This window comes from Rhamphochromis longiceps, linkage group LG1, assembly GCF_057381845.1.
Source record: "Rhamphochromis longiceps isolate RC_006_pf linkage group LG1, R_longiceps_female_GT1.1, whole genome shotgun sequence".
Taxonomy (NCBI): domain Eukaryota; kingdom Metazoa; phylum Chordata; class Actinopteri; order Cichliformes; family Cichlidae; genus Rhamphochromis; species Rhamphochromis longiceps.
Genome location: NC_140557.1, coordinates 30,993,494 through 31,450,306, shown reverse-complemented (window position 1 = coordinate 31,450,306; position 456,813 = coordinate 30,993,494). Strand labels below are relative to the sequence as shown.

The 456,813-nt window shown below is 40.4% G+C and overlaps 7 protein-coding genes and 5 long non-coding RNA genes across 26 annotated transcripts; 3 read left to right on the top strand and 9 right to left on the bottom strand.

Moving 5' to 3' along the window:
• Positions 1–36,003: 36,003 nt before the first annotated feature.
• On the bottom strand, positions 36,004–39,619 carry LOC146679009 (uncharacterized). Its single transcript, XR_014911723.1, has 4 exons — positions 38,182–39,619; positions 37,834–38,026; positions 36,468–36,560; positions 36,004–36,077 (listed from the first exon to the last, which is right to left on the bottom strand). It is a non-coding gene; the product is annotated as an uncharacterized LOC146679009 (long non-coding RNA).
• Positions 39,620–44,122: 4,503 nt separating this feature from the next.
• Positions 44,123–45,162, bottom strand: LOC146679008 (uncharacterized). The gene is made up of 2 exons (XR_014911720.1): positions 44,986–45,162; positions 44,123–44,517 (listed from the first exon to the last, which is right to left on the bottom strand). It is a non-coding gene; the product is annotated as an uncharacterized LOC146679008 (long non-coding RNA).
• A 23-nt stretch (positions 45,163–45,185) lies between these two features.
• On the top strand, positions 45,186–52,969 carry LOC146679007 (uncharacterized). The gene is made up of 2 exons (XR_014911722.1): positions 45,186–51,900; positions 52,767–52,969. It is a non-coding gene; the product is annotated as an uncharacterized LOC146679007 (long non-coding RNA).
• Positions 52,819–53,889, bottom strand: LOC146679006 (uncharacterized). Its single transcript, XR_014911721.1, has 2 exons — positions 53,682–53,889; positions 52,819–53,213 (listed from the first exon to the last, which is right to left on the bottom strand). It is a non-coding gene; the product is annotated as an uncharacterized LOC146679006 (long non-coding RNA).
• A 22,505-nt stretch (positions 53,890–76,394) lies between these two features.
• Positions 76,395–90,035, bottom strand: bbs4 (Bardet-Biedl syndrome 4). Of its 2 annotated transcripts, none has more exons than XM_085406164.1 (16): positions 89,938–90,035; positions 87,753–87,795; positions 84,738–84,817; positions 84,266–84,329; positions 83,891–84,002; positions 82,718–82,790; positions 82,297–82,350; positions 82,078–82,205; positions 81,113–81,167; positions 80,938–81,006; positions 80,600–80,752; positions 79,717–79,888; positions 79,373–79,442; positions 79,119–79,263; positions 78,830–79,034; positions 76,395–77,864 (listed from the first exon to the last, which is right to left on the bottom strand). In XM_085406164.1, exons 1-16 carry the CDS (start codon positions 89,995–89,997, stop codon positions 77,710–77,712), a joined length of 1,638 nt encoding a protein of 545 aa, XP_085262290.1. In that variant the 5' UTR covers positions 89,998–90,035; the 3' UTR covers positions 76,395–77,709. The 2 variants fall into 2 exon arrangements, with proteins under 2 accessions (XP_085262290.1, XP_085262286.1); XM_085406160.1 differs by having other exon boundaries at positions 84,738–84,842; positions 89,938–89,996.
• Positions 90,036–91,163: 1,128 nt separating this feature from the next.
• On the bottom strand, positions 91,164–100,206 carry scamp2l (secretory carrier membrane protein 2, like). The gene is made up of 9 exons (XM_085406148.1): positions 100,051–100,206; positions 99,203–99,280; positions 98,990–99,076; positions 97,918–98,050; positions 97,701–97,829; positions 97,116–97,275; positions 96,825–96,926; positions 96,242–96,359; positions 91,164–92,787 (listed from the first exon to the last, which is right to left on the bottom strand). Exons 1-9 carry the CDS (start codon positions 100,105–100,107, stop codon positions 92,635–92,637), a joined length of 1,017 nt encoding a protein of 338 aa, XP_085262274.1. The 5' UTR covers positions 100,108–100,206; the 3' UTR covers positions 91,164–92,634.
• Positions 100,207–103,726: 3,520 nt separating this feature from the next.
• On the bottom strand, positions 103,727–200,567 carry myo9aa (myosin IXAa). 7 transcript variants are annotated; one of them, XM_085406065.1, is made up of 44 exons: positions 200,210–200,567; positions 178,054–179,016; positions 148,279–148,373; positions 148,114–148,176; positions 146,556–146,655; positions 144,067–144,120; positions 141,373–141,470; positions 140,973–141,099; positions 140,379–140,468; positions 137,715–137,831; positions 137,459–137,593; positions 133,057–133,178; positions 131,458–131,599; positions 131,069–131,267; positions 129,878–129,997; positions 129,092–129,136; positions 127,839–127,914; positions 122,873–123,013; positions 122,425–122,464; positions 121,832–121,954; positions 120,713–120,793; positions 120,375–120,485; positions 117,761–117,883; positions 117,092–117,241; positions 116,347–116,657; positions 114,271–115,932; positions 113,879–113,978; positions 113,454–113,669; positions 112,471–112,568; positions 112,073–112,209; positions 111,642–111,865; positions 111,382–111,498; positions 111,082–111,270; positions 110,859–110,909; positions 110,600–110,711; positions 109,336–109,397; positions 108,901–109,093; positions 108,657–108,785; positions 108,400–108,505; positions 108,187–108,318; positions 107,079–107,202; positions 105,455–105,663; positions 105,189–105,331; positions 103,727–105,084 (listed from the first exon to the last, which is right to left on the bottom strand). In XM_085406065.1, the coding sequence occupies exons 2-44, from the start codon at positions 178,927–178,929 to the stop codon at positions 104,597–104,599; spliced, it is 8,031 nt and encodes a 2,676-aa protein (XP_085262191.1). In that variant the 5' UTR covers positions 178,930–179,016; positions 200,210–200,567; the 3' UTR covers positions 103,727–104,596. The 7 variants fall into 7 exon arrangements, with proteins under 7 accessions (XP_085262191.1, XP_085262208.1, XP_085262202.1 ...); XM_085406082.1 differs by having other exon boundaries at positions 111,642–111,862; XM_085406076.1 differs by having other exon boundaries at positions 200,388–200,567.
• A 345-nt stretch (positions 200,568–200,912) lies between these two features.
• senp8 (SUMO peptidase family member, NEDD8 specific) lies at positions 200,913–203,462 on the top strand. Of its 2 annotated transcripts, none has more exons than XM_085406137.1 (2): positions 200,913–201,024; positions 201,861–203,462. In XM_085406137.1, the coding sequence occupies exon 2, from the start codon at positions 201,888–201,890 to the stop codon at positions 202,551–202,553; it is 666 nt and encodes a 221-aa protein (XP_085262263.1). In that variant the 5' UTR covers positions 200,913–201,024; positions 201,861–201,887; the 3' UTR covers positions 202,554–203,462. The 2 variants fall into 2 exon arrangements, with proteins under 2 accessions (XP_085262263.1, XP_085262254.1); XM_085406128.1 differs by lacking the exon at positions 200,913–201,024 and adding an exon at positions 201,185–201,323.
• Positions 203,463–212,966: 9,504 nt separating this feature from the next.
• Positions 212,967–223,242, top strand: LOC146679001 (uncharacterized). Its single transcript, XR_014911712.1, has 3 exons — positions 212,967–213,112; positions 222,483–222,565; positions 222,656–223,242. It is a non-coding gene; the product is annotated as an uncharacterized LOC146679001 (long non-coding RNA).
• Positions 219,893–247,286, bottom strand: gramd2aa (GRAM domain containing 2Aa). Of its 4 annotated transcripts, none has more exons than XM_085406013.1 (12): positions 247,025–247,286; positions 237,910–238,014; positions 231,356–231,413; positions 229,936–230,236; positions 229,076–229,179; positions 228,441–228,539; positions 226,617–226,688; positions 226,439–226,495; positions 225,612–225,789; positions 223,542–223,635; positions 222,645–222,749; positions 219,893–222,200 (listed from the first exon to the last, which is right to left on the bottom strand). In XM_085406013.1, the coding sequence occupies exons 1-12, from the start codon at positions 247,162–247,164 to the stop codon at positions 222,197–222,199; spliced, it is 1,317 nt and encodes a 438-aa protein (XP_085262139.1). In that variant the 5' UTR covers positions 247,165–247,286; the 3' UTR covers positions 219,893–222,196. The 4 variants fall into 4 exon arrangements, with proteins under 4 accessions (XP_085262139.1, XP_085262161.1, XP_085262150.1 ...); XM_085406035.1 differs by having other exon boundaries at positions 219,895–222,200; positions 229,936–230,008; positions 247,025–247,285; XM_085406024.1 differs by lacking the exon at positions 219,893–222,200 and having other exon boundaries at positions 222,641–222,749.
• A 1,733-nt stretch (positions 247,287–249,019) lies between these two features.
• Positions 249,020–339,216, bottom strand: znf609b (zinc finger protein 609b). 4 transcript variants are annotated; one of them, XM_085406001.1, is made up of 8 exons: positions 338,776–339,216; positions 313,389–314,260; positions 282,653–282,878; positions 259,583–259,670; positions 255,446–257,735; positions 254,958–255,312; positions 253,294–253,647; positions 249,020–251,987 (listed from the first exon to the last, which is right to left on the bottom strand). In XM_085406001.1, exons 2-8 carry the CDS (start codon positions 314,130–314,132, stop codon positions 251,944–251,946), a joined length of 4,101 nt encoding a protein of 1,366 aa, XP_085262127.1. In that variant the 5' UTR covers positions 314,133–314,260; positions 338,776–339,216; the 3' UTR covers positions 249,020–251,943. The 4 variants fall into 4 exon arrangements, with proteins under 4 accessions (XP_085262127.1, XP_085262109.1, XP_085262101.1 ...); XM_085405983.1 differs by having other exon boundaries at positions 313,374–314,260; positions 338,772–339,215; XM_085405975.1 differs by having other exon boundaries at positions 313,374–314,260; positions 338,776–339,215.
• A 10,917-nt stretch (positions 339,217–350,133) lies between these two features.
• On the bottom strand, positions 350,134–437,173 carry trip4 (thyroid hormone receptor interactor 4). Its single transcript, XM_085405960.1, has 13 exons — positions 436,975–437,173; positions 435,939–436,120; positions 435,696–435,826; positions 434,698–434,916; positions 434,530–434,608; positions 434,330–434,435; positions 433,957–434,172; positions 433,722–433,851; positions 433,341–433,534; positions 433,103–433,227; positions 432,426–432,517; positions 400,457–400,559; positions 350,134–350,453 (listed from the first exon to the last, which is right to left on the bottom strand). The coding sequence occupies exons 1-13, from the start codon at positions 437,052–437,054 to the stop codon at positions 350,389–350,391; spliced, it is 1,722 nt and encodes a 573-aa protein (XP_085262086.1). The 5' UTR covers positions 437,055–437,173; the 3' UTR covers positions 350,134–350,388.
• Positions 437,174–456,813: the final 19,640 nt, after the last annotated feature.

The following is a 456,813-nucleotide window of genomic DNA, read 5'->3' as shown; positions in this document are numbered from 1 at the left end:
TTACATTGTGTGTTTTTCTACCCATGCATGCTTTTGCTGTATTGGCAGTGTGTTTGGGATCATTTGCTCACTGAAAAATTAAGATGATTAGAAGATGACACTTTGTGGACGGTACTACATGCCAGAGCAAAAACTGATGGGATTTTTTTGTGTTCATATTTCCATCATCTCCTTGTTTTTCTTCCTTATTAATAGCCACACTTATACTGAGAACATATCTGATAAATTGACAGGTCAGCTGAAGGACCATAAGCATCTCTCAGGTTCTGTGTCAGGTCTTTACTGGATTTTTTCTATTTTTTAAGGACATGACTTTTAGATACTGTTTGTCTTAATTAGTTTTTTTTTAAGTTGTCATTTCTTCCTTTGCCCTCCATTTGTCCAACTTTTTTTGAGGGCTCACAGTATGTCATGGTAGTGTAATCTACAGCAAGTTTTTAGCTCTTAGTGAATCACCTTGTTGGTCCAAAAATACTATTTATGCCCGTCAAACTGTGTTATTCTTTTCATTTTTGTAACTTAAGCTAAAGGAATTGGAACAAATTATATGTTTTTGTAAGAAAGTGAGAAAACAAATAAAAACCTAATTTTGTGAAATTAAAAAAATATGGTCAGGTACATTGACTGGACTGAAAGTAAATTTAAAAAAAAAAGACAGCCAATGTTCAACAAAAGCCTCAAAGTGGTTCAAGGCCTTAACATTACAAGAAAGTCTGACTCCTTGAAAACAACCAGTGTTGGCTCAAGACTTTTGCACAGTAGTGTACTTTTGCACTCATGACGAAAAAGCCATTTTTACTACTGAATACTGAGTATATATGTTGCTAAACTTTTCATACTGTTACTTAACTAGGATTATGAGTTTTGCTTTTCTAAACAGTTTTTAATGCAGAAAGGAGATCTTGTGCAGTCCCACCTTTTAGGTAATACCATCTATATGAAGGCAGGTTTGCACATGAGCCTGAAATATTTGTCCCAAGTGTTTTCCAACCTTTATTTCTGATCCAATATTATGACTTACTGTGGACTCACTGATTTTCACTTGGTCCTCTTAGACACACTCCACAGAAAACTAAACTAAACTAACTAAAATGCTAGCAATGCCCCTGTTTTTGGGGTGTAACAGATAAGAATTAAGTTCATAATGATGTCAAAGAGCTTTAGTTTGTTGGTATACTTAAAAAGATCATCAAACTAGCTCAGAGAGGCAATGAAATCTTATCAGCAACATTGCAATGCAAATTTGCCTTTACATCACTCAGACTTAACATTATAATTTATCAAACAAATGTTGTGGACCCTGTTTAAATTGAGTCGACTGATTGATTTTTGACTGACCAAAAAGTAAATAATTAACAAACCCTCAGTGTCTGGTGGCCTTGTGCTTAAATAGCGCAGCCCCAGAGTTTTACAGCCCTGTTTTGGTTTGATGTGCCTGCATCTCCATGAGCAGCAGCCCCTCCACAAAACATACATGTGAACTGAAAAGCAAGTACGGCACGCTGAGATCAATTTAAGACGAGATTTACATAAGGTCTCATCACGGCTGCATATTAACGTAGCTTTACGGGTCCCGTTTGTCCCTGCACTGAAACAAAGCAAACACATAAAAAACAGCTGTTTCATACAGAATAAGAATAATTGCATTTTTGTATCAGGGGATCTTTTTGTTGTTAGGAAGTTTACAGGACGGCACAGATTTCACTTACTGTTCAGCATAAGCTGCATACATATGTGATATTCAGATCATGGCACCTTTAAAACATGTTTTTCCTCTGCAGGAATTTTAGGTATCCCAAAATTTATTTGTACTGCGAGAAACCCCTCCAGAGCTTTTTTACAGTGTGCTGTGTTCTTTATAATGAAGCAGTATATTCAGCAGCAGACACAGCTGTTAAATTCAGTTCACATCCACAGACCAATTATAAAATACACACACACACAGACAGCTTGTTGCTCCTTATTCTGGGAACATAATTTTTCTAGATTTAAGAACAAGGCCATACCAAATCTCATATCTCCAACATTAAAGGGATATTCTCTTCATAAATCAAATAATGGCAACCATGCATTCGGGGAAATGGCCATTAGATTACTGCACGGAGGGGATGGTGGATTAACTTGCACTTGAAGCAGCTGTTAAGTGTAATATTTTAAACCCTTCTAAATGTTTGGAAGTCATTTAAAGTAGCAGCCATATGCACAGTGACACATATTCGGGCGTCATTAAGTGAAGAAGTGATCCATACAACTTGTATTGGAACACACACACTCAATCAATGATTTTTTTCTAGATCGAGTGACGTTTTTTTAATGCCATTTTATCTAATCTTAAAAAAATCTCCCTGGTTAAATTACCACTCCTAAAATAATACCCTAATCAGCTATCTGTTCAAATGATTCGTGTGGATTATCAATGCTAGGATTTGATCCCAGCATGATCCTAATCTTATTTAGAAGCAGATTAAGGGGCACGAGGCTCATCTCATCGGAGAGCCAGCCAGATGTCTTCAACATGATCCAGATCCAAAAGTCTTTAGCGTGGCATCTGGGGCATCCTGAGGATTATTTACACTCTTAATGATGTGTCACCTCATCCGCTGACCGCTGACTGCAAAAGAGCAGTTGCAGTGTAAGCTTCAAGTTTAGTTGACTATTAATTAAATAGGACACTTGCAGTCAACTTAGTGGTTGAAGCTGTGGTCGCTTAATGTGTGTCTGAGCACTGCTGTGTAAGTGGGTGTGTAAAATTCAAATTTACCCCCCCCCCCCCCCCCCCAATAGATGGCATTTCATTGATATTTCTCCCAATCGTTCACATTTGATTTACATGCACAGGGCTATATTTGTATATATATGTGTGCAAGCTAGTTGCCCACAGATGCAAATATCTGCTGTGTACCTGGCCCAAACCTGGGGCTACAGATGGCAGAAGGCCTCATGTAGACTATACCCACCTGCTACTGCACAGCGCAAGAGGCAGCCGGTGTGCACTCAGAAAGCCTCATCATACATGTGCTTGCCTGGGCACATTTTCAGAGCCTGGCACAGCTCACCCCACACATGTCAGCACTTTCTTTCTCTGTCTTCACTCTTTTGCTGGATGCTGGTAATCATTGTTCTAATTACCTCTCAGTGTGCAGCTGAAATATCGCTGAAAGCGGTAGCTTGATTGACGTCAGCAGTTATAAAGAGGACGAATACAGAGCAGGCAGGCAATCATGGCTGCGCTCACAGTGACCAGATAATCTAGGATCTATGCCAGTCAGAAATTCTATTAGTTCAGCTAATTCAGGTAATAATAACATAAAAAAAACCACAGTGGTGACCACTGTTTAAAAATTGAATTGTAATGTACATCCTAATTTTGTGTAATCCATCAGAGGTTGAGCACTGGGACATAACGAGTGATAACAGGAACGAGAGAGAAAAACCCAAATTCATTTACAGTCAGATGGTTTTAATCAGTGGGATGACAGTCACATGTGAATGGACATCCATGAAGTTGTTGATGCTCATCAGACTGGAAAAAATAAAATTAGATAAAAACAGTATGGGCTCTATCAATCCACTGACAGACAGACTGTGTAAAAATGGAGAAAATTCAACGCCACTCTTGGACTCCCCAGGAGCGTCCAAACAACACAGATCACGCCACGAGCGAGGCATGTAATCCTCTAGGAGCTCACAAAGAAACCCTGGGGGACTTCAAAACAATTAAAGGCTTCTCTTACATCAGCCAATATTAATGTTCTTGAATCGACCATGAGGAGAGTGCTGCACAACACAAAATGCATCGTTCTCCAAAAGGTACACAGCTGCTCATCTGCAGTTTGCTAAAGATCATGTGGACACGTCAAAAGGCTGTTTGAACAGTGTTTTTGGATGAGTTTAAATGAGAAGCATTATTTTCCAAGAAAAGAACGCATCACTTTCATGAAACATGGTGGTGGTAGTGTCATGGTTTGGGCCTGGGTGAAAATGTTTTTTTTTTTAATCTTTGGTGAATATGTGAAGACACGTGTCAGGCAACTTAATACACAAAAGTGAGTCATACTGTAAGACAACAGCTCTTATGTTGCTTTCCATTTCCCCTCGGATGACAGAGCTCTTTAGTTCAGCAAATTCCAGTAGAAAAGTTGGAAAAGCAAGGAAAAACAGGATTTATCTTGCTCCTCAACAAGGAAGAGCCACTCATAGATGACTAGCAATACAGTGCAATGCTTGTTCTTTTGTCTTCTTGAAGACACCTTGATCCAACAGAAATCTTGTGGGAGGGTATGGAGTGAGCAGGTCATGTGAGGACTCTCACCAATAATATCCTATGGTTGTTGGTGAGAGTCAGGCCTGCAGAATTTCTCTAAGATAGTGTGCAGGTCTGATGAACAGTTTCCACCAGTGTTTACTTGCACTCATTACTGCACAAAGGCACCAACACCATATACACCACTATACTAACATATATAATATACAATACCTCCCACAGATGTAAAGTTTAATAATTTTTCTCAAAAAAACAAACAAACAAAAACAACAAAAATCTAATCTAATTGTCTTATTTGCTTTATCTGCTTTTTGAAATGAAAATCTGATGATACTTTGGGCCAGATGTACATAACTAAATAGCATATTCTCTCCACACCCCAGGCGACAACTTGCTTCTCCAGCAGGATGGTCAAGATGATGGGTGGTCAGAAAAAGAGGAAAAGGTAAAGGACAGAGGGACAAAACATAGAACCAACTTTGTATTTTGCTGTCTTTTAAAAAATTGCAGGCTAATTGTTTTGTGTGTCTAAAGCTATTTTCACAGATGAACTGACACACAAAGTTTTCCTGACACAGAAAATGTCAGGACAACCAGGCCGCATTGTCTGAACCTGCTGTTCCTCACATGTAGCACACAGCAGGTGATAGAGCAGATAGAAAGAGGGACACAAGAAGTTCTCTCCCTCTCTGTAAATTCACTGGACCATTACCTGCCCGATTCTCATCAGCTCAGTCAGACATCATATGAACTTTGTAGGGAGCTGCCAGGTTAAAACTTATTTATTGATTATAGTGCATCAGACATGGTGTCCAGGAAAGTTCATGACTGCTGCGAATGTGTGAGAACAGCTTGGGCTTGTATCTGAGTATGTGCAGCTGCACCCATAACCATAGCACACCATAAACTCAGTATCCAGATTGTTCTCTTGGCTTATTGACCACTCTGACATGTTTGTAATTAATCATCTGAACAGTTTTCCTCAGTTTTTATTCAAATGCAATGCGTTAAAATGCGCCGTTTTTGACATGTGCTCACTGTATGAGAGAAAAATAGAGGAAAGTATTGTAACGTTCACAAGAACCAGACGGTTGGGGTCTCAGTTTGTCCGTTTATTCGGCACATAAGCCAGCGGGTTGTTAACTCAGGGGGAAGCGCTCTCGAACTACACCTCTCTTCAGCCTGGCACACACACAGAACAACCAGGTCCCCCCACCCCTTCCTGTACACCACCCTCACTACTTCCTGCAGCCCAACCAAACATGAATCTTAAAGGAACAACAACAGTGTGCAGAGAAAACCAACATGTCACTGTCCAGTAACACTTAACCATCGTTACACTGCCCCCCCAGCAATAAGTTCCTCGTCCCCGAGGGAACGACACAGTCTCTGAGGCGGGGCGGTAGCCTACGTTCCCTCCTTGACCTCCTGAGCCCCTGAGGAGGACGCGGAGCTTCGGGGCTTTGGGGTGAAGAGTCCGAGGGGGGGGAACGCAGCCCCGGTCGGGGGCCCCTCTGAGCAGGGTCCCCTCCTTTCAGGAGGGGAGGGACTGTCCTCTGTAGGGGGCCATCCGGTCTCTGTGCAGCGCTACTATCCTCCCCCTAGGAGGCAACTGCACCCTGTAAACAACCTCCCCCACTCGCTCTAGGACGCTGCAAGGCCCCACCCAGCTGCTATCCAGTTTAGGACACCGTCCCTTCTTCCTCTTTGGGCTGTAGACCCACACCAGCTCCCCAGCACGGAAGTGCCTCCCTTTAGTGGTGATGTCGTAATTCCTCTTTTGGCGCAGGCCTGCCTTCGCCAGCTGCTCTCGGGCGTAGGAATGTGCAGAATCCAGCCGGTCCTGCAGCTTCCTTGCGTAGTCCCGGCCCGGTGGTGCCTCTGGCGCGTCCGGGGGTTTCCCAAAAGCCAACTCTGCAGGAGTTCTCAGCTCTCTCCCTAACATGAGCAGGGCAGGCGTACATTGGGTGGAGTCCTGCACTGCCGACCTGTAGGCCATGAGGGTAAGGGGAAGATGGTAATCCCAGTCCCGTTGGTGTTCTGAGGTAAGGATGGCTAGCTGCTGGGCCAGCGTCCTGTTAAACCTTTCCACCAGCCCATCGCTTTGGGGGTGAAGTGGGGTGGTGCGGGTTTTCTTAGTCCCAAGGCGTTCACACATGGCAGCAAATACCTTGGACTCAAAGTTACGCCCCTGGTCACTGTGGAGGGTCTCTGCTGTTCCAAAGCGGCTGAACATCCCCTCCACTAATACATCAGCGACCGTCTCAGCCTCCTGATCTGGGATGGCGTATGCTTCCGGCCACTTGGTAAAATAGTCCATGGCCACAAGAACATAGCGGTTTCCTCTGTCTGTGCAAGGAAATGGGCCCATGACGTCCACAGCTACTCGCTCCATTGGGGCTCCTGCTGGTTGCTGCTGAAGCTGAGCCCGGGACTGGTCTTGTGGCCCTTTGTGTGAGGAACATGCATCACAGCTGCGGCAAAAGTCCTCCACATCCCTCCGCTGTTGACCCCAGTAATAGCCCTGGCGGAGGCCGCGAAGAGTCTTGGAGACCCCAAAGTGGCCAGAGCCAGTGCTCCCATGGCAGGCTCCCAGCACAGCTGACCTCAGCGACCTTGGCACCACAACCTGCCACCTCTCCTCCCCCGTGGCAGGATCCTTCCAGGCACGCTCCAACACCCCCTCCTTCAGCCTGAGAGCTGCAAACTTGGCCCACAGCCCCCTGGTACAGATGGAAAACCCAGTGACCTCATCCCAAAGGGGTTGCTCCCCCTTCTCCAGCCACTGCAGGACCGGCAGCAGGTCTGTGTCTTGTTCCTGCCGTGCCCTCCACTCCGCTGCATCCACCACCAGAAGAACCCTGCAGGCGAGCTGTGCTGCTCCGTCTATTGTCGTGAGTTCCCGCTCTATTTCCTCTCGCTTCTCACAGTAACGGCAGCCAGCTGCAGCACATGGGCGGCGAGAGAGGGCGTCTGCGTTAGAATGGTGCGTCCCTGCTCTGTGCTCCACAGTGAAATTGAAGGCTTGGAGCTCCTCCAGCCAGCGAGCCACCTGTCCCTCTGGCTCCCTGAAAGACATCAGCCACTGAAGGGCAGCATGATCAGTTCTGACAACAAATGCTGTGCCGCACAGGTAGTATTTAAAGTGTCTCACCCCCGCCACCACAGCCAACAGCTCTCGTCGTGTGACACAGTAGCGCCGCTCGCTCCTGTTCAGGACCCGGCTGAAGTACGCCACCACCTTCTCCCCTTCCGGTCCAACCTGCGACAACACCGCTCCCAGCCCCACATTACTTGCGTCAGTGTCCAGGACAAAAGGCAGGGCGGGGTCAGGGGGGGCAAGGACTGGGGACTCTGTCAGCGATCTGCGGAGGGTGTCGAACGCCTGCTGACAGTCCTGGGTCCAGATGAAGTCACGGTCCTTCTGCAGCAGGTGGAAGAGTGGTGCAGCTATGGAGGAAAAGCCCTTCACAAACCTCCTGTAATAAGACGCCAGTCCTAGGAAGCTTTTGAGCTGTTTCTGGTCTGCTGGTGTGGGCCACTCGGTAATGGTGTGAATTTTTTCCTCCAAAGTGCTGATGCCCTCACGACCCAGCTTGTGGCCCAGAAACTCCACCTCCCTCCTCATGAAGTGGCACTTGTCGGGATGCAGCTTCAGGCCTGCAGCCGCCACCCTCTCCAACACTTGTCTCAGGGCATCCAGGGCAGCATCAAAGGAGCTCCCGTGCACTAGAAGATCATCCAGGTAAACCAGACACCGTTGCCGTGGGACGCCAGCCAGCACACTGTCCATGAGCCTCTCGAAGGTCGCAGGAGCGTTGCAAAGGCCAAAACTCAGGACTTTGAACTGCCATAGTCCCCTGTTAGTGCAGAAGGCTGTCTTCGGTCTGGATTCCGTGGACAGTGGCACCTGCCAGTAGCCACTCCGCAGGTCCAGGGTGGAAAACCAGGAGGACCCGGCTACTAAGTCGAGGGACTCATCAATCCTGGGAAGGGGGTAAGAGTCTTTCTTCGTCACTTTGTTGAGTGGTCTGTAGTCCACACAGAAACGCATCCTAGGACTTTTTTTCTTAGGCACCATCACCACCGCGGAGGCCCACGGGCTATCAGATGGTTCTATGATGCCCGCCTTCATCATTTCACACAGCTCCCTGTCTGCAGCCTCCTGATGAGCCAGGGGCAGGCGGCGGGGGCGCACTTTAATAGGCTGGGCATCCCCGGTCTCAATGACGTGCTCTACCAAGTGTGTCAAGCCAACATCACTTTCTTTCAGGGCAAAAATGTCACTAAACTCTTTTAGTACCTGCCATAGACTCTCTTGCTGCTGTGGAGTCAGCCCCTCACAGTTCTTTGACCAGATACTCCTCACTGCTGAGAGCCTCTCCTCCTCCTCCTCCTCCGCTCGCTGTTCTGCTGGCGGGTCTGCAGGGGTCTCTGCGGTGGAGGTGGACGCCGCGGCAGATGCTGTGCAGACCGGGGGAGGAATAAGCGGCACCTTCTTCCCATCAGGGAGTACGAGGAGGCCTTTGCCTAAGTCCAGTACACCACCAATGGCTCGTAAAAAATCCAGCCCAAGGATGCAGGCGTCCTGCACGTCAGCCACCCAGGCAGCATAAGACACACCGAGGTCCCCCACCTTGAACTGGAACACTCCCTTCCCTCTCATTGGGGCCAGATCACCGGTCACAGTCTTAAGTTGCACGTTAGTCGGTTGTACAGCAGCTCCGGTTGGGACAATATCGGGTCGGACCAGCGTTGCATTGGATCCCGTGTCCAGCAGGGCCGTACAGGACACCCCCGCAATCGTCACTGGAACATGGCAAAAGCCGCCAACCTGGGTCCAGCCCACAGTGATGGCCGCACCGGGTGGAGGTGGCGGTGGTGTGGGGATGTCGTTCTCCCAGGCCCGTGGGCGTTTCCCTGAACCGCTGCAAGCTTGGGGCACTGCCTGATGAGGTGTCCGACTTGTCCACATCCCCAGCAGCTCTGAGGTCGGCGGTGTGGGCCAGCCCGAGGGGAAGGCGACTGCAGCGAAGCTGTCTGCACCAAACTGCACAGGCCCGCTGGCGTCTCCATCTGTTCCACAGGTGCTGACACAGCCCTCACCACGTGTGCGTCGTCAGCGCCCCCAGAGGATCCTGCAAGCATCTCCCTCTCCAACGCTAGCTCCAGGGCTGCACTGAGTGTGGCCGGCCGAGCAAGCTGAGTTTGCATGCGGAGCTCTTTAGGGCTCAGGGCCTGCAGGAACTGGTCCCGAGCTAACTCCGCCTGCACTGATGGTGGCATGCTGTCATACGCCCTCCGGCAAAGGCACTCGACTTCATGGGCCAAAATGCGGAGGGGCTCACCTGGCAATCTGCGTCTGTTGTGGAACTCCGACCTCAGCAGCACTGGTTGGTTATACTGCCCGAAGCGCCTCTGAAGTGCTCCGACCAGAGCATTATAATCTCCCCTCTGCTCCTCGGTCAGCAGCAGCAGGCATGCAGCTGCATCCTCACACAGGCACAAAGCCAATTGGAGAGCTTTATGTTCCTCAGACCAGCCAGCTGCAACAGCTAACAGCTCGAACTGTGCGATAAACACTTCCCATGGCGTCTTGCCGCTGAACTTAGGCGTTTTTATATTCGCTGCAGCTTGCTGGGCGCCGCCATGTTTGTTTACATCACGTGACGGCGCGCCAAGCGAGGTCGACTCCTTCCCGCCGGAATCGCGGCCGCTGTGCGAACAGTCCCCGAGCCTAGTCAAACCTGGAGAAAATCCAGCCTCTGCAGACAGCCGCAGCGCCGTTTCCCTCACTCCATGGGCGGGCGAGCGCGGACGAACCTCCCTCTCCTCCGTCTCCTTCTTAATCCTGCCCGGCAACATCCTCGTCTCGTAACGGCAAGCGTCGCCGGCAACAGGGTCTCGGGCGTTCTGGGGTTCTTTTTTCTTTCTTCACTTCTGACACCAATGTAACGTTCACAAGAACCAGACGGTTGGGGTCTCAGTTTGTCCGTTTATTCGGCACATAAGCCAGCGGGTTGTTAACTCAGGGGGAAGCGCTCTCGAACTACACCTCTCTTCAGCCTGGCACACACACAGAACAACCAGGTCCCCCCACCCCTTCCTGTACACCACCCTCACTACTTCCTGCAGCCCAACCAAACATGAATCTTAAAGAAACAACAACAGTGTGCAGAGAAAACCAACATGTCACTGTCCAGTAACACTTAACCATCGTTACAGTATGTAAACACTTAAGTAATTCAGTCGCAGTGCAGCGAAGGTGGGGAGATCTTAAAACAGCTCTGGTAATTATCACTGTGATATATGTGTGTTTAAAAAGCAACATGAGCTCCAGAGAGACTACATTCTACACCTGTGGAAAGAAATGCCAAATCATTGCACCCGTAAAGGGGATCAGTCAACTTGGACAAGAGCCTGTGCGAGCACAAACTTAGAACTCACCTTCTAAGTTTGTGCACGCATAGGCGGAGATGGGTCTGTGAAGGCTTCAATTTATTTTCAAGGGAACAGCATAAGAAATGCCGTCGACAGAGGCTGAACAGAGACAAAGAGGAGAGGAGAGCAGCCAAATCATGAGCTGGAAGTACTGCTACCACCCATCTCTCTTCTGGGAGTATAAGAGGTACAGGATTGTTCAGAAAAAGGATAAGGCTGTCATGCTGCATAGCTACAACTGATAAAATGTTGATGAGGCTTTGAAGCATCCAACATACCTGGAAAGACGCTTTTCTAGTGGCATATCAAACGCCACGAATAAACTTTTTATGTCGAGTTGTGCCGACACTGAATCGAGTTTTCCTCCAGAATATGAAAAGGATGATTTGAAAAGCTTCTTTCCCCCCTTTTTCTAAAAAGAAAATTTATTCATTAGTACGTTTTGTTCATTTCTTTTTAACATAACAACTACAAAGCAGAATACAAAGAAAAAAAAAGTAACTTTTCCTTTTTCTCTGGGGCCTTTGTCTCTTCAGGAATACCTCATAACTCTTCTTTTTAAAGGTTAGTCTGTGACAATAGCTCATAGGTGTGCATGAAATGTCAGTGGATTCTAATGAAACAAGTAGAAATTCAAATCAAAGGCATTAAGCCTAACAGTTCTTTGATGCCTAAATCTGCACGCCCTGCTGCCGTTCGCAGTCACAATTCAGTGTTCGTGCCTATTTCACAGGCAGGCGTGAGTGATTCTGTCCCTGGGCCATTTGACAAATATGGACTGCACTCAAAAAGCCATGCATGTACATTTTAAGCACAATACTTGAAAGTGGGAAGACATTTACAGGGGGATATTAGTGGCAAGGAAGGTTGTAATTTGTCAAAAGTGGCATTTCAAATGAATTCGACAGTGGAAGATAATGCAGTCTCGAGAGTCAGCTGCCCATTTTCCCTTTCTTCTCCGTTAGACTCCCATCTTGTGAAGGCAGATACTTCCTTAGCATCCCAGCATGAGCCTCCTGCCTGGAGACTGCAGGCTAACAAACTGAATAGAGTAAACACACACTTCAAAACGAATACTCGATGCTGTGAGGATTTTGCCATGGTACCCTGCTTTGAGTTATAGCCATTGAAATATGCTTAAATAGGCCAACTGTGGAGGCTCTTGAATGTATTTATTTATTTTTTCTGTTTCATGAGTAAGCATTTAGGGGTCTGGTAAGAAACTTGCTAGCTGATACTTGAAATTTCAACATATGCGCCGGTAATTGTGACAACAACAAATGGAATTCACAACCCTCGAAAATGTACAGCACTGTCCAGAACCCAATCAATTCAGCTAGCCGGCGTTGACAGCACCTTGTCCTCTCTGCCGATGGGGGTTGGTTTGTTATATACTGCTTTCTTGAACAGATGATTTTCTATTGCTAGTAATGAGCACCACTGAGATGAGGTGAAGTCACTTAAGGAGCTGTCTGGGCAACACATGCAGCCTTCCCAAGATGTACGACCGCAAGCTGCCTTCCCCCAGTCCAACTCCCACCCACCCCTCCAGCCCCAGTTCTTGTGGTTAAGGGCCTTTTTCCTGCCAGAGGAGGTCGGCTGTTGTTGTTGGAATTGCCACAGCCACTTAAAGGGGCTCGCTCAATCAACAGGGGCTACGAGTCCTAAAACAGGGCTCAGGGATGCATTCCAGAATAAAAACAAATAACAAAAACAAGAAGCAACACCCAATCTTGTGTGCACCACGCTTTCCCAGTTTTGCAAAATGCATTCAATTTAGACTTACAAATAGGGCAAAGATTTCTGTAAGTGTTTCATTTTGATAGTAGGTGGCCAGTTTTACAAGCATATTTGCTGCGCTTATCACCCAGTTGCCATGCTAAGCAGGAACTTATGGTGCAGTGTAATGTTTTATCACATACCTTTACCAGAGGGGACCAGGGGGCCGGGCACCAATGTAACAGGTCTACGGTAACGCAGCACGGCACAGACTGACAATGAAATGGAGAGTGCCATATTGCAATAATGGGGAAAAAAAGAGGAGAGGGAGACGTAAAATAAAAGAGGGAGGGAGGAGAAATACACAGCTTTCCAACAGGGAAGCAAAACACTGCAATCTGTTCTGGCACAACAGACTGAAACGATTACAGTGAGGGGAATATTCAGTTTGGAGATTTTTTTTCCCACCTCATCTGTCATGAGGAGCATGGATGCTCTGACCAGAGTGAGGAAGAGATGGGATGCAGCAGTCGCTGCCAAACCACACCTTGAAGTTTGTAGCATCTTGAATCATTTTTGGTTGCATGAATTGCATCTGTGGGGGAGGCAAAGGTGGAAACTGAAATTGTTGCTTGGTATTGAGTTTTTCTGACGACATCCTGTGAACTAAGAATGGAATTCTAATCACGTGATTGTGGACCATCGCCCTGAAATCTGAGCAACCTTATACACTAAGGAAGGCCATGAGATGTGCTCAGTGCACGATATCCTGAATTAAGCAAACGGGGTAATTGTAGGTTTCAGCTGTTTCTGGTTCCTGCTGAGAATCAAAGCGCAATCTGACTTCAAGTAAAGCGTCAACAAAGGTAAAGGCACTTTTAGGGCTTACCTCATAGTTGTTGCCAACAACATTATAGGTTTATGAAAAAGAGAAAAAAAAGAAATCAAACGGCCACCAACTGTGCTGCAGTTTGTTGGAATGAGAGTAATCCCCTGCTGTTGCTGAATTTGGTGTATTAGAAGCTCTTCAGTGTTTCATTTCTAAAATTGTACATGACAATTAGATGCCACATTTGTCATGTGAGTTTTTTATGCGCTTTTAAGTGTTTGTCATTGTACCCGTCCTTTGTTTATGCATTATTATTGTGACACAAATTTCTAATAATAGACATCAGCATATGAATAATGCAGAATCGCAAGCAAGGCGAATTATGTTTGGTACTGGATCCTGATTTCTGTAGGTTTAATGAACACTCTGAGCCGGTTTTAGTAAAAACCCTTCTGGTTAAAAGTCCAATTAAAGTGCAGAATAACATCAGATTTTCTCTGACAGCTATTTAGTGTCTTTTTAGTTCATGGTCTGAGAAGTGAAGCCAGTGTTGAAGTGCTCCTGAGAGCTTTAAAAGCTTTCAACTTCTTTTGGTTTGTGATGATTATTCACCGCTCATCTAAGAGGCTTCTTCACTTCTAATAAACAAGCTGTTGAGGGTTCCAGTGGGAGTTGTCCCTTTTGGAGGTTGTTCTGCAGATCGTTGACTCATTAACTGAGTCATCACATGAACCCAGGTGTGAAAAAAGGGCGGGTCATTACCATCAGTGGGAGTCAGTTTGAAAGCCCTGTGAGACCTTTGCCCCACCCGACCATCATGTGAGCTATTAAGGTCACCTGAGGTAAGGTGTGAGAGGTGGTTAAAATGCCTGGAAAAGGATCTCAAGAGTACGTTGTAGGTGGCTGACAGCTGATGCCATAAACCGCCCCCTTCTGTTCAACGATGGTCACAGAGGACACGGATGGCCTCATTTACTCCTCTCTCAAATAATTCAATATGTGAAAACTGGCAACCTTGGAAGGATGATGTCCTTTAAATTCTTGGACAGTTGAGTCTTGTCCTGTTGAGGTGGTTCTCCTATGTTGTATCATGCACTTGTGGAGTGGCTCTCAGATGTAGAGGTCCAAGCACTCCTTGCTGCACAGCACAACTTACCGTGTTGCTTACCTTGTTTTGGGGAGTTTTGTCCACTTGGTTTGCCCTTACAAACCTGAAGAAGTCCAGGTGCCTTTTTTTTTTTCAAACTCTCAAGACTATAGTGACCTGGATGTCTCATTTTGGGTCATATTGAATAAAAATTTGGTTCATTTTGTAAATCCTGGTCATACTGTTGTTCAGAAAGAAGCATTATACAAAGTACTCCGCCTATTTTTCATCACAAACCATCGAGATGGCCATGACAAAAATATTAATGCTGAGGTTTTATAACCGGACCCCACAAAACAATCTTTGAATTCACGGTAGTTGCATCCATCTTTTGTATTGTCTGTGCCCTTGCCCCTCAGACTCTAAATCAGCAGACAAGCTGATGGATTCACATTGTTAGAATGCTAGACCGATAAAAAGTCCAGTTATAAATTGTTTTGTCATTTTCATTTTAGGTTTATATTCAGGATGTAACTTCTCTTTTGTGATAATCACAGAAAGGTCCAAAATGATAATGGTGTTCTATATTTTAAGCCAGGGTAATTATACTGGTGCCGAGTTTAGTAATTGAGAGTAAGCAACAACTACAAATCCTTAACTAGATGCAGAAAGGCATCTTTTGGAAGCTGCGAAGAGCAGAAGTAGAGGAGGCTGTGTGAAGTTTGGGGTTACACCAACAAAAGAAACTCCTAAAATACAGTGGACAGGGAAACACAGCGATCATGTGACGTGCCTGGGATGTACCCGTCTCTTATGACATGCTTCCCTGCTTTTTACCCTCCCCCCAAAATGCATAAAAGTGAAAATATTTTCAACAGTTCTAGAGCTTATCAATGTGACACTTGGGCCAGACAGCCCCAGGCGCAACCAGCCATTTAATTCTGCCATGGTATTTTTGAAGTAGATACATCTGTGGCGAGGAATCTCTGTGTGATCCCCACCTAAGGGTGTTCAAGGGCATATTTTTCTTCAAAGTTAAGATTATCCTGTCATTCAGTCATGTATTCTTTAAGAGTAATGTTACATTTTAAACTTAGGAAGTCCCCTGTTTTGTATCCTTATTGAGAAATCCAGAAATTTGCATCTACTTTCACGTGGCTGAAATGACTCTTGGCAGTGTATTCACGGCACATTTAGGGTATATAGATGCTTTTGGCAATATTTAAAAAATTAAATTATGGCAGAAGTGACTGCAAAACTGTCTGCCTATCTCACAGAAGCATGCCGCTGCAGTTAAGCATCTGTATGATTACAGCACCTCAATGTGAACTGAACATGCCACAGCAACATGTCAGGCAGAAAAATGACGCATTAATTCCCCATGGCCCATTACAATGCATTACACTAGCGTGCCTGTCTCCTCTCCAATGGTTATTTATTCCTGCCCTGTAATTAGACCTGCCTGCAAAAAAACTGTCGATTTGTTTACCCCGATGTTTCTTTCTCATTATGTCTGAAATACATCCTCCAGAGAATTACTCTGCATGTAGCCCACGGAGCACAGGGGCAGCGGGGGTTGTTTTCAGCACTGATGGATAGTTCTTGCTTTGTTCTCTTAAGGAAATAATGTTCTTTTGTTCATCAGTCATGCAACTAAGGCTTGGTTATTTGCATGTACTCTAGTTGCTTTACCTGTAGCCTGAACAGTAGAAAAAGGTTCAATTTACATAACGGAGGTAAATTACTTTTAGACTTTGTGTAGTCTGATTTTGTAATAGTATTACCATGGTACCCCGACCTGTTCTCTACAGGCCATAATTTTTAACCAGGGATCATATTTGTAAGCAACGTGGGAATTAGGGTCCTGTATGGGGCTTTATAGGGCAAACGATTCCTTCACAAGGAAGTTTTGGCACTTAACAGGCATTGTGGTAATGCTTCCCAGCAGATCTTTGGGCAGGTTTTTTTGGAAGCCCTTATCTAACTAAACAGGAAATGACTTAACCTTAATATCTATAGTCACCTGGACAAATTGCATGCATAGAATCACAGGTGTTGCTAGCTACCAGGATAGGTAGGCAACTGCTTGGGGCCAGTTGGGAGGCCTCTGGAGTGGTGACAAACTTAAAACAATAGCAGTTCTAATGTGCAACGTTTGCAGTGACAATAGGAGAGATCTGGCCTCCCAAAGCCTGCCCTGCCATGCCCACTTCAGCTTAACTCCTGCTGCAAGTTGTGTGCATGATTCGTGTGTGAACAAACCTGAAAGCCACTCTGCAAATATGATGAGGACTTTTTTTATTCTGAAAGAAAGAGGAGAAAAACTCATCACTGGTGGTGAATGGAGCAGATAAGAACGATTAAATATAATGCCAAGTAACGCAGTGCTTCTAGTTTAGCCTTACTTTGATGTTTACAATTAATTAATTAAGCTAGCAGAGCAGGCGAATGCGTCCAGTCATGCTGGCCAAGCAGCGACAGAATCAAGCACACATGGTCTGGAGTCCGACTTGGAGGTGTCCCCTGTGAATTCTTTCCAGGGGGCCTCAAGAGACTCTAAAACCGCCTCTGCATGGAACAAATGCCTAAATAGATTTGCAGACTTTGCCCAGATTCAAGTTTAAAAAGCCTTTTCTCCCTCAAGTTATGCTTGCAAAATCAAACCCCAACATAATCAGTGTCTCATCCGACGAGAGCTCTGAATAAATGCTGTCATGTTTCACATTATGAATACATTAAGGAACGAAAACATAAAGCCTTAACAGAATCTTTAATGCATCTTTACTATGATAACAAGTTGCTATGCCTGCCACCACACAAATGAAACCTCTGCTGTGTGCATTCATCAGTTCAACAATATGTTTAATGTCTTTTCTGGCTCTTTGATGGCAGGGCAAGCGTGTCTTTGTGTTACGTACAGCCTAATGTCTTTGGTTACATACAGGTTGAAGATGATGACAATAAAAGGGTCAAACCATACGTAGAATGATGATCAATAAAAAACACATGGCTTTCTCCTGCAATGACCGCATTAAGATGCGAGTAAAACGTGAAAATCTGTTATTATTTTCACACAAACACACACAAAAAAAAAGCCCAAATATAATCAGACGATTTGTCAATCCACTGGCTAAAAAAGTGAAAACAAAAAGAACATCCCCATTGCATTTTTCTCAGCTAAACACTCTATTTTCCTATTGTGTTATCTTCAGTACCAATAAAGAAGAAAGTGGTAGGCAGATCACCAAGTGTCTAACATAGACAGGCCTTGCATGAAATCACACATCTCCGAGCGGTGTTACTCGCAGCTTGTCTCAGCAGGCTCCTTGTTAACAGGATAGCGCCTCCAAATCTGCTCCTGTAACACCTCCCAACACGGGTCAATACAGCAGCAATCGTTGCCGACGCCCAATCAGATCATAACACAAAAGCGTTTCCTCCAATCAACCCGTGATGAACAGCGGGACGCGTACTCACGTATGGGCACCGAACGGGCATAAAAACAATAGCCTTAAATAACACCCAGAAGGGCTGAGAGGGAGGTGGTGGTGTGGCGAGAAGGCAAGCATCATTATCACATGGGCTGCAGATGAATAGATCTGGTGTGATACTATGAACGCACCCCAATCCATGTGTGACTGTGCAATTACAGCACATTTACTGCACCAGCTGCTGCATAAATCGAGGAGCTTGTGCACCGCGGTGTGACAAACGCTCCCAGGAGATGGAGCGGTTGCTGGCTTTGAAGGTGAAATATGACAGGAATATATTCACACTTGAAGCTGTGTTAAGAGAATATTAAGTCACTATGTATGTTTGGATGTCACAGGAATACTACATGAAGTAATATCAGCCTTCTAAATACAGATGGATAATGTGTACTAAGTGACTCCAGGGTAGGATCTAGTGAGGGCATGCATTATCAGATATGGGGGAAAAAGTTGGACTTTACACAGGAAATGAAAACTAAAGAAAAAGAACAGCTGGTTGTCTTTTTTGTGTGTGTGTTTTACTGTGATTTTATAATGCGCAGTCAAACCAAAGCCATTCAGCAACAATAAGCTCTGAAAACAGAGGGAGTGGCAGTAAAAATGGAAACATGGGGGAGGAATGTAAGACATTACAACCTTACATGAACTTCGGTCCAGTTTGCAGGTACATCTGTATCATGCAACCCTGCCCTTTGTAATATATTACACAGAGTGCAACAGCACTATTATGCACGCTGAGTCTTAATGAGCTTCTTCCAGGCGTTTTGTGTTCGTTCAACAGTTCAGCAGCAAAGAAGGTTCAACATATCCTTCAACAGGCTAACTGACGAGTCTCAAATTTCCTGAAGTGTAGATGGCAGGGTGAATGGTTGCTGTTTAAGTGTGTCATCCCTGTTGTATCCTGCTCCTTACCGGATATGTTGGAGTAGGTGCTTTCCCCCCGAATTAAGGATAATGTGATAATAGTGACAATAATTTGGTCCAGTTTGTTTCCAAATCCATCTCAGCAGAAAGTGTATCCAGTAGTAATTCCTGGGTTTTCAATAAAAATCATACAGCAGGTGCTTTTGCCCCGTTATCATAGAAGTGAAGATGTTTAAAGTTCCATTTTTTTCTCATTAGTTATAATATAATAATTAATTTTTGCCAGTACATGAAGACTAAATCATATTTCTTTATGTTACTGCTGCTTGTACTCAAGTAAGATCAAAAACCTAATATTCTCCCACCAATGAGCTACTCCATGTTCTTCCTCCAAAAGTAATTATGTGTCTGTGATGACAGGAAATAAACCCAGACTGTTCTCTGCACTCTGAGCGCCTTATAGAAACCCCCTCTTGACATTGTCACCACACTGGGGAGTTTGTTCAGTAGCCTCTCTTTCACTGCTGACATTTCATTTGACACTTGCGGCGTCTCTGCCAATTAAGTCATTCATAACCCCAAGACAGTGAACTCAGCTTATCAAAGCTCAGATGCTGCAGTCAGTCGCTGGAAAAATGCGTTTCTCCGACATATTGAGGTCTTTTAGGAACACTGATATTCCTTCTGTTCTGCATTAGTGCGATCAAAACAAAAGATCCTTTTTCTGACTGAAAAATTCATTCCACAAGCTAAAGCAGAGCTGCTATCAAGACCATATGTATTTTTAAGATTAGTTTTGCTAATTCATACTCTGGAAACGTTCAATTATTAAAGTGACTCTCATTGAGAGTCATAAACATAAGTTGCCAATAGAGAGAAAATCCTTGTTCAGTTCAGACATTACTGTGAAGCACAAAGAGAATATTTCAGCGTGCCGGTCTGCTCTTTTAAAATGTCGTGGACTTCTGTTCCAAAATGTATGACGGTGCTGAATCTGAACTGAAAGCCACTGATGTGCTGTATCATTAAAATGTGGATCGACAGCACAGTTTTTGCTCATTTCATAGTTTCAGACTCACCCAAACTAGCTACGTGACTACATTTGTAATCCTGAGGAAATATAATGTCTTCTTTGAAAATCATTCTGTGCTGAGAAACACTATGTTTCGCTCACTGTGATTTTAAGAAAGCCCATAATTTTAATAAAGCCATAAAATACTAAACAGATTATCACTGGCAAATTGTTACTTGTAAATTTCTTGGAGCTCAGTGTCTGACACTACTGTAGCATGTACGTAATAAGAAGTAATCCTTAGTGGAATAATTGTAATTCTGTAATTATCCCTATAATTATTTAAGTTATCTCAGCATTGTGGTCGAATCTCAGTGTGCAAAGAAGTTAAGCAGGGGTGGCAAATGAGTGTCTGAAGTCAGGGCAGATCATCCTTTGGTCAAGAATCATTCATTTTCACAGTCAGCTTCTGTTGGTAAGGATGTGCTCTTACTTTAGGGTTCACAGCTTATTCACAAATCAGTGTAAAAAAACAGTTTCAGACATGATTACATATACATCAGTCATTTGCAAAATGCTAGGACGCGTTTGAGGAATCCTTTCCACCAACTCAAACAAGAGGCTTAGTTGTAATCATTTTAATCTTTCTAATACGGCTACAGTGGGCAACAGGTTGCCTTTACACCTGGCTGCTGATCACAAGTCTGGCTCTTATGCACATGGATCTTTTTCAAAGCAGATATTTTGACATATTACAGCAGGAACAGCTCAGGTGTAATTGCTAATCTAAGTTATGGCTTTTTTCCATTTAGGTGAGCCAGGTTCGGTTTTGGTATTGTGCACACTGGCCTGTTTTGAGTTTGTTAGGGAAATGACAACAATGTGTTCTATGTGGGTTTGCAGTTTACTTCAAAATCCATTTTTTCCTCATTAAGATGCAAATTCCATCAATGCTCCGTGTGATAAGGGTCCTGTGTATTCTCTAAAAATAATCAGGAGCACTTTATGGGGGAAAAAAAACACTTCTGATGTAATTTAATCACAGTAGCAAGCACTCTAACAAAGGTGAGTCATACTGAGTTTGATACCAACTAAGAGCATTTGTGAGCAGCCATCTTTTGGGACCATGAGCTTTCCAGGTAACACGAGAACGCAAACAGAGCTCAAAAGTGGTAGAATAATCCGTGCCAAAATTACTGGTGAGCTGCTTAAAAACTGCAAGATAGTCAATATTTGAAGGGAATCTAGAAAATCTGGGCTATTCAAGAAAAATCACAAGTGATGGTAAATGAAGGACATATGTACATTTCTACAAAATGTAAACAAACATTAGGAGTTAAAAGATTTAATAGCATTACATCTATTGTGCTTTTTTTTTTTTTCATATAAACAGTACATCACATGCATTAATAACATATATGACCTGCTGTTAATGCATCCTGCTGCTGTTAAACATAAATGTGAGAACAGATGCATCGTAACCTGATTTATATTTTTGAGTTGTAACAAAATGCAAAAGTGCAGTTTCAAAGCTATTTCTGAACTTTTGGCCCTGCACATTCCTGCACAATCACTGAGATCTGCTGAGCAGATGCTCTTGATTGTCCCGAGATCCAGATTAAAGCACGGAAGAGATCAACCATGTGCAGTAGCTTCTAAACAATGGAACAGCCTGCTGCGTCCCATCGGGACATGCAAATATCCTGAGGTCCTGGTGTCAAGGTGATTGTTTTGATATACTTTTGATATGTGCTGCACAGCAGTGAATACCCATTGTTTTTGAAGAGCTTACAGATAAAATGATTAAACGATTACATAAAAAATTAATTTGGGTAGAAAATGTCATCGTACCTAGAGGTTAGAGCCGGGCAGAATGATCCAGAACTGTGTTTTGGCACCCTCGGTTAATGAGTAATTAAATCTGATAGGCAGGTTAATGCGTGTTACTATTGAATGAGTTCATTTGTTTATCTTCCACAGCCTGAAGTTGCTTCCTGTGACAGCATGGAGATACTTGCTCAGTAATAAGGAAATAACAAAAACGTCCTATGCACCATTTTTTCTTCTCATCCTTGTGATGCATTCAGGGTGCAGATGTAGATTTAAATGAAATTGGTTGCAGTACTTCACCAGCACTTCTACCTAGCACCACAGAAGGTAGGTAACATGTTTTTAAGTGACAGGTCATTTCAAATGCATCTTATTGTGCAGCTCAAAATATCATGGAAGAAAAAAAGGGAAGGAGAGGAAGATGAGAGATTATTATCAAAACCAAGCACTGCTCGGCATGTGAAATTTGATAAGTTTGCAGGGACTCACTAGATTAGACTGGTGCAGAGCAGGCCATTCATGGTCAATGTTAGGTTACATCAAGTGTAGCAGACAGATAGAAAGCACTTAGGTGAAGAAAAAATGGTTGCGTGAATGAGGCATGTTGTGTAAAGCGCTTTGAGTGCTCGAGTAGAAAAGCGCTGTATAAGAACCACTCCAGTATATATTTAAGATCATGATTTTGATTCACAAAATGCAGTGAATATTGAACGATAGGCACAGGTCAGCTGATCATAGTCTGCACACAAAGAAAATCTAATGGAGTGTGGTACTCATTTCTAAGTCAGTCTTTTCCCCATGCTGCACCGCTGCATACAATCTTAGTGTTCCCCTACCAACCAAATTGCTCTTTAATCCCTCACTGTACCCATGTGTTTTCTGTGATGCCACAATTGCAGTATGAATAAAGACTTACCTGTCACATTGTGGTGAATGAATGGAGGAAATCTGGGTGACATATGGAGGCCCTTGGAGGCGCACTTTAGGCTCCTTTTGAACAGGTGGGAAAACCGCCCAGCGGGCATCCTAAGATTCAAAGAATGAACAACCACAGTTATCGGAGGAGCCCCAGTTGGCGCGATCCCTTCCCTCAGTCCCACAACCAGAGGATGTGCCAGGGAGCTGGTGTGTCGCCTGCCAAGGCACAGAGCCATACCTCTGACAGCTCTGCCAGGTGGGATCGCGAGGGGAGGCAGCGGCGTGTGTGTCTGCTCTATTACAGACACATACACATGCAGGCAATTTTTACAGACACAATCACACAACAAATGCACAGGCAACTCAAACACAAACCGATCACTGTGCGTGAAAACACACACACAGACAGATAAAGGTAAATAGACTGTAGTGTAGCAAAAATACTCTAAAAATATTTTTTTCCTCTGGTCAACTTTGAGTTAAATGACCATCAGTCACCATAATTAATGGTCTCCTATCTTAGAGATGTAGCATCACGAAGCACTTTGCAGCTAAAAATATGAAACCACACAGACAAGCGTTTTGCCGTGACTGCCATTCATCAATCAGCCATCATTACTGTAGACTCAGCACTCATCGGCATGCCTCGGCAAGATGATTCATTATGAGTATTGAGAGGAAAAAGAAAGGTCATGACCGGAGAAGAATTAAGTGCAGAATCATGGCCGCTGTTCTGACATCTCAGCACCCATCAATCATGCGCCTGAGCCATTTAGCGATCACAAATCTGTCGCCTGTGTCGAACTCAATCATTCTTTTAAGTATGTCTGCAAATCGGTTTATTCAAGATGGAATCATCTCTACTGATGGAGATTTTGTGCCAATTAAAGGTATTGGTGCAGGATAGCAGTATAGCGCCCCCTATTGATATGGGTCTTGACATCTTTGCACCAATTATATTTTTACCTTCGCCAAGGAGCGTTTGCACGTATGTATGCTTCTCATTCTGTCTGCAAATAGATAGTTCAGAGAGTGCAGAATTAGGTCATGTTAACAATCCATTAAAATTTGGCTTACATTCAACAAGGTCTTCAAGGTCAACTCAATGATTTATTGATCAAAAATGGACAAAAATCCTTATAACTTGGAAACTATGATTCCTACAAGAGTGTGTGTGTTGTCAACAGTGTTGGTCAAGTTACTTGAAAAAAGTAATCAGTAACTAATTACTGATTACTTCCCCAAAAAGTAATCCTGTTACTTTACTGATTACTTATTTTCAAAAGTAATTAATTACTTAGTTACTTAGTTACTTTTTAAAAACACGATTTACAACCTGAAGCGATAGATCTTTCAGTCCAATTCTACTTTTTCTGCATAATCCATCATACAAAATGTAATCAAATGGAAAAGTCTCTTTTTTTAACTTGTTTTATCAGTTTTAATCTTTTAACTTTATGCATCAAGCAAAAATTTAATTATATGCAACATTCTCTGACTTGAATAAATTAGTTTAACATTTAAACCTATTTTCTGCACATTCCAGCACATAAAATAAAATATTTTTTGTGTTTACACTCACTCTTTCAAATAGATGCAAGTAAAACACAGCAGAAAATAAATAAAGTCAAAGACTCAGCGGTCCTGTTGCTCTATTTTCACCTGTAAAGCAGGACTGCGGTAGGCGGAGGTTTACCCTGGTGCAGGTGTGCCGCGGTCAGTGGAAGAATCCGCGAGTTTCTCTGTGAATTTCCCATTACGTCGTAGCGCACTCGGTGCTTGCTCGGAAGTTTAGGGGTTTTTTTCGCTGTAAAAAGAAGTTTTCTTCCCACGCACGATGGACGCTAATGTTTTTGTCACTTTTTATGGAATCAAACTCAAAGTAAGGTCAGTACTTCCACGCTTTAAACGCTGCACGCTCATACTCTCTCCCACAATCGATATGTGATCCATTGTTGATCAATAGTAATCCCTTACTTTACTCGTTACTTGAAAAAAGTAATCAGATTACAGTAACGCGTTACAAGTAACGCGTTACTACCCATCTCTGGTTGTCAACATATAGAAAGCACCATTTAAAGATTTAAAATATCATGTCACAATTGACCTCTGACCTCTCTTTCAAGGGCAATAGGTTAATTTAATTTTTAAAAAGTGATAAAAATGCTATATAGAGCTAATCTAAACTATGTCCATTCTTTGTATTGACAACATTTAGTAAGTAATACTAATAATGGGGATCCTAAATATCACATTATAGTTCACATCTACATATCCAGCACATGTGACCTCTGACCTCTCTTTTACATTGCACATCTGTCTTTCTTTCAAGCTGATCCTTATGTAGTGTTATATCTTTTATTATATATCTAGTATTGTCAAGAGAAAGAGAATGAGCTGCTTATATAATAAGCTCAAGGTATTCCTGTCCAAATGATTATGCATCATTCATTACCTACATAAAGCTTGTGTAATCAAGTAAACATTCATCATACTACTAACAAGTACAAAGAAAACCAAATGACTATATACAAAACTCAATATTATTACTTTACAGAGAGTGATCTGGCTCTGAGGAGGTTTGGTGGAGCGTCTTGTCTGTTGTTTATTTGATTGAGAATATTCCCTCCACTTTGCTCAGATTATTACGCCACATGATGTGTTTTGTAGATAATGGTGGAAGTAATAAAAGTAATAATAATGACTTTACTTGGCACTTTTTAAAAACTATAACAACAATCAAATTGCTTTATAAGGAACTAAAATAAAAAAATAAATGGATTTGAGAGAAAACTTAAGATTCTCAAGCACGAGAGTTCTCAAACTGATTTTACATCACGGGTCAGACCAGTTTAAGCACACATGGAATCCTGACCTCCGAGCCATATGTTTGACACCCATTATCTAAACTCTCTTGCTCTGGTGTTGAGATTACCAGATACACATGCTCTGCTTCCATCTGCCATCTGCTTCTAAATAATGTTAGAAAATGTTTGAATGTATGCATGAAATGCGTTCTCAGCTAACTCTTATAAGTGCAGTGAACAGAAACAGGAACCCCTAAATCAACATTTGGTGTGAGCAGCCCTTGGCTTTAAAACAACACCAATTCTCCTTTGTACACTTGCACACGGTTGCTGGTTTGTCGCTTCATGTAATTCCAGACTGACTCACTTATGTTGAGATCAAGGCTCTGTGGGGACCGTACCATCTGTGGGAGGACTCATTAATCATGTTCAGAAGATAGTTCTTAACAACTCTGCTGCATGTTTGGGGTCGTTGTTGCAGTGCAGGGTAAACTTGGGTAGGCGATGCCTCGCGGGACGAACTGCGATGACAATCTAAACATTTAAAAAGCCTTGAAACTTTTTCACATTTTAGGCATTTAACCTTGAGAAGCATCGTTTGTGAATCAGCTACAGCAACGCCAGGCCAACAGTTACCTACAAAATAGGACAGCATTGGCTGCATTCGCTTTTCTTACAATAAACTGTGACTCTAATCATTTGCTCTGTTTCTCTCTCTTTCTTGCTTCTCTTTTCTCTCTTTCTCTCTCTCTCTTTATATATATATTTTTTTCTTTTCTTAAAAAGCCTTTGAAAGTGTGTGTATGCTTTTTCATTAGCATGAAATATGCAGTGCGATGATGATATGGGTGGAAGGAGGCTGACATGCATTACATTCACGTATTTCAAAGGCTGTTGTTGTGGATCAAAAGGTTTACGTATAAAAATAGAAGCACTGTGATACCTCTTTAATCTATGTACCAACAATATACTGGACACCAGTAATTTATCCTGCTGCAGCAAGACATGCACATCAAGCCTAAACCCAACAGCTTGAATCCGGAGAGGCATCACTGGCGTCTTCCAAACAGCACAGAGATGCTGAGAGGACAGAGAGAGATAAAATGAGTGAGAGAGCCAGTGGAGCCGTTCATCTTCCAGACAGAAGTGGAAGAGGAAATGTGTTCCTCTCCACTAAAGACATCCCGTGATGATGAATGAGACTCTGTGAGACCAGTTAAATATCTTGTCATTGTACGTACGGAGGGTGGCACTGGGGCTATCTGGCTGTATGGCAATATGCGCTATTTTCATATGATAGTAGTCAGGAGATGAGTTAATGATTATGGGCTTGGGCTTGAATGATACAGTGTTACAAAATGAAGTCTTATTAGCTCCGCTCTGGGCTTCACCTGTTAAAAACATGCAGATGTTAAGACTATAAACTTGCGTGCTCTTTAAAATAACATTTTAACTTTTGTCCCTTTGATTCAGCCAGCATTCCTCACTCTTACAGCTGCTTAGTTGCATCATGTTCAGACATTGCCTTGCTCTATCGCAGTGTCATACTACATACATTATGCGCCACTGTAATGCTAATTGCCATTACCATAGCCTACAGTTAATCAAAGCGCAAGGACACATCTTCAGTATGTTACTACAGGCAAACCACTATAGCATGTAATATCTTGTGCACCACTATCTCCTTTTTGCACCACAAAAATCAAAGCTTTAAGAAAAGTCCTATAGTTTTCCAGCCACAATCAGCCTGAATATAAAAAATATGTGCACTTATAATTACAACTATTCCCACATGAAACAAATGTAGTTCTCAATGAAGTTGCCCAGAGGTCCATCACACTGCTCTTTCTGGTCCTGTGTTTCTTCCACTTTCATCTTGCTTCTCTTGTCTCCAGGCTACTAAGGTTTTCTTTTAAAAATCTTCCCTCAGAGGTCCACTGTGATTCTACTTAAAGTCAGGAATGTCTTTGATTTTTGTCTCTCTCTCTGTCTCTTTGCTATCCCATCTACTCTTTAAGGTCTCACTCCTTCCTTTCTCCTACCTCCTTTTTTTTGCTACACTTTTATCATCACCATCATCATCATCATCATCATCATCATCACTGTGATCATCTGATTCCCCAGACTCACTGCACCTGCTACATCCTGGAGGCTCTCTTCTGTCTTTCATGGGTCAACAGCTCAGCTATTGTTATTTTAACTCGCTTTGGAGTTAAAGCACCGGACATTGACCGATCCCTGTCGGAAGACATAACATATCAGTTTTTCTGATTCAACTAATATAAAACACTGACAAAATACAAATTAAACACACAAAAAATGTTAAGAAACCTAAAAGGAAAAACAAAAAAACCCTGAAAGACAACCACAAATTATATGAAGAACAAACTATATATACGTGAGTGAATTTTTAATTTCCTACGTCATCTGAACACTGCAAAGTCATCCAAGTAAATGTCCTGGTAAATCACACTAAAAGCAGTACAGACACCAGCAGACACGACCTTATTTTTTCAAAAGTGCTCCCAATTTTTTACATCAACAGAGGGACGTATAATCTGAAAACACCCAATTATTACTGATTTATTATAAAAGGTGGGCCCACATTCATTGGATGTTAAGATGCTGAATGTGAAACACAGTGTAACAAATTCTGATGCAACTTTTGCTCACTCACATCTGCCCTGGCTATTAAAAATGACTTTAAAAGGATTTGGCAAATAGTCAATAAAAGACCCATTTCCGCATTGTTTTTGAGCGAGCCTTGGTCTCCATCACAAAACCTGTGGAAATATTGGAGTCCAACTATGAACAACCCACTTATTATTCCACAGTTATTTATCCCCTTGCTAATTCAATCTATAAATGGATACCAATATTTAAAATTAAAACTAACTGTGACTTATAAACAGCGAAGGGTGTAACACATTGCTGTAAACACTTTACTTAATTCAGGTAATGACATTACAGTTACAATTACATGTTACAAAGTTTCTTCAGTTATCTGTATGATGGGTGGATGAGAATATGGATATCAGAAATAGCTGTTTTTCATGTGTGCTTGCAGTGCAATTAGCTGAATTGTGTGGAAAATGGTAGAGTGGTTTACAGCTGTGGAAAATGTGTGGGGGAAACTTTTGGGGGTGTAGTGAATTTTAAATTCAATCTTTCTCAAGCTCTTTGCATTTCTCAGTTCAAACTGCTCAACGAATAACAGCAAACACACAAAATGTTTGTCTGTAGTTTGTCACACAGTGTGTCTGCTAGCTAAAGATACAGCTGCAGTGCATAATACTATACTATAATAAGACTATAATTCTGCATGTCCTTTACCTTTAAATTTTTCATATTGTGAAACATCCTGCAAAATAAATTTAAGTATACTAGCTTTGCTATGCAAAAGGTTGCAAGAACATACTAGACAGTTTAGTGTAGGTTGCACTGTTTAGTTTGCACAACGTTGGACGGGTGTGGAGCAGCGGTGGTGTTCATGGTCAGTGTTAGGTCGAGTCAAGAGCAGCAGTCTATATTTAAGGCGATAATGTAATGATGCTAATTCACTGATTGAATTCTACCTTCATACTGTGTCAGTGTGGGAAACCATGATAGCTTGTGTATCATCTACTTGTATCTTTTTTAATTTACTTGTATCAATCCACAAAGAGCAGCACATTTCAGCCAAGCACAGCCTGTGAACAACATCTACTGAATTCACAATGGAAATGATTTCTAATTAATTATTTTCCACATGCTACAACTGAGTTGCCACATGTGCCAAATTTGACTTTAACCCCATGACTATACTCATTTTTCTGTTCAGGTGTGGAGGCGGTCACCCATCTACAATGAAGTCAATGTCAAACTTTTTCTTTTCCGAATTCCCTTTGTTTTACTCTGCTTTTGTTCCAGATAACATCATTTAAACCTGACTAAATTCATTAGAGTACAAGTAGAAATTAAATTAATCGTTGCAAAACAAAACAAAAAACCCCAGAAGGAATATTCTGATCCCATCCAAGCAGCCATTACAAGTTTCTATAGCAAACTTGCTCTACTGATCACTATTTCAGTGTTTGGAACTGTAACCTCCGGTTTGTATTGTTAACTGGCAATTATGTGACAAAGGCCATGTTACCAGTTACCCAAAAACTATTATATGTACTGGAAAAAATTACTTTCTCCAGGGAGTAATTAGGTAATGCAGTACATTAGTAATAGTGAGTAATTAACTTCAGCACTCATTATGACATACCTTAGTTCAAATCACATACTCCTGCTAGAACACTCAGATCTGCCACTCAACTACTTCTGACCCAACCCAGATCTCAGCTGAAGTCCCGGGGTGACCGTGCGTTTGCTCTGGCTGCCCCGGTACTGTGAAATACCCTTCCTCTCGACCTCCGCGCATCTGATTCCATTGCACTGTTTAAATCACGACTAAAAACCCACTTATTCAATCTTGCCTTTCCCTCTAGTTAATCTTTCTTTGATGATTTTATATCATGCACTTTTATGCTCATTAAATTTCTTGTTTGCTCTGTACCTGTTGCTTTCCTATGTATCAGTGACAGCTACCTGCTTGCATACTTAGTACTTGCTTTGGTCCAATTTCTATTATCCTCCTCCTATTCTCTATGTTACTTGTTAAGCACCTTGGCATACCCTTGGTTTTTAAGTGTGCTTTATAAATAAAGTTTATTATTATTATTATTAGTTAGAAATGAATTATGTTAAAAATCAGTCTCAGATGCTGTATTTTAAATACTTGTGTTTTTGAGTGCAGTCTCACAAAAAATACTGCTGAAATGCTTTACAATTAATGATGAACTTCTCACACTCTGCAAAAAGAGACAACAAAAGAATAAAAGGGAGAAAAAAAACTGTTTAGTGATACTGGATGTTAAATTGAGGGCTGGCAAAATGGAAATATTGGCAGGAGTTACTGGACAATTGTGGTCAAATGTTGCAATTGTAATTTTCAGTAAGTGCAGCTGCAGTTTCCCATGTTGGATTTAAAAGTCACAGTGTTCACAGTTGATTGTGGAAATGTATAAACAGACAGGATTTGCAAGGTGTGTATAAATAAAAAAGCAGATGCAAAGGTGCAAATTGCTGGAAAACTGCAGGTGATGACCAGGTGACTAAAAAAATCTGTGTCTGCTGAAGATTTATCTTCAAGGAAAATGCATGTGTCACTGTTTCACAAAAGTTAGTCAGCTAAGATGCTTCCTTAGACTGAGGAGTCTCCAAACTCCAATGGGAAATGGATGACAAGCATGTTGCCGCTGTGTAAGGGTGGCCGGAGTGGTTATACTGAACACGGCTTTTTGTGGAACTCTAGCTCTCCCCCTGGTTTTTGGGGTCAAATGTTTGTGGGTTGCAAAATGGTCACATAATCCCCGAACAACACAAGGTAAAAGGAACTTACGGTACATAATCCAAAGGCAACACATCCTCTTACAAGGGAGGGGCAAACAAAGCATAAAACACTCTCACAATTACATTTCTCCAAACAAAAACAGCTTTCTTTGTTAAACTAGATAGATGAGCACATCATTTGTGAGCAGCAAACAGAAAAACCAGTGGGACTTCAAACAAAAAGCATATGGAAACATTCAGGGGATGTTTAGTGATACAACACATGACCAGTGACATGTCAGTGTGCTTTTAATCACTTGGTATGTATGGTCCTGATTACTTTGCAGATGAAACCACTTCTCATGTGGTCCAGAAGGCCATCTGGAGCATGATACAGCAGAGTTTCGATGAAATAAGCCAGAACACATTTCCCTGACCTTGTGCAGTGAACTCACACAATATGGTGAATTTATGAGTATCAGCAGCAGCTGTGTTTTTTCTTTCACTTGTTCTTAAAGGGAAACATATAGGATGTCATGTGAAATGACTTTGGCCATTTTAAAATTGAAGCTGCAACCAGCCAAAAAGCTCAACCAAGCAAGAACTCGTCTCTCAGCGTCTCGTCAGCCATCTGGACGTAACTCAAGACGAGGCACAGAGCCAAATTTAAACAATCCCTCCTCTGGGCTGTTGGGCTGACTGATGAGGTGCTACGCAGCAGCCCTGACCCCGCACAGCTCTCCGCTTTTTCCAGTAACAACATACTCTCACAGTTGCATGTTCATGCTGCCAAAGAGCGTTGCCCCTGATGTAACTGTCTCCATTACACAACGTGTCACTATGGCTGTACGTGAAAGCGCATAAGGCCTTATGGCGCATTCTACAGTGAGGCCCATTAAATGGAAGCCACAGAATCCATAATAAGACCCGGTGGTTGTAAAACATGACACTCAACAGTAGCAAAGTAACCTGAGAGATTTGACTGCGGATCTCTTGAGTGACATAGCTGGAAGTGGTGGCTGTGCTCTAATGAATGCTGGTGTTTATTTTAGCTGTTTAAAGTGGTAAAACAAACGCTTAACCACCGTCCCACGTGGTTACTTTATATCTCAAACAGCTAGTCATAGCGGTGTGCAGTCTTCATTATACTGCACAAAACGGTAAAAGCAATAAACTCGGGGCTGGGAAAGCTTTTAGACTCAACAATCCATGGTGAATTTGTCATAAAGACTTCCTTTCTCAGGCTGTACTGCTGACCTGTACATCCCCTGGCACCTCTATTCATCATGACCTTGGAGACAGCTCACCTAAATCTGGCTTAAATTACCCTGTCTGACTTACTGCAAGCAACAACCCCCATCTTCATCTACTTCCAAATCCCAGTTTCTTAAAAAAAACAACAACAACAACAACCCCAAAACAACAAAAAATAGTATGATGGAAGAGCAGACAGCACCAGCTCAGACAGCCATAAAGTACCTCAGGCTTTCATGCAGTGCTAGGCAGCTATTTTCCTGGCTGAGGAGCTTCCTGTCCTTGCTTCAGTCTGAAGGACTGCCTCTTCCTATAGATCTACAGAGCAATTTCATTCATGGGAAGCAGCCTGGAGCAGGTGCTGCACTGGTCCAACAATCTCCACATCAGATGGATTACCTGCCTGTTAATGATACGATTGACACATCCAGATCAGAAATATAGTTTTAGTAAGCTGTCTCTGCTGATGTGTGCTCTAACCTAAATAAAAGGGTTTCACAGTCAGGCACATTCATGAGTCTCTCTTTCTCTCTCTGGTGACTCAAGGATAAAATATCCTTGAGTCATTCATCTGTTAATCCAGATGAATGGTTTTGGGTGCCGGAGGTTAGATCCTGGTGGATGGACCCTTGACCCTGGACAGGTCACCAGGTCACCAGTTTACTGTTACATTTTACATGCCTGCCTTTGCATTATGGGAGGAAACCAGAGCACAGAATGACCTCGGGGAAGCTTGAACCCTGAACGTTTGAGCAAAAATGCTAACAGTGCTTGGTTAGTTTGAGAATGCAGACCCTTCAACTGACTCTTTAGGACACATTATAACTCTATTCATCAATTACCTTGACACATTAATATCATTTAATTTCTGGAGGCCTTTTTTCCTCTTTGTATCCCTTTTCCTCTCTGCTTTTTCTGCTCTTAGCCTTCCTGCTGCCATAACAACAGCAAACTGTGGTGCTGCGCAAGCTGTAGATACGTTTCTGAGGATTTGTTTGCTGGCTCTCTCAGAGCCCTCTGTGTGATTGGTAGAAATGATTAATGAGGAGTCTAAATGGAGCACAGGAAGGGAAGACATCCAAAAATGTCCACTTTTTCCACTTTCAACAGAAAATAAGAACCGGACAAAAAGGCAGAGGTCCAAGAACAGAGCCTTGAAGGACTCCCCACTGCTGTCCATAACAGCACCGTCGCTCTCTTTGAGTTTGACAGTAACCAGGTGGCTGGTTCTAATAGATGGATGTCTTTCTACAATACCAAAGACTAATGCAAGACACCAGCCAGGCAGCGAGCACTAAGCTGTGTCAGCACCCCTCTGTGACTCTATTAGCTCCATCATCACTCATCAGCCAATTACTTCAGCTATAGACCAGTGCTTCACAGTTTGTATTTATGCTGCTACTTCTGGCATTTGTTTTGTAAAAGATCAGCTGATGATTATGATATCACAGTGTTGTTTTTATGTGTGTGTCTGTGTGTGTGTGTGTGTGTGTGTGTGTGTGTGTGTGTGTGTGTGTGTGTGTGTGTGTGCTGTGTTTAATAAATACATGCTTGTTGTGTATGCTGCAATTAGCAAAGACTTGGCTATAACATTTACTTTTTTCAACTACCATTTATTAACAATGATTAGACAGGTAAAAAAAAAAGACATAAAAGATATGTTCATTCAATATTAAATGCCTCATCTCTTGTTATGACGATTGCTCATCTAAACCATTTGTTGTAGTTGAAAAGTTAAAGGGAACTGATCGTATTAAACACGGTCAAAGTTTCACATAATGAGTTTAGAAATAAGCAGCCTGTCTGATGTGAGAGGGGATCTCTTCAGTTTAGTCATCTCCAGCAGACAGCTCTAGGTGTAACCACAAGCTCCACCCACCTGCTGTTCAAATCTTCTCTTTATGAGGGGCAGCCATTCAGAAGGAAGCTACCTTAAAGGACGAAACAGCTTTTTTCAGACAACAGATGAAGATAAGATTAATAAGGACAATAATGAACTGTGAATTATGAAGTTGAAAATTAGATCAGTACCATTTTAAAGTTAAAAACTAACCCACTTTTTGAAGTTAAAAATCAATTTCCCTTTGACAGGTTAAAAACTAAAAAGTACAAGGTATCAGGTATTACCTGTTCTACACCAGACACTGTGTTAAATCTGTAAAATGTTGCCTGCTCACGACTACACTGTAGCGAGGTTTTATACTGCCTGGGTCTTCATATCTGTCTTTTAAAGTTTCTGTATTTTGTAATGCACACAGGCATTCTCAGCACACCACTACGTCAGCATGTAAGTATAAACTGACCACTTTAGTGCAGCAGCAATTGTAAAACAAAATATGTGCATGATTCCAGCTTTGTTTTCTCTCTGTCTTTGTCTTGATCTCTTATTCCTTTTCCCAGCATTGCTATGCAGCTCACGCGCACACACATGCACACACGCACATCAGTTCCATCAACATACCTGCTGGGCTCAGATTACAAAGTCTTCTCCATGGTAAGGGGAAATGCCCCTCAGGAAAGCTTTATAGGAGGCAGTATTGCTGGCTGTCTCTCCAAACCTTTTCACTCCAGTATATGGGTTATAATGAGCAGCAGAGAGGGCAGCGACAGTTAATAAAAAATGTGAAGCACATGGGAATGGGCATTTTGCTCTGTTCCCATTTCATACTGGTGTCTTGAAACACGTGGGAACTGACATGTTCATACACATTTCTGGTTTCTGGTTTGTATACCTTTCTCTGGCAATTCTGAACACGCTATTAAATTAATTTCTGTTTTCTCTCTTCAAGGTCTGTTGCTTTGTTTTTTAATCTCTTAAGTAGTCATCTGACGAGTCGTGGCTTCTCCTTTCTAGTCTAGAAAATGTTTCCATATCACTGACAAATAATTGCGGGTGCTGTTGCACTGTCTACAAACTGTATTTACTGTCAACAGATGACTTTGTCAGCACGGTTTCTCGCTATGAGAATGGCGCCTAAAGAGTAGCATATAGGTGTAAAATGTGTGTGTGTGTGTGTGCACATTTGAAGAAAGGTGATTAGAGATAAAGAGCCAGAGAGGGAGGAGAGGTATGTAACCCTTGTGGCTTTGACCTGCTTTCATCATACCCACCACACACCATCAATCACTATCTGCTAACCAGCAGTCTGATAGCTAAACAGTGTTTCTCCTCTGATGAAAGGTGCAAAGCAAAAAAGGGGAGGAGGGAGAGCAGCAATGACACTGAGAATATGAAGAGGAAATATGTGTTGTTACTGTGCATAGGCTGATGTTTTCTATCATTGTAAATAGTTTTCTTTAAGAGTGTGGTTATGATAAGATATTAGGTTATCTAAATTGCTTTGGAACAAAGATGAGGTGCAAATATTCCAGAGTGCAGGAGCGCAGCGGTGCAGTGTTACTAAAACTGCCTCTGGGATAAAAACTCGACAAAATAACCAATCACAGTTTGTGGGTTTAGAAATAAACACGTGTGCCTGTAATTTGGCCACCAGAGTCAATCAGCGATCTACTTCCAGATAAACAAGATGAGAGAAGGATTTGGTGATGTGTGACTGGCCAGGCAGATCCAGAAGGTTTTTTGATTTACAACATGATGTTTGCATGCAAAACCCTGCAAACTGATCATTTCATGATCAAAAAAATCCAGGATGTCTTGATGCATGCTCAATCATCCATGTAAGGAAATCTCAAAAAGTAGATTCTGTTTACAGGATATATGATTCTCTAGTGGATAGTTTGGTAATTCATAATCGTGCCATGTCTGGTTCACGCTCACAAAGTAATGCTTATTAGCGAGGAGAATGGGTGTATTTATGGATAAACTGAGATGCTCAAAGACAACCAATCTTTTTACCACTGATTCTCGCTGCCCTGGCAGTGATCTCCAGACTGACTAACTGCACCACCAGTTTTCTTTGCATGACTCCAGACGACATGGCCAGGCAGAACGGGGAAGCACAAGCTCATCAGCGGGGAGGAGGAGATCTGTGCAGCCCCCCTGTGTAGAGCTTCACTGCTTGAGGTTTAATACCTGTTGAGTGGGCAGAGATTTAGTGAGCTCGAGCAACACAATCCCAGCTTAATGTTGTACAGGTGCATCGCTCCTCTTAGGTTAAACTTGCCTCATGTCAGCTGGCAGCTTTAACTGGAAGTGCTTCAGATGGTTTGAGTCTGCAGAGGCATCAGTATGCATCAGAGGTGCTGATGATAGCGCAGTACAAAAGAGAAGTGCAGAATCAGTTGATGCTCTTCTAATTTTGTGGAAATTAACAGGTAATATTTGACATTAGATCAACAATAGGATTGTATACAAAGACCAAAGATAGGTGTATTGTTATCAAACACACACAGTGAAGATCAGCACATCTGAACCATCAAATTAACCACTGAACATGTGACTTCAGTTAACACACGGAGAAGGGATTTTATTGTTAATGACTGCAGTTTGCAAAACAAAAAATGTACATAAAACACACATTTCTACAGCAGCAGTCCACTGATCCCGGACACTGTCCCTATTAAGATCTGTGAACCTTTTTTTATTTGACATGATTAAAAAAAAGACATCCATCTATCCATCTATCCGCTTACCCAGTTCAGCATGTCAGGATCCTTTGATGCTGTCTCATCTGTCAAAAGGTGTGGTACACCCCTGACAAGTCAACAGTCTGTTCCAAAATTACACTACAATAAAAAATAAATAAATAACATTGTTTTCAATTGGGGGATGGAAAAATAACTGTTTCTGCATAATCACAAAACCACAAAAGATGTGCCATTATTGGTTAATCCAGCTTTAAATCTAAAGCTAAAGGCAAAAGTCAGTGGTGTCAAAATCATTTTAGAACATGAGCTAACAAACAAACAAAAGTGTAAATAATCTTAACTATACATTTAGTCCTTGAGATGCTTGATTTCTCAGAGTTTCAAAATTTAAGAAGTGCTGCTGTCGTGAATCAAAGAAACCCGACAGCCTCACACTGTGAGAGAAGTAAAGAAATGAAAGGCTTTATGTTGTAACAGAAATTATCTGTGAATTCGAAGAAAATGTCTCATTCTTTTCTTTGAAAAAGAAAAAAGAGAAAATTCCATAGTTAATAGTGAATAGCGAGGGAATTTATGTTGTTAAACTGAATACCAAGAATAAAATATCAGTTAATAGTGAATAACATAGATTCAATGAAAATACAGCTGACCATTCAAAATTTATACCCTTCACCTTGGAAATTTGTCCACATTTTCCAAAGTCTTCCAATTAGCCAAACTGGATCTTTGGCAGGCTGTATGTTTACATTAATATGTACATTACTTTAACTTGAAATAGAAGTGTGCTGCTGTTTTCAACAAGCAGCACCTGAAAATCCCAAAAAAGTGTTTTTGCTGGGTACTATTTTCTCTTGTGGATTAATACAGACTTGGTGTTCTGATGATTTAAAGCGCTCATGCTAGACAGAGTAAAGATAAACGTAATCTTCAGTTTGTATGTTCATTGTAATGAAGGAACCCAGTCAAGCCTTATCTGAGTTAACTTCTGGTCTTTTCATTGGATTTATTGACTATAACAAAAATATTACCTGACTTATCAGCTAATATTAAATCTTCTGCACTTCTTTTTATTCACACAAAATACGTTTAAACTGTAATGTGCCAAAATCTACTACTACTTAAAGCATAATAAACCTCTGAGAACTAATAAACACCTTATCATCATACCGCCTAATGTTTTATTCTTTCTGAATATAAACAATATATTATTTTATGTATAAACAGAGAAACCCTTACTCCTGTACTGTATATACTAAACAAATCCAGCTATTTTCTCGCAAAGTCTAAATATTTCAAGGACCCATGACCATGACCCAAATTAGTCGCCATAGGCTTGGCCTTATGTTTTATGAAAATAACTTTTCCAACTTCTCCATAATTTATAACTCTCTAAAGGCTCTTTTGGACTTACCTGTGTGCCAGCTTAGCTCTGCTGTGGAGCAGATGTGGAAAAATACGGCTTCTTCTGCAGCGCTGTGTAAGGTAATGGAAACATGGTGATAACTGCCAGCATCATTACAGCAAACAAGCCCAAAAGGTCGTCTGTTTGGGCCCGGAGCTCCAACCCGTGGACTGTGGAAGAGAAATGCTGTTGGTGGCTACATCTGTTTAAGAGAAGACACGTGAGTGTTACAAAGTCAGGCAGCTTATTGATTTTGGTCTTGGCATCAATTTAATAGAAGTTTTTTTGTTTTTTTTTTGGGGGGGGGGGGGGGGGGGGGGTTGTGTTTGATGGGCCTCTGAGCTTTGAGCTTCTTACCTTGGGAAAAACACTAATTGTGTCCACTATGACTGCGATGAAACAAAAGACTTTAGAGCAAGCCGTGACTCTTTCTCTTACTTGACCTCTCTCTTGTCTGTGACCTGAACTATCATTGCCCTCTGCCTTTTAGTTTAGTTTCTTAACTTGTGTTTACACCAATGTCCTGGACTCTAATGAAAGGCAGGCTTCAGGTCCACACTGGTTTTCTTCAGTCAATACAAGGAAAGTTGACCTGAGGCCATTCAAGCGCTTTAAACGCCTCAACCCCCCTGACAATTTGTCTTTTTGAGAAATTCCTTTCTATTTTGTGTCCAGGTTTTGTGTCAGATGTTACATTTAAATATCACTTAATCACTTCTGGATTCACAGCAGAAATAAATCACAAATTCTCTTTGAGAGTTCAAGTGGTCAAAAATGTTCATAATAAAAATCCATGTATTTTAAAATGATCTTAAATTTAAGCAAATTTTTGGCATTGATGATTTCAACTCCTTCGTAAAGAAGCCCAGTTTTTTTCAGCCGTGTTTTCCAATTACAGCATCATTTGTGGCTTTTTTGAGTGAATTCTTTCTCTGTCATCCTCACAAGTTAAATTGTAATGGTAAGCAAAGAGAGGCTTGACTGAAGGTTTTTCAGGGGACAGTGAACGGCACAGCCTACTTATGAAAAGCTTTGCTGAAACTAGACCAGTTGTTACTGTCAGAGAAACCAGCAGTGGCTGCGCCGTCAGAAGATGAAGACATCGAGCTTTGTTCAATAACATAAAGCATCCACCTCTACGCAGAACATCATTTACTAAATCAAGAAGGGAAGACTCCAATCAGCAAAAGTCATGTCAACAGAAGGCTGAATTACTAAACCACTTATTGGGAGGGGAAAAGACCAAAGGTTTGTGCTGGATTAAATTTATAGTGGATGATCCCGAATCAAATCAATTCTGAGCAAGGAGAAGCAGCACTCTTCAGAGACATGCTCCACCTTCTGGGTGGCATCTTTTGTTATGCTGTAGGAGGGTAAAGACTACAGACATCCTTAAAGCAAACTACTTAAGATCCAAGACTAAGGATTTCTGTCTTTTATGAACTTCCCTTCACAGTTACCAGACCTCAGTCACACTGAACATTTACAGAAGCACGTGAAGGGTGAAAAGGTCAAACATGTATGAGATAACCAGAAGCTATTTAGGAGGTCATGCTGAAAAAACATGGATTATTGAGTCTGAACTAACTTTTGGTAGCCATGCACCTTGCTGCTCTAACTGCTCTGGTTAATAATGAAATATTCTGAAAATCAATTTTTAGCTTTAGCGTTTAACTGAAATCAAGCTGATGTCACTGTTTGTAATAACAAATGAGATCAGGGGTGGCTTTGCTTTTTTAATCTTGTTTGTGTAATTACTAATTAGCGAGTAGCTAATAGTTTTCTGCTGCTCAGAGGCCAAATCTGAGTTAATTGGGATAATTTATAATAGAAATGTGAATTTGCAACTCAGCTAATAATTACCTAATCATTCATTAATAGCGTATTCTAATTTGTTTTCCTCTGGTACCTTATTTATCTTCCACAGAGTCCTTGATTTCATGTTATTTAGGAAGTCCCTATCCACAGTTCAACACTCATCAGTTTTTAGTGTTTCTTTTTATACTGTAAACACAACATATGATGATGGATGGATTATTCAACATAGAAGAACCCATGTTTCCCACTAAGGAAAGCTAACTGGCAGCCAGCTGTAGATTCTTCACATTTATAATGCAAACACAACAGCAGTATCAGTTTTCTGTAAGACTGTGTATTTGCCGTGATGTTGAGCTCTTCCCAGGAAAAAGAAAGTCAACAACAAGAGTGATATTTGTCTTTATGAATTATCTACTGCGACGTACGGGTTTTACAAAGTGCTAATCAAATTGTGGGGCATCCATTGTATACCAAGATCAAACGTGAATGTAATTTCCATTTCTCTTTCATAATTGATTTTAAAGCACTCGGAGATATGAAATATCGGATAGGGGTTGTTTTAAAACTGTGCTAAAAAAAATGAGAAGCTAGAAAATGTAATGTAATTTAGCAGTGAATTCACACAGAGATAAAGGCTTTCTGGATGAGCAGCACAGTCAATGAAATGAATTTCTCAATTCAGGATTTATAATCATTCTGTGCTTTTACTTAATGCACTGATAATGTTCCAGTAATCATTATTCATACTCAGTGCCAAGCGAATGACACGCAAGAAATGTATTCCAAGCTACAACAATTGCATTTTACCCTTAAGACGAGACAAATGTGTAATAATGAGGAAGCACTAAGCGTCACCGCATCTTTTTTTTCCCCTTTTTCGTGCAAATGTGTCGCAGGTTGCGTTTTTTTAAGCCTCGGGGTGGGTGGCAACATGCTGGGGTTCACAGAAGTCGCTGTGTGTGTTCTAGCGGACATGATGTATAACAGGTGGGGAGATGTCCCCAGCTGTCCCTGTAGACACCAGTCTACCCTCCCTCCCTCATGTCCCTCAAAGCCCCTAAAAACCTGGCCTAAGGGTGCATATACATTTATGTATATGTGTGTGCAGCAGCCGCTGAGCCTAAGCTTCCTGCAGCCAAGTGTCGCCACCTCTCTACCCGGCTCCCCACAGTCCCTCCCAATGCTCTTCACTAATACTCTGCAGGTAACGGCAGATTTTGGACACATGTGGATTTGGCCATGTGTCCATTTAACAACAAATTGGCACGCTTCATACAGTTCAACCTTCACGCTGATTATTAACGTCTGGCTGAAATTTAGAATATATTTCTCACATTGAACTCCAGCTTCAAAGGGTGGATTAAAAGCACAAAAATCAAAGGAGAAATTATGAAACTATGGGAACACTGTTAGATTTGACTCCTCTAATGCACTTTTCTTTTTAATGATGTCATACAGTAGTATGAGATCTAATTTATAATTTGAATTTCTCTCCGATTCAGATCTAATTGGAATAAGATTCAAATAGATGCAGGCAATGGAAAACATGGAAGTCATATCAATTTAGATGGGCTATGCTATCATCTCCATCCTCAGACACCCTCAGTGGTAACTTTAGATCAAGCCTCAACCAAACAATCATCTGTCCGTTATTCATGTCTCTAAACAAATACTTGTGTGTATTTATCATGAAATGTTCTCATAGCAAATTATAATTATTTTAAGAAGAAGATTTATAATAGCATTTTAAGTTCGTTTGCAGGTCATATGGCCACTTTATTAGTTACACATCACGAGTACCTCTTTGGACCCCCTTTTTAAGTTCAGAACTGCTTTAATTCTTCATGCTCAGATCAGAGATTTTGGTCCACATTGACATGATAGCATCACACAGTTGCTGCACATTTGTTGGCTGCAGGTCCATGATGTAAATCACCCGTTCCACTCCATCCCAAAGGTGCTCTGCTGGATTTAGATCTGGTAGTTGTGGAGGTCATTTGAGTACAGTGAAGTCATTATGTTCAAGACGCCATTTGGATATGCTGTACGTTACAGTAGACTGTGAGACTTTAAAGTAAAAAAAACTGCTGTTGGTACACACAGCTTCATCAGAAAGGATCCACACAGTGTTAGATAGCAAATACACTGTGTTAGAGAAATCATTGGCCTCTTTGTTGTGTTAAGACAAGGGCATCTTCAGCCATTTTAAATGTAGAAAAGGGCCAGTGCAAATCAAAGAAGAGAAAAATACTAAATATGCTAACAAAACCAAGAAGCGCATGAGGGATAAGGTGAAGCTAGAGGATTAGTAATGTTTAATGGTTTTATTTCTCTCCCTGTGTTTACACATAATCCTCTTTACTCTGACATTATTATAATTTGATACTATTATATTTCCAGCATTACAGTTCAGTTTGAAAGATAGGGTCTCATGACAGGCTTTTCTTTCCTTTCATCTTAATATTAGATTTTCTGCATTTATGTCCTTTCAGTGTTGCACCATCAGGCTCCAATTACATGAAACATATGCAACGGTTTCGGCTACAAGTCAGTTTTATTTATTTTTTCTTAAAACCTCATCTAAAATATCCCATCAACAAGGTTCCTCCAAGCCTAATTTCATTTGTGACTTGCCAGGAGAATAATGTGTTTTCTTACCTTAAGGGCACCGTGATGTCTGACAAGCTCCTGACTGACAGCTTAACCAGATAATTATATCCCAAATAGGAACATACTGACAGATTAGTAAAGGGGTTACTCCTTCATGGCAATACAATACTCCCGCAGGTAATCCTAAACTTGGAATGTTGCGAAGACAAAAAAAACCAGGAAAACTTCCTGCTGAACCTCGGCTGACTATCAAAACATGTGACCGTGATTTAGAGGTGACCCGCAACAGGATGTGCAATAGCCACACAATAGACCAGGGCACAAAAATAACAAGCAACCCTACGAAAGGACAGGAAGAGTGGAGACGTTCATCCACCACCTGTATTACAGCCATCTCTCTTATGTCATTAAAATCCCATTTTTAATTTTCAAGAAGACCCACGTGTGTGTGTGTGTGTGTGTGTGTGTGTGTGTGTGTGTGTGTGTGTGTGTTGGATGTGTGAAAAGCATTTACACAAACATTTTTCATACTTATTTGCAAAAGATAAGAAGCTAGTTTCTCCAAGAATGCACACGAGCGGATCAGGAACACTTCCCAAAAATGTGAGAGGAACAAAATGAGAAAAGCTCCAGGGTGTGTAAAAGGTTACTGCGTGACCAGGAAGAGAGAAGCTGCTGAGTACAAAGCAAAAACAAGAACGATAAATCTACTACAAAGAGGTTTAAACATATGTAAGAACAACAAAAAAGTTATTATGTCATGATATCCTAATGATACATGATGACAATATTTGTAATGTTGACAATATCATCTGTTAAGGTGATGTTTAAAGTTATCATGTCACATTTTCTAACGGCTTTCAGTCTGAAATTATCATGTTGAATTTTCAAATATCAAACAACTGAAGCAGGGGTATTGTAAACTGGTTATTAATCATCCAAACAAAATATAGTTCCCATATATACATAATACATAACACAGATTTAAATATGTAGAAAAAAACAACTTTAAGTGCTCTGTAATCTGACACAAAATGCTCGACCTATCTGGCTGCAATCTGTTAAACTCAGGAATGTAATTATGTCTGTCGAGACCAAAATAGTTACGCTGGAAGAGATAATGAAATTGATCACCAGTGTTTCCTGTCGGACACAGTCCTGCATTACAGCCTGTAATCTATCCCATAATGTCCACCGGAGATCACATGGATTCTGTTATTTACACTAATCGAGGTATTTTAGTGCAGAGCCAAAGCTCTTTATGTTGTGCATGTTTTTATTTTGTAGACTTTGCATAAACTGTTATTTATTCACTTATCTCTGCATGCCAGTCTTGCAGTAATATACAGTAGCTAATGTACTCTTTCCAGTGTTAAGTAACTCATTCAGGTAAAAAGAAGTTATCATCTAAGAATGAATGGTCCATTATACAGCCACAAAAAAGAGGATCGAGCATCACTGAGAATTTTTACCTACTTTTCTTTTTTGTCTTGTCTGAAACTGTTTGTTAAAATATATTATATTTTATTACTTTTACTAGGCTCCATTGTCATGATCTGGGTGACCTGGGTATGACCTGGGTATCTGCCCATGGGCAGGGCCGCCACAGCCTCACTGTCCTGGAGCTGATTGAGGCAGTCAGGCTGGGCAGATTTAAGCCCTACGCTGACGTTCCTTCTCCGCCAGTTTATCAAATACTCTATGTTGGTAACCGGTTCTCATGTCTCATGTTCTTTCTCTCAGGTGCTTTGCTTACCTTGTTATTGTAACCAGTATGTAACAAAATATATAAACAATGGGCAAATCAGAAGATTTCAGGAACGACAGGAGCCCAGAGGATGGGTAACCACAATGAAAACACAACTGCAAATGATGAAGCAATAGTTCAACTGTATTTGAAATTTGTGCACTGTATTGCCTTTACAATAACAACCAAAATTGTGTGTGCGCGCACAGATACCCAAAATAAAAAAGAAAAGAATGTTAGACCCGGGTCTTTTAAAGTGTCAATAGGATCCAGATCAGGCCTGTTTGGTGATCTGGTGAGTTATTGGTGTGAGTTCAGTCCACGATCGATGTATGGTTTGCACTGTTTTGTCCTACCACAGTTCAGGCAACCAGACTTCAAGATTCAATTCCAAATGGGCTGTGGCTCGCCATCCATTGCAATGGAAAATTATTCCTCTTCTGCGGATTTCCACAAAGTCTGTAATCCAATGTTCTCCGAGGAGTCTCGGCTCCTTTCTCCAACTCAAAAAACCTGACCTAAGAGTGAGGTCAGAATTACTTCAAATGAACACGGTTCACACTTAACACTTCTGTTTAAAGTATAAATCATGAACAAAATGTGTTTCAATTTCTAATGTTGTACAACTAATCAAATTCTAAACGTTTTCATTACATGGCAATGTAGCTATCACCAATCATTAAAGCAATTCACACTGCTCATTAAAAGCAGCAAACTCAATATACTCTGCTCACGGTCAAGTAACAACAGTGATGAATAAAAGTAACACAATAAAACATTTCAATACAACAGATAGACATACTGTTTTTTCCTTAACCTAACAACAGCTAATAAGTTCTCAACTAACGCTTAACAACGGGAGTGAGCGTTTAGCACACTCGCTAGCTACTTGCATAGTACCGTCACCATTAGCGTTTGTTTTTTGAAGCGAACAACATTAACATTTCAGGATGCCGATCAGCGGCTATAACAGTTTCGTTACTCACCAGTGCAAAGCACTTCGTATTCATAAAACTAGCTTCGGCTATCCAAATCTGGCGGCTAATCAAGCAGACACCAACAGCTTCGCTGTTTCAACAGCTACCACGTTTTCCCCACAGGTACTGCTATGGCGCGTGTGGTCTAAGCAGCCTTAGCAGCGCAACCAAACATGAAAAACAAGGCGGGACAAACAATCCCATTGGTTGGACTGCATTTGTATCCAGGTCAAAAAATAACCTTTGAGAAACAAAATAAATAAATAAATAACACAAATAATGCAATTCCATACAAAATAATTTGGATTTTTTCTTTAGAGTCTCTCTCCAATCATGAGTGCTTTTAACTGAACAAAATAAAACACCTTTAATAATAATTACAATAAACAGTCTCTAATTCCATCTGTTTGCCACTGGGCTACACTCTCCCCTCCTAAATTCATGCAAGTCCCTTTGCATGGGAGATGGCTGTGACCTCACCACTTGAGAGAGTGGCTCCTGGTAAGTTCCAACCTCCTTACTCTCTTGCAAAGCATCAGTAAAAGCTAAGCTCAAGCCTTGGAATAAGGATTGCACAATAGATATCAGTGGATTACCCAACTGGGTGTACTGCAGTCTTTCTGGCGGACCTCTATTCCTCACTGAACGTCGAAGAGTGTCCGTTTTATCACCTTCCACGCTCTGTTGTGAATCTTCTTTGTTAAAGGCCTCAGGCTCACTGTCAGAGTCTTCTCTGCTTAGAAGAACATCTCCCTGAAAGGTGGATGTGTCTGCTAAGTCACTTCCAGGTACATCAGCAGCTGAGCGTTTTTCACTCACGGCATCCAAGGCAGTATCCTCCAAAATGATTTCTGCATTTCCATGAGACAAGTCTTCTCTGACTACCGTATCATTAACAGCTAAGCAGTCTTCAGTTAAATTTATCTGTGCTGCCTCACCATCATCGGTGTCAGGGGATGATTTTGGAATCTCGTACAATGTGGTGAATCGAATGGTTTCTCTGGGACGCCTCTCACGAAACCAAACGGTATCCTCCTCTGTCTCAGAAGGTTCAGTCTCATCATACTGTTTAGCTGATTGCCGTGTTACAGGCTTGCGTGTGGAGTTTGTCATAACAGGCTTCTCCTTAGTGGGTGTGACAAAACCACAAGGGAGTAGGAGATCTCGATGGACAGTTCGCCAAGGAGCGTCTCTGTTCTCAGGTTTTATTGTGTAAACTGGGAGATCTCCCGCCTGCTTTACCACCACATAAACATCTGACTCCCACTTATCAGCAAGCTTATGTTTCCCTCTTAGGCGTACAGCACGCACTAAAACTCCTCCTTCCAATTTAGAAGCGGTTACACGCAAGTCAAATCTGGTCTTATTCTTGTCAGCAATTTTTGCTGCGTTTTGTGCCGCGATCCTGTAACTCTCTTCCAGACGTGACTTCAAACTTTGCACATATTGCGAATGTGACTTGTAGCCGTCGTCTCTGAGGGGAAGACCAAAAGCCAGGTCAATGGGCAATCTGGGTTTACGGCCATACATTAATTCATAAGGTGAGTACCCTGTAACGTCGTTCTTTGTACAATTGTACGCATGAACCAATGGTTTCACAAAGCTATGCCACTGTGATTTGTCCTTGTTTTCCAATGTGCCAAGCATGCTCAACAGCGTCCTATTAAAACGCTCTACAGGGTTTCCCCTAGGATGGTAGGGCGTAGTACGAATCTTGTGAACACCCAGGATGTTGCATAGTTCTTTGATGATGTGTGACTCAAAGTCAGGCCCTTGGTCACTATGCAAACGTTCAGGAATGCCGTAATGGACAATGAAATTATCCCACAGGCACTTGGCAACTGTTTGAGCTTTCTGATTGTGAGTTGGGACGGCAATGGCATACTTAGTAAAGTGGTCTGTAAGTACGAGGACGTCCTTAATATTGCTCCTATCAGGCTCAATGGACAAAAAGTCCATACAAACAAGCTCAAGAGGTCTGGTGGACTTTATGGTGACCAAAGGAGCAGCTTTTTCAGGAAGGGATTTTCTCAGAACACAGCGATCACAGGTTTTAACCTTTTTCTCAACATCTGCAGCCATCCTTGGCCAGTAAAACCTTGTTCTCACCAGGTCGAGAGTGCGTTCAATCCCTAAGTGGCCCATATCATCATGGAGGCTATGGAGGACTGTGTCTCGAAACTGCTCTGGAAGAACAAGTTGCCAGGTTACACAACCTCCATCTTGTCGTGTTCGGTACAGTATTTGATTGTGTAGCTCAAGGCGACTGAATTCCCTGATTAGTAAGGGAATATCGGGCAGTTGCTTTCTAACGGTGGGTGGAACCTTGTCCCCAGTCTCGAGTTGAGCTATAATTTCCCTCAAACACGGGTCAGCTCGTTGTTCTGCCCTTAGCTGCTCTACTGGCATATGGGGAATAACTGGTAACCCACCACACTGATCTTCATTCACAAACTCATCTGGTATAGCAGATACAGACATGGCCAAAGAGTCTACCAGGGTGAAAGCACAATCCATCTCTTTGTTTTCACTTGGGCTACAGCCAATGAGGTGCCTCTCACAGATAGCTGGGACCACGTCTGGGCCAAGAGTGACTCCTTGACCAGACAGATGTGTTTCAGTGAACCGCTGTATACGTTCCTGCTCTTTTTGTGAAACGGTGTCATTGAGCAGTTCTCCATGTGGTCGTCTTGAAAGACCGTCTGCATCAGAATTTAACTTTCCAGCTCTGTACTGAAGCTGGAAGTTAAACGTGGAGAGTGCTGCTAGCCAACGATAGCTCATTGCATCCAACTTGGCTGTAGACAGAACATATGTTAAGGGATTGCTGTCAGTTACAACCATGAATTGGCTACCATAGAGGTAATCAGAAAATTTTTCTGTAACTGCCCACTTTAGAGCTAAAACCTCTAGTTTGTGGGAAGGGTAGCGAGACTCACTCTTGGACAAACCTCGGCTAGCATATGCTATTACTCTCATCTGCCCCTCCTGCTCCTGATACAAAGCAGCACCCAACCCCATAGTGCTGGCATCCGTATGGAGAGTGTAGGGCAACTTGGGGTCAGCAAAACCCAAGATCGGAGCAGTAGTTAGCTTTTCAATGATCGCTCGGAAAGCTTGTTCACACTCTGGAGTCCATCGCTCACCAAAGGGTTTTTTCAGATCATGATACTGAGGAGTGTTAGCTTTGGGCTTGGTACCTTTGCGAAGGGGTGGGTAACCTGAGGTCAGATTGGTGAGGGGCTTCACTAGGTTAGAATAGCTTTTAATGAAGCGTCTGTAATACCCTGCAAAACCAAGAAAAGACCTCAGTTCTTTCAGATCAGTAGGCACTGGCCAAGTTTGCAGAGCCTTCACTTTTTCAGGGTCAGTCTCCACCCCATTACGAGACACAACATGTCCCAAGTACCTCACTGATGTCTGAAAAAATTTACATTTCTCAGGGGATAATTTCAACCCGTACTCTTTCAGACGGTTGAGAACTTTGATCAGTCGGGTCTCATGTTCTTCCAGCGTTTTAGAGAAAACAATGATGTCATCAAGGAAGACAAGAACCTCCTTCAGGTTCATATCCCCCATGCATTTCTCCATGAGACGCTGAAATGTGCTTGGAGCGTTCGTAATGCCCTGCGGCATACGGTTAAACTCCCAAAATCCAATGGGACAAACGAAAGCTGTCTTCGGTTTGTCAGCCTCTTCAACCTCAATCTGGTAGTAACCAGATTTTAAGTCGAGGACAGAAAACCACTGGGAACCAGTCAGCGTGGAGAAAGTCTCCTCCAAGTTTGGGAGTGCATAAGCATCCTTCACTGTTTGCAGATTGAGCTTCCTGTAATCAACACAGAGACGCACATCCCCATTCTTCTTCCTCACCACCACTATGGGAGAAGAGAAGGGTGATGTGGACTCCCTGATCACACCTGCCTGTTGAAGTTCTAGCAAGTGCTTTCGGACAGCTTCCAGATCATTTGGGTGTATGGGGCGTGCCCTGTGCTTAAATGGAGTCTCATCAGATAGCTTGATTTGGTGTTTTACCTGATTAGTTCTCCCAAAGTCAATGTCATTTTGCGCGAAGACCTCCGGCATATTGGCAAGTTTTTGTGTTACTCTCTCTCTCCACTCAGCACTTATGGGTGAGTCCTCGAAGTTGAAGTTGAGGCCTAGCTTCTGCTTGGTGCTAGAATCTGGTGTCACCACACAATGCTCATGTGAGAGAACACGATGAAATGCACTGATTTCCCCAATCACACACTTCTGGGGAATAACAACATCATGATCCAGCTCATTAGTCATTACGACTGGCACTTTATATGGCGCTTTCTGGGGCAAGTCAATGAGGCAAGGTTTAACTAACACCCCACCTGGCAGTGCTGACAAAGAGGGATGTTCTAAGAGGACAGATTTCTCAGTGGTATGACTGTTTACATCAATGAACCCCTCTAACACTACGGTTTGTCCTGCTGGAACTAGCTGGGGGTCTTTTCCGAGCGAGGTGACCAGACCAAGGCGGTTATCCTTGCACTGCCTGTGTCGCAGCCCCAAAATCTTTAGCACTGCTTTGTAACCATATTGTGATGGTTCATACTCTTCAGGACAGGTATCACGATGGAGTTCGTAAAGTAGATCTAGTGTGTTAGTACCTATCAAAACTAGTGGCTGGGGGACTGTACGAACATCTGGAACCACCAATGCTAGTGTGGGGACTTCAACCTCAGCACCTAAAAACTCTTTGGGGAATACAACATTAATCTCAATGTAGCCTAGATAAGGCACAGATTGGCCATTGGCTCCTTCAACCTCCAAAAGCTCAAAGAGAGGCCGGATCTCATGTTGTGACAGGTTCTGATTGTAAAACGACTGGGGAACAGTGGTGACTTGAGAGCCTGTATCCATTAAGCAGCTAACACAATTGCCCTCTATTTGAACCTGTGCTGTAGTTTTCGCCCCTATTAAACCTTTGGGTAATTTGAAATTACCACGCTCAGCATTCAATGTTAACATGGCACCCTTCTTAGTGGTCACTTTAGGCTTCTTATCAGCGGGACGTGTTTGACCCGTTGCAGTCCCCATCTGTCCCACGACAGGGACTGAATTCAGTTTAACGAAGGTGTGTTTCGGTGTTGGCTTTCCCATAACTGCTGACGGATTCTCAGTTCCTTTCTTTTAGCAGCTACCAGGGCAGGATTTGGATCTGACTCACAGGTGGCCACAATATGACCATCCTCCCCACAACGGAAACAGTACCACGGTTTTGGCTTTACAGTTAAAGCGCTGTGTGGAGGGGGCCCTGGTTCAGTCTTTGCATGGTCAGGTTTTTTAGTTTCATCTTTCTGCATGTGTTCTTTCTTAGAAGCAGTGGGTTTTCTTTGTTTCATGAGTGCTGTCAATTGACTCTTCAAGTCAGCAACTTGCTTCTTTAACTTACTTAGGTCACTTGATTCAGATTCAGCTTGTGTTTCGCTTGTTTCCTGAACACTCTGTCTATGGGAGACAACCTTAGGTTTGGTAGTACCAAGGTGCCGTTTCATTCTACTAGTTTTTGTTTCTTGCCTATTTTCTGCAGTACGCAGCAGCAACAAAAGCTCAGCGAGTGATGGGGGTTGTCGATCCTTAAGTTCTAGCTGCAAGACAGCAAGCAAGTCATGATTCCAACAACCCCTGTAAAATTGTTTCAGGAGGTGTTTGTCGACCTCTTGTGGCTGTACACCTCCCCTGCGTACAGTACGGTTCAATGCCACCTGCAGGCGATGCAGGTAAGCTGAGGGTTTTTCTCCAGGATCTTGCAACGTGTTCATGAACCTCACCAACAATTCCTCCCCATCCTCAACTGTGCCAAAGGCAGATTCCAATAATTGCAGGTAGGTAGATGGTGGCGCTTCAGGTCCAAGATGTCGAACTACATCTGAAGCAGGAATGAGGAGGCTCTCGAGAATTTTATGAGTCTTCTCCAAGTCAGAAACAGAAGTGTCCTCCATCATTAAATCAACATGAGAGCGCCAAGTATCATAATCAGCTTCATTATATGGCCGGGGAATCTTCCCAGAAAAAGCTCTCAGTCTCAAGGTGGAATGGGTACGTGACATCTTATCATCACTCTTTACAATGTGTTCAACCACAATTCTCTGTACGTCTGGTGGGTTAAGCTCACCAGGATTTAGAGTCAGGGATCTCTTGGTTCCAGAGCTTAAAGTCGGTGTGCGATATTCATCATCAGCGTGGCCAAGCTTAGGACAGACTGAAATACCAGCTGATTCAATAAAAGTAGCAGGGGTCTGGCTGGGCCTGTCAGTATGATCAACTTCCTCTATTTCAACCTCAGTACTGAGTGCAACACTTTCTTCGGCGACACCCACAGACTTTTCAATTTTTGTCATCACCTCTCTCAGTACCTCTTCAAAATCTTTCCCACTTAGCTTGGCTATTCCTCGCAGTTCACTTAGGTAAGTATCTGTGACACTCCCCCCAACTCTCTGGGAATAAACATCTGTCAAAGCATGTACAGAAAATACTACATCAGGATTGGCAGCTGAGGGGTGGACATAGGGCAACAAGGGTCCTAATGTTTGCACTGCTACTCCTGAGTTATACTCCACTATCTGATCCTTGTTGAATTCAGATACTTGATCATCAATGGTGAGGACCCTACTAATAGAGCCGTACTGCTTTAAGAACTCAAAAATCTCTTCATCCTTTTCTGATCCTGTTACCCCACGCACTATGACAGCATTTGGGACCTTAATACCTAATTTTTCAACAAAATCCATCTTTTGGTGCGACAGACGGTCTTACCAAAAGCTCAATCACACAAAATATGCTTCACTATCGTCACCCATTAATTCAAGGCTCCTGGCTGGTTCGCCACTTTTACACTGTAACCAGTATGTAACAAAATATATAAACAATGGGCAAATCAGAAGATTTCAGGTTCCCATATATACATAATACATAACACAGATTTAAATATGTAGAAAAAAACAACTTTAAGTGCTCTGTAATCTGACACAAAATGCTCGACCTATCTGGCTGCAATCTGTTAAACTCAGGAATGTAATTATGTCTGTCGAGACCAAAATAGTTACGCTGGAAGAGATAATGAAATTGATCACCAGTGTTTCCTGTCGGACACAGTCCTGCATTACAGCCTGTAATCTATCCCATAATGTCCACCGGAGATCACATGGATTCTGTTATTTACACTAATCGAGGTATTTTAGTGCAGAGCCAAAGCTCTTTATGTTGTGCATGTTTTTATTTTGTAGACTTTGCATAAACTGTTATTTATTCACTTATCTCTGCATGCCAGTCTTGCAGTAATATACAGTAGCTAATGTACTCTTTCCAGTGTTAAGTAACTCATTCAGGTAAAAAGAAGTTATCATCTAAGAATGAATGGTCCATTATACAGCCACAAAAAAGAGGATCGAGCATCACTGAGAATTTTTACCTACTTTTCTTTTTTGTCTTGTCTGAAACTGTTTGTTAAAATATATTATATTTTATTACTTTTACTAGGCTCCATTGTCATGATCTGGGTGACCTGGGTATGACCTGGGTATCTGCCCATGGGCAGGGCCGCCACAGCCTCACTGTCCTGGAGCTGATTGAGGCAGTCAGGCTGGGCAGATTTAAGCCCTACGCTGACGTTCCTTCTCCGCCAGTTTATCAAATACTCTATGTTGGTAACCGGTTCTCATGTCTCATGTTCTTTCTCTCAGGTGCTTTGCTTACCTTGTTATTGTAACCAGTATGTAACAAAATATATAAACAATGGGCAAATCAGAAGATTTCAGGAACGACAGGAGCCCAGAGGATGGGTAACCACAATGAAAACACAACTGCAAATGATGAAGCAATAGTTCAACTGTATTTGAAATTTGTGCACTGTATTGCCTTTACAATAACAACCAAAATTGTGTGTGCGCGCACAGATACCCAAAATAAAAAAGAAAAGAATGTTAGACCCGGGTCTTTTAAAGTGTCAATAGGATCCAGATCAGGCCTGTTTGGTGATCTGGTGAGTTATTGGTGTGAGTTCAGTCCACGATCGATGTATGGTTTGCACTGTTTTGTCCTACCACAGTTCAGGCAACCAGACTTCAAGATTCAATTCCAAATGGGCTGTGGCTCGCCATCCATTGCAATGGAAAATTATTCCTCTTCTGCGGATTTCCACAAAGTCTGTAATCCAATGTTCTCCGAGGAGTCTCGGCTCCTTTCTCCAACTCAAAAAACCTGACCTAAGAGTGAGGTCAGAATTACTTCAAATGAACACGGTTCACACTTAACACTTCTGTTTAAAGTATAAATCATGAACAAAATGTGTTTCAATTTCTAATGTTGTACAACTAATCAAATTCTAAACGTTTTCATTACATGGCAATGTAGCTATCACCAATCATTAAAGCAATTCACACTGCTCATTAAAAGCAGCAAACTCAATATACTCTGCTCACGGTCAAGTAACAACAGTGATGAATAAAAGTAACACAATAAAACATTTCAATACAACAGATAGACATACTGTTTTTTCCTTAACCTAACAACAGCTAATAAGTTCTCAACTAACACTTAACAACGGGAGTGAGCGTTTAGCACACTCGCTAGCTACTTGCATAGTACCGTCACCATTAGCGTTTGTTTTTTGAAGCGAACAACATTAACATTTCAGGATGCCGATCAGCGGCTATAACAGTTTCGTTACTCACCAGTGCAAAGCACTTCGTATTCATAAAACTAGCTTCGGCTATCCAAATCTGGCGGCTAATCAAGCAGACACCAACAGCTTCGCTGTTTCAACAGCTACCACGTTTTCCCCACAGGTACTGCTATGGCGCGTGTGGTCTAAGCAGCCTTAGCAGCGCAACCAAACATGAAAAACAAGGCGGGACAAACAATCCCATTGGTTGGACTGCATTTGTATCCAGGTCAAAAAATAACCTTTGAGAAACAAAATAAATAAATAAATAACACAAATAATGCAATTCCATACAAAATAATTTGGATTTTTTCTTTAGAGTCTCTCTCCAATCATGAGTGCTTTTAACTGAACAAAATAAAACACCTTTAATAATAATTACAATAAACAGTCTCTAATTCCATCTGTTTGCCACTGGGCTACATTATCTTGTGCCTTAGTTGCTCCCAGACACTCCACAACTCAAAATATAACTCATCTCTTGGATCCTGGCTTATCTCTGGCATAAATCTCTCTGTGCCTCACCTGCCTGCCCTCCTGCCATTTCCCTTCCTCAGGAACCAGCGGAACTCAGGTCGGCCATCTCACACCATCTAACTCACGCCGCCTCTCCCTCAACGCTTTCTTCAGTCCTCCTGCAAGTACGCTGGAAAAACAGTCATACTCACCTTCTCCAAAGCTCACCGTTGGCTTCCATTCTAATCCCATTCTCCTCTCTCCCCAGTGCGACCATTATGTACCAGTTACGCTCCAGTTGCCTTCCCCGGTCCTGTTTCTCTGTTTTACCCACGCCACGCTCACCAACCCACTGTGTATTTTGTGTGTCTAGTAGCTTAAGTCACTGCCAAGTGTTACTTTGTGATAGTTTAATAAACATTGCTTATTAAATACTATAAATAGGATAATACAAACGAACTACAACAGAAAGTTTAATAACAGCAGTGATCAAACGTTCTTTAGTAATCTAAGACACCCGACACCTCATTTTAAGGTTATTAATAAGTAACCGTGCCATTAAGAAAACATGAGGTTATCGTTTTAACATTAGCTACAACTTGTTCACGCAAAACATGTCAAGATGCCCAACTATCCTGTCTTTAAAGTTTCCAAGCATGAGAGAAAATAAAAGGCCCTGCAGAGAGAGACAAAGGGGTCTCTGACATAAACCATAGGCAGACCTTTCGAGTACATTCAAGGAAGCAATGGACCAAGACTAAACTAAACACTGCACCAAAAAAAGACCATTACTAGAACTGAATGGACATTTTGCAATAGCATTTCCTAAACATACTCTCCTGGATTAGGACTTCATTGGCCATGACTAATACAGTGTTTCAGACACTGATGTGATATGCAGTACAGAAGCTGGGAAAGTGTCAGTTCATTACAGGCCCACCGGGTGTGCTGCATTTTGATGGATTTCCCCAGAACTCTCCACATGATCTCTATGCACATCAGGTAATTGCTGTTAGTCTAAGTGCACTCCCACAAGTCCCCAGACTAAACCCTCATGGACATTGTCCTTTCTCCACTCTGTGCGCTTGTGTGTGTGCATGTGATAAAGGTCCGGGGGAAAAAGGAGGAATGATGGAGATAAAGTGTGTTTGTGTGTGTGCTTGTAGGCCTGTGCATTTTAAAAGCCAAAGTAAGGCTGCCTCTGTGATAATGATGTATGAAACATAAACCCGAGGTGATCTGTTTCAATAAAGCTTCCAGTCTCTCAGCCCCTCTTGCATGCAGATGAACCAATATAAAGGGCCTGCTTGGTTAAACAGGTTACACTCTCATTTCTCTACAATGCAGACCACCACCGACTTGAGGGTTTACAGTTTGTCTGTCATATTGAGGTGATAGCGAGACAAAGAGACAGTAGAGGCTGAGCAGAGAGGAGGAACAAAGGAAATGGAAAAGGAAAAAAAAGGAATAAATCAAGACAGAAAGAACCACAGAGAGACTCCAGGTTTCCAATTAGTGGGAGGTGAAATAGGATGTGGAATATATTGGAAGGACTGTCCGGTGTCACCGAGCGGGGTGGGGAGGTGCGAGTGGGGATGGTGACGGGCAGGGGAGTGGAGGGGGGCGTGAGGTTGGCGGATTAGAAGGAGATGAGACGAGAAGCAGCGCATCGGCCTCTCTTCCCAGACAGCTCATCTCTGCGAGCTGCTGGAGGCTGGCAGAGAGAAAATACACACCGGGGGGTCTGGCTTCAGAAAGCTGCTGCAGCACTTCCACTGAAATATCTGACCAGAGCATTGAGTTCATTTCCTGCTGCCCAGACTTGCTCGTTCTCCTCTTTCTCCTCGTTCATCAATAAAGAAAGCATGCAGCTCTTATATGAATTATTAGACACTTGCAAGACTGTCAGTGTGTATGGCTTTAAAGAGAAGTGACAATTTAAACCTGAATTATTTAATGAAAAAAAAGAAGAAACCAATGATGCAACTGTTACTAACTTCTGAGGAAACTTGTCTCCTGTTATATGGTTTCTGTGGACACATTTTTAGTTCAATTCTGGCAGGATTATGTTCAATGATAATCCATCCATCCATTCTCTTCCACTTAGCCTTTTCAGGGTCACGGGTTGGAGCCTATCCCAGCTATCTTAGGGTGTGAGGCAGGGTACACCCTGGACAGGTCCAGTCTGTTGCAGGATAATCCTTTCATCTATTTATTTTATTCAAGTAAAGCTAGGGTTAAGGTTAGGAAAAAATGTTACCTGAAAGCACCATCAAATTTAATCACTACTGGCTGAAAAACATATTTTAACCAACATTTATTTCCCCTAACTTGACACAATTCTCTTCTGCTTTATGTATTTTATTACTCATGTAAAAGCAGATCTTAAATACCCATTAAAAGCCTGTTTTTAATGGGTATTTAAGCATTGCTATTTTCTTTATGAATAATAAAATTATTCAGTTGTTTTAAAGAATATATAGTTAAATGTTTAATCTTGACGCGACAAAACGATAAAACGCATGATAACGTTGCAGAGATTCTATGATTTCAAAAAGTAAATCATAATTTAAGGAATAATTATTGCTGTCCAGTTTAATTTTGATATTGTATGTACAGAGGGGGGGCTGGGGGCCAGTATTTACTGAGGTCTAATAAGGAGTAAATGAGGTGTGGGGATGAAATAATAGTTTAAAGGATTTTTTGATTCCTTTGATTTTCTCCTGACTAGATAAGCAAATTAAGAAAATTAAGAGTAGTCTTTCAAATAGACCAGTTCTCTTTCATCCATTGATTCCAATCCCCCAGATAAACAGCTAAGGCCGATGAATAAACATCGGACTGTTTTAGTGCTTAGAAACACTCTCCCAGCAAGAGGCCTAATTCGAGTAACATCCCTTCCCGGGGATCGATTCCGTGAAGAAGCATAATGCTATGCTTGGTTGTTCAGCTTGTCTCGAGAAAGCAATTCCAGCACATCCAGCGGCATTTGTTACTGGGTTGTCCAAAAAAAAATCTCGCTGCAAGAAGTTATTGTGCTGCCATGCCATGGTGGAGAGGCATTTAAAACAAAGGAACGGCTGCTGAGGGGGCAATTAAACCCCAGGTCAGGGCTGATTTATAATCCATTTGAATGACATGACAAACTCTGCTACATGTGTATGTTTGCATGCACATGCACACAAAATACAGAGAGATTCTTACTGACGTTTTCACACTCACATTATGTTTGCCAAGGTCATTTTTTATCCAATAGGGGAACTCAATGTAAACACTGAGCGCTGCTGGAGGCATTTACAGGTTCACCTTTTCTTAATTCAGCCAAGCCTGCATGAGGAGTAAAGGAGATTTTATCTTGTTGCTGTCTGTTTTATTGTGGACGGTAGCATTATGTGCACTTTTTATATATATAGTAAACAGTACAAAATAAACCAGCTTGCTCTTAACTGGTCAACTCCAGCAGTCAGCCAGGAAAAGAATTCACAGCAGGCTAACAAGCACTGCTGGCACGAATGCATCTGATAAGTCCTGAAGCCCCTGAGCGGTCTCTTTGGTATTCTTCAATGTACAGTATGGAAAGTGTCTGGGGCAGTAAGAGTGCACAAGAGCTTGTATCAGCAGCCACCAGGTCAAGTCCAATATATGCTACAGGAGGCCCAGAGGAGAAAACATGTCAGTCAGTCACCATGCACACTGCTAAAAGCAAGCTGCACATTGGCACACAACACAGGAGGGAGTTTTTAACATAGTTTAAGGCTGTAAAGCTTCCATTTGATTGTCAGCAGCAGTAAGAGAACCTAAGTGTAGATTTGATATACAACTTCAAAACATTTTTTCCCTGCACTATTAACCTTACATATTAACTTCAGCAGAGACTCTAACAGCAAATGTGGACAGTCCATCGCACCTCCCGTCACTTAAGGTAAATGTATAAAACACAGTTATTACTGCAACACAAAACTGCTTGTGTCTCAACCTGAGCAAACAACAACCTGAATCTTTTACCTGCTTAATATCCACAGAATGTTAACGCTCCTTCGGCAGTCTACATCCCAGATGGACCCCCCGTGTCACATCACCTGAACATACCATCAAGCAGCGTTTGATCCCAGCTGAGCAAACAGCCTGACTCATACCTGGCAGGACATTTTCAATTATTCACTGGCTCGCGCCCTTGGCCCGAGGCTGTTCCAACTCTTTTACTGCTGCTCTCTCCATACCTTAGCACTAACTGTATTCATGAATCAAAAAAAAAAAAAAAAACATGGTGAAATTCTTCACATGAGCCACAGCCAGAGGTGCACAAGGCAGCAGTCGTCAGGGGGCTATCACTCTTATTCCTGTTCGATGTAGAGGAGTTCAGATTTATGGGCTGCATCTGGTCTAATGCATTTTGTGATGATATTTAACGTAATGGTTGTAATTTCAGATATAAAAAAAAATTCACCAATGTTTTCTTTGTTTCTATTTTAAGAGGAAGTTTGGGATTAATGCCCAAAGCTGGCACCTGCACAGTGATGGAAAGAAGGTAAGACTGAGTCGTGTTTGTTTGATTAAAGCCAAAATTTCAGAATTTCTACCATTAGCACCACCCAGTGGTAATATCAACAATGCGCGGTCTTTTTAGGGATGCGCGTACACTCAACGGTTTTCATTTTGCCAGCATGTCTCCTTGTCTCCTTCACTTGCTTAGCTCCTCCCAGTGAGAAATTGATGGAGAAATGCGAGTAAGACGTGAAACCGTGGCTACATCTTGACATGCAACTTTGTATCAAATTGTCTTAAGCATAAAACTACAAAACAAGAAAAAATAACACGTGTGGAGACCCTGGATAAGCCACACCGCATCCACTTGAGTCTGTTCGCTCTTAATTCCTTCACAGGCCTCCTCTCTTCTTGCTCCCCATCCCTCGGGTTGTAAGGAACTCTAAGCTCCATCAGTGAAAGTGGAAGGGATGGTGGCAGAAAGGAAGCAAGAAGAAAAGCACTCAGTGACTGCACTGGTTTTCACCCCTATTGTCTTATTCTTCGACAAAAACTGCATAATATTTTGAAAGATGTAATATTAACTGTAGCCTCTGGCAGCAGAAGCCAGGGAGCGCTTAGTGAAAGATGCAGCACAGTAAATTAGGAGGTTGAAAAGGTTATGAGGAACTCAGAAGGTTGGTGGTTTAATTTCCTCCAGCCTGCATGTTGAAGTGTCCTTGTGCAAAAACACTGAACCCCTGATCGTTATAAAGACTAGAAAAACATTATATGAATGAAATGAGATTAACTGCCTTTTAATAATAAAGAAATAGCACCAAAGTAAGGCCATCTGCACTCTTCGCATTAACAGTGTCTATATATCTGGACATATGGTGGTAATAATTTTACTAAAACAATGTTTGAAACAAGCGAAACACATTTAAAGATAGCAATGAGTTGCACCTTTTCCAACAGTTATTAATTTATTTTGCCAAACAGCACCAACAGATGCTCGTCTTAGTTTGGAGGACTTGCTGGGAGAATTCAATCATGCAGCCTTCTCACAATGTGGCTGTGAAATAGTTTGAATTGGCTATGATGATAGCCTCTTCATAACAAACCGCTGTCGCTGTTTGTGGTCAATCAAGTAAAGCAGCAGTTGCCAGAAATCAGACAACAGTAGTGTCGAGGTAATGTTTTATTGAACAGGTTACTTTCCCAATTTTAAAAGACCTTTTTTTTTTTGTCATAGCGCTACATATTCCATTCAATATTGTCACAGTACATGCCCAGAAAAGATGTCGGCATACATTTCGGTCTACTTTACGCCCCAGGCTGTTCCAATTAGTGGAAATCTCAATACGGCAGCGTATCATGTAGCTAATTGTGCTCCGCCAACAACTTAAGGAAGTTCTCTTTTAATGTGATTTTAATGTGTCCTTTAAACAAAGGAAAGTCCACTAAGTTTATTAATGCAGAGTCAAGCAGAAGAAATCGAGTGGCCTGTAGAGACCTCGACCCCATTCAGCACCTTTGGGATGAGCTGGCCTGCTGACAGTCAGTCAGACCTTATCACTCAACATCAGTGTGCAACCTCAGTATTGCTCCTGCACCAGAATGGGAACAAATCTCTGCAGCCAGCTGGTAAAATCTTGAGAAAACCATGACACTGCAGCAGATGTAATGTGCAAAGAAGATACTCTAGGTGTTCCAGTACCCATATGCTTTTAGAATACTACATGTTGACATATTGTACCCCAATCACGTGTTGTGATCTCATACGTGTGCTGGAAACCATCATATTCCTCACTTTCAAAGGTTTATGTCTGAATGACTTTACCTGCTCTTTTTTCCTCTCTGCTCAAACAAGGCTGTGCATTGATGAACACACCTAACTGCGCCTCTAGTTATCAGCTTAGCTGATTCTGTGAGCTAATGCAGGTAGGACGCCTTCCTGATGTGTTCAAAAACATTTTAAATGTTGCTCTGCTCCTTCTGTCTATTTAGCTTATTGCGACATGGTCAGGTTTAATGTAATCTGTGCCATTTTGAAGCAACAGAAGCCTGTTTTGATGCTTTTCTCCAAACCAAATGCTAGTTTGCTCTTTGAGATTTTATCTCCTGTGAGAACAAAGCTCTGTGAACAAGCCGTTTTCACATTCACATACACAGCTCCAGCATTTTTGAATATCAGCGTCTAAATGTTTAAAGTGTGAATCAGTCTTTAATTTTAGTTTCACTCTAAGCTCACATCTGAAAGCTCTCTCTATCAAGGACGTACCGACTCTGATCACAGATTCCCATTTCTGAATTTCTAAGGTGATCACTGGTTGGCTTCTGAGCAGCTGGTACTTTGATCCATTCCTGAAACATCATTTAAGCCTAACTAACTTTACAGGATTAACTTTACACTGGATATTACTGTATTTGCATCATATCAGTGTTCTTATCCTTGGATGAGATTGTCATATCCAGGAAAATCCATGTATCGTTGCCATGTATTTTTTAAAGCCTTTTTCACTTTGTAACCATTTGTAGTTTTCAGTTTGATTCGTATTTATGAGCTTACATAAGGATTTTAATACCACTCTCATGTCTGTCCCATCACTATGAAGGTTAGCCACAGACTCCATTCAGCCTTTAAAATATTCACAATACTTTGATCATTCAGTTTCATCATTCAGTTTGTTACTTTGCTTTTTGTTATGTTTAATTTACGAGATTTTCACCTTCAAAATGAAGTGTTTTTCAACTTTTTAAAGAGTATGGAGGAATGGTTGTTTTTTTTCAATATGCACATAACAGGCATTACATTTTTGCCACAAGGATCCTTTTATAATGCCAACATATGCAGTCAGGCCAAAGGGGGGAAAAAATCACTTGCTGGATTTAACTAAGCAAACAGGTAAAATCCTTCCATCACATAATCAGTGCAGTGACTGATATATTTTTGATGGGCTACGGGTTATTTAACCCAAACTGATGCAGTGATTAGCTTTTCATTATAAGAAAAGAATAAGAATGTTGGAAGGCATATTATGTGATCATGGAAAAGATGCTATTTCATTTCAGAAGGGACAAATGAGTGACCTATCAAGCAAAGAAAACAAGGAGAGTCCTAAAACTTGGAAAGATAGTAGTGAATCATTTTTGAGGGGAAAAAAATCACTGAATGAATAATCAAACTCATTAAACTCATGTTTAATAGAGAAATTAAAAGCATTAACACACAAATATGAAGAGAACTCAGGGAATAGATGCTGAACAGCTGTGTAGGATTAAGAAAGCAACTTATCACTGAGGCTAATCAGTGATCCCCTCTGATTCCCACTTCAGGCAAAAGTAATGCTTGGACTCAACTTTCACAACGTTGTTTGTCTCATACGGGTGTTTAAAGTTGGGTTCCTCCCATCTAGACCTGTCAGCACAGCTGTTACACTTTTATTACACTTCTTGTAACCAAGTCGCACCATTTACTACTTTAAACCTGGTGCTTACTTTAGAGGTTACTTTTGATGCAAAGTAATAGTCACTGGTCTTTTTGTACAAACAGACACCCTCCGTCCTCCTGTCTTTTAAACATGCACCAAAGGAGCCAAGAAGGCAGATACCAACCATCCATCCTGATAAGAAAACAAGACTTTTCTTTTTAAAAAAGTTTTTTAACCATCAGAAGATCAACAAAATATTGCGTTTTGATTTATTTAAAATGTGCTTGCAGAGAAGGGGGTTCAGTGGTTGACAGGAAGGCTGACATGCTGGTTCGTGCTGCAGTAGTCCCATCTACCTGCCTGCGTGGACTCTGTGTGGGATGCAATCACACCACAGGGCTTAGATAGCTCCACAGATCCACGCTGCCAGAAGCCAGTGGAATAAATAGTTTTCCTTTCCGGATTACTGCGGTGACGGTATTCTGCTTACATGAGTACAATTCATTTTTCCAGGCTTCTGGGGAGAGGAATGTGAAAACAATAAAGTGGAAGAGCGCAAGATATCGCATCTCATAAAAATCTGGGGAAATTCATGGACAGATACGGGACGGAGGCTGAGAGAGGGATGGACCAGCCGGTGATATATGTTCAATTCCGGTTATATGACTCAGCAAAGCGGCTTCATTCAGTGGAGGGACTATTTTATTCTGTCACCAGCTTGTGAGATGAAGATGTTTCCTTTTTTGACAGTAAATATAATTTGGGTTGTCGCCTTCCTCCAGTGTGCTCATAATTTAAAACCGCTCTTAAATGTCTGCTTTTGCAGTTGGAGTCTGGTTCAGCAAGTCATAAAATGTTTTTATTTTTTTTAAAGTGGAAAAACACAGACTTTACTCACATTTTACATATTTATTAAGGCACACGTCAGAAAAAACTGACACCAAGGTAAATAAATAACTGAAATAGGATTCCAACACCCTCCCACTTTAAATAAATAAATAAATACCTTTACAAAATAAATTTACTTTTATTTTGAGTAGTCATATTTGGCCTGTCTTACCTCAGCATTCTTGAGAAATGGAAATCTGCTGAAGTAGAACTCTACCTTGCCAAGTTCAGGATTACATCTTTGAGTTAGCACACTGACAGTATATCTTAAGATTCTTCAGACAGAGATCTGGAGATACACTACAACATGAATTTTACCTGATAGTTGCAGCTGGCCAGTTGGCAAAGGGCCCGATTTTTTAAGCTGCTGTGCGTTTGCCACCTTGTGCACTTTGCAACCCCCTTAACACCACAGCTCCTTCTTAAATGCTATTTCAGACTTAATATTGCATCTGTTGTCATTCACGCCTGCTGGATCTTGATGCCACTCTCCCCATTTTCTGGCTTTTTAATCAATTTTAGTGGTACAGAGACACACCAGAATTTCTCAGCGGAGCTGATGAGCTATTGAGTTGGCGAGTGGAAAGCTGTCAGGCGGTGGCAGAATGAACGGAGCAAGGCGACGAGGCAGTGCACGCAAGAAGGCAGCGGGCCTGAGGCACAGGAAGGCGAAAAGAGTTCCAAACTAGATGCAAAACTAAAGCTGGCCAGTGAGCTGTGGACGTGCTGGCAGACTGAATGATCTGGCAGGAAATGGAGAGGAGAGTCATTATATTAGCATTACATGATATGCAGAAGGACAGTGGGTCACAGTCGTGCATTTGAGGAAGCAGCAGGAGTGTATTAGAGTGCCACACCCCAACAGAAAGATGATGTTGTATATACAGAATATGACACTGATGATGCTTCCTTTTGGCTTCCAATTATATGACCTGGTTCTCTGCACTCGCCAGCCTTTTGTATAAACTTGCAAAGGTGTAAACGCTCAATAAAGACACACTCCTGAAAATAGTAAAGGGTCAGAGAGCAGCTGGATTCTGTGTTCATTTGTAAAACAAAGATTTGAAGCAATATAATATTAGAGCGATACTGAAGACAGCCGGTTTTGCTGGCCCATGCTCCACGCACTTCTTACTGTCTTGAATATTTTACCCAACAGCAGGAAAGTGTTACAGCGCATGTACGCAGCGTTTTCATCCCTCAAAGTAACCCTTTAAAGAGAGAACTTTGAAAATTATCTCTGCACACAAATCCCCCTAAGCGCTGTCAGCAGAGCATCCACTCTCCTCTCTCTTTATTTGTAATAATTTACATGCATATGGAGGGATGGGAAACGAAACAGTGAACCTTTGTTGTGGGAGCTGGTTTTGATGCTCTAATGAATGGCTCTCTCGTCCCTGAGATGCAGTTTGTGAATGTGACTTGCAGCTTGTGGCTGACACATTGGGGTGACACAATGAGACGAGGCTTGTGGAAAGACAGGCGAGCGAAGAACCCAGATAAAGCTGCTCCACTGAGCTGCCAGCAGGGGGTCTTTGAGCTGTCTCCAGGAAAGGAGCGGGAAGGGTGGGGTGGGGGAATTTTGGGAGGCACAGCTCAGAGTAAACAGTATCTGCCGAAAAACAACAACAACAGCAACAAGAATACTCCCTAATCAAGTGGGTTTATTGAAATGCAAAGCCTCGCTCCTTCAGTTCCTCACGAAAAACTCGCAGTGATTAGAAGTAAGAAACATTATATGTGCCATTACTCTACCTAAATTACATGTTTAAACATCAGCTAAGATTTTAAAACATCATATAATTAGGCGTTATTAGTGTCACCGTGAAATATGGCACTAGACTAGTGAAGCTAGGCAGATTAATTATGTGAAAAGGCACCTCAAAGGCACGCTGGATACGAGGCTTTTCTCTGTCGCTGTTAGTGTTCTGTCTCTGTGTTCTATAATCCATGTATTGCCACCCTAAATCCCAAACAGTAGTTTGTGTTAAGCCAAGCAGAATTATAAAAAGGCAGCCACTGAAGGAAAGTCGAGCTTTGATATTTGCGTCGAAAGGAATCGTACGCATCAATGTGACACCCTCTGTCACATTTTCAAGGATAAAATTAACCTTGAAAATAAAAAGCTTAAAAACCTCCACATCACTTTGGGAACTAGTAAAACTTGATTAAGAAATTAACACTACTGTGATATTTGTAGTCACCAGCAATCCATAGTTTTCAGTCACATAGCTGTCTCTCTACCCTGGTAGGTGGAACATGACTCCATTGTGATGGCTAATAGTGGACAGTCGGTAGTACTGCAGGCCAAAAATGTTACTTCTTTCAAATGTCCCGATTAAAGAATACTGGCATCATAAATCCACGGAGAAAAAACGAAGATATGAAGAGAAACTACACATTTCAGGGACTACATGTATCCATGTATTTTTTCATAGGGGTGGACAGCTAAAGATATTGGGTGGCAGACCAAAAACTGAAGTTTCAGTTTCAATATGCTGTTGTCAAATAAAGGTTACTTAAAAGATGTGGCAAAACAAAAATCCATAATAATCTGTTTTAAGCAGGAATAAATAACAAGTTAATGTTAAGTTAAAAGGGGGGGGGGGGGGGGGGGGGGGGGGACACTGGGGTCCCCCCCGGTAGCGCCCCTGCACATATCTTAGAGTACACCTAGAGCACAGATGGCTACACGTATTTTTTAATCTCAATGGGTAAATAATGTCACTGCATGAAAGGTAAAGAACAAGCAATGTGAAAATTATGGATTATTTTGCTTTATCAGCATATATGTTAGTATATTTCTGTTCAAAAGTAACTAAATTTGCCAACTATGACCACTAAATTCAAGTTCACACTGAGGAAAAAAGTGCTTCCATGTTCCATTCGTCCAATATCATAAATGTGAGTTTTTTGGGGGTTGTTTTTTTTTTCTAATTTCCTGAAAGCTACTGTTTGGTGAGATATACTGCCAACAGTGTAAGTAATGCAGAAAAAAAAAGGTTTTACAAGCTGCTGAACTGAAAATAGTGGCCTTCTGTTATTGATGTTGTTGGGTCCTTTCACCAGGATACAAACATGAATAACTGCAATAAGACTAGAAGAAAGAGAGAGCAGTTGGATTCAGATGCTTATTGTTTCCATTTCTATTTCATAAAATCAAAATACAGCATCAGTATTTTATATTATATAACTTCATGACCAAAGACATAAAGTGGTATTTTCCTACAGTTGAAATGGTTTAAAAATCATGAATCAAAAATGCATCCATTTTATCAACATCTTGAATCAAAAACACGATGAAAAGAATAACAAGATTTCTTTTTAAATTCACTGAAGATTCAAACGTTCAGTTACAGCAAGCATTTATTTACTTATTCTTTTTCTTAGTCTGGAGAACTGCAGTTCTAGCTTCCATGGTTTTCATAAAGTGTACATAAAATGTAGCTTCCCAGTGCAAAAGTGGTATTACTATGGAAATTCTTTAATTCTTCATTGTTTCTAATGACCAGGTAGGGCCACCTCCTATTGATGCAAAAAGAAGTCACTGTATAAATTCTCATGGGCGTATAACTCGGTTCTTCATATGAAGTTTGGCTGCAACAAACATGATTTTGTAAATATGGACAAACAGTAATGTAAAAAAAAAAAAAAAGATTATAAAGAAGTCTATGCTTCTTTCCCCAAGACCACGTGAGGAACTGGAACTTCAGTAAGCTGAAATCCATTCTGCTCAAAATTTATTTGACCTATTTATAAACTTATTGTTGTAACCCTACCACACACGGCCAAGCTTACAAAGACAGAAAATTAATACTGAGCAGAATTGAGTTCACATTATTGGAGCGGCTTCCACAGCAGTCCCTGTTTCTCACGTGGCTCCTGGGGATAAGTAATTGCCCACCCGTGCTTTAAGGAAGCCTACTCTGTGATAGAAAAGTTACCCATGTGGTTAGTGGTCATGTGGTTTCTCACATAAAAGGTACAAAAGACAGTTGTAGCTGCTGTCACACGGTCCACCGGTTCCTGAAGTCATCTTTGAATGTTCAAAGATGAGAATTTCCTTCATTTGGAAGTCTTCTTATTGCTTTAATTATTCCTAAGTCTTGGTAATGGTGTTTCCCAAGCTAACTGGTAATGTCAAAATAGCTATGCCAATCTTTTCTAAGTCCAGCTTCAAACCTATAGTAGAGGCACGCGTGTGGCAGGCTATAAACCTTCTATTCTAGTTCCTATGAAGACTGTCTAAACCTGTTTCCCACAAATCCCACTGACTTCTAAAAACAGGCATGTGAATGTTTTACAAACAAAAAAGGTTTAGCTGACGAGGAATACAACCCCAAAAGTACATAGCACCTAAAAACGATCAGAAAAATCCCACACACAGTTTAGTGCCGTCGATGTGGAGGCTTTGCACTGTTTACACTGTTTTTAACTAAATGGTGATGCAGCATTAGACCTGTTTACCGTTTGGGCTTATGCTTCCCTTTGAAGCCCTTATAACTGTAAAATCAGGTCAGATCTCCAGGCTCCGCTTACTCAAGTCGACCACCACCACAGTATTTTACCAAGACAGAAATATTCTGCCACTTCTGCTACAAAGCATGCACACAATATATTGTCTATGAAGTGTCAGCACTGAGGTCTTATTTTACTCTCTGGCTCAGAATCTTCCTGTTTTGTCTTCTTCTTCTTTACAGCCGGATCAGCACTCCACTGGGAAATCCTTTGTTTGTTGTCCTCAATCACAGACATGTATCCACAGGAGGCTGAGCAATTTATCCCGCACCATAAACATGTCTTATTGGAAGGAATAACAGCCACCTAAATTTGAACACAGAGGAGGAAGTGCTTTTCATGCACTGGAAAAGAAAATTGAGTCATAAACTCAAATATGCCTGATTCAGTGCATTTAATCATCGATTGCTCACAAAATTGCAAAGCTGAACTGGGGTGTAACAAATTAAATCTTGATCTTCTCTGTTTTGCCAATAACTCGTGATTACAGCCTTTTATGTCTGCTTGATGAAACTGATTTACACGTCCTGCTGCTTTCAAGTCTCTGCTCGGGATCCCTTGTTGCTGTGATCTCAAAGTTACTGTGACAGGCACTAATTCATAGAACTACTCAGAAATACTGAGAAGTTTCATATCTGGACCTTGACATGGTCAGCATATGCGCTATATGAAGTTAAGTGTGGACTCTTTGGTCACTTGGTAAAGCTATTACTTGTTTACTGATCCACTTCACACAGACCACTGTTCACCAGCTAGTCGCTCATTTTATTTCTCGGTTGCTGTGGGAGCATACAGTGGGTTTATTGGGTTGATAAGAAGAGTAGCAGTGAACCAAAGCAGTAAAGTCACAGGATATAAAGTAAAACAGTGAGCCAAAAATACATGAAAACACCCCACAGCGCTGTGGGGAACTGCAGACTTGGAGAAAATTCACACTTACTACGCAAGTGGAGCTGTCCTTCATCCTTTCATCATGAATAGTGACACATTGGACATCTTGCGTTTAAACTGCCATGCCTCTTTAATGTCTCACAAGAAAAAAAACATTTTCCCCGCTGCTGGTGAGGGCACTCCACTGATTTGAGGTTCAATTCCTTTTCAAGGACGCCTCAGCTAGAGGTATGGAATATATAGAGCGATGATAAGCGAATACATCTCATCTCTGGTTACTGCTTGCAGTCGCTGCAGAGGTTGTGAATTCTCCTTATATGTTATAACATAAAGGCTCATAAAAAAACAAGAAATTCCATACTGTATATGTAAATGCAAAAGTAAAGCATAATAACTAAAGCCTAATAAAAAACCACGAGTACAAAGTGAGCAAGCAAAAGATTACACGGTTCCTTATTTCAGCCTTCAATCTCACTAATAGATTCGCACAAAAAATAGAGAAAGCTGATAAGATAATGAAAGTCTCTGCAGCTTTTCTGGAGGGATGGAGTTTTGATGACGTCTAATACATGAGTCCAAATCTGTAATGGGTGTTCAGCTGGATCAAAGCATACCTTCTGCTCTGTTGACGAGGGTATTAAAGATAAAGATAATAATGCGCTTTATTTATCCCTAAGTTGGAAAATTCCTTATGTTCGTCAGATTTATTATCCTTAAAAAGACCTTTGCCTTAGGGATGAAAATGCTTTCAGGATAGGATAAAGGTAATCACAATATGATTCATGGGTTCATATTTTTCCTTCCATTTATCACCCTTCAATTCATCCATGTGTCAAAACTTTCTGACTCACCCTCCTGACTCTGTCACAACATCAAGACCATTTAATACAAGTGACGTATTAAAAATAGGCCATGAATATACAGGATATTTGTTTTAATCTGAGTTTAAATACCTGGGATCAGCCATCAAAGGCAACAGACAATGCACATGAAAGGTGAAGCAGAGAGCGCAGGCAGGGTGGAGCAAGTGGAGATCAGTCTCAGGGGGGATTTGTGGAAGAAGGATAGCAGCGAGGGTGAAAGGGAAGGTTTACAGGATGGTCCTGAGACCTGCTATGATGTATTGTTTGGAGACGGCGGCGCTGACTAAGACTTAGAGAAAAAAGAGGCAGAGCTGGACGTGGCAAAGTAGAAGATTTGTGAGCAGGATGGACGGACTAGAAATGAATATATCAGAGGGACAGGTGAGGTTGAGCAGTCTGGAGACCAAGTTAGACAAGCAGGGCTCAGATGGTTTGGACATGTGCAAAGGAGGGAGAGTGGATATACTGAACAAAAGGTGTTGAAGATGGAGCTGCCAGGGAGCAAGAAGAGACGAAGACCTCAGAGAAGAATCATGGATGTAGTGAAGGAGGACATGCAGAGGGTTGGTGTGACCAAGGAGGATGCTAGGGATAGGTTGAGATGGAGGCAGATGATGCACTGTGGCGACCCTTAAAGGAAGCAGCTGGAAGAAGAAGAACAAGAGGAAGACAAATATACGTCAAATAATTTGCCATGGTGTTGTATAACAAACCTTACAGTGACATGGATATATTGTGCTTTTATCAGGAGCTACGTTATGCTTTGGATTAATACACATTTGCTGCTCTATCTAGAACACCACAATCAGCCTGCCCAGTTTAAAAGGCGAGCTTCACTGATGTGTTTTTGGGCTACATGGAAGAGAAGAATAAGATATCAGGCTTTACTTGGTTGACAGACCAATGAAATGGTGGTTTGGAGTGTGTTATTGCTTCATCAGAACTGCTTGCTGGGCATCCCAGTAGCTTCAGAAAGCACCAAATCCCCACACCTTTCTCGTTTCATTCAGGAAAAAGTCACACTGCAGTGAAATGGATCATCTCTAAACCAGATTTCTTGTATTGGGGACAAACCACATTACTTTCATGTGCTGAGCTTTTTTTTTTCCAGGGCTTCAAAATCACACAAGAACCCCCACAGAGAGCTGCGTGCAAGCTGCATAATCACTGGGATACAAAGTGGGCTTAAATTTTAATGCTGTTAGTTTTACTCCTCAAAACAAGTTGAAACTTTAAAGAAAATTGATGGGTTTGTGATTGAACTCTCAGCGTCTGCAACATTTCATCAAAGCAAGTGGCGCTGCATACAAATTTGTAAATTGATCTCTGAGGAATTTCTGATTTATTACAATTCCCAAAGCAGCTTGTATTAGACAGGTGCAAAGCGTGTTTTCTAAACGAGCAGTCTCAGCTTCATTCATAAAACCTCGTAAATCAAGCAAAGTGAAAAATGATCGCAACAATCAAAGGTTCATTAGTAAATCTAATTTTTTTTTAAACAAATGAGAGATCAAGCAATCACACAAGCCTTCGGGATGTAAATTCACTATAATATATTAAAGGCTGAGCACACTTCCTCAGAAACTGATCAATCATCTTACATCCAGTCTAACAGGTCAGCTTATGAGCGACCTTAAAAATGCCAGATACTTACCTTGTTAAAGTAGGAGGAACTGTGTGACCTTCCTAAAAGCATCTTAACTTTCTAAACTGCTGCTGTCCTATTTATCCATATTATATATTCTGTATTTATATATGTGTATATATAGTATATTTCTGCTTATATGCTTACTCTCATTCCTCTTTATTGTATCTGTAACATGCAACTTCTGTCGGTGCTGTGCTACTGAATTTCCCGGAGGAACCCACCCGAGGGATTAATAAAGTTTCATCTAATCTAATCTAATCTGTCTCCAGAAACTGCAGCGATCGTCTTAATCTTCCCAGCATACTCCAACCTCTTGATTCATCGCCTGATCTGTGCATCATGATGTTTTCTTTGTAGAGCAACAACTGGCTCTCACAACCCTGATGCAACTATGTCATTTAAGTTTTTTAAGATTTGAGAAGTGATTTATGTTCAACTCTTATATTTAGTCCTTTGAGTATGATATTATTTCTCAGTGCTTCTGAGTTTGTCTTTGCTTCTAACGTTGATAGGTCGATATTTACCTACTGAGTCCAGTTTGTCCCAGTCTCAGCTCTGCGTTTTGTCCTTACTCTCTTGTCTCTGCGTTTTGCCTTCTGTCTGTGTCAAGCTCATGTGTCTTAGTCTTTGTCAGTATTAACTGTTTCCTGTTTTATTTTGGTGAGCTCTTGTATTCCTTCTACTTTCCCTTCTAATTATCTGTGATTAGTTTGAGCTCTCCTCCCACCTGCTGCCCATTCCCTCATTATCCTGTGTTTGTAGTTATTGTCTCAGTTTCCTTCTGCTCTTTGTTGTGTCATGGTTGTGTCCTCCCTTGCAATTTGTTCTTTCGGGTAATTTGTAGATTTGAGTTCCTTGGGGTTTTTTTTTTTTGAACTGCATTATATTATACTTAGTTTAAGTTCAATACTTCTTTTTTTTCTTTTTTAAACTTTGCAAGTTATTTCTGACCCCTGCCTGCCACACAGCCAGCCAACAACAGGCGTCAATCAGACACAGCATGAAAAGTAGTGAGCTGCGATGGGGGTAGGTTGCAAAGCAGCTTGCAGATATGCAGCATCTATAGGCGGGCTGAAGTGGCTTAAATACCAAAACCTATGTGAGAACTGCCAGTCACATGTGTGAAAGAGTATCAGCAGAGCAATGGAAATGAGCCGTTATCAGTTGATCTGCCAAGATTGAGGGTTAGCATGACTTTCAGTCTTGGTGGGCAAGGAAAAGAAGAGCTATTCACAGACAACAAATGGTTAAAACAAAGAGGAGCATATTGTTTATTTACGGAAATAAACCATTAAGTTTGTTCATAATGCCATTGTAAAGTCAACAGGGGAGTCCCTTGCATCCTTTCTGATAAAATATACCAACTTATTACAATAATAAATAAAGTAAATATTACAGATGGGTTTAAAGTATATAATAATTGTAGTGTTTTCTGATAATAGGACAAAATTTAAAGAAATGAAAGAAATGTGTGTAAGCGATTTAAGTGGGGTGAAAGAAAAAAAAAAAGGTAGACTATTTTTAACCGCACAGAGTAGCTGGTACTAATCTTGATACTTGAGACCTCATGAATATCTGTGAAACTGCTTAAACGTGCCAGAAAGTGGACAGGGGAGGGAGTACACCAGGAGCTGCAAGCAATATTACAATAGCTTTGCAAGGTAACAAGCTGAGGTTACAGAACTGTAGACCTAGAAAGTCATGTGAGAGTTCTGAGATACAGATAGACAGAGTTCTCAAATATCAAGTTTATACAATAAATACTACGGATACAAAGGACATAAACATTTCCCCTTCGTATTAGTCAAAGTCAGCATTGTTCTGTAGTGGAAGAATGAGAGTCCAGCCTCCCAGGTGTGAGCAGACTGACAACAAGCCAGTCAACAGCTGAGTCTGAAAACAGCTGCAGCTACCAGCCACAGTCCAAAACACTGTAAAAGTCACAAAAAAGAAACTCTGCATGCAAATACAAAAAGTGAAAATAAAGCATAATCTACATTTTTACTCCATAGCCACAACATATCATCGGAATTAAAAAAAAAAATCTGCATTTATTTAGGCCAATTATTTTAAGTTACACCCTCAACACTGCACAAGCCGAATAAAACACAATGGCAAAACGTACGATTCCCTGGAGCCAGAGAAGTTTATGTGAAACTTCCACTAGTTACTGAGACACTTCCAGAGGCCATTTGAATTGTAGACAGATGAGAATGGAAAAGCAATCTTCCACAGCTGCTCTGAAATATAACTGGAGCAGGAGCTGTAACTTACAGGCCATCAGCTGGCTTGTAAAAGTTACGACCGCAGGCACTTCAGGCATGCACGGTTTAACAAGCACCTAATGAAAAAACCTACATACAGTCTCTCACAATAATAGCTGCGCATGTAGATGCTATTCTTCCTCGTGAAAGTAAACCAAAGGAACACAAACAGATCAATGGTCACTGCTGTCAGAGTCTTCAGGGTCAAACGCTGATCCGCTTGGATTTCAGGTCGTAGCAGTGACATGTGAGGCCACATAAAGCAAAGCCGGGAGATTTTATCTGTCTTCAACTATTTGCCCTCGAGACGATGGTTATACTGGATAAGATGTCAACCGACTGAACGAAACTGAGATCATGCCAGAGCAATAACAGCACAAAGGCTTAAGACACAGAGGCGACATTTGTACCTTTCAAAATGATTCTGTGTAATAAAACAGACGTTTTTAAAAAAAGAAAATCAAAAACAGAAACTTTAGCTGTATTACTCGCATGATTTTTTTCCACACTTTTATATTACGCTCCATAAATGATTACTCTCTGGCAAAACGGTATTCTGTAAGTCTAATAACGGGCTCAGTTAGGAAGATAAATGGCAACAATAAAAGAATATTAGAATTGTTCACTTCAGTCATCAATGTGCCACATGGGAAATTTGACATGGCAGGAAAAAAAACACACATAAAAAAAATGACTTATTCATGTCTCTTATTCATCAGTTTGACAATTACTACCAAGTTCTTCCATGTTTGAGCTTGAAAACTCAATCACAGGAAGAAAAAATAAAGATCTTGCATCACTTGTCCTCAAACCTTTATCTTGTCAAATCTGAGGAAATGGAGTAAAAATAAAGACACACTATCCACATCTATAGCTATATGGAGAGATAGAGATTCAGATATCTTGTGTAGCTTACTGATCAGCTTCTGAAAGATGGAAGTGCACAGCTGCAGCAGTAAACTCAAGTTCATACAAATAAAGCACATTAGGTGGTAAAAACAGAGCTCAATATTTTGATACCAAACTGGGTCATATACTCCTCCTGTTAAAGTCTGTAAACAGTGGTCCCTTTACTGTGGAAACCAACTTCTGTACACAAATAAAACTCTAATATCTGTGTTTCCACGCGGTGATGCATGTGGTATACTGACTCAAATAACCAGAGCGGCGACTGCCAACACAATCACTTCTCTGCACTCACAGTCTCCAGTCACGGCTGCGCTACGATGAAAAACAACCACAAAGAAGAGAGACAGACAAGCAGCAACCATGTTGACCTGCCACTCGGTTCACAGCAATGTTCCGCTCTGTGCTGAGCCGGAGGAAAAAAATCCATATTTACATCCTGTCCTTGTCATCCAGTCAGACCCAGATGCAAGATCCACGACTGATCAAAAACACAAGAGGAATACGTCTTATTCTAATAATAATAATAATAAAAGAGGCTTGTGTCCCTATATGCAGACCTTCACACGGCTCTCTTTAAATATCATTACGTCCAAACAGCAACAGATTCAAAAACACATTTTTTTTGCAATCATGTTACAATTTAATCTTCTGTGTAACATGTGTGGTTAATTGAAATTTTTGTTGTTTCAAGTATTAAACAAAACAAAACAAATTTCATGTTTTCTGTCCTGAAGCTGGCAGAGACTTGTATTTGCCTGCTAACTGAAAGCGCTGAAGCTAACATGTAATCATCATGTAAACACCTATTTTTAAAGCTCTCAGAGTTTGTTGATGTAACAGAAACTCCATTTAAAGTTTTCCTCCCAAATGACTGTCAGTGACCTTAGCACAGTTCTCCAAAGAGCCTGAAAAATCATCAGCAGTGATGGGTGTGCGTTTGGGATTTTGGAGGCTGGTTGGTGGTTCTAAATGATAAATGCACGAGCGTAATTTATCTGTTTGTTTATTAGTTGGTTATTAATTAAAACAAAACAACAATGGCACATTTAAATACCCATAAATTAATAAAGACAATCCTTTGTGTTCTGTTGTCAGAGGAACATATTTTATAAATAGCTTTGTTTAATACATACAGACTGTCCCATGCATATTATAAACGATACACACTAATATATTTTCAGTTTGTGAGTGACCTTCAGTGAGCTAATTCACGAGGTCTCATCATACACCAGAGGTTTATCCCTTATTCATGAGACCCCATCGTCAGCTTAAGCCAACCTTGAAAAGTTGGTCGATATGAATCGTGAGTAAAAAAAAAAAAAAGTGCCTTTATGAGTACTCCGATTGTCTCACAGCTCATATATCTGGGACACTGGCTGCCAACAATATAACACAACTATATTTAAAAACAAACTACTCACTGTGAAACCTTCTCTGAGAAATAACTATGTTGGTAGTCCAGCCCATGATTCAAAAGCTTGTAGGACCCTCTAACAGCAATAACTCTGTCTCTCACATCACTGTAGAGGAACTTTGTCCCATTCTTCTTTACAACGTTGCTTCATTTCATTGAGGTTTGCTTATGAGATCTGGCTGGGTCATTGCAACACATTGATTCTTTCCTCTTTCAGACATTCTGTTGTAGATTTGCTTCTGTTTGGTTGACTCAATGACTGACCCTATGACAGCTGGGATAGGCTCCAGCGCCCCCCGCGACCCTGAAAAGGATAAGCGGAAGCGAATGGATGGATGGATGGCTTCCTCTGTCCAAAGGACATTATTCAACGAGTATTTTGATTTGTTCAATGCAAATCAGAAAGCAAATCAGAGCCATGCTCCCGTGCTCTTTTTAGAGAAACTAGGCTTTCTGCTGGAAACCTTTCCAAACAGGACGTAGCTGTTCAGTCTTTTAATAATTACAATTTAAAGTTTGTGACGGTGTAACATGCTAACCAAAGCCTGTGGAGTCTGAAATTTAGCTTTGGGGTTTTTCAGTTTCTTTGACGTTTGGGGTGAATTTGCTGGGTCAACCACTCATGGAAAGATTGTGGTATTGTGTTAACACACAGCTGAATGCTCCAGACCAACAATTGCCAAAACTTGTTTTTTTTAATAGAGGCGCATTTGATTAGCAACACTTGTCTGCTAATCAAATGCTGTTAATCAAATATCTTCTAATTCTAATGAAAGCAGTGAGAGTATTTCCTTTTTCACTGGACTGCACAGAGTCCTTGAAAAACTTTTTCTCACTTGACTGTAGAGCGTATGTTTCAAAGCTGTTAAACAATACTGTCCCCTGTTGGTGGTGTCTAACTGAATCACCTTGACACAACAATACAGCACATAATCTGGACTTTACAAAATAAGCGGACAGCTGTTTTATTTAAAATCTTATTTAATATTAAATACATTACTCTATAAACATAACACTTATCCACATATAAAAGCATGTATCACTATTTATACTCAAGTCCTATCAAACAAACTATATCCAGGAACAATTGAAACAGCTCCCATTCTATCCTCACATTGTAGCGGTGATTGTCACAGCATTTCCTTCACACTGACTGGATCATATCAGACAGTGAGTACAAATAAAATCCATCCTTTAACCTTATTGCTAAGCTCATCATAAATGAATACTTGCAACTTCACAGGCCCGTTATCACCATTTTGCTGAATACAGACTTTCTTTCTTGAATTCTTAAATGTACAAATATGTACAGCTAAGTTAAAAAACTGTTGGTTTACATCGGTGAGTTGTGTACTGATATTTCTGAGATGAGAGGCATAACAGTGAACACCGACCACACCCTTTTCACATGGAAATGTCGGAGCAGGACGTGAAACTTCTGTGCTGCTAAATTAAAACCAAGACTGAACTACCATGAGCTAGAAAAAGCACAAATACAGTGGCTTGGCTGCGCTCAAAGGCTACGTTCACACTGCAGGCGAAAGCGCATCAAATCCGATTTTTTTGACCCTATGTGACCCATATACGATCATGTTATGACAGTATTTTCAAATCCGATCTGAGTCACTTTCGTATGTGGTACTGAATCCGAAACATATCCGATGTTTTAGAAAGCGACTGCTGTTTGAATGGTTATGTCGCATTAAATCCATCGTTTACGTCACTGACACAAGACAGACGCCAATTATCAGCGCCAGAGAAGACATCGCGAACGCTTCCTGGCATCCAGTGTAGATGTTAGTGAAACTATTGGGAAGACAACGTGAACATGTTATTTGTACTGTATAATCTGCAGATTTTGACAGAAATCTGCAACTATTCTTTGAAGCACCGCTCCTCTAAAACAGCAATAAGGATCATTATTAGGTTATTTACATTGTTATGTAAATAACAAAATAACTTAAAGCAAAAATTGAGAAACTTAAAGTCCGAAGTCTTTATATTAAGGGCTATCAGTCAAACAATATTGTTTGCTCTGGGTCTAAACAGAGAGCGTTGTGTGTGACGTCTTCTTTTGCGCACGCGGGCCGCTTTGAGCGTTCACACTAGAGAGCGTTTACTGTCAAATTTTATTTGCAGACAAAAAAAATCAGATTTGATCAAAAAATCGGAATTGAGCATCAAGACCTGCAGTGTGAACGTAGCCAAAGAGGCTTAATTGTCCTCCATTACAAATAGGTGACCTCAAAGATGACACAAGTAGTGTAAGACTGTAGCCACCAAGAGAATTCATTCCTGCACCTTCGATTTCATTTTGGAGGTTCTGGGTTTAGGGTTGTCTGACTCTGCGGGCTCTGGGGATCCCGGAGGATCAGAAGGTGGGCTGGGGGCTTCCAGTACATCATCTTCTGGCTCTCCTGCATTGGAAGGTCCTCCGGACACCCCTGGAAAAGACAAACAGAATTCATGCAGGTTTGCTTCGCTACAAGCTTATCAGAAATCTTTTACTTTCTGATGAGACGCGTGGGGTTCATTAATGCTGAGCTCTGCAGCATTAGCTGGGAATAGTGATTGGTCCCAGGCTGTAAATGTCTATATTATGTCACATGCTACGGGACAATTTAATTAATTCTCTGTGCAGATAGTACCAGATGTTTCTAAATCCAGCTGTAAAGTACATACACATTCAGGTTGGTTGGTTGTCAAACAATGGCTGGTAATTGCTGGTTGTTAGGGGCTAAATAGATGCCAGAGCTGTGGAATTATGTAAAATGCCAATGTCACTGAAGATGTATCTATTGTTCTGGTGATATTTGTTAACAGCTACACATGAGTGGGAGAAAACACAGGCCATTGGCTCCAGTGAAGAAAAGCACTATTATCCACTTACCTTTGAGAGCTGTAAGCCTCTGCAATCACTGCACAGTAGCCTTGAATTCATAAGCTTACCCGTGTGTCATTTTTCCACACTATTGATTCTCTTTTGTTCCAAAGAATAGAACACACAGCATACAGGCAATAGGTTGACGTCGTTTTTCCCCCACATATTCCATTTTGCCTTACCCTGTATATTCAATCTGCTACAGCAGTGAAGGCACGAGCCTTTGAATATACAGGGAAGTGATATTTTCAAGTTTTCCTTTTGAATGAAAAAAAGAACTTTGGTTTGATGCAGAGAGGTGGAAGCTGCAAATCACACACTCTGCCGGCGTTACACTGGACTCCTTGGAAGTCATTTTGAGTTTGCGTTCAGAACAAATGTAAGCGAGAGATTCAGTTTGACTTTGATGTTTCAGGTTCTTAACAAACGTCCCCTTCTTCTTTGATCAAAACGGCACAGGAGAGGCTTCACCGTGGAGGCGGATCATGAAATATTGCTTTAAACAAGACCATAACTGGTCGTGTGTACCTGTTGACAGCTGAATGTTTTTGCTGTAGCTTGCGGCTGAAGACATGGCCTGACCCAGGACTTGGTTAGTACCGAGGGGAGCACCGGGGGTTTTGGTGGCTGCTGCAGAATTTGGTTTTGATTTGGAGTCCTTGCCTGGTTTAGTCCACACCAGCGCTTCTGTCACCTGTAGAGCAGTTCCCATTTTCTGAGCCATGTCCATTAGCTGTTAGGGATTAAAATGTGTTGCGTTGGAACAAAGAATGACCACTAACTTCAGAGACATCATTGATATCAGGATCTACAGTACCTCAGGATCAAATTCAAAGTTGCTACTGCTGTCTCGGAGTATGTTGACTTTCCTTTCCATATCCTGGTATTGATCCAGAGCTCCCTTCTTGTCTCCATGATTATAGAGGAAGATTGCAAAGTTCAGGTTAACCAGGGGGTTGGATCTGTGGAAAATTGATCACCAAGAAGAGGAAAAAAAAAAAATCAATGATCTGATACAGTTTTAAATTCAGATCAATGGAAGTTTCAAGGTGTTACTGAGGACAGGCTCACTCATCCAGAGTCACAGCTTGCTCGTAAGATCTGGTGGCGTTCTCATAATCCTCCAAATTGGTCAGAGCAACTAAAGATGTGACAGGAAATTTTTTGTCACATACAAGCCCTTTTCAATTTTCAAATCAAATGTAAATGTGGTCAAGCTGCTGAATAGATTTAATGAAAATACTAATACATTTATAACCCCCCCCCCCCCCCCCCCCCCCCCCCAAAAATCCTTTAAGCAGCGACATTTTCAGTAAAGTGCTATTTAAAAAGCTATCCCTGTTTTTGCCGTCATAGATTTCCTCTTCAGGCAGAATTAAATCATGAAGGATTTGTCTGTCTCACTCGCTCCGTACCTGCCAGCAACATGTAGAGCTCCCCCATTCGTGGATTCAGATTGATAGCTGCACTGAGGAAGTGGAAGGCAGAGGCATACTGCTGCATGGTGAGGTGTACCAGACCAAGGTTGTACAACACTTTCCAGTCAAAAGGAGACAAGTAGTGGGCCCGCTTCAGGCAGCTGATGGCCTGTGGGAGACGTGAAGTTAGGAGAGAGAAATTGTCAGGACCTTTAGGTGAGTATCTTAATAATATATGAAGTAGAACAAACAGGAACATCAGATTCAGGAACATATGTAGAAGTTTCCTGAAGAGGGAATTGTGCCAGATCCTCTGAAGGTTTTAGCCAAAGAAAAACCACCAGAATTGTAATGAAGTTGTGTTTTACAGAGTTTGGGGGGGTTTGATTTCATTTTCTCAAGATTAATGAAGATTACAGAAAATGTAGAGTTTGTATTGTACTCAGTCATCCCCACAACGTGTTGGTTTCTAAACTAGAAAAAAAAAGAATTGAATGAAGTTGCTTTTAAAATTAAGATATGTTTACATTATATATATGTATATGTATAACATATATCTGAACACCTAGCAGATACATACAGTAAAGGCAACGTATGTGCTGCGCCCCTTCGCTGCATGCCTTCCCCCTCCTCTCTCTCTCCCCACTTTCCTGTCTATCTACGCTGTCTCTATCAAATAAAAGATAGGATAAACACTGTACTGTATACACAAAGGGCTCCTTCAGAAACAGCAGAATTAAGTGGCTGGGCTGTGATTAAAGGCACGAGCCATGGCTGGTGTGGAAATAACACCGAGTAGGCTTTTTGTGTGTGTTGCCTTTTGGCAGTTTTCTCATCCAAACTGGATGAAAACAAGCAGGAAAAAAAAAACATTACTCACAGCTACATATTTCTTTTTCCCAAAGAAGCACATGCCAATGTTGTTCCACAGAGGGGGACTCTCCGGCACAGCACATGCTGCCACCCTGTACTTGTTCATAGCCACATCAAAGTCACCATGGGTCTGCATCATGCTGCCTGCAGCCAGGATGGCCTAGGAATAAAAACAATGATTAAAGAGATATTAGAGGAAGATGTAGCCTTGATGAAAGATGAAAGTCAGGCCGTAACATCTGACAGGGAATGAACTGATTTAAAAGGAACCTGGTGCACTGTCCTTAAGGAGGTGAGTAACAAAATAAGCTTCTGCCTAATTGTAATGTGTAAGTACCCACATACCTTATAATTGTTGGGGTCAAAGGTGAGGGCATTCCCAAGATGTTCAAATGCTTTCTGGTATTTCCCGAGCTCAAACAAAGAGAAGATTGCTGTCATTCCTTTTTTGCTGTGCTCATCATTTATGGGCATATCATTTCATCAAATCATTTAAAAAAAGAAAAAGAAATCTGCTTACCTGCAAAAACAGCAGGCCCAGTGTTGTGAGGAGTTCAGTGTTTTCTGGAGAAAATCTGAAAAAGAGATGAGCCAAAAGAATAATGTCAGTTAACCTATGCCAGCAATCATATTCAATGCATGTGCTTGTTCTTGAGCAAACATACAGCAGCTGATATCTAGGGAATCTCGTGATTATTCAATCAGCCTTTGATTCGGTATAATTGTGGAGTATTAATTATGACCTGTGGGGGGACGATGGGGCTCAAAGAAAAACGGTAGAGAAGAGGCAGGTTGGCATTAAAATAAGAATCACAGTGGTAAGTCTCATTAAAAGCGACACCAGTATTGGGGCACTTGATTAATTCATTTACCCCCAACAGGAGGCAGCCATAATGAGCTCTATTATAGACACAAATGTCATTTCCTTATTTACACCATGGCCTAATGTTTAAATATTCAACATGCGAGGAGAAGTGGAAATGAACTGCATTTATACTGAACCCAGAGTTAAAAATGTGGCAAAGCTTTAAGTGTTGAATAAAATGATTTCTGGAGACAGAAAAGCCATAAAAATAAAAACCAAGATGAAACAACTTAAAGTATGCGAGAACCTTCTGAACCAATGTTTGAAGGCGGTATGTTTGAACTTCTCCACAGGAATCTAAAGAAAATTGTTTGACTTTGTTGTCATAAACAATTCCTTAATGAGAACATCATTAATATTTTCAGGCCCAAACCCCCACATTTCTCTTTTTGCTGTCAAGCAATGTTGGTATCGTGCTGTGAGTGCTGGTGTTCTCATTAATATTTTTGGGAGATTTTAGTGGGACAGCCCCCATTAGACTCTTTAAGTTGGGTTTTTGAGAAATGTATCAGCTCTAATGGACTGCTGTACATGTCAAGAATGTTTCAATGTATAGTACATACAGAGTAATGCCTAACAACATCTAGCATGAATGGCTAACATTATATATATGCACTTACTCCACCGCTTTCTTGTACACCTCTATGGCCTTGTCTGTTTCTCCAGCCAGCAGGTGAACCTTCCCGAGCATCATGAAGGTTTTGTCGTGCTTGTTTATCTTGAGAGCTATCTTTAGATGCTCCTCAGCCTGAGAGAGACAGAAGATCAAAATGATCAAATCCCTGTGGAACAACTACAATTTGTCCTGCTATAGTGTTGGTAAACTCAGCTGTACTCACATATTTGAAGTCTTTGATGAAGAAATAGCACAATCCCAGATTATGACTGATCTCCTGGGGTGAGAAAATGTCAGATTTTACATGGATCATTTTTGCATTGCACGGGTTGAGCTGAATTTAATTTCCAAATGTAAAAGTTTTATAGGCCAACAGTTCTGCAGTAGCATTAGAGAAGGAAGTGGGAGTGATTAATGGTAGCACAACTTTGATAGCCCCCTAGTAAAACAGCCCTGGACGAATTTGGATGTGCAACCACAGAGCTGATTGTGATAAATTGTTGCAAGTGTGAGAAGAAAAGGTTCAGTCAAGGTAATTCCCACTCTAAATGTTGGCAGAATTTGTCAGTGCTATAATCTCTGCAAAAAAAAAACAAAAAACCTTAAAGACAAAGTAGGAATTAAGAGTGTTTGCTTTCTACTACCCAGTCGTTCTCGTTGAGCCTTGCAGCTTCATGATAGAATTCAATAGCTGCTTTGTGCTTTCCCAGAAGAAATCTGAAGAAACAATAAACAACAATAATCCATAAGAGACGATAACCCATTTTAATTACTGCTTTCAGAATAACTATTATTACAACATTAAAAAACAAACCATTCAATGAAGCTGTATTCATTTTTCTTTACAAAGGGAGGCATTACGGGTCAAGAGGATAAAACTTTACTATAAGCCCCAAACTTTCCCATTGGATTACTGATAACAGAGACAACATCTTTATAACATAACGTTAATGAAACTGTGTGTTCATATAAACTCACCTGACACTTTATTAGGAATGCCTGTTAAACTAGTCATAAATACAAACATCACATGGCAACAGCTAAATGCATTTCAGCACATAGACATGGTCAAAATGACCTGATTAAATCAAACTGAGCATCAGGATGGGGAAGAAAGGTGATTTAAGTGACTTTGATATTAGAACAATGGAAAACTGTTGCTTGGTTTGCTGAGTCTCAATTTCTGTTGCAACATTCAGTAGGGTCAGAATTGGTATAAACAACATGTAAACATGGGTCTTGCCTTGTATGAATGGTTCAGGCTGCTGGTGGTTTAACAGTGTGTGGGATATTTTCATGATCCCTTTTGGGCTCTTTAGTATAAACTAAGCACCATTTAAATGAGAGCATTGTTGAGTATTGTTGCTGACCATGACCATCCCTTTGTGACCACAGGGTGCTATGTTCTGATGGCTGCTGTCAGCAGACTAACAAACCATACAAACTTCAAATAATGTCAAACTGGTTTGTTAAACATGACTATGCGCTTAAATTGTACTCAGATGGTTTCCACAGTCACCATATTTTAATCCAATAGAGCATCTCTGGGATGTGGTGGTAGATTTCCATCATGAATGTGCCGCAGTCTGCAGTAACCATGTGATGTTATCATGTCAATACGGACCAAAATCTTAAAGCTGACCAATGCATTAAAAAACAGTTTTTTCTCCAGTGTTTCCCCTTAAGCGGTGAAGGTTCTGGCTCTAAGCGGCCTGCAGTGTGACTGTTATCACTGTATATTTCTCCCCTGTGTCTGTCTTGTTAGCTAATGGAGAGGCACTGATGCGCTCATAGAGGCTTCAGTGCAGAAGACTCACAGTGATCGGGCCACTTGCTTAAGATTGTCTGCGCTGTTGGGATTTAAGATGGCACAGCTCTGAAACAGCTCCAGGGACTGCTGGATCTTGCCCTCAAGACGCAAGATTAGTGCTGCACAAAGAAATAAAGACACACACAAAATAAAAGGATCTTCATCTGCTTGAGGAATTAAAAGAAAAAAAAAAAACGCATTAAAAAAAAATCAAAGACACAGCATGAGGTCCAAAGAGCAGTTTTTGGGGAAACGAAATCATGTACTTATGCAGCTCTGGTGTTGACTACCACAGAGGTTTTACTTGATGTAGCTGTTAAAAAAATATCTTACACATTAAAAGCGGAAAAAGGGAATGGCTGCTACAAAAATGATGGCTCACCTTGAACATATATAGCATATTCACACATCCCATTAGTCTCCTGCAGTTGGTCTTTGATGATAACCTAAAAAGGCGCAGAGTGGAAAGACAATTTCGAAATCCATCCAGTACTCAGATGATACAGAGGAATATTACACCCTGTTCTGTACATCTGTAGAACAGAGTAAGCGGAAGGGATGTATGTCATTATCGCCTCACACAAATTAGATATGCAAAGAAAACGCGTGCAGGAGTAGTCCAGTAATATATCTAACAAGTACTATTCAGAGACTTTATTAAGTGTGAAGCAGTTTCAATGCAGTGAATGAATCAGGCCTTAGACAAAGCCGCGTGCATGTCGGGAACTCAATATCTTCATCATGTATATCTTCAGTGAGGTCAGAGTGGGTCTTTCAGTCAATCACACTCAGCACAGTCACAGGTCAATGACAGACTACGCCGCAAACAGAGCTGAGGAATGAAGGCACTTTACCTTACAGGTATCGTAGTCCTTGAGGATATAGTGCTGGTGGATTAACCAGTTCCTTCTCTCCACAATAGGAAGCTCTGGAGCTGGGTGGAGGAACACCATAAAAATCTAAATATTACAAATGAATAAGGATTTTGGGAAAAAAAACAAGAACTTTTGAGCATGTTATTGTGCAGATGATGTCTTATTTGGCTGATAGCTCAATGATTAATCCTTAAAGAGCCCTCCTTTTGCAGTCATTAGTAAGTCTCTGATCTGACAGTTAACACAGATGTAACACTGCAACCTAAATCCACAGGCTAAATTTAAGTCAAGTCACCGAGTAGGCATGCTGCAAATCTTAGCTCGTTAGCAGTTTTTTTTTCTTCTTATGAACAGATGGCTCAGCCTATTAAGAGTAATGTCTATTAGAACTATTTTTAATGTATGCCATCTTTTCTAATTTGACAGCTGAATAAATAATCCTGAAAGCAGCCTCCCCATGCAGTTGCTAGTAAGTCTTTGATGTGACAGTTAACATAGATGTTAACACTTCAACCAGAAACCCCAGGCTAAACTGTAATCAATTCACCAGCCAGTCTGTAAATGTCACCTTGTAAGCAAGTTTTGCGTTACAAACACTGCTTTTTTCCCCCTCCTCTCCCCCCGTGTCTCTCATTTAATGTCTCGACAGGTTGAGATATTCTCCCTGTTGCCAGGGCAACAATGTCTCTCGCAAGCCAGGTGCTTGTGACAGAAGAGCGAGGGTATAGAGACAGAGTCAAAGAGGGAGGCTGAAGGAATGAGCAGAACAATGTAAAGCCAGCTTTAGAAAGGGTTAGGTAACCTCGAGAACCGAACTACAACGCCTCCAAGTCCTCTTCCCAGTGGAGTACAACATTTCATTTTACAAGGAAGCACACATAATGCCAATTCAAGCGAGTCTGATTCTGGTAATCCTGTTATCTTGCACCTACTACCTTCCTCTGAGGCTAAAAATAGGATTGAAGGCATTGTGAAATACAGTGCTAGGCTTTACCATTGACACTGGTGGGGGGGTGGGTATCGTTAACGAACTCCGAGTGTTAAAAAAAAAAAAAATACAGTGTGAATTACACCAAAGCTCCCCTCTGTTTTATCTTTCAGCGCCTCAAGAAGAGCTTCGCTGATCTGCTGCTAGAACTTGAGCCCATTCCAGATACTACACAGAAATCCACTCCATCGCCGACTGTGAAACGGCACGGGCTCCACACGTTTGCCACGTCAAGACTGGGAATGGCCCTATTTGTAGGGACCCTAATCCGCTTTCTCCCTGCTGAGACAGCAATAATATTCTTGTCTCTGGGTTTCAGCTGTGGTCCTGCGGTGCACTATGGTCCACATACATAAAGCAAGGCAGAATTTGGAGAGGAGTGATGGGATACATGGGCAACGTGTATTCCTACAACTACTGTATGAGAGAAGGATAGAAAGAAGCACAGAAGAACAGCCCAGCACGAGGTCTCCTAAATATAGTAATGTGAAAAACTTCATTGCAAAGAGAGAGTTTTCTCATTGTTATATTTGATCTGGATGAAGCTAAGGCAGCTTTGCCCTCAGTGTGTTTCAACCATCTGTTAAAAGGGGATAAGAGCAGAGGAGAGGCATGCTGAGATCAAAAGACACATGGGGAGAACGTAATGAAAAATATGATGAATATTATTTTTGGAAGTTCAATCACACACACAAAAAAACCCTCCAAAAAAGCCTTCATCTTGTCAAGTCATTTAGTCTCACATCGAGATGCTGACACCTTTTTTCCCCCTTTATCGGGAATGTGCCAGAAATGACTGTCAGTATCCTAAAAAAAATAAGGCAGACTGCTACATCCGAGTCAAGAAACTCACACTGGATTTTATTAAAATCTAACATACTGTACTATTTTTTTTTAAATTTACTTTAGATCTTTCCATTGCACAGCACCTGTCAGGTATTAACACTAAGAATGCACAAACAGCAGTGCTCAAAATCTAACATAATATACTCTGCATACTACTCTGCATAGCAAAGGTAAATTTGTGTATGCCTTAAATAACCATAATTACATTTCACATTGGTAAGTGCGGAATGAATGTGACTTATGGACACAATTAAGGTTTATGTCACGTTGCTTGATTATGTCAAATCTTTAAATGTCTACATTGCAAAATGGATGGGTCCTTGCATGTGACTGTTTTCATCCAGTTGTGATCAAGTGCCAAAAATCGGCTGATATACACTTTAACACGCTTTGCATTTGGAAAACTTTTTAAAGAACTATTTTTGCGTATACAGTCTGTATGAGGCATAATGAAGTCACAATTCCCTGTAGATAAAGCTGTGAAGTTCATGCACCCAGCTGCCACTTTATTTTTAACTCAGCAGCGGCTTTAAAACAGTGCATCTCAATTTTAAAGTTCCTCTGCATTCAGGTTGTTATCAAGTCTGCTCCCATTGGTGTATGTGTATTAGCCTCCTAAAATCCAATCTTTACTTTCTTTCTTTCTTTTTTTTAGTTAGAACAGAGGTGTGTCTCATATTAAGTACAATCCAGGAAAGGGTTTGCATGCCAAATAAAAATTATCATTACCACATCATAGCATGTACTCAACTGCTTCCACCGAGGTGCAATTCTCAGTAGCTCTGAATATTATTATTATTATTATTACAAAGCACTATAAAACAAAGAAAAGACAAAATATCTGTGGGCAGAAATATAAACTATTTAATGGCACATTAGGCTTCAATAATGATGACAAAACATCCTCTGATTACCAGACATTTTCTACACAGAGAAATATCTGGAAAATGGCTCAGCAGCATAATGCCTGTTCCTTACAGAGAAAACAAACAGAAGGGTGAGGGTGACCTCTGCAGGCCGTTCACTTCCAAAACCTTTAGTTTCAGTTATCAACACTTAACCAACTTTTAGAAATGAATTTCAAAAAAATGAATGTCACACAACAACATGAAAATAATTCAATTAATTTCAGAACATGACCTGCAGTGCTTTCACTGTACCTTTAGGCGCCCGACGTTTCTTGGGTTCAGTAGCAACAGGGAGCTGAAATATGTGACAAACAAGACAAGCAGAAAAATAAATAACAGCAAACAGGAGTCTGAAAGTCAAGTGAAAAACAAAAGTTTCCTCAGGATTCTATGCAGGCCTTTGAAAACCTACATCATCCTTACTTCTTCTATACGAATTAAGAATGTCAGTAGCCGCCAGCCAATCAGATGTACTTAATTAACTCATCATTGGCAAGTGTGAGCACCTCTATCAAAGATGATGTTTTCTTTTAGTTTGCTGGTTTGGAGTAAACAGGTGTGTTTTAACACAATGCAACAACCTTCCCAAGGCGTCCCTTCAAAATCACCCCAAGGTCAGATGTTTACTGCTCAGAGAAAATGCAGGAAAAAAATTCCAAGCACTACATCTCAGACTCTAAAGGCCTCAGTTAGCATGTTTCAATTTAAAGTTCATGAGAGCACAATTAGAAAAAACAGTTATGGCTTTTCTGGTAGGACTGTCAGGAGAAAGCCTGGCATCACAGCTTAGGTTTGAACCAAACTCCAAGAGTTCTGAAAAATGTCCATTGGACAGATGAGATCAAAGTACAGATCTTTGGTCATGATGCACAGCGCTGTGTATGGTAAAGATCAACACAGCATATCAGCACAAACACCTCATACCAATACCATGGGTGTGTTTTGTAGCCAGAGGGCCTGAGCACCATGTTATTGACTCGATCATGAACTCTCCTGCATAAAAAAGTGCAAGAGAATGGCTGAAAAAGAAAACAATCAAGGTGTTGCAATTGTCCAGTTAAAGTCCACACCAAAACCTGACTGAAATGCTGTTCCAGGACCTTAAGAGAACTGTGCATAAACAAATGCTCACAAACCTTAATGAACTGAAGCAACTTTGTGAAGATAAAGTCATGCAGAAAAGTATTACTAATAATTATTACAAGTTATTGCTTTTACATGGTACATCTACAGGCTATTGAATCATGGGGTGTACTTGGTTTCTCAGAGCACTGCACAGAGTCCTGCAAAAACACATGACTGTTCACATGACTGTGTGGTACACAGTAAAATAATCCTCGGGCAGCCCTCACCAAAATACAGAAAATCCTGTCCACTCAAAAACTGAAAGAAGGCTGTGTGGGAATGTGGGCCAACAAGCTGAATGACATGTGTGTTTACTTAATGAACAGAGAGAGAGAAAACACTCTTTCCCAATCAAACAGCAGAAGCATGCAGATCTGTAGGGTTGGATAGACTTGGTGACCAAACACTGCCTATTTGTCATCAATTCAGTTTATAACTTCTATGGACAGAATTTCTAGGCATAACCAAAACATACTGGAGAGATTATGTCTCTCAACTACTCTCTCTTCTCAGTGTTCCTCCAGAAGAGCTGGAGGAGGTGAATGGGGAGAGGGTTGTTTGGGGGTCTGTGCCAGCATGCTGCCACCACATCCCGAATAACCATCAAATGAAAGGATGAATGGAATGATATATTACATTAATGCATTTTATTCAAATTGTTGAGATGTACCGGTAAAATTTTGCAATGTAACGTGCTCCTGTGTATGTTCTGTTCAGTGACTGCAACAACAGTAACATTTGCTATCTTCACAATGTGCAGGTAGATGCACGCATGCGCAGTTCTTCTCGCATCACATATTTTTCTTCCCATATTTGACCTCACTTGTGGATTGTTTTGGATGTGGTTGCTGATGCTTAGCAGTTTATTGATATTCTCTACATGTCATTACACGCTGAAAGTTATTATGCCACAGCGATAATATAACTGGGATTGGTCGTAAGGCGGTTAATGAAAAGCTGCTTGATAACGTTTTCTACGTTATCGTATATTAAGGGTGGGCTAAAGCTTCCCAAACAGTCCACAGCAATCCTGCCATTCTGCCACAGCTACAGCTGTCAGCGTTAAGGTTTAAATTTGCCCTTGAGTGAGTGAGATTAGTCTCGCAAGTTGCCGTTAGCTGCAGCTTAATCAACTTAGCGCAGACTTAGAATAGGCTAGCCACCTAGCTAACTAACGTTCAAGTAAGCGTTATAGAAAGCGTGTGGTAAAACCTGGCGTCGGGCTTTCTCGCGAAGTGTCACACTTTCATTATATTTCGAGTCAAGTTTGTGTTTATTCAAGAAAAGGAGGAGCAGCTCGCATCGCACTCACCGTTGCGGTTGTTTCCGCGTCCGCCATCTTGGGATGATCAACATTAGAAGCTGTTGCCATGGATACGTCAATGGCGCGCAGACACGTAGCTGGTTGGATTTGTGCTCTCGGATTAAAGAAAAAAAACCCTTTATTTACAAAAAAGGGTTTAAAAACCATTTTTCGTCTTTCATAGTTTTCACTCGATAAGATTCTGTGTATTCTTAATAAATAATTACACCACATGATTCAATAGCTTGTAAAATCACTTTTAGCAGCAAGAACTTAAACTAATAATTTTCTGTATGGCTTTATCAGTCTTTTAAATCATTGCAGAGGAATTTTGGCCCACTCTTCTTTACATCGTTTATTTAGTTCATTGAGGTTTGCAGATATGTGTTTATGCACAGCTCTCTCGAGGGCCCAGAACAGCATTTCAGTCAGGTTGAGGTCTGGACTTTGACCGGGCCATTGCAATCTTTTCTTTTCATAGAATTGATGCTGTGCTTGGGATCTGTGTCCTGTTGTGTATCGTCACTTTTATAGACTATTTCAGTATACACAGGAGTTCATGGTTAACTTAGTGATTGCAAGCTGCCCAGATCCCATAGCTGCAAAACAAGCCCAAATCATCACCCTCAAAACGTCTCCGTTTTTTTTCTCCATAATAAAAGATCAGCTGATGTTAGTAACAGACCCTTTAAATCCTGTAAGTTGGGCTGAAGTTCAGCAGAGGAAAGGGGTCAGCGTGTACACTGACTATACACATGTTCTCACACCTTTCTATCAGAACCACGTTTAAATATTTAGGCAATTTGAGCTATAGTAGCTCGCCTGTTGGATCGGACCACACAGCACAGCCCATAACCCTGTCGCTGGTTCACCCCTGTTCCATCCTTGGACCACTTTTGATAGATAATAATACACTTCTAAGAAGACCACTTCCAAGACTTCAATTCAGAATTTTATAGACAGTACAGTTTATTGAATGTTAAGATTGAGAATCAATTTCCAATGCATACCCCAGCAGTAAATATGTTTAAATAAGTCACCAATATTTACATAATCTTAACACATTTTGATCACAAGAAAACTTCACCAGTTGTTCCACAGGCTACAGATAAAACAGGGCATTAAAAGTCTTGAACGTGAATGGTCACACAAAGATTTGTATGTTACTTCTGTTTAAAGGCACTGAGGTACAAACATCAGATTGGGAGTATACAGTGTTTATATACTTTTTACACACACACACACACACACACACACACACACACACACACACACACACACACACACACACACACACACACACACAGAGAGAGAGAGAGAGGAAACACTCAAACCTAATTACAAGGTGCAGACAGGAAAAACAGTAAAACTACCATGGGCACAAAGTCAAAAATATTGTTCTTTCTACTCATTAATGCACTTTTCATGTAAATACATTCAAATTCTATACTTCCAGTAACTTTACATTAATAAACCAGTACCCCCCCCCCCCCCCTTTCATTTTAATCACAGCAAGTCTCTGTATTATGCCAAGTTTTCTTAACATGAATTAAAAGGTAACATCTTCATTTGCTTCAAGAACAGCTTTAAGCCTCACTTCATTAAAAAGAAATATCAGTAAGCAGATAAAACAGTACAAATGACCTCTTTATCCCATCACCTTCATTAATCAGCAGCTCATCCTATTGTCATATACACATCAAAACATCAAATTTGGAGATCAACGTTCAAACTGCACAGTAATGTAACAGTATGCATTTATTATCACTTATACTTTTACAGGACACTGTGCATAAAGTGTATTATCGGTATTAATGCACTTATAGTCAGGACAGTTATCCTGCAAGGTTCTGTATGCTGCTGTAATGTGAAAAACATTTTGTAGATCCATTGTTCACAGATGGGGGGAAAAAAACAAAACAAAAAAAACAACATTCTCGTGTCAAGTGAGAATCCAACCTTGGACAAAGAGTTTATATTTCAAGCCTCAGTATGTCATTCCTACATTAGCAGGAAAAAATCCTGATACTTTTTACCAGGATCTTTAAGAAATACTGGATTTAAATCAGTGTTTCTTGTATTGCAGATTATCTCACATGTATCTCTTTAGTCTACTCTGTTAAATGCTTTCAATAGCGATGCAGTGATGAAATGTTACAATTTTATTTGTGTGGCGGCCTCACCTTGCTCTCTATCTAAACCCCAGCTTCAGATTTCCTACTGGACATTTCTCTAAAGCATAAATGAATATGACATATGCTGATGAGATCTGTGCAGGTCTTTACAAGTTCCATCCATTTTATTTTTGCATTTTATAATCTTTTTACCTTTTTTTTTTTTTTAAATTAATGTACCATCTCATTATTAGTTCGTCAATCATCTATGAAGCTCTTTGAATTGCACTGTCCTTCATCAAAGGTGCTATACAAATAAAGTTTAACTGAGGGTAGGTTCCTATTCTTGGAAGATGACTATGTCTTTAGCTACACATCTTCCTAAATTACACAATCTTTATTATTATTTAGTTTTTTAGTGGACATGGAGAATGGAGACACCCCACTTGGTATATTACTCATAAGTTACTTGCTTTTTGCCCTTTTCCCTAAAAATTCCTTTACACCAACTGCATAATGTTGGGACGTGGGTAGCCCGGTATGCTGGTCAGAAAAGAGAATAGCCAGAGACACAAAACTTGTAGAAATCACACTAATTTTGGCTCCTGCCAAAGGCTCCCTGGGCAGCGGAGGTAGCAGCGGAGGTAGCAGCATTTTGGACAGTTCGGTTGCTCAGGACACCTTGTGAAAACTCCTGCTGGGCCTTGGTGAAGCTGGCACCTGTGTTTCTGTATTTAGAGTGGACCTAGGATGATAGGAAAAGACAGAATATTTTAAACAATGACAGGAGATCAAATGATGAAACAGTGTTTAACCTGCTGGTTCCTGTAAGGTTCGGTCCATGGTTCTTATGTCTACAAAGGAGCTCATGAGTTCAGTTTCATTGATCTGCAGAGGTGGGACCAAGTCATTGTTTTGCAAGTCTCAAGTAAGTCTCAAGTCTTTATCCTCAAGTCTCAAGTCAAGTCTCAAGTAATGTCAGGCAAGTCAGAGTCGAGTCTCAAGTCACTGGTGTAAAAGTCCGAGTCAAGTCACAAGTCTGAAATTTTGAATTTCAAGTCCTTTCGAGTCATTAAAAAAACCGAAAAAAAGCATGTTGCAGTTATGCTAAATGTAAATATTAGACCATGTAATTTTTAAATCTGTGTTTTTCTCAACACATGACAAAATAGTGAACTTAGAAAATATACACAAATTGTGAAATTGCACCTCTTTAGAATGCAGCTCAATTAAACCTAGCTCCAAAAATAACTTTCACCGACAGTTCTGAGATAAGCTGCATGTTATTCTTGGATGCGGTTGTAGGACCGGCTTTAAAATCGCATGACAAAAATATCATACACATTAAAAAAAAAACCTGCATCACCAACGTAGCCTGGACAACATTTGCTAGTTAGATGAAGTCAGCTATCTCATCGTAGCATATTTATATGCATATTTATAAGCATACGGTTCTTGGAGTGAGTGCATACACTCATGAAGTTTAGTAACTTCAGGTCACTGCAACAAGCCCAGGTACAGTTTACCGCCGGATGGGTGCAGGACCTTGAAATGCACCGTGTAGAACGAAAGACCATCGTACGTATCATAAGTTTACCAGTCTCACAAATAGTCTTCATAAATACACATTCGTTAACCGTTTATTAATAGGACCTTTGAGCTCAACGGTAATTAATTAGTAGTAGAAATAATTTCTGGTACGCGTTACAGAAATGTAGCAGTGACAATAATATTGTATGCTGTAATCGTACTGGACAATTAGTGATACAAAAAACCTGTTTTATCCTGTGAATAAAAGTACCGTATTTCCCGGACTACAAAGCGCACCTGAATATTAGCCGCACAAGCTAAAATCAGGGGAAAATCCTGTTTTGTACATACATTAGCCGCACCTGACTAAAAGCCGCAGGTGTTTCAATGTTGACTTATCATATGTAAGAGAATATGCACAAAGGGAATTGTCAGGAAAGAGATGGCTGTTTGGAGACATCACTTTTATTAATATTTTGAAAAACAAGTTATGGGTACATATTTGCACATGTAGTACATAACAGTAGCCTACAGCACACCAGAAAAATAGATTCGGACTACCTTTTAGGCTCAGGTGCAGTGACACGGCTTTAACAAGAAGAAAAGTCAGTCATTCACCATCTTTCTCTTCTTCCTGCGCACTAAAACCACCAAAGTCCTCTTCTCCAGTGTCGGATACAAATAGGCTCAGGATGGCTTCGTCATCCACTCTTAGCTCCTTTCCTTCGTTGTCACTTTCAAAACCAAAGAAATCCTCGTTGTCAGTGTCAGAGTCGAACACCCTCTGAAGGGCCGTGGCGGTGTCCTCCTCTCCATCATGCAGCAGTCCAGCCCTTCAAAATCCATTGGTGATCGTGGATGCTTTCACACTTTTCCACGCTGTCAGAATCCACCGGTGGAGTTGAGCATAACTTGCTTTTCGCAAGTTTATCGCCGCTCATCATCCACGCCTCCCGCTGAACGCGTAGCGCTACTTTGAAGTTTGTTTTTCGCGCTACTTCGTACGGCACTACGTTGCCTGGCGGACGGACATGTGACTAACATACCACTCTTGAACCCCGATCCTTCCGCCAGGCAACGTAGTGCCGTACAACAGCGGAACACACAAAACAAATCGTCTTACGATATGACAAAAATCATGGACAATCCATAGAAAAGCCGCACCTGACTAAAAGCCGCAGGGTTCAAAGCTTGTGCAAAAAGTAGCGGCTTATAGCCCGACATTTACGGTATATGTTTTTGTCAATGTACCATAATAACAGAAGCGAAACGCAATATTGTGTCAGGACAATTCACTATTTATGCACAATAAATAAAGGAGCATAGCGCGACAATTTCTGTTCAGCGCCAGACTTGCTTGTAACCTATATCACCAATTATGTTAAGAAAAATGACGCATTAACTACAACAGCAGACTGACCTTCGTGTAAATGCTTGGAGCAGACTAACCTGTGAGCTGGAGTGTTCTGGGACGTTATATTTGATCTTTGAATGGCTGCAATCCAGGCCATCCGTCGCCTGTTTGTTACTTCGGAAACATGGCTCGAACAATTTCTCTTAAACGTCGTAATCCGATAACAACCGATTTCTTTACCCGTCGGCTTCCCGTGGCTGTCATGCGACCGGCTATTGCAGTTAATAATACAACAGCTTCTTGACATTTTTGTGTTTCTTTTTATTGCTGTATAACTGATTTCAATTGAAAGCCTGCGTGCGCTAGTACCTCTTGCCACGAGTTCCCAGAATCCTTTGCGGTTCTACCCGTGAATGACGTCACATTTTCAATCTCTATATAATATGCATGTTAAATTTTATATTTGGGGTAAAATATCAAGTCTTTTCAAGTAAACCGGTTCAAGTCCAATTCAAGTCCCAAGTCATTGGTGTAAAAGTCCAAGTCAAGTCACAAGTCTTAGAACATTTTTTCAAGTCAAGTCTAAAGTCATAAAATTAATGACTCGAGTCTGACTCGAGTCCAAGTCATGTGACTCGAGTCCACACCTCTGTTGATCTGTTAGTGAGGAGGATATCTGAAAATACAATAGATATCTAGTGGAGACTAGGAACAGACTTTTTTTTAACGGTTGTTTTTGTTCCCCCCCCCCTTTTTGCATTAAGATGAAATATTGTGTCCACTTTCTAATTAATTATTGTCTTTAAAAACCAAAAGACACTCCTGGAATTTCTACATGGAGGTAAGTCTGTACAGTAAGTGCATTCAGCACACACACTTGGTTTGAAAATTTCCTCTGAAGCTGTTCAAAGTTTTTGTCACCACCTGATGTTTAGTTTGTCTTTGATGTAGCTTCCAGATATAAATGAGAAAAAATAACATTTATATATGTACGCAGTATAAGTCATCGACAACTGTCAGTGCGCCCCAGGGTGGCTGTGGCTACAATGTAGGCTTGCCATCACCAGTGTGTGAATGTGTGTGTGAATGGGTATGTAAAGCTGGATATGTAAAGCGCTTTGGGGTCCTTAGGGACTAGTAACGCGCTATATAAATACAGGCCATTTACCATTTTAAAACATGTTTAAAATACTTGGCTTAGGGTTATTCAGTTCATCAAGATACATTATATTGAATCTGACAGGTTCATAATAAAATAGTAATCAGATTACCTATAAAAATACGATATGTAAACAGAAGTTTTACTTTTGCGTACCATTTTCAGCAGGATGACAGCCAGCACAGAGTTTACAGTGAAAAATCCAGCCACTACCATCATAACCACAGCCACAGCCAGGTTCGTCTTGATGATGGTGATTGATGTTATCCATCCACTGTCAAAACCAGAAACATGCAAGAGGAAAAAAGGTGTAATTTCACATTTTCTCTGTAATTATTATAGTACACTGAAATTCTTTTTTTGTGGATTAAAGAGAAATACACAAACAACCAGATACCAAATGTAAAGCATGAAGTTTGTAAAAATGACACATGGAAACCTGAGGAGCTTTATACATGATAGAAAAGAACTCCTAAAATAAAAGTTACACACACTTACAAAGCAGCAACCCAGATTTATTAGGGCAGCAGGAATCTGTCAAAGAAATGCAATAGAGGAGAGACAGGAGAAGAATTCACACACAAACACGTGTGAATGAAGAAATGTGGTGGTCCATGCACACTGAATGTATCCCAAAGCAGCATGCACATTCATACAATGAAAAACAGAATCTTGGTGCACTTCCACCACACGTTCAGGTAGTGTAGGAAAAAAGAAAAAGAAAATAAATCGCACTGACCTGTTGCCCCAATGGGGAATCCCCACAGTTTGGATAATGTAAACTGCCACTTGGAAGAAGAAGACGAAAAAGAAGAAAAAGAAGCTGAAAGAGCTGTCAGACCTATGGAGGGGAAAAAAGGGGACACATTATTAATGCGAAGGTGCTCACTGGTTTGCTGACATATTGCACAATAGAGATAATAAGTTTCACAATCGCATGAAGTCATAAAAATGAGTCTGGAGGTCATTTACAGTTTGAAGACTTGTATTAAAGTTCATAAGTGTAAACAATACCAGTGACACAGCATACCTAAAGGCCTTGTAGACCGGCCTGTACCAACAGACGAAGGCCACAGGGGTGAACAGAATGAACCAAAGAATAGCCAGACCAAAGTCAACGCCATAGTTACTGTCAATGGTGAAGCAAGCCAGGCAGGCCAGCACGTTGAGGAAGAGAGTGGCACTGTGGACTGGAGAGGTGCAAAAGAAAACCAGTGACGCAGACATACACTTATAATACAACACTGCTTATAAAAAGCGCCGGTGAACCAAACTCTGTGCACTTTTAAACTAATAGGCATGAATGGTGTCTTTATTATTGTTATTATCATCTCCTTCGTAACAAATTAATTTCCCAAATGTGAGGTAAATAAATTATTTCTCGACGTTTTAGTGCAGCAATTGTGACTTTAAACAATCTAGTATCTTGTAATGGATCAAGTTGATTCATCATGATTCATTTGTAAAGAAAAAAGTAAGAACTTCAGCAAAAGTATGAGTGGAAAGTCTTGATACATATTTAAATTTAGCATATTAAAAGCTGAGATCTGATGTACTATACCATCCTTTTAGGTCAGTGATTGGCATATAAAATGCTACAATCAGGGGTACATACACATCCAGAGGTAGTACATTCTCTTGCACATCCTGCGGTAGTCCTCGGGGATTTCCTCCTCAAAATTCTGATAAAAGCAGGGCTTTATAGGGAAGAACCTTGGAAGAGGTGGCCAGTTGTTCTCTTTAGCTGACAGGAAAAGATTTAAAAACCTTATTATCATTTAAGACTTAACACATACTCAACACAACTACATCAAATACCTGCAGCCACTTACCTCCGGGGTTCGATGCGCTGCCTGCCTGCCTCCTGTTCTCTAGCTCCTGTTCCTTCCGCTCCAGCTCTGCTGCTTTCCTCTCCAGCTCCTCCTGCTGTTTGATCAGGTTAGCCTGGGCAGCAGCTGCTTTAGCCTGATGCGTGATAGCAGACCTGCATCTTAATACTGTCTTCAGCATTGTTGAACACAATTTCCTCATACATGTACTGCACTAAAATAACCATACAAAGTGCTGCTTTCTTGCAGTGATAAGCTAGATGGTCCCTGCAGTAAAATGTGATGACTTTTGGGGCGGCTCAGGATGTGCACCAGGTTGTCTACCAGCAGGTCGTTGGCTAGATCCTCCACCAATCAAATCTGTGTGCCAAAGTGTCCTTGAGCAAGACATTGAACCTTAAATGAATTACCTGTGATGCACCAATCAGAGTGCAAGTGTGTGGGTTGTAGAGAAGCATTTCTTAGCATTGTTTATGTATGAACTGGACCAGGACTTGGATACAGACTTTCTACTCATTTGACCACTCAAAGTTCTTTCTACTATACCTCTCATTCATCCAGTCACACACATTTATACATTATTCATGATTAAGTGCTTACACACACACACACACACACACACACACACACGATCCAGTGGATGCATCGGGGGGCACTCAAGGATCAGTATCTTTTCACAGGAATGCAAATGTGGAGTCAGGGATTGGCCCATTGACCTTCCGATTAGCAGGCGACCCACTCTACCACTCAAGCTACAATCGACCAAGTAAAGAAAAAAAAAACAAAACTCATTCTTCTTTGCATGGTAGTGTCCTGACTTGCATATTTATTTATAAGTGACTTATGTATGTATGTATGTATGTATATGTATATATTGTACTATTCTTAGTTAGCGTATTGTCTGTCTTGTCTTAATGTTGGTTTAAAATGGAGCACTGTAACAAAAAATAATTTCCCCCAGGGATCAATAAAGTATTCTGATTCTGATTCTGATTTCTTGAAAACGTAACTTAAATCAGTTAATGTTGTCTGATCTCATTATTTAAACACGCTGAAATGCATTCGTCTCACTCACTTTTGGGTTCTGCTCCACAGATGTCTGTAGTACAGCTGGTTGAGAGGGTGCAGCAGAGATAGGGATTGTCGTCCCAGAGTGCTGTCCCTGTAAAAAAGGTTGAAGCAATATCTCTTTTCAAATATATTTTCATAAAACCAAAGGATTTGGTTCCTGCTGAATATCATATCACACTATGATATGAGCAGTTCCATTAAAGACACAAAGGCTGACCATTTCCGGTGAAGAGAATGGGTTGTAATCCCCGACGTTGTCATTGACTCTGCTGGTGGCTTGTGTGACTGAAGCATCCTGGGAAGAAGAGAAAAAAAAAAGATCAAACACACTGTAAGGTGTGACACTGAGAATCCATGACTGTTCAGCGTTTATGTGGTGCCAACTGTGGAATTATAGGAGTGTCCCATCCAGTGGAGGAGCAGCACCTGAACACTGAATTTTCTCTCACCAGATTATCTGTTAATAACACTCTTTGCCCTGGACCACATTTGTTTCAGTTAAATTACAGTTTGTGTGTGTGTGTGAATAAAGATTAAGCATCCATTTCTTAAGTTAAAATGTCAAAGACGTGTGGATTCATAAGCATTACTTCCTAGGTCTATAAGACCTAAAAAAAACAAACAAAGAAAAAAAAAACACTGGTCTGTAAAACATAAACAAACAACAACAAAAAAATATACAAAGAAACAAAACTATCTATAAAGTTAAAAGCAGCGTCACTGGCTTGCTACTGGGGTTTCTAGTTAATGGTGTCATCTATGAATAGCTTGTAAAAGAGAACTCCCGGTTAATGGCAGGCACCTGTTCTCGGGTCTGCTCACCTGCGCAGGTGAGCTCAGAGCACACTTCCAGCGAATATTCACAGTTTTAACGTAAAAATGTTTATAAGCGCATTGAAACGTGCCACACTTAACAGTGGCGATTCTTAGCCAGGAAATGCTGAGGCCAAACCCAGCAACCAACCAAACAGGTTTTTGTTAGAGCATATCTTTGTATTCACTTTACACCAGAAAACGAAAAGCTTCTGAAACTCGATTCGCGGACAGAAACCAACCAACACTCACCTGGAAGGGATTTACGTCCATTGGGTCAGCGAAAGGGTTACTGTCGAAACCCGACATTGCGAGAAAAGTTTATATTGCGTAAAATAAACAACGACGGCACCCTTCTCCCCGGCGGCTCTCGCTGGTCCTGCTCCTACTGATGGTGCTGTGCGACGCCGGCGGCACTGCGCATGCGTCGCTTGTGTGGGCCGCGTCACCGAAGGTTGGCCGGAGTCAATTAGCCCTCCTTTATTTTTAGCAGTAATGTGAATTGGTTTCAAATGAGCGGTTCTCGTGACAGTCTGTCCACGCCGATTATGTGTGTGTCGAAATGAGAGCCAGTCTGCGGAGGTAAACGCACAAAGTGAGCTCCTTTTTAAAACTTTCCTCAATGTCCTCGAGGGTTTGAAGTTGCCTTTAGGTGCTGTGGAAATAATAGCTTATTTAAACGACTGAGCAAAATCACGAGTTCACCGGGAAAATAAGAATTACCTGATCTGCTACTGAAAGACAGATTTTTAAAATTGTTTGCTGAACATTGTGGCTCCAGTTTAAAAACAGTACCTACAGTCCAGTACTAACAAGCTTGATAGTCAGCGTTTTATATAATCACCTTTTATTCTCCAGCACAGCCTGAAAAGCTTTCATTTCTTAAAATAATCTTCAGGAATAGTTCTCCAGGCTTCTTGAGGGCCATTCAAAGCTTTTGTTCTGTTCTCTGTCAAGATGACCCCACACTGTTTAAATGGTTTTCTATCCAGGAATGCTTTTTGCAGTGTGGATTTTCATGTTGTAATTTTATGCATTTTTTTTGTCTAAACTGTATTGTTGTACATTGACGAGGTGTTACTCATTGTTTTTGTAGGACCGTTGCAAATAAAAAGTAGTCTTCTGGATACATCTGGCATATTCACATTGATATGTTCATTAATATGTGTTGTCCCTTTTTAAAAAAATAAATTTTCAGGGTGTTTGGGGGTGACCGTAATGCTGAAGAATGAAGCGTCACTAGTCAGATGCTTTTGCAAAATACAGCAGTACTTTTCTGTACTGTTGGATTTTGACAAGATCTCCAGCACCAGCCTCCATCTTATTGTACAGATCGCTGTAGACACTGTTGTAGCCGTTTTCAATTAAAGGGCCAGATGTGTCTCTCAGGTTGTATTACTGAATTACCAACCTTACTAAAAAGAAATGGGCCCCCAGCCATACATCTGGATTGGTTTGATAAGAATACATCCATAAACCATATTACCATTACCAAAATCAGCTAATAAAGAATGAAAGAATGCAGGAAACAAAGTATGTAGTACCTGTCCTACTTCAAGAGGAAGACACTTGAATGGGGTCTTATTTCACTTTCCAGGTGAGGACAGACTGCAAAACTACAAACTGATAAGACCTGTAACATGAAACAGTCTCTCTGGATAAATGCTTGTTACAGAATACACTGAACAAATCATCAGATCGATACAAGGATGAGTATAAAGAAAAAATGGTGCCACTTGTCGTCGGTCATTTACAGAAAGTACAGATACAACTTGGTGCTGAATCTCTGGAAGGCCCCTGCAGGGATGGAGCACCATTTTTCTGACAGATATTTCCTCATTTACAGTTTAATGGTGACAGTCCCCCTGTTTGTGTCATACTTGTGTGAACATCATGGTCACCAGATGTTCCCTGTTGATCATCTCAGTCTTCCATCCTATTTACTTATCTCTTTCCCACAGATTTATTGTAGATGACACTTTAGTCATTGCATCCTTCACAAACAGCCAGTTTATATTTAACTCAATCTGCCTTCTTTCAAAGGCTCTCCATTCTTTCTTCTTGATAGAATTTGTTTTTAATTCCACAGAGCAGACTGGCTGTTAATTAGACCATACAGCGTTCCTGTGTGGAAGTATCGGTACTTTCCACTCATTTATACAGCTCTGAAATGTGTCACCCAACTATCACAAAAAAAGCCTGTAAAAAAAAAAAAAAAAAAAAGAAGCCATTTTTGCCTTTTGCTTGCAGTGACAAATGGCAAGTACAATAAACAGACAGAATCATACCCCTTAATCTTTGAAATCAAGCTTTCTGTCCCATTGGCACAGGTGTATAAAACCCAGCACCTAGCCATGCAGCCTGTCTTTACAAACTTGTTGTTCTAAAGAGCTCGCTGAATGTGAGTGTTGAGCTGTAATAGGATTCTAACATGTTTGTTTAATGCCTGCTTAGAGAGGCAAGGTCTTTACAGTATAAAGAATTTTGAGGCAACTGTTGTGATTTGGTGCTTTATAAATACAACTGAATTGACTATCCCATGATCTTCTGTAAGTGATGTCTTTACAAAGTGGAAGTGTTTAGGAGTCACACCAACTCATTAATGAAGTGCAGACCAGGTAAAAATCACAGCTTGATCACTGAATGCTGAAGTGCATGGTGTGTAAATTCGCCAACGCTTTGCTGACTCAGGAGCTCCAGACCTTCTGGCATTAACATCAGCACAGAAACTTTGGGCTGGTAGCTTCGTGGCATGGGTTTCCATGGCCGAGCGGGAGTAATATATGAGTGGCTCACTTTTGTGCAAGTGCATCAAGAAATGGTAAAATGCTGTGCAACAATACAAGCAGAAGAGAATCAGAAATATGATAATAAATTAGTAATATTAGTGGTGGAGGTGGTAGAGAAGGTCAACTAATAATTAGAAGGTTGGTGCTTCGATCCCTGGCTGCTCCAGTCTATATGCCAAAGTGTCCTCGGGCCAGACGTTGAATCTCCAAGTTGCTTCTAATCTAGTCACCAGACAGTGAATGTTACGGTAGATAGTGCTAGTGCTTATATTAGTGTTTGAGTGAATAAGACCTGTATTAAGCCTTTTGTGTGCTTAAGTAGAAAAGCGCTATATATGAACCAGTCCAATTAGCATTTTGTAACAGAATAGTAATATTGCAGACATTATGGATTACAACAGCCAAATACTGTGTGCATTCAAGGATTTTATATTGTTTGTTAGTCTAAACCTGCTAATTGTTCTGGTTTGGATCACATTGTTTTTGCACAGTTAATCCAATCTAACTACCCCTAACTACCTAATGTCAAATTCCCCTACTGGCTCATGCACAACTTGGAATTTCTTTGTCATTTTCATAGAACACAGTTTGACATGCCACACTGAGGGAAAAAGCAGAATAAAATTATAGATGGCTGGATAGCATGAGCTCCTTCAGTTTCAGGGTCATTATATAGCGCGTGGCTGACTCACTATCATGAATAATTAGCAGTGGGACTCTAAAGGTGCCCCTGTTAGCATTATTGTTATTAAAATGAGTAATTCCCTATTTTAAACACAGGCCTAAAGAAAAGAATTGCACTTATGCAGTTGGACATTTTCAACTAAAACATACACACATTAATAATGACAAGACACAATGATTTTATGTTCTTGCATGGTTGCTATTGAGCAAATGCTTAAGAGACAGAAGAGAATGGCTTTGGGAGTGGGTAATAATGGATTTCAAGAATAGAATGGCATTTGTTCTCTATACTGTACATATGACCTGTACTGTACATAACAGTTGTATGGCTGTTAAGCGGTGAATGCAGGAATTTTATCACAGATTCCAACATTCCTAAAGAGCTGGGATCCCCTTGGCTGGAATACACACCAGCTGACTTGGTCCCTTTGATGGCTGTATTTCCCTTGTAAGGGGGAAAAAAAAAAAAAAAAAAAAAAGCAGCACAAACTTAAAACACATTAAGTGGGTTTTTTTCTTTTCTGTCTCACACAAACCTACAGTCACGCATGAGCTCTCGGCACATGTACACAACAGAAGTGTGGGATCCACTGCCCAAACCCAAACATCTCTGTTCAAGAATCTCAATTTTAAAAAACCAAAAAAAAAAAAAAAAACAAGATAAATATTTGACTTCAACTACCCAGCAGAGGCTGGTGTTCCGGCTTTGTACAGTATTTATACCTGTATATTATATGCTATAAAGAATTTCTGTGACATTAAAAATTTTAAATAAGGGAAAAATTATTTTGTAATAACAAAGCATCCGCTGCTTACATTTATTGTAAACTCATAAAGCAGCCTATAGTCGTGAGCTTTAAGTTCACTGTAACATCTGCGACGCCTGATGGTGCCCGATTTGTTTTTCTTCTCAATTTCTGTAGTACACTGCTTCAGCTTTCCAGCTCTGTAATATTCCCTGATGCCGTGTTTTCTTCTGCATATTCCAACATTCCCTTTTCTCTGTCCTCCTGCTCAGTTTGTCTCCTCTTGGCGCCGAGTAAAGAGTTGCCAAGACACTGTGAGAGCACGATTGGCAGTTTCATCCACAGAAGAGCCCATCTACTGATTCTTGTTTCTCTTCCAGACAATTCTCCTCCCCGCCTCAGGAGGGGGAAACACTGTACACAGCACTTGGGGAAATTTCTTTGCAGATTTTAAGAATGAAAGGCTAAGCAAGAGTGGTTTGAGGAGTGGAGATCAGTTGCCAGTTTGTCACCTCCCATTGGGAACATGTATGCCTGGCAGGAAGTTGGATAGGGATCGCTTTGGTGTCTCATTGTCCTTCATACCATGAATTCATTACTTCCATATACTACCACAGGCTGTGGCATGTCTGAAGGGTCCCTGCCATGACCACCACCTTCTCTGGAGGGCGTTGGGGCAGTATGTTTGGCTCCCTTAAGTTTCTGCTTACCCTTATCTGGATTGTAAGTGCCTCGGCTGGTAAACTGGGGCCTTTCATCATAAATCACTTCCTGATCTCCGGTAGAGCTGTTGTCTAAGCTGTAGGATGGGGAGGCTATGGGTGGAGTCAGACTCTCGGCCTGTGATGGACCCGAGCTGACACCAGAAGACTTGGACTGGAAACGAAAGCGCCGGGTGGAAGAAGAAGACGATGAAGGATGGAAATGTGATGAGGAGGAGTACGAGGACCCGGTGAAACACGAGTCTACAGAATCCAGAGACGCAGGTTGGCGGCGGAGAACTCTGCGTCGGGGGCTCTTCCCGTCAGATTTCAGAGTCCAGGGCAATGTCAACAAAGGACCTCTCTCTGGAGAAACCCCCACCCAAAAAATGCAAAGAGGTCAATATTTTTTATATGCACACGAAGAAATGTGAATGATAAGGCAGTTTAGAATGATCAGTATGGCATACCAGAGAAGTCAGAAATGGTCTCTTCAGAGTCCACATTAAGGTTTTCAGAGCTGTCAGCTGTACCGATGGAGGCCTCAGACTCCAGGGTCTCATCATCTGATGCTCGTGGCTCCAGAGACAGCATCTCAAAGGTCAACTCCTCCCTGTAGAGACAAGCATCATCCAGAAAAACAAATGAGCTGCGCACAAGTGATGACACACAGCTGGCATCAATGCAACACACAAGCCAGATAATTCAACATTTAAAGCACAGTGAGAATGTTTACTTCTCTTTCTGAAGGCTTTCAATTTCCTCTGTTAGCACCCTCTCTTCCTGCTGCATGGCTGCCTGCTGATGCTCCGGGATGTCAGGTAACGACTCCGCTCCCTCTTCACCGCCGCTCTCTTCTATGGCAGCGTCAGCCATAGGCTGCAGCCGCGGACTAACAGGAGGTGAAGGTATGTGGTAGCTTGGTCGCTGGGAGCGACCTTTTCCCTGAGGAGCAAATCAAGAGTGGACTTTTAATTTTTTAAAATGTTGGTTATCATAAAATGTAAACGCTGTTATATACATTACAGCTCTTTGAGCTGGCAGCTCTTGACTCACACATGCATTGACCAATCAAACCCAGACACAGTTTATGAACAAACTTTACCTTTTTGGCTGCATCTGGTTGCTTTGAGCAAAAGTAATAAGAATCAAAATATCAGCAGTGCCAGGTTCAAAATGGTCGAGCTTAATGTGCAGAAATAATCTGGTAATTCTAGTGACTGAGTGATAGCTACACTTCAGGAGGACACCATCTTGCACTTCTTTAAAGTTGCAACAATATTACTAATTGCATTATACCAGGGGTGTCAAAGCCTGCAGCCTGTGTGCAGGATCCAGTCCACAGAAAGGTTCAATCTCACCCTGTGCATAGATACTGAGAAGGAGTGGAAGGTTTTTCTTTGGACCTACTGTATTTGGCCCCGGCATTGTGTTGGAAATTGTTAAGAATGAATCACATCATGAGTGGCTATCCAAACTGTGCAAATTCAATCTAAACCAGTATCCTGAATCATCGGTTTTACAGCCTTCAACCTTGGGATCATGAGTTATTTTATTTTCAGTTTCACAAAGAAACTGACCCACAATGTGCTAATTGCTATTTGCTGTATTACACTAAAGCCGGACTGACATTTTATAAATGGAAAAAAAAAATCACATGTGAGTGAGTTCTTTTATTTTAATAGGTTATACAATGGTCAGCATGTGTTCAAATTTCCTGAACATGGTTCATTAACTAAAATGACTCTGACACCCCTGCGTTACACTAAAATGGCACTTCGTTGGGGAATGAAAGTCTTCCAACCCATCGAAGAAGAGAAGCCAGAAGAAAAACACAATGATGACCTATGTCCACAATTTATGTAGACAGTTTCCTAAAAAGCCTTTATGCTGAATGCCCTGAAAACATTCTATTAACATACAGCGATAAAGTAAATCTAATTATGAGATTTAATTGCATCCACATGAGATGGTAATAGAACACAATATGGCAAGAAGAACAACAACAAAACAGACTCAGTGCCATGATGACTCGTGCTTGATGGGTGGATGACAGATGTTTATATCTCAACATATACTGGATACAGTGTTCTGTACACCACAACACTGGATGATTCTTTGGGGATGCAAACCATGGTGTGCGTTTACATACCGTAATGTGTGCTATGCACATAAATCTAACAGCTATTAGTACTGGTCTCTGGGTAAAGGAAAAGACATGTTAGGGAGGAGAGAAGCAGGTTATAAAGGAGGAAATCATGGCAGGTCAAGCAGTGAAGGAGTAAAGGTTAGGTAGATTTACAGTAGTAATGAGTCATTTCTCTGATAACTGTGGGCCTGGTCATGCTGATTGAGCTTACCATTGACCGTCGGATATGCGTCAGTTTGGACTTGGCTTTATTCTCAGCAAACTCCAGAGTGCTGATGTCCTTTAGTCTCACTTTGTACTTATTCATCTGTTCACAGATAATAAGTTCTACGCACCTATGAAGAGGCAGCAAGAGACAAACTTCAGTTACTGGAAATTTCAAACAGTGCTGCAAAACGATAACTTCATATAAAAAGGTATATAACATTCCTCTCCATGCAGTTTTTTTCCCCCATACGGTACAATATATGGCATTTCTCTTCGCTTGGGTTACTGATTTCTATGGTTTTCTGTCAAGAAAGTAAATTAAATCTCTCAAGCCACTAACTCTATCCACCATTAGCGAGGAAATCTGCAGCAAAGCAGGCCAAACGCAATTCAAATCAATCCAACTTTATTTATATATTATTATATATATTTATATAGTATTAAACTATAACTCATTTCCAAATACACATATATCAAAGCAAACATTTGGAGACAGCACTGAGGAAAAACAGACTGTATTGAACTGATATGAAGCAACAATGCTGTTCTGTTACTAAGTAATGACTAAAATCACCACAGCTGACCTCTGTTCTGACTGCTTGTTCCTTTGTAACCTTCCCCACTTTCTTCTCTCATCAGTACTGGAGCCAGACTATTTTTATATATATTATTTATATTCTAAATAAAACTGATTCTTCAGTTTTATCAATCAATCATTCTTATTAAGACCATAAGAAAAAAGGAATCTGGAATGTTTACAAACTTTATTCTTTTCATTAATGCTGTTATTTAAATGGGTGGTTATGCTATTAAAATGTGTGTCAATGGCCAAAACTCCGCTTCTGAGTATGTGTTGATCCCCCTCAGAGGCTTTGTTATTGTTTGTGTGGTACAGCCAGGTGTGGTCTATAATGGAAATGGCCACCCTTGGCCACCCATTGGGTCCACAGCTGCGTCCCAGTCATAGAAAGGGATACCAGTGTGGTTTTTCATGCTTAACTTTACTGTTCCGATATGAAACAGATTAAGTCAACATCAGTTTTCCTTTACCAAGATCTATTACCTTAGACAAAGGCAGTGAATTGTTTGACAGACATTAGACATAGCCTTACGCTGTTGTCTTGTTGATGTCCTGGACGCTCTGCAGTGGGTCAGTGGTGTCAGGACAGCGAAGGATGCAAGGAGCAAAAACTATAGCCAAGGCATTAGGTGACATACGGTTTGTCTCCTCTTCCAAAGCAATCCTAAAAGAATGAATTCTGCGTTTTACTTGTCTATCAAGAAGGAACTAAATCATCTTCACATATTAAGGAAAAAACTGTTACCTGACGAGATGAAATATGAGGCGTTCCAGAGTGTTTAGATGAGTTCTGCTTAGCTGGTCAATAACTGAATACACACCTCTGGTCATTTCCTTTTTATCCTGCAAACCTGTGAATTAATATCCCACACAAGAACTCACTTTTTACTATTGCAGCAAACCAATACACATACATTCTGATGTCTGCAGAATATGTGTGGCCAAATTCTCAAGTGCAATTCAACTGAACCACAGCAATAGTCGGCATATGTGACCACTCACCCATGACACGTATGAATTCGTCATACAGCTCAAATGTCATCAGAGGATTAGGCAGGTCTCTCAGCCACTGCTTGAAAACACTAGCAATAACGTGGATGTTGTAGTCGTCCAGATTCATGTTCTCCACATCTGTGGGACCACAAAGACAATGCAGACACAAAACGCAGACACTGAGTAATTGCAAGCAGCTTTTTAAAACCAGCTAGCACCGTTCACCTGCTCACTGAGTTGCAGCCAAGTTTACCTGTATCAAGTCCCAGCTTGAGCTCCTTAATTTTATTGGTGGAACCAGATTTGCGGTAAATTCCCTCAGTGTAGAGGCCGTGCATCTCAATGTAGTTGATAAGCTTCTCCACTACCAGAGGCACTGTTCTCTCATCGTTAGTCAGGCGAGAAACTTCTACTCCAAACTGTCTGGAGGACAGCTCTGGATCGAACTATTCAGACACAACCATAATATGCTCTTATAAAAACACACATATGACACATGCCTTCACACCATTCAGAGTTCATCCAAAACTAATGTTATAGTTTAAATATCATTAATTCAGCAAACTAAGTACAGTCTTTAACAATTTTCATAAGATCAAAAAGTAGAAATAACACTAACTACTGTACATAAACCCACAATTACTGTCATGGGACATCACTGCGACGGTGCACAATATGGCCGACTCACCTTCTTACTGCATTTGGTGGTCGTCTTCTGGCAGCACTTTCTGTGGCAGGCATACCGGCACACTGGATAGACACAGCCATAGAGATCAAAAACATCATTTCCATTATCCACAGAAAGACAGTGCCTCCTCATTATTCAGCAGAAGTTGTAAGAAAAGGTTAAAAAAACATAAAAAATTCAGCACATGAGAAGCCAAAGCAGTGTTGGCTGGCACGAAGAAAACATCCTGTGTGACTAAAGGGCAAAATTGTGTGGAGAAATCTCTGGAGACACGGAGCCGCAGACCCCATGAGTCCAGTTGAAAACAATCTGATTAGGGCCGAGGAGGGAGAGAAGGGAGGGGCTCTATCTCTGAGGCCAGACTGAGCACAGCTCGGCCAGAGAAGGGGTGTGTGTGTGTGTGTGTGTGTGTGTGTGTGTGTGTGTGTGTGTGTGTGTGTGTGTGTCCGCGCAAAACTTCATGTGAACATCCACGTGAAGCACAGATGTGTGTCTGTGCGCATTTGCGGTCATGAAAAAGTTAATTCTTTTATATCATATTAATTAAATTAGTTGGATTATGTAACTGATACTCTGGCATTCCCATTGCTATCTTGACCTATCTGGTTTGCATAGTCACAGGAACTTGATTACTTTTGGGGGGAAGCAAGCTCACATAAGCAATTAAAGGTTTACGTTTATGTGTAGAATGAAGGTCATGGTTAGGCTGAGGCCAAGTCTCTATGAAACATATAAAAGTGAAAGTCTAATGCCCTCTGCTATGGAACCAACAGTATGTGTGTCCGTGTATGGAGCACACTGACATCAGTGTTAAGGACATTTCAATTATTTGGTCTTTCCACCACTCTGGGAATTTTTAGTCTTTAACTTCACTCAGCAAGAACCTCGGACAACCTCAACAAGCTCGACTTTATCTGCACCGTTTCCATCAGAGGATGTTTTAAAGGAGTAAATCTGGGATTTGCTTCATTATGGTTCAGTTAACTATTAAAAGTGTTATAATTAGTTCATTTTAAAACTACTGATGTTCCTCCATCAGAGGGACTACTCTTCATGTGACAATGCAAATTACAGCATCACATATATTTTAAGGTTGACAGAGCAGCACATCCAGGATTAAAACCTTTTTTTGATTATTAATTTTCTGTCACAAACATTTTTGTGCTAGCACGCTCCACATTCAGTGGCCTTCGAAGCGTCCACTTTTCCTGGCTGTATTACACTCAGGTGTTCTTTAGCTGTGACACTGTGCGTGCATACTCACATTTGCACACACAGGCCCGGTCCATCATCCAGATGAGCGACGAGCAATATTCACAGTATGTGGGGATGCTGTACTGGGTGGACTTGAAGATGTGGCCGTTATGCTCCTCCACCTGCAGGGGGCAGCAGAGCACAGGTTCATTTGGTTTGCTTTCATATATTTTATATTGTTTGAGTGCACTTTTTTCTGATTACATCACTATTTTTTGCAATGATTGTGAGCATGCCCTTAATGTTGACGAGGATAAAGGCAAATTTACATTGTCTGTGTCCTTCTTCCTTCGTTTCTTGCGTTCAGGTTTTGGCAATGGCTGCAGTTAAAAAAAAAGAAAGAAAAAGACAAATGATAATAAGAGATATTTTACTTCTTATTATATTTCATTATCAATAAATAGCACCCAGTAGTTTTTTGTAAATATAAATTATTTGTGTGCCTATCAGAGTTGTGTCTATTCACCTGTACAGTGAGAAGAGTGTCATTACCTTACTGAGTGCACAGTGTGCAGGTTTGTACTCAATCATGAACTCGTCCAGGAAAATCTTAAAGGTGTTCCCCCACACTTTGACAGGAGACTCCCTCCAGTCCCTCTGCTCCTGTCGCATTATCTTCTCCAAGATTTGCTCAAACAGTGCATGAAGGTCTTTGTAGCGGATACTCTTACCGTCATCCATCTAGGGAGGAGTCACAGGAAGAGTGCAGTATTTATCTTTCTAGTCTGGGAACACGTGACTTTTCAGTTTGAATGGTTATATTCAAATATAAAAAGCCTTCAGAGGACTTACTGCGAGTGCTGTGGAGTAGGAGTTGAAGATATTAAGACGAAATTCCTTCAGAGCCTTTTTAAACACGATGTCCACCAAGGTGTCCTTTTTACTGTCCTCTGCATCCAAGTCGTTGATCTAAAACATGACACCAACATAGCATGATCATAAACGACACTGGACTAATACCTGATGTGCAGTTCAAATATAAAGAATCAAAACTCTGATACTCAAGTTCATCTTCGAGCTCTACGTAATGCAGATGGCATATATTGCTGTACCTTCTTCACAAGGAAGTCGTTCATGCTCCTGTAGTCGCCGATGGAGGTCAGTATCTGCAGCGTGTCATTCTGCCGCTGGGCAGACTCCAGAGCCACGCTGCTGATCTTCACACTACGCCTCCGCTTCACCTTGGGAGATGGCTCCCTGTTCTCTTTCGAGTCTCTAAATGACTGATTTAAGGTCAGATCAGGACTGCATGGCGGCGACATGTTTTCCTGACCTGCTACAAGGAAGAGAACTCCAATCAGTGACGCTTCAGAGGCAACAATATTATTTTTATTCAATATATTTGAAGAACTAATTACATTTATTTAGTAAAAAGCTTTTCAGCATCTATTATCTCCTACTCAACAACTTTCAGTTCTTAAAAGACAAAAAAAATAATAACAGTATATCTGAAATGGATACATTTTACTCTTGGAAATCACACCTTCTCCAAGCAGAGGACCAGTGTCTCCAGTGTCTCCATCCAAGGCCTCAGCCCCACAGATCAGCTTTTCTCTGGAAGTCTTCTTATCCCCGTACTTGCTCTTGCCCCAAAAACGCGGCCCAAGAATCTTACGACTCCTAGTCGAAAGGAAACAGAAGTGACAAGCAAATGAAAAAGTCTCAAAAACCCAAATCATACAAAAACAAAAATCGTGTCAATGACAAGACATGGCTGTATGCAGAAGACTCTTTTCTGAAGGTAATAGCACTCTATGTGATACAATCGATGTGTATATATGTTATTTTGCTCATGTTTTTATATGGTTTTATATAGTTATGCTTTTCTTTTGTGTGCATTTTCCTATTTTTTTGCTAGAAATGCAAAGTTGAAGAGCAAACCTTCCATCTTGTGAATTTTTACGTAGAGAGTCCTCTTTGACCAAATCGCCTGATGACATGGTTTTGTGTAGCTTCTTTTTCTCCTCGGAGCTTGCAGGCTGAAACAACATCGGGACAGGTAACATTTTAAGACAAAATGGCAAAATGAGAAGAAGAAAAAAAGAGATTCCATTTCTTCAAGTATGATTATGAGCTGAAGGCAAAAATGAGCCACTAGATGGCAGCACCACATCACCGGTGCTGCACTGGCTGAAATTACATTTTGCCAAACATGATGTAAAAAAGGTATAACACAAATACTAAAGCACAAGGCTTGTAATATAGAGTTGAAAACAAATGATACAGTTCAGTTTTTTTGTAGTTGAGGAGAATAAGAGTTTAAGTGATGGGAAGAAAAAAAAAATCAAGACCAAATTTTTCTTTTATGATTTTCAAGGTTTGGCTAGTGGCTGGTGTTATCTGCTAAGAGAAAGAAGAATCAGGTGACATGCAAATCTTACTACCAAGGAAGGAACTGTGAGAGAAAATGAAGCCAAATTATGTTAGAAAAGCATCTATGTTAAAAAGTTTCATGTTTCAGGAAGAACACGTTTCAAAAGGTCTCCTGCATCGTGATGCATAAATCCAGATTCACACTCACTGCTGATTTCTAGAGCGGTTATCAAATGTAGTAGTAGATTCAAAGTTGTGATGTGCTTAAATTCACGTCTTTAAAAGCTGACATGAATATTACACATTACCCCAAACATAAAATCCAAAATGATCTCAAGGCAGGTATTCCAATATGCCTTTGAAATACCTGCCAGAAAACTTGTTAATTTTTTAAAAAACTTATTATTGAGAAAAGAGAAATTTATTGGAGCTCATATTGATTCAGAGGTGTGATGCAGACCTATGCTCTCTCTGCTGAGTGGGTTAGAAAGAGAAGCCACGCTTATAAGAACTTAGAGAGGGCCACTTGTGGCTTGGATGGCGCCTGTTACCATGTCTGAGTCACTGAAACAGGACTCTCTTAGGCATGTCTCCGTGGAGCTCTGTTTGGAGTGGGGTAGAGTGTAATGACGGGGGCTGTGGAGGCTGTCGCCATCATAGTCCTCCTCGTCTGAATCGCCCCCAACTGAGAGAAAGGGGGTGCGGGTGAGGAAGTCGGAGCGGGTCCGTGCCATTCTGGCTTTCTTTTTTTGGCCCGCTCTGCCAACCTGGAGTTTACCAGAAGTGATAACAGCATGTTTTAATGGAGCCTTTAATAACCTGAGCTTCAGTACATCGTGGTCCTCATGTTGGTGTACTGCGCTATGCTTAGCTGAGCTATCCTGCCAAGATTCATTCGTTCACAATACAAAACTGCACTCCTGAAAATATGCAAACACACGTCAAACAAAATGCTCATTTTAAAAAAATTGCTTACATCCCGCGCTTTTGTTCCCTTAGACGATTTGGGCACAGACGTTGGTTCCTCTTTGGAGATGGCAGCTTGTGTGTCTTTAGTGACAGTATCAGTGGCAAACCTGATGGGAAAAAACATAAGCACAGAAAATTTCATCAATGTAGTGAATCTATTAAGTAATAAGCATGAACAAATGTGTCATGCTTATTGCTTAATAGAGGTAGAGAACTCCAGAGTATGGAAGAAAAATTAAAGACACTCTTCTGTTACTTCGGAGTCATTTGAAACATCCCAAAATGTATGTTTATTTGGAGAAACGAGACAAGCTCTGTGAAAAGTCCCAGCCTCCACCTCAAATCTGCTATTGTAGTACAAAAAATAAAAATGCATAAATAGTTTAATTTGGTACTCACTTTGCAAATGTCACTTTGTCATTTGGAGAGAAGAAGATGCTGCCAGGCTTATCTCTCATACCAACAGCAGTGCCTTGATCGCTTGGTGGCTTCTTGGCAGTTGCTCTCTCTTTAATTCCTCCCCTGTCTCTGGACTCTAGTGTGAGTTTGGGTGCCCAGCCCTCGGGAACTGGCTTATTCTCCATGTGAATTTTTGTAGGAGGAGAAGCAGGTGGTGGAGGCTGCTGGGGTTGAGGAACAGTGGAGTCTGACAGCGTCCTGGTATGAGGAACCTCCCCTGCTGCTCTCTGAACCAGCACCGAAATGGGTCTGAGGGGCTTCCTGGAGGCTGCGGTTCCACTGACATCTTGTCCGCTCTGTCGACTCTGCTCTATCTTGAGCAGAGCCTCGTCTTTTTGTTTCTCAAACATATCTCTTTCATACTGAGCGAAGTAGAGACGCTGCTTCTCCAGCACTTCTTTCTGACGTCTTATCTGCTCCATCATCTCCTTTTCATTCTGCTGCTGCTGATTACGCTGCCTTTCCTCCTTCTCCTCGTTCAGGCGCACCAGCTTCTCTATGACAGCCTGGTCCGCTTGAGGCACTGAGGTGGGAGCAGGGACGGCAGGTCTGTCTGGTTTCTTTGATGCAGGTGTTAAGTCGCCCGTCTGGGCTGTAGAATCTCGAACTTCTACAGAGGGGCGGACAGCGTTACTCAGCTCCTCACTTAGTGGTATTTCTTTCTGCATACTGATGACCACCACCACTGGGCGCCGTGTTGACTCTCTTCTGTTGATGACTGATGTGGCTGTGGAGACGGCTGCATCTTTGCTTTGTTGAGATTCTGCAGCAGAATGGGAGATTACTGCGCTGCCCTCACCAGCAGGGACATAAAAGGTTGGGAGGTAGTCGACTTTGGGCGGATCTACATGGGCGGGGTCCGTTTTGATCGGGCTGCCTTGGTGGGCAACAGTATCAGAAAGCTCTGTCCTGTATGGTTCCGCTGGCTTGGGGCTTGTTGAAACAACATCCACCTTAGGGTCTGAAACTGGAGAAACTGGCGGGAGAGGGGAGAAGGGGTCCTCAATGTCTGTCACCTCTTCTCTGGCCTTTGGTGGCTCCTCATCCATCATGAGAAGCTCAAAGCTGCCTTTGGAGCTCTGGCTGTCAGGTGTGCCTTGGGGTGAAAGCAGAGGTGGGCTTGCAGGAGGCACCAGCTCAAGAGACCAGCGCCGGTCTTCGCACGGGGACGCTGCTCCGCCGCTATTTGCCCGCACTTTGAGAAGCTCCAGGCTGAACTGGGCCTGCTCCAACTCTCTCATCCGCCGGCTCTCTCTCTTGGCCCGGGTGGTTCTCTGGCTAGGTTCATCTGCAGTCCTAGCCCTTTCTCGCACCGTCACAGAGGGTGCTGGTACTGAAGTTGCTGCTTCAGTTTGTGTTTTGGAGGGGCTCTCTTTTGTCGCAGCATCTTCTCCTCCTGCCTCCTTAACCACCTCCTGGAGGCTCTTTTCTCGTTGTTCGTAGGAACGATCCTCCCAAGTGCTGAGGTCCAGTCCCATAATTATTTCTTGTGGCTCCTCCTCCTCGTCTTGCGAGAGGCTCACCTGGCCATTCTGGAGCTGAAGGAGCTGTTCCTGCTGCTCCCTTTTCGCCCTGAGTTTCTGCTCTCTTAGTTTCTTGAAGCTGACAATCAGGAAAGTATTACTGTGTTAACGTAAATTAAACATCTAACATCTTTCATCACTCTTTGTACAAGTAAAGTTACTGATGACAAATTTGATCTAGCTCGAACATTCAGCGGTGTCGGAGTCTCATACACAAATTCTGAGCTCACAGCAGCTCAGCTGTAGAGCTGCTTTGGGACGGATTGCTTGCGTAATTCTATGCTGTTACATGTACCAAGCCTAGCCTGAACAATGCCCAAATACATGGCAGGAGCTGTGTGCAAAGATTAATCTGGTTTTTAACCAGCTTTAGAGGGGGGAGAAAAAAAATAAAAATCACACAGTCATCTACTCTTAGAAGCTATTTTCAGAGTATTGACCCTTTTAAAATGCTTATATACCTGAAGTTTCTATAAACAGGTGCATGGCTTACCTTCGCCTGGTGAGGAAGCCTTTGCAAACTGCCTGTAGTTGTATCACAGCAGCATACAGGCGCAAGTCGGCTTCTCTGGCTCGGTGACAGCGCCAGGCTGCCTGAATGACCAGAGCTGCCGTGCAGCGCCGACGGAGCCAGAACCTCCATGCCCTCTGTAGCACCAGAGCAGCCGCCCTCCACAGCCTGAACCTCTGACGATCTCTGTAACCTCGCCAGTGTTTCTGCAGACACAAAGCTGCCCCCTCCTGGACACTGAGGTCATAGTCGTCATCCTCCTCGTCTATGGACCGGACAGAGCGCCACCATCTCTGTAATGAAAACATCTTTCATGCTCATCGAAGACAACTAATCCAATAATGTACAAGCACCTTCGTTCAAAGTGGACTTCGATTTTTTTTCTTTTTAACTGGGAGTGTCAAATGAAGGAAATTACAATAGTTGGCATAAGGAGGTGGCTGACAATATCATCTGTGAGTGAGGTGTTCTTCCACGTACGTTCATATTCTTTTTGCAAACTTTGCACTGTACTTAACACATTATTACATAGAACAAAGAGGACAATGGGCTGTGATTCATTTTCAGTTACAATACACAGACCCTTTTGCCTGATATAGGCATAAAATTAAACAAAACAAAATTAAAAATCTCACAAATTCTATAGTAAGAACTCAGACATAAGGAAATGACTGATGCAAAGTAGATGGAGATGAAAGGAGTGACGGGGAAGAGCGCTGTACTATACCTGGATGCAGACCGCTGCTTCTCTCATCCGGACAAACTGCTTCCTCTCCAGCTGGGCTCTGAATCGCCGCTGCAGCATGACGATGAGTCTCAGAACTTCCTTGTGGAGGAAGGCCTGCAGCTGCTGACGCTCAGCCTCCCGCAGAAACACCTGAGGGGAGGAGCCGTGATGGAGTCAGTACAGGGCATCCACACTTATTGAGACAAAACTTTAAAAAAAAAAAATCAATTACAAGCAAACACACATGCTTCAGAAAGCCTTGGATGCATATGTGGTCACAAGAATGTCAAGAATGACCCTCTAATTATATAGACACCATCCCAGAAACATGCACTCCTCTATCATGCCCCATTCATACCCTAGACAAAAATACCAAATATGTGACACTCATATTTCTTTTTTTAAATCCTCATTAAAGAGGATTCTTTAATGAGTTTATCCCGACTCCCCATCCATAATGTCCTTGACCAGTCACGGTTTTCCTTGTATTTAACTGTTAAAAAAAACTAAAGAAATCAGTTGAAACAATGTAAAAACCTCACATTTTTTTCAGTGAATGACTCTCATATCATGGATATGTACACAGAAAATGTAACACACATCAGAAATAGCCTCGACAGTTTTTAAGCTGATATAAAAGATCTGGAGAAAAGAAGGGAGAAGGATTACCTTTGTCTTTCCAACTTGATATCCATCTGCTTTTAGGTCTAGCTGGTCCAGGCACTGCTGGATGCCCTCTCTGGTAGCACTGGTGCCCTCTGGAAGCAGCACACTGAAGTGGTGGACAAAGTCCTATCAAAGAAACAAGGACAGATATTAATGAGATGCATCCCACAGCTCTGTTATGTTCTGGATTTTAATTTTTTAAAAGTCACAAGATTCCTGTACAGAGATGTTTCACTTTAGTGGGGATTAATTTAAAATATGTCTCCAGACTGAAACGAGACACCCTTCTTACAGGAACAGCAACATTTTAAAAAATGCTGTCGAGCATCATGTGGTTTCAGGTGAAAATCCATGTCATCCGTAGTTAAGCTCAAACATCATGGTATAAATATGCTGAACTCCCACTCTTCAAACTGAGGCTCATTGTCTGAAGTCAATACAGTCTGCACCCTGGGCTGTAGGGGGTTGACAGGGAAACAGATGCTGTGTTTATACAATTACAAGCACGGGGAGTGTTTCGGAAAGCAGGGGACAAAGTAGAGCCTCTGTTCTGAACAGCAGAGTCCTCCAAAATGATCCCATGCTCAAGATATTTCTAATTACAGCTGACCGCAGCACTCAATATGTTTGGGAGAATTTTTGGTAAATGACCAACTCTGATGCTAAAATTATCAAAGTGAGGTCATCGAAATACCAGCTCACTGGTATTATAAACTAAATGTTAGACTTAAAGCCATAATGATATGAACATATAGAAAGTAAGCTGTTTTTATAGTAGCATTACAAATTTTATTGGAAATTTTATTTCGCATTGATTGAAGAGCTAGTTGGTAGGGTAAAGGTTAAAACTATAACTATATGCATCCAAGAAATAAAAATAAAAGTTGAGCTACTTGATTAGAAATTCATACATCTGTGGGACCTGGGTGGCACTGCATTAAAAACATGGAAATCACTGCATGGACTCAAGAACATGTCCAGAAACCGGTCACAGTGCCATTCACAAAGCTGAGCAAAGCTCTGCCATGGAGAGAAGCCATATGTGAGCATGATCTAGAAAACCTGCTGTCTTCTCTGGGGTAAAGTTCATCTGGGGCAAAGTGGAAAACTGTTCATTTACAGACTGCTGTTAGAAGAAGAGGGGATGCTGCACATTGGTAACCGTGGCGTGTCCAAGCCTTTTTGAGAAAAGTTGCTCCCATCAAATTCAAAATTATTTCATTTTTTTCTTTAAATCGAGCATTTTCTCACTTTAAACATCTGACATTTGGACAAACTTAAAGAGTCACCTATGTTAAAATGCCTCTGAAATTACTATTTAGGAATCCTGGCAGTAAAGATCTTAAATAATAAAACTATACTGGTTACACGCCTCCACAACATGGAAAGCAAATGAAAAAAAAAAACTGAGGTAGGAGTGAGCCACTCCCAAATCTGCATCTAACTTCATCTGCTTTATTAGTCACATTTCTTACAGGGTTGACATCATTCCTATGAGAGCCAGTGTGGTTAAAGATGGCTGCCACATCACATCCCTCATAAGTCCCTCATGACACAACATACAATGAACCCCCAAATGAAGCAACATCACCGACAAGTTTCCTGGAGATGAATTCATGGCTGGCGCCTGCACTTGTGGAAACATGAGTGTTGTTTAAGTTTTGGCTCAGGAGCGCTTCAGCAGCACTCTGGCCTGCGTAGCTATGATCTACTGCTGAACTTTTAGCAACTGGCTCTTTCAGTGCATTCTGGAAATTAAGATCTTTGGCATTTATCGACAAAGATCGCAAAATAACGCAAGAAGGGGAGATTCGGGAAATGAACAGTGTTTAAAGGGGAGCTTCAGTTTTACACAGATTAGTTCACTAATCAGGGTAAATGCTCAGCCTGAGAAAATTTATGAATAGTGTCTTCTGTAGGTCTGCAGGCCTTTGTCAAGACAAATAACTTAATAACGAAAAGTTTTGCTGCAAACCTTTTAGTTTATTATGGAAAGCACATAATCGGGTATCATAGGACAGATTAAAGACAGATCTTCCATCATTCTCTCATAAAGTTTACATGATTTTTATGATGAAAGCAACATGTTGCATCCAAAGAAAAAAAACAAAACAATAAATGACGGTTATAAAGATAGGGTTGTAAATTGAGTTCTTGAGAGTTATTTTACTTTAAAAAAAACCAAAATTATAATTATTAGTGATTGTATAAAATATGTTTACTTCCATTATTCGTTTGTCTAACAAAAAATGATCTATCTTAAAATATATTTTATATTGTACTGTACCTGGTTTAGTCACAAGTAACTTTTTCTGTACTACATTACTATTTTTTTGGTTAATCATTCCTATTAAATGTTGAATTTTAATTAAGGGAAAGTACATTAACAATCCGTAATCACTAATTAAAGGATCCCTAACTGAACAAGAGGTTAGGAAGATGGATGGATAGAGCAGTGAGCCCAACCACTCTGGGTTATAAAATACTTCAGCCAAACCCACAACAGACTTGGGGTTGTTATTGACATTAAAGGACACCTTTTACCCATCTCTAAGTGGTTATTATGAAGCGTAACCAGATGCTTGAAGAGTATACACAGTGTAATTGAGTGTATTACCTTGAAAGTGTACTTGATGTTGTAACCCGACTGCCGGATGTGTACTGTCTCCAGCATACCTGTGTAACGCAACTGCCTCAGCACCAGGTTATCGTTAAACCGTAAGGGCAGCTGAAAGAGAGAAAGAAAGCAAGAGAGGGAGAAAAAAAAAGGAGGCATCGGGGGGTGTTAAAAAAAAAAGGAAGAGCGACAGGCAGCAGAGGTTGCAGAGAGACGACGGGAAAATGATAAACAGCTTTAAAAAAAAAAAGGTCCAAACTTCAAAGGAAATAAGTAATGCTTTGAAAACTACACCGAAACAGTCAAAGTGGCCGCAGGCTGGAGGGAGCACACTGTACCTTCTCAGCATTGGAACGGATGCACTTGACAAAATAAGGCTCAGACTGACCCAGAGTCTCCATTAGCTTATTGAGAGAGGCCTAGAGGACAAGACACAAAAACCAAAATATTAGAATTAACAGAGAAGAAGATAACGAGCTGAGGCTCACTTCACAGCTGTTTGACAGGCAGAAGTCAAAGTCAGGTGACTGTTGTCAGCTATAAGTAACTGGTCCATTTGCAAGCAAAGCTCTTGTGCTGCAAGATTAAAGTATCTGCCTGGGATCATAATTACCAGCAACAAGTCTATGTTAGCATGCAGACTGGAAATAAAAAGGACAAAGACATGTGTGCAACATTTCCATGTGCCGTCATTGTATGTGTGTGTGTGTGTAAACACATGCACATGTGTGTCAGCATGTGTGCGCGATAATTCAGTGGCAGAAGGAATTCAGTCTCCTCCCCCTCCATGGGAGATTAAAGCACTCAGTGCAGCACAGGATGTGGAAAGTGAAGTCATCCACACACAGGGGCCAGGGCTGCCTGCCAGAGGGGCCTCAGCGCTCGTCTCTACCTCCAACAGCCAGAGCACACAGTTCACGTTCAAAGAACTTGGGAAGAAAATAGAAAATTTTGCTCTCTGGAATTTGTTCTCAGCCTTTTGTGTGTTACTAGCTAACAATGCTAGCTCCTATCAGACATTTTGGACCTGAAGAGCACCGAATCATTCTGATACTGATACTGGAAGCTGTGCCTCTTATTTTTCACTAAATCAAATATATTTTATTACCAGACACGATGTCATACAAATATGACTTTTGGGTGTGGGTAACTACATGATAGACACCTCACACACACTGGATCCAGGATTAGACAGTGAGCAGTAAAGGCTGCACTAAAATAAACTAAGCCATCAAATGGACACACCTTGTTTTCCTCCAGCCTGCTCAATCTCACCCTGGTGAGATTTTTATTGTGAGAAGCACTGAGAAGCAAATTATTGAGCTCTGTATGCGACTGCTTTCTGTGTGTGTGTGTGTGTGTGTGTGTGTGTGTGTGTGTGTGTGTGTGTGTGTGAGAGAGTGAGAGAGTGAGTGAGTGAGTGAGTGAGAGAGAGAGAGAGAGAGAGAGAGAGAGACCTGGAACTGTGCGCTGATGCTGGGTGGTTTCTTCTTCTTGTGGAGGTGCAGCAATGACTTGGTGATGCGGTCGTGAAGCGTCAGATTGTTGAGGTACTTCAGTGACTTCACATTGAGTAAATGCTGCAACAATAATAATGTCAGAGTCAGTTAATAATATAAGAAGTACCATCTATTTAATTTGTATTTAGCAAATAAAAGGGTCGCCAAGATTGAAAAATACATACGTATAAAGCTCAGAGTGGTTTCACATACAAACTCAATCTTAGAGAATCACCAACAGATGGGATATTTAGTGCTTTTGATTTTGCATTTAAAAATAGTGCATGTTTTGCTTTGCTGTTTTCAGTATTTGTTTTTTTAATATTTCAACTGCTAAAGAGCCTGGTACTGTTCGGAAGCAGATCACCATATCTTTCTGTATAAAAATTAAATATCCAAACGCTTAAATTCAAGACTGGTGATATATATGTATAGTAAACAGGAGTGGCCCCAGGACAGAGCCCTGGGGAACAAGTCATGGTGACTTTATGCCTGTTGTCTGTATGCACTGTGACCTATAAGGGTAAATTGAAAAATACTGTGCACTGTACCTTTGGAAGAACGGGCTTAGATTTGTAGTTTTTGTTCCTCCTGGAAGAAAAATAAAACAAAAACTGAAAATCTAGTTCAGCAGTTCTTTAAATCAGCAAGTGAGACAGGTGGGTTTGTCTTTTCTTTTTTAAGTCTGGTCAACAAAACAACCTATAATTTCAGATTTTTTCCTAAATATGTCATATTCCTGTCAATAAAGCAGAATTTTATTGATCCCTGAGGGGAAAGAAATTCTCCTTCACTTGCTCTCTGCCATACAGGGGTTTAGAGGTCAGGTTCAACTAGAGATCAGCACTGACTGAGCTTGCAGGAATGTAGTCATTGCTGGAGGAGACTTCATCAGGACAGATGTTTGAACTTTAGGGTTTACTTGTGTCTAGACTGCAGTGCTAACCAAAATAACAAATTACTGTAGAGCAGAAAAGAAAATAGCATCTCGATACTGACATGAGGATGTCGTGGGCTCTCTCCAGGAGTTTGCTGCTGGTAGAGTTGAGAAAGATGCCATCATCTTCTGCAGTAGAGCTGCTGGATGATAAGCGGCTCTGTCTACCCACGCGCCCGTTCCAGCCGAGCCCTGGGGAACCCCTTCAGACCAAACATACAGACCAGTGAATAATTTGAAAATAAAAAAATAAAAGACATCTTTTAAAGCAAATCAAACTTTAAATCTATGTTGATCTCTATATAATAATAATAATTCTATACATCATTAATAGTTTCATACATTTATTAATTAAAAGCAATACAATACAAAACAATTTGAGCAGTTAGTTCTCAATTTTTTTTTCAATTAATCACAGCCATCTATTCCCATAAACTAAGAAATATGTCTTGTTGTAACTTTACTTTTTTAGCCTGCGTAGAATATCTTCTGAAATACATTTATTACTTTTACTTTGTTCACTTGAAGCTGATCAAGAGTACCTGAGGGATGTACTGTGGAAGTCCAATATTTTATATTTACAGTGTGTGCTAAACAAAGAGTACTACAATAGATGTAGACGCACCGTCGGGAGCAGAGGTCTGACTGCCTTCGGAGGATGAATTTTATGTTTGTTGTTCATACCTTGGTTAATTTTTCTCCCCGTTTTCATTAGCATTTTTTAAGCTTGTAGTTCTTGTTGTAGTTTAGTTTTAATGTTTGTTCTCTCAGCAGTTTCTGTCTCATCCTCTTGTGTCAGTTCCTGTAGGTTAAGTTCATTCACATGTCTGTTTCTCCCTGTTTGGCTTCTAACTTCCTGTTTTATTTTGATTGGTTACTTGTCTCTAGTGTATATTTTCATTTTAATCCCATCTTTTTTCATTGTCTTTGGTTTCCTCCTCCATCTTCTTATTCAGTTATGTCCACTTTCTTTAATAACCTTAATGTGTTTACCAACATAGCAAAATTGGTATGGCCAAGATCTGGCCCACACAATGTGCTTAAACATGGCCCACATACCGCAAAGAATGACGGCCCTTTGGTGGCCCAGATCTGGTTTGCCAGATGTGGCCCACACATGGGTCAGCACAAGGCCAGTTGCAGACACAGTGGTGGTCCTGTGTTGGCCCATGTGTGGATTACCTTTGGCAAACCTGATCTGGGCCACCAAAGGGCTGTCATTCTTTGTGGTATGAGGGCCATGTGTAAGTTGTGTGCAGCCACGGGCCAGTTGCAGACACACTGCTGGCCCTGTGCTGGCCCAGAACAGTTTCAGCTCTGGTCCCAGATGTCAGCCTAATGTGTACCTTAATCAAGCCATGTAATAACAACATGTGCTGGAACGTAATAGTGCAAAAGTAACATGTAAAACTGTTTAGACAGTGAATGGGCTGATTCTTATAAAGCGCTTTTCTACTCTCTCGGATTACTCAAAGTGTGCTACACAACATACCAAATTCACCCAGTCACAAACTTTCTCTAAACTGAGTGCCTCCTAACTACATTCATACACATTCACACTCCTGACATGCAGACTGGAGGAGCCAGGGATCGAACCACTGACCTTCTGATTAGAAGGTGACCTGCTCTACCTCCTGAGTTACAGCCACCCGCTGGCTGTGCATGAGTAAACCGTCACTAGGTTTTGGATAAAGTGTACACTCACAAACCTGTCAAACCTGCATTTGAAACGCTGGCTACCATAGCAGTATAGTGTTGCAACATGGCATTTGAGTCTTCTAACTAAAATAGGAAAATAGGAACATAACAAAGTGCCATCATTGCCAGACCTGGCCCACATCTAGTTGACATACACTCTGCCATGACATCAGTCAGTCAGAAGTCCCAGCTTGATGCCAGATCCGGGCCAGACCTGTTTTCAATGGGCCTGGGCCCCATAACCCAAACTACAAACCAGCCAGGTGTGGCAATGCATCACATAGACAGTGCCATCTATGCCAGCCCTGGCCCACATCTGGTTGACATACGTCTTATCATGCTAGAAGTCAGCCAGCAGTGCCGGCTTGCTATGTGGGTATATAGTGTTGTCTTCCCTTAAGTGTTTGTCTCAGTATCTTCCCATTCCCGTGTGTTTTTGAAATGCTCTGGTTTTTGGTTTCCATCTCATGGACTATATAATTCTGGGCTGTGAAATCAGCTGAACTAATAGTGCGCTTTTTGCTTACATCTGTCTGCAGGTGAGTCTGTATTTGAGTCTTCACCTTGCCATTCATGACGCTGTCTATAAAATCAGTTATTTCATCCCTTCTTTGTCAAGCTTGCAGGGTCCATAAAATATATACTAATAATTAAAACTGTCAAAAATAAGAAACACAAATAATAAACCAGGCAGTGTCAGTCACTGATTCTCCAACTTTAATCTAGCTGAATCTAGCTTTTTTCCCCTTACATATTTTATATAACCTAAAGGATTATCGGCAACAACCTGCTCCTTACCGTAAAAAGTTTACTTGATAAGTCATTGAGCTATTGAACATGTCTTAAGATCTATGCCACCACTGTAGTGTTTCTTTATTTTACCACAACAGTTTCCAAACATCTGTTTAGAAATCACTGTTTTCCTTTGCACTTGGTTTGTCAGATGAGACGTTAAACAACGAATACTGAAAGTTTAGAAATCAGCGGCAAACGCATGGTTGTGTGGCTTTGTCCTTTTGGTACTTTTAAATAGTGTGATCTAAGTTAAATAGAGGAAGTAATTTTCATTCCCTTTTCCAGAAGACAGAATGAATCTCTTGTACAGAAATCCCTTACTGAAGCCCCAAAGTCATGGTTAAAACCCATCAGACTGTTTTGGTTTTTATCCCATAGCAAAAATGAAAGCGGGGTAACGAAAGACAAGTAAACAAAGACGATCTCCATCACTACTCAGAACAGAGCACAGCTGTGGCAGTTAAAGGTTATCTCATGCTTCCTCAGATCCACTGAGGTGCGCTGTTTTGTTTCCCGTTCATCATTCATGAGTTTACAAGAATTCCTCCACATGTGTTACAGGCCACACATTATTACACACAGACTACAGCAGCAAGATATGCTCGCTGACTCACAGTATGTTATTACCCGGAGGTTGAATCATTCATAAAGAGAAAACCAGGTGGGACACGTGTGTGTGTGTGTGTGTGTGTGTGTGTGTGTGTGTGTGTGTGTGTAACCAAATTCGGTACAACCACTGAACAGTTAGAAGAGAAGAGTTTCTGCTGCAGGGCTGCCTGCTTGGTTTGAAAGTGACTCTTAACGTCCACTGCTTAAATACTGAGTAAAAAATAACCTGTGTGATTAGCAGATCTGGGCGATATCCAAACTACAACAACCAAACCGCAGCGTCTGCGCTTACTGTGTTATTGTGTTTAGCATCTTTGTTGCACAAGAAGGAACAAATATTCAGCTCTTGGAACCATTTTAGCAAGTTTGGTCCAAAAATGAATTATCTCTGCACGAATTGGATGGATTGCAAGAGAAATTATGTTTTTTCAGGGTCTAAACAGGATGAAAACCTTTGACTTGTTACTCATCCAACAACTTTATCTCATTAGCACAATCTGGTATGTTATGTAAAGCTAAAGACGTTCTCATACAGCCTCATCAGTATCTTTAATTTGTATATTAATAAGCAGATATTAGCATGCTAATATAAACTGATAGTCTGCAGTAGCATGTATGTTTAGATTAAAGCATCACATGGGTGTAACCTAAATTGAGTCAAATTGTTAGAACTTACTCGATCAGTGTAGTTCATTCTGATTTAAAAATAGTGATGATGCACAAAACAGATGACTTAATTTTTTTGCTCAAAAATCCATGTGTTAATTCTGAACTGTATTGGACATCAAGATGAAAATTTGAATCCGGAAGTACCAAAAAAAAGAAGAAAAAAAAAAGAAGAAGAAGACGGGGGGAAAAAAACAAAAAAAAACAGGGGCATTCTTTCCACCACATTTCTTACTGTGGAGGTCACTGATGAGACCCAAAGGATGCTCCTCCACCATCATCAACACAAGGTTATGTCTGCACAGTCCAAGGGGAGAAATGCAGATGATTTGTACAACCAGTCAGCATTACATTACAAGATGATAAATTTCTGTAGAAAAACCACAAACCTCCAGTGTGTAAGTATCAATCAAAATCTTTGCACTCCATCCCTACATGGCCAAAATCAGAAAATATTTTTTTGCGTCACGAAACAAAGTAAAGCATAAATCTTCTGTATGGATCTGGTTCACCATATAAGGGAGATTTTCTCCTCAGTTGATCATCTATCTCTGCAAATGGTGATAGTACAGTATGGCTTCTGTAGTGACTGTTTATCTCCATAGTGTCTCAGAGAGTCTCATAAAACACTGCTCTGTCCAGCTGATATGCACCCTGCAGGGTCCGAACATTTATTACTCCCCAGGCACTTCTCTCTGATGCATAGCTCCAACTTTACATCACCGAGGAAGCAGCTGCAAGGGGTTTAGTGTTCTCCTAGCATGTGGAGGATGAGGGGAGCGTGGAGGAGGAAGAGGAGGCAGGATGATGATGGTGGGGGGGGTTACCAGCTCCATAATGATCTCCTGTGTAACAAAAGCTGACTTGCATGAATCCCTCTGTGCTGCTGCAAATCTCACAGTCCACAGCTAATTACAGAAAGTGTCAGTGAGGGGTACGAGACCAACGCTCAGGGTCACAAGCACGTGCGTCCATTTATTTAAAGGCATCCAATGTCTCTCTCAATGCTGGGAGGCAAATATCCTTACCACTGCATGTAGGACACACAATTAGGACTGTCACAATATCAATGTTTTGCTCATTGTGGCCACAAAATGCCACAATAACAGCATTCAAGTAATTTCTATTAATATTTTGGGGGAAAGACGACTATCACACAGACACATTCACTGATGGATGCGTTAGAGGCACTTTGGGATATAATACCACCAGAGTCAACACACTACTCTGCTGACAACATTTTACAACATGGCCACTTACCGTGGTGATTTTTCATTGATGGTGTTGGTTCCCTGCAGGTCTGAGAGTGGCGTACGTGGACTCTTTCTAGTCACACCTGATCACGAATAAACATGTTGGCATCATGTGAAAGAACACGCACAAACACTACACACAAAACCATTCTAGAGAAAAAACACACTTCTGACACCGTGTGACACTCAAGTGTTACTGCAGTGACTGTTATGTGCCTTTTTTAAAATTGGAAATACTGCAGCTGAAGTAACATTTAACACAGATTTGTGCGGTTAATAGCAAGGTTGTTAGTGCTGAATGATGTGAGATGATACTGAAGCATTATTTAGTTTAGTCTGGCCTGTAGGTTTGTTTAATACCATGATTGGCAATTTAAAATACTTGATTACTTGATTCGGATTACTTTTCCATACTTTATATAAAGGATAGATGTAGCCACTGATGTCGTGTCATGGTTAGAAAAGTCTTGAACTGAACATTTTGTCTCCTGACATCTTTGTGTTTTGAAAATGTGTGATAGATTTGACTGGGGGGGAAAAAAAAAAAAAAAAAAAAAAAGCCAATCAAATTGCTGTCCAAAAACAGAGGACTCAAACATAAGGCCCGGTGGCCAGATTCGGCCTGGCAAAGACTAATCTGGCCCACTGGAAGGCTTAGATAAGGAGGGTATAGAGTCTGAATTAAAGACCTCTCCCACTGCCATTCCTACTACACCAAAGTAGTTAAATAATAGATAAACAATCAAATCACAGAAGATTTCTTGTTTTTTCACTACCATCTACCATAAACATTTCTTGTTTAATAGTGGTTCTATGCTGCTAAAAAGAATTCATCTGTGAATTAATCAAAACACAGTTTTTTAATAAATGCAGCCCTGTGTGGATAATGAGCTACCAGAACTTATTCTGTAATTTTACACATTTGTCATAAGGAATAAACGGGTTTTTACTGTAGCACATGTTTTTCTTATATTAAGACATCCCAAGGATTAAACATTTAGTTCAATGCTACACTGACAGCGTTTCTACATTGGCTTCACTGTTCAGACCCAGAGGCTACATCTATATTTTATATACAAGCTACAGCTGCTTTGTTACATCACTACAGTGCAATGGTGGGCTTTGGTAGTGATAAATTTGTACTAACGTATATCATATTCCAAGATTTGTTTTGAACCTACAGCCAATCAATCACAGTGCTGAAATCCTACAACTCTAAGGTGTGTTAGCCTACTCATAAAGCACTCTTCGACAATGTACCGTTTTCACTTTCATCACTTTGTACATTTTCACTCTCATCTGGAGCTGCAGGGTGGCACAAGACAACAACAAAAAAGACATTTGAGTGTCATGAAATGTTTGTAGAAGAAAAGTGACCCTTGTGAAAAGTGTGTGAGGTCGGCTGTATGTCCAGCACCAAATGTAAAGATGCCTCTGAGCCAGTTAGTGATATGAATGTACACATCTGTGTCCCCAGCTATGCCAGACACACCCCTTGGTCTTTGATCACCATCACCAGCTGATGTGGGGTTAGTGACAGTGGAAAACAGCTGATTTTAGACAATCGTTTGGTGGACAAGCAACTATATCCAGTACCCAACAGACAAAATTGTATATGACAGTGGAGCAATGTGCTATTGCTAAAAAAAAAAAAGTGGTGGAAACCTGGAGGTGTTGCTTCCATCACCAAAGTTCGCTGACAGAGCAAGATTAAAATGCAGTTCTTTGCATGCCTTTTACTAGCACAGTGTAAGAATACAAGTGAAGAGCATGCAAGACAGGAACAAACACATGCAGGTGCATTAAAGAGAAAAAAGGGGAGACAAAGAGAGTAGAGACCAACAAGCATCTAGTCCTAAAGTAAGCATCCTAAATCAAATCACAACGCAGGAATGGTGCCTCTTTATGTTTGTATATTCTTATTGGTATCGTTTGGCTTTACTTGGCCTAGAAAAGTAGTAAACGTTGGTCGGTCCTCTCCCTATAGTTTCCCCTAGTCATGGTATCAGATGAAAGTAGGAGGAGTTATTGTATTGGCAGCCTTACTGTACTTCTCCTCTTTGCATCTCTGCAGGATCTCTAAGCTTCTCTGATGCACAGGGTGATGCAGAAAGCTAAAACTATCCGTACTTTTCAATACTGCACAGGGAGCAGCTTCATCATGCCCTTGGAGAAGCAAAACAAGAGGAAAAAAAAAAAGAGAGAGAAGACAGAAAAATACACAAGAAAAAGAGAGAGAGAGAAATGACAGATTAGACAGCGAAGAAGATGAGATCAAGAAATTCAGTCGTCTACTGGAGAGATACCTGTGCAAGAGAAGATGATTGACATTCAAAACTGACGTTGGCGGCAGCAGTAGAGAGACCTGTCTTTATATAGGTGTTTGCCCCCCAAAGGCATTTCTATACATCGTCTTCTAGTGGTTTATCCAGTGAACATATTCTATTATAAGATAGCAGTAGCATTCAAATTTATAAATTTAAGAACAAAACTGCGTCTGTATAGAGATGGTTTAGAAGACATGTTCAAGATTCCTTTGGGTGACACAATATCTTTAGTTTAGCTGAAAAGATTTCTAAAAGATATCTAAAGACAAGTGAAAGATATCTAACTTCTAAAAGAAAAATCTAGTCCACATTACAACATCTACGCTTTATGTGAAGGAAGGATGGAGAGGATGCAGAGCAAAAGTCCGATTCATACGCCGGCAGGACTGAAAGAACATCTGTTTGCAACATCTACTGCATCTGAAGTACAGCTAGAGCAAAATCTAAGGGAAAAGAAGGCATTCACAGAAAGCCAAAGCTGAGAGAGAGAGACAGAGCAAGAGCTACTGTCATTACACTGCAAAACTACCAGCACTTTGCACACATAGACTACAGAACAGTGACTGCATAGTGAATCCAAAACCTGGCTGAGATAAACATAATGAACCAAGACGCACAGCAGGTTGGCGTATAGTACAGTATGTAATGGCAACTTTTATCTAAACTGTGAGCTATGGAGCATTTCCTAAAGTACAAATGAAGCATGAGCAGGTGCCCTGACACTGTAAGACAGGTGCATAGATTTTTCTGATGACATTATGTTTTATAAGCTTTCTTGTGCTTTGCTAAGGTTTACCTCTCAGTCTGGAACATCTCTTCCCTTCACAGAGCATACTTTCCCTCACTGCTAGAGGTTAGTGAGCTAACTATAGGGTATGTCAACCATTAATGCATTGGTGTGGGTTCTTACCAGTGTGTTTCTTGTGCGTGTGTCTCTTTCCAGCCTGCCTGAAAGCCACCAGGGCCCTGAAGTATGCGCGGAGCACTGCCCAGCGGAAAGTTGCTGACGGATCGATGCCGATAAGCCCGCAGATGAAGGCGTTCTTGCTGCTCTTTAGCAAAGCTACGATGTCCGGGCGCATGTGGTCGGTGTTCTTCTCCCTGAAATCCTGCGTGCGTGCGTGTGAGAGAGAGATAAATATATAAACACAACACTGTTCAGAAGTATTATGTAGCTTAGTGCTACAGCTCCTGCCTTAGCACTTACATTCCTGTTGTGAAGGTCACACATGTAAAGAAAAAAAAAAAAATACTGGCTGGACAGACTTAGATTCTTAAGAGAGCGAAGATGGCACTGACCTTGACTCCGTACTTGACCTTGCCAGCATAGTGTCGGATAATAAAGGCAGGCTCCATGACAGCAGGGAACTCGATGTAGCTGTTTCCTTCATGCTGTCGCTTGAACTTATCCAACAAAGTCTGGTTGGTGGCTTGAGGGAAACTGGGAAAGGAAACAAAGAAACATATGCTTTGAAGTAAAACGGGTTTTACATTTGTTTTTAATATCAAAACACCTCAAGAAAGGAAACTTGAGAATCACGCTCTTGATGAAGTTGATTCAAGACGCCAACTATGTCTTAATGCTGTAACACGAATCACACAGAAAATGTCCAACAGATTTCTGATGCTATCCACACAGAACATGATGAATTCAAGATATTATTTTTTTTCACCACTCTGTGTGTAGTTGCTACAACTGTATTATATTATAGCAGAGCATAGCGGTGGAAACGTGGGAAGCCAATATCATCTGATCTGTAACCACTTTTGACATTTTAACCTCTCTTGCCACAGGTTGAAGATTATCCTTTTAGGCCGACTTCAGTTCATGTATCTCTACAGTGCGTCAGTATCAAGAGCCAGCAATTTTGCAGAAAATCAACAGCTTACAGGAAGAGGAGCGAGGGGAAGAATGAGACACCAGGGGTTTTGGAACAGGGTGAAACCTGAGCTATGAAAACAGAGCAGCTAAAGAGTCACTGCCTTCCAGCTTTGCCTAACAGGAGGAATTTGATTTAATGTCCAAATGGAGAATAAAGGGAGTTAAAGAAGGAAATATTACTTGTAAAATAGTTGCAGTAACGCCATGTACCCGAAAACACCATATTTTATTGAGGTTTAGCAGGTATAGATTCTGGACAACTCCATCTTGCTTAACAATTTAGAGAAATCTGACAAAATTTAAGTGTATTTGTCTGAAATGTGTCAATGTTCTTATAAAGTGTAGTAGGAATCACACTCAGAATCTTGCACAATGTTTTCCAATTGAGCATAAAAGAAAAATTGTCCACTCATAAGGACAGGAGAGATGCAGTGATGTTAGCATGTGCTGTGAGTGGTCCTTCAGACAAACAAGAGTCTGTTAGGTACTCCAATTTATTTCTGTCCATCTCTAGGTTGCTGTTTGTGTGTCATATAGTAATTTCCCTACACAAAACTAGTTCCTCTGTCTGTGTCGATAGTTCTGTGTTTCGCCACAATACCAAAACTACAAGCTCGAGGAGGCCGAGAAGGGATTGTGCATTTTTCACACCTGTTTTATTTCATGCTAATATAAAACCTGTGCAGAGGACACTGTCCAGCTGTAGAAGCTCTGCAGCTGGAACTCTGCAACAGTGCGGAAACACTTTAGGTTCAGTGCCTCGCTGATTTTAGTATTTCAAGGACAAAACAAAGATCAACATGAGAAGGCAGGGGGAGGAGGGTATCAAACACCACGAAGATCCCAAGCTGTAATGAAACCAGCGATTTTTCAGTTGCAGAATAACACCTGCCAATTTGAACTCGTCACCTGTACTCAGCACCTGCTGAATTATCAGGTAGTTTACTACAGCAAAGCTAAACTGAATTTCTAAAGAAGTAAACCAGTCAAACTGGTAGGGAGACATAAATACTCACTTGCACTCTTCATCCAGTAGGTGGAACAGCGCTGTGGGCTTCTTGCTGATCAGGTTGATGCAGCCTGTGTTGTCGATGTAGTCTATGTTTCGCCAGCTGATGCCCTCTGCCCTGTATTCCTCCTGCAGGGTCACATCATGTACAAACAGAGAGCTCAGCTTTAGCGACACCTTCAAGAAAAATTTACTTCACAGGACTGGAATCTGATGAACGTCTTCTTTAAGGCAATAAATGTCACCAGCTTGCTGTATTGAAATACTAAAGCGTTTGGGTATAACATAAAAAATATATGGTGTTGTCCTTTAATGCACTGAAGCTGTTGAGAAGCACAGACGCTTTGTTATAGTGGGTTTGCACTGCATGTGACACTACAGACAGCATCACAAACGCTCATAAAAAATAAATGAATAAAAATCATTAACAACATACAATCAAAAGCAGAGAACCAGTCCAAGGCTGATTAGATAGTTTTAAATCTTACAGTCAGAGTGGCTATAGTTTGTATGCATGGTCGCCTGGCCTGCTGGTTTAATAATGAAAGAATCATTCGGAGTATTTATCAGTATTACTTCCTTATACATGTTATTTTCCTGTGTTCCTGGGAAAGATTTAACCAATAAAGACCTTAATCCAGCAGAGGTTTAATAACAAAATCTCTTTCTCTTGTGTAATCTCTTGTTAGCCTAAAGTCTGGAGGAAAAATATGCAACTAATTACTGCTGTTTACTGTTAGTTCACAGGAAGAATATTTCAAGAAGGAAGCCAAACTTACTCGGAACAAAGTAAACCTTAAAGGCGAAGTGTTGTTTTATGCTGCAATTCAACTGAGCAAACGGCTGTACGGTTATTGCTTCTGGTCATACGCACAGAAAAATGTCATATGATTAATAGACACAGACAACGTCTAATGAGGAGTTTCTGACAGCAGAAACCACAGCAGATTAAAATTTGACCGATCTCACATTCAAGGTCATCTTCTCAGGCATGTCCTAACAGCTACTTTTACTGCCTGGAAGCCCCTTTCTGACCACCTGCACTATGTGCCCTCCATACTGTCAGTCGAAGATTCCACAGCTTTCGACCCCAAAGGCGGCGTGTCAGGTGACTGGGAGCATGCTCGTCATTTTTTCCAGAATCCAACAAGATTGTTCACATCGAATCCATCCCTCGTCATGAGACGCCAGTGTGAGCTCTAGTATAATGCATTGGGGCCTCTGAGAGTGAACATTTTATCTGATGTGCATTTGTGCCTGTGACAGTTTTCACTCATCACCTGGGCTGTGTGCCAGATTTGGCCCACTCAGTCAGTCAGAACTTTTCCCAACCAAATAATGTGACAAATTCCATTTATCTCTTATAACAGCTGCTTTTGTTGAGTACAATACTAAAGCCAGGACTTTACTCTAATCTCTTAAGACTGCACACACTCAGGTGACAAAGTGTGTGTCTGCGTAATCCCGTATATTGCCACATACTCGGCTCTTAAATAAACAGAGGTGAGTTGACTCAACTCTTTGGTAATTGCTGAGTTTTGGTTTATGGGGGTGCTATTTCTAACTTTGTCATATTGTCTGGAATAACGTAACTCCCACTACCCACGTGCCTTTAAGTCATCTTCCCATAAAAACTATGATTCACTTTTATTTTGTCTGTATCAGTAAAAACCCATAAAATGTATCCGGAAGATGCAGAATCAGCTTCTTTGTCGTGTTTCTACTGAGAACTGTCAGGCTGTTATACAGTTAGTCTTTCTTTATATTAACTCAACAACAAATGGTAAATGGCCTGTATTTATATAGCGCTTTACTAGTCCCTAAGGACCCCAAAGCGCTTTACATATCCAGTCATCCACCAACAATTAAAATAAAAAGTCATTTCTTTATTTTTTTTAATTTTTTGTACAACTTTCATCTTTACGAATAGACACACACACACACACACACACACACACACACACACACAAAACACCAAACACCAAACAAAAACCAACCAAGTATTTTCTTGACAGATGTGTTTTCTTTGAATGGAACAAAACGTGAAAACAAATAAAAGAAATATCCACTGACAGAGTTCTAAAAAGAGGGATATTTAGGACATACTATGACCAGTATATTGGGGATGACAGACTGGTATTTTCTCAATAACGGGGGAACACAAAAGAATGTGTGGTTAGGCCACAGGAATCCTCTAAAGTGTTCAACACCACTTTCATCATTTAGTCTAAAAGAACAAAGTCTGCTGCCCGTTTTATAATATCCAATGTAATAATGTTAAACAGTTCACATCATGTCAAATTCACATTTTCTCCTTTGTGGGTAAAGTCCTGCTGGTTATTCCATGTATTTGCCTTCACAGTTGCCATGAATAAATATTTCAACTACAAGTACAGTTAGCGACTGATTGTTAGTGAGTGACTAGATGACGAAGTGATTTCACAAAGGTGCAACAAGACAGGCATTACTGACTTATTTAACCCCTATCTGCTCCAACAGAGTGACTCAGTGGTTGACAGATGCATGGAAATCTACACTGGAACTGTAGCTGAGGGGGTGAAACACCAGTTACAGCAGACTTGCGGGCATACTTCCTCTGGTTGAAGTATGCCTGCTCTTGGTCACCCTGCCATCCCGGCTGAATCATGTTATGGGATTTTCAGACTGCCTATGTTTTGTTCACTTTTACACACAATAATTTCACAAACCTGTTAAAGAGCACATAGGTGGTATAAGGGTCAATATATTGTGAAGTGGTGCGTCAGGGCTGGCATTTTATATGCTATGTTTCTGCCAAAATATACACGGGCAACCGTGGCTCGGGGGGGTTGGGACATGCATCTGTAACCGGAAGGTCGCCGGTCGTTGTGTCCTTGGGCAAGACACTTTACCCTACTGCCTACTGGTGTTGGCCAGAGGGGCCGATGGCGCGATATGGCAGCCTCGCTTCTGTCAGTCTGCCCCAGGGCAGCTGTGGCTGCAACCGTAGGTTGCCTCCACCAGTGTATGAATGCGAGAGTGAATGAATAGTGGCATTGTAAAGCACTTTGGGTACCTTGAAAAGCGCTATATAAATCCAATCCATTATTATTATTATAATACAGTCATTGCCACAGATATAATCTGGTATACCAGGTGTTGGAAGGTAGAGTAAAGCTGAGCAATGGCTGTAATGTGCCAATCCATGCACAGGCTACATCCATCCATCCATCCATTTTTTTTTTTTTTTTTTTCCATTCCCCCCTCCCCCAAACATGTTCAAACCCAAATAAGATATTAAATTGTTCCAGTTCTTACATTTCTTTAGGAAATGGAAGAAAGGGGGAACGGATGGCATCAAAACAATAAAGGAAATCCAGAAGGACAGCCAGAGAAATATCCAAGCAACACCAAAAAAAAAAAAACAAAAACCCTACATAAGCTATTTAACCACAAAATACTACTTTTCCAGAATGAAACACAAACACCGAGGTTGAGGCTCTCAGGCTGGAATTAAAGGCAACTGATTTTCCTTGAGATTTGAGGGTTCATGCAGTAACCAGTAGCACAGGAAGCACTGTGGGATTATGAGAAATAACAAACACTGAACGCTGTCTCAGAGTCTTATTAAAAAGAAGTCACATATTATAAGACAGTGATGTTAAGCATGCCTAAAAAAATATGAACTTCTCAAACACACCAAAGAGGCTGACCCCGGAATTATTACTGAAATATTCAGCCTCCTCTCATGGGGCTCTCAAAGCTGATGCTGGGAGTAATGTTGCAAGCAGGCTACGTGAAATCACGCACACTTGGCGACATGTTGATCCTTTAAAAATCTTTCGAACATTTGCTTTTGGGTCACCGAATAAGCCATCAGCAAAAAAACAACCATTTAATCTAACCTAACATCCAAAGTGTTTGAAGCCCCCCTTTACACATTTTTTTAGAGGATGACTGCTAAAACAATTATGACACAGAGGTGGTTTGTGAATAACTGCCTTTGCGCAAAACAGTAATGACTAGATACAAAGACCTTCATGTGGTGTATTTCATGGTTTTCGAGCAGCCCCAGCCTCTCAAAACATGTCAGGGCAGGCAGCTGATCCTGTCAATCTCAATCTAAACACACTATTTAACTTACAGGTAAACCTTACAGATCTCAACTTTAAAAAGGCCTTTGAAGTTAATCAGCTCGCTTAAGAAAACATACATCCTCACTTGTGGTGGTCACAGGTTGGGGTGACGTTCATCTTTCTTAGCCCTGTTGGACTAAGTGTTGAAGAACGTCTTGTGGTGTATGTGCACTTCCTTGTAAATGGCCACAATCAGAACTTAGTTGGACAGATAGAACAAAACGTACACAGCAGCTTAAAAGTTTAAGGATAGGGAAAGATGCGTGTCCTGCTTCGGTTTAACAAAAGACTCACCTGTTCAAGTTTGAAGATGTGCTGATTAAAGTAATGCTGGAGACGTTCGTTGGCAAAGTTGATGCAGAACTGTTCAAAGCTGTTGTTCTCGTAGTCTTCGAAACCGAATATGTCAAGGACTCCAATGGACAAGATCTGAAGAAGACACCAACAGAAACAAATGAATGAAAAATAAAAACCGAATCTGTAATAAGAGTCATTATTGTTTTGAAGAACGACTACACTCATGCGCTTTTAATATTCTCTGTCATCTTACCTTGGTGGTTTCCATCAGGTCTTTGATGTTGAGCAGAGCGTGGTTGATCCTGAAGACAATCCAGTCAAACAGAGCACTGTACAGAGACTTGGCCATGGAGTCTCTCACTGTACCAGCCTAAAGGCAAACATACACTATCACTGTAATCTCTCAGTCAACACCATTAAGAAGTGGAAAGCAGGAGCACCAGTTTCTATGTGCATGCACTCCTTAAAAAGAGATGACAGTCAAGTTTTATTAAAAGTGAAGAAGAGGCGGTTTTTACTGGTAATTTGCATTAACTGTACTCATTTGATCCAAGTTGTTGAAGACCACGTTTCATATTTGTTCTCATGCAGTTTTGCCTGTTCTGTCTTCACAGCAATTACAGTATTCCTCAGTATTTCCCCCCAAACTCAGTGTGCCACACATCTGTTTTACACATTAGAGTTTGGCCTTGAATGCCTCCCCTCTTAACACTGCACTTATTGTACAGGCCCAGGAGAATAAAATGAAAGAAGGTCTTTAAATACAGAAAATAAAGCTGATTTGTAATGGTCAAAATGTAAAATGGCCCTGTATGAACTGTGAATCAGCATGTGGAGATGTGGTTGTATGTGGTTCTACTTTAAAAATCAACCACTTATACTTTGACCTGAGCGTAAATCACATTCCTGCAGTCCTATCACACACACTTTTATTCTGAATTTTTGATGGAAAATATAAAACTGGATATCCTAAGATGGAAAAAGCAGATACCAAGGAGAGAAGAGACAGTGCTCCTATCCAAACAAGTCTGACATCTCAACCAAAACATGTTGGTAGACTGCGCTGTGCAACAGCAGGGCGTCGCTGAGTCATTATAAATGTCATTAGAGAGGATTACACTCATCAGTTGCACTCTGATCTGTCAACTTGTGATAGATGGAGGTGCAGAAGTTCAGCTTTAAAATCAAGGCCCAACAGAAATATCAGCTGTTATAAGCCAAGCATGGACTCCATACATTTTTGACCTCACTGCTGGCAATATCAACATGATATTCAGGCAACAAGCATGAAATATTTGGATGAAAAACTAGTAATATTTTTATGTCACAGTTCCAATCACAATACTGGGGATTTAAAAGCTTGGATTGACTGACAGAGTGATCTATTTTGTGTCTTCTTTCATAAAAGACAGGATTTTTTGTGCAAAAGCTTCCTTGTCAAATTATGAAGAAAAACTTTTTAATTCCTGTATCTGCTGGAAAGACTTGACCTCACTGCAGCAAAGAAGAGCGGCAGAAAACAACCCACTGAGTGGCTACCCCAACGCAAGAATCACAGGTTTCTAAACAGTTAAGCAGGATATTTTTAACATCCTCAGACAAAATATGTCTTCGATGTGTCAGGAGAGCCTATTGGGATCCTTGTACGTACCATAGTCTAATAACCCAGAAGCTTTTCATCATTTAGAGGAAGCAGGGTTTAAAACATTCACTTGTCTCATAAGTCTGACCAAATGGAGAAAACTCAGTACAGAAACACTCAGACTTCTTTGAGGTTTTCAACTGTCTGACTTCAGTTAACAGGCAATGGGACTGTTGAGACTGTTAGAGCAATATTTACTCAAAGACCACCCAGTGTGCTACCACAACAATCACTGTTTGTTCATATAAAATGACTCCTAAATATCCAGCGGGCCATTATGAGGTTGTTGCTGTTTTGGTGGGAATGTACAGCACAACACAGCACAGCACCGTCTTTTTGGAGAGTCTGTGGTAAAATACTGCTGAGACTGCTGCAGAAAATCTGTGCCGTAAAAAACAAAACAAAAAATTTAACTCAAGTCACAGCCTGTGTGTGCAAGATCTGACATCAGCAAAGTATGAAATACTGAAGGCATCGTGATCATTTTTAAAGTCTGTGCATTACAGCATATGTAACAAAAAATAAATAAAATGTATCGGGGGCTCTTTACACCCTGTATTCGTGTTGCTCCCTCGTCTCTTTCAGATGGCTCGCATCTGCAGACCATGATGTGTTTGTTTTCAGAGAGAGGAGGTCCCATGAAAACTCTAGAGGGACTTGAAATGCTTTCCCTTCCCTCTAAACAGACTGAAGGACTTTGTGCATGTGGGTTTGTGTAAGTGCGCACTGCTGTGACTCAGAGCCCTCACTTGACGCCACTAAACGAAGAAGCTGCGGAGAATCAAGAGTGAGCAGGAGGAGATCCGGTACTTGTGCGTGCTTTTCTGTAAACACAGCCAGGTCACACTGAAGAGCCACAACTGCAGTGCCATTGTGTTCGGGCCGGATGTGAAAACACTCCAAAAACTACTTATACCTATGCGCCTTCAAATCTGGCATCATACTAACTACATTGGTACGAATGCCAGAAAAAGCCAATCAAAACACACTGTAAATATTAATTGCCTACTAATTCACAACACATCAATCATGAGCCTGTGTTTACTTTCGTTCTGTGCTTCACACAAAGAGAATTTCAGACATGCAGCAACTGATCTCTACGATCGCTTGAAAAATGACCAAAAGTTCCACTCTGTTCCTGTCTCAGACTTCCTGCTCTCTACTATTTGACGTGGCTTCCGTTAAAAATAGACTTATTAAGATTTTGTCGTACATTTTGATTTGCAGCTTTATTTATTTACTGTTTGAGAAGCCGCAAAGCAGCTCCAGTCTCACCTCAGCCAGCTTGTAGGGAACGATCAGCTTCTCTCCCACAGTAACCGTCTTCCGCGTTGTCAGGGCTTCAAACAGCATCTCTTCTTTTACCTAGAGATGATGGTGAGACACAAGTGTTCACTCATTCAAAAGAAAGCTGAAACCCTTTTCAAGCTGCCCTTCACACCTGATTACGTTTAAAGTAACCGAAAATGTGCTTTTGTGTGTGTCTGTATGTGTATTAATATCTTTGTGGGGACCAGAAATTGGAAGTTTACTATACTTGTGGGGACCAACAACCCTTATGGGACCCAAAATCCCAGTCCTCACAAGTTTGAAGGCATTTTTCAGACTCAAAATGTGGTTTTAGTGTCATGGTTACAATTAGGTTATGGTTAGGTTTAGGCATTCAATTTTGATGGTTAGGATTAGGGTAAGCAGATAGGGAAAGCATTATGTCAATGAGATGTCCCCACAAAGATATGAATACACGCTTGTGTGTGTGTCTTTATCCTGGCTTGAACAAATAGGAAGTGTATTTAGCAGTTTAAAATCATCCGCCTTTCACAATCTAGACATATAATATGTAGAAATATATTTAGCATTGCCATCTACCTGCAGCAGTTCTGACACAACAGGTAGCACCTCTGGGTTAACAATGTCTATCTGGTCGTCCCTGTAAGGTTTCTTCTTGTAGCGGATGTTACCCAGGTGAAGGATGGCCGACAGCAGAGAGAAGATCCTAAACAACAGTTAGAGACCATTCATGGGACACTGCAGTGGAAGTATATCATCTCAATCAGCGGAATCCATTGATTTTATTAGTAAAAGTTGGACTGAAAAATTACTTTACAGTACTGGTAGTGATGGTGGGAGCTGTGGTGGCCTGCAAAGCTATCATTTATAGTATAAAACAAAAGTAGGGGCGAGTGCAGTTAGATGAAACACTGCTGAACTGGACTGTATAAATAGGCGATACCATAGGTAAATAATGGTTTCTGTGTCTGTCACTCACTGCTTGCGTGTGGCAGGAAGAAAGCCCACCATCTCCATGGCCAGCTGAAGCCTCTCAAAGTCATGCTTCAGGTCCTCTCCTTCTACATTGAAGCAGTCCTGCAGAAAAAAAAATAAAAACGTTTTTAGATGTTATCAGGCCTGCGGAGGCTGTTACAACACAGTGACCGGGGAAGCCAAAAGGGCTAATGACAAGCTACTCTGAGGTTTAGAAGGACTGCTGACATATGCGGTGCCTTAATGTTTTCAAGGTTTACAGACTGTCTAGCAAATACACTTTAAAAAAGTTTTGTTTGTTTTTTTAAATTTACATTGTACTTAAAATAAATTTAAAACAAAAAACAGAAATATTGCCTAAAGCAGACAAATTACTGAAATAAGCTATCATTAAGAAGCTTGGGGTCAAAGAAATCTGCAAAACTTGAGCCTAATGTGCAGAGTGTCTAGTGAACAGTGGCGTGTGCAGGTTCTGCTCATGTAGTGGAAAATCTGCTTTGGCACTCCACTTTAAACCAATCCACAAAAAATTTGGCAAGCAGTGAAGCCGACAGGAAGAGCAGTTTATGGATGAGCCTGTTCTTGAGAATGGACAATCACCTAAACTAGCAGAGTAAATATAGTGACTATAGTGCAATGTTTTGACTGTCATAACAAGACTAAAGTCATGACGTGATTGAAAAATATATTAAATACAAGAAATATTCTATTTAGCAGCTATATGAATACTAGCAGGAGTATACTTTTAGATCATTCTGGATCTAGATTGGTTGTTTACAAGAGCGTTCCTAGAAACATATGCTTTGATGTTTCTACATAAGTACACAGTACTTCACTGAACTACATACACCCACCATAAAGTGAGCTCTGCTCTTTCCTTTATAGGCCCATTCCACTATGGCTGCAATAATTATCACAAACTGTGCCTCAGAAACACAAACACTCCAAACACTGAGACTCATGCTTGCACCAGTGTGCCACCTCCTCGCTTCCTTCTCTCTTCCTTTACAGCAGAAATTTACACTGACCCATTAAAAGCTCTGGTGTTACATTTCCACGTCAGCAAAACCTACATTATGTGAACGTTGCTTGTTCAAACTTGAAGTTCTTTTCAATGAAAGCAGTCAGTGTAGTAAAAAGGTGTCTAAAGATTCCAGATGTCATAAAAGATGTCAGTCAAAATACGGATCACCGCTTGTCTACTCACAGTGCAGTCTGGGTATATTTATAGCATTTCTCCTCAGTAGTGTCAAGAACCACAAACCTATATTATCAGCATTATACAACAACTTGCATTGAATTTTGTAATATTTTGCAATATTACCGGATTAATGAACTGCAGCTAAAAACTTAAGCTTTCCATTGACTTCTATTCATGTCAATGGAAAGTATAAAAGCATTTCTAATCACTATAAATGCTTTAATACACTCACAAAAACACGCAGTACCCCCAAAAAAGACACAAGGAATCCCAACAGTAATGAGAGAAGACCTTTTGATCGTTGACATTCTTCAATCCAGTGTTTCCCATGTTTCAGAGGTGAGGTCACACATCAAAGTTATGAGTAGGGATGGGTACCGGTATCGGTGCCGACATAAACGGTAGTAACCAGACCGAAAAGCAGCACACATTTCGGTGCTTTTTTTTCCTGAGCTGTGATACACTTTAGATTCTAGCCAATCATTTTACGTTTCCGAGGATAGTAGGCGGGTCCAGGTACGTACGTTCTTTTAGAGCAGAGCTACAGATGCTCAAGGCAAAGCGGTCAAAAGTCTGGCTGTACTTCACAGCAAAATATGCAAACTCAGCAGCCTGCAACAAGTGCTTTAAGCTGATACTGTGATACTGTCAAAGGAGGTAACACCTCAAATCCGATGAAACACCTGGCGACGCATAGCGTTTTTGTTAAAAGCCGAGAAATGCGCCGTATTTGATAGCTTGCTGCAAGACGTCATACCGAGCACATCTACTGCGGGTGTGGTGCCTGTTATCGGACCTGGAGTTGGCAACATCCCCCAAAAACCCGAGTGATACCATATATGCCCTATAGCTGCAGAAAAGGCTAACATTGTTATCTTTTTACAAAAAAAAACAAAAAACAGCTAAACATGAGAGGTTTTTGGACAAAGTGTGTGTTCTCCATTCTTTAAGCACCGGTTCGAGCACCGTTTAAGCACCAGCACCGTTTCAAAAGTACCGGTGTGGCACCGGTATCGGATAAAACATAAACGATACCCATCCTTAGTTATGAGTGTGTTAAAAGTTTTTGATGCTACAAATTGTCTGAACACAAGATTACTCTGGGATTTCTGTAGTGTATGGAGGACAGCAAATTCAAATGAGTGCTGCAGGAAATACTGTACCGGTCAACGATCAAAAAGAAAAAAAATTAGAGCAACACAGGCAGCTACAGTGGCCAGGATATGAGTAGACATACCACCAGAACTCAGAAGGAGTACAACAGGGGAATACAAAAACAAATAAATGCTCCCCAAACCAAACCAGGATATATCCAAAAAGCAACAAAATAAGCAAGGGAATCATAGGAACGGGTGGGTGGAGGGGTGGAGGAGGTGTGCAACTGTGCAGATGAAGTGCAGCTTCAGCTGCGAGTGCTCAGGTGACACAAAATCTACCGGCTGAGGTTTCTGCAACACGTGCAGACACACGGACAGTTAACACACAGCTGATACTGACCGGCTCACTCTCACAGTAACTCTCCCAATGACGTTGGTGGCTTGTCTTTGACATCTGGAAATGACCAGTTTACAGGAGGCAAGATCAAGGTTAGAGAGCAGCATTCCAATGACAACACACACTATACTGGTCAAACATGAGCGCAGATTTAAGAGGGACTAATGACATGGAAGACGTGCTGTTAAGATACAGGCTGTTCATTACAGTCTCAAACATCGACGATTCAAAGTCAAACACTTTTAAGCATATAAGCAGTGATGACAGAGACAAAGAAAACACACTCAGACACTACCACATAAAAACTTTATGGTTGAACACATTAAGACATGAAAGCAGGAGGAAATAAGAGGTACAGACATGCAGCACACAAAAATATTAAGACACCAGAATGAATTGTTGGCTTTCCTTCAACTTTAAATACCTTTTTATGACTCATTTTTTACCTCCTGAGATAAGAACTGATTTCTACTAATGTAGAACTGAATTCTTTCAAGCCATCCAAACCCTAGATTTTATTGTTGTCAAATGTTAAAACATAATTCTTCATTATCCGTGTCCTAAATGAGACATTTGGTATTAATGGGACCAGGTGCTACAGTTTTGATATGGAAATATTTTCTTTTTTTCCTTCTTGAGTTTAGGAACTGGACTACTGAGCCATGCTGCAGACTGTGGTTTTGTATTGTTGTGCTGAAATAAGCAAGGGCTTCACTGAAAAAGAACAGTCTGAATGGCAGCATATGTTGCTCAACAACCTTTATAAATCATTCAGCATTTATAGCACTTTGCTGATGTTCAAGCTACCCCCACGCCATTATGGATGCTGGCTTTTAAACTGTGTGCTGATAACAGCCTGGATGGTTCCCTTCATTTCAGCTTAAATTTTGATTTGTAAGAAAAATCTTTTCTTTCAGACCATCTTAAATAAGCTTAGAAATACTGCTGCCTTCTCTCTATGTAGTTTCTTTGCATGCTGGAGTTTTCTCAGTGTTACCCTTGGTACAGAGACTACGAAATTCTCTGAATGTTTTAATGATATTATGCACGGCAGATTATAAAATCTTCAAATTCTTTGCAATTTTTCAGTGAGCAAAGTTAAACTTCAACTTGTTCACGTCAATTACTTGTGGGGTTTTTTTTTTTGTTTTGTTTTTTTGTTTGTTTTTTTAAAACAGGGTTGTTGATGAGGTATGAAACTCAACTTGCAGACACACTGTTGCAGAAAACAAACCCCAGGCAGCAATTTACAACCACAGATTTATGTAGATTAAAGTAATTACTGCATTTCCAGATTGTGAGCAGGCACTGCTGCAAAAACGCAGGATTCGCAGTAGAGTACCAGATTCCCATTATTTCATGCAACATCTGCTATCTGCTCATCTGTGCATTCTGGAATTTTTCAGCATATAATCAATGAGCCTCAGTGAGGGTGTCCTTAAGTGCACCTCCTTGGGGAACTTTGTTTCTTTTAGCTGCGGTACAACATGATGCTGCACGATGTTACTCTGGAAGAAAATAATATTAAGGGCATCAATCTTTTTTCTGTTTTTTTTTTCTTTTTTTAGAATATATATTGTGTACACTGCTTTGTGACTGTGTGTGAAAGTTACTTCATAAATAAATTTCAGTTTCTTCTTATACGCACACAAACACATGCACATAGTAAAAACTTGATTCCTTGTGCGAACACTGAAATCCATGCAAGAGCTCTAGCTAGGGAGTTATAATTTACATTTATATTATAATATATTCACATGTGGTTCCCAAAATAGAAGAGAAGGGCAAAATACAAGGGCATGAACAGAATGTGTGTGTGTGTGTGTGTGTGTGTGTGTGTGTGTGTGTGTGTCATCAGTGGCTGGGAGGAATGGGAGGAATTCCCTGCTCTCTTCTGCGTAGGCATGAGGATTTTGGAGGAGGGGAGGTCGCTGGTCGTCTGAATGTCAAGCTCAGAAACGGAGACACTTTAAATTTTACAAAACATAAGCATTTCATATGCAGACTGACTATTTCTGTGTTTGTTGTGGCTTTATTTCATAGTTATGTGAAACCCGTTTTCCTTTAGGACAACAGAGCAACAGAGATGGGGGACGAATACCATTTGGTGTGTGTTTTTGTCAGCAGAAGTGAAGCAGTGAGGTTGCCTCACTGCATGAACAAAAAAAAAAAAAAAATGTAAATAAAGACGGAAGTGAAGACAAACCTACTATACAGTACATGCAGCTATGCCTACAAGAAGTCAAAATGAAAAGCAAACAAATTAACACGCTGTGTCTGTCCCTGAAACAGCTGAACATTTTAGATAGTGTGTATGTGAAGGACAGCAGTGCAGCACGTGTCAAAAAACTATTTTCCCCCTGTGTCATTATTCCACACATGCTGACGACATTTACAATGTTACAGATAAATGAAAACTGTAACAAATATCACATTACATGGCACGGCTAGTGTAAGATCAAGTCTGCAGTGCCTGATGCTAAAGGTCCCACCTGACTGAGGTAATGGTATTCTTCAGGCTTCTTGAGGTGAAAGGCTTTCCTCTCTTCTTCACTTGCTCCTGCCAGCAGGTAGTAAAACACATGGTAGTTTCTAAAAAACAAAGAAACAAAAAATTATTACATTGTAACTCAATTAGTTCAAACTTTACAGTGTTTTTTTTAATTATAAAAACATCTGTTTCTGGAAATGGTTAAGAAGTTTATCTCCATCTACAACGTTCCTAATCTTATGTTCTTTCCACTGAGATGGATATTATCCCCCATGTACCAAAACAGCTTAATCATCTATGCCCCCCCAAAAAAGCCCTATGCTTTTAGCAGCCGATCAGTTACTGTATTAATCATCACCATGAACATGCTCATTTTAGCAAACTGACTGAGTGGGATGCAGGACTTTATTTTGAGTGCAGTGAGCACAGCAAACTCCTGACATCCAGCAATACAGTATACAGTGCTTTCCATGTTATTTTGGAAACAGGCTTGTTATGTTCAGCAGGCTAGAATGTCAGCATGGTAATTTTAGCATTGTTAGTATTCAAAACTGGAGCAACTATAGAGAGGGGTTTCAAATTTCATCTTACAGGTTTCGTTTCAATTCATGTGGTGTGAAAACTGACAAGTTGACTAATAATAATAATAATGTATAGCTTATTGATCCCCGTGGGGAAATTACTTGTTTTTCTCTGCATTTGATCCATTCACTCAGTGAAGCAGTGGGCAGCCACTAAGCAGGCGCCCGGGGAGCAGTGTGTAGGGACAGTACCTTGCTCAGGGGTACCTCAGGGTAGCAGTTTAGTGGATTTGAACCCCCGACCTTCTGATCATGGGGTGACCACTCTACCTACTGAGCTATACTGACTTCTTGGTGATCCACATTCTACAGAAAACCATCTTGCTAAACTACTTGTGAAACCGATGTCTTGGAGTGGGATCAAATTATTGACTGAAAAACAACCACGACATCTCACTTCCATCAGATTATTTATCTGCGTGTGCATTCTGTTTCTGACAGAGTCGGGCTGAAGTGGAAAGGTTAGAGAGAAAATGTTTGCTGTTCGACCAAGATTCTCTTTAAATGCACACTTCAAAAGTTTTTATGGACCTTAAATCCATCTCAGAGGTAGCTAGCAAAAGGGGCCGACTGTGCACTCCACCAATATTACTGCTGAGCCCACTAATTAATTTTTATCGTCTATTTAAACGTTGGCATCTTCAACAGACATTCTGATACCAGCTTTTTTGTGAAATATATGCAGCTTTAAGAAAAACTCACTTTTTTGTGTTATAACACTCAATTTGCAAGATTGGATTAAAATGAGTATTAATAGGTTTTGTTGAAATGTTACAAATATAGTACAATAAAAAGCTCGCTGGCCTTACTGCTAATTACTGATTTTTTTACACAAGCTTATCATCTTTGATTTGGTGCATGCATGTTTTGTGTTAAATGTACGTCACAGCAACCCAGCCCAGTCCTGCTCGCCAAATGTATTTCTGCTGTTCATATGAGGGCTTTTGATAAGAATCTGCATTTCTGAGATGCGCTCACCGTTCATTGTGCTCTTGATAGACCAGTCTTGACTTCTCCAAGAGGTATTTCTCCACGTAAGCTCTGTTTAAAAAAAAAAAAAAAAAGTACAAGAAAAGTGGTTGACTTTAACATTATTTCTTATTTTATTTGGACATTAATAAGAATTAGGTTCTGGGTTCTTACCCTCTCACAGTGCCGCTCTCCTGGTAGTTCACCTGAATGAACTTTCCAAAGCGACTGGAGTTGTTGTTATGTGCTGTCTTTGCATTCCCAAATGCCTATAGAGGAAAAGAGGAACATGTGGTAAGATGTAAACGAATTAATGAGAAAGGCTACATATTGCATACAGCATCTTGCACAAGGGTCACTGAGACCAAGTACAGAGTCCACTTTAAGGTGTGGATAATTTGTTTATGGATCAAGAACGCAGAGCGTCTGGCAGGAGGCCAAACATCGTCTTGAGACACTGTCCGTCTGATGCCACAAAGGAAGCTTTTGCTCTCACATAGTTTCTAACAGCATTGGTCCGAGACTGATTAATAACATGTTTTTAGGATCTATTAAAGCCAGCGGTAGACAAATTGCCAGAGTGAGGATGAAGGAGCTATGGCCAGCAGTCCTGATGGGGCGGGGGAAAAAGCTCCTCAGTGAGTAATGGGATCCATGTGGCTGTGTGAAACATGTGTAGCGTTTGTGCTTTAATAAGACAGTCCAGTATTTCCCCTCACAGCTCTGTTTATGTTGTATGGCTGCCTGAAGGGGAAGTCGTTTTTCGCCCTATATAAGCCCTATAGTTATTTGTAGCTCTACCACAAGTAAACAAATTCCTCAGTGAATCACTTAGAGCTGTCCCGAGCTCTCCGTCTGTGAAACGGGAAAACACCCCTCCCTTACCCCACCCTTCGCCCACGCCACTTTCTAACTTCCCAAACACGCAAGGAGACAGCTAACGCCAAGCTAATGTGCAAAATTACTTGGCTTCAGGCTAATCGTAATCCACAAATTTAAGAGCTTCATCCATCACAAAATTTCTCCTGCATTTGAAAAATATATTGTTTTGGTCCAGGGTAGGCTATCGTGTTACCAATAAGGCTGTTGCTATGCAATACAGATGAAAACTTCAGGGCACAACTACCTTTTCCAGCCGTAAACAACCAACACGGCGAAGCATCACAAGGTGAGGTTTTTCTAGTCACGGCTCCTTGAGAAATGAGTCAGTGACAATTAATTTACGGCATGCAGTTTCCTCCAGGAACAATGCACACAAGGTGTACTAGCTGAAGTTAAATCATTTTGGTACATATACTGCAGAGACAGATAAGTCAGTCCAGATAAACTGAACATCTCTTAATCAGACCAACACTTTCTGTCTAAAAGTATCTAAAGGTTAGGCTCTGTCCCACTGAAGTTTACGAACAACAACCCATTTAGATGCTTTTGAGAATCGTGGTGATAGAGAACTTAGTTGGCCTCTATTACCGGCTGACACTGGCTCAAACCTCTGGATCAAAGCTACAAACTTGCCTCTTGTCTGTGACTCATAAGGCAGAAGAAATCATTAAAAAGGCAGACACAGTGGAAAAACATTTAACTCCACTGTCTGGACAAAGAAACGAGCAAACGGGGTCAAACTAAACAGTGACTGTATCACTCCGCATCCCAGAATGTGGATTTCGAAATGTGACGCCTTCCAGAGGAGCTGGCATGTTGTTCACCACTTTGTCTGTCTCTGAACTGGCTAACCTGCCTGCTTCAGGAACTCCAGGTCAGACGAGGACAGACTAACATCACTCAGCGCTCCGGAGTAGTACAAGCTTCCTACTGGAAAGTAGATAGCCAATAAAAACCGAACCCAAAAGCACTCATGCTGCTTTCAGAGTGACCAGACAGGTCAGGTATTGGACCTTTCAGTGCTTTTTTTGTGTTGGGCTGGCAGGAAGTAGGATGTGGAAAAACTAAAAACACTGAAAAATATTTCAGGCACTGTGTGTTCATCCACCTGGTCTATGTAAAAGAAAAGACGAATATCGTTGAAGACGACATTTTTACAACCTAAAGATTGTAGTCTTTCTAAACTTGGCTAGCTCCATATCAACGGTAATAAAACACAAATCTCCCAGCAGAAGAGATGAGTTATAATTGACCTCCAGGGAAGGAGTTTCTCACCGTGGACATTAAGTTCCAATGTATAAACGCAAAATAGAGTGAATAAGTCATCAGTAAGAGCCAGCTATCATTAAATCACTGTGCTACTTCCAAACATTTCAATTTCTAAGAATACATTACCATAAATATTTGTCACAATAGGCTTACATAATCACAAGAATTTCCTGAGTTACAGCAGCAGCAAACAGCAATCTACAGTAACATGCCAACAGAGAAAATCCATCTGTATAATAATCAGGGTGTAAACAGTTTTTCTCCCTAACAGACACCAATGTAAAATTAGCAACAAGACAAATTCTGGTTTCAGAAACTTGGTCTCAAATGCAAATATTTTACTGCACTCTTGCGCTTTCCACCTACACAAACAGCCCACAATAATGCAAATATGTTCTCCAACCTTCTCGTATGGGAGGTGTCAACAGTTATTCTTGGAAATCTAAGTCAGTAACTTAAGCTCAAGAGGGCAGGAAGGCAAGCTGAGGTAACAAGGGCTGAAACCAAATAAACAATAACAAGCATATAATACGTAAAAGATTTATAGCGCAGAGTGGTTTTTTCTGGGTAGCTCTTTTTTTCCTTCCACTTCCACGGCTCAAAGATGCATCATGACTAAAGCTGTTTGTACAGACATGATTCGCACTGTTTCAGTGACTCCACTAGGTCAACAACATTATTCTTGGCTTCAGACCATAAACTGAGCCAAAGGCAGCCCAATGACAGACTTGAGATGGTGCCAGTGTGTTCTGGGTGTAATGTGTCCAAATACAGGCTCGGTCAAAGTCATTACGGGGAGCACAGACAGGGAGGATGCCACAGGGATGATGTTATGCTTTAGTAAGTAAAGCACAAACACTCTACAGAATTTAACTATGAGGAAACCATTTAAATGAAGTCTCTTAAACTGTGTCTTTAAAATTCATTTACTTTCTATTGCTGGAACTCAGTATTTGGTTGGTGACTATTTGTGTAGTGTAGAAACCAATGGTAATTTCGATTTACCACAATTCTCTAATGAACCCAGCTGATATAGGATTTTTAAGACCGATGACGATACCGATATTTGGCGATTTGAAAATCCGATATTCTGATAGAAGATTGATATAAACGTTGATACCAGTAGACTAGCAAATAGCTACCGATAACTTAGTTGGGATCTAACTCATTGCCATTTGAAATATATTAATATCTGAAGCCTTTTCACTCACTATCCGTAGACTTGATGCAAACATTCCAGACTTGATTGTGTAGGTAAGCCTAATTTCCATTTCGCACCTATTCCTTTCTCAAGCAATGCCATACACTCATCATGTCAATCACTTTCCTCAAACGTAGTTTAACTCAGTACCTCCCTGATGTTTTTGCAGTAGTTCCCATAATCTCTGGTCACCACACCACACCTAAGCTTTAAGTTTCCAGTGGTTCCTGTTTCCTACTTCTAATATATCAAATGTCCTGTCATGTTGATTGATATTTTGACACCAAAAATTCATGCACTCTCACTTGCAGTATTGTACTACTATAACATTTTTCCACCCCAACACCAGTGTGGATTTTTAATAACTTGTAAAAAAAAAACCAAAAAACCCTCCTGTCAGACCTAAAATTATAGTGTAGTGTATCCCTAAATAATGTAGATGAGCTATAAGGCTATTCTTTCCAATATTTTTAAAAAGGCTCATGAATCTGATTAATTTCATTTCTATTTCAATATCCACTATAGCAAAGTACCCGATACTATTTTTGTCAAAAAAAACCATTCAACTTAACATAATGAGGATGATTTCATTGGCTGCTTCTTGAGGAGAGGAGAGGATGTAGAGTCTGTAGAGAAAGTTGGAAGTAATTTGAATGAATGGAGGGGGTCACGCTAGCTTCTCAGATAGAGTAGAGACAAAAGAGTGCTTCATTTGACTCACAAAGGGATTATCTTTTAGCAAGTCAACAACTGCTTAGGGGCTACAAGTACATTTCCACACTGGATTGTGTTTAGAGGTCATGTGACAGCATGGCCCCAAAATACACAGAGCCGCTCTTTGTCTGAATTTCAAAGTGCCTCAATCAAATGGGCAATGGCATGAAAAGAGCATTCTTCTGTCGTACTACAAATTCATTTAGGGACATGTCACCAAATGTTCTGCATTCCTTCTTTTCCAGCAGCTACAGAGAAAATAACTCAGTGTTCTCTGTGAGTCAGTGTAGTATTGCTCATTCATCCTGTGCAGATTCATATCCTTTTCGGACCTTACTACCAGGCCAACTCATCAACCACACTATGTGGACAGGATGTAAACATGAAGTGACAGAGCAGCTGACTTGACCCAGTGTGTGTCGCAGTGTGTGTGGGCAGATAAAGCTCTCCAGAGACCAATTCATAATCATGAACCTTGCAGTCTCACACCTAAAGCTTTGCTGGGCACAGCGGACTGTGGCCACAGCGGCTGTTTAACCACAGGGGAGATCTGCAGCCACCAGCTAAGTGAAAGCACGGTGGGATGTGGGTACTGGCAGCGGCTGCAACTGTCAAAACAATGTGCAAAAAAGTGTTTGAGGTAGGATGTGTACAGGTTTAACTGTCACCGTAAAACCTTTAAAGGGCTTTTCACCTCTGTGTAATAAAGAAAATAAATGTGCATGACCGTACATAAAGGAGCGATGGATAGTATGAGTGAACAAGAATAAAAACTTGTTTGGATACTTGTCACCTCAGGCAGTATAAAGGGAGTTGAGCTAAACGCTAACATCCGCATACTAAAAAGTTCAGAGTGTTGATGCTAGCAAGCTGTGGTTTAATAGCTGCAGTTACCCCCTATTCAGCACCTGACCGAGGCTGCTGTAATCCATTTAAATCTAATGCTGTCTTTTTGCTTGGGTGGTGCAGGATACTTCACATCTATATGGTCAGATTTGTTTCCAGACTGTGGGCTCAATGCGGCCTCAGTAGCATTTACAGACAATGTGTTTATTTACTACTGCAATATGAATATGTTTTGACTGGCAAGAGGTTTATGTTTACAAAGCTTTATCTTCTAGTCAAATGATCACCTTAATCAATTGAAAACATTTTTGATACATTTTTTAATCATTTGATGGCTTTATTATTTTTTTACTGTCTGTACTGTCTGCATTGCAAAGACTTGGTTACTTGTCTTTGGATTTTTTGGACTGAACATTTCTGGAGTTGAAAATGATGTAATGTGATGTCGTCAACTTGGAAAAAATTATAGTGGACAAAGTGATTTATCACCACTTTGAGATATTTTATACACCTAATCATTCATTGCCCAGTTAAGAAAATGAGTGTCCAATTAATCAGTAATGAACAAACTTCTTTTTAGTTGCAAAAATAATGTATTAATTTTGTACAGAACAATCAGAAACCTTTTGTTTGGTCTTCTCCTATAAGGGAGCTTTTTATAACATTCCTCTGGATCCTACTATCACATACTACGTGTTCCATAAATCCCCACCATTACAAACACCCACAGGAGCAAATCTGATGGTCTACTGAAATGAGCAATATAGATGTGAAGATTGGCAGGTTGTGCAACTCAAGCTTGAATTGACTGCCAGAATTCCAGCAGTTGTTAGCTTGCGTTTTTTGAAAACTTTGCTATCTCAGACAATTTCAGCTTCACATTTAGTTGAAACTGGAGTCTTATCAGTTTATCCTGACTAACTCTGTGTCCCACCCTTTGGTAACAACTTGTAGTTTTTATGATTATCACAAGTCGACCTATAGGTTAAAAACAAGGAACGTCAGACTGTGATCAAGTATTTGCGTAACATTTGCAAAGGGCCACTGGTTCTGGGATGTTTTTCCAGCTTGGAAAAATAAGATGATCAGTATTACATTTAAAATTCAGTGCAAAATTGACACATTTTTACCACATAAACATATCTTCTTACAGTATAACTACAATGATTAGTGTGTTTCGGTCACATGTTCCACAGTAACTGAACCGAAGAGGCAAAGCAAACGCGAAGAAATTATGTTTACTTTGTCTGGTGGCCAAATTCTTTCATTCAATCAACAGTGAGGTAACCTTATAAATCATGTTTCACAGTATGAAGGACTGGGTCACTGGGTGGATAACACATTTCCACTGTATTAAATGAACCAAAGCAGCAGTTCACAAAGTGGGAGTGACATCCTAAGAAATCAAGGGTGTTACGAGATTTGTCATTTCACCTTTTTCAAATTGTGAAATACTGTTTAAGCATAATATTGAGAAATGTGACATTTCAATCACCAATATGCCATAAAAAGTATCACTATCGATGGGTGAGCTGGTTTTAAAGCAATAGTTTGACAACATTTGGGGACATACGTGGGCAGAGAGCCTAACTGGAAAACCCACATTTTTACAGATAATATCAAACAAACATGTAACATTTTAATCGGTGCCGTTCAGATCTGCATGATGGCAGATTTGGCAAAAATTCCCAAGTGCTCCCCCCTATGTTTTCCCCTTTCTTTCAAGCCAAGTGGAGGAGGGGGAAGTTAAGCAGCAAAGGGATAGAATGATCGCAGGGGCCTTTGCAGTGATGCAGACACTTTACAGGTCTGTTGTAATGAAAATAAAGATGTTGTTCTACTGGTCAATCTACATTCCCACCCTATCTATGACCAGAAGCTGTGGGTGAGCGAAAGAATGAGATCACAGATAAAACTAGTGGTCCAATCTGCACGGCAAATATCCTTGGGCAAGATACTAACCCCAAGTTGCTCTCCGATGCATCCATTGGAGTATGAATGTGTGTGAATGCTGGAAAGAAAGTATTTGCAAAAAAACTGGGGGGGAAAGTGCTCAGGTGGAGTAGAAAAGCACTACATACTGTATATATACACACATTGAAAGGGGTATGTTGGTCAGCAAATTTAGATGCCTGATCCACTTCGTAGGTGAGGTGTTTTAGGCATGTCCAACTGAAAAGAGGGCCCAGGATATACCCAGGACATGGTCTCTCGGATAGCTTGGAGGGCAGCAAAACCAGCACATTATAGGAACTGCAGTCTGTGTATTCTTTAAGCTACACTGACCAGCTGCTTGCTTCAGCTTTACATTTTATGGACAGACATGAATTATATCACCTTTTGCGATAAAGCAGTATAAAGTATAAAGTCAGAGAAAACGCAGTGGCCTTTTGATCATAACAATGCATGACTGAAGTATTTGGCTCAATCAGAAACTCCTGTATTACTAAGAAGGAAGTGCGCATTAGTCACAGCGATGGAGATGAAAGGCAGGCGTAATAGAAAAATAATCAGTGCTCTCCAGGACACCTCTGTTATTACAGTCATCTCTCATAAAACATAAACTTCTCTCAATCAGAGAAGATGAGTCAAGGGGAAAAATGGGATCCTTTAGACAGAAGCAAATCATAAACTCTACTGAAACTTGAAATTACAAATTCATTTCCCTTGCTGTTCCATAAGTTGTAGACTGGTGTATCCTCAAGTTGTGTAAGCAAGCAATTCTCCCTTATTTCACGGTTTTTGGAAAATGAGACCCCAAACAAAAATTCAGGAAATTGGGTGGATCGAACAATAACAAGCAGGATATGCACAAGCTAATGTATCCAATTCCCATGCAGAGAGCATGCAAAGATTTAAGGCCAGACTTTGTGATTCACATTTAACCTAAAGAGAAGACACGGAAATGTGCGATAAAACCCTATGTGTGTATATTGATAGAGCTGCCAACACAGCCTGAAAAAAGTTTTAGTTGCTGCTTCAATGGAAGGCTCGTGCAAAGAAAAACATGACAATCTGAGTATACAAAACCCATCAACACGCTGAGGTCTAAAGGTCAGTGTCAAACCATACCAGATCTATTTTCTTCCTAGTCATGACCTTAAGAAAATGCTTCAGTGGGTGGCAGCCTGTTTACTAGTTTTCTTCAGCAGAGAGTCAGCACAGAGATCTGCCAAGTCATTCCTTATCTGCAATAAAGACGTTTTTGTGTGTTTATGTGTGTGTGGTCAGCTTCCTCTGACTGGCTTCCTCTGGCATCTCACCCCCACTTTATTTGTGTTTCTACGGATTTCACTTACTCCTCCACTTTCTCTCACACACCATGAAAACAAACAAACAGGCAAACATATACAACAAGCAACAGCAGACGTTCTGTTTCACTTTTGTACACCAGTGGTTATAATTACAATATTGCTATAGTGGACGGTTCGATGGGGGACAGAAAACCGAACAACCACAACGAAAACACAATGAAATGTCCAGAGCACAACAAACTAAACAGGAAGAGGATGAGACAGAGAGCAGACAAAACACCTCAGAGAACAACTTATTCAAAACAATAACAGCAGTCAATGAATTCTCCATTTTCACTGCTGGCACATCTGTGGAAGGGCTCAGAAGCGAAAACTACAATAAACAAAATAAAACCAAAAAACTCAGGACTGCAAGCATTTCATTTATCTTAGGATTTTAAAATAAAACAACAATCAAAAATGATGCACTGTCAAAGTGCCTTAAACACATTTGATTATCCAAATGGGTTTAGTGACTAAACTGCCAAATCCCCTCTTAGCTAGCCCAAAGCAAACTAATGAATGTAGCATCGCTCTATGAGACTTCATACTGCAATGTGTTTCCAACCAACGGAGTTACTGAAGACCATTAACAAATAAGATACAGGATTGAAAAGCAGCAGCCTCCTTTGTGATTATGTGTAATTATAATTACACAAATTATTATTTGTGTGTCCCAAAATTGGATCAACAGAGGCGATGAATGAAGGTTTTCAGAAAAAAAAAAAAATCACCTTTTTTAATTTATAAACATAGGAATGTGGTGTATTGTTTTTAAAATCCTGCCTGACTTTAAAAAAAAAAAAAAAAAAATGGTGATGGTTGAAATGTTTGGTCAATTTATCTATGACGTATCCGTGTAATCACTTAAAAGGTTTTGATGAGATGTATTCTAGATACACGTTTGCAAACACAGAAAACGATGATAAATGTCTGCCTTTCTGTATTCTTCCAAAAACAAGTTCAGCCACATTCTTCTGCAGTGTAACTAAACGCCTCAACTTTGTGGTGTGAGGTCACTATCTGCTGCGAATGGCTTGTTTTTCCTGTAAATCGCAGGTTCCTTTCAAACACTGTTACAAAAGCATAAACAGTTTCATTTCATTAAAAACAAAAAAATCCTTGAATTTTTGGGCTTGCGTTACATGAGCGTTCTCAATTTTCATTAGAAAAAAGTTAAATGTGGAAGTACAAGCCACACGAGTGACTTTCCTAAAACTTAAAATGGCCACAAAGGATGGAAGAACCAACGGGACCAGGAAGCTTCTTGTTTCAGCACCAACGTTACTGGAACATTCGTTGGTAAACAATAGTGCAGTGGGGGGGGAGACAAAAAGGAATCTCATGAAGTTTAAAGGAACTTTTCAGCTCACTTGTGAACTATGGGGAAACAAGTCCTCAATCAAGATAACGCCTACAGTGTGGACGTACACTCAAGATAATTAGGAAAGCAAACTGGTGTTTTCCATTCATGCCACGTAGTTAGTGAATATGAAATGAGTAAGTAGTCATGTCAGATCATATCAGCTTAAGGTGGAAACAACTTAATTAGAAAACCAGGAAACAAATTTCCAACGCTTGGTTCATCTATAGAAAACTCAGCAGTAGCTTAGTGAAACTGCAAGCTGTTAAACACCGACCAGCTTGAAAACATGCAGTATCAAGAGTGCTTAATTTAGAAACTGACACCAACTTGGTCCTGCTGGGTTTCTACTGAACTGTCCATGAGTTTGAGCATTCACTTGTCTCCGTATTAGTCACCAGGGCAAGTCCGAGCAGACCAATGTATTTAAACACCTCACTTATCACACGCAAATGCTCTGAAAGACACCCTAAAATCAAAGCATTATTTAGCTGTGATGACTTAGTTATGTGGCTTCATAAATCAAAAACATATACTTAACAAGAAGTGTCCAAATAATGTGACCAAGAACAAAAAACATTTATGACCTTCTCTTAACAGAAAATCAAAAGTATGACTCGCCTTCCAAGAAGTTGAATTTTCCACAGTGCGCACTTAAGTAGATCAAAACCACAAGTTTGTTTAAAACGATTTAAAATAAATCTTTACAAAGGGAGTAAAAACATGACTGTTTAAAATTAAACACACAGGATAGCTTCGCCATTAGCTTTAAGTAGCCCTTTAGGCTTTCTGCAGTGTTGATTTTTACAGAAGTAGAAGGAGCTGATGTCTGATAGTCACGAAGTGCCGTCATTCCTTCCACTCAGCCCACAGATTTAGCTCAGAACTCTGAGTCACTCCACCAACATATAGAGGAACAAAACCCGATTGTTGAGTCAAATATCAGACTGACCACCGCACCCACTACAATCATGATATTCATAAAGAGTCTGAAAAGAAATTAGCCAAGAAATCTCTAAGATGACTGTTCTAGCAGCTAGACCTGAAAGGCCAGCACATTAATTTGTACTCTTGTGTCATCTGTTTAAGCAAAATACCCAAAAGTCAAATGTGTTTGATTCTTCAGTCATTTTCATCTGTCTTGCCTCTCTGATATGAAGGAGCAGCAACTGCTTCACCTATGTTCACTAAATGAGGCAAAGCAAAGCTAGCAAGCTAGATTTTTATAAGGAGAAGCGCTCTTGTAAAGGTGTTCACTGAGTTTACCATCTGTAAGAACATTTCATGTGGACAAACGTGGAACAGGGCCGACTGGACCACAAGGTCCCCATCACTTGCAGTGACATGCACTCACATATAGAGTTGCACTTGGATAGAAACAGACCTCAGCTTGAAGCTCTGCCAGCACACTGCAGCAGACTGGGTGTGGGCTCCACAGAAGAAATTTCAATCAATACATCCCAATGTCCTGCTGATACCCAGACAATGGAGAATCAGTGCTGTCAAGCCAGCAACCTGGATGCTCAATCTATAAGCTAATATTAGTAGAACAATTACCACAACACAATTTATAAGTTAGAGGCACTTATACAAGTTAAATACTGCATCACAAATTAAACATAATGAGTTAATGATAGCTCTAAATCAAATAAACAAGGCCAATATAATGATCAATGTTACATTAGATATTTCGGATATATGGTGTTCCTATTGTATAAACTGGATGGTAGCCTGTAAAGGACAAGAAGTTGCAGTAATTAAGTATTTTTTTCGGTCTCCAATGATGTACCAGCTTCCACAGCAAAATCCCTCCACATGCCACTCTCCACATTGATGCCCTCTTGAAATAAAATGTTTATTATAATGGATGCAAATAACCTCAAGTTTAAGTACGGCTGTTGACAGAAAGGGGATGCATTCGTCAATTTCACACAAAGCTTTTTTTAAGGTATGAATCCAGAAAATGGGATTTATGCAGACAAGCAGATGAGTCTCTATAAGAAGCGTTACACTGACTGCATCGCTGCTCTTGGCTAACATAACATATCATCTCAAATCCACGTAACTAAGCCTGAATGACTTTATTTCTGACCCAATACGATTTTGAATGCAACACAGTGAATGTCTTATTCTGTAAATTCGAACCAGTTCAGATTCCAGCATCAGTGCTTACTTTGTGGAAACATACCCTCTAAAACATGATTCAAGCTTTCATGCTTAACATTTGTCTGAGCTCCAAACTTTACTAAATGGAGCCTGTTAATTTGGTGGCATTCCAGTCCGTGTTTTGCTTTGATGATGGCAAGAAGGTTGAGTGACCCGAGTCAATTTGCCTGCCTGTAAAGAATGTATTTGACAAGCATTAAGCAAATGTGCTCAGCCATTAGGAAAACAGGCCTATCTTTTAGAGCAAACACAAATTCCCACTCACTCCAGAAGCCTGTGTCAATATACATTTTGCGAGTGGCAGCAGGCTGCTTGGACAACCCACTGCAGCATCTGAGGCAGCAGGTCACACTACCAGCTTCCCACTGTGTAACACTGCAGGAGTATTGCCAAATAAATATGCTTAATTTATGATGAAAAGCAAAATGAGCAACTGTAAAGTAAAAAAAACAAGCAATAACACATTATTTATGACACACTTAGCATTTTAAAACTGGTCTCAACAGACCTAAACAGGCTAAATCTGAGGTATTGTGGGATAACTGGTAAAAGAACATTTTCTTATGGACAGAAAGGTTAAGCTAAATAAATTTGTATTCATTTACAGAACTAAGCTTTGGGCAAAATACTTGCAAACTGCAGTAGTTACCGACATGAAATCAGTGAAAATTAAAGTCAAAATCACTATTTGACTGGTCTGCCATTTATAGCCATCTATAGACATCCAAAATATGACAAAGTAATGAAGCCAAAAAAAATATTTAAGGGTCTATTTTGATCATCAGTTTTACAGACAGAATAATGCCACAGAAATTGAATGGAGTAAAAACTGAAACAGAGTGAAATAGTAGCTGGTTAAAATTGTATTTCTGTTCGGTAATTGAGTAAATACAGTAAATACTTCCAGCTAAACGTAAGCACGTTAACTCTTAACCCCTTGAAAGCCGCATAGGAGTTTCTGACATATTTCAGGCTGTGTTTGCATCAGACGTTGGTGAGGGTGATCTACACAGTTCCCCTCTGAAAAACCCAGAAACCATTCTAATGGTGGTCAAAACACTTTCTTTACTGATATCTAATGAGCTGTCAAAACTCTTCATTAAGGCTCAAGACAAATGTTGTCTTTAGGGGGCTGGAGGTGGTGGTGTCAGGTGATAAATAAAGTTTATCATCATGGTTTCCAAAGAGGGAGAGTGAAACAAAGAGAAGATGGGCTGAACAATACAATTCAGCACAACAGTAGGTCAAAGCAAAGGCATCTCCATATAAAACCTCCCACGCTTTGTTCTGTACACTCACATACTTCAGTGTTTTGTTTGTGGCTTTGTCTCTTGGTGTGGAGGTGTGCCATGAGGGATCACAGGGTGGCTTTATGGACTGGTGACAGAATTCTGGGGTAGCAGAGCAGCCTTAATCCAGCTCTTTACACTGTTACTGTGTGCATTTGAGTATTTGCGTACAGGCAGGTACATCAACATTCAGAGCCCATTGGTGGAACACAATGAGTGAGAAAGAGAGCCCATAAAAATTAAGACAAACCATACCAAAAATCCTCAGTAAAGCATTCTACTTTAAATGTTACACGTCACACTATGGTGCATTGTGACAATCTAAAGTTTTTTTGTTGCCTTCATGAAGAACAACTGCAGAACTGCAGCAGCAAACAGGGATGTTAATAAACTTCAGTAACCCACAATTTATTTTTAATAATTTCCTATGAGCAAAACTGCTCTCTGAGCTGAAAGTACACCAAGACAAAGAAAAGAAAAAAAAAAACTTCCCGAACACTCCCCTCAAAACACTGTAGATGCTCACAGCCCAGACATCAGCAGAAAAAGAGGAAATGCATAAGGCGCAGAAAGAAGCTTCCCAAATCTGGCCGCCATACAGTGAAGTGGAATGTAATCGCGAGGGGGAGTGAGAGGCGGGGGCACGCTGTCCTGGAAAACATGGAGTCACATGTCAGCTCACAGTCAGGAAACTGCAACAGCTAAAAACCTCTCAGTACAAACCCAAGCATCCTAAAATGCCTCCTAAAATTCTCTCAGCACAGAAAATTGCAATCTTTAAAGACATTTATAAGCCAACTGATTCAACTGCATGTGACACTGACAGCAGAATGAATAATGGTGCATATGGAAAACCATACTGCACGTCAGTCATTGCTGCCATCACTCCACATATGACAAATGTGGCATCTAATGAGAACTGTGCGACTGGCTGCAGCAGTCTTTAATATCCCCACGATGATGAACAGATATTACTGGGACATAACTCTGATGGTGAATGAGACTGTGTCCAAATATTTACTGAACTATGGATCTATTTTTCTTCTGCACACCACCACAGTGGATTAACTCTTTAGGTCTTACAGCCATTTTCAGAGACACAAGTAAATAGGCAACTGACTGACAGGCCTTTCATAGACAGGAAGGTCTGATCTCTCAACTGTGAACTCTCAATATGATGTCTGAACAGACTTCGGTGCAAGTGAGAAGGTCATCATTAGGCTGACCCTGTGCACCGACAAACTCAAGCAAGTGTTTCCTGCTTTACTCTCACTTCCAGCAAGCTCCAGCGGATGTGCACGTCAGAGTTGCCCTGTGTTTAACTTGAATCAGTCATGGAGTAGAAACACAGATGCACACAGTTTTGAAATATACATTTTTTTTATTTTAGAGCAGCGGTCCCCAACCCCCAGGCCACAGACTGGTACCGGTCCGTAAGTCGTTTGGTACCGGGTCACGAGAGTTGAGGCTCAGGTGGGTAATTTATAGTTTTTTTAATCGGTTTTTATCATTATTTTTCATCATTTTTATCGTTAACTCAGCTTCCGTGTGTCTTTTCTCGTGTGTTATAAATAAATATTTTTTGTTGCCGGTACTGGTTTTATTTTGTTGTATTTATCAGCGACACCGTGAAAATATTGTCGAACATAAACCGGTCCGTGGGGCAAAAGAAGTTGGGGGCCGCTGTTTTAGAGTACTTCACTACTATATTCAGAAGAAACTCTGAAGTCTGTGTACCCCTAAAAGCATTCTCAGCTATAGATTTTTAGTTGAAATCTAAATCCCCCAAAATGCACCATCAGGTATTCTCTCTAATTCAGGCACAGGCTGTAACATAAGCCTTGTGTCAATCAGAAAAAATAAATTCAATCATCTGCACACTGAAGACCTAGAAGACTGAATTCACGGCTCCTCAGATGAACTCCATCAGATGGACTCCATGAATGGCAGTATGCATTACACTGCAGAACTAAGAGGATTACTCGGCCACAGAAATATAAACCTCTCCTCAAGTATTTATAAGCTCAGCAGTCTCTTTACACTAACAGTGCAAACCTGCTGCTAATTGTTACTACACATCAATCACTACTGGTCCGGGCTTCAGCTTTCGCAGTCAGCACGCTGCACGCAGGATGAGAGTGGACGGTTTCAGCAAGAGCGAAAAATGAGAAGCATCGATTACATGTCATCACATTGGGTTTCTTCTTAGGAACTGTTTGCTGCAGGCAAATTGCACAACACTTTGCATGTGCAATCCTGTAGTCAACGATATGGAGCTTAGGTTTCACACAACGGAAAGGTTTACGTTAAAAAATATGAGGAGACTCGATGAAAGAATCAGGTCCTGTCGCATTCCTTATGCTTTACTCGTCATATGATCGTACTGCAGATTTAAACAAATTTATGGCAGTTCAGTTTATTCAGTCATCTGTCTGACAGTCATTTTCAAACAGCAATTCATCTGCCTCAACTTTGAGAGTATGGCCCGTGATTGTTCATTTGAGCTTGGCTTAATATCAAGTATCACTACATTTACAAACTTTCTGTCAATAAATCTGAGCTGTGTACTCGATACTGTCAGCAGTGTTTAAGTTTTAGTTGCTTGTGTACTTGGTAATGGAGTTCATCAATTGGATAATTTAGGAATACAAGAAGGGATAAACGGCAACATTCGCCAGGCAAGGTGACAGATTTTGGAAGAAAATTGTAACAACTTCATTACAGCTGTGTTTAACTCACTGGTGTTTGAATCCTAGACCCAGAAAATAAGAAGCAGATGTGTCAAACATAAGGCCCAGGGACCAGAATCGGCACAGAAATTTACACCTTTTCATAAGTAAATAATGATTTTTTAAAAAAAACATGGGACCACAGTTCTAAAAAAAAAAACAAAACAAAACAAAAAAAACAAAAAACAAAAAACAAACTAATTTTTGGGGGGAAAATAACAAAAACATTGGTTTAAAATTACAGGACAGTCAATGAGCAACACATTTATTTTTCACAATGTAAGCACAAAGATTAATTTAATATAATAATGATAATTTAAAAAAAACAAACAAGAAAAAAAAAAAAACATACTATTGAAACTGCACTTCTTTTTCAAATTTCAAGATATAATAGGGACTGAATTACAGTTCAACTTCTTTACACTGACAGACAGGGGAGTTTCATTAGTCTGGCCCACAGCTAAAAGTGGGCAAAACAACAGTTTCTATCTACCATCAAACAACAACAACAACAACAACAACAGAAGACTGTATTGCTCAATATCATAGACGGCACAAGACGCCCCTTATGAGTCTGAACAGTGAAGCCAACGTAAAAGTACCTCAAACCTGCATCCTTCTTAAGGCTACTGAGGGTTATACCTGAAGTTAGAAAAAATATCTGGTCTTTTGGGGAAATTTCTGGACCTCAGAAAACACCTTTCTATTGAGTTCATGGACTCAGTCACTTATTTTGAGATTTATACATTTCAGTCATTCTAAGAGTCAGATAGGAGGATTACTCTCCAAACTTGTGACTGACAAGTCATTAGCCAATGAGCCAATTTCACAGCAAGCTCATGAATGTCACATCCAGTTTCAAAAACATCCTCATCTCCAGGCTTCAAAACGGGGCTTCACAAACGAATAGGTGGCGTCACATTAGCTACATCCATCTTTTATGCTCTCTGTGCTAACTACCAGCTGTCAGACAAATAAAGTCTGTGAGATGGGGTGAGATTAGATTGCACAGTACAAAGAGGAGAAACAGAGAAAGCCAAAGATGACGACACCAGTGAAAAAGTCTTGTGAGGAACTTCCAACAAAAAATGAAAATGAGGTCCACTGCAAATTAATATGCTAGATTTGCAATCTTTTTCTGTAAATGTATATCTTTAATAGAAATTAGATGTGAACACCATGGGCACATGGCAATGTGATCAGCTAACCTAGGGCTGTGCGATATGACCAAAATCTCATATCCCGATATAAGACATCTATCGTCCGATAACGATATAAATCACAAAAATGTAACAGTTTCTGTAAATTCTGTGAATCTCGGGCAGCTCGACTTGCGTGAAGTGTTTCCAGCTGCGCGTCATGTAGCTGGAGTCGAGTGTTTTAACCGATGCATGAAACTATACATTTTTAGACATAAGTTGTAACAGCCGCCATTTTCTTTGTGACTATTTATTACACGGCGTGCTGCGGGAAAAAGCCTGTTCTAACGTTTGAGTCTAAGGTCTATTTTTTTAGCACCTGGCGGCTCTTTTTTACTTCTCATCCATAAATAATCTGAGATGGTTGTTTGATCCTAGACTCTTCTGGTTCACACAAAGTGTCCTTGGCCAAGAGAATGAACTCCAAATCAACCCCAAAGCATCCACTGGAGAGTGCATATGTTTGATTGGTAAAGAGCCTACAAAGTACAGACTAAAATGTTTTTCAAAAACTGAAGAAGTCACTTGTATGAGTGATAAAATGTTCCTTCCACTAAAAACACAACATCCAGATGAACAGAATTAACTTCCAAGGGTCTTCAAATGGACTAAACTGGTGGTCAGAGTAGAAAAGTGCTAGTACAAGTACCATCCTCCTCACACAGATTCAAATACATTTTTTATTTCCTTACATTAGACTTGAATTGTCAGTATTTGCCTAATAAACCCATTTGAAGCACTACACTTGCACTGCAAATCTATATGCATACTGCTACCTGTTTTGTAGATTATTCTTGGGAAAAAAAACAATACAGGCTGTCTCAAGTGAGGTATTCAAGGGCCAGTTAATCTTCAACTACAGCTTGACAGATTTCTATTGCTGTGCATGTTTGCAAGAAAGACAAAGTTGTACTCTCCAGGTCTGTCATTAGCCACAGCCATATAGGTAAAGCTCTGTCTACACAGCTCGCCACGTTGGAGCAAAGTCGAAACAGGTGGTCTTATCCACAACACGCTCATATGTAGGTCACATGTCAAGCATTAGCTATCCAGCGCTAGGCTAAGATTGCAGGTGAGGGGAGTGACTTAGCAGAATCACTACAGTAAAGCTAGGGCACATGGTCAGTGAAGAAAAGAGGTCAATCCAATTAGTTAGATCTCAGAGACACAAACATCAGGACTCAATCCAATCCCGTGCCAGTCCTACAATGTCCATCCACTTCCAAGTCTCCAGGCTTATATTATGAAGTTACTTTGTCATTATGACTATGTTAATAGCATCTGACTCACAGCACACAAAGTCATATCTTTTAATTCAGCCAGGGCGGGTCCCATGTTACCATTTGCTTGTAATATATACACTTATAACTTAGAAATGAATCCATATTTGCACTTCTGACTTAAAAATTTAGTGCAAATTTAGAAATTAGCCAGGGTCTTTTTGTATGTTTGTACATTTATGGACCTATGTTACCAAGACACTACAAATGAAAGGGGGGGGGGGTTACAACAAGAGACAAACACCAAGTGAAATCCTTGCTTGCATGACAGAAAATAAGGAGTAACAAGTGTGCATCCACATCAAAGGGAAAAGTCAGTGTATCAGTGTACCAGGAAGCTGTATTTCTCAGTCTACATCCCTTAATGATTTAAGCCTCGGGTCAGTGAGCAGGAGTCATGAGGGGAACCAAATCTCCACACTTACTAAAGGCACCGCAACACTTCTTCAGAATCTTTGTTTGGGAGAGTTAATGAGTCATTCACATTACCACAGGCCACTTTCCCAGAGTACAACAATTTATTCTTAGCCTGACAGTGACATTTATCTTCTCACTGGGACGGGCCAGAGGAGATACACAGACCGCTACTGTAGTTCTGGGCCAAGACAGGAAGATGGGGACCAGGAATAAGGAAGATGATGATTTCCCTGTGCATTTCCTGCAATGATGCAATGATAATTTATCATGCACCCAAAAGTCAAATCTTTTCTTTTCTTAAACTTTAATTCACACTGACTTCTTGCCATTTAGACAAAAAAAAATTAATTGGACTTTCCTCAATTTGGCACACACTAAGCCAAAATACCAGAAAATATGCAGTGCAGGACGTGTCTCGCCAGCATGCTCAATACATGACTCCGGAGTGACATCCCTCAAGTTTTCTGCTGCGTTCCAGATGTGTGCAGTGCTGAGTTTCATTACAGCACATCTGGACACGTGGGAAGCGCGATGACCACAAGCCACAGAAATCACGAGAATCCTGCAGCAGAGGTCACCTGCGAGGATTTATGTAACTGAAGTGAGGAGTGGAGCGCTGCTTCTCAATCTTTATGTAAGAGATTTCCCTGATACTCACTGAAACAGGTGGTGCCCCAGAATCTGCTTTTGTAATTAGGAAGGTATGCTAAGATTCACTATTATGGTATGACCTGAATAAACAACATCTAGGTGGCTACAGGCCAACAAAGTCAGCAACAAAAGGAAGCACACAGATCATGTATCCTAGGAGTTTTTGTTTTGTTTTTGTTTTTTTTTAGAACCAGAAGAAATAAAACAGGCACTTTAAATCAATTTTACCATATTCTCACACCTGACAATGTGCGTCATCACCATTTCCTAGAGTCTTCGATTGTCCACACAACCATTAAAGACCTCAAAATACAGAATGACTGTGTCTGGCAGTGTGACTATTACGTCAAACAGAATAAAGCTTTTTCTGTCCATCGATATATACATGTGTGGCACACTGATGCAGGTGTAGTCCGGACAGCAGAACAGCTGGAAAGTCTCATAGCAAGTGCTGACTGTGGTGTGTGAGTGTGTACGTGGCCGACGAAGCACCTGCAAACTCTGGCAAACCGCAGCATAAATAAAGAGGCTGTGTGGGACACAAACAGGCACTTTGTTGGGCTGCTGCAGACGTCTGCTGCTGCTGAGCGACTAGATGGGTCAAAAAGTGTAATGAGAGAGAAGACACGATAGTGCGCAACACTACAAATGCCCTAAAAATATAAAAAATAAAAATGTAGTTTACCATCCATAATCTAGTACAGATATATTTACATCTGCACCTCTATAACAATCAGCAAATCTAAATGGATGATGGGTAAAAAGTTCAATCTCAACTTTTGTTTCGGTCCAGCACAAATAACACTAAGAAGTCAAACAAATCACTGTGAGCCCTTTGTAACTGATGTGCTTCTACCAAACCTCTTTGTAACCGCAGGCCTCTCACTGCTACAGCCAGAGTCAGAAGCAGTATCTTTTTTGTGCACACAAGTTGACAAAGCAGGAACGGTATGTACTCCTCTTATCCCAGCCACTAGTAGCAGTCCTGGTGTATACAGTTTCAGGGAAAAATAGGAGCTTGGCACCAGGATGGTGAGATAAACACAAAGTGAAATGTAACAGCTGGAGCTGTTGGCATTCATTGTCCGGCTGAGCAAAAATTCTGCTGTAATAAAGTCTGTGGTTTCTGATTACTGGTTTTCATGTTAAATTTCGTTTCACAAAACTAGCTGAAGAAATAACTTTTAAACACAGATCCCAAAAAAAATGACAGAAAATAGTGCAACTCACTGCTTTCAGTTAACCTAAACCTTATAAAGTTGAGGGAATTTCCTTAAAAGTATAATTTTTTGTGTTCGGCTGCAGGAATGTTTACTGGCGTTTTAGAAAAACAAAGTACATCCCCATCGTTTGTCATTTTCACGCCACAGAAAAACTCATATACTATATATAGCAAAAAAAAAAAAAAAAAAAAAAAAAAAAAAAAAAAGAAGGGGGGGGAGGGTTAGCCCGTTGCTAGGTGGTTTCCAGGCAACACGATGGAGTCATAATATCTGTCATAGATAAGAACCTTTAGGGGCAGAAGTAGCTGTGTGGAGTTGACGGCCAAAGAAACAAACACACGGATATTCTCTATATCATCACAAAATGCAACGCAATGAATCCTGAAAGTAATGACTGACTATTAAAAGGACAAAAATTGAAAGACCTTAATTTCCTTTTAATTTTAAAACAAATAAGTTATTAAATATTGCCTTTAGTTACTTGGTATAACATGTTGTCATTTTAGGCAACGGTTTGGTCCTACCTAAATGAGTCAGATTTTACTCTTGTCTCACTGATTGAAGAGACTCACTGAAGAGAAACTGTTTATATGTAAACATGGGAACACGAAAATGTCTTGATAAGTTTTTCTATGTATAAATGTGTTCACATAAAAATAATCATATGTATATATGAGATGTGTTACATTTCATATATACATATATACATTTTCAGAAGTTTTTTTACTTTCATCGGTGCTTATATTTGGGCTGATTTATTATTTATTTTAATCAATATTGAGGTCTCAATTAATTAACACATCTACTCTAACAAAACCTTTAAATGTAGAAATTTCAGATATTCAAAATTCCTTAAAACCTACCATACAGATTACTGACAAAAAGAAGTGGACAAAAATTTATAGATTTGAAAAACACAACCTTTTCTACAATATCACACTTAAATTTTAACCTCCTAGGACCTGGCGTCTGCATATGTGGACATCACATTTTGGGTTATTTAGACCAAAATACTCAATTTTGCTCTACAAGGGCCTGATATCCACTTACAAGGATATTATACTGCTACTGTTCTATCAAAATTTTAAATGAATATATGTGGCTCTCATTTTTCTTAAAAACAAAAAGGTAAAAAAAAATAAATCTGGTAATTCTTTGTTTTTACATTCATCGGGCCCCAGTATGCCCAAATATCAAAGAGAAATAAAAAATGCATGCAGTGGAAGAGTTTGGGTCTTAGGAGGTTAAAAGCCCACTAAACATTTGTTCCACTAGCTTCTCAGATGACAAAATGTGAATTGTAAAGTAACATGGATATGAGATATTTCCTGGTAAGTTGGTGTTATGAGATGACAATTAGAAAGATTACAGAGGGCGGAGGAAGGATGTGATTCGCTGGACGAGATAAGAAACGTATCTTACTAAGTAGTGCAGGTAATCTGTCCACCTTTATTATTTTATACATGCAATCAAAGGTAATTGAGCCACTGAGAATAGCCACATGATACAGAAAAGACAACAGAAAAGGTTTACTGATTTGAGATGATTGCAAATATGATGTGTGATGAATCACCATTGGAAAAAACAAAAAGACATGAGCTTACTTTTTGACAACTTTAACTAAAGTCCAGTGAGTATCAGTTGAAAAACACCTTACATGTTACTCGATCAGGAATACAGCCCATGGGCCAATCCCACTGTATAAGCAACCAAACTGGCCAGTATTACACTGTTGACCGTCGTTTAACCTGAATAAAACACACAGCACTGTAACTTTATACTTAACAGCGGGATAGTGCACATGAATGGTGCTCAATCATTCCCATTTCTCTTCTTTTTTTCCAACTTCACAGTCTGAAGAAAACATTTTCAGGGCACAGTAAATCTCACTCAACCCCGCCCAGTTTAGGAGAAGCTGTAATACATACTAATCTACTCTGTATTAGTGGGGGCTCTGGGAAGATTGCATTAAATATGCGAGTGCAGAAGTGTACTGAGGTAGCAGTAAAAGAGATGCTGAGCGGTAAAACTGTTGACCTGGGATGACTCACAGTGGGGTTGTTTCTTTTGGCTGGGAACACAGAGGAGCACAACAGGAGCTCCTGCACTCGCTTGTCCACAGAGGTCTGGCAAAACCAGCAGCAGTGCCCTGGAGCTCAGGCGCCTTAAAGCGTCCCTGAAGCACTTTACTTGCATACACACCATTAGCTGTGTTCCTTCAGTGATGCCCTGTGACATCTCCTTGGTCTCAGAGCGCTGATAATGTTCAGTCAGAGAGGTCGGTTTGAGGTAACCCCAGCAATCTCCCTCTTGACCCTCAGCAGACAGCTGAGCTCATATTAAACTCACTTTTGACAAGTGCAAGTCAAATAACCATGACTCCTTGGTTCTTTCAGGCATTTAGTCTCTGAAACAGAACTGTCTTGTATCAATATCATGAAAAGACCAATCATAGATCCGACTTGCTTTACTGTATAAACATTGTACAGGTATCCTTCAGATTTTTTAAGAAGTCAATTCTAAAGAGGACGTGACAGAGATGGAACATGTGGAAACCATAAGGAAAAAGATATAAACAGTAATATGCTGAAACAGTTAAAAAGCAATAATGCTGTTTAACTGGAGGTGTTAAGCCTATCTGACATTTTTATACCTACTTCAGACATCATTCCCCTAAAGCCCTGATAGGTTTACATTTGGATTAAAAGCTTGTTTGGGAGTTAAACTACAGATGACATTTGACCACCAGTAACCAACAGTACAGCCAAAGTACAGATACATTTTTGAAAAAGAAAAGAAAGAAAGGAAGATTGATCCTCAGCATTCATCTACCCAGGATGCATTGGACACAAAAGCTGAGAGGAAAGGTAAAACTATTATGTAGCACTTGCTGACCTCAGTTTTGTGCACTAACCCATCATTACTGATGAGTACCCCTGAACAAATGTAGAACAAGCAGACAAGAGCTAATAGGCTTTAATTAGAGCTGGGCGATAGAACGATAACGATATGTATCGCGATATAACTTTTACTCGATAGAGAAATTAAGCTATCGCGATAGACCTCGCCGCTCTTGTCCTCTTAAAAAAAAAAAAAAAAAAAAAAAAAAGGTCGGCCGATCCAAATTCAGTAGCGCAGAGCTGAACCAATCACAGCCGCAGCGTCACGTCGCGTGACTTGCTACGTACAGCACAAGTGCCAAGCCGCACGTGTGTTTGTTTGGGAAGCAGCCAGCGCATAATGGAGGAAATGAGTGTGCCGACTAGAAAAATCAACCGAGCGTGACCGAAGAGAAAACAGATGATGGTTCCAATGCCGGAGAGATTGTCGAACGGAAGAGCCATAGAAGTTCCGTAGTGTGACGGTATTTCGGCTATTTCAAGTCTGACAAAAAACAGAGTAGCGTGCACTGTAAATTGTGCCGAAAGTCTGGAAATACAATAAACTGGTGCATGCGTCACACTGTGCGCCGCGTTATTGTTTCGGTGAAATGGATTTCTACAATACTGTTAATTCTACTCTCTGCAGTGTTTAAATGCTTACATATACACACAGTTACTGTCCCTCCACACATACGACTCGGTTCTGCTTCTATGCCCCAGCTTTGTTTACTTTTTCCCACCGAGGCTTCTAGACTTCTGATTGGCCAACATTTCTGCACGGTTAGGAATCTAGCGCCACCTGCTGCTTTGGCATGTTCATAGCAGCGTTTTCCTTCATTTCTGCCTTTATGTGTGGACGGGATTATTTTTTAAAACAAAAACGGAAAATCTCCGTTTTCAAAAATACCCGTGTACGCGTGGACGTAGCCTCAGTCTCTGACTGGAAGCGCTAATTCGTCATTCGGCTTTTGTCAGACTAAAGTAACTGTTAAAACTGTTTGAAAAGCTAAGCTATACAACAAGGAGAGATTGAGAATTTCCTTTTAGTTCTCAGTTTATTTGATATTGACAAAAGTTAGTCAGTTTTGTCTGTTCTTCTGTAAAACAAACTAAGATTTATTTTTAGAATTAATATTTTGTTTCTAAGTGGAATTGACAATTTAGTCTGTTTCGTTTGTTCTATTTTGAAACTTAAACGCTTTAGCGGCTGCCTTTTGTGTAGTTTGCAATATTTGCCTTTATTTATCTGAAAAAGTCTCATGTTCCTTAAGTACATCTACCCTGTTGAACTTATTATGGGAAATAAATATTTAAAAACAAGCTGCTGATTATTTCACATTTTACTTGTGAGCAACGGCACATTTAAATCTTACAAATATAGTTATTTGGCTTATATCGTGATAGATATCGTTATCGCCTGAAATGAAAAAAACATATCGTGATATGAAAAAATCTCATATCGCCCAGCTCTAGCTTTAATATAATATTTCACCTTCACCCAGAGCAAATCATGTAACACTGAATTTGTAAAACAGGTGGTCAAAACTTCCATACCATACACAGTGCCACCATGGAGACAAAGAGGAAGACACACCAAACTATTTCAAACAGCGAATTTCTATACGCAATTAAACAGGAATTTAAGGCTTACTGTCAACTCAGTCATGGCGCAAGAAGGTAAAAAAACGTCAGGAATGACAGACAGCAGATAAGCACAAAATCAACACTAGGTGAAGCATTTGTCCCATTTCATGCATGCTTGTCTTGAGATCTTCAATCTCTCGGGTCAAATGAAGTCCAAAGCTGTCGAGGGCAGTGTGAGTGAAATACATTTATTCCCCCTTCAATGTCTAACCGAAATTTGAAGGCTGTCATAGCTCTTAACTGCCTTCATTTTAAAGGTTATTTACAATGAACCAAAACACAAGCTGTGTTTATCTAACTGGAATAACATGTCCTCACAGAGTGCGTTTTCATCTCCTTCTCAGTTATATTAATTGAAACAGTTGAGGGACAGAGCTTGTCATGATCTTAACACATAACTGCAGCTGCTGGCTGGTTTCCAGACCGACCCCCTTTGTAAGTGATATCCTGTATCACGAGTTTAAAAAAGAAAATGAAAAAAAACCAAAACTGTCTAGCTCGGGGTGGTTTTGTCCTTCAACTGACAGTCAGTAGAAAATGTCGGTGTGCTCTGCCTTGTATAGTATTCATTTACTTTAGCGTGGCGCCTGAGCACTGTCCTGGTCTTTTAAATGAGTCATTGCTAAATGACCTGGCCCAAGTGTGAGGGGAAATGACTACGTTTTTACTTTTGTCAGAGTAAATGAAAGCAACAGTTACCACCACTAAAAAACACATTGCAAGGAAATTAAAGTCACTCACCGGCAAACACTTTTCTTACTTGATGGTCTGTAAACCTGTGATCTGTGTTAGCAAAGCGCTCTATACTGCTCATACAAGCAATCATACACGTCACCACTCTGAATTGCCGTAATCCACCACATTATCTTAGATTTGTATTTGACAAACCACCACGTGTGGTCCCACATAACACAACAAGGTGCTGATCATTTTATTTTTTCCATTGTTATTTTTCAAATCATTAGACTCTATTAAAAAAAAACTTTCCACTTGAATTTGCTTGTTTGGTGTTTCTTAAACCTAAATTCTGATTAACACTGGCATGACATAAGAAAAACTGGATTTCCCTCCATACCAGCTTAAACCAGAATCATTATAATGGAGACATTTGGCAGTCACAAAATCCTGAACTGAGGTCTGTGGAAATATTCTGTCACTACAAAGATTATGGGAGCAGAGGGATAACTTCCAGGAGGAAAACAAAAAAAACCCAAAACTTTTTATAACTTTATTTGGGGTAAAAGCAGCAAATGTTTCAAAAGCTTTTTAATGAAATTTTATTGTTGAGTTAATTGAGGTTACTACCTCAAAATAGATGCTCAACAAAGAGCTGCTGAGTGTCAAGAAAAAGGCTTCCAGAAGACTCTGTTTAAATTTTCTAAACAGATTACCAAAACTGTAAATTATCCATCACATATTTGGGAGTGTGAAGGAAAGGTCAGTCAAGAAATTGAAAGAATAATCAAAAGAGGTTAGGTGTGCAACTAAAAATACCTAAATTGCAACCCAACTTCCAAAGAGATGTGGCCTTTTACAGTCGGTCACAAAGAGATGAGGAGCAGATGCAGTGGCGCTCCTGAAGAAGCACAAACAGACTGATAACCACCAAACCAACAGGCAGTGTTAAGGTAAACGTCAAGTTTACGTTCAAAATTCTTTACATTAAGCTGATAGCACATTAACACCAACAGAAGTTAAAACTCTAACATGGATTTTATTTCCACAACAAAAAAAATCATGTGCTTGTGTTTTTTCTTAAAACACAAGCTTAAAAGAAATGAGATAAATTATCCCTTTGAGGAGACTTTGTTTGATGTTCCTTCCGCCCTTCCTTCAGCCTCTTTGCAGTAGCGCCGCACCTACAGTCTCTGCATTAATCACCAGCAGGCAGATATGCAATCTTACTGTGCAAACAATTAAAGGCTGCTCCTCTGCACTTAAAACTATTCACTCACGTTGCCGTGTTGTGGATTAACTCAACATGCTTACACATTAACCCCAGAGTCGCACAAATGAATGGCATTCCTTAGAGCTTCCTTGCTTAAACACAGGGTAATGAATGTGGTGTAGAGCTACTTGTTGCATGACTTGTTGTTTTGCTCGTCACCTTTGAAGTTGGCTTCTAATCTACTACTGTCAATTTGACTTCGCTTTGATAGCGATGGAAACAAATTACCATGTGGGGAGAGACTTTAAAAATACGCACAATGCTTAACAAATTTATTCGACCACCACCCAAAGTAAGGTTTATGCCACAGCAGGCTTAGATTAAGAGTGATGCTAATTACAAAACTATTTTTTATGTTTATGTAATGGTTCATCTAACAGCATGCGCAAGCACTTCAATCAAAATTATCTTGCTTTACTGATCCATTGTATCTATACATGTACCCGATGTGTGCGATTATAAATTATTATAAACCTCAATTTATATTTTTTTTATTCATTCTCCACTTACATTTGTTTCATGTGTCACGTTCGGGGTACATCACCTGTACGTAAGGGTCACCAAAATTGAACTTTGTCAAAGACGGCACTGAACACGGCATCAAGAATCTGAAAAGGTCCCGCGGGCCTCATATTTTTAATGCTAAAATTTAATTTCTATTGTTTTTCATGATTTTCAAATTTACCTTTTTACAAAACAAGCTTAAAAAAAAAAAAAGCAAAGCGCACAAATATCTTTTGATTAACTTGTCAATCTACAGTTGTTAACAGAAACATCAATATTATGCTTCAATTTCTGACTTGCTTCTAATTTTCTAAAAATATAAGCATTTTCTTGTTTTTATGATACATGACCTAATGTATTTGTTAAGCACTGTATAAAGAGGGGTCATAATCTATTATGCCCTATCATAATATTTTAATTCAAGTTATTTGACAGACAATTTAACAAGGTCATACAGTCAAGCTGGTTATACTGCGATGAGGAAATACTAAAATATGTCAGGAAACACTGCTCTGAACATTTTGAGTGTAAACAGCAGGTGATCAGGCAATGTGACAATGAGTAATACGACCTCTCATTAAAAGTGGACATGGTAACCGTTAAATATTACCTACAGACGTTCTTCTCCCAGTTTCAGCTAAAGTCAAAGTCAACCAGGCTGCTCTATTAACCAGAGCCATCAAGTTTTTAGGTGAGTAAAAGTTACGTTTTAAGTCGTCAGTTCAAGGATGAGAGAATCTCGGAGAATCAATTTAAACTACAAAGCTAACAGAGATATGATCAGGAGAGCTGAGATCTGTATGCAAAACAGGTATTTAATAACACACTTCAACTGCAGTGTTATAGCAGCTTTTTTAAAATAGTTTTATGACATAATCAAAAAATTGTACGATGACGTCTGATCTTCTTGGGTGGGGGGGGGATTAGGTCTCAAATGATCCATTTTGTACTTCTTCTACAAACCAGCACTCCTTCTAATGGCCATTAGAAAGAGTGCTGACTCTAAAAAGAAGTGTGATTGTATAGATGTGCATGAGAAAAAGTCCCAATGCTCGACTGATTTATGATCTCAGTTAAACACTTTCCTTAGGAGAGTGTGGTCGCAAATGCAGGTTTTAAGTATTACAGACATCAAATTGATGTTCATTATAACAAAATTCCCATTAGGGCTGTTCGATATAACGATATATATCGGATAATGATATCAAAACATCTATAGTTTCATACGACGCCATCGTTTGTTTTGTGGTGTCGCAAAATAAACTGTTTACTGCAATATTTTTTCATCATTTTGATGGTCCCTGTAGTGGCCTAATAATTTGTTAAAGTTCTGTCTTTCTCTTATATTTAATATGACCACACTACTGACGGACAAGCGCCTGTTTTTACACGTTGTCGTTAGCAACCACAACGGTAAAACAATGGCGTGGCTCCGCCGTCCGCTTGTTTGTTTTGCATATTAACCTTTCACAAAAGCTCAAGATCCTGTTGAGACTTTTCAAAATAAACTAAATTGTGAAAGAGTATGCAGACTGTTTACAGATGAGAAGCGTTAGGTGCTAAAAATAAACCTTAGACTCAAACGTTGGAACAGGCTTTCTAGAGCACGCCGTGTAATAAGTACAAAGAAAACGGCGGCCGTTACAACTTCTGTCTAAAAATGTATAGCTTCATGCATCGGTTAAAATGGGGCGACCGTGGCTCAGGGGTTGGGAAGCGTATCTGTAACCGGAAGGTCGCCGGTTCGATCCCCGGGCTCTCTGTCCTGGTCGTTGTGTCCTTGGGCAAGACACTTTACCCTACTTGCCTACTGGTGTTGGCCAGAGGGGCCGATGGCGCGATATGGCAGCCTCGCTTCTGTCAGTCTGCCCCAGGGCAGCTGTGGCTACAACCGTAGCTGCCTCCACCAGTGTGTGAATGTGAGAGTGAATGAATAGTGGCATTGTAAAGCGCTTTGGGTGCCTTGAAAAGCGCTATATAAATCCAATCCATTATTATTATTATTATTAAAAGTCTGAACTCCAGGTACACAGCACCCAGATGAAAACACTTCACGCAAGTCGAGCTGCCCGAGATTCACAGAATTTACAGAAAATGTTACATTTTTGTGATTTATATCGTTATCGGGATGATAGATGTCTTATATCGGAATATGAGATTTTGGTCATATCGCACAGACCAATATGTGCGATATGACTCCCATATAGGAGTCTCACAGAGTAAAATAGACAATAAAGCACAGTATGCTTTTGGGTGTGGCTAGCTTGCAACTGAAAAGGTTTCTCAATTAGTTTCACCCCTTATGGTTTCAAAAAAACAAAAATGTTGTCCGACAAAAATGCTAAACTCGAGGCTTTAAACAGAACTTAAACAAATGGGTGACAGCATTCCTGTTCCTCTTATGTATACATTGCATGACTGAAACCCAGTGACTGTATGTTTTGCTTACCTCCAATACTGGCCCCGCCCCCAAGATGATCTGCTCCACTCCACTAGCAAAACCCTTCTGACTGAGAGCAGTCAGATGATGAATGAGGAAGTTTGTGCTTTGCGTCTTCCCAGAGCCGCTCTCCCCAGATATAACAATGCATTGATTCCTCCGTCTCTGCAGCATGGCGTGGTAAGCCACATCCGCCACGGCGTAAATATGTGGCTCCAAATCTCCCAGTGTATGATTATCATACATCTTCACATACTTGGGGTTATAGATGGGCAGGAATTTGAAGGGGTTAATGACGATGAGGATGCTTCCAACGTAAGTGTAGATCTTTTCCTGGCGGAAGCGGGAGCGCAGGTTGTCCAGCAGCGTGCGCTCGTTGAGCTCTGGCAGGCAGCACATATCTGCATGGTCACCCTGAGATTCAGGCTGTGGCAGCAGTCCACGCTCCATCAGGCGCCTGCGCTCCTCTGTGACCTGCAGCCACATCTGAAGGCTGCCGCCATAGTGAATCGAGCCATCCAGATTCTTCTCCCTTAGCAGGAAGCGGTAATCCTCGCCACCTGACAGCGGCCGGTGCTCTAGTGCGATACGGGGCCAGAGCATCATCCTCTGCACGGGACAGTCGTTGGGGTTCAGAATCCATTCTTCACCTCCAAATTCTTTCACCTCAGCCAGAACATAAAACTTGGAGCGGTCCAACTTGAGCCGTTCAATGACACGTTCAATGGCTTCAGCGGCTGTGGTGGTCTTGCGGGCGCTGATTGGGCAGTAGATTGTGCCTTCTGCCAGGGCGCCTGGGTAGATGCGCACGGTTAACTCCGAGTTCTCGAAGCGCGGCCGACGACCCAGGGTGCCCATGCCACCAACGCCATCACGAGCACTCATGGTGGATCAGGAGCTCCCATTAGCAGCAGCCCGGCACTGGCATGTTCTTAACTGTGTCGGAGGATCCACCAATTCAAGACATTACCACTGCAAAAGAAAGAACAAAAAGGTTGATTTAAAAAAAAAAAAATAACAACTTGATAGCTTGATCAGCCATTTTTTCTTCTAAATCAACAGCCAGACTTCTTTAGTTATCATGACAAAAGCAATGAAAAAATAAACTTCTGTTCAACTCATCATAGCTGACTTAATCTAGGGCTGAACGATTATGGAAAATAATCTAATTGCAATTTTTTGCCCCAATATTGCGATTGCGATGCGATATGCGATTATTTTTTAAGGTCTTTGTCTTCTGTATTATTAAACAAAGACAAGCAATACATCATATAGTATGGCCAATACTATATTACATTAATTTTAAACTGTTCTTTCCTGGAAGACAGACCTCTGTTATGATAACATGAGGTGATGCATGAATTGATGACTGACATTTTTATTTAACTTCTTCAATCACAACAGTATATTTGAACATACACAATAGTTTATTTTTAGCTTACAAACATCTGAGCATAAAGTGCTGACAAGGAACCCTGGTGTAAACATTAAAATGAAAGTCAGTACAATGTGCAGATTGCAGAAATATACATAAAAAAAAATCAGTGGCTTTACCACACTCAGTTTTTCGACATCTGTGAACTACTAGACAGTCATTCAATTAAAAAATAATATTAAATAAATAAAACTAATAAATAAAAAATACACACATCTTACTGATCTCTGCAGTCAGTAACATTACACATAAAGTGCAAACATAATAGCAATTGTATAAACACACACACAAACACGCCTTTAAAGTTTAAAGGCGTGAAATTGGACGGTCTAGCCTTCTGATTAGCGTCACCGCTGTCTCGGTGGAGTTTAATAAACTCGGCCGTCTGCTTCTTGCTATCTAAAATATAACCAGACACTGGCGTAAATTCTCGACTGTCTCATACTTCTGTTTAATAAGTTTTCTGTTTGACGTTTAGTCAGCTGTGTGAAAACCAAGGAGGAACCCACCCGGGGGATTAATAAAGTTTTATTTTATCTAATCTAATAACTTTAATCTCAGCCAAACCGATTTACTCACGAACAAACAAAACACTGAAAAAAGCCCAACAATAACATTTTTAGGTTGTCTAAGTGACTTATATATTACGTTTAACCCGAGCAGCGAAACTCCGCGGTGATCTGAAAATGATGTGCCGGGAGTTGTGCCGTTCTCGGCCGCATCAGTAACCCTCGAGCTCCCGGCTAGCTGTCGAGCTGGTGGGTAGCAGACGCCTCTGAAAACGTCGAAGCACTTTTGCAAATATGGGATATCTTGATAAACCGAGCAGATATTTGATGTTTACACAACTACTTTCTCGCCTGAAAATATGTTAAAAGTTTATTTTGTGACCCAGAAAGATTAGTATGAGTAATTTTAAAACTTAGTAGCGGCCGCCATTGCTGGAAACTGGAGTTTGGCTGGGCCGCGCTATGAATTCTGGGATATGGTAGTAATTTGGACAGCCTTCGGCGCGTCGCTGTGACGTAATCGGTCTACAAATGCGGCCTCAGGAGGATGCAGCCCATGAATTTGGACATGTCCAGAGTATAATCGCAGCCTTTGCGGTTAGAAAATTGCACTTGATCATGTCGCGATATTATCGCAAATGCGATATATCGTTCAACCCTAACTTAATCTAACCTCAACAAGTACAAATTTTTTTTTAAACTCCTGGAGGCTTTGAGAACGTCTCTGGGCTAAAACTGAAATGAACCTTCGAAAATCTAGTGAGTTAAGGCCAGGCATTTCAGCGCAGCTCTCTGCAATCTGCCCGATTACAAAATCTGGCAGATTATGACACAAAGACCATGTGCTGTTATGTAATCTGCCAGTGGGCCAAATTTTTTTTTTGGATCCTGACATGTACACTCATAGAAAGGAGAGGCCATGAGGATCTACAGGATTACCATTAGCACACACCCACACTGCCGAGCACACACACATAAGCTCTTGCCAGCAGCTGCCATCCTCTTTACTCTATGCACAATCACGCCATTCACAAGTTCCCGCTTTAATACACAGCAGAGGGGCATCACGGGGCGAGCAGAGGCCACGGACAGACGAGGACAGGAAAAGAGCTGGAATTAATGACCAAGCTGCTAAGCAAAGACCACCCCTGATAGAATCAATGAACCTAAAGTTGCTCTTGAAAGGTCAAACATCCATGTACTCTTATATAATAAAACTAAAGAATACAACAGCCCACATCCCCCTTTGAAACAAATGATAAGAGTTCATATTCACTACACTGTGTTCAGGTACAATCAAGCATTGCAAGAATACAGTGATAGGATGTAACGTCTGCTTTTAAAAAACAAAACAGAACACTGGAGGCAAACTGTAGATTTTTGTTCATGTTCAGACTTGCAGTAAACAAACCTCATAATTACTTGGCAATTATGATCATTTATGCCATATAAGACTGAAATTTAAAAAAAATTAATTAAGAACAAGGGAGACAGATTTTTTTGGTATGTGTGTCTACCAACCACATCTGAAGCCTCATCTAACGATGGCAACATTACAGTCTTGTGTGTCATCACACCCACACCCATCCACACCCACATATTAATTCATAAAAGCAGTTTACATATAGAACGTTATATAATAAAATTGGTAATATGCTCATCTAAAATTCGACATCCCAGGAATATTCATGTAGCTTGATAGTAAACTGAATGTGCCCAGGCTCATAATATAAAGACTTGGCAAGAATCGAAGTTGATTTAACTGTTACAGTGGTCACAATCTCTTTTTTGCCTTATGAACGTTGCTGAATAAAGGTCAAAGAAGGTTCTTTGTTACTTAGAAACAGGAAAAATATCACATTTTGACAATAAAATGTCACCACTTGACCATTTATGTCATGATTAGCACATGAATTCACAAAAAACATACATGGACCTTCATTTGAATTATCAAATGAATCAGCTCATTCCTGTCAGGTTCAAAACTGTACAGAAATTCCCTTTAGGCGCTCCTGATTCATAACAATACTGAGAAAGGAAAGCACAAAATACCTGGCAACAAACCCCAAAAACATGATGCTTCCAAGTACAACCTGTGTGGAGATTGAAAATGGCCTTAATCCAACCCCCCCCCCCCCCCCCCCAAAAAAAAGAAAACCACTTTTTTTTTTTCCTGCAGCTGTCATTAGGAAGGTTTAAGACATTAAACTTACAGAATTGTCACTCCAAGAGGTCATTTATATTTTTATGGGTGATGTACTGATTGGAGACCGCTTGTAATTGCGTTGTACCTGCGACAATGACAATAAAGACATTCTGATTCTGAACCTGTCAATAGCACCCAGACATTTTTTCCCCCCCAGTATTTTATCGCGCAAACGCTGACTTGTGTTTGACCATATGTGAATTAATATAAATATATATTATGAGATATCCATCATAAAAATATCTTGTTTTCCTTAGAGGAATCATTTTAGTTTGAAATTTATCTTTAATATTACAATGCCTGAAAATAAATTGGATCAATTTCCTCACCAACTATTACATGAGCACCATGACCCCAGCAGAAAAACCCTGGAAAACAGGAAATGGAACAGGGACACATATAGTAGGTGCACAGAGACGAGTACAAAGGACTCCAGCAGGGAAATGATACAATGCTGCACCCATCCCTGGTCATTTCCTGTTGCCCCATATCCAACTCTGTGTGTCACTTCAGCAACTTCGATACAAACATGTGCCATGGTCCACATACAGGCGCACACAGAATTATATATATGCATTACTTCTTTCGATCTTATATATAAGTCACTCAGTCTTACTGCTCACTACTGAATCCATAAACTGGAATTAATTGAGTGCAATGTTTTCCTGTTTGTGTGACTCGACTGCGTCTGTGTGTATCAGCGTGTGTTCTGATCACTGGGTTAGGGCGTCTCGAACAGATGGTCAGCTCGCTGCTTAAAGGATAGGGGATGGGGGGATTTAGGGTTGTGGCAGTGCTGCACAGTGCAGGGCCATGCTGGCAAACTCGCTCTTTATCATCACATGAGGACATTCAACTAATAGACATCTCTGGGAAAACCTTACTAATCACAGGACATCTTCCACCATCTTCAGTCACTGAAGCGATATGACAAAGTCATTTCATTGATAATCAAACACATTAAAGGCTAATAATTATCAGGGCTGCAAACCAGGCAAATCTGGCATTTCAGTGACAATATGTTCAACTCCACCACCACCCCCCCCAAAAAAAAAACAAAAAAACAAAAACAAAAAACAGAACAAAACTATATTTTTAGATTTAAAAGGAAGATTGAAAATGCAATTGTTGCAAAATCTACAGAATTTTTAAAAGGTGAGCAGATAAACATCAGGTTTCACAATTTTGATATTAACTAGTCCTGTAACCTACAAACACAGAATATCCAGAAAAAGAATATAATAGACCCGAGTTCAATTAATTTTTATTTGGTCTAATAGAGTACTGAACAGTTCTGGAAAAAAAAAAACATAATAATAATAAAAAAAAAGTTTTTTGTTTGTTTGGGTGGATGCATAAACTACAAAAAGAGGCCATTGCAGACCTTTTTATTTCCCTGGTTCACGTCACCCTTTATATTATATAAGCAAGTGCTTCTTATTAATTTTATTTATAATTTACCTGTCCAGTACAACAACCTGTGAGAGCTAATATTAATAAGCTACTTTTTTTGTCCCTCTTCTTAAGAGAGTTAAATTAACTAAACGAAATATTTTGTTCCAACATACACATCTAGCACCAATGGACATTCACATCCTTCACTGATCGCATGATTCACATTGTGCTCAAACAATCAAAAACGTAAGAAAGGAAATATTTCTGGTATATATCGTTTCACCTGAGTGCCATGCCTGTGCGTCTGCACACCAACTTAAAAAAGGTCTGATTTTAGATAACTCTGAGGTTTGTGCCCTTAAGGAAGTGACAAAGCAGATGGTGCACAGCTGGATGAAACCTGCAGTGGCCTATTCAGCTCCTCAAGCAATTGAACTAGAAACAGACCTGTTGCATCACCTGGGTAGTCATGGATAAGGGCTTGTTGTCAAGTAGTTTAATCTGGAATCAGCTCAAGATTTTTATTTTTTTACATGTCAGGAAAGAACCAATCTCACCTAATATATCAAACAACTTCAATCCCGGGATTCCCGCTTCAATCTTTTGTTAAAGTTAAACTTTGCTGAACACTGATAGTATCTATTAAAGTTAAGAGCAGCGCTGGGACTTATCTGCTCTTGGATCAGTAGGTAAACACAGACTCGAACACGATCAAAAAGCAGAAACTGTTGGTTTCATTTTCTTGTTCCATCCAGAAAGTCCCCTCTTTCTTTGGCAGAATAAATGAAGCATTTTCATTCTTTAGCACATCCTCTTAAAGACAGTTTCCTCAAAACATCTGGGTGAGGCCCTTTTTGTTACCACCAACAAATGCATATCTGTTGTTTTTATAGGTCTGGGAATATCATTTGAGTCTCGCAGGTAGATGTAAACTTAGATCTTTTTGGCAGATACTGATATTTGAAGAAAATTACACTATGCATTTCTTTCTGTAATCTGAACATTGAGAGAAGCCTAGTCTGAGGTTCCCTCTGACTGAGGTTCAACCACATGACTCTTACTATACAATCGCTGACACTGAAGGAATGTCAGGATCTAGTTTGGTCAGCTTTTTACAACGTGAAGTCATCTTTCTGAAAAGTTTAGTAGGTGTATGTCATCAGTGCCTAGCTTGTTCAGGGCTCATACTGTTACAGAGCCTCAATATCACACATTTACTAACTGGGAATTTGTATGTGTTGCACTAAGGTGTGCGAGTTGGCACTGGACTGTGAACCCTCCCATTTGGTTTGCAGTTTTTAAAGTGTTAATTTGTAGATTTGACAGCTTCACAAAGCCAACTTTAGCTGCTATGTTTACTGTCCACATCTCGCAGGATTACAGTGTTAGTTTATTACTGTTTGCATCAGTCATACAAATGCGTTTGTCAGCTGTTTCTTTAAGCCACGACTCAGATCTCTGGCCTTACCAGAGTTATGACAGCCACACTAAATGCAGGGTACGCCTTCTTAACATTCATGTGAAGTTCAACATTCATTTTACTCAAAATGCTCTGCAAACAAGAAAAGGTTTGAGCATCATTTTTATAGCTTTCAAAAGAAAACCGCACGTCCGTATGGTAGTCACGAAACGTTTTTGTTTAAGTAAGTGCTGACATAATATGGAAGAGTTATTTGAATGCTACAATCATAACATTAATAAGAAAACAAGACTTTCATTAGCGCAAGTTCAAGAAACTAACAAGTACTTTACCTCGTTGGTTTTGTTAATATTTTATCCATTAAAAGATAATGTCATAGTTTCTTAGAATTGGTAGTTTGCCATTTTAAATACCTTTTTTATGTAAGCAGAGTGTAATAGGGCATGCTTACATGGGAATGCACGTTTATTGATGACTACTTGTAACACACATGCAGAACGTGCCAATTATGAGATTGCAAAGATGAGATAGAGGTAAGATCCTGGGAGCCAGACTATGTTATGCAGCACCACAAGCAACAAATATAAAATTATTTCCCCATTTTTAAACAGACCTACACAACCTTCAACAATACGCCCGGGGCCCCTCATTATTACAGGTGGAACGGAAGCCACATAAAACATGGTTATCGGCGACTCGTAAAAATAACTGTAAAAACAGATTAGCATGAGCTAGTGAAAATTAACAACTGAAGAAAAGATGATAAAGCCTTCTGTATTGGCTTTGAGGAAATTTAACATATCCTAAAAGGAAAGAAGACACACAGAGCAAGTGCTGAATGACTATATTAATAATTTCTGAACGTTTAAATCAAGCCAAGATTTGGAAGGTTTGCTTGTTTACAATGTGGGTAGTTTAGCAGTCAGATTTCCCATAAGTCTGCTGTGAAATGGTCAGTTATAAACTCTAGAGAGCTGTAAAGGACTAAATAAACGTTATTGGAATTGCTAAATAGTGCAGGTAGAAAAACAGTTTGACTGAGAACCACATTGTGAACAGTCAGATAATCTCCACAGTCTTAGCATCCGGCTCTAGGAATGCAGAAAATTCAAGTGCAACATACTGAGTCAAAACAACCTGAGAAGAAAAAATCCACAGTATCTGCTCAGCTCCTACAGTGGCTTATTTGTTTAAACTTGAAACCAGGCAGCTTTGGCTCAGGTGGCAGAGCAGGTTGTCCACTAATCACAGGGTTGGTGCTCCCATTCGTGTGCGAGTGTTTGTGAATGAGCGATAAAATGGCAGATCACATACAGTCCAATCACAGCTGACTGAACAAATATTAAAATAAGTAGTAGTATTCTATTTAATTCTCCAAGCTGTCATGTTGTGCTAATAAATGTCAGAGTTGGCAAAATAATGCAAATGCATAACACTGATTAAAGTTCAACTGCAAAATCATTCATAGTGGCACTAAACGGGCCAAATGTTGTTTTATTTTCATTATTTTGATTTGGATCAATTCAGAATTTACATTCCAAACTTTAATTGATGAAGAGACAGAAAAAATAAAATAAAATAAATTTTCCAGCAAAGACGTTAGTGGTGACGTTAAGAAAAAACATTGCAGCCTTTAATACATGTATTCGAATATAATTAACACAGATCACGCAACTACAAGGAGATCACTGACGTGTATGTATGTTTCTATCATACAGCTTCACTGGCATGAAACAAGCAGCACAAGAGTTACCGTTTGCCTGGCTATGATGCCGCATATGTGCAAACAGAAACAGCAACTCAAAAGCTCAACGCAGTCATTCTCAGAAAGAACTACTACAAGTGGTTGACCAACATCTTAACAGCCTTTTGGAGCCACCCTCTACAGTGAAAACACAATACTTCAGCAGCTTCAGCTAAAGTCTGCAGGAACAGTAAGGTCAGCTGAATGAAGCAGACATGCCACGCTTGCTCCGACATGTTCAACAAACCTGTAATTACAAGTGACCATTCCTTGCACCCAAATGTGCAGCACCACTCTGTCTCTTCAGTGTCTTAGAGACATAGTTCACCTTCAGCCCGGAGGCAACAGTGTAGCTTAGCAAGTGCAGCCCTGACCTTCTTAAGCAGATAGCTACAATTCCCCAAGCTGTTCAGACTCTAAGGCTAACAACAGAAAAGAGCAGTCTACTGGATCAATGCTCAATGGGTGATTGACCTGAAAAACTATTTTTGGAAGATTTTCTTAAATGTGAGGACTGCTGGGCACACAAGATTTAGCAACAGAAAATTATACGGGGGAGAAAAAAAAAAAAATCAGCTCATGTAGTGATTACATGATTGTTAGCTCAACTAGTGTAAGCCCCGCCCCCTTTCATTAAAAAGTTTAATTCAACTGATGTGGAAAGGGGGAGTAAACATTTCAGTAAACAGGAAAAAAGAAGCTTTAGGAAGTGTGACTAAGGGATGCCAGCTTAGCATGCTAGTGGTCAGCTCATGAACAGTAGCTTACCAGCCAACCCTGTAATACATCCCTCCATGTCACAAAGACTAGAATAATTAGATTAATCTCAGCGTGCAGCCTCACGGTGTGAGCAGATCCCATCCATCACTGTTTAATCATGGTTTTTTTTTTAGATCTAATTTGCTTAATGTAACCTTAACAAATGGCAGGAAGATAAAGCTACTGGATGATTGTGGAAATCTTTATGCATTTCTTTTCCTTCTTTAGTCGAAGACTACGCGTACGTACAGCATTTCCTTTGGAAAGTGTACAAACCATTTTGGAGCCATACCAAAGCGGCTGCCCAGAAGTGAATGGTTGACAGAGGTCAAGTTTTCCTAGACTGTGTGGTAAATTGACTGTAACATGAGGATATGGCACATCAGCCTACTGTAACCTCTCCCTGTATTTAACTCACTGGTAAATGGCATGTTTGCATCCTGGATTTCTTGTTTTCCATTTACCCAAATAGTGTCAAACACTAGAGTCAGCGTCTGTAACATTTTGGTTTTGTGGTTTTGTTGTGTTTGCAGATGATATATGCAAATAATTCCTTCAAGCCCAAATGTGCTCACTGGTCCAGAAGCTGGAGTCGACCTTCGGATGATTTTAAAGAGATGGGACAATGACATTGGCTCATGTCATTATCAAAAGGCACTCAAAAAACTGCAGTATCTGAACATGATCCATATGAATACCAAGTTACCTGCTTCCACTTACTGAAATGCAATCTCAAACCCATTGGCTATAATCTAACAAAACAGTTATTTTTCATATCGTGTATGTACGCAAACAACGACCAGGTTGGTTGAAAACAGCAGAAATGCCAGAACAGTGAACAGAATAGCTGATGGATGCTCAGAGTGAGGTCTATTTACAAAATGCATAACATTATTATAAGAAAAGACTAATTTCTAATAAGGTAACGTGACTGCACTTCAAAAAAGGTCAAAGTTCAAGCTGTCCAGGGAATCTGCAACCTAACTGGTTGGCAGATGCATACGACCAGAAGGCTGTAATTTTAGCTTCTTATGCACTGACAGCAGTATGGTTTCAGGCCCTTGCATACCTTAACTAACTTGTTGTGCTCTCCGTTTCGACAACTGCTAATGACCAGGAAGCGGTGGCTCGAGTGTGGAACATGAGCTTCGGCCAAATATTCAGAGAGCCAGTTAGAATAGGAGGATAAAAGGATTGAAAGGTATAGATTCACAGAACGAGAAACTGAACTCAGAGAATTAAGGAGATACAGGAACAGGCGGCGAGAGACACGCGGAGAAGAGGATGTCGGCTTCCTGAAATCTTAGCTGTGGGAAAGTGAGAGCACAATAAAGGGAGAAGAGCGAGAAATGAAAAGGCAATGCTAACACCCAACTTGGAAAGACAACACTGTGGTGGCATTTATTTATTGCTACAGTTTCACAATTAACCTGATAGTTTATTATTTAATTTCTACAACTGAGAGCTTACGAATAGCACTGTCCTGAAACAAACAGGAGAAGCTACATTCTAGTTTCACATTAATGCTGAACAAAAAATGAATCATTTCCACTGAACTACTTCTTAATCTTGTTAATCCAGGTACAAAGTTCACTGTGACTGTAGGCAGCACAGAATAAACCTTTCAGAAAGGTAAGAGCATGCCTTTGGAGCTTAAAGACTACACCAAAATCACACCGTATACAAATACAAAAAGATTTCATGACATCTGATTTGCAAACCAGTCTGTTGCAGATACTGCTACTGGGTTTTACAGTGTTGGATGCAGTTTTCTTAATCAACAGCCATAACCTTTGAATCATGGCAGTGGTACACTGAGATCATTCAAGTAAGTATGGATGCTGCATTTCCTTTTCACTTACACTGGAAATGTAGGATGTACACAAATAGATTTTTTTTTTTTGTCATTCATAAGCTAAGCAGGGTTTTTTTTACCCACCCAAATAATAAATTAGCTTAGCTAGCTTCGCTTAATAGAAACAGAGCAATCACATTTAAAACAAACTGTAGTATACTAAAATACTGCTTGTTATGGCTCAATCACAGTTGGGGGGGGGAACAAAAAACAACGTAATGAATGACAACTCAAGAATATCTTAAGAGTCTATAGATGATTATGTTTAGACAACAAAGGTGACAGACAAGTGGAACAGGTTACCATTCAAAGGGTTGGCTGATCGGACAAACTGCATGCATCGCCAGCTGATTTTACATCACACACTGCTAACACTTAAAAACTTGTGTCTTACAAAAACACTTAAGTCAATGTCATCAAAAATGTGCTTAAACAAGTCCAGGCTGGACTCGCTGTCCATGCCATAATTAACAACGACTGACGACCAACTCCCCTCACATTAACTTCAGCTGAGCGCCAACAGGTGACACGACTGCCACGAAAATATGTCACTGGAGGAAACGCCATGTGCGTTTGCTAAATTAAGAGCCTCACTTTGCTATGCAGGACCTATTCTTGTTGTTCCCTGAAGGAGAGAGTGGAGGGAGAAACCAGAGGAAGGAAATTAATTCAGAGCAGAGCGGGAGTCTCAAGGACAACATTATTAAAAAAAAAAAAAAACCCCACATTGTACGCTATTGTGTGCTCTGATATCTATGGTCTCTGCACATTCTGCACCTTTTCACTCGTCACCATTTTAGCACACTGCATTTTAATTATTGTAAGGTGTGCTGCAGCAAATCCTAATCCATCCCGCTCCCCTTCAAGTTTCAATGTGACTTCAGGTTCAAAGAAAAACCAACAAATCCAAAGTGCAAGGTTAAGTCAAAAGCTTGTAAATGACGAGTGGATTTATTTTAATGGACCCTCGTAAAACAGGCTGAAAGAAACAGGAACATGGACTCTCTTACAAAAAGGTTATAGGTACTTTTTCATTACTATTAAATCTCTTGTGTTAGTGGCAACAAGTAATGACCATGTCACGTTTTTGATTTACCTTTTTGGATGATTTTCCTCAAAATCAGTCAGACCAAGTGACCTGTTCAACTGCAGGCTGCTCTGGAGACTTGATATTAAAAAAAAGAAAGAAAATGCCACTGGGGGCCTCTATGAAAGCACACTAGAAAGAGTGGGAGTAAACAGCACCACTCCTCTGTTGTCGCCACAGAGAATTCCACTTCCTGTGTCCACTCCCCGGACAACGAGAGCAGCTTTGCGTGACAGGAAGGGCCGCACAAGGGGTTTCGGCACAACAATACCATCACGCTATTGTTAATAAAGTTCCATTTCAGCTTTGCTTCTAATTTCATATTGATCTTTCAGTTACTTTATGAGCAGGAAACTCACTGCAACACAAGTTGGAACAAAAGGAGTTTTGAAGAAAAGTAGTTCAAGATTTCACATTGAGGACAAACAATGAAGCCACGGCTCATATACAGATTTGTTATATTCCAATTCAACCCTGTTTGCATTCACTTCAAACCAGGAGCAAGGGGGAAAGGGAGACAAAGCAAGTTTTTGAACAGAAATAGAGAACACCAATAAAGGAGAGGGTTTTGCACAATGCAACAACCAGTCGGGATATTTTTGACAGCTGCAGCCCGCCACACAGTCGGGGCCGGTGTGATCAGGGTGTGAACTCTGCAATCAGCAGGACATCATTATTTTTTCCCCCACTAATGTTCTTTATTAGAGCATATGAGTGTAATTCCTCACATAAACACATTCCTTAGAAACCCATACAGAAAGATTCTGTAAAAAACAAAAGGATTCGTGAAATAATCTGTTCGAGCTTCATGCTCATGCTTCCGTTTCTAGAGTTCAGTAGGTGAGCTGGCCATGTTAGCCGATAGTGAAACACCTGCTTGGAAACTTGTCCATGCATTCAATGGACGTCATCCACAGTAGACGACATGATGGCATGGACTCCTCAGTTATCTTTTAGTAACTGTTCCTTTTTAAATGGTCCTTCACTCTGGGTTATGCAGGTGTAAGTAAGCTTTTCTCTGCCTCCTGCTCACATTGGCCTAAATCTGCTAAGGATAAGAGCATGTCTATTATCCATTCGTGTGCTTTTGATTGTTTCTTAACAAAGAACAGGATGAAAAGCACAGCAGTATACAGATATGTTCTGCCTGGTGATAAACAGACCAGATCAGCGTTAGTCATAGTCATAAAAGTAAATAAATGTGAGTAATGTTTTATTAGTGTTATCAGTATCCAGCACTGTGAAGGTTTTTTCAAGGAAGCTAAGGGGGATTTCACAAAAAATGACTCGACACATAACAAAATTGCAGAGATTTTCTACAGAAATTTGCAGATGCACACTTTTAAACATTCCTGCTTTTGTTTTACTGAGGAACTTTCTACCTACTCACTATTTCAGGCTTTACAGACACATTATGGACCTGTAGGTGAAGAAATCTGTTTGCAGAGCCTACTTTGGCTTGGGCCAAAATGTTGAGTCTAAAACAAGGCCGTGTTCTTGGTCTGACCTCACGTTTATATTTTATTGTTTTAGAGGGTGGAAAAATGTTTTTCCTTTCAGACTCCATTCTAGCTCTGGAAATATCAATATCACCCCGCAGTTTAGATTTGGCCAGCGACAAAGGAAAAGTACACCACCCTACAATAAAAGGCGCCAGCCGGTGGAAGGTACATCATCAACAGCTGTTTGGGTTTTCGGTCTAACAGTTTCTTGGAAATCATACTACAAAAATGCTCATATGATCACTTTTGTCTCTCTTTTTACACCATTATGATTGGTAGAAATTTATGAGCTCAGAAAGCTACAGCATAACAATGAATGCCTGAAGTGAAACAACTGTATGACATGCATGGAAACATGCCAAGTTTCACTTGAAATGAACATGAAAAGAAAAATAAGTCCTTCTGGAAGAAAGCCGTTCCATCTTGTAGCCCATCTTGGTAACACCCTAAGGCATTTATTCAAGTAGTTTTGACATTCCTACCCAATTGAATAAAGAGAAAACCTTAAAAATCCTGGTACATGAATTAATTTTAACAATTTGCAATATGCCGAGTACTGTAACAATTTAGCAACCACATGTTGCAGCCAATCAAAAGGCAGCCACAGAGTTTTTGTAGATGTAACGACATTGCTTACTCATGTGACCGAACCGTTAGCTAGCTCTGAATTAGGAGGTAGATTTGTCAAACTAAATGTTTCCAGTGATGGATTTTTTTTTATTTTTTTTTTGGGAGGGGGGGGGGGGGTGGATTGTAAGTTTGTTTAGCTAATATTATCTCAGGAAGGAGGTGCATGAGATGAGCACTCTTGTTTTTAGTATCCCCAAGTATTTTTAATTATTTAATAAAATATTGATATTTGGTGTAACAATGTAACATGTTGATCTCTATTAAATAGAATCACCAGTCAAATCTAATCTGTTATCTTCTCATATCTACTGGTCTTTAAAAAGTTCAGTAATAACTAATAAACTGGACAAAATGTGCTGGAGGCAAACAGCAGAGACAGAGGACGGGATATAGAGGAAGGAAGCAGAAGAGCAGCAAGATGGTGTAGGTCTAGGAGGCATCACTGACCCAGATTATCCACACTCCATTTCCCCCTCAGAAAGTCCAAACAGACCCATTCAGCTGCCCCTGGCCTCAGGGAAGACAGTGCTGGGAAGCAGTTAGGACACTAGCATGTTTCCTGAAGAACCATGTAAAGCACGTGATTCTGTTGTAAAGGCCAACCAGATGGTAGGCACAAAACATGTACTAAATAGGCACAGTATATATAAATACAATGGATAACAGTGTCACAGGCACTGGGATCTTGTCTGCAAACATAAACACACACTCTGAGGAAGAGATGCCAACAGGACTCATCTCGTCTTTCACAGCTGAGTGGAGATGAGCAATAATGACTGTAGCTGCTCAGAGAGCATGGTGCCAAAATGCCCACAAGCTCATCGCAAATCAACGGTGCTTCCTATTTTGGATACCTGTGATCCAGTCGAGCATACAAACAAAAGGATACAAATATTTAGTTTTTGATATTAAGTCATACCAATGAATGTGTCATCTTCATGGTCAATTAGATCAAGTCTAGAGCCAAACTACTCCTTTGTGAGGCGTTGCGTAATGATAAAGACAGGAGCCTTAAGGCCATTCAACACCTACACTGAGAGCTATTTCACTGAGAGACATCAAAATGAATCATGAAATACATAAGTGGGCATCAGCAATCAAAGGAAATGCGGCAAAGCCGCGCACCAGATCTGGTCAATCTGAAACCTCACATGGAAAAACATGCAAGCAAGTATGTCAAACTAATTACAAAAACTTAAATAAACAAGCGAGTCTTCATACCCTTCAGGCTTTAATAGTTTTTTTGAAGGGGTTTAATGGTACATGTTGCACCTTTGTCTAAATGAAGACGAGTTTTTTAGTTCTGTGATTTTTTTCCACCCTGAGATCCATTAAAGTTACAAACATTTTGTCACGGACAAAGTGAAAAAGCAATTTCCAAAATCGTTTATGCAATGGAAACAGTATACGCCTTCACCAGCTGATAGTAATGACAGGTCATTAAGTCCAACTCTGGGTCTGAATGTTAAGCATCATTCTAAGCACATCTGTTTAGCGTATTAGGAAAAAACATGACCTGTAATTACAGGGCGGTGTTACAGAGGCTCTCACTGTCTTCTCTGAGGATGGGGGATGGCTCCTGTCTTTCTGCCTTGAACAGACCACAGGCTTTTTTTAAATCTGAGCCCAGCGCTGCAGTCAGGGCTGCAGCCACCAGAGAGAGAGCGAGAACTTGCAGCGTGATGATAACGCAAGTTTGGTTGCAGGCTTCAAGGGGATGACGGAAGATGTCGGTGATACTCTCTAGAGAGGCTACGTATAGTGTTACGACCTCTGGGTTAACTGCACACACAAAGTGTTAAGAGAAACCAAGCAGAGTACCCTTCCAGTGTTAATCATTACTAAAACTGAGTTCACGCTATTAAAATTACTTTTTGGAAATGCTGGACATTTATTTAACAGCTTCCTTTTTTTCTTTCATTTCTTCAAATACCCCCTGACAGATCTGAAATATGCATAAACATGCATGGTCTTGTTTTATTTACTGCACTTTTGTAAATGCGCACGAGCACAGTAAAGCACGAGACACATGAGTTTGTAGACAAGAAGGGACAAGTACCGAGCCCCTACGGTGAAAAGCAATATATTCTCTGTTTATATTGGTCTACTGAGAAAACAAACTTGGATATATCTTCATATTCTCTGTAGAGTTCATCCCCTGTGATAAAAAGGATGAGTCTACAAAGAGGCTGTTACCCTTTGATTCTTCTGATGAAAGTCTGCAAAAGCCAAACTACCACCAAAAATAAAAACATGAAACAATTTGTGAGCTCATTCTGACCTGAACTCTCCATCCAAAACTAGGACAGCAGGCATTTAGAGGGTACTTTTCGTAGCTCACCTGCTCAGGAGAGCAAAGGTATTTGCTCCACTCAAACAGCTTCACTGATAAGTGGGCTCTTTCAGGCAGAGTGGAGGACTTGTGCTTTGTGGAGACAATAAGGACCCTGTAATCGTCTCCAGGGCGTCCAACTGGAGTCGTTTGACCACACCACTAAGCCAGCGCAGTGAATGTGTGTGATGAAACGCATCAGTGGCTAATAAGCATGAATGCAGGTGGGCGCCAAAATAAACAAGCAGGAACATTAAAGCGAACACCGAGGAGATTCAGTAGAAGTATCTCATTCTTTAATCATACATGATATCTAAGATTACATAAACTCTGCTTGTTGAGACTGAAATGTCAGGACAGGAGTACTTTAATCATCACAAAACTCTGCTTTTTATTTTCTTATAGACACACAGCCCCTCAAACTTACTCAAAATATACAAAAACTTTCTTATGTAAACAAGAGATACATGAATGTAGCAAGTTGTTATCCATACAGTTTATTATACTTGTTTATACTGACTGGAACTGTATTTTACAGCATATGAAACTGCTTACCCAATTCAGGGTCACAGAGGGGCCTGGAGCATATCCTAGCTGCCTAGGGTAAGAGACTAGGTACACTGTGGACAGGTCGCGAGCCTGTCACAGTGCCAACAGAGTCAGACATTCATTTGAATTCACATCCACACCTATTAACCTATAGTTAATTTAGAATCACCAATTCACCTAAGCACACTACCCTACATGTCTTTGAACTGTGGGAGGAAATTGGAGTACCCAGAGAGAACATGCAAACTCCACACAGAAAGCCTTCCTTCAAACCCAGGACATTCTTGCTGTGAAGCAACAGTGCTAACAACCACGCCACCAAAACTGCCTAGTGATCCGATTATAATCACTAACAAATAAAGGAATCATTGTATGTCTGTTTACTCCATCCACTCATCTGAGCCATTTCAAACTGGGCAGGTGTCAAGCTGGGGACACGGGTGAGTACCATACTGTAATTTTCATCAGTCAGATCAGGTTCAGACCCCTGCAGCTAGTCCGTGGGACAGAGCCTGGAACATCTTTGGCTAGGTATTACCATCAAATACATCGCCATTTATTATAGGCTCTTAAGGGGTGTCCACGCAGGAAGTAACTAGCAGATATGTGGTGACCAGAGACCACAGAAAGCTGTTCAATGATTTGAAGCAACAATGGGTGACGGAAAGAGGACGCGTTTCAAGTTTCTGAACTTCAAACGAAGCAACTCAAGCACAACTAGTTATTTTTATGATACAGCTGATTGACATAGGACAGGGTCGTAAATAGACAGCCGTTACCTAGGATGTCCATTAGCAGCAACAAAGCAACGCATGACAAGCACATCTTTTACCTGTGCATGTGCCCCCCCCCACCACCACCACCACCTTTTTTTCATAAATCTGAGTTTTTGGTTACAGCTGTCATGTAAAAATAATCAAAGATTTCAGAATTACAACCATCGCTGTGTGCCAGTGAGTGTGAAACGAGGCAACACTTAAGAGCACAGTTTCATAGCTAACAGATACACTTAAGCATAATCTCACAGTAGCCTACATCATCTTCTCATTTACTGCGCTGATAACTACTGTAAAGATTAGGTAGCAGAAGAATGCCAGCCATTAGTGAGCATGTCTCGGACTGCATTCGAAATCCACCTTATCGCAGCCTGTTTGCTGTCTGTTACCCACGGCTATCTCCGCTCTTCCTCCCCTTCTGCCTCATTCTGACAGTGAACAGACTACTGTAAACTGCCAGGATTTCTCACAGATAACAACGGCAGTGTAGTGCAAAGACAGAACTTTAAACTTCATTTCTTCCTGTCCTCTGGACTGTCCAGCAGACCAGCAATAACAATTCATAAATCATATTTCTCTAAGGTTTTAATATTAAATATCCAAATCTATTGTAATGTTGTCTCCTTCTGATATAACAATATTCAAGGCTTTAAGAAAATGATAAACTCAGTCAGTTCAAAGTTTTAAGTGGTTTCGAGGTAGGACCACTCTGTAGGTGGACAGAATTGTGTAACATTACACAACAGCACATGCCTGGGGATTAACCATGGGCTCTGTCCAGTCCGTACCATGAGGCTGCAGGGGGCCAGGAGCTATTGTCACAGCTGTGTCACAACACACACCCACAAATCCACAACTTTAGTTTCCTGCTTATAGTCTTCTGTCATCATGCACAGGTTTTGCAGATATACTGCTGTACTTTGACAAAAGTAGAATTCTGAAATTAGTGTTTCTATGGGGCTTAAACTCTGTGTTTTGGTTTTGGTTTTTGTGCTCTAATTACAATTTCCACAATCCATCTAAACCTTAAAAATTCAAATAATAAATTAGGATGCAAGTGAGAATCCCTATTCACATACCTATTCATTTAATTTAAAAAAATAAACCACAAAGGTTTTGAACACTTTCTTCTCTGTCCAAAACAAAGACACAGAGGATTTAATTTAATTTAAGAGGATACAAAGTGAGCTTCCAGCAAGCCCAGTGCTGTTTGTTCACTCCGTTTCCCCATTGTAAAGGATTAATTAAAGAACAAGTTAGGCTTTTTTCAGATAAACAAAATTGCAAAGAGCAACACAATGCACTTTCTTCTCTCTCCATCTCACTCCAACTACTGTTAGCACCGGCGAATTAATGAGGGGAAATGCAAAACGTGGGGAAGCTGAGCCTGTGAGGCCAAAGCCACCCTCATATAATGGCGTACTAAAGAAAGGAGAGCTTTGTTCAGTGCAACACAAGCAGGTTCCTCTTTAATGACTTCATGTGCATGCCAATCACTTGCGCCACACAATCTCAAAACACAGCCACACCACTTTTCAGGACATGCCGAAGTTTTAAGCCTGCAGCATGTGACTGAGAGCAGCAGGTAATTCAGTCCAGCAGGTAACACCTCGGGGGATGATAACTGGGAGGTTATGCTAGAGTTTAGAGGAATGGTGCCCATGGGAGATCACAGGAGCTCTGGTGGATGAGCAAAGAAGTAGTCACAAGACAAAAGGGTTGTTAGTTCTACTCTCAAGAGAACAAAACAGCAGAAACGGCATCTATGAGCTAGTGGTAACTCATTGTTTTAATCACATCACAGTTACAGTCTGTGGGTGTTTAACAGCAGCAACTTTGTTGTTGCTGGTTATTAAGATCTGTGCATGGCAAAAATAAAACGTGTTACGAGGAGGTCTTTCAAACGAAAAAGGGCAAGGGTAAGTAAAGATTCGATCTTAGTGTTACGCAGACCCCAATGACATTTTGAAAGCCAAATAATGAGCTACTGTATTATTTTTTCAAATTATTTAATTTGCCAAAAAAAAGCTTTAAATTATACATAAAAAAACAGTCACTTCCCATCCTGTGCAGCTTCTGCCATCACTTTTGAGATGTGCAACTACTGTGAACTGAAAAATCCTCAGAGAGGCTAAAACTGTTCAGTTTCATTTTCCAAAGTTTCAATTTCAAAGGCACTGAGTTCAAGTTAGACACAAGGAGGAGGACCAAAGGAAGGCCACACACTGGCTCTTCTTATTGAGAATGACAGTCAGCACTGACTAAGTCCCAGACTGTAGCGATCAAAAGAACAGCTAAAACTTAGCATGGAGCAACCCTACTTGCATATGAAGGTTTGCGATTTCGTAACTCGAACCATCAAAAACTTAAAAACATTTCTTTAAAGTATTCCTAGTAAACCACAGACTGCCTCCAACAACAGCAGAGGTTAGCTCCTCTGAAGTGCTCAAATCTGAGCCCTAAGCTGCTAAATCACAGCTTCAATCTTTCAGGTGGCGTCTGCGAGACCATTCACTGCACACCGATGTGATACAAAACTGAGGCCGGTCCTTTAGAAATAGCAGACAGCGGGGTCTGTGGGGTGTCAGATGTCAACAGGGACCAGTTGCTGGAGTCTCAGCCCGGGCTTCCTCTCGTGCTGCAGCAGCTGTGTCTTCTCAGACCTCACATTCCTGCAGGACAGGCCCACTTTACCCTCATCACCTGTGCTGATCTGAGGGCAGGACAGGCTCTTAGGGGCACCTCACCCACAGCAACATGAATTTAAGTCATTTACCTTCATTCCTTTTTTTTTTTTTTTTTTTTAAACAATAATCATCTAGCACCAAAATGTATATTTTAAAATGATCATAGAAATAAAAGTCCGTTAGGAGCATCCTTTTTGCACAAATTGGATGATCTTCTGGTGACATTTGTCCATTCATAAAAACGGTATAAAAATGACTTAATGTAATCGGTAAGCACAGCAGATCAACTCACCAATAACTTAAAAAAAATTAGGCTATAGTCTCTTAAGGTAAACTATAGTAACTATACTATAAAATCGATCAAACCCACTCAGGTGCACTCAAGATACACAACCAGGCGATCCGTTGTAAAATCTGTCTTAAGTCAGCTCTCCATCCACAAACACACGCACACACACAGAGAGACACAATGCCAATGATTCAGCAGCTTCTTCACCCCATTAGACCTCCCTGTACAATTACAGCTGCTTTGCAGTGCATATTGCCTTCAGTGCATTATAAGCTGCTCTGTCTGACCTCCACTAAATAATACATGTAACCACTTACCCCACCCTGCCGCAGTAATAGCTCCCATTTCTGCAGGACCGTGAAAACATAATACCTGGTTTATGTCGCAGTGACATATTGTGTACGGTTTCATGTACGTATATCCTTATTTTTGCAGTATCAATCTTTGCATGCATTGGTGTTCCCCTATGTTTTTTGCAAACCTTGTTTGAGCCTGTAATGGAAAAAAACGACCCCTGTCAATGGTTTGAAGATAAAAATGAGCCCTTTGTAATTTGTATTGTGCACTATCACAAATAAAATGAAAGAATAAAGTAAATCCAGCCTGCGTTTGTCATGTTACATGTGGTTGTTATTCTTATAAACTGTCCTTCAGCCAGCTGAAGCTCTGGAGTAAGCACCCTCTGTAGTGTGAAATGACATCTCAGTGAGGAGCAGCCAGAACTTTTTACAGGCTCACATCACACACACACACACAGCTCTGACAGACTCCTCACTGAACAAAAGCACCGACTGAGCACCCCAAAACACACATACAACTTAAGTCTGCCAACTGAAAACAATGCTGCAAATGAGTGCAGGTCATAACGTTTCTTACGGACTACAACTGAATCATAGGTTCACTAGCAGCTTCAAGCCAGACGCCTATCGTCCCACAGCGGGGCAGCCCAACGCACCACAGTGTATAACTATCACTAAACATCACTCTTACCTCCAGACGTGAGCTGTAAAGTCAATTTAAAGTGGCACTCGAGTTTTCCCGTTTCTTGTCAGGCTTGACCGTGGAGCTACACACACTTGTAGCCACGCAAAAAAAATCACCCAGTCTCTATTTAATTCCCTGCATTCCCACTGAATTAATTTGCTTTCTTCTCACTCGCCTCACTTGCCTCTTAGCAAAGTCCTCGAAAGTCAACTCCGCGTTGAAAACCTACGCATTTTTTTCTTTTTCTTTTTATCCGAGCATGTTCGCAGTTTGAATCCAATTAAACGGCAGTTCTTCGCTGCTCGGTCGCTGAAAACTCCTCTCCGTCTTGCTAATCAGTGCGGCTCAGCATTGCGCGTTCACGCCGCTGATGGGAGGGGAGAAAACACGGAGGGGAGGGGAGGGGCGAAGCAACCGGAAGTACCCTGAAACACACAGGGCAACAGTAACCACACTGCACCTCTCGGTTTCCGATAATGGATTATAACCTTTGGGGGTCATGTTAGAGTTTAAAAAAAGACTAAAATGACGGAAATTCACTTGATTTTAAAATACGTGGTTTTATCTCGCCTTATTCGCTGTAAAATACAAAGAAAGACACTTCTCCTGTGCTTGCATGTAACGACACAGAATGTCAGTTTTTCAGTAACGCTCACGTGCTCATACCCCAATGCAAGGAGCCAATCACAAGCAAGCTTATCTCCACCCCACTGTCGCAAAATGTTACGGTCTTCTCGCCGCGATTTACGATAGTCATTGCAATGAGGGGCTTCACCGCTCGTGTTTTCGTGGTACTTTTAATTTGAATGTGTCATTTACAGGTAGGACACTTAATGGACACTGTGTATTTCAGTTTGGCAGCCAACGGTTAATGTGGCGCATGCTCAGTCTGCTATTTAACTCAGTTTTTTGGCTACGAGTGACGCTAAAAACTGTCGGTTAGCGAGCTCAAGCTAAAAACGCAGGCTCGATTGAGCGGAGAGCTGCCTGCTGAAGTAAACGCATTGCAGTAATGTGATGCTCCGCAGTGGATTCCCGGCCCAGCAAAGCGCTACTGTAACATCTCTGAAAATAACCTGATCAGCCAGTGCGCTAAAACGGCTCCAGTTAATGTGTCTGAGTGAGTAATAAAGCAAAGTAGCGAACAGAAAGTCAACAAGGATCCCAGAAACAGGCAGTCTGCTTTAGCTTCAGTGAAGTTTAACAGTTTGTGCGAGTTGCTTAAATGAACACAGACTGTGACTGCGTTTGAATCACTAGTCCAGGATGAGATCTGTGGAAAAAAAGCTTCATGTTTGAAACCAGTGTCAGGCTGTACTGGCCAACTGGCATCAGAATGAAGTGAATGAAGCCTTTTGCATTCTCTAAGAAACCCAAATGACGCCTTTAAATTCGTCAGATTGGTCCCCCTCCCTGAACCTGTTTCTATTCTGTGAAATTACTGCTCTGCTGAGTAGATGATCAACAGCTGCTAAATAATATTGCTTGTGAGATCACAGCGTCCTTAAGGTAGTATGTGCTGATTGGACCTATTTTAGAAAAGAGCAGTACGAGACAAAGAAAAGCAGTTCTCATATTAAAGAAAACACGAGCAGTAAATTTCTGACGAATCAATTAGCCGAACCCTAAGCATTAAAGCGTTTCTGTGTATTTTCAGATTGACACGCTCTGACTGCTCTGGAGGATGGATCCTGTAGTGCTCAGCTATCATGACAGCCTGCTGCGGCGCTCTGATGTCTCTCTACTGGAAGGACCTTACTGGCTTAATGACCAAGTCATTGGTTTTGCTTTTGAGTACTTTGCTGCCGAGCGCTTTAGAGTCCTGGGGGAAGCCGTTATCTTTATCAGCCCAGAGGTCACCCAGTTCATCAAATGTGCTTCCTGCCCTGATGAGTTGGCATTGTTTCTGGAGCCACTGGATCTTGCTTCTCGTCGCTGGGTCTTCCTAGCAGTGAATGACAACTCCAACCAGACCGCTGGAGGGTCCCACTGGAGCCTCTTGCTTTATCATCACAACTCCAACCACTTTGCCCACTATGACTCTCAAAATGGCAGCAATTCACTTCACGCACGGCGCATCGCCAGCAAGTTGGAGCCTTTCCTGGGCGCAGGGAGGAAAGCGCTGTTTGTCGAGGAGCCCTGCCCATCCCAGCAGAACAGCTATGACTGTGGCATGTATGTTATCTGTATTGCCGAGGCCTTGTGCGAGAAGGCCCGGGTGGAGGGCTCGCCACGCCTTCCTGTGCAAATGATCACCCCAGCCTACATCACCCAGAAGAGGGCCGAGTGGTGCAGACTGATCCAGAGCTTAGCTCAGAATGACCTCTGCTGCTCACTGTCTTTCCCTTAGCACGTCGATTGCCCCGCACTGTATGCAGAAAAGCTGTCACCCCACATATCTACTGCTGGAGAATCTGAATGCACTCCCTCAATACAGTATATAACTATATATATGAAATCTATTTCTATTACAGTCTCCGTCATACTCCATTATCAAAAAAAGAGTTAAAAACATAAAGCAATGCTTCAAATATTTAATGACTTCAGAGAACCATTGGTGTCGTGTATATGCACAGAAACAAAAAGTATGTAAACAAGAACACCAGCATGCCTATAAAACAGATTTTCTCCTGTGTACATATTGAGCGAGGACGTCATGGAAGAGGAGGCACAGACTTTTTTTTTTCCTCCATTTTCTGAGTTTGGAGCGAATGTAGAAATGTTTACACAGATTATTGCTCAGGGTCATTTTAAATGAACTGAATTGACAATAAGAATGTGCACATGAACTCTGGCTCCTACTTTTGTCACACAGTCATTGTGTTCGTCAGCTTGAACGTGCGTACTTTTAGTTTTTGAGATAATTTGAAGAATTCCTGCTGTATGAGGGCGCCGACGTGCTGTGAGTGTTTATGGAACAAAGGGCAGAGTTGGGTGGTGGAATGTATCGAGCTCACTGTCTGTCGAGCTAATAAATGTGACTCTTGTCACATTTTTGTTGACACAGTGGTACAATTATTTATTGTTTTTAATTTTCTTTCTGTTGAAATTGAAGTCATTTGATGTCAGAAAAGTGAACTGCACGCTGGTTTACAGGCGGTTACATCACTGAGGAAATGACATTTGCAGATTTACTGAATTTTAAATGTGTGATTTGTAGATTTTTATTTTAACCTTCTGTGTTATTGATTGCCGAAGTGTTGCAAGCACTATACGCAGGGTATCATAAAATCTGGCACCCAAATGTTTATCTGCTTTTGAATACTAAGGTATTCAAAAGCAGATAAACATTTGGGTTTTAAATGTTCCTATTTTGCTCATTAGTTGAGTGTTCCTTGGTAATGGATGATGACATGAATCAGTATCTTGAAGAAGTGCACTAACAGCAGTAATTTAGTACTCAAAGTGGAACAAAGCACAATATCCAGGTTGTTACATTCAGCAGTTAAAGGCCCAGCAGACTTTAAGAAAAACTAAGCAGAAACAATAAGTGGCAAAATATTAAGACTGTATTCTAATTGAAAAAAAAAAGTGGCTTTAATGTGTTTTTTCCTTATCTTCTATCATACATACACTGTTACAATGGTAAACACGAGCTTCAGTTTCAAATCATGACGTCAGTATACGTGTAATGAGCCAAACACTCAGACTTCAGACTGCTTTGCATGCGACAAAACAATTTTTAGCTTCCTGTGTTGTCAGTGAGACAAGATATTACTGATGACATCTCAGACAAACAGCTCTGGCTGTCAGCAAATAAGTCCCGGCCATCTGCTCTTTAAACCTTCTGTTTGTAAGGGGCAACCAATCAGAAGAATGTTAGCTTAAAGGCAGAGCACGCAAAACAGCTTGTTTCAGACAAGGGAATTTGAGGAACTGCACCAGGGTCCGATAGAAAATGAAGAGAGGTCAGTTTGAACTGCGAATCATGCACAGCTACTCTAATCAAGTAAAAATAGAGAAGAGAAGGAGCTGGAAATAAGAACAATAGTGAAGACTTTTTCACTTCACTAGCTCAAAATAAATGAAATGGCTGTAATTTTTAGAAACATCAGAAATGTCCCACAATGTTTCCATGGACGTCCCGATGCAGGATGGGTGGGTAACTGTTGTAAGCTGTCAGCTCGTATTGTAGTTGAAATTAGGAAGGCGCACAGGAAGGGCATGCACCCATTTCTTTTAGATTTCAGAAGGAGGGAGTGTGGATCAATTAAAAGATCCCTGCATTGTTCTGTTTTACATACTCCCTACTGACACAGCTAAAGCGAGTTTAGATTCAGGATTAAAGAGTTTCACAGCCTATACCTAGAGATGGGGTGGGACACACAAACGTGTCATTTGGATTTTAGAAAGAGGGAGTGTATCAATTAAAAAAATCATTGTCCAGTTTTGTATTAGATCCTTTATACAGAAACAGCTTGTGTAAAGTCAGGATTAAATACAAGCTGGACGTGTAAGCATAGTTTAATCTGTTGGCTCTCGGAAATTTTGTAATGAAGAGTCATCACCAAATCAGTCCGCCACATAGATTATAGTTAGGAATACTCATCGGTAACCATGTGGCAGAACAAAGAGCATTCAACTCCTCTGGCTGGCTGCCCTGCTCTCCTCTTAAATTCACACTGCTCAGACTGTGTTCACCCTCCTCTCTCCTTCCGTTGGCATTCCGTGCGCATCTACAGCCCACAGGCGTATTTCATCCGGAGTAACCAGTCAGACGAGCCATCGAGGTTTACTATTGTCCTCATAAAATGCCACAAAGCTGGGGCATTCTCCGCCCTGGCAGCACACTGCATTAGAGAGACAAAGTGCCCAGGGAAAGAAACACACATTCATTTAGACAGATTTGCTTCTAAATGGCCAATTTGTCAAGTCCACTCCAAGAGTGTTTACAGGGAAACAGAGCTCGGCTCTCTGTCTGTTGTCATCTCCCGGTACTCTCAGCCTGGTGTAGTATGCCAGGACTATTTGTCATAGTTTCAAGGAATATGAACTTATTACATACCAAATAACCTAAACAGAAATGGATCAATTTAAATCCTACAAAATCCAGTAACATGCTGTTTGTTCTTTTGGCAAACGACGCCCTGCTTTCTGTGGCCTAAAACAAAGCTTCTTAGTGTTTGTGGTTTTACTGCGCTGTAAATCCGCCATGGGTTTATTGATAATCTCCACTTATTCCAGGCCATATCTCACCTGCTGGACCCCGGCTTGTGCACCTGACTATGCAAAGTGAGCTGAACGCATCCAGTAATAATAATAGCAGCAGCTGGCATTTGGAAGCGCACGTGAAACACTGCAAACAATACTGACAAACAGCAGTTAGGCTGGCAGTGCGGTAAAACTGATAAAGCAGTTATAATGAACTAGCTCCAATAAAATGAAATAGCAGCTGTGAAAATGACACTTTGTGTAAATGAGGTGCTGATAACATTTTGGCTGGTTGCAATGGAGTCGTAAATGAAGGAAAACAGGACCGTCTGGATCAAGGGAATAACAGGTGAGCACTTCAGAGAAAAGCAGAAGTAAATGAAACACTATTACTGCAACAGTGGGTATCTATGAGTACAGTTAATATCCGTGTTACAGTTTTCAATCAGGCTGGGCTCTCTAACTGGCCCATCGCACCACCTTTATTATTTTAAATTTAACTTTATTTTTTTTCTGCCTTTCTGTTGTAGAGTTTCTGCCGTGTTTGGGCCAAGCTTTAGCTGGCGGCCTCAAATTTGACTAGATGGTATTACATGGTCAACTGAGTGACTGCAAGGTACCCAGGTCCTGTGGTTGCAACACAAGCCCCAATCATCCCCCCTCCACCACCGTGCTTAAAGGTTGGTGATAGTTGAAACGCTTATCCTGATGTGCTGTGTTTGATTTTCTTCAGACATGGGGTTTTGCATTTTGGCCAAACATCTCTATTTCAGTGTTAACTATCCAAATAATATTGCTACAGACATCTTGTGGTTTGTTTGTTTGTGGTTTGTCAGCTTTGCAAACCGAAGCTGTCTTTTCTCTCTCTCCTGCGAATGCTCCCAAACAAGTCGTACTCGTTCAGTCTTTTTCTAATTGCACTGTCATTAACTTTAACAGCTAACATACTAACTGAGGCCTGTAGAATCTGAAATGTAGCTCTCTGTGTGCTGCATGCTCTAACCTCGGAGTGATTTTGCTTGGACATTCATTCCTGCAACAAGTGTGACATCATGCAAACACACATCTGAATGCTCCAACTGCTAAAACCTGTTTTTATATATCAGGTAATCCTGTGCATTTGTGTACTTAATTTTCTGAGTCCTGCAAATGCTTTGTTTTTCACAGCAGTCACCAGCTCCATAAAGCTGCAGCAAAACAAGAAAAAAAACACACACATTCAAAGAAAGGCATCGATAAATGTCTCAAGACTTCTTTGTTGCTGTGTTTTACTTTATGTTGTTCCTGGGATTTTTTCCAATGATTTAGATATTTTGGCTCATCATACTGAAAAATGAAGTGTAATACATAGGTCATAAAAGAAAACATTCAGTGCTCTCACACAGCTGACATCTGTGTTTGAGAATTTGAGGCTTGCCTTAGTCTTCAAGCTGTACTTGTGTTCCTGCATCTCCAAATTTATTCCAGCAAGTATTTTGGTTTTAATTCATTTCAGAAACCTTCAATGTACACACTACACAACATTTGCAATTAATTTCAGGAGCCTCAGCCAAGGTTTCCTCTCACCTCATGTCTCAGTGTCTCCTCAGGAACATGTATGCAAACCAATGCAAACAAGTACTTACGAATGAAACATATAGTTTCATGATGGAAGCTCAAAACTGTCCCCGAGCTCTCAGAAAAAACATACTTGGGGAGTGTTGGCTCTTGCAAATGACATCATATCCTGTCACAACACATCTGCAGCCAACTTAAACAACGTGGAGCTTCATAAGCAGCAGCATGTGTGAGAAAAGGCTTGATTAAAACAAGCAGCATCCCAAAGAGAGGCCTAAACCTGCTCAGTTACATCCTGAACAGCACAGTTTGCAGGTGTGCCCTGCGTGGCAATGCGTTTTGTTGAGGAGGTGCAAGTAGGCCAAGTCTCTATCGCAATGTCACATCAGAAATTTTAAAAAAGAGAGGAAAAAACTGGATGCTCCACTGCAAGAGCAACACACATCCCCCTGAGATAAAGCTCAGCATTGTGCTCGGTGTTAACAGCGTGTACTAGTGAAATGCAGACGGGCAGGCCAGGCTCACACCCCCTGGGTCAGGTAGTTTTTATGTGGGACAGTCATTGTATGAGCAGAAAAACTGCTGGAGAATTACAGATTTATGACTTGTACTTTTCCAGCTGTCTTTTGTAACAAAGAAAGAATGAAAAAGAAAAAAACAAAACTCCAGCTTCAAGTATTTAAAATCTGGTGTGCAACAGAAACACAATTAAGAACAGATTGATGGCTCTGAGAACGGTTGATGACTCTTACCAGCATCCTTTGGAAACTAGACAATTGGAACAATATGTTTTTAACATGTGAGGTAAATGAACTAAAAACTAACATTTATAATAGATATTATTTAAAGCTCACTGAGATTCTACACCACAAGTTAAAAAAAAGAAGTATAGCAACAAGACACAATGAGCTGATTTGTGACCTTTAGAGCTGCAGCTACACGTGGCTTCTTTCAACCTTAAAAAACACATTACCAGTGCGTTTGTGCTAAGCTAAACTAACTAACCGTTGGTAGTGACCTTACATGTGCTGTACAAAAATGAGACTGGTATCACTTTTTTTAATTAGCTCTGTCCTAGAAAGAAAAAATGCCTTTTTACCACAAAATGCCAAACTCTGACTCTGAACTCTCAGCAAATTACAGCAGCCTCATCATTTGGCTCTTTATTTGGCTCAAGCTAAAAGAAAAAAATGCAAACATGAAAAGCAATTTTTCTTAGTTTCACCACATGCGTGCGCTTGAAAATATTGTGGCCTGTGTCACTCGGTGGACACTGTTAACCACGCTGGCCGTGGTAATATATGGACACTGCGTTTTGTGGGACGCCAGATCTTTCAGCGGTCGGCTCGCTGGGTTCAATTTGTTATTGCTGGGAGGAAAATGAAAGAATCCAAAGAGCTAATGAAGCACAGATGCTTATGTGGAGAGAGAGAAGCAGACTAAAGGATGAGAGCGGAGAGGGAAATGAAAATGTACATGTCATGTACTACCATGGTAGTTTTCACAGACTACAGTTAATCCATCCGTGAAGATTCAGACCGTCATTTCTCATCCTCTGCAAGTGCTGAGTAGTAGTTAAGTAGTTAAAATGGACTTGAACTAAAATCCTTAGGGCAAGGGGGAACCAGGACGCCAGGTTAGGGGGGAGATATCATCACCCCCACCCAAGATTGGGTACCAAGCCCCAAGTGTGCAAAGAGAAGGATCGTTGAGTGCGAGAGGAACTGACCTGAAAGATAAAATCATAGCCAAGCTTGAAACCTGCATCCCCTGTAGCCAAGACTACGTGAAGTACCCTCAGAAGATCTACTAGATGATGTTAATGCAGCACTACAGACGATACCTACAGTCTCCATTAACTAACAGACTAACAAGCTGATCTACAATATGGCAGCAGTGATGAGTGAGATGCTTGGCTACAAGTTGAACAGCCACAAGGGGCAGTACCCTCTATGGAGAAGGAGGCTAGAGGCTAAGATCAAGGTAGCACGGAGGGAGGTTAGCCAACTATCGGAGTTGCAGAAAGGTGCAATGAAGAAGGTGCCTAAGAAGTACAGGAACCTGTCCATACCTGAGGCCTTGGAAAATGCCAAGCAATGACTCACAGACTTGGCCAGCCGCTTGAAGAGGTACACCAGAGAGATCGAAGGCAGGAGAATAAACCAGCTGTTCTGCACAGAACCAGCCAAGGTGTACTCTCAGTGGCAAGGGAACAATATGAGAAGAGCACCACCAAGGCTGGAGACTGAGGAATACTGGAAGAGCATATGGGAGAAGGACGCAACCCATAACGGCAATGCTCAGTGGCTAGTGGATCTGAGGGCAGACCACAGCGACCTCCCTGAACAGGGTCCAGTAACCATCACAGCGGCAGACATCCAAGAAAGGGTCTCCAGTATGAAGAGTTGGACAGCACCAGGACCTGACATGGTTCACGCCTACTGGCTGAAGAAGCTGACTGCACTCCACGAGCGTCTGGCAGCACAAATGAACCAGCTGCCAGCTGATGAGAGACACCGGGACTGGCTAAGCCAGTGGTTCCCAAACTCTTTTTGCTGCTGGGCTCCCCTTTGTTTTACAAGAAAAATGTTCGCGCTTCGTGATTTGGACAGCCCAGCGCGTGCTCCCGACGAAGGGAAAAGCAATTATGCAGGGGAGACCTACCTTGGCACTTGTGCAGGTGAAGCCAAAGGGAAGATATGCTTCACCATATTTTCTAGTCTTTGGCTTAGAATGAAGTTGGTTTGGAAACATATTCAGCGATGCTTCATCTCCTGCTTTGCGTTTGTGTGGGCGCCCATGCTAGCAGTGTCCAAGCATTGTAGTTCTTTTCCCCTTTTCATACCGAAATGCCTAGAACTATATAAGATCAACAGGACCCTGAGAGCCTTCATCAGGAACTCAATGGGGATGTGGCGTATAACACTGGAGGCCAACCTCAAGCCCATAGCACAAGTCACCATCAAGTGCGGGATCTACCAAGGAGATGCTCTGTCCCCACTGCTGTTCTGCATAGGCCTGAACCCCCTCAGTGAGATCATTGACAAGACTGGCTACGGATACCGACTACGGAACGGAGCAGTTGTCAGCCACCCCCTGTACATGGATGACATCAAGCTGTATGCCAAGAGTGAACGAGACATCGATTCACTGATCCACACTACCAGGCTATACAGCAATGACATCGGAATGTTGTTCGGACTGGAGAAGTGTAGTCGGATGGTAACAAGGAGAGGGAAGGTAGTCAGAATGGAGGGGATCAAACTACCAGAAGGCAACATTGCAGACATAGAGGACAGTTACAAGTACCTGGGGATCCCGCAGGTGAATGGGAACCATGAAGAGGCCGCTAGGAAAGCTGCAACCACTAAGTACCTGCAGAGGGTCGGGCAAGTCCTGAGGAGTCAGCTGAATGGTAAGAACAAGATCCGGGCCATCAACACGATCAGGTACCCTGCTGGGGTAATAGGCTGGCCAAAGGAGGAGATAGAAGCCACTGACATAAAGACAAGAAAGCTCCTTACCATGCATGGAGGGTTTCACCCCAAGTCCAGCACCCTGAGGCTGTACGCTAAGCGGAAGGAAGGGGCCGGGGACTGGTGAGTGTCAGCACCACAGTCCAGGATGAGACAACGAACATCCAAGAATACATTGGGAAGATGGCCCCAACTGACCGAGTGCTCAGTGAATACCTCAGGCAGCAGAAACCCAAGAAAGAGGAGGGAGACGAGGAACCATCATGGAAGGACAGGCCCCTGCACGGTATGTACCACCGGCAGATAGAGGAGGTGGCTGATATCCAGAAATCCTACCAGTGGCTGGACAAAGCTGGACTGAAAGACAGCACAGAGGCACTAATCATGGCAGCACAAGAACAAGCTCTGAGCACAAGATCCATAGAGGCTGGGGTCTATCACACCAGGCAAGACCCCAGGTGCAGGCTGTGTAAAGATGCTCCAGAAACAATTCAGCACATAACAGCAGGGTGCAAGATGCTAGCAGGCAAGGCATACATGGAACGCCATAACCAAGTGGCCGGCATAGTGTACAGGAACATCTGTGCCGAGTATAACCTGGGAGTCAAAATGGGAGATGCCCCCAAGGGTGGTGGAGAATGACCGAGCTAAGATCCTGTGGGACTTCCAGATACAGACGGACAAAATGTTGGTGGCTAACCAACCGGACATAGTGGTGGTAGACAAACAGAAGAAGACGGCCGTAGTGATCGATGTAGCGGTTCCGAATAACAGCAACATCAGGAAGAAGGAACACGAGAAGCTCGAGAAGTACCAAGGGCTCAGAGAAGAGCTCGAGAAGATGTGGAGGGTGAAGGTGACGGTGTTCCCCGTGGTAATCGGAGCACTAGGTACAGTGACTCCCAAGCTAGGCGAGTGGCTCCAGCAGATCCTGGGAACAACAGCGGAGATCTCTGTCCAGAAGAGCGCAGTCCTGGGAACAGCTAAGATACTGCGCAGGACCCTCAAGCTCCCAGGCCTCTGGTAGAGGACCCGAGCTTGAAGGATTGACAGCGGGGGAATTTTTAAAAAATATATACCTCATTTTTATATATTTTGATAGTAAAATTGGAACTTGGTGCTGCAATTTATTCAAATATGTTCAAACACACATAGAAACAGAATATAAAAGGTGCTTAGTTTGTACATTTCTAATAAGCTTAACATAATTCTTCGACACAGTTTGAACTCGCTTATTCAGCTTTCTTCAGGAATAGTTTCCAGGCTTCTTGGAAAGCCATGTTTGCTTTACATGGCTGGGCTGTATACTTTGTCATGCTAAAAAAAATGAAGCTTTTGCCAGGTAGATATATAATGACAGAGCCTCCACTGTGTTTTACACTGTAGACACTCACTGTTGCACTGTTGACCTCCTATGTACACAATGACAATGAGTTGAACCACAAATTTGGCTTCTTGACAGCCGCCCTTCCACTGAGACCATTTCTGATGACATTTCAGTGAACAATAATCAACTGAAGGGCCAGATGTATCCCTCAGGTCCTGTTTCAGGTCTTGCTCGGTTTTTTTTCCATATTTCTTAAGGACATGACTTTCACATACTGTTCATCTGCTGTAGACAGTTTTTTCTTTCTTCTTCTTTTTGTCTTCCCCTCATGCAGTTTCCTCAGATTTGCTAAAGACACACTGCACAGCATGCTGAGATATGCCAAGTCTATCTATCTATCTATCTATCTATCTATCTATCTATCTATCTATCTATCTATCTATCTATCTATAGTCTGACTTGGTGGCTGTGCTGCTGGGTGTGAATATTTAGCACTCAATCAAAATATACATATACATATATATAAATATAGTGAAGCTATCCAACTGTTTGAGAGCATAGAGGCGTGTCTTTGGTCTCAGCCAACCTCATTTAATCAAAACATAGTTTATCATGTAGCTTACTGGCAGGGAAGCTTTAATCAGAGGTTTTCCAATACACCTCTATGAAATGTTGTGGCACAGAGGAAGCACTGATTTTAGGCTCTCAAGTAGAGCTCTAAATCCACAAAAAAAAACTTGTAAATAAGCATTTTACATAAGGCTTAACTCTAGCCATGCAACCATGAGTAAATATTTCCCTCCACTGCAATTTCCTAGCAGACTTTTTACATTATTTGCAGACCATTTGCACAACATTTCAATGAAAATTGTCAAACTAGATCATTTTATTGTTTCACTGTAGATTGTTTTGATAAGATGTATGCCTCTTGTAATTATCTGCTGCATAGAGATTTCGTACCAGGAGAGGAGAAGAAATATTTGTGGTGTCTTGGAGTTAAAATATAGCACCTCTCACTTCATAAATAGCAGCTGTAACAGACTTGTGCTTTCAGCAGACACAGACGCATTCAATGCTCCACTGAGGTAATTTTCTTGGAAAACTTCCAGCAATGTGACTATTTTGCCGTGTGTAACAGAGGACATCAGCGTGACGTCGCAGTCAGCCCACTCCTTCACACCGCACAGGTCAGAGGTCAACAGAAGAGCATTTCAGGACAGACAATATGGCTCCCTGGAGGTATGGATGAAGCTACAGCTTGTCTAGCCATCTGCTTCAACCTGCCCCCATTACTCCAGCTGTCTTCACACTCTCACACACACTGGTGTGACACAGTGGTTGACTCCTGCTCTTTGTGCCTCTTGAGATCTCCAGAAGACTGAGTGCTGCACAAAGCAGGTATGTTATACCAAGCTCACTTTGGTAGTTCATGGCATTGATCCATACAGCAGGACAACTTTAAATGTAATTCAATGGCATGAATTCTAGTATATTTTAAGTTAGGCTGTAGTTGCAGTCACCTGGGGCAAGGCCTCGCCTGAAGGCAAAATGCTTTAAAGTAATTGACTAAATCTGTGAAGGTCTTTCTCTATTTTTCACCCCTTAAGTTAATTCTTCAGTTACATCACTTTCATCTGCCTTTTCAAGCTGTCACAGTGAGCCTTGCAGCCTTTTTAAACATTTATTTTCATCTATGATCCTTAAAAAGTCTTGTTAAATCCAAAAATCTGAGATATTACTTGATTAAAACATAAACTTCATGTGTGGTGTGTAAATATACTGACTAAAAATATAGGACAGGACAGTCTTACTTTCAAGAACTGAGATATTAAGTTTGGTCTTATTACATGAAACACAGACACACAGACACACACCAGAATTACTCAGAAAGAAATGTGACTGCACAGTAATGTGAGTGCCAGCCATATTACAGAAAACTGTCATTATAAGACAGGGAGAATTTTGCTCTACCGTGATTTATACTGACTCTTGGGTGATTCTGGAGCAAAAATGAGTCAATACAGACGTTGTCCGCCAAATGAAATCAGTAAGTTTTGCACTGAATAATTCATGCTGCTTTCACTCTTTGCTGAGCGGCTGTATTTAATTTCAGACACTGAGTGGAGTTTAGGGCTCTGTTCTGTTTGTTCACTAGATGTCAGTGTAGTTTCTTGTGATAAAGTTCTGCTAATTCTGCCTAAATCACATATGCACATCTTTGAGCAGTAACATGAGATTTTATTTAAAATTCAAACCGACAGCTTGCTCTGTAACACACACACACAGATGTTGATGATTAGCCTGTTAAATGTGCTATTACAAATGATTGATGAAGGATGCCTCTTGTTGCCTACTATGAACTTCATATTACTTACAGAGGCAAAAGTTGGTCTGGAGGCATGGATCCGTCCTTCTTTTATATACAGTCTATGATCTGTATAAACCCACAACAGCACCAACAAACAAAATAGCATCGACTGCAGCGTTCAAGTATTCATAATTTCAAATGTGAGGCTGTTAAGGAGGGACATGTGCATAAAGCAGTGTACAGGAGGTCTGTAGTTTTTTTGTTGATGATGTAGCATGCCATTGAATATTGCTGGGTTTAAATATTAACTATACTCTGAGTGTACAACAAGGTCAATTAGTCCCATAGGCAACGAGTCCCTCTTATTCACTTTTCTCAATTCAACTGACATGTTTTTATTATGTCTGTACGACTCTGTGGGCACTGTGATCTGACTCATTAAGAGGACAGTCTGGGCTGCAGATGGCCTTTGAAATCAAACTGAACGATGCTGCAGTGGTTTGGACGTCACCTCACAGCAAGAAGCTTCTCGAGTCGACTGGAACGTTTCCGTGCGGAGTTTGTTCTCCATGCATGTTTGTGGGTTTGTTCCAGAGCTCCAGCTTCCTCCCACAATCCAAAGGCACGAAGCTTGGATATCACCAACTGTAGGTGTGAATGCGAGGGTTCAGTTTAATGGACTACCTGGGATCGACTCCAACCCTCCGATTGTTGTATGGATGAATTTGTCATTTAATGCGCTCCTCCAGAGAAGCAGATCTATTATCTGTTTTTGTTTTTATTAATTTAATCTAATTGAATTACTCACCTGTGATTTTCTGCTTCCTCAGACTAGCTTTAGTGAATATTTGTATTTAAATAAGCAAATCTTTACCCTCAGGGTAACATGTAACGAGGGCTCCACGTCATTAATCAACAACACATTTGTCGCATTGCTGTTTGGCTCTGGGTTTAGTTAAAGGCTGAATCGAGCCCCACGTCATCCCTAAGGTCATACGGTTCCTGTGCGGGATGACAAACCTCTTTCTTGAGTTTATTGAGCACCACGTGATTTTCAGTGATGATGTCTATGTGGCATGTATTCTTTTCTAAAGTCATGGTTGTTTTTCATAGTTAAAATGTTACAAAGTAGACATTTTCAGCGCATGAAAAACGGCGACAATTTATTAAATTTAAACTGATTTCATCAGAAAGAAAACCCGTGCCAGTGATGTTCGGCCAACGTACCGTATGTAATTTATTAAGCGCCGAGTGCTTCTGCCAACATCGTGGGCCAGTTTTATAATTTAGCCTGAGCTGTGGAGGTTACTGAAATTTGCAGTGGTCTTGGAGTCCAGCCTTTTTGTGGTCGTGTATGCCGTGCCAATATGACAGCATGGAAAACCAGACAGTAAAAGTCTTGGCACCCAAATTGACGGGAAAACAAGTAAAAGCCACAGACTTTTTCTCTCTCTTTTGCTTATTGTGTGGATGCCCTCAATGGGCATCCACACTATTGAGTTCCTGTTTCTCTTTATTCTTTATTATTCCGGGTGTTTCCGTACACTTTTCGCCGTGGATCTACTTCCACAATTTTTGTGCTATTTTCACCGTTCAAACTCTAAACTGTTCTGCTCTTTCTGCTAATGCCGGCTATGACTTTTGGTGTTTATTACTATTATACTTTTTAAAATATTACACTTTTTTCCTTTAATTTGTCCCATTGAAATGAATGGGAAACTTCCACAATTCTGCTAAAACTTTCTTGTCTTTGAAACTTAACTACTGCCTCATACTTTCACCTAGAAACTCCATTCAAACTTTAAAATGTTCTCAAATGATTTGGCTATTCCTGTATGATTCAGCTTTTTCAGATCTTCTACCGTTTTAATCTTATCCCTCTTTGAGTTTTCAGTTGCAAAATTGTGATTTTTCAGAAAATACATGCGTTGCTATGGTTGCTATGCAATTAACTCAGAGGGGACAGTGAAACTGTTTGAATTTTCTCTTCATATTCAAACAACTTCTTGCTACTTGCTCAATTTTCACTCAACTTCCACAAATTATACATCAAAACGTAGGTATTTTTGCTGGCTTTCAGAAAATGTCACTATCATTGTTGTGGGATTTATAGAATTTTGGCAAATCTCCTCAGACCAACACAATGTCGGAAAACTCTCCATATAAAGTCAATGGAGAGCTTGTTCAAAATCACCGCTGCATTTCTGTAATGAGAGGCATATTCGAATCGTCATATCTCCTTAACGAAGCAAAGTTAAGACATGAGGCTTGTCCCCGAATATCTTCAGACACCCCTGACGCTCACAATTCAAGAATTTCTTTTTCACCTATTACCGTTCTGAAATGAGTTGGACTTGTTTGAGGGTAGGAAATTTGTCCTTCGCTCAGATTTCTTCAGATTTCAAACCCTGGAAATGAACCACTTTTTTCTCTCGTCATAACTTTTTTTTGGATTTCCACAGAGACCTGAAAATGTCCATGACTGTTCACCAAAGCCTGCTGTCTCTTATGGTGAAAGAATGATATCGATACTCCAAATAGATTTCGAGTTACAAAGCGTTGTTTGAGGGCAAGTCAAGGCAGTTTTTGCTTCGCCTCTACTGAGTTACAGTGTATTACAAGTCATATATCTTTAATAATTTATATTTTATCTCTGAATTATGAAGACCTGAAGATTCCCCCATCTCTTCTGAACAAAACAATGTCTGAATGACCATTCTAGCCTCTACAGTTAGGAAATTATGGCCATTTGTTCGAGGGGAATCCTGAATGTCAGAAATACACTGAAGAAAACTCACACCTCTCTCTGTGTCTGTGTGTGTAAGGGCTGACTACAGCAGGTGCAGCTAATTTAACTGACCTACATATACCAAGCCCAGACTCTCAACAGCTCCTGTTCCCTTTATTCTCTGTGTATGTGTGTCTGTGTATCAATATTTCTCCAATGTTTAGGTATTACTCCTCAATCATAGTATTTCTGCTAAAACAAAGTACTTCTGCTACATCTTAGTACTTCTGCTAAATCATAGTATTTTTGCTAAATCATAGTATTTTTGCAAAATCATGGTATTTGTGCAAAATCATGGTTTTGAGGCCAAATCATAATATTTCTGTTATTTTATAATATATGTGCTGAATATATTATATGTGCCAAATCATAGTATTTATCCCAAATTATAGTATTTATGCCAAATTACAGTATTTCTGCTAAAAAGCAGAAATAGTCCTTTTTAGCAGGAATTTCTGCCAAAAGATAGTATTTATGTTAAAACATAGTATTTCTGCTAAATCAGAGTATTCCTGCCAAATCATAGTATTTCTACTGAAACATAGTACTTCTGCCCAATCATAGTATTTGTACTGAATGATAGTACTTGTGCCAAATCATAGTATTTGTTCCAAAGCATTGTATTTGTATGGAGTCATAGTATTTCTTCTAAATCATAGTATTTCAAACAAATCTCAGTAGTTGTTGTTAAAACGCAGAATTATTGCCAAATCATAGTATTTGTACCCAATCATAGTATTTCTGCTAAACCATAGCATTTGTGCCAAATCATGGTATTTGTGCAAAAACATAGTATGTCTGAAAAACCATAGTATATCTCTTATGTTATAGTATTACTACTAAGGCATAGTACTTGTGCCAAATCGTAGTATTTGTTGCACATCATAGTATTGGAACCAAAACATAGTATTTGTCCCAAAGCATCGTATTTGTATGGAGTAATAGTATTTCTTCTAAATCATAGTATTTCAATCAAATCTCAGTAGTTGTGTTAAAATGCAGTATTATTGCCAAATCATAGTATTTGTACCCAATCATAGTATTTTTGCCATGTCATCGTATTTGTGCTGAATCATGGCATTTTTGCCAAATCGTGGTATTTGTGCCCAATTAATAATTCTGTTATGTTATAGTATTACTACTAAGTCGTAGAATATCTGTTATGTTATAGTGTATCTGCGGAATATAGTATGTGTGCCAAATCATAGTATTTATACCAAATCACAGTATTTGTGCTAAAACATAGTATTTCTGCCATATTGTTTTATTTGTGCAAGAACATTGAACTGTTATGTTATAGTATTACTACTAAGTCATAGTATTTCTGCGTTGTTATAGTATTTGTGCTAAAACGTAGTATCTCTGCCAAGTCATAGAATTACTGCAATTTAATAGTTTTTTTTAGGAAATCTGTTATGTTATAGTATTACTACTAAGTCATAGTATTTCTGCCAAAACATAGTATTTGTGCCAAAGCATCGTATTTGTATGGAGTCATAGTATGTCAATCAAATCTCAGTAGTTGTTGTTAAAACGGAGTATTATTGCCAAATCATAGTATTTGTACCCATTCATAGTATTTCTGCTAAATCATAGCATTTGTGCCAAATCATGGTATTTGTGCAAAAACAGTATGTCTGCAAAACCATAGTATATCTCTTATGTTATAGTATTACTACTAAGGCATAGTATTTCTGCCAAATCATAGTATTTGTACTAAATCATAGTACTTGTGCCAATTCATAGTATTTGTTGCACATCATAGTATTGGAACCAAAACATAGTATTTGTCCCAAAGCATTGTATTTGTATGGAGTAATAGTATTTCTTCAAAATCATAGTATTTCAATCAAATCTCAGTAGTTGTGTTAAAATGCAGTATTATTGCCAAATCATAGTATTTGTACCCAATCATAGTATTTTTGCCAAATTGTGGTATTTGTGCCCAATTAATAATTCTGTTATGATATAGTATTACTACTAAGTCGTAGAATATCTGTTATGTTATAGTGTATCTGCGGAATATAGTATTTGTGCCAAATCGTAGTATTTATACCAAATCACAGTATTTGTGCTAAAACATAGTATTTCTGCCATATTGTGGCATTTGTGCAAGAACATTGAACTGTTATGTTATAGTATTACTACTAAGTCATAGTATTACTGCCAAATCATAGTATTTGTGTGAATTTGTATACTGTAATATCACTGTAGTATGTAGTGGCTAAGTAGGGGGTGTTTACAGTGTAAATAGGTCATCTCTTGTGTTGGAGTGCCCTCTTGTGGCGCCTTTTGGGTAGTGCCTTAGTAATAAACGTGAACCCTGTAAGAAGTGGTATCAGACTGATTTGTAGTGGAGGAATTTGTTGCCAGTTTTCTTAATCATAGAAACCACACCATATCACCTCTCCACATCCTCCTACTGTATGCCATACCTCCCTGTACCATCCATCTGACCGCCAATAAACTCCACCTGTGGTAATCTAATCCCTGGATGTCAGCCTCTCCTTCTGACCGAGGATAGTTACTATTGCAGCACCACCCAGCATTAAACTGACGTACACCATTCTGTACAATAGTATTTGTGCTAAAAAGTAGTATTTCTGCCAAATCATAGTATTACTGCTATTTCATAATATTTAAGCGAAATTACAGTGTTTCTGCAAAAACATTGCATTTCTGCTAAATCATAGTATTTCTGTAAACGTATAGTACTTGTACTCAATTATAATATTTGTGACAAAGTGTAGTATTTGTACCAAAACATAGTATTACTGGTAAATCATAGTATTTGAGCCAAATCATAGTATTTGTGCTAAAACATAGTATTTCTTCCAAATCACAGTATAACTGCACAATAAAGGTTCTTGAGCCACATCAGTGTTTGTGCCAAATCTTAGTATTTCTTCTAAATCCTAGTAATTCTGCTCAATGATAGAATTTCTGCTATGCTATAGTACTTTTTTCCTAGATTGTAGTACTTCTCCTAAGTCAAAGTATTTCATGTAAATCATACTATTTCTACCGAGTCCCAGTGTTTCTGCTAAATCATAAATAATGTTTTAGCACAAATTGTAGGATTTGGCAGAATTTTCTGTGTTCCAGCACAAATGCTATGATTTGGCAGGAAAAAAATATTATTTAGTATAAATACTAAGTTTTAGCAGAAATACTATGTTTAAACTTTAAAAAATTCTGCTATTTCTGCTGATGTGTGTTATCACTTTTGACCATTGAAATGAATGGAACACATTATCAATGGCCTCACTGATTTTGCATGCTGGACTGAGCTGTGTTTTAGCTCAGTGAGATAAGCGTCCGTTCTCAGACTGGGAGGCCTGGGTTCAAATCCCGCTTATGGCAACATTTCTTTCAGTCAACAGTTAAACTTTGTTAACTCTTTTCAACACAAATTTCAGCTTTTTCACCCCTTTTCAACACAATTTTCAGTTTTTTCACCACTTTTCAGCACAAATACCAGCTTTTCAGCTGTTTTCAGCAAAAACCTCTTTTCAGCAGAAATTCTGCTCATTCAACTCTTTTCAGCAAAATTTTCAGTTTTTTCTGCTGTTTTCAGAAAAAAAACTATTTTCAGCAAAATTCTGCTGATTGAACTCTTTTCAGAAGAGTTTTTTGTTCAGTTACGTGAGAACCAGTTTGGCTCAATGAGTAGCTGAAAAATATCAGCCTCTTCTGCTGTTTTAGCAGGATTTCAGAGTTCAGCTTTTTCACTTGTATTAAGCACAAATTTCAGTTTCTTTACCTCATTTCACAACAAAGTTCTTCCTCTTCACCTCTTTTCTGCTAATTTGAGCTTCTGCCCCACAGTGCACATTTTCCCTCTCATCATATCTTTGCTTGTGACCAGAACTCATTTGGCTCAGAGGATAGGGCAGCTGCCGTGAGACCCGGTGGCAGAGGTTCGAATCCTACCTGTGACAGTTGCTACACATGTTCCCTGCTTGCATGCGCTCTGCTTTCTTGACACTCTCCAGTGTGTCATTACACATACAGCCATCTTCAGCAAGCACTTCTGCTTCTACACCTCTTTTCAGCTCATCTTTTTGCTTCTTTGCCTCTTTTCAGCAGAAATTCTTCTGATTCACCTCTTTTCTGCCAAATGTTTAGCCATTTCACCTCTTATCAGCACAATTCTAAGCAGCTTCTGCTAATTTCACAAGAATTGTCAGTCTCTCCACCTCTTTTTTTGTGTGAATGAGTTTGGTGCAGTGAGGTGAGTTGCCGCCTTTAGACCAGAAGGGCCAGGTTCGAATCCTGCTCAGGGCAATGTTTTTTGCTTTTTCAGCTTTTTTCAGCCGACATCTTCAATGTTAAGGCATCCACACAGCATTTTCGCGGGAAATGCAAATTTTTCCAGTTTACACTGTTTTCCAATTTAATTCACAGGGATTTCACAAAATAGGACTTGAGGGTTACATGTCACATGTCTGAAAACTCATCATCAGCCAACAATATGACACATCAGTGTTATTTTAAGTCTTAACTCTTCATTTGAAACGTATAAAAGAACCTGGGGAACACCTGCCACACAGCTGACTAGTGATACAATGAAAAACAAAGGAGATGCATGTCATCTAATCGTCCCATTCACATTACAGTTAACACCCACAAGGGATGTGTCCACTTTATCAAATTATATGACGTATAACTTCATTCAGTCAACAGTCTGTGCTTGCAACATTACCTTTTTTCATAAATATCATGAAAAATGATTCAAATAGTCACATACGTCTGAAATCATGTGGACCTGTACTAAGAGAAAGTGCATAGTGGTAACTAGTTTTATCCTTTAAAATGAGGTTAAATAAGAAGAATACATCTGGTTCAGTCCAGTTTTTGTCAGTCACAGTATGGTGAGATGTGCAAGCTACACCCATAACGTGCCTGACGTCTTCATTCTCAGTCTTTTTTCAAGTAATTAATGTGTTGAATTATCGCTCAGCTACTAAAAAAAAAGATGAGTGCCACAAACAGCAGATTCAACAGTAATCTACTCACTATTTCAGGATCGCCTTACACTGAGGCGTCACCAGGTTAAAGATGAAATGCCGGAGAGAGGGACAGATCCTGGGAGACAATCATAATCTAAAGTAAAAAGCTACTTTATATTTAGAAAAAAATAGACAGTCTGTTTGCATAGTCTAGAAGTGATCACTGATTGGGAACTCGTTCCCTGGTGGGAAAGTCCATAAGGAGCCCGGAGTTGGGTTGTTGTTGCACCTTTGCACGGTGCAGCTGGTGCGGAGGTTGGTCTGTTCTGGGCTCTAAGCAGGTCCTGGATCTGTGCAGAAGGGCATCGTCGACTCTGAGGTGGGAGGAGAGCAAACAGCAGCCAGTCTGGAGGCTCACAGCAGACAGCGGTTGGTTATCTAGATGAGGAGAAAGCAGCCTGGTAGTGGACTCCGACACCAGAAATGTGCTGTTATTTATCAGTCTTTACACCTGCTCCTACATACAGCAGTACTGCACAGCATTAATCAGTACTGTTCCTGCTAAACAGAATTAACAAAATACAAGAATATCATAAAATAATACAATATAATAATCATAACTTAATAATATTGCTGATATTTTTTATTTATTTCTGCAAATTCCAGTTATAATTATTCAGATTATACTTTTTTAGCCTTTATTTTTGTTTGTAATCGTAGACAGAACAGCAGGGATAGAGCAACAGGGAATAACAGGTCGGGCTAAACCCAGTCCTCTGCAGTGTGGTTGCAAATTTAACCAGGTGAGCCATACCAGCACCCATATTACACAGTTTAACATTATTAAATCACTGATGATGCCACTGACACCACGTTACTTACCTTTCTCTCAGGGGTAGATTTGGGTTACCAAGGAAAGACAGCTGCTGCTCCAGACTGCACACACGGAAGGCCAAGTAGCACGATGACAAGATGAGGAGAATAATACTGAAGACAGAAGAAAAGATGCACCCGTTGGTCTAATTAAAAGTGTATGTCATCTTTGCTGATAGTAATGAGTCTTGTAACAAAGTATGAGGGCTGTAATGGCTTTTGATGAACACTGGGTGGCGGCATTTGGCTACACTGTCCTGCAACAACTCAGCCTAAAGAAGAGTAAGAACTGATTCTGTAACAAATCATGTCTTTTCTTTCTTATTATGCAGCCACAGTCATTCATATACAATAATAATAATAATAATAATAAAATGAAATGTTGGGACTTTTATATAATATAACTTAGCTGTAGTTTTTAAAATATACTCTGCATTATTACATAGTGATAATAACATGATGATTTACCTATTTATCTACTTCTGAATAAGTCTGTTATATCTCAGAGAGATTAGTCTCTTCCTCTTATTCAGACAGGGGACAGGGGTCAGCAACATAATAAACAGCTAGCAGATTGACCTAATGCTTTCTGGATAATGCACAGTCTCCCAGGTGGAGGAAGGAGCACATACTGTCCTAAAGATAAATGATTTATTTATATAAGAGACAAATCTTAGAAAAGTTTCATGGGAGGAAACTTGTTGTGTGGAACAAATATAAAATAAAAGGTGTTTTATCAGCTCTGACCCCCTGTGTTCACTATGAGTCAATCATCCACTATTTATATTTCTGCATTAGTGTGTGTGTGTGTGTGTGTGTGTGTGTGTGTGTGCGTAGCTGTGAGTCAGCTCCTGGAGGAGATGAAGGTGGTGTTGTTGGTGTCTGTATGTTCCTCAGTATACTCACAGCAGGGTGAAGAACTTGAGCAGCTGGTACTCCATCTGGCCCAACTCTGCCACTGGCTCAGATAAAAGACCTCTGTCTGTCTGCAGAGCTCGCTCTGTAACACACACACACACACACACACACACACACACACACACACACACACACACACACACACACACACACACACACACACACACACACACACACACACAGTATAATAAAACCATTAATAGTGGTTGACTGTACCACATAGTCCCCTTTAAATATTGCTGCCTGTCTACCACTCATATGCAATTACAGTGCTTTCATATATTCCCTGAAAACGATATCCAGAGTTGAGGAGTCATAAATAGATACTCTAATTCTGTTTCTACCTTTTTCTTCATTCACTGTAAACAGTGCAAACAGTCTGTGTCATACAGAACCACAGCCTCCATACTGCTCTGTTATTATGTGCATTCTTCTTCTTTACACTGTGGTGTGTTTTTGTAGTGAGATAAAACAATTGTAATATAGGTGTTGACTTACATCCCAGCTTTCCACTCCACAGACGAGCTGTGACAATAACGTACACAAAAGCTCACGCTGATCTGACATTTAATAGAGAGCAGCATTATTGGAGGAGAGTATGCAGAAACAATATTCAGCAGATAACGCGGAAGCTGTCCTCACACAACTTGGACGGCAGACATTGCTCGTCATAATCTCTACTTAATCTGCACCCGCCCAAAGCTTTTTAATACAAGCCCCTCAAATGATTTAATCTCCATTTGAGGCTTAATGTGTTGTTGCATAAGAGGAACGTTGCAATCCAAAAGCAATTACTCTCTCAATGCCCCCCTCTCACACACATGTTCTGTCTGCACAGCATTCAACTAACAATTAAAATGTTAAACAGCAAATAAGTGTGGCTAAAAAAAAAAACAATTTAATAAGAGTATAGCATCAATTTAATCGAACTTCTGGGATATTTATTGATTCTTTTCCCTACTCATCTTTTCTGACTGTTTTTTCATTAGTTTTGCATTTGGCAAACATGGTAACATGGTTCAGGATTACTGATTGGTGGTGGGTCAGTGATGGTCTGGGGAGGCATATCCATGAAGGGACACACAGATTTCTACTGGCCAGACAACGGCAACCTGACTGCCATTAGGTATCGCATGAAATCCTTAGACCCACTGTCAGACCCTACACTGGTGCAGTGGGTCCTGGGTTCCTCCTGGCAAGAGGATGCAGGAATTGATAACGCTGACTGGCTTCCACTCTTGGAAGCCTAAATCCAATAAAGCACCTCGGGGGCATTGTGTTTCTGTCCAGGTTGCACCTCAGACTGTCCAGGAACTCAGTGATGCCCGGGTCCAGATCCAAGATCAATTTCAACATTTTTTTCCACTTTGATTTTTGGGTTATATTTGAATTCAGCCGTCCATAGGCTGATCATTTTCATTCCCATCAAACAATGTGGCATCCAGTCCATCTTTATAGATATCCAGCATGAAGATTCTTTTTCCCCATCGAGATCTGATATGTTTTCAAAGTGTTGCTTTCATTTTTTTGAGCAGTGTCTATTAATGTTTAATCGATTAGTCTTCTTCTACTAAATCAATGACATTTAGAAAACACACAGTAACAACATGTCTTCAGTCTCTCCAAAGTTAATTTACCTCATACTAAAAATGACTTCCTCCTACCCTTAAACCTCACAGATTAACACCTCCTTACATCTTAAAAATTTTATACTCCCCCCAAATTAAAAATGTTTAAAATAAAGATACAATACAATACTCACTCTTAGAGTGCATAATGCAGGCACTTTATTCCACTGCCCTGCTGGGAGTAGATTTTCTTTCCATGCTGCACTCCTGTGAAAATCTGTACCTTTACCACTGGGACGTGTTATACAGAAAGATAATTTATTATTTTTAAACGGAGACTGAAAACCCGCTTGTGAGATTACTTCCCTCTTTTTGCGTCATAAAACTCAATTAGTCAAAACTCACAAGACCCTGCGATTACGTGGCCTTGCGTGAAGCCTTGACCTTTGTATCTATGATGTAACGCTGCATCATTATCTAGTTTTATCACCTTCGAGTTGCTGCTCTGATTTGAAGGGTGTGTCCGTGGCACTCAGGCTGCTGGTTGAGTTCCCCAGGAGGTCGGGGAGGGAGGAGGACACAGACACGACCGAGGGTTTCCTTCTCCACTTTAACACTGATGGGAATTCATCAACCACTGGGAACACGTCTGGAGCTGGGAAGTCATCCTGTGGCACAGGAGGAAGAGAACAACAGATCAACACATGAGCTGTCAGCACACGTCTGGTTTTAAATAAATGGTTATTATATTATTAATAGTAAAGCCTCTTTGAAAGTAAAAAGCCTTAAATTAGATCAAAGCCTGTAAGGTTGCAAGGGAAAGAAATCTGGGTGTAAATAATTTTGTTTTGGTAATAATGCAGGTATAAACTTTTAAAAGCTCTTGGATGTTTCACTTTTGCCATAGTATGATGACATGATAATCAAACACCCTGTTTCCATGATTATTATCAGTCCAGGTTAGAGTATGATCAAGGACAAGTACGTTAACACAACTTAATTATTCCTTCATGCAAAAGCTGTTCTGTCGCAGTGTAACCTGTGGTGTGTGTGTGTGTTCATGCACACAAACACACAAGGTGACTTCAGAGAGCTCTTTGATAGCATCTTGCAGACTCGGGGAATAATGCACTGTGAGGCTGCAGCTGCAACAAAATGATGTATTGATCCTGTCTGTGTAGGAAGGTTAGTCAGCCCTCTGATCAGTGTTTCAAGCTACTTCAGGGGTACACTTGCTTTAATTTTTCCAGTTTTAAGATTTTTAACAGTTTTTTTTTTAAAGTGGTTTCTCTCAGCGGAAGACATGTCCTCACTGACCAGGGATAAGGTTGGCTCCTCCATGAACTGCTTCAAGCTCAGACTCTTCCCATTGACCTGAAGAGGAAAAGCAGATCACTTCTGTAACTAACATGTACACCACGACAAATTAAATTAGCAGTGTAGCTCTATATGTGTGTGTGTGTGTGTGTGTGTGTGTGTGTCCTCCATCTGTCACCTGCAGGTGTGTGCAGATCCTGCGGAGGACGTCATATACACTGTCTCTTGATAGCAGAGACACAAATACATACTGAGAACATAAAAAAGAGAAACAGGGAAATAAACATTCAGTTAACTTTATCATTATAATTTTTACTGTGCAGTAAACACCTGAGAACAACACAGCAGCGTATACCCATGCAGCCAGTTAAGGTTTCTATTTACAATTTTGAGAAGACCCTCAGTTTAGATAAGAGATTATTTCTGTTTCACATTCCCCCTGCCTCCCCCATAACACTAATGCTTATGATGTTAGTCCGCATGCAGTACATTTATGGCTGCAGACAAGCATAAAAATATTTCGATTCTGATTTTACTGAATTGTAAAAAATCTGTTAGAAGTCACCTGGACTTTTCTGATCTCATTTTGGCTCACGTACCAATATTCCTTTGACCTGGATGGAAATTTGAATCACTGTGCGTGCGTGCGTTATCAGTCGCTTTTAAGATGATAAACAGTCACGACTAATTATGTTATGTCTGTCACATGCTTCAACAGAGGCGTGTCTTTAATTCCTTAAATAAGATGATGCTATAAACTAACGTGCTGTCCGGTGAGTCACACTACGTGATGTAAATATAACAACGATTTATCTTCTGAGGTCATTTAGTTGGTAGGAATGGATTTTAGCACGCAAAGAATGTAAACATATATTTGATCAGCTGAGTTAGTGTAAGGAGAAATAAAGAAAGAATGAAAGAAACTGAAGGTAAAGACAGAGGTTGTATATCCTGGTAGGCAGATTTTTACAGTGGGAAGATCCATTGTTAGAATATTTAATGAATACTTCTGTGATTTGGTGCATTATATAGGTCGTATAATGACAGAATGGCTTTAACCTTTTTGATTCTCATAATGCTGAGGAAGCTGCTCTTTTGTCTATATGTGTGCGGACATATGTCTGCTCCAATTAGAAAGAATATTCAGTAAAATATTTCCTTGTAAAACAAACAAACAAACAAACAAAACATCTGTCTCTGTCTTTATCTATTTAGGTTTATAGCAGAACATTTTAAAACAGGACAACAATGAAAACAACGATCTCCGTTCTATCTTGTCAGCTGACAGTATTTCTAACCTTGATATGTAGTTTATATGTAACGCAGCACAGTTAATGTTTGACCACATTACTCTATAAATATAGGGCAACATGATAGAGTTCAGTTGTAAATTACTAGAGTGCTGCCACTTCTGTGGGTTTTTTATGAATCACAACTTTGAATTTTTTGCGTTCACCATTTTTTTTTTTATCATTCCTTTCGAGTGAGCAAATCATGCTTTTAAAAATGAGTTAATTTGCCCCTCTTCTCTCCCTCAGCACGATGCGCGGTGCACACAAATAATTAATTTGGTGGAACAATTCATTAAAACATTTTTCACCCTCTGGGCCACACTGACTTCAGTGTGTTTATAGGTCTTTTTTTTGCACAGTACTAATTGGCAGTTGAAGATGAATTACCCAGATTTAACTAGATGCTAATGTAGCTATTATTATTCACGCATTGTTGGGGCCAGGGCAAGAGCTGAAAGGTGCAAATTGTCCTTGAAAGCACCACCTGATGAGAGGTTAAATCTGGTGTGACAGGAAGTTAAGAGGCTCATCTTAACATTGCTGTAATGGTGGAAAAACCTTTCGCTCTCTTGTGTTAGCAAGCTGGGACTTCACTCTGCTTCTAACTATAGCACCGTTCTATTTTTTTCCATCTCAGCTTCAGTGGAAAAAACGCCCTTGCTGAGCTAATCAGCATGAGCATTTCAGTTTATGGTGACTGTAATGTTTACCTTCTGGCCGGTGTCTGTGGTGATAGCCAAGCCATTGGGTACGAGGCCTGCTGTTTTGTGCTTCTTCACCAGCCTCACAGAAACGACAGGGATGGCCACCTAAGGAAAAAAATAGATTTTTAAAGCAGGGGTGATAAGGAAATAACACCCTTGTGATTTCAGTAGATGGTAGCAGGGAAGTTAGAGCTAATATCCATCTACGAAAAGCCCTCAGAGAAAGCTCAAAGTGGACACGAAGCGTGTCTTATTTCAGTCAGAATGTGAGGAATGCAGTCTGAATAAGTAGCTTATTGTCACTGAAATGTTACGAGAGGTTTGGTTTCAAGGAAATGAAGGAAAAGGTACACTGCACAACATCAAAGAGAGAATAACATAGCTGATTAAGGTTAAAGGTTCAGTAAGTCTAACTGGCCCTCGTATATAAATTCACCGCACATACAGACAGACAGAGGTATTTTATAGAAGACTGTGAAACTTCACCTCAGTCTGTAAGCCTGACTGACTTTCAGACAAATAATTTGTCCAATCAGTTTGTAAGTTTTTCAGATCCGCTTGTCAGACTCTGACAGGGAGTAACCCGGTTCAAGTTTCTCAGTCGGTTTAAATTTATTAAGCTGTCTGCCAGTCATTCGTACCTTGATGTCCTTGCCGAAGAGGTTGGCATAGAAACACAGCCAGTTTCTGGAAATGTATAGCCGGCCTTGTAGGAGGATATCTCTAAGAAGAGCGCAGGAGTACACTGAGGATAGAAGAGACAAAAGCTCTTCTAACAACAGTAAAACTTGATGAAGAAAACCTTAAAAAGCTTAATAGTAAAAAAAATAGTTCTACTAAAAATATTTTTACTTAAAAACCTGAAAAGTAAAGTACACGCCCTCTGCATGCGCATTAATGTCTGCCAACAAAAACACAATGCAAAAAAAAAAGAAGCTCCATTTAATTCTCACTATCAAGTTTCAGTAGAGGGAGCTATGAATGAAAGAACGGATGAGTGACTTCTGATGCAGCTCTAGTTTGTGAGGTGACGGATGGGTGAAGCTGCAGCTCTGGTCAGGACTGAGCAGAGGCGTGTGATGCCACCGAGGCTACGCCGTGACTGCTGGGCGGTCAGTAAATCCCTTCAAACTGTACGGCTACGTCTCGCTAAACATCTTATTTTCTATTTTCTTATTTTCTACCCGATATACAAAAGATTAAAGGTGTGGTTAGGGAGGAGTTGGAGATGTTTAAAGGCACCTGAAAAGCCCGAGGTTGAGTTACATAAAAGAAAAGAACAATATAAAATGGATTAAGTTACCTTTTTAATGAATAACACGTAATGACTCATTCGTTGCAACTTCAAGGTCGCCAAACATTTTATTTCCAATTCATTTACGTGATAACAGCCACCAATTAAACTAATCTTTTTCATTCTGATGATTGCTTAACTGACTCACTTCACTTCACTTTACTATAGATGAGCAGCTTGAGCCAAACAGAGTAAAAAACACAGTACCTTTCATGAGGATCTCATCCTTGGGCACGCACTGGAACAGTTTGTGGTACTGCGAGTTGTACTTGCTGACAGTCTGTGCAGAGGGACAGGGCAGAGTCATGAGCAGCTCCTTGGCGGACCGGCCTGCCTGCACAGCACCGGAACCACCGCCGCCACCGGCCACTCCGGCTCCGCTCGGCGCAGACGCCACCCTCTCCCTCAAAGGACGCGAGTTCTGCACCAGGCTCAGCACGTTGGCACCATACTCACACACACACTCGCGAACATCCAAGGCCTGGAGCAAGCTGCTGCAAGACACACACTGTTCCCCTGTCGTCGGTCAGTACTGTGACAGAGGACTGCCTCTGTGCAACTACCTCTAGTCAACACGTCCTACAAACACACACGTGGCTCTAATGTGCGGACCTACACACACACAACACACACGCGCTGCAGACGCCTCGGTTTTTACAGCCACTGAGCTCTTTCACAACTACAAGGTTGTCTTTCTCTTCCTCAGATACACCAGTGACACTACACTTTACAGCACCCAGCTGACACCCTCCCTCTTCTCCTTTACACACATACACACACTCTGCCCTCATCTATAAAAAAACACTGGTACTCCTCACTGCTCTCACTTGAAGTCTGCTCTTTTTCTGCCTTTACCTTTCCTCTTCTCCTCTGTCAGCATCTTGTCTGTAGTGCCAGTGTCTCACACCTAAAATTCTTCCCTTGTTCAAAGAAAAAAACGTCCATTTTCCTCCCCCGAATGCACGACAGAGCTCATTCATTCCCCACCCTCCTCTCTCGCAGCTCGACTCACTTCCACCTCTAGCTATCTCCAGCACAAGATTAAGTTTCTTCTTTTTTTGTGTCCCGTTGTAGCTCATCTATCTTTCCTTCAACTTGTAGGTGCTCTGTTTGTTATTATCTGCTGCTCCTGTTTTTGTCTTTCTATTAATAGCTCACGCTAGAGCAGCTCCTGTCGTCAGGACTATGGAGCTTACAGTAGGTTACAGTAATTCAGAGGGCTCAAATGCCACTGCGTGAAAGCTGCAACCATTACTGGGGGATGATTTGTTGACAAATTTGTAGTTCAAATGGTATTATGGGGTTTAGTTTGTGGTGCGGTTGTATTATTTCTACTCACTGATGACAACGTTGCTGTAAATTCTCTTTTAATGGGGCAAGAATCTGGTACAAACGTAAAATGAAGGAGTCCAAATGTTTCTCAACTTTATCATCTTAACCACAGGAAATAAAAAGGATTCAATGACTGAGCGCATTTATCTGCTTTCAGATTTAATTTAGCAGTACAGAGAAAGAAAATAATGTTTTAAAGGATGTTCCACTTTTATTGAGTATTTAAAGTAAAATACAATTAACTGGACTTGAGTCACAGACACAGTTAGGAGCAAAAAGAAGAGATCAGACTCACCGAGCCCCTGTAACACTTCTTCAAATCTTCATAGGACAGGTCTTCAATCAGCTGAAACCTGTGATAAAAAAAAAAAAATACACTTAGTTATACCGACATGCCATCTATTGCCAGCTCATCTCAATGTGCTGTTTAAAAACATTCGTTTTAAAAAATATAAGAACACTTGAAGACAGATTGATGTCGTCACGTGAGCTAAACAAGGCAAAAATCGTCATCGTGACAAATGGTTAGTTAATCATCAGCATAAATGGAGGGAGATGTGGGCTGCCATAAAAAACAACATAAAGATAAACACTGAGCTGTTCAAACACAAAAAGTGGCCATGTCAGGAGATTATCTGTGTCACTCTTTTAATAGTAGATGAGCACACACGCACACACACATATAACTGGCATCCAACTTGCCTCAAGAGGAATAGTCAGAGTGTTGCAGCAGATGTCACAGCATGATACTCATATCTTTTGCTAAAGCAGACACACACACCCTCCCCGCAGCAGATAAAATCCAGTATAATCAGACCTTTAAGGAAAATGTCATTGAAACATACTGCTGTTCCAGTTAAGAGGTTTAAAAGGAGAAGATATGTATGCAACAATAAAGAGTAAAAGGCAGGGTGTTCTCGATGGTTTCTTTTCTGAGAGACTTGCCTTTCTTCCTCTATTTTCTGAGAGCGCTGGGTGATTGACAGCGAGCACAGCAAGATGTAACGCAGCGCTGATACGAAAAGAGCGCTGCTGAAGGAGATACTGATAAATCAGGAGCTCTGGCCAAACCAAATTGAAGCTTCGCGTGCTCTGTGATGAGTTATCACACTCCGTGGAAGCCACTTCTTGCACTGTGCGAGAGTAAGAGGCTTCAAACGAAGGGCAGAAAGTGAAACTTGGTATATTCCATCATATAGAGCACAAGTCTGTTGCATCATCTCAAAGTCATTGCTCTCACATTACGAGTAAAAACATACTGTTAAAAATATGAAGAAGCCTTCAAGTGTCAGATAAATTATTAGTCAATCTTATTTTTACACAAATACAGTACAAATCCATCATTTTCAGGCTGATCACAAAATATTTATAGATGTCACTGTATTTATAACTGTATTTTAACTACTTTTACCAACAGCCTTATTTACCTTTTTTACGTACACACAAAATCTACTTCTCAACATGACTTCTTCAGCATCACATTTTGTATTCTCCTTGAGAAGCGTCCTATACTTTATACAATGAGATGCTTTTATGTAAAATCCCCCTCTCTGTTGCCCTTATAGCAGCAGGGCTGTCAGTGTCCCGTCTCTCCCCCAGAGGAGAAACGCTCCTCTGGGTAAGAAGATAGCATGACCTCTGTCCTAAACAACTCTCTCTGACTCTGGTAGTTTTTTCCATGCAGCTCTTTGTCACCGTGGAGATGAGAATGACAAAGTCTGACCGCCGGGGTGCGTGTCACGATGACGCCAAGATAATTACATCACCGTTCAATTTAAGGTTAAACAGCTTTATTTAAAAATCACCAGCATCAGAAAAAATATTCGATAAAACTGAAAAATGCAGTACTAAATATTATATTATGTACTCGAAGTAATGTGAAAAAAGCCATGAGACCACGAGAAATCAATCTGATTATCAGTATGATTCAATATTTGCTAAAATGAGTATTTAAAGATGTTTCTCACGTGACTTTTTAAAAAAAAAATATTAGAATACAATATAATCACACAAACCACCTGCAACTCAACACCTCAAAGAATAAGGAACTGGTTGTGGACTTCGGGAGGTCCAGAGAAGGTCCACTGCCGGTTCAGATAGAGGGGGAGGAGGTGGAGGTGGTCAACAAGTACAAGTACCTCGGGCTGTGGGTGGACAACAAACTGGACTGGTCATGCAACACAGAGCACCTGTGTAAAAAAGCCCAAAGCCAACTGAGGTCTTTTAACATCTGCAGGAAGCTCCTGAGGATGTTTTACCAGTCAGTGGTTGCTGGAGTACTTTTCTATGCTGTGGTGTGCTGGGGGAGCAGCACAGCAAAGAGGGACTCATCCAGGCTGGAGAAACTGATCAGGAAGGCTGGCTCTGTGGTCGGCATGAAGCTGGACACTCTGGTGTCAGTGGCAGAGAAAAGGACACTAAAAAAGACTGCTGGACATTATGGACAATGCTGGGCATCCTCTGCACACGGCCATTAACAACCAGAAGAGTCTGTTCAGTGACAGGTTGCTTCTCCCCAAGACAAGAACTAACAGACTTAAAAACTCCTTTGTCCCACACGCCATCAAACTGTTTAACTCCTCTCTGGAGGGGAGAGGGAGGGGAGACAGGAGGACAAAGGAGGGGGGAACAACTAAGCTGTAGTGCCTCTTCACCCCACTGTGAAATACTTTTGTTAATAGTCAATTTCAATACTTGAAATGTGCAATTCACTTGTATTTTTATTTTTATTCCTATTCATCCCCTTCGTATATTTTATTTATATTATATGTCTCTGTATTTATATATGTGTGTGTGTGTGTGTGTATATATAATATTCTGTAACTCCGTAACTTCTGTCGGTGCTGTGCTTTTGGATACCGAATTTCCCAGAGGAACCCACCCGAGGGATTAATAAAGTTTTATCTTATCCTCTTATCTTATCTTAATATCATTATAGCTAAGGTGTATGTCAAAGCTAAAGCTAGCCGCTACCAACTGAAATGTTAGAGAGTGAGACTTTTAAAAAGCAATAAAATCGTTTGGAGAAAGAACGGGAGATTTAAAAAGGACAGAAAGATGCCTCTAAAATAATGCTAAAGGACCAAAGTGATGACTCCTTCGCTTAAATGTAAGGTGGTCACATGTTATGTAACTTCAAATTTGTAAATAAACCTACAGGGGTTTGAAAAAGTCAAAGTCCACTCGACACACATGACATGAGCTTGCTCCGTGGGCAGATTGCTCGGTTGTCTTGGTGACAGATATGCTGAAATGTGAGCTCAGTAATCGTTTGCACCTTTCTTCAGTGTTTGCTTAAAGTTCTGAGTAAGAAGTGCAAACCTGAAAACAGCTCCATCTGTGTGACAACTGAGCCAACTCAAGGTGATAAATTAATGTTGTTGAAAAGATGAATCCTATATATCCAAGAAGGCTTAAAGTATAAGAGAGCAGAGGGTCTGATAAATGCTATGTCAGCCTACTGGCTGTGTGACTTTGTGTGTGCGAGCTTGTCACTGTTGTTTACACAAGAGCAAAGCTGTTCCAGCACTGCCAGGTCTCCTGCTGGTACTCCTGTAAACCTCACAGACCTTAAAGTGATATATCTGTTGTATTATTCTAGGGTCTACCTTACAATATAAAGCGCCTTGAGGTGACTGTTGTTTTGATTTGGCACTGTATCAATAAAATTGAATTGAATACCAGCCAACTTATATTATGTGTCTGCTTAAAAACAAAACAAGACATTGACATCATCCAATCATGTACATAGACTGTATGAAAGGTGACCCAAATAATTGTTGATTATTGTAGAAGGGTCTTTAACCTGCACTCTCTCTGAGGGCCAGTGAGGATAGACTTCACTGGCTTCAAAATGAATTTTAGATTGCATAGAAGACTGTTAGTAGCTTCCCCTGTGGTTGAATCCCACAGTAAGAATTTTTCTGATAGCATTAAATTATCAAGTTTTATTATTCTGTGTCCAATGCATCTCTTAACTCCAAATGCTAAGCTTCACCTACGGGTGAAATCTCTAAGCTGAGGCTCAAAAACAGCAGTCTGTGACACACATCTTTTATATACAGTCTTTGACAATGAATCTAAGTAGCCAGACTGTCTCTTTATAATCTGTATTTTAAATGTAATGAATTTATACTAATATATTGTGTTGTTTTGTAGTATCTACTTGTATTGTGAGGTACATTAACTTACAAAATGTTACATGCTGTGAATTTCATAAGAAATTAATGACCCAAATATGTGAAAATTAAGTGTCATTAATACAAACGTAGAGACCAAAATAAATAATAAGTAAACCATAACCAAGATAAATAAGAGCCATAATTTGGCCATTAGATGAGCAAACTAACCTCTGTTCAACCTTTCAAATGTTTCATTATTTAATGTAGCTTGCACTAGATGTGAAATTCACAGTTTTCCTCATTAAGCCCCCTCCCCCTCCAGGCACCCCATCATCTTGTGACCACATTATGAACAACAGAGCATGTGTGCTGCTCTGCCTCCCTGCCTGCTGGTTCCCGCCTATAAATAGGCTACACAGTGGCTCTGCACTCTCAGGTGGAGAGAAGAGAGTGATTATTAAAAACACAGGCGGGTCTGTGGGGACTAGTAAGCTCTCTAGTATTCTATCTCCATCTGTCTCCCTCTCACTCTCTCTTTTCCACCAGATCCAGCTTTTAATCAATACTGCAGGTGCATTTGGGCAAAAATCGGGACAAAAGTGCTTTGGGCATTCCCACATGACTGCAGGATAGCTGTGAATGTGGTTTGTGTTGAGATAAAGCATTTTTTACAGTACAAACAAGGTCACGTTGGAATGATACAGATATGGACAGCTCCACTAAAGTTTTGCTTCGTGTTTATTTTGGGCATTGTTCAGAGGGTTTGAAATGCACAGGCTCGGGAGGAAATCATCAAATGTTCAGTGTGTGCTGAATACAGGAAAAACAAAGAGTAATAACAGCAGCAAAATGTGTTGGATTTGTCCTGCACACAACATATACTGAGCAGCAACAACTTTCTCATAGATCAGGGGTAGAAGACTGATCCCGACCATCACCTCTGAAGTTTGGAAATAAAAACAAAGTAAAATGCTGCCTGTGGCACATGGGTTCGTGTGTGTATATGCATGCACTAGACTGTCACAGTGCCCTTGGCTGCGAGGCGAAATGGTGAAACTAATTACAAGCTCAAAGAATCCTAAATTGAATCCTAAAATTAGAAGGCGAACACCTCCCATCGGTGGCCAGTGTGGCAGTGGACTCGCAGTCAATAATTTAGCTGGAGGAGTGGAAACTGGGACTGGGAGCACTGAGAGAATACGTCTCTAAATGACACGTGTCCACGAGAATGATCGGGAGTTTAAAATCAAAGTGTTCTGAGTGGGAAATGAATAAGGTCACACAAGTGGGAAAAGTAAAGAACGCGTGAATTTTTTTGCCTGCGTGTCCTGAGAAAATCTGCGTTCATTTGAAATATTTCACACAGAAATCAGTAGAGCACACTACAATCAATAAGAATTCTCACTGCTTTACAATAGTGCAGTAATAAAATAATAAAATAACTCATCCTTTGCTTTCAATTGAATCCTTTTTTGCTTTTGCTAATTTTAACTGAAATAGAAAAACTACTGGTGCAGCAATTACTGAAATGACTAAAAATATATATCTGTATGAGCTGTATGAGCATTCAAACAAATGATTCTGTACAATAAAAGAGGTTAGATGGGTAAATATCTACTAATTCGTGGATTTTTAGCCCCTTTGAACGTTTGGTTTTACAGAATGTAACTAAAGAAGTTCAATTACTTCTTTAGTTACGTTAAATTATTATTAACTTTTAATCAACTTACAATGATAAACACCAGGTAATGTCTAGCACCACGAACATTTAACAGTTCGGAGCTAGGCACTAAATGAAAGTTATAGTTGAGACCAAAAGAGCTGTTGGACTAACAACAAAACAACAACAACGAAAAGTAGCCATGCCTAAAATCATGCTTTATCAAGTATTTGATTCTTTATGGGACTGTGTTTTACTAAATTAATATCATGTTGTATTAAATAAGTCTCAAAGTCAGCAACAGAGCTCATAAACTCATTAGTATCTACTGAGGTATTAATTGAAGGGGGAATTCAGGTCATTTTCTCATACATTTCTATAAATTCTGAGAAGTCAGAGGCTCTTCTGCACTGGCTTTACTTTAGAGCCACGGCGTAAGTCTATCTTTTAGAAACAGTCTGTAAATATTTGCATGCTGGAACAGAGCTGCATTGAAGTGAGCTACACACAGGAAGTGGATCAAATATAGACGCACCGCTCATTGAGGTGCTACAAGTTTAAGCTAACGTGCATAAAGTGTTCAAGTCCCTGAGTCCGTACCTCAGGGCTAAATCCCATCCCAGAGCAGATTCCCCCAAGATTACATTGCTCCTGCCTTCAATCCTTCTTATATAACACACCAACACACACATGCAGTATATCTGCAGATCCACGCACACACATGTCCATATGAATACTCACAAAAAGCATGATGCATTAGATTAAAGCACTTTATTACGAGTATAACTATAGCATGCCTCCCAAGCACATATATCTTCTTAAAGACCCTAAAGGGAGAAGAGAAAAAACATCCTGTCTGCAGTCTCTTTATCCTTATGTATGCGTGTTTGACCATTGTTTGACATCAAATACAGCTGAAATAAAAACACAAAATAAGTGCTGTGAAAATAAATCTCCTAGGGCTGACACCCGTGACCGTGCACAGGATACAGATGGTGTGTGGGATGAAAAAAAAAAACATGGAAAGAGTGTGGCGGAGCAGCGTGTGTTTGTGTGTGCAAGCTTTGCCTGAAGTGGCCGTGTGTGTCGTCGTCCTTGGAGGGGTCCAGGTCCTGCGTTGAAAGCAGGCCTATTTCTTCACTCTGCTCCTGCTGCTCAGTCATGCTCCTGGCCCTGGATACACAAACACACAGCTCTGTGTTAACAGCGGGTAACCTCTCTGCTCGATCTCCATGTAGACGTGTAAAAGAAATGGTTTGTTTTTGCCTCCGTGTTTGACTTTAAAGTGAGCTATTCCCAAAAACTTTATGGGCCAAACAAGTGGACTCTGTCTTCAAAATCAACACAGAGGTGATGCAACATTCAAAGTCTGACGCAGCTCACTGGCACTACATTAAAAATATCTACTTAGCGAAATAAATCTGTGTGCTTGTGCTTGTGTAAACTGTGTCAGTTTGTACCCTCTCCCAGATGTCTACAATGAAGCAGAGCACCCCAGAGGTTGTGCAGATGGCTGACCTGATCTGCTGCTGTGAGCTGACTCAAACATTTTAAAAAATACACTTTATACACTTTTCAGCGCCACGTGCGACGTGAAATTAATTTTTCTCGGATGAGAAAAGGAGAAGAAGAAGCCATGAATATGACCATTGGTTGTGCGTGAGCTGCTCAGAACAATATCTCCTCGCAGGCTGTGATTGACAGCAAGCCGGGCAAAGCGTGATTCACACCAGGCTCAGTAAAGCGTGGATTCAGCAGAAACGCTGAGAGAACCAAATCTCAGCTCAGTGTTTACTGTGATGTATAATGAGGCTCGAGTCATTTTAACGGCTCGTTGAGATTGGTGTGCACGCAGTTCAGAATAGATGGCAGCAAATGGCTTTAAACAATCAAACACGCCTCACAATCTCCATCTATAATGAGGCTCCAAAGGCAAATGAATATAGATGATTCATCAGACCACTTAAAATAAACTAGAAAAACTTCATTCGTCACAGCATTTTGAGATGAATAAGTACCCTTAAAAAGTGTGACCTGTAATATTTCATTTGATGCTGCATGGGATTTAACACAACTGTTCATACAAAGAGAACTTTTTAGTAAAATGTCTGATCAACTTTCAGCTGTTATATGCCTACCTGCATATGTAATCTTTTTAGTTACAATTTCAACTTTAAATCTGTTGCACATATCTGGTTGACTTCACCTGTTAAATATTTCCCAACCTTTTAAAACTACAGACTTTCAAGTGGTTCACAGTTTGATTTGTTAATCTGTGGGGTTTTTTTTTTTGTTTGTTTTGTTTGTTTGTTTTTTGGGGGGGGGGGGGGGGTGTTGCATCTTGCAAGGCTTTGTGTCAGGAAGGGCCTCTAGCATTAAAAACTGCTAAATCAAACATGTGCAGCTACCATGTGACTAAGGGTGCAATCTACTTAAAGTAGCATCTAGTGGCTTTCATCTAGTCCAAGGGTTTATCCAGTACTTTAAATAGGTGATAACAAAACAGTGCATCAACAGTATAACAGTCCTTAGCAGTTAGCAGTTCTGACTGTGATTATCTCTGACTTTCAGCTAAACATTACTTCCATAGACACTATAAAACATGGAAGTAGCTTCGAGGTCTGACAAATTAAGAAAATGCATTAGTGCCTTTAACCTACATTTTATCTGAAGACCACCAGATGGCAATTGCTGTGGACTTGCGGACCCATAGAAGTGTACAGGAAAGCAACTTTCTGATTTGACCTTGATAAACACTTTCCTCCTGAATTAATGGGCTCAGTCACTCATTTTGGATCACATTGAATGAAAAATGATGTCTGGTTTGTGAAAACCTGGTCGTACAGTGGGGGAATTCACAACCCCACTAGCGGTTTCATAGTCTGCGCATCTTTTCAAATGTATTTTTCTGTGAAAACCTTCTTACAGCTCCAGCGTGGGACTTCAGAAACCAGTGGATGGCTTCATGGGAGCTACGTCAGCCTCTAACGTAATTGTGTGAATGCTGAAAGGCATTCACACAATAGTTTGTCTCCTAACATTTGTCTACTTTTAGCTGACACCGCTGATTTGTTAATCCTTTCCATTAAGTCAGCGGTCTACTTTTAGCTACAAATTTTACCTTTTAGTTACTTTTAAAGATTTTAGCTTTTATTTATTAATACTTTTTATCCTTTACGTTTGACTTTTTTCCAGTTTGTGCATTCACTAGGTTCCTATGTCTATCTATGACCAGCATAATTGTAGAATCATAATTTTTTTAATATACCTTTACATATATATTTGTCGAAATGGGTGTTTATGTATTCCCCCACCTATTTTATACACCTATTGTATAATTTGAAATTTCAGCACTGCCTTGCTCTCATTCCCACCGACTGAATAAAGATCTCTGTAACTATATCTCACTCATTTTGATTGCAGTTTGCTTTGCCTCAAAGTTCAACATCACATTCATTTGAAATGTGTTCACTTCCTTTTTCCCCAATTTGGATATATTTTTAAATAAAATTGTAATTCATTTTTTAATTGTCCTAGTAGTCCACAGTCTGTCTGGTAGTCTTTGGGTACACAAAAAAAGGTTTTACCCTTGTAGTGTTTGTGCTTTTCCTACATAACAGCTTCACCTGAAAAGCTCTAGCCCATCTATTTTGTTTCCTCCCTCACCTGCACATCTTTTTTTTTCCACACATGCACACACAAACACATGCTTGCCCTGTGCTATACCTCTGGGAGAGGGGAAGCCTTTACCACCTGCTCTGGTTTAATTACAGGTGCTGATGGATATGGCTCCTGCATGCAGTTTCCAGTATATTATCTCTAATTGGCCAGAAGGCAGAAGTTTTGCGTCAGCCGCTGACCTGTTCAAACAATAGCTGTCTGTCTGGTGCTTGAGGTTACATCTGACTTGTTGTCTGTGATCACAGAGGACTAAATGGGAGGTGAAAGGCTGAATACATAAGTATAGGATATGTGGGGTCTTTAAGCAGAGTTTAAAGGATTCAGGAGCAGTATTTGATCCCAGATGCTGTATTACCGTGAATTTGCATAAAGCTCACTTCTTTTTGTACACTTTTTCCTCTTTAGCTCGTCCACAGAAGGACTGGTAGCTCCCCTTACGATAAGGGTTCAGATCGCGCGAACAGGTGTGAAATGTGTGTGTTTAGTTAGTTAGTTTGTTTGTTTTAATCAATTTTAAATCATGCTTTTTATTTGTTTTTGTTTCTAATGTCTCTGTAAAGCACTTTGAATCACCTTGTTGTTGAATTGTGCTATACAAATAAATTTGCCTTGCCTTGCCTTGCCTTCAGAATCAACATATAAAGGACTTGAATTAGTGCTTACTTAACAGTGTTTATTTTAATAATTAAAAAGAAAAAAACCAATGTGTGAGACTTGTGCATTTGCAGAACAGAGGCTTTTTACAAAATATGGGTAAATGTTACTCCAAAGAGATATGGTGCTGTGAAAACCCAAAGAAGTTTAATGCAAAAAGTGAAGGTTTCTGCATCTTTATTTAAATGTTTTTATATATTATTTGGCCTACTTTGAAAAGAAATACACACTGTTATTGTTTCAATTCATTTTGCTGTAGTCTGAAAATCAGCTTGCAAAGAGATAAACTTGACTCAGTGGATACATAGATAAATGGACCTTTTACCTAACAGCTGCAATTCTTTTTCACATTTGCTTTTCACATGAGGTAAGACTAACTCATTCACAAGCTGCGGGCTTACAGTCTAGACATTGTATAAAACATCTATAGAAATGCATCATAATGACCAAGACAAACAGCCCTGAGATAAACCAACTTTATATCGCTGTGAGTTTGACCGTGAGGATGTTTAGGCCATCTAAAATAGGTTTTATTTAGTCTGAGTGGGTTTCCTGGAAGTAGACGATGAATGCTGCGTCAAATACACCACAACCTGTGATTTTCTCACAGTCATCTGGCTATATTAGCATGTCTGTCTGGAAAATTATTGCCCGCACTTAAACCTCTGATTAAAGTTGGACTGTTCATGTCATCCAGGAGAGCAAACTGAAACAAAATATACCAGGCTGACCAGTTTCTTAGGTAAATAAGAGGTGAGACACTCATTCATTATGTTGAACTCCAATGCTGCTGGAAAAAAGAAGCAGCCTGGTGAGCTCTGTCACAGTATTTCAAGACTAGGAGCATCATTCGAAGCTATCTGATAATGAATCCTTCCTGTTTTTGATGAGAAAGTTCAATACGTAGTCTGTTTATGTGAAGGAACACGCTCTCAAAGCTCATAATTCATGAGATAATGACAAAGCGAATTTGCTGCTTTTCAGTTTTATATGACGCGGTTCAGATAAGAATCAGTTCATATAAAATGATTTAACAGGCTTCCTCTTCTACCCGTGCTCTGCCTCCACAAAGATGGCTGGATGTCCCCATGGAGCCACGAATGAATACATAATTAATACAGAGCTGGCTAAATATTCCAACAGTATAAGTTTTGCATTTTTCTCAACAAAACAGGGTGATGCATTGTGATGAATACTTCAGTCTGCTGTTGGAGCTGGGCAGGGAGTCAACGCTGCTGTAACTTAGAGTTTGTACCACGATTATGAGGCCAAACAATACATGGCCCATTCATTAAACACACTGAGCCTCAAACTTAGCTAACAAAGCAGCGTCCCACCTATCATCTTACGCCAGTGCTCATAAAGACAATACACACATGTATAAACTAAAGGTTGGGGTCTCTTCTAACCTTTGGCCTTTCTTTAGGCCAACTTTCATTCCTTCTGTCTCACTTTCTTTGTTTTTTGCATGAATGTTTTTCAGTTGAAAGCCATTCTTCTCTTCACCTCTCCTCTTCCATGTCCTTCTTTGTGTCTGGACATTTTTTGCTGCCACAAGACATCCCTCAATCCAATAAACTCTAATCTTGTTAAGGTTGCTCATCACCGAGGTCATCCCTGCGCTCTCTCCACCTCTCGCTTCCTTGTAGACCAGTGCACCAAGGAAAATACCTCCAAATTTCTTTTACAATCTAAAGTCACGTTCATTTTTGAGGCTACTAAACCAAGAACTTTGTCTCTGATTAGATGCGTCAGTAATAAACCATCTGGGTTGTTTACAGTGGATATGCAGGAGAAAAGGTTTAATGTGTCTACAAACGCTGAAGGTGACTTCCTCTTATAGGGACATTGAAGCTGCCAGCAGGAGCTTTCTCTCATGTACAGCAAGTCAACCAAGAGTTTACTCATGAAAAACGCTAACCCAAGGGATATTTGTTTGCAGAGCTTTGGTGCATCACATGGCACGGGATAATTATTATTTTCTTTCGTTTTCTTTGTGTCCTTGAATCCAGAGGTGTGGACTCGAGTCACATGACTTGGACTCGAGTCAGACTCGAGTCATTAATTTTATGACTTTAGACTTGACTTGAAAAAATGTTCTAAGACTTGTGACTTGACTTGGACTTTTACACCAATGACTTGGGACTTGAATTGGACTTGAACCGGTTTACTTGAAAAGACTTGATATTTCACCCCAAATATAAAATTTAACATGCATATTATATAGAGATTGAAAATGTGACGTCATTCACGGGTAGAACCGCAAAGGATTCTGGGAACTCGTGGCAAGCGGTACTAGCGCACGCAGGCTTTCAATTAAAATCAGTTATACAGCGATAAAAAGAAACACAAAAATGTCAAGAAGCCGTTGTATTATTAACTGCAATAGCCGGTCGCATGACAGCCACGGGAAGCCGACGGGTAAAGAGATCGGTTGTTATCGGATTACGTCGTTGAAGAGAAATTGTTCAAGCCATGTTTCCGAAGTAACAAAGAGGCGACGGGTGGCCTGGATTGCAGCCATTCAAAGATCAAATATAACGTCCCAGAACACTCCAGCTCACAGGTTAGTCTGCTCCAAGCATTTACACGAAGGTCAGTGTTTTTTAGTAGTTAATACGTCATTTTCATAACATAATTGGTGATATAGGTTACAAGCAAGTCTGGCGCTGAACAGAAATTGTCGCGCTATGCTCCTTTATTTATTGTGCATAAATAGTGAATTGTCCTGACACAATATTGCGTTTCGCTTCTGTTATTATGGTACATTGACAAAAACATATGCTTTTATTCACAGGATAAAACAGGTTTTTTGTATCACTAATTGCCCAGTACGATTACAGCATACAATATTGTTGTCACTGCTACATTTCTGTGATGCTACCAGAAATTATTTCCACTACTAATTAATTACCGTTGAGCTCAAAGGTTATATTAATAAACGGTTAACGAATGTGTATTTATGAAGACTATTTGTGAGACTGGTAAACTTATGATACGTACGATGGTCTTTCGTTCGACACGGTGCGTTTCAAGGTCCTGCACCCATCCGTCGGTAAACTGTACCTGGGCTTGTTGCAGTGACCGGAAGTTACTAAACTTCATGAGTGTATGCACTCACTCCAAGAACCGTATGATTATAAATATGCATATAAATATGCTAAGATGAGATAGCTGACTTCATCTAACTAGCAAATGTTGTCCAGGCTATGTTGGTGATACAGTTTTTTTTTTAATGTGTATGATATTTTTGTCATGCGATTTTAAAGCCGGTCCTACAACCGCATCCAAGAATAACATGCAGCTTATCTCAGAACTGTCGGTGAAAATTATTCTTGGAGCTAGGTTTAATTGAGCTGCATTTTAAAGAGGTGCAATTTCACAATTTGTGTATATTTTCTAAGTTCACTATTTTGTCATGTGTTGAGAAAAACACAGATTTAAAAATTACATGGTCTAATATTTACATTTAGCATATAACTGCAACATTATTTTTTCGTTTTTTTTTTTTTTTAAAGACTCGAAAGGACTTGAAATTCAAAGTTTCAGACTTGTGACTTGACTCGGACTTTTACACCAGTGACTTGAGACTCGACTCTGACTTGCCTGACATTACTTGAGACTTGACTTGAGACTTGAGGATAAAGACTTGAGACTTACTTGAGACTTGCAAAACAATGACTTGGTCCCACCTCTGCTTGAATCAGTCCGTCTATGAAACACATGTACAGCCTTTGGACTCTGGCCTACACTGCTTGAGACCAGACAAAGAAAAAAGAAACCCTCCCCATTGTGCAAGTACCTCAAAACAACCTTTGATGACAGAAGTATGTTTTTAAAGCAGTACAACCCTTCAAAAGTCCATCTTACCTAAGACTTAATGGAGCAGAGTGATTGGTTTAATGGGATTAGAGGAGGAAGGGGAAATTAATAGCTTTGTTGAAAGGTTTCTAGTTACTTCTAGTTAGTAGCCCATTTAATAATTTATTTGTTTAGTGTAGGTATGTCGTGGCAAATCGATAGGCCACTAGCACCTTCAGTTTTAGTAGTAATAAACATGATGATTATGGGCTTGTAAACACGTTTTGAAAATAACTTCATATTTTACTTATATTTTTCAATTTAAGTGGCTACTTCAAGGATTTCACATTATATTCGTGAAGTATATCCGCATGTTCAGCGCCTGACTTGGAATAAACGCCGCTTTTACAGTATTCCCGAAAGCAGCAACGACGTGAAGCTAAACAAGACAATATCTGAATAACCGGGGCCCTTCAAAATAAAAGCAGAAAGCGTTCAAATTTAGAATACAAATAGACATGCAGTAGGCTATAAGGGGCACTAAAACACAACAAAAAAAGTAAATTTTGGTAAACTCCACGACCAGCAACTATTCATACAGACCATCGACATCTCTAAATTCCTCAGTAAATCCCTAAAGGCATCACGGGTGCATTTTTTTTTAAAGTCATTTCCGGAAGCATTGCTGTTTTTTTCTCGCTAGCTTGATTTACATAAGGTTTCCTACCTGTAGCTCAGAGGCTGCTGTCGCTTTTTCCTCTGTTGTTTTCCAGTAGCTCCACTAAATTCTTCAGGTCTTAGTGGTGTTTCTCGTCAAATTCATTTTTTTATTTTATGCTTTTCCACGACAAACTAACAAAAGCACCCAGTTTCCCGCCACAATAATTAAAGCTTAAGCAGGGAAATAGGGCTGAGCTGCAGCGTCTTCACAAGTGAGTCCGAGTGTGAGGTGGGTTGAGCTTACCTATTAGCTAACTGTTTACAGCAGCCGGGGGATTACACGGTGGCTATTTTTTCCCCTCGCAGACGCTCAGAACAGCGCGGCTCGTTCATTTGCACGTGCAGAGATAACGGAAATTAAAAACATGACGTAAAAGATCAAACTAGTTAGATTGTTTTTTTTAACTGGGGGAGGGGTCGTGACTTTCATTCTATCTTTTATACGTTAACAACATGTTTCCGTTTCCAGCTGAGGAGTTTAAAAGTGTATAATGTCATTATAAAGCGTTACTCAGAGGCAATGTCTCAGCTCTTAGTTATTGGCCACGTTATCCATGGAATAAAATAAAAAAAATAATTACATCTCAGAAGTATTTTTAAATAACTTTGTAAAGATTATTCAGCGTATCATTGTATCATCTGCAAATTATCAGACTGCTGTTTCAGACTTACATTCATAGTAAACGACCAATAATTGACATGTAATGGCTGCCTTGTTACATTGCAGATGTTTTGCACTCATATGGAAGCAACAAATGTGTCATCTGGTGCAAAACCATCAAGTGGAAGATTTAAAGGAGAATCGTTTAAGGATGTTTGAAGGGGTTTAGCCGCTGTCCCTCGTCTTTCTGTGCACATGTACAAACAGTAAAGGTTCAAGCATCAAGCTGTCTGTGTGCATTAAGTGCTCTGAGTCCGAGCTCTAAGGTCAAACTGAGACACTTTCCAGAGAGGATGTTGCACTGAGGAGTTTAACTTTTGAAATCGCAGTCCAAACACTGCTACTGAGTTGGGTCGTTTTAAGTTGACAGTGCCGCACAAATAAACCCTGAATCACACATTTTGTGGTGTCAGTGATGACTAATTGACTTATCATAGACATGTCATAACTTGAACTGCTGACACATTTGTGGTGATCCCTTCATCCCTGCTTCTCCTCTGCCATTCACGTTTCAAAGCAGAAGCAAAAACACCTAAATTGAAAACTGATTTCCTACTGCTGTTTAAAACAGTGATTTTTTTTTCTTTTTGTAATGTATGCATGGATGGGATGCGTTCTTGAATGTGTAACCATCCTAAAAACACTTCCTGTGTGCTGTTCACTGACCTGGCTCTGCTGGCTGCTATCCTCTGACTGCAGTTACCATGAGGGTGGCGGTAGTGGGGGACCGGATAGTATCTGTCCTGGCCTGGGGCCTCGTCGGCTGGCAGGGCCTTAGGGCTGGCTGCGTAGATAGTGCATCCCATGAACACCTCCTAGAAGTCACCTTTAATGTCCTACAGTTAGCGGGTGTGAGTCGTCCTCAAGGTATCCTTCCTCTGAGCGGCCTGTCCTGCCCTGATGCCAGCCAGCTGCTCTGTGGAAAAGCCATTGGCTCAGCACATTGGTAACTTAACCCCTCCTTCCCTCTGAATCTCTCCTCCAGCCTCACTCTCTCTAGTTCCAGCCCTCCTCCCTCTGCAGAGCTGAGAGCATGGAGGATAATCAGATTTCACATTTACACTCACCAAAATCATCCCCGGCCTAATCACCCTCTGTCACTGATGTTGCATTATGCTATTGCATAGAGTGTACTGTCAGTTCAGGGGCATTAGGGGCAGCTAAAAATATCCCAACTGCCTGATACGAATGGATGTCGCACCAGATGCAGATAAAGTTTGAGCACTGTGTGCACATATGCAAAGTGACGCTCTCAACAGACTCAACTGTTGACAGCTTGCAAGTGTTTCCCAGAGGAGCATAACATATATTCCAGTTAAATGTATGTATGCTCCTCAAGCATGCAGTGCAAGTGAGTCAGCTGTAAAACTCAGAAAGAGGCAAAAATCTGACATTTGATCCCACTGAGACAGACTGTGGTCTCTTTAGAGACACTGCACTCATGTGGCTGTGTGCCATGGTGCAGTTTCTGCAGGCTAAGAGGTTTTTCAGACTTTTAGACTTCTTTCTCCCAGGATGGGAAAATCAATTTACGTGCAAATTCAAACACTTGCCATACACATGCTGGGGACTTTCTGTGTTTTGTGATGGGATATAAATATTACGTGACCTATTGGGTTGACTCTCATCTGAAATAAGACTTGGTAAAAATGACAAAAGGAAACCTGTTCCGATGATGTGACTTTCAAGGTTGAAAAGGAATTTTGCTGGAACGCTGCGTTACAGTCAACCTTGTCCCTGGGCGGTAAACAATAAATACAAAACCATTTTAACTGTATTATCAGCTTAAATCTACAGCACCCACCAAGCACGAGCCATTAAACAGTTCCCAAGACAGATTGTCTCATAAAAAGATTTATTTTTTTCCAGCCCAAATTTACAAAGGCAAGTTACAGAGTATTGTATAAAAAAGAACCATGGTAATGTACACTTTACACAAACTCCTGAAGGGAGGGAGAAATGAGGAGAGGGGACAGAGATCTGAATTTCTCAAACAGAAAGAAAATGAAGACATTGTAAACATCCTTGCAAGCACCAGAAGTGGTACTTTTGGGAAAAGGGGTGTGTGGGAATGGGGTTCGGGTTGGCGGCGGTTTGCGTGACAGTGGGCGGGGTCGGGAAAGGACAAACGAGCGAGTGTCTCTGCATTTTCACAGGAGAATGTTCAACTAGGCACCAATTGAGACAACTGCTGGCCAATAAATATACTCTTCACCATGAAACAAATACAGTCCTGCAAAATACAAGAGCCAAGCACTTTCCAATATGTTGATAGCAAAACATTACTTTTCTGGCTTTTTCATACACTTTAGTATATATGATTTTCACTGGGCTTTGCTTACTACTGAGATAACATTACTACTCTCAGAGAGAGAACAAATGCACTTGTCACAACCATTGTTTGATAAAACTATATGTACTGTATGCAGCCTGCTGGTACTAAAAACCCACTGACTTTTAATGACAACATCACAGCTGCCTAGATTACCCTTACAGATTTAAGTACACGTCAAACACCACCACATTCAGCTTACTCATGTCAGCCATTCTTCTTGAAAATGCGTAAAAAGTCAAAATATATACCGTCCTCGCAAGCCTCCATTAGACGGGGCACTGGCAACTTATTTACTTGGAATGTCCAAGAACCTCAGAATGAAGTGATGCAGTTTGGTAACTGAATAGTGTCTCAACAAGCAGCTAACATCCGACGTCAGAGGGTGTTAGACACAACGTTAACTGGTGGTTTAGGGATTTGACCATGTAGAGTATTTACTGAGAGAAACAGAAACGACAACAATAGGAACATTAAAAGTATAGACCCCCCCCCAAAAAAAAATAGGAAGAAAAAAATCAATAAAATTAGATTTAATGACAACATGGTCAATATTCCACTCAGATTATAATCCTTTAGAGGAACATTAAGACTGCTCATAAGCCACAGCCCACATTGAACCTTTAACAATGCCCTATCCTGAATGAACCAGCACATCAAATCCAGCCTAGAGTGGATAATGTGCCCCTCCCCCAACACAGAGAAACCGAATCCCTCTCAAATCTATGCAAGTAGCATGTGTATAGAATTTCACTTACAACCCCTGAGGTATAAGAGAACTGTACTATAAAGCCAAGAGGGAACTCTGGTACAAGAGGACACGTCTGCAAATTAAAAAGAAGAAGGGGACCACGTGTTAAGAGGTTGAAAGGAAAGCAGAGAGCTCATTGGGCAGCTTTGAGCCTCCCGACTCCCGTTTCGCTTTAGTTTACGATGTTCGTGTTGCTCCACATTTTGACTGGCTCACACTTCTGGTTTTGTTTTGTGGAACATCTGATTGGTTCATGCTTGTAAGAGTAACAGCTGGATTTTTAATAGTTTTCTTCTGTTTAATGTGCTAATAAACTGACCTTCCAGCATAGGCAACAACGTAACAATTAAAACTACTGTCAGAGGCATCAGACTCATTTGCTCACTTTTAGACTAATCCAAAGCTAGCTGCTAGTTAAAAAAAACAAAACAAAAAACCGTGTGTGTGTGTGTGTGTGTGTGTGTATATATATATACACACAAGCTAAAAAAGAATCTGAGGTGGATGTGTGTTAAGGTGAAGCCACATGAGCAAGCGAAGCACCAAGAGAAATTTTAAGCCTTTTCACACTGGATATTAACCTAAAAATGACATTTGATTTTGTTCCAGTTTGTTGTCACTGCAACGTACAACCACAGAGTTTGAAGACTTCACCTGTGAAACTCTGCCTGATCTCCCCATCAAGGTCATGTTGTTGTACAGCACTGCAGGGCTTTTAGCATGGCTGCTTTTTATTCATTTCTTTATTTCCTGCTCAGACTTGTGCCCGTGCGGTCTTCACCGATGTGTTAAAATAGTCACCCTTTGACTTGATTTTTATTTTGGGGGAAGTAGAAAAAGCTGCAGGGAGCCAAATCTTCTCAACAAGGGATTGCGCTGGGTGCCAGAGCAGGTTATGCTATTTCCACCTCAGCATGCTACAGTAGAACTCCTTACTGAGACAGGAATTCATGGTGTCCTAATGTTAAATGTTGTAAAATCAGAAGCATTGCAGAAAGCAGCCCAGAAGTGCACCAGGGAATGACCCTGAAGGGGAGAGCGGCCAAATTTGAAGAAGTCCCGGAAATAACTCGTGAACTGTTGTTTTTGGAGCTGGAAGACAGCAATTCAGAAGTCTATAATGAATCAACCTGCGCATTGCTCGGTTAGGATGAGTGGAGATGTGAACCAAGTTTAAGGTCAAGCAAAGCCTGTGGGGGCAAATAAAGAAGCACACAAGACGTTCAGGAACTCCACAGCAACAGTGACCATCTGAGCGCATAATGGTAAACGCAGCAGTGAAAGCTATTTAACAGTTTTTTAAGCAGTTGCGTGCTGGGATAAATATAAACATTTATGCACATAAAAGTAGGATAAAAGTCTATATTACAGCAGAAAAATACATGGGTGAACTTTCACATTGTTTACAGGAAACAATCAAAACTTGACAAGCTTGAAGAAGCACAATCTTACAGTAAAACAAAAAAAACCAAAAACACCAGAACACACACCAGCAGCCCGATGAGCGTGACGACGGAGCGTCCCGTGAACGGATTGCTCGCTAATGTGGCTTCACTGTTTGAGTGAGTGGCAAAAACGGAGGCGACCCCTTTGCGGTGTGAGGAAAAGATGACAGGACCGATACCAGCATCAGACACATTCGAAGATGAACGCAATGATATGGAGCAGAAGTGAAGGAAACATGAATAGTGTTTATTCTCCGTTGAGGTGTACGCGGTCCCTTCGCAGAACATGACGACATCATCCCTGAAACACGACGTGAGGGTTCGAGGAGGATGGGGAAACGATGATGGAAAGTTGAAAACAAAAAAACAAAAACTTCAGTCTCAGGCTCTCAAGTCTCTGATGAAAGCAGCTTCTGCCATATTCCCTCTCCCCACGAAATATAGCCAACAATTTGTCAAGTTAAGGATATACTGTTGTTTCATGGCATACGAGAAGCCAAAGACAGAGTTGAAAACAATTTCAACGTTAAATCATTTTTCTTTTTTTCTTTTCTTTTTAAACAGTCTTTAATTTAGTTTGACCCCTCTTTCCCATCAGCCACCCAACTTCCTAAAATCCCCTGCCAATTTCTTTCTGCATGTGACAAAAAAAAGAAAACAAGAACAAAACAAGAAACAATGCAGTCCAAGGAGAAAAATACAACAACAACAAAAAACAACAACAAAAAGCTGTTCTGGCAGTCCAATAGTCTCTTTTTGCATTGCATTTGTTGACAGTGCAAAGACTAGATAATCAGCGGGTTGGTGTTTCCTCTGCGTGACAGGGCAGAGTGATGGCTTTGAACCTGGGTTATATTATCAGTTCTGGTACAGACCAAGGTTTGGAGAATTTGGGGTCTTTAACGAGAGGAGGGGGAGGGAGAAAAAAAAACAACAACAACAGCAACAACAGTCTGCCTTTCCTTGGGACAGAAGAACTAAAAAATATAGATAGAAACACCATTCAACTGATGTCTAAAAGGTAACACCCGGGAGATCTTGTTCTCATGTGATCCAGTCATATGAATCTTTGCAGGGTTGAGGTGTGACGGTCAGGTTTTCCTGTGAAGGATACAAAGAAAAGAATTATTTATTTACACATATTTCAATTTAAAAAAAAGTGTGTGGAGAAAATACTTTACACGCATCTGTAACTCAGTTCTACTTGAGGTTTTGCTGATCACAAAGGCTGTAATTTGTGGTGCTGTTTAACTCTGGTGCATTATGCATTAGGTATCTTAATTATATAAGTGAGGTGGACAAAATAGTAGAAACACTTATGAGTTAATGTGATACAATTTAATAATAATAATGATAATGGATTGGATTTATATAGCGCTTTTCTAGGCACCCAAAGCGCTTTACAATACCACTATTCATTCACTCTCACATTCATACACTGGTGGAGGCAAGCTACGGTTGTAGCCACAGCTGCCCTGGGGCAGACTGACAGAAGCGAGGCTGCCATATTGCGCCATCGGCCCCTCTGGCCAACACCAGTAGGCAAGTAGGGTAAAGTGTCTTGCCCAAGGACACAACGACCAGGACAGAGGGCCCAGGGATTGAACCGGCGACCTTCCGGTTACAGATGCGATTCCCAACCCCCTGAGCCACGGTCGCCCATTTAACAGTGACTCCATCCTAAAGAAGCTTGATACAAACATTTAACATCAAAACTTTTTGTTAAAACTGTACTTAATGTTAATACAGGCAACACATTTGCAATGGAAGAACAGAGGCATTTGTCAAATTCACTGTAATTTGACTGAGCTGCCACTAGATGTCAGTGCAGTCTGCAGTGGACTTGTGTCTTGGGCTCATTCAACATCTCTATTATCAACACCATGATCCAGTTGTCCTCAGAGGACCTACTTAGGAATGGATGAGCTGAGAGGCTAAAAGTGCTGCATATTTGACTAGATTGCAACAGAGAAGTGAGGGCTTTGTTTTTTTGGTTTTGGTTTTTTTACAGGTTGCTGCATCTTTCTGGAAGCCATGACATATAAAGCCATGACAAAGAAACATACAGTTTTACTTTTAAATGACATTCTACATCTCTGCACGTACTCCTAACTTGCTGCCTGAGCTTTTTTAAGATGAGCTGCTGTGTGACGCACATTATCTGCCACCTGCATTTGTTTGAAAATGCTGCTCTCGGTAGGCTTGTGTTTTGCCTCCCTGTCGGTTGCTGGTGGTGGGTACAAGGAAGGGGTTGCTGCTTGATGGCTGACAAGCAGTTAAAGTATATTTCCTTCTTATGCTCGTTTTTAGAAGACCCGATGGTCACATGTTTAATTTACTCTAACAGTCTGCTGCATCTGAAAGAAGTGAACATTGTATCTACAGTGAAATGGGATGACTGATTTACCTGTGGCGTAGGACAGGTCATATTGCAGGGGATATCCCAGGTGGTGGTGAGAGGGCATGATCCGCTGGGAGGGTGAGGATCGCGGTCGGTCCACATCTCGCTCCCTCTCCCGATCCCTGTCTCCCGAAGCTCCCCTGTCCTGCTCTCTTTCCCTGTCGTGGGGTGGCTTGTCACCTACTGTGGGGGATTTGCTCTTGTACTGGCTGGTATGCAGATGTAGGTTGTCCAGGGCTTTCGAGTCTGTTGCCGTTTTGGTGACAGTAGGGCTAGCACGAGATTTGTCACTGCCTTCCTCGGTTCCGGCAATTTTACTCCCATATGGGGAAAAGGGATAACCTCCAGGTAGATAAGAACCTGAGAGTGACAAAGAAGATTAGTGATCCACATATTCAGGTTTATATGGAATACAAAATTAAGATAAATACTGTTAAGATTACAAAGTAATAGTTACACATTGGTAACTAACCACTTAGTTGCACAGCTCACATATCTCTTCACTAGGGATGGGAATCGAGAACCGGTTTTCATAGAAAACTAGTTCTCAGTAGACCAATTCCTTGGAATTGTTAGTCTGGCTATTCCCTATCGATCCCAGTTATTGGTTCTTGCACTTGCCAAAGCAGAATCAGTGCGGTGATTGCTTTTTGTGCTGGTTTTCCTCTGTGCTTTGTGCGGTCAGCTTTGTTTTTTTACTAAGAGAAAGGTCTTAGAGGTCCATGTTCTCATTGGTGTGTGGGGTTGTAGCCTCAGGTTTATTTTGTTAAATGGTGATTATAAAACGGTGGGTTTCAACTATTTTACAGAGTGACATTAAAGTAATGTAACGAATAGTATAACAAATTACTTTTTCTCTGGGAGTAATTAAGTAATGTAGTGCATTACTTTTAAGAAATAAAATGTAATAATGACTTTGAGTCACGACTCCAACACTGATCACAGCAATGAGGGTAAAAGCTTCAACAAAAACGCACAAACATTTGACCCACAGCATGCAATACATTTGCATGAATGTAATTTTGGTGGCGACTCTAAAAACAGAGCGAATGAGAACCCAAAAGACAATCAATAATAGAATCAGAATCGCTAAATTCTTATCAATTCTCATCCGTATTCTTCACTGACATCCAGGTTGGTATAAAAACACTACTCTTATTTACTCTACATAAAGACTAATATTTGGGCTATTTACATCAGATCCTCCAGGAATGTGTGGATTAACACAAATTCAACCATGCTACTAGTATTTATAAGTGCAAGCAATCCTGCAAAATCAAGTGAATGCAATTTTTCCCCACTCTACACCATTTTCAACACATGTAATTTTATTGATAGCCTCTTAGGGAGTAGAATCATTCTTTGACTTAAATCATGTAATTGCCTTGAAAATTACTCCATTGCCATGCTTCATTTCTAACAAACTGTACCAAAGGACTGCAATTATTTCATGAAGCTATTAAATATTACCACAATTACCAGTGAAACAACACAAAAAGTGCTGTTTTTATGATGGAAAAGAAGAAGAATAAACTAATCAGAAACCCTCACAGATTCAGCCAACAATCTTTATATAAACTGCATTATCACAAAGTAAACGAGCAAAAATTCTCATTTTTTCATGCTACATTTCATAATTGCTTGTATTTGGAAGAAATCCAAGGTCATACCTGGGTAATTCTGCATCATGACCGAAGGCATTCCCCTGTATCCAGGGTGGTTGGGGTCATAGCCTTGTCCGTAGGGGTAACCATGCATGTAGGGCATGTAGCCTTGGTGCTGTGCTAGTGGTGATGAGAACTGCATGTGGGGATTAGAACGAGAGTCTTTGCTCATAGCACGATGATCTTCAGAAGTGATTCTGGGATCACTGCTCTCTTTGCTGTCCTCCTTGGGCCCACTTTGACTGTCCTTGGGCCTGGGCCTTTCATCCTTCAATTTACGATCATGTTCCCGGTCTTTCCATCGAGCATGTTGTTGCTGGTGCTCATCTTCTGCTTGAGACTTCTGGCTCTCAGGGTACTGCTAGGGGCAGAAAAGAAGCTCCAAGTCATCTAAAATCACTATCACCATACTAGAGTGGTGCATACCTCACAAAGCATTATCAAAACAGTTTTACAAACATATTGTAGCACTGTTGAACTGGACTGCTACTTACCTGTCTGAACCACATGGCCTGCTCCAGCCCTGCCTGACCTCTGGATTCAAGTGCTTGCTTGGGATCTTCCTTTCCATGGTGACCTCCTTCAGTCAGCTTCATCTTTAGTCCCTCGGGTTGTTGGGACTTTGAGTCCTCCCCCTTTATGGTTCCCATGGATTTGGAGGTCGGCTCAGAGGGGGAATCCCTGGATTTGCTTGGTTGCTGCTGCACCTTTCCAAGGTCTGACTGACTTGGGGTTTTGGAAAGGCTTGGCGGCATCAGGCTTTTTTGTTTCCACTCATCCTTCATGGAAGATTCTCGCTCTTTCATGGCCACATCTGACTTCTTCTCAGCAGCACGATGCTGCTCAGCCATCTGTCGCTGGCGTTCCTCATACGGTTGCCGGTAGGCTGGGTTAGTGCTCATCAGGTAGGCTTGATCAGGATGGTATGCGTACGGAGGGACGTAAGCATACTGGTTGTAGTACAGAGGCTGCATGTACATGTTAGATCGCTGTTGGATGACTGAGGGTTGCTGCTGCTGTTGTGCAGGAGCAGTGCTGTCAGGTTTGCGATCTTCATGAACCTCAACCTTGACTTTTTCCTCAACTTGATCCTGCTCATCATCCCTTTTAATCTTTACCTGACCTTCGGCAGCTGTTGTACCTGGATTGGGCCCACCAGGACTGGGGTTGACATAATTGGGTGAGTAATAAGTGTCATACCCAGGATAGTAAGGAGAATCTTTGTTGGGTGTCTGATTTGGAAACAGTGCCTTTTTGACACTTTCCCTGATGGCTTGGTCCTCTGTCCTGACTTTAACAGCTTCTAGTTTCCCTTCACCATCTTCACCAGCATCTGAAATGTCTGAATATGCTGGGCTGTTGGTTTTGACTGAAGAGTTGTCAGCACCATTCTGGTTCACTACGTGAAGTGGCGTGAGAGTCTGTGGAATCCCACTACCATCTATTCGACTGGCAACACCAATGGATGGGCTTGGGGCGTTGTCAGAAAAGCTGTAAATCTTGTCAGCTTCAGCCTTTATACTGGCCAAGCGACTTTGATGAGTTTCTGACGAGCCGTTAAGAAGCCCTTCCCCCTTACTCCCCTGATCGCAAGGCTCTGAGTACGGAAGCTTTCCTTCCTCCAGTTTTCCTCCCTTTCCTGGAGGCTTGGGGCTATCAGCTTCCTTTCCACCATCTTTTTTCTTTTTGTCTTTCTTCTTCTTGTCTTTGGAGCTACTGGAGGCAGGATCTCCAATGGCAGGGGGTTTAGGCTGTGTGCCTTTCATTTGGGGACTCTTAGGGATTCCTTGCATCATTTGGGTAAGCCCCGGGGAAGAATTTGGGTTTCCAGGAGGAAAAGAGTAAATCTGCTGGGTTGCTGTTGGGCCAGGGCCAATTGGCCGTGGTGACTTCAAGTTTTTCTTATCTGTTTTTGCACTTGTGTTAGCCTTTTTAGACTTCTCCGATCCTCTCTTATCATCTATACCATCGTTACTAGCCTCATCTGTGAGGCAAGGCCCATCCTCACACCCATCCATCGGTGTACCGCCTGTTTCAGCATCCGTTTCAGCAATTTTCTTTTTACTCTGTTTTGAACCAAACTTGCCAGGAGATGGAGAAGGACTTTGAGCATCAAAGTTCCTGCCTTTTGGAGTGGCTGAACGTGCTGGAGACAGGCATCCTTTCTGAGAGATAGATGCTCCATTACAGTTTCCTGGTTCAGGATGGAGAGTTGAGTCCTCCCCATATTCGCTGTCACCATCTAAGTCCAACTTAATGTCATCATCATTGTGAGCGCGGGCTTGGTGGTACTTGAGACCGTTAATGTGCTTGTACTTTTTGTTGCAGTTAGGGTGTGGGCAGTCAATAAGAACAGGGGAAGGGCAGCTACGATCGAGGGGAGGTGGAAGTGGCTCAGTCTTAATAGAAGGGATAGGAAGGCCTGTAGGTCCCACCCCTCCACTGTTGGAATTTGTCCGCATGCGTTTGTTGCCTTTTGTGTCCTCTGAACTGGAATTGGGTTCCATGTCTGAGGTTGGCTTGGTCTTTCGTTTTCCGGCTGAAGAGGGACTGGCCTTGATGTCCTCGGTGTTGCTGTTTGGTGGGGTACGGCGCTCTGATGGTGTCTGACTGCCCCTCCGACCCTTGCTGTTAGAGGCTGCGCGTGTCTTATTATTGGTGGTGCCCTTGCTGTCTGATGAGTTGCTGTTTTCGTTGAGAGGAGTGTTGCTATTCGGTCTCATTCGTTTACCCCGACCGCGACCATTCCTCATCTCCAGATCACTTGTAGGGGATTCACAAAACCTGCAACAGTGTTAAAAGATCGCATTTAGATTTGTATTGTCAAGTGCCAATTATCAACATTATGGTACATAATATAGAGGAAATTTGACTAATGATTTTTGAAAATTAACATTGTGGAAACCTAATAATACTACTTCAATCAATACCTCATTCAACTTTCATTTTATTATTTCACACCATTAAATTACTCTAAATATAATTGGCTTTATGACAAGAACAGCCTGTCAAGAAAAATGACAAATCTCATCAGCGGTGCAGTCAGTTGTTTTCGCTTAATGGAAATCACCCGTGTGTAATTAAGATGTCACAAATGATTTTATGATAAATACACTTGTATCTGGAAGGCAAACCGCTGTTGCCCTCATTACTAGGAAAAAAGGGTCAGTTTCTGGCAACTGTAATGCTCTCTAAGGACCTTTAAAGCAATGGTTTTAAAGCTTTCTTTTTTGTTCTTTTTTAATCTCTCCACAAACAAGCTGTAGGGTTGTGCTTGGCCAGACCAATATTAAAACTATTATGAGGATGACTTGTTTATATTTTCACTTGCAATGTCATATACAAGGTTATCTAGTCCCATCGGTAATAACTTTATTGGCACGGACAATAATGGCGGAGAGTTAAAGTTACAATAAACAATGTCACTCATACTAAAATAGATACACTATTGTCCCCCTCTTTTTCCTCTTGTAACATAATAAACTTGATATTTGGTGCTGAACAAGTGAGTAAGCACTTTAAACAAAGCAACATGACATTCCTAATGAAAGACATGTAAGCAACATTGGAAAAGACAGCCATGAACATTCGAGCTGCTTTGGTAATCAAAACACGCAGTCATTCAAATACTTAAAATAGCAGTTTGGCCTTATCTCTCCATAACAGTAATGCAATTATCTTCAGCACGGCAGTGAAGGTTAGCAGTCTGTGACAAAGTCAGACACAGGGCTAGTATGACTCACAGCTTCCCCTGCAAGTCTCTCCAAAAAAATTTCAACCTCAGCAGGGGATGTGAATATATCGGTAGACTGACTGGTACTGGAATTTAGACACATTACAAGCCCAAGTTTACATTCAGTCTGTTAAAGGCTTTCTGATTTATTCATGGCTTGTCCCTAATGTGGTTGTGCTGCAAATGCAAGATTATCTCAGTCCAAATGCAGCACAGCAAACAACATGTACTGAGCATTATTGTAATATACTGTGATACATTAGTATTATACAGCCTCTTCTTGTTTTCCATTAGCACTGGTTTATCCTTGATTTCATTAGATTTTTTTCTGTTGCACTTAACCATGCATTTCAAATATAGATTTATATTTACACTTAGATACAGTGCGGGTGTTTCAAATGAAAGCGAGTGTGCCTGGTACAATCCACACACTGTGTATTTTGCATAACAAAGGCAAATACCCAGAAATTACAACAACACCTCATGCTACCACCCACATAACAGTGATCTAAGAAATTGCAGCCGTTGTGATAAAGAACGTTATAGCGTTGAGGAAAAGCTGTCAGTTCACTGAGTGGATTCTGCAATCTGGCTAATTAGAGTATCTTTGTATCTTCTACTACTGCCTCCTGGGACATCAGCTGTTTGCTAATGAATCCTGTTTCTCCAGGCTCAACGTAAGGACTAACATGTACTTGTAGGTCCAATGGCAAGTTGATGCATTAGGTTTTATATCCTCAAGCCTGACTCTGCTACAGCACATTTATATCAAACAGAATATGAAAGGGTTAAGAGGCCGAGCACCAAATGTTGGAGAGTAAAAGTAATAGTATGCAAACCCTGCTTTCTCTAATAATAATAATAATAATAAAGAATTGCACAGAGCCATGCATCTTACCTCGGGGGAGCCCAGTCATGCCGTGTACAGTCCAACAGGGTGCCCACATATGTCTTGTTTCTCCAAGTAACATTGACCACTAGCATGCCTGTAAAACAAAGGATCAAAGATTTACATATTTATCTTACACCACCTATTAGAATATATTAAAGGAAGTGGATAAAATACAGCTCATATACCAAACAGAATATTTTACTGCGAAGTCCCTACATAACAGCAAAATGTAAGGAAAATGATGCTACAGCCACTGTGCACTGTGTTAATCTTCGCTAAAGGGTGTCATATGGAAGACAGTTTTACAATTCAAAGGATCCTTTTTTTAATCTTCTTCACACAGTAAAGCCGTGGGGGCAAGACTGACTGATATCTTCTAAATGACTTGGAACAGACTCAGCTGCAGTCGGTATTGTAAAACCTGTAAAAATAGACACTTGCAGCAGGTCTCGCTGAGAACGATCGCATAGATTTTACCGGGAAATACTCACACAACACCCATTCGATTTAAATAAGCCATCTCAAAGTACAAGAGAGTTCCCTGAGGGACAATTACTTAGATGCAAATATTTTCGGCAAAACTTCTATCTCGCTTTGTAGCCCAAAAATTTACAACCTTGGAGAGAATGTAGAGGCAGTACCACAGCTTATGAAAAACAAGCAACAAGCTCCTGGGCTCAACAGATTTCAGTGAGGATGGCTCTTTCTGACAATGTGCAAAGAAAGCTACTTGACTTCAGTGGCATTCCAGCAATCTGTCACACTTAGACGCTTCTGCGTTGCCTATTTGGCTCATGTGAATACTGTAGCATTCGGTGTGAGCTACACGATCCCACTTGTGCTAAGTGTGACACCTGAGCTCACGTTTTACAGTCTAAAATGAGAGATTCTAACATTAGAGATAAAATTAAGATTCGTTTAAGATTGCATTAACTAAAATCCTTGTACGTGGATGTTTAACTGCGGGAGTACGTTTCATATTAATTCAAGCCACATTCCACACGGCGGCTCCTGTTGAAGGTCGTTTTAAATGGACGCTGCGACGGCAGGCAAACGAAGGATAATCCGAAGATTTGACCCGTAAATTCAGAAGTGAATCATCAACCAAACGGCTACAGTGGTTCAGGAGCAACGACTGTGCACAAACACATTCTGAATTTATTGCCCACACCATCCCCCCTCTCTCTCTGCTGGTGACCTCAGCTTGCCACTTCAGCACTGCAGAGAAACTGGAGGCTGCAGTGAGCTAACTTATCTAATGGCACAGGAATGCTGGCTGGCAGCTTCCATCCCTCCGAACATTTTATTAGCTTAGGAAACCTCTCTTGCTCACCCCATTTTCCCTCTCTCCTTCACCCTCACCCTCATTTCCTCTTTTCAATGGTATAACCATCCCTGGCTTACAATCTTTTCCCCTCCCACACACACACACAGTTCAAGTCACAGTTCAGACCTCATTTTTCTCTTGCTGCCTCTGGCATAAAGCAGCGAGTGTATAAGGCATTTATATATGTTTACAGGAACCTGCTGACACTTGGCTACAAGTCTCTTCCTTCAATCTATGGCTCAAAAGCATGAATGTTGGGTCCAGGCAAGATCCAACTGCAAATGTCATTTGTGTGTGTGTCTGTGTGTTGCGTAAAGAGAGGTTCTCCAGTTCAGATTTCTGTCACATTAAAAGAACCCAGACCCTTTCTGAAACGCCTTCAACAGCACCCTCTCCCCACCCCCCTAAGCTCTCCAAACACTCCAGCACAAAATGGCTCTGGCAGCTGGTCGTGGCAGGATGTAAATCAAGGCAGGGCAAATGAATGAGTGGCCTTTCATGATCTGCAGGATATAGCCTTCCCGGCGTTCTCTAGAGAAGGGTTTAGAAATTACACTACGAGTTGTTAAATGATTTAAAATTAGCATTTGGTCTTTATGTTTGACTGTGTCTTCAGTCGCTGGAACAATGCATGAGCTTAAGAGGGAATTAAGTGTTAGTAATGCCAGCAGCACTGATTGAGACACTTAAAAGGGAAAAAAAGCATTTTCAGATACACATTTCTTTGCCATTTGCTTGAGTCAATAAGAATTTTGACACGACCGCCTGGAAGAGAAAGCGACACATATATTAAGCTTTACACAGATTTACTCGAGCTCAATCAAAGTGAATGAGTGGTATCTCTTAAACCATTTTTGAGCCACTACAAAGGTTTTCCATCACAACTCAGGTCTGAGCTCAGTTATCAAGGTCTTTGACAATCTTGTTCTGAAGAAATTCCACGCCGCATTTTATCTTGTGATAAGCATCGCTGTCTTGTTGGAAAATAAATCTTAAGCCACAATCTATTTGACACTGGCTGTTTTGCATGAGATTTTCTTCAGGAATTTCCCCATCTTTCCCTCAGCTACAGCTATCATGTGACAGCCAGTGAAAAGCAGATCACAGCGTAGGGTTTCAAATGTTTAACCTCGTGTAGGCAAAGTGGAGGACGGGTGATGAGAATAGATGGCGTGATCAATTTGCATTTGCAGTCTAAATAGCTTGCCGATTTGATTGGAAAGAAATATTATGAGCGGTCAGAGCAAAGGGTCAATTGATACCTTAATTATACTATAAAATGCAAAACATTCTGGAAATCTATTGGGGATGCAACAGGAAGTGTCAGAGGGTCATAAAGAATGTGTTTATCATTGTATGCTTCCTTCAGTGATGACAAACAGCATCATTAACAATATCACAGCAACACGTGAACTATACTTCTACATCAGATCTACCAGAACCCCATTTTAACCCTACGTCACGACCTTGTATTTAACCTGACGTGCACCAGATAAAAGGAGTTTCTGGTTACTAAGAAGGTTAGGATGCAGATTTCCCACAGAAGTCTACATCAAGCCTAAGGTACTTGATAGTTTTAATTGTATGACCCTGGTAAGCCGATATTTTGTATGCGCCTTTACTCTTCAACACAGCCTGAACTCTCTTAGGCAAGCTTTCTTGGTATTTCTTAATACCAGCTCTACTTTGGATATTGGCTGCCTTTTGTTCAGTTCTTTGTCAAGATGATCCAACACTACTTCAGTAATGTTGAGGTGTTCCTCTGTGTGTGGCTGTAGACACTCACCTCTCTTCTGACCTCCTCTGTACATAGTAACACTGATTTGAAATAAAAATGTCCAAATTTACATTCATCACTCCATTAGACCTGTTGACACAGATTTTCAGTAGAGTTCTTGTGTAATTTGGCATAACCTGGCCGTTTCTCCCTATTTCCCTTCCTAAAGAATGGCTTCTTGACAGCCACCCTTTCATTGGGATTAGAGCTGGGCGATAGAACGATAACGATATGTATCGCGATATAACTTTTACTCGATAGAGAAATTAAGCTATCGCGATAGACCTCGCCGCTCTTGTCCTCTTAAAAAAAAAAAAAAAAAAAAAAAAAGTCAGCCAATCCAAATTCAGCGCAGAGCCGAACCAATCACAGCCGCAGCGTCACGTCGCGTGACTTGTTACGTACAGCACAAGTGCCAAGCCGCACGTGTGTTTGTTTGGGAAGCAGCCAGCGGGTAATGGAGCCAGCGCGTAATGGAGGAAATGAGTGTGCCGACTAGAAAAATCAACCGAGCGTGACCGAAGAGAAAACAGATGATGGTTCCAATGCCGGAGAGATTGTCGAACGGAAGAGCCATAGAAGTTCCGTAGTGTGAAGGTATTTCGGCTATTTCAAGTCTGACAAAAAACAGAGTAGCGTGCACTGTAAATTGTGCCGAAAGCAAGTCTGGAAATACAATAAACTGGTGCATGCGTCACACTGTGCGCCACGTTATTGTTTCGGTGAAATGAATTTCTACAATACTGTTAATTCTACTCTCTGCAGTGTTTAAATGCTTACATATACACACAGTTACTGTCCGTCCACACATACGACTCGGTTCTGCTTCTATGCCCCAGCTTTGTTTACTTTTTCCCACCGAGGCTTCTAGACTTCTGATTGGCCAGCATTTCGGCACGGTTAGGAATCTAGCGCCACCTGCTGCTTTGGCATGTTCATAGCAGCGTTTTCCTTCATTTCTGCCTTTATGTGTGGACGGGATTATTTTTTAAAACGAAAACGGAAAATCTCAGTTTTCAAAAATACCCGTGTACGTGTGGACGTAGCCTCAGTCTCTGACTGGAAGCGCTAATTCGTCATTCGGCTTTTGTCAGACTAAAGTAACTGTTAAAACTGTTTGAAAAGCTCAGCTATACAACAAGGAGAGATTGAGAATTTCCTTTCAGTTCTCAGTTTATTTGATATTGACAAAAGTTAGTCAGTTTTGTCTGTTCTTCTGTAAAACAAACTAAGATTTATTTTTAGAATTAATATTTTGTTTCTAAGTGGAATTGACAATTGAGTCTGTTTCATTTGTTCTATTTTGAAACTTAAACGCTTTAGCGGCTGCCTTTTGTGTAGTTTGCAATATTTGCCTTTATTTATCTGAAAAAGTCTCATGTTCCTTAAGTACATCTACCCTGTTGAACTTATAATGGGAAATAAATATTTAAATAAAAACAAGCTGCTGATTATTTCACATTTTACTTGTGAGCAACGGCACATTTAAATCTTACAAATATAGTTATTTGGCTTATATCGTGATAGATATCGTTATCGCCTGAAATGAAAAAAACATATCGTGATATGAAAAAATCTCATATCGCCCAGCTCTAATTGGGATAATTTCTGATGAGACTTCAGTTAACAGTAGAAAGGCCAGATGCATCTCTCAAGTCCTATGTCAGGTCTTTACTGCATTTTTCCTCCCTATTTCTTAAAAACATGGCTTTCAGATATTGTACAACATGCAGATAATTTTTTTAGGCCTGCTGCTTATTTAGTCCTCCTCTTTTCCGTTTCCTCAGATTTCTTTAAGGACTCACTGAACACCACATTGAGATATTCCAGGTTTTCAGCTAATAGCTCTTTGAAAATCATCTTGTTGGTGCAAAAAGTACTATTTTATGTATTGTACACTGTTATCTTTAACATTTTTCATACATTCTAAAAAGAAATGAAAACAAGTTTTGTTTGATTTTTACGGACTGCTACTTACAAAGTATCTAAGGATATTAAAATTAAAAAAAATCTTTGCCAAGTTATCTGTCATTCCTTTAGTTAGGCGACTTTTTACTGCCTGAATAGGTCACTGTTAAGTGGCTAACTAAAAAAAACAAACATTCCTCTAACAATGGTTAGTTACAATGACTAGACTGAAAATGAATAAAAAAGTAGCCAGTGCCCAAAGAAAAACTTTGAAAGATCTATTGCTCAAAATCACACCAAAACAATTATATCTGGCTACTTGGAAGTAAAATATAAAGAAATGAAGGGTGGCTTAAGACTTTTGCACATTAGTGTATTGTACTCCAATAGTTCATAGTCAGTGACAGTGACCTTTTGTATAATCCATGTTTGCTGTTGTCTCTTTTCCCCCACAGAGGTACCTTCCTTTTGGCTGCTTTCCCATGCTGAAGCCAAGCAACCCTGTAATCCTGTCAGCGGTCCTTGGCTTCTGGGTCAGCTCAGATATCTGCTTCTAACCTACTCTGAATGCTAATAACGTAGTTCCTTGAATGTTATCTGGGACACCTCAAGGACATTTAAACAAGTTGTGCTGAAACATTTATCAAAATAAGAGGAAAAAAAGACTTTACGTGTGTATGTTGTGCATCAATTAGACACAGTATTACCTGCTTACTAAGTAATTAAAATTCACTCCTCATCATGGGGAGTACTGGTATACGTTTTCAGTGCTGACACTTCAGTAGTTGTATCAGAGCTTGGTAAGTAAAGTTGCAAGCTCCACAGTATCAGTGTGTCAGAGATAAACAAAGCTTGGTTTGCCCCATACTAAAAGCAACAAGGATTAAAAATTCTATTACACAACTGTCATCTTGCAAATGTTTCAAAATTTCTTCCGTCCTGGTAATTATTTACTGTAGATGATACTTTATGAGCAACACTCTAAATTCTTCCTGCACTACCGAGTAGATGACATTTACACTTCATTAAGCAACCGTTATTGTATATTGATGGCATGAGTAGCTGATTGCACAACTATTCCATCTTTGAGAAAATTAATATTTATGCAGGTTATTAAAAAAATCTGATGCTTCATGCTTCATGCTTAACATTTATTACACTTTACATTGCGTAATTTTAACTCAGCTACTCAAAGTTTTGACAGGGGTTTCGAAATCCACTGAATTTGTTAGCCATATCAAAAATATGCCCAAGGGTATGTAACAAGATCAGGTTTCAAAGCTGGAACTGAAAAGCTGTTTGAATTTATCTGCACACTTTCATCCTTGGAATCATTTTGAAGCCGTTAGGACAAAGATGTCAATGTCATGTCTGTCTAAACACGGAAAGCCCTCGACATAACAACCCAAACAAATTTCCCTGTGGCAGAAAGCAAATTACACAAGGAGAACTTTCCATGCGTGATCATTTGTTTACACACACAGAGTTACAGATGAGTGTTTGTGTGGGCCAACAATTCCCCCCCCCCTTCTTTCCTTCACTGGATTTGTCTCGAGGGAAGAAACAAGACTGGCGTTCAAAGATCAAAAAAATACAACTTGTACTTTGAAACTGCAGTTCACTTGGGATTTGTTTTCAAAGGGAGGCTTGCTGTGTGGTGGAAGAAAAGGGTCTGAAATTATGTGGAGCAAACATGGTTTCCTGCAATTCCCCCTCTTACTCCCCTCCCTCCCCCTGTCAACCTTAATAGGGTCACTCAGGATGGCAGAGTGAAATCCACATTAATGAGAGGAATTGACCTGTAATTTCACCACTCATTTCCTTTCAATGCTATTGAACAACAAACAGAACCCCGACTGAAGCGCCAAACTTTCCCGTTTGCTTTGCTTAGCTTGTGTGCTGCAATGGTGTCCACCATGCCCTACCCCTGCCTTCAAACTCCCTTCCTCACCACTTAACACATTTCATTAGGCCTCAGTGGGGCCAAAATATCAGGTCCTCTGCTGCTGGTGAAATCTGCGAGGGCCACGGGTTCACTGGCTGACCCCTGCTTTGCCCCATCTCAACAGGAATCCAATGGGGTTAACGGCATTTTCACTGACTGACCTTGTCAAAATGCCTTTGTTATCTTTGAAAATGTAATGACTGGGTGCGATGTTATACGACTCCCCTCCCAAAACACCAAATTAAAGGGTTCTGTTTGTCTAAGTGTGTGAAAGGAATTTCAGTTTAAAAGCCAGGCAATCCCTAAAAAAAAATAAAAATAATACTTATGTGAACAATTACCAGCACTTGCAATTATCACCTTTTCAAACAGTTGGATACAAATATGTAGAACTTCAAAAAAAAACAAAGAAAAAAAAAAAGAACATTCACCATTTTCTGTGCAGTAAAAGCACCATTTATCAAGGTTGCATGAAGACAAGAAAGTGAGAACAATGAGAGAAAATGCCAGTGTTCATTACGGAGAGAAGATAAAAGATAGCTGTGTGCTGCCGCGAGCAATAACTGTAACCTTGACAAATTAAGTGTTTGAGCATTCAAGTGTCGGGAGTGCATTTCCAACAGCCCGTTTTCATGGTGCGGCTCATAAAACGAAGTCGAGCTTGTCCATTTGTGTCAGTGTCAGAGCAAAATCTCCTAAGGCTGACCTTTGCATTAAATGCTGGGCAAACAGCAATTTGGGAACAACTGTAGGATTTGTCTGAAACACTGAAACATACAAACTGACACATTCTTTTGGGGGGCTACAGTATAATTGATCCATCCAGAATCCATCAATATTTAGGGGTGACTTGTCCAGTTTGGGACATACTGGGCTGTAGAGATGCCTGCCTTCTCTTGAATATAATGGAACTCGATGATGCTTGCCTTGTGGTGCTCAACACATCAAAAAAACAGAAGAGAAGAACAACTCAGCAGCCATGTCTCTCTGAAAAATCACCATTTCCCCAACCCTGTTGTGTGCCAACTCCATGCAGGAAACATGTTCTCTTTACTGAACTGCATCTGCCAACCAAAAGAAACTGGAAGCTATAGCTAATATTACAACTCTCCCGAAGGGGACAGCATTAAAGTTTGCATCTCGTCACAAGGTCACCGCCAGAAGCCTCTCCTTATGAAAAGATTCTGTTGGTTTAAAATGGAGCACTGTAACAAAAAATAAATTTCCCCCAGGGATCAATAAAGTATTCTGATTCTGATTCTTTCTTCAACCGAGTGATCCAGTTTTTTAACTGTCCAGTATTTCTAAAGGCAACTAACAACTATTGCAATGCTTCATTGTGTAAGCACATCCTCAGCTGAATATTAATCTATAATCTTCACCAACAACCAGTGAACCAGCCTCTTTTCACTTTCCTGGCCTGTTTCACCCACAGTCCAGTGTGACATAATAAAAACAAAACCTAATGTGCTGTAACCAGACGTGACCATGAATACAATATGTAAATATAATCTGACCTCGGTACAGATCTGGGAGACCTTAGTCTCATTTCCATCCAGCTATCCCAGTCTGACCTGCAATGACTACAACCATGCAACTGTAAACAGGAAGTTTAAACACTAAATAAAGGAGTTGGGACACTTCCTCATTCCTGAAATGCGAGAGGTCAGTGGCAGTCACAGTTGAACTGACCCTCTTACATCTGCTATTTTGTCCATAACAAGCAAACACCATAAACACATTCATGTCAATTCTGTGCATCTCTACTATCCTCTGTGCAATAAGTTCCTGGCAAAGAAGAAACTGAACACTGTAAACTTTGCAGTCGTAAGCCCTGTTACAAGAAAAAGGGAGAGAAAAAAAAAGTTGCCGACATTAAGCTGAGAAGAAAAAGTTACAGATGACTAGCGGTTCAGACGAGGCTACGTTTGATGATTTTATTTTAGATTTCAGAGAATTCAAGTGAGTCCTCTGAAAAGTTCAGCCTCCGGTTCACGAGAGGTAAAAGTGAGAAGTCGCTCTCGACAGACAAGAATAACAGCCTGTGAGAAGGTCAATTCTCTCACAGCACTGAGAGGCAAGGGAGGGTTGCATTAGTATGCTTTCCACACAGCTAGACATTATCAGACACATGCAGCAGGTTCTTCCTCCCTAAGAAGGGGGGGGGAAAAAAACAAGCAGCTATGCATGTTTACTCTTGCAGAGGGAGTAGATGAGCAGATCACAAACAAGCAAAGCTTGTAACAGCCAGAGGAAGGGAGAAAATTGACATCTTTACCAACTGCAGTTATTACTGGAAATAATGTGTATGAAGACAATCCCAGCTTCCTTAAATGCCACCATTAAAAAACAGTCACCCTTAAAACAACCCCTCTGGTGTTTTGCCTTAAAGGAGATGGTGTTGAGATTAAGATACGGGCCTGCCAAAGGCGTGTTACTCAAGTTCTCCTTGATGTGTATATAGCAAACATGATATCTTATGACAGCCACTGGTGAAGCCTTCAATTCCTCCAGGCACACGATTTACGACTCAAGACGGTTTTAAGTGCTTAAAAAAATGCAGTTGTCAGCCAGTAAGAATAGGAGCCGTTACCAGCATCTCTCTCTTTAGAGATTTGGGTTCACACGTGGGCGCCATCTTGTTAACACCACCGGGGGACTAAATTAGCGACTAACAAGACGAGCCTGCTCCGTCAGACAATGACGAGCCATCGATGGCTAAAGTTCCCTGAGTGTTGTTTCAACAGCATATTTAGGAAAACTGGCAAATTCTTTAAATATGGGAGTGTTATTTTCTTTCCCTTTTTTCCCCTGGAAATTGGCCACTTCCACTACTGCACAGTGAACACTGATGAGGGTAAAGATTGGCTGGGTGGATTGGAAACTGAAGTGACTAAGGAACTGGCAAATGAAAATGTACTGCGTGGGGGCTGCAGAAAGAAAAATAAGTATCGTTTCTACACTTTTCTCTGAAAGGAGCCTTTAGTGCTAACAGAAGTTGGTCTTCTCTGATTGATTTTTCACTCCGTGTCCTTCTTGCTCATTGGCCTGGCAGACAGCTACAGGCCTCCTGACAACGTTCGCTCTCATTTCAAGGACAGCCTCTAAGGTGGGTTCACGGAGAGCGGCCACCGCTCGCCTTTGTAAAAACATTTCAATGAGGCCACTGACAGGTGTCTTCAAAGGAGCAAGGAAGCATAACTGGCAAGTTAACTATAGAGCCAAGTACTCCTTTCATACAATATTCCCCTTTTCAACTCTCTGACAGGGTCGGAGAAATAAAGGAGAGGGGGAAAAAGGCATCTCTCAAATGTTTATACAGAAATCTCCGTTTCACACTGACCTCCATTCCATGCAGATGCCAAACGGCTTTTAACTTCTGTGCTAAAGCCAATGCTCGCAATGCTGCAATCATGTGCGCTGCATAAATAATCCAAGAGACAAACATTTATCACAAGCAGCCTGTATTATTTCTCTATTAGGCAGCTCAAGAAGCTGTGGGACCAGCTTGGGGAATAGCCTGCTGTGTACTGGAGGGTTGGTGTGTTTGAATGCCACACTGGCACTGGCATGGAGCTGCGGTGTTTGGCCAAAGGGCCCCCCCTTCTGTGTTCCCTCTGCCCTGGGGCAGGAGCCAAGGCGTTCTGGGCTGCGTTTCAAGAGCAATAAACTTCTCCAGCATTTTAGAGATGGCATTTGGAGGTATCAGCATGCTAAGCCTGGGAGGGGTTGGCCCATTGCTCTGCCGACACGACCCTGGGAGCTGCTACTGCCTTGTCTGCGCCGAGGGGATTTGTGTCAGTGCCGGGCCTTAAAATACCACGGCTCTGCGTTTCTGCCTTCCTCCTGTCTACACTTCACTCACCCCCAGACTGACCGCATGACACAGACTCACTTTATCACATATTATCCATTTATTTTCATCCTGTGTGTCCTAAATGCAGTAAAGGGTGCTTTTTTAAAGCCACAGTGGGTTACTTTGGTCACTTTGAAATCCAAGTTACACTAGAAAAATTTGCATTTCCTGCGAAAATGCAGTGTGGATGCTTAAAGCTGAAGCTGTATGCAAAAAGTAGCTGAAAAAGCTGAAAAGTTGCAGAAATTGTAAAAACTTTGCAGAAGCAAAAGAAGTTTGCTAAAATGGAATAACTTAGCAGAACTGCAATATTTTAGAAGAAACATAATACTTGGCAGAAATACAATAGCATAGCAGAATTTAGCAGAAATATTGTAACTTACCAGAAACATGATAACTTCTCAAAAATACAAGAATTTAGGAGAAATAGTATAAGATAACAGAAAGAATATATTTAGCCAAAAATACTTAAACATTACAGAAACACTATGATTTAGAAAAATAGTACAACAGAGCAGAAATATTGTGATTTACCAGAGACACTGTGATGAACTATGAATATTGTAATTTTAAATTAAGACTATGTTTTAGCACAAATATTATAATTTGGCAGAAATACTATAATTTAGCACAAATACTATAAAAAGCAGAAATACTATAATTTAGCAGAAATACTATATTAAGCACAAACCCTATAAAAAGCAGAAATACTGTACTATGATTTGGTAGAAAAAACTATAATTAATCAGAAATACTATATTTGGCAGAAATACGGTATTTGGCACAAATCTTATAAAATAGCAGAAATAGTATGATTTAGCACAATAGTAATAACTTAAACAGGAAAATTGGAAAAGCAAAAATGGACAGCTGAAAAAAGATGAACATGCTGAAGGTCCCTCAACTATACTTGTTAAATGAAAAAAATCAGCAAAAAAATCTATAACAGCCACACAATCACAAATATGTACACATAAGAAAACACACATGCACAGAGAGACACACACACAAGATCCAATTCAGTCAACCAGTCTAAATATATTGAATTTGAATCTTAGAATGAGATCATCCCATTAAAAGCCTTTCTCTCTCTCTCTCTCTCTCTCTCTCTCTCTCTGTCACACACACACACACACACACACACAGGGAGAGAAAAGTGAGTTTCTAGGTCAGCCTGGGAGCTGCTGAATTTGAATCCACCAATCAGAGAGCCTGTGCACTCTTTCCCTCCAAAACAGGTGCATCCTTTTTACACACGCAGCACAGAGAGACACAGGATCATTGCAGTCTATTTCTCATAATGACGACTCCCCTCAAACAAATGACCATAATTTCCTAACCGTAGGAGCTAGAACGGTCATTCTTACACCGTTTTGTTCAGAAGAGATGGGGGAATCTTCAAGTGTTGACAATTTATCATTAAAATATGAATTTTTAGAGATATATGACACGGATGACTTGTTGACTTAGAAGCCACGAATTCCCCAATATGCAAATTTGAATACCTGGAGCCCACATACATGATTGGCTGGCTGGGAAGCTGTGCAGGCCCTGATTTGTGGATTTGAATTCCTCAGCCCTCAGATATGATTGGCTGGCTTAGAAGCCATGAAGTCCCCAATATGCAAATTTGAATGCCTCAGGACACATATATGATTGGCTGGGAAACCGTGCAGGACCTGATTTGAAAATTTGAATGTCTAAGTCCTCACAGAGGATTGGCTGCCTGGGGACCAGGCAGAAATATATAGAAATACTATGATTAAGCATAAATACTACATTTAGTAGAAATACTATGTTTTAGCACAAATCCTATAAAAAGCAGAAATACTATAATTTAGCAGAAATACTATATTAAGCACAAATCCTATAAAAAGCAGAAATAGTATGATTAAGCATAAATACTACATTTAGTAGAAATACTATGTTTTAGCACAAATCCTATAAAAAGCAGAAATACTATAATTTAGCAGAAATACCATATTAAGCACAAATCATATAAAAAGCAGAAATACTATATTAAGCACAAATTCTATAAAAAGCAGAAATACTATATTAAGCACAAATCCTATTAAAAGCAGAAATACTATATTAAGCACAAATCTTATGAAATAGCAGAAACAGTATGATTTAGCACAATAGTAATAAGTTAAACAGAAAAATTGGAAAAGCAAAATGGACAGCTGAAAAAATGCTGAACATGCTGAGGGTCCCTCAAATATACTTGTTAAATGAAAAAATCAGCATAAAAATGCACAGGGAGAGAGAAGTAAGTTTCTAGGTCAGCCTGGGAGCTGCTGAATTTGAATCCACCAATCAGAGAGCCTGTGTACTTTTTCCCGCCAAAACAGGTGCATCTTTTTACACACGCAGCAGAGAGAGGCACAGGATTATTGCAGCCTATTTCTCATAGTGACGACTCCCCTCAAACAAATGACCATAATTTCCTAACCGTAGGGGCTAGAGCGGTCATTCTTACACCGTTTTGTTCAGAAGAGATGGGGGAATCTTCCAGTGTTAACAATTTATCATTAAAATGTGAATTTTTAGAGATATACGACATGGATGACTTGTTGACTTAGAAGCCACGAATTCCCCCAATATGCAAATTTGAATGCCTGAGGCCACATATATGATTGGCTGCCTGGGAAGCCGTGCAGGCCCTGATTTGTGGATTTGAATTCCTCAGCCCTCAGATATGATTGGCTGGCTTAGAAGCCATGAAGGCCCCAATATGCAAATTTGAATGCCTCAGGACACATATATGATTGGCTGGGAAACCGTGCAGGCCCTGATTTGAAAATTTGAATGTCTAAGTCCTCACAGAGGATTGGCTGCCTGGGGACCTGGCAGAAATATATAGAAATACTATGATTAAGCATAAATACTACATTTAGTAGAAATACTATGTTTTAGCACAAATACTATAAAAAGCAGAAATACTATAATTTAGCAGAAATACTATATTAAGCACAAATCCTATAAAAAGCAGAAATACTATATTAAGCACAAATTCTATAAAAAGCAGAAATACTATATTAAGCACAAATTCTATAAAAAGCAGAAATACTATATTAAGCACAAATCCTATTAAAAGCAGAAATACTATATTAAGCACAAATCTTATAAAATAGCAGAAACAGTATGATTTAGCACAATAGTAATAAGTTAAACAGAAAAATTGGAAAAGCAAAATGGACAGCTGAAAAAATGCTGAACATGCTGAGGGTCCCTCAAATATACTTGTTAAATGAAAAAATCAGCAAAAAAATGCACAGGGAGAGAGAAGTAAGTTTCTAGGTCAGCCTGGGAGCTGCTGAATTTGAATCCACCAATCAGAGAGCCTGTGTACTTTTTCCCGCCAAAACATGTGCCTCTTTTTACACACGCAGCACAGAGAGGCACAGGATTATTTCAGCCTATTTCTCATAGTGAGGACTCCCCTCAAACAAATGACCATAATTTCCAAACCGTAGGGGCTAGAGCGGTCATTCTTACACCGTTTTGTTCAGAAGAGATGGGGGAATCTTCCAGTGTTTACAATTTATCATTAAAATATGAATTATTAAAGATATTTGACTTCTAATGCACCATAACTGAGTAGAGCGAAGCAAAAACTGCCTTGACTTGCCCTCAAACAACGCTTTGTGACTTGAAATCTATTTGGAGTATCGATATCATTCTTTCACCGTAAGAGACAGCAGGCTTTGGTGAACAATCATGGAAATTTTCAGGTCTCTGTGGAAATCCAACAAAAAGTTATGACGAGAGAAAAAAGTGGTTCATTTCCAGAGTTTTAAATCTGAAGAAATCTGAGCGAAGGACGAATTTCCTACCCTCAAACAAGTCCAACTCATTTCAGAACGGTAATAGGTGAGAAAGAAATTCTTGAATTGTGAGCGTCAGGGGTGTCTGAAGATATTCGGGGACAAGCCTCATGTCTTAACTTTGCTTCGTTAAGGAGATATGACGATTCGAATATGCCTCTCATTACAGAAATCCAGCGGTGATTTTGAACAAGCTCTCCATTGACTTTATATGGAGAGTTTTCTGACATTGTGTTGGTCTGAGGAGATTTGCGAAAATTCTATAAATCCCACAACAATGATAGTGACATTTCCTGAAAGCCAGCAAAAATACCTACGTTTTGATGTATAATTTGTGGAAGTTGAGTGAAAATTGAGCAAGTAGCAAACAGTTGTTCGGACATGAAGAGAAGACTGCAAAACCTTCAGTGACACACTGGAAGCCAAGAGCATAGCAACCATAACAACGCATGTATTTTGTGAAAAATCACAATTTTGCAACTCAAAACTTTAAGAGGCATAAAAGTAAAACAGTAAAACATTTGAAAAAGCTGAATCATACCTGAATAGCCCAATAATTTGTGAACATTTTAAAGTTTGAATGGTTGTTCTAGGTGAAAATATGAGGAAGTAGTTAAGTTTCAAAAACAAGCAAATTTTAGCAGAATTGCAGAAGTTTCCCATTCATTTCAATGGGACAAATTAAAGGAAAAAAGCTTAATATTTTAAAAAGTATAATAGTTAAAAATAGCAAAAATCGTAGCGTAAATTAGCAGAAATAGCAGAATAGTTTAAAATTTGAACGGTGAAAATCGGCTGAAAATTGTGGAAGTAGTTAAGTGCCAAAAAGTGTACGGAAGCAACTAGAATAATAACTAGAAAAATTTGCATTTCCTGCGAAAATGCAGTGTGGATGCTTAAAGCTGAAGCTGTATGCAAAAAGTAGCTGAAAAAGCTGAAAAGTTGCAGAAATTGTAAAAACTTTGCAGAAGCAAAAGAAGTTTGCTAAAATGGAATAACTTAGCAGAACTGCAATATCTTAGAGGAAACATAATACTTGGCAGAAATACAATAGCATAGCAGAATTTAGCAGAAATATTGTAACTTACCAGAAACATGATAACTTCTCAAAAATACAAGAATTTAGGAGAAATAGTATAAGATAACAGAAAGAATATATTTAGCCAAAAATACTTAAACATTACAGAAACACTATGATTTAGAAAAATAGTACAACAGAGCAGAAATATTGTGATTTACCAGAGACACTGTGATGAACTATGAATATTGTAATTTTAAATTGAGACTATGTTTTAGCACAAATATTAATTTGGCAGAAATACTATAATTTAGCAGAAATACTATATTAAGCACAAATCCTATAAAAAGCAGAAATGGTATGATTAAGCACAAATACTACATTTAGTAGAAATACTTTGTTTTAGCACAAATCCCATAAAAAGCAGAAATACTGTACTATGATTTAGTAGAAAAACTATAATTAATCAGAAATACTAAATTTAGCAGAAATACTATATTAAGCACAAATCTTATAAAATAGCAGAAATAGTATGATTAAGCATAAATACTACATTTAGCAGAAATACTATATTAAGCACAAATCTTATAAAATAGCAGAAATAGTATGATTTAGCACAATAGTAATAAGTTAAACAGAAAAATTGGAAAAGCAAAATGGACAGCTGAAAAAATGCTGAACATGCTGAGGGGCCCTCAAATATACTTGTTAAATGACAAAAATCTGCAAAAAAATTTATTACAGCCACACAATCACAAATATGTACACATGAGGAAACACACATGCACAGAGAGACCCACACACAAGATCCAATTCAGTCAACCAGTCTAAATATATTGAATTTAAATCTTAGAATGAGATCATCCCATTAAAAGCCTTTCTCTCTCTCTCTCTCTCTCTCTGTCACACACACACACAAACACACACACACACACAGGGAGAGAGAAGTAAGTTTCTAGGTCAGCCTGGGAGCTGGTGAATTTGAATCCACCAATCAGAGAGGCTGTGCACTTTTCCCCACCAAAACAGGTGCATCTGTTTACACACGCAGCAGCACAGAGAGACACAGGATTTTTGCAGTCTATTTCTCATAGTGACGACTCCCCTCAAACAAATGACCGTAATTTCCTAACCGTAGGGGCTAGAACGGTCATTCTTACACCGTTTTGTTCAGAAGAGATGGGGGAATCTTCAAGTGTTGACAATTTAATATTAAAATATGAATTTTTAGAGATATATGACATGGATGACTTGTTGACTTAGAAGCCACGAATTCCCCAATATGCAAATTTGAATGCCTGAGACCACATATGTGATTGGCTGGCTGGGAAGCCGTGCAGGCCCTGATTTGTGGATTTGAATTCCTCAGCCCTCAGATATGATTGGCTGGCTTAGAAGCCACGAAGGCCCCAATATGCAAATTTGAATGCCTCAGGACACTTATTTGATTGGCTGGGAAACTGTGCAGGCCCTGATTTGAAAATTTGAATGTCTCAGTCCTCACAGAGGATTGGCTGCCTGGGGACCTGGCAGAAATATATAGAAATACTATTATTAAGCATAAATACTACATTTAGTAGAAATACTATGTTTTAGCACAAATACTATAAAAAGAAGAAAAACTATAATTTAGCAGAAATACTATATTAAGCACAAATCCTATAAAAAGCAGAAATACTATAATTTAGAACAAATAGTATAAAAAGCAGAAATACTATAATTTGGCAGAAATACTATGTTAGGCACAAATACTATAAAAAGCAGAAATACTATAATTTAGCAGAAATACTATATTAGGCATAAATCCTTTGAAAAGCAGAAATAGTATGATTTAGCAGAAATACTGTATTTAGCACAAGTACCGAAAAGTACCAGAAATACTATGATTTAGCAGAATAGTAATAACTTATTGAAACACAAATGCACAGAGGGACACACAAACACAGGCTCTAATCCAGTCAACCAGTCTAACTATATTCAATTTAAATCCTACAATGACATGCTGCCAAATAAGGGCAGGGTCCTCTCTCTCCCACTAAACACACACACACACACACACACACAGGGAGAGAGGACTAAGTTTCTAGGTCAGCCTGGGAGCTGCTGAATTTGAATCCACCAATCAGAGAGGCTGTTTACGTTTTCCCGCCAAAACAGGTGCATCTTTTTACACACGCAGCACAGAGACATAGACCTGCTTCTTTCAGTTTATTTCACATAGTGAGGATTCCCCTCAAACAAATGACCATAATTTCCTAACCATAGGGGCTAGAGCGGTCATTCTTACACCGTTTTGTTCAGAAGAGATGGGGGAATCTTCAAGTGTTGACAATTTATCATTAAAATATGAATTTTTAGAGATATATGACATGGATGACTTGTTGACTTAGAAGCCACGAATTCCCCAATATGCAAATTTGAATACCTGGAGCCCACATACATGATTGGCTGGCTGGGAAGCTGTGCAGGCCCTGATTTGTGGATTTGAATTCCTCAGCCCTCAGATATGATTGGCTGGCTTAGAAGCCATGAAGGCCCCAATATGCAAATTTGAATGCCTCAGGACACATATATGATTGGCTGGGAAACCGTGCAGGCCCTGATTTGAAAATTTGAATGTCTAAGTCCTCACAGAGGATTGGCTGCCTGGGGACCTGGCAGAAATATATAGAAATACTATGATTAAGCATAAATACTACATTTAGTAGAAATACTATGTTTTAGCACAAATACTATAAAAAGCAGAAATACTATAATTTAGCAGAAATACTATATTAAGCACAAATCCTATAAAAAGCAGAAATAGGATGATTAAGCATAAACACTACATTTAGTAGAAATATTATGTTTGAGCAAAAATCCTATAAAAAGCAGAAATACTATATTAGGCACAAATCCCATAAAAAGCAGAAATAGTATGATTAAGCATAAATACTACATTTAGTAGAAATACTATGTTTTAGCACAAATAGTATAAAAAGCAGAAATACTGTAATTTAGCAGAAATACTATATTAGGCACAAATCTTATAAAATAGCAGAAACAGTATGATTTAGCACAATAGTAATAAGTTAAACAGAAAAATTGGAAAAGCAAAATGGACAGCTGAAAAAATGCTGAACATGCTGAGGGTCCCTCAAATATACTTGTTAAATGAAAAAATCAGCAAAAAAATGCACAGGGAGAGAGAAGTAAGTTTCTAGGTCAGCCTGGGAGCTGCTGAATTTGAATCCACCAATCAGAGAGCCTGTGTACTTTTTCCCGCCAAAACATGTGCCTCTTTTTACACACGCAGCACAGAGAGGCACAGGATTATTGCAGCCTATTTCTCATAGTGAGGACTCCCCTCAAACAAATGACCATAATTCCCAAACCGTAGGGGCTAGAGCGGTCATTCTTACACCGTTTTGTTCAGAAGAGATGGGGGAATCTTCCAGTGTTTACAATTTATCATTAAAATATGAATTATTAAAGATATTTGACTTGTAATGCACCATAACTGAGTAGAGCGAAGCAAAAACTGCCTTGACTTGCCCTCAAACAACGCTTTGTAACTCGAAATCTATTTGGAGTATCGATATCATTCTTTCACCGTAAGAGACAGCAGGCTTTGGTGAACAGTCATGGAAATTTTCAGGTCTCTGTGGAAATCCAAAAAAAAATTATGACGAGAGAAAAAAGTGGTTCATTTCCAGAGTTTTAAATCTGAAGAAATCTGAGCGAAGGACGAATTTCCTACCCTCAAACAAGTCCAACTCATTTCAGAACGGTAATAGGTGAGAAAGAAATTCTTGAATTGTGAGCGTCAGGGGTGTCTGAAAATATTCGGGGACAAGCCTCATGTCTTAAAGTCGCTTCGTTAAGGAGATATGACGATTCGAATATGCCTCTCATTACAGAAATCCAGCGATGATTTTGAACAAGCTCTCCATTGACTTTATATGGAGAGTTTTGAGACCTTGTGTTGGTCTGAGGAGATTTGCAAAAATTCTATAAATCCCACAACAATGATAGTGACATTTTCTGAAAGCCAGCAAAAATACCTACGTTTTGATGTATAATTTGTGGAAGTTGAGTGAAAATTGAGCAAGTAGCAAGAAGTTGTTCGGACATGAAGTGAAAATTGCAAAACCTTCAGTGGCACACTGGAAGCCAAGAGCATAGCAACCATAACAACGCATGTATTTTGTGAAAAATCACAATTTTGCAACTCAAAACTTTAAGAGGCATAAAAGTAAAACAGTAAAACATTTGAAAAAGCTGAATCATACCTGAATAGCCCAATAATTTGTGAACATTTTAAAGTTTGAATGGTTGTTCTAGGTGAAAATATGAGGAAGTAGTTAAGTTTCAAAAACAAGCAAATTTTAGCAGAATTGCAGAAGTTTCCCATTCATTTCAATGGGACAAATTAAAGGAAAAAAGCTTAATATTTTAAAAAGTATAATAGTTAAAAATAGCAAAAATCGTAGCGTAAATTAGCAGAAATAGCAGAATAGTTTAAAATTTGAACGGTGAAAATCGGCTGAAAATTGTGGAAGTAGTTAAGTGCCAAAAAGTGTACGGAAGCAACTAGAATAATAATAATAATAATAAAGAATAAAGAGAAACAGGAACTCAATAGTGTGGATGCTTAAAGCATCCACACAATAATAATAAAGAATAAAGAGAAACAGGAACTCAATAGTGTGGATGCTTAAAGCATCCACACAATTAAGGCTTCCGTTTAGATCCAGTCATAATCCAGATCCGGCTACATCTGAGCTCACATTACGCGGGATGAAAAATTTACCCGGCCCTCATCAGCCAAGATTCTTGTCACCGCTGACCTAAAGGTGCAGCTCCTGTAATCACATTTTGTTGCTTGCTTCCTCCTCATCTGTTTCTTTCACTGGCACATGTTGACTTGGGTGAGGCACAGACAATTACTGGGAGCCTGTTGTTCATTTACTCCCACAAGGCAGAAAGGCGGAGGTGATGAAGCAGCTGTTGGATGGCATGCCAAATGAAATGCACGCGCATGCATGCACACACACACACACACACACACACACACACACACACACACACACGCACACGCAGCGCATGCCTAAACAGCTCTCTGTCATGCAGAGAAGTGTGTGTGTGTGTTGGGTGGGGGGAGACTGCTCAACTTCACTGCTAATCAGAATGCCTCTGCTACGTCTTTGGGGCCTCAGTTTTGTTGCCTCTTCCCTGGTACTCTGCCTGGATTCGCCTGATTCCCTCATTTGGTTCTCATTTGTTCGGCTGCCACACGGTGCAAGAAGTCCACGTTCTCTTAGGGGAAACGCAGCTGAACAGCAGTTTGATGTAAGCGGCATCTGGGTCTCTTTCATTTTAAAACTAGCCAGTGGGCTGTCGAGGGGGTGAGGGTGGCTCGTACCATTAAAATGATGTAGAAGCAACACGCGTCTTTGTGTCGTTTAATGTAGTGTGCACAGTACAATGGGGGATATTGAGAAATGTCTCATTGCAAGACCCAGCCCAGATTCACCCCTATTATCTCTGCTACACTGAAGGTTTACTGCATATCTGTCAATTTAACACCAAGCAAAGGTTCAGAAACGGCGCGCATTTCAGCCACAGCTCGCAGCTCTCTCTTAAAAACACACCAGCTGGGGCCGAGTCAGTCAGCAGTGAACAAGCTGCTGTCTTCAAAGAATGTAATACATTTCTAAAATACCAAAAAGAGTGCGCAAGAGACAACTACAGGGCCACTCTATTTTTATCAAACTCGTTGCTTTATCCTTTATATGATATTCACCTGATCTTCTACCTTTAAGTTTTTTTGTTTTCTTTTTTTAATTAAAAAAAATGGCTTCAAAGCAAAGGAAGTGGGTTGATGCCTCGAAAACCTGCTGGTGTCTACAGCTCTGATAGCCACAACAACCTGTGCGCTACACCTGCTGTCTGCCCAAACCGCCCTCCAACCGGCTACTCTCCACCACGCCGCTTTTAAAACCACTCAAAGCTCCCACCAACATCCTCCCCACTGAGCCAGATAGAGTAGAGTCAGAAGAAAACACAGATCCATCAGGCCAAACCACTACCTCTTTCAGCCAAAATAGCAGCTTTGAGAGAGCGGAGTGCAGGCAAAGGACAGGCTCGGTTGGGGAAAGGGAAGGGGGCAGGGCGTGCGCGCTCGAGAGATGGAGGCTCAACCGCTCCGTGGGAGGCAGAGAATGAGGGAGCGCAAACATAGTACTGGTGCTGGCTCGGAGCCATGTTTGTGTCACTAACAGAAGTAGCCTTGTCCACCCCTCCCCCTCGCAGCCGCACCACCACCCCCACCCTGCCATAACCCCCTTGCCTTGCACTCGCTCTCTCTCAGTTTGCTTGGAAACAAGAGTCAAGGGGCGACTGGCTGGATGCTTGGTAACAGAAAAGAGCTGCAGTACAGAGCAAAAATCAAAAAAAAAAAAAGAGGAAAGAGAGGGGAGAAAAGCCACTCAATAGCAGGGACTGTGCTTTGGGAATGTTGATGAGGCAGGGACCTTTTTTTCCCTGTTTGGTTCCTCCAAGCAAACCAACAAACAGCTCTGTGGATGTGTGGGCGATTTGTACTCAGCATGCCCGCAGAGAGACTGAGAGCAAGCTGCTTTGAAGATTAGGTGTTTGCATTATTTCACATCCACAAAAGGAAAAAAAATAAAGTGGGGGGTGGGGGGGGGGGGGCAGTTCTTCAGAACCAGCAGAACCTGATGGTGTGATAGTAATACATCTTAAAATTAAATGAGCTGTATGAGGTTTTCGATCAAAGGGAGGAAAACTCAGAGTGTATAAGATTTCCCTCGGACTGCACTGCAGAAAAGGAGCCCACTATTTTCCCAACTGGCAGGCTTGCGGAAAACAAAAAAAAAAAAGAAACAAAGGAAAAAAGAAAAAGTGCTTTGTGTTTGAGGCATGTTGCTGCAGAACAGATATCTCTGTGCAACAAACTTCTGTCTGCGTACTAAGAAAAAAAGAAAAATATCCCCCCCCCTCCCGAACAAAAACAAAGAAATCAAGGCCACCTAAGAACTGCCTGCCAACTACTATTCTTCTTGGCAATATTACGCAGCATGTGCGCTGGTAAAGCACGCATTAGTACCACCAACAACAACCATTTCCTGAGGCTGTCTGAGCATATCCAATTACATTTTAGGAGGCAAATATGTACAGTAATGACAGCAAGATGATTTTTTTTAAATGACAGAAGATTCACTAAAGCTTTGAAAAACCAATAGCTCTTTGATGTTAATATGCAAACACATAGCTGCTCTGGCTTTGTAAATAAAAGGAAGAAGGAAAACCTATCCCATATGTTTTTACCTATTTTCTTTAACTCCACAATCCACAGCTTATTTGTTTTAAAGGGAAGAGATTTACAAAGCAGCACGTTAAACTGCTCCACTTACCGTCTTCAGTTTCCTGCCACACTATGCCTTCAAGATTGACACTGGTTCCAGGCTCACAGGGCCCCAAGCACTCCGGTTCGGTAGACAGGGCCACGTCTGATGTGTTCACCGCCACCGAGCGTGTGCGCACCATTATCTGCTCGCATGGTGAGGCAATCTCACTGTTGCCTACTGTGGCCAGGAGGTGGAGGGGGGGTGGAGCTGGCGTGGAGACAGGAGATTCCATCTGTGAAGGAAGAAGTGGAGGTTCAGAGAAATAGAAACACACTTCAGAACCACTCTCTAAACAGATACGGGCCAGATGTTGAGTCTCAGACCAGCGGATGCCACAATGAGAGGAAGTGAACAAAGCGCTGAATGCATCGAGGACATTCTGGTATTTCAGTGGACTTTAAAAGCTAGCTTGGTTACAGAAAGCGTGATGCAGCAGTTAGCAATGCACTGCTGTGTTTTTCCTCGCTTCAGTGGTGATTAGCAGGCAGGGAAGGCAGAAGTGGAAATCTGAAAAGGACCGTATTTGTTATACGAGGTCGGCCAAACAATCCCTCCCCGAGCTTTCCTCCCTCGCACACTGCGAAGCGACGCTCGTGACACCAAATCATCTCGCAGACTGATCACTCATTAATTTCCTCAATTAAAGAGCTAGTTGTGGCAAAGGAGTGGGCTGCTCGGGGTCAGTAATTGATTCCACCTGTTCTGACACTCTGTGACAGTAATGAAGAGACAGTGGGCCGACACGGAGAAGGAAAATGAAAAGGACAGCAAGGGAGGGAGCCGATGAGAACATCTGAGGGGAAGAGAGAACTGCAGGCTGAAAAATGTGTAGGTGGGAAAGAGGCACAGAGGAAGAGTGATGGTGATTTAAGGGCCGGAGTGACACCAAGCTTAGCGCTCTTTATTCAAGGTAGTCGACATTAAAGCGCTCCAAATCATTAGCACTGAACTGCAGGAGGAATGCCACGCCGCAGCCAGCACCGCACATTTATTAATTGGGCATAAACCACTCAGTGCTTGGGAATATGCTGCCAATGCTGGATCCTATTAGACTTAGAAGACAAAACAACAATTGACACGTTGGATTATAAGCCTGTACACCCTTTAAATAATTGTTCTAATCTACTTACTGCTCCGAGCTGAAAACGATGTAGAGAACTACAACAAGTCGGTGCTGCAGATGGTGAAGTTACCGCTTACATCTTAGGGATGTCCGTCCACCATTTTATCTGAGAATGAAACAGCTGAAGTGTTGGGAAACTAAACTCTACTAAAGGGACGAGCACAAAACCAACATTTATCGTTTCCAGATGATGAATCCTACTTTAGTGTAATTTTTCAAACAAGTACCCGCAACAGTAATGACATGAGCCACATCGATACTTTTTATCCAGTTACATTTGCTGCTGATATTACCATGGTACCACGCAAATGTTGCATTTGTTCAAATCGAATATTACCGTGCTAAACAGTGTTCACCACGGTAAACAATATAATGCCTTCTCAACACTGATCATGCTCTGAATGCTGTTCAAAGCACCACTTTACTTAGGTAGAGCTTTTCACAGCCAGCAATGCTTCATGAAATGAGGGGGTTACATCCAAAACCACCATGATGCTCAATTACTGCAAATGCCACTATGTTTTTCTGCTTTTTTGCATTTTGGGCTATCACAGTTGAACTGCTTTTATAACTCGCCTCACAAAAAACACTGAAAAATCTGTGCCAAACATGAATTAAAACCATTAGCATTTTCATTTCCCCATGTCTCTGTGCCTTTAAGGGGGACTTTTAAAATATAAACTAGGGCTGGACAATTAATAGAAAATGAACCAACATTCAGAGCCTCAAATTGATGGAATCTTTCTGGCTTTGTTTTTAAACTCTATTAATATTTGCCCCATTATATACTATCCCCTTTAAAACATACTACAAAGAGTTGTCACGTGACTCTTTCCCATTCAGTCCGCGACACGGAAACATCATTGAATGAAAGTCAAACATTGAGCCAGTTGGAACAACTCCAGCCGTTTGTGCCAAATAAAAAAAAGCTGTGTCTGTTGTTCGGATACATTTTTGGCATCAATAAAGACAACATTAAACATAAAGCAGAAAGCTGTGCTAAAAATTGCTTTAGTGACCGAAGGTAATACCACCACCAGGAGTGCATCATATTAGCTAAAAAGTATCCTAGCATTTGCAGTTGAGTATACAGTACAAACACAGTGAACTATGAGGACTATGATGCGTGTGTAACAATAACTGTTTATTAATTGAAATCGGGGTAAAACATTCTATTAATCGTGATTTTGATTTGAGGACTATCGCCCAGCCCTAATGCACACTATGAATTATTCTGTGTGAAGTGCATCAATCACAAAATAAAGACTCGCGCTCTGTTGTGAATCGAGTGCTTTAAAAACCAAACATTAGTCTTCAATGAAATCTAACATTAGCTCAAGACATGTCATCATAGAAGCTTTATATTTCATGGTTTAGTGAAATCAGCGTGGATAGTCCATTTCTCCCAGTGCTCAGAGGAAGAGCAAATTAATGAGTGCAGAGAGCGACAGACTCTCAGGGCTAACGACATAGTAATCACTGTGTGTCAGTTTCTGATGCATGATGTGGCCAAGCTGCAGGCCAACTGAGACAATGAGACAGGACAGGTAATCACCCAAGCTGTCACCGCACGCTGTTCTCAGGCCTTATGGAGACGCACAGGGCTGCAGACAAGACCGCACAATAAACCCTCCCTCAGAGTGACAGCAAACGGTGAAAGGTGATAAACAGGTTCATGCACGGCCTACGGACTCAACTCTCAAACTGCTCCTAAACTGTGTCCACAATTTAGGAGCTGACATCTTGGATACATTTCTGGCCAAAGCTAGTCGACCACATTATGGTCTGGCAATAACCGGCTTATCGCAATGAAACTACTATGAGGTCCACACAATTAAAACCTGCAGTAAAAATGACTAATAAAACAGTTCGTGGGACATGTGCTTTAATCAGCCACTTCATTATTAATTATTTACTCATACAGACTGACCCACCTTTGCTATATTGCATACAAGTCCTGCAAACCATTATTCTGGAATACAAATGTCCAATTAATCCTTTTCAATTTAACAAGTAATAATGATTGTAGCCTTCTTCTCTTCATATTTTGCTACATATTTGAAAACAACATTATTTTAGCTAAAACGACGTGCATTTGTGCATGTGTTGAGTTATAGGAGGCTAATGAAAGGCTCTAGTAATGAATTATGGAAAACGCAGGTTGAGTGTCACAGCAGAGTGGGGTTCAAGGATTCCCCTGGTTTCTAGGAGTATCAGAAGCCTTTTAATCATTGTACCTCTCTAATTATTTGTATGAAGAACACTGACTGCTGGTGATTCCCAGAACAATTATAATTTCCATTAATGAACTTGAATTCCACATAGGGCTGGGCCATATTATACCGTTCACGGTAATACCGGTATAATGTTAGGCAACGATAGGAAAATGAAATATCGCGATAGAATGGGAGTAAAACGCGCATGCGCAGTGCCTTTGTTTTCATACGCACATGGCCGATTGTTGAGTGAAACAGATGAACCAGAATTGGTTTGTAAAAATGGTGCAACTTCCGTGATGTGGAACTGGTTTGGTGTTTGTCCGTCAGATACACAACAAAGCACATTTTTTGCAGAACATGCAAGCGGCCGTTGTTATTGTCATATTTGTCGGACTAAGATGCTCTTAAATCTGGGAGTAATCTGGGTCCTAAACTCCGTATTCTTCAGGTCAAACAACACTGCAGCATCACTTAGAGTTAAAAACTGTCTAAATTCTTTCATCTTTAATAAAATGATCAGCATTGCTGCTTTACCAGGTGTAACTATAAAGTTTAACTTCCAGGCATCCACGAAAACAAAAGTTATTACATTTAACGGAGTTAGAAGTTAGCAGGAAGCTAGCGGAAGTTAGCTCGCTAGTTTCGCTAGTTACCTAAGCATGATATTGCATGTTCTGACTGAGAGATTTCTGAAAAAAATCAAACGTACAGCTCTGCTATCACTTCCAACATAAATGAAGACAGGAAACTAAACAGCAGTGACGTTTGTAGGGTTACTGAAGTTGGGCTAGCTGGTATATAATGATGTGCTACGTGATCGCTAGCGACACAGCTATGTTAGCATAACATAAACAGTGAAGCTGGAGGACGAACACTAACACTTTTCCACTTATAAAAGTTAACGTGAAGGTTCTTCATGGTTAGAGACAAATGCAATCGCATGACAGGATACTGTAAACGGACCAAACTTCAGTCAGGAGAACAACTGAGATAATCCATCCACAATACGAGGTTAGTCATTAATATACTGCAACAACATGGGAATAGAGCAGCTGCCAGAGAATTCAATATTAATGAATCAATGGTACAGAAGTGGAGGAAGCAAGAAGAATGAGTTTAATAAAGTTTGATTTATCTGACTGCTTTGTTTCGCTTAATGTGCCTTATAATCCCGTGCACCTTATGGTCCGAAAAATGCGTACTGCACACTGCAGTTTAATGTTGCAAAGCACCTCTTTTTAACTTCAGTGGATATTATACATGGTTATGCTCAGGATATGTCAGCCCATTTCTACTGGAAATGCCTTTTGGTTAAACTTTCAGCAAGGAATTTGCATTTGCACTGTTACATTTTTATAAAGCTTTAATGTACATAAAAACCAGCTTCTTGTTTAAGTGAAAATAAATGGAAGGTTGTCTTTTTGCGCTAGTAATGTTGTGGAGTTGTATTTTGTCTCGCATCAATTATATCGCCGGTTATATCGTTATCGCAAATTTTCAAATATATATCGTGATAAATATTTTTGGCCATATCGCCCTGCTCTAATTCCACAGTCTCGTGCTATATTTTCAGATTAAGTAAAACCTTGCTGAGATGAGTTTTGGCTTAATTTTTTTCTGTTACCAAGCAGGGGAGGGAAAGTATTTCATTTCAACTGTCAGAAACATACAGCAGGTGATGAGCCACTCCGTATAATGCAACTATATAATAAAAATAAAAAAAAACATTTACTAGGTAACTGTATTTTTTTTTAAACAAAAAAAGCAGAATCACAGTGGAAACTGGAGCAGTTTTGAAAGTGCATGAATATAATTCTCCACTTCCAGGTTCTGTCTATGGATGAGTGAACAAAAGTACTTTCTCTCTGAGGCTGGAGAATGCAAAACCACACACTGAAATGCCCTGTGTCCAGCCTTTTAAAAACCCCCACATGCAACCGAACTACATAACTTGCCAGATTACAAGGCTCTACCCGACTCTCAGCCAATGCTAAATTCTATGATTTCTTCCCTCCTTGCTAGACTTCACAGAAGGATTTGGAAATCTCTCCTAAAAAAACCACAACGCTCAAGTGTCACGCAAACCTTTTCTTAACTCAAACCTTGTGCCAGCTCTACAAGAAAGCCAAAACTGGCAATAATAATGTTTAACTCGCTGGCAAAAATCCCCAAAATCCAGGACTGCTCTTGTGCATATTTCAAGAGTGCTGACTTAAGGGGAACTCTGCCTGGATTTCCAGTGTTCACACAATAAATCAGCTGTGGCAGATGGATGCTTGCTGCACTTTTAACTGGACGCATTTAACTTCAGCTTTAACTTGTTTATTAGAGTTGGGATTAAAAAAACTGAGCACTGAGCTTGGGCGGCAATTATTAAAAGGATTACACTGCAGTATTATAGTGACTAAGTTGTCTTGGCTATAATCGGTGATGAGGCGCACACACACACACACACACACACACACACACACACACACACACACAGTTGACTATTATAACTGTAGACACTTGAGTGCAAGTAAAACAGCTACAACCCCCGACTGTGAGATCCTTTAAAATGCCCCAGTGACAGTAACGTTAAAGTTGCTACAAGGACAGCCTGTATTTTCATTTTAACTTATGATCACTGACAGCAGCCAGTGAGAAAGGATCTGATCAGCTCCAGTGGGAGATACGGGCCGATGGGTAACTTTCTCTTTTAACATTTCCTTTAAAAGGTCAATAAAGCTGTCATGTTGCAGCTGCTGTCATTAACATGCTTTTTCCCCATTCTGTTAGGCAGTTTGCTAAAATGAGGGTCACAGACACTGCTGATGCACACGGGAATGAATAAATGGCAGCAGATCGTAACAGCGGACCAAGCTAAATATGATATACAGTCAGCTGGGAGAAGACGTAGGAAGGATTTTACAGCTTGCAGGCTGTTGTGTATAAAAAAAGACGTCTTCAAATCCATACACTTTAGCTAATTGTCAATATACTCAATCAATATAAGCCTAGTCAAATGTCTCTTTGTACACACAAAAACATCTGTTAATGTTTTTTTGCCATTACTGTCCCACTTGTACAAGCAGGTCACAGAGAATCATGTGTGCAACAACAGTTCAATGTGCTTGACAGCTAAATCACACAATTTACTTTGTTGCCGATTTTTCTTCCTAAGTGTCTGCGAGAAAACACAAGCAGCGTAACCCTCGTTAGAAGCAGGGTCTTTGAGTCAGGCGAGATTGTGAATACTGAATCATGTGGACTGATGGCAGGAGTGGGTTATCGTATCCCTCTTTAAAAAAAAAAAAAAACCTTTATAAAAACTTTATGAGTAGGTACTGCACACAACAAAAGAAAGAGGAAAGAAATGCAAGCAGATTGTGTCAGTGGGAGGTTGATTAACATTGACAGAAATGTAGATGATTTAAAAAATTTTTTTACATAATTCTTAGAAATAAGCAGTAAACATACAGTCAGCTGACATATCTTGTTAGTAATTAACTGTTTTTACACAAAGCAGCAACCTGAAATCATTAGTAGAATTTTAAAGTTAAAAAAAGAAAAAGAAAAAGGAAGTGGTCAATTTTATTACCACGTACTGTAGTTATTTAGGAAAAATTCACTTATGTTCAGTATATTACAGTAGATAGTATGTCAGCTAGCTTAACAATGACTTAGTGAAGTAGATATTACTTTCTGTTCATGCTGGAAGAGGGAAACAAACTCCCTAGTGTCTCTCATTCTCTGTCCTAACATTAGCAGCAGTGCTTCAGAAGAAGTGAAAGCCGCACTGCTGCAATTTTGTTTATGCCAGCTGGCCTGTGTTACACCAACCCAAGGAGACCGTTGTGCGAAAAGTGAAGGCGGGAGAAAAATATTGATATGGTAATACACAGCATCACCTCCTCTTGTGATACCTGATTGGTACACTGGTGACAAATCTCATTATTTTATTAATGGTCAAGGGACCCCCACGGCCCACCTCCCCAACTTTACCAATCAGAATCACTACTTTATGACTCTTTGTGATGATATTTTTACCAAATGAATGAGGGCAAAGTCAAATTAAGTTAACTGACCTAGAGTGGGAAATTGGCGAACCACACAGACAGTGGGGGAGAGCAGAGAGCTAATTAATTTAAATGACACGTTATTAAAATTGAGAATAATGATAATACACAAACGCTGACATCTCGAAGCACAGACTAAATACACAAGACGTTCTTTTTGCCTTTTGGGACTTTGCCCCCTCTTCTTCACTTCTAGCAGATATCATGATGCATCCTAGCAACATATTGAGTTTTGAACTGGTATAACATGATAGCATCATTACTGGGGTATCATTTTAGAAACTTGAATTATTCTCTGAAAGTGGAAAGTAGTAAGCGAGATAACGTGTGCATAGTTACAAATGCTGTTGGTGAATACGTTGAGACCTAAAGTCACCAACAGTGACTGATGTATATAACCCCCAAGAATTTCCAGCCTACTAAAGCAGTAGAAATAAAACATCATTTTCGACATCAAAAGAAAGGGAGAGAAAAAAATCTGTCTTGAAAGAAGAACATGTAATTCTTTCTGACAATGAACCATTAAGTAAAAAAAAAAAAGGAGTCTTTGCTGACTTCTCAGCTTGGCGAAGTTAAGTGAGCCGGCTTCAACTACGTAATTCTTTTTGACTCCAGGGGCAAAGCCTGTCAACATCTTTGGTGAGTTACTGAGGTCGAAGGCCAGTCGAGATTACGCTCCTCCACTGGGACATGTAATCTGCGCAGCATTGTCGAATCGAAACATAATGAATTTAAGAACAGCAGCATTTAAATTCTAACCAATCAAGACGACGGGTATACGAAGTCTAATGATCAGCATACCGTCGCTGGGCGGCTTTTAGAGAGCGAGTTGCATTACTGAGATCATTGAAGTAACATGGCTATCAGCATTAAGCCACAATTGAAAACAAATCCTCAAGCCTCATCTAATTAGATTACTAAATTGTTCAAAAACAGCCAGGAGACACACATACCAACAAAAGAAAAAGACACATAAAATGACTGGATTCCCTTTCAAGTCCTGAAGGTCTATCCAATTGTTTTCAAACACTGCACACTGGACTAATTCCTTTTCTAAAACCACACTGTCATTCTCTTTGAAGCTCAGATGAATCACAGAAACTGAGAGAGAAAACACAAACAGGAACACCTGACATCTATTGTAGACCACCAGCTGGCAAAAGCCACTCAGTTTCTAGGCAACTCTTCTCAGTTTTAGCTGCTAATTGCGCTTTCAGGAAAAACTAACCACGCATAAATAATACAGAGAGGAAACAAAGCTGCGATGAAGTCGGTCACCCATGACCTACAAGCTCTTTGGCGCTATAATGAGTGAGCCAGGAACTCAGTCTAAACAGTTATTGTCTTGCCATATGACTCCTTAACATTACAGCCCTGCACCTTGCACAGAAGTGACATCATTTTTTTAAATATACGGCACACTAGAGGAATGAAGCTGGACTTCATTTGTTTTCAGCTTAGAAGCCTAAAAAGAAAACAGACTCCTTTTTCCAAACATTTTATTTGTAAACATCTCAAAGAAAATGTGATTCGAGGTCCGATCCAAGCAAGCCCAGATTTTAACACTTAATATTACGGCTCGTTTTTTATGATGCAACGCTGCCACATTTGGGAACTGTTAAAGACGAGTCATAAACATGAAAAATGTCTTTAAAGGCACCAGCTTCATATGCAGCACTGAGTCGACTTTCATCTCAAAGCCCTCGTCCACAGCTGTGAAATACAGCTCAGCTATTAGAATGACATGTAATGCTTTCGCATTTGTGTAAATTTCAGTGGTAATCAAATTTAACATCTTTTCAGTGTGACAAATTATAGCTGTATGCTGCAAATCAGAGCTACTATTTTACCAAGGCCTTTGATTATACTGAAAAAAAAAAAAAGGCATGCAAAGCTTTGTCAGAGAGAAACCTCTTGTGAGAGCATGAGAGGCTTACCTGTGGAGACATCTGCACTCACTGATGAAAGGACAACATACATTAGTCAGGAGACTGTTCCCACTGCTACCAGCTACATGACGGCAAGTAAAAGTGATATAAAAAGACAGAAGGCACATAGGGACCGCAGGGTAGAGGACTGAGCCAGGATAAGTAGAGCTTACCAATTTGCTCACTTATGAAGCAGTGGCCTAATTTGTTCACAAAAGCAAAGTCACACAGAGGAAAAAGTCTTATCCATTTAACACTGTGATCAGCTGCCGTATAACACCACAGGGTTGTGGCTCCTTACTTCTTTAGTACAAGCTATCTTGAAGACTGTGTTATGTTGACTAGCCAAATGCTATCCGATTGTCTAAACAGGCAGAAAATATAAAAACATATAACTGATCTGTTGATCATGTGGTCTAAATATGTCGAGTCTACATTAAAGCCTTGGGTCATGCTTTGGACAACAATTTAGGATAACAAGCGGAAATTAAAATGAGGAGCCACCTTTTAAGGATCTAACGATTGTCCAACTGCACTGTAATGAGGACACAATCTTTTTGTCTGAACTGTTACATCCCTGTGGGGGAATCATTTGTACCCATTTAGTTCAGAGATTTCTCAGGCGGGCCAGATGCTTAGTTGATTGAATGGCTAACATCCTCTTGTCTTGGTTCAGCTTGACCTTGTCAACCTAATTCCTTCGTCTCTTCTCTGGTTCAGCTAGCTGCATTGAGCCTAGGTCTGGTATTGTTTGTTAGAGGACGGGGTGGGGGTTGGGTTATGTGCATAAGTGGGGCGGGCTGGTATGAGGAATGAAAGCCCTCATGTAGAGGCAGGGTAACCTGAATATCCCTTTATGTTTACTACAGCCAAATGTTTTGAATGCCTATGGCCGGGTAAAATGCAACTATTGTCCACTATACAACAAAAACTATTCTCTTTGTTAGGCTGGTTGTTTCATAAGATCATCTGTGGTTTCTAAATCAGTCGTTTGTGGCTAGATTATGAGCAACACTTAATAACTCAACTTATTGAGGATATTAATGTTGTTGTATCCTCTACAAAGTGGAAAGCTCCTTGAGGCAAATAAATGATATGTGATATTAGGCTATCCTAGTAAATGGAAGATGTTTTAAGCTCTCTGTAGTGCCGCATACTGTACCAGCATGACTTCTAACAAGCATTTTATTCTTTGATCCACCTTTTATTTCCCGTTTCTGTTAACAGTTGATTAAATGAGTAACTCTACTGCTATTCATTTCTGTTGCAACACTGTAAATATGTGGGCAGATTAAAACTATCATCTCTTTTTCCTTTTTCTCTTTTCCCATCCCCCTCGTTCTGACCATAGGTCAATTGACAACAACAGTATCTATTACAAAAATAAGCCACATTCTTGTCAAGGTCATCCACTTGCGCCCGACAGCGAGAGAAGCTGTGCTGGGAGCAGAAATCCAGATAAGCTAAGCTGAGCCTACGAGGATTTCTCTCTCACCAACCCTCTCCATAGTCATAAATCTTATCTCACAGCAAAGGGAAACCTGACAACAAACTGAGAGGCTGTCATCAACAGCTCAGCCACCGAGATTCCCACCCAAATACCAATGAGTCAGCCTCTGGCCAAACACAAGCTTGTGAGATCAGCCCAGAAAGGGAAAAAAAAAAGGAAAAAAAGAAAGAGAAGCTAGCAACCTGTGCAGTGTACTTGTAATATAATGTTTACAACTCAGCACAATGTTGAAAGCTGTGACCAAAACTCTAGCTTTGGGTACTTACTATCCTGCTTTCAAATGCTCAAATGCAGCATGCATTAGGCTGAGCAAAAATAAATGCTCCTAGACATACAATCCAGTTAAGTAGCAAAAGGCATACTACTAGTTCCACATATTATACAAGGAAAACAAGTTGTTATTCAGGCTGTGAGATTTCCCCAGAGCCCCTAACCTCAAACTATTTATAGATGTTCTGTTAGTCTCAGTTTCCCTTGTGTTGATGCTTTGCTGTGGGTGGTGCCTTCCCCAAACACTAGAAAGACAATCCTAAGCCACACATCAATAACTACACTTTACAGTTAAAAAAAGAGAGAAGAAAAACAATAGGGGATATGCTAAATTGCTTTCCATTATCTTATGCTACTTATACTGACAAACAAAAACAATTGAAGATTACACTTGGTACACCGCAGACCTGTCATAAAGAAAGTTACAATACGAGGTGATACATTAGGCTGAATTTTGCAATATTCTACACAAATACTCAAGGTAGCTACACAGCAGTCAGTAGAGAACCTTTGGGAGCTTATCAACACGCTCCTAAAATCCATTGGCTCTCTAAAAAAAAAAAAATACAGTGCCTTAATACACCTTTGGGATAGAGAGCTCAGCTAAAAAAGTAGATAATAAAGGTGTAAAAGGTCAAGGGCATACTGTAGGAGTAGAAAGAATCTGTACACCAGAAGGAGTGTTTTGTGCTCTGCTTGGCAAAGAGTGCTCAAACTGCACTCGTGCTGCTACTTTAAGAAGGGCTTGCTACTCTGATTGACCTCTAATGCTTGCTGCCCCATTGAACCATGTCTATCTTAATGGACGATGATGTGCACTGTAACCGAGTGCCAATAGTTCCTGCACCACAGCCTCAGAACCCTATAGACTTCTGCACCTTAATACACCTTAGGGACAATGACTGTTATAGCTCGCATCACACAACATTTCGGCACTGGGGAGAGGGGGAAATTGCTGAAAATGCAGGCGAGTGGAAGAGGATAGCAGGGGAGGTTACCCCGACTGTTTATTATCACAGCACGTCTGTGAGCTGTTTTGATATTTATAGTTCGGAAAAGCCTTTGGTATTATCTAGAGAGTTAAGTGAGAAACCTTTTCAGGAATTAAACACCAAATGAAATCTTCTTTAGCAAATCATTCAGAAAGCTGTCTGAAAAGGTTTAAAGCTACTCAGTAGATGCCCTATAACATTACAACAAAAGCAGACTGACCCCTCGAATGTTTCTAAGACACTTAACAACATGTGGCAATGTGTCAGCACAATACAGTAAAGCTTTTGCACCGCGGTTGCTTGTAGGGAATCTCTAAACAAATTATATCTCTGTGCCCTTCAGATCATTAAAAGCACTAATAAAGTCAGTCCCTGGTGATGGCCAGAGAGCACGAGTAAAGTGAAACCCACTATATCGCACCAAATCTCCCCTCTCGGCCAGCCGCTTAGCAGAGGTCTGCTACTCTCAGCCATCAGTTTGATGACCTTGTTAGTTTGAGTGCCTAATCTGCTAATGCCCTGATAAAAATAAACAGTCAGTGCAATCATTGTAGTCCTCCCCTCCACCCTCCCTCCGCCCTGTCTGCAGCTGCTGTCCATAAACACAGATGATACCTCCATCTTTATTTATCCTGAGGACTTGCTCTCATACTGACAATCTTAAGAGGCGGAGGCGTGAGTTAAATACCTTTTAACACAGTGTGACTTATGTACTCCATGTATCTGTGCACGTTCCTTCCAGTTAATCTGGTAGCACCTGAATGTGTTGGCTTCAACCTACAAATAACCACCTTCGTCACTTTTCTGGAAAAGTTGCTACGGTAACTTTACATACAGATTTATGCATCACTTTTAGGGATGGGTACCGGTGTCCGGTTCTGACATAAACGGTAGTAACCAGACCGAAAAGCAGCGCACATTTCGGTGCTTTATTTCGGTGCTTTTTTTTCCTGAGCTGTGATACACTTCTAGCCAATCATTTTACGTTTCCGAGGATAGTAGGCGGGTCAAGGTACGTACGTTCTTTTAGAGCAGAGCTACAGATTAAAAATGTCCAAGGCGAAGCGGTCAAAAGTCTGGCTGTACTTCACAGCAAAATATGCAAACTCAGCAGCCTGCAACAAGTGCTTTAAGGTGATACTGTGATACTGTCAAAGGAGGTAACACCTCAAATCCGATGAAACACCTGGCGACGCATAGCGTTTTGGTTTTTTTTAAAAGCCAAGAAATGCGCTGTATTTGATAGCTTGCTGCGAGACCTCACACCGAGCGCATCTACTGCGGGTGTGGTGCCTGTTATCAGACCCGGAGTTAGCAACATCCCCAAAAACACGAAGAGGAGAGTCCTGGCCCCTAGCCCTGCCAGTGTAGCAGAAATGATGAGGATGATGATGGCAGCAGCAGCTGTTCTTCTCTGTGTGAGTAGCTTAATGTTGTTCGTGTGTAATTTACGTTGAGTAGGCTAACCACGTTATTACATTAATGCAGGTAAGGTGAACTAGCAAACATCATCATAGCTACATGCGGCTGTCTTCTTGTTTGATGGCAGATACTCCCTTCACCCTGGCCAAAAAGGCTAAAATGACCAAAGAAAAAGAGGGAAACGGCTAAACATGAGAGGTTTTTGGACAAAGTTTGTGTTTTTTCCATTGTTTAAGCACTGCTTCCAGCCAAGAGTGATACCATATATGCCCCATAGCTGCAGAAAAGGCTAACATTGTTATCTTTTTACAAAAACCAGCTGAACACGAGAGGTTTTTGGACCAATTTTGTGTTCTCCATTCTTTAAGCACCGGTTTGAGCACCGTTTGAGCACCGGCACAGTTTCAAAAGTACCGATTTGGCACCGGTATCGGATAAAACCTAAACGATACCCATCCCTAATCACTTATACGGCTGCGCACATCTCTTTACAAGTTGCTCAACTCACTACAAGATGATTGTTTTGAAGAACTGCAAGGATATTCTAAAGATAAAAAAGGCACCACTCCCCAGTTAATTCTGACTAAAGCTGGACTTAATAGATAAAGTCTGGGATGTGATGCACCCTGTGTCGGAAAAGGGTTTGGATTCTAATCTAAATGAGTAATTTAATAAAAATCAGAAAACTTTACTTTTTCCTACATATGTCAGCCAAAGGACACCAGGCAAAGTGCTGTTTTTTATGCTATATTTGGCCTTTATAAGCTTTTCAAGTATTTCTAATGTAGTTTGAATCTTTGATGCTTAATATTTCATGGTCAACACCAGAGAGAGATGAGATCGAAATTAATAATTAAACAAAAGTACATATTTAAAATTCTTCAAAAAGAAAAAACCCTCCACTGACGAGTCACTGATGGTTTTTCCATGCCAACTTTGGACCTCGTCAAAGAACAGTAAAACTCTGCAGCCAACAACTGTAGAACTAATACACTGTATATACACTGGTCTGCAAAATGACATGGATACACTGAGGTAACAGATTTGGAATTCATCTAAATTAGACCATGAAACACTCCAGCTCATGTAGTCTAATGGTCATGCACAGCTTGTACAAAGTCAGTCAATTCAGACATTATATTTTTTGTATATTAAAAGCCGCATTCAGCACAAAACAAACTCCCAGGACTTTTACAAAAAAAAATGTAGCTACTAAAAAAAAGAACAACATTAATTGTGAAAGACAACATAAATAACTGGATTTAACATCAAAATCTGTCACTCTTCAAGGATACATGAGGTTAATGGACAGGACTGAATGTAATTAGACTTCCAGATGGACAAAACATAATTGAATGTGCGAGTCAAGGACTATACAACTCCCCAGCCTCCACAACAATCAGGAGCTCATTTCCATATTAACTTTACCTTTATTGATCCGATCACACATTCTCTTTTCTTGCTACCACACCAACAAACTTAAACCTTTTAAGGACCTTTTAAGATTGTGCGGTGTAGAAGAAATGCACTTAGAATTGTTTAACTGTCGTATAAATTGTGCTTATTTAGACAGCTGTCCATTTGGTGCCATGGAAAAATATGGAGTAGAATAATAATACATTTTTAACACAAGAAGCCCTGAATGGCTCACGAACTCTGTGTCTCAATAAAGCACCATTTGATAAATGGAGAAACCAGCTAAATGTCTTTCTGGCTTGATTTATGGCATCCTAATATGCAACAAGGAGGACTACAGATGAGGTCAAAAAATACCCCATGTATAAAGAGATTTTACATTTAATCATTGTTTTATTAGAAGTGAAACAACTGACACTGAAAACAACATTAATTATAAAAAAGGATCACCCACACAGATGGATCATCGCCTAAATCTGTAGCTTGATTAGCTTTCTAATAACTTGCAGCTCATTAACAAAGCTGTCATAAGACTGTTTTTTCCCCCAGCAGGCTGGTGTTTTCACTTTTAAAAACTTACTGTACAGTAGCTGTTCAGCATCAAACAGAAGACAGAAAGCTACAGGTAGAAACCATCTGGTGGATATAGTGGAGCATTTAGCAGCTAAGGAACCAGGAATTTCCCACAGGATTTGGTAGAGACCAAAAACAGACCAAAAAGAAAAAGGTTGCTGTTCTTGTATTCACCAGGTAAACAGAAATGCTTAAGATGTATGAAATTTGCAATGGTTTGCCAATGTGCTCACCAAATCCTCTAAGAAAAAACACAAAAAGGAGCAGGGTAGTTGAGAGCACTGTGCCACAGCACAAATATGTCAAAAGAAGCTGTAAGATGATATAAACATGGCTTCCCAGAATGCATTGAAACTGGTATAGTGGAAAAGCGATGGCTCCATTGCATTCAGATTAGGGCTGCACGATTAATCGTTAGAAAATCGCGATCTCGATTCATACTTATGTGCGATCTCATTTCCAAATGACAACGATTTAAAAAAAAAAAAAGAGAGAGAGAGAGAGAGAAAAGACGACGACGATTGTACCGCATTTTGATCCGGGACGTAATCTGCATGAAAACAAGCGCTCACTCTTCCTGCTCAACAAATGACAAGGGCGGAGCCTTATACCACGTGATACAGAAGCTGTGCCGTGTGATGCTAAAATTAGCAGGGAAAAAACAACGGAGAACACGTCAGGGAAGACGAGAAAGTGACAGGAGAAAATCCGTCCCGGTCAACCACCCAAACATCAATAACGGGAACCTTATACAGTGCTTCCCTATACCCGTCGAACTCCCGCAGGCACAAAGAAATTACGGAGGCTATCACTTATCACCTGACCAAAGATATCATCAACACTGTGCAAAACGAGGGATTTAGGAAAATGATCAACACCCTAGACAAACGCTACACAGTGCCGTCCCGCAACTATTTTTCTATTGTTGCACTACCTGCTCTATACACACAGCGTCGAGCAACGGTGGAGACGGAATTTCAAGCAGTACAACATTTTGCGGCAACAACAAAACGTGAGACATTTGTTGTTTTTATGTTCATTTATTGTTTTTATGTTCAGTCTCAACTGTTACGAAGTTGATGTGCAGCTAATAAGTGCAATAAATATTTATACTGGAAAAGAGAATCGTGAGAGAATCGTGATCTCAATTCTAAGCAAAAAAAATCGTGATTCTCATTTTATGCAAAATCGTGCAGCCCTAATTCAGATCCCTATTAATATAGGATCTTGTGAGATCTACAAATTAACAAGACATCTTTACTGTGACCTGTTTTCAAGTGACAAGCAAAGTCTATGTTTTCCTCCTCAAATGTTTCCTCCTCAAATGGTGCAACACTAATCTAAAAGGAAGCTGTTTGCAAGAAAGACAATGTGACTTGATCGATCAAGTATTCAGTGAATCTCAACGATGCAACATTTCATCATGCAGCTCAGTTGTGTAAAAAGTACAGTTTAGTAGTCTGCATGTGCACATATCTGATTAACTGCCAAATGACACAGCATTTCATTGCTGAAAAATGGTTGCATCAGATTAAAGTTGTGTTTTGCCTGATGACATTACATTTGTTGTTACATGGTGGAACCGCCACGGTTTCCAGCAAAACAAATAAGGGTTTCGAGCACGCAGGGCAGTTGTGGAGGCTGCATGTTTTCCCTTGCGTCCGACTGCGTTTTTTCCAGGTGGTTCTTGTTTCCTCCTTGTCCACACACATTCCTTTTTTGTGTTTTGGGGACAATAAAATGCCTTTCTGTATAAATGAGTGTGCTGACCCCGGGCAGAATAAGGCTTTCCTGTGTATCAGCCAATGGTAAGATTCCTAAAAGTTCATTGTTTATGGTGGGTGAATTATTTCCAGACGTACCGCGCCACCAGTATCACAGTCTTACCTGTGACTCAAGTATAAATATATTATATGAATGAAACAGACTGCTAACCAAACAGATGTGGAATAAGGATGGGAGAAGAGCACGGCAAGATAGGATGAACAACGTTTTGACAGGGGACCCTTTCTCTTCCTACAAAAGATAATGCAATTCTTCTGTATTCAAGGACACTGATGCAGTCTCTAGTGAGCGTATCAGCATTCATAAGAGGACTCTGCTGTGGCAGGGGTGACTTTGATGCATGTGGTACTCTTGTTTAAGGAAAGGAAACAGCATGAGAAAATCAAACCATCATACACTGGAGACTATAAAAGCCACTGGCACACAGCCAGTCGTTGGAGAGAGGCATAACCAGAGGACAACCTACATTTATCACTGATGGCATTTAAGGTTTTTAATATAGTAAATCATGGACATTCAAGTAATTTATAAGACAAAGGTTGCCGAAGTCTGGAATGCAGGTGCACAAAATTGAGAAGACTTTCTGGAGAAAGAATGCGAATGCAAGAGTAAACTTGCAGAAAATATTAAAAAGGTATAAAGTGCCAAATGTAATATTTATTTAAACTTCAGTCTATAAATTCTTTTTAAATAGTCCCCCATCCAGTAAAGCCAGACTTTGTCACTATAACTCTTGTATAACACTAAATATTCCCTGAGGTGAACATGTACTTTTGAGTCACTTGTAACTTACAGCTGCTTTTAAATGGTTACAACTTTATTAGAACTTTTAAAATATATATATACTATATAGTGTTATTTTAATGGCCTTGCCCCTTCCTCTGGCCCTTCTGCCAGCTACATAAATTTAAAATGTCACACAAACAGTGACTGACAATTTGATGCCAAAGTCAAATAGTTACATGCCATCAAGGTTGGATGGACTTGGCAGCAAAGCAAGACTACAGTTAGGGCAGGAGAACAGTACAACCCAGCCGTGTTTGCACAATTAATGCACATATAGTTTGTTTGTTTATGGCTCTCTCTTAAAGAGCATTAGGCCAGGGTGAGGATTTAAGAGCTTTAGAGGTGACATAGATTAAGTTGTTGGCGTGAGACCCAGGTCAGTGAGCCACAAGATACTTTACCTCATATTTAAATCTTCATGTGTTCAACACTGACATCGTACTCCTTTTGTTGCTGAACAAAAATATACTCTTCAAATTTGCCAGAACATAACGACGACTCCTGAATCAACTATACTGACAGTCTTATTTCTCCGTACAACTGAGTCTTCTACACCTATAAAGACAAGTACATGTATTTCCAGATTCTGGGAATTTTTCACTAACAGCTAGTAACACTGAAACATTACATCATTAGTTTAGTATTTTAAAACAATGCTAAATATAAACCAGTTCCAAAATCATTTCAATATGTATGGTGCAAGGAATCTGTTAACCCCTAAATGTTTGACATTGGTCCTAAAGGACGGACGTGTTCTCCCTTTAATTTCTATCAGCAGTATAATCCCCTTTTGAAACCCTTTTTAGGGTGAATTAGAAAGGCCCAGTATTCAAAGAGATGAGTGTGGAGAAGGGGGCGGGAATAATCACAAGGGCCTAGCTGTCTGTGTGGATTAGAATGGGAAAGAAAATCCTTTCATCTCAGATCTGTACTTCCAAGCTTGGAAGCATGCACGCACGCACACTCGCACGCACAACGCACCAAACCTCCAAAGTATACTTCTCGCAGATGAAATCAAAAGACTTCTATACTGATATACAAGAAGCTGTTATTTTAAACAGACCATATTCAATTATGCTTAAAATGGGCATGACAGTCACTGGATTAGAGAAAGGCTCGTATAAAAGCTTTGCTCTCGAGGCTGACCTCTCCGTTTGGCTCTCAGGCACGACGTTGCACAGAGGAGGGCAAGCACACGATCTGACTGGCTTCTCCGATTTCTCGTGCTGAAATGTCAACTGCTGCTCTATTTTGGGCAGATAGCCTTTTGACATCCAGCAAAATGTAAGGAGACGGATAAACCGGGAGAAGCTCCTCAGTGAGAAAACAATCCAACGCCCCCAAACAACATCATCTGACAGATAGGAAAATGGATTAGCCATTATGTGTATTTGCTCACTTGTCTACCTCTGCGAGGGTTTATAACAGAATGTAAAATGACAAGCCTACGTGAGCGCAACCAGAGTTGACACTAAGAGGAGAGACTGTAACGACATAAATATCTTACACACCCAAACATAAACATTTAGTCCAATGGCATGTGTCTTGTGTCAGTGCGATAGAAAATGGCTTATTCTGACCAGAGCTGGACAGAAACAGAGTTTGAGACAATAATGCTTTATGAACAAATCGTATTAATGGCTTTATGGGGTTTATTGACAGAAATAACTGAGAATACTTCTGCGTCGCTAAATAAGACTCTGAAAAAACTGCACCCCAAAACTTAAACGGTACAAGCATGCCATACCAATCGTGCATACTTGTTTTCCCAAAAGGTTATTCAACCAGTCGAGTGGTATTTTTAGGACAATTACAGATAATCACACAGTCAGTATGGAGAGCTGTGTTATGAGTCTGACTTGTCTAAACAGTAGCGAGCTTTAATATGTAAAAATAAATAAATTCCGACTGTCTCTTCTTTCCAAATCGCTTTTAATATGGGAAGAAATTACACTACTTTCTGGGTCGAGTGTATCTTCCTGACTGTGCTAGTTACTCTGTAACAGCTGGCTGTTGGTTTATGTAGTCTAACAGAAGAAGATAACCCGAAAAGAAGGGGAGCGAGGCATTATATTGTGATGATTTTAAAACACAGCAACATCAGTCTATTCAAATGGGTCGCTGCATACTTAATTCCTCTCAACTAGAACCCGACTAATATCTTAGCAGGGCTTATATAACAGCCAATATTATGCATCTGCCAATCTATTGATAATAGCATTTATGACTGTCTTTCAAGCACTTTCTGAGTATTTATGTTGCAACAACAAGCTGATCCACGCAGAGTGTAAAACAGGTCATCTGCAACTTGTTGTGACAATAAAACAATATTACTTTTAAACCTCACTGTCATGTTATCTTAGTAAGGACTCATAAATTACTATATATATATATATATATATATATATATATATATATATATATATATATATATATATATATATATATATATATATATATATATATATGGGAAACATGTTTATATTTTATGTGTTAGCCAATACACTGAACTTTTAAAATCACTAAATATCAGTATCTGTCTTATAAATCCTATATCGGTCAGAGTCGATATAAAAATCGATAAACCCTCATAAACGTTAGATTTTTCTGGATCTCATGTGTAACCACAATGTGCTATTAAACGTCTTGCCTTCGGAAAAAGTGGTTAAGTGAAAAGTTAACGGTTGCATGGGCAATCTGAACTTCTGAGACATGGCAACAAGGGGATGATGCAATGTGGTGAAGAATTTCACAGCAGAAAACGTGAACCCCCTGCACTCGTTTCGTTTAACAAACTGCCTGCAAACAATCCCTTTAAGAGAGTAAAGGGGAGGGGGAGGGGGGGTGGCAAGAAGCAAGTAATCCTCTCTATAAACACTCCTGCTCAAACATTGCCTTGCTGTTAACTTCCTCTTTGTCACACTAAAAACGTTCCACAAGCAGCTAATCTCCTGTACTACTTTCTCATCAAATGTGCTTCATGGTCAAACCTGTTTCGCTATTGATAATCATTTTAACGAGCTTCACCAAATATGAGGGGCGGACGACAATAGAACAATGACTTGAAGGTGAAAATTCTTTTCACGTGGTCAAAACAATAGAGGCTGCAGAGAAACAAAGCCTTCTGAAACAAATGAGAAATCCCCAAACATAGTCTGCAAACTCTTCCACAAACACAGCGAGTCGGTACAAACTTGCGAGCCACCTTTTTCCTCATTGGGAGAAAATTCCTGTCGAGGGAAGATGGGGCGGCGGTGGTGGGGGAGCCACGTCTGCTCCTCCCCACTGTGTGGGTTTTGTTCTGCTAATCAGACCACATGCCTCAAGGATTCAGGAATCCGAGAACTCTCAGCCAGTTCCTCTCATTCCACATACAGCCGCAGCAGCCTGTGACAAAGTATTCAGTGAGCTGTGGAGTTAAAGACTCTATCCATTCATAACACCGTTCAGCCCCCCCTCCCTCCCCCCTCTGCTAATCTCAGGCAGTTCTTCAACCCCACCACCACCAACGCCTCCTCCTCTTACCCCTCATATGCCCTCTTCACCACAGCAGAGCCCTTTTTTTTATCTGTCTACATACTGCACGCTTGGGTCTGAATAGGTTCATGGTTTATTATTAGACCATGGCACCACAGCTCACCCCTCGACATTTTAATAGAGAAACCCAGAACTGAGTATACACCGAGTCGGTGCAATGAAACTTTTTGCCTCCTCTTTGCCTGCTTGTGTTCCCCCCCCCAATTCTTATTTTGGTTTATTTCCTCTCTGTTCTCCCCTCCTGGGCTCTCTCTTGCTACTCACGCATTGAGAGGCGAAATGAGGCACGCTGGAAATTTGCAGGCCGACAATGGAAGACAGCTGCTCTTGCTGCATAAGTCTTTCATGAGCTGAATTAGTTGTACAAGCCTTAGCTACCCATCCCCCCCTCCCCCAACACACACACACACACACACACACACACACACACACACACACACACACACACACACACACACACACACACACACACACACACTCTTCCCTCACAGCAAGCTGATCCAGACACAGCACAACACACCTCTTAGAAAGCTTAGGGAAGAGAAAGACAGGGAAAGAAGAGACAAAGCGTGATAGGGGCTTTGTTTGACACATCTGTGATTGCTTTTTGCTGAAGTACTCCTCACATGTTTCATCTCCCTGTGGCAAACATTCACATTAATTCTTAATGAAGTTTTTAAGGTTGTGCTGCACTGTGTCAGAGAGAAAGAGTTCTCTTTTTAAACAAACAAAATAAAAAACAAACAAACAGAACCTTTTTTCCCCCAATTAACCTGATGCTAAATACATTTACCCAAACTAAAGCTAAAGCTCTTTTCGCCTGCACACACTGTAACAATCTCCTGGTCAGAAATGTACAGAAAGTACATTTTTGTCTATCCAGACTATCCACTGCTCCCTGCACTTGTATACCTTACTATAATTCCTTTGGGACAGGTATCTATAAATCTCCTGGTTCAACACGACCATACAAATGACCCAAACAGAGCACTTTGCAGACAGAAAAAGAACCTGAAAAAACCTGATGAAAACCTGCCGGTGTGGCTCATTTTTAAAGAATCTGATCTACAAAGAACAACCACGACTCTTTCAAAGTCTTCTTTACTCCTGATTGCGCTTACGGTAAAGTCAGTCTTTCCCCATCCTGAATATCAAAAGTGACAACAAATCCCAACAGCGTTCAGTAAGCACACAGATGGGACACAAATCAAACTCAACACTCACTAAGGTCAAGGTGAACACAGACTGTTTTTGTGAATTGGAAAAGACTTTCCAGTATCAAATATTTCCAAACAGAAAGTCTGCGGTCCCTCTCGACAAGGATTTCCTGTGTAACATGACTATAAACTTTGTGGGCTACAGCATTCTTCTCCTAGCTAAATATGTGAATCAGTGGTCTGGTGTGGAAGAATCGTTTATGCATGCTGGCTTGCGCAGTGACAATTCTCTAATGCAGTCTTCTTGGGTTACAGATGATGAGCAACACATATAGCAATGTTCAGACTCAGTGATGCATAGCAGAAGTAAAACTATATCTGCTCAGACAGGCCCTACAGATGCTCATTGTGATGAAAATACGATAAAGAAACTACTCCAAGGAGGTTTTTGAGATAACACTTAAACAACTCCCAAAAAAAACAGTGTAATATATTTTAAAAATCACTCCACATAAATCATATTACACTGAGGTCCAATGTACATCATGTAAGACACTTGAAGTGATTTGGAAAGATGAAGACTTTTCAGCAGAAGGAGAAAAAAAAATACCACAAGTGCAAACAATTTGGACGCCTAAAAAGATTGAAATTGCTTGGCAGGTTTTTGGGTTCGTATCAAATGACAAGAGTGAGCCAACAATCTTGGAAGCTGTGTGGAAGTTTTGTGGCAGCTTGAGATGGAAATTTATTTTCATCTTAGTATCCGTCCTCAGTATCTACTAACAACTGCTCTAGTCTGCTAATCTCATAAGTATGCTAAAGGAAACAGTAAAATACTAGCTGTTAGGTGTAAAAGTAAATATACATTTAAAATCCTGTTGCAGTGTTTTAAGGTTAAAATATTGAATGCCTACACATCAAAAAACACATTACGTGTGTTTTGCTGTAGTTTTTTTGCATTGCTGTGACTGCACTAGTCATTCTGAGATATACTAGGTTTTTAATTTTCACTGGTATGTCAGAAAAGGATCGTATACAGTAAGCCTTGAACATGTGTGGTATGCCTGGTATTCATCATAGTCTGCAGCAAAAAGGAATTTCCCCAGGACATGGATGTGAAACTATGTAAAATTAAATCTGTGGGGCTTTCAATTTCTTAAAAAACAAAAAAACAAACATTCATTCTAGTTTAAAACTTCTACAAGTTCATTATGTACTTCCTTGATTTTTTAGGCAGTCTTGTGCTTTGTTTTGCCAACAAGCTCAAAGCATTACATGTGACAATGAAGGCCGCAGCTAACGGCACACACAGAAAACAATTAATGGTCAAATGGTTTCTTCCTGTTGTAGCAAGGGACTCCCTGAGGCTGCATGCTTGAAACAGACAAAGAGAGTGAGCAGGAATCACAGCACAATGAACTAAAGCTGCTCCATACTACGACATACTGTGAAAGTTTCTGTAGACTCCAACATTACTCATATGATTGTGCTGGATGTAAAACCAGTTGTGACTACAGAGTCTGAATGTGAATTTGATTTTTTTTTTTCCCAGAGCATACATTTTATATATCACTCAAATAGATGAGGAAAAACATGACCTATCATTTTACTGAGAACAAAGGCACGGTTAAGGCCGATGATTAAACAGAGTCATTTCTTTATATTTTGCTAAGCAATATATAGAAATATGTAGTGTTTGATAGTCAGTACTTGGCATGGCCACCTTTATTTATCAATACAGGCTGAACTCTCTTATTCAGCTTTGTTGTGATTTCTTTCAGGAACAGTTCTCCAGGCTTCTTGAAGGACATTCAGAGCTCTTCTTTGGATGTTGGCTGCCTTTTTGTTCTGTTCTCACACTGCTTCAGTAATGTTTTTCCATCTATACTTTAGCCCCTTTTTCACTAGTACCTAATTGGATCGACTGAGCACGGTTCACCACGGTTTTCAGGGTTTCTCATTAGGTGACAGTACCTGGTACCAGGTGCTAATATAGTACCTGCTCGGTCGGGGTTCCAAGCGATACGAGCAGGTGCTAAAATGTGATGTTGTTAGACTGCATGCCACCGATTGGCTGGTCAGTGGCGTCGCTCGCTGAGTAATGAGTTTGTCTCGTTCACGAAACTCAAAACCGCCATTTTTGAAACCCGGCAAAGAGGGAAATGAATACAAAAAACAATTTGGTGGTATTCAATTGTAATGGAAAACCATTCGATCCGAGTCAAGTGGTGGCGAGTTGTGGCAAGTCGATCCAAGAAGGTACTAATGGAAATGGGTCTTTTTAACTGCACTGGCAGTATGTTTTAGATCACTGTCATGCTGATAAATGAAGCTGTTGCTTATTAGATTCTTTCCACATGGTAGATCAAAATCTGATGGCACTATTCCATCAGCTTTGACGTGATCACTCAAGACCACTGGCTGAAACCATGACAGATGGCTGGAGATACTTCTGTGCGCCTCTCCTGACCTCCTCCCTATATAAATGGCAATTTGAACTCATTCTGGATTTTTTTTCCTTTTCTTATGGACATTACTTTCAGACACTCTTCATCTGCAGCAGATAATGTTTTTTTTTTTTAGGTCTGCCCCTGCCCGTCCCCCATCCAGTTTCCTCATATTTTTAAGATGAAATTGCACGCCATGTTGAGATATGCCAAGTTTCTGGCTAGCTGCTTCCTGCTTTCTTTACTGTAACTGCTTTACAAACATAGACTGAACCCATAAACGTCTTGAGACACTACCCAACTGAGATCATGCAGTCAATGTAGAAATTAAACCATCTTTAACCTGCCACTTCCCTAGTTCAAAGTCTGTGATGTCTTAGAGCACCCGAGTGAGAACGTCGCAGGTAATTGTCTGGTAAATTCACAGTGGGTGGGTGTCCTGTCTCCTCCGGCTTTAAACAAGCAACTCCCTTGCCTAAACTAAACAGTATTTCCAGTAATAAGGGCACAAATAAAGCAGACCATCTCCTATTATATGCTACATGCTAGTAAAGACTGTGGACAATTCCCTGACCCAATTCTCCCAAAATTCTCTGTAGTTCATGTGTGAAAACATCTTAAGTTGAGACAGATTAGTCAGCTGAGCAGTGCAAGGTAATAATTAGTTCACAAGATCTGTCACGTAACCACACTGTAAATCGAAGTATTTAAAGCTCCTGTAGCATTCAATCCTGCACGTGAAAACGCTTCTGAAAAAACGGGGAAAATAAAGAACAGCACGATGCACAGTTGCACTTTTTCACAGGACAGAAAAGGGAATTATTCTGTTAACAAAGGATTAATTCTCCTCATACATACACAATTGGCTTTACCAGAACATTAACGGGTAAGTTAACAGACTCTTTTTGCAATGAGCCTGTTGGTGTAATTCGTACCCCTTCTCAAAATAAATCACAGTCCTCCTTCTGTTCCACAGCCTTTAAAATCCCTGGCACTACTCAAAAGGAATGAGTCGTAACACAAGAGCAACAGTCCATCAGGCATAGGCAAAGAGAAAGAACTCTGCCTTTCTTCTCATGATATCCCTGAACTCACCGAGCTGGACATCAACAGGAATGCAGAGCTGTATTCAGGGCTCTTTCATTCAAGTGCAGTCTTTCCCTTTTCTGCCCACGTTTCAAAGTAGCATTGCCTATGTAATTTTCCATGAGAGCTGCTCCATTTATCAAGGTCGGTGGCACATCGAGGAAGCTGACGAATGCCTCACTCCTCTAGGTTTGTATAATGAGAGGTGGGAGAGTGAGACACACTCAGAGGTAGTTAGCGCTTGTACAAAGGAAGTAGAAAAAGAGAAGGCTTTGGGGACCTTTAACTTAGGACATAGGCAATGAAGCCAAGCTATTACACCTCTGCCATGGAGAACAAGATTACTAGTGAGACAGATACTGATTAATGCTTGGATAAGCCATACAAGATCTTTTAAACTAGATCTTTCAGACAAGCTGTAACTAGGCTGACAAATATCCAAATTTGCTTCCTAAGAATCTGCTCTATGGTTAAACTCTACATAATATACACATTCAAGCATAACATTTATATACAAAAAGCATTCAGACTTTGATACAAATGCCATATTACCCTGTAAAGCTTCTGGATGTGATTAGGTAAAAAGGGAAGGCATTAAATAACAGTGTGCAGAAGGCGGATAAGCAAGTACTTGTGATGACTAAGGGGAGTTGTGAGTCAGTTCAGTGGTCGTTTTTCACATATTTCCCCCCCCCATCAGATTTAGTATCAATTTCACAGGCAGTAAAACAAATGTCGTCAGTGGACGCTGAAAGCTGGTGAAATTGGCTTGTGTACGATGAAAAAACAAAAACAGCATCCAAAATTCACTCAAGTCTGTAAATATTTGGACAGTTGACACTATTTCCAATTTTGCCTCTGTGCACCACCACAGTGGATTTGAAATGAAGCAATCAAGATGTGATTTATGGAATTATGGACAAACCAATGTGATTATAAATCTAAGCACTGTTTTTAATACTTCTCAGTGACTGCCAAAAAACGTTTTGCCAGACATTTACAGAATCCAGCTTCACTCGCTGCTTGTTTCTACAACTTCCTGCCTTTGGTTTAGTCTTCAGTTAGTGAAAACCATGCTTATCTGGGCTGAGGTCTGGGGACTGGAGCAGCCATTTAACATCATTCAGTTTCTCTGCCAAAGAAGCTCTCAGGTTGCGTTGGCTGTTATGTTTCAGGTCATTATCCATCTGTACAGTTAAGTGCCGTCCTATTAGTTTCCATTAGCTGCTATATTTGCCCATGCTATAATACGTTATTCACCATATTTGAGAGAGGATGTACGCTTCGGATCCTGGGCTATTACGAGTCATTTTGTGGCAAAGGTCAGGTCTAATCAGGTCTTTCAGTTCCTGGGTGTTACAAATGGTTTCTATGCTGTGGTAAACCATTTTTACTTGCATTTGCGTGCAGGATTTTGTGTAGATGACCTGTACCATGCGTTTCAATTACATGGGGAAAAAAATGGAGCAGGATGCGCTATGAGAAGAAGAAAAATCAGCACACGCGTTGCAACGCTCTGGGCAATGTTTGCTGGGGTATTTGGCATTCTGGCATCTGCGTGGATACTTTTTCACAGGTACCACCAACACAAAAGTTACTGCACACGAACCACACATCTCTGAGGTACTTGATCAACAGTTATGTTTACTGAAAGCCAGTAAGGAGAAAAGATTTCAAAACCAACTCTATGTCTACATAAGGATTGATTATGAGCCATGAAAATGAGAAAGGCATAATTGTCTACACTAACAGAATAAAAACTAATGCACAATAGCTTGATCTCCTAGTGCTAATCAATACTTGTGGTGTTTACACCACATACAATGGAAAGGAATGCACTAGCATTTATCTAGCACTTTTCTAATCTTCCCACTCAAAGTGCTTTAGACTAAAATTTAATTATACATTTATACACAGCTTTCTTCTTTATATTTTAAGCACTTTATTTATCTCGCATACACGGTAATGAATGCCTTTGGATTTTAGATAGACTGCCCAAAGGAAATCCATGTAGGTACAGGAAGACCTCTGTTATTAGACCTCTCTCTGCATTGAATCATACCTGTTATTAATCTCTGTCTCTCTTCCACAGCATGTCTTTTGTCCTGTATTCCTTCTCTAACCCCAACTGATCGCGCAGCTGGCCCCGCCCCTCTCTGAGCCTGATTCTGCCAGAGGTTTCTTCCCGTTAAAAGGGAGTTTTTCCTTCTCACTGTCGCCAAAGTGCTTGCTCATAGGGGGTCACATGATTGCTGGGGTTTTCAGTATATGTATTACTGTAGGGTCTACCATACAATATAAAGCACCTTGAGGCGACTGTTGTTGTGATTTGGCGCTGTATAAATAAAACTGAATTGAATAGAACACGCAAGCTCTGCAGGAATCAGGAACTTCCTTGCTGTGCAGAACACTGATAATCATTGCACCATCATGCCGCCCATGGCAACATTTCTACTGCCAAACAGACCTATCGCAACTGTCGAGGTCTGCATCACTGCGACATGTACATTTAACGCAAAGCTGTAAATCAGGCATTAGGAACAGATGGTGTCCCTAATGAGTTGACCAGTGAGTGCAAACTTGAGCTATTTAACAAAAGGAAATCAATAAAATAAATACATTTAAAAAAAAATATTTAAAAAGCGAATAAAATATTCCTTGAAGTGGTCCTTACTTACATGTAACAAACAGCAGGTTGTAGCCTACTTCAAATGTGTTTGAACTAGTAATCACTAATGGTTATTTTACAGTTATTATATTAGCTGTGCTATTCACACATCAATCCAAAACAACTTTGTATTAAGAGAGCTAGCAGGTTAAAGGCTGGCTAATTTCCAGTCAGGCGGCGTCACACATTTGTGTCTCTATCGGTTAAGTCCTAGAAAAGCTCGGGGCTGAAGAGCAGGGCTGAAAGCAGCTTTTGTTTGATTTTATTCTTTGAGGTAAATGCACTTTTGATGTGTGTGGTTTTTAAAAACACATCCATTAAACATTGGACACCAAATGAAACAGCTCTTCAAGCCAAAACTGATGAATGCAGCAACGCAATCACATCCCTTTCTTTCCTCCACCATCACACTTTCAAGGATACATTTAATCAAGATCGATATTTAAAAGCAGTTGTGACCCCTCTCCTTTATTCAGCGCAGTGAACCAATTCACGAAACCTTTTCATTCGAAATACATCGCAATTACAGAATTCACATTGAAATTTCCTTTCGCGGCACTCGACAGCTCTACAGCTTGTGCTCATGTCTGGGTGTCCTGGATTTAAGGAATCAAACAGGCTTCCTTACAGCCCATCCCCCATGCCACTTTCAGAGCAGCAGGAAAAACGATGAAGGCGTGCTTTGCACCAGCTCCCTCCCCCACACACTGCTCCACCAGGCATTGCTGGGGCTTGTGGGATTAAGAATGGAACACGATGACAGACAAAAACAGTCCTCAGCACCTCCCTGCTCTGCTGTCTTTTATACTGCAAGAGCATGAAAAGGCTGCTATGAGGCATACAATAGAGACAGTGATAGATCAACTCTAGTGAACAAGATAAGTGTGGGTGAATAGCTACACGGATCTTTATATTGTTCCTGTATGACAATGTCAGCGTTGAAATTGTGCGAATAATAAAAAAACGAAGAAGAAATTTTGACATTTACTTCACTTCACAGGGATTATGTTATGGTTTTGCGTGACAGTGTGCATTACATTTTAGTCAGCCACTGGTACTTTACTGGCTCATGTGAAGCACATAATACCTTTGATTTCAACTGAGGCTTGTTGGCATTTATTTTTAACATGGAATAACCATTTAAAATAAGCAGGCAATTATCAATCCTGCTTTCAAGAACAGGGGGGAAAAAAACACTGCTGTGTGGGCCATTTCCTGTAGCTGGACTCAGCATCTTATACATCAAGGGTACCCTTTCTCATCGCATGGTAATAAAAGAGAAATCAGCAGTTGGTCTTTTCTTCTGCATCACATGTCAGACTGCTTTGGGGAATGTACATTTCCAAGCCTGCAGAAAGCAACAGGCCCTTATGAGCACAATTTCCAGAAGTCTACAGTATTAAGCACTACTGTTTTTATTTCTCTATGATAAATAAAGCCAGTGCTGTTTCAAAGATACTTTTCACCTTATAAACAAGGCGAGCATTCTTCTTGCCAACACAGATTTCGATAGAAATAGAAAATATTGTCAAATTTAGCAGGCTTTAGTTAGGATAAAAAAAAACATGTATGCCAATATGTTTGTTTTTTCTAGGAGACTAATGAATAAAAACAAATTATTTAATGTCAAAGGTACATTTCGCTAAAACGAGAAATTAAAAAATTCTTTTCACAAGGACAAATATAACCCAATCCAGTGATGCCAAACAGATATGTGCAAAGTTAAAACCAAAAATAAAGGAAAACGTACCTTTTCATTTTTTACCTTCTTTAACGTCTTGCATTCTCCATTACCATTCTCCACCTCCTCTGGTTCAGTTTTTGTAGTCAGTGCTGGTACTATCCCAACAGGTTCAAGTGCAATATTCCCCATTTGATTGGCATCTGCCAAGTCTGCTGATTGCGTGTTCTCAAAGGATGCGTTACGACTATTTCCCAAAGCAACCTGGGCTTGAGAGACAACGTCCTTCTCTGTGACACCTATTGCAACGACAGGGGCGCCATCTGTTTTGTCCTTCTTGCTTTTCCCACTAGCCCCGTCTTTCTCTTTTTTACCGCCGAGAACACCTCTGGAGGCTTTTCCCACTTTTTCCATGTTCTTCCCAGAGGTGGAATTGTTGCCAGCAGCTGCTGCACTTGCTGCTGTGCCTGTTGGCTCCCCTTGAGTCCGCCCTGTAGTTTCTTTTTTACCCCCATCTCCAGCTGAAGCTTTGTTATTATTGTCTTTAGAGTTCTTACTGCGCTTGTATTTGGATTTACTTTCCTTGCCTTGAGAGCCAGACACTGGACTAACAAACCTGATGTTGTCAGGCAATGCTGCAACTGCACTTGGTGGTGCCGCCATACCGTCCTTGGTGCCAGACATCTCAAGTTTGTCCTTCTCTAAGTCAGCGTCAAGGTCAATAATCAGATTTCCAACACCGATATCCCACTCATCCCCGCTGTCGTAAGTGTCCACCGCATTAGAGTCCACACCTTTCCCGCCTGCAGTGCCACCACTTAGGGACATTTTAGTGCCAACGGCCCAGGATTGCCTCAGTGAGGTCCGACACCCTCTTAGACGGTTGGGACACAGGGGCAAGGGTTAGAGAATCCTCACGGTCTACTTGTTCCTGTCCCATTTAACCACATTTTACCCTAGAAAAAACAGAAGCAAGAAAACACATACATTAATCTCATATTTCAGACACAAAAATAACAGTGGATACAAAAAAAAAAAAAAAAAAAAAAAAAAAAAAAAAAAAATCGTTTGATCATGAGCCAGTAATTCTCTGATGATCACCGTGCAAACCACTATGGTAATACCCACTGGTGTGACAGCGCTGCTCGAAACCCTCTCTTCATAATCACTTCCCACAGTCGTCATGGCAACCATGGGAAATGTAGCCTAAATCCTGCCTTGACAGCCAAGGTGGCCCCACTGTTCTGAATGACTGGCTCTCTTTTCACAAGCCACTGCTGATAGTGCCACTGCTGATAAATAAGAAGTAGCTGGCCTCACACTCCCCCGCATGGTTTATGAAGCCGTGCCTTTTCAACTCAATAGTATAATGGTAATCTTGAACTAACAGAGGAGCTTAAAAGCATGAATGAACCAGTGTACGTCTCAGGAGAACACCAGTTTGTTGTATTTGCTTACACAATGTAGCCTAAAGGTCATCACTTTTATATATCTTTGGGCAAATAAATATGACATTCTTGAACAGATCTTAGCTGTATCCATTTGTGGACATACTGCAGAACAAAATGGTCAGAAAAGAATGTTTAAAAATTCTTTTCTCAAAACAGAACTCAAATCTGGGTTTGAAAAAGGTAAGATAGTTATATAAATCTTTTTGTATAAAGATACAAGTTTTTGGTTCTTGTTTTTTCCTCTGGAGTTTCAGAAAAAAAAAAGATGTGAGCTCAATGTGAAAATCAAGCTGTTAGCGTGCTTGTTGTGAGTGGGCGACTGTGAAAAGAGGTTATTATTTACTATAAGAAACACTGAAAGTCTGCTAGGAGCTTTGTAAAGTACAACGATGTCTCCGTGTAATTAACCAATGCACAGCTTCACACAGTTTTACAGTTAGGTAGTTGTATTTTGACACTAAAGTAATAACTTGCCATTAGCTCAGTATTAGCAACAGGTATATAGGGGCTATGTATGACTACATTTATATGAAAATGGTGATTAACAATAGTGACTAAAACTAAGGTGCAGAAACACAACTTAAGGTCAGCATGAAGTTGAAGCTATGTAGTAATACTAATGTAATGAATGGAGATATGTGTAAAATAACAGAAATAAAACAATGCTAATAATAGAAGTAAATAATGATGAGTTCATACAGATTGTGTTTACATATTATAGGCTATTAAAATATCTTAGTATTGTATCACATAAAAATATATCCTCAGAGGAAGTCAAATATTATAATCATTATAATACAATGTTGAATTTCATGCTTATGTCCCAAACATCTATTCCTGCTTAAAGTGCTCCTTTAAATTTGATGCTTATTGCTACAACTATTTACGGTCAGGTGGGTCTACAAAATGATTAGCTTTCATTTTCTGCTACATTTCATAGTAAAATTATGCTTCAGCTACATCTAATTATCTGCCAGTCAAATTAGCTTGGACCTAACCTTCTCAGAAATGTAAATGTGTCGGTGAGATGCAAACTGCAACAACTGCAGTTTGGTCGGCAGCAATATGTCGTGTAGCAAACAGATGTTGCATGGGATGTTCTGTGAAAATTTATGTATATTGTAAATGCAAGTAGTAGTAGTAGTGGAGTAAAAATGTAAAAAGAAAATTTGATTAAAATCCAGAATAAAATTTGCTATACGGATTCAGCAAACCTTTTTCACAATCAATCAATCAATGCGTAAATGAACAACTGGTATTAAACAGTGCTTCTATAAAGGTGAGTCAAGAACTGATGAAAATCAAGGACATCATTCACAGTGTGTTACTAGAGATATCAAACTCTGCCAGTTAAAAAAAATAAATGGCAAGAAAGCATTTTACTTTTACTTTATTCATAAAACCTATAAATTTATAATGCAGACTTTTTTTAAAAACCACAAACCAATATAATTAAAAATCACATCTGAATGTTGGACTTCTACTCATGTGTATTTGGCTCATTTGAATCCTGTGGCATCCACCAAGAACTGTGACAGCACCCAAAGAGATTACATGGAGATATTAGCATATTTTCTGCCTCATTACTGCTGGTAGTACAATTAAATGAAATAAATGTTTCTATAATGGAAGAGCTCAAAGAATTATTCTTTATACCAAATTATCCAGTTATGACACATACCCACACAAGACTATATTTATAAGTTCAGTTACACCCTCCTCAGGGGGGAAAAAAATCTAAAGGATGCAGCACAGATGCTGGTGCACACTTATACCTACCAGCTCATTTTAACATGTACCCTGACTTAGCTCCATCAAGAAAAACAGTGGAAACATCACAGCTGGATCACACAATACACACATCTCGTTCTGTTAAATGATCACCCCCAGCAGTGACGGAGGTAAAACTGTTGAGCAATCATTTGATCGCTGCTTACTCCTCACAGATGGCTCCCCAAAGGAACGACCATCAGTGGCAGGTTTTGGAGGGGCGGAGTGATGCAGCTGTCCCTATATGACTGGGTAAACAGTTGTGAGGTCTAATTTGTCCAACACCTCGACAAAAGAGAGGTTGTAACTCTAGTGGCAGTTGACCCACTGTACTGCCCCTTTTGCTGGAGCTGCAGTGCAAGCCCCTTTTGAAAAAGCTGCACTGAGGAAATGTCCCAAAGAGTGGCCCATTGAGTGAAAGGCATGCAGGCTGTGTAACTCCCACAGTGCTTGCACCCCCAGCCTCCTCCCACCCCCTTTTTTTTTTCTCTTCACAGATCCAGTTTCATTCAGCTATCTATTCGAGGCCATGTAGGGGTGATTTAGCCTTGAGAGTGTAGAAAAAGGACAGCGGGTTGTGATTTCTGGATTATTTCATGTGGAACACAGCTAATTCAGATTTGACATAATGTGGTTTTTCTACATGTGACTGCTAGAGTATGTGTCTGTAAACAAGGCTCTGAAAATGACTACTGAGGCACCGGCCAGCCTCATTTTCCCTTTTTTTGCTTACCAAGTGTAGCAGACAGAAGCAATACAATGGAAAGGTGAAAAATAACACACAGACACAATGGGAAATATGACAAGTGACTCTATTATTACCACCTGTACCTGACAGAGAAAATATGACTGCACTATTAAGGGCTCAAATGAGGGTAATTCTCCAAAATCTGACAAAAATAGCCGGCAATGGACGTCACACATTTTAAATCAAAAGTCAGAGCAGGTAATTATTGTTTGATAGCACAGACAGCCAGATAAGGACTCAGCTAAGGTATAAATGAGACGTGCCCTTAAATTAAGCATGATTATCTCTGCTAGGAACCTTCTTACTGTATCCTACTATCACAAACCCAGAGATCCTTGAGACACATGGCAACGAAAACCCATTCATTTAGATTATTGCATCCCATGATAAACACATATTTAATAGCACTACCAGTGGGGCCCAGGGCATTGTTTGTTGCAGCTCCTGGTATAATAACAATAAAAAAAGCTTATATAATGCTATAATGGTTTCTTTTCCTTTTTTTTATTGAGGTGCATACTTAGTCATAATGATTATTACTTCATCCTAAACTCAGTGCACCACATCTTATTAAGGACTGAAAGATGTTTCTCCAGAGTTGCTCTAAATTGTCGTGCAGGGCTGGAGGAGAGATTTGGTTTACCATATCTCACAGAGAAGAACACCTGCAAAATCTCAAATGCATTCCCTGCATAGCTGTGACTCTCTATATCAAGCACTGAATGTTTGAACAGTGAGGGATATCCAGTAGCACTTGTGCTAGGAAAATGCACCATGCGCATTCACTTCATATTTCATTCGTGTAGCTGACAAAAAACAAACAAAACTGAATTAAACTCAGCTCCACTATCCACATCCTAAAATTGCTCATATTGCCGCTTTGATTCTCAGTTTCAAATTGTATAACAGGTGAACAAAATGCAGTGAGCATAATGACCCAAAACAAGGGAGCATCAAAATGTGTATGCATATTACTTTTACAGTATTGTGGAAACTAAAATGAATTAAGAGAAGGAATCTGAGTGATCTGGGTGTGTAACAGTGTGTTAATCTATATTACATTAGAACTCTCTCTTTTTTTCCATTGATTGAACACAATGTTTTGCTTTTCCCCTTTTACATTTAGCGTTGTTTGACTTTCACATGCTTTGGCTGCTCCATATGTTTCTGGATTGCAGTCTTCCAATTGTGCTATCGTTAATTTGATGGTTTGTAACTTCTTGCCTGCTTCTTCTATTGTGCAGCAGTAGTTCAATAACAAGATGTTTCCTTTAATGGAAAAAGTCTCCAGCAACTAGCTCCATTTAAAATGACTGCTGAACCCACTTTTAGCTGCTCAAATATAATTAAACAAATGGAAGGAATCACAATTGAGGACTGCCTTTACTCTGAAACCAACATTATTCTGAGGTTTCTTTTAACTGCCTTTATTTTGTGTGTTTTAGTTCAGGTGTCTTTTTGTATTTAATTTATCTCCAACAGGTGAGATGCATGTTCCACTAGATTGTGATCAAGTGACTGACTTCCTATTGAAGAATATTCCACTTCATTACCTTCAAAAGCGCCCGGATTGCTTACACAGTGTTTTGGGTCAGTTTCCATCTGTACTGTGAAGTAGCGTCCCATCTACTTTGTTACGTTTGGCTGAATCTAAACAGACAGTATTTTCTTTGTACACTCTGGATTATCCCACTGCTTTTGTCATCTGTCACACCATCAATAAACACCAGTGACCCAGTACCGCTGGAAGCCATGTCCAGTCTAATCTGGTCTTTCGGCTCTTGGTTTGTACCTTAAGGTAAACCCTCTGCAGTTCTTTTTGTGAAGTCTTCCCTTTATGCTATGCTTAGATAATGATATGCCAACCTCCTGGAGACTTGTCTTCACCTGACTGCATGCTATGAAAGCAATTTTGTTTCCTTTGCAAAGGCTCCTGTGATCATGCACCACTGTTCCCTTCATCTAATGGCCAGGTCTCTATATACTGCCAAGCCCAAGCGCTCTCTCTCTCTCTCTGAAAAAAACCCCCAAACTTTTAACTGGTCATCTTTAATGTTGCGCCTGCAGTTTGGGTTTTGCAGTTCCTTTGATTGCACAATGCTGACTCACAGAAAAATCCACAGCTGGAATAAACTACAGACCCTCTCACTGCTCAGCTGATCAAGATATAATGGAGGAATAACCGCTACCTGTGCACAAAAAAGGTTCTGAGTCAGCTAACCAACAACATTTGGCTCTTGAAAAAAAGAAAAAAAAAGAATGGGAGCCCTCAGGTTGAGCCCTCCAGGAGCATCTTCCATGGAGGGCTCAACCCTTTTCCCCAGTCAAGTCTGTCCCGTGTTTAGCAAAGTGAAAATAAAATAAAATAAACAATAAAAGGTGAATCAAATAGACCATTACGGCAAGGCTGGGATGGTCCATTTGGTAAAGTAAATCCGTTGGGCATCTTTCTTCGCCTTTAGACAATAATTCTGATGGCAAAAGAGCAAAACGGATGGGCCACACATTGTAACTGCAGTTACATTTGAACAAAAACTGTGTCAAGGTTTACATATATTCGGAAACAGCTGACCATTCTCTGAAATAGGCAGAAATAATTTGTCCATGACAGGAAAAAAAAAGAAAAGAAAAAGAATACTGGGAAATAAGATAAACAGTAACAAGGCTCCCTTAGAATCTGTTCCTAATATTCTGCCTAGCAACACCACTGTGCTGTTTAGCTTATGGCTGAAATTGATTGTACTGTAACACAGAAGCAGAGTATAGCAAATAAACACTCATTTGCATGCTTACTTCTTCTAAATTATTATTAAACCAAACAATGGCACATAAATCCAGTGCAAAAATAATGGTAATGGTAATTGGCTGCCCCCCATATCACAGAATGTATAGGTCCACTTATTAGTGATGTCGATGCTCCTGGCTAGCTTCACATCAGAGGGAAAATCTTTGATTTGCAATAACATAATTTAGTATTGCAATGACAGTTTGCCTTGTGTAAATAAACAAATACTAATTATTCAATGCTGAATATAAAGTCCACTTCAGCATTGGCATTCTCTAATCTTTCCATATTCAAGGCTTAGCTACTGGCCGGGTATATAAAGCTATAAATATAATAAATTCTTAATATCCAGGTAGGTTCAGAAAGATCTGCCAGATCTTCATTCTAGTTTGTTCAGATGGCAATTTAGTGCACTGTGGTTGTGTAAGACTCTTTTTATTTTTTTACTCGAGGATCTTCAGACAGCAGTAACAGTAACAAATGTAACTGTTATTAACCAGAGTTAAACTTGATTTTTGACTTGACTATGCTGTCTCCACCATTTGCTGTAACGAATGTGGTAACAAACAGTAGAGAACATCAAGCACAGTTTTGTTTGTCCATTTGATCTGGGAATTGTTTAAAAAACTGTTGTCATAATAGTAGGGAAACCCAACCGTTTAACCGGATGTATTCAGCCCTGATTGGTGTGATATGTCACATATTCACATGCCTTGTTTAGATGTCTTATGGCTTTAACTGCTAGTAGAAGCCCAACATGACAAAAGAAGACCAACTTGAATGCTTACTTTGTCTTGTAAAATGTCATTATGGATACTTTGGGCAGAGGGGTGGAGGTGGGGGGGTTAAAACCCAACGCCTACAGATGTTCTCAGATCTTCTTAATTTCACTCAGGGCGCGCATTCACAAACTAACCTCTGTGTAATTGGATTGTGTGCTTGAGCTGATTATCAAAAAATAAACACTAGCAGCCAATCAAAGTGATGGGAATCAGGAGTCTGTGGGTCAGCCAGCATCTTGAGCAGTAAAGAGGCCAACAACAGTAACTCACAATGCTAAGCAAATGGAGGCTCACTAGACAGCTGCCTTCCATATGAGTGAAGATAAATTTTACAATCTCCCATTTCTAAAAGGTTGATTTTTTTTAATTAACTCATTCACTGCCATTGACGTCTATAGACGTCAATTACGTTTTTCAATGGGAGGGGCCAGAATACAACCTCGGGCAGCTTGTCAGTGAATTTGATTTTTTCATATATTTGTAAATAAATTGTTTTGATAAAACATAACCTTTCTCAGTGTTATTTCTGTTTTATAGAAGTGAAAAACTATTTTATATGTTAGAGGTGTCACAAAGCAAGAAATATTAGTGTCAAAGGCACTTTTCTGCTTGAAATGTATTTTTCACAAAAAGCTCGTTTTCTCCCTTTTTTTGGTCAAAACAGGCATTTTTGGTGGAACCCACCTCTCTTCTACAGCTGATTACTAAAGAATGGAAAATGGTAGAAACAAGCTTTTTTTTTGGATGAAAGAAGAGAGTCTGTTCTTCATTTTGGTAGGTTCAGCGTTTATATGATCATAACACACAGTTTTCTGTGGCTCTTCAAAAATGAGTGAAAATGCTCAAAAACCCAGTGGGGCAGTGGGGAGTTACCTGATTTGAAAATGGCTGGCAGTGAATGAGTTAATACATTATACTCAACACTCTATAACCTCTTAATATAAAGTCTTCCAGTCTTTTCTGCAGTAGTCTTCCACGATTTCTGGACTGGCAGAACAATGACTCAGACCAAACCAGATGTAGAAGAGCTGCTGTTGGGCAGCAAAACTTAAAGCTCTTACACAACGCCGCTTTAAAAGGTATATTGTCCACAGTAGTGTTCCAGTAAAATGGGTTAGGTGACAGAACAGAAGTAACACTCTTTTACATCTTGCATCAATGTCACATCAGTACATAAACACTAAGGTGGACAAATAAGGCAACGCAGTCATCATTTGATCACAGCTGAAATGCCAACGTAAATGTTAAACTCGACTACAAATATTTACCTCTGCTGCCCCACAGACTGTTTTGGAATATTAAATAAATAAAATCTATTATGTGATCAACTACACTGACATTTAAACTATTTGCTCACAGAAAAGGTTAGATGCATTAGGAAACTGACGTCTTGACATTACACCCTCTCAGCACCGTATCCGAGCAGGTGTATTAAAGCGTGCACAAAAACCAAGACAAGCCTTTGCAGATTCCAGGAGACAACATTTTATTTTTGCTGCGACTTATTGTAGATGTCAGAGCAAAACATGGAGGAAAAAAATCATTTAAAACTATTGAACCTTTTATTTATGACCACTTCTGCAAGATGATTGCACAGGTCACCTGAGACAACCCTTCCCAGTCTGACTTGGACTGACTGCAATCACTCCCAGAGAGATTTTGAAGGTTTCCTAATAATTACTGTCTGATTGATGAATGCAGACATGCAAATATGTTGCCACCAGTCAGATTAAGTCTTTGTTAATAAGCACTTGAGGAAAGTTGAATATTTGGCATATCACAAAATATACCGACAAGAGCAACACATTCATAATTAACTTAAGTGATCCATTATTACTGGGACAAAACTGACCAGGCTTAGTGTTCACTCTCATTGTAAGTTCCATGTGTGGCAGGCTTATTTTTCTGTGACCACACAAACAGCAGATTCTGGCAGCGAGTTAATACATCCTGCATGATTAATAAAATTGGCATAGTGTTCGCCCTGCTTTGAAGACCAACTCTGCACTGGTGCGTTGTCAAACCGTTCCAACGTGTGCCTCGCTAAAGCTCTTGCATTTTTGTTCCAGAAGGAAATGTGAATGGACTTCTGAGTGTCTAGCTCACAGCTGATAACCAAACCAACAGAACATCATGCCAGTTCTGCATTGTTGTAACTTTACAAATCAGTCTAACTTCAGTGCCAATCACTCATATCAGTAACAGTACAAATGTTTCAAGCAACTGTTACAAGAAGAAACCAAAAGTGCGTTTACGGTCATTTGATAACGGAAATGCTTGCCCCAGTAAATCAAATTCTTCTGCCTGTCACAAAGTATTAGTGAAATGCTCTTAGAAATAACCTCAGCACAGTGTTAACACTATTCACCGCTATTCATGGAAAAGAAAACATCAATAAAAATGCACTAAAAGATCATCTGAATTTTGTCAAGTAGTCAAAGAGTGGTGGGTACTTTAAAAGGAAATTAGACTCACCTAAGAGAAGAAATAAATACTCACACTGTGGCTTGTCTGTGGTTAGAGCTGATGCAGAGAGCGAAAAGAACACGCACACGTTGGCAAGAGAGTAAGAAACCCCCAATCCTAAAACACTGACAAAGAGCCATATTGATTTTTCCTCTGCTCAAAGAGGACTCGAGCAGAAACAAGAGCAACTCCATTAACATGCCGAGCCATTCCACTATGCCATGATTTCTGAATTACCAACGCTAGTCTCTAAGATTCTCAAAACACTTCTAATTATCTCTGCTCTCTCCGTTCTATAATTGAGGCACTCTGTCTCAATGGAAGCTGATGTAGCGGCAGTCGCGGCATCTACTATGGCACTCTTCTTTGCATCCATGGCCAGCTGCACAATAGGCACACTGACTGCGCAATCTCCCAGTGGAGAGACTTTAGGGTTGATATTGCTAAGGAATTTTTAGTAATACATTACTGCATCCATCTATATGTTTGCGCGTGGGGCACAGGAACACTTCAAGATGACAAGTATTCATCTAGCCTGTCATCTCTGCACACCAACATGAAAGTGGAACGTCGTCACAAATACCACACCAGGGGCTTTATCACCTATTTAGCAGTGAAAGATAGAAAGAACATCTTATCACTTAAAAGAACACACTAAACCAATACTCTGCATTTCATTAAAAATAACTACTTAGCATTAAGCCTCATATAGAACAGGGTTGAGTGATATGTTCCACTAACCAGCACTTTGTGGTAGAACAATATAATCTAGACAGTTAATAAAATAAAGCAGCCCAATTCAACTTTCAATTCTTTTTATAACACACATGTAAAATCTTCTAACGCCTAAAAACTACCAGCTGCGAACTCTGAATCACCAACAGCTGATATATCTGTTCAATCCCCAACACTAACAAGTCAATGAGAACAGCTGCACAAAGACATCTAGGCTATTTTCTCCTTTTTTTAAAAAATGTGCACAACACTCATGGTGGAATTGTTTCCAATATCTTAAAATGTCAGTGGAAAAAATAAAAAATAAAACCAATCACAGCTTTGTTTATCAGTCGTCAAAGAGCTACACAGACTGCACGAACAAGGACAAAGCGGTAAAATTAGAATGTTAATACTGCAGGACAAACTGCCTTGTTTAAGAGTAACATCTCCTCTGTGGTAATGATGATTGACTTCGACAACATTACATTCCTCCACAAGGTAGTGAGACTTAAAACACTCGATGGAGCCCTTTAAGCCAAAACAGAAAAAAAAAAGATGGTGCCATCTGCATTACAATGCAACAGTATATTTAGCATCTGAGCTGTTTAAACACTGAAACAGAAGGGACCATAGCAATAACTTCTGTGGTAATATCAGTTAGAGCTGATGAAGAGGTTCCCCTTGACACAAAACGGTCTTCTTTCTATAGGGGTTCAAGATAATTCAACAAAGAGTATGAAATTTCATTCCACAGCTCTGGTAGTCTTATCAAGCCTAAACTAATTTGGTTACAGACAGACTGTTGGCAAGTGACAACCACTCAGCAAGACTGTAAGATAAAAAGGATCAAGTAGTACATTACAAAGAGCTGCTTAGCAACATTATCGAGTACATCAAACACAAACTAGACAAAATCAAGTGCAATCTAGACATATCTTTTTTGACTGCTATCACTTGAATAATTTCTAAATGAAACTGGTTTACTAATGCTTATTGCAATGGTAGAGCACAAACTCATTAAACGAAACTAAATTATTCAGACGAAAGAGAATAACAAGTGTAGATAAGAGAGCTCTTGAAGTGCTTTGTGTTGACTTTAGGTTGACATCTACAACCCCACCAAAGTAAGATATGTGATGTTGGTAAAATGAAAACCTCAGGGTATGTTCGCGTTACGTGTTTGCTGTGCTGAATTTAATGTCTGGTCTTGACTAGCTGTCTTACTTTGCTGTCAACATAGTGTTCCTACATGACAATCAAAGTGGAAAAAGATGACATTTTGTCATACTAGGTACCAAAAGATCCACGTCCATCAACAGAGGTTCAAAAATAGACATATTCAAAACCAAAAAAAAAGTAAACAAACATTAAGTGGAAGCAACTTCCTGATTGGCAGTGTTTTTAATCCAAATACCATAAATACCATAAATACTTAAACAGGAGCTCAGTAGAGAAATGCACACAAGGCCAAATGATAGAAAGTGTATCCAAGAGCACCAGCATTTCAGTATTTTAATAACATTTATCAAGAGGACTAGTCCATACAACTTAATAACATCTACTGGTAAGCACACAGACATCAGCCCTTTTCCTCAATATCATTTTCACTTGTGCTCAGTTGCTTTCGACATGATGGGGTATGATTTCTGTTTAATGGGCATTTTCTTTTCAGCACCTCGTTGGCTTTTTAGAGATGGTCTTAAACTTGAGTCAGTGAGCTGTTGAAAATAAACAACCCAGGCTTTAGCAGTAGGAAATCAGCCTTTTATCTTCTTCTTTTTTTTATTTTGCTTAGGGAGTCTGCCCACTGAGTGAAATGACCCTGAAATATATAAGTGAAATCTCTAAGAGCTGGCTGAAATCTCAAAATGCAAGGAGAGGTCATTCAGTGCTTTCTTTATCATCTCCTTTAGCATTGGATATACACTGGATACACCCAGCAATCCTTTAGGACAACAAAGCATCTTAATTCTATATTTAATTTCTTGTAGCAGCAGCTTTCAAAGTGGGGTGATGTCAATAAGGCACACAAGTCATGCACATGACCTGTGGAAACTTAATGTTTCCATATACTAAACTATAAATATGTTGTTAAACCCACAGTCAAACCATGGTGGTTAGTGCTCTATAAATAAAATGATCACAGTGCATACACAGATGTGAACTACATGAACTAATACCTACCCCCACACATTAATCTAACCTTTAAGGCGAGAATAAGAAACACTACAAAACAAATACGCAATAAAAACTCTGTAATGTCACAGATGATGGTCCCTACTACCCAAAAGCTTTGTGACAGCATAGCTGGCACAATAAGGCCAGTGTATTTTTCCATTTACCTCTGGTTAAACATTGTGTACACACTACCGAAACCTTTTAATCTGTTTTGACCAAATTTGTCTGGTGATTCTTTTTTATGTCCCACTGACAAGAGAAAGTCAAGGTATTGTCCAGACGCTTTTCTTTTGCAAGCTCCTTTGACTACGATGACCTGGATGACTGAGAACCTTCACAGACACGTCAAGGTATTGTCTTTGTCTTCTAAGCTTAAAATAACTTCCTGTTAAGTGTTGGCTACAGAGTGGCTGACATCCTTATAAGAACTTTGTTTGGAACATCAACAGAGACCAGCTTCAACATATTATTACTTAACCTAGTGTAGCTGGATTCCCTTAGCACCTTGGGTATCTTTCCATATGACCTCACGAATTCTCCCTCACAAATTTACTTGACATCATGACATTTTCCACTAAATTCAAGAAAAGGTGTTTCAGAAAACACACACAATTTATTCTTTTTGATTATTTAGCTGTAGTAAAGCAAAGAAGAATGGCTAATTTAATCAAACAAAGCAGGGCTGAAGCTTGAGGTGGTTAGTCAAAGTGATACGATCAAGCTCCTCCTCGCTTTGAGACTTTACTCCGAGTATCTGCTGTCAGGCTTTAGTCAGTCATCAAATTTAGATCACTGACTGATTTCTTGACTTAGACAATACTGCACGCATTAAGGCTGCACATTTCCTTTTTCACACTTTTAAATCAGAGGACAGTCAGTACACAGAAATCACAGCTACCACAAACACTTTCATGTAAACTTGCAATTGCTAATCTGCAAGACTTCAGTTTCAGTAAAATGGCGGGGAGGAGCTTTAGTCACAGACTGGCAGGAAATTGCATCTGCATTTACATCTATGGAAAACTTGGGTAAATATGTTTGGGTAAATATTGCCAACAGCGAATATCTGATGACTATGCAGCAAGTACCAAAAAACAACGGACCAACTCTTTCTCAGTTGGCTGAAAATTCCAATGCAGGGCACAATCATACTGTCAGTAACAACAGTCGAATAACAATTACATACAGAGGGATTTCAAGATGAGGGTTGAAGGGCTTAACCCTCTCATTACACAAGTGTGTTTAGTGTTGCAAAAACCATAGGCATGAGAATGGTTTATAGAGAACAGGAAAAAAGTGATGAGTCACTCATCACAATGTAGACGTGTGGGCTAACCCTCATTACCTTTTATCCTGTTATGAAACACTTTATGCAAATGGGAGTGGTCTCTTCCAAGATAACAATGCCTCACTGAGAGAGCACGAGGTCTCACTGAATATTCAATAGGTGGCAAAATGATGTGATTGACATGCTATGACCATCATGGTCACCAGATCTCAACGTGGTTTACTACTTAAGAGAGAATCTGGACCCTCATTTTAAGATATCACAATTATCATTCTGGAAGAACACTCCTGCAGCAGAGCCTCATGGACTTTGGACTTTCTTAGTTTGACACGTCAAGCGAGGTGCCTGTAAGGACGGAGCAGTAGTTGGAAGCCATCCACAAAACACCGATCCACAAATTCTACACAGAGATGCCTGAGATCACTAATTTCAGATCACTAATAATGAACATTGTGTATTTTCCCAACATTTTAAAGATAAAAATCAAGGTTTCAGGTTGAAACTGAGAAAACTTTAGGAAAAAAGCACAAGAGAAAAGGTGCACAAGTAAGAATGCAAAATTATAATGTCTTACTTTTTTTTTTTTTTTTTTTTTTTTTTTTTTTTAAATCAGGTGTAGTATGCATATACCAGTGAGAGACAGTGCTGAAGCGCTTTGCACCGACTGAAATGTTAAAGTATTATTTTGAATAGCCGATATATGACATTTCCCCATCAATCAATATTAAGGTTTTCCTCCTCGACCCAGAATGTAAACTGAAAAAGGAGCTGAAATGTGCGAGCTAAAATAAGCTTGTTTTATTAACTTAAATACTGACTGACAAATGAGGGAGAAGGAAGAGATGTGAAAGGAACATGGCCTCGGGCTAAAGAGCAGAAAGTCCCTGAATAACACTGCTCTCTGTGTCTGTGTGTGTGTGCAGCAGAAAAGATAAAGACACTACTTTTTTCCCTAGAGTCTTTTGTCGACTGTTTATTACATGCATTCCTGCACGGGCAGCTCACCAGGCAGGATTCCAACAAATTCTTAGTGAAAAGTGAAATACCCATCTGCACACAGTGCATTCAGTCAAGTTAATGGTATCTACTCGCAAATTCTCTGGACCTTTCAGGCTTTTATACTAGTTTATTCCACGAGGAATCTTCTATTAACCTACTACACTGAGGATGACTGAACAATAGAAATCAGTAATAAAGCAACAACAGCACCACAGTGAACACTGGCATAACTGCTCCTACAGAGTGTCAAAAGTCCAACTATGAGAAAACAGCAGGCCACTGGTGAGTGACTAATACACTGCACTACTGTTTGTACCATAGACAGTTGTGGTGTTGCCATGTGAATGTCCAACTAGAGAAAGGCTGAGGACAACCATTAACCTCAAATAACTGCCTGCCTCTCTTCCAGCAGCTGCCTAACAGGGGCCGAGTCAACAAGCGAGGCTTCAAATGGCATTGTCACTCTAACATGGTGGCTACCCACAATCAATGCTGCACTGATCTGTCCCTCAGAGACACAAGTGTCATGTGCAAAAAATGACAAGAATCAAGAGTAAGCAATAATTTGGACCCAATTCACTCTCGATCAGAGAACTGGTTTTGACAGCGTGGAATCTATTGCTGACAAATTATCTGCAGCACACTATGTAAAAATCACATCTTAAATCAGGAGTGGGCAATCAATTTCCCCAAAGGGCCAAATGAGAAACTGGGACCAACAGGCTACACTAAGTTCTGCTTAATATTAATTGTATCTCTTATAAGCTTATTGGCGTGGCCCTCCACAACAGTCCCAGTTTTTCATGTGGCTCCTTGGGGAAAATTAATAGGCTGCCTCTGTTTTAAAGGGCACTTTAACTTTGTACTTGAAGCATAAAGACTCACAACGCAACTGCTCATAAAAACACACACACACACACACACACAGAAACGTGGGCAGTAACATCTGACAGTAAGGCCTAAGGTGCACACTCTATCACCACCAATGTTTGCAGTGCTGGAAATCGTATGCGAGGTAAGAAATGCATTCTATGCTGCATTTCTGTAATGGGGAAAATAGCTACATTAAATCATTTTCTTTGACTTGTCTATTACACAATACCTATAATAGGTTATAGCTAACGAGTGGTCCCACTTTTCACTGTGTATTAACCTTAAACAATACTGTTTAATATAGTTTTTAATATTTGGAGCTACAGTGCATCTTCCATGCTGGACCATGTGACAGAGGTCTAGACCAGCTTTCCTTTAGAACGCGAGTTTAAATACATTCGCCTTATTTGGACATTTGACATCCTTGTTTACACATTTGCTGCCACCGTGACCACTTGGTCATCCATTAAAGGAAATGTGTTTCCGCCTCCAAAAATGCAACTCAGCTATGTCGGAGCTCAAACGCACCATCACTTAGAAAAGTATAAGAGCTGAGGTTTGCTTGCTTTGTCCTCGTGTTGTCACCAATGCAAATGATTCTCCTTCAATTCTCCATCTACCTCTCCTATTCCCCATGCCTGTTTGTTCTCCCTTTTCCCCAGCATCATCAATTTTCTTTTATAGCGGCTGCCAAATTAAAATGCAAAGCAAACAGGCTTTCTCCGGCAGATTACTGTATGTTACAAGTAAAAGCTAAAACAACCAATCACACAATATGCAGACCATACCATGTGTGCTCTTTTTTAGCTGCAGTATATTTAGTCCGATATATTCACACGTTGGAGCATCCTAATATTTCATTTCACTACTAATAACACTAAAGCTGAATTTATGCTTCTCTGGCGAGTTGTTTCTCTGCTCCTGTTTGTAGATGCCTACGGCGTGGGAAGTGATTTATGGTTCAGCGTAGGATTTTAACCCGTTGGCTGTCGTGGCATTGCTACCTCACTAGATGGATGTGTTGTACATTTTTGTGCCATGCTGTGTATTTATTTCCCAACCAAGTAATATCATTTACCTTCATGTATTTGCTATGCTGTGCTTACGTGATTTAAAAAAAAAAAAAAAAAAAAAGAGCAAATATGTCCATGTTGTTTACATTCTCAAAGAAATAGAAAATGATGGTGAAGACTAAGCTGTTCCATTACTCCCATGAACCCTTTACAGCCTGTGTTAACCTCACACTGCTGCATCTTAATCCAAAGGCATAAATCTGCCCTAAGCAGCTGACTGAAACATTACACACCCATATTTTTTTGCAAACCAGTCAGGACAGTTCAAACCACTAATGTTAAAGCCACAAGAGCTACTACTTGCGAGACTATGCACGAGTGCTGCTCCATTTGCGTGTTTTTGATTAACTGCTTTCTCTGCCCACAATCTCGACCTTAAATAGGATCTCTACTCTTGAGAGTAACCGGGTTTCTCCACTGATCTTCCTTGATCGTTTGTGAAATCGCATAACACAGTTTTATCGGGGTAAGACCTACATTTGCTGTCCAAATAAGTGAATTTGTTCCAGCGTCTTGTCAGATTAATTGGAAAAATGAACAGGGACAGATAATAATGACTTCCTGCAGGCTGATTAGATTTAAATTTCCTGATTTCTGGCCTTAGTATTTTAATTCATTTGCATTTTGTGGTGCTTTCCGTCAGATTTTTTGGTTACACAAAGTAATCTGGTGATTATCTTTTTGATAAACTTATTATCAGCCAAAGAGTCTCATTATAAATTTCCCATAGCGCAAAATAATGTTGCTAACCAACACAATGTTGCAGATCTGATTTCCCCTTTGTTTTTGTTTGATGTTTGTTCATTACTTGTTTTGTGTTTTGATTATTATCATAGACCTAAGCATATTTTGACAACAGCACACAACAGCCCCAATCTGGTTGGCCTAGGTAGAAAAAGGACATAAGAATCAGTGTGCCAGTTAACAAAAACTGCCAGCAGACTACACAAAATAGTTGGAAGTGATCCAAATGTGGTCACCCAGGGTAACCAAACAACTAGTACTGTTGAAGCCTGAGGCCCCAAATAAGATTTCCTGTAACTACGTGCCAAAGCTGACTGTTGTATAGAAGATTGGTTGATTTCATTGGGATTTTTTTGTAAAGCCCATCTGATACTGGGTTTTTGGAACCAATGCTGATACTGACTTTTATGCTACAGTGACACTAGAGAAAACAGTGGAGGGAGACTGTAGCACCAAAAAATAAAAATGACTGGGTCTCTGTGCAATGAACTACTTCAAAGATGGAGACTAGGTTTGTAACCACTATTCAAAGCGACTTTGGTGTGTCAAGATGGTGATAAAACAGCAATGAAACAGAACCAGTTTGTTATCAGTTTGTGATTAAATAGGGTGAAGCTGGCAATTACATGAAATCTCTTTACGATAATATAGTGATTCACTGTAAGAAATCTGTAACAATCGCAAATCTGTTGCTGTTTACATACACAAAGAAATCACATTAAACAAAGTCCAGTCAAGACTGGAAATTCCCCCTGAATAATGATGTAGTAGTTATGGCAGGGCGGGGCTTAACTACAAAATGATAGATGTTTGGCAACCTTGCTTTTATATGAGAATATAACCAGATTACAACCACTTCGCAACTAGATGACAACCAGTTGAGCGCCGTCTCCTATTGCAAAACAATGCATCACAGATAAGCAACTCATCGGCACAGACTGACTCCGATCAATTGCGAATTTTTTGGCAATTGATTTGTGTCTATAAATTGGACAGCATTTATTCCCAAACCTCTGCTAATCTCAGAGTGATTGCAGTCAGTCTGAATCAAAACACAAATTTTTGTGAACAGGTTCCCTCCCCAAAGGCGACCCTGGCAGAAAGTGGTCGCCACAAGTACTTGAAATCCGTCACCAGTAGCAAACCAGGTCAATGGATTCACTAAGATTTTGGACTCCACTGACCAAGAAGTCAGCTTTCCTAATTTTTTATTCTAGTGTTACAGAGCCATTAGACAACAAAGGTTTTCAACAGTGATATCGGTCAATTAGCACAAGAAAGCTCCTTTTAAATTTTTAACTACTACATTAAACTTTTCTAATCAACAAGCTGTCTAATAATACACGTTTCTAAATTAACTCAACATCTTTTTGTATTAAATTCTATCAAAGAAAAAACAATTCATATCAACACATTAAACATTTACACCAACACCAATAAATCTGCAATACATCCATTTCCAGTTTGTTCTATCCGATAACGCAAGTGTAAAGCACATCTCAAATCACTGTACAATTTAAAGCAAAAATAAAAACCTGGCCTATTACTGTTGCTCGAAGATCCAGCACTAAATTCTTCAGTGATGTTTTCATTACTGAACAGCTGAAAATACATAATGCCTACTAAACTAGCCCCATGATATATTGAGCCCTGCAAAAATCAAACAACTACAGCCTTTAATCCCAGTTAATTCTTTATCCATGCACAGTAAAAAGGAACTGGACATGATCGCCGTGAACCTCGAACGACAACCCTTTGGTGGGCTTTAAACCGAAGCCGCTTTGATGGGAATGCGTTTCAAACTAAAACAACATTAAAATTCTATACATCTGTTTCCATGCATGCCCGGGCAGAGGGATGAAACAGGATAGTAGATCTATGTTAACACTTGCACAGTTTTAGACTGACGAAGGAAATGGTGCTCTTTGAAAGTGGTTGCCGTTCCAATTGATCATCCGTGTTTTTCACATTAGACTGCAGCAATTGTGGATGTTCTCTCATTTACTCATCAATATAACAAGCAAGGCTGGTGTCATCTGAGAGCGACAACAGTTTCTCTTTGATTCTACAGATGACAGTGGATTCTGCTGTATGATTAGGGCAACAGGGATAGAGCCTCCCACTCACTGCCACCACGCTACACTATTGATGTGCTCTGAGGAATTCCCGCGCATCACTTCAAAGACCTTTCTTGCTCTACACTAAGCTCAACTCAAAAACATATCTTCATAAAAGACCATGACATTCCTACAGCTAAAAGCGAGCTTATATCTGGGAAAGACATAATTGCTTCGCGTCAAAAAATGGATACGCTGTATGTTCTGTAGAGCAACTTAGAAAAAAAATAATATTATATTGTAGCATTTTCTTTACTATTTTAATCAACCATTTATAGATGTGCATGTAGCAGCGAAAAGATAACCACTGTCAGGAACAAGTGATGCACCACTGATTAATGAGGTCACACTGCTTATGAATGGAGGAGTGAAGGCAGCACTAAATGCAATGGTGTGGTAAAAAACCCCAAAGGTTTTGTAATAACAGAAACACAACTATCCTTTTGAATCGACCCCCATAATTGCTGTGGCTTTCCTTTCTACAATCACACGGGACGATACTTCAAACCAAAAGCAAATGAGACAGCATTTCTGCAGCACTCAAGTCTGTGCTGCGCCACAAAAGCTGACAATATCTTTATAGCCTGTGTGGGGGAGACTTGAGTGTAACCTGGGCTCACATCCCAGGAAAAGATGGATCACTGGTTTCTGGCAAAACAGCAGCTGTGCAACAAGCATTCAAAGTGCCCCCCCCCCCTCCCCCGCTGTAATAGGCAATTCACAAGTGAGAAATCCAATGAAAGCTGCAAAACCTGAAGCAGAGCTGCATATTCTGATACAACATTACAGCCCGCACGACAATTGTCACATCCTCAACTTTGTCAACAAAATGGTAGCCTCAGGAAATAGAGACGGCGGCAACATCCACACAATCAGTTTTCATATATAAAATCTATTTTGGGGGCCAGATGAGGTACATTTTCCCCCCACTACAAGCTTCCCTAGCCCACCCACACAATGGATGGCTCAATAAATATTGCCATCTATTCTGACTGTCAGTTTCCATTGTCCTGCATTTACTATGCTTGAACAAGCAAATAAAAAAATAAACAAAAACACAAAAAAACCCACCATTTTAATAATTGCATTACATAATTACGCATTTCAGTAATATTTCGCAGTTTTCAGGTGTAGCGCAGCTTTTAAGCCTTGCCGCGGCCTTTTACATTATAATCTCGACAGTCATGTTCATATCGAAAGATGATGGAAATTACATAAGCACTTCTGAACCGTCCACCCACCTGTCTTTCCACAAGCTACGAAAACAAGACAGGACACTCCACGGAGCACTTGATTGATTACAGGAACTGTTTAATCAAAGTCTGAACTCACTGCAGACCTAGTCAGCTGTTACAAGCAGATACAGCATAGTCAAAATTCACAGGTAGCCAAGTGTGCAACACACAGCGGCACAGGCTAAAAATATAAACAATCAACCGTTTTCTTAAGTTGTTGTCCCCCCAAAAAAAGGATTTAAATATGCCATCAGAACATATTGGGTTACCAAAGCCTATGCTACTTTCTCTTCATGCTAGAAGTGTGAAATGAAGTCCCAGGTGTCTCCCTCACTCCTTTTCAACTGTGTGCACATGCAAAGGAAATAGCGAAAGCTGCACCTCTGCAGGTTAGCTGTTCCAATGGAACACAGTATGCACTATGGTAGGTAGGTAAGTAGCTATTTTAACCAAGTGCTATATTGCATTAACAATTACTGACTACAATTTGGAGGTCAGGTCATGTAGGTAATGCTGTTTTTCTGAAGGCACTCAAGCGTTCCATGTTAGAGCTTCCCTGCAGTGCTTCAATAAGCCCATCCCCCCATCACTCAGAGTGGATCGCTTCAAAAGAATCTTAACCTTGGAGAAATGCTGCATGTATGTTTTAAAGTACAAAGATTTTCATCTAATCACAACCTGCCTATTGACACTAACTGCATTAAAGCACTCGCCACTTCACAAAGGGAACTGGAATCCATATGAGTCTCATTCCTCATGATCCATTTCATTGCTAATGTAAAACCCAGGAGTATAATTGAATATGTGGATATATGTGCACCTGTAAAAAAAGGCTTAATTCAAGTGGTTTGAAAATAAAAGGCACCGTAAGCCTTCAAATGACCAGCTACCTTTGAGGATATAGGTTAAATCCTTTCTGAGTTTGCTATCAGCTGGTGTGTGGCCACGACATGACGGCAGCCTTACAAAGCCAACATAATCCCCTTGTCCTGGACTAATCTAATGCCCTGGACCTCAAAACAAACACTTTTAATACTCTTCTTGCACAGTGTTTCTTTGGTATATAGTCTGAGGCACAACAGATTTTTAAAAAGGTGAAAGGCTGGTCACAGTTAACGCAAAACAAATCTGAGCCAAAGCCCAGTGCCATCACGTACATTAGTAACTTTTACAGCCAGTTGCTGTCCTTTAAAAACATTACATACCAGCAGCTGAGTTATCAAGGACATCATACTGTTGAATAAGGAAATGGGAATTTCCTCAAGTGGCGTTGCTCTCGTGTTCAGTCACTTCACAAGCTATGGTCTGTCAGACTGTATAAAATCTATCTGCCATGCTATAACAAGGATCCTAACACCCTTATAATGATTAAAACAAATTACTACTTAAAAAAAAAAAGAAAAAAAGAAAAGGTAATCAGATGGAGAGGAACTGCCTTTGAAAAGGTACTGAGCTGGAATGAAAGCTATGCCAGCTCTATGCCTTACAGTGAAATTGCTCAATTTTGTCCACCAAAAGAAAAAATAGCAAAGGACATGTTTGCTCTGTGGAAACATTGCTATTATTAAAAGGGACACCAGTGCTTTCACATGTATGAATTCAATTTCAGGGCAAATCCTCTGGGCTTAACACTGTTATATTACCATCTTTTGTATTGATTTCAATGTGACAAAGACATGAGAAGAATGAGTAATAAACCTCTAGGTAAAACAAAGTGTTCAAAAAGAAATCAATACAAAACAAGTCGGTAATAATACGTAGTGACCAAACACTCTTCCAGCAAGCGTAAAAGACCTCAATCATTTATTGGAACCACTAGCAAATTAATGTTAGTCTGGTTAAGGTGATCCTTTTGCTGCCCGCTCTGATATAGGTTATTTGGCTAGTTGCACTGAAAATAATATGAACCGTCACTAAACCTCAGAACGAATGCATTTTATGCTGCCTTGGGTCACGTGCGTGAATTTCTATTGACTTGACATTATTTCACATAAGTCACTTGAAATCATTAAGTCCCGTCAGGCCTTAATGACTGCATACCAAGTCTTAAATGAGGAACTCTTACACCTCTATGCCAAAAAGCTGGTATGAGAAAACCACAGGTCTGCTGCAGACTGGCCTGGACTCAAACAACTTCCAACACGTCCCACATTGCCGAATAGGGAACAAACGCTTCATGCACATTATTCCAAAGTAGCTTAATATTACAGTGCAGAAAAGTGTCTTCAAATGGTGTCCAGAGTTTTCGCGAGACAATGTATCCAACCTGATTTAATAGTAAATGAAGCATTAGCCAGGAATGCCTGAGGCTCTTGAGAAACCAGTGACATGTTTAATGATTTGAGTATTCAGTTACTGTCAACTATAGTAGTTTTGTGTAAACAAATACATTTCATTAACAAAAGAACCACTCATTCGCATTGGTTTCACCTCATTTACGGCTTGGGTGGATGGTACAGTCGATGGCTCAGACAGCATTTCGCTCTTAAAGTAAGAAGATAGTTACTTCTATCACTAAATTTAAATTGTTAAGGCTTCATGGTGGACAAATTGTAGTTTGTTTCATTTCTGTACTTCAATCTCATAACCTATTATTGGAAAATGACATCAGCTTCACCTACTTATCCATCTACCTCGAGTACTCTGTAATAATATCTGAAGTTTGGGGTTCTGCAACCGCTTGCAAATATCTCATTGCGAGATCATCCACCCACGCCAGATATCCTTACACTTAGGCATGCCACATGGAAGACCTTGAGTGTTGTATTGTAAGCACTTAGCGGTTGTGCTTGCAAAAACAGAAATGTGCAATACAAATGACAAATGTCCTCAACAAATCATATTTAATTGACTGCCAGCACTAGGTCATCGTACACATTAAGCAGGATTGTGCAAAGCCTGTGACACGTTTATGTTGCAAGCTTGCACAACAATTAAAACCATGTCTCACTTTTTCCCAATGAACCCATGCTGTTAAAAAAAAAAATAATAAAATTCTGCACACTGGAGCATTTTTGAGATATATATAAATAAAAATACATTTAACACTACTGCAGTCTTGTATCTTGACTAATGAATATGTTGAACACTTTAACCTGCAGCTAAGTACTAGACTGAGACTACTTTGCTAGTCTTTAATGTGGTCCTGTTACAGTCCATGGAGCAGCACAGACCATGGGGTAGAGCACAGGGTTAGCCCACAGTGGTCCTGTTAAAAAGGAAATCTTGTGCTTGAGCTGAATGACTCAATTCACTGAGATGGGACACCCCCAAGAACATGAGCTGACAAAACGTGACTTGTTTAGTTTTTTTAGTTTTAGTTTGGTTTTTTTTTCGGGGGGGGGTTCCATGGAAGTCCTTACCATAGCTACATATTAACATGATCCACCATTTTGTAAAATTTTTAGCTGTAATACAGAGCACTTTGTCTGAAGCCACAACCTGTAACAAGAGTTGTAGCACTTGTTTACACTGCTCTGTGTGTGTGTGTGTGTGTGTGTGTGTGTGTGTGTGTGTGTGTGTGTGTGTGTGTGTGTGTGTGTGTGTGTTAACACCAGTATACGTGTGGTTTCAAACAGATTCACACAGATCCTCACACTCTGCTCTAAATCATCACTAGTAGCACGTTAAAAGATCAGGCTTTCATTTTCATGTCTACTTAAGTGCCCCTCGCAATTCACTAACGAGACCCCCTGGGAGTCCCCGGTACCCAGATTGGGAAACACTGTGGTCACTTCACTGGCGGAATTTGCAGCTTCAAATCTGCCCAGATCCATATTTTATCTCCAAACATGGGGGGGGGGGGGGGGGGGGGGGGGTCGTTTAAAAACAAAAACTATTAGTGAAGTCAGCCAAGTGTATTCTGGGGCTAATAAATATTGCAGTCCCCGAGGGTAACTGTCACGACCCGTGAGCTCAACTTAAAGAATCTGTTAGCAGTGCTTTAACGGTTACGGTACCAGCTTCACTTTCACACGTTAGCTGAAGTTCAAGAAGCAGATAGAGCTAACTTAGCTCGGTGTAATGAGCTAATCTAAGTGTAACGTTAGCTCTCTGGCAGACAAACAATGAGCTCAGAGTGCAGTCAGCCTTGGCTAGCTTGCTTGCTGCTGCATGCTGTGTTGGCTACATAACGTAAAGCTAGCCAGCTTGCCATGCACACAAGGCTAACGTTAAATGGCTAACGACTCGTAGCACTATCAACAATAAGAAGAAAAAAAGAAGAAAAAAAATGTACTTACTTACCGACTTAGCTAGACACTCCTATTCCAAACCGTGGTCTGCCCATGGTGGTGTATGCTCCATAAAAAGAACAAATCAACGGTAATTATGCTTTACTTATAAGAAAACCTCTAAAAAAAATCTGAAGCACCAGAAAGCAGTGGCAGCGCACTCCCCAAGACATCCAACACAAGAGAGGAGGGGAGGCCAGCGATTCACTGGACTTCTGCCATCACACTTCGAGATACCGTCCACAGCGTAAACAGCCGAGTCCCGAGCGCATTTTTATCGGTGCCGTCTCAAGCCAGACACAAGTCCGGTCCTCTCCAGCGACCCTCTGTCAATTATTCCCACAGCAAATAGCTTTCAATCCAGGTTAATTCCTCCGTATTCACCGTCTCTGGATGAGCGCCGTGCTGGTTCTTCGTGTGGGAACTGATACAATGTAGCCAACCAGCAGCAGCGATTAGGAAATCCAGGATAGAGAAGTTCCTCTCGGAATGGACTGGGATACGTCAGGTACAATGCATGGAACTGGATTAACCAGCCTGGACTGTGACTGTGTGTGTGTGTGTGTGTGTGTGTGTGTGTGTGTGTGTGTGTGTGTGTGTGTGTGTGTGTGTGTGTGTGTGTGTGTGTGTGTGTGTGTGTTAGTTTTCAGCGAGCCCCCACTGAATGCGTTGAGTTCTAGCCGCTGCTGTGGTTTTTACACAGAGACAGGGCCATAGCCAGGATTTTAAAAAATACTGAGGTCATAGGTTCAATCTTCTCCTCTCTCAGTTCTTATAATGGAGTAAGGCTTCTTTAAGCTATCTATAAATAATACTGCTTTCCTATAAATAACACCGATTTCAGATTTATTGTTAAATGTAGGACAGAGCACAATTACCAAATGCAACTAGCAGCCCAAAACATCAAAATGTTAAATGCAGCCTTCCATGATCCAGAAAAGACACCAATAATCCTCCATAAATTGTCTGTAGTTTACTCACTTAAGTGACTCTTCATTTTTTTTTAAAATGATGTGATTTGACATTAAAAATATTTTAAATAATGCCTTCACATAAAAGTGTCTAAAACATTAGAAAATACCAAACAGTAGACAATAGACCACTTTTTTGCTACATTACAGTTCAGGGATAGAAATGCTAATAATCTGATGATGATGATTTGTTGATGACTGTGTGATAATGGGAAGTCAGACATAAATTGTCTGGCCTTCATCATGTGTTTATAAGACACAACTAATGATATTGTCAGTACACTCCGAAAAATATGCCAGTTACTCTTGGCCTATCAAAAGGTCAACATCATAGGTATATTTTTAAATCAGTCGTGTGACAGGACTCTAGCTCCCCTTACTGCTTCCATAGGAATTAAGAGGGTCAGTCTCAAACAAGTACTGCCAATCAAATGTACTTGAAGTAATCATCAGCAAATCCGACTGCCTCTTTTAGCAGTTTGCTGGTCTGAGGGGTTCAGGTGTGTGTAGATACGATTTTCTAAGTAGTATGACGTCCTAGCAAATTCATCACAAGGTCAGACCCTACAATGCTCAGGGAAATTGTAAAAACGGGGGAGGGGGATCCAGGTGGTACATTTTAGCCTCTAGAGACCTCAGTTAGCATGTTAAATGTGTAAAACATGTTTCAAACAGTATCCAGACCAGAGTTTTTCAGTAATGAACAGCGGCATATTTAGCAAATACCAAATCAACAGAAACACCTCATACTAACTGTCAAACACATGGCGAAAACAAGCCCACAAACTCAGTGAATTAAAGGGACATTGTAGAGAAAAATGGACCAAACTTTCTTGACAACAATATGAGACACTGATTAAGTAGTTCAAAAAATTATTACTTCAAGATTTTGCTGGTAAACGTTGTTCTAAAAACTACTAAATCACACTTAGCCTGTTAAAGAGTAATAACACACATACACATACCAACACTTATTAACGGAGCTTGGAGTGACCATGTAAAAAAAACTGAATTAATTGTGTATAAAAAATTCATTAGGGAATTAGTAATTATTATTATTAGGCAGTCACATATGGATTCATCACCGTGTAATAAGCCATCAGATCTGCAGGGGGGAAACTGATAAATGGTTTTTAGAGTAATCCTGGTCTGCCCTGGAATGTTACATGTTTAAAAAGTGCAGTATTGTTCATATTTTCCCTACCAGCCTTTTCCAGAAGGAAAGTGGCTGAACAGTTCAGTGGAGCGGTCTACCTGATGAACTAAAGAGCTTACCTAAAACAATAAAGCAGGTGTTACTCTGGAGTCTGGACAGGGGTAAACACTGACCAAAGGGATTTGTCACAACCTGGCAACCCAAATGTTCACGTAACTGGCTTATAAATGATCAAATACACTTAGTATGTGACTTATTCAACCTGTACAAGCCCATAGGGATGTTTTGTCGTTAGAAAGTGGCAGCACTGACGCATCATGATGAATGTACTCTAACTCGGTTTTAAAAAAGGGGAACCAAATGTGCATTTTGTTGAATGACAACACTTTTAAATCTGTAAAAACTGTGATTCTACACAAGAAAGCAACACGGAGGCAAAAACTTGATCTTCACGCTTGAGGCAAATTGGACATGTTACCTTAGTGACTGCCAGCTGGGTTCAGATTTTGCTGAAGTGAATCTATAACAACAACTGACGGGGAGTTTCTCAGAAAACATTAAGCTGGCAAAGGAAAAGATTCCAACAATAAGACCCTTGGACATGTCATGAATCCAGTTCTCCCAGCTCCACGGATAACCTTTCATGTGTACCAGCTTCAAACACCATGAAGGCTTTAAGTCGTTGTCTCGCTCAGTGCTGGTTTCCCAGGCAACAAGAATATGATAATGTTGCCTTTGACATGACAGAAGGAATCATCTCGCTAACAAACAGAGACAACAGGCACAGGGAGGGCTCGGAGAGAGGCAGGGGAGGGGGCTGAATTAATGGACTCATTTTCACACAGAGGGAAACACAGCGGCAGCAGCTACTTACCATCCTCCATCTTTCTCTATTGCCTCCAATGCATTCCTGCTGGCAGGCACACTCTTGCTCTCCCGAGGGAACAGCCAGCCTCCATTGGAAAGCTAAATAACAGTCAGTGGCCAGTGGGGACCGGAGGGGGACAGCTTTCTGATGAAGGCTGCCCTTCAAGGCTGTATGGCTCCAAACCAAGTGCTCTCGCTGCTTAGCGTCACACCAGCTAAAACCTGAAATGAACAAGCTGTGTGGACGCCATGTGTTTTCCATCAGTGAAGAGGGGTTAATCAGCCAGCCATGTGGAATCACAGAGGGGCTGGCTTGATTCATGTGATCATCTTTCCATTACTCTATAAAAGAAACTGTAAAGCCCCAAAGCCCATCTGTAAGAAACTTGTTCTTTAGCACATGTTTGAAAATCCATATCAGCTAACAGCCTTGTTGAAGAAACTGATGCAACAGAATAAAATGACATGAAATAACACAGTCACAGAAAATAAAAATGTATCGTCCTTACCTAGATTAAAAAGGCAAAGCCTACTGAATGGACTGTTTTTGTCATACACATTAATGCTTTCACATTTTAGTCCTCACTTTGCTCCAGACTGAAATGTCCCATCATTAATGTTTGTGCTAACAATACATCTTTTAAATTGCAAGGTATCTCAGCTTAATGTTTTTTACATAACATCTTGTGTTTTGAACAGATTAAGTCTAAATGTAAAGATACAAATGTGACATGTACTGTTAAGACTGCTGATTTAATCTTGTTACATTTACATCTGCTCAGATTGATTTTTTTTTTCTAGTGCATGACATTAACTTGTTTATTGTTTTCTTTGACTGAAATGTTACAAGAATCTGTTACATGCAGGCATTCGTTCCCCCCTTGAGAATGAAGGGTAATAACCTTGTTTCTCAGCGCCATCATTGTTGAAATCTTTCATTTGGTTTACAATTAAATTCCTCACGAAACCATTACAATCCCATCGTCTTTGACTGTACTTTGTGTTTAGTACCACTTAAAAAATATTAGCACCAAATGAAAATGGCGATGGCGGGAATGGTGAGAGTTTTTATTAATCCAAGTCAATTCAGTTTTATTTAGATAGCACCAATCACAACACCAGTCACCTCAAAGCTCTTTATATTCCAACAATAATAGAGAAAGTGCTTTAAACAGGACCCAGGCTCAGGGAGGGACAGCAATCTGCTGCGTCCATCAGCACACCAGCTTCTTCTTTGAGGATATTAGCCCCACAAAGGTCGGAGATTGGGTCTAGTGTAAAAATGGCTGTAATTAGCCATAGGCAAGACTACAAAAAAGTGCTCTAGTCCACAGTTTTATGCCTCTAAGTGTATGCATAATATTTTCTCTATCTGTACCCATATAAACTATATGGACAAAAGCATGTTACACCTACAGGATCTGCTCCCGTCATAGTAACCAGTGCCATGAAGCTCCCAGTGCACAGTTTTTGTGCTGATGTTAATGACATTTGAAACCCTGCACTTACTGAGTCACCAGAGTATTAGTGACTTTTATGTACAATGGGCCTTAGCAGTTGGTGACCCCGCTCTGTAACCCTACATGATGTGCCACTTTGTGTCCGAGTTCCTGTGGTTCCTAAACACTTCCGGTATGGAATTACACCACTTACAGCTGATGGTGGAACATCGACAAGTGAAGAAATGTTACAAATTGACTTGCTGTAATGGTGATATCCTATTACAGCACCATCTTCCAACTCAGCGAGCTCTTTAGAACCATCCATTCTTTCTGTCTGTGTAGGCGCTTGGTCATCCAGGTCGTGGTAGCCTTCACAGCTTGGAAAAGGAGGAATCCAAGAGGCTTTTTCAGTCCCGTGTAATAAACCTCTAGAGGAGGCTGTCTTCTTTGGAGGTGGTCCTGAGGGTCGTTAACCTACTATTGATCTTGTGAGTAGTCACGTAAGCTGAGGTGTCAAAAAAGCCGTGGGTCATCCCCATCACCCGGGCAGACAGGTGAAACCTCTGTTAGACCTTACCCCACCCCACTATCACGTAAACTATTGAGGTTACCTGAGGCAAGGTGTGAATGGGGGTTGAAACCCCTGGGAAGGGATTTCAGGACTGCATTGCAGGTGGCTCATAGCTGATGTCGTAAGCCGACACCTCTGTTTAATGATGGTCGTTCACGGTGGACATAGATGGTCTCCTTTACTCCTCTTTCAAACCTTCTGTCTTCTCAGTCCAAAACGGGCGTCCTTGAAAGACTGACCTTTGTCCTTAAGGTGCCTTCTATGCTAACTTTACATATAAACAAACTATATTTCGACACCTTACTTTATAAATACGCTGTACTTTTCAAGGGGCAGGCTGTATTATGGAGCTTTCCCTTTTACATCTTTATTTAATATTAATTATATTGATGTGCAGGGTGGATATTGTGTTATTAATCTTTTGTACAATCCAAATATGAAAAAGGACTCTCAGTCTCACCAAGTTACATGAAAAAATAAACGCCATCACATTTTGCGGACTTGTGTGACCTTATGTAAATCTAACTTTATATTTTTTCTTTCACAGTTCAAACATAACTTTTAAAGGACTGCACAGGAAAGGAATGTTTCTTTTCCTCTGTAATACCACTATTACAGTATTACTATAACAACACAAGATGGGGAAATATAGTTTGTTTTTCAGCAAAACTACCAAGAAATTTGGCAGTACTTAAAATTATTTACAGTATAATCATTTCTTTGTTTCCTGTAAAACTTGTGAAACTCTTTTTCTAGTTTACCTACCTTTAAGTGTTTGTAGGTAAATATATTTACTTTCTTATTTCACATAAAGTACATTGAAATGCCATTGAATTACAGGGTAATTATGCTTTTAGTTGGGGGCTGTATTATAAAGTGTTACAGCGTTATGTACACTCCTCTTTTTCACAGGAAGCAGTGAATGAGCGAACCCCGCGTTGCGAGAGAATGAGACGGACAGAAGATGAGTTGCAGTTGTTGGGATTTGATGACCTGACTTGTCTGGTCGTAGCCATCAGCGAAGGTCGTGTAATGGATTGGAGTCATGCAGACAACAAAGTACATTAAGACGAGGAGAAATCACCCTTGTTGAATATAAGGTCACTTAAGAGCCAAGAATTAATCAACATAATGAACATAGACGTCAGTAAAGTAATATGGGATATATTATGCTGGGGAGATTATTTTAAAGCAAAGTTGTAAGACCAATCTGCTTCCTAGACTAATCTCAGGTCAAATACGTGACCTAAATAATGCATAAAAAGGCTCAATCAAAGGAAACTGTGGGGTGGGGGTTCAGACTGTTAAAGATGTACTCTTTTGTCTAGATTGCGCTCATAGCAACGCACCCCTCCTCTGACAAGCAAAATGAGATCAAGCATGAAAGCAATGACATCTTTTACTGCATGTTCTAAATTTGTATGAAGCATCTAATTTGGGACAAACTTGGGGTTTGACCCAATTAGTCAAACAGAAATCATACCACAGTCATGAGGCATTTGCAAAAGACATCTTTGCATGTAAGAGACTGAGAACAAAAGCTTTATTGTCAGTTTGGTGATTAGAAGACAGTCGATTTTTTTCCCCCCCTTCCTAAAAGTTTTAATCTTTCGTGTCCTCAAATGGCAGCAGTTTTCTCACACATCTGCAACTCTTTATACAAACAAGCTGTTGGCAAAAAAAGTGTTTGTATTTATTGTCTATCATATAGCAATATGCAAATAGTTAATCCAGAGTAATCATGTTATGTATCTGTTACAGTGCTTGCTCCTGAGAAAACAGAAGCCTGGAAGGGACTATTTTACATATTCAAGAGTCTAAGGCTTTACAAATCACTATGTTCAGAGATTTAATCCTTCTGACAGAGGAGGCCATGAAGACAGACGGTCTACAGTAATGTCTACAGTGTGGCATTATGTGAATTAATAAGACCCGAAAGCTGTGAAGACTTCTTGGTGGGGGATTCTGTAGGTGGGCATTTTATTCTGATTTAAAGACCCCAGAGTCTGTTTAGTTTGGAGTTTTGGAGCAATTTCCCTCGGCGCTTCTGTCGGATTGACTTTGAGAAAAATCAACATGGCCATAATTTTAAGTATCACCTACTCCATTTGTGTCACTACAGATACCATCTCATTCAGGAGCACAGCAAGGTCAAAGGTCAGGGATTAAATTGACCTCTTATCAGTGGATCTTTAGAAATGGCCAGCAATTGAAAGCCGTTTGTGATGGGAAATCCATTTTTAATTGAACTGATGCAACTGCACTCCCTTTGTGAATCCTGGAAGTCAGGTCAGCAGGCTTTCGGAATCTGAGATAGTTTCTTTTATTTATTTATTTCTCCGATCAGGATTATTTGTGGAGAAGGTAATTTATAGATCTGATATGAACATTTACGGTGGCCCATCTTTTAAGGTGCAAGCAGGTCATAGCTCTTCTTGAGCTGTGGTCACATAAAGAGATCCACTTCTTATCGCTCCCACTGTGTGTATTTCTCACTGCCCTTGAGGGAATATAAGCTTTCAAAAGACTCATGCGCCTTCCCTCCTCCAATGGGGCCCAACCTTAGATCTGTGGACTATGTAGATTCTACACTGAATGGAAAAGATAGCAATTGTGCTCTTTTAGTTTATGCATCAACATCAGTTGTGATGAAGGAATGGGATTTCATGCAACAACAAAAAAAGCTGTGAGGACTGTGAACAAGTGGGTATGAGCTATAGAAATTAATAGTGCAGCAGTTTGGGAAATGCCAAGAGTTAAATGAGAAGTTCAGTGGCTGCACAGTAAATACGATGCTACAGCTGAGTTGGCTTAGTGGAGCTGGAAACACCTAGCTAAACTCCCTCCAAACATAATTCCCCTACCATCAAATGTGCTAAATTAAGCTTACAGATCTATCTTCAAGTGGCATCTGGCTTCTCAAGTCACACACAAACCATTTGAAAGTCCTGATGGCTTGAGATGAAAACACCGTCTTAAATCCCAGGATGTTTTTGAAGTAACGAGCGACCATTGCGTCAGATTTTGCGGTCAAGCTGTCTTAAATGAGCAAATATTGACCCACTCATTCCTCAAAATTTCCTTTTGTACAACCACCATGGCTTGACAGGCAGCGATCCATGACAGATTATGAGATGGATGAGCCATAAGCTGTTACCGGGTTTGTATTGTTCCCCAGCCTGCCACCACCTCTTCTGAAGTGCTGCGAAGCACTAATTCCTCTTCCAGGCCTGTGGGGATGGGGGTGGCGGTGGAGGATGGGACCCTGTGCCCTCAGACCAATCAGTCTCTCAGCAAGCACACAAAGGTCCTGCTGCTTCTACAACTGGAAACTTGGCTCGACGGTGAGGAGGGCATGCTGTTGGAAAGGAGTCAATTACATTTCTTTTCATTTAGAAAATTCAGTTGGGCATCATTTCAGCCCTAATGACAAATATCCTATTTATGTCTAATTTAATTTATAACTTCAGCTAAACGGATCAAAGTTGGAGGGTGGCAGGAATTGTACTTGGAGTTCCTGCTTCTGAAACAGGTGGTGCTCAAAATTGGATGATGCCATGCTTGTTATATTGCTTCATCTACTCTGATTAGTTCCTCTCCCTTGTTCACCAGCAGAATTAACAGCAGGGTGGTTGGTGTGTGATGAAGAAGCTGAATCACTGACATTATGTTACTTTGAAAACAAAATAATTTCACAAAAACTACCAGAGACAAAATGATTAACTCCCCTGATGCTAACAGTCATTTGTGTATCCTCTTAGCTAGGAAACAACCACAAGGATACGCATGTGTGACAAAAGTCAGACACACATCTCCTGTGCAATCCCAGCCCGTTCTTATTTGGCGAATCGCTCAATCTCCTCCAAATTCAGTGGTCTGGTATGAACCTGTGTCTTTGACAGTCCGGTCAATAACATTCACTTTGGTTTTCTGGTGGTAGCTCTTGACCAGGAGTGACACATGTTGGGGGTCAGTGTCGTGTTGGAAGACAAAGCGACAACACAGACACAGTTTTGTTGCTGAAACTTGTGGTTTTCTTTCAGAATCTCACATATCCTTCTTTATTCATGATTCCTTCCACCTTGATGAGATTCCCAGTTCCAGATGCACTGAAACACCCCCACATCATAACACCCCCACCACGTTTCGCTTCGATGATGCTCTTTGCATTGTTCACCGCTCCCTTTTTATTTCAAACACAAACAGCCTCTCTGTGGCAAAACAGCTCTAGTGTCGTCTCATCTGACCAAAGGATGAGCTTCCAGTACGCAAAATCTTTCTCCAGGTTGTCCTCAGCATACTTGTATTTTGAATTATGTTCAAGTTGCTTGAGGGGGTCTCTTCTGTAGAAGTTTTTCTTGGTATGCAACCTCACAGTTCAGTCCCGTTCAGGGTTCTGGGGTATCATTAGTTTTTTTTTTTTTATCAAGGATCTTTGAAACTTTTTGCTTCTGTCTGGTTTTGTCTGTTCTTTGAATTTCTTGATGATACTTTTCTCCAGTTCTTGACACCCCCCCCCCCCCACCCCCACTCACTAAAATAGTTTTGTGATTGTGTGGAAATAGAAATAAGTCACGCTTTCTAGAGAAAACTAGCATGTTTAGAAATGCTTTGAGAAAAAACACTTTACAGACACTTTAAAATCCGGATGATTTGCTGCCAGCACTTTCATCTGTTGCAGTTCACCGTGGCTCCGACTTCGTGTCAGGTTTACTATATAAAATGGATCACCTCGAGCATTTCCTCCACACATCGCATCATCTTTTGTGCACGAAAGACCAACAGCATATGATCTCATGGTGTTTATCTAAAGAGGCTTAGTAAAAACTGCATGCGCTTAATTGTGCAGCGTAGCAGCACAGAGCCCTTGTTTATGTGAACTTGGATGTCTGTTCTCATCCGAAGAAATGTCCCCGATCCCGAAGACAGAAGAAAAGGCCACCCACAGGGCAAGTAGCTGTCATCGTTGATTCACTGCAGGATGAATATAGTAAATTCTTAAGCAACCTCTCTTGAAAAAACACCTATTGAGAAACTTTACAAAAGAGGCCTCTTACATTCTCCGGGTGGGAGATTACTGGGAGGGTTGGTGCAATTATGCCTCCTCGTTCTGAATGAAGTGGAGCAGAGAGTTGTAGCTAATCTGCAACTCAAACAAGAGTAAATCTAAGCTAATCAACGGAGAATTACAATGCCAGGCACAGGCGAAAACATAACAACTCGGGATGGGTGTGTGTGTGTGTTGGTGATTCATGCTATGCTTTTCACGGTGAAATACGCCCCAGGGCAAGAAACAGCTTAGTCAAAGAGCCACTCAACACATTTGCAAGGAAGTAAACACGCAGCAGCTCAAGAGCAGGTAGAAATGTGCATGTCAGAAATATCAATCAGAGCCTGTCACAGCAGCACTTAATAACAGAGGTGTCAAAGACTTTATGTGTGCCTGAATATAAACTCAACAAATGATTTCAGTGGTAGTTGTCTGAGCATGCAGGTCTGGAAGGCTCGCTGGAGATTTGGTGTTTTTCTTTTTTAAAGCAAGAGAAGATGTGCGACGGACCAGATCCACGAGAAATTCTTACCTTTATCGTTCAATCAACTGAAAAGGAAAAAAAAAAAGGTGTTGACTTTGGGGAAAAATCTTTAAAAACTAGTTTAAAGTCGTGTGGTGAGCTGGGAGCACAGACACAGGCCAGCTAATCTGTGGTGTTATGACTGAAAATACCCCTGCTTCCAAGGGTTTTCCTCCATGCGGGCATGTTGCTGCAGGTACGGCAGAGGAGACGAAATACCATCCGAGCAGCTGAATGAGTTGCCGAGTCTGAGGGCTTATCAGACGGCGGTTTAGGGTTGAGGAGGGACTCTGAAAGGTTATCGCGGCAGCAATAACTCTCTCTGTGCATTTAAAGACTGCGGGGGAAACAAAGTAACTGACACAATGCTCAAGTTTACAGCGCGTGGACCAGCTGTATATTTGATTAGTCTAATCAGTGTGTTGCTGGGTGATGTTAGATCACGCTGCAGGAACATGATCAATTTTTCTGCCTTTCCTCCTGCTGTGCCAATGAAACGGCTTCATTGAAATTAATGAGAGGGCTCTGTGTATGTGTGTTTTTTTTAACACTGCTATTGTTGGTCTAGATGAGGCTTTAGGTGTGAGAAGGGTAATGACAGGCTTGCTTCTGTTGAGAAGAGATGAACCGCATTTCTCCTGTGGTTATTATGCTCTCAACTAAAAATAAAGCTGAACTCATTTTTCCCCTGTCACCTCATTTAACCAGACAGGTTAATAAAAACATTAAAAAAAGAAAATGATCTCTTGCACCCTGAGAAAATGGCATCATTGAAACATTTCAAAAGAGTCTTTTTCCATTTTGCCAAACGCGTTCTTTAATTAAAACAAGAAAGAAAATTATTTATGCATTCACAAAAGTTGTAATCGTACAATTTTGTATTCTATACAATTAACCAGGATTGATTAATTAAATACAAATACCAGGAATTCAAAACAAAGACCAAACTGATACTAATAATATGTCAGCTCTGGAAACTCCTGGCAAAAATAGCGGTGGGGGGAAAGAAGTTGGTTTTTTTGTCCTCTTCAGCTTCTCCTTTACAGTCAATCTGCAGCTGATGGGACCAGTCCCTTCTTGGCACCCTGGTGGTAGTGGCTCTCCAGTTTCCCTGTGAGAAAAAAATGGGGGTGAAAGGGAAGGGTGGGAGTGGAGAAAAGAGGAAGGGATGAATCAAAACACCATCAAAGGGACAGGGTGACCTTTCTGAGAGCTCAAGGCCTGCTGATTACAGGCGGACTCGGGTAGATGCACAAAGACAAGCCGAGAGAGAGACGGAGACAGTGAGATGATGAGGAAAAAAGACCAGGGAGACCTTTTATTCACTGACAAAGAGAGATTAGCCCACAGCCTTTTAATATACATATACAGCCCTGATTTGGATTCAGTATAATTCAACAGCAACGATGGCTAAACACACAAAGCTGATAAAAAGGAGTACGTGTATGGATCTAACACTACCTGAAATGTAAAGGAGTTTCCTATAATCCTCTCTTTCACAACCACAGTGCATTTAAAATGAACCAGTCACGCTTTAATTCAATTGGTTTAATATAAACATTGTAATAACTGTTTAGAATTAAAGCCACTTTGTATAGTCTCATAATTTTTAAAGGCTCATTGGACAGTTAAACCCTGTGTAGGTTAAAGATCAAGATCGGCCCTCTTGACAGAAATCGTCACAACGCTAAAAAACAAAAAACAATTAAAAAACAAGCAGAAAACTTCTGGAGTTTCCAAACGATCAGGTGAACAGAAGAAGGTACTTTCAGCTCTGCTCCATTATTTTCCAAGCGGTCGCCATAGTGGATGAGCATCTGGATGTATAACAGAGATTTTTTTTTTTTTAAGCACTGGATGTCTTTCCTGATGCAACCCTAACATTTATATGGTCTTGATCACACTAGCTTGTTTGTGTCTCCTCCTGGTCTCAAAGTGGGGATCTTTCGAATGTAAAGTGAAAAGTTGAGGCTCACTAGAGCGCAAAACCACTGGTGTGCATGGTCATATTACTGGTTCCTCAGTTAAGAAAACCTCCTTCACATCACACGTCAGAAAGAGAAGAAGCGATTCGTATCATTGCCCTGGTGTACAATCATGACGAGGCGTCAGGATGTAAATACTGAGGGTTCACCTCAATATGCACAGCTCTCAAGGACAGGTAGGACTGATTAGACTTTGCTAAATTACATTAAAAAAAAGCCTGGCCAACTCTGGCACAAGATCTTTTCATCTGATGACTAATTCAGACTTCTTCGGGTAGTAACCTGACGTGCAAATCCCGAGTAACTACATGTCAGGTCGACACTGCCAGCAAAACTACTGTGGTTCACCTGTTCAGCAGTGTCATTTCCTTCTGTGCATTTACGCCTTCACAGGTTTTGCATTTTTAGAGAGACAGTAAGAACCAGAAAGAAAAAGACCACAACTAGGAGCGGCCAATTAGCAAGGCTGCATCGTAGGCTCTACAACAGCTAAGTCAGGCCTAAGATAGCCCAAGAGGAGCTTAGAGGAAAATAACGGGATGAGCCTGGAGAACCACATCATCTGACAATTTAATGGAAATTTTCATTATCATGTTGTTGTTATGCAATTAGTTGAGCTGATCCTGCAGCACTAGCTTGGTTTAGTTGATTTTGTTCTACAACTCCTGTATCCTCACTGCCATAACAGTCGGCATACAAACTGGATACTGCAGTGTGCAGAAAAATAAAAGTTATTTATGTGTGCAGTAAAAAGTAAGGAGGCTAATATTGATCCTTGTGCGACACCTCTAACACCCAGCTTGGCTTAAGTCCATCTGCACAAACAGTCTTATCTCCAGCAGAAAGACAGAATTTATATCAGTAGCAAACAGAATAGCAGGAAGTCAATGGAAATCAGGAAATATGAAAAGTCAGTAGTAACAAATAAATATTACAAATTTATGTCTTTGCATGTCTTCCAATCTGCCAAGAATGCATCAGTGAAGGATTTCTTGGTAATCTTTTGGATTTGGTAGTTGAAGCAGCACCTGCACAAACTTGCTGATTAATGCTCTTCTATTTGTAAAACCATACACAGGCAGCCGCTTTTGTTGTAGATCCACGGTTACAACTTGTTGCTCACCAAACTCATGGGAACCTCTGCTGCGACTGTTTACACCGATGAAACAGCTGAGAATGTTGAAGAGGGATTTTATCGAGTTGCTATTTATACCAATGCCTGTAGCTATGGCGCGTAAACAAAAACTCTCGCAGCCATTGACCGGAGCTGACCTCCTAATCTATCGTGAGTGCAACTTGTTGTCTGTCAGAGCGGCATTCCGAATTTTCATCACATTCAGAATTTCTCTATTACAGCCCGCGGTCTACTGCTCTGTCCCTATTCTGCACAGGACAACCTCTGCCGGTTTTCCATACCCCTTGTTGACCCCGTCTCTTACTGCGAAGCAAATAATAACCCGGCGTCTCTCAGCCTCACACAAGCCTCCTGTTTGTCAAACTACGACATTAACTGCTTTCCCCCCACCCAGTGGCTGAGGCAGGGGGAAAAAATTATACAAGTGTGACAGGCAGGGGCGGTGGTTGTCACTTATGCTTTCTTTTCATGTTGTCATGTTATGGCTGAACTCTGTGGGTAGTAGCAGCATAAATAAGGTGTTAAGGAGAAGTGCTGTTTGCTCACCATTTCCAAACCTCTCTGAATGGCTGTCAGTGTGTGTCTGTTCTGCCAGGAGCGAGTGCTGCTTAGGTGTGGAAACACCCCTGGAATTTTGTTAGGTGAGTGCTGCCAAAAGGTTATCCAAGATTACTGTAATGATACATTCACCCACACAGAAACGCAGCCTAAGTTAAAAAGGCTTTTCTGAGCCATCCAGCAGACGAGGTCTAAGAGTGGTTATATTGTAGCATGTATTTTAGGAGGAAAATAAATATTAGATGTTAAGAGCGCAATGACTAAACCATAAAATATCGAGATGGCAGCTGAACTCCGAAGAGCTGAAGTCAGAGCGGTGTTGTGCCAGCGTAAGCAGACTTTATTTTCCCTGAAGGGTTCTCTAGCACTTCAACTTCTCTGACTTGTTCAGCCTTTAAAAAAAACAAAACAAAATCACAAAAACTTCCTTTTAGTGCTGTGTGAGTGACAGCTGGGATCAAAATCGAGGAAAAATCGCCACTGGCAATTTGACACAGTGACATTTGTGTATATTTTTACTGAAACAAACATGATATCGAAACAAGCACTTGAAGCATTCGTTAACTAGACTGTCCATGTTACTTTGTCTCGGTGACAATGGCAACCTGACGTAAAAACAAAGCCCCCACCCTGACACCCTCTAAAAGTGATAGGTCATAAAATCCTGTTAGTCATAATGAAAAACACATACAGTTCTCCAGGCTTTCTGAAAGTCTTTCAAATTGCTTCTTTGGACCAGTGTTGTGTCTTTACATGGCAGACAACTAAGCAAAAGAATTTTATTTTATTTTTTTAAATTCAGATCAGAGAGAGGAACAACAGTAACAACAGTAAATAACGCTTGATGGAGGCTCTGTCATGGTTTAGGCTACATTTCAGCCAGTAGTGTTGGCGATCTTGTCAAAATTTATGTAATTTATGTAATTATGAATGCAGAATGGAAAGCATATGATTGACAAAAGCTTCATTTTTCAGTATGACAATGATGCTAAACACACTGCCATAGCATTAAAAATCATACAAAGACTATCAGTCTTTTTGGATCGGCCTCCCCAGAGCCCGGACCTCAACTTTTTTGAAGCAGTGTGGGATCATCTTGACAGAGAGCACAACAAGAGGCAGCCAACATCCAACGAAGAGCTTTAAATGTCCTTCAAGAAGCCCGGAGAAATATCCCTGAACACTACTTAAAGAAAGCTAGCTTAAAAGAGCTCAGGCTGTCACCAAATACTGAATTTCGAGCTTGTTAAATTTGTACAAGCTCTGTTTTTGTGTTATATGCTGCATTAGCATGCATGTTTCCACATTTCAAAAAAATAACTGCACCTCAATTACTTCCCATTTTCCTAGCAAAAAGTTTAGAACGAGGGGTGACTCAAACCTTTTTCACAGTACTGCATAGTCATGCTAATTTCTCTCCTCTGCTGTCCAAAGACTTCAGTCTATGGCTGTCACTGTGTGTGAGAGGGGGAGGGATGGAGCAGAGCACGTAGCACACTAACAGAAGAGACGAGGCAGAGTTACTCAAGCTGATTAAAACTCTTTGCCTACAACAACAGTTTTCCAACCTGTGTTAATTCATCTAAAACCAAAGATGGAGCGATGCTGGCTGACTCCAAATATCTGGAAGCCTGATGAACACAAACCACCCAACCGCACCCCAAAGAGGTCAATCTGTGGGAAGCATTGGGTTTCCTTATAAAATGACTAGTTATGCAATTTTAAGGACAGCCAGTGTGCTGCATTTTAATTTATTTTGTGAACAGTTGAGTCAACCAGTAGTAGGTCGAAGACGGCAGGTTATTCAAAAAAGCTCCAATACTCAGTTTAATTCAGAAAATGTGGGCTTCTTTACGTGACACTTAAGCTGCAGAGATCGTCTTAAGGTCTCAACTTCGGGAGGATCTATTAATGAATCTTTAAGCCACCTGAGTTCAGTGCAACAAGGTGACAACGCGGCATTGACATATCACCTCCTGAAGGTGTTATGGTGAATGTGTTGGCAAACAGGTCCTATTCACACCTCACCTCCAGCAGACACGGAGAAGGATTAGCATTTACTACAAATACAGGCACCTGGTCACTGTCAATTCAATCTTCACTTTGTTTTTGAGTCCATCCAGCCCTTTGGCTGATAAATGCTCTGCTATGTTCCACTTACCAAAGACAATTTCAGACCTGTAAACAGCTTTAACCACCAAGCTCACAGTCTGCGATGTCAAATTGTGCTCACGAGAGAACACTTCACCTAACTAGACAGTTCGTGGTGAATGGGTGTATTTTGTGCTTCATCTTGCACACGCTGTGTCCACAGTCGCCTCGGCTCACCCAAAAGGAGAATTCTCAGTAAGAATGAGTCTGAAGCAGCGCTGAAAATTTACTTTTAGAAATGTAATGCTGCGATTCTCCCAATATTCTCCAGAGTTTGTGTGAAAATGGATGTGCCAAACAGCTTAAATCTGTTTTCAAAAGCCTTTTCTCTGAGCACAGTAGAGTGCTGTGATAGAACCTCTGATAAGAGAAGGTGAGAGAAAACCAAAACTCTTAGGGAAAGATATCAAAGAAAAGCTCTGTAGAGCTGAGGAGAGCTCTTCATTTGATCTTGTGTTAATATAAATATATCCAAATATATTTATATTTATCCCAGCTTCCTCAGGGCGAGAGGAAGGGTTCACCTTGGCTAGGTTACCAGTCCGTCGCGGGGCTAACCCAGGTGATGCGTTCTAGATAAGTCGGAACTCAGATGTTGGGACTCAAGATGACGTCATTCCAGAGTTGGTGCTTTCCAGGACTTGTTTTGGTTCTTGGCAAGGTAGGGCCATGCACGTAACCCTAGCAACACAGCATATACTTCTATTTTGTGCTTAAAAAAACGCATTCACGGATCAAGCTTGGTCAGTGTGTTCAGTGACTTATCAAGTAAGTCGAAAATACACAGCAGTGGGAGTACAGATCCAAAGATAACTGTTTACATTCAGTGTCAGCATCTTGGATTGCTAACTCAGGGTATGATGGTCTACTCGGATTTCCCACTCGACTTTCCAAGTTGAGTTCCACAAAAGATTTCCGACTGGGAACTCAGAATTTTCACCTTATTCGGGAATGCACCAAGACAGACACACAACCATTTACACCTATGGGCAATTAGGAACACCAATTCACCTCACCTCTTTGGACTGTGGGATGAAGCCGGGGTACCCGGAGAGAACCCACGCAGACACAGGGAGAACAGCTCTACACCTAGCGTGGTGGTGGATTTGAACCCAGGGCCTTCAACAGTGCTAATCACCTTGCCCCCATGCTGTCCTACATAAATATAGTGATTATAAAATCAGGAAAATGAAAGCTGTTTCTTTTGTTCAGTTCAGCCTTTTCAAAAAGTTATTTTTTCATCAGTACCATCAAGAGTTAATCTGAAGAATAAAGTCTAAAAAAACTAAAAACTCTTTGACCCTTCGGTATTTACTTTGCTTTTAGACTAGCTGTTGGAAACCACTTGGTACTTAGTCTGAGAGTTTGAGAAGTGGCAATTTTGTAAACCTATTAAAATACACCCTGAAGCGAAATATGGAAAAATAACATCGTTTTATGCAACTGGGCACAGAAAACCAAGGACGGCAACAAGGAGCACAGACGCTGGGCTTCACAACAAGTTCGACTCTCATATTCAACAGGAAAGTCAGTCCGGTAATGTGACATGCTCCATGTGTGAAGGCGACTTTTGTTAATGGAGCTGCTGAGCTGTCGCATTTCAAAATAGGCGCAGCAGAGCTGAGAGAGCTAGAGGAAATGCAAGTGAGAGGGGGCTGGGGGGGTGGGGGCTGGGGGAGAGGGAGTGGGTGGAAAAAACAGAGACACAGCAAAAATGAGACAGAAGGGATGAGGAGGAGAAGTGTGGGGGGAGGGTGGGTGTACGGGGGAAAGGGGATACATACAGGAGGACAGCAGGAGAGGTAGGCAGAGGGAGGAACAGAAAGCCTGGCCCATCGATTGGCTGAGATAATTTCCCATTGATTGCTGCACTGTTTGGAGATTGCGGGAGAAAGGTTTATTGCCCACACGCTGCAGCTGGGGAGGAGGCCATAAAATAAGCACCGATTGTCTGCAGAGGGCCAGCTCCATCATCAGCCCTGTAAAACATACTGTGCCAGAAAGACAGATACGCACCGCACTTGGATACTTTCCTTACGTATTAACAAATATGACTGCGTGCATACTATTCCCATTACGCGCAATGGGAGAACGCGGCTCACCGTCGATGGAAAGCACTCTTGCATAACCCCCCTTGAAAATCCAGGGGCAGCAGTGCAAAGAGTATTTATTGGATTGAAATGGAGGTCCATTGACATCCTTCCTGACATCAATAACATGCAGGCCCATCCGCTCCCTTGCAATAATAATCGCAAGAATAATTGGCTGGTTGCTGTTTCTCTTTCTGTGAGAGTAACTGCCTACGCACTCAAAGATAGAAAAAAAAAGGCTGATTTTGGTATTCTTATTGTGTCTTTTTATTACACACAGATCCCAGTGCACCTGAATAATAAACCTTAGAACAGCTATGCATATACACATTAACCACATGTTGACACACCTTATGAAGACAGTTTGACAAGAGGAAATTACTTTATGCCTACAAACGATGACACCGCTGAAAAGGAAAGTGGAAAACCATCAGCGCTGTGATTGAATATAACACCTTCAACAGTATCTCCTCCCCACTGGGATCTCACCATAACCAGTGCAGAGTCTATGACAGGCATAGTGCTTGGAGAGCGGGGCTGTGACTGTACACAGAAATCATGGTTGGATATTAATCTTTGTTTCTGAGTCACAGTTTTGTATGTTTTCAGCACAAAGGATAAAACAAAAATACAATTTTTAAACTGGATTTTTTTTAAATCTAGCTTCTTAGAGGACCATTTGAAGAGCTTAAATGTTGCTGAACTCGTTAGTAGTAACCCATTTGTCACTTTATGCAAGATAAAAAGTCCCAGCCCTCTTTTTGAATGTTACCCTGACGCGAGACGTCAACGAAATAAACCAGACGACGCGGGAAGCCAGGAAAATCAAAAATAATCCAAAAGTTTGAGTAACTTTGAACTCTATGAAGTTTATCATTAGCCAATTGATATCATTTTTGTAAGATGTTCCCACATAAAGTCATTTGCAGCCAAATGCAAGTTACAATAATAGATGGTTGGAGGAACCTTTTTATCTGCTGTTGCGCCTAAAACATGGCTGAACTGACTGACCACTAGTTCCTCACTGAAAGCTGACTGGACTGTACTGACCGGGTTTCAGCCACAAACACAGAGCTAGAGCCTTGGGATGAAGGACTCTCTTGTGATCTATGTGATCGAATCCAGCTGCCTCGCAAGGTGATTTGAACATGTGCGAGGTACCAATGCGTTATCCAGGGTAAAGTCCAAAATTCTCCTTTATTACTTTATGTTATCAAAGAGTTAAAAACTTCTAGACTAACATGACAAAAAAAGTCCTAATTTTTCTTTCAATTTTTAACTTGAAGATGTCAAACTGTGTCTTTCCTTTAAATTATCGTGGTTTAGCAAATGGATAAACAGTGCCAGATAAGAACTGCACTGGGTTTACGAGAAACTGTTGTTTGATCACAATCAAACAACATAGATATGAAAAAGGAAAAGTCACCAGCATCGCTACGAGGGGCAAACTTGCGTCTGCCTGCACTGAGAGGGGATTTTTGCTTGATCACTGAAATGGTTTGTTGCTCAATGATTTGGGCCAAAATAGTGCAGCCTGTAAGTGCACTCACGCACCAGAAAGTGATCAATGAACATTATTTTTTTTAATAGTTTTCAATCTGGTTGTTATAATTCCGTCATTGCCTGGCTGTTTTTCTTTGACTGCATCTTTGGCTGATTTTTGGGTTTTGCATCACACATAAATGATTTGAGCTGGTTAACAAAGCTCAAATGTTTTAGGGAAGTCAAAAATGGCAGTGGTGTTTCCCATATCTCAGTAAGTATGACGCTGGTCCAGTGGCTTTTGGAGAAGGAGAAAAAGGGCACCCAATTAATCACAAATCCTGTAGCCTTTTTCATGCTACTCCAGTTCAGCAGATCTGCCCTCTTATCTTCTTTACCATATCTGGCCTAAGCTTATGCACCTCCAGCTCAAGTCATTCTGCATGTGAAACCAAGCTGACAGCCTGCAGCACTGCAGGAAAGTGGATGTGTACAAAGCCCTCAGTAGCCAGGGGAGAACAGCAAGAGAGGAGGGGAAAAACTGCCTGGATTCCCATCTTGCTGTTAGTCACACCTAATTTACATTCCCTTCCTGTGCTGCCGAGCTGGTGAATTTACAAGTGGATAGAGAAGGTGCTGTTTCAGACTTGTGTTGGCATGCTGTTTGCAAGGGGTTAGGGAGACGCATCAACCATGCTTCCCACTGCAGTGAAAACAGTCTCTCTCTATCTCTTGGTCTGTCCAAATCTCCTGCCTGAAGCTGTTTTCACAGAAACTGAGGGGCCGTAATGGCTGAGTGATTTCTCCAACCAACAGCGGGCTGCTGAGCCGGTTTAGTCACGCACATGACAGTTCGTCACAACTCGCTAGAGAACCAGTGTCTGACAAGGCAGGGACAGCAAAAGTGCTGCTGGTTGGTGGGAGAATGTAGTGAGGACATGATGATAGCTCATTCATATCGGTGTTTCGAAAATCCCACACAAAACAGAACTCAGACTCTGTTACTGCTCCGTTTACCTTTTCTTCTTCAATGTTGTGCTGTAGTTTCAATTGTAAGAACAAGTATAAATAAAGAGTTTAAATAATTTCGCGATCTTGCTGTAATACAATTTTGTATGTCTTTAAAAACCCCAGTCTGGAACTCATAAGCACCATGTACATGTATAGAGTCTGGTTATAAGTAGACATACAGTACTGTGCAAAAAACAGAAGTGGGAGGCCTAAAAAAATATATCTATAGCAGAACAGTAAACAGTTTCTGAAAGTCATGTCCTTAAGAAAGCGGAAAGACCTGACAGACTTGAGAGGTACATCTGGCCCTTCATCTTATCCATCTAATCATCACAAAGGACCTCAGGTTGGCTTTATAGAAGGGAAACAGGGAGAAAATACCCTGAATTAGACAAGATCTGGGCCAAAAGAGACAATGGGGTCTTATGGGGTGATGAATCCAAATTTGATTTAAATCATCTTCAATATGTCTGAAGGTACAACAGTGAGTATATACAGCTATCTGTAAAACATGGTGGAGGCTCTGTAATGGTTCGGGTCTGCATTTCAGGCAGTGGTTTTGGGGATCTTATCAAACAGCCCCTTCATTTTTCAATGTGGCAATGATCCACAGTAATCAGGAGTGTGTTCAGGCTTTGTTAGAGAATGAATGCTGACTTTCAAAATCAATGTACAAACTTTGCTTTTCCTTATACGCTGTACGTCCTCCAAGCAAAATATAAAGGAATGAATGGTGACTTAAGACTTTTGCACAGTACTGTAAATGTTCATTCATAAGATTAGAGATGAAATACACTTACTGATAGTACAACATATGTTTTCATATGAAACGCTGCACATTGATAAGCACTAAAAAGCTGCTTATTAAGCACCTACATGGCCCCAAACAGGGAGACTTAGAGTGTTGCCAGTTAATTTTCAAACTTGCCAGTGGCCAGTCTTAGTCATCCACAATCACACAGCTCCATTAACATTTCAAGCAAAAAAAATAAATACTGAGCATTCCCTCATGTTAGAGCTCTTAAGTTTATATTAATTTTTAAAGCTGCAGGGTAAAAACTGATTGCCATTGTAAGGTGAGTCTAAATTCCAATTTCTTGCATTTGACAGAACAAAGACGGATGTCTGTGTACTACCAGCTGTGTCACTCTGATACAGAAACCTAAAGTAAAAAGATGAAGGGGGAACCTGAATATCGCTGCACATCAGTCCTGGTTCTGTTCGGAAATTGTTTTCAATTTCAGTCTCACTTCTCCTGCTTCTTTTCTGAAAGCAGAACAACTCAGTCGCTGCCGGCACTGAAAAAAGTGTTACAGTTCACCTGCAAACATAAACAGTAGCAAAAGCAGCAATGTGAGGAATTTGGAGGAAAAAAATAAAAACAGTTTGGAGCTCTTCCCATTTTTACTCAAACACAAACCTGGCTAGCTTCTGCGGAAAGCGAGCATGACTGTCAGTTTCTCAACGTTACAAACTGAGTGATGAAGACATCCTCTGACAAACTGAAAGTAGACGGTTGGAACGGCATCCGTCTGGCCCCACAGGTTAACAGTTCAAACTTCAAGATAAGCAGACAAAAACTGAAAGTGCTGAATCCTAACATCTTCGTCGTTAAAGGGCTGCATCGGGAGATAAGACATCTGTTGACTCTCCTGGCCTTTGGAAAATGTCTTATAGCAGAATTTTGCTTCAAACAAACTACAACTCAGCAAAAATGAGCTAAACTAAACTGAGACAGAGGTGGAGTCTCTGCAGACGTCTACACAAACATCTGTAATAATGGCAAGTTTTAACCCACCCCCAAAACTGAACAATACAAAAGTGTCATTACTTTTAGGGAAAGAGGCCCATTGGGAGTAATCAGTCTAACAGTGTGAGCTTGAAGTAACATTGACACAATTGTGCCACACAGTCTACATATTGATTACACAACGGAGGCGATCCCGCGTGTGAAAACGAGACCATGGTTCAGTTTTCACAGCTTTCAGGGTTGTCCGACAAAGAGTACTCATCATCAATGCTGCATATTTCACATTTCACTTTAACGTCTTTTCAAATTAAGGTGATATCATAGTTAAAAACTTCACACTGAATTAAGTACAAAAACATCGCCTTTTCAATAGCAGCTGTTTTCTCCTCCAACAAGGAAAAAGTGAGGCCTCTTTTTTTTTAAATACAGATCGCCAACACTGATATAGTCCCTAATAAAGACTTTATAATTTACTAATTTACAAGATCAAGTACAAATTTTGCAAGGCAACGTTTTATAAGACATTTACACAAAAAACTCTTAAGAAGCTGTCCCTGGAAATTATTAGGAAAAGGGCAAATGACTGGATACGCATGTATCACAGGGTAACTTCAATCTGAGGAGTCTGAGGAGCTCTGAAAGCCAGTTACCTTTTTAGCACGTTAGCATACAATGAGTGCTATCTTTATAAGAAAACAGTGCGCATAAACAGCCTGCTAAATGTGTCTGCTTAGATCTTAGGAATACATTTATTAATTTTAACACATTCTTGTCCTTGCTTTAGACCCGTTAGCTCAAAAAGGTTCATGTAACTGTTAGCAAGTAAAGAGAAATGCTCGGGAATGTGCGATTATGATATATGAATATTGTTGTAGCTCGTGTGCCCATTGTTGCCACTTTCTGCAGTGGATATTTCGGCGCAGGCACCCTGACTGGTCTGCGGCTCTGCAGCCCCATACACAACAAACTGCTGTGCACGGTGTGTCCTGACAGCTTTTGATTAAAACCAGCATAACTTTTCTGCATTTTGAGCCAGAGCAGTTCATCGATTGAATTGCACCAGCCTTTGCTCCTCACATGCATAAAAAAAGCTTTACGCCACCACTGTTCCTTTTTTGGACATTTTAAAAAGCTACACAGATAGCAAGGAAACATTGAAACAATGTTTAGGAATTGTTCCTAAAGTTTTACTAATGGCAGAAATTAGTTACATTTCGTGAATGTATTTCTAATAATTTTACTTTACATCAAACTATTATCATCACTCTGGTCTAGTTGTGTTCTTGCTTGCCGTTGATGAGCCAATCAGCTGTTCCCTGTGCTTTAAATCTCATTGATCTTCTCTCATTCTGCTTGTTAGTGTGTCATTCATATGACCTGGTTCCTCCTCATCCAAGTCGCTGTCTGCTTTTTTGTAATATGATATGTTTAATAGTTAGCCTGATGTGACGCAATAACTTCCCAATTTTGGGGATAAATAAAGTTCATCTTATCTTGATCTAATCTTATAACATGTTCCAACCTGTTCCAAGCTTCTCATTAGACGCATCATTTATGTAATCGTGGTTCTAGTGATTGTTTTTCCTTCCCCGTTTGTCTACATTCACACAGCAAAGACAAATGATAAAGAACGTCCAAAATGTAGCTTAATCTTCTGATAAACTGGACAACCAGTAGAGCCGAGCTTAAATCCTGTCAGACAAAGAATTTCAAATTCCCTGCATCTATTCAAACCTCTGGAGACAGATGATAAAAGTTTCAGGAATTGCTTGGAGCCAAATTAGCTCAGGAAATTAACATTCACTAATTTTTTGCTCTTCCACATTTGATGAAAATAATGTTTAATTTGATGCCTTGCAGGCGATACTGCCGTGGAAAAAATATATATTCTCAAAGTTGAAAACTTCTATATCTGCCTGAGACTACTACACATTTTTTTACACTTAGCTGCATCCACACAAACAAAAGTAAACAAAAAGTAAGTGAAGTGGCAAACACACATGAAAAACATAAAACGAACACTAGGGGCGTGTAAGCTAATCTGTTATCAGCTTCAAGGTGAGCGATTGAAGTGACTACCAATGACAGCGAAGGATATCACTGATTGACATATGACAAGGTAGTGTGGTATGTTACAGGGTTACCTAGGCAACTGGAGCCTGGAAAGTCCAGTGGGAGCTGACAGTCACCTTCAAAGCGATGCACGAGTAGCAAACTGTTCCCTGTGTGGATGTAGCTTAAATCAAAATAAAGAAATAGCTCAGGTGATGAATCTGGTGTGCTGGTATGACAATTTACGAACGCCTCTAAAAATGTTTTACACTTCTTCGATAAAAGATATAAAAGCTCTTCTTCACCTTTTACTGTCACAAAACAGAACAAGAAAAAGTGACTGCAAAGGAATTTTGAGCAACCAAACATGTGTTGTAACAGCTTACGCATTAATGAAGTTCATCTTGTTCATTTTTCCTTTTACAAACTTTGCAACTGTCTTTCACACCAAATGGCAAATTGTTAAGAACAAGAAGAGATTCAGAGGAGTGTTTTTCTTTCTCCAGAATTTTACTGTTTTGTTTGGTATTTGCTCACACCTCATATCCTGCTGATAAAAGTGAATGAGCAGATGGATGTTCCTTCTGGAAGGCGTGCATTACATGTCCTACTTTGCCACAGCACTGCTGACGCCTGACCTGTCTAACTGACGCGTCGTTAGTTTAACGCCGCTGGTTTCAAAGAAATAATAATGCCGGTTTTTCAAGCACAATTACAGGGGAGCCTGTAATGAGGTTTGTTACTTTCTGAGAGCTGGCTGGCTAATGTGCCACAAAAGATTGAGCAGGTTCCTCCAGAAAACACCATCAGACCGTCACAGATTAGCATGTGTGGGCAGTGTAAGTTTGTGCCTGCTGCAGAGCTGTTTGTTATTGAGAATTACTTCACAATAACTTATTTCCTTTAATCACCAACAGACAAAGGAGTCTGCAAACACAGCTCTGAATTTGGTAACGAAAGCTTTGGAAAAAATTTCGACCAATTCCATTTCGATTTTTTAATCACTTCGTTTTGCCTTTTGGAGTGAGCTTTATTGAGGTTTTATGTGGTGTAAAATAAAGCATATGGTTTTATTATGTGTTCCTTTCAAGTAGATAATATTGTCAGGGCCACAGGGTTCTGATTCTCATTCGCAAGAGGAAACAAAGGAAAGTCAGCTGGAGACAACATGAGTGCCGCAGAAGAAAATAAAATGAATTCTGCAGACTGTGTCACTTCTTGTTTGAAGTATAAATAAATTGTAAGATCACTGACAGGGGCTCACTGTGTTTTATGTATCTATTTAGCATTCCCCCACAGAACTGTGTCTAAGCATTAATGTCTTCTTTAATCTTCGACTAAAATCCCAGAGAAAATTAAAGACCCTGAGATGCAGCTTAAACAAATTAGAGTTTCAAATTTACTCACTTGAACCAACTTTACCATTTTGGCTTTGTGCTTTACAAGAAAGAGCCACAGTTAGAATTTTATCGAAGCTACTCATTATATATTTAAATTGACAGACTGGTTCAACTGGTTAAATTAAAGAATACCTTATTTTTCGGACCATAAGGCGTACCAGATTATAAGGCGCGCTGTCTATGAATGGGTCTGCTATGCTAACATAGCTGTATAGCTAGCGATTACGTAGCACATCATTATATACCAGCTAGTCCAACTTCAGTAACCCTACAAAAGTCACTGCTGTTTAGTTTTCTGTCTTCATTTATGTTGGAAGTGATAGCAGAGCTGTACGTTTGAATTTTTTCAGAAGTCTCTCAGTCAGAACATGCTATATCATGTTTAGGTGGAAACTAGCGAGCTAACTACCCGCTAACTTCTAACTCTGTTAAATGTAATAAATTCTGTTTTCATGGATGCCTGGATGTTAAACTTAATTGTTACACCTGGTAAAGCAGCAACACTGATAATTGTATTAAAGATGAAAGAATTTAGACAGTTTTTAACTCTCAGTGATGCCGCAGTGTTCGTTTGACTTTGGGACCTGAAGCGGACGGAGTTTAGGACTCAGATTACTCCGCGAGGCTCCTGACTACGGTAGCTGTAATGCTCTGACAATCCATCAAGCGGTGCAGCTTCATAGCTTACCGAAGTCGTACTAAAACATTTTTTGACAAATTTGTGAGCGCTGTGTCCCACATAAAATCGGTTCGAGGTCAGTAAGCACAACCAGAATTCATAAATGAGGCACACTGTCGTTTCTGAGAAAATTAAAGGATTTTAAATGTGCCTTATAGTCTGAAAAATACGGTACACCATGAGCTATATGAGATGTATTATGTGAAGATAATTATTCTCTGTTGTTTATTTCCATTTCCACTGTATCACTATACACTGTAATCTATAAAGGTCATATTAGACCTAATGAAGAATTTAGAAGCCATATTGGACCACCCATTTTTCTTATAGCTGAATTAAAAACCAAATCAGTTTCTTAAAGTTACAAACACCTTTTATAGGTTGTGAATGTTTCCACCTTTGATTAAGCCTTTACATGTAGAAAGCTAAGCCCGGTTGCTGTTGACATGTGAAGGCTTACAGAAATACAAAAGAAATGCATTTCTGTACTAATAAAGTCAAAGAAGTCATATTGTAATACAGACTATATTATATATATATATATATATATATATATATCATATTTAAATTGAAGACAGTGATCACGATTTCCAAACTTAAATAACAGGAGTATCAAAGTGTAATGAAGTACTGAATAGATAAAAACACTGCTGGTCATTACCTGCAAATGCCCCAATATGACATATTATTATTATTGTATTGCAGCTTCATAGTCATGTCCGCTACACCAGATAAGGACAGGTGATGAGTGGTCTGTCGCTTTAAGAAAGTAAAACAAAGTGTAATAGCGATTTGGAAAAATGACAGCACTTCAAAATTATGACTCACTAATTGACGAGAGCAGAAATTCCTCTTACCGTTTGTGCTGTTCAGAAGACACTAACATCACATTTCAACTGGTTCAAAACGAGCTGTGATGTGTGTCGAATAATTTTACTTCAAAGCCAAGAAGGACATTGCTGTTCATTTTTAAACATGACTTTTGTAATTAGAAATACAGTTAAGAAGGAAAACCACCAATCTTCTCCCACAGCTGGTGAAAGCACCTATTGCCAGCTCAAAATGGAAATCAGGCTTGCCACTGTTGAGAGAGCATTTACAAGAGTGAAAATGAGGGCAGTCATCCAGAAGATGTTTTATTCTTTTCACATTAGCTTCTATCAAATTCTCTTGTTAGAGCAATGCGTTGTCACCAGAACACCAACACAGGCAGCTATATCCAAACACTCTGAAAGCCCTGTCACCGCGCGTTGTTTAAACAGCTGTCAAGTCTCAGCAAATTAGGAAGGACAATTTTCATATTAAAAGAGCTGCTAAAAAACACCTAAATGCTAACAGTGAAAGCAGGCCAGACTGATACAGTGAATGGATTCAGATGTTTCTTTGAGATTTTTCGTTTTAGCAAAAAAGGGAAACAATTTGTTGAATTACTGATTAGATCAACCCCAGTTTATGTTTTGATGACTCACTGGTTAAATGTTAAAGTTAGTTTTTTCGAATAGTGTGAAAGAAAAAGTGAAGCTTGAACACTAATCGATTGGATTAGATACTCATTCACATCAACGTCGATACAAACAGTGCTGTCGTCGCCTCTTCCAGCTGACACACAACTTCACATGACACTGCTGCAGACAGAGAGCCACGCACCTTGCCTCACTAATAAATTAAGTAGTTAATGTTCATAACACTGGCAGCACTGGAGGAGGAATTTCAGAGGTCAGTAAAGCTCCTGTCTCAACAACAATGAAGTATTGAAGAGTTTTCATCAGTGTTAACCTGGCCGGCACTCACATTAACATTAGCCATTTAACTTTTAGCAATTACCCCAGTAGCCACATTAGCTGTCGGTATAATCATCACTAATGTTGGAGCAGGGCAGCAAATGTTATCAAGTCCTGCCCGTCTGCAACATTAACAGACAGTGTTAATTTAAGGATAACACAATTATGTGTCTAAAAGGCTCCATGTTTCTCTTAAAGCCCCAGACTGAAGCTGAGAGAAGACTGGGAGTTTATCTAACCTACACTATTTAAACTGACGTGAAAATACGGTGCCAAGTGCTACCACGATCTCAAACAAACCAAAGAATTTGGTTTTTGGGAGTTTTTCCCCCCAACTTTAAAAAATCTTATTATATCTGATGTATGTATAACTTAAAATAATGTTTTTTGGACAATTTGAAATAACTTGTAAGCAAAGCAATCACTGATGTATTTTTTTTTAAAAAGCTGCTAAATATTTAGTCTTTTACCTCCGACTATGACTTAAGTGTACTATTTCTCGTTGTATACTTTCATGTGAGAAAGAAAAACTGTGGAAAATATGCAAACCTGTTTTTCTCTTTTGTTTTTTGCAAAGGAGAAAATGCTATGTTTTGCTTTCATATAAAGATTTTTAACATTTAAACAACTTTTAATGGGTCAAGAAATGAATCACCGAATTTAAAAATGAGCTTCCAGCAGATTACTAATGAAATCTTTAATTCCAGTTTAAATTTGTTGGCATTATTAGAAAGAAGAGTCAAGAACTTACTTAAATAAATAATATAACTGATTCTGCAGGGACTACAATTAAATGTTCTTTATGCCTAATTATGGACAAAATGGAGCCGATGTGTATAGTCTTATCATTTTATGCCTGCGCTGACACCACATCTCCATTTCTTACAATTCTTTTTATAATTCATGCTCTAGAGACACGAAAACCTCTTGTCAGGCTACACACACTCATGTGCCAAGGGCTTTGAAAAGCTACTTAAATCCTCACTAGCCACAATGTCAAAGGGACAAAATATAAAGTGTAGCCTACTTTTCTACAGCCGCAATGGGACTCTGAAAAGGTGAATACAGCCATGTTATTAAAGAGGGTCCTTATAAAGCGGCCTTGGCCACATCTAATTAGAATGTAAATGTAGTGCGGGATGGGGATGGATCACAGAGGATAGACATTGGCATTTAGATTATGCTGAGACTAGATTACTGATGACACTGTGTGTTGGTGAGATAGCCTTTTTGAGAGCGGCTTGGCAACTGACTAATTGTGTTTCACCACTTGCAATGTAGGCCACTGCTGTTATATTGCTGGTAATTAACTAAGCGAAAGAGAGGTAGATTGCTGCATGCGCACAACGCTCACAGTCGTTAACGCTAAAACATACATATCCAAGCATGCATGCACAGGTGAGAATATATGTACTTAAACGCACACAATCAAGCAATCCGGCTCCTCTTGTTGTACTAGATTGAAAGAATGATGTGCTTCTTTGCATCAAGCTTAGGCTGGAAGCTGCTCAGAATAAATCCCCCCTCAATTCCTCACTGAGGGCATATGCCATGAACAGAAGACCAAACAGAAAACCAAAGACAGAATGGAGACAGCTAGAAAGAGGAGGAGACGGGGAGAGAAAGAGACAGGGGCGAGAGCGGAGAGGGAAGGAGGGAGGGTGAGTGCAGAGAGAGCAGAATGGAATAAATTGAAGCTGATCTGGTGCTCTGCATTCTGAGGAGGCTGGATTTGCATATCTGTGCAGCGGTGCAGAGGGAGAAATGTGTCGGTGCTGACAGCAAGCTGAATATCTTAAACCTCCGCTGACACCCCTGCAGGCACTCTCTCCTCACATACTCTGATACACGGTGGAAGGAACACAATCACACACACACACACACACACACACACACACACACACACACACACACACACACACACTAGATTTAAGGTCAGGAGATGGGAAGCTTTGTGCATTGCTTTGTTCCTGCACAGTGATGTACAGTAGTGCCTGTTGTTTAACAGTCAGTTCAAGTACAAGACTCATCTCTAGGGAAAGGAACCGGTGAGGCAGGCCATTCACTGCTGCCACTCAGAGACATAACTATTCATATATATACACCAATGTGTTTATATATAGATATATAGATATATAGATATATATATCTATATATATATATGGTGTAAAGTAAATTGCATTTGTGGGTTGAGCAGCAGAGTTGAGTATGTGGGTTACACCCATGAAGAACTTGCCGTTGCCAAACATTTTATTCTGCTACTACCTTTTGTTCTGAGCTCGGTATCTTGTTCACACTTTAACCCTGTGATCCAGCTGCTGTAGGCAGAATGTGGGCTCATCGCTAAAAAGTGCTAATCAGGCACCTGATTGTCTGCACCTGGGGTAACAGAGGCTCAACCCACAAATGCAATTTCCTTCACTGTATAAATAGACAGACGGAGCTATACTCTGTATACATATCGGTATATTAAGCCATTTTTGGGGGGCATGACGCTTGGCTTTCTTTCCAAGAGTTTGATGATAACACTGATGTCAATCTCATGCTTGTGCAGTATCTCTAAAATCAGCTTTGTGTAGAATAAAGGGATGAAGAGCTAGCCTTGCACTTAAAGAAAACAAGTTCTTCTAAGTTCATTAAACAATGTTTTTGCAGAACAAGTAATTACCTTTTCTAATTTTCATTACTTTTTCTCAGAGCAGGGTTAGGGTTCAGTCTTAGAGGTTCCATAAATCTGCACCATTTATGAATCTTGTGTTTCTCTTCTGACTGAGGAGGATTTGACCAACAACAAGGAGCAAATGGACAGAGAGAACACAAGTACATTATTGATTTTGCTCGGATAATAGATATGTTAATGCACTATACTAAATAATTTAGTAACATGTATACCATTATATTTTTTTTTTGCAATATGGGCAAATAGGCTGTGCATTAGCTGCTGAGCTTTACACCTAATATCCTTATGTTTTTTATTTGTAGTATCACACTATGTGTCTCCGGGGTCCTTTCACAGGATTATATGATATCTGCATAATGTTAGCATGAAGCTCTTTGCAGCACACTTGACGTCTTTCAAATACTTAAAATCCTCAGTAGGTGAGTGGAACAAAACCCTCTGCTTCAAATGTCTGAGACAAGACATTTGACAGGGATGAATTATTTCTTTTGACAGACAATTTCAAAGACCTAACACTTTGCCAGACTATCTTCATGCTGTTTATCAAAAAGAGCCTGGAGGGGATTTAATTTGGCAAGTTGTGCTCTTGCACTGCCATCAACAAGAATCAGGGGAACACATTTTATTTGCCTGACATTGTCTAACAGCCACCATCATTCTCTGATTAATCTTACACCGCTCGAGGATTTATCTATCTGTGTGCTCCATGTGGTGCTGCACGGCTCAAATGGGAGAGAAGAGCACAGGCGCTGCCAGGGTTGGTGCTTCACACTCCCACTGCACATAATTCTTACTACTTTGGACAAAAGCCTGCACCAACTGGTGCATGTGTGTGTTAATGTGTGGGTGAGAGGAGAAGTTCTGACAATAACAACAACAGTTGAAGCTTTAAATGCGACTAACCCTGTTAGTCGCATTTATCTACAAACGCTTTAGCGTCAAGTTTGAACTCATTTCACGACTGAGCTCGAGCGCCCATCTCTAATATCAGGAATCCCTCCAGTCTGGTTAAACCGATCATTCAACTCAAGGTTACAGCTGAGTGTCTACGCAGCTGAGAAATTGCGTATGGACCTGTCACACGTGCTAGAGATAGCGAGAGAAGAATGTGAACTTGTGAAAAATGGGAGTATGAATATCAAGGTGTAAGTACTTGTGTGTGTGAGACTATGCTGAAGACAGTCTAAAGAAGTGGACAAGCTCCCTGGCATGCCTGAGGCAGAATGACATTGATCCAGCAGATCTCTCTCCATCAGTCTCCCTGACAGAGGCTTGTTCATAAAAATGGAAATTGAGCTACGTTATTTTCACGTGTGCAGGCTGACACTCGGCACGCCGGCAAATCCATCCAAAAATAAATATATCCACACAGTGGTGCAAAAATAAGGTGTGCACATATTCTGTGCAAGATTCATTAATATCGTGGCCCCAACGTCTCCCAACAGTGAGGGGAAATGTGTGGTGTTATTTGAACATATGGTAAATATACAAACATTTCCTCCACCACTGTTTCCCTCTGCAATTCATGCAAAGGAACACTTCAAACATATGGAGAGCAAATAAACTGAGAGGCAGCTGAGAGAGGGAGCACACAGGGTTGAAGGAAGTAAGAGCCCTTTGCTGATTAACAGATTGCTGTCACATGTATGATGATTATACTTAAAGGGTCTAACATTTCAGTAGCGCACGGGTGGCTGCAGAGGTGGGCGGAGTCGATAATTATGGCAAATATGCCACAACACGAAATTAGCTCTGTTATTTGCATCATTTGTTAGTTTAGCAATGTTCCGTGTCACATGCTAATTACCCACAAGCACTGCAGACATGTGACAAACGCTCAGTGAACAGACACCAGGCGTGCCGACACCGTTTCATCATCATTTCAAAAGCTGCGGCAGGCAGGGGTTACACGCTCATGTTTATTTTATCGCAAAGTTACAGCAAATAATGACCTATACAGAAATCCTGAGTGTGAATGCATTTATCATCTTTTATATTTTACTGTCTCATCAACGTGGACAAACTGAGGATCATCTCTAAAAATAGACGGATACTTAATCAATTTAGCTCCCCCTCAGTTTGTCTCCTTCAGCAACGAAGCAGGCTTAACTGTAGGGTAGCAGATGCTATTGATTTTTTTTCTTTCTTTAAGAGTGGGGGTGGGGAGGCACAGAGGAGGTAAGGCTAATGATGGAAATTTTCAAAACGACTCGATGCGTTTACAGGGAGCGGTGTTAATGGGGGATCCTCAGTTCCACTGGACACGGTGTAACCTTCAGAAAGGAAGCGTCATTGAGACGGGACTTCGGGCAGCATCAGCAGAGCAAGCATTTTTATAATTGCTGCTGAATATTCCAGGCTTTATTGTGCCTGAGCCGAGCATGATGGGCACACTAATATTTACTTCACAGTGCTAATAAGATGCACTGTTGTCTCTGTTTACTTTGATGTGTAAATATTGATGTAGTTAGTGGCAAAGGAAGGGGAGTACAAGAGATTAGCTCGAATTCAAATGGGCTGCCTATGCTTTACTTTAGATTTTTTTTTGTCTTTTGAAATCTAATATCTAATTTCTAGTGTGAACAACACATACATACGTGTGTGTGTGTATATATATATATATATATATATATATATATATATATATATATATACACACATACATACATACTAGGGGTGCAACGATACTCGTATTGATATTGAACCGTTCGATACAGTGCTTTCGGTTCGGTATGCATATGTATCGAACAATACAAAATTTTTAATTTATTTTATCAACTTTCCTTCTGACGATGCTGTCTGTGTTGAGAGCTCAGTGGATCTGCACTCGACAGTGCAGCCTAGGCGGAGTAATCGAACGCAGATTCACTGAGTGCAGGGCAAGCTAGCGAGACAGAAGCTAAGCTGTCGTTGCAACATGGCAAATTGAACCTCCTCCACCCTAATTCAGATCTGGCGTTTGGAACTCTTTTGGTTTTAATGTGACGTATGACCCTGAAGGTAAGCGCGTCATGGACTAAAGTAAAACAGTATGTTGGATGTGCCACGCAATGCTCAATTACATTGGTGGGAACTAGTGTGTTAGCGCAGTTAGCTCGTTAACGTGTTGGCCGTCCAGCCCCATGCACGGGGCGATCCGCGGTAGCTCGTTAACGGAGATTTGCCGTGTTGTGGCGTTAACATCATTTCAACAAGATTAATGCTGACAGCACTAGTGGGAACACAACGAATATGACTGCACATTTACTCTGACATCATCCTAGTGCAAAGACAAGTGGAAGCAGACAAAAATAACAAGCACGCATGCTACAAACTTTACCCGAGTCATTTAGACAGCCGTTAGCACATGATTCTCCTTATGGGGACCTGATATGTTTAATATGCTGCTGAGAATATAGCCCAGAAGAAGCGTATAGTACAGCTTTTATTTTGGAAAGAGCCATTTCTCTGTAATAAACTCTCTTTTCCAAAGATGAGTGATTTCTCGATCAGATAGATTTATTTTTTTATTACTTTGTTGTTTCAGCAACATTAAATTTAAAAACTGTACTTTTGAGTTAAAATATATATTTATAATTTTAATAAATGACAAATTAAAAAGGCATGAACATTTTTTTTTGTATCGAAAAAATATCGAACCGTGACACCAAAGTATCGAACCGAACCGAACCGTGAATTTTGTGTATCGTCGCACCCCTAATATATACATGTATATATGTATATATACATATACATATATACACATATACATATATACACACATATATATATATATATACATACATATATATACACATACATACTAGCAACTGAAGAATTTGAAAGTAAATGAAAACAAAATACAATTTTACATTAAATAAAAAAGTTTTAAACTTAATTAAAATAAAACATGTTTATTGCTGCCAAAAAAAAGTTAAACACATTTGGACAGTGTCAGGATTCTTGCTCAGAAAAAGGATCAACATGCTCTGAAGTTAGAGCATGTTCCAGTCCACAAAAACTTTTTTGTAACAAAATATCAATTTCTGCTGTCCCTGTATCGATACATTATTAGCAAACAAAATATCACGATACTACACAGTATCGATTTTTCCCCCCACCCCTAATACATACACACATATATATATACACACATATATACACACACACACACACACACACACACACACACACACACACACACACATATATATACATACATATATACACATATACACATACACATATACATATACATATGTGTGTGTATATATATATATACATATACATATATATATATATATATATATATATATATATATATATATATATATATATATATATATCAGAGATTAGTTGCCATTTGAGATGTATCTTACCCAACTAAATGGTGTCAGGCACCAAAGTTTGAAGCAATTTGTTTCACTACAGCAAATATGCAAAATGATAGACTTGTTATTTGGAATGAAAGCTCAACATTTAAACAGTGGAATGCCACACTTGGATCAAAGCAGTGCAATACAGCCACAAATGTGTTTTGGGTAAAGGGTGTGTCTCCAGCCATAAAAATGTCACATTTGTGATTTAGTTCAGTTACTTTTAATGCCCGTGTGGCCACAGAAATTTAATGTCTATAAATACAATTTAGGTTCATGTCCATCACAAGATAATTACTGCTTACATTGAAGAATGAAGAGTCTTTATTAAAACTGAACGACAGATTTGACTTACGTTAATGCTTTCATGAATAAAACACTTCGATGGTGGATGAATCAACTACAGGCAGCGTTAGACCTTTTCTATGGCACCTTTATTTAGTTCAGTTCCCAGCAGGATCACAGCTGCTTCATCCACTGGGTTGTGCATCATAACTGAAGTGGAAACTAAATTAAAGGCCAGTGCATGTTTATTGCATGCTGGTGAATGATCGCAGACACTTCTATTGCTCTACAGTGGTATATGTGTATGCAGGCGAGTACACATAAAACAGGAAGGCAACAAGTTGGAGGTGGTCTAAATAAGAGCTTCAAATGGGACACAGAACATACAGTAAACATACAGCACGTGAAATGAGCATCCAGTGGGCTTTTTCTAGTGGTTTGTTGAGCTGCCAAGCCTTTGCAGTCACAGATTTTGGGACATCCCAAGACCTTTTTACTTCAGCAAATAAGAAATTCTCTTTTTGCGAACCCGCAGAAGCTCGAGGACTTGGAAACCATGAACTGGCCTCAAATCTTAGCTATGAATCACCAGAGTTTAACTTAATTTATTCTACAGTATCATAAAATATTTGCTACTAGGGCTGTGCGATATGACCAAAATCTCATAACCTGATATAAAACATCTATCAGCCGATAACGATATAAATCACAAAATCTTTTACATTTTTTGTAAATTCTGTGAATCTTGGGTAAGGTGAAGTGTTTCCAGCTGGGCATCGTGTATCTGGAGTCGAGTGTTTTAGCGATGCTTTAAACTACACATTTTTAGACATAAGTTGTAAAGGCCGCCGTTTTCTTTGTGAGTATTTATTACACGGCGTGCTGCGGGGAAAAGCCTGTTCTAACGTTTGAGTCTAAGGTTTATGTTTTAGCACCTGACGGCTCCTTTTTTGCTTCTCATCATCATATTCTGCATACTCTTTCATGTGATTCAGTTTATTTTGAAAAGTCTCAACAGGATCTTGAGCTTTATTGTGAAAGGTTTATGTGGAAAATAAACAAGCGGACACGTGATGGTTTTACCGTCGTTGTTGCTAACGACAACACATAAAAACAGGCGCTTGTCCATCTGTAGTGTGGTTACATAAAATATAAGAGAAAGAGAGAACTTTAGGAAATTAATATAGCCACTACAGTGACCATCAAAACGATGAAAAATTATTGCCGTAAACAGTTTATTTTGCGACAGCACAAAACAAACGATAGCGTAAAATGAAACGATAGACGTTTTTATATCATCATCCGATATATATCGTTATATCGAACAGCCCTATCTGCTACCCTAAAAATGCATTGTGAAAAGAAAAAACAGGGCATGGTATAATTGTCCCTCATCCATTGCACCTCAGCATTAAGGTTTTTTTTTGCAGTGATTTATTACAGAAGCATTTGGCACAAGCACTTACAAACATTAGAGTGCTTGTGCCTTTTTTTTCTCTTGTTATTTTTATGTCTACAGCACACTGTAACAAACCTGCTCTGCTATGAACAATATGGCTATATATCATTGCGCTTTCCCCTTGCAGTTTTTTTTCTTTTTTGTACCTCAAATGCAGGTTTTGTGTCTAATATATAGAGTGTTGTGGAGCTCACTAGGAAAGAGAAAAAAGGAGTAATCAGCGGGGCTTTAGCCTACAGGTCTGCATGTAAAGTGGGTCAACTGTGCTCCTGGAGAGCTTAACAAGCTGCTAGAGGAATAAGGCAGTGCACTCGATAATTAGCAGGAAGAAGAAGCAGCGTGTTTGAGGGAATTGGGTGCAGATGAGAGAACGACTGGGTGTAAGGCTGGACTAGCAAGCGACAAATCTAAAAATCAGACTATTTCAATCATGCGCTTCTATTTTTCTCCTATGAGATTCCCCTAGTTTTACAGCTCAGCCACTATTGAATCAATTTGTGTGCCAATATTCTAGTTCACATGTCCTCACTGAACTTCATACATTTTATCAGTCTATAATAAAATGCTGTATTATTTCAGCCTTCTGTGATCATTTCGTTCAGTGTCATCTGTCAAAACTGTTAAGCTGTGTGAACTCACACATATACGTTTAAGTTTTCAGAGAACTCTTGCCCTTCTGTTTTGGCTGCTCTGTGAATCTGACACTGTTTCACATTTGCTTTAACGTAACTAAACCATAAAATAAAAAGGGAAAGATTTCACAGTAGCAAGGCGATGCAAAGCTGATTTTGACCTTTGAGGAAGCAGCTCTGTTTGATGTGAGTGCAGACAGCAGAGGAGGAAATGGTTTCAGAAGCAGTCTTTGTCACATATGCTCTGGCAATTCTTCTTTTATTTCCTACACTGAAGCATACTTCAGTGAATTTTTTTTTTTAATGATTTGGGCTTATATAGTTAGGACCTCCTTTATTAAAATACACAAAATACAAAACCTAATTAAGACCAGCCTTTCTAATCAGAACGTCAGGTTTTGAATTTTGCTGTTGGTGTCAAAGTGAATCCACAAAAATGACAAAACAAACATCAGTAAGGGGCAGTTGGTGCACATCACCATGAAAGGAAAACACCAACCATCAGGGTTAAAAACACAAAACACACCAGTTCCTGAAATAGCCACTCCAGACTGGCTCCATGTTTCTTTTTTAGATAAATTACTAATTTCAGTTGTACTAAAAGGTCAAAGTTATCGGTTTCAGGTGTGCGGCAGCTTTAGTTGACTAATGTTTCGAAAAGGCTGGTAGTTAGCTAGGCGTTGGTACCCCTCCTCTCTACCATGTTCAATGTTTGCAGTGTTGTTTTCTTTTGGAGCATTTTTAATTACATTTTCTATAAAGTAATAAGGCTTGTTTTGTTCTTAACAGCACCAACAGCAATTTAAAAAAGAAGATCTGTGGTCTATCTTTAGTGAGTAAAATTCTAATTTTTTATTTGTTTAGGGATTATCTGTGCAGTGTATCAAAAAAGTGTATGGATGCAACTTGCTAACTAAGCTTGGCATCACTGCTTAGAACTGGAAAAACTACTCCAAATGTGTCCATATATATAGAAGGAAAGACAAGACATAAAGATGTAGTTTAACAACATTATATTGACTGATATTTTTCAGTAGCCAACCTGACGGTGTTGGGTCAAATCCATTCCCAGCCATCAGTAATCAGGCTATTTCCACAGCTGAAGGAGGAAGATGCAGTCGTAACACCACTATAAGCAGGGGAGCTCAGCTGGAGTTGGTGTGTATGTCTTTTGTGTGTCTGTGAGAGTGTATATATATATATATATATATATATATATATATATATATATATATATATATATATATATATATGTGTCCTTTCCTAAAAGCTCAGGTGCTCTCAGGCGAAGTGTGAAGAGGCAGAGAGAGAAAGAGAGCGATAAAGACTTAAAAGCTCATACAGTGAAAAGCTGCAGAGCCAGTTGAAGCGAGAGAAAAAAAGTCACTTCCTTCCCTACTCCTGTAAGCTTAAGAGACCTCACTGCCACTGTTTCTACTAGAAGCTGACTCAAATCTCAAATCATACATCTTTCCATATTTGCCTCCGCTATCATCAAGCAATATACATTTTATTGGAGTTTTCTAAACCACAAACTCCCCTTAACCATCCACGTGTTTAGGTGTTCTTGGTCCCACAGCACAATAAATGAAATATTTTTCATTTCTGGACTGACATTTGATTAAATCACCCAATATGGAAGCATGGAAGATTATTTAAAGGTTAATAAAAGCTTAGTCACGTATTTGCTGGCTCTTTCATTGTCATGGTTGGCTGTGTGGCAGGCAGGCAAGCAGGAGTGGTGGATCCAAAATGCAGGACTCAGACACAGAAGTTCAACTTAAAGCGCAGCTTTATTGCTGGGAAAACCTCTTACTAAACTAAACTCACCAAAGGACAACAAAAACGCTGGTGGACTAAAACACTGAAGCAGAAATACTGAACTGGAGCTAGAGCTGGAAACAAAACACTGGTAACACGGAGGCAAAACACACACAGCTTGTTGAGGGTACGACGCAACACTGACTCAGAGAAACACAGGGACTAAATACACTGGGAAGTAACGAGGAGAATGAGACACAGAAGGAGAGCACAGCTGGGGGAAATTAGAACTGATGAGACAAGCAAAGCAGGACACATTCACATAAGACACGGACCTACAAAGTAAAACAGGAAGGATCACACAGAGACGCGAACTTGACACAGTGGAGACAGCAACTAAGAAAAACAGAGACATAAACCATAAGGCAGAGGACTCTAAGAACCGAGAGACACAGAGGGGAACTCAAACATGCAGACACAGACTTACACAGAACAGAGGGGACACAGAGAAACATGAAGGGCAAGGGATCGAAACTAGAAACCATAGAAACTCACACCAAGTACAATAATACAAAAATCACAATGAACTAAAACGCTGGGTCAGGAGACCCAGGACCCTGACATTCATTATGTTAGAAAGATCTTTCTGAAGACTAGAACACGTTCACATATTCCATCTTTTATTTCCTTTCTACTCATTTTTTTTACACCATTGCAAGCAGCAATTTTTCAACTAGCATGATACACATACACATCAATATCACAAAAAAAGAAAAAAGAAGACACATTAAATGATAAATGCCTACTATTAGGGCTCCAAATGCTCAAAGGGAATCTGTTATACTTTTTCTCTAATATATTATATCACAGTGTTAGATCTTCATATTAAATGTAGCCACAATTTCAAGTGACTAAGCTTGATATTTTATTGAATGTTTTTATTGAAAAGGTGTCAGATGAAAATGTGAAAACCATTTGAAATGGGTCACCTGTACTTATGGCCCATCACTTCCAGTAGATTCAGCTGCCTATTACGCTGTCTAGTGACTTTAGTTTCAGTTTATTCATAATTTCCAGTCCTAGGTGTTAGAAAAAAAGATTTAAAACCCACTGTATACTCTATATTATCCATCAAATGACAGGCCAGCAGATTAAGTGACAAGCTAGGGAACATAGTGGAGACAGCCATTTCAAAAACAGAGTACCCCTGGGAGACCGGAGCATTTCCACATGAATGGCAAAGTGCTTTGATAACTGCTGGATGTGTATAAGCAACAGTTTGCTGACTCTAATTTTGACTGAATAAATGAAGAGAAAAACCACCATCGTAGGTTTAATGACAAACTAACAGCATAGAAGAGAAACTCACATTACTCCACAGACACACCACAGGAGTCGTGCACGACGCATACAGAAACAAAACTGACATCGATCAAGCTGTGCGAGTCCAAGGAGGCTTGAAGGCAAATATAATCAAATACAAGCAAAATCAATAGTCTTTTTACTCTGTTATTCTTCAGAAAAAGGGGTAAGATTAATCCTCCTTTCAAGCGCAGTCCGCAGACCATAATCCACTCGCTGCTACAATAATGTAAATGTACCATCGTACCCTCACTGCCACTATCTCCCTCCTTTCCTCTCTCGTTCTAGCGTACCCAGTACAAACATCCAGTTCATTACACTTTTGTTTTTAAGCCCTACACAACAATCAAAGAAAGAACAAAAAAATGAGATAAGACAATTTGGTCAGATCAACAAAAATGATATACTGGCTTTGCCAAAAGTGAGATTGTTGACAGTTTTTAACATTTAAACTGACATGAACAAGTCTAACAGATAAACTAAACACCACACTGATGTAAAACACACACACGCAGCATCTGGGTGCAATAAAGCAGGGCTGCACAATGAATCGATTGAAATCTTGATCACAATTTCGGCTTTCCACAGTAAAACGAACGTGATCGAGTGATGTTAAAAATGCGTGCTCCACCAAAAGACCGCAAAGCGAAAGCAAACCAAGCGCTTCATAAATCAGTGCCCGAACACGTGCCTGCATGCTCCAATCATAGCTGTTCCCTGCGGCGTGCATCTCCAAGTCTCCTGGACTAGTCTGTACGAGTAACGCTACGTTAAAAACACATTTATGCAACAAAATTGAAAAGCAATAAACATCTTTTTGTTACCAAAGTCAACAATGGTGACGAATAATTCTCGATCTGATTCTGATCCCAATACTGATTAAAATAATTGTGAGACTCATTAGGGCCATAATCATGGAGCCCAACAAAACAAGTGTTGAAAGTTTATTAGATAGTATTCCAATGCGATACTTAGTCCCTTGACTTTTCCCTCGACAGTTAGTGTTTATGTTATTCACCAACAGCAAACAATATATATCACAGTGTATAGCTCCTGTGGAAGAAGTTATGTTCCCAGGGAAATGGTATGCTGCTATTATCCCTTATATTGGGATTCTTTATTCATGAAATCATGGAGTTCACATGCTTTGTGTGTGCTCAGTATGGAGTAAAAGGAGATGCGTGCACTCACACTGAGAGGAAAAGGAGAACCTAGCGTTACTGTAAATAACAGCTATGGTCTAAAAACTCACACTGGGCTGAAATGACACTAGTGGATATAAATCCAGCTTATTTTTAATTCATTTTGTCACGTCATAATTTATAATCTTATAAATAAATACCAGTTCAGTAAAATTGTGTTCTTGGATGTATTTATTTTACCTTATAAAGTCATGAAAATGATGTCTAAGTAAAGTCTGATATTGCTTTCCACATAAAGAATGACGTCCAGGCACAGTGAGGACTACAGCTTACTCATTTAAAACGTATCAGAGCTACAGTCAGTATGAGTAAATGTATCTGCATTAGATCAGAAGTGGAAAAAGCTGTATCAGTGCATCCCTATCTCAAATATGGCTCATTTGAAATGCACAAGCACAGTTTGGCAGAAGCATCTTTTACAGTCTTATGTGGTGCTTCACTGATTCATTGAGGGCTTTCAAGTGATTTATCTCTGTAACCAGCTGTAACTTTAGTACTGGTTTGGGAGAGTACAAGTGGAACATCATTTTACTGTCCAATCACGGTCCTAAGAAAGAACAATGTTTCTCTATCTAAGAACAATGTTTCTCTATCTATCTATTTATTTATTTATAAGGGGTGCAACGATACACAGAATTCAAAGGAGCTTGCAAAGAAAAGCGTCTGGACTTCTTTAAGTTGCTTGAAGACGTTTCACCTCTCATCCGAGAAGCTTCTTCAGTTCTAAGGTCAAATGGTGGAGAGTCCCAGATATAAACCTAGTGGGAGAAACCCCCCACAGAGGGACAAAAAGACCCCCTGATGATCCTCTAATCGCCTGAGCCAAGGTGTGAAACTGGGTGTGGGTCCCAATCAGCCAGAGTTTCGGGTGAGTTCATTGTGAAACCTGGCCCCACCACAATGAACACACCCGAAACTTTTTTGTCTGCTTCCACTTGTCTTTGCACTAGGATGATGTCGGAGTAAATGTGCAGTCATATTCGTTGTGTTCCCACTAGTGCTGTCAGCGTTAATCTGAAATGACGTTAACGCCACAACACTGCAAATCTCCGTTAACGAGCTACCACGGATCGCCCCGTGCGTGGGGCTGGACTGCGTCAACACATTAGCGAGCAAACTGCGCTAACGCAGTAGTTCCCATCAATGTAATTGAGCATTGCGTGGCACATCCGACATACTGTTTTACTTTTGTCCATGACGCGCTTACCTTCAGGGTCATACGTCACATGAAGACCAAAATAGTTCCCAAGTCCAGATCTGAATGAGGGTGGGGGAGGTTCAATTTGCCATGTTGCAACGAGCTTAGCTTCTATCTCGCTAGCTTGCGCTGCGCTCAGTGGATCTGCGCTCGACAGTGCAGCCTAGGCGGAGTAGTCGAACGCAGATCCACTGAGCTCTCAACACAGACAGCATCGTCAGAAGAAAAGTTGATAAAATAAATTACAAATTTTGTATTGTTCGATACATATGCGTACCGAACCGAAAGCACTGTATCGAACGGTTCAATATCGATACGAGTTGCACCCCTACTACTTATCTATCTATCTGTGTGTGAGATTTGAAACACACACAAAAGAAGTATCCTCTGTACTCTGGAACATGCAGCAGATTGCCATTGTTAGATTTTTCATGTCTGGCCAGAGAGCGCACACACAGCCAGCTCAGTAGAGTGAGCCACTTACAGTTGCTCAATAATCCATTTACTTGCATTTGCTGCTGCCATGACTGTAATTTCAATCACGCAGACACGAGGCAGATAAGTGGGGAGCTCACTACTGAAAGGTGCCTGGTGGTGACATGGGTTGAAATTAACCAGTGGTTCCTTGCTTGCTCGTCTGGCACGCCACAATGATGGGAACAGAAAGGCGTAAAATTTAGGTCAGAGCCTGGACTTCATTCATTCACAGTAACGGATGGATGGGAATACAAAGCTGCTAAACTTGCCAATGGAGCGATTCTTTACCTTACTTATTCCAGCAGACACCAAGGACACTGTAGAGATTTCTTCTCATTATAAACGGGCATACTTTAGTCTCCCTGAATAAACTATCAACCAATTTTAAGACTGAGAAATCATTCCCATTATTAATAATTTAGATTATGGATGTATGCTGGAGTTTTCAATGAGCCATTATTTCTTGTGTTGCATAAACAAAACGTTGGTACTGCACTTCCACACCTCATTACAAAACTGATCACTCAAGAGGTTGTAGATTTGGTGACCACTCTCATATCATGCGATGAGATCTAGTAAAAATTTACATGATGACAACATGTATGCAATAATATATTGCCAAGAGAATATTGCCTGTGTGGCATAGTGAGCCATAACACCACTGCACCGTGTTTCCAGGCAGCTTCTTTTCCCCACAAACCATTTCTTGCTGCCTCGCCTCATTAGCATTGCAAATAGCACCTAGAGCAAGAACAGCGATGGCAGCAGCAGCAGAGGAAATGGGACAGAATTAACAAATTATGTAAGAAGTGTGGAAAGGAATGAAGGAACAGAGTGTAGCAACAAGAAGGTGGGTGACAACGAGGAGGAGGTGGGAAGAGCATCTTACAAATCTGAATACACCTTAGACTTGACAGTCTGAGATGACATCCACTTTCACTGGTGCCATACCTCAATCTTGCTGAGATTAGACACCTTTCTGTACACTGCTTTTCTGCACAACAATAAAAGAAAGATGCACCAGCGCTCGCAGTGAGATTACGTAACAAACGACTTCTACAGAGTGGAGGATTTAGTCTGATGTTCTCTAATATTTACAGACAATTTAGAACTTCTTTCACGAGTACATAATGATTTAAACACATTTTCAAAGTCACATTATTGATTTACGATCGAGAAAAGAACAATATTTTATGCTACGGTGCCAGAGAACATCGCCTGAGAGCAGGAGCCTATTTCTCTGGGAGAAAAGACTCAAAGACTTGAAAGCGTTATTCCTGTAAGATGCTCATGTTTAGCTGCCATATGAATATGCCTGAAAAAGAAATTCTAGCAGCTATTAGGGTTAATACAACTGTACAAGCAACACACAAAAGGAATCAATAGATGTGGGAGTTGAATACATTAAGCAGACAAAACAAAAGCGACAATAAAAGACACCAACAAGATAAAAAGGTAAGTTGGAATGCAGCCTATAACCTGTTTATTGACACTTCCTCTGCTGTCAGACAAAAACAAAAAGAACACTTTGGTTTTTATGTTATACACCTACCTTATATGGACTTTTCATCGTCGCTGACTGAGAGTCTCCGCTGTTATTTAAGGTTGTATTATTTTCTCTACTTACCACTGAGTGCCTGTTTTGCTGTGTGTACTCCTCGAAACACACGAACCTCGAAAAGTAAAGATATCTCTAACTGTCAGAAGTACAATATCAAGGTCAGAGGTAACCAGAGCCAGTGCTGGTTATCTATTTGGAGATACGCACATGCATCACACTACTACTAAAAGTTTTGAACCACCCCTCATTTCTGGTCTTGAGCAATAGTTCTTCAACGATGTTGTTGTTGTACGTGACCATTTTCAGAAGAAAGTCTTTGTTAAGCAACTTAACACCCACCTACGAATAATTCAGGCATAAAACAGTCACCTAACTCAAAGGAAGAACTACTGTTGTGGTGTATCTTTAGTCACTTTGTTGCTTGCAGATTGTCACAAAAACATGAAATTTGTTCCCATTTCTTTAGCTGAATCTAAAAAAAGATCATGCAGTTTGACAGACACAAAATAGTATTGTTGCACCACCAAGTTGATTCCTAAAGCGCTATTAGCTAAAACAAAAACACTAAAAGAAAAAGAAGCTGCAGGCCTAAAAGCTACCTATACTAGATTAGTATCTAAAGGTTATGTCCTTAAAAAATGAAAAAAAAAAAATTGACACAGGACCTAAGAGATACATCTAACCCTTCAGTTGTATCTACTGTTGGTCTCAGTGAAAATGAAACATGGAGAAAAAGCTCCGGTATGCCCCCCCCCAAAAAAAAAATACAAGACCTTGAATGAAAATCAATGCCAATATGTCCTTTGGGGTAGTGAATCCAGAGGTCACATTTCTGGTTCAAACTCTCATTTTATGTATTTATGGTGAAGATCAAGACAAGTACAACAGTGAGCATCTACGTCCATCTGTAAAACACAGTGGAGGCTCTGCCATTGGGTTGCATTTTAGACAGTGGCGTTGGGGATGTTGTCAAAATTGATGCAATTATGAAAGCAGACAAAAGCTAACAGACTTTGATCCAAGTGCAATACCAAATTGGAATTGTCTGATTGGCAACGCCTTCATTTATCAGCATGATAATGATCTAAAACACCCTGCCAGTGCAGTAAAAGTATACCTCGGTAGACAATGGAACACTATTAGTCATGGATTGGCCTCCCCAATAATGTAACATTATTAAAAAAGAATAAAAAGGCAGACAACATCAAAAGAAGAGCTTTGAATGCCAATCAAGAAGCCTGGTAAACTAATCCTGAAGAGAACTTAAAGAAATGACAAGAAAATTGAATAAGAGTTCGAGCTGTGTTGAAGAAAAAAGATTCTACTAAATAGTGACTTTGAAGCTTGTTCGAATTGTACAAACTCTGTTTTTGTCTTAAATATTATATTTCCACATACTATTTCCTATTTTCTTGGTAAAATATATGGGTCAAGGCTTTTGTATACTACTGTGGATATATAAATATTATATTTTAAACACTATGAGCTGCAATCCTAAAGAGGCTATACTGCACAGGAAAAACACTGGCTGTGCTGAAGTGAGCTCATGTACTAGTGGGTAATGCACTCTGAGAAATGCTGTAATGAAACGGTATTGAAAACGAGGCCAGAAGGAAGAAAAGGCCAGGCCCTGATGTAAGTGTCACTACTCATCATCTGGTGTAGTCAAGGTCAGGACCCCATGTGGTCCCATGGTATTTCTGTTTCGCTTTTAAAGAAATGGCCAGAGAGAAAGATTGGTGCACCAAGATTGCTAGCCAAGGCTCCAGTTGATTGCCCTTTATTTCACTGACCTTGCTCAGAAAGCTCTCTTTTAACAGAGAGCTAAAACATTTCACGATAAAACCATTTTCAATAACTACGGCTGCTGAATGTTGGCGTTTCCTGAAATCTCTGCTTTCCTTTGCTCAGTCACTAGAAATAATACTAATGGAAAAAACCCCAAGCTTCATCAAAGATCTGACGGCAAAGGAAAACAGTAACAATGGTTTTAAATGTCAGCAAATATTTCTGTCTCTGCACTTATTATAATTGCTTGTGACATGTAATGAGGCAGGGTTCTCTCTGAATCAGTCTGCCAATTATGTGGCGTGAAAGCTGGTCTGGTTTGTGTGGTGTGTCTAACAAAATGTGGAGGCCCCTCTCGCAGTGGGGGCCGGCTCGACTCGGATGCTTCTGCACCGTGGCCGCAACTGCTCAGCACTCAGTGGGGGTAACACAAGGAGCCCTATAGTGCGGTAATGCAATATTCATGGTGGGGTGTGAGCAGAGCAGTTAAACACAGCAGAGTTGTGAGAAGACCTTGCAGCCCTCTATCAGGGAGCAGCTGCAGCTCGGGCTTGTTCCCCTCTCCAAAGCCGATCCTCATGCTCAAGTATTGTGTCTTTCTTTCTCTGCCCTCCCCTGTTCCCTCTCTGCTGCCTCTCACTCAACCATTAATTTTTAATCACAACTTAAATGGCTGCCTTGGCTGCGGCTGTGGGGGCAGCGAGTCAAGGGCTCTTGCCTCTGGTTACAAAGTAGGAAATAAATTTGAAGAGATCAAGCTAAACATACATGGAGGGTGAGGACTGACTAGGGAGAAATGTAGAAGGAGGAAAGATATCAACTTGCTGCTGCCATTACAGCTTAATTAGAATTTCAACTCTTTCATCTTAGACTTTGCATTGCAACAGCTACAGGAAATTGAGATCAAATTAAGATAGAGAATTGGATATTTTTTCCTTTTTTGAAGGATTTTTGGAGGCCATGAGAAAGAATGAGAAGATGAAATGAGCGGATTTAGATAATATAAGACAGATATTTAGATCTGCCAAATAGCAGACACATGCTGATACCAGAGCTTAAAACAATGAATCGATTAACAAAAAATAATAATAAGCAACAACTGCATTACTCCAGCTAGTAAATTACAAATTTGCTTCTTCTCTTTGCAATATGCAATTTTAGACTGTGTGTTTTGGGGTTACGCAGTTTAAGCAAGCTCAAAATATCAATTAGGACGTGAGGAAATTCTAAGTGTTGTTTCATAGACACAACAAATTAGTTAGGTGTGATGATAATCAGAAAATAAACGCTCTCAGAAGCAGCAAAATGCAGAGAGTATAAAAATACCGCTCACAGCAGGAGTATATAAAGAGCTGAAGTACTTCTCCGTGAAGGACGAGGTTGTATCGATGTTGTCATGAGGTGGCAGCACTCAGGTTTTCCCCAGCATTATTTATTTTCCGTACTGGGGTGGTCTGACCCACTCTTATAATGAGAGCTAGAGTCACGGTCTGTTTGGAGTCCCGGGGCAACGGCGTGCAACCGTGTCCCTGGATCACTGCTCAACCACACAGGCCTCTACACAGCCACTGTTTGCTCAGACTTCACTTGGACTGTAAAAGTCAAGCCTTGTTGACACATCTGTGCCGTCTCTCCCCGAGGCTAATGGCTATTACATCTGTCTGCTTCTTTTCAGAGCGAGAGGAAAACTACAAGAATCAAATGCTTTTTCGAAAACAGGCAAAGTGAAAACAGTGACAGATGATGGAAAGCTGACAGCCGCCTCTGAGGGGAATTACCGCTGCTGATGTTTTCTCGCAAGCGCAGTCAGATGATCACATTAGTTAAGATGTGCTTTGAAAGAAATGTTGATAGCTCTGTAGCAGCAGAGTGTCAGTGTTTACACTAATACCACTGTGCTTTTCACAAGTCTGTCTTTACATTAATAGGTAACGCAATATTTCTCTCAAGGGCGCCTAACATAAACATAACAATATAATAACATCTGGCTACAAAGTGCTGCAGGGAGACCCAGGATATTAACGCTGCTGTAAGACTATTATATAAACATTTAATAACACATACAGTTTACTCTTAAAAAGTACATTCCGTTTTTTATGCATTCATTTATTTGACAATATAAAAACCTCTTAACAAAATGGATTTCATAAGTCTGAAATTCCGTACATAGCAAACCTCCAGAATTTGGCATGAGTCGAAGTCGGATTGCATGTTCTCCCTGCGTCTGGGTGGGTTCTCTTCTGATTCTCCAGCTTCCTCCCACAGTCTAAAAACATGTCTAAAAACATGCCTGTTAGGTTAACTGATGACTCTAAATTGGCTGGAGTTGTGGGCGTGGGTGTGAATGACTGTTTGTCTCTCTGTGTTAGCCCTATCATAGACTGTTGACCTGTCCAGGGTGTACCCCACCTTTTACCCTTGATAGCTGGGATAGGATCCAGCCTCCCTGCAACCTAAACTGGAAAAAGCAATTAAGGAAATGGGTAAATTATATGCTATATGTGCACTTGGACCTACACTTATACGTGAATTGAAGTGCTTAGATTTTTTTTAATTACACAAAAACGAAGTATCCCTGTAATTCCATTACTTCAGACAGGCACGAGTAACCTAACTAACATCTTAAAGTAAATACGCAATTACAGCTATTTAAATGGAATCATTATTCATGCATAGAGCCTTATTAGGAGTGATTACTGACTCTTGACAACCATCAGCAATACTTCAGAGATCTTTCCTTTCTTCATTTAGCAGATTGACAGTTAATCCCGCTACCCAATTCGCTGATAGCGTTACAGCTTTGCTATTCTGACATGAAGGGGAAATAAAACACACAGTCAGCATTTGAACTGCCAGCATAATGGGACCGGCACAGTACAGACCAGTATCAGAGAGCATGCATAATATTCTAGCTAACATCCATAATTTTCTACTGCATGCCAGGAAGTTCCCTGACACACCACATTTGGATGCTATAATATTAATGTTAAAGTAGATCATTAATAAAAAAGTAGTCTGAAAATATACTTTTATGTGGGGCTTATTTTAAAAAATGGCTCAAGTTATTAAATATATATTGAGTTTCATCACCTCAAAAAGGGAAGTTTAATAAAGTAGAATTTTAAATGTTTTCAGGCTACTTCATTGATGAGATTACGACGTGTTTATACACCACTCTGCAATCATTAGATTATCAGTAGTTATTATTAATCTCTGGCTCTTTTCCAAAGTGGGTCTTTTATCCCGTCTTCAGCCCCTCACCCCCAGCTGGTCACAGCAGATGGCTGCCCCTCCCTGAGCTGGTTCTACTGGAGGTTCCTTTAAGTGAAAAGGGAGTTTTTCCTTCCTACTGTAGCCAAATGCTTGCTTAAAGGGGAGTGTTGAGTTTTAAACATATATATATATTTAAATAATTGAACTAAAACTGATTTCCCTTGACTCTCCCTTTACAGTGACCCCAATCAAACAAGCTTAATTTGACCACATCTCGCACAGCTGAATGTTCACTGTTGATGCTGTTATTGTGAAGCAAGGTCAACATCGGCAAACAGCTGAATACACTCATTAATTCTTCATGATTTATGATACATTACTAACTGGCTAAGATAAAATGGATCAGCTCTAATTTTAGACAGCGTTATTACAGTTCCTGTTATGTTCAAACTCATTTCTTCAAATGTTTTCTTTGACCGAAATGGCAACATCAAAATGTAAAAACACATAGCTGGGTAGGTAAACACTCACCAACAGCTTATTGGCCATGTCTAGTTTAACATCCTCACCTCGATCAGCTATTCGAACTGTGCAAATAATCCACCCATTGATCTTTAGTTCCTTAACTGACAAATAAACAAAATCAGGGCCGCAGCCCAACTGCAGTCTTGCTAACTAGCAGACCGCTCGTAATTACTTCAACACAAACACAGAGCCAAATGTGCGTGCACATACCTGCTCATACACACACACACACACACACACACACACACACACACACACACACACACACACACACACACACACACACACACACACACACACACACGAGTAATCGCTCACTAATCAAGGACATTGATTACATCGCAAAACACATCTATCTGCACTCTACCCCCCATCCCCCACCGTGCTGACACAGATTGAAATGTGGGAATGAAAACACAAAACTGAGGGCACACAACATAAAGGTGGAGCTTAAATGGAGAAGAAGGCCAGATGTTTTAAACCGGTCTTTTGAATTATACATTTCACAATAAGTAATCTGTACTAGAGTGTTATATATTGCAGCTAGAAAAAGGTGCTATTAATGTATAGTGTGTTCACCAAGTAATATAAATGCTGCACACGAATGGAGACACAGAAGAAAGTGTGTTGAGTTTGCTGCTTTGTTAAGTCGATGAGTAGCCGCGTGTTTGAAACCCTGGATCTGGGTAGACTGTGCATAAATAATTAGCTGTGTTCTCTGTAAGCCGCAGGTAAGATTGAAACCAACTGTGTGATGAGCCAAGCAGCCATGTGAAAATTTTTTTTTTTTTTCCCTTCTCGCCTGGAAAAAAGTGAAGACTATTTGTAGCATTAAAATAATTTGGTTACAAAACCTCTAATTTGGAATTGAGTGTAAGGTACAAGTATTACTCTCCCGCCTGCCACGTACCTGATGAGAAAACTAATTTTTTTAAGTGTCACCCTCTCAGATACCATCAGAACTTGATCCAGAGATAATCTATAACTACTCGATGCATCTCGATGAAGGACACAGTGCAGTATATTCAAATGCCTTTATCACACAGACAAGGATACAAGCTGTTCAAACCAGTGCCACATATGGTGTGTTCACACATTCACTGTAAAGATTAAAATAACAGTAGCAATATGAATTAAAAAAAAACAGCCATATGAATTGTACAGAAAGGATGCTGCACACACAGCGACGTGACACTAAAGACAGCAGTAGCACGTCAAATGCTGACTGATATGTATTTTGTAACGGCGTCTGATAAAGGCAACAATGCTTGTTAAGATAAGAAAAGACAAATCTCTTGTTACAACAAAGAGCAATTTCTTTACACTGCCTTTTCACCCTTTAGTAAAATATAAAGCCAGAAGGTTTCATTACGAAGGGCAGCTGATAAAACCTCTGAGCTCAACTGCAATCAAATGCTACAAAGCTCCGAGGCAAAGCATGTCCTGCTGGGGCTACACAATATTTAAAAATGTTTTTTTTTTTTAAAATACGCTCTTAGTTAATTTTCCAAACCAAGATCTGGCTTCTACTTCAAAGCATCTTTTCCCTTACTCAACTCAGTGAAGGGAAACAAACATAGTAAAAAAATATTCAACATATCGTGTCTCAAAATGTAAAGACATCCTTTCAATATCCTGTCAGCACCAAGACGAATCGCTCGCTCTTTTCACTGGGGCTGGGCAATTAATCAAATAACTCCATTAATCAACATTATGACTTTCTAACCGACCTAATTTTACTCATGTCGATATATTCAATAAATTAAATCTTTCACGCAGGCAGTCAGCCAATCTGCAACTACTGTAGCTGCCTTATCGTGCCCAGTTAGTGTATCCTCATAACCTTTGTTAACTGGGGTGTAAAACAAATCTATTTAAGATACTAAGCCAAAATGTAAATAAATAAATACTTAGTTGGGCTCAAAGTCAATTTTGTTTTCTTATTGCACTGTAAAAATGTAAAAATATACACATTAAAACCCATTTTGTAGTGAATTATGTAACGGTTACATCACTGTAATATGGATTTTAGGTAAAATCTCCCATCACTATCACTGTAGTCTGTTAGGCTTTTGTAATATCATAATGTGCATAACAAGCATAACAATCAATCCCTGAAAGCTCATAAAGTTAAGAGGTGGCAAAAGATGCTCACCAAACTCAGTGCAGACCTACATGTCAAACATACGTGGAGGTCAGGTGAGTTTAGACGAGCAAAGAAAAAACGCGTAATCCTTTCCCAACACAAGTAAAAAAAGAAGGCCATGCTTCATTCTTCATACTGACTTGGATGCCAGCTAACACATTCCTCTGTGTGTAAAGTCTTGACTAAGTATAGTCTGGAAACGACTGATCGCAGAGCTTTCTGCCAGTGTTCATTTACTGAAACATCCCAATTTTAAAACAATGCAAAAACACATTGTTATTCATTCAGTTATTTACAGTTCCTAATTTAGCATGCAGGAGTGTTGTTACTGAATCTGTAAGGACAAGCAGATCTAGCATGGCAAAGTTTATTGCTTGGGGCTCTCTCTGGCTCCCATGTCTGTGTGCTCTGGTCTCTACTCAGCAGCTCAGCTCCCTCCTCTCTCTTCTCCTCTACTCTCCCCATTAACCGGCTGACAGATCAGTAATAAACACAGCCTGTCACCTTCAAGGCCTGCCTCTCATTTACTAGAGAACACATGAAACCCCACTTGCTCATTCCCTCTCTATCTCCCTCTCTCTCTTTTTTTTCCCTTCATCTGCTGGGCTCATTGGAGCTGAAACCCGATTTTTGGCCCCTGCAGCCTCCGAGGCAGCAAATTCTCTTCTGCACCCAGATAGTCCTGAGAAAGGCATGAATATTAAATGGAAAATCCATGAATAAATAACCAAAAAAGGACTTCCGTTGCTCTAACCTCTTTCTGTCTCCCAGCAGTGGACGACAGAAGAAGAAGAACAGCACAAGGGAGAAACAGAAGAGAGAAAAAAAGAGAAAATCACGACTATCTCAAGAGAAAAGATGGACACTTGTTAGGTAATTTGCAATCCCATGGTGCAGTGATTTCACACTTAAAACAAAAACGGTAATCACAAGGTAACAGTGTAGCTGATGGTTAGTAGAACAAAATTAAGATGCAGTATTTTCTCAGGGTATATGTTGTGTGATTTCCATACTGAGTGATTATGGGCTATACATATTGCAAGAGCTCAATAATGTATGCACACAGAAAATTATAATCACACTGAAAGAAGAGCAGGAAGTGAGATGTTGAATGTTTAGCAAATAAATAATGAGAAATGTGTATTTTTGATGTGTAGTCCCCGGGCTTGTGGCTGTTACACAGAACATGTAAATATGGATTTCTTTGCTTTAAGCAATTCCCTCAAGAGTACTTAATAGGTTCTGCATTTTTTACAGAGCAACCTGGAGACAAATCATATGATAAACATGCAATGGAGCTACTACACAACAAAGTACTGTCTGTGTGTTACTGGGATATTATGCGTTTCTGTGGGATAGTGTTACATACACTGTTAATCGAAGTACCATCTCTAATACAATTCACTTAACTGAATATCAGAAGTAAAATAGTAATTAAACTTATAATCTCAGCAACAACACTGGTGCAGCTGAGCTGTATTAACTTACTACGAATGGAAAGTCCTCTGCATAAAAAACCCAACTGATTACAGGCAGAGTAAACTGAGAAGCCTCAACTGTGTTGTGTTTTCTTCTAAAATAAAAGGCAACACGGGAGAGAAAAGGAATAAACAATAACCTGTGTTTTTGGCAGAGGTAAACTGATGGACTAATCATTATCCGAGCAGTGTTTTACTGTTTGCTAACAGCACGTGTGTTCAAGTAATTTAATTTTCCCTGCTGACAAAGAAATACCAAGTTAGACCTTTCCAAGAGTGATTAATGTAAGCTTATCTGAAACCACGAGTTACTCGAGACATCCAATAGGATCTAGTGCTACATCCAATCTAGGGAAACCGGTGGCTTGACATTGTGCTGCAAGCACAATTCTTCAGACAGGAAATAGCCTTACAAGCTCACTGCCTTTGAAAGGATTGCTTAAAAAAATAGTTTGCAATAATAATGCAAATACCAGGTCAGCTTGTCTGCAAACAGACAGTTTATGGACAAGTTGCACTGATTACAGCGTGTTAGCAATCTGTCTGGTGATCAGATGCAACTATTTGTCAATCAACTGGAAAGAATTCAGTGCGATCACTGGAAAACCACTGATTTTTCCTTATGAGAAGGTTGTTTCTCATAAGGAAAGGCAAAGGCATAACTAACAGTGGTATTATAATTATTAATAACATCTCTCAAGAGTGCATGTTTTCATCAGCATTCAACAATTTAAGTTAACATCTTTATCATAGTTTCTATCAATGGTCCACTGGAGAGAAAAATATTACTAAATACTTTGGCGAAATTGCTTTATTGTATAATGTCAGCATAAAAGTAATGCTGTGATATTATGCTTTCCAACTATTTAGAGGGCTTTTAAAAAAGATGAAAGAAAATGTTGGCGGAACTTCAGGCTTAAAGAAGAACTACACTGTCAACCTTGAGGTCCTCGGGGGGAAAAAAAGACTCCAGTTTCCAGCGATTTTCAGATTATATATGTCAATGAATTACACTACTTGAGATTCCATCGTGACCTGGTGTCGAAGCTGAATTTCTCATCTTGGCAATTATACCCTTGACTTCCTTTCTTGTCGTGAGAAACCTGAACAAAAGAGAGCTCTATTGTATCTGCTGGAGAGCCATCAGTGTGACTAATCTGTGCAGCAGAAGATAAGCTTTGTTCACAAAGTACTCAGTGGAGTCATATGTTCACAAGTTACTCTATGTTCAGTGGAAAGTGAATGAAGAGCTCTTTAAAAGCTGTTAAAGGACTATTATTTACATCTCTAATAAGGAACAATTGCATTTTGGTTCTGTACTGTCCAAAACACTGCATGTGGTTACAGAGATTCATTTGCATATGTAGCTTATGTGCAAATGAATTATTTCCATCATACAATACTAAGCAAAAGACTGGAACCTTCCCTCAATTCATATATTTTGCTAGAAAAAGGGAAACATGTGGGACATAACACAAAAACAAAGTTTATACAGTTCCAGCAAGCTTAAAAGTTAATATTTGAGTATTTAAGTTTAAGTAGTCTTCAGGAATAGTTCTCCAGGCTTCTTGTAGGACATTAAAAGCTCTTCTTTGTATGGCTGCCTTTTGTTCTGCCCTCTGTCAAGAAGATCCGATACCGCTTCAACGGTGCTCTGGGGAGGCCAATCCAGGACTGAGAGAAAAACAAACAGTGGGACACTATCAGGTATATTTTTACTGCATTGGCAGTTTGTTTGGGAACCAATGCCATCTTTTCAGATGGTATTTTATGGTGGATCATCTGTGTTCATAATTTCTGATGAGGCTTCAATAGATGGATCAACTCCAGAGCCAGATGCATGTCTCAGGTCCCGTGTAAGGTCTTTGCTGGATTGTTCCATAATTTTTAAGGACATGACTTTTAGATATTGTTCATATGCTGTTAATAGTTTTTACGTCGCCAATTCTTTTGTCCAGTTCGTCCAATTGTTTAAAGGACACCCTGCTGAGACATGTCAAGTGTTCATCCTGTTAGACCAAAAATACCATTTTAAGCCTGTCAAACTGTTTTATTTTTTTTCATTGACTCAACAAAAGAAATGGGAACAAATTATGTGTTTTTGCATCAGTGCCTAAAGACAGAAATTAAAATTGGTTTGTTGTTAGTTGCCTGTTATTTGCAGACACAACAGTGAATCGTACTTTAGTTAGATGCCTATTTCAAGTTTGAATGATTCATAGGTCAGTGTTAAGTGGAAAAACAAAAAATTACTGACTGAAAATGAAGTGAAAGAGCAGCCAATGTCCAAAGAATAACTGAAACACCTTCAGAAAGCCTTGAGAGCTACTGCTCAAGACCAATGCAATATAAATACTATATATTTTGCTTCTTTAAACCAAAGTACAAAGGAATGAGGGGTGGCTAAATACTTTTGCACAGTACTGTATAGTATGCTGAATAAAAGTCCAAGAATCCCAGTAGAACAAATACACACTGTAGCACAATCAGCCAGCGGTTCTTTGAAGCAAGCAAATTAATGCAAGATGGAAACACAAGGCATTCGCTGCCTGGAGCTAATGAATGATTCTGTACACTGATCCTCAACTGTTGCACTTCTAAATCATTGCTCAAGTCAGATGAATATAGGAATGCTTGTACATTTTTTTCTCTTATTTGAGAACTCTTAGACAAAGGCTTAAAGCCATGTGATTCACTCATGGAGCGTTACACTGGGAATGTACTCCTGCTTGAAAGCAACTGAATTTTACATTTTTGGATGCATCATAATAGGAAGGTCAACCCTGTATCTCATTACTTTGTTCTGCAAAAACTCAAGTAGCAGCTTCAGGCAGTCCAGTCAATATATCTGACAATATAAGACGTGATGGAGAGTTTAAGATAATAAAGGGCACAAACTACCTGTGCATGAAAGCAGGCAGACTAATAGTTCAGATCTCCAGCAGGCTACAGCACCTACGATTCTTAAATCAGTCTTGTTTGGTGGCTATTTGTGATGAATCCAACTGACTTGAGGTTCAGTTGCAGGAACACAGATTTCCTGCATGGATCCTTGAGTGCTACGAGATAATAAACTGTTCAGTGGCATTTGTTCTATTTCTTTTTATAATGCTGAAATACAGCCAGCTGTTATGACCCAGTGAACATTATGATTGCTTTTCACATCCTTTACTTTGTTTACGTCTGGGTTATTTTATGTAAGTGTTTAAGACAAGCCCCTGTCAGTTAATATTAGATTTATCAAGCAGTGTATGGTTAAATGTCTTAAGTAGAGCGGCATATGGTCTGTGTTTTACTTTTCCAGCGCTGTGTACGTAGCCACTTCAGAGGATGTCAGGCTTAGAAAAAACATAGGGGAGAGAAGGTTATCTACATGAGGTATAGGAGAAGGAAATCTGGATTCATGTCACAGAGTCAAATAGCTTTCAAAACCCAAACGGACCTTCAGCTCACAAAGACGCACACATACAGATACAAATGTACACAGGATGTGACCATAAACCTTAATGCACATCCCTTATTACATGAGTGAGTCTTGACTGTACATCATTTTAAATGTCACAGACTCCTCCGCAGGGTAATGACTAATCAACTGAGTTTGCATCTCGTATTGCCATCACATACCAAGTAATGCAACTGGCTGCAGAAAAGGGCAGAATTCGATTCGATCTCAATCTCTGATTTGGGTATCGGCTATCGTATCCAATATCGTTCCTGTGTACAGTATTTGGATATGCTAGGTTTGCCCTAGCTTTTGCCATGTGGCCTGCAGATATGACAAATATCAGCATTTTAATCACATGAAATGTAGGCAAGAGCACAAAAATGACGAAGAACTAAATGACCACTGCCTGGTGAAAAAATCCTGTACGGCAATAAGATGATAATATTTAATTGTTTTAGCTGTCTTAATAGGATGGGATCACTACTGTTTCCATGAAAGGGACTATAGATGTTGCACATATATTTCAACATAAACCCTAACAGAGCCTGGCAGAAAATTTCAGCAGTTAATTCCTAAAAAATGGGAATCTTTAGAAAGAAAAGCAGCCTTTGCAAGCTGGCTGACATTCATTCAAGCTATATTTCCACAGTACTGATAGCAGAGTCCATCCATCAGTTTCAACAATTCATTTTTATATACAGAATGACACATTGCAGCACATTATAGTTTATTAGAAATAATTTTTAACCATTATGTAAGACAGCAGCAGCACTGCTGTTTGAAAAGCTGTTCATCCCTTTTCTTGCTCATTGTGATGAGGTGTGACATAGCCGGCAATAACAGTGACAAGCAGATCTTGTCAGCGTAAACTGCTTGAGGAGCAAAAAAATAAAAATACTAGTGCTAAACCCCGCCGACTAAGATGAGCGGCAATGACCTGACCCGTGAGATGTGGTGGGAATTGAGGTAGAAGAAGGGGCGAGAGAGCAAGAGCACGGCAGAGTGAAAAGCTAGCTGGTGACAGAAGGATAACACACGTGGGACTGTGTAGGTCAAGATAACCAATTTAAAATACTGAGCTAACATGCACAGCTGGGAGCATCTTGTTACACTGAGTATAACATGAGCCAGTAATGTGTGGCTTTAATACTCTGTGTTGCAAACAAGGAGAAAATGTAATTAGGAGAGAGGTAAAGTGATCTTGTAAACGATGAAATAACTTTTGTGTACTTACATTTTGTTATTTGACATTATTTGATACTACCTGATGTTTGTGCCCCTTTTAGGTTATATTAATGTAAATAACTTATTGGGTCTTTGAAAATGATTTGAGATAAGGCAGATCAAGTGTGCTAATGTTCCTGGACTAAACAGTCATCAAACATCTGTGACTGTTTAGATAGTCTAGATATCGCAAATTAGGCGTTGGCTGGAACAAAGCAGGAAGGGACCTTGACGACAGACTATTACACTGTCAAATATCTCAGCAGGTAAAGACATGACGACATAAAATTAACCTAATAGACATTTCTTTATGGGTAACAGAATCGTAACGTCTTAAAACAGAGCACAGGTTAAGGGCTTGCTAAAGTGTGTGTCTTCTGTAAGAAGCAGGATGTGGTGATGGATTATTATTCAGACCTGCGACGTTCAGTGTTTGACACACACATCCAGTGACGGATGTTAAGGACGGAACAAATAAAATGGAAAAGACGCAGGCTGCTTTTTCTCTGAATAAAGCACAGCTTGGAGCAAAAGTTGCTTGAGTCAAATACTGTTAACAGCATGCAAAAAGGCCATTAAAGGAAACTGGGGCAAGCAAAAGACCTCAACAAGTTGCTGGCAGCTGCTGAAGACATCTTTCTAATGGAAAACAGTCACATTTGTGTTGAGCAGCAGAGGGAAATTCAAGGTAGTAAGATGGGATGAAGCTGAGAACAAACCTCGGCAGAATAAAACCAGAAAAAAAAACTGCAGCATGACCCAAAGAGGTCTGTTCAATCAAGACGTCCCAAAAATATCGATGAACTGAAAGATTTTTAGGACAAATATTCCTCCTCACTTTTGTGCAGGAAATATCTACATTATACAAATCTCTAAATCCAAGTCCTGACATGCTTTGGCCATTTTGTCATGACTGTCTTCTGAGTTTGGTTTCGTATCTTCTTGGACGAAGCTCAGGTTATATTTTATTAGCAATTTCAGACTGTTCACAAATGTGTGCATGCAGCTGTAGCAGGAAAAAAACTTGGCTCCAGGTACCGTTAAAATTAAGAAAATGAAATCTATTAGTGGTTATAATTTCCAGCAGGGAACTTTAACAAAGCCATATTTATTTATTCACCAATAAAAAGAAAACTGCTGATTCATAAACAACAACCTACAGTCAGTTTAAATAATGCAGAACCAGATTTTCCAATCTGCGTCTACATCAGCAAGCCTATAACAACGTGTCAGCACGTTTCGACCTTTTATTCAAGAGCATCAGTTTAGGTTCACTGAAATGTGAAAATTAAAATAAAAGAACAGGCGTACACGAGCCTTTTTCCACTTCACGTGGCAGGAAAGTGCGGAATTGTGAAAGACAAACAAAACAACCCCCAAAAAAGAGCTTTAAAAGTACTCAGTACAAAAAGTAGACTTTTAAAACCCTCCAGACCAGTAATAATTTCTTTAAGACCTGCTGACATCCTACTTAACAAGAATTTCATTTAATCCTTTGATGTTCAGGTCTGAGCTACACCTCCAAAGCCATTTTTAACTGCTCATTATGTTCACAAAAACCGAGACAAGGCGATCATATCCAGTTTTGTAGGGAAAAGGGGGGGGGGGGGGGGGGGGTGTCATGGCTCCTGCTACATTTTACCTCAAGAATCTCAAAAAGAATTCTCCGTCGATATCAAACGATCTGAGAGAGGCACAGCTGCATAAACAATCCTCTCAAGTCTTTAGAGGGTTTAGAAATATTAACAAAGGAGCTTGCAGGTACATCATTTTTGCAGTAGCAGCTATGGCAGCAGAGGGAAAATGTGTTTGAGCTCTCTTATAAATCACACAATACAGCAACAACATTGCACATCCAGACCTAGTTAGTCCCCCAGGCAACCTGACAGCAAAATCCTGTCTTTACAGATGGCTCTCAGAGAGAAACTGCGTGTGTGTGTGTGTGTGTGTGTGTGTGTGTGTGTGTGTGTGTGTGTGTGTGTGTGTGTGTGTGTGTGTGTGTGTGTGTGTGAGAGAGCTTTGTGTCCATGTGTGTAATTTTGTTTTTATTAATGACAATATAGTAGTTGTGAATTGTGTAGCATTATCACTTTCACCTGTCTTTTTTATGAATAGGTGTAAACATACATACTAAAGATGATTTTTTTTTTAAAAAGGAGAAGAAGAAGAAAAAAAGAAAGCAATTCTTAGTTAGCTCAGGCTAATTTCATCCACTCCACTTCCCCGGACATGAAAGAAGCAGGACTTACAGATCTTGTGCTTCCCTTTCATGGGGAATTTCACGAGCAACTCCTGGGGGTTGGTGCAGATGAAGACGAATGGAGAAGCAGACTCCTCACAGGTATCAGGGAACTGCAGGGATGGTGGGGGGAGGGATAATGAAAAGAACAGTTTAGCATCGTCTTACACAGGACTAGCATGTCAATACTGTGCACAGAAAATATGTTGGCGCTCATGACAGCGTTACAGTTATGAATCATTCAGCGAGTCCCTGTTTATACGCCTACGTCGTGCAAACTGTCCTCCGTGCCTGATGTAATACTACGGGCCTGACAGCAACTGATAGTTATGAGTCTCGCTGGGTCTTATGCACTATAATTGCACAACTAATGATGCAGTCGCTAATGAGAGCAGCTGCAGCACTTGTGAGCAGTAAAGACGACTCAAAATATATGACAACCGGTAAGAAATTCCTTTTTCAGACGCAGTGTTGTGTGCACATACTATTCAACAGAAAATAATGAATATCAATTTAAAAAAAGAAAGAAAGAAAGGAACATGTATACAATGTTTGTGTTCATTTATTAATAAGGAGAACAAGGAATAATTCGAATTTCAAAATCAAACACATTCTTCCACATCTACAGAAATGCATCGAATTTAAAACACACCCATAACATATTTATCTGTCTCACATTCCTGTGTAAGAGTGGGCGTTTTACAGCCTATAAGTGACAGCAGCCCACAGCATACAGAGGCCAAGAGACAAGAGAAAACCTCTCTCTCTCCTTCTGTTATTGATTAGTCTCTCAGGTGAGAGTAGGGAATTGACTGACACAGTGACAAAGGAGTCATCTTTCCCATCACAGGCAGCCAACAGTTCTCAGCTCATCCAATTTCCTCCAGCACTATCAGATAGTGCCCATGATTGCATCTAGCCAGCCAGGAAGCAGCTCTTTTCATGACAGCATGCTTTTTCCTCCCCCCCCCCTCTTATTCACAGCCTCTCTATCTCCCTCAAAGGAGCACTGAAGGTTGTGACAAATTTGGGGCTTTTAAAGGAAATCAACAGAGTCTGCAACCTATCTGTAAGGTCCCTGCAAACTGAGGACAGATGATAGAGATGCTTATTTCTGATTAAACCCCATGTCGACTTGAATCTCACTCACGGCTGAGTGATAAAATATGTAAACACTCCTGAAAGAGCCCCTTGATTGCTCCCTTCCTATGGCAAATGACACAGTGATTCCAATTAAATTAGATTCCCCCATTGGAAAATTCTCCTGACTGTCCTTGAACAAAATTATCTGTAATTTTGCAGGTTTTAAACAAGGCGGAGGGAACGAGGGGACGAGGTTGGAGATACATCAAAACCAACAATGGAAATTGTTGGTAGCTTATTCCTGTGTGCCAAAGACGTTCCTTCACTACCAGAAGCACAGGTGTTGGAGCTCATTTCTTTGATTTGTTTATGGGATGGCTTAGGCACATTCAGAACGTCTTGGTCTTGTGGTGTGAACTAGTAAACTTAAATGTGAAGCATACAGAAAAATAAAACAAAACCAAATGATAATAAATTATATTAATAAATAATAATGAGCAATTTTCATTAAAAAAAATCTCTATATATAAAATACCTACGGTTCCTTAATATGGAATATTAAATAGTGGATATAGGATGGTTGTAAATCATCATTCTTAGGGAAATTGAAATACATCACTAATGTGTAATTTGGCTACTGGACCAGGACTGTTTTCCAAACTCCATCTTTCTACTTTAGAAGATTTAGAAAACAGTCCTCCAATTAGAGTCTGCCCATACATCACTTTGCACACAACCACAAATAGTTATATAACAAATTAAAAGAGCAAAAACTTCAAACGCTGCACAGTTGGACTTCATCATATCCTTCGATACAGCTGAGTTCTGAAGTTAGGCGTTCCCTACGCTCATGCAACAACCTTACTAAGTGGGGTTTAAAAGATGGACGTAGCTACAGTGATGTCACTCCTGGGTTTCTGAAATTGTGTTCTTAGGCCTTGAGATAAGCGCTTCAGCCATCGCCATCTTGGTGATCAAAAAACTGAATATGATGAGGAGAGGAGGGTCTGACTGTGAACAAACAATCAATGAAAATTTGTAGGTGGGCCCACACACTTTTAAAATTAATTTTTTTTTACTGTCTATGACGGGATCAAAGTAAGCAACATTTCCCTACCAGTAGTGGTTAACACACTCACCTAACACATGGAAGATCCCTGTTTTGAGACTGGGAAGAGACACTGTTATATCAGGAAGTAAGCAGCAGCCAAAGGAAACTTCTTCTTAGTCTCAGTTAAATCCTGCCAAACTATTTTCCTGTAATGGTTCCATTGAGGAGACCAATTACAATTAAAGCTTTATGGTTGAATCGTCCATGTGAAAACAAAAGGCACCAAAAATCAGTATTGTCAGTTTTTTGGGTTTTCATATTCCTTTTGTTGTTTAGTTTTAGTTATAGTGTTATTGAATGTACGAAACTATTTGGACATGAAACTTTTAACTTCATAATTTTGTTCCCTTTGACATTTGTGAACATCAGAAAACAAATCACTCTAACTAGCTCCTCCAAGTCCAATATTTACGCCAATTTTAAAAAATTCAAGAAATGATTCTTAAACACATTAAAACCCTTGAAACATAAGAAGAGCCTTTTACACACCCTTCCCTCACTTTACACTTTTATACTTGCAAAATCCATTAAGTCTAGGCGACAGAGCTGCCTGGGTAGAGTGCAGGAGGCAGAACACAGGACAACCACTCACTAGCTGCAAACACAACAGACTTTAGCCTAGAGGCACGCTCTCATCTGTGCACATCAGTTACACGGACTACGAACTTGGCAGGTTAAAGGCCGTTTAATGTCTGACGGAGCTACATTAAACATTTGTGTTCATCAGGTTATTTCTGCAAGACTTTCATGGCTGCACTGCATGTGTGAAAATGGCTTAATACTGCAGCTTTTTACCAACAATACAAAGTTCCTTGAGATCACTTTTGTGAAATGCTGCTACAAAGACAAAAATAAAACTGTATAGAAGAAAGAGAGCGCATTCATCATGCTTGCAGTGGTCATTATCACATTAACAGGAAAACAAGCTCCAAAATCCTTCAATAATGGAGCCTGTGAAAGGTAGTCTTCCTCGCTATTCTAACATTGTTAACACACCACTTTCTCACACAGCAGATGCAAAGTACTGTGCAGGCACGCTGCTCTTTTTTGTCTGAGTAAGACTACAAGGAGCAATAATCTAAAAAAAAAATCACTTTAACAGCATGATGAACAATGTGACTTAGGCCACAAGTGAAAAGAGTTATCTCTGTGTATAAGTGGGCTGCCTGCAGCATAAGAAGCACATAAAAGAAAAACTATACTTGACTTCAACGCCTGTGAGAATATTCTGTGATCTTAGAATAATTACATAAGACGTGGCAGATAAAAGAAGAATATATCACAACTAAGAAGTGAGAGATAAAAATTGGGAATAAGAGAAGATTCAAAAGGAAGAAAGAAGCACAGAGGCATTTAAGATCATTACGGAAAAAAAAAAAAAGAGAAATCTCTCGTTACACAAGATGGCTGTATTGTCAGTTGTACTCAAGGAAACAAAATGGTGGTGGTCTGAATTCAGATGAAACGAGCCTAGCTGCAGCCAGTGCTCGAGTGTGCTCATGTGAGACCCTGCCAGTTGCCTGCTCTTTCATCCTCCATTAGCTAATTAGCATTTAAAGCTGTTGAATGTGCTGCTTTGCCTCACTACCTCCCCCACTTAATTGTTTCCATTCCACGTTAATCAAAAGGGCACGAAACGTTGTGGTTGTGTGACAAGAAGGTTTTCTAAAGCCCTCCATATTCATCAGGAAGGATCTAATGTAGTCTGAGTGGACCTGCTTACAAGTACAATTAAAGTTAAACACAGGTATTGAATTAGGAAACTGTTAAGTGAATTTACACGAAAACACCGTGGGTGACTGTCACGTGACCTCGCAGTGGCACACTCGTTCGTTAGTGAGTCAGTTTGTTAGTATGGTAGGTCATGCTTACAGCCCTTGGGCATTCTGGGTAGACTGCCTAATGTGTTCGACATGGGGAGAGATCTGAGGGCCTGTGTGTACAGCTGCATTCAAATGCCTCAGCTCGAATTGTGTATCACTAGTTGATCTCTAATTTACTTGGCTTACTCAATCGTGAGACAAAACGCTTCCGCTCTGTCACAAACGTCGCACGGAGTGCACGTCCGCTGCATGGCTGCGTTCCACGCTGCTTTGAAAAGGTGGATGCAAACACACCTCGACCTTGTCGGCGTGACAACTGATGATAATTCTTGCCAGTGTTTCAACAAAAGTGCAGCTCCACTGTCCTAGCTGTGGATCAGACTGAGTGTGCATAATTCAATCATCTGGTTAGCACTCTTAGAGCAACAGCTTGACATTTTGGGAAATGTACTTATTATTTTTTTCCCCCTCAGAGACAAGAATGATGTCACTCTCACATCTTCACAGTTCATTTGAAGCTACTAACTGCAGCCATTTTGCTTTGCTTAATGTGTTCAACATGGAAGAAAGTTTTCTGGTGTGATGTTAATAACCCAGAAGGTTCTGGACTCCACATTTTGTATCCTTAACTGATGCCATGTTTGGTTTTTCTTTTTTTGGAGACACAAATGATAATATCTGGATGACAGGTTGTTAAGATATCAGCTAAGGTTAGCAAGCTTTGATAGCCACCTGCATTCATAAACTATATGGTGTTACCCACACACAGATATTGGCACTGCTAAGTCACAGAATTATGAAATACTAGAATTGTACCCACCAAAATTAAAGCACAAGCTTCTTGAGCAAGTGGTACAACACAGCAAGTAATTCCTAAATCCTTCTATATACATCTTCGCCCAATAGTTTGCAGGCAAAAGCATGAGTTACATAGACCTAGAGACCAGTTGATGACAGCTGGCAACCTCTGGTTAGGAATGCATATTTTACCCTTGCGAACGAGTTGGTAGTGGTTGCTGAGAAAAACTGGTAGTGCACAGAATACTTTCTTGCGAGCGTTGTGGTTAGTAGTTGACAGCACACAATGTTGTCTGTAAACACTAAGCAATGTTTGTAAAATGTAAAGCTGTGAACCAAGCCAGAGAGTGAGAAATTTCACCTTCAAAATAAAAGTTGCATGTTCACTGTTTCTCTAGTTCTCTGCGATTATCAGGTTACTGGTTGTAGACAAGTCTGCATTTTCCACGCTACGGGCAATCCATGGCAACCTGTTAGCAACCAAAATAATCACAAGGACACTTTCAGTACACCATCATACACTTTTTTCTTAATTAGCAACAGCCAGCAACCACACTCTCCCCCTCAGATGTTTCCTGATGGCAGTTTTACATTTAACTGCTTAAACAGATGATGTCCAGAGTTGCTTTTTGACAAATATAATGGAAACAGGGGATTGCTCTCCATTGAGACAATTTTCTACTATTAGAAATATGCTTTTTTTGAATTAGGTAAAAGATGGCTTTTACGTAGAGCACACAGAAGGCAACCAAGAGTTCCTTAAAACACAAACACACACACACACACACACACACACACACACACACACACACACACACACACACTATTTTTCTGATCTTTCACATGTGGGCTCAATCGGAATGGACTCCATTTTTGTAGCAAGGAGCTGACAATGTCAGGTCTGTTATATGTTGGCGTACTGTTTTCATGCACAGCGGTGTACAAAAAAAAAGGGGGGTATTTAAACATCACAGAGGTTGTTTAATCATTTGTTTGTGCCAGGGGATAAAAAACAGGGCTCCAACAAACTGAAACATCTTTGTATTTGCAAGCTAGACATACTGCAATGCTTTGGAAGTACATGCTGAAGTGCGATGTGTGGGAGTTAAGCAGGCAACATGCTGCAAATATGGACTCAAAATATTTAACAGGAGCACAGCTGAATGAAGGCTGATATAACATACTAAACAGCAAAATGAAGAGGTGAAAAATTCATAAAGCATCACAGCCTCTTCAGAGACTGCCAGTTCAATAAACTGCCCACTATTTAATTTGCTGGGATCAAGCCGGAGGGGATTCAACAATAACCAAGTGCAATAATATGAAATTCACAAGTTCATTGGAAAAAGTAAAAAGGGTCTGCTGGAAGGAAGCCTTTGGCCATAAAAGAATAACACTGGCTTAGAGGGCAGTGAGAGGACACGGTGACCCCACTGCTCTTACCACACATCTTTATATTAATGTAACATGGACTGAGGTTTATGAGTTTTATATTTCACATGCGTACTTTATCAGCTTTCCTTCCTCAACAAGTCATCTGCGTTCGATATACTGTACTATTTATTCAAAATACAGTCCAAATACCATGAGCTAGCATCGGTATTTAAGTAAACAACATCCATCTTAATAAAAACAGCTAAAACAGAGTCAGGATTTAACAGCAGGAACACAAACCTTTAAGCCCAAGCTTGTCAAGTAACAGCTCAACAAGCCAACACTGTTCCCTCTCCTCTTTCTACAATGTCTCTCTCCCTCTCTCTGGCTCTTTTCAGCTGCTGTCGGCAATTAAGGGCAGCAGAGACAAGTAATCTCCTTCTGGGCGACAGGGCCAGACCAGAACAGGCATGTGGAGTGGGCTGTGCAGTGAAAGGGGGAGGGGTTGGGGGACTGCGAGGCTGGCCCCTACCTCAGCCCTAGCCAGGCCCTGCTTGGCTGCACTCAATCTCAGCCCAATAAAAAGCCCTTCATTGGCAGGGTGCAACTGAGCCAGACGGGCTGGGAGCATGTGGCTTTTAAAAATGAGGAGGGTGGAATAAGGGGAATGGGAAGGGGGGGGGGGGGGGGGGGGGGACCAGAGAGTAAAAATGAGGAATACGATTCGGGAAGAAAGACAGATAATAAGAATACAGAGGCGGAGACTCTGATAGATAGGGAACTACACAAAACCAACTGCGTCTTCCCTGAGAGGACACTTTTGAAATGCTGCTTAGCCAGTTCTGTCAAGGCTGGTTTCACCCTGGGAATGCAGAAACAGATGGGTTGTCTCTGAGCTATGGGCTACATGTGGGAGGTGAAAGGGTGTTGTTGGGAACTGTATGCAACAGCAATCCTTTGCCAATCGTTCTTTAATCTATTGTGTTCCCCAAACAACACAAGCATGTTTCTGGCATTCATTAACCCGCCAACAAATGCAGCTGCCCCGAGGAAACTTGTACTCAAACTGCTTTTCAGCCTAAGTGTGTTATTTGTTTTTCCATCGCCGAACAACACAGGAACAGAGCACATGCAGGCAGCACAGACATTCAAAGACAACAAAATGCACAGACATGACTGCACAAACACAGACACACAATTGTACATTTTCCTGCTTTAACTGAATGACATCATGAGCGGTGCCAATTTGTTTTCATGCCGTCTTGTTACATTTCTGTTTCAAAAAATTCATTAATGAAGAAAAAAAACCCCACATAAATGTGATAAATTCAAAATAATTTTAAAGGATCTATCAATAAGCAATCACTGAGATTGGTGCTACTTGGACTTTTACAATGTGACTCTACTTCTGTCTCTATCCTAAAATCTGTAACTGATGAGCTGCATAGCAGTGCCTGTAAATCTGATTTATCAGCGATGAATGGAATTTTTCTTTACAAGCTTCTAACAACTGAGAACAATAGGTGCTCAGATAAGACTGAAAAGCTGGCAATGCTCCATTTCTCTATGGAGAAATGCACTAATTTCCGCTCCACTGCCAATAAACTGGGTGGCAAACTCATGAGCATAGACTTTTGTTGTCATAGTAAGGTAACCTGTTTTTTTTTCTCCCCGCAAAGTTGGCATGCAGCCTTATTTGTGTTGGCAAGATTGTCATCGAAGGTATGAAGCCCTAAAGATGTTCACACATCGCTTTTCTCTTCTGTGTTTGAATAATCAGCTCAGCAGAAAATGGCCCTTGATATTTTCTTCTATTTATTAGTTCACAAGTCGACAGAACATGTTTAATTTGATAGTGAATTCTAGATTGGATATGAAACATTACATGAATTAGACACACGTATAAACATCTATACCAGATTTAACACTGTCCAGGGAGCTGTATTTAAAAAATAGGTGTTTAAAGGTAAAGTTTTAGCGCTTGTGTGTGACAGAACCAATTAATCAAATGGAAACCAAGTACATGTAAGCTTAAAAGCAGTCTGCAGGAGGTCACTTTTGTACTGCCCCTGTCTACAACAATAAATTTAATGTTAAAAACCAAGAACATGCTTTCACTCTTTGCCTCTTAGGTAGTAAATGGTTCTTCAATATTGGCAAGCTGCATTGATATGGGAGACTACACCTATTAGCCATAATGTTAGGGTTCATAGATCACTTTATAAATGAGGAATCTGTGGAGGAGAGACTGTTTGAGCCAGGTGCAGCGGTCGTTCGCAGGGTCGACAAGTTGAAGTTGATGTGATAGTTTATGCAACGTTAAAGTTTAAGTTAAACCCCAGTTATATCGAGGTTAAGTCTTTCTTTTCACAAGCGCATCCAACTACGTTAAACATGAAAAGACCCCTTTTCAGGGCATTTCAGCCCTGAAGTTCTCTAGATATTACTTTTTTTATAGGAGGTGGATGGACATTGGGCATTTGTTGTTCCTTACCCACCACCTCCACAGTACAGATGTAATGGTTTTATCATTTCACAGTGAACAAGTTATGCGTCCTGCCTTCTGCACACTATTTAGGCAGCATCCTTAACCAAAGTAGAATGCGAATTTCTACCAGTGAGAATGTAGCGGACATGAACCATCTCCTGTGACAAAGGGCAACTTCAGAAAATGTCAGTCTAGTAAAATTTTATTTCCACAGAACCTTCCAAGATAAATATCACAAAGCGCTTCACAAAAAATGCTAGAACATCAAACTAAAAAGTCACCCAACAGCAGTTTCAGCAAAGATCTACATCACTGTTGAAGTAAAGCACCAGCAATGAGGTGCGGCTGTTTAGCTGCTGCTGCCGTCAAAGACTGAGACGATTTTAATATTTACAAAAAACGACTCCGGTAGTTTAGCAGGGATCCTCCACGTTTTCTGATTTGCCACCATCTGTCGTTTGCTGTTAATTCAAAGTCGCGCCTTCATCTGTTTGACATTAAAAACCTTCCAGCAGTTGAGGAGAAAAAAATATTTTCACATCACATTTACTGTTAAACATCTGCAGGAAGTGTTGAGTTTCATTAAGAGAAACTTAAAATGATGAAAGAGCAACAAAGAGGTGTTGACTGGAATGAATGAAACAGCTTTTCTGTTTGAAAGTGAAAAACAGCAATAAGTGCACATGTCTTAAATGTTCCTTATAAATATAAAAATGTATCAATGCAGCCTTCACAATGAGAACTACAGTTCACACACCAAGCATTTTGTATTTACAGCTCTTCCTTCCTGTACATCAGTTCTGATATTCACTTATGCAAACTTATTAATGCATCAAATATAATAACAGATGTTATTGCATTAAAAAGCTGGCTTTTTGTATTTAGTGGCTACATCAATAGACATTAGGCAAGGCAAGGCAAGGCAAGTTTATTTGTATAGCACAATTCAACAACAAGGTGATTCAAAGTGCTTTACAGAGACATTAGAAACAAGAACAAATAAAAAGCATGATTTAAAATTGATTAAAACAAGCAAATAACCTAACTAACTAATTAACAAACAAACAAACAAACAAACAAACAAAACAGTATATAAAATCAAAACAGATAAAATCAGAACAGTAGATAAAATCAGTAGTTAAATGTAAGTTTTGAAATTTAAGCTTAAAGTGTGGATTTGGTGCTTTATTCAAATGCAGCTGAGAACAGGTGAGTCTTCAACCTGGATTTAAATAAACTGAGTGTTTCAGCTGATCTGAGGCTTTCTGGGAGTTTGTTCCAGATATAAGGAGCATAAAAGCTGAATGCAGCTTCTCCGTGTCTGGTTCTGACTCTGGGAACTGATAAAAGACCGGATCCAGATGACCTGAGGGATCTGGATGGTTCATACTGGGTCAGGAGGTCATTGATGTATTTTGGTCCTAAACCATTCAGAGCTTTATAGGCCAGCATCAGAACTTTAAAGTCTATCCTCTGACGGACAGGCAGCCAGTGTAAGAACCTCAGAGCTGGACTGATGTGGTCCACTTTTTTGGTCTTAGTGAGGACTCGAGCAGCAGAGTTCTGAATGAGCTGTAGTTGTCTGACTGATTTTTTAGGTAGACCTGTAAAGATGCTGTTACAGTAATCAAGCCTACTAAAGATGAATGCATGGACTAGTTTTTCCAGGTCCTGTTGAGACATCAGATCTTTTATCCTTGATATATTCTTGAGGTGATAGTAAGCTGACTTTGTTATTGTCTTAATGTGTTTTTCTAAGTTTAGGTCTGCATCCATCACTACACCCAAATTTCTCGCCTGGTTTGTGGTTTTTAGATGTATAGATTGAAGTTCTCTGGTGACCTGTAATCGTTTTTCTTTGGCGCCAAGGACTATTACCTCAGTTTTGTTTTTGTTTAGCTGGAGAAAATTGTGGCACAACCAGTCATTGATTTCCTCAATGCATTTACCAAGAGCCTGTACAGGGCCTCGGTCTCCTGGTGACATTGTGATATATATTTGTGTGTCATCTGCATAGCTGTGATAGTTTATTTTGTTGTTGTTTATAATCTGTGCCAGTGGGAGCATGTAGATGTTAAACAGAAGGGGTCCCAAGATGGAACCTTGGGGAACTCCACATGTGATACTTGTCTGCTCAGATGTGAAGTTACCTATTGATACAAAGTATTTCCTGTTTTCTAAGTATGTTTTGAACCAGTTTAGTACAGTTCCTGAAAGACCTGTCCAGTTCTCCAGTCGTTTGAGTAATATGTTGTGGTCAACTGTATCAAATGCTGCACTGAGATCCAGTAAAACTAGGACTGACATTTTTCCACTGTCTGTATTCAGACATATGTCATTAAACACTTTGGTCAGAGCGGTTTCAGTGCTGTGGTTCTGTCTAAAACCTGACTGGAAGGCATCGTAGCAATTATTCTGTTTTAAGAAGTAACTGAGCTGTTGAGAAACTGCTTTTTCAATGATCTTACTTAAAAACGGGAGATTTGAGATCGGCCTGTAGTTGTTCATTTGTGTCTTGTCAAGATTGTCCTTTTTCAGTATAGGTTTGATTACAGCAGTTTTTAGTGATTCTGGAAACACACCTGACATTAAAGAAAAGTTGACAATCTGTAACAGGTCTGACTCTAAAGTCTTTGAGACCTTTTTGAAAAAACTTGTTGGCAGGACATCTAAACAGCAGGAGGAGGAGTTCAGTTGACCTAAGATGTCCTCCAGGTCTTTGCTGTTAATAGGTTGAAACTGTTTCATGGTGTTTAAACAGTTTTTTGGTGGACACAGTACATATCCTGGATCTGCTGTTGATGTACCAATTGCTTGTCTAATCTTTTGGATTTTTTCTGTGAAGAATTTGGCAAAGTCATTGCAGGCCATGGTCGAATGAAGTTCAGCTGCCACTGACACAGGAGGGTTTGTTAGCCTGTCAACTGTAGAAAATAAGACCCGAGCATTATGGCTGTTTTTAGTGATGATGTCAGAGAAGTAGGACCTCCTTGCATTCCTCAGTTGTAAATTATAATTGTGAAGTTTCTCTTTATAAATGTCATAATGAACCTGGAGGTTTGTTTTTCTCCATCTGCGCTCAGCTTTCCTACACTCTCTTTTTTCTTTTTTCACCAGTGTGGAGTTTCTCCATGGAGACTTTTTCCTTCCAGAGATAACCTTCACCTTAATGGGAGCAATAGTGTCCATTACATTTAACATGTTAGCATTGAAGCTATTGACGAGCTCATTGACTGACCCTCTGGGCAGGTCAGGTGTTAATGGGAAGACCTGGTTAAAAATTGCACTACTGTGTTCAGTTATACACCGTTTTGTGATCACTGTTGTTGATATATTTGTGTGGGCTGAGATTTTACTTTCAAAGAAAACACAGTAATGATCAGACAGGCCCACATCAGACACAGTAACCTTTGAAATGCTCAGGCCTTTGGAGATCAGTAGGTCAAGAGTGTGTCCTCTATTATGTGTGGCCTCTGTTACATGCTGAGTCAGCCCAAAGTTGCCCAGAGTGTTACTCAGGTCTTTAGTCCCTTTGTCCTGAGGGTTGTCCACATGAATGTTAAAATCCCCAGCAATAATTACACAGTCAAAATCAACACAGATCACAGACAGCAGTTCACTGAGGTCATTAAAAAAGTCTGTGCAGTATTTGGGAGGCCTGTAAACATTAAGAAACACAACTTTGGATGGGGCCTTCAGCTGTAAAGCCACATATTCAAAAGACTGAAAACTTCCAGGAGATAGCTGCTTACATTGAAATGATTCATTAAATAAGACAGCAACCCCTCCTCCTCTCCTGCTCGCCCTGACCTCACTGATAAAACTGTAGTTAGGAGGGGTCGTCTCGATGAGAACAGCTCCACTGTTACTTTGGTCCAACCAAGTTTCAGTTAAAAACATAAAATCAAGGCTGTGCTCAGTGATTAAATCATTAATTAAAAATGTTTTCCCAGCTAGAGATCTAATGTTTAATAAAGCCAACTTAAGTGTTTTAGAGGTATTACTTGTCCCCTCGTGTTTGGGAGCAGTCTGTGGCACACAAGGTATGTTTACTATATTTAAAGATCTTTTAGAGTGCAGCTCTCTGTGTTTTGACCAGGCCACATGTCTCCTGTCACCTAAAAGTACAGAAATTTTAAAACCTTCTAGTAAACAGGGTCCCAGCTTCTCCTGGGAAAAGTCATCACTGCCATAATCCTCACAGCCCGGACCCTTCACACATCACGCATCAGACTGCGGAGACAGGGCATGAAGAGGAACTAAGGGGGGCGAGGCTGGGCAATGTGACTTCGATTGCTCTGTTGAGGGTGGGGCTCGATGGCGAACCTTTGGCCGCTCTGGTGGGGGGTTTATGGGGGACAAAAAGGGATTGGGACGGGGGGTAGATCTGAGCCCAGCATTGACCCGCTCCATCATCTCCTCAGTGAATTTCAGGTGTGGGGAGGAGGGAGAAAGGGAGGGGGAGGAGGGTGATGGCCTGTCAGGGGTTTGGGGGACTGGGGAAGGTCGTGGTCCCTTGTCCTGGTCGTTGGTGTTGTTGAGAGAGTTGGAGGCAAATAGGGACCCCTCTTCTTGCCTTAGATGTCTCTCCTTTCTGAGGCTCTTCCTCAGATGCCATGGATGTCTCTCCTTTCTGAGGCTCTTCCCGGGTGGGGGCAAATGGAGCTCCTCCTCAAGGTTTCTGCTGGGCTTTGTCTGTTCTTGGAGTACTGTTTGTTCCTCTTTATGAGATAACTCCTCGTTTATCTCAGCCTTGGCACCAAGCACGGATGGATGACGTATGGAATAAAACAAGTTGGAGGTGAACAGTTTCACCCCTGACTTGTTAAAATTAAATCCATTTGCTTTGAACAGATGCCTGCGTTCCCAAAAAATATTAAAGTTGTCGATAAAGTGCACTGAGTGGTCAGCACATGCTGATATAAGCCATTTATTCAGTGTAAACAACCTGCTGAATCTCTCGTCTCCTCCTCTGACCGGCGGTACAGGTCCACTGATGAATACAGCTGCATTCAGAGAGTTTACAGTATTTAATAATCCAGTAAAGTCCCGTTTCAGAACCTCCGACTGTTGTTTGGACACATCGTTTGACCCTGTATGCAGAACAATGTTTGTCACAGTTGGATATTCATCTGCAATTTGAAGAATTCTCTCCTTCAGGTTGTTGACCATATCGTTAGGAAAGCAGAGGACTTTAGTGTTCTTACCGCACATCCTTTGTACATCCTTTACGGCAGAGTCACCCACAATCAGAGTTTCAGGCCTAGCCTTTAGCTTTCCCTGTGGCCTTTCACTTTTCAACAGATTTTCAGACCTTATTTCGCTGCTTTTAGATGGATGGTTGTCCGATATAGATCCAGGGTCCTTTGATAGTGGAGCGAATCTGTTCTGCAGTTTCACATTCAGTTGTTTTGGAGGTTTGTTGTTAACCTTCCTATTCACGGTTGTCCAGTCCTGTTTCCTCCCGTATATAGGGGTAGAAGAGCTTCTCTGTCTCGTAGGAAGTGAAGGCCAGTCGGTTTCAGAGATTTCAGCTCGCTGTGCCCTGCCTGTGATACGTCCTTCCCCTTCCAGGAGACATGATTTATGTCTTGGTTTTGCACCAAGACAGTCTAAGGGGGGATTATCACTTGAGGATTTATAATAATGCACAGAGTCTACTTTCTTGGTCATGTTATCTGTGCTCCTTAGCTGTGTACTAGCTTGCTCATCGCCATTGTTTTGAATCAAAGGCAAGGTTGTTTCATTTCCACACAGTCCATTTACCTCCACGTTTACTTCTAAGCGATGAATTTTTGTCTCCAGTACTGCAATCTTCTGCAGGAGGCTGTGGTAGTCATCTGTGGAGAGGGAAGGCATCTTGTTGCTAGTTAGCCTAGCGGTTAGCACCTTTCCAGGCTATTGAGGCTGCTCGGTGCCCAGACGCTGTAATCAGGCTTCAGCTGTGTCTAGGCCACAGACACACGGAGCGCTGAGGACAAGGTAACCATAAAATGTTGCTGTTTCTGTTAAGAACACTCTAGTCCTAATGATCTACAAGTGTCCAGAAGTTATCGCAGGTAAGCTCACACGGAAAAAAGGGAAAAAAATCAGCATAAAAATCAATAAAAATCAATATAAGAAGCAAAGCATTCAAGAGCAAAGAGATGAAGCGTCCACACTCACAAAGGGGAGGAGCTGCAGGTCAGCCATTTGTGGGCTAAACAGCTCAGGTGGATAGGAATATTGTGTTAACTGGTTTATTCATGGTAACAAAGTCACTCAGCTGCATGGTATCAAGGGTACATGTAAACAGCTCTACCAGAGTTTGGCTAGCGGCCAAATTGCACAGCACATGTAAGTGTAGCCTGTGGCCTCTTTGCAGACATCATACATTTCAGTTGTCTTTTTGACTCTCAGCCACCATTTTTTCCAATAAATCCCAGTTGGCTGTCAGCAACTATTTTGATAAACGTATAACTGTCATTAATTAATTAATTAAATTTTTTTTGTTTACTTTTTTACCAATGACAAATATACCCAGGTTTCAACTACTTAACTTGTACCAGCAGCAAATCCTTTCAGCTATGTTAAAACCATGTAAGAGTTGTTTTAAGAGGAAATAATGTGATCAACTGAACAGCTTGCAAGTTAATCTATGAACTGACACCTTATAACGATCAATGTTTTTACCTTTGCTTACAGAACAATAATTCTCAAACCTTTGTCAAGACTAAAACGAGAAGCCCTCAGCTTGTGCAAAACACAGGATTAAGATCGTACTTGCTCATAACCCAAACCGATACCAGCTACTGCAGCTCATTTAGTCTCTTTCAGTGGAGCTTAGGCACAGAGTTGCATGGTGATGATTAAAAATTTAGCATACTCCTTCACCTACAGAATCAACTGGTGTCAAGTTAGAGAGTGAACATTAATTATCCAGGAGTGTCCAACACTGGCTCCTGAATTTTTTTACATTATTAATATCCTCAACGCAAGAGACATGTCTCATTATTAGAAGCTCGGCACCAAGGCCACGATTTTCCAATTACTGCCCCCGTGTCAGTCAGTGTTCAACTAAAAAAAAAAAAAAAACCCTAAAAAAATACTTCCGGTTTCACGAGATATGCAGGGTCAGACATAAGATTGCACTTTGCCATAAATTAAGTTAAAATTCATTTTCAATTCTAATCAAACCATCAGCGTTAATGTGAAATTCCATTAAACCTGGGGCAGCCAACATATTTTTGTCATCACTGGACAGAAAATGCATCGTAAACCCAGACAAAGCCTAACTCCAGCACTCTGAGAGTGAATTAAACTGCATTTAGCCCATGACTGGGGAAGTAAGATGCAGCGGCAAAATGGGCTATATCTCAATTCTACCCAAAAGTCTATGCACGGTTTTACTATATTAATTGTGTGGTTTTGTGGTTTTGACTCAAGAATCAACTCAGCCAGTCAGTAACTCATTTTTTATTTTCATGCAAATAACTTCAAGGTGTCACCAGCCCAGTACTGAAATTTCACAGTATTGAAATTTCCCATAAGGACTAAGGAGCAAAAGGTATTTATCAATTTTCTACCTTTGTGACTCATAAGCAAACACCTCAGCTCTGCAAATAAAAATGTTGGTAAAGGGCAAGCTGCACATTAGGCTTTTCAGCCAGTTCCAGTGCTGACAGGTGTAGTGAAGTCATGTGTTTTTGCAGTGAGATTCACACAGACTTCCTCACTTAGCCCAGTTCCACTTTCCCAGCCTTGTTTATGACTTCACCTCCTGCGGAGGCCTTTGGGCAAGAGGAAAACAAGACTGTCTCACAACAGTCAAAGCCTTTTAGACTCAAAAATACAAACTGCTGGAACTTTCCAAGAAAAAGGGTCCTCTCTTTTACTCATAGTCAAGCTTCTGTTTGATGACTGCTGGACTCTGGCAATACTGAAAAATAGAGTTATTTCAAATGTGCAGTGAAAAATATAGTGGAGATACAAAACAATGCATTTAACAGTGCAGTTAAGAAGCTGCAAGTACCAAACATGGAAAAAGTGGATGTTATAATTATCAGACAACCTCATGGCAAGCGCTTCTACTTGGTGGTTTCCTTTAAAACACACATGCACGCACGCACACACACACACGAACCCCTGGAGACAATTACTATGTCTGCCTTCAACCCTCGACTTCAAAGAAAAATTCCAGGCAATCTAAGGCATTAAAACTTCTTATTTTCCACCACAATCTCCTTTTATCGGTGCCACAAATCCACCTCTCCTTTACACAGGTGCTGTCAGCAAAAATGCTTGTATTTTAAGTAAGGTAACAAACCACTTCACAGTGGGCATTTGATTTCATAATGTGGAAATTGAGAAGAACTGGGGAGTTTATGAACACGTCTGTCTCTTGAGGTGAATATTTGCTTTGATATTCTGACGTCGGGGTGCAGCCCTGCCATCTGTGTTCACTCAGCCTCTGTGGGAAACAACTGTCTCTTCCCTCCTTCCTTCAAAGCTGGCAGTAAGCATGGTTTGAGAAAGGAGCACAAAAAGAACCCTCGATTCTTATCAAAGGCATGTTTTAGGTTTCTCCAAGCCCATGGGTTAGTACTATACCGTACAATAGATAAGGTGATCCGACTGATATGTTCTAACGGAGGGTACAAGGGTGCTGAATAGGAGCCCCTTTTCAATTTATATCTTTACAGCCTTTTCCAAGTAATCCAAATTTTTTGAGTGGTTAAATACAGCTAAGAGATGGAATTAATACTTTAGGTTTCTTTGCATTATTGAATTATCTTTTGCTTTAATAGAAAAAAAAAAAAAAAAAAAGATTAGGCAATTGCTATACATTTTTCTGCATTGCACATAAGCAGCTGACAATAATACAGGGACAGTTATCACCTACAGACCTTCTTGAAACTATATCCTGATGGCAATTCAAGTGTTCTTTTTTCATGTGATCTGCTGTTGCTCTTTGTGGATTTACGCATCTAAATTCAACCACATGTAAACAGATGTTTCGTGAGTTGTCTTGGCCGATTTCCATCCATCCAGTATACTGTTTACTGGTTTTATACTCGACAGTATACAGTTGGTGTGAAGTTAGAATTCAGTCACTGACTCTCAGCCTCTTTAGCTAAAATGGAAATTCATCTCTGCTACACTTTATGTAACCTAACTCTGGCCATGGAACATCAGACACTCTGAACGAGACCAACACGCTGTTCTCACTTTAAATCCATCAGAGTACAACAAGCTAACCTGTTTATCCTGCACTACACTGCAGAGTATTTTCATGCAATCTCCATTTCAATCCAATTCAATTATATTTATGTCGCACCAAATCAAAACAACTACTGCTTCGAGGGGTTTTGTGTTGAGAAAAATCCAATTTAAATAGCACAAAGTATTTATGTATACATTAATTTGTTTTGCAGGATGTTTCACAATATGAAAAATCATAACTTCACATCATATACAAAGCCAAGATCTGGTTGAAAACAAACCCAGGACTTTACATGAATCTTTAAATTCCCAGTTTATCAAATACCACTGAGCAATCCATATCCGGTCGCAGCAGATGGCTGAGTCTCCCTGAGCCTGGTTCTGTCGGAGCTTCCTTCCTGTTAAAAGGGAGTTTTTCCTTCCCACTGTCGCCAAAGTGCTTGCTCATAGTGGGTCATATGATTGTTGGGTTTTTCTCTGTATGTATTATTGTTGTTGTGACTGTTGTTGTGATTTGGCGCTATATAAATAAAACCGAACTGAATTGAATATCTTTAAATATAAGCTCTTTTCTATTCCCCGTCTCTCGTGTCCTGTCTTTCTTACATCTTAGAGAGAAATCAACAGACACAGTGTGCGACAGACTGCACAGAAAAAGTTTGTACGTTTGCTAATATTTGTTGAGCTGATAGAAATGTTACATTTGAAATTACCTGTCACTTAAACTTTAAGAACTTTACTCCTTTTATTCTCACTCCTTTTCCATAGGGCTAGCTAGATGCTGAAGTACCGGTACCATGGCTTATGGACATCTACAAAAAACAAAACAAAACATCAGCCCACTTTAACCTGTAACTATGGCGATATAAATTATGCATAACTTACAAAGTTTTGCCTCTTTCATCTCTTTGCATGCGATTGATTGATACACCATTAGGATTGCCTTTCCTGTGTTATTGTTCAGGCTCAAATCGGTTTGATGTTTAAAAGCGTGCAGTGATGTGAAACAACAACTCCCCTCAAATGTCTTAAGCCAAACGTAATTAGCCTGTTTTGAAAATGTAAGGAACAAAAAGATATTTATGTGAAAATGCACACAGCAAAAGAAAAACGCTGTCAGAAAAATAAATACAAAAGTAAAGTACAGACACCTGAAATCTCCATTTAAGTACAGAAACGAAGTATTTGTACTTGGTTACTTCCCAGCCCTGCTCTTGATATAGCCTAACTGGTACCAATTTTGGCTGGCAGAGATAATGTATGAAAAAACAACAGAAAATCAACAAAGAGCCATAACTTTTCTCTGTAGTCTCAACAGGACCTTGTCAGTACTTAGCTTTGCGACTACACAATGTTCTATGTAAATGCCAGCTTCTTATATCACTTATTTATGATGGATTAAACTTCAAACATATTAGATAAAACTATGTTTTCCCAGACAAAGTAAACATTTGAGTACAAATCCGGACGATAACTTTCTGTCTTGTGCATTATCCAACTTTCTGTTAAATATTAAAACTGCATCTTTATTTGAACAGCAGACACAAACCTTTTAGCTTTTAGGAAATTCCAATATTATTACATCTAGACTCAAACAGTTTGACAAAACAGCTCTTAGAAAAAAGGTCATCTTTTAAATGGAAGAAAAGATTCTTTCCTCATGGTGATAACATGCCTCCACACAGACCATGTGTTGTTTAAAACATCACTATTAAAATGTAATTATGTTGCGTCATATTCTTGCATCAATGACCACAAAAACGGTTACATTCCAAGGATGGTCTGACATGTAAATCAATACTTCACACAGTTGGCCAACAACAGCAAATCGTGTCATATTTGCTTCTTGAACAATGGCAGAAGGGCTTGTGGAGTGGGTGCGCCAACAAGCATCACTAAATATAGGAAAAGGCAGCAGAATGAAACAGTCCCGGCTGGCGGTGGAGTAACACTGCAAATTCCTGAATATTGGATTTCCATTGTACTGCAGAATACATTTATTTCTTGATGTAAGCTAAAATACAGAAACAGGAGATCAATCTATGAAGGCCTTTGGCCAAATTCTAAAACGAGCTTAATGTGATAAAACCTCTCCAGTCAAGGAAACAGTTTACATGTAACTTACCATTCTTTAAATGTACATGTGTCAGAAAATAGTTATTTTCTCACAAAGTAGACCTCTAGATTGGCCATAAACAGATTTATGTTTTGCGTTACTAGATTTAAAGAAACAAACGTCTGACTGCCATTGCTCACTACACTCTATAATTCCAGCAGTAACACTGTAGAGCACAAACATACTTCTATGACTCATTAAGATAAGACAACCTTTATTGGTCCCACACGTGGGAAATTTGTTATATTAATATGACACCAACCTTGATTGTTCTTTTTTTTAAATATTAAGAAAAATCTATCTACTATACATCTTATTTGTTCAGTTCTTTCACCAAGAAAAACATAAAACAACATGACACTGGGCCTACTTTTTCCCCCCCTGTTTTCATGTCTCCATTAGAAACTGCATGAATCATCAGTAAACTCACACTTTTTATCAATGCTTTCATCTTCATCTTCCTTCACCCCTAATGCAATGACTAGCTATAGTATCTTGTTTACACAAAAAAATAATACTAACAGAGGAGTCCAGTTAAGCACAACCTGGGCCTCTGCAACAGCAACTGCAATAGCACCCAGGCCACTTTAAGTGAAACCAACCGATCTTTAACTGAGTTTGAAAGCTTCACTGGAAAACTGAAATCTCCATGCACATTTTATCTGCATAATAGCTTTATTAACAAGTGAACTGCCTTTTTTTTCTATTAAAAAAACCTTCTCAAATAAGATAGTGTCTGTGGCTACTAAGGCTAAATTATGAGGAAAATTCTGTACTTTTATGTTGTCGGCTTTAAAACCGAAAGCTGATGAGTTGAGCACGAAGGCGTGTCACGTTTGACGTAAATTCTACTTGATCACACACGAGTACCTAGTGGTGTGTATGGGGCAGGCAATCAACTCCCTGCCTCCCACAGCACATATCACTAGAGCCTCATTGGAAATAATCACCCCGCTCCTCCTGCCATTTAAACCGACAGCACCTCATATCAAAAGCACAGTTCCTGTGTTTTGGAATTAAAATGTTGATTGAGTGAGATTAACACACCAAAGACAAATACACCAAAGATGAGCTGTCACAGACATTCTGACGAATACTCCGGATGACACATGGAGAAAACCTAGATGTGGTTACCCAACATAACAGTACAGACCGATACAGAATCAATTTCCATCAAGATGGGAGCGAGTCCAAGTCTGAAAATAGCCCGCTGTGTAACAGGCATGTGGCAAAGATGTTATCTGTACTGTGACTGTGCTTTGTAAGGATGGCTGAACTGAGAAGCCAAATGGCAAACGGCAGAGGTTGGATCGACTGAAATGAGATCATCCCTACTTCATGCGATGAATATCATATCCACACTTAAGAGACAGTTTTAACAGACAGAGAAAGCCATTGTAAATTAACTCTGGGTAAGTACTGATTTGTTTTTTACAATAAACAAATGCCCACCCCTACTTTCCATTTATCTCTTGTCACTACCAGGAAGTTGCCGAACAGACGTATTGCCCAGTGGAGTACAATTGAGTTTGTAATCAGTGACCCTGCAGCAGCAGAGAGTCTCACGCTCTCTGTCTCTCTGGTTCTCTCTTGAGAAGAGATACTTGTGTTAATACTGACGCTGGGTTGGGCTGGGCTGGATAAAGATCTTTTCTCAAGTGAACACACACACAGGCATGTGTGGCATGAAGGAATTGCATAGACATGCCTGGGGAATGTTGGCAAAAACACTCAAACTCAGCTAGACATAATGAGAGAAGTAATGCCTGTTCTCACATTTGGATGTGAACAGGCATAAAGAATAATGATTAAACTGAGAGCTCTTCCGATTCCTGATAATATCGTAGCAGGGAAACATGGTCGCCCACTGACTTTGCACAAGTACTTACTGACTACAACACACAACCTTCATTCATTTTCCCATTCCAAAACAGAAAATTGGCACAGACACGGGCCTCATGAGGAGCGATTTTGGGGCATCAACAACAAACACCAGATGTGGAGTTGGGAGATAAATGTCAAACATATTGATTCTATGCTTCATTAAAGCTTATTATGGGGGGTAAAGTTTGCCTGCGGCAATGGTAATAACAGATCACAACATCAACATCCACCGAGGTCTTGTTTTATGCAAACATTGTTTAACACAGTTGGTGCCATTATCAAAGAGAGTACAAACTGAGAGCCAGAACACTGCTTCATAAAGTAAAAACAAAAATGGTGTTTCTGTTCCAGCTGAGATTTCAAAACTGTTTGCAGAGCCAAAATGAGTGATTTGCAAATGCAACTTGTCAAAAATAGCAACAGTTATTTTATTTTATCTTTTAAACAACAGATTTCTGTCAAGTGACTGAATTTGACCTAGAACCTTGTTACACTCAAGGAGCCTCAAAGGTAAATGGACACTTGCCAGCCTGTGACACTGGAACTTGTGACTCTTCCCTTACTCTTCTAATACAAATTACCATATTTTTCAGACTTTAAGGCTTAAAATCCTTAAATTTTCTCAAAAATCGACGGTGCACCTTATAGGGTTGCCAACCGTCCCTTAAAATACGGAATCGTCCCGTATTTCGAAACAAAAGTACACGTCCCGTATTGAGCTAATAAGGGACGCACTTTGTCCCGTAATACAGTGAGAATCAAAAGTAGTCTATAACTTTTAATGGAATTAACGCTTTGTTTGAAAACATAATTCCCAGCCCCTCTCCTGCTTTGTGACCAATGAGCTGACAGCACACTTACGAGTATGACAATTCAGATTACCACTCATCTCATTGGTCGAGGAAAGGTCGCTTACGGAGAAAATACCGGAAGACAACAAATGACCACAACAAGAAGCATGGCCAACAGGGAAACAAACGCAGACACTGCGGTGCAAGTCTCGGACGACAGTAAACCTAAAGCTGGGCAGACACTGTGCAATTTTTTTCAGTCACGTTATTCAGCTCCTGCTCAAACTGCACGATTGACTCGCAGTTGGTAGGTCATGATGCAGGTCTCACACTATACCGCCCGATGCTCTGATGCGACCTGAGTGCTCACACTGTGCCTCCATAAAATGAAGGTTATAACAGAAAATCTGTCGCGCTCTCTCTCTCTCCGTCTTACACTCACACAGACACACCACCACCATCAACTTTGCTAAATTGCTAATGAAAAACATTGATCGGGCAGCTGTGACTGAGCAGCAATGTAAATCCAACTATTTTCACGGTTGTTGTGGTCGTGATAATTTTGTGATGCCACATCGAAAAGGCTCGGATGAGCTTTCCAAAGTTCTACAAGTTGTGCCTCCATCGCTTGTGTCCAGATCACAGGCTGCACAGCCGTGCTGCTCCATCTTTTACACCAACGTTTACGTGTTTGCGCGCGAGCAGTGTGAGCGGCTGTGGTGAGACCCTCACGAGCGATTGATGATCGGGAGCTGGTCGTGAGGTGTTAATCACTTCTCGTTACCTCACGTATACTACACGATGCACGATGAAGGCCAAAATCGGCTCAAAATCGGCCAAAAACCGCACAGTGTAAGCCCAGCATTAGAGCAGCAATGTTTGTTCCCCTCAGAGAAAGGGAAGAATGGGAAAAGGAAAACACCTGGCTGGAAAACGTTAATATGGGCATGTGCAGTGAATATCAGCGCTATGTGGCCAGAAGTGTGATAATATAATTTATTTTGTGTAATAAACAACTGCAAGGATAGATGATTACAACAAATAGATGACTAATACATAAAAGTAATACATAGATGAATAATGATGATGAGTAATCATGGGAGCAAGTGGGTTTACAAACAGGAGCAGCTGATTAGCATTAGAAAAGCTGAAATAATACCTCAACTGAAGCCAATTGTACTAAATGCACTAAATGTGCACTGTTACAAGAATGTTTTTCTTTCTATTGTTTTCTATTATTTTAAGTTAAGCAGGACAGAGTTCTTTTAAAGAAAGATTTACTTATATTCTCAAAAGTTAAGCATGACAGGCTTCTGTTTAAGAAGGAGACCTGTTTTATCGTGTTAATGTTGTCATTTTGAGCTAAAAATAAATGGCTAAATGATCATTTGTTTCACATGTGTTCATATCACAAAGAATACACATCTACTTAAATCAAATTCAAGTCAAATGGTTAAAAAAATAATTTCACACACAAAAAAAGAGCTAGAAAATTCACCACACTGGGAAGGGTGAAGACAATTGGGTCGCCCGGCCCTGGCCACGAGGTGTCCCTTATTTATTTTTCAGGGAGTTGGCAACCCTAGCACCTTATAATCCAGGGCACCTTTATGTATGAATTCTGGTTGTGCTACCTGACCTTGAACCGATTTTATGTGGTACACAGTGTTCAAAAATCTGTCAAAAAATGTTTTAGTACGACTTTGGTAAGCTATGAAGCCGCACCGCTTGATGGATTGTCAGAGCATTACGGCTACCGTAGTCAGGAGCCTCGCGGAGTAACCCGGGTCCAAAACTCCGTTCAAAGTCAACACTGCGGCATCACTGAGAGTTAAAAACTGTCTAAATTCTTTCATCTTTAATAAAATGATCAGTGTTGCTGCTTTACCAGGTGTAACAAGTTTAACATCCAGGCATCCATGAAAACAGAATTTATTACATTTAACAGAGTTAGAAGTTAGCAGGAAGTTAGCTCGCTAGTTTCCACCTAAACATGATGTACCATGTTCTGACTGAGAGATTTCTGAAGAAATTCAAACGTACAGCTCTGCTATCACTTCCAACATAAATGAAGACAGAAAACTAAACAGCAGTGACTTTTGTAGGGTTACTGAAGTTGGACTAGCTGGTATATAATGATGTGCTACGTAATCGCTAGCTACACAGCTATGTTAGCATAACAAACACAGTGAAGCTGGAGGATGAACGCTAACTTTTTTCCACTCTATAAAAGTTAACGTGAGGGTTCCCGATGGTTAAGGACAAATGCAATCGCATGACAGGATGCTGTAAACGGACCAAACTTCAGTCAGGAGAACAACTCAGATAATCCATCCACAATACGAGGTTAGTTATTAAAATACTGCAAAAACATGGGAATAGAGCAGCTGCGAGAGAATTCAACATTAATGAATCAATGGTATGGAAGTGGAGGAAGCAAGAAGAATGAGTTGAGTAAAGTTTGACTTATCTGACTGTTTTGTTTCGCTTAATGCGCCTTATGTATGAAAACAGACCCGTTCATCGACAGTGCACCTTATAATCTGGTGCGCCTTATGTAAATAGAGAAACTGGAGTTGATTCAAAGTGTCAGAAAGATCACTGAAAACAACTAAACTAATAAATAAGCATCTAATGAAGTCAAGAACACTCAAATTGTTAAGCAATCATTGTTAAACCATTAGACACCACGATGAATGGAAATACCAAGGGTTTACAACAAGGTCCAAACCACCAACTGCACTCAAGAACAAGAAGGTGAGATTAGACTGCCAGAAAAAACGTTTTTATACAGAAAAAACCAAGCTTAACCCGTGACAGTACGATCAGGAGGAAAAAATATGAAGGAAAGAAACAGCTTATGATCAAAAATATACACATCATCTGTCAAACATGGCAGAACCAATGTAAGGGCATGTGCATATATGACTGCTAGTGGAACCGAGTCACTAGTGTTTATCGATGATGCGACTGGTGATAGAAGCAGCAGGATGAATTGTGAAGTGTAAGGGCTATGCTCTCTGCTCAGATTCAGCCAGATGCTTCAAGACTGATCTAACAGAGCTTCACAGAGCAAACGAATAGTGACCCAAACCAAAAATTAGGATATTTTTCAATGGCTAAATCAGGGACCTGATCTCAACCCAACAGAGCTTGCTTTTCAGTTACTGAGGACAAAGTTGGTCACAGAGGATTTTCATTGATATATTAAAAACAACCATGTAATTAAGTACACCCTCACCATTTATATTCCAGGAGACTACAGTTTAGAAGCGACTAGGACTTCACTGATATTTTATCTCTTCAAAAAAGGGAAAAGACTGCTGTGGATTAGAAATATGTTGAAAAGCTCTGACTTAAAAGAGCAAAAACACATCACACCATTTTTAAAGAGAAAAGAAGGATTTGAACCTGTTTTGCATTCAAGACTTCAAGTAAGTTGATATTCAGTTACTCTCTTTGATTCTGACTTATTTTCATCAACGGTGCTGTCTTTCAAACCATCAAAAGGGAGCTGCGTGAAACATTTCTCGCATTGGCTTTATCATTGTTCCGAGTTCCTGTGATCAGCATACTGAGAGAGGAACAAGTCCTATTAAATGAGCAGAACAAAATAGAGAAGAAGCAGAGATAATAAATGGGTATTAACAGGCAGTTTCCCCAACAGTAGAAACTGTGTGACATTTAATTAAGTGGTCTGTGGACTGCAGTGAAATTCTAAACAGTGTATCAGGCCATTTCGAGTCTGGCAGATGGTTCTATGTATTTTTCATGCTGTGGAAAACCTGTGACTGAGGTTCGGTTGGTTGTCATCCACTGCCTGGGGACCCAGAGCTGAATGCATTCTACACACCACTGCAGAATCACATGATGTCTGACCTCTCTGCCGTGGCAAACTGCCCAGCAAGGAACAGGGAGGAAGGGGAGGAATGTCAGCGTGTTAGTGTGTGACTGAGGTTGCACAGAAAGAGGCAGGGAGCAAAAGCAAGACCCAAAGATGCATGATTGAGTATGAGCTTGCATGTCTGTTTACTGAGCGTAAACTGAATTCTCTGCATCCACACACAACTTCACCGCACTGACCTGTAAAACATACTGTTAGAGAGGGAAAAATATGGATGGAATAATGCAGGGGGGAGGAGAGGAGGAAGAGAGGGAAGCAACCACTGCTAAGGATTCACACAATGTTACAGAGAAAAGGGGCATGAAAAAAAAAACAGCATTGCCTGACTTCCCTTCCTTTGGAATGCATCCAATATATCCTGTGAGTGTGAGTGTATGTGCGTGTGTGGCATGCTGGCAGGAAGGCTTTCAGCATATAAATATCACATTACCACACAAGGAAACGCAGGCATCAGTTTGAGCTTCCAGCAGGCCTAACAAGCACAGGAGCTCCACTCTGGAGGTCAGAGGCAGAGCTTACACAAATGGAATTCCACAGGAACCAGCACTTCTTTTAACAGATAAGTGGCTGTAGCCTTGCAGCTGTGTGATGTGGTATAAGCCTGGTTTCAGTTATCTCACATGTGCTAGTGTGCACAGATGTACCAAGCTGCAGTATATATAATATATATACTGAGCTAGAATAAGATTACATACACAATTCCACAAAAATAGGCTTGAAGCCACAGTGAAGAATAACTTAAAGCCTCGTTTTATTAACTGACCAATGCACAGCAGATTAGATTAGATGAGATTAAGGTAGCGGGAAAGGCAGACATAGAACAACGCTCAGCTATTTTGGCAGTATGAGTCTGCGATCAGTAAAATCTGAACTGTGAAGCATCTGACTCAGCAACCCATGTTCAGTAAAAGGGGGAAAAAGATGTACTGCAGTATATTCAGAGAGACACCTGATCGTCTTAAACTCAGCAGGTCTGCAGCAGGACAAATACCCCAACCATACCACAGCGAGGGCCATAAAGAATTATCAGTGACAAGAAGACCGAGGAGTCCTGCAACAGATGGTATGGTTCCCACAGAGCCCTGATCTCATCAACACTGAGTCAGTCTGGGATTACATGAAGAAGCCAAAGGCACTGAGGCAGCCTAAATCCTCCGGAGAACTAAGATGCTGGGAAGAACCTGCTAGTCAAAAAGTGCTCACACCACGTTCCGACTTTAGATTTGTTTTTGTGTCATATGTGTCATGCTGAGTGGGTTATTCCAGAATTACTTAATTTTGTATGTGCTTTTTTTTTTTTATTACTGTTAATTATTGCGGTATAATGGCTCTTTGACTTTCTCACTAGTGTTCAGATGCAAACAATAAATATATGCATATGCCGCTGTTGTCAACTAAACATATATGCTGATGGTATACTATAACATATATATCTATTCATGCAGCAGATGAACACCATAAGAAAATCCTTTTATATTCTTGCTTTTTATATAAAATCTTCTTATCTTTACATGCTATGCTGTAAATAAGAGTTTCACCTGAGTTAGCACTCACTTCAGTGCTTGCATTTCCTTTTAAAACCCAAATGTAAGTTTTGACTCAGTATGTCGGCAAAGTATCGTTAACTTCTAACATTAATATTTGCTTTATTCTAGTAATGAAAGCGTGACAGTGAGCATGCTCAAGATCAATACCCTAAAAGTGAAGCTAACTGAAATTCAGCCACCATCCTGATTATTTTAACTTGTGTTATTCCTGCTGTGACACATCAAAGCCTGTTCTTGTCTAACAACAAAAATAAATAAATCATTCGTGAAATAAAGGTACATTTCTTTGCTCTTAAAGTGGAATTAATGACAAAAGAAAAAACAAAACAAAAACTTTAACAGTTGGTTTCGAGTCATGTCACGAATATGCATTTAACTGATAGGTACGTGAGCTGGGAAATGTGTTACATACCAGCCGTTAACAGTTCTGAGGTCAAAAACATATGCTTATCTGAGATACCACAGACTGGATTACTGTGCAAAAAAAGAATGATGCAACTTACAGATTACTATGTTAATATTTTATCATCAGGAAATGTGTAGGGCTCTTTGTTCAGATAATACATGTACAAACCTCCCTCACACACATTGCCCACTTTGACTTCTTGTCCTCTTAGTCATATCATATGAATGAAGACCTTTTTTTTGTATTCACTAAGACATGTATCTCTGCAGCTGGTGATCTGGTCTTTGAAACAGGGTAACAAATCAGACCTTAAATGAGAGTGTGGATTGATCCAATCAATTTTTTCACTGCAGGAGTAAGTAGATGTGTGATTCAAGCTCTGCATGGGGTCTGATGTGCCTTTGTCTGTGCTAGAAGCTTTCGTGGAGATAGAGAACACATATGTGGATGTGTTGTAAAAAAAAAAAAAAAAAAAAGGGAAAAAAGAAAAGAGAAATTCCTTTTGACTTAAAGCAGCTTTACTCAACATAAAGAATCTGTAACATTTTTACCACCTATAAAGCTGCTCAGATTGGCTGCACCTCTCTGTTGATGCTTAATTATCTCACTTAGCCTTTTGCAGCAAAAACATTCCCATTTTCAATCTGTAACATACCCATCTCTATCCCAACCCCCCTCTGCAGCAGGCAGGTCAGGCATACATCTCCACCCATTGCTGAGTGAGCACTGGGGGGTAGGAGTGGAGAGACAGAATACAGATCATAATGGCTGGCCAATTATCAGTACTAAGGGGGGGATGGGAAGCTGGGAGGAGTGAGAGATTACAGGGAGAACGGATCAATACACCAGTCAGTTTCTAATGAGGGAAAGAATTGGTCCAAGTCAAGCAGATGGAAATCCTGCTCTGCCTGAGGTGGTCTTTCTGCACTGTCTGTCAGCAGGGTTTCCGGGTTTTGGTGTTGTGCAATAGCGCCCCAACAGAGGAACGAGTGCAATGACACAGAATCGTCGATCAGTGACATTTAAGCGTTAAAAACATTTTTTTCCATTTCTGTGAGTCAGTAGTGTTTCTCTCATGCTCTCCTGATCTTCCCACATTCCACTTTCCCTGAATATTTCATACATCATGAAGAGACAGATTTAGAAGAGCCTGAAGAATAATGGCTGTCTGTCCTTCACCACCCCCCTTTTAACCACCCACAGCTGCCAGCACAGGACAGTAAATCCTACACCTCACCCACTCTCCCAACCCAGCAGTGCAGCTATGTGCTACTATACACTAGCACAACATGCCCTCTTCTACTTACACAAAAGGAATCAAGATTCAAACGCTAAACCATTAATGGCTTTTCCTTTTTTCCAAAATGTCGACTCCAATAGGCAAAAGCTAACAGTTCAGCACCATCATTAGGCATTTGGTGCTGTTATTCTTTTCTATTCTTTTCTAGTTGGTTCACTTTTTTTCTACATGTGTCTTGCTTTCTTTTTTTCTGAGGGGCCTTGTGTGAGGTGGGGGTGTTATTTATGGCTGCTCTGTGCAAGTGGTCACACATACACACACACATACACACACCCTTTCACAGGATGAAAGGGCAGCCACACTGCCTGCAAACATGATTTTACAGCCCTGGGTGGAATGAGTGGTGGAGGAGAGAATGAGGACAGAGTACAAAAGGGGAAAGCCCTTAGATTTACAGGTCCCAGCAGTCAGAATGCAACCATGAAACAGGACACATTTTTAAGGCTATTTTTTTTTCTTTCAACCAAAAACACAGCTTCTCAGAAAAAAACAAAACAACAACTGCCTTTATGCAGGGAGATACTGTGTGTGTATGCAGAGATGTGCAGAAATACAACAACCCACAAGCAGATTATTGCCTTTTCTGTGTGTATGAGTCTTTTTTTTAAGACTGTGCAGTTTCCAAATGTGATCTGCTTTTGTTTATCACTAAAGATGGCAGAAGATCATGTATGCACATGTGCAAGAGGTTTTGCAGCTTTGCTGGGTGAGAGCATGTTTATGCAATGTGTAGAATTTGACGAATTCCCCCACTTAAATAGTTCAACAAGACTATTCTACATGGATGCGAGTGTATCCGTGTGTTACGATATATATATGGAGTATACCAGGTAGAGGTGTAGAGTACAGAATAAAAAGTAACTAATGTAATCAAATAAGGCATGTACCTAAAGATGAAAATTTAAAGGAAAAAACACAACGTTCCTTGGTGAAGTGTTATAATAACATATAATACACACATTTAATAGTCTCTAAAAGAATGATTTGAGACAAGCAGTGTCTTGCAAAGCCGGGGGCAAAACAGCCAAATGAAAATGGCAATGCAATTAAGTTTAAATGTGTTCCATTCACAGCAAATGGGGAGAGCCACTCTGTTTCCACATAATGCTGTAATGGAAAGTAGGGTGCATTTTCCAGCTTATATCTGGTAACACTGCAATTAATTCAACTGATTTAGGTGCAAAAGCTCAAGTAAACAGTTTATTAGTCCTACAAGGCAACAGTGACCATGGCACTAATGGAGCAGCAGCATTATTTGCTACATCACATGTTCGCAGTCACTCTAACAGTGTGAGCTAAGAGGGGTGGGGATTTCATTTCAAGTAGAATCGCTTTCTCCTGTGAACATATCTGAAATACACACAAAGACTGGTACCACTGTAAAATGTACATACCACCACTCTGGTGGGAGGTATTTTGGTGTAACGAGAGCTTGTATTTGGTTTCTGTGGTGGATACTGCCCCTAGTGTAACACTGTAAACTGGCAGGGAGGTGTTGTGAAAAGGGTGGAGTCTGCTCTCTGCTGACAGAAAGTGGCACTGCACCAAATTACTCACAATTACACAGAACAGCCAACTACACAGTCACTAAACAGTACTGACATACTAGGACTAGAGCTTGAGATCATACTTATTACTCAAAATTATCCACTGGGCATTTCAAACACAATGAGAAGTCTCAATGTTTTTACAACCACTACTGTTTTTTGCTATAACTGGAACTGAGTCATTACTTAACAGAGTTCTGAATGAAAAGACTTATTACAAAACTTTGTCTCTAACTTAATACAAGTTAAGTGTTTGATGCGTCACTTTAACACTGTCTCCAAGGCTCACATGGACAAATACATAAACCCTATATATGGCCTTTTTCATGTACAAACCCAGAATTTATTGACATTTTCTCAAGTGAATTAATTTATACTTTAAATGTACAACTACTTTAGATCACAACTAAGCACAAATGATGACAGGAAGGCTGTCATCTTTAATCCAGTTGCAGACATTTCATGTTTCTGTGAACCCACGACTGACTTCAAACAGAACCCATAATACCAATCGGTCATAAGGAAAACGTTAAGAGTAGTGAAACCTGAGAGTTTCACTTTTTGGTTGGTTTTTTTTTTGGTTGTAAAAGTACATCTTTCACTAACCTGTTCCCTGAATTGCTGCTGAGATAGACAGTCAGTCACATTAACGCAGCCCAGCAAGCAGCCAGTGGGATAGTCTTTAGGAAACATGGGCCCTGTGGAGATAAGACCAGGATCACTCAATCAACAATGTGTGGAATTAAAAGCAATCAGTATCACTTTATGACAGCAACATGACAGAGCCCAGTTTAGCATTAATATTACTTGTATCAGCGCTAAATTATGATACCATTATGACATGTTATTAACAGCATTTTATCATGCCCATGAAAAGAAAGTTGTGCTTGTTAGCAAATTTAAACAAATATACTTTTCTGCTAGAAATACTTTACTGTGTGCAATAAAAAAGTTTATTAAATATGCCCTAAAGACACTATGTCCTTTCACAGCTTTCACAGAGAAAGGCCAAAGCTTGGCAATAAGATCCAAAGGGCCTATTACAAAACCTAGCGCTAATGTTGTTACAACAGCCTTTAAGAGGGCCCACACAAAGCTACTGGGGGCATTTTTAACATAAATATTTCTATATAATTTTTTCCTGAGCCAAGGAAAGCATTACCCATGCATTATATTTTGTAGCAGCTTTTTTTCTATCTTCAGCAGCACCATATTTAAATCTGTTTAAACCAGAAATACATTTTTAGTATTCACAATATGATTCCTTTGTACAGCATCTGCACCTTTTTTATAAATGTGGCGATACATAGCTTCCACCTCTGCGATTTCTTGAGGGGTGGGCTTCTTTGCTGCAGCTGCAATCCAAAGTCGCCCACGGTGTGACGTGTACCACGTTCGTCCTTCTACCCTGCATACACACATAAAATGTCACATATTACAACACTTTGCCAAAACCCAAGTGTCTATAGGAGTTTATCATATATACAACACACACACACACACACACTGCACAGTCCTTACCTCTTGATGCCCTTTACCAGTAGCGAGGCCCACGGTTGGTGCATGCTGAGGCACCAGCCGCCATCGGACATCTCCTGCAGCTCTTTGTCTTGGAGCCTCAACCGGTGTCGTTCTTCTCTTCCCTTGTCCTCCATTGCACTCTTTCCCTTCTCCATTGGTTTCTTGTGGCTTTCACTCCCTCCAACATCAACCCACTGAAATAGGCATTCGTTAGAAACATCAGTAGAGTCTGTTTCAATGCTCACTGTTTTGTGATGGGTTAAAGTGCAGAGCAAACTCAAGGGATTTGACTGATATTTCATTTGAATTTATAAAATAATACAAATGACTAAAGAAGAATGATTAAAGAAGAAATGCCACGTTCAGAATGGATCAAGTTACCTCTGGCGCAGATTGCATTATGTTGGGATTCACCAGATCTCTGAGGCCCTGCCGTCCACCCTTTCTTTCAGAATACATTGGTGATTTGGACACAGATTCATTGCTCATTGCCTTGAGGGTCTCATCCAACCTGCAAATTATTGGAAACATTTCAGAAAGTCTGGCTGTTTAACACAACCACATAACATAAATCTGGAATTGCTGTTGTGATTCAGGTGCTGTCAGATTATCTTACTTGTTGTAATACTCATTCAGGTTGTTTCCCTCTTCAATTACTTGTCTACCAGCAAAGTCAAGTGTGATCTTCCTGTCTTTGCGAGAGGCATGGCGAAGCTCTCTCAGCTCCTCTTCCTTTTTCTTCAGTTTCTCTCGCTCATTGGGTGACAACCACTGATTGGATTCAGTGGCAAAGTAATCAGACTCGTCATCCAGAACCTGTGTTCTTCTGATACTGGGGTTAAAGGGAGGCAGTGAAGTGTTATTACCAACTTTCATCACTATCTTCAACAGCAATCAAAATGTCCTGTTAAAGTGTAAACACTGCACACAGAGCAGTAAACCTATCCATTCTTGTAAAGCTCTTTTCTTAACTGTGTGTTTTATGATACCTATTTCTGTCATATTCCAGCAGTTTGTCTTTGTGCTGAATTGCTTTCTCCAGCCCAGCCTTCATCGTGGCCTCTTGGTGTGAGAGATATTCTCTTTCTCCGAAGTCTGTCACCAAAATAAAAACAAACTCACAGTATCAAACCAGTTGATCTTTTCAAAGAGTTTCTTTTCATAAGTCCTGACTACTTAAGACCCTCACCGCCCATGAGCTTCTTTCTTAGTTTCTGGCTTTTGTTGGAGTCTCGTTGGAGGATCTCCTGTTCTTCTTTTGTGCAGACCTTAATCAGAAAACACTTTTAGCACAAGAAGAATGACAAAAAAAGCCCCAAAACAACAACGCAATCTAAGGACTTAAAGTGATATGTACCAGGCTGCCACAGAAGAAACAGGGTCCTGAGCCCTCTTGCTCACACACAATACGGCCACAGGTGATGCAGTTGTTAATAAGCTTGTGCTTTTGGGCAAGGCATTCACAAGCATGCCGACCTGGGAGTAACACAGCCAGCCTGTCCTGACCCTCTTTAGCGTAGAGATTGACAAACTTTGTTTTCTTCTTTGATGATGATGTATTACTATTTTCCTGGGCCTGAAGAACAATTGAATGAAGAGAAGTAGAAAGGAAGACATCTGTTTAACAAATGAACACAACAATAAAAATGGCACAGGACATGTACAAATAAACATGATATTGATATCAGTTACAAGTTTGGATCCCGCTTTTTTTTTTTTTTTTTAAGGATTCTTTATTATTTTTATTCTTTTTTGTATCAGAACGCAGAAATATCACCTGAATATATGAAGAGAAAACAAAGTTTACTTTAAATTATTCAAAGCAGGATTTGGGATGCCATAAGCGAGATTCTATCAACAGGCCATAAAAAGATAAAAATGATTAAACATTAAAAAGCATGTCTGTGACTCAGCCCTTCATGACTGAATAGCAAAAGCAAAATCCACTACTTTAAACAACAAGAAACAGAGTTACAAGTAATTTTAGAAGTCTGCTCATTACTGAACTGGATATTACACCAGTGGAAATCTGTCCGTTGCTTTGATGAATGCAGTTTTATGTCTTTGTTAGATATGGATATTGTGAAAGGCTGTGAATGCACTGAATTGACACACCATCCCATCTGACTACCATATTAAGTTACTTCACAGGTTTGATGTCCATATTGTTCTACAATGTAAAAAATATTTTTTTAAAAATTAAAATAAAACAAAAGAAAGAAGAAAATCACACACTGATGAGTAGGCATGTCCAAACGTCTGACTGGTATTTTATAAGTTCTGTCAATTTGGTAACAAATTATCTCCATAAAGCAGGTGAGAAGACAACAAAAGTGTGGCATTATTTGTACTCACCCTCATCAGATCAATGGGGGTTTTTACAGCTTCTGGCACAGGTTCTGCTTGGCTCACGGTCATCACCTCCTGTTTGTTGCGTCCTTTTCGTTTAGATTTCTTCTGGGTATCTCGGGTCATATCTTGTGCATCTAAAATATTTTTAAAAATTACCTTCATCAACGTTGTTTCAGAGCAACTGAGGCGTTTTTTTTTACTGTAGTTCCTTTTATGTAGTCTATCTGAATGAAATTTGTTTCTTACCTGGTGATGAAACAGATTCTTTGAGAATGAAAAGACCTGTGGTATCTGCTGCCTGTCTTTGAGTCTTCTTCCATCTGCTGAGGAGCTCGTTAATGAACTGCCCCTTTTCCCCATCTGTACCCTGCAGGAGGTCTCCCACATATTCCTCAATCTCTTCAGCCTTCTCGATTGATAGAATATATCTTGGAAATACAACACCACAACTTCATTTATTGACGTTTCTATACAAATTCATTGCCTAACATTTTAAAAGACCAGAAATAGCGACGAACTGTCATTTAATTATCAATTACTTTTAAAATATGTGTCTTTCAGTAATTTTAGAAGTATGCTAATATATCAGGAGCTTAGGTATAAAAAAAAAAGCATTTGTACGAATGTGTGTGTGGTTGGGTGAACAAAACTTGTAGTAATATATACTGTAGCTATATAAATACCAGTCCATTTACCATATTAGTCCACGAAAAGCTTTTCATATATAATTGGTTAAAGTTGCTTATTTTAGGGTACACGTTTATGCAGTTCTTCATCTCTGTCTTTATGATAAACTATCAGCTTTCAGGCTGTTGATCTGATGGGTGGACTCTAACTTTGCTTGGTTTAGTGTCCATATCATTTGCTTATTACCTGCCAAATGAAAAACGTTATGATTTCTCAACAGAAAACTATGTTCACTGTTTCGCTTACATACACTAACCATGTAAACCACGTAAACCATGTGTGTAGATTTTTAATAGTTAAAACAAATAAAAATACATAAAGACACAAAGTCCCACTCGACACTTGTCATGTAGAAAAAGGTTTAATCTGACTTTTTAGCCAAAACAGCTTGTTCACGGTGAGCCACTAAATAGTCAATACACTGGCATACAGCTGTAGTGTCACAATTAATTAGCTGTATCAAAAACGACAACGACACGTCATATACATACATAAGTACACCATAGCGCAGCCTAGCTTACTAGTTAGCTGATCTGCAGATGCTACAATTAGCCAGACGGCAGACAGTAATAACAGGCAGGTAAAATTTTCTTACTGGACGATTTCTTCACCCGCCTCCAATCCAAACTTGTGATGTAACTGTTCCACACACCACTGCAACAACTGCTCCGACATTTTTACCAGATGACAGGCTCCACACCTTCAAGTTTAAATCAAAGAGACCGGCGTGTCAAGCACAAACTTATAGCATAAACGTGTTTCCAGTCGGCGAAAAAAACAAATGCGCACATAACATTGGCGTTTACCGGGAGTACGTGGCAGAATCCCGTCCTGAAACAACTTATGCTGTGGTGTAAAGGTTCCACCTGACCAAACAGAAAAGTAAAATAAAGAAAGAGGGGGAAAAACACTTGTGTAAAATCATCTGTCTTTAATTGTAACTTTCTTTAATTATACGCGGGTGTTAGTGAAACTAAACACTCCTTTATCAGTGAAATACGGATTGGTTGCACTTTTGAGTTCAATCACTAGATGGCAGGTTTGCAGTAACTTTAAATACACAAGCTTTAGCTGTTGCTTAAATCGACAGGTTCCACCGAATAGGCTCATACCTGGCATAGGTTATTATCGTACATGAGCCAATGTGATATTATTCTGTTATTATATGTTACCTTATATATGTAATCAAAGTAGTTGAATTAGAATACTGCTGTAGATCATATTATACCCTTTAAAATAGAGTGTGTGATCTGTATGTAGTTTAGTTCTCATTATACTTTTGAGTTAACAGAACATATTCACATATTAGTTCATTAGATAAATGTGCATCACTCTGTATCCTTGATCTGCTGGGAATGTGTTACACTGTTTTCTTGACATGCTTAATTGTTGAATCATGAAGAGAAGGTTGTAAGCAGGAGACTCTGTGTCTAAAGACAGGGGAGATAGACAGACCACATTCCACACCCCCACCTTACAGAAAGCAGAGAAACAACTGCCGAGGTCATAACTTAGGCGCTGTAACAGAGAAAAATGTGATGTTTTGGCTTTTACGACTAGCTGGGGGCCACTAGAGACTATAAAAAGCTGAGCAACCCGTCACCATTTTGAGACATGTGCCTGACCCTCTGGTAGCATCTCTCCCGTCCGGACGTTCTAATGCTCTTATTGTTGAATTGTATGGAAATAAATGATTGTTGATTGAGCATTGATACACCGAGTATTGTCCTTCCTTCAGCCCAAAGATTCAAAGAACTGCGTGTTTTCAACAACTTGGTGCCGTGTGACCCGGATCTTTGGTGTGCTGAGGAGGTGTAGATTTGACCTTTGGTGAGATCGTGAGGCGAGGTGAACAGAGGACCGGTCCAAAAATAAAAAGGTAAGCACAGCCTGTTGTATTATAAATACCAAATGTGCATATTGGGCTTTCCAAATTAATCTGTTCGCTGAGTCACATGTATTTTCACAGTAAATTTGTCGGTGTCTGGTTTTTGGCGCAAGATACTAACAACATAAGTTGAGGCTGAATTCCAGTGTGTTAAATAAACTGCTTCTACCGAGATACTAATAACATACTACGTTGGTCTAGTTGCAGTAATCTGCTTCTACCGAGATACTAATAACATACTACGTTGGACTAGTTGCAGCCACTTTACCTTCCACATTTAATTTTGTCTAATACTGGCTTCTGTAGCAATAATACATTAGAATTTATTCTGAAGACGCGGCCATTAGTTCAGTACATTGAAGTCGAGGTTTGTTTATTTTGTTTATGGTGTCAGTGATGTCCTGGCTTTTGCCGGCTATGAAATAGAAGTTGATTTAAGGACAAGCAGATGCTGGCTTCACGGTGCAGTTGGACGCTGGCAACGCGAGAGCGAAACACGTCCGTAGGTTTGGTTTATGATACGGCGTGTTCCGGTGGTGCGGCCGTGAAGTGCAGTAGTGGTTGGTGCTAGTTTTAGTACATTTGATAGAGGTTTTGACGGTGGTTTGTGGCGTCAGTCGAGTATAAAGGGCTGCGGTCATAATACAAAGTAAAAATTTAAGTACATAGCAACACCTGGTTTATGATGTCAGGTATAACTTCGGGGATGCAAGCATCACTTTTATGATGCGACTTTGCCCCGTGGTGGCGGTCATAAGCGCAGAGAAAGGGGTATTTTGGTCTATGGTGCAGTGTGCTTTAAGAAAATCTAATAGTTGAGCTCAGAGGTTTCTGTGTAAAATTCCCGCTGAGGAAAAGTGTTGTGTGTGAGTGTCAAAGCGCGCTCTGGGTGAGAGAGTGTGTGTGAAGCTGCGAGGCGCGCTCTGGGTGCTGTCTTGTGGGTGAAGCGCGCACTGAGTGAGAGTGTGAGTGAGGCGCGCTCTGAGTGTGTTTTTGTGTGGAGTGTGAAGCGTGAACACAGTGACAGTGACGGTTAATGTGTTTGATTAGGAGGACATTAGAGCAAATACACATTTTAGGATCAAAGGTTGATGCCTAGTGTACCTGTGGAACTTTGCCCTAGGAGTGGCGACCCTCCTGTCCGTGGACGCGTGGCCAGGACCGGCGTTGTCCGGGTGCCGAGGTGGTGACTTGGGGAGGTGAGGGGCCCCGCATAGCTACGGAAATAACACTGGAACGGCCGTGTAATCACGGGTTCACATTTATTTCCGGACTAGAACAAGACACATTTTGCGAACAAACGTTGAGTCTAGATTAGTAAAGAAATATAAAAAGGTTGAATTCCTCGTTTCAGTGGTTGAAATTGTTGTGTGCCTGTCCCCTGACGAGTGTGAAATTAAAATAAAGAGGGAATTTGGAGCCACATAGAGATAGATGGGCATAATTGGGTGTATTACTCTGTGGTGTAATAAAAATAAAAAGGAGAGATAGTAAGAGGTGTGCAGTGGAGAATTATGGAGGAGTACAGAGAGGAATGTGTTGGGAGACTGGCGTACAGTTTACGCTGTCAAGGTAGGCGTGTTGCCTGCTTATCGGTTTAAAAGTGATGAAAATGAAATTAAAATAAATCTCTTAGTGTGTTAATACAGGAAGCTGCGGACCTGGACCAACTGCCCCCACAAGCACAGCGGCCGAAGCAAAATTATAGGTAATGGGAACCACACCCAGCACGAATCAGCAGCTGTGAAAAAGACAGCAGCGAGGAGAGAATTAGAGGAGAAATTAAGAGAAGTTTTAACACATAAAATTGGGGCCAACGGACTTGTGGAGGTTGGGAAGGCGTCCGGAGCATCACAACAAAAAGGTGAAACAAAAACACACACAAGCAGAGAAATCTGAGAGAAAGGCTCCTTTTAAGGTAACGCCTAGTTTGAGAAAAGATAAAATTAACCTGCTTTTATACAAATGCACATACACGCAATGAAGAAACAGCTTACACTCATGAACACGTGAAGATTTTCCAGCAAGGTTAAAGAAAAATTAACATACTTAAATGATGAAGTCTATACATTACTGACAAAGAAACCCTCTGGGTTGCAGGACAACAATTTAACTAAAAAAGAAAAAAAAAAAAGGAACACTGGTCTAACCAACCAGGCAAGACACAACAAATTTAGTGGTTAAAAGATTCAAATTGTGACATGTTTTCTGTTGATTGATTAATAAAAGTGATTACTGAATGAAAGAAAGTTCCTTTTTGGGCTTTTAAACATGATCTTAAGAATTTTAACATATACCGGTGTTGTCCTGTCAACTTGGTGGGTTAGGAGTTGATTATATCGGGAGACAAAAAACAAAAAAAGGGGGAGAGAAGGCTGACACAGGGCCTGGCCCCATTGCCTCCCCTCTGAATAACACAGCCAACACAACAACATTTTCCTGTTCGTTTGTTTTTGTTTTTTGTTTGTTTTTGTTTTGTTTTGTTTTTGTTTTTGTTTTTTCTATACATATTTAATTACAGGCTGCTTTGCCGGCCCTGAAAGCCGAGGCTGACTGGACTCCTGCTCTCCCCCATACGTGACACTGACCAAATGCTGCAACAGCTGGACCCACAACAACGACCTGAGAATGTCAACAGACCTGCAGGAATGTGATCTCATGCAGCCGAGACGGAGAGCACTAAACCTAAGGCCCGTTTCACTACACGGGGGAAAATTCCCAGACTGCGTCAGCTGACAGAGCTGTGACGAGACGCCCGCCAAGCCCGAATGACAAGTAAGGCCGAGCGAAAGAATGCTGACCTTGATAACTTTGCATTCACACTGTGCAGGACAGTGATGGACCAACACGGATGATCGGGTGGCGAAAAAGGGCGTGACCGAGACAAGAGGAGTAACTGAGGACAGAAGGCACCTCAGAATGGACAAAAACACAGAAGAAGATGCAGGTTTTACCTGCGGTGAACATCGACACTGGAGAAAGGACCGCCCCAATTGGGGTCAGAACCAGGACGGACTGAATTTTGAGCAGCAGCAGCAGCAGCAATGGTCGCAAACAAACTGAAAAAGGAGGGGGGCAGGACCCCAGGGCACGCTTCAGGCCGTGGTTTACCCAGAACACCAGAACAGGAAAGTGATGAACACAAACACCCACACAAACACACACATCTACATGCACTGACTCAGAATGAAGAGAAACTACACACACACACACACATACACACACACACACACACACGCTGATGCAATGAAGAATGCTTTGCTTATGCTGATATGCAAAATGCTGCACACAAACATCCCAATGCATAATTTTTATGAGGAGCCATTGATTACCATTAAATACTTAGAATGTGTTATATGTCACCTAGAAGGCATTTATGTAGATTTTAGGAATAAGCTCTAAAACGGTTTGGTTATGAAAACAATGTCTGTGCGTGATGTCTGTTTATGGCTCAAGGCCTTGACTGAATTCTTTGCTGTGCTTCACACAGCCCTGATGAGGAACAGTGGCACAGAGTGAAATTGATGAATTAATAGTGTAAGTTTAGGTTGGAGTACGGCATTTTCTGTGATTGAGTTTTAATTCAAGGAGGAACAAAAGGTGTTACGGCACCTGAGGTTCTCATTCCCACACAATATTGTCCCGGCAGGAAGCAAAATGTTCCTGTGAATTTCTGGTTGATTGTTTGGTTTTGGTTTAGCGCTAGCTTGATTTTATCAGTGAGCTTTGGCTTGTGTTCTGTCTCGTAAGCGAGAGAGGGATAGTTTTATGCTTGGACATGTCTGCAACGGGCCCTAGTTTGTGTTATTGTTGTTAGTGTTTTGTTGGTTATGTCTGTTTTCGTTTTTGTTACAGTGCACTGGAGAAAAAACATCTGAGAGGTGTGATCCACCGGTGGTGATATGTTGATATTTTGTGAGTTCATGATTTAACAATCAGCTCTTTAAACAAGGCCTGAAAGATTGAAATTTAAAGCGCTATAAAATATTATTACTGTAAACAGTTGCAAAGTGTGCTTCTCCATGATTGTAATTGGCTTGGGAGAAATTCACTTATAGGGAACACTGAGAAGTTCTGAGTCTAAAAGGATTGCACCGAGTCAATCCGGCCCAAAAAAAAAACAACAAGGAATTGTTTTCCTTTAAAATGATGACGTCATCTTGCTGGTGATGGATGCTCGAATAGGTTGCGCGTGAGACTCCATTATCAGCAACATCTGGTATGAATGTGTATGGAGGTATGCATGTGAATGGACTGTGATGGACTGACGACTAAAAGCTTTGACTGACTTGATACTGAGACAATGACTGCACCAACTTTAGGATTAGTAAATGCCAATAAACAATTCACCCAGCCGACAAGAGAAGGGTGGATGCTTCGCTTTGTTTTGTTTTGTTTTTTCAGGAGCAGGAGGATAAGAGAGACTGGAGGAGGAGACTCTAGCTTCACATAAGTATGAACTGCAGACTTAACACTGTGGTTGCTGATTTTGAGTTACTGATGTTTGCATTAAGAAAACTGTGCTATATTAGCTGTGTTTTGATTAAGGTATCATGTTATATTATTGGGAATGCCAAATGCTACAGTGGAGATAACTATTGATATCACTCATGACTGGAATATGTTATTATTAACCATAGCAGGCCACTGTAAAAAGTCAATTAAATTTTATAGAGGAAAATCGCCAAAATTGAACAATACCTATGAATGACTGGCCACATTCAGAATAGAGATATGCAATAATAAACATTGGTCCACATGATTTAGGTTCTCACTTGAAATAGTAAGTTATTAAATGTAGAATATAATCGACAGGGACATTTGATAGGATGTGGTACTGCAAAAGAACAAGAGCAAAGTAAATAAAGAAAATATTGTGTTTAGTTTGGATAAATTCAAATTAAAATGTACCATTACACTCAGAGGATCAATATGGAATAAAACATATGCAAAATTTGTAGGAAGTACATGACTGATAACTGTTCTGTCCTGAGCGTTTGTTTCTAGAGCACCCACTTGACCACACCAACAGTTTCTCGCCACCGAGGAGGGGTACTTGCAAAAAGAATAAAATAAAAATCTGAGTTTAACAAAACATTTTAAATGTAAATATCAAGCTTACCTTTCTTTTTCCATGAAATGTGCTTGTGGGCACGCCAGCCATTTTGAAAAGGTGGGCAAAACAATTGGCAAGGCCACACCCCCACACATGTGATATAATTTTAAAGGTACTGTTGCCCTCTCTAAGAAACATCAGGAATTAGAGGAGTGGCAAGTAGAGTATGCGAGCTACAAGCAAAAACTAAAATGTGTACTACAGTGTGCAAAAATGAAATACTGGGTCATCAGGGGGTCATGAGGGACATTTATAAAACTAAAAGTCCCACTAACCTTAAAGTGCACTTGAAAAGCTCACACAAGAAGGTTAATCTAGCTTACCTAGAAGACCTCATCAGGGGGAGCACACTCCCCCTCCTTGAAGAGCTCACCCACTCAACCCGCATCCCCAGAAAACAGCTAACCCCAGATAAGGCAGCGTGATGTATCCCGAGACAACAGGACTGGGACATCTAAATAAAGGTGTGAAACAATCGCCTTCAAAAGGTTATCAATTCACTCCAACCAAAATTAGGACCACTCGGTGCGGCAAGAGTTAATAGTTATTAGTCTCAACACCCAAGGATAACCAGAAGAGCATGACTGATATGATGGAACTGGGATTTTGTTACACTTAATTTTTGCAAAACACAAATAAAACTAAATTGAAACTAAGGATTTTCAGAAAATAAAAACTACACTAAACTAGCAAAGAATTGGTAAAAACTAATTACAACTGGTAAAAATTGAAAATCTGGAGTCAAAACTAAATAAAAATAACAACTAATGGAAATGGCGAAAAGTTTAAAACCCTGGTGCAGAGATTGGCAAATCTGACCAGGAAACGTTATATAATGGATTGTCAGGATAGTCAGCGTTAAAGCCACTTTTGACAGTCCATACTAGGATGGCATTGGACATCTTCGGGGCAGAAAAGGGTTGGTGTGACCAAGGTGTGGTTTGGCTTGTTGTATGTACATTTCAAAATGTTACAGCTCTGGATGGACCAGTTACCAGATATGATGTCACTAACCTTCTCTTTTAAGTGTCTAGCTCCAATGAATTGACACATGGGAGTGTGTCAAAAAGGGGGAGTTGAGTCCGAACATCAAACAATGGTGTTATGAACATTTTATGACTTTATTTGTGTGTTTAATAAATTAGCGATGGTAAAACTTAAGCTTATAATGTGTTAGACTTAGAAAGGGTTCACTAATTTTTTATTTCTTTTACACACACATAGATTATGATTAGAATAAGTCCTGAACATAATATTTTAAACCAAATTTGAATCATTAGAAGAACAATGGATAACAATATTAGATTATCAAGGCTAGGGAGAGAGGTGTTTTGGTTTTCTGTCTCTTGCAGAGAAAGGAAGAGACACCAGACGGGGACACAGAGATGTGAGGACCCTTCACAGCAGAGACAGATGTAGGGACTGCCGAGACAGCAACTGGGGTCAAGTGTCATGACGTTTGGGCTCCTGGAGAAGATGGATCCCACAAACACAGCAATAACCATGAAGGGGTTGGCGAAAACCAGGAACACCAGACCAACGAGGTTCGAGAGGCTCTTGGCAAAAAGGGGGACACGCCGGTGAACCCAAAACACACAGATCCTTGTTTGAAATCGGGGCAGAATAATCCCCAGAACTGTGCAATGACTAAAGGGTGGTCTAACCCCGGAGGTCGAAGAAAGAAGCTGAGAATCACCCAACTGGAAGACACTGGTAGCTGCAGCAATAAAAATAAAGGTTAAAAGCTCCTTAGACAGAGGTTCTAGTCTAAGTACATTTGAAAGGTATAAGGGGGCATTAAAATGGGAGTGGAAAACTGGAGCACCAAAATAAAGCTGTGGGAAAATGGGGAGTGATGGGAGTGTCATCTGTAACTGCTGTTATGGTTGTAAATCTAACTTTGCTTGCATCTGAACTGCGTGAACACAGAGGTCATCCCCCATATGGTCCACCCGTTAAAAGGGGACAGAGGGCCTCAGGATCAAGAAAACCTGGACCTTGCAACGCTGAAGTGCTTGTTATTAGTGATCTCTTTAATGAGAGATCAAAAGAGGGTATTGTGATATTATTCTGTTATTATATGTTACCTTATATATGTAATCAAAGTAGTTGAATTAGAATACTGCTGTAGATCATATTATACCCTTTAAAATAGAGTGTGTGATCTGTATGTAGTTTAGTTCTCATTATACTTTTGAGTTAACAGAACATATTCACATATTAGTTCATTAGATAAATGTGCATCACTCTGTATCCTTGATCTGCTGGGAATGTGTTACACTGTTTTCTTGACATGCTTAATTGTTGAATCATGAAGAGAAGGTTGTAAGCAGGAGACTCTGTGTCTAAAGACAGGGGAGATAGACAGACCACATTCCACACCCCCACCTTACAGAAAGCAGAGAAACAACTGCCGAGGTCATAACTTAGGCGCTGTAACAGAGAAAAAATGTGATGTTTTGGCTTTTACGACTAGCTGGGGGCCACTAGAGAGTATAAAAAGCTGAGCAACCCGTCACCATTTTGAGACATGTGCCTGACCCTCTGGTAGCATCTCTCCCGTCCGGACGTTCTAATGCTCTTATTGTTGAATTGTATGGAAATAAATGATTGTTGATTGAGCATTGATACACCGAGTATTGTCCTTCCTTCAGCCCAAAGATTCAAAGAACTGCGTGTTTTCAACACCAATCAAGGTTATGCCTGAAGTGACTGTATTATTAGTAAAACAAGTATATAACAAGACTATAAAGTATAGTCATCACCAGTCTGGTTTCAATGACTCCAAATAAAACAGAGATGTAATTAAGATTTTTATTCACTGTTATTACAGTTTATCAGTATTATCATTATTTGGTATTATAACTCAAATTTTTATAATTTTATTATTTATTACTGATTACTACTGAACACTTTTTTTGGCTGTAGGAAGACAGTAAGTCCTCAACTTGTGAGGTTTTATTTGTCATGGCCCTGAGTCAGTGATCCAGAGTTTATGTTTTGGATTGCTTTGCATCTGAAATAATATTCTAAATTTAGTGTTTTGTTTTGTTTTTTTGCACTTTTGTGTTCTTATTTGATCATTTAGTTTCTGGTTAGGTTGTAGTTTTTCGGTTCTTCGTTATTATTTCGTCTAAAGTGTGTTTCGGTTTGCCTTCAGTTCTTTGTGATTATAGTTCTCCCTCCCTCACTGCCTAGTCTTCTCTTGTGTTTAGTAAATCTTGTATCTGTGTTTTTGTCTCCCAAGTCACTGTGCCAAGCTCACATGTCTATTAATTTGTTTCCCTGTCGTGCCTCTTGCTACCCCTGCTCCCTGTTTAGTCAGTCTGTATCTCAGTGTGTGCCTCTTGTTTCCTGTTGAATTTTGATAGTCTTCTGTCCTGTGTTTAGTGTATTCAGTTTTGCTTCCTCTCTGTCTCGTTATGTGTGTTTAGTCCCAGCTGTGTTCCCGCCTGTTTCTCCATCCCCTCCTTATCCTGGATGTGTATTTATGTCTTCATTCTCCCTCTGTTTATTGTCCCATTCTCCTTATAAGGTGCATGTTTAGTTATTGTTTCATGGTCTTCCGTTTACATCTAGTCATGAGACTGAACAAACCAAAGTAAGAAAATAAAAACTACTTTAAAATCTTTTATTCAAAGAAAGAAAAGCGTGAAAAATAAATGATGGTCAGACTGTTTTGAGTTCAACCTAATTCAGCCAGAGCAGGAATGGGAATAGGAAATTAACTACATTAATAAAATACATCAGCTCCTTGGCTCACAGCTAGCGAGATCCCACCAATCTAAAATCTAAAATGATATCTAAAATTAGCTAACAATCTCTAATAAGCTACCATAGATTAGTTTATGTTTTTGACGCTATTGATTAAATAAATTACAATCAAAACATGCTTTATATGCCACAGCAACAACCCCATATTAGAACAGTTTTGCACTTATTCTAATTTTCACGTTTTATATTTGCATTTGATTTGTGCCATGAAGCAACGTTGTTTTTGGTCTTATTCGTTAACAACTAATCATGCTTCTGTGTCAAATGGTCAGTGAGCATCAAGACTCCAGTCACTGCAGGCAGAGACAGGATTTAGTACAGCCCAAGTTTTATTATTTTTATTTATCAAAGCTTTCATTTACGAGCTCAACATGGCCGCTCTATGGAAGAGTAGTGGCTTCTCCTAGCAAACCAGCAAACAAATTGGTTAATTGTGAGCCCTTTATACCCTGCTACCACACCTTGTTCATAACCTGCCTGGCGTTTGTCCACACTTTCCAAAAAAGACAATTAGCCATGGAAACATTTACATATAATACTTTGTAGTAAAAACGAACTAAAAACACCAAATGTCAAGCCAAATGAACTGTCTGGTGAATATATAAAACATGCAGGTGTTCACTGCACTTTGTGTTGTTGCATTCTTTGGCTCCGTACCTTTTCATTGGGTTATTACAATTATTCCAAATAAATTTGGAAACTGAATGAAATGTAAATAAAACAAATGCAACAATTTGGAAATCATCTAAATCCTATATTTATTTATTTTTTAGAATAGTACAAATGTTAAGAATTAAAAGTGGGGGACTTCCGGTGTCATGGTGGCGAGAGTAGCAGCATAAACAGGAGCTCCTGCATCGATAGCTAAAATAATCCGCAATTCAAGAATATAATCCATTAAAAGCGACTTTCCCCTCAAGAATAATGAGCGGAGATAAAAAATAAGAAGGGACGAGCCCCCGGCCGAAGCTTAGAAACGCGACTTGAGAGTAAGACAAATGAAACACGCTCCGAGCAAGAGGGCGAGAAGATGGCGGCAGAGGCCACAACATCAGCGCTAGGCCCCCTCAGACAGGTGGTGAGTGAAGTAGTGGCGGAGGACATGCAAGACCTTAAGGCAGAGATGAAGAAGAATCGCTCGTGAGAACAAGTTAGAAAGAGGACATGAAAGCCCAAATGAGCGAGTTAACACACGAGATAAATCAACAGGTTACCGCCGCCACAAGCAGGATCGAGGAGGTGGGGAAACGTCTGGAAGAAATGGAAAGAAACATGGTAGGGAAGGAGAAATGGGACATTGGAGTGAGGGATGCCATTGTTCAGCTGCTGGATAACCAGAGGCAGCTCAAAGAGAAGGTTACGGATTTGGAGAGGCGCTCACGCCGTAATAACATACGGATATATGGCATCCCTGAGAACATAGAAGGCACCTCCATGCTAAGGTATGTGGAAAGCATGATGATATCGGAGTTGGGGGACGGCGTGGACTTGGGCAGCGAGAAGAACCTAGGGATGGAGAGCGCTCACCGGGCGCTGGGAGTGCAGCTGCCGCCGGGGGCGCCCCCTCAATCAACGGTGGTGCGCTTCTTAAAGTCAAATATTAAAGAACAAATCCTACGCGCTGCATGGAAGAAGCCTGCATATATAAAGGAGAAATGGATTTTCTTTGATCACGACTATGCCGAAAACATACAAATGAAGAGAAAAGAGTACGGCCCGGTTAAAAAAGTACTTAAAGAAAACGCCATCCAGTTCCAGACCCCGCTTGCTAAAATACGGGTTCATTTTGACTCGGGAATGGTCTTATTAGCGCGGAGGAAGCTGCGGGGGATCTAAGAAGACGCGGATACACGGTGGGACCGGTGGCCATAAGAAAGCCCAAAGGCATTACGGCGGAGATGATCAGCAGTATGCTACCGACGAGCGTGGTTGGGCCGCGACGCGCCGGTGTTGTGCCAAAAAGTGATTGTCTGCCAAAAACTGATTTCCGGTATTTGCCAAAAAGCAATTGCTCATATTTAAAGTGCTATAAGTAACTTGTTGGGCTATAATATGTTAAACATATGTCAAATGCATCCCTTATGGATGACATAAAGTCATCTTGAGCCACAAACAACATTCGTGTAGCAAGATACAAGCCGCAATCAGTTTTTGGCAGCGACTTTTATATAACCTTTATTTATGCAGTAAAAAAAATCTCATTAACATTAAAAATGTATTTTGTAAGAGTAAGTTGGCCAAGAGCACAGCAGAAATGGCAGCAAATATTACAATAGTTCTGTAAAAATATGTTAAGTGGGGATAAAGGACCAGATATGGTTATAATGTAAGTACAAGTTGTAAAGATACTTAAAAAACAGATAATTTTTTAATTCTTTATGTAACCCCTTTGTATCCCCTGTTCACCGAAGTCTATTTACGAACATACGTAAAGATATTACACATAAAAAATACACAGAAACACTGGAAATCACTTTTTGGCAGAAAATCACTTTTTGGCACAACACCGGGAATACAGCTGATCTACGCGGGAGCGCACGGGAAAAGCTGAAGGTTTTCCAGCGCACGGAGGAGTAACACCTGTGTCCCACCGGCCCCGTTTCGCTGTTAATGCTGGGCTTACACTGTGCGATTTTTGGCCGATTTTGAGCCGATTTTTGAGTCGTGCGACCGTTTTGGCGATCGGCCCGATTTTGGCCTTCATCGTGCGTCGTGCATCGTATAATATACGTGGGGTAACGAGACGCGATTAACACCCCACGACCAGCTCCAGATCATCAATCGCTTGGTCGCGAGGATTTCAAACCTGTTTGAAATCCTCGCGACCGTCGTCACCTCGCGACCGGGTGTCACCGCAGTTTGTCACACTGCGCGCGCGCAAACACAAATGTCAGCGAAAAAGACGGCGCAGCATGGCAGTGCAGCGTGTGATCTGGACACAAGCGATGGAGGCACAACTTGTAGAACTTTGGAAAGCTCATCCGAGCCTTTTCGATGTGGCCTCACAAAATTATCACGACCACAACAACCATGAAAATAGTTGGATTTACACTGCTGCTCAATCACAGCTGCCTGATCAATGTTTTTCATTAGCAATTTAGCAAAGTTGATGGTGGTGGTGTGTCTGTGTGAGTAAAGACAGAGAGGGAGAGCGAGCGACAGAATTTCTGTTATAACCTTCATTTTATGGACGCACAGTGTGACCACTCAGGTCGCATCAGAGCATCGGGCCGTATAGTGTGAGACCCTGCATCGTGACCTATGAACTTCTAACCCCTGCGAGTCAACCGTACAGTTTGAGTAGGAGCTGAATCGCGCGACTGAAAAAATCGCACAGTGTCTGCCCAGCATTATGGAAGACCTGGTTTATTTGGTTAAGACAAGTTCTGTCTTTGTTCATGTGTGTTTATTATGTGTTCTGAGGGCTGGGAGTATTGTTATGTTGGTGCAGGAAAATAAGTTGGAAATACATAGAACATATGCGGTATTATAAGGTATTGTCTTTGAATGTAAATGGTATAAAGAATCCCATTATAAGGAGTAAGATAGTTTCAAAGCTAAAAAGGGAAAAAATTGATATTGCGTTTCTACAAGAAACGCAATATCAAAGGAAGAACATGAGAAGTGGAAGAGAATGGGATTCAAAAATATTTATTATGCCTCACATAGATCTGGCAAAAAAAGAGGAGTGGCCATTCTGATACCGAACAAGGTTGGTTTTGAGTTTACTGGAGAACATAAAGATAAAGAGGGAAGATTTGTGTTGGTGAAAGGGAAAATGGAACAGGAAGACGTCACGCTGTGTAATATATATGCACCCCCTGGTAGTAGTACAGGGTTCTTTAAGGAGATATTCAGTCTTATTGCCGCAGAAAGTGTTGGTACATGTATATGTGCAGGAGATTTCAATTTACTTCTCCATCCAAAATGGGATACAACTAGCCGAGACTGGAGTACGGTGTACATTTTAGGACATTGTCAGGTCTCAAGAAAAAAGTTGTCAGGTATCAGACAAAAAAATTGTCAGGTCTCAGTTGTCAGGAAAAAAGTTGTCAGGTATCAGACAAAAAAAATGTCAGGTCTCAGTTGTCAGGAAAAAAGTTGTCAGGTAGCAGACAAATAAATGTCAGGTGTCAGTTGTCAGGAAAAAAGTTGTCAGGTATCAGACAAAAAATTGTCAGGTCTCAGAACACAAGGTACCAGAGAGAAAATCTTCCTGCAGGTGGCGGTGTTGTCATGTCCCACCCAGTGTTGCCAACTTAGCGACTTTGTCGCTATATTTAGCGAGTTTTCAGACCACCTTAGCGACTTTTTTTCTGAAACTCGACTAGCGACAAATCTGGCAACTTTTTCTGCCGTTATTAGAGACTTATTTATGATGACTTTTTGACGTGTGTCCTACTCTCAATAAGCAGCGGGTGCTGCGGTGGGTACCTCGCCCGTGCCAAAGCGCTCACAGGCAGAGGATAGTCCTCCCCCAGCTGCTATCAGGGCAGGGCTCCCGCACTGACTGTAACGCAGTCAGTTCTTCTTTTACTGTTATGTTGTTTTGTGGACCACAAAGTTTAAAACTACACACACACACACACACACACAATAACTCCACCAGAGTGCCTGTTTCGGGTCACTTTTGCCGGTCCAAGCCCGGATAAAGGAGCAGGGTTGAAATTGTGACATTAAAAAAACAATAATTGCTAAAAGAAATTTAATTTGTAGTTCTAAATAAATTCTAAATGCATTTAAGATGGTTTTTACTGACTTTATGTCTCTTCCACGATGTTATTTCTCTCTCCAACAGCGTAGGTTACAATAACATTAGCATGACCAATTATGCAAATTAGGCGATGACATCATTTAGCGACTTCTAGCGACTTCTAGGACAACCAATAGCGATTTTCCTTACTGAGGAGTTGGCAACACTGGTCCCACCCGAATTGATTTCCAAATACGTCATCAACGTGTGACAGTGGAAGAGCGTAAGGTCATTGACCTCACCGGAGTTTTACTGTGGTTCAGGCTCCTAACGACAGGGTCGTGTCCAAATTCATGGGCTGCATCCTCCTGAGGCCGCATTTGTAGACCGATTACGTCACAGCGACGCGCCGAAGGCTGTCCAAATTCGTAGACTCCTCCGAATGCAGCCGACAAATGCGTCCTCCTTTTCCCCGAATTTGAAGGATGGGTCGGGTGTGTCCTTCGTGGCCTACCATATCCCAGAATTCATAGCGCGGCCCAGCCAAACTCCAGTTTCCAACAATGGCGGCCGCTACTAAGTTTTAAAATTACTCTTACTAATCTTTCTGGGTCACAAAATAAACTTTTAACATATTTTCAGGCGAGAAAGTAGCTGTGCAAACATCAAATATCTGCTCGGTTTATCAAGATATCGCATATTTGCAAAAGCGCTTCGACGTTTTCGGAGACGTCTGCTACCCACTAGCTCGATAGCTAGCCGGGAGCTCGAGGGTTACTGATGCGGCCGAGAACGGCACAACTCCCGGCACATCATTTTCAGATCACCGCGGACTTTCGCTGCTCGGGTTAAACGTAATATATAAGTCACTTAGACAACCTAAAAATGTTATTGTTGGGCTTTTTTCAGTGTTTTGTTTGTTCGTGAGTAAATCGGTTTGGCTGAGATTAAAGTTATTAGATTAGATAAAATAAAACTTTATTAATCCCCCGGGTGGGTTCCTCCTTGGTTTTTACACAGCTGACTAAATGTCAAACAGAAAACTGACTAAACAGACTGTATGAGACAGTCGAGAATTTACGCCAGTGTCCTGTTATATTTTAGATAGCAAGGAGCAGACGGCTGAGTTTATTAAACTCCACCGAGACAGCGGTGACGCTAATCTACACACGCCACAGAAGCCCAGAGTTACTGTTAATATCAAAAATATAATGCTGTCCTTTGAGATTTTAACATTTAAGACTGTGAGTGTAATGGATCTAAAACTGTTTAAATCTCTACAGCCCAGTAACATGGAAACTTTGAAAACAGCAGCAGAAGGTTTCAGTAGTGTAGTCTAATTTGTTCTTTTTATTTAATAATAATCCATATTATGTATAACAGCTACATTCACCCTGGAGGGAAACTAGTGAGGGAGACCATCAGGACCAAGCTGGGTTTCCTGGGTCCAGAGGTTTGGAGAAACTTCTTCCCTTTCTTTCATCACAGCTGTCCTGTGCCAGAAGTTCTGTTGACCCACTGAAAGAGGCATCATTTAAGAAACACCAGGAACACTGAAGCTCATCGCATTGATCAAGCAGGACTCATGATCTTCACCAGCAGCTTCCTCACAGGGAAATCTTCAGCACTCCTCCGTAGGCCCGTCCCAGGAGATGGATAAACCCAGCATTTCATGAACACTGTGATGGAGACCTTTGGTTTGTGTAATGTTATAAATACTTGGATACTCCCCAGAGGCTCCGGACTTTTACATAACGATATTATATTCAGTCCTGTAGAAAGTTATATATTTAAAAATATATGATCCTCTCTGGTTACTCTGGTATAAATAACTCAGAATCACTTTATGGTAAATAACACACTATCTGCAAAAAACTGTGAAAACTGTGACCTTTGACCTTCATTAGGTTTTATTTGATTGTGTTAGAGAAACTCAAACGTGCTCTTTATGCAGCTGAGTACATCAAGTGTTTAAAATGGAAGCTGTGCAGGTCTGAGATACAAACTGAGGTCCTGTTAATGCTGATATATAGTGACACAGTTACATGGGTGATTAATCCTTTTGTTTTTTTTGTCTTTAACTTTATCAATAAAACAGCTGCAGCTTTCAGTACAGCACATGTGGTACTTTAACCTTTGTACTGTTTTCATCAGTTCATTTTGCAGTTAAAAAATTAAAGATGCCGAGGAGCACCTCAACAAAACCTTAAAAGAACTGAAGGCAAAAGAAAAGAAAGCCGAGGACAGGAGGGGATTCTGGAGCAGACTGCTGAGAAAGAACTGATCCAGCAGCATCGAGTTTGAGGAGATCAATAGTTTCTTCCTCCTCTCTCCACCTTTCTTTTACCCCATCCTTCTTTTTGGGACGTTTGTTTGTCTTTTAAAAACTAATCTAAATACATGTACTGAAATACACAAATAAAATTGCCATAACTTGACCTCATGTTGCCTGCTTCTTTTCTTGTGTCTGTGGATGTAAAACAGTAAAACACTTTCTGCTCTGTGTCTTTAATTGTAAATAAATGCAATATGTTTTCATTTTAAAATGCAGTGCAAAAAACTTCCTTTCACACTCCCTTGCTACCTACCAGAGTCCTCAAAGAGACAAAAGACTCTTCCTGTGGAGTTGTCTGCTTCCTCCAACTTCCCTACTAGACCCCCACCATTTGTCTTACTGTGTGAGTGTGAGACATGTTAAAATCCAGTGGCACCAAGGTATCATACAATAAAATAATGTGATTAATACATAAGTAAAAGAAATTCCTATACATGCCCCTTCCTGATTTCTTATGTTTTAACATGTTTGTTACACTTACATGTCTCCAATTTCAAATGTTAACACAGATGTTCAGAGTAAATACAGATTGTAGTCTTTTAAATGATGATTTCGTTTAGTTTGGGGAAACAGCTCTCCAACTTTACCTCATGTAGAAAAAGTCATTTCCTTCTAAACCTAATAAGTGGTTTTGTCATCTAGCAAGAAGTGCAATCAAGCATTTGCAATAACTAATAAAAAAGCACTTGGGACAATTGTGTTGGTGACAGCTTTTGTTATAATATCAATAATATTTCTATGAATATGGGATACTGTTACATGTTTGCATAGACTTTTGTGAAATATGGAGACACTCCTGGCATTATATGAGCAAAGTGAGACTCATTTTTTAGGGTTGGTGGAGATGAGTGTGAAGATCCAAACAATCCCTGTCAGTGATGGAGAAGGTTTGATGAAAATATTTGGTAAAAAGTTCACCAGCATGAAGGAAATGAAGTTTCAAACTTCCCTTTGGAGGACCCCAGCACGCCTGCTTAAAGAAAAGTAAGTGTGGCGATGTGGATGCTTGCAGCGACTGCTGTATAGAGGCCATCCTGCTACACATGAAACACATCAGAGTCATAATTGTTATTTTAGTCACGTGTTTGTTTATTATCCTTATTGTTTTATCTGGGACTGTTTGCAGACATCTCAGAGAGAGGAGACACCAGCATCTGAACAGAGACTCAAACCAGCAACCTGCAGCTCCCTGCTTGGCTGCTCCAGTTTTCTCCTCACTCATGTTGCCCACCAGTGATTTCTAGCTGCCCACCCACACACCAGGCTAGAATATGCGCTGAGCCTCAGCACCCAATACTTGGACATGTTTTCTTTATTAAATAATGAACCAGACCCCAAAAAGTAAACAGCTGTTATTGCTAGGCAACGGGAGCAGCATTTGGTGATGCAGCACCTGACATTCCTGACCATGTGGGCGGAGCATGCATGAAATGGAATGTTTAGTAGAACTGTGCAACACAAGCACTTAGTTACAGCATTGTTCATTGTATCCAGACACAGCTAGAGACACATCTACAGCAGCATCTCTGTGCAGGACAAACGACAGTTGACGAAGAAAACATCAAAAACTTCACTTCACTCCTCTACAAAACGTTGGTTCCTTTGTTTAAAAGGCCAAAATGAATCAAGGGAGAACGAGAAGAGGATCGGCGAGTGCTTCACCTCACAATTCAGTACAGCTGATTAACCTGCAAGAAGAATTTGAAATGATACAGGCTGAAAATGTCAAATTAAAAGAAGAGGCAGAAAAATCAAGAGGAGAAGCTAAAAATTCAAAGTTTGAAACTGAGGTAGCATTGCAGGAATTACTGCATGTGGGTCTCAAACTTAAAGGAGAGAAAATGGGAAAACAACAGGCAGAAAATGAGAATGAAAACATGAAGAAAGAACTGTTGGAAGCTCAAAAAGCATTGGAGGAAGAGAAAACCACAGCACAAGAAGCCAAAAATAAATATCTAACTGCAATGAAGGAGGCAGGAAATGTGATTCAGGAATTACAGGAGGTGCAGGAAGCTTTTGAAGAGGGAAAAAGGAAAATGCAGTTGGCAACACAAGAAGCTGCAAATGTAATGGCTGAAGCTGAAAAACTAAGAAAGGAATTACTGCATGTAAAGCAACAACTTCAAGAGGAGAAAAAACGTAAACATGAGGCAGAAAATGAGATTGAAAATATGAAGAAAGAATTGTTGGAAGCTCAAAAAGTGTTGGAGAAAGAGAAAATTAAAATACAGGAAGCAAAGAAAGAAATGGAAGATACAAAGAGTTACACTCAAAACATGAAGAAGGAACTGATGAAAGTGCAAGAAGAACTTGCAGAAGAGAAAATTGAGGTGAAGATATTGAAGAAAGAAATGACTGGCTCTGTGGTGACCAAGAAAGACTGCAAAGACGCACTTAAAGAAATACGAAAGCACAAAAAGGAAGCTAAAGAGCTCCTCAAACACAAAGTGAAACTCGCCAAACAGCAGCTGAAAGAAAAATTTAAAGATACCGAGGAGCAGCTCAACAAAACCTTAAAAGAACTGAAGGCAAAAGAAAAGCAAGCCGAGGACAGGAGGGGATTCTGGAGCAGACTGCTGAGAAAGAACTGATCCAGCAGCATCGAGTTTGAGGAGATCAATAGTTTCT

Coding starts and splice junctions, on each gene's coding strand:
- bbs4 (XM_085406160.1), bottom strand. CDS start 89,981: ATGTTGATCATCCCAAGATGGCGGACGCGGAAACAACCGCAACG. Junction 87,796..89,937: donor ACGCGGAAACAACCGCAACG/GTGAGTGCGATG, acceptor CACATATTTCAG/CTCCCTGTTGCTACTGAACC. Junction 82,351..82,717: donor GGCTCAACGAGAACGACTGG/GTAGTAGAAAGC, acceptor TTCTCACCCCAG/GAGATCAGTCATAATCTGGG.
- scamp2l (XM_085406148.1), bottom strand. CDS start 100,107: ATGTCGGGTTTCGACAGTAACCCTTTCGCTGACCCAATGGACGTAAAT. Junction 97,830..97,917: donor CAGCGCATCGAACCCCGGAG/GTAAGTGGCTGC, acceptor TTTTCCTGTCAG/CTAAAGAGAACAACTGGCCA. Junction 96,927..97,115: donor CCGGTCTACAAGGCCTTTAG/GTATGCTGTGTC, acceptor TCCCCTCCATAG/GTCTGACAGCTCTTTCAGCT.
- myo9aa (XM_085406065.1), bottom strand. CDS start 178,929: ATGAGTGCTCGTGATGGCGTTGGTGGCATGGGCACCCTGGGTCGTCGG. Junction 148,374..178,053: donor GGGCGGGGCCAGTATTGGAG/GTAAGCAAAACA, acceptor TTTCCTCTATAG/GCATTTGGGAATGCAAAGAC. Junction 129,998..131,068: donor CACGCACAAGAAACACACTG/GTAAGAACCCAC, acceptor TGCTTCTCCAAG/GGCATGATGAAGCTGCTCCC.
- senp8 (XM_085406137.1), top strand. CDS start 201,888: ATGGATCCTGTAGTGCTCAGCTATCATGACAGCCTGCTGCGGCGCTCT.
- gramd2aa (XM_085406013.1), bottom strand. CDS start 247,164: ATGGGATGCACTATCTACGCAGCCAGCCCTAAGGCCCTGCCAGCCGAC. Junction 228,540..229,075: donor TCTTCGGCAAGGACATCAAG/GTACGAATGACT, acceptor TTTTTTCCTTAG/GTGGCCATCCCTGTCGTTTC. Junction 226,496..226,616: donor GGATCTGCACACACCTGCAG/GTGACAGATGGA, acceptor TTTCCTCTTCAG/GTCAATGGGAAGAGTCTGAG.
- znf609b (XM_085405983.1), bottom strand. CDS start 314,132: ATGTCCCTAAGTGGTGGCACTGCAGGCGGGAAAGGTGTGGACTCTAAT. Junction 259,671..282,652: donor GTGGCAGGAAACTGAAGACG/GTAAGTGGAGCA, acceptor TTTGTTTTACAG/GCATGCTAGTGGTCAATGTT. Junction 257,736..259,582: donor CATGACTGGGCTCCCCCGAG/GTAAGATGCATG, acceptor ACACTGTTGCAG/GTTTTGTGAATCCCCTACAA.
- trip4 (XM_085405960.1), bottom strand. CDS start 437,054: ATGTCGGAGCAGTTGTTGCAGTGGTGTGTGGAACAGTTACATCACAAG. Junction 434,917..435,695: donor CCCCCATTGATCTGATGAGG/GTGAGTACAAAT, acceptor ATTGTTCTTCAG/GCCCAGGAAAATAGTAATAC. Junction 350,454..400,456: donor GAAAGGGAAGCACAAGATCT/GTAAGTCCTGCT, acceptor TTTTTCTCACAG/GGAAACTGGAGAGCCACTAC.